Below are 565,459 nucleotides of genomic sequence, written 5' to 3' on the forward strand. Positions count from 1 at the left end.
GCATTTAATGGTGGAAACACATCATGTGTGGTTTTTACTTCAATATTATTGTGTGACCTTCCCTTTCCTGAAGTCATGTATGGCTTTTACTTCAGCATTATTTTGTGACCTTCCCTTTCCTGAAAATATAACACTGAAGAACTCAAGCATGTTTTTCAAATTCTGAAACTCTGAAAGTTCTATTATTAATATATTCTGACTTGCTGAAAGGTTGGCAGCAAGTTCTACATTTGTGAGGGTGGTCTGATGGATAATTTCTAGGTATCACAGTTAGTGGGTATAGTCCTGAGCACCAAGCCAGTAGATGATGTTTTCAGTATGGTAGTAGTCATCTTGCTATGGTGTTCTCTGGGTCTTATGGTGCCTCAAGAGGTAAAGCATTGAATGCATAGTTGCATTTAGTATTATGACAATTGCAGAAAAGAGCTACAAGAAATGGTTAGAAGATTGTAAAGCAACCTTAATGCATTCTAGACATAATAACCCTACACAACTGTACTACAGAAAGCAAGAAAACCAATACAATGTTTTGTATGCATCAGTCTTAATGCTAAAAGCATGGGAAGAACAGATAGGTATTTACTGGATGCACTGTATATACATTTGCAGTTGTGCTGGGTGCCATGCACCCTCAAGATAGGAAGCTATGTCCCCAAACACCTCCACTATATGTATTCTGTTTCAAGTACACACCACCATCTAGTAACTGCAAGCTCAGTAACAAACAAAACTTTCAGCTAGCCCTTTCTCTGAGGTGCTATTGTTAAAGTGCTAAATAACTTTCAAAAGAGACAGTTCAGCTGGGTAACAATCACCTTTATTACACAGAGAAGCATGTACATGGAAAACTAGGAAATCAAGGTCCTGTCTTCTTGAACTATAGAATGCATGATATTTTATCCTTCCTTTCATTAATAGCAATATTATTGTAACAATCATAGGATAACCACTGACCAATTAAAAATGAACACTACAGCATTAAGTTTACTAAGATCTCCTGACTGCTTGTTTATGACATTCCATATTAGGCACGAGTTCCGAATTCTGTTACAGAACTTTCTACTCAGAACAAACCTTACACTTTTCTAACCCTGTCAGTACTTAATGCTAGACAGGAAGCAAATGAACAGATACATACTAGAAAAAATTCAAGAATTCATATTGCTATGAAAGCATATTATAAATAAAATGCACGCACTACCATTTGCCCCATCTGATGCTGTAAAGCATCATCCCAACTGTAATAATTTGTTATGACTGGACAATTATTACAGATTTTCAGATGAATGGACAATCATTCACTTGCTATCAGACATTCTTCACATGCTGTTTCTTTCTGTCCTTGACATGAGCAATCTTTACACAGTTGATTCAAAAATATAGTCTTGTTTGTGATGAAAACATGCCTGCTTCTAAATGGAATAAAATTCTATCAAAATACTGTAAATATTCATCAGTAATACAATCAATACTATACATATTTTCACATTCCCCTGATCCTTATATACATTATCACATAATTTACTAAAAACTAACAAATGTAGGAGAGCATACAGTAAAAAAAATAAGAGGGCAGTGAATGATAAACTGTTCATATTTTAGTTGGAGGGGTTAAAGAGAAAGGTGCTGCTTAACCTAGGAAATCATGATGCACAATAAAACTACCATCATTGTGTCACAGTATGTGAGAGAATAGTGGGGACAAGTTAATAATATGCAACTATGAATATTAATTCAGTATTAATGACAGAACTGGGAAGGTTCACAATGGGAAAAGAAGTGTATATTCCAGGAAAGAGTTATATTTCTTATGATATGTAACCAGATAAGGCAGAACATATATAGCAGGTGAACATAATTAATGAAACTATTGATTCCCCACCCCAAAAAGGAGTAAAAAGCATAATAGAGAAATAAAGGAAAACCATCACTGGTAAAGTCGGGGAAATAATGGCAAAATACGCATACTTAGTTGCCTGGCAACATAATAGAGGAAGTGGGTGGGACGAGCCAGGGACATCATGATGTCAGTTAAAGAAAGAGAGGTCATGACACCTAGTAGGAACAAAAGTAAGTTGCCAAAGCCATTATATTTATTTATTTTTTTACAGAATGAAATGATAAGCACCAAAATAAACAAAAACAAGTATGAGCCTAGCACCTTGGAAAGAGGAGTAATTCAGAACAGATCCTGAAGTGGAGGGTAGAGGAAGAGGGGATAAATAAAGTAAAGAAAATGCAGTAAGTGAAACTCATCTTAATGAACCAGTAGGGTGAGGGGTCGGGGACAGATAAGATGGAGGTGTTTTCTAAGCACCTCTTAAGGGCAACAGCTGGTCAGCCATAAAAAAGAAGATACTCATGTTATATATAGTTATTAGGATGCTAATTTTCTTGTTGGCATTACTTTGTTGGTTTCAGTTGTTTTAATTGTTAAGAGTAGAAAAGGGGAAAAACATATAGAAAGGCAGCACAATATGGTCAAACAAAACCTGGGAAGAGCAAAAAATAAAACATGACATTAAAAGTAATATCTTGGAATGTTAATGGCATAACAAAAAAAAGATAAGACCAGAAAAATGTTGAACTATATTAAACAGGAGTGGGAGATATGATTATGCTGCCAGAGAGAACAAAATGAGCTGGTAAGAATAAGTTTGGCTTCTGGGTACTTTACTAATGCAATAGAGGGGAGAAAAGAGGGGTGTAATGGCACCGGCGAGGAGGGGAGAATTAATTGAGATCAAGGAATAGAAAGTAGGTGTATATGGTAGGTACATGCTGATAACAGTGTACTGGAGAGGACACAAATTAGCAGTAAAGAACAACTATAGGCCTCCTAAAACAAAGCAGAGGAAAAAATATATAACAGAGGGAATATAGTATTTGCATAGAACAGGTATAATGGAAGGAGACTGAAATGTACTAATTTCTAAGCAAGATGAAGATAAAGGCCTGAAGTTGGGAAAACATCAGAAGAGATAACTCTCCAGACTTTAATGAAAGTGTATAAATTAATAGATTTGGATGAAGGTGAGATCAGTGTTAAAATGTTTTCATATAAATCTATGCAATATGGAATGCAATCATGACTGGATACGTTCTATATTACAAGAGAACATAATATGTAGTAAATAAAATGCAGATACACCCAATATTTTTAACAGAGCACACACCCATGAAATTAGAGTTAGTAACAGCGGGAAAAGGAAAGCTGAATGGATATTAGAAGCTGCAAATGATTTAAGTAGCATGCAAAAAACAAAGGCACTAAAGGAAAAGTTTAATAAATCTATATTGGAAGAAGAGGTGAGTGAAGGATATGTAGGAGAGTTATGGAACCAAAAAAAAGAAGAACTGAAAGAAGGTATGAAGGAACTTTCCACTGATATTTTTTTTTTCTTTTACCTGGTTCTAAAAGTCTATTACACTCTATTTTTCCTCTACTAATTTTTCACCAATGCCACTTCTAGTATTTTAAAATTAGCTCAGTTCTCTCCAGATGGCTCAAGTATGTATATATCTTGTATTGTAGACTTTATGCATCTCATTAATTCTATATTGTATATTTTATTTTATTTTGTGTACTCCATGTATGTCTCAAAATGCCTTTTATACTTCTATTTTTGTATTTGTGGAGCTTTTCTCCCCCAGGCCTCCGCTGAAAAAGGGCTCTTATAGGCCCAGTATGACTCTCCCAGTAAACAAATGGAAATTAATAAATAAGTAAATAAGTAAATAAATAAATAAGAGTGGATTGGGAAAGAAGGAGATGGACGAATAGACAGAGATTAGTAAAAATTAAGAGGCAACAAGTAGAAGAGGTACAACTGAGGAAGGATTAACTGAAAGATCTCAAAGCATTCTACCAAGCATATCAAGGTTTGCAGGAAGATCTATTGAAACAAAGACAGTTATTTACCAAAGTAAAATACTTCACTAATACCCCCAAGCAGCAGAAGTAATTGGTCTGAAGGCTGAGGCAACAGAAAATGGAGAGAAGCATTTTCAAAATCAGGGATTCTTATTGGGAAGAATTAAGTGAGAACCAAGTGAAACAGGCAAGTGTTTAAAATTTTTATCAGAACTTGTGTAGGCAAGGAGCAGCAGTTAGAGGGAAAGAGGAACAGCTGTAAGTTGTGAAAGATTTGGCCCTACCCAGAACACAGGACAGGATAACAAAATAATTATTTAACCCACTGAGGAGCAAGAAATAGAAGCGATGGGAAAGATGCCAGGATGGGGATGGGTTGCTTATGGAGATGTGGAAAACCTTTGAATTAGAAGTCGTTGCAGTATGGCTTAAGTTATTAAATACAGAATTAGTTCAAAATAAGGTTCCAAAATCATGGAAGAAAACAATAATAACAGTAATATTAAAGGATGGAAAAGACCCCATAGTCCAGGGTCATATAGGCCAAGTGCAATTTTAAAACATGATTACAAAGTATTTATTTCAGTGATACTAGCAGCAAGACTTCAAGTAATTCTGTTGATATTAATACAGGTAGATAAGTGTGGGTTTATTAAAGCTAGGCAGTCATTTGACAATATAACTAAAACACATTTTATTCACAGGGAAACAGAATGAGAAAAGAAGCCATTGATGCTATTGTCACTAGATGCAGAAGAAGCTTTTAATATAGTACATTGGAGTTTCCTCTGGAAAGTCATGTACAGAATGGAATTTCTAGTAGAACATATTAATAGGTTCATTTATTGTAAGAGTTTTATACAGTAGCTACATGAGTAATAAAGAAGAATGCCATGATATCAGATAGATTTGAGATTAAAAGGGGTACAGGATAAGGATGTCCATAGCATCCATTTCTCTTTGTTATTTACATGGAACCTTTAGCCAGGAAAATAAGACAGTATGATATAAGGGTCTGGAAATGAGCAGGGGAAGAAAGCTGTCTCTCTTTCCTAATGATATGTAATAGCCCCCATCAGAGATATGACTAGAGGTTTTGAACTCCTCAGACAATTCACGAGAATATCTGGTTATAAAGGTAACGCAGATAAATCTAAGGTGCTATGTATTAATTATGCTCTGTCATGTGGCTTAGCTGAAACCTCATTTATGGGGACATTTTAAGGTAAAATATCTAGATATTTGGCTAATGAATGTAGTAAAGGACACACCTGTGGAAAATTGGAAACAAACAGCACTGTAAGGAACTGTAAGAGAGTGGAAACTATTTGAATGTGACATGGATCAAAGAGTTCAAGCCTTAAAAATGTTAGTGGTCCCATTAATATTATATATCTCACAGGCATTTATATATAATCCAGGAAAAGAATTCTGGGATAATATCAGACAGGAAATAATGAATGTATGAGGGGGGGAAGAGAGCCAGAGTGTCAGGTGGCATGATTTGATATTGATAGAGTTAGCTGTGCTACATCTTCAGGACTATCACAGACCAGCCCAGCTATGCCTGGGGGTATTACTAACAAAACCAAAAGTATAATTCTAGGTAGACGGAGTTATTGTAAAATCAACCAGATAATAAGGAATTACATGGAAGACTAAACTATTGGGTGCAGGCAATCCCTGATGAGAAAGATGGCTAAATAGGAGTGATTTATAAAATAATATGATCAGTGTTTTAGAGCCTCATATACTGTGTTTGGGAATTTGAAATCTGGACGATAGGTCTACATAAGAAATTAGGGACAGTGCTCTGGGGGCAGAAGAAAATTGGTGAGTAAGGCAAAAGAAGTGTCATTACTGGGGACAATTGGGGGAAGTCTGAGGGCAGCTTTCACTGGCATGAAGTTTGTGGGAGACTGAGAATTCAAGTCAGGGCGTTAATGCATTATATAGGTATTTATGAAATGTTAGCAAAATATGATGGGGAAATTCAAAGGAATGAGTTGAGGAAACCAGAATTGGTAAAATTAACGAGAACATAAGAAGCGTCTAATACATGACTAGTAAATAGGACATACAGGGCCCTATTAAAGGATAAATGGGGGGAAAAAAGATAGGAAACATGAGGTTTGGCAGGAGATATATGATATGGCAATAACAGAATGGGATTGGGCAAATATCTGTTTAACCTATAAAATAGCAACAAAATCTAAAAAATTTAGAATGACTGGATGGAAATTCCTCCATAAACATTTTTACTCACTGAACAGGTTTCATAAGATGTCCCTTGGTGTAAAAGAAACATGCTTGAGATGTGAGAAGAGCATAACAGGGGGCTTGAAGCATAGCCTCTGGAAATTTGAGAAACTCACTAAATTTAGAGAAGATTTATTATGCTTAATAGAGGAACTGGTAGGCATTCAAGGGGTGCTGAATACATCCGAGTATTTACTTAGTGGATAAACTCTCCAAGGTTGGTGGGAGGAAATAAAGTTATATCAACATTGTTCTTATTGGTAGCAAAAAAGTGATAGCGAGGAAATGGAAAACAAGTGCCTGTTATAAACAAGGATAAGTTATTGTTAGAAGAAATTAAGAGAGGGAGAGAGAGAGCGAGAGAGAGAGAGAAAGAGAGAGAGAGAGAGACACAGAGCAAGAGAGAGAGCGAGAGAGAGAGAGAAAGAGAGAGAGAGAGAGGCAGCAATATTACAAGAAAGGTCTAACAGTTTACACAAACAAAAATGTGAGGTATGGGATAGAATTTTATTAGTTAAAGGACATGTTTTCACAGCAAGAGAAATATGAGTGAGCTCTCTGAATGAAGAGAGGAAAATGTGTGATTTCAGCAAGGATGATGAAGAAAATGGTACGCTAGATTATCAACACATCTTCTATATTATTAAATGTCTTTCTCAGAGTCAAACAGTTTGGAATTAAAGAGAATAGGACATCAAAACTCGTAAACAGCTTTTAGCCTCATTCCTCTGCACTGAATGGCTTTGTTCTGTGCATGTTAGGAAAGAAACATAATCAGATGATCCTGAGCAAAATACAGCAGTAAGAAATCACTACATACATTGAAAATAGAATAGTCACAAGCCTGACTCTGTTACCTGTAGGAATAAAGCCCTAACTATGACTCAGACAGCTTACATTTGATCAATATCTCAGATACTGGAGAAGTTGCATGGTGACAGAAGAAGTGAGCAGCCCAAACTGGCTTGCCCACCTTAGGGAGAGAAAGATGGTCTGACCCCATGCAATGCTAGTAACTACTGTTGGGAGAGGTGTACGGCATGCAGCACCATAGGCCATGGATGTGTTGGGCTTTTCTAAGATACATCCACATGACAGCCTTCATGGTCCATGTGTGGGAAAGTGCAGGCCTTCATGTCAGCCAGCAGGTAAGAGTTAGGCCAGAAAATGGAAAATGATCCCTGTGGCCACCTTGGTGATGGCCATATGATGAAGAGCTATTGCCATGATGACTGGGGAATGGATAGTACTGGTGGTTAGATGGTTAGTAGGCATGATGATGAGGAAAAATAATTCAAAAACAAAAATAGAATATTCACAAATCTCAGAAATATTCTAATGTTAGTACCACAAGCAGTGGAAAGAAGCCATACATTGAAATAATAAATTTGGAAATGAAACCATGAACACTCTGGCACCTATGAGACTGTAGAGCTACAAATGTAGATATAAGAGTTTATGTTTGTGACTTGGAGAAAGCATATGACAAGGTCCCAAGAAAGCTGATTTGGGCAGTCCTGTGATGGTTAGAAGTAGAGGTATAGTTACCTCTTTTGGTGCCCTGGACAATTCCTGACCTGGTACCCCTCACAGGTCATCTCTCTTCTTTAAAGTGTAGCAAATCACTTCCTAAACCTGCAACAAGAGGCTTGCTACATCTAACAGTGACTGTTGAACGATTCAGCCCTGAATGGAAATTGTTATCAGCATTCATTTCTGAATGGTGGTAATGCAGTAAACCATACACAGATCACTAAAGTGCTTTAGTAAATTAATTATTAACATTCAGAAACTCCCTGCCTACCTTACTCATGTTTGCTAACCTTACCTCTGCACAGCCTGTAACTCAAACCTTGTACATTACATTACAAAAACAACCCTTTCACCTAACAGCACCACTAAACAACACACTTGGGGATGCATCCATGCATTTCCCATGCACACCACTAAACCTAGCCCCTTACCTAGCCCTTACCCTAATCCTAACCTGCACACATTCGCTAAAACATGCAAAAGTAAAAAAAAAATACTCAGCTGTCAAACAGAGACACACACACACACACACACACACACACACACACACACACACACACACACACACACACTCAAAGCACATCCCATTTACAATACTAACTTTGACAGTCCCCAAAGTTAATGTAAATGACATTCAACGTGAAAACACAAGAGATGAGTGAGTCGACCAATGCATCTGTTGACCTACTTATCATATCTGTCTGTCTGTCTGTTTTTACGTGCGCGTGTGCATGTGTGTTAGAAGAAGAAATGTTTTATTCTGAAGACAAGTGGAAACCTGACCCATGCCACAATTTATTGTAAACTCTGATGATGCGGTTTAAAAAGTTAGTTTTCCTTATCCTCTTGTTTTGAAATGTTTAATGTTCATTGCATAACATATAATGCGTAATAGCCCTGCAACCAAAACCATATGAACTAGATGCATTAGGGATAAGATAAAACTGGAGACATCTAAATGAATCGGAAAGAAAAATTATGCTAGGTCTATGTTCCAACCTCTTTTTTTCTGGAGTATAAGTCAATGGCATTTTATTTTATTTTTGTTTTTCAGCATTTCCTCTTAGAGAGTCTGTGTGTATATATGTGTATGTGAAGGAGAAAATGAAAGGCACGGCTGGAATGATGTCTGAAGTTGCATCCAGCTTCATTAATGCTTGAAACACTTGCAAGTCTTACACACCAGCCAAGCACAGAATATGAAGCAGAGGAAACAAAACAGTGAGGAGTGGATCAGCACCCACCACATGCTACCCTCTTGTCACAATACCTGTATATGGAAGCCATCACTCAGCTATTCACATCCTTATAAAACTGTCTAAATCACAACTGTAACTCATAATGCATCTAAGATCATGTATTCTTGAAGATTGCCTCTGTGACTTTGTACAGAAAAAGGAATGTAGCCCAGCTACACCACACACTTACAATGTAATAACATTTTTAACAAGGGTATTAAAAACATCCATACAGTAGCCTATGAAGTACATACTCTGCTCTGTTTGTGTCTGCATTTATTGGCATTTGCCATCATAGTTGAAGGTAAGCCTTATTCAAAGGATGATCTGCTACACTGTGCAGTTCATTTTCAAGTAAGTCATTTATTACAGGGGTTATCTTGAGAACTACTTAGAAGTTATTAGGCAGTAGTCCCAAAAGTAACCAGCAATTTAATACTGTTTAGTGAGTTGGGCATACATTGACCTTTCCAGGCTGCACAATATGCTTATGAACTTAAATTATTATGCTTGAATGTTAAGCTACCTTTTGGACTAAATCCATTTCTTCTTTTACCAAAAACAGCTAAGATTATATGATACCCAGCACAAAGAATACAGGACTACAGACCATGGCAATTATATGTGTGAGATGTATGTATGTACGTTTGTGCATAAATGCACATAATACCTGTCAACCTCTTAGTACAAAATATCGGGACAAAGCCTCATAGAATGGGGGGACAAAGGCCCAAATATAGGGACAGATTTTAAATATTGCTCTTATACACTTAGGAAGTTGCTAGAATAACAGAATTTGTCTTAGCATGCTTTTTTCTGGAGGATATGAAGTCTGAAACACAAATGATTATCATTATTTAGTGACTTCAATTCTCAGATCATCCCAGTGATTTGTCAGAAAATCACAAATTTTATGAGGAACAGACCAAAAATATGAGGCAAAAATCTGGACATTCTACAAAAATCTGTACAGTTGAGAGGTAGTACTTGGGCATTGGTTGCTTATGGAGGGACACTACATGTTAGGGAAAATGGAATTACATGTACACTGTAAATTGAATGAGAAGTGGCAGAGAGGTGAGTAGGCTGCAGGGAAACTGATTTTACCAAATGAGTGAGAAACGGGAAAAAAAGAGTGGAGGAGGAGATGAAAAACAAACTTTTATGCAACTTGAATAAATTAGTTTGGTTGAGCAGTATAAACATAAGCCTTCTGTTCATCTGTTTTAGAACTTTGTGAAGGATTCATACTAAAGAGATTTGCAAGTGACATATGAATGCTTGCTGAAAATGACTAAGGAAAAAAGGATTCTTCATTTTGTGGTACTCAGTATTGTTCTAAATATTTCATTGGGAGGAAAGCCGATGCCCAAACTGGCCAACAAGAAACTGTGTGCTGATGAAGACTGCAGCCGTAAGTATGGGCAACAAATGGCAAGTACATTTTGTACTGTGCATTTTATTTTTATTTGTAGTAGATTGAATAGTTTTCACTGAAATCTTCACCATGATGTTAATAAATAAAAAAAAGCATCATGCAGGGAGTGCATGGTATTGCTTTGGTAAAACTATTAATGTAACGTTACTTTAATGAAACAAAACTATATGACACAAGTCAGAGCACAAAGATCAAAGCCTTTCCTAACAAAGGCCAGCTTGTTTCCAATACTCGCAGAAACATGAGAATAGTTTGCTAGCAGGCAGTGACCAGAGACTTGTGTAAGCAGGCAGTTACAGTTACGTACATCTGTTGAAAGTGGTTGCTGTATTTAGTGCAACAGCCAGCTACACAGACGAATGTAGATACCTGTCACTGTAGGCTCAGTGGCATTTTACTTGAATGGAAAGATCCTGGTTGTAATTTTACTGCTCTTAGGAGCTCAGAACATGCTTCAGTAAAACATGTAGCATGGTTCCTCAGTTCCTGCAAGCAGTAACACTGTACGGCACAAGATCTTTTACAAAGAGTGCCACACTCAGAAGGAACGAAATCTTATCAAATAACACCACACCAGCAAATTTTGTAGAAAACATAAACCGCCAGCACTTCACCAGTAATTTCTTTATTCACAGCGATCTGGTACCTCAGCAATTCGCCTTCTTATTTCACAGCTGTGCAGATTTCCAGAAACTAAACTAGGAAATTAGGAAATCCTAACATAGTCCTCACCACATCACTACCTGACTAAAATTAAAAAGAAAGAAAGAAAGAAAAAAAAAAAAAAACACTTTCCTTATACCTAAAAAAATGTAAAACATATCATCAGAACTAGATTAGAAAACCAGCCACAGGAAAGCTCATGCATAAGAACCTACAGAAACCATGTAAAGCCCTTTTAAATAGATGGTTATTACCATATCCTACTTATATTACAGGGAAATGGTAATTAAACAATTACAGCAGAAATTGAATGGATATGTATTGGTCTAGTTTGTGAGTTGCATGAAATATTTTGTACTGTAAATCAGGAAACGTTATTACATGACTTGTGACTTTACCACTCAACACAAAACCTGGTCCCTTAATCTTTCAGTATAAGATACATCATGTATCATACGTCAGTATTACATGTTTTAAGATAACTATGCATGCAAGTACATGCAGATTGACAGATTTACAGATAGAGCTTCCATTCCTTCTTTCCAGGGATGCCAAGTAAGCAATTATATCCAACAGGGTGGGTAATACTGTGGAAATAACAGATCACCTAGGGGTGTTGTGAGGTCTGACACTGCAGGAGTTTCCACTCCTGGAAGGTCCATTACTTCCCATAAAATACCCACCATGGAGGGCATTATGGTGTTTGCAAAATTAACTACCTGTTAAATTTGTTTATATTTGTTTTACTACATTATTATTTTTTTTTTTATAGTTTTGATGTAAAATAGTTCCTCCGCCGAATATTTCATAGTTACTGTAGGATGTGTAACTGCTGTTGGAGTATATACTGTTGTATGGTCATTACTAGTCAAATTATTGTAACCTTCAGATTCCTTAAATCATCTTTCCCTCAGGGAACAAGATGGATATTATTTTCTTTCTTGATTTAATTGGATATATTTTGTTTAGAACTTTCTAGAAAGAGCAGTTTAGTCAGCCTATTATCTCTATCCAACTTACATACTGGGATACTGTAATCTGCCTCTAGCAGATAAAGGTCTGCCATCATAGCCACCATTTACTTTCATTACCTTCCCTTTATTGTATTCTTGACTGTTGCCCCTCATATTTACATTAGGTAGTCAGTAAATGGTTTTAGTTCACTGGCCCAAAGCTAATTCAAGGTAGAGACTGATAAATGCAATGTTTTCTTCATAAATATAGAGGTTCAACAAGACCAAGCATTTTAAAGAGGCAGCTACTGAAATTAATTGACAAGATTAACATCTTGACTTGTTATAAGTGCAAAAAGACATGGTTATTTAAGATATGTGTTTTATTTTTACTGTTTTCATAAGAATTTCCTTAGGGATACCATGCTGAAGCTCAAAATCCATATAATTGATCCCCATTTTTGCAAGACACAAATCGCAAAACCTTGAATACCCAAATGGTGAATTTTTCTCATGGTACATAAACACTTGCCCAATACTCTGTTTTCTCTACTGCAGTGAGTGCAATGCCGGATTTGGTATATATAATAAGGGGATGGGAGGTGAAGCCCCCACATTGGAGGGTGTGGGGTTGTAGCACCCCTACCTAGGTGGGTTTTATTTACTAAGGTGTGTGTGTTTTGTTTAAGTCTGGGCAAGTGTTTACTTATCCTGGGAAAAAATTCACCGGTTTGGTTTTCAAGGTTTTGCGATGTTTGTCTCAAGAAAATGAGTTTCAATTATATGGAATATCCAGGTTTAAAAGCAGATCCATTTGTAGACATGTACTGCAGCAGTACATTCCAGTGGTCATCTACGGACAACATGAGAGAAGTATTTTAGAGTGTGTAGGTGCATGTGATACAGTCCAACTTTCAACCCCAGATTTCTTTCTGGTTGATCATTAAAGTTCTGCAAAACTGCACACTCTGCAGTCCTAATAAAAGTACCCCACTCCAATGGCTGAAAATACATATGAAATGACCATGAACTAGGTTACTACATAATACAGAAAATAAGTCTTATAAAGGGTGGAAGATTGGAATAATGGTAAAAATGTTTACCTTGCAAACACAAGGTGCAGGGTTTGATTCTTACACTGGGTAGTTGGCTAGGCTTAAAATGGCTCACAAAGGCAGTTAGTCTAGTACTAACCTAGCTGTCCTACAAAAGTTAGAGTCTGAACTCAGAATAAGAGTATAGACTATCATTAGCAAATAACTGTTTCACCAATGATAATTTTATTTAGTAGATTTACATGGAAAGAAGCAAAAGGTAATTTCTCTTATTATGTCAGGTATGACTATAATGCGCATGAAAACTGCATTAAAATAAGTATGTAAACACGACACTACATAGAATGGGTATGTAAGGAACAACAATAATGCTTTGAATATTCACTGTATATTTAAGTAGTGTATCTGTCAGTCAGACAGAAAAAGTTAACATTTTCAAGGAAGTAATAAATCAGTAAACAAAAATGAAAGGATAGAGAAGCCACCACTAGGCCCACCCACCCCCAAACAAAGGAAAAAATGAAAAGTTGAAACAGACAGCTTTTATATTGCTAGAGTCTGTTCTCCTGCCATTTTTATACATTCTGTTCCCTAACCAAGGCTCATGGACAAGTACTTAATGAAGACCCCTCACCCACAGACCCTCCTCCCCTGCCCACACAACTCAAATCACAGCAGAATTACAAAGGCATCTCATAATCTAAAGGCTCCATCCTCCCTAACAAAATAGCTACTACAACTCCATCACCCATAACAAAGAGTTAGTGCCTTGATGACAGATTACTTGTGCTGATGTAGTTCTTGTAATCAGGAAATGAACAAGATGTCTAACGACTTATATCTGTGCAAATTCCAAAGTGGTGTCAGCTGGCTGCAAGCATTCAAAACCTGATCTGATTTTTACATTAGCATCATAACTGGACTTCTCTCTGCACTGTCTGATGTAATTAATTCATTAATATTCAAGTAATTTTTTGTCCTCAGTGCCTGCTGACCATAAGCTCTGTTCTGTTGGCCTTTCATTCCCCTTTGACAAGACCCATTTCCAGCCATTCACAGAGCTGTTATCCAGGCATTCATTATTTCTGCTAAGGTCCTAACCCCGCTCCACACACACAAGAACATACACATTAACTCATTCACTCCAATGGAGCTCAGGAAGTTTGCACTGTAACTTCCAATGGGCAGAGCCTAAGCCTTTTGACAGACTCAAATTATGGCCTCACATTTCAAACCATAAGGGTTATGAAAGAAGTATAAATGGCAAACCCTGCAGCACTATTTATTTTAGAGTAGTAGTATTCTTTAGGTTCTAGGTCTTAAACTGAATTTTATAACTCACAGTAGACACAGTAACTATTATGTCTGTAATATTTTGTAAATAACTGTCAGTGGCATTTTATTAATCTAGAAGAGACCTTTCGTAAGAGGCTAATGAGTTCGGATGTGTTTTGTGGTTGTTGAGATATTTAGAAAAATGTGAAAATTATATCTATATAAATTAAAATCATAAAAACAACAGTTAATAGCTCTTGCACTAGATATAAGTAAAATATTAATAAAGTTGAGTTTGCTATTGTGTAAGCTTTAAGATGAAATCTTTTAAAACCTTGTACATAGCATGGTTTTGGAATTATTTATGCAAATATGAATAAGCAATATTTGATGCATAGAGGCGTTTGTAGGAGTTAACTACAGATGCACCTGGAGGCATCACTGGGATGTAATGAGTTAAGGACAATCATTGTCAGCTTGGTAGGAAGAAGATCACATCCCCAGTCCATCTCTACTGGTCACCAGGTGAAGTCCTCCTTGCTCAGTGGTGATAGATGCATCAGAATCATTGATCTGCTCCCACAGGATGAGCAATGCAGTATTCATTGCTCACTCCCACCATCTCCTAATAGCTATTCAGGTACAAATATGACTCTGTCATTGTACACGTGGGTGTGAATGACCTGAGACGTACCTCCCTGGACTACATGAAAAGAGACATGGATGAGCTCTGGGATTATGTGGCCCAGGCGGGTATGACCCTAGCCCTGAGCAGCATCCTACCATCATCCAGAATGATAACAGTACAAGCAGAAAATTATTGATTTCAACAACTGGCTAAATTTCTGGTGTCATTCTAAGGGGATCCAGTATCTGTCTGCCTGGGATGACCTGAGTGACGGACCTTGATGCTTTGCCAGAGATGGCCTGCATCTGTCACCCCCGGGCTTCTGGGTACTGGCCAAGGCTCTTGCCACCCCTATAGTGCCTTTTTTAGGTGGTGTTCCAAAGACCAAATTACCACCATAACAGCTACAAACAAATGCAATATGAGGGTCATGCTGCTCAATGCTAGAAGTCAAATTCTCAAAATGCACTCACTCAAAGCACTCCTTAAAATGGAGAACATCAACATTTGTGCTGTAACAGAGACCTGGTTCAAGGCAGCAGAAAGTACCCCTGCACTACCAGGCTATAACTCATTCCACACCTTTTGGCCCAAGAACTTGGACTGAAGCTCCAAAGGTGGTGATGTTTCCATATTCATAAAGGATGCGTACACCTCTAGACTGGTAGCCTAATATAAGACATCTGAGATACTTCATGTGCAGCTAACATTGGGTAAGACAGCTATTCAGGTTGTAACCTGCTATAGGTTCCCAACCATGTCTCAAGACTCACACTCCATGTTCCTAAGCACCCTAGAGAATATTAGGGTCCAACCTAACACACTTATACTAGGCAACTTCAACTACCCCTCCATTAACTGGGAAAACTACTCATGTACCAATACACTTGCCCAACATTTCCTGGGATTCATTAATTCAAATGCCCTGGACCAGCTCTTTCTTACCCCCCCCCCCCACTACAGGTAGCAATATCCTTGACCTGGTCATTACAAACATGGGCAACCATTGGTCTAGTCCACACTAATAGTCAGCTCCTCCCTGGTTAGATCCGACCACAAACTAATCACCTTGGAAATCCACAACTTCACGGCACCCATGCAAATGGAGAAAGTTGCATGTTTGCTGAATCATATACCAAGGCACTGTATGAACACATACACAAATGCATGGATCTCACCATACCCAATAGAACCAAGATGCTCTCCTCCAAAAAAAGGAAGCCAATCTGGTGGTCCCCTGTCATAAACAAACTCTATAACAGAAGGATGAAACTGATGCAGAATAAGGTAAAGTCCCAAGACTGGAAAAACTCCCTTATCAGCCTCAACAAAAAGTTGAGATTCCTCATCAAATCCTCTAAAGCTAGATATGAAAACAGAATTGCAGCAGATAGTAAAGACAACCACAAGGCCGTCTATAGTTATGTAAAGAATCTCCACAGCAATATCCAGATTTGATCTGAGCTACAGCACAATGGTACCTCCTATACCGAGCCAACAGATATTGCCAATATACTGGCCGACAGATTCAGTGCCAACTTTACCCCCCCCCCCCCAAAGGGCCAATCATAATACCAGTAGAGCGCAAGCACTGTTCAAGGTCAAGAATACAGCTTCTATGGGACCTGACAATATCCCTGGCTGTGTTCTACATGAACTACAGAGTGAACTGGCATCTCACCTGTGTGCCCTGTTCAATCACAGCCTCACCTCAGGATTTGTCCCTACTGAATGGTGCACTACTACAGTTCTCCCTCTCCACAAAGGAGGAGTGACTGCAGACCCTGGGAACTATTGCCCCATTAGTCTGATGAGTCTGATATGCAAAGCTATGGAATGCATCATCATGGACCTAATAAACAAGGATATATGGAATCCCCAAACTCTGGATCCCACACAATTTGGTTTTGTGAAGGGTAGATCATGCCTGCTCAACTTGGTTGGCTTCTTTGTGTCAGTCACCAGAGCTGTGGATGAAGACATGGTGGTTCATACAGCCTACCTTGATCTGGCCAAGGCCTTTGATACCATTCCCCACTCAAGAATCATAGAAAAACTCACTAAGCTAGGCATCAACCCCTAAATCACTAGATGGGTTGCAAACTGGCTCACAGATAGAACCCACAGTGTGAAAGTAGCTGACTCCAAATCAGACTGATAATTAGTCACTAGTGGAGTCCCACAGGGTTTGGTCCTGGGTCTTCTCCCTGTTTGGTATCTACTTCTATGAAATCCAGGCCAACACAAAGGACTCTGGCTGACAAATTTCACAGACGATTGCAAGTTGGGAGCTATTGCTAACTCCCCAAGTGATGTTGATATCATACAGAAAATCCTCACTGAGATCAACAACTGGTGTCAGAACCATGGCTTAAGCTCAATGCAAAAAAATGTGTCAGCACCCCCTTGGGAAAAACCCGGTACCCTTGAATTACCACATCAATGGTAATCCACTGAATACAGAAGGCGTTATAAGAGATCTGGGAACAGAGGTTGACAGCAACCTCTCTTTTGATCACAACATTGCCACTGTGGTCAGAAAGTCCTTCTGTGTAGCACATCTCATTACTAAGTGTTTTGCATCCAGGAAGAAAGAGGTCATTGTCTCCCTCTATTCTTCCATTAGGCCAGTCATCGAGTACAATGCCCCATTTGGCATGTACCTCACTAGACACCTGCAACAACTGAAGAGGCCACAAATGTACCTCACAAAGTGGATCCTAGGGCTTAAACACTTGTCCTATATGGACAGACTCAAAAATCTCCAACTATTCTCTGTCTCATATCGCCTACTTAGAGGCGATCTCTGCTTGACTTACAAATCCATGTCTGACCCAGCTCTGTTAGAAATGCTACATCTAAAGAAATCCCAATCCCTCCATACCACACACTCCAGAGACCTCGACCTCATTACCACAATCAATAGAACATGCTGGAGGGACAGGTTCATAACCCAGAGACTGCCCATGCTATGGAATAGACTTCCCATACATGTCAAACAGAGCATCTCACTGGCCCTCTTAAAGAGAAATCTTGATGAGTGGATGGGAAATAGAAATTTCACCCCAGAGATCATTCCAGTGGCACTACTTTACAGAGGCACTGAGAACTAAGGTCGGGTGGCACGATGCCAGGGTAATCCTATGGGCTAGGCTTGTAAAGACTCTGGGGCCATTAACCTAGTACACACCTATGAACCTGTGAACCTATTCCAGTACACTAGTCACTATCAACTATATGTAATCTGGCATGCTCATGACTTTATCCTTCTGTTCCACTCAGCTGGCTTACTATATGAACTTTATCCTTTATGGACAATGGCTGTCTTTTACATCCATACTGACTGATTGGTTTTAATCTTTGTCTGGCCTATCTGTTATCTTTCCATTAAACTTGAATATTAAATAGTTTAATATTGCTTACTCCAGCCACTTACTAAGTTAAACTTGATTCTGTATTTCTGTTTTTCTGAAGAAAAAATTTGTTTTCATTCTTTTAAATTTCGAACAAATACCAACATTTATAAAAGCAATGACAATATAGTCACTTTATAATGTTATTAATTGCTTATCCTATCAGGTTCTTGCAACTATATATATATATATATATATATATATATATATATATATATATATATATATATATATATATATATATATATATATATATATATATTTTTTTTTTTATTGTTTTCATTTGAAACAAAGTAATACAAGTAATAAAACAAACATCTAACTTTGGACATATGTTATAAACATATGGGACTCTATGAGTCATCATCAGAAATGCACCCACTTGAATTAGTATATTAAAGAAAAAAGACAGGCTAGTATTCATAATTAATGGCACTGCAGTGCAGCTGCCCTAGAGCCAATGAGCTGAGTTATACTTATTTGCCATTTACCGATGTGTGGTCACATACTTTCTCAAAACAGAAGATCTCCTTTTGTTGTGAATTTGCATGACTGTGATTCACTTTACTGTGCAGTTTGGGACAACTATGCAGAAAAGCACCTAGTGCCTGTGCTACATAGAATAACACACACAGGCACTGACTCCCAATTCAAAGACACACACACACTAAGCATTCATGCACAGATACTCATGGAAGTGCTCACACAGTGCTGCAGTGTTGTCACACACATGCACTCGTACAGTCTCATTTACCTATCATGGCTATATCCGTGCAGGGTGAGGTACCTCTGATTCATCCCAAACAGATTCCTAACACTGAAAATCATATGTCTGTGTGCTACAAGAATGGTGTGCATGCCCTCCCAGCACTTGTGTAGTTTGCGATTCTGTGAATCCTATGATTCGCAAGTCCTCTAACTGGACAACATACCAAGATGGTTATTTATTTATACCCCTCCTGTAGTCTACCACAGTAGCATATGGTACTCACTGCCTAAAGCAAAAAGTGACATTTCTCAGCAGCAAGAAGAGGGGTTCTGTGAGTTGGAATGGTTTTATCAAGTATGCAAAACAGTCAATTATATGAATACTTGTACTTGCCCTCGATGCGGTTAATTTTCCACTGTTTAGAGGCAATCAGTCATTAACATGTAGAACTCAGTTTAATGTCCCCTTATAACTCAGTGCAATCAGTTTCAGCTTCACTGATTAGTAAACATTTTCAGTACTAATAAGTATGCCCTCATGCATCTTCCATGGTAACTACTTTGCCACGTATTTGAGTCATTATTTTTTTTTTCTTTTAATAAAACTTTCTGCATTGCCAAGTTCATCCACAAGTTGAATTATGTTGATTATTTTTAGAAATATCCTTTGTATTATGGACTTCTTTGTGACTAATGTCAATAAAAACATGCCTGTTTTCATTATCTTAAGTCTGTTTTCCTGCCACAAATACTCACTGTTAATCATCAAACAACTGCAGTATGGATTTTGACATTCTTTTCACTAAAATTGCCACAAATAACCTACTGTTATGACTCAACACTAAAACATGTCCATAAAAAGATAGCAGACTTGAATCTTTTCCTTTCTTTAGTATCAATGTTAGTGCTGTCTCCTTCCAAAACAAAGGAATTTTCTTTGTTTCTAATGCAGCATTATTAAAAAAACAAAAAACTGGGATTAAAACATATTTATAAATGATCCATATATATATATATATATATATGAATAAGTACGACCTGAGAACAGTCCACAAATAAAACAGAACAAGTCAGCAAAATCTCCTGTCTCAGAAAAAGAGAAGGCACCAGCACGACACGATAGCACAGTTCACAAAAGTTTAATCCAAAGGATAAAATAATTCACATGAAGTTAAGCGCTTTCATCCACTAGGGACTTCTTCAGAACATTTGATTGTAACACTACTACTCCATTAAATACATTAATAGTTGTTAAAAATTGCATCACATGTCATAACCTCATTATACATTTAAAGTGCAAGTGCCTAGAAATACCTAAAGTTGCCTACAATTTCATAGGAAATGTTAACTATATATAAAAAAACACATAAAAATAGGATAAAACTTTTCAGTACATGTGTGGTGCCAGAGCAAATAAAGCTTCCATCATAACATAAAACATTTGGTTGTAATAGTATGTAAAAAATGTAAAAAGAATATATATAAAAGAACAGCCCCATTGCTATTTGGAGCCTCTATTTGTTGTTGTCCAATACAGGTTTTATAGAAACATGTTCATTGATGCCAGGGTACACGGATGCATTAAGTTTTACCTGCCATCTTACCTCCTTATCACTAACTAATTTTTTAACATCACCTCCCCTCACATTGGCTCTAACCAGTTCAAGGATTCCAAAAGTAAAATTAGAACATTCCTTGTTAGTTTTTAGATGTTTCCACAAAGCGTTAGTCTCATCCTTTTTCCTGATACTATACTGGTGGTCGTAGATCCTGTTGCGTAAGCACCTGATGGTCTTCCCTACATAAAAGCAGGGACAGTGAGTGCAAGCAGCCAAATATATCAAATTAGAGGATCTACAATTGCCTTTTTGGTAATGAATTTTGGTTTTGTTGAAATTCTGTAAAGTTAAGTCCTGTACTGTTGTTATATACTGACACTGGGGACAAGTCCCACATTTTGTTGTTCCCCTCTTATTATCTGTATTAATCTGTTTTTTCTCCAATAAGGACTTCAAATTCTGACCATTCCTGTACACAAACTGGGGTACCCCTCCAACAATATTCCAAATTCTTTTATCTGCTCTTAATACCCTCCAGTTCTTCTGAATGATCCCTTTAATATACTTACTGTGAGGGCCGTATTGTATGATACAAGCTTTCCCAAACTTGTTTGTCATGTCTGTACAAACCTCCTGATTGTTCTTAGGGGGTACATTAAAAGGTCTTCCTCCTCCTAGGAGGGTATGTACCTTTTACCCCATTGTTGCCAGACATAAGTCTTTAGCTCATTAATCATGCCCTCGGGATATCCCCTTTCCACAAAGAATGAACCTATCTTCCTTAATTCAACATCCAAATCCATAATATCAGATGTCATCCTCGCCGCTCGAATGAACTGCCCTTTTACTATATTTCTTTTCTGGGCCCAAGGATGGCTGCTATTAAAATGTAGATAGGAGTTGCTAAAAGTGGTTTTCCTAAAAATGTTAGACTTAAAGTTGCCTTCTTCTAATGTAACCAACACGTCTAGATAGGAAATACTCTTTCTGTCCATATTGATGGTAAATTTCAAGTAATCAGTACAAGAGTTTAGGTGTTTGAAAAAATGGTCCAACTCCTCCTTACTCCCTTTCCAAACTAGAAAGATATCGTCAAGGAAACGATAGTAGCATCCTATATGTTCCATCCACTTAGAGCTAAGGATGTGTTCCTTTTCCCAGTTAAACAACACCAGGTTTGCATATATGGGGGCACAAGCAGCCCCCATCGCAACACCCTTGCTTTGTCTATAATATTTCCCCTCATAAAAGAAGTAGTTGTGGGTTAGTACTATCTCCATGAAGTCCAGAATCAAAAGGGTTCGCTCCCAAGAGGTCTTATCTAACTCATGAATACTATCCTGAAACCTTCTCATCCCTTCCACGTGCGGGATGCTTGAAAAAAGGTCGACCACATCAATGGTGACCAACCATTCGGCCTCCTTGGAAATATGTGGTTCCAATCGTCCTAAAAAATCCCATGAGTCGGCCACTAGATGACTTATACTCCCTAAACAAGGTTTTAACCATTTATCGACAACTTTTCCAAATCTGAAAGTTTTAGAGAAACTTCCAGATATTATTGGTCTGAATGGTGGGTCCACCATGTCCTTGTGGACCTTTGGGATGCCCACTATCGTACCTATAATGGGATGTTCTACTTTGAGATATTTTTCCAGGTCGGTATCAATGCTACCTTCTAAAATAAGGTCGTGTAATAACAGATCCACTTTTCTATACCCTTTATTAACTTCATTTAATGAAGATTCCTCATATTTTCCTGAATTACTTAAAATGCTATTCATCTTACTAATGTACTTTTCACTAGAATATAGTACTACACCACCCCCCTTATCCGGTTTCATGATCCGGATAAGTTTGTTCTCTTGTAATCTTTTTAACAACATATGTTCATCCTTAGAAATGTTATTTTCAAAATGGTTATACAAGGGTTCAGTACGTTGGATGTGCCTGTAAATATCACCGACTACAAGTTTTTCAAACGTGTCAAGTAGTGGATTTAAAGGGGGGGTGTAGGAACTCTTGGTCTTAAATTCCTTTTCATTTACATAGTTGGATCCTTCGAACTTAATATCAAGGTTCAGTTTCCTAATATATTTTTTCACATCCAAAATATTTTCAACTAAATTCAATCTACTATGGGGGATAAATTTCATCCCTTTAGATAGTAGAGTAAAGTGCTCTTTAGTAATGACTTCATCAGTGTAGTTGTATATGTTAAAATTGTCATAACTGCTGAGCACATCGTTAATCCTTAATATTTTGTTGACTTTTTCTTTTTCATTTTCACCAGTGTTGTGGGGGGAATTATGGTTGTATATCTGCTTGTTATCTATCTCGTAGCTCTCCCGTCCATAAACTCCCCTTTCTTGGCCTGGTAACCTCTCACATCTGTGTCCCAATCCTGTTCTTCCCATAAAAAATTCCTATCTGTAAATTTATTCGTATCTGTAAATTTATTCCTATAATTGTAATGTGGGGTACGTGCATAATTGTCCCCCTTTTTTCCAAAATTTTGTCTAGAAAGGGGAGTTTAACATATACAACTACACTGATGAAGTCATTACTAAAGAGCACTTTACTCTACTATCTAAAGGGATGAAATTTATCCCCCATAGTAGATTGAATTTAGTTGAAAATATTTTGGATGTGAAAAAATATATTAGGAAACTGAACCTTGATATTAAGTTCGAAGGATCCAACTATGTAAATGAAAAGGAATTTAAGACCAAGAGTTCCTACACCCCCCCTTTAAATCCACTACTTGACACATTTGAAAAACTTGTAGTCGGTGATATTTACAGGCACATCCAACGTACTGAACCCTTGTATAACCATTTTGAAAATAACATTTCTAAGGATGAACATATGTTGTTAAAAAGATTACAAGAGAACAAACTTATCCGGATCATGAAACCGGATAAGGGGGGTGGTGTAGTACTATATTCTAGTGAAAAGTACATTAGTAAGATGAATAGCATTTTAAGTAATTCAGGAAAATATGAGGAATCTTCATTAAATGAAGTTAATAAAGGGTATAGAAAAGTGGATCTGTTATTACACGACCTTATTTTAGAAGGTAGCATTGATACCAACCTGGAAAAATATCTCAAAGTAGAACATCCCATTATAGGTACGATAGTGGGCATCCCAAAGGTCCACAAGGACATGGTGGACCCACCATTCAGACCAATAATATCTGGAAGTTTCTCTAAAACTTTCAGATTTGGAAAAGTTGTCGATAAATGGTTAAAACCTTGTTTAGGAGTATAAGTCATCTAGTGGCCGACTCATGGGATTTTTAGGACGATTGGAACCACATATTTCCAAGGAGGCGAATGGTTGGTCACCATTGATGTGGTCGACCTTTTTCAAGCATCCCCCACGTGGAAGGGATGAGAAGGTTTCAGGATAGTATTCATGAGTTAGATAAGACCTCTTGGGAGCGAACCCTTTTGATTCTGGACTTCATGGAGATAGTACTAACCCACAACTACTTCTTTTATGAGGGAAATATTATAGACAAAGCAAGGGTGTTGCGATGGGGGCTGCTTGTGCCCCCATATATGCAAACCTGGTGTTGTTTAACTGGGAAAAGGAACACATCCTTAGCTCTAAGTGGATGGAACATATAGGATGCTACTATCGTTTCCTTGACGATATCTTTCTAGTTTGGAAAGGGAGTAAGGAGGAGTTGGACCATTTTTTCAAACACCTAAACTCTTGTACTGATTACTTGAAATTTACCATCAATATGGACAGAAAGAGTATTTCCTATCTAGACGTGTTGGTTACATTAGAAGAAGGCAACTTTAAGTCTAACATTTTTAGGAAAACCACTTTTAGCAACTCCTATCTACATTTTAATAGCAGCCATCCTTGGGCCCAGAAAAGAAATATAGTAAAAGGGCAGTTCATTCGAGCGGCGAGGATGACATCTGATATTATGGATTTGGATGTTGAATTAAGGAAGATAGGTTCATTCTTTGTGGAAAGGGGATATCCCGAGGGCATGATTAATGAGCTAAAGACTTATGTCTGGCAACAATGGGGTAAAAGGTACATACCCCTCCTAGGAGGAGGAAGACCTTTTAATGTACCCCCTAAGAACAATCAGGAGGTTTGTACAGACATGACAAACAAGTTTGGGAAAGCTTGTATCATACAATACGGCCCTCACAGTAAGTATATTAAAGGGATCATTCAGAAGAACTGGAGGGTATTAAGAGCAGATAAAAGAATTTGGAATATTGTTGGAGGGGTACCCCAGTTTGTGTACAGGAATGGTCAGAATTTGAAGTCCTTATTGGAGAAAAAACAGATTAATACAGATAATAAGAGGGGAACAACAAAATGTGGGACTTGTCCCCAGTGTCAGTATATAACAACAATACAGGACTTAACTTTACAGAATTTCAACAAAACCAAAATTCATTACCAAAAAGGCAATTGTAGATCCTCTAATTTGATATATTTGGCTGCTTGCACTCACTGTCCCTGCTTTTATGTAGGGAAGACCATCAGGTGCTTACGCAACAGGATCTACGACCACCAGTATAGTATCAGGAAAAAGGATGAGACAAACGCTTTGTGGAAACATCTAAAAACTAACAAGGAATGTTCTAATTTTACTTTTGGAATCCTTGAACTGGTTAGAGCCAATGTGAGGGGAGGTGATGTTAAAAAATTAGTTAGTGATAAGGAGGTAAGATGGCAGGTAAAACTTAATGCATCCGTGTACCCTGGCATCAATGAACATGTTTCTATAAAACCTGTATTGGACAACAACAAATAGAGGCTCCAAATAGCAATGGGGCTGTTCTTTTATATATATTCTTTTTACATTTTTTACATACTATTACAACCAAATGTTTTATGTTATGATGGAAGCTTTATTTGCTCTGGCACCACACATGTACTGAAAAGTTTTATCCTATTTGTATGTGTTTTTTTATATATAGTTAACATTTCCTATGAAATTGTAGGCAACTTTAGGTATTTCTAGGCACTTGCACTTTAAATGTATAATGAGGTTATGACATGTGATGCAATTTTTAACAACTATTAATGTATTTAATGGAGTAGTAGTGTTACAATCAAATGTTCTGAAGAAGTCCCTAGTGGATGAAAGCGCTTAACTTCATGTGAATTATTTTATCCTTTGGATTAAACTTTTGTGAACTGTGCTATCGTGTCGTGCTGGTGCCTTCTCTTTTTCTGAGACAGGAGATTTTGCTGACTTGTTCTGTTTTATATATATATATATATATATATATATATATATATATATATATATATATATATTGTTTTAACCTTAAATACAGCAATCAGTTTTTCTTGTGAAATTTGCTTATTTATTTATTTTTTATTTATCCTTTGTTGACCGGATTAGTCCCTCTAAGCTAGTAATCTCTTTTCAGGAGACACCCAAGGTAGTATTTATACTACTACTAGAGGAAATTTGGCCAGGGAATCAGAGAATTACCATGTTCTTTTGAATTGCTAGACTGTGCCAGGGGGCTTTTACAGAAGCAGGGAAGAAGCCAAAGTAGGGTTGCCACCCCTCCGTTTTTTTCCCGGACTATCCGGAAATCAAACTGATTCTCCTGTAGTCCGGAAAACACTGTACAAACTCTGGTATTCTGTTTCAAAAAGGAAACAGACTATCAGAGTTTGTAAATCGGCTGATTTACTATGCTTTTTTTTTTTTACAGAAAAGCATAGCAAATTAGCCGAAAGGAGGCAGCAGGAATGGAAAAAGAGGACGTTCCTTGCCGAGTGATGTCATTGTGACATCAGAAAATGGGCAGACTGTGGGTGGGGGTGGAATGGGAGGGGTTACTGGTGACACGAGGGGTGTGGCTTTACTCCGGTTTTAGCCACGATAAAAGCTGGCAACCCTAAGCTAAAGAGAAGCAGTAACATAGAGAAGGAGAGAAAAGCTATGGTGAGTTTGGAGGTGGAAAGGAAGTTGGAGAAATATTTGTTTGATATGGAAAATCAGAATGCCATAGGGTTACCACCTGTCCCACTTTGCGAGGGACAGTCCCTCTTTGGGCAGTTGTGTCCTGCTAAAAAAGTGTAAAAATGGGAATTGTCCTGATATTTTAGGACAAAATTAGTTCCTATATTTTATGCAATAGTTGCATAAAACAGTTATTCTGTATCTGAAACACCTAAATGTTATAAGAAACAGAATAAGCAACTAAAATGCTACAAGAGTAACCTTTTATTTAGGCAAAAAAGGCAAGTTCTGTCCTCTGTACTGGCCGTGAGTATGTTTTGGCCTGTAAAATCTGATGTTTGTACCAAAAATGTCCCACTTTAGGCATTTAAAAAGGTGGCAACCCTATGCCAATAAAGATTCCTGTGTGATGGATGATACAAATGAGCAGTATTTAGCTGTCTCAATGGAGAATGAAGTAAGTGAGTCTATTGGACTGGTTCATATAAAAGAACTGATGTCAGGATGGCTAGCTGGCTAGCAGATATGTTCTGCTGAAAATAAACTAGCAGTATTATCCAGGTGACAATTTTGCTGCTTCAGTGGATAAAATGGCAGTTAATTTTTTGGAAGTGCTGAGGATGTAATTTGGAGAAGGAACCTGGTGATGTAACAGCAGAGAATGCAGAAGTTAAAATGTATGCAGCAATGACAGAAAGTAAAAGAAGAAAGCAGTAACAAATTGAGAAGGAGTCTGGTTTTGTTAGAGTAGGCAGTGCAATAACTGAAACTTATGCAGCATTGACAGTAGAGAAAAAAAGGCAGCAGCAACAAAATGAAGTAAAACTGTTTTATAAAAAAGAGAAGGCCAACTGTGAGAATAAGAACAAAAATGCACTGTAATAGATGTTATGTATGACACACCTTGGTAACTGTTCTGAGCTTTCAACTCAAGACATTTGGTCTTTTATACCTATAGGGGCAAAGACTTTTTACTTATTTTATTTATTTATTTTACATTTGTTTACTAGGAAAGTACGGCTGGACACAGATCCATTTTCAGTGGGGCCCGGGGAGAAAAGCTCCAAGAGTAACAAATACATACAATAGAGAAACAAATACAACCAAGTGAGAGGCAAATGCATACAAGATAGTGGCTTCAGAGTCAGTAGGTAGAGCAACAGTAATTTACATAAAAATGGTTGTTTACATATAGTGGATATAAACTGAGTGACTTGACATTTGAAACCAAGTGACTGATGATGACAGTTCTGGAATTGTGTAACAAAAAGGACATTTATTTATATTGTTAAATAATAGTTGTTTACATTTAATGGGTATAAATTGAGTGACTTGACATTTGTGACTTGACATTTGAAACCGGGTGACTGATGATGAAATTTCTGGAATTGTGTAACAAAAAAAAGGACATTTATTTGTATTGTTAAATAATAGTTGTTTACATTTAATGGATATAAATTGAGTGACCTGACATTTGAAAATGAGTGACTGATGATGAAATTTCTGGAACTGTGTGACAAAAAGGACATTTATTCTTATTGTTTTCTGGTAGTTAGTTAAATGTAAAAAAATGTTACTTTGCAGTTTAAAACCGATGAACTGGAACAAGAATATATTAAAAATGCATGCAGAGTTTAAGTGAAATTGTTGAGAACACTGTGAAAGTTATAGAGAGAAACTTGTGGAATGGAGGGTGAAGGTTGGAAGCTGTTTTGAAATGCAAAAAAACAAAACAAAACAAAACATGATGAAACACTAACCAAGTGTTATTCTGGTGGCTGGTCATAGAGGGACATTACAATATGCTGGCCAGCTTAAATTATATTTCTTTTGTAGGACTTTTCTCATTTATTTAATGATTGTGATAAGATACAATGTATCCACTGTGGGAAGAAAGGACATAAAGCAAAAAGGTGTGTGCCTGAATGCAGGCTGTGTAAAAAATGGGGCACATTCAGAGCAAACAGTAAATAATGAAAAAGAATGGGAAAGGGAAGAAAACGTGCACAATGAAGGACAGCAAGAGGTTGAGAGACAGGGTTAACTAGGTGAAGGAAAAATATAGAAGAAAAAGTATATGGAGGGAGAAAGGGAGGAGATAGTTTGCATGCAGGAAGAGAGGTCAGGAGAATGGATTGACAATAAGAGAAATGGATTCTGAAGATCAAACATTATTGGCACATAAACCAAGGAAAATATTCAATAGGGGAAAGAGTAAAAATAAGAAAAAGAAAATTTAAAAATATTTCCCCTAAATTTAAAAAGAAAGAAAAACAACAATTTTAGGGTACTTTCAATAAATCTGAACAGCATTATTAACACTGTAAAAAGGACTGAGATACTGGAATGATGTCCTAAATGTGATGTGGATGTTAGGTTTGAAAGATTCCTGGCACCTGAAGAAAGACTGCAAACAGAAAAAGTGCAGAGTGGAAATATAATATGGAACATAGAAAGTGAAAGTTGTTCTGAAGTGACTGTGTTGTGAAAAAATAAACAGTGAAAATACTATCTGTAATGTTGGTAAGGATGGGAAGGTTAACTGCTGTGGATTCGGGGTGTTGAGAACATGTTTACAAAATGTTACCACTGTGTGCATATAAAACTAGCAAGGAAATAATCTGTTTAATCAAATATTACACTATGTTGTCGTTAACATGAAATTATAATTGCAGGGGACTTTAACTGTGATTTAAGCGGAAGATGTAGAAAGAAAGGCTAACATAAAAAGGAAGTGACAAAATGTGGTAATTTAACTGTCTGTAACAAAAGTAATGTACTTGTGGGAGGCTCTTGGGTTTGGAATTTGATTATTTTGTATTATTGGAAGACTTGGGGGTAGCAGATGATGATACAGTTGTGACGGGTTTTTCAGTCCATTTCGCAAAATGTATGGCTGTGATGGAAGAAAGGGATTGAATTAAATTAGGAAAGTGAATAAAATAAATAAATTGCAAATTATGGGATGAAACTGGATGTTGGAAGTATTGCAGTTATAGAGGGATCATATAACCATGAAGGACTTCTATAAAAAGTGGTCTGAGTGGTGGATTAAATTTAAAAAGTAGTATACAAAAGTATTTTGTTCATTAGCAGGGTGAAGTAAGAAAAGAAGAAAAAAATTAAATACTAGAAAATTTATAGATCTGTATTAGAGAATTTGGAGAATAATACAAGAAAGTATTATCGCATAGAAAAAAGAAATAGAAAAATTGAGAAACTGTAAGGCATCATTTTTTAGGCAGAGATATTTATAGAGCGAAGAAGCTGTTTGCATATTTGGGTAAAAATTGTAAAGTAGGGTATTAATATAATGACAGAAATGAGAAATGTAAAAGGAGAGGCAAAAAGAATACAAGCATATTATTAGTACTGTAGTACAGCATGTTGAAAATATGTATAAGAATACAAGGATGGAAAATAATAGAGAAGGGAAAGTAAAGACATTTCCAGAAAGTGTTACGGAAGAATTTGAAAAATGATTTACTATTAGTAAATTGGATGAAGTACTTAAGAAAGTAAACGTTGATTTAGTAGCAGGCCCAGATGGTATAGGGTATGGAATGTACAAGAAATTAATGAACTGGTAAAGAGGGTATTTTGTAAGTGCAGTGAATGGATTGTTGAAGGGAGGTTTTGTTTATGAAGAGTTATGTAGTGGGATTTTAAAACTTTTACAAAAGAAAGAGGAGAAAAATTAAATAAAAAAAGTTAAAAAAATAATTATAACATTTTCATGGGAATAATACAGAGGATAATGGAAGGAAGGAAGGAAGGATGAGGGATATTATGAAAAAAAGTATATATGGTATAAAAGGGAATGAATTTCAAGAATTATTATTGGTATTAAGAAAAATTGCATCTAATGTTATAAGTAAAAAGGAGAATATGAAGTTTATAGTATGTGATATTAGCAAAATGTTTAATACAGACGGACATTATACTTTGAGGAAGTATGGCATTGGTAATAGAATTAGTAGAGTGTGTATGTCAGCACATCAGAATAATAGAGTAAAGGTGTTAGTGAATGGGTGGCTGAGTAAAGGAATACGAATGAAGTGCGGTATACGACAAGGATACCCCATGAGCAGAATATTTTTTTGCAGTGGTGAAGAATGTGATAGTTAAGTGAAGTAGCTAATAAAATGAAAGATGATAGATATATGATAGAAAAGGAGGTGTGATACCAGTAGTTTTGTTATACACAGATGATATAACTGTAGTTGCTAAAACCAAAATATGTATGAGAGAAGTACTGGTTTGTATGAAAGGATGTTTAAAAGAAATGGGAATGACCTTAAATAAAGATAAAAGGAAAGGTTTGGGTGATGTGGAGAAAACTGGGGGTGTATATTTTTCAATGAATGCAGTGTATACTAGGAATGAAATTCTGAAAATTACGTAGTCGTGATGCAATGTGAAGGGTTGATAAAATAAATGAAAAAAAATATATATATATATATATATGTGTGTGTGTGTGTGTGTGTGTGTGTGTGTGTGTGTGTGTGTGTATTTTCTATGGAGGACGTAATTAGCATTCAGGAAAAATGTTTATCTGATGAATTTGGCATTAATGAGAAAAAAGCATATATGTCAACTGTTTATATGATCACAGCAAAACATGAAAAGGAAATTGTACAGCTAGTATTTTCTTACATACAGGTTCAACATTAAACCAAGTGAAAAGAGATGTGCTGTACTTAAGTGAAGATGAAGGGGGATTGAAGTTACTAAGTCAAGTTGTTTATTCTACTTCTTTAAACTTGTATAGAGTAATTAAAGTGGGTAAAGAAAGAGAATGAAACTTTAATAGTGAGAATGTTTAAATATAGAAATAAAATGCAACTCCAGCAGTAACAGCCACAAAACTTTTTTACTTTTGTGCTACGCGTGGCAGTGTTTCCTATCCTAGAACCCATTTCCAGTGGAATGTTTAAATATAAGTATAGCAATTCTGGGAGATGATGAGAATAAGAAAAGGGAAACGGAATATATGAATAAAGAAATTAAAATTATCAAGAAACATTTACTGGAAAAGTGGTGTACCAAGACAGCAGAATGTCAAGAATTCCTATCGAGATTAGCAATAAATAAGTCACCAGTAAAGAGTAATATGCTATATAAAAAGAAAGTTGAAATAGTGTGTTTATTTTGTAATGAGAAAGAGACAACACTGTGTGTAAAGATTGCTGAAACTTTTGAAAAAGTTATTTTGGGGAATATTAATGACAAGCAATATAGGTATGAATATGATTATATATGAACATTATAAGAAAAGAGTGCGTGAGAAGGGTAGACAAGAATTTATGTAATATGGGTTATTTGGAATGAAAGACTGAATGCAATTTTTTAATGGGAAATGGATCTTGACATATTGTGAAAAATCAAATTATGGCTGTAGAGGAAGGAGAGGGGGTCAATTATGAAAGCATAGCAATAAGGATGTTATAACAAAAATGCTACATAGCAAGAAATGGAAATGTCTACATATGTGCATGAAACTATACACAGTACATTTTGGAAATATGTAACTATGTAACTAATGTTTTTAAGTTATGCTACATCAAGGACCCTACTCTTTTCAACAGGTGCCATGGAATCTTTTACATTCACCTGCGCTACTACAAACTCAAGCAGATGGGACTTCAGTTTACCATCTAATTCAAAGGATGGCACAATCACCAGAGCAGCACTCCCAATGCTTCACTGCAGTGCCAGCAATTTGAAAATGAATGCAGGCACTTGGAATGGGAGGAGAACCCAGTCTTCTGATCTTCCAGCACCAAAGGAAAGTGTGCTAAGTGTTGAGCTGCTGAAACTGATTAAGAGTCATAAGAGCCACTGCCTCAGACTGAGTTAACCATGGTGATCTCAGCCCTTGCAAAAATCATTCACATCTCCTGTTTTTTATCCATGCTGTTCTGTGCCTGTTCCAATTGCTTTTACTATTGTTGAAACTCTTCTATTATTTATAGCTCTCCAATAAAATGAAAGCTATCTTAATTTTTAAACAAGCTATAATATTGTTTGCTGCCTCATCCTTACAATTAATATTTTTCTGATATTTTGGTGAATTATAAAAATATCTATCTTTCAGTGCTTGACATCTGAACTGATATATATATATATATATATATATATATATATATATATATATATATATATATATATATATATATATTTTAATCCAACAACCTCTCAAACTCTTACATCGCTCTTTCCATCTCTCCTTGAACTGTTACAGCACACCTGGCAAACAATTTGCAATTCCAAATAATGGTGTCTTTTTAAATTTTTACTCTAACTTTATCAGTTGGTTGGCATAATTTCTTATTTTAGACTTCAGTTTTACCTTAAAACGATCTCTATTAATCATTAAATTCTGTCATTCCTGACCTATAATTACCTTTTAAATGTTTTCTACACAAGTTAACAAAGACCTCTTATTTTATAGAACATGTAGGGAACTGCCAGTGTTACTCTAAACGAAAAATAACCAATGTACACAGACAATGCACCAACAATGTACAGTCTGAAGACACTTTTAGTTGCAGTTTCACTTTTTTTAACTAAATAGGCATGATTTGCAGTTATATAAAACTTATAAATATGTGATCTAGATCTACATCTACCAGAATAACATAGGTTGTTTAAATTCAAACTTAATATCAGACAGTGACTTCAAATTCATTGTTGGGGGATAAGCACCAACATATAGCGATAGAGCTTTGAGGTGGTTGATGTAGCACATATTATTTAGGCTGTGTACCCTATCCTTTTTGTAAAGCATCTCTATGGGCATTCCAAACCTTTGTCTAATCTCAGAAGCATTTATCATATACTTTGTATATTCCAATCTTCCAAATATACTCCAATATCTTTCTGAAAAAAAGTGTTGTTTCTCCCGTCATTGCCTTAAATTCTTTGAGCATGGTTCCTAGAGCTAAACACTAATTACCATGATGCACAATGTTCCTGTATACCCTTTTATTCTAACATATAGAAACCATTCACATTCTACAAAATATCATGTAGTACGAAGGCATATTTCCTAGTAGTTTCCTAGTAGTCAGCGGTGTTACTTCTATTCACAGTGCTCCAACAAAGGAAGATCCTGCACCCCAAGACCAATAATCCCTTATCAAGACAAAATGTTATTAATAGGCTCTTAGGTTAGCGCAAGGCTAACTGTCCATATGAGCCATTTTAAGTCCAGCTAATTATCCCATTTGATGCTTAAAATTAAACTATCCTATTGGAGCTTAGATTCATCTAACCCTTTCCAAGATTTGTATTTATATACTACTCCATTGATAATTACTAGAGCAACATATATATATATTTGGACCCATACGTTGGAATAAAGCATTTAGGAGCTGGCTCTGTCCATTAGTAGCACAGCGGCAGTCCTGAGGTAGATTTCTTATTTCCCATCCATTGATCCAAGTTTCATTTGAATGTGGTCAGGGATGAGCTTTGTTTTCCATTGATGGCGAGTCTGTTCCAGAGCAGTGGTATCCTCAGTGAGATAAACTTGTCATTCCAAAGTGTTTTGTTAATATTGCAGAAGAGGTTTATCTCCCTGAATTGAGTATTTATGTTACCATTTGACTTGTGGATGTGAAGTAAGTCCACAAGTAATGAGTCAGGGGAATGGCTTGTGTGCCAGACACAGGTCACCTCTTAGCAGTCTGTAAGGAACCGAATATAGTGATAGGGCTTTGAGGTGGTTCATGTAGGACATATTATTTAGGCCTTGTATCCTGTCCTTTTTGTAAAGTATCTTTATGAGTGTTCCAGTTGTTGCATGTGCCTGGATATATACATACCAAAAGGGGCAAGACAGTCAATGAATGGTCTAATGAGGGCTGAGTAAAGGGAGACAGTGGCATCTCTGGATCTAGGAGCAATCTTCTTGTTTATGAGCTGCACAATATAGAAAGACATCCTTACCAAAGTGGACACGTACTAGTCAAAAGTTAGGTCACTGTGCACATGTTCCAAAATCCTGTACTTCTGGGTCAACTCTTAAGGTTATGGTGTCAATGTAGTAGTTTCCTAGGGCAGTCAACTTCCCAAAAGAGAAAATAATGTATTTTCACATTTAGCTTTAGTCTATGATTCTACTACCAGTTATTTGTTTGGGACAAGCCTTTCTGTAGGATGTCTGAGACTTTTGGGGATTCAGTCACTGCTCCACGCTTGCAGTCAACTGAAAACATAGCTAGCCAGAGCTCTTTGTTTCTGGCTTTTTATTCTGAGAAAAGATGCCAAACAGAAGAGGTTTCAGCACTGAACCCTAGGGAGCTCCACTGATTACTGTCCTTTTGTGGAGATAGCTTCCCCTGTTTCAATCACTTGCAACCTATATGTGAGCCAGTTGGCAATCCAGTGGGGGACAAGGGGGTTTATTCCTATTTTATTAAGATTTTTTACTATGCCTGAGAGTTATATTACATCAAAAGTCTTGGTCAGATTAAGGTAGGTGGTGTGTACCACTTTACTTTTAAGCTTTTCAAAAAAGTCCACCAAGTTAAGTAAGCTTGACCTGCCTCTGGCAAATCCAAACTGAAATGTATCCAGTATTTGGAGGTTCCCTGTATCTTTATTGATTAATTCCAAGATAATTCAACTCATGGCTTTGCATATGAGACTGGTCAGACTTATGGGTCTTTAATTGTTTGGGTCCATGGACGGTCCACTGTTATGCAGAGGAATAATTGCTGCTGTCTTCCATTCACTTGGTACAAAACCCATATCAAGGCTAAGGTTGAAAGGGCTGGTAGGTGTATGTTTAATATGGCCTTCATGCTATTCGAGATGCATCCTGGGATATTGTCAGGACCGACTGACCCAGTATTTTTTCACTTATGATAGTGTTTTCAGGACATGGTCTTTTGTGATTGCTGGTGGCAAGTACGTTTCACATATTTCATATGAGACAGATAGGGGAGAAAGGGGCAAAGTCTGAGATGAATTTATCAGCCAGTAGGTTAGTTATATCTTCAGCTTCAGTGCAGGTATCATCATTTGTAATCAGATCAGTGCATAGTTGCATTGTGTTCATGTGACTAAGAACATTACTAAAAAAGTCTTGTAACTGTCTTTTCCTTGGGTGGCTATTTATGCCCCAAACTTGGCTTTGGTAATTTAAATTGCACACCTAAGTTGCTTGTTTAATTTAATGATGAGGGCTCTGTCATTCTATATGTTGCTCCTCTTAATTTTAGCCAATAACCTCTTCCTTTTATTGTACATCTTCTTGATATTAAAGTCCCACCAGGGACATTTGTCTTTGCTTGTTTCTACCAGGTACAGCTGCATCTATGCAACTGTTTAAATACTGTTATAGTTTAGGGGTGTATGTCTCCACATATTCAATACAGTTAACTGGGTTTGCTGGGGATTTGAAGCTTACCAATGGATTACTTAGTGGTAGGTAGTTTGTCTTGGAGACATTTTTAAAGGTACCAGGGCAGAAGTGGTCCGTGGATTCAACTGTATTTCAAAGGAGACAGGTTTATGGTCTAATGAGCTCCAAAGATACGCGAGGGTTGGTGCATTACACCCCTATATAGTAAAGCAAAAGTCTAAGATGCTGTTCCCCTAGTGTATACTCTGACTAGTTGCTCCAGGATGTTTGTATTGAAACGGTTCTGGAATCTCTGTGCTTGGGCACTAGTGATGGTTTAGATTTTCCAGTCTCTATTTGCATAGTTTAGGTCACCCATGAAAGTGGTATTGGGTTTAATCTTGGGTGACACTAGTTCTTGTACATAGCCATTGTGGATTTCTTGGGTAATGGAGGGAGTTCTATAGCTAACCAATACGTGGTATGAGATGTTTTGGTACTTTTCCATTAACGGGGCAACACTCCTTGGCAAATGTAAATGTTGCCGTGAACTGTTTACAAAGAAGTACCATTAATCTTAGCCTAACCTAGCCTATTTTTAAAAGGCCTTTTTCCCCATGTATGCCTCACAGCATTACAAATGTTAACAGACTGACCCTAACAAATCCGTACATGTTTGGAAAGAGGAGCATTTCTCTCTCTCTTTTTTTTTTCACGATATAACGTAAATCACACCTACCACAGGTCTGTATTTTTCAAACTGATTTGTCCCCATTGTCAGTGTGTGCCCGTAGACAGAAATGCCTCACATTATTATAGTGTGGGCTCAGATTTAGGTAGTTAGAATATTGTGACAGTACCGAATGGATGGTCGTATCACATGACATCGTGTTTTACTGACATGTTTTCCCCTCGTCTTGTCACTTCATACTCCTACCGCTCAACTTCTTAATGCAAGAATTGTGGACAAAGTCTCCAATGATATGTGTGGGGGTCCAAAGAAATAGGGGCAGGTTTTTAATTTTGATGTCATAAACCTAAAATCCATTATTGGGCTAACTGTCTATCTTAGCAAAGTCGAATGTGTGGCATTCTTCAGTAAGTGCAATCCTCAGTGATTTGCCGGAAAACCACACAGTCTTTAGAAGGCTCAATTGAAAACTGTGACGTGTCCTTGCCGTACAAGCCACCCATGAGACATTCTGATTGGGGGGCTGCTTGCTTGCCAGAAACAGATTTCTGTACATATTATCACCTAATGTCAACTAACACAGTCATGGCGAAAGTTACAGAGACACATTACCACATTTACGTTTGCTGAGGAGTGTTGCCCCATTAACGGAAAAGTACAGATGTTTTCAATGGTGATTTGGACATGAAGAAGATCTAGTTTATCATGCTGTTTAACAAACCTTCATTGAATCTCTTCTGAATGAAGACTTAGACACCTTCACCTTTTTTCCCTCTTGCAGGGTGGCTGGTCTAAAAGTGTGGAAGGCATTATAGCCCTGCACAGCAGGAATACTCTCCAGCATTTTAAAGCATAACATACATACATACATACATACATACATACATATAGATCACGCATGGGCATTAATGCCCTTCTAGTCTGACAATATACCAAAACACCTGTTCCCATAATAAGTGTCCAGGCTGTTCTTAAATATATCTAAACTAGTGCTTGCTTTAATGTAATTTGTTAGTCTGTTCCAAGCATCAGCTGCTCTCTCAGAGAACCAATTAGTACACTCTCATTCCTATAGAATCTTCTACATAGGCTGTCTAATGATTCTCTACTGCTTTTTGATAACCCCAAACATTCCCAGGGGTATTTTTTTAAACAAGAAACAACTTTATTAAACCATCACTTACTACATACACAATCATACATTTATATAAATGAAAACAAATCACACAGACACAGTACTAGTTGCAAGCATTTTACACCACAAACCATACTGACACACTCTCAGCTGCAAACATTATACATCACTTATAATCTACCCAGCCATTTTCAATCAGACATTACATAGCTCATTTAAGTCCTGCCTTCTTTTAAACCTCATTCCTTCCCTGTATGTATTGCTCCCAAAATTCCCATTTTTTTCTATGTAGTTTGCTCCTACCCTTTTCTAAAGACCTCAATTCCAGTTGTTTTATCTCTGTTACTATATTCATTACTTCTAATGTAGTTGGTTTAAATTCTGATTTCCATTTTCTAATAATTGCTTTTTTAGCAGCCACCATTATTAGACACAGCAAGGCCTTAAAATGTCTAGGCAATTCCGATTCTGTATTATAGCTCAGAAAAATCATCTCCCTCCTCACACCAATCTGCCCACCCAGCATCTCTGACAGTGCAGCCCGCAGGGAATCCTTAAAGTCTGCCAACCCACCACACTCCCAGAAAATATGTTTCCAGGTATCGCTTTCTTCGCTGTCACAACTCCGTTTGCTGTCTACTTGAGGAAAAATTCTTTGGAGTCTACTTGGGGTATAAAAATATCTATGTAAACATTTCCAGACAAAAATCCTAAATCTTCTAGATTTTGTTGCATATTTGGGAGACATACATATATCCTCCCATTGTTTCTTTGTGACTTGCTTATCCAATCTGTCTTCACAATCTTTTCTAACCGCCTCTGATTGATTCCTATAGTTATCATGCAATATTTTATATGCTCTACTAATCATTCTTTTTTTAATGGCAGCTTCTGTTCTAGATTCTACTAAAAACTCTATCAGTGCTGGTCTTTCATTTAAGACCCTCCTATTTCTTTCTCTTTGCCTATACTCTGATATCAATCCTTGATAGGGAAGGCAATCTCTAACCTGCAGTCCAAATAAATTCTTGGCCTCTTTCCATTCTATTACCTTTTCTGTCTAGTTATTTGCTTCCAATACATTGGTTCCTTTGACAGTTTTCTCCAATAAATTCCGGCTCCCTCTTGCCTATTGTCTCTACATTCCCAGAGGTAGTTGTCTCTAAGTTCCCTATATACCTGAATAAGCTCTCCTCTTATATATTTATGAGACACTGTACAAGTTCAGATATTTTAGTCTTTCATACTAACTTAAATTTTTACATCCATGGATGCCCCTGGTATATTTACACTGTACACTTTCCAGTTTACTCATGCTTGGTTTTCTATAAGGTTTTCAAGTTGTTATTCCATACTCAAGTTTGGGTCTAATGTAACTAACAAACAGTAGCTTCATCATTTCTGATTTCCTAGACTTTATTAATCTTTTTTATATATCCTATAGTTCTATAACTATCATTAGCCAATTGATTGATATGATTAGAAAAACTCAAAGCTGGATCTACCCATATACCCAGGTCCTTAAATGAATCCACAGTTTCAATCACTGTGTGCTGTAGTAAACATTCACCTTTCAGTTTATGTCCCCCAAATTTCATATGGTTAGTTTTTGATGTATTTATCAGAAGATTATTCTCCTGTGCCCAAATGGTCAATTTATTCAAGTTTGTTTGCAGACACGCCTTATCTGTAACATATGTAATATGTTTACCCAATTTCAGTTCATCTGTATACAGACTGTAGAACACCTCAGAAGAAAAAAAGTTGCAAGTAAGGGCCTAGGACAAAGCCCTATGGGACACCCTGACTGTAACCAAGGATTTCACCTGTCCAACTGCTGTATGTTACTTGTCATGTCCTATTGGTAACCATGCAGCTATCCATCCTAGCAAGAGTACATCGATACCTAGTTGTTCTAATTTATTGATCGGTGTTGACTCTGTCAAATGCTTGCTTGTTGTACTCTGCCTGAATATTGCTGATCTCTGTTTGCATTTTATTTTGAACTGAAGTTGTTCATTTAAGGTTTGGTTACTTATATTTTGCATCTTATTCTTGTATTACATTTGCTTTGTTTTTAGTTTTCTGTTCTTTTGGAGTTTTAAGAGGTCTTGGCTAGGGTCATTTAGAAAAGTTAGCAAATAATTTCTTTGTAAACAGTGAATAACATCAGCTAATTAGTGGGAGGAGCTGAGAAATAGATATCTCTATTTAGCTGGAGTGCTTGTTTGGCTTGCTTGCTGTACTCTGCCTAAATACTGCTGATCTCTGCATTTTATTTTGAATTGAAGTTTTTCATTTAAGGTTTCATTATTTCTATTTTGTATCTTATTCTTGTATTACACAGATGTCCCTCTCACCAGGTTGGATGAGGAAAAAGTCACAGTTAGCTGTCTGTCAGGTACTAGGATCCACCACATCATACACTCACTCATGTCTCTGAACAACTGGCACTGTTATGGCTCCATCATAGTCGATATTGGTGTGAATGACTAGAGACATACCTCACTGGAATATATGAAGAGAGACATGACTGAGCTCTCTGATTATGTATCTCATGCAGGTATGTCCCTGGCCTTAAGCAGCATTTTACCTTCGCCTAGAATGATACCTCAATACAAGCAAAAAATGATTGACTACAACAATTGGCTTAGTTTCTGGTGTCATTCAAAGGGGATCCAGTATCTGTCAGCCTGGGATGACATGGTTAACAGACCTCAATGCTTTGCCATTGATGGTCTTCATCTGTCACCCCTGGGATTTCAGTTACTGGTTAAGGCTCTTGCCACCCCCATAGTGCCTTTTTAGGTACTGTCACAAGAGCAAAATTCCCAATGTAAAAATACACTCTAAAAACAACATTAAGGTTATGCTGCTAAACCTAGGAGTCTAAAGCAGAAACTGCATGCAGTGGAAGCAGTTCTCACCTTGGAAGATGCTGACATTTGTGCAGTCACTGAGACCTGGTTTAAGGCAGCGGAGAGCAACCCAGCTTATACCAGGTTATACTTCCTTCCACACATTCAGACAACAAACTGAAGGCATGAGAAATAAAGGAGGTAGTGTAGCAATACTCATTAATGATAAATATACCTCTATATTGGTTAAACAGCATGATTCCCTTGAATAACTTTGGTGCAATTGACTGTAAGACCCCCTCTTCAGGTCATTGTCAGCTATAGGACCCCCTCTATGAATCAGGATATCCACTCAGCCTACTTGGATCTATTTGAGTCAGTCAAGATACAACCAAATACCCTGGTTTTGGGTGACTTTAATTACCCATCTATTGACTAGGTAAATTAGACGTGTTTTAACTCACTTGCCCAAACGTTCTGGACTTCATTTACTCCAATGCCCTGGACCAGTTGGTGGACACACACACAATGGGCTCAAACATCCTGAACCTGGTGCTCACCAACATGAGAAACTGCTGTACCACCCCCAGTGTGTGGCCATCCCTGGTGAGATCTGACCACAAATCAGTCTCGCTAGAAGTGACTATAACACAAGACCCAATCTTAGCAACAACTAGACTAAAAAGCTTCTCCAAGGCCAGTTACAACCTCTTATGTGACGGCATACACAGCTTCATAGCCCCTCTCCCCACTAATGGAACAGACACCTTTGCTGAGCTATGCACCAGTGCTTTATACGAGCAACCGTACAATCATATTGCTTCTGCCATACCTGATAGAACCAAAGCAAGATATTCAAGGAAAAACAAACCTGCCTGGTGAACAATTGCCATTAATAATCTATACAACAGGAGAAATAAATTGTTGTCTAAGAGAAGGAAGGAATGGTCTCAAAACTGGAAACACTCTCTCCTTAAATTAAACAAGCAAATAAGACTCCTAGTGAAGTCCTCAAAAGCTACCTACAAATCCAAATTGGCTTACCTAACTAAGATTAACCACAAGGCATTCTTTAGTTACATCTGTAACCTCAAAGGTAAAACCCAGATTTCTGTTGAACTTGTAGTTAATTGTACTACATGTACAAAACCTGTAGATATAGCAAACCTGCTGACTGACAGGTTCAGTGAAAACTTCACTCCCCGGTCCCCGCCACATATACCCCAAACATCCCTAACACCTGTCTCCTACCTAGTATCTCTGAGGAGCAGGTCTTAAATGCCCTCTCCAAGACCAAAATCACAGCCTCTATGGGACCAAACTGCATTCTGGGCTGTATTCTACATCACCATCGGGCATGCTTTTCAATCACAGCATAAGCACTGGCTTCATCCTAGTGGAATGGAAAACAGCTACCATCATCCCTTTGCACAAAGGGGGTACATCCATGAACCCTGAGAATTATAGACACATTAGCCTGACCAGCCTTATCTGCAAGGCCACAGAACAAATCATCATGGACCTTATTAACAAAGATATAAGAAATCTCCAAATATTTGACTCCACCCAGTTTGGCTTTGTCAAGGGGAGATCATACCTGTTAAACTTGGTGGACTTCTTTGAGACAGTCACCAAAGCCCTAGACAAGGGTAAATCTGTGCATATGACCTACCTAGACTTAGCCAAGGCCTTTGACACAATCTGCCACTCAGACATCATTGATAAACTTACCCATCTGGGTATCAGCCATTATAGTGTCAGGTGGGTTGCAAACTGGCTCACTGATAGAACTCATATGGTCAAAATACTGGACTCCACCTCCTCCAGCAGACCCATAACCAGTTGTGTTCTACAGGGATCAGTTCTGGGACCCCTACTGTTTGGAATCTACTTCTCTGAAGTACAGGCTAAAACTAAAGGACTGTGGCTGACAAAGTTTGCTGATGACTGCAAACTGGGGGTGATCATTGAAACCCCTAGCCATGTCAACATCCTGGAAGAAGGTCTTATGCAGACTAATGACTGGTACCAAAGCCATGGTCTTACACTTAATGCAAAAAATGCATTATCATCCCCTTCAGCAAGGGTGATATTCCTGCAAACTACCACATCAATAGCAATACCCTAAGCACACAGGCAATGGTGAATGATCTGGGCACACAGGTTGACAGCAAACATAACTTTGATCACCATGTCTCCACAGTGGTAAGAAGGGTATTTTATATTGCTCAAGAAGGGTATTTTATATTGCTCATCTCATAAGTAAAGGCATTGCCTCCAGAAAAAAGAGGTTATAACCTCCCCTGTACTTTTCCCTCAGAATGAGAGTAGTAGAGTACACTGCTCTCTTTCTCTAGTCCTTTCCAAACACCTGCAGCAATTGTTGAGACCACAAAGGTTCCTTACAAAGAAAATTCAGGATCTTCAAGATCTGTCTGATGCAGACAGATTGAAAATTTTTATTTATTTATTTACTTACTTATTTATTAATCGGGAAAGTCCGACTTGGAACAAGCCAACTTTCAGTGGAGGCTTAGGGAGAAATGCTCCAGATGCATGTTTTTGTAACATGGGATGAAACTGGAGCACCTGGAGGAAACCCACATGAATGCAGGAAGAACATGTAGACTCCACACAGAAGACACCCCAGTCGGGAATCGAACCGGAGAACCTCTTGCTGTGAGGCGACAACACTACCTCTGCACATTACTCCTTGTCATAGAGACTGCTTAGAGGTGACCTGTGCCTTGCATATAGAGCAATCTCTGACCTTGCTTTAATGGAAATGCTGCACATTTGCAAGTCAAATGGCACATGGGTCACTCGCTCAAAGGATGTTAACCTGGTATGTTACATCAACAGAACCTGCTGGAGAGACATATTTTTCTCATAGAGGTTACCCTACCTTTGGAACAAGCTTCCTATTCATGTTAAACAAAACCCCTCATTGGCCTTATTTAAGCGTAATTTGGACAATTGGATGGGTAATCGGAAATTTACCTTGGGGGTGTTCCACCTGTGTCCCTCTTGGAGAGGGGCAACAGGTGGTGATTTTAGTGTCTGCTTGAACCAGACACCATTGGGAACACTGGTTGAACTTGGCTAGGGTTGTAATGTCCCTGGAGCTCTGGAGCTGTTAGTTTAGTAACCTCCTATGATCCTATGATATAGATTACATTACAGCACAATTTTTCATTCATTGCTGTTATTATATTGTTATAGAACAGCTTGTTACAGGTGGTAATAGACCTATTTTCAAGATATGCATGTTGATATATAAGTCCCAAACTATCCAATTCTGACAATAACTTACCCAATATTAGCTTCTCCATTATTTTTCCACAACATGAAATTAGACTTAAGGGTCTAGATGACTCTGGGTTTGTCCTACTCCCCTTTCCCTTAAAGACAGGTTTAATAAGTGCATGTCTCCAATCGAGTTATTTCCCCATATTTATATGACCTAGTAAATGTTAGATATAATGGTGCTGTAAGTTCTTGCTGTAGTGTTCTCAGTTCATTATTATTAATTCTGTCTTCCCCCATGCTTTGGTTGGATCCAGTTTGCCCAGTTCTTTTTTCAATATATTTTCATTTGATTACAGTATCTGAGGTTACCTGGATGTCACTAGGATGATTTATCACCCACTTCGTGGAGCCAAACTGTTTTGCGTAAGATTTTGTAAATTTATCTATAATCTGTTGTGTCTGAGAATAAATTTTAGAATCTACACACAGTTTATTAATTTGTATGTCTTTACTCCTTCCACATAGTATGTATCTGTAACATTGTTTCCTATTATGCTCAATATCTTTATATACATTTTCTTCAAATTTTTCTTGATCTTGTCTCTCAGTTTTCAAAGCTGTATTTTGACCTCTCTTCCATTTCTTATATTTTTTTGTCTCACACCTTAATCAGTTATTTTGTTCTCATGGAAACATATCGACCTGACATTGTATGCCTAGATCCTGGTGTTAAATATTTTTTGACTTTTTTGTACTCAATCAATTTATCTTTCAGAACTTTCCACATTCCATCTGCAGTTTTTCACTAAACACCTCACTCCAGTTAATTTTACATAATGACTGCTTTATTTCCATATAATGTGCAATTAATCTTCTGTGCATTGGTTTAAATTTCAGTTTGGCAGAAATGTCTAGCAACAAATTAACCTTTATAACCTCATGATCACTGCACATCAATGGTGGTAAAACTTGACATGAAGTAACAGTAACTTCTTTAGGAACACAATGTCTAGTATGTTCAGTTCCCTGGTAGTTTTTTTACAATCTGAAGCAATTGTCGTTCCTGTACATAAGTTGTGAATAATTTCTTTACTAATGTTGTTGAATCAATATTATTCCAGTCTGTTTCTGGTAAATTTAAGTCCCCAGCTAATATTATTCTTCCCTCCTGTGTTTCATGTAAGAAATGTATGAATTCCTCTAGGTCATCTGCACTTGACTTTGGTGGTCTATACATTCCAGCAATTGTTATATGTTCCAGGGTCGTCTTTATTGTCACAGTTACACAGTCTATAGTATTGCTGTTATCACTGAAGATGTGATACTTACAGGTAACTATCTTTAATCCCTATCGTAACACTGCCACCTGATTTTTTGTTAGAATGTCTGTTACAGTAAAAACATTTATAACCTGACATAACCTGGTTTCCAGTCATTGTTCTTTAACCATGTTTCACAAACTATAACAGCATCAGTCTTGTGGAAATGTAGCAAATTTAAAAAAAAAAAACACTTTATTATTAATGCTCCTAGCATTAAGAACCATCAGAGATGCATTAAATGTTGCTATCTGTGAAGTGTTAAAATTTTGACCTGGCAAAAATCCTGTCTAGTGTTTGTCAAATATTGTCAAATATCTGCTGCAAAAATTCTCTTCCCTGATCTTGACAAATGCACACCATCCTGTCTGAATACGTGTGCCCAAAACTAGGCTTGGATGCTCTACACATTTCCATTTTTTTAAATGGGACATTTTTTCCATGTAGGTATTTACTCAAAATATCTTTTCATTCACGGTGACCTGACTATCCTTTCTATATTTGATTTGTGAAAAAAAACGACCTAGCACCAGTGCAACCTATGCAATCTAAGAGGACTGTAAGTTCTCTACTAACAGTCAGAGAGTCCTTGCAGATGAAATCATTTGTACTCACATGAATAAAAACAGATCTGTACTTCCTTACATTAAGGCATTCCAAGGCTTGTCTCATATCTTCCATTTTTGCTCCTGGCAAGCATAACACTATTTGATGTTCATTATCCTCTCTGAAAATGTAAGTATCAGTTCCTCTAATAAATGAATCTGCAATTACAAGAATATCTGTTCTGATCAGATCTTCTAATACAGTAATATCCACTCTGTCAATTGTTACCAAGGAATGATCTTCATGATCATTAGTCTTATTAATCCCACTGTTTTTATTGCATATTAAATTTGCAAGCATGAAGTTCTCATCCAGTGGGCTTTGTAAATGCACAGCTTGAGCCATGTAGTCAACATCTGTCTTTCTCTTCTTTTTTCTTACAGTAATGTTCTTCAAGCCTTCCATGTTCAGTTTTGATTTCTTCCTTTTCGCCTGCCCCTTGCCTCTTTTTTTATCTTCTTTTTTGGAAAAAGTATGCCTTTTTCTGTAGACTGAAGGTTTTCTGACAGAAAAACGTTATCATTCCATGTAATCTGTGCATTACATAACAAAGCAGTGTCCTTTTTAGTACACATTCTCTTTACTTTACAGGCATTTGTCAGTTTGTTTTTCTCTCATGTCATTTGTTGTAAACGTCTTCCTTTCCTTCTTTTTTGCTCCCTTCTAAGCACTCTGAATCCTCAGATTGCTGAATACTTGCATCCAGAATTCCAAAGTTGTCAGGGGCATCATCTTGTTTCATAGGGGTTGAATGACTTTTACAGACAATAGATACATCATTTCCTAAATATGTTCTATTTGCTCTTTGCCTAACATTATTTATCTCACCAGTCCGGTCATTAATATATGTAACAGCAGTTTTCCAAGCCGTGCCAATTTCATAAGTGTAGTCATTATTAATAAGTCTAGATTTACTTCTAATAATGATAAGCAAGCCATCCAACTTTTGACATGAGGAACACAGATCACCAGTTTTATCAAGTGTTACCTTTAAATATGCATAGCATTTCTTACACTGTACAAGATATTTGTGCTTTAGCAAATCATTAATGGGATACTCATGTAAGGCATCCATATTCAGCTTCAATCGAATAAAAAATTATAAAAGTAAAGAATAATCAAAATCAGTAACCAGAGAATTCAAAGAGAACTTAAATCAACTTCTGTGAGAAAAATCACACAAGCAATATACAACTAAATACTAAAGTAAGTACAGTAAAGTTGTTGTTCTGACCGTACAGGTTTTGAAAGTCAGGCAAAAGCTGTAATTCCTTTACGTTGTACACAATAGCTTCTGCTCACTATTACTCTCAGTCACACTTCTTTTTAGCAGTAAAGATCAATAAGTCACAAACCAAGATAGGATTCTTTAGATAAGCTCTGGATTGTCTTCTCCGCAGTCTCTGTGAATTTATAGCTGACTAGGCCCCTTGGGTTGCCTTGAGCTTGCCTGTCTAAAACCTATTCCTTTTTAACAACCAACAGTGAAAATTAAAGGTAGAACAAAAAAATATAAATCAAAGTAAATCTTTTTGTCTACAAGCTATCCCTCCATCCTACAAACAATGAAAAACAGTGGTTGTTGTGTCTTTCGGCTTTTCCCGGTTAGGGGTCGCCGCAGTGGAACTCCGGTCTGCTAATGACTGGCAGTAGATTTTTACGTGCCGAGTTGCCAGCTCTGATGCACAACCTTCAACAAAGGTACACCCATTCACGCATATCTCCACACAGAAGATGCTCTAGCTGAGAATCGAACGGGACAACGTCTTACTGTGAGGCGACAATGCTACCGTAGCACCACCACCACTGCAATTCAGTGAAAAACAGTGGTAAAAATAAAATCAAATTCATATAAAACTTCTTACCAGTCAACTCCATAGTAAATCATAAACCAAGATAGGATTGTTTAGATAAGCTCTGCATGCCACAGTCACAACACAGGTGCCTAATTCCTCCAGGGTGAGGAAGGCTTGCAGAGAGTGGAGTCTCTAATTTAGCCTAATAGCATTTATCAGTAAATCCTTCACATTTTCCTTTCTTGTTTCATTATGTCGGTAGGTATATCTGGTTGGCATTATTAAAAAAAAAACTAAAAAAAAAAAACCACTATGGAGGTGGATAATGTCTTTCCCAATATTCAAAAGCCTAAATGGTGCAGACCATTCCTGGTGAAGGAGTGTGGTCTGTTGATCATTCACTCCCAGGATGAGAAATATTGGACCCCCTTCGAATGACACCAAAAATTATTGAAGTCAATTATTTTTTGCTCATATTGTAACATCATCCTTGGAGAAATAGATGCTTTGTGCTAGCTTCATACATGCCTCAGATGCACAGTCTGAGAGCTCCATCATGTCTTTCTTCGTACAAGCTGTTGACACCCACATGTACTGTAACAGAATTATACCTGTACTTGTTTAAGAAATTGAGTGCAGGTGTGATCTGGCAGATCCTGGCATCAGACAGACAGCTAGCCATCACTCTTTGCTTTCTCAGACTGGTAAGATGTGCATCTGTCTGTCTTAAAATAGAGTCACGTATAAATAGAATGTTTGTTTTAGCAGATGCCTGCCTTAAGGGTTTAGCATCCATGACTCTGGGACTCCTTGTGCTATGTGAGGTGGTAGGCTTAACTGTAGAAGTGTTGCTGAGGATGCTTTGAATATGTGTTACATTTCGGAGGTCTTTGAGGTTTAGTTAACTTAATCTTAAGGACCCCAGCATTTCAGTGACTATGTGTAGTAGGATGGCCATTGTGAGGTGTGGTGTACTGAAGAAGATACTGATGTCTGAGCTGCGTGTGGTGAGATCTTAGCTTCCAGTGCCATTATATATGTACATCTCTCGCACACTATATTGTCATGTTTGACTAATATATAATTGTCAGAAAGCATGAGACAGTTCTCACATTGTCTCAAGATATTCATCTCAGTAAGGCTGGCTACAGTAGTTGTGGGGAAGCACTGGTCCACTGTTTAGACGGGTATGATTTTGAGGGCTGGGGGGACCATAACTGCTTTGAAATGTGTTGGTTGTTGTTGAGATGAGGGTTTAGTTTTATTAGACCTGTAATAAGTGGCAAGGGGGATGCCTAATTTCTTAGGCTGGGATGTTAAGAAATCCTAGGCAGGCTTTCCTGCAGCTCAGGGTGCGATTTGTTTCACACAGCACATGTTACTGAAGCCACACATTTAAACTGCCAATATATGGATTAATGAGGCTTCCTAAAGAGAAAAAGCTTTTGTGCAGTTAACCCACTGTAGAATGAGTCCAATGGCAGCACTCAGCACAGCTTTTGTTTCTACATGTTTTGATGAGAAATCTCACAGTTCAAAGTTTTTATGCTTCTCAGAGTCTTGAGTAAAAGATCCTGGGTGAGCTCAGCTCAGCTTATCACAAGTTGTAGGAGTCAAGCAAGAGAAGAAACCATTTCCAAAACAAAAAAGCCAATAAATCCAGCCAGTGGAGCTCTGCACAACTCAGAACCTATAACAAATCACAGTTCACTTGCCATTTTGACTTTACAGTGAGGGCAGGGGAATCTGTGGTTACTGTATTAACCAGGAGGTAGCAGCCTGGAGAGCTGTACTTATTGTAACAGTGGAGGGGGGCTGTAACTATGTAACAATCAAAGAGCAGAGAAATCAGCAGCAGTTGTAACAAACAGAAAGCTCTGTAAGTGCAGCTTTAAGCCGGCATAAATAAACACAAAATCTGATATTTTCAATAGAATTTGAGTATAAACAGTTTGTATAGGCATAGATTCTGCAGCAAAGCTCACAATACTGCCACTATTGTGAAATAAAACTAAAAGACTATGATGCCTGGCTAGACATAAATTACAAGTAAACGTAGCTATGTCAAAATGCAGTGAAAGATACATAAATATGTAAATGATACACAGATCCAAGAGTATATTGCAATTTTCCTACTATTTCAAATACAAATGCAAGAATATGCCACCAGACCAAGCAAAGATTATAAACCAGTAACTTTTTAGATTAAAAACAAAAAACAAAATAGTTTAAAGGTGCAAAAAAATATTAAATTACAGATGACGAAGTGCAATTGAAATATGCAACAAAAATTGAAATAATAGCCTTTTTCTTCCCTTTCTGATGAAAAACATCACAGTTCAAGGCTGCACACATTTTTCCGAGCCTTTAGTAAGAAGCTAAATGCCTCTCTTATAGGGCAACTACCCAAGGTTCACATCTCCTAAGATAAGACTCTATTCTTTCCAACTATTAGTTTATCCATTTATAGACAATGGGCAGGATTCACGAAGGCTTGCACGGAGTGTAAGAGACGTGTAACACTCCATGCAAGCCTCGCGATCCAGGAACAGCCCTAAACTCCGTGTAAGAGACCAGCTAAAATGTCTCTTACACGGACTGGGCGTGGACATGCTAAATACCTCACTTGCAGCCAAAAGGTATGCAAATGAGGTATATTAGCAATCCACAAAGCAGAAACCAGCCCGTGTAAGAGACATTTTAGCTGCAGAAATGTACTCAGTTGACAACTGAGTACGTTTCTGCAAAATTCACAACGGAGCCATGTCAGCTCCAAATAAAGGGTGCATATGTGTCAGGCAGCATGCCAATGGCCAAATATGTGGCCATTGGCAAGGTAACCCAATGCAAAAATAATAAAAATATAATTTTTTTTTGCCGATGTTTAAACCCAGCGCAGCCCCGCGCAAACAGGCTGCGCTGTATAAAACATAAAAATGAAGGTTATAAACCCACAAATGTGGGTTTTATGCAATACATGGAATGACAATGCAGGGACCAGCAGACCAAAACAACATGGCCACCGTGTAGTGGTTGCTAAGGGGGGAAGCTGAGTGTAAGACATGTAACTAAGCATTAGTAGGCAATCTCATGTAAATGAGGGTTAGGATACTGAATCTCACAGTCACATAGCAAATGAGCACAGTCTGAGTAGTGTAAGAGATACATAAGGGGGAGGAATAGAGTAGGAGATAGGTGACATCACAGGGGGGAATGGTAGAAAGAAATGCAGTTCATTGGAGGTCAGTGTAACATGACAGATGACAGACACAGATCAGGGAAAGAGAAGTGCCACAAGATAAGTCTGGGAAAGTCAAGAAATGGAAGGTGTACACTGTTACTTACACTAAAGTTTCTTGCTGGGCATGCATGCGCACGTGTGCGTGCCATGAAGCGCGAGTAGGGCAGTGTGCGCACGTGTAAGGCAGACTGAGCATGTGGGAGCGTGTTGGTAGATGTTTAACACTGTTTGCACTGGTGTGCGCGCGTGTAGGGCAGACTGAGCATGTGGGAGCCTGTTGGCAGACTTGTAACACTGTTTGCGCTGGTGTGCACGCGTTTTAACCCAAATAAGTAGATTCTGAACAGTGTAAGCATGTGTGCGCGCGTGTAAGTCACTGAGCGCGTTTCTGCTGGTATGCACGCTGCTCCCCCCTGAGGAAACAGAAAGGAAAAAGGAAGCAACAGAATTAGTAGGAAGCTAGCAGGGAATACTGCTGGAGCTAGCAGGTGAAAACAATTAGAAGCAGGCAATTACACAGGCAGAATAGTAGCCCAGCCCAGCACTTAAAACTCTGCAAACAGCAGTGCAGGATGTTTCTCTCAAGAGACACTGCAAGACAGGAGTAAGCTAATAGAAGTGAAAACTGAAAAAGCTTCACTCAGAGCAGAAATGTTAGGGGCTGCCATAGTTGTCATAATGAGACATAGGCGACTTGCTGAGGGTGGTGACAATGCAGATGGTGCCAGACAACCCACAGTGAGGAGACGGAAAAGAGTGTACAGGCCCAGGGTCACCTACCATGGGTTACATGAGCTGGAAATAGTAGAGCGCTATAGAGTGGACATAGAGCTCCTGCAGCAAATAGTTGAGCTGTGCAGGCCATGCCTCACACACAGAACCAACAGAGGGGAACCCATCCCAGTGGAAACCAAGGTATGTGTTGGCCTAAGAATACTAGCAACAGGTACCTTCCAGAGACCAACTGGTGATATGATGGGGATATCACAGGCATCAGCCTCCAGGGTACTGCACCAGTTCCTGGATACCATGTCAGCACATGTCGGTGATCATGTATATTTCCCCAATGCCCGTGAGGTATTGGCCAGCAATATGCGTCTCTTCCAGCAAATAGCGGAATACCCTGAGGTAGTGGGTGCAATAGACTGCATGCACATACCCATCAAAGCACCAGCCGGTGAGCGGGGTAGGGCCTACATTAACCACAAGGGCTTCCCCTCCATCAACTGCCAGGTTTTGTGTGATGCCCAGGGCATAATAATGAATGTGTGTGCTGGCTGCCCTGGGAGTTACCATGATTCCCACATCTGGCATTTGACGCAGCTGTACCAGACATTTGCCAATGGGGACATCCCACATGGACACCCGGCTGATGACACCCATCAGAAACGCACACACACCTGAACAGGAACGCCATAATGAGGCACATGCACAAACACGTAATGTAATAGAGCATGTGTTTGGGCTGCTCAAGTCACGGTTCCGGTGTCTGGACACATCTGGTGGAGCCTTGCAGTACACACCAACTACATGTACCCAAAATGTCATGGTATGTGCTATGCTACATAATATGATCTTGCGAAAACAGCTGCAGCAGGACCAGCATAGGGCTGGGCCAAACAGCCCCCCACCATTGCCAAGGCCATCACAGGCAGAGCGCGACTCGGAGGAGGAACAACCTGAGCCTGCCCCAGTAAGCAGAAGGAGGCGTGCCCAGTATGCCCTGGCCCTGGCAAGGAGGCAACACATAGCACATACACTGGCTCAGTAGGAACCCTGGGAATGATACCCCCTCTGACTCACTCAAATAATAACAGGGATGCCTAAAATGACACGACCTGCTCACAAACATGTACAGGGAGTGTAATATGTGCATCCGACAGAGACAGCCCTGCAGCACCACCAGAGGCATGAATGCCATGTGTTAAGTAATGTAACACCATGTACTATATGCACACCTGAGGACCCTGACTAACATCCACCCTCACCAAGCATGAAGCCACAAAATGACGATGGGATGATAAATAGCAATAACTGGCTGAAGTAATGCAGTTAGTCAAAGGGGAGCCAATGTGTTCCAACCTGGGAAGACATGCGGAGCATGACATGATGCACCACCTGCTAGGGGTGGCGTGCACCTATCAGTCCAGGCCCCATGGATACTGGCAAAGGCTGGCAGTACCCACAGCATGCCCTGAATAGGTAAGTCTCAAAACACAAACCCACCTTCATAGGTACCACAAGGGATAGGAACCTACATGTAATGCTACCCAATGCCAGAAGTCTAAACAGCAAGATGTGTGCAGTGTAAACGCACACAGTATGGAGAATGTAGATATCAGTCCTGTAATAGAAAGCTGGGTCAAGGCTCACATCAGCACCCTAACACTACCAGGTCACACCTCATACTGTGCTATACAGCTGCAAAACATGGAACAAGCTACAAAAGGAGGGTGACTAGCAATAAATGTCAAGGATAACCACACCCCATGTTGGTACCACAACAAGAAGCAGCATGGAATAGCCATGGTCAAATACCAATGGCTAAAACTGCCTCCCAGTATATAGCCTGCTGCAGACTACTGTCCTAATACCAGGAACTGCACCTGGCCTATGTTGGAATAAATGAATATATCAAGCCCCCCAAACCACATTATAATGCTTGACTGAAAATACCCAGACATACACCGGGAGCATTATACTAGCACCAACACAGTCGGAGAAAAGTTCCCAGAATCCATAAACCAAAATGCCCAGAAACAATGTACCACTCCCACAAGAGGGGTAAGCATACTGGATGTGATAATCAGCAACACGTGTATTGGATGGCAAGATGAGAAGTGTATCCCTCACTGGTAAGACCAGACCATAGAGTAATCACACTGGATATACACATCCCGACCCCAGTCCCTGGCCAGAATACTACAGTGAAAAACATGTGTAAAGCATAGGTTGCACCCCTCCAAACCGATGTGGAATCCACGAAAGGCCCTGTGCAAGTGCAGAATATGGGACACACCGCAGAACATGTTATACAGGCATTCCATGAACACAGCCAGGAATGCTTGGAGTATGCAATCACAAATAACAACAAGACACAATGCCATACATGCAGGCATCTGGCATGCTGGACTCCAGCCATTACCAAACCATGCAAGAGAATGAGGAAGCTACCACATGATAGAGCAAACATAAAAAGGGAAGTAATCACTGATCAGTAGTATGGCAATAACATATGTCCACACATACAATCCACTAAGGCCAGCCACAACAAGTAGATTCTGTGAATCCAGAGGCAATGAGACACCTGTCCCAAGTACACAGGCAACCACAACTCCCCCCAATAAATACAAATATATGTGATAGATGCAACCATGTATCCAAACCGGAGGCTGAGCTCCCCCAACTCAGTACTGTCAAAACTAGTCAGGAGGAGAAGGTAACCACATACACCACAAACCCAGTCCCACATAGACCTACCACAACTGTAAACCAAACACATAAACACAGAAAAACATTCCCGGAGGCCCTAATTACAAACACACCACACCAACAGAAGCCTCCAAAGCAGATCCCAAGCAACCACAACCTCCAAACATAGCACATGCAACACATAGTACACAAAGCTGGTGTGCCAAACAGTCACAGGCCAGAAGGAGAAACAACATGCCTGATACAGTTGTAATAGGTGTCTGTATAGGCAGACACACTGCTGTCCCACTCACCAGACTGAACAAGGGAAAGAGTACAGTAAGCTGCCTGTAGGCTGCCACAATATGCCACATAACACAAGTATGCAGGTCACCCCAAAGCAAGCAGAAATATGATGCACTCAATGTCCATGCTGGTGTGAATGACCCGAGATGTACCTCCCTGAACTACATGAAAAGAGACATGGATGAGCTCTCTGAGTATGTACCCCAGGTCGGTATGACACTGGCCGTGTGCAGCATCCAACCCTCACCAAGAATGATGCCACAGTACAAACACAGAATGATCATCTTTAACAGGTGGCACAGTTACAGCTGTCAGTCCAAGAGGGTCTAATGTCTGTCTGCTTGAGATGTCATGCATGACAAGCCATGCTGCTGTTCCAGGGATGGCTTGCACCTGTTACCCCTGTGCGTCTGGATACTGGATAAGGCCTTTGCCACCTCCATAGAGCCATATGTAGGCAAGGCCAAAAAGACTACCCACCACCCTAGAAAACATAAGTGGTAAGAAACATAAGGGTAATGCTGACCAATGCCAGATGTGTAAACTGCAATATGCATGCCCCTGAGGCACTTCCCAGTATGGAGAACATTGATGTCTGTGCAGTGACAGAAGCCTGCTGCAAGCCTAGTGATAGCACACCAGCACTACCAGGTTATACCACATATCATGCGTTATAGCCCCAACACCTGGACCAAAATATCAAAGGAGTGGGAGTATCCATATGCAGCACAGACACCCATACGGCCAGGTAACTGACAATGCACAAAGCAGCAGAGACCACCCATGTGCACCTAAGTGTAGTCAAAACTACTGTACAGTCTGTAGCATGCGACAGACCACACTCTCACACACAAGAACTCCACCCAGACATCCTGAAGACACTGGACAGTATGAATGTCCCACCAAATACCAGACAAGGTACTCACAAATTACCACATAGGTGGTAAACCATTATGTATGCAAGGAGTAATCAGGGACCTAGGGACACAAGTTGACAGTAATCTGTCATGTGACACACACAATGCCAATGTGGCTAGGAAGATTGTCGATATTGGACACCGTATCATGAAAGAATTCACATCTACATCAACAGAGGTCACTGTGCCCCTGTACCGTTCCCTTATCACACCCATAATCTAGTACAATGACTCATATGGGATGTACCGTACATGACACCTGCAGCGGTTCGGAAGACCTCAAAGGTACCCCACCAAGAGGATAAAGGGTGTCAAATATATGTCATATGCTGCCTGGCTGTAGACACCCCAGCTGAATGCAGTCACAGACTGCCTACACAGAGGCATTGTATGTCTGTTGTACAAGGCCATGTCCAACACAGGAGTAATGGACATGCTCCACCACAGGAAATCAAAGCCATTGGAGCTGTGACAGTGACAGATGTCAGCCTCAACACATAATGAAATAGGATGTGCTGGAGGGACAGATACATAACCCAGAGGCTCCCCACACCCAGAAACAGGATCCCAATCCATGTTAGGCAGAGCCCCTCACTGACACCCCTCAACAGGAATATTGCCAAGTGGATGGATGATCGTACATGTATACTGGGGTCTTCACTGTGTCACAACCAGACAGAGGCACAGTAAAGAAAATCATAAATGGCCATAATAGTCACATAGCAAGGGGCCGCGAAAGACACACACACTCTGGCTTGGCTTACTAATGCCCTAGGGTGGATAGCCTAGTATGAACCCATGAACCTATGAAGATACAAATTGTACAGGACACTAAGGATAATCACAAGGCTTACTTAACTGATGGTAGGAACCATGTTGGGAATCCACAGATATGCTCCGAATCACACAGATATTACAAACAACATACCAAACACACACACATATTGCTAACATACAACCTGACAGGTGCAGTGCAACCCCCCGCTACAGAATGCAAAATATCTATCCCAGCAGACTGCTGGTCCCCTGACATTGCAGATGCTGAGGTAACAGCCATCATCTGCAAAGCAAAACACACAGCAGCAAAGGTATGTGATGGTGTCCTGGGCTGAGGCCAACATGGACTCCAAGAATAATGGAATGCCAAATCACACTACTGCCCAATGTCAGCCTTACCGCAGGATATGTACCCAAAGAGCAGTGTACAACAACAGTGGTCCTTCACAACAAAGGTGTTGCCTGAATGGATACTGCAAACTACCACCCCAGGATCCTGACAAGCTTGGTCTGCACAGCTATGGAAAGGATCAGTATGTACCGCAGACATAAAGCTATTGTGGACCTACTGATACTGGACCCTACACAGTGTGGCTGTCGTAACTGCAGATCCTGCCCCTAAAAATGTTTGACCCATTTGAAGCAGTCATTAAGGTCATTGATGAGGGCAATGTGGTCCACACAACGTAGCTGGACCGTGCATATGCTTCTAGACAATACCCTACGAGTTCAGTATGGATATGTTCACCAGCTTAAATATATACCCCTATGTCAGTAGAGGAGTTGCAAACCAGACCGAGGACAGGACTGACATGGTCAGACATGCTGCATCCATGTCAGACTACAAAGCAGATATGAGTGGCATCCCACAAGGCTTGGTCTTGGGCCCCCCCCCGTTCTGTATATATGTCCCATAGGTATAGGCCAACATGGAAGGACTGTGACTGAACATGTATGCAGAGGAGTACAAACAGCCCACCATATCCGACCCCCAGCTGACACAAGCAACCCACAAAAGGGCCACCTACAAACAGACAACTGGAGCCATAGCCATGTCAGCAAGCTAATTGCAGAACTGTGAATAGACAACCACCGTGGATATACAGTAAGTGCCCACAAATTACCACACAGGTGTTAACCCATTACGTACCTAACATGTAATGAGAGACCTGGGGACACAAGGTGATAGATATCCTGCACTGGACAAACATGTGGCTGTAGTGTTCGCAGAAACATACCATATACCCACCCAATCATGAAGGTTGTCAGATGTAGATAAGGGGAGGTCACTGTGGCTCTGCAGTCATCCTTCATCAGTGTCACAATTGACTACAATAGCCCCTGTGGGATATACCTCAGCAGACAACTCCATCAACTGTAAAGTCCACAACAGTACCCCACCAGGAGTAGCAAAGAGCATGAACAGATGCCATGTGTTGCCTGAGTAAACAAACTGCAGCCCCACACACTGCCATACTGCCCAGCTACAGGCAAGCTGTGCCTGATGTATGAAGCCATGTCCAACCTGGAATCAATGAACATGCTGCACCTTGCACAATCTGAATGGCAGTGAGCTATGCACATGAGAGACCTGAACCCCAGCACTGACATACATAGGACAAGCTGTACAGAATGATCCATAACACAGAAGGCACCCCCACTCTTGAGTAGACTCCCTGTACAGGTTAGCCAGAGAGTCACCTATCGACACCCCTCAAGAGGAATCCCAATGAGTGGATGGGAGATGGTAGGTTAACCCTGGGTATCACTGCTATGTCAGAGGTAGATGGAGGCACAGTATACCAACCATGACATATGTCATGGCAAACTCCAGTTACAATGTGTGTCGAAGGACAAACACACTCTGTGACTAGCATCAGAAATGGCCTAGGGAACATCGCTAGTGTTTGCCAATGTCCACCTATGTTGTGGAATACACTACCAATGTTGGACGAGCCTGGTGTAGGTAGTCCATATCTGAACATAATGCAACATGGTCATATGTGCACAACTGGCCCCTACACAGTCTGTTGTGCACACTGTGAAGATGTCAAGCAGTGATAGGACTAAAGCCCAGGATACTGTCCACCACAGTGAAAGTACTGAACCAGTACACTATACGGTACTACAGTGTTAGGTCATTATGACAGTATGTTGACAACTGTCTGCAAAGTATCCCATGCAATCCCTGCAGGCACAGTATAATCCCTGTTGTGGCAGACACAAAGCAGTTGGCCAGTTAGTACACAACATGACACCCAACACACAACCATAAACGTGAGATATTGTTGAAGTTCACACACACCCAAATATGTGGTGGACTTCAGAGTGCAACATATGAAAAGCTCACACTGGGCATGCTCGCACACTTTGATAAATGAGGCATATGTCAGACAACATGCCATGGAAAGGCTGAACTGGGCATGCTCACACACTTAGGCCATATCTCCGTTTAGCAGTTGGCCACACATATCTGGTATTTGTGCGTGTCATTCCAGGAACCAACCACAACACAGCAATCTGCCCAGTGCACACAGTAAATGACTACAGAGACATAAGTGATATAGTGGATCGCCGTCATATGCAAACATCTTCCACAGATACACAAGTTGGTCATAGGAACAGGGAATGCTATGGCAATAAAGACCTGCAAACAGTAGAACAGCACAACAAATATTGTGCATCTGACAATTGAACATATGGGTGTAGAGGTCAATACTAGGCTTGTTGCCCTAGGGAATGACAGCTCAGCCAGAGTGTGCTTGGCATCTGCATCCCCAGTACAGTAGGCTACTGTGCCACTGTAAAGTAGATCACATAAGGCAACATGTGAGGCTAGTGAGCTGTGCCTCTGTTAAGCAGGGGCACAGTGGAGATCCCAGGGTTTGAATGTGCTAAGCCACAGCCATGTTGTTGGTGTGTGCTAGAAGAGGGTTGCTGAGGATCCCTAACAGTAAGTGGCCATCAATAACAAACTGAGGGGAGCCCTATCTGCATTGTCTGGACAATTCCACTGTCAACACTGTGTTGTGATGATTATGTGGGAATGAAGTGTCGTGCCGGAACTGTTCACAGATGTCCTCCCTCTGTGGGCTACAGCTCTGCAATGTATTAGCTCACTCTGTCTGTTGGACGGCTCATATATGGCTGGAGTACACCTGACAGGTGTCTTGTTGTGGAGCAGTCATGGGTATATGTGGGATAGCATGATCAATGCAAACCGTACACATGCTCATAGAATGCAATTGTCAAGGATTATGCTGAGTGGCCAGTATAGTCCTCCAGCATGGTTCCTTTGAAGTCGGCCACCCCAGTCTTCACAAGTGTAGAGTCTGCTTGTGCTAAATACAGTTTGTGTGCAGTGACAACCTTGCCTGGGGTGGGGATGGGATATGGATGTCCAGGGAAAGGTGGGTATGGTCAGATATCAACAATGGTGGTCTACCTCTGGTGTGGAACAGTGAGTACCCATGTTGCAGATGGACAGGTGCAATATGTATTCCCCCATGTGGCTGTGGTGTGTGGTTCTGCCATAGCACATGAACCCACAAATTGTAGTGGCTGTAGGGTAAAGTGGTAGAGGCCTGAGTAGTTCTCACACACAATATGCCTGTACCTGATGTTAACAACTGGAATGGTGTATGTGAACACCTGCATATCCCGGCACTGTTCCCAGGGAAGCTAAGTGTGTGTCCTGGATGTGGGTGTGGTGTTCTGGACTGGTTGTGCTGTGTGTTACAGGTCCTGTGGTCACGAAGCATGGTATAGAACATAACCTGCCAGTGCGATGTGCATATCTGACCCTGACGTAGGTGGCTGCAAATGCATATATATGCTATCCCCCACCTGACAGGTAGTACTAGATGTACATAACTCTGTAGAAATAAAGATGTCAGCACCCTATAAATACTGCAGGTGCAGACCAGATGCCCAGTAATTCGGTTAGCGCACTCTGCTAATGCATTTCCCTCAAGTGCCATAATATAGGTAGGTAGGAGTTTGAACCATGCGGTTGCTCAGTGTGTGTGTGTGTGTAGGTGGGGTTGATGTGTGTGCAAGTCTGTGTGAGTAAGATGTCCCTTTTGGCAACTGTGAAAGCACTCTACAGGATGCACATTCCCCTATCTCAGCACGGATGATATCAGCACCCTATAAGTACAGCAGGAGAAGGAAAACCTTTCAGTAATTTGAATAGCGCGCTCCGCTAATGCATCTGTCATGAGTGTCATAACATAGTTAGATAGGGGTTTGAATCCTGCAACTGCCTGGTGTTTGTGGAGGGGGGTTAGTGTGTATGTAAGCCTGTGTGAGGGAGATGTCCCTTTTGGCAACTGTGAAAGCACTCTACAGGATACACATTCCCCTATCTCAGCACGGATGATGTCAGCATCCTATAAGTATAGCAGGAGAAGGGAAACCTTCCAATAATTCGAATAGCACACTTTGCTAATGCGTCTGTCATGAGTATCATAACATAGTAAGGTAGGGGTTTGAATCCTGCAACTGCCCAGTGTGTGTGGAGGGGGGGTTAGTGTGTGTGCAAGTCTGTGTGAAGGCGATGTCCCTTTTGGCAACTGTGAAAGCACTCTACAGGATGCACATTCCCCTATCTCAGCACGGATGATGTCAGCACCATATAAGTACAGCAGGAGAAAGGAAGCCGTCCAGAAATTCGAATAGCGTGCTCTGCTAATGTTTCTGTCACAAGTGTCAATCCTGCAATTGCCCAGTGTGTGTGTGGAGGGGGGTTAGTGTGTGTGCAAGTCTGTGTGAGGGAGATGTCCCTTTCGGCAACTGTGAAAGCACTATACAGGATGCACATTCCACTATCTCAGCACGGATGATGTCAGCACCCTATAAGTACAGCAGGAGAAAGGAAACCTCCCAGTAATTCGAATAGTGCACTCCGCTAATGCGTCTGTCACGAATGTCATGACATAGTTAGGTAGGGGCTTGAATCTTGCAACTGCCCAGTGTGTGTGGAGGGAGGTTAGTGTGTGTGCAAGTCTGTGAGAGAGATGTCCCTTTTGGCAACTGTGAAAGCACTCTACAGGAGGCACATTCCCCTATCTCAGCACGGATGATGTCAGCACCCTATATGTACAGCAGGAGAAGGGACACCTCCCAGTAAATCGAATAGCGCGCTCTGTTAATGCGTCTGTCATGAGTGTCATAACATAGCTAGGTAGGGGTTTGAATCCTACAACTGCCCAGTGTGTAGGGAGGGGGGTTAGTGTGTGTGCAAGTCTGTGTAAGGGAGATGTTCCTTTTGGCAACTGTGAAAGCACTCTACAGGATGCACATTCCCCTATCTCAGCACGGATGATGTCAGCACCCTATATGTACAGCAGGAGAAAAAAAACCGCCCAATAATTCGAATAGCGCATTCTGCTAATGCATTTCTCCAAAGTGCCCTAATATAGTTAGGTAGGAGTTTGAAACCTGCAAATGGCAAGTGTGTGTGTTTGGATGTGGGGAGTTTGTGTGTGTGCAATTCTGTATGAAAAACATGTGCTTTTTTGCAATCAGGAGATCACACTACATGATGCACATTACCCTTTCCAAACAGTGATGATGTCAGCACCCTATACATACAGCTGGAGAAACGATACCTACCAGTAATCCGAATAGCGCAGTTTACTACAGCGTCACTCTCAAGTGTCATAACATAGTTAGGTAGGGGTTTGAAACCTGCAAATGGCAAGTGTGTGTGTGTGTGTGTGTGTGTGTTTGGATGTGGGGAGTTTGTGTGTTGCAATTCTGTATGAAAAACATGTTAGTTTTGGCAATCAGGAGATCACACTACCTGATGCACATTACCCTTTCAAAACACTGATGATGTCAGCACCCTATAAGTACAGCCAGAGAAGAGGCACCTCCTAGCAATCCGAATAGTGCGCTTCGCTAATGCGTTTCTCTCATGTGTCGTGACTTCGTTAGGTAGGGGTATGAATCCTGCAAATGGCAAGTGTGTGTGTGGGTAGTAGGGTGTGTGTAAATGCAAGTGTGAGAGAACAGATCCTTTTGGCAAATACTACAATACACCAGATGCTGCATATTCCCCCAGTAAACACAGGGGATGTCACCACACTATCAGCACAGCCAAACAGGGCTAGTTGGCCAGTAATGCCAATAGTGTGCTCTGCTACTGGGTCTATTACCATTGTCAGAGTACAGATAGGTATGTTTTGGTAACCCACAACTGCCACGTGTGGTTGTGTCACACATTATGACCTTGTGTGGGTCTTTGTGCATAATAATGCATGCCATTGCATAAACCAGCAATGGCAATGCACACATGATGTATGTGTGACACATACACATAAATACCTGTGACCTGCAGTAGTTACTATGTCTGACACATGCCTCAAGTGGATAAATGGTATTTGCAATGCATAACAATATGACTGTGTCTTACTGTGCAGGGACCGCACGCGGTATGTGTCTATACAGTGTGGGTGTATATGGTAAAATACCTACAGCAGGGGATACACATCTGGTCTGGGCCATATAGTCTACATGTAGTCGATGTACAGGTGCTGCATGTTTCCACCTGTTGTGGGAGTGGTAACATGTCATTCCACTGCAATTCAGTGACCACATGCTGGGAACCCTTCAACTAGTGTGTTGTAGCTACAGTAATGCTCACTCACAATGTTTGGCTGGATGCAGTACAGCCATATAAAGACAGTTCTTGAGACTTGCATATTGCTAGTGTTGTTATGGAGGATAGGTGGGTTTCCTGTGTATGGGAGGGTTGTGTGTGCCAGGCTATAAACCAGACGTCAGTCCGACACACTGTTAGCTGCACATGAATAGGCCCTGATGCTTTGTGCTGTGCCAACAACCTGGAGGTGTGTGTATCTGTGGTGCCTTGGGATACCACCCCCCTGTCCAGTGTTACATGTGTAGGGGATGACAGGCATGGTATGAGGTATAACCTGGCAGTGATGGGTTGCACCTGTGAGCCGTGAATCAGGACTCTGGTACTGCACAGACATTGCAGTTCACCGTGCTGAGGACAGTGTCCAGTGCATGCATCTTGCGGTGTACACTGCTGGTGTTGTGTAGCATCATTATTAGTGTCCTATCCTGTGTGATACCCGCGGAGGTGGCTATGTAATCCGTGTCCTGCAGCATAAGGCAGTATGTGTGTATCAAGGGGCTTCGCCAATATACATTGGGCCATGGGTGTTGCGTGTAAGCTGCCCCTCGCACATCATTGTGGCTTCCCTAGCATGTAAGCACATGTTGACAGCCAGTGGATACCCTATGAATGACATTGGAGACTGAGCAGAATGTAGACATAGAACACCCTTCCTACATATAGTGGTAGCATACCTGGTGAGGGTATGATGGCAACCAAGATCAGGCTCATACTGGCCCGTGCCACATGCTGAGAGATCCCTTCTATGTTCCCTATCATGTAGTCCAGGGAGGTATGTCTCAGGTCATCCATAGTGGCATGGTCAATGACTGAGTCATATGTGTCCATGCCTCTGACTGACCTGTATGCATGTGTTTTGTGGTGGACCATAGTGCCCCAGAGGCATATCACTGTGACCTTCACCATGTACAGCCTGTTGAGCGGGACCCCACTGCAGCGGCCAAGAGAGGTACCTGACACATCTGTAGTAGGTGTGTTGTGTAGCCCTACAGGCTGTGAGTGTGTGGCACACGGGATGTGTGTGCCATGTGTGGCATGTGCTCTGTTCCGACGTAACTGTGTGCCAGCTGCGGAGGTGTGTGATGCTCAGGCAGGATGCTATTCTGAGTCCCCACGTATGCCCCAGTGTGTTCAGCTTGCTGTCAGTGCGTGTCTATGTCTGACTGGTATTGTAGTCACTGTAGTATGACATGCCACCTGACAGGGTATGGCATTACTGGGTTCAGAGTGCTCAGTTCCCAGATTGGCTATGTGGTGGCATCCCACACATGTGTTGTACATTCCTGGCCAAGGATGATGGTTGACTGCATACATGTGGCAGCTGTGACATTGCCACATGACTCACATAAACCACAACTGGACCATAGAGGTGATTCACAGGTTACCTTTGCACATGCTACCCTAGTAGTGTGATTGCCATGGTGAGTACCAACACATAGGGCCAATGGGGAACAACATACTGAAGGTGTGTATGTGTGGGTGTACTGCTACTGTTTCATAGCACTGGCATATATGACTGCAGACGTGGGTAAATGCCAGGTAAGACATGTGCAATGTGTCACAGGCAACGTACATGCGAACAGGACAGACAGTGACGTTCTGTCATGTGTAAACTTGACATAATGATCGTATGCTATGCAGATGTCACTAGGAGTCCACAGAAGCACTGTAACTCTGCATTGCAGGTGGAAGCAGTGTTCCAGGGAACCCAAAGCGAACATGCATGCAAACAAAGCTACAGTAAGCAGGGCTGGAAGTAGTCCATTGTACAACAAAGAAGGGGTAACACTAACAGTAGGTAACAGTGCAAATATGTAGGCACTATCAACATGTACCCAGGAATGCACAGCGCAGATGCCCATGGTAGAACTGATATTATGTCATAGTTAATTGTGATTTGGATTACATTGGTACTGCACAAATATCAACATGCGCAAACATCCACATTGCATACTCGTTGTGGGCAACTTGCCACCATTACTCTACATGTCCATCATTGCATATCACTACTTGCATTAGCTTCCCCACTGTGCTACCCATGTATGTGGCTATCTGTTGACATCCTTACCACCGGTATGCAATTATGTGCAGCTGTTACACTTTGGTACGTACTATGGGTGCAGATAACAATTCAGGACATTCATACAGTTACTGCAGCAGGCATGCTGGGATAAACACACAGTCATAGCAGCACACTGTACTGTTACCAACATGATGCTACTAATACACTTCTATGTAGTCACCCTGTGCATCAGCAACGTGTTTACCTGTTCCGGCAATGATGTTGGAGATTGCAGGAGGTGGCACAGTGTCATCATATGCACAGGGTGTGGATTAGGTATGCCTGAGTCAGCCACTGATACCACCAATTGACATGTGTGTGTATGTGTGTTGGTGAGGGGCAGCAGTACAGGGTGGGGCAGTGTTGGTGCAGTGTGTGCATGTATGTGGTCGCCCTAGGTGTTAACATTTCACATGTGTGTATGCACGCACACAGTTCCACCTCATGGCTGCCATATACAGGGGTTTGTGGACAGCCACAGACTGCACCTGGCAGGTCATACAGATCAGTGTCTGTGGGCACGGACACGGTACCTGTGCCTGGCAGGGGTGCTACGGACCATATCCGGTACTAAGCCAGACTGGGTACTGTCATCAGAAGCGGGAGTGTGTTGACTGGACACAGGTCCCTGTTGGGACTGTCCAGAGCCACGTGCACGTGGTCTCCTGGGGTGTTCCGATGACAGCACAGACCCAGCATTGCCCCAGCAATGCTGGGTCTGTTCCGATGACAGCACAGACCCAGCATTGCTGGGGCTGCTGCTGGCACTATGGGGGCATGCGCGGGCCTGTTGTCGTCCGTGCCGACTGCCAGCTGCTGCTGTTGCTGGCATACGGCCACGTTGATGCCGCAACCACCCACCATTGCCTGGCTCATGGACATTTGGTTGTGGAACTGCTGTAATATGTCCCCACAACGTCTGTCTATGACATCGGTGAAATTACGGATAGCATCCGCGATGTCACACATACTGTCAGTCATGGCTGTGCGACATGCTCTCAGCTCCCTCAGACCCTGTCTGGTGTACCTTTCCATACGCGACTGTGCCTGCATGACAGCCCGAAACATAGCTGAGGTTGACAGACCTCTTTGGGCACATCTGCCAGAGGCAGTACACCCACGGATGCTCCCACGAGAACCCATGGGCAACTGTCTGTGTGGTACCATCGCCGGACCCTGCCCATGGCTGCTGTGTGGGGAAGCATGTGCCACAGATACCACATTACCCTGGTCAATGCCCACTGTATCCTGTCCATCACCTAGGGACAATGGTGACAAAGGATGTACTGGCAGGATGACTGTGCACAATGATGGGGTTGACAGCTGTGTACTGTCAACTGGCTGACCAATGGCGGACCCTGACACACCTTCCTGTACCATTACACAGATATCATCATTACCAGTACCTGTGGCACCAGATTCAGGTTCCCTGCTGCAGGACACCAGAGCAGCACCAGAACCTGTGGGAGGAAGACAGGAAACACAGTTTACAGTGTCCACACAATGTTACCAGTGATGCACTTATGCACACATGCACACATGCACACGTGGGCACATGCACATATGCACACATGCACACATGCACACATGGACACATGGACACAGGCACACATGCATACATGCACACGTGGACACATGCACACATGGACACATGCACACATGCACACAGGCACACATGCACACATGCACACGTGGACACATGTACACATGCACACATGCACACGTGGACACATGCACACATGCACACGTGGACACAGGCACACATGCACACGTGGACACAGGCACACATGCACACATGCACACGTGGACACAGGCACACCTGCACACATGCACACATGCACACCCCGCAGTATACACACAGAGCACTACTGAGTTACACTAGTATTACTTGCACTATCAGGACTATTATAGGTATTGTTAAACACACTCACCAGCATGGATGGCCTGCCTTGCTGTAACACCGGAGGGACCTGCAGAAATGAGGAGATTAATGTCAGTGGGCACAACTGTGCCATTGATACTGCATATGATACAGTGCAGTAGTACACCAGTTGCCTTTCACACGTCAGCTGCTGATATTGCCAATATCACACATGCACAATTACATACTATGTTGACAGCTACATACCACGGACACACCTTACACATGCATAAACTAACAGTGTACAGAACAGTCAAGTGTACATATGGCATATTATCTGCACGCTCCATGTCATGCTGCTGTGTGGATCCAGCCTCCATCATGATGCAGGTGTATTGCTGTTGCTGTTCTGGGGCTGGAGCCACAACACTTAGAAGTAGCCCCTCCAGTCTGGTGAGGGGGGGGTGTGTGGCCACCCCACCTCCTGTGGCAACCTGTTGCCTGTGGATATCCGACGCACGCTGATGGACATTTCTGATTAAATCACTGCAGTGATGTCGTACCTGCGCATATGTCCTATTATGCGTGCCAATGTCATTTACCCTACGGACAAGGTCTTGCCACAGTGCAGCCCTCTCCTGCTGATTCTGGCTAGTGCGGGAAAACAGTATGTTATAATCCCGCACCAGGCTCTGGTGTATCTCCTCATCCTCCACTGCAGAGTAGGCGGGATTACGCTGACGCGCCATCTCCCTGGAAGAGAACACAAACAGGATATCAGCAGACTATGTCAGCAATATATGGCACACATACTATACATGATACTCAAGTGTAGTGATATACTACTACTCCCATATGTTGCATGTGTGTGTCTCGTGGTGGATACACAAGTACATGGCCAGATATCAGTGCTCAGCCAACACCTGTGCAACAATACCTGCCACATTCCATACAACATAGTAGCATGCCCCATTGGTCAGCACACTGCGACAGGTCCAATGCACAACCTCACTCTGGGGGTTCATACTAAGGTACTGTATGTGGAACGCCATCCACTAGTGTGATGTGGACACAAGTTACTCGGCCTGGATATACATATCCCACCACCACCACCACCAGCACAGTAGACTACTTTGATATGCATGTGATTAGACAGTTATTCACTTGTTAGGACTGAGATGGTATCCATGCAGCCCACTGGGCCAATGGAAGCCACAACCCACACTGCTGACCCCTTTGCGAATGCTTACTATGGACATCCCACAGATTGCATGGAACTTGCACACACATTTCTAACCCAGACCCTATGCACAAAGGTTAGGCATCCTGTCCAGTGGACCCCAGCCAGAGGCAGATTGTATAACAATAGCAGGAGGCTACTGCAGGACAGAGCAGATTCACATTAAGGGAAGGCATCTGTGGTCAGCACTGGTAATACACTACCATCTCTCATAACAACGGCCACGGCCTACTCTGGGAGGGGAAATGGCCACAAACACTATAGATAACCACAAGGCCTTCTTCAGTTATGTTACACATATGGACCAAACGCCTCAGATATGCTCTGAGTTAATACACACCTACTTAACATTCACCGAACACACAGATATTGGCAACATTCTTGCAGACAGATTCGGTGCACGTATTCCCCCTCCTTCTCCCCCACAAGTAGAAATACTTATCACAGCTGAATGTAACCTCCCTATCATCTCACATGTCCAGGTAAGGGCCGCCCTCAGCAAAGCAGAACACACAGCATCACTGTGACCTGATGGTATCCCTGGATGTGTGCTACGTGCACTCCAAGAGGACATACAACCGCATATAAGACTGAAATTCATCCTTGGCCGTACTACAGGATATTTACCTGAACACTGGCATACAGCAACAGTGGTCCCACACCACTAAGAAGGCACCTCTACTGACCCTGGGAACTACTGCATCATAAGCATAACCGGCCTGGTCTGCTAAGCTATGAAATTATTCAGTATGGGATGCATATACAGCGATATTGGGTACCTGCAGACACTTGTACCCGGCCAGTTTGCCTTTGTGATGGGCTGATCCTGCCTTTTGAACCTGGTTGACCTTTCAAAACAGTCACTACAGCCATTGATGAGGGCAACGCACAGACAACTGCTGCCAGGATCATGGCCTAACACTGACTCATTCCCTTTTGGTGGAACTACGCACACACAACATATCACATGGACATACCTATAGATACAGACCTATGACACATTTGGAGGGTTCACAGTATGCAGACTATTAACCTGCTACTTTACATTACCTGTGTTTGTCGCAGCTGGTTGCGTTACCACTACTTCTGCTTCCTGCTGCTGCTGGCACAGCTTGCTACTGTCACTGCTGACAGCTTAGACTCAGTGTGTAGCGTGTTTTTTTTTTTTTTCTCTCACTCTCTGTCTCTGTCTCTGTCTGTCTCTCTCCCTCTGTCTGCTTCCAGACAGTGCAATGAACGTATTGCATGTGTGGAGTGTTAGTACAGGATGTTTTTGTAGGTATCTGCATAGGCCCATGTGATGGCCTCTGCACCAATTGTAAGCCAGCATTTGCTAATTGCATGCAGCCAGTTGTGTACTGATTGCAGTTCTCACTGTGATTTCAGGACAGTGCTATAAAAGGGTATGTGAGATAGGCGTTGCCCTTTCAGACTGTAAGGGCGGGGACCATGCTGGTATGCTATGGACACTGTTCTGTGAGTGTAAAGGTTAATATCTCTCTCATGATTCAGTCTGTGTTTTAGATTCACATTTCTCCATTCCTCTCTCCTGTTCCCTGTAGTAAGTGTGTATACACAATGACACCTACAACTATATATATATATATATATATATATATATATATATATATATATATATATATATATGTAAATATAAATACATTTATATATGTACATTAACTGACATTATTACCTACTAGCTACCAAATAGCATGACTGTTTCTGTTCACACACTACTATTATGGAACTCCACTAGTTTTGACAGTAATTCTAAATGACATGCTTTGTGTACTACACATCCTATATTCCCTTTACATTCATTCCTACTATTACATGATATATTTATTTTAGCACAATGTTCCTGTATAAGAGTCATGGCTTAGTGGTAGGTCATGCAGACTACTGTTTCCAAGGTCCTGGGTTTAGGACTGACAGTGGGATTTTATTTTGCTTTTGAACTGACTACAGGACCTGTCAATCAGAGTGACTAAGGCACTTTTAAGCAGTTGTAACCGGGTTAGCGCTGGTTTGCGCGGAGCTCACGCATGCGCACTGGCGTTTAGCTCCGTGCACACATGCGCACACCCGCTTACAACCTCTTAACAGTGCTTACTCTGGCGCACACCCGCGCTATTTTCTTTGAAAGAAATGAAAATGGGGAGACAGGAAAGTGGTGAAAAAGGGGTCACAAAGAGGGTAAGACAGTAGGGAAACAAGCTTGGGATTTGCAGGAGGGATGTAGGTAAGGCCCATAGCTGCCCATTTCTTCATCAGCAACAGCTGTGCATATGTATCTAATTTGGTGTGACATTTGAAACCTTCCACCCCTGAGAGAGGTGTCAGGACAACAATAATACTTGTTGTACAGCCAATTGTAATTAATAGTTTCCATGTCCAGCAGACATGTGTGCGAAATGAGCAGCTATGTATGGGGCATAATTTTTTTGTGGGTACAGAGTGCCCTTTTTTTTCAGGTGAGAGTGGTATGTCAGGTGAAGGAAGTCGGTATAGCTGGGGAGGTAGGTTGGGTAGGTCAACAGACAAGACAAACAAGACGCATACAGGGGCGGTGTATGACATGTGTGGGGGGGGGTTACACAATTGATGGGGGTGGAGGTTTGGATATCCAGAGCCCATGAGGCCACAGATGGCAACAGTGGAACTGATATCCCCACCCATGGGCAGTTGCCACTGTTCCTTCACTGCCCAGGATGGGGCTGTGCTGGGGGCTGTGTAGGCCGGGCAACAGGCATGCCCGTAAGTTGTGCCACCTGTGCCTCAAGCTGGCGTAGGGGCCCAAGAACAGAGTCCTGGATCTCCCTACGCACCACAGTCCAGATGCTACGGAGGGTGAGTGGTGGTTCTCCACTGGCCACACTTGCAGAGGGGGGACGAGCCCCATCCCCTGCAGCGCTTCCACCTGCAGGTGGCACAGGGCCACCGGAGGAGGGTCCAGACTGGGCACTAGTGCCAGGTGCACTCGCCAGCTGAGGTGGGAGAGGTGGGTCCGCTGGAACCCGCCTTCCCTGTCGTCCTATGTTTTGCATTATGTCATGACAGTTTGGGTTAGTAACATATAATACCATTCACAATTAGTTGTAACAGCATGCATTAGTATTCCCATTAACCAAACACCCAGATATTCACACCATTGAACAGCGAGCATAACACATGCATAATTTGAACAGCAATACACAGTCCAACAACATGCAGGGTTGATTGATGGCAACAGGCCATCAGGTTTGGATGTATGAACAGGGCAGATGCATCAACGGACATGCAAATATTTATGACCCAACAGGACAAATGTCCAGGGGTGTTAATTGTGATTGCACATACCATTTTCACGTGGAATGGGTTATATGTGGTTATAGGGTGGGGTGAAGAAAATAATATTAACACCTTCGAATACCAATACATATGCTGTACATTTCTAATAGCTACAGATATATACACACTACTGTTCTACCTACAGTTTCCTATATGATAACTACTTCAATTTGGTGATAGGACTGTTACTGCTACATCAATATACATTTTATTGTTCTTCATACACATTCATATCTGGCTTTGTTCAGCTACATCATCCTGCTACATTTGCTTTATATATCTATAGACAACTGTGGATGTTTGGTATATCAGACAATCATACTATCTGCATATTGCAGACTAAGAGCAACATATCCAGATTTTGGGATACACATTCCAGCTGCAGCAACACTTTGAACAGATTTCGCTGTTTGGTTTTGCTTCTCACATGCATTTCATTCTGTACTGACTGCAGTATACTTTATTCAGGGGTTATTACTACTTTATTGGTGGATTCATAACACTTTCTCACACTCTCTCACTTGTTTTCATTTTACTATTCAGGATGGTACTTACTTCTAGGCTTTATTGACATGTTTTACCTGTAGTTATTACAATCCTTTCCAGCAGTCTCACTTCTGTCATGTTTCAGTATTTCAACAGGGGTATATTTCACACATATGATTTGCTCATCTTCTGCAGCTGTACTTTTCAGCCTGCTGCAGGTTGTGTACTATTATATTACAGGTGGGGCATCTTTATTTCAGACTTTATTTCAGACATTTTAATTTTTCTGTTTGGATTACAGACTGCAACACACTTTTGTAATCAAGCAATACTTGCAAACACTCTTACACTTGTTACTTGCACATTCGATTACTTAGTGACTACACTGCACTCTTTTGCTAACTGTCATACTTTTATATTTCTTTACAGTTACTGGGAGAAGATTACTGACCTGCCTGGTGGCACAACCGCACCAGCCTATCGCCATAGGCTCTGCGGTTCGCAGAACGGACACCTGCAGCTGTAATATAATTGAAGTAATATTGGAATACACATCTCCATAATATCAGCTAGTTTAATTTCTTACATACATAATTACATGTAACTTACTCAGTAGTGGGGCATTGGGCATTTGCCAGGCCTCCTGGATCCAAAGGTTCAATTGGTCCTGCTTGCATGTCTTCAGGTCAGCATGGTGGTGATGAACCTGCTCACCAGTCCTTGGAATCCCTGTGGCACTGATGAGATCATGAGCCAACCGGTCCCACGCCTCAGCCCTATATGCTCCCCACAGGACCTGGCCCTGCATGAGTTGGGCCTCATGATTGTGGACTAGGAGCCAGACCATGTATCTGGACTCCTCAACTCCCCACCTCTGTGCTCGAAAGCAACTACCCTCACCTACTCCTGTCATTCTGGCTGCAATTCAGTTCTACAATCGTTTATGCTGTGTATTCCCGCCTATGGGGCTTATATATGCCGTTTTTCCCGCACATATCTGTGATTGGCCATTTTGGAATTGTATCAACTTCACAAATCCTGCTTTGTCATGCTCCACTTTGTATTCATTCCTATATATTTGCTATTACTGCATTTATAGGTACTGCTGTCATGGCTTAGTGGTTCAGTACCTTGACTATGGTGCATAGTATCCTGGGTTCGAACCTCGCCACTGCTTTTTATTTTTTATGACTGTCTAGACAGGCTGAGGGGTGTGTCTGTGTAAAGGCAGTTTTGATACGGCTTGCTCAAAGTTGCACGTTGGTTAGCTTGTTGGTGTGGTGCGCAGCTCCGCGCAAATGGGGTATGCTGGTTTATGCCTCATTTGGCTATCAGCACGCATATTACGCTCAGCTCAGCTAGGGGCACACAGTTTCAGAGTGTTAAACCACTGCTCACCTACGGGCACTCATTTTGCACCTGTTGAACCACTGCTCACCTTTGGGCACTCATTTTGCACCTGTTGAACCACTGCTCACCTTTGGGTACTCATTTTGCACCTGTTAAACCACTGCTCACCTACGGGCAGATGCACTCACCTTGTTAAACTGTAGCTCAGCTATAGGCACATCTGGCATTTTTTATTATTTTGTTATCTCACATTTCTTCAAAATAAATAGACTATTTCATTACATTTTACATGAACTATGATTTTATATGTGTACATGTTTGTCAGGGACTTGTTTCGTGCTTATTTTACTAAAAATAACAATTGGTGTTGTGGGGGCCCGAACCATGAATGCCTGCTCTTCAGCCAACGTCTCTACCACTATGCTATTGCTTCTTGGCTTGCTTTGCATATGTAGTTCTTATATGCTTTTCCACTGACTGCTAACTGTGGCTAAGCTACGGGCACGCCCGCGCAAACGAGCGCACTCATGGGCAAACAGCTTTACGATTTAAAAAAAAATATATAAGATGTTCATTTATATATTTTATGTTCATAGTCTGTGGGGGCATGTGTTGTGTTGTGTTTATTCACATTTCCATGGCCTCTGTCGTGGGTGTTTACTTTGGGCAATTTTACTCTTCTGGGGGCGTGTCCGCTTCCAGGGCTCGGCCTACGGACACACCCCCTACTGTCTTCCACGGACCGTGTTAGCCTTCGGTATGATTCAGCATGCCCTCATGCATATGCATGACATGCTGACGTCACACCGTTTAAATGCAGCCTCCGTGTAAGCCATATATCTCTTACACGGAGGCTTCGTGATTCCTGCCCAATGTGACAAAGCAAACCCCTCGTCTTTAATCATTTTCTCTTTATGACTCTTCTTTAAAGTTCTAGAATGTCCCAAATATAATGTTTCCTTTTGAAACAAATCTGTCTTTATATACTTCCAAAACATACATTGATACAGCTTACTGTCAAACCAGTTATGATTAAGAATTGCCGTATATGAAACTCTTTATAATAACAAGCTTTTGTAAACTACTCAGTAACATAAAATCTACACAATAACAAGGCACTATTTCATTCAGTTAAGCAAGCTGTCTTACAGCTCCACAGTTATCGATTGGCAATTGAAAAATATTTTGCTAAATGTAATGTATATTACCCGTAGTCACTCCTCTACCATTTTAGAGATTACATTTCTCAAATGAAAATAAATAAATCAATAGAAATATATCATTCTAAATCTTTTTTTCTGATTATCATCAACTTGTGTTGTATTCGGCACTATATAACCCTTAAAATCTAATTAATTGGCCATTTTATGGATTAGCAGGTAACAAGGGTTTCCTCCATCCCATCTACCCCCATTTTATATCCCAAGTACCATATTGCAATAATTATCAAACTATTCTATATGCAGTCAGTCATAATTGTCACCATACCTCTCAACGTCTTAGAGCAAGAAATCTGGACAAAGCCATAAATAATGGGGGGACAAAGGCCCCAAAATAGGGACACTTTTTAAATATTGCTATTACAAACTTAGAAAGTTGATATAATAGGTTTTGCATTAGCATGAATGTTCTAAAGGGTATGAAGTCTGACATTCAAATGTCTGCTGTTATTTTCTGACTTCAACCCTCAATGATTAGTCAATTATTTGCCAGAAAACTGCAGTTTTATTAGAAACAAACCAAAAAATATGAGGCAAAAATCTGGACATACTGTGAAAATCTGTACAGTTGAGAGGTATGAAGTCTGTCACATTCATTATAATCTTCTTCTTCTTTGAAAATGCTTTATCAACTGACTTTGTAATTCTTTCATCAACTTCTCTGTGTTTCATCTTGTGAAGTAGCAAGAACCCCTCCAACCCTACACATCATGACTGCAGACAATTTAAGGTAAGAAACCCCATTTCATTATTACACATTCTTTCCAGATGCAAAATAATTTGAAATACAGCCACACTTTCTGTCATTGTAGCTCTTCTTCAATGTCAGTTAGTCCAGTGAAAATAGCAGGTTGTTCCCTCCACCAGTGTGCAGTCAGATATTTATATTTTGTACTCAAGCCTCATGTTGTTGCCCTGCAACAACAGCTATCATTTAAAATATATTCTATTCTCAAAATATTGCCCCTATATAATTTGGAAAGGAGCACAATATTTTCATCTGTTGCAACTTATAAAAAAAAATTTTTTTATAAGTTGCATTAATATTAGGCAGGCATATTTCATATTACTTTATAGAGAAGATACTAGGTCAAACAGTTCCAAATATTCTGTGTACTTTGAGTGGTAAAGCTTCTGAGAGATTCTAAGAAAAAAAAACTTTGTTGAATAAACAGAGTGTATCAGTTAAAGCTAATAACTGCACCCTATTTTTCAAATTACTGCTCATAGACTGAAAACAATTCACTTCACACATTATAATATATGTATTTAAAAAAATCACATAGTTAATTCATGGAAATAACATTTTGTGTACAGTAAACTCTCAGTTAACTGGAACTCAAGCAACCGGCAAAAAAAAATCTCTGATCTCTCACACACACATTCAATTCACTCACTCTTTCTCTCTGTCTGATATCTTACACACACTCTCTTCCGCTTTCATACATCTCTCCCATATCTCACACATATTCGCTTCTGCTTTCATACATGCATTCACTCTCTCTTTCTCTCTCTCTCTCTCTCTATCTCTCTCTCTCTATCTCCAATCTCTCACACACACTCTGTTCAGCTTATATACATCTCTCCGATCTCTCACACAAAGTCGCTTCTACTTTCATACATACATTCATTCACTTTTTCTCCCTCAGATCTCTCATACACACTCTCTTCAGCTTTTATTCATCTCTCTGATTTCTCACACACAGTCTCTTCAGCTTTCATACATGCATTCACCCAGTCACTCTCTCTGATCGCTCACCCACACAGTCTCTTCAGCTTTCATACATGCATTCACCCAGTCACTCTCTCTGATCGCTCACCCACACAGTCTCTTCAGCTTTCATACATGCATTCACCCAGTCACTCTCTCTGATTGCTCACCCACACAGTCTCCTCAGCTTTCATACATGCATTCACCCAGTCACTCTCTCTGATCGCTCACCCACACAGTCTTTTCAGCTTTCATACATGCATTTACTCACTCACTCACTCACTCCAATCGCTCACTCACACAGTGTCTTCTGCTTTCATACATGTATTCAAAATTTTACCAGCTTGCCAATTTAGGGGGTGATGGATGGGAAATAGACATGGATGGGAACATCTCATGTTTATAAATATCAGGGTCAGGGGCATAACCAACAGACATTCTCAGCTATAATGACCTTAAGTCACTGCATATCTGTTTTTTGTGCAAGGAAATTGGTAGGTCATATAAATATAAAATTCATACAGCCCTACGTATGATATTGCCCTTGGATGCCTCACTCTTCTCTCAGGCAATAGGAGGATTTTAGGTTAGGTCCATGGGGTCACTCCTGACATCCAGGACTGAGGAATGATACTAGTGGTAGCTTGCAATCTGCTCCATAGCAAAAAAAGAAAAAAGAAAGTTGAGTACTAATTTTCTTAATTTCACTTTTAGAAGTTTCAGTCAGATTAGCACAGGCCACCTAATCCGTCCCCTTCTGCTACTGCTGTTCCTCCTCATCTGCTGTCAGCATTAGCACTTGCTTATTTTGCTTGCCATCTAACCTACCCTCATGGTCAGCAACTTCTTTGAATTTAATTTTTTTTCCAGATATCTTTATAACCTTTTCACATTTCTATTCAATAAACACAGATGTACACTTATTGCAACTCCAGATATCAAGTATTTATTAGAGTACTTTAATCAACACTGGAAACTCCTGAACTTGGTGGCATAACTGGGAAACATCTCACTACCTCACCATCAGAAGAAGTGAAGTCCAGCTGTATTTTTTTATTTTAATTTGTGTTCTGTGGTTCAATTTTGGAAGGCCAGTGTGCTGTATATAACCTTATAAATTCTGTAATTATTTGTCAGTGGTTTGGTTACTTATTTTCTGTATCAGTCAACATTCTTGAAAAGTGTTTAGGCTTAATCACTTAAATAAGGACTGATTGATTGAGTGACTGATGGTAATTGACTAACTGATGGATTATCTTATAAGCATATAAGTACACTCTTTTCAGCTCATGGGGGAATTTCCAGGATACAGATCATCTTTTCAGAGAAAGGGTACTTTGTCTTTGCAGCACAGTAGCTTTACCAGAGACAGTTAGCCTTCTTAATGGTAAAGTTTTAGTAAGTGTTCATATTCATATGATATAAATATCATTAGCCAATAAAACCACAGATGGTATGCTTTAAGGGTACACTCACAAAAAATTAATATATGTAAAAGAGTCATTTTTCATTCGCCAGAATATTGAAAGACCATTGAAAGTACTCCATCAGTGCAGGGTTTCAGTGCCTGTTATATGCTCAGGCCAAGCACACTGGAGAAAGGCTCTAAAATCAGTGGTGTCTCCATATTCTTAAAAAAAAAAAAACAAACAAAAAAAAAAAACACTTCATCTCTAGAGTTAGATAACAAAGCCACTTATCATATCATAGCTAAGTATAGGACTCCATCTATATATCCTGTGGCCAAAACGTCCTACCTAGCTAGTCTTGCAATTCCAGTGTATTCATCCAAGCACCATTATCCTAGGAGACTTCAACTCCTCCTCCATAAACTGGGAGACTTAAACATCTTCAAACATGCATGCCTAGAGATTTGTGGAATTCATCAGTACAATCTACCTGGGCCAGTTAGTCTGCATTCCAGCCACTGGTAATAAGATCCTGGACTTGGAACTTACCCATATGGGGCAACTTTGCCCCCCACCAATTGTAACTTCCTCCTTGGTCAAATCAGACCACAACAATCACATATACCATAAGACTAATAAAGCATCTTCCAATACTACAGCATTTAGAGACTATGATAAAGCTAATCCACTAAATGTGAATGATGATCTGGCTAAATTCAAAAGCCCCTTCCATCTTATTTGACCCCACTGCCTATGAAGAATCCGTCACTGCCAAATTCAAGTGCAATACAAATAGCTACATAAACGCATTAGTCTCACCTAATAAATAAATACAATGCAAAATTCAAAAGTAAGCCCTTATGGTGGAACCTAAATTTAAATAGATTCTATAATAAATAAAAAAAACACATTGCAAGCAAAAATAAATCTAACTTTAAAGATACCAAATATGCTCTTACTAAACTAAACAAAATACTCTGGACCCTGATCATATCAACCAAAAACAAATGTTTGGTAAATATAGCCACACATGTAAAGAATAACTAAAAAGACTTCCTTAATTATGTTGAATATTCCAGAAACAAGGTTCAGCACTAAGCAAAGCTAGTAGAAAATGATATTACATAACCAGACCAAGAGGACATGGTCAATATACTAGTGGACAAATTCAGCTCATATGTCACACCCTCTCTGATCCAGTATTCTCGGATCACATAGCCATACCTACATCTGAATCAAATCTCCCTATAACCCATTGTCTGGGTGCTTTCTAAGGTCAAGAATACAGCATCCATAGTGCCAGATAATATACCAGGCTGCCTACTGGTCAGCTTGAACTATGACTTGTCTGATACAGAAGCTATTCAATATCAACTTCAAAATAGGTTTCACAGTGGCTGAATGGAAGACAGCAACAGTCATTCCCTTGCACAGAGGTAGGGCTTCAATAGACCTAGATAATTATAGACCAAAAGACCTGATCATTCTCATCTGTAAAGCTATGGAATTAATAATTAAAGATATAGATTGCCTATTTAACTCAGTTTGGATTAATCAAGGATAGGTCCTGCCTACTTGGCCTAGTTGACTTCTTTGAAATAGTTAAAGAAGCAATTAATGAGGGTAAAACACCACATATTTAGACCTTACAGACGTGTTTGACACCACCCCACATTCAGGTATCATGTATAAACTCTCACAGCTAAATGTCAATCCCTTTGTAGCTCATTGGATAGCAAACTGGATCACGAATAGAATCCAAGAAGTTAAGGTGGGCGGTTCTACCTTCTCCAAAGACGTCACTAGTGGTGTACCCCAGGATTCAGTCCTTGAGATACACCTCTTTGGCCTTTACTTCTCAGTGGTTAAAGCTAATATTAAGGGTTTGTAGCTGACCAAGTTTGCAGATGATTGCAAACCTGTTACCATCAGAAACACCCCAGAGGACAATAAGATCCTCCAAGAGTGCTTGTTCTGAGCAAATAGCTGGTGTCAAACCCACAGACTAAAACTAAATGCCAAGAAATGTATATTTGCATCCTTTGGCAAGCATGACTCCCCTTGTAACTATCATATTGACAGCACTCCCTTGAAAACTGATTTCATAGTTAGGGATCTAGAATCTTATGTTGGCAATCTTAAAATCCCTTGTCCTGCACTTGGCTGCTGCATGTCCCTGGTTCTAGCGTCTCAGCTATATTAAATCCTTCTTCAGAGCTCATGCCCGCGTGGACACCTAAGACTTAACCAAAGAACTCTAACCTGCTCCTACTCTGCTACCTTTCCCCAGCACAAGAAAAGAACCAAACTTACTCCCTGTTCTGCAGTACTTCAAGCAAGCAAAAAAGTATGTGTAATTGAGGCCACCTTCTACAATTATAAATTGTTATTTAATTACTAGTAAGAGATGACAGCACACTCCCTGCCAGGACAGCCAGCAGCCAAACCCCTCTTACCTTACATTCCTCAAGCCTTGCCCTTACCCCTGCCTCTAAACTCTGCCCCCATCTACTTCAGTTGTCTTTCTTTTTTTCTACCATCAGTTTCAAGGGCTCCAATCGGGCTACCACTATTGTAATTACAGGACATGGTCACTAGATGGCAGCAACTCCCCATTATTAACATTTTTCTCTCTTGTTCCTAGTAGACTTTATAGAGCTTTTCTCAGCTAATTCCAGGTCCTAATTTCCACTTTATCCAAGCCTTATTCTCCCTGAACTACTCTAATCCTTCACTTATACCACTCTCATCTAGTCCATTACCCCCTCATATACCGTCCTTGGAAATTACCTTCCACTCCACTGATTGTCTTTCTTCTATTACCTTTATCTCCTTGGCTCTCACCTCCCTTCCCTATCTTTCTATGTATGCCGCTCTAATCCCGCCCCCCCCCATGTTCTCTTGCTCTTTTCCTCAAATCTGACTTCTCTTTTCCAATCACCCAATATCCTCACACTCCATACTGAGATTCTCCTCCCCCTCACTTCCACCCTGCCAGTACTGAATGAAACTAATTGCCACCCCCATTACCTCCCAGTGCCTGCCTTTCCGGTCTATACCTGCATGCACCGACCCTACTCCTCCCCCCACCCCTTAACTTCCTGCTTCCAAACAATTATAAGCATCTAGTCCCTTGGGTCACCATATTTAAATCCCCATTCCTGCTCTTGGCTGCTGCATGTCCCTGGCTCTAGCATCTATAGCAAGTTTTTGAATCTTCTTTTTCGGATGTGTTCTACCGTTTATTGTATTTGATTCAAGTATTTGCATTAGCAATATTGCATATGTAATCATGTGTCTTTTCTGCCTGCTAGAAGGATAAATGTTAAGCCAGGTCATTGTTCTTGTATAGTACAGCTTACCAGTGTTAGCGTACTTTAAAATCCTTGTTCCTGTATAGTAAAAAGCTTATCAATGTTAGCATACTGTTAAATACATTACAGCACCTACTGCTGCTAATTTTGGTTCGTTCGAGCATTTTCCTCATGCAGGAGCGCTGAACAAATGAATCGGTGTCTCTCAATGTTCCCGGTATAGCACGAGCACCCACTACACTTACTTATACTTGTCATCTGCATTAAACGTCTCCAAATAAAGATAAAAGGAACACTAAGATCTGAAAGAATAATGTATGCTCGTTTCCTCCATGCTTAATGTGAGTCTGGACCTTGTTGCTGAGTAGTAAACCGCAAACCAGTGCTAGCGTACTGTATATAGCATTTGAGCATTTACTGTTGCTACTCTTGGTCCGTTTGCGCTAACCAGAGTTGACGTACTGTATTTAGTATTTGAACATATACTTTAGCCACTGTTGGTCAGTTCGCTCATTTACCTCACGCAGGAGTGCAGAACGAGTCATATAGTGTAACTCGGCTCTCTCATATGGTGATACTCACTTAGCCTAAATGATATTAATTGTTACACATCTTTAAAGGCTAACCTATGCAGATATATGTAAAAGAAATCAATGGTTCAAGCTAGCCCTAAGACCTACACACACCGGGGACAATGATAGATTACTCATGTCAGTGTTTTCTAGCTAATTATATCATTTTACCCATCTGCAATGATTCTTCTTTTTTTTGCTGTTGTTATGCATGTTGAGCCAAGAAGAACTTTTGTAAACTAGCACTTTACTCTCGCATAACTGTTGACATAACAAACTTAGTCAAGCTAGTGTTGGTTTATATAGGATAGGCAGCCATTTTGTTTTATTTCCACTGTTTGATATCACAGTTTACTCCATAGTTGTTAACCTTGTTCTTATTACTATTAATTCGACTCACAAGTTACTACCTGTTGATTTTGAATCTATGCTAAATGTTCATATTCCCCATTCAAATCCTTTTCTTATCTCTGTATCACCCTCAGCTATATTAAATCCTTCTTCAGAGCTCGTGCCCTCGTGGACACCCAAGACTTAACCAAAGAACTCTAACCTGCTCCTACTCTGCTACCTTTCCCCAGCACAAGAAAAGAATCAAACTTACTCCCTGTTCTGCAATACTTCAAGCAAGCAAGAAATATGTGTAATTGAGGTCACCTTCTACAATTATAAATTGTTGTTTAATTACTAGTAAGAGATGAGAGCATGCTCCCTGTCAGGACAGCCAGCAGCCAAACCCCTCTTACCTTACATTCCCCAAGCCTTGCCCTTACCCCGGCCCCTGAACTCTGCCCCCATCTACTTCAGTTGTCTTTCTTTTTTTCTGTCATCAGTTTCAAGGGCTCCCATGTGGCTACCACTTTTGTAATTACAGGACATGGTCACTAGATGGCAGCAACTACCCATTATTAACATTATTTTTTCTCTCTTTTTTTCCTAGTAGACTTTACAGAGCTTTTCTCAACTAATTCCAGGTCCTAATTTCCACTGTATCCAAACCTTATTCTCCCTGAACTACTCTAATCCTTCACTTATACCACTCTCATCTAGTCCATTACCCCCTCACATACCTTCCTTGGAAATTACCTTCCACTCCACTGATTGTCTTTCTTCTATTACCTTTATCTCCTTGGCTCTGCCTGCTCCGTTCGCTCTACGGGCTCACTCCGCTCCCCTACCTTACCCCTGTTTCCCACCCTCCCACAGCACCTCTGCATTTATACTTAGTTAGCCACTCCCTCAACTTCAACTACCCAATCCAGATTACCCATCATTCCCCCTAAATTTACCCCTCCCACAATATATCCAAACAATAACCTACCACTCATAATCCAATAACTAAATCTGATCATTCTGTAAATTAGCTAATAATCTAACAAAACCACTTCATCTAACTACAACATAATTATACCATCGCATTTTCACCAACTATAACCACTAAAAACCCATACCATGACACTCAGGCCCCTACCACTACTCACTCAAATAACACTTCTAACAACCATCACTGCCTTATTCTGTCTCACCCAACCTACATTAGGAAACCACTCCTCTCCATTTCACACTACCACACCTTTCTCTATTATAGACTCATACTCCTCTATCTTTTCTATCTCCCTACCTCTACCCCCAGAATACTACTTTGCTATTCCCCTATTGACTCCTATCTAACTCTGCAAACACCAAACCCAACTTTACCACTTTTAAAGCCACAAAACTCTCCAACACTCTACTACACCCCAAAGCCTCCAAATATCTCCTCAATCACATTATCTCTATTCTTCTCTCTGGTGATATCCACCCAAACCCTGGTCTCTCCACCACACAAACTCCCAGAAACCAAACCCATCCCTCACATACAACAAGCAAAACCCTTCACTTCTCAGCACTAAGCACTCAAAGCCTTTGTAACAAAATCCCAAACCTCCATGCCTGGCTTCAACACAATAAACCAGCCATTCTTTCCATCTCAGAAACCTGGCTCAAGCCCCACATAAAAGACTTTGCACTAATTCCACCTAACTACCGAATCCTAAGAAATGACAGAGTACAAAAGAAAGGAGGTGGGGTAGCACTCCTATACTCTGCATCCCTGTTAGTGACCCCTTATACCAAACCCTTCCCCAAATTTGGTAAGGCAGAAATGATACCAGCCCTACTTCACCTTAATAAGCAGAAACTCATATTCATCCTCTCCCTCTATATCCTCTCTGGTGATAATGTCTCATGCCTTGAAAACATTCTCTCCTGTGTCTCCTCTAGCATCACTCATGAAACAATAATCCTAGGTGACAGTAATATAAATTGGGCCACAATTCAATCTCCCAATAACTTAATATCAACTTGTATAACTTTACACAACTAATCAATACCATTACCAGACCCTCAAAGACCCCTTCTACTGGAAGTATAATAGACTGGATTCTTGTGACCGACCCTCATTATATCTCAGATAGTGGCACTCTCCCAGACCCATTAGCTGACCATTTCCCCACTTTCACCCATCGCCTCCTTTTTCCACACAACAAACCCACAATTATACATCCTCTAGAGGTTTAAAAAACTTTAATCCTGAAACTTTAATAAATACACTTAAAAATACTAACTGGACACTATTAAAAATCCTACCCCTGGATGATGCTCTTTCCTACTTTAACTCCTCTTTCATAGACCTACTCAACTCCCTTGCTCCCCTAAAAACTAAACGCATAAGTTAGTAAAGTAACCCTGTTCCCTGGTTAACTAAAAACACTTTAGCTACCATGAGACTTCATGACAAAGCATAGGCACGATACCAAAAACACAAAACCTCCAATACCCTTACCGAATACAAAACATTACGTAATAAAGTCAAGAAACTTATTGCCTCTGACTGCAAAGCATACTTCTCTACCCCCCATGCCATCCACAATACCAATCCCAAACTATTTTGGAAAGAAATTTCTTCTCTCCTACATCCCGGTAACACAGAAAACCCCTACCCAAACCCAGATGCATCTGACTTAGACTTAGTAACCCAATTTAACTCCTTCTTCAATGACTCTATCAACAAACTAACACAATCCTTCACCAATGACTTTGTAATTCCTCCTCACCCTACTCTCTTCACCAACAACTCATCCCCACCTAGCAACCCATGCCCCCAACCCCCCCCCTTTTACCATTAATCCCATCTCCACATCTACCATAAAAAAACTCTTACAAAAACTAAAACCTGGCTCCAATGTCCCTGATGAAGTCCCCTCCTACTTCTTAAAAATTTCTGCCGATGTAATCGCCCTGCCTATCACCATACTAATAAATCTGTCTATCCTAGAATGCCATATCCTACAACTTTGTAAAAAAGCCTTTATCATTCCTCTTCATAAAGTCGGCAATAACAATGACATTCCAAACATTTGCCCTATCACCATTCTGTCCCCTATTTTCAAACTACTTGAAAAGTGTGTTCATCAACAATTCTTAACCTACCTGATCAACAACCAGCTTCTTACCCCCACACAACATGGCTTTAGACCAGGCCACAGTACCTCCAAAGCCCTACTCTCCTTCCTCAAAATAATCAACAAAGCCCGTGACTCTGGCCACTTTGTATCCACTCTTTTCCTTGACCTCTCTAAGGCATTTGACACCATTTCCCACAACCTGCTTCTCACCAAGCTCTCTAAACTTAACTTAAGCCCTACCTCTACCCAGTAGTTCTCAAGCTACCTGACAAACAGGCAACAAGCAGTTAAATTATTAAAAATCTATATCACCCTTCCTTAATACATCCACAGGCGTCTCCCAAGGATCCATTCTAGGCCCCCTATTATTCAATATATTCATAAATGATTTCTATCATGCCATCCCTCACTCCAGCCTCATACAATACGCAGACGATTCTACTATAATCTGTCTCTCCCCTTCCCTTACAACTCTCAGTATTCTAACTCAAGCCGCCTTCTCTGCCACTGAACAGTGGATGCTCAATAACCATCTAGACCTCAATGCTACCAAAACAAAACTCATGTTATTCAATACCTCCAAAACCTCTCCCCTAGACACACAATCCTTCATAATAACCAAAATAATAAAGCAAAAATAATACCACCCTAGAACTTGTCTCAGAAACAAAACTTCTAGGTGTTATTATTGATAATCAGCTAAAATCTGACAAACATCTGCAATCAAATATCAAAAAGACCCACCAAAAACTTGGTATGCTTTACCGCCACAGACGCTTTCTCTCACCCACCACCAGGATAACCTTAGCCAACACTACCTCATCCCATCCCTCTTATATGGTGCATCTATCCCTACCGACCTACAAGCTTCCCTCAAATCAAACCTCTCATCCTGTTATAACAAAATATCCAAATTTACAACAGGTCATAGAGCCTCTACACATCACTGCAATTCCCTTCACCAACTAAATTGGCTAGAACTATCAAACCTCCTCACATATACCCAGCTCATTCAAGCACACAGGCTCATTCAGAACTCACCCCTCTGCCCCTCCCTTGCAAATACCTTTGAAATGCACAAACCAGAGAGACTCTTAAGATCCAGCTCCCAAAATCTAATTAAATTACACAAACCAACACGTCCAGCAGGGAATCAACTAATGTCCTTCTATCTTGCACGCCTCTGGAACTCCCTCCCTTCCTCCATTCGCATCACCAATAGTCTCCCCTTGTTCAAAACCTCATTGCATTCTCACCTTACTTCACAATGGCTATGTTCTTGCTCCCATCCCACCTAATTCTGACTACACTCACTTCCTAATGTTTTTATACTTATTTGCCGCCTATCACTACCTACTAAATTTCGTTATGTTTTGCAATATAGCTCAATGAATCTACTAACTACTACAAACTTACCTCAATTGTAAATACTTTTCTGTATATATATATATATATATATATATATATATATATATATTTAAAAATGTGTGTGTGTGTGTGTGTGTGTGTGTGTGTGTATATATATATATATATATACATACATATATATATATATATATATATATATATATATATATATATATATATATATATATTCTCTTTCTGTCTTATGAAACATTCTTTTTAAATGTCTACCATTGCATTTGTGTACCATTGGATTTGTACTATTGAACATATGTAAGTGAGCAATTACTATGAATTTGTGTATTATTGGATTTATACTATGGAACATATGTAAGTGAGCAATTACTATGTATATAAGTCTTATTTGAAATGTATTTCGTGGATTTGTGTTTCCTTCACTATCTATTTGTATTTTTCTGGAGCTTTTCTCCCCAGGACTCCATTGAAAATGGACTCCAGTGTCCCAATGGACTATCCTGGCATCAAACTGCAAATAAAAATAAATAAAAAATAAACTGTGAATTGTTCACATGTATCCACTGTTGAAAAGTCGAAAGGAAGTCTTTTTTCATTGCACAGCTTATAGCTAAATGTATTACATTCAAATCCAAGTATGTAATTGTTCCACAGTACTCAGCGCTCGTTAGGCTGATAATTGAGTATAATGCCTATGTACTTGTCTAAACACTTGGCACAACTGTAAAGACCACGGCGCATTCTCACTAGAAATAAAATGCCTAAATCATAAAGACTATGTAGGCCACCTCAAAGCCTTATCCATCTTCTCAGTATCCCACAGACCCCTGCCTCACATATAGAAATCCAATAAATCCTGTTCTGTGAGATCTATTGTACATTCTCATGTCCAGTAGTATCATAAACACCTACTCAATGGATCTCAATCTCTTTTGCAAAATAAACTGAATGTGTTGTTGGGATAAATTTGTATCACAGATAATACCACTTCTATGTAACTGTCTTCTACTCTCTATAAAGTAAAGTACTCGTCTTACTATATTATAACATAATTTGGATGATGAATGGATGGGTAATTGCAGATTCCCAGTTTAGCATCCCTGTCCTTCATGGACAGAGGAAACATTTTAATGTTTCACTATATCCTTATTTGGCCCGTCTCTAGGTTATTTGTATGTAAAATATAAGGGCTAAAACTACAATGAGAATGTAAGACTGGGCTTCTTAATATCCTCACAGGTCAATAGTCTAGTAAGTACCTATGAACCAATGTTCAGCTTCTGATTATATTTAACAAGCAGCTTTCACAGTGACAGATAAAACTTTAAGAACTACAACACACTAAATCACAATCTCACTATAAGATGATATAGGTATATCAATTTTAGTCTGATTGTATATCTGTACTACAGTGGACTCTTTTGTGACCATAAAATCACTTTCTCAGAGCCTCTAATCAGCCTAGCCAGCTGTAACTCCATATTAAATACATAAAAAGTTACCATGAACAGATTTTGGATACCGTCAGGCAGGAAGAGGGTGCCATGGGAAATACATCCTCGTAATCTGCTTTACTAGACTTAGTGATGTTCTTATCAGTTGTGAGCTTCTTTGCAATATATGTGACTCCTATTTAATTACTTTATCTTAACCAAGTACTATATACTGTATTCTTTTTATTAAACACTAGCTAGGTATTATTCAGCTTTTGGAATATTCTATTTTATGGGATAACACATGTCCTACTTTAATTCATTTTAAGATATATTTTAGGTTCCCTACAACAGATTACCAAAGATGGGTGCATCATGGCAACATGGTGGATCAGTAGTTAACATCTTCTGTCTCAGAGTTCCACAGTTTGCAGTTTAATCCTTACCTCCTGTTACTGTCTGTACAGAGTCTACATGTTCTCCCTGTGTTTGTGTGAGTTTTCTCTAGGTATTCTGTTTCCTCCTACATCCGAAAAACATGTAGAGTATATCAAGTGGATATGCTAAACTGTCCCAATATATTAGCTTTACCCATGGCATTATGTTTTCTCTTGCTTTAATTTCCTTAAGTCTTTTGGATTTCCACTACCACAATGGGAATGGACCCCATTCCTAAGTCAGGGTATGGTTACAATTCATAAAATGAGTATTGTTTCAATCTTTGGTGTTAACCAGAAATGCCTTTCTCAGTATTTACAATGAGCCCAGCATTGACTCCTTATGTTCTAGTTTGTGTTGGAAAATAGTGTGGGGGAGCATGGCCAAGATGGTGAGCAGTCAATGGCACTTTTTTAGCTCTGCTTCATTTTAACATCTCTGACAAGATTTTTAATACAAAACCTCAAAAAGAATGTTTCAAAACTTGATGTATTTATAGCTGAACATCTGCTGAAAGAATTACTGTTGAAAAAAAAATGAAATTCTGTTAATTGTGTTTTCCTGTCAAGAAAACTAGAAAGAACGACTTGTCTCAGAATGAGACACTCTACTGTGCAGGACAGTACAATGAAAAAAGACATACAGGCTGTACTAAGTAACATCGATGAGTTATCTGTAAAGATAGATAAGTTAAAAAGCAAAATGGACAATTTCAAAGAGGAATGTAAAAAAGAAGTTGAAGTGCTGAGTGAATCTCTTAAACAACAATTATCACAAATCTCGAGTATAGATGAGGTGATGTCTGTTTTTTCTAGAAGATTACTTGAAAATAAGAATAACACTGAATTTCTTCTGAAACAAAACAACTTATTTCTGGAACAAATAGGAGACTTAGAGAACAGATCTTGAAGGAGTAACATCAGGATTTACAGGATTCCTGAAAAAGAAGAGAGAGACAGTATGATTCAATTCCTTAATACCTGGCTGCCCAAAACTTTGAACCTGCCTGAAGCTTTTTCCATTGGCATTAAAAGCGCACATTGCTCACTTTCCAACCCATCTTTAAAGCACCTTAACCAAGGTCAGAGATAATAAAATTTTTCTCAAATCAAGAATAGGATTTAGTCTTAAAAGCTGCATGGATTAATTATCCAGTTAAATTAAAGAAAATACTGTAATATTTGACAATGATGATTCAACATTAATGATGTCAAAGAGAAAAGCATGTGTGCCACTTTTTAAAGGCATAAAGAAAATATTCCCCCAGATTCAGCAAGCTCTGCACAGAGTGCCTGAATAGTGCAAGAGCTGCTGCACGCAATATGGCCGCTGAACGATCCAGGAACGAGCCCCAGAGACGTGCACGAGCATGCCTGCACTATTCCAGCATGGACACCACTGCTATATGCTAATTACCTCATTTGCTGGTGAAAACCATGCAAATGAGGTGAATTAGTGATCCAGGAAGCAGGCAGGTGACTGTGCAGGAATAGTGTAACCTGCAGAAATGTATTCAGTTACTAACCGAATGCATTTCTGCAAATTACAAAACGGAGGCATGACAGCTCTAAAGAAAGCATGTATTCAATGTAGTAGGCATGCCAATGGCCAAATATATGGCCATTGGCATGAGAAATAGTTGCAAAATTATAAAAAATAACTTTTATTTATTTTTTTGGCCGATTTCGGCCGTTTAAGCATAAGGCAGTGGTGCACAAACGGGATCGGCCCGAAAATAAGAAAAAAGTTGGAAATAAGCTTTTAAACCCATATCAGCATTTCACCATAATAGTCAATGACATGCATAAGACAACAATACCAGGGAATAGTGGTTGCTAAGGGGGAAGGCTGAGTGTGAGTATGGTAACTATGAATTAGCATTCTGTTTTATGCAAATGAGGGGATTGATACTGAATCACAGATTTCCTCTCCGTGTTAGCTTGCACCCAACCGTGTAGGTGCAGCAACATCATTGCATAAATCTAAGAGGTGGATGACCTCATAAGGGGGAGTGTCATACATGCTGTAAGCTTATTGGAGCTGTGTGGTCCATGTTTGCCCTTAGCTAAGCACAGCTAAGGAAGGGGGTGTGTCTGAGGCTGCCTAGCATTGTTTACATTGCCTAAATGGGTGTGCGCTCCATGCACCAGGTTTTAAACAAACAAACAAACAAAAAAGAGGAAATAGCAGCTCTGTTCACATCTGAGTACTTGGTGTGCAGGGCGCGCCTCAGGGCTTAAATGGGAAGGCAATGGGAAGGGAAAACAGCCGTAGGAAGGCAATCAAGCAGAACTAGCATAGCTGGCAGGTGAAATGTATCAGAATCAGCCAATTACACATGGGACAGCCCAACACACTACTATAAACTATGCAAACACCTTCAAGTCTGGTTTTTCCCACAAATTCTACACCACCGGTGTACACACACAGGGGAAATTTTACCTGACAAAGCTAACAAAATGTTAGGGGCTGCTGTCACTCTCATACATCAATATGTGCAAGAGGCTGAGGGTGGTGAGGATGTGAATGCTGATGACCAACCCACAGTGAGGAGGAGGAGAAGAGTGTACAGACCCAGAGTAACCTACCAGGGGCTACATGAGCTGGAGATAGTGGAGTGCTATAGGGTGGATGGGACTATATTACTAGAATGAAAAATCACTTTAGCGAAAACCATTTGAGTGACACAGTTTGAGGAAATGTCTCAAATATCACAAAGTGAACGGAGATCGCTGTAGGAAATTCTTCCCTTTACTTCAATCGAGTGCGATCTCGGAGTTGGTATATTTAAGTATCAGGGGAGCTTGCCCCCTGCATAAAACAGTTAGTGATAGTTTTTGTCCATTAGGTTTTTTTATTTTTTTTGTTTGATATTTGAGACATTTGCTCAAAATGTGTCACTCAAACGAGTTTCGCTAAAGTGAGTTTTTGTTCCACTTATATAGACCCAAGGTGAACAGGAACATTCTACAGCAAATTGTTGAGCTGTGCCGGCCATGCCTCACACAGAACCAACCATCCCAGTGGATACCAAGGCATGTGTAGGGTTAAGAATCCTAGCCACAGGTATCTTCCAAAGAGCAATTAGGGATATCATGGGGACCTCACAGGCATCAGCATCCAGGGTAATCCACCAGTTCCTGGATGCCATGTTAGCACATGCCGGTGAGCACATATATTTCCTCAAAACCCGTGAGGCGTTGACCAGCAATATGCATCTCTTCCACCAAATAGCAGAATACCCTGAGGTAGTGGGTTCTCTAGGCTGCATGCACATACACATCAAAGCACCACCTGGTGAGCGGGGTAGGGTCTACATAAACTGTAAGGGCTTCCCCTCCATCAACTGCCAGGTCATGTGCGATGCCCAGGGCATTATTTTGAATGTGTGTGCTGACAGTCCTGGAAGCTATCACGACTCCCACATCTGGCATATGACACAGCTGTACCAGTTATTTGCCAGTGGGGACATCCCATATGGCCACCTAGTGGGGGATGCTGGCTATGCACTGGAGCCGTGGCTGATGACATCTCTCAGAAATGCACACACACCTGAACAAGAACTCCATAATAAGGCACATGCACAAACCAGAATCATAATAAAGTGTGTGTTTTGGATGCTCAAGTCATGGTTCCGCTGCCTAGACATATCCGGTGGAGTCTTGCAGTACTCTCCAGCTGCATGTACCCAAATGTTCATTGTATGTGCCATGCTACACAATATAATCCTGCAGAAACAGCTGCAGCAGGAACAGCATGAGGCAAGGCCACACAGCCCCCCATCATTGCCAAGGCCATCACAGGCACAAGAGGAACTCGGAGGAGGAACTACCTGAGCCCACCCATGTAGGCAGAAGGAGGTGTGCCCAGTATGTCCAGGCCTTGGCAAAGAGACAGCACATAGCACATACACTGACACAGTAGGGACCCAGGGAATGACACCTCTCTCTGACTCGCACATACAGTAAAAGGGATGCCAAACATGACACTACCAGTGCTTTACGATGTATAGGGAGGGTACTATGTGCATCTGACATAGTCAGCCCTCCAGTACCATCCTCAGTATTGGCACAGCCACAAGGTAAGTCAGTCTTCCTATCAATTTCTGAATGGAGTATTATGTTCTGATAGTTGTATCTATGGTATGGACGTGAGCATGCAAGGGAATCGGGTGGCTGAATGGGATGGCAGCAGATAGTGTACACCTATATGGGCAGCATGAAATCATAACAAATACTGGTGTCAACATACTAGGCAGTACTGGACAAGGTGACAAATCCCACTGCAGTACATGTGGTGGCCAAAATGTGTGTCCATAAGACACACACATGCTTGTCAGTGCGGCTCACATACCCACCTCCAGCCTCAGCCAACAAGACAGGTGTAGATGACCATAAAGAAAGGCTGGGCTAAGGCCTCCAGTTGATGGCAATGGTTAACATCCAACCTCCAGACCTACACAGGAAGACTACAACAGTTCTGGCAGTTGTATGTCAGTTCTGAAGGGTAAGAAGTCTGAAACTGAAATGTAGATCAATAAAACCTAAGATCTGTACACTACTTATATGCCTCCAGTCTGCATAATAAGTCAGAATACAAAATGAAATGGAAGCCAACAAAGTACCTGAAATACCAGTGCAGTCATAGCAAATGTTTAAAGTTGTCAGGTGTGCCCCCCTCCCCCCACAATCCTATGCAGAAATGCAGTAACATGTAAGTGTGAGGTGTAATAACAGTGGAGCACAGATTACCCGAGCTGGCCCAATCTACTGGATAGATTGCTGCATGTGTACAATATGCAGGGGTCCACATCTTAGGTTGTCATGTGTTCAATATTGTGTGGAAGTGGTCAGTGTGTAGGCACGGAGGGTTGTCTTGGTGGCCTATGGGCAGTATTGTAGATGACAGGGTCATGTTCCGACAACTGCAGTGCTAACCACAATGCTTCTCCGCAATACCCATGTCAGCAGTTGTTCATACTCACTGTCCAGATGGCAATATCTGTTACTGTCTGAAAGATGGACATGCCATGAATGTGGGCCCATACATACACACAATACACAGGTGGAAGTACCATACAGAGTGCATAAAATGTAATTGTCAACTGCACACACCTTTGGAATTGTACATGCAGGTTAGCAGCACATTAGTTATCTGTGTAGTATGGAATACTGATGTATTCTGGACAATCACTGGCAGACCACAAAAGGCACAGTTATGAAGAAATGAGAGACTGTCTATGTCCCTGCACAAGGCAGCATAAGGGGGATGTCCTAGGTATATCTGTGAGTCAGCAGCAAGTAGCTTCCATATCACACATGCACTCAGCTAACCCCACCATCAGCCACAGGTTTATCACAGGTCATATCCTTGCTGTTGGGAATGAGTACAGTATGACCCCACTTCTGTATGGGAATACCTGCAGAATGCAGCATGCTAAAGAGGTGTCCTTTGCAGGTGTGTCCCTAGCTGTAAGCAGCATCCTGCATGCATCCGGACCAATGGGCCAATATGTACAGGAACTATTGCCATTAACACTTTGCACACTTACCCTGTCACCCCAGGGAATCCACTGGCTCACAGCCTGGGAATGTAGGAGTGACAGAATGCACTGGCCTGCTACAGATGGCCTGCATCACTACCAAATGGCCTACAGTCCTCTGTCAATGGCCTGTGCCTCACCTGTAGTGCCAATGTATGTTATCTCATGGGGTCCCAAATAACAAACTAACAAGATCAACAGAACACAAATGCAAGGCCATATTGACAAATCCTAGTAGCGTGCCCCCCATGTCCTACTGCATGAACTGGGGACCAATCCATAAATACCGCTGGGATGAAGGGCCAACTATAAGGGCACTTGATTTCCTGCCTGCACTTATTTTTAAAATTGTTTTTTTTCTTAAAACTTGCATTTTATCTGTCTCTGGAGTAGCACTCAAGTGTGGGGTCATTTACTGCTCTGTTCTAACTTGTTGATACTTGTGAACCTCTGCTTTCCTTAAAAAAAACAAAAAAAACCCCCAAAAATCTTGCTTTTTTTCCCACTTTTCTGAGATTTAAAAAAGTTCAGTTACAGATTTGCTGTTCTGAACTATTTGTAAGTTTCTTGGAGGCCATTGTTTGCTTGGGCTAAAGGGAAGTCTGTGTGTTCATCAGTGGCAGTGATAAACATTGAGCAGCCTGCCTGCCCCTGTGGGAGTGGTTACTGCCTTGAAACTGTAGTTTTATTGGCCATTTTGGGTCAATTCCAAACTCCTTGATCTCCCTCTCTTAAAACCCGATTGCCTCGTGGTTTTGGCGTCTTTTTGGACTTGTTGGCTGTTGGTGAAGCACCCACCAAGAGGAGAAAATGCTGAGAGAAGAAAGGAGCCACTTTTGAGATTTTAAGTATTTTGCTTCAGATTATTTAAGTTTTTCTGCATTGCCGCCTACTTTTGAAAATCATTTTTTTTTCTTAAAAAATGCATTTTATCTGTCTCTGGCCTAGCACTCAAGTGCGGGGTCATTTACTGCACTGTTCTAACTTGTTGATACTTGTGAACCTCTGCCTTCCTTAAAAAAAAAAAAAAAAAAAAACAAAACAACAAAACAACAAAACAATCTTGCTTTTTTTCCCACTTTTCTGAGATTTAAAAAAGTTCAGTTACAGATTTGCTGTTCTGAACTGTCTGTAGGAGAAGGTAACCTCACACAACACAATTCCAGTATCACATAGTCCCACCACAACACCGAACCAAACACATAAAAACACAAAAACATACTCGGAGGCACTAAATAAAAATCTACCTAAGCAACAGAGACCTCCAAAGTAGACATCCAAGCAAACGATACCCCAAAACAAAACACGTACAACACATAGCACACAAAGTCAGTGTTCCAAGCAGTCACAGCCCTTAAGGCTGAATAACACACCTGATACCCTTGTAATAGGTGACTCTGTTGTCAGACACACTGACGTCCCGCTCACCAGGCTGAATAAAGAGAAGGTCACAGTGAGCCTGTCGGGCGCTAGGTTCTGCCACATAACGCAAGCACTCAGGTCACTCCAAAGCAAATACAAATATGACTCAGTCATTGTACATGCTGGCGTGAATGACCTGAGACGTACCACCCTCGACTACATGAAAAGAGACATAGAGGAGCTCTCTGATCATGTAGCCCAGGCCGGTATGACCCTGACCTTGAGCAGCATCTTACCCTCACCTTGAATGATGCCACAGTATAAAGACAAGATGGTCGATTTTAACAATTGGCTAAAATTTTGGTGTCATTCAAAGGGGATCCAGTGTCTGTCAGCCTGGGATGACATGCTTGACAAGCCACGTTGCTTTGCTAGGGACGGCTTGCACCTGTCACCCCTGGGCTTTTGGATATTGGCAAAGGCCACCCCCATAGTGCCTTTTTTAGGCAAGGCTCAAAAGTCAAACCCACCTCCATAGACAGCACAAGGAACAAGAAACTAAGGGTAATGCTGCTAAATGCCAGAAGTCTTAACCTCAAGATGCATTCACTCGAAGCTCTCCTCAGTATGGAGAACATCGATATCTGTGCAGTGAAAGAAACCTGGTTCAAGGCTCCAGAGAGCACCCCAGCACTACCAGGTTATACCTCATATCATGCTTTTCGGCCCCAAAACCCGGACCGAACCACAAAAGGAGGGGGAGTTTCCATATTTATCCAGGATATCCACACCTCCAGGTTAGTGGCAGTGCACGAAGTATCGGAGACCATCCATGTGCAACTGACAGTGGACAATACTGCTTTTCAGTTTATAGCATCCTACAGACCACCCTCTCAAAGTCAGGAATCCCACTCGGCTTTCCTGAAAACCTTGGAGAACACTAAGATCTCTCTGAACACCATTATATTGGGCGACTTCAACTACCCAAACATAGACTGGGAGCATTACTCAAGCCCCAGCACCTTAGCCCAAAGGTTCCTGGAATTTATAAACTCAAATGCTATGGAACAACTAGTCACCACTCCCACAAGAGGGGAAAACATACTAGACCTGATCATTACCAACATGGGGACTCTATGCTCCATACCAGAAGTATATCCCTCATTGGTAAGATCAGACCATAAATTAATTTCACTGGATATCCAGATCTCGACCCCACCCCCAGCCCAGAAAACCACAGTGAAAACCTTCTCAAAAGCAAACTTCACACTTCTCAAAACTGAAGTGGAATCCTTCAAGGCCCCAGGGCCAGTGGAAACTATGGCCCAAACTGCAGAATCCTATATAAACGCATTCTACGGACATCTCCAGGAATGCATGGATCATGCTATCCCAAACAAAATCAAGACCCAATCATCCAAAGGCAGGCATCCAGTCTGGTGGACACCAGCCATAAATAAACTGTACAACAGAAGGAGGAAGCTACTACATGATAAAGCAAAATCCCTAAAAGGGAAGGCATCTCTGATCAGTACTAGCAAAAAATTACGATCCCTCATAAAATCCTCCAAGGCCAGCTTCGAGAGAAAACTTGCGCAGGACACTAAAGACAATCATAAGGCTTTTTTCAGTTATGTTAGGAACCTGGGATGCAACTCCCAGACTTGTTCTGAGTTGATTCTAAACGACAAAAAATACACTGAGCCCACAGACATCGCCAATATCCTAGCAGACAGGTTCAGTGCAAACTTCTCCACCCCCCCCCCCCCAAAAGAGCAAGTATCTATCCCAGCAGAGTGCAGCCTCCCAAACATCTCTGATGCTCAGGTGAAGGCCGCCCTCTCCAAAGCAAAAAACATTGCTTCCATGGGACCAGATGGTGTCCTGGGTTGCGTCCTACATGAACTCCAAGAAGAACTAATCCCTCAAGTAAAACTGCTGTACAATCTCAGCCTCACTACAGGATATGTGCCCAAAGAATGGCGTACAGCAACAGTGGTCCCACTCCACAAAGGTGGCGCCTCTGCAGACCCTGGAAACTATTGCCCTATAAGCCTGACTAGCCTAGTAGGCAAGGCTATGGAGAGGATCATCATGGAACTCATAAACAAAGACATTGGGGACCTACAGACACTAGATCCTACCCAATTTGGCTTGGTCAAGGGCAGATCCTGCCTTTTGAACCTGGTCGACTTCTTCGAAACAGTCACCAAGGCCATAGATGAAGGGAAGGTAGTCCACACAGCCTATCTGGACCTCGCAACGGCATTTGACACAATACCCCACTCGGGCATCATAGATAAGCTATCCAGCCTAAATATAAACCCCTATCTCACAAGATGGGTCGCAAACTGGCTCAAAGACAGAACCCACAGAGTCAGAGTTGCTGGAGCCATGTCAGACTCGAAACCGGTCACAAGTGGCATCCCACAAGGTTCTGTCCTGGGACCTCTCTTGTTCAGTATTTACTTTTCTGAGGTACAGGCCAACGTGGGAGGACTATGGCTCACCAAGTTCGCAGATGACTGCAAACTGGGTGCCATAATCGACTCTCCAGCTGACACAAACATCCTTCAAAAAGGTCTCGCAGAGATGGATAACTGGTGCCACAGCCATGGTCTAAAGCTAAATGCCAAAAGTGTATAGTCATACCCTTTGGCAAAACAATGTGCCCACAAATTACCACATAGGTGGTAACCCATTAAGTACAGAGAAAGTAATTAGGGATCTGGGGACCCAAGTTGATAGCAATCTCTCCTTTGACAACCACATTGCCAAAGTGGTTAGAAAGACCTTCTACATAGCCCACCTCATCATGAAAGGATTCACATCTAGATCAAGAGAGGTAATCGTGCCCCTTTATTCATCCCTCATCAGGCCCATCATAGAATACAATGCCCCCTTTGGGATGTACCTTACTCGACACCTGCAGCAATTAGAAAGACCCCAAAAGTACCTCACCAGGAGGATCAAGGGACTCAAACAGATGACATATGCTGCTCGGTTAAAAAAACTCCAGCTCTACTCAGTTGCATACCGCCTATTTCGAGGCGATCTATGCCTGACATACAAAGCTATGTCCAACCCAGAATTAATGGACATGCTCCACCTCAGTAAATCTAAATCCCTTAGAGCCACGCGCTCAAGGGACTTGAACCTCAGCACAGAAATAAATAGAACATGCTGGAGGGACAGATTCATAACCCAGAGGCTCCCTTCGCTCTGGAATAGAATTCCAATTCATGTTAGGCAGAGCACCTCACTGACTCTCTTCAAGAAGAATCTTGATGAGTGGATGGGGGATCGTAGATTTGTCCCGGGGATTACTGCCATGTCACTATTAGACAGAGGCACAGTAAACTAAACTTTAAAAAGGGCACAGTATACTCAAATCAAGGGGTGGCATAAGCCAAACACAATTGGGCTAGGCTTATAAATGCCCCAGGGCAGATAGCCTAGTATGAACCTATGAACCTATATCTCTCGCATAATGTTAGGACAAGGATAGAATAACAGATTGGGGGTGTAGATGCATGAATGTCACGGAGTGTGTGAAGTCTGAAACTCTGATGTGTCCCCATACTACCCCTGCCTGCAAACCCAGTAATGGGTGGCTATAAACCTGCTCGTAAACCAAAATGTTAAGAGGAACTGACCAGATATATGAGCCCTACCTCTGGATAACCTGTGTGAATCTGTACAGCTGCGAGGTATGGCCACAGCAGGATATGGCCATTCTGTTAAGTTGCTATATGTACAAGGGGATCCTCAGCCCCCCCCCCATACTACCAAGGTGCTGGACCATTTACACAGACACATCAGCAAGTGCCTGTATCTACCCCTCCAGAATGGCAGGAGTGTGCAAGAATGTGTATGCTGCGGACCACAATACTGGAGTCAGCTTCATTCATCTTGTATATCCCAGTAAATAACTGTGAGCAAATAATTATATCTGTCAGTAGTCGATGGCATAATACATCACAGTGTAAAACAGTACATATGTCTGAATATCTCTGCTAACACCAACCATGTAACACAAGCAGCACAGACAGCAATAGTTACGGTATCCCCCTATCTGTCGCCCATTGTGACTCCATATTGTCAACCTATCTACAGATATCCTGCAGAAACAGGTTGCTATCTGTAGGCCGAGAGCACCAAACCCTTGACTGGAGTACAACCCTACCAGGAATGGATTCACACAGTCAATACAGAAGGTCATACTTGGCATGCTCTTACACTTAGAGAATGTCTGACAACACAGTGGACTATACATATCTGTCATTTGGAGATGTCTGTGCACACACACCAAACTGTACACCATTTATGCTTCACACACACATTGGATAGGAATACTCACACATATCCAAGGCCAACACACTATAATATGTAAACCATACACACACAGAGATGTGGGAAAGAGAGAGACAGACAGTGACAGATACAATTCCATTATAAGGGCTGTACCACTCTCTACACATCCAATTGGCTGATATCATATGATGTGCTGATGTCAATCACTGTAGACATTCCTTTTGGTAGCCCTCAACCCTATAGTGTCTGTTGTGCTTGTGATAACTGTGTAACACAATAGTAAAAACCAGTATTCATGTAGCATTTGTATACTTAGTCCTGTCAAATGTAAAGTTGTGTGTGACTGAGTGTGTGTATGTGTTTCCAGAGGAATGATTTATGGCCCATTCACACACACTGCACTTCCCATTGCCCATGTTAACACTCCTGCTGATGTCAGCCTTGAAATAACCCTTTGGCCAAGTCTCAGACCTATACACTCTGTGGCGCTTGTGATAACTGTTTAACACCGTAGTATAGCAAACTAGTTAGATAGGAGTTCTAATCCTAGTCCTGGAAACTGTGAACATGTGTGTGTGAGTCTTTGTTGACACCTGCTTTTGTGTTCATTCACACTTACTGCACTTCCCTTACCCCTCCTTTAGCACTGCAGCTGATGTCACTCACCTTCAAAGACACCTTTGGACAGCTTTCCAACATATAACTGCCATGGTGCTTGCAATAAATGAGCAATACCTTATTGTTGCAAACTAGTTAGGTAGGAGTTCTAATCCTGGTCCTGACAATTGTGAAAATGTGTGTGAGAGTGTGTGAGTCTTTGTTGATACCTGCCTTTGTGTACATTCACACTTACTGCACTTCTCTCACCTCTCCTTTAGCACTGCAGCTGATGTCACCCACCTTCAAAGATACCTTTGGACAGCTCTCTAACATATAACAGGCGTGGTACTTGCGATAACTGTGTAATACCATAGTGTAGCAAACTAGCTAGGTAGGAATTCTAATCCTGGTCCTGGCAATTGTGAAAATGTGTGTGTCAGAGAGTGTGAGTATTTGTTAATACCTGCTTTTGTGTTCATTCACACTTACTGCACTTCCCTCACCCCTCCTTTAGCACTGCTGCTGATGTCACTCACCTTCAAAGATACCTTTGGGCAGCTCTCTAACATATAACCGCTGTGGCACTTGCGATAACTGCATAATACCATAGTGCAGCAAACTAGTTAGGTAGGACTTCTAATCCTGGTCCTGGCAACTGTGAACATGTGTGTGTTTGTGTGTGAGTCTTTGTTGATACCTGCCTTTGTGTTCATTCACACGCACTTCCCTCACCCCTCCTTTAGCACTGCTGCTGATGTCACTCACCTTCAAAGATACCTTTGGACAGCTCTCCAACATATAACTGCCATGGTGCTTGCGATAACTGTGTAATACCATAGTGTAGCAAACTAGTTAGGTAGGAGTTCTAATCCTGGTTCTTGCAACTGTGAAAATGTATGAGTCTTTGTTAATACCTGCTTTTGTGTTCATTCACACTTACTACACTTTCCTCACCCCTCCTTTAGCACTGCAGCTGATGCCACTCACCTTCAAAGATACGTTTGGACAACTCTTCAACATATAACTGCCATGGCACTTGCGGCAACTGTCTAACACTATAGTACCAATACATAGCTAGGTAGGGGTTTGAAACTCAGTACTGGCAAGTGTGTGCATTTGTGTGTGTGCGTGCATGGGGGGGTCATCAGTATCATGTGTGGGTGTTGGTGTGATTGTGTAAATAACAGGATCCATTACAGTGTGGGTTTTGCTACATTCTCATATTGAGGATCCATATGTCCAAGTGTCACATTACAAGGCCAACAGTTGTCAAACACAATAGAGCTTGTTGCAGACAATGCACAGCCATACATTTATATATAGGCAACCATTATAATACCCAGAGACCTCTCTCTGCCCACAGATCATACACAAACATGCTTGGCTCTTTCTCTCTTCCTTTCTTTCTTTCCCTCTGTCTCTCTCTCTCCCTCCCTCTCTGGTAGATGTGGAAAATGCACCTGTTTTGCATATGCAGCAGCTTGACTTTGGTAGGTAATGCTCATAATCAGCTAATGGCCTGTGCATGAATTGGAGTCCTCCACTTTCTAATTGCATGTGGAACAGCTGTGGTATCATTCCTATAGCCAATTGCATGGAAACACACTCCTATAAGTAAGCAGTGCAAGTGGGTGTTGTCCCTTCTCCCTCACTGTGAGCAGGACTTCATGTGGGTGTGTGACAAACAGCATCACAGAGGGTAGATGGAAATACTTCTTACAACACTGTGGACACAGACCAACAAACTGGATGGGGATGTTCCAGACATGGGGACATAATGTAAGTATTGCTGTTCTACATTTGAAGTAATGTTGGTTTAACAGGGTTTGTGTGGATATATCTGTTCTGCATGATTTAAAATCTGGCATGACAGTGTTATGTGGTTGAAAAAACTCTCACCTGTAGGGCTATCTGCAGACTGGTCAGAGTTTGGAGCCTGAGATTTGGTGTGTTACTCACAGATTTTCTGTCTTTATAAATGCAGTAGCATACTCTGATGATTGTACTCAGGAAATTGTAACATCCATGTGTGTTACTGACTTCATATCCTTCAGAAGAGATATGCCACAACAAACCCTGTTACACCAGCAATGTTCTCAGTTTATAACTGCAATATGTCAATATTGGCCCTGTGTTTGTGCCTCAGTACCCCAGGTTTGTCACCCTTTGTTCATATGTCATGCAGTAAGAGGTGGATATGTACAGTATACCATTATTTAATGACATAATTCCTGATATCAAGCCAGTGATATATCAGACTGCCAGACATGTAATGTATAGGAGGCCAAATAGTTGTGGACAAAACCTGGATATTCTGTGGTTGTCTGTACAGTAGTGAGGTCTGTGTACTTATGGTGATTGTTGACAAAGTCACTGTATTATGTAGCAGTGTATTGTGATCATGTTATTTGGCCTTTGTACAGACTGGGGTAGATGTCAGTGTTCTTGGTCCTGTTCCATCTGACGTTGAATGCTGTTCCAGTTTCTGATACCCTATCAGTCTATATGTTTGTAGGGCCAGACTGAGACATGTCCCATACCACAGTCAGGCATCAGACTACACTGTGAGTAGGGCCAGTATATGTAGGTTTAGTGTGTGAGTGGAAAACATGATGATGACTTTTGTTCACACAGGCCATAGACTGTCCTATTACTTAGGCTTACCATTATGTGACTGTGTTGAGATTGGTTGTGGGTATGCACTTTCACAATGATGTCTGTTACTGAATGCTGTTACACACCTGTAGTGCCTGCTATATTTGCAATTACATGTGTATTTCCCCATAGGTAAATTGGGTTAGTGTTGTGGCAGTCTGCCTGTAGTGTAGACAGTGCTTGGTGACATGCCTAGCAGCGCAGTGTATTTACCCTAGTGTGATGTTGTGTCCAGATATTTGTCAGATGTACTGTTGCCTGGCCACCATACGCATTATGTATTCTGACAAAGCAGTGGGCTGGTGTGAAGATGTATGTCACTAACTTGTGTGAAGTATGTGGCTTGGGATCTCTACTCCTCCAGTTAATATGTGTTAGGACAAACAGGAGGGTATGAATGCATCAACTGTGTGAGCTTATCTATTCCAGTATTTCTGATATATCCCCATTTACATGGCTTTAAACATCCCCTTTGTCAGCCTTGCTCCACATGTCTTGCACTAAGGCATTCTGTATATACCTCCTGCCTGACCAGATTGTTTCAGACTGTTCATGTTTATTGCTCATATTGCTTTCTGTATTCCATAAGATCATTACTGTGATGTGTGTGGTACTTCACTATGATGATTTTATGATGTCTGCCAGTAACTGATGGTGTACATGTCAGTTTCAGAAGAGCCTTCCTTCACAACATGTATAGGACAACCCCTGTCACTGTAGCAACATTCTACATTTATAACTGCAATACATGCATTACGTTCCCTTGCACTAACAGGTTGAGAGTTAGGGTGCTGAGGTATGACTCCACTACATGTCATGGGCATATGTTATACATATGTATATATATTTATATATATATATATATATATATATATATATATATATATATATATATATATATATATATATAGGCGAAAGATAGAAATATATATATATATATATATATATATATATATATATATATATATATATGTGTGTGTGTGTGTATCTCTCTCTCTCTCTCTCTCTCTCTATATATATATATATATATATATATCTTCTTCTCTTTCAGCTGTTCCCATTAGGGGTCGCCACAGCGGATCATCTGTTTCCATTTCTTCCAGTCCTCTGCATATTGCTCTGCCACATCAACCACCTGCATGTCCTCTCTCACGACATCCATAAAACTTATCTTAGGCCTTCCTTTTTTCCTCTTACCTGGCAGCTCCATCCTTAGCATCTTTTTCCCAATATACCCATCATCCCTCCTCAGCACATGTCCAAACCAACGCAATCTCACCTCTCTGACTTTGTCTCCAAACAGTCCAACCTGAGCTGACCTTCTAATATACTGATTTCTAATTCTGTCCATCCTTGTCACACCCAGTGCAAATCTTAACATCTTTAACTCTGCCACTCCCAGCTCTGACTCCTGCCTTTTTGTCAATGCCACTGTCTCCAACCCATACAACATATATATATATATATATATATATATATATATATATATATATATATATATATACATATACATACATATGTATAAACATATATCTATATCCTTTTATGTGTAAACATGAGTGTTGCATATTCCTTCTCAGATGTATCCCACCATATTAATATATGTGTATATTTACATATAAGAACATGACTGATTCAACACCATTTTCACTTACAAGTACTAAACAATTGTAGTAGTCAAAGCAGTTGTTCACTACTATTCAGTATGTGTACTGAATGATAAATTTGAAAAACAACAGACATCTTCACAGTTCGGATGGCTTAGTGGTTAACTGTTGTGACTGTAGTGTACAGGGTCCTGGGTTCAAGACCTGTAAGGGCTGTTTATTTTGGTTCTAGGCTGAACAAGGACTGTTGGATACAGAGTGGTTAAGGCAGTTTTGAGCAGCTTTAAGTGGGTTTGTGCCAGTTTGCCCACTGGTAAGCGGTGCTAATGTATGGTTAAACGAATAGGCATTTACACTGTGTAGCCTTTGCTTACCAGTGCACAAATCTGCTTAGCATTTACATTTAAGTAAAGCTTACACCTGCTAAGCATAGCTCATCCCTGGTAACCAGTGATCACATTCCAGTCTGATAAAATAGCAGGGTAATGACATCTTTAATTAGTGTATTTAATTTCATGTACATAACATGCTTCTATGTGCTGTCATTATAGTAGCAAGGGGTGTGACTATACTATATGGAATACCTGAGTATACATGGGTAGTGCCACAATCTTTTCTCTTTGTATGTGTTTCATACTTGGGTAGTATCCAAGGTTATTTGCATTCACACATGCATGTATTGTATCATTACATTACTGGAACCATACACTCCTGCATGCAAAGCTGGACTCTGAGTACTGACTATCGTGTTCTTGGTGTTAGACCTGTATGTTTTTATGCATCTCCTATTGGATATTGATTTGATATGTTAATATTAGCTGTAGACTATATGTTTTTAAGACATGTAAGTGAGGACTGCTGTCATGTAGTAATGGCATACCTACCAGTTTTAGACTTCTATCTGTCAGAACATTCATCTTAATGCATAACCTGTTGGCTAGCTACTTTCTGTCTGTCCTCTGTACAAATGTGCAGATCTCAGGTATTCATCTTGGCTGCTTACAGGCAATCTCTGATTGACTGTCACTTACATGTTTGCCCAGCTGTCTTATGAATGCCACAGCTAGGAAACCCCACTCTGTATGCACCACATGGCATGGATACCTCAAACAGACTACCACTGTCGACAGAACATGTTTGTGTACAGGTCCCTAACCCAGACGCTGGCCATGTTATGCAATATATGTTGCATACATGTTAATTGGAGCACCTCAATGGCCCTCTTCAAGAGAAAACCAGAGGAGGGGATGTTGAATTTAACTGTCACCCTGGCGATCACTCAATTGGCATCAGTTGATAGATGGCCTTCTGACAAATGTCAGGTGGCATGGTACCAGTGAACTCACATGCCCTACTCTTCTCATCACTCCATGGACATTAGCCTGGTACACACCTAGGAACACCTGCACATATGGACCTCAGTACTGAGAAATATGTGTGTGTGTTCATTATTGAGTATAAAAGTGCCTGTGTGTTTGTAAACTTGTAGTTGAAAATCCTCTGAGGGCCTTCTCACCCACTACACCCCCCACTGCTATACTGAGAAAGGGCTGCTGCTGTAATTCACATTACGTATACCTTGTGACACTCTCCTCCTATGGGCTACCTGGAGTTTGCAATACCAGCATAATGCTGTTCTACAAATGGGTAGATAGCTGTGGGTTACCCTCTGAGTTCTTGCAAATGTGAGTATATGTGTATGTGCGTATGTGTGTGCAATTGTGTGTGAGTGTGCATATGTGTAGGAGACAGAATTTGGAAGCCACATTCTCCAAATACAATAAACCTTGCCATACATTATAAGGGATGGTGATGTTGCTACATTAGAAGAGTCATGACAAACCCTCACCCTACTATCCCTATGACATGTGCAATAAATGCATATCCTTGTAGTAGCACTGATTAGATAGATAAGGGTTTGTATTGCAGTCCTGGTCAATGTGTGATTATGGGTATGTCAGAGCATTATCATGGATTTTAGTGAGTACAATATCCAATGTGGGCTGTGGGTGCTGGGTATACTGTCTTTACATCATGGTAGCCCCAGTACATGTCCCAAGGTCCACTGTATGAGGACCGCTGCCACCATCAACCATACAGGTAACTGATTACACTATCAAGCCCAATGATGCATGTGCTGTATGCAAAAACTCTGTAACAGTATGGACTCACTGGCAAGGTAGTTAGCACTACTAAACCCAGGTCTGTGAAATGTGTCTATGACTGTATGTGTTTGTCAGTGTATATGACAGTATGTCATACTATGTTTTGTCCATTAACACCCAGTACATTCCCCACTACCATACTGTACAAAGCCTGGTGATGTTCTTCACTTAATAGGTAACTCTGGACACACCTCACCCTAAAAGCTCTGTGGTGTGTGCAATTAAGGCCAAACACATTAGTAACAACAAGTACCTAGGTAGGAGTTCTACTATCAGTGTTGCCAAGTAAGTGTGTGTGTATGTGAAGGGATCTACTTCAGTATGCAGAATATATATGTCCCAGGAGATCATTTGTCCAAGAACTAACTGGCAAAAAGTAACATTTCAAAGCAATCATCTCATGGCAATTCATTCCATCAAAACTAGTAGTGGATGTGTAAATGCCCTATTCCCCACTGTACAGCTGTACAGTGATACAGGAGTTGGTATATATAAGGTAAAAAGTAAAAAAATGCACCAAGATAACACACAGCAAACGTTTAATCACAGCAAAGTACAAAGTGGTAAGCGCTTTCACAACCGAAGTTGCTTCATCAGACACCACAGTAAAAAATGCACAGGTTTAGAGATTCTAAAATGCCAATTAATCAATAAAAATCACACAATGATTAAGTAGCAGTGAAAAACAATTAAGCCTCATGCTCAAACTAAAAAAAGCATTGCTTAAAAACATTGCTTAAAAACATTGTACAAGAAGGAATCAAATACTATACTTGAGAAAGCACTTAAAAACTTATAAAATCATTATAAAACATGGAAAAATACTAGGCAGGAAAAAGTTAAATAGAATACTTGGAAACTAATAGTTAAATACATTAGACTAATTTTGAAAGAACTTAGCTAATCTTAATGCTTGAGATGTCTAGCCTTTAAAAAGGGACCAAGGAAGTAGTAGCATTCAAACCAGGATACTTTTCAGCATTAAGTTTCAAAATCCACTTCTGTTCATGTCCCTCTGTGATATTCTCAATGTCACCACCTCTGGGGTTTCTATGAATATGTTGTAGAACAAAGAACTTAAAGGAATGAGAATGGCCATTGGACATAACATGATTGGCTAGAGCATTTGATGGTTTATTATTACTAATATCTCTTAGGTGGTCTAGAATACGATCTTTAAGCATTCTATTTGTTTTTCCTACATAAAGCAGGACATTGTACACAAAAACAATAATAGACCACATCTGTAGATCTGCAATCAGTGTATTGATTAGTGTACAAAGAAAATTTCCTAGTAGGATGTACATATTTATTTTTGCTATATATAAATTGACAAGCACTGCAATTCCTGCATGGAAAAGTACCACGCCAATTGGATCTAATAATAGTTCTAGATAATTCACCATGACATAGATGTTGTTTAAGGGATTTATTATTTCTAAAACTAAAAATAGGAGAATGTCCGACCTTGTCTACCAGTCCAGGCACTTCTTGTAGCAAATACCAATGCTTTTTGACTACATCTAAGTATTGATTGATGTTACTGGAAAACTGAAACACCACTCTAAAATCATTACTAGTTCTGTTAGTATATCTTGTATTGTCAACAGCATCACCAGCATTAAAATAAGGTTTACATCTAGTGCTTCTCAGCTTCCAGGCATTAGAGATAGTCTGTTCAATGTCTGCAAGCGAGTATCCCCTATGCAAAAATTCTGTTTTTAAATTAGATAGGGCAACTACTGCATCTTCATCTCTGCTATGCAGTCGCAGTGTTCTAAAAACCTGACCCTTGAGCACGTTCCTAGGAACGTGTCTAGGATGCATACTAGATTTGTACAAAAGAGTATTTTTTCTAGTGGGTTTAAAATAAATATTACTGCAAAGACTATTTAAAACAGATTTACTAATCTGCACATCAAGGAAACTGATGTCAGTGTTCGAACTATGGTAAGTGAACCTTAAAAAATCAGTAGTTGAATGCAAATATTCCACAAACTGTGCCAAATCAATACCAGAGCCTCTCCACAGCATAAACACGTCATCCACAAAGCGGGCATACCAAAGTATTTGTCCAAAGAATGGATTATTGTTTGACAACACATTTTGCTCTTCCCAGCTGACCAAAGCCAAGTTGGCGTAGCTATTTGCACATGCAGTGCCCATGGCCACACCAACTTTCTGCAAAAATAATTGCTCCTGGAACATAACAATGTTGTTCTCTAGGATAATCTCTAAGAGACTACAAATCAACTGTATCTTAGTGTTGGTGAAACACTTATTCACATAAAGAAAATCCCTAACGCTGTCAACACCCCAGGTGTTAGGTATACTAGTGAATAAGGATTCACTGTCTAATGTAACAAGGACAAAATTCTCATTAACATCAACACTTTCCATTCTATCATAAAGCCTTTGTAAAAACATCTTTGTATCCTTCAATACTGTATGGCAGTTTGCCAACAAACCATGTAAACATCCCTCTACATAAATAGAGAGAGGTTCAGTACACCACCCAGTGCCTGAAACAATAGGATGCATGGGTGGAGATAACAAATTTTTGTGTATTTTTGGTAGGCCATATACCCTGGGAACAAGTGGTTTATACACATTAAAATACTTAAAAAGTGAATCATCTATTAAATTCGTGATTAGTAAATCAAAAATTAAAAAAGAAACTTTATCTGTAATAGTGTTAACAGTAGGCTTGGAAATGCATTGATATGCATGCGTATCAAGTAAAAGTTTCTCCATTTGTGTGACATATAAATCCTTGTCCATTAACACTATACCGCCTCCTTTATCTGCCTGCTTAATAACTATTGAATGTATATTTTGTAATTCTTGCAGAGCTCTGTGTTCATCTACTGTCAAGTTATAAAATGACATACTAGTATCAGTTAAGTTGTTTAATTCTCTAAAAGCAATTTCACATACATCTATGAATTGTTGAATACCTGTTGGTAAAGCTGGAACAAAGATACTAGGTTTCCTGTATATCAAAAAGGGACCAAGAGCAGTACAACTTTTGCCAATAAGACCAATACGCCACAGGATACTTGACTTTTTAATTCACATAAAGCGCTTTTCGTCTGCTCAAAAAGCAGACTTCATCAGATCTGATGAAGTCTGCTTTTTGAGCAGACGAAAAGCACTTTACGTGAATTAAAAAGTCAAGTATCCTGTGACGTATTGGTCTTATTGGCGAAAGTTGTACTGCTCTTGGTCCCTTTTTGGTTTTCTTAGTCTGTGTTCAAACCTTTAGAGGTTTCCTGTATATATTATGTCCTTTATTACCTGCAGTAGTATCTGTAGGAAACAAACACTTCAGGGAAAGACTTCTGCCAAGTAGTCTTAAGTCCTTCAACATTTCTGCTGGGTCGGCCCTCCTTGCAGGGATAAAGGATAAACCTTTATTAAGAACACTAAGCTGTTCACTATTTAACACAAAAGAAGAAATATTTATAACTAAGTCTGAGACTGCATGCGTCTCTTTTTGGATTGATGAGCTATCACATCCATGTGCTGGCTCTTGAATGTCTTGCCGTTGTGTGTAAAGCTCTTCGACCGAGCTCTGTACGGCAGGGCTGTTCTCAAAGAGTAGTCCCCCTTCTTTGTCTTGTCTAAAAAAACACTCGTTTCCTTGTTTAGTTCTTGCCCTTGAGTATTATTAACTGCAGATAAACCATCAAATGCTCTAGCCAATCATGTTATGTCCAATGGCCGTTCTCATTCCTTTAAGTTCTTTGTTCTACAACATATTCATAGAAACCCCAGAGGTGGTGACATTGAGAATATCACAGAGGGACATGAACAGAAGTGGATTTTGAAACTTAATGCTGAAAAGTATCCTGGTTTGAATGCTACTACTTCCTTGGTCCCTTTTTTAAAGGCTAGACATCTCAAGCATTAAGATTAGCTAAGTTCTTTCAAAATTAGTCTAATGTATTTAACTATTAGTTTCCAAGTATTCTATTTAACTTTTTCCTGCCTAGTATTTTTCCATGTTTTATAATGATTTTATAAGTTTTTTTAAGTGCTTTCTCATGTATAGTATTTGATTCCTTCTTGTACAATGTTTTTAAGCAATGCTTTTTTTAGTTTGAGCATGAGTTGGTATATATAGTTGGGTGTGGTTGTTCTGGGCACAGCCACCCACATTGGGGTTATTGTGCGTATTCTTCCACTTAGTGTGCTGTTATGCTGTACAGTATGTGTTCATAGGTAGGTACTAAGCTAGGGCCTATACAAGCCTAGCCAAAAAGGTACCCTGGCTTTCGCCACCCAAGAAAATTATTTTCCTGTGCCCCTGTTGAGCAGAACCACAGAAGTGATCCCCAGGGTGAATTTCCTATTACCCATCTAATCAAGATTTTTCTTGAAGAGTGCTAATGAGGAGCTCTGTTTGACATAGGTAGTCTGTTCCAGAGTATGGGAAGTCTCTGGGACAGGACTCTATCCCTCCAGCATGTTCTGTTTATTGTGGTGACAATGTTTAGGTCCCTAGAGCGTGTAGCTCGGAGGGATTGGGATTTCTTTAAGTGGAGCATGTCCAACAGCTCTGGGTTTGACATAGCTTTGTATGTTAGGCAGATATTGCCTCTGAGTAGGCGATATGTGACGGAGTAAAGCTAGAGTTTTTTGAGACGGTCTGCGTAAGGCATCTGTTTGAGGCCAGTAATCCTTTTTGTGAGGTATTTTTGCGGCCTTTCCAGTTGTTGTAGATGTCTTGTGAGGTACATACCAAAAGGGGCATTGTACTCTATAATGGGTCTAATGAGTGATGAGTAGAGGGGAACAATGACCTCTCTTTTTCTGGATGAGAAACCTTTTGTGATGAGGTGTGTCACGTAGAAGGATTTCATGACCACTGTGGTGATGTGATTATCAAAGGAGAGACTACTGTCCACCTGTGTCCCAAGGTCTCTTATCACACTTTTGATGTTAAGTAGACTACCGCCTATGTGGTAGTTCATGGGTACAGAGTTTTTACCAAAGGGGATGACAATGCACTTTTTGGCATTGAGCTTGAGACTATGGTTTTGACACCAGGCATCTGTCTAAGTGAGGCCCTTTTGTAGGATGTCCACATCATTAGGAGTTTCGATTATGGCTCCTATTTTGCAGTCATCTGCAAATTTAGTTAGCCAAAGAACTTCTGTGTTAACCTGTACTTCAGAGAAGTAGATACCAAACAGGAGAGGACCCAGGACTGAACCCTGTGGTACTCCACTTGTCACTGGTCTGAAGTCTGATTTGGAGTCTGCTACTTTCACAGTGTGGGTTCTGTCAGTAAGCCAGTTGGCAACCCATCTTGTGATATAGGGATTTATACCTAGTTTAGTGAGTTAATCTATAATTCCAGAGTGGGGGATGGTGTCAAACACCTTGATGAGATCCAGATAGGCTGTGTGAACCACCTTACCCTCATCTATGGCTTTGGTGACTACTTCAAAGAAGTCTATCAGGTTTAGGAGACATGATCTGCCTTTTACAAACACAAACTGTGTGGGATCCAGAGTTTGGAGATTTCCAATGTCTTTGTTTATGAGTTCCATGATGATACGTTCCATGGCCTTGCAGACCAGGCTCATCAGGCTAATGGGGCAGTAGTTCCCGGGGTCTGTTGTGGCCCCCCCTTTGTGGAGTGGGATAACTGTCGTGGTGCGCCATTCAATGGGCACAAAGCCTAAGGTGAGGCTATGATTGAACATGGTGCTTAGGTGGGGTGCCAGTTAATTCTGTAGTTCATGTAGAAGGCAGCCTGGGATGTTGTTAGGTCCCATGGATGCTGTGTTCTTGGCTTTGGAGAGTGAGGTTTTTACCTGTGCAGCCGTGATTACAGGAACGTTGCATTCTTCCGGTATAAAGATGGGCCCTTTAGGGGGTGAGAGGGGGGTAAAGTTAGCACTGAACCTATCTGCCAGGATGTTGGCAATATCAGTTGGTTCTGTATATTTAGTGTCATTGTGCTGTAACTCAGAGCAGATCTGAGTGTTGCCATTGAGATTCTTGACATAGCTATAGAATGCTTTGTGGTTGTCTTTAGAATCAGTGGCAATTTTGCTTTCATAACTCGCTTTGGAGGATTTTATGAGGGATCTCAGCATCTTACTGAGGCTGACCAGGGAGTTCCTCCAATCATGGGATTTTACTCTTTTTTGCAACACTTTCTTTCTTCTGTTGTAGAGTTTGTTTATGGCAGAAGACCACCAGATTGGCTTCCTTTTTTGGAGGATAGCATCTTGGTTCTGTTAGGGATAGCATGATCCATGCACTCGTGTAACTGTTTATAAAGTGCATTTGTGTAGGATTCAGCAGTCATGCCTCTATTGTCCATCGTGTGTCGTGAAGTTTGCCACTTCTGTCTTAAGAAGTGTGAAGTTGGCTTTGGAGAATTTTTTTACGGTTGTTTTCCTAATGGGGGGTGGGAGCGGGATGTGGATGTCTAGGGTGATTAGCTTGTGGTCGGATCTGACCAACGAGGAGCTGACCTCTGGTGTGGAACACCGATCACCCATGTTGGTGATGACCAGGTCTAGGATATTGCTGCCCCTGGTGGGGGTGTGGATAAGTTGATCCAAGGAGTTGGAATTGATGATTTCCAGAAAGCGTTGAGCAAAAGAGTTGGTACACGAGTAGTTTTCCCGGTTAATGGTAGGGTAGTTGAAATCACCCATTGTTAGAGTGTTGGGTTGTACCTTAATATTTTCCAGTGTGTCAAGAAAAAAGGAGTGGGAATCCTGGGACATGGTGGGGGGTCTGTGGCAAGCTACAATCTGGATTGCGATTTTGCCCAGAGTTAGTTGAACTTGGATAATCTCGGATGCATTATGCTGAGCAGCTAGCTTGGAGGTGTGGATATCCTTAATGAATATGGACATATCTCCACCTTTAGTGTTTCGGTCCGGGTTTGGTGGCCGAAAGGTGTGGTATGAATTATAGCCTGGTAATGCAGGGGTGCTCTCTGGAGCTTTGAACCAGGTCTCTGTCACTTGCACAGATGTCAATGTTCTCCATTTTAAGGAGTGCCTCGAGTGAGTGCATTTTGAGGTTTAGACTTCTAGCATTGAGTAGCATTACTCTTCAGATTTTGCTTGCTTGTACCTGTTAAGGTGGTGAATTTGTCATTTTAACCTTGCCTAAAAAAGGAACTATAGGGGTGGCAAGGGCCTTTGCCGGTATCCAGAATCCCAAGGGCGACAGATGCAGGCCATCTCTGGCAAAGCAGCGTGGTCTGTCCATCATGTTATCCCAGGCAGACAGATACTGGATTCCCTTAGAATGACACCAGAAGCTTAGCCAATTGTTAAAGTCAATCATTTTGACTGTAATAGTGTGCATTACTATAATTGTCTGTTTACAGTTAAAAGCATTTTCTAGAGTTTGCTCCTTGATCTGTTTAAAACTTTCATTTAGTGGCTACAGCTAGGAACTGTAATTTTTCCCATCCACCCTCCCTAGTGTTGTATGTTCTTATTTGCTGTGTCAAGGACTGTTTGTGAGCTCCTAAGCCCCCCCCCTCCCTCACTTAACTGGGGTTAAACTATTCCTGGCTCCATAAAGTCTCTTCTTCAGAATTTCCCTTGCAACTAGCCAGCTTTTTAGTTTTAGCACTCACTGTGGTATCATTCTGGGTGATGGCAGGATGCTACTCAGGGCTAGGATCATACCTGCCTGGGCTACAAGATTGGAGAGCTCCTCCATGTCTCTTTTCATGTAGTCCAGGGAGGTATGTCTCAGGTCATTCACACCAACATGCACAATGACAAAGTCATATTTGTACTTGTTGTGGAGTGACCTGAGTGCATGCATTATGTGGCAGATCCTGGCACCTGACAGGCAGCCGACAGTAACTTTTTCCTTGTTTAGCCTGGTGAGTGGAACATCAGTATGCCTAACTATAGAGTCACCTATGACTAGAGTGTTGGGTACATTATACCTTATGGGCTGTAGTTGAGTGGCACACTGAGTACGTGGGCTATGTGTCATTTGGGTTGTGTTGGGGGTGGAGGTTGCTTGCATTTCTGCTTTGGAGGTCTCTGTTGTTTGGGCAGATTTGTACTGAGAGCCTCCGTGAATGTACGTGTGTGTTTTGTGCTTCTGTGTGTGTGTTTTGGTGGTGTAGGTTTTGAGGGACTATGTGATGAGTGTGTTGTGGTGCAAGTGTTTACCTTCTCCTCTTGACTGTCTAGGCCAGTCTTTGGTGAAGAGAGCTTTGCTTCCAGTTTGGCTATATAAGTGCATCTCTCACAGGTCATAGTGTTGGGTGGTAGGAGGAGAGGGTTGTGTGTGTACATGAGGCAATTGCTGCATTGTCCCAAGATGCCCAGATTCATCAGGTAGACAGGAGAAAACACCGGGAGTTGACCTTTAGACATGCCTGAATAGGTGCTTATTAAGTACTAAAAACTGTTTTCCTCTAGACAAGTGAGGAAAGTTGAGTGCTGTAGTAATTTGTAACTTATTTAGTGCTTACAATGAGTTCTGAACAAGTGCTGAGCTCAAAGAAACAGATTTGAGTGCTAAAACTAAAAAGCTGGCTAGTTGCAAGGGAAATTCTGAAGAAGAGACTTTATGGAGCCAGGAATAGTTTAACCCCAGTTAAGTGAGGGGGGGGGGGGCTTAGGAGCTCACAAACAGTCCTTGACACAGCAAATCCATATCTGAACAAGACCTGCCACAGGAAAGTGGGGAAGCAAGCTTAGATTTTTTTTCCAGTAAAAGTGGAAATGGAGAAAGCTGGAACAGAAGTTAATTCAACTTTAAGAATCTGAGTGGGTTGGTCTTCACAAATGTTCTATATTAGATTGAGCGAACTAATGACACTAGACTGGGAGGAGTGTCACAGATCAAATATACAGTATGGGCGGGCAACTGCAAAGCCAACAAATATAAGAACATACAACACTAGCGAGGGTGGATGGGAAAAATTACAGTTCCTAGCTGTAGCCACTAAATGAAAGTTTTAAACAGATCAAGGAGCAAACTCTAGAAAATGCTTTTAACTGTAAACAGACAATTATAGTAATGCCCACTATTACAGTTCCTAGCTGTAGAACACAGAAACCTCAAAAAATCAAAAATGCACAGAAAAGCTCGGATAGAGCACTCACAAACAGAAAATACAACTCTCAGTATGAAAAAACAGTTTAACGTTAAGTAACTCAGTAAACATGCAATTAGCAATGAAAAATACAGTTAGAACAGTATAAAACAGTACATAAATGCAGTGAAACAATAAAAAAGCTTTATAACAGTGCAAAATGTAGTAGATCACCTGTATAGCACAATTATAAGCATTTCAGAAGTGCAGTTCAGTGAAATAAGTGTAAGAAATAACTTATCCTGCTCTTGGAATCTTAAGGAATTTCCACTTATGCAATGCAATCCAGAGCCTGAGCAATACAAGCACGACCTTTATAAGACACAGGGTTTATATATCAGTAAGAATGGAGGAGTTGGAAGATCAGATTACTACTCAGCCCCTGCTATTACCCAATCACCCGTACTACAGAAGGTCAGGAGGCCTTGTTATTCTCAATAATAATGAAAACAATCAGCAGAAAATGGCTGCCAGAAACACAGGAAACTCAAACAAAACTACCAGCCTAGACAATAGGCCTCTATCAAGATTATGCCACCTAAGCAGAACACAGAAACCTCACTTTAAAAGCATAGAAAGAATACCCACAAAGAGAAAATACAAGTCTCAGTATGAAAAAAGCAGTTTACAATTTAGTAATTAAATAGAAATGCAATTATAGTAATGCACACTATTACAGTTCCTAGCTGTAGCCACTAAATGAAAGTTTTAAACAGACCAAGGAGCAGACTCTAGAGAATGCTTTTAACTGTAAACAGACAATTATAGTAATGCACACTATTACACTTCCTAGCTGTAGAACACAGAAAGCTCAAAAAATCAAAAATGCACAGAAAAGCTCGGATAGAGCACTCACAAACAGAAAATACAACTCTCAGTATGAAAAAGCAATTTACAGTTAAGTAATTCAGTAAACATGCAATTAGCAATGAAAAATACAGTTAAAACAGTATAAAACAGTACATAAATGCAGTGAAACAATAAAAACGCTTTATAACAGTGCAAAATGTAGTAGATGAACTGTATAGCACAATTATAAGTGTTTCAGAAGTGCAGTTAAGTGAAATAAGTGTAAGAAATAACTTACCCTGCTCTTGGAATCTTAAGGAATTTCCACTTATGCAATGCAATCCAGAGCCTGAGCAATACAAGCACAACCTTTATAAGACACAGGGTTCATATACCAGTAAGAATGGCAGGGTTGGAAGATCAAATTAATACTCAGCCCCTGCTATTACCCAATCACTCGTACTACAGAAGGTCAGGAGGCCTTGTCACTCTCAATAATAATGAAGACAATGAGCAGAAAATGGCTGCCAGTAACACAGAAAACTCAAACAAAATTACCAGTTAACAGGTTAAGTAGTTGTTAATCACATTATGCACTCACCATGTACTCACCTGTATACACCCCTCAGACCTGTCAGCCATGTGGCACATGCAGTAACTTTTATACAGACCTGTTACTTGTGTTCATCTGTACCCGGGATATGACACAGTTAATGTGTCACCACAGATCCACACCTCTTGTAGGAAAGGACAGCAGACTAACATCCTGCTGACACATAGACACCTACAACACAAACTGAATACATTATGGAGGTCACAATCAGTCAGTGTTAATAACAGCTATAATGTATCATGGCTGGACAGCTACACGCCCTGACATGTAAGCATTCATCATTCCAGCTGACAACATGTTAAACAGTATTATAATGCTAAACCTTAGTACATTCACCCTATGCATCAGAACCATATTATCATGTCCCTGCATCAATAGTATGGATGACAGGGATGTGGCACAGGTATCATCATATGCACAGGGTGTGTTTTGGGTTTGCCAGAGGCCTAGGATGAGCCATTTGGTTGACATCATGTGTGTGGGTTAGGGGGTTCTTTATTAAATGGGCTATGCAGACAGGGTGTGTATAGGTATGGATGTGCCCTAGCTGTGCTGGTGATGTGTGTGTATATGTATGCATGCATTTTTGCCATGTGGCTGCCCTATACAGGAGTATGTCGGACAGCTGCAGACCGTACATGGCAGGGTGTACAATTCACCATGTGCAGCCATGGACACGGGAACTGTGCTTGCCAGGGGTTGCACGGGCACTACCAGGCAGAAGCCCATATATGGTACTCTCCCCTGATGATGACAATTGTCTTCTGGATCTTTGTCCCTGTTGGGACCAGCCAGGACCACGTGCATGTGGACTGCTGTGTTGTGTTGTGGACAGCACTCCTCTGTAGTGCTGGTGCTGGTACTGCCACTACAGGAGTGGCCATGAGTTGTTGCACGTCCATGTAGGCCTCCACCTTTTGGTGTTGCTGACCTACATCCATGTGGCCAATGGCCTACTCCAACCACATGCTCTACCATACACACCACACGGTCAAGGATTCCCACCATCTCCCCCAACCATCTATCCATGACCTCTGCAAAATAATGGTGGGCACCTGCAATATCACGGATGTAGTCATGTACAGCAAGAAGAGTAGCCCTCTGCAGTCTCAGACCATCTCTGGTGTAATGTTCCATATGTGCCAGTGCCTCCATGATGCCCCAAAACATGCATCTGGTGACGCCTGCTGTGGCATGTCTGCCAGGGGCATGATGGCCAGCAGCCCTCCTACGAGCACCCCTGTATATCTACCTGTGTGGGACCTCACCTGTCATCTGGCTATGGCTGCTGTGTACAGACACACTTGCCATAGTCAACACACTTTCCTGTCCCATGCCATCACCCAACTGTCTGTCATCTATGGCCACTGGTGATGAGGTATGTATGGGCATTGTGACTGTGTGCGGGGATGGGGTGGATAAAAGAGGGATGTCAACCACTGACACAGATTCAGCCCCTGACAACCCTGCCTGTGCCTCACTATGCCTATCATCATTGTCAGAGTCTGTATGGACACTAACATCAGTTTGCCTGCAGGAGAGACCCTGACCCACCTTGCCACCTGTGAGGGGCAGACAAGAAATGTAAATTTAAGACCTGTACATTATGGTTTACTTCTACACACACACAAACACACACACACACACACACACACACACACACACACACACACACACACACACACACACACACACACACACACACACGCACACACATACTTACTTACAGGTGAGGTGGCACAAAAATATTACACAGACCTCTCATTACCCAACAGTCAACATGCATGACATATGGCACTCAACAGCATGCACTATAGCCATACTCAATCCTTGTTACCAACATTATACATCTCTGTGATGCATGAGTTATGTTAGTAGGTTATGCCCCTTCCCCTGGAACACACTGCACCCATGTACGTATTGCTGTGCACCTGTACAGCACACTGGTATGTACTGTGCACCATAACTCACAAGTGTCCACACCATTGCTGAATGTGTATATGTGTGGCAGATTTGTTTGCTCTGTTGCTCACAGTCCCTATGTGTTTGTATGACACATACCTGGGATAATATGAGGACTGATGTCGATAATTAATGCCTGTCCTTTGATTTGCAGATCTCATCATCAGCAGCGTATGTATGTGCAATAAACTCTGGTTACACTGACAACCTTCAAAGCTTAATGTGGATATGAGGAGTGTACACACCCTTGTTGACATGCCAGCCTCTTCTATGATATGCACTGGGGCCACAATATTGCATTTATTAACATTATACACACCTATGTGACATATGACCTGTGCAATCCAATGCAGTATCAAACAAATGTGTTGGTCATGCAGATGCTGAATGAGATGCATACAATATGTGGTTTGCATAAGTGTGCACACCCTTAACACAATGATTTGTTGATGTACCTGTTAAGTGAACTACAGCAGTCACTATTCCTGGAAGGGGTATGCTAGCATGTCCCATCTTCTCTTGCCATTATTTGGTCAGTTTGCCCTATAGATGTCCCCCAACCCTGCCAGATTGCAAGGTCAGCTCATGTGCACAGTCCTTGGAGGTCACACAGTGGCTTCACTATTGCTGTAGAGCCAGGGTTATGTCTGGCACAATTCATTACCATGACTGTGTTCAGTTACAGCCATTCTTAGCAAGCTTTGGATATATGCTTCAGTTCACCATTGTGATTCAAGCTGACACCCTCCCCATCCTCAGCCTTATTGCAGATGCTTGACAACTATGGGCCACACATGAGTGTCATTTTGCAGTGTTCCAAATTCAAAAACACATGTCTACCGGCCTAGTTCCAGCTAATGAACAGCAAACCTAAAGGTGTACACTCGGACCAACAAGCTAAAAATTGGGGATGGTGGCCCTGAGGTGGAGTGAGATGTTGCTTGTGCACCACACATATCTTTATGGATACTGTCTGTAGGTTTGAGCCTTGGTCTCATGACACCATTACATATTGCAACACATGCCTTTGGGAAAGCTGATGTTATGCTTATGCTACATGTAGAGAGCCCTGGATGATGTATCATGTGGGACAACTCTTCCATATGATTACCCTAACACATAGGCCACACATATGCAGAATTCAGGCAATTGTCGACACAGGTACGGCACAGGCAGTATTTGCTAGACATTCCTGCAAGTCCGTCAGTGTTGCTGCATGTTTCTGGGCAGCCTCCATGACTATATTGCAACATTTCTTGTCATCTGTTTTGGATGGGCATCTGTTTTTTTTTCTGCATCAATGTTGTTCCATACTTCATACATACATACATGACTGTCTGCACTGTTTGCCATGGTATATGCAATGGTGAGGTAAGGCTACTTTCCCACTCTTGAATGCTGCCTTTTGGATATGGGATTCATTTCATTGTTTGTAAGATGTGTGCAAGCCATGGCTGCCTCTGTTGGAGGTGAGTGGGCAAATGTCATGGCCATACTTCTTGGACAGCAGACCATTACTTGGTGTGACATTGAGGCCCTGTACTTGATGGAAGGTGAGTACTCAAGAAGAGTGAATGCTGTCAGTACATCACAAGCTGCTTCCATAATATGTTATTTGGAGTGTGTGCACACATATGCTTCCACTATTTGTTAAGGTATGTATTCCAAATATTTATTGTCCTAACATAGGATTCCATATGACACATTCATTGCTCATGTCAGGATCACATTACAGGTTGTAAAAGGTGTGGAATGTGGTATTCTGATTTGCAGTTGTTTATATCGGGAACAGTTGCCATTGTAATAGTGGTGTATACACTGTTGTAGCCACTGTATAAGGGTAATGTTTCAGACATGTCCCTACTGTAGGCCATTTGTCCCACCATTAAGTAAATCTCTGCCCACACGTCTTGCACTGACAGGTTATTAGGTATACTGCAGGACTCTTACATACCCTTCAGATATGCCACCATGGTGACCACTGTGATGCAGTGCAGTTAACACCAGCAATAAGTGAACATGTACAGCATGCATTATGGGTAGGTGTGTTAAATGTGTGTGTGGAAAATAGCATGGCCATAACATGGCCGGTGTATTGTCAAACCTGAACAAAACAACTCCATACTCACCAGCAACAGGCTGCTACCCCAGTTGTATACCAGAGGGACATAAATAGTTGTGTGAGAGAAGTAATGTCAGTAGCCACACCTGTGGCATTGGTACAGGGTGGGAGCAGCATTTCAGCACTTTGACAGTACAAACCCACAATACTAGAGATTATGCACACCTGTTCATTACTACACTGCAGCAACAGACTATCTAATCTGACATATGCATGTAGATACTTTACAGATGAAAATGGATAAGCAACAGTGGTCTAGTAATGTCCCTGGGGCCTTACTTGCATGCTCCTTGTCCATTGTGTGGGTGCCACCCACCTCCACAATGCTGTCTTCAGCCTGCTAGCTTGCCTGGTGGGCAGGTGCCACAAGGCTGGTGAGGAGCTCCTCAGCATGTTTCAGTGGGGGCTGGATGGCGTGACCCCCACCTGTGGCTAGCTGGTCCCTCTTAACTGCAGCAGCACGCTGACAGGCATTGTGGATCAGATCTGTGCAATGATGCTGCACCTGCTCATAATTATGATTGTGCAGGCCATAATTTACCCCATGGATGAGCTTGTTCCACAGGTAGGTCCTCTCCTGCAGATCCTGGACCCTGCAGCTGAATAGCATGTCATGATGCATGATGAGGTATTGTATGATTGCCTCATTTTCATGGGTTGTAAATGCAGGGAGACGTTTCAGGGGCATTGTACCTGGAAGACATAAACAGGATAAAAGGTCACAGGACCTCATACGGTTGTCCACGTGCAAATCAACAGTGAATATTACTTGCAAATAATCGAGACTATACCATAACACTGTAACCTATCATGGCTTTGACATCTTGCATTACACTCCTGACCTTGACCTGTCCAGTCCCCCCATGATGGACACTTAATGGCATAATCCACTATTCACCATTCATTTCTGTGTATAGGGATGACAGTGGCCATCTTCCATGTGGATGGTGGCATGTCTGTGTTTGACTGTAGTGTGTTACAGAACTGTGAACACATGCCTGTGTTCATGTAGGAGGCAAACTGTAATGTTCTCATGCCCCATGGAGACTTGCTGTTGTTGTCATCAGTCAGCATTATGCCCATGCTCACCATTGATGTAGGCAGGAGTGTGGTTGATGTGCATATCCCCCTGTACTAAAGTTGTGGACAGTGTGCCACTGTTCCCGCCTATCCTGTCTGATGCAGGTTGCCTGTATCCATGGTATGTGTGTATAAGGTGTGCTTTACCCCCAGTACAGGTTGATTTGTGTTACTGGCTCTGCAACTGCATACATATGTGGAGACATGGTTGCAATTGGCCTTGGTGGTTTGGATATGTCTGATTTCTAGTCATATTCTGCCTTAGAGGAAGTCACATGTGAACCTACATGCTTGCTCATATAGAGGTGCACTTGCTTCCATGCTGTGGTCTGCACCTATGTGTCCCTGTACAGCCACTATAGCAACCTATTATGTGTTTTGTGTCTTGGTGGTGTCCACCAAGAGGGATTACTCTATTGCTGATGGAGGATGGTTGTACAGGTAAGGTACTCAGTGGCGGCTGCTGACTTCAATTCAAAGGGGGGGCTGCAGGAGACAGCTGAATGGGTGGGGCCAATGGGAAGGGGTGTGGCCAGCTAGAAAGTGGCAAAACTATTTTCAAAAAGCACAAAAACTGGGACTTTAATTAAATACACTGTCATGGGTGCCAAACCATCATTATGACAGTCTAATCAAGACAAAATGATCTGTAGAAGAAACAAATATTTCAGTGCATTGGCTACATGACAGCTTACTTAATATCTAGAGGGAAACCAAAAGGTTGTGAGGCATGAAAAAAATAAATTACTTTTTATATACATTACTGGAATCCCAGTCAAAAATCAAGTATAAAAAAACAAGCAGCAGTCAACTCAAACCACTTCTCCTTGCACTGCAGTTCTAATTATAATGTATATTCAGCTTTATAAAAGTACCGAATAACATGCTGAAAGTAGCAATATCTGTGATACTCCCACTTGTAAAAATGTTTCTTATCCAAAAAAGACCTGCTGCCTGACAACAACTATCTGCTTGTTTCATGGAGAAAACATGATCGAAGTAAAAAATGAATAACAAACAAGAAATAAGCTCAATACAAATTGCTTAAAGGATTACTGCACAGGTTATGGACCACACATGATAGATTGGCATTCTGTTTACTTTATGGGTAAAGCCTGCAAAGATGACTGCAAGTCTCCAACAAATGTAATGAGCTTCTGAAAATATTGTAATCCTGTCCTTTATTACAAAAACTGTCATATGCCTTTCAATACCCATGGCTTATACATTATCTAGTTATGTAAATATTCTCTGCATGGCAACAACAAAAAGGCTTTCAATGTTGGTAATTCTTTAACAGTATGCTTAGTAAAGCTTACTTGCATCTTACAATCTCGGACAAGCTTATCTGATGGTTATTAAAGCATTGCTACTTAAACACAGAGCAACAGGCATTGCAACAACATGCATTTTCTGAATAATAATAAGCATAAATCAACAGTATTAAAATATGACAGAAAACCAGAACATTCTGCAAAATTAAGGACAGATGAAAAGCCACTGTACTTGTATCTACCTTGGATGGGGGGATACTTAGTCTGCACACTTACACTGCATAACTGCTCCTTGCCTTGCTTGGACACATCCAGAGTCACTACATGGGGGAGTGGGGTACAAGTATGACACAATTTGAAATGTTTCTGGCTGATGGTGATGGCCCTGACACATTTGTCATATTCTCAACCTCAAAGCAAGAAATCTGGGCAAAGCCAAAAATAAAAGTGGGACAAGTCACAAAGGCCCAAAAATAAGGACAATTTTTAACTATTGCTCTTACAAACTTAAAAAGTTAACAAATTAGTAGGTCTTCCATTAGTATGAATTTTCTGAAGGGTATGAAATCTGAAACTCAAATATCTGTCATTATTTTCTAACTTCAGTCTTTAATGATTTGCCAGTAATTTGCCAGAAAACCACAATTTTATGAAAAACGGACCAAAAATGTGATGCGAAAATGTGTACACACTGACACACACTCGCTAGCAGATTCCCAGAAATGAATTCTAGAACAGATGATGGAACTAATCAGCTTGTATACTTTTAAACATTAATAAAGCTAACATAGGTGAGGATCCACTCCACAAATAAAACTATTGTCTTGCTACAGAATTTACTATACAGTTTAAACCATGGAACAGATAAAGTATCATGCATTTTTTTTGTTTTGGTGAATGAATATTCATTCAGATATGTAGTCTAGTTAAACGATTTGACTTGCTCCTCATCCTATATAGAAATATTTTCTCTATATCACACAGAATATAATTTATAATATGTTGCACTATATCGTTCCACTGGCTTTTCACATTAAATTTAGGCCTCCACAAGAAGGAAAGAAAATCAGCTTCTGCTGCCAAAGATGTCTGAGTGCTCTTCTACGGACATTTGGTTCAAAACATCGTGAACACTAGGGACATCAGTAGAAAAAACTAAAAGTCCCAACAAGGGTGGAAGTGAAAAATAACTGCAGTCTCAAAGTTAACCTCAGTAGTACCAAAATAAAAGCAAAAACAGAAATGTTGGAGTGCCAGCCTTTTGCATGGAAAATTCTAAGGATGCAAACCAGAAACATAGCTGTTAGAGTAAGACATAGCAGTGGATTCTTAAATCATCAGATGTTCTCCCTCCTAAAACTGAGAATCAGTTTGAGGAAAGGTGGTGGATCACAATCTTATAATAATGACACTAGCATTTCCAGGCTTTTAAAGACATACTCATAACTACACAATACAATCAATCTATTACTTACTTACTTTTTATTCTTAGACATCCACAGTAAAGACAAATATGACAGTCTCTAAGCTGTAATATGCATTACCTCTCTCATTTCATTATCTTCTCACTGTGTATGAAAAAGTGTTCATTTATCACACTCACAAGCCTTGCATCACTGTCAGACATAAAAAATGGTAATTGTTTACCTATAACTGGTAAAACGTCCACTTTGATTTCATCTGTCCTCAAAGTGCACCAATTAATGCCCTCATTAGCAAATAAGCTTAAAATCAACACTATCAGTCCTTAAATTTTCAAAATGCTAGCTCACACACACAAAACACACACATACACACACACACACACACACACACACACACACACACACACACACACACACACACACGCACACACGCACACACGCACGCACACACACACGCACTCACGCACACACACACACACACACACACACACACACACACACACGAGACATATGCACTTTTGAAGTGATTCTGAAGCAACAATAGCAGAAACTAACAGGATTTGGTGAAGAAAATTTAAAATGTGTTATAAAACTTTTGCTTGTGTGTGTGTCCATCTTCCCTGAGCCTTAATTACATTTTCCATATAACTTGTAAGTTGCATTACATGCCCTGATAAAGCAAACTTAATAATTGAATAAACATCCATATTTTTTACGTAAAACATAAGTGTACTTTACTTTCCAAATATATCACACAGTAAGTAACACATACAGCTATACATAGCTCTCTTACTTATGTCCAACTGACACTGTAAAAAAATAAAAATAAAAAAAAAAAACATGCAGCAATTGATTCTGAAAATCCCACAATTATTGTCCATTCTTGTATTTACATAACAGTAAGGGATAGGCATTGACTACTGAGAGAGACTACTGAATTTTTATTTTAAATCATAATCATCATTTTATGTTTTTTCATATGCAAAAATAATAGGTTCATAGATTCATAAAGTCATACTAGGCTAGTTGCCTTTGTGGGCCATTTTAAGCCTAGCCAAATTCCCTTTGAAAGATGGCAATCAAATCCTGCAGCTTATGATTGTAAGGTAACACATTGACCATTATACCAACCCCCAGCCCAAATTTTATTCTGACAACATGGTCCATTTTTGCTCTGCTATTGACATCCAAAGGCTAATCTGTTCTTTAAACTGCATATACAATTTCAATTACACTGCTGCCTGCAATAAAATGCTGTAGACAAAATGAAAGCTATTTTTTCCACTTTGGTGGTCTTTGCCCTTTGTTAAAGCAATGTGCGACCATGGAGTTAGTATACTGTAGTAAGACAATAGGGAGGGTGCAAGACAACTCACTATATCAGTTAAATAAAAGTTTTTGCCCTTCCTTTCCTCAGTGGTGGATTTTACATTTATGTTTTCTGGTACTGCTATTGTACTGATAATACTAGACATGGCCGTTGCCGTGCTCAAATGACATGTATCCAAAAGTAACACAGAGTTACCGCAGTCAAGCTTCTTTAAGGCCAGTAAATCACAGGGCTGACAATCGGACATATGAACCCACATTGGGATTCCATTAAACACACAACATCAATAAGCTAAAGTTTGATAAAGTTACAGACAGACGTCAAAAGGGGAATTATGTTCAATAACGATCTGATTGATGATGAGTGTTTTTTTTGGATCTAGAGGTTATACAACTAGTATATTAAAGTAAGTCACACACACACACACTTACTTACCGGCCCGACGATCGGCTAAATAAATGGAACCTCCACACCACACTAGACACGATAAAAAAAAAAAAAAAAAAGCTGCACTAAATAAATCCTCCACCACAGTCCACTGATCACTCCAACTGACAGATTCTCGCTCTTTCCCAGCACAAAGCCCGGGAAGAGAGCGAGAACCAATCAGCATGCTCCCAGCAAGCATGTCAAGACGTGTCTGCAGACGTCTCAGTCCGAGCCCCTTCCAAGTCTATGCGGTTTGGAACTGCATAGACTTCTGGGCATCACAATGCTGTCTTCATAGCTCCCCCCGGGCTGCAATTAAAATAAAAAAAAAAAAAAACTGTTGAAACCGCCGGAGCCCGAGGCGGTTAAACTGCATATGCGCGAGTCGCGGATGCGAATTTAAAAAAAAAAAAGGTTATTTATTTATTTATTTTTTATTTTTAAAACACAGTGAAGTAGTACTACACAACAGGAATTTGTGGCTGAGAGGGCTGCAGTCCGGCAGACCGATGCCACGAGCCACCCCTGAAGGTACTGCTGATTCCATATAGCTGCAGTGGATATGAAGTGCACACACCCCTGATGTTCATCGTGTTTCACTGTTGCAGTCATGACTGTGGGGTTCTCCCCTGCTGGCAGGCAGTCCTCGGTCGGCCAGAATCCCAAAGTCTGGGTCCGGCGTCGGCTGCTCAGCCATGCTCCCTGATGTCAGAGCGCCAGGAGTACAAAGCTGGCAGCCGACACCATGTTCTCCATTCTTTCTTGCCGTGCAGTGATAGCAATTCGCAAGTGCCGGTCGGCTGACTCCTGACAATTTTTCTAGTCATACTTCAGTCCGAAGACTTTCTTCTCCTACTCAAAGCTAAGTACCCCGTTGGGAAACTTTTTTCTTGCTCCAGTCCGATGTCAGAAAAAGTTAATAATTCTATTTCATGTGGGAAGCAAATACCTCATAAGGATTTTCATTCTTACTGTATTCCTTGCTTAGGCCCTGACCACGATGTAGCTAGTTGTTGGTTTTGTGCTAGATTCAATCAACGTACTATTAAACGAAGGTACGATTTTGCATTTCATTACTTTGGTAGGATTACAAAATGTCGTCGGATACGGTTTCGGCTACCGGAGTTCACAAACGACGCAAGGATAAAGACAGGCCTCCGAGGTCCAAATCAGATGATACTGTACAAGCAGAGCCAGCTTCAGGTTCGGCCATCGTCAGTGAGGTACTTTTGCAGCCCCTGTCATCGGCCATTTCGGAACCGATGGCCGAAACGGACTCCCACGAGGAGCCAACTAGGCCTTTGAATATTTCTGTTGCAGGACCTTCGGACAATGCTCCTTCAGATGGGTCCGGAGCCGCTGTGCAGGTACCGGCTTGAGAAGGGGTTTTCAGGCCTACTCAGCTTCTAATAAAGGCAAAGCCAAAGACAAAGGCAAAGACTCCTTCCAAATCAAAGACTGCAACCCAGGCCTCTTCTGATCCGGCACCCAAGTCTCAGAAACAGTGACTCAAGATGGCTGAAGACTTACTTACTATGATTAGGGGTTCACATCCCCCTCCAGATAAAAGGCCAAGACAGGAAGTGTATTATGACTCCTCTGATCAGGCTTCTGTTTCTTTGGTTTCTTCTTCTGATCAGGAATATTCTTTCCCTCCTTATGAGGATTCTGATGCTGAGGAATCCATTCCTTCAGCTTCTCCCCCTGAGGATTTCTCTTTTGGGGAAACTTTGCATGAAATGAGGGAACATTTTCACTGGGAAGGACAGGAGTACCCGGAATCTAAGAAAAGACTTAGGGATTTTCTTCTTCTTCCCCAACATAGACTCCTGGCTATTCCTCCTATTTTGGATATTGTGGATGATGCTTTTTCGGAGGCTAACTTAACTCCTGACTCTTTTCCTCCAGCTCCTGTTAAGCCAGACAGATATTATAGGGTTCCTGATTCCCACCAGTTTTTATACAAGAATCCTACTGCTGATCCTGAAACCATTTCTCAGGGTCCTAAGGGGGTTAAGGCCGCTTCTGCTAAAAACCCCATTCCCACTGAGAAGGATTCTAGATCTTTAGAAAGATGGGGCAAAAACGTGTACACTTCTGCTACTTTATCTATTAGGGCCTTAAACTGTCAGTTTCAAATACTGAAATACCAGCAATTTCTTCTGTCTGTTTTAAAACAAAAGTTAACTTCCATTTCCACCAGTGCAGAGGATAAGGAATTACCTGACTTAATGCATGCCACTGAACAAGTTGGGAAGCATGGTTTACACTGTGGATTTGATGCCTTGGAAGCTTTTTGTAGGGCTGCTGCCTCTGGCACAGTTATTAGAAGGCATGCGTGGTTAAAGGAACAAAACTTGCCAGATCAAGTAAAAGCAAAATTATTGGATGCTCCTGTTCAGCATAATGTTTTGTTTGGATCTAAGGCTGAAGAGGTGATAAAGAAGATGGAGGACAAGGCAAAATCCATGCAAACAGTCAAGGATTTCTTACAAGTACAGCCACCCAGATTTAGTAGGAATTGGCCTACTAAAAATTGGTACTTTCCCAATTCAGACAGGCCTCAGAGGGGTAGATACAGACGCTCCCGAGGAAGGCCCCAAATGCAAGCTTCTTATAGACCAAGACAGTGGACTGCTTCCACCCCTAAGGGAGGAGAGGACAGGTCACAAGCACATAGAAAACAGGCTCAATGACTCCCTCTGTTGGGCTGCAGGAACTTCTTGCCTGGAAGCCCCTCTCGGAGGAAAACGTTCTCTTTTTCACCTAAATTGGACTCATATAACCCAGGACAAGTGGGTTCTGGATGTGGTTTCAAGAGGTTACAAATTCCATTTTCATACCCTACCAAGACCAAGCGGATGGCCGGATCTACCAAAACATCAATGGTTAGAGGCCTTAAACCAGGTGGAAGCCCTCTTGGCTATGAAAGCCATAGAACTGGTTCCACTTTCAGAAATGGGACAACATTTTTACTCAAGGCTCTTTCTAGTCCCCAGAAAGCAAAATTCATGGAGACCCATTCTGGATCTGTCAGTCTTGAACACTTTTCTCGAGATACCAAAATTCAAGATGCTTACTCTACAGCAGCTACTTCCAATGCTGACCAAAAATGCATGGATGGTAACTTTGGATTTAAAGGAGGCTTATTTACACATTCCCATCAGGCAGGTGTGCAGAAAATTCCTCAGGTTCAAGGCCGGATCAAGGCACTATCAATTCTCTGCGCTGCCCTTTGGATTGTCTACTGCGCCCAGGGTCTTCACCAAATGCCTGTCTCCAGTAGTGGCTTATTGCAGACTCAAGGGAATTCAAATTTCCCCTTATCTGGACGACTGTCTTATTCAGGCAGACAGCAAGGATGTCTTACTCCAGCATCTAGAATTTGTTCAGAAACTTTTCAAGTTCCTGGGATTCACTGTAAACATAAAAAAGTCAAATATGACACCCTCACAACAGATAACTTTTCTGGGTGCTCTTCTAAACACAATAACCCAGATGGCATTTCTGACATACGAAAATAAATTACAGCTGGCTTCAATTTTCAAAACCTTGGCATCATTAACTCAGCTATCTGCAAGGAAATTCCTGCAGGCTTTGGGTTACATGGCCTCCTGCATCCTTCTCATACCATATGCAAGACTACATATGAGGAAAATACAGTGGTACCTTAAAAGTGTATGGTCTCAGCATTGCCACAGTTTAGACATACAGATCACTGTCCTGTCTTGTCTTCAAAAGGAATTCCTTTGGTGGTCCAAGGCATGTACTCAAAACAAAGGGAAAGCCTTCAGTCTGCCTCCAGCCAGTCAGATACTAACCACGGACACCTCAGATTATGCATTGGAGCCCATTTGCAGGGCAACTGTCTGCAGGGCCTTTGGTCAAAGGATCAGAAGCACCTGCATATCAATTTAAAGGAAATGTTAGCCATTCAGAACGCTCTATTGGCCTTCAAGAATCTTCTACAACCAGGACAACTACTGGTACGGACAGACAACACCACAGTTATGTGGTACATAAACAAGCAAGGGGGATCACATTCCTATCCCCTTTGCAGACTAGCCATGAATCTATAAAACACAGCTCTAGCTTACAAACTGGACCTTTAAGCTCAGTTTCTACCAGGGAAGCAAAACATCCTGGCAGACAGTCTGAGCAGAAACCTGTCAGACCCACATGAATGGATGCTGGACACCAAAATATTCAAGATGATTACAGCAGTCTTGGGGTGTCCTCACATAGACCTCTTTGCATCCCACCTCAATCATCAACTACAGATTTTTTGCACAAGGACATTCCACGAACTAGCTTGGAAAGTGGATGCACTATCATTCAGTTGGAGAAACCTCTTGGGGTATGCCTTCCCGCCTCTACCTCTTCTTCCACGAGTGTTATTAAAGATCAAACAGGACAAGCCCAAGATGGTAATTTTACTGGCCCCAAATTGGCCTCAACAGTTTTGGTACCCAAAACTGGGAAACTTTTCTCTGGAGCCCCCTTGGGTTTTACCTCAGTCTCCGAACCTTCTGTCCCAACACCAGGGTCAAGTTCTGTACTCCCATGTCAAAACTCTAAGCCTGGCTGCCTGGTTAATCCAGGGTCTATGATTCATTCTCTCTTACCCAAGCAGGTTATGGATGTCATTTTAGAAGCCAGACGTCCTAGCACTAGAAAATCCTATGCAGGAAAATGGAAAAGATTTTGCACATGGATGCAGGCTCAGGTTTCGGATCCTCTTATTCCTAACATTCCTCTGATTTTACTTTACCTAACAGACCTCTTACATAAGGGTCTCTCTTTTTCTTTCATAAAGATACATGCATCTGCTATTTCTGCTCATTATAATACAGACCCTCCAATCTTTTCCCACCAGCTCATGAGACAGTTTCTCAGAGGAGCTAAGAACTTAAGGCCCCCTAGATCTCCACCCATTCCTGCCTGGGATCTCAACTATGTTTTGGAAAAACTCACATTACCTCCCTTTGAGCCTGCTGCCACATCTGACATCAAGTTTTTATCTTGGAAGACAACCATCCTGTTAGCTCTGACCTCTGCCAGGAGAGTTTCGGAGTTGCAAGCTCTCATGGCTGTGGAACCTTATATTATTCTTCACCAAGACAGGGTGTCTTTAAGGACTAATCCTACTTTCATGCCTAAGGTGGTTTCCAAAGTGGCTTTGAATCAAACTATTCACCTGCCAACTTTTTTCCCCAGTCCTCAAAATAGGGGGGAAAGGATCTTGCATTCCTTGGATGTACACAGACAACTACGTTTTTACCTGGACAGAACCAAGGACATCAGGAAATCACAGCAATTGTTTGTTTCTTATGCTTCAAGTTCCCAAGGTAAAGCCATTTCAAAACAGACCATTTCTAAATGGATTGCTCATGGAATCAGATTTTGTTATTCACACCATGGAAAGCAAATCCCAGGGAGTATAAGGACTCATTCTACCAGAGCTGCTGCCACTTCAGCTGCCTTCCTCAGGGGAGTTCCTACCAAAGACATTTTGGAGGCTGCAACTTGGAGTTCAGTGCATACTTTTTCTAAGCACTACAATCTACCTCTCTACTCTAAGTCTAGGGCAGGCTTTGCTTCTGCAGTCTTGCAGGGCCTTTTAGCCGCACCCTCTACTTTATGACCACCTCCCATTTACTCTGCTTTGGGATTCAACCCTACAGTCATGACTGCAACAGTGAACCACGATGAACATAGTACAGTTGTGTACACTTTCCATAAATGTAGATGTTCGAGTGTCTTCACTGTTGCAGTCTGGGTTACCCTCCCTCCTGTCCCCTCTTATTTTTTCTTTTGTGTGGTTCCCTTCTTCACCCTTCTTCTGAGGTGTATTTGCAAAGGGTGTGGGATTTTTCTCATTTTGGAACACCTGACATCTGGGGCAAGAGAAACTGGAGAGCATGGCGTTGGCTGCCAGCTTTGTACTCCTGGCGCTCTAACATCAGGGAGCATGGCTGAGCAGCCGATGCTGGACCCAGACTTTGGGATTCTGGCCGACCGAGGACTGCCTGCTGGCAGGGGAGAATCCCACAGTCATGACTGCAACAGTGAAGACACTCGAACATCTACATTTATGGTAAGTGTACACAACTGTACTTTACAATGCATGGTACTTGTGCAGTTGGAACATGATCCCACAAAAGCACATGTCAACACAATCCCCACCTGTGATGTGTCCTATAGCCTGCTCAGTTCAATAGGGAACATAACCTGTCATGTAGAAACATATGGGAATTAATACTCAGTACAGTAAGCCAGTTGACTCTGTATGCACATCCTTACACTGATATGTTGTGTAAACACCTGCTGAGAAGATTACAGCATCCATTTGTCTTGGTTTGTACTCTAACGTCATATCACATCTTCACTTGGCAATGGTTGCTCACCTTCCATGAAACAGCTTTGTTTCTTTTTCAATAGAATTGTACAGGTTATGGGTCACATTTGAGGTGAGAAATGTTTTGACATGACTTTCTGTGGTCTCATTGGCATACAGCAGACAGACCTGGCATTCCAACAGGGGGATGTACACTTTGATATCCAGTGTATATAGGTGTTGATATTGCTGTTAGTAGTAGGCATGGACAGTGGCTCATAACACAGTTGTACACTTCTCTGATTACTATGTGATAAGCATGCCTACTGTAGTACCCATATCAGTGTCATGGCAATGCAACAATCAGTAGCAGTACACATTTTATTTTGTTGTATGCAGTGACAGTGACATTACACACATGTGCAACATGCACATCCTATTTTCCGGACTGCTTGTGACCTATGTTATTACTTCTGTGCCTTTCACCTGAACATACACATACATACATATGCTCAGGGGTACCTGGTATACATTTGTATTCTATGTCATTTTGGCACACTGTATTTACAGTCTTGCAGCTCAATCATATGTCTCAACCTGTTATACCAGGACTTTTGGTCATTGGTCCACATCATTGGGTGACAAAACAGGGAAGTCAATTCTGATAAAGTATTAATATAGTTGCCATAACACAAGTATATGTGTAAGTGACTACAGATATCTGTCACAACTGTGAACATTGTCCAGAAGAACACTGTACAGTTGAATGGTATTAATTCAATATATCACATGCAGATTAACATACACATCTGTGACAGTGCTTTACTATGCTCATGCCCTATATAGGTATCCTACATTTACAATATAAACATGTATAATACTCATATTCACAGGTAACATATGGATATGGGCAACATCCCATTAACTGGCCTAGCAGTGGCACAGACATGACTGTTTGACAGACACTCTAGTGGTTGCCATATATGAGCTGTCCTTTCCCAGGGTGTGTCAGGCTCCTCAGCTGTGACCCAACCTAGCCACCTCTTAGAGCATCACATATGGACAAAGCCTAACATTAGGTGGGTATATAGGGACAGATCATAGCTATCCCTAGTACAAAGCTATGAAGTTTGTAGCATAATACATTTCACATTACTGTGACTGTTCTGAAGGTGATGGGGTCTGAAACTCATGTGTCTGTCATGACTGCATTACTTCCAGCTCCAGCTATTTGCCAGACTAATATAGATGTTTGGAAGAACAGAACAAACACTATGATGGCTAAATCTATCTCCACTACTGGGATTGAGCTGGTTTGAATAGGTTGAAGCATGGCTTTTGTAGGTGATGCTCATATTCAAGTGATGGTGTTCAGGTGATGGCCTCTGCACCAATTGCTGTTCCCCACTTACTAATTGCATGCAGGCAGCTGTGTAGTTCTGCCAATAGCCAATGTCATAGCAACCCACTACTATAAATAACTAAATCATGTGGGCGTTGTCCCTTTACCTTTCCTGTATGGAAGACATCCTACATGTGTGGGGGCAGCAGTGTTACGGACAGCAGGTAGGAATACCTCATCCAACAGGATTTGTGGACACAGGCCAACTACACGTTTGTATAAGGTTCCAGACCTAGGGACAGTGTGTGAGTATTGCTGTCATATGCATTGAATACTACTAGTTTTACAGGGTTTGTGTGTACATGCTAGTTTTGCATGGAATGCAGTCTGTCTGCATAGCTTTCAACTGTGGGAGTATCCCCATTATGGTCAGAGGATTGGCTGTTATGTTTTTGTCTGTTCCCCACACAGGTCTTGTCCCTAACATATCAGTAGCATTCTCTCCGTTGATTGCTATCAGTACATGGCAACATCCATTTGTGTTTCTTACTTCATATTCCTGAGTAAGAGTATGTTGCAACCAATCCTGTAACACCAGCAACTTTCACAGTGTATAACAGCAATATTTCAAATATGGCCATGTGTTTCAGCCTCTGTCCTTCACTTATATACCAGGCTTTGTCCAGATGTCATGCAGTAAGAAGTTGATAGGTAATGGTCTATCATTATTTAGTGCTGACATTCCTGCTATCATTCCAGTGATGTTGTGAACTCCCACACAAGTTGTGGGGTAGGGTCCATATATATATGAGGGCTACAGCTGGGCAAAACATGTGTGACCCTGTACAGTCTGGAGGTCGGTGTATGGAGAAAACTGTTATATGCCCTTTTAAGACATTTTATCGGGGGGGAGGGGTATTAAATGTTTTTAACCTAGGCTATTACAACATGTGAGGAATATCAGTAATAAGAAACATAGAGGTGTATGGCTGTACATTTTCATACGTTTCATCATGGGGACAGTGGTGGGCTAGAGCTTACTGTCTTGCACACAGTTCTGTTTGTCAGTATGATAGTGACATTATAAGTTAAGCATTGTTATGTAACAGATACATTTACATTGTGACAATTGATACTTTTCCCCCTGGGGGTTGACTACAGAGTGTAATTGGAGGCTGTTGAACTACATCTGTAATTAAGTGTTGCTTGATTCTTGTCTTCCAGGCAAATGTGTTTTTCACTGTTGTAGTACTTGAAGGCTTTAGCCTAGACAGCAAAGTATGTTATGTTTTGCAGATTACTGTATATGTTTTCTGTGACAGTTACATTAATCAGTTTTTAGGGTCTATATTGAATCAGCGAATGCTTAAAAAAGCGAACACTGATTCAGCAACCCTATTTCAGTGAACTCTGAAAATGCCGAACACCCAGAACAGTGAATTTTTTCTCAGGGAAAAAAATCGCTGGTCCAGTTTCGGGAGTTTGCCATTTCCTCCACTGTGGTGTGATCTCAGAGTTGGTATATTTAAGTAGGGGCGTGTGGAGGGCAAAGCCCCCACATTAAATAGTGTTTTAAGTTTTTTTTTTTTTTTTTTTTTTTTTTGCGGAACAGCAATTTGTTTCCCTGGGAAAAACATTGCTGTTCAGGGTGTTCAGCATTTTCACCATTCACTGAACTAGGGTCGATGAATAAGCATTTGCTGGGCCAGTTTTGGGAGTTTGCCATTTCCTCCACTGTGGTGTGATCTCGGAGTTGATATATTTAAGTAGGGAAGTGTGGAGGGCAAAGCCCCCACATTAAATACTGTTTTAAGTTTTTTTTTTTTTTGCGGAACAGCGATTTGTTTCCCTGGGAAAAAAAATCGCTGTTCCGAGTGTTCAGCATTTTCAGTGTTCACTGAACTAGGGTCGATGAATAAGTGTTTGCTTTTTTAAGCATTCACATAATTAATATAGACCCAGTTATTATGTATTTCAAACACCTAAATGCTAAAAGAAATGGCATAAACAACTGAAATAGTACACAAACATTTATATGTATGCAAACTGTGTGGTGTCATGTCCTTTACATTATGTGTGGATATAGGTTTCATGCAATAATTCTCATTTGTATGAAATAATCAGACACTGGCTATTTGAAAAGGTGGCAACTATAGGAATAATGGCTGTTTGATATTCTGTGCACCCTCTGTAGATACTCTCTTTATATATATCTATAAGTATTTATATATTTGTGCGTGTGTGTGTATATGTATCATTCGAATGTTTAGTGCTTCCACATTGTATATTCCCTATGGTAGACTGACTGTACTGCATGATATGTTAGAGAAATCATCCCAGCATCTAACAGCTCAAATGGCTTAGTGGTAATTTGTGGCTATGTTACACAGGATCCTGGGTTAAAGAATTGCAAGAGCTGGTTATTTTGTTGCAAGGCAGAACAGTTTAGCTGTGGAAGGAGGGATAATGATAATAATTACAAGAGGTCCCTATTTTGGGCCCCTTCACCCCTATTTACAGTGCCTTTGGTCAGATGTTTTGCAGTGATAGGTTCAGAGTGTGTATCCAATGTCTGAATGCACTACATACATATATATATATATATATATATATATATATATATATATATATATATGTATATATATGTGTGTGTGTGTGTGTGTATCTACATATATACATATATAAACATCACACATATCTACAGCTCAGATGGCTTAGTGGTAGATTGCTATGATGTGCAGGATCCTGTGTTCAAGAACTGCAAGGGTTGATTATTTTGTTGCTGAGCAGAACAAAGGCAGTTGGATGCAGAGTGATTAAGGCACTTTTAAGCAGTTGTAAGAGGGTTTGTGTGGGTTTGCTTTGGTTTGCACGGTGGTAAGCAATGCTAACTTCTGGTTAAATATGCTTACAAAGTGCTTAATCTGTGTAGACATTGCTTAGTGCCATGCAAATAGGCTTAATCCTGCTTACTACTGCTTAAAAGAGCTTACTCCTGCTTACGCCTGTGCTAATTTCTTTTAAAAGAAAAGAAAAAAAGGTGTGATAAGAAAGTGGTGAAAAGGGGGACACGCAGAGGGAAAGACAATAGGAAAAGTAGCTAGGAATGTGCAGGCCGGGTGTAGGGAATGTCCATAGTTGTCCATTTCTTCTACAGCAACAGCTGTGCATATATACTGAATTTGGAGGTATATTTGGACACTCAAACCCCTGAGAGAGGGGTGAGGAGAACAATAATGTGTTGTGAAGCCAATTAGACCAGATTACATGAGTCCAGTGGACATGTCTGTGAAATGGACAGCTATATATGAGATGAAATTTTTTTTTGGGAACAGATTACACTTTTTTATGGTGAGAGTGGGCTGTTGGGGAAGGATAGTAGGTATATTTGGGGAAGTAGGTTGAGTAGAAAGACAGAGAAGACAGACAAGACAGCATACAGGGGTGGTATATGACACATGTGGGGGGGTAAACACCTTGGATGGGTAGGGTGTTTGGAAATCGGAAGCCCATGAGCCCCTAAATGGAAACAGTGGGACTGAGGTCCCCACCTGTGGGCAGTCACCACTGCACCATCATGGCCCCATAGGTGGCTGTGCTGGGGAATGAGTAAGAGGGGCAGGCTGACCCTCTAATTGCACTACACGGCCCTCAAGGTGGCATAGCAGATCTCCCAGTTCTCTACGGAGCTCGTTATGCACCAGACCCCAGACCTGGCTTTGGGTGACAGGATCCTGGCCATGCCCACTCCTGGGGGGGATGAGCCCCATCCCCTGAGGTGGTTCCACCTGAAGGTGGTGCAGGACCAGCGGATGAGGAGGTCCTGGGGTGGGTCCCAGATATGCTGGTGCCTGGTGCCATGGCCAGATGAGGTGGGAGAGGTGGGTCCACTGGGACTGGCTTTCCCATATGTGCTATGGTGTTACAGTTTTAGAACATATGTGGGTTAGTAACAGTCAGCACAATCCAGGATTAGTTATAACAGCATGCATAGATATTCCCATTAACCCAAAACAACAGATTTGGAACAGTTGCATAGCAAACAGAATACATGCATATATAGAACCACAGTGGCCATTATAACGGCATGCAGGTTACATTGATAGCAACAGGCCACCAATGATAGTATTTCAACATGGAACATTATAGAAACACATTTCAATATTTGTTGAACAGTAGGACATATGCCCCAACAGTAGGTTTTGTGTGTTTAAATTATTGTTGCAAATATGGTGGGGGGAGGGAGAGAGATATGTCAATTAACAACATGTATATCCTTGAAGTACTCACAACTTTAATAAGCATTGCTCTAATCATTACTCTACAGGTATTATTACAATACCCTATGGCCTTAGTCTGGGCAGTGGTATGTTTGTACACAGTATATACTTCAACTGCTTTACAGCTAAATTCTACTTCTCTTACCTGGTAGACCTGTGGCGGGAATGTTTGTTAACACTACCTGACTGTTTCTGCACATATTCCCATATTTCTAGTTATAATTCTGCACATACCTCTCAACCTCTTAATGGAAAACATCTGTACAGAGCTTGACAAACTGGGGGTACAAATAGGGACATATTTTAAATATTACTCTTATAAACTTTTAGAAAGTTGCCAGAGTAACAGGATTTGTTTTAATATACATTTTCTGAAGGATCTGAAGTCTAAAACTCAAATGTATGTCATTATTTCGTGACTACAATCCTGAGATCATCACAGTGATTTGCCAGGAAAATAGAGGAACAGGCCAAAAATATGAGGCAAATATCTGGACATTCTGCACAAATCTGTGCAACTGAGATGTATGATTATGCATACAGCTTACTACTACTCCCGGGATTTGAACCATGGCTGTGTGTGCTAAAAATACAACAATTTGTGTTTCATCAGAGTGAGTTATTTAGAAAGCACTGTCTCCTCCTTAAGTGTTTGCTGTCTAAATCTCTCTTGGTTGTACAATCTGACCTTGTAATTACAACATTCTTATACAGACATTCGTAGACATATTTTTAATGTAGCACAGTGTGAGAAATAGTTGACACAACAGTACTATTCACATACCAGATCTTGGTGAATGCAACATGTGAGGCCATACAATACCAGACTAAACATAACCGGTCCAGGATTTAGAATTTTATTGCCAGGCAGTTACACTTTTATTTAAATATGACCTATATGGGACTATTACTGTCATATTGTCTGATTTATTCAGTGGAAACCATACGCATTTTTATAGTGCCAGGTGACATTTTACTCTTTTATATTTATTTGGTATGGCTACTACAAGCAGGATTGTTACTCACCAGCCTTGCGACACAGCCTTTGCAACCTGCTGGCATGGGCTTCCTGGTTCACAGCCCACTCAGCCGCAGCTGTAATGAGAATAGAGAAACATTTATGCATACCTATCCATCACATACACAGGCTGGACTTTGGTAAACAATTATTGCTATGAATACTTACACACTGCTGGGACATCTCCCCTGTCTCTTGCTTCTTGAACCCACTGTTCCAACAGCTCCCTCTTCCTCCATTTCAAGTCAGCATAGTGGTGCCTGACCTGCTCACCAGTCCAAGGGATACCAGTGACACTGATGAGATCATGAGTGAGAATTTCCCAGGATTCTGCTTTATAGTGGAAGCCCTAGTACTGGTTCTGCAGCAGTCTCATGTCATGTTTTTTTACCAGGATTCCTACCATGACCTTGGACTCCTGTATGCTCCAGCACTGCGCCGGGAAGTACATACCCTTTCCAACTACAGCCATACTGCCTTCAGTGGAGTGCTACAACCAGTTATGAGCTGTATTCCCGCCTGAGGGTTTTAAATACAGCTGATGTTCCACCCTTTGCCATGATTGGATGGTTTTGAAAATGCTGAGCTAAGCTAGGCCATGAGCAAACCTGCTTAGCTAAAGTTGGCAGTGCTTAAAGGGGTAGGTTCAGCATTGCTTACCAATGGGCAGCTCCACTTAGCTGAGCTATTCATTGCTTAGTATTCATATGTACACAATGCTTACACCCAGTCAGCATAGCTGTGCAATACTTAGCATTGCTTATGTTTTATTATATTGGTGTAACACCTGTATGGGATTGATTCATCATTCATTGCACAATATAGATTTATTTACCTTCCCTGACATCCCCCAATGTGCTGTGATTAATTTATTCTTGTGTTACTATACTGTATGAGGCACTTCTGTTTATATGGGGGTTTTATTACACAGTGATACCTCACATCTGGGCCTAATACACTGCTCTGGTTGAGAAAAACAGTTACTTCTTACATAAATATGCAAAAAATAAAAAAAAAATAATGTTTAAACATACATAATGGAAAGGGCTTTCACGGGCCTTAAACCATAAATGACTACATGCAAGGCATATGCTCTAACCAGTATACTATTGCACTTATGCTTATGCTGGATGTCTATTGCTTTTTAACATATCGTGTCATTTCAGCTGGACTAAGTGTAGCTAAGCAACGAGCACATCTGCACAGCTACACTTAACTTTATTGCATGTATACAAAAAAGTTTATTTGTTGCTTTTTTTTTTATTTTTACCCTTCAGAATATCCATGCTAATGCTGAACCTGTTATTCCATCATTTTTCTGCTTTGTGGGATGATTGTCCCTTATGGCTTTGTTCACATTCCTTACTCTGATGGGTTGGGAGGTATGTACTATGTGCTTATGCTAAATCTGGTATTCTATCAACTTTTGGCTAGGTAGGGACAATTGTCCCTTATGGCTTTGTCCAGATTTCTTTCCCTGATGGGTTGGGTGTTACGTGCTTTCTCGCTCATTTGAAATTGCCGAATGGCAATTCTGGAGTGCAGGAGGTGTGTATTGTGAGAGCTCTGCTCTCAGACACACCCCCTGCACTCGTACACAGAACCATGTCCATTTTACAGCACTGCAGTGCGCCTTCATACATATGCATGGAGCTCTGCTGTGCTGCACAGGAACGGCCCCTGCCATGCAGGAATAACTTATTCCTGCACAGCTGCTTGCTGAATCCGGGGGAATATTAAAGCACAAATTGTTTTCAGCAAAAATAAGGATCCACCTCCCAGAAAGAAGATTTTTAACAACTTGGAAGATGCAATGGACTCTCTACAGAAAAATAAAATCCTAGAAAAATAGAAGAAATGGAGTGGAATCTATCAACCTCATTGAAGAGAAATGCAAGAAGAGATGGTTGGTTAATAAAAGACAAAAACAGTAAAAAATGAAGGACAAATGAAAATCAATGTATTTTATGATTATGAATTCTTATTAATTTAAAGAAGTGCTTGAATATTTATGAACAAGTGCTGAATATTACTTTTTAGAAGGTAAATCATTGATTTCTTTTTTTCCCTACTTCAAATGATTACTAGTTCCCTTTTTAAAATGTTAGAGTTTGATTCTTTTAGCCATATATGAAATTAAAGCCACATATTTTCATTTACAGTTTAAAAGGTTAAAGTATTCATTTTATTAAAAGTTTAATCACTGTTTTGATGAAACCTATGTTCGGTGTCACACTTTCTGATATTGTGGCATAGTTTGAGTAATGTACTATTAAATATAATATAAGATAGAAAAAATTACACTAAAGAAGCATGTTAAGTTACGTTCTGGATTCTTAAAATGGCAATTAGCATGCTACTGATAGCATACTTGATGTGCAATAGCACCTAAGAAAAACATGCTATGTTATAAACAAAGTATAAAAAATATAGATTTTTGCATATATAAAAGTTATTATTGGAATGATATTGAATAATTAGATTAACATTCACACTTTTACAAGTTAAACCTGGATCACACATAACTGTCATTATTTAAATACAATAGCTTTTTAATAGTTAAAATACTTTGAAATGTTTTTGTGTTTTTTTTTTTTAGTGGTTTGGAGGGGTGTGAGGGATTGATGTGTAATGAAGAGCTGGTTTGAATTCACTTTTGAGCGTTTTTATATGAATTGTAACTGATGGACTGTTCATTTTCAAGCCCTTATTATGAAAACTAGCTTGAAACAACTTAAGAGTCATGAGCACTTTTGTGATGCTGTGGGAATTCTGAAAATTCTAAGAACTTCCCAGGTTGCTTGATTTTGAATCATATGATGCCAAAGAATACAAGTTAGATAATAAGAAAAAGACACTGAATTTCATTCTAAACCACTCTGTTATTAAATAGTTCTGAAAGCTTGCAATTTATCAAAATGATAGTTCATATACCAGCCTATAGAAACACAAGTCTGATAAAAAATGTAGGATTGTATTTCTCTGTTATTTTCTCTTTTAATAACAACAAATCTTAATATTTCAGAACAATTTATTATGGAAATATGAATCTTAAAAGAGAAGATTTTTCTGATGTTTGTTCAGATACTATCAGACATAACATTTAATAAAAAATAGGACTGATTCTAACAGTAGTACTAGATTAAAGAATATCAAATATATAAGGGTAACTATAAATGTTCTATTATATGGTATTCTACACTAGGATAAAACATAAAACCTTGGAATATAGCACAGTACAAGACATTGTATACAAACAGAAATAGAAAGAGATCAAAATAAGTAAATATGTATATAGTTAATGAATATAAATATAAATATGTTTGCAAGGGTAGGAGGTTGACATAGTGCTTAAGGTGTTCACCTTATAAGCACAAGGTGCAGGGTTTAATTCTCACATGGGGTAATTGGCTGGGCCTGAAATGACCCTCAAGGGCAGTTAGCCTGGTACTAATTTATGGACTTATGATCGTATTTACACATAGCAAATAAAATAGAAAAAATATAAATCACCTGACCTATAAATTAATAAATATGGAAATAGCAACTGACTTCCTCCCTACAGTAGACCAGGGAGATAATGTGAGGTACAGGGAAATATGATTGTAGTGATATTCAGTTTGATCAACATATAATAAAGATTCAAAAAACCTGTTTAACTTTTCTTATTCAATATAACTCACTGAAGGGCTTTTTTAAGATGACGCATACTGAAAATATGAAACACATTAATATGAATCAGAAGCATGAGCTAAGCATTATTAGTTTAATGGAGAATTTGAGACATAGTTTGTTCATCTTTTTCAACACACTAGGAATATGTTACTCCATGGTAGAATGTTTTAGGGTTATATCATTAGTTAATTTTTTATTTGTTTCAAAAGTTTTGTCCATAGCTGAAGATTTCATAGTGTTATATATAAAGTATATAATAAGTTCTGTACATAAATGTGATTTCATCATACCTGTGTTTTTTTTTTCTTTCTTATATAAATGTTTGATTTTAATGCATATCTATTAATATTAATGGACTAAATAATCCAGTAAACAAGGGGAGTCTGCTCAAATACTTGCAGTTATGTAAAATTCAAATAGTATTTCTACAAGAAACACATTTACTTAATAAAGATGTAAATAAACTTTCATTAAAGAATTATTTGGATTTAGCAGGTTCTGGCTTTTGAGCTAAAAGAAGAAGCACCCTCATTTTATGGGAGAACTCACCAGTAATGCCTAAAGTAAAAGATACCTATGTTGCTAAATATGGTATGTTAAGCATTGTTATAACTGAGTGGAGCAGAAACTATATACATTGGTGAACTTTTATTGGATTCCATGGGCTGGAGCTAAAGATGTAAAAAAGTATAGTCACCTATTACATGAAAGGTGAAGTCATAATGGCTGATGATTTTAATTGTATTTTATCAGACAAAGATTCCACTGCAGATAGAATGCTGAGAATCACATCTTCAGCCAAACATTTAACAAATTCTGTAAATCTAATGAATTTAAAGGATATATATGAACTAAAGAAAGCAAACTTAACTTCAATTCATCCATTACAGTGAACCAAAGACTCAAACCTAATGAACTTACTGCATATCTGTAAATCAAATGGGTCTAGGGCTACCCATTCCAGGGACTTAAATATGTCCTGAGACTTAAATAGGACATGCTGGTGGGACAGATTTATCTCCCAGAGACTGTCACATCTTTGGAACAGGCTACCAATTCATGTGAAACAGAGCACCTCTATGACATTGTTCAAGAGGAACCTGGATGAGTGGATGGGGCACCATACATTCCTACTGAGGATAGTGACCACAACCCTCCTGGATGTGAGCAGTCATCACTAAATGCAATCTTGGGTATTGACTAGTACATCTATGGTATTACATTGGGTTGAAATGGCTAGGCTTAAAATGACCTCCAGATCGGGGTCTATATTAAATCACCGAACGCTTAGAAAAGCGAATGATGATTGAGCGACCCTATGTAAGCGAAAGCTTACAATGTCGAAGTGTCAGACCAGCAATTTTTTTCCAAGGGAAAAAAGATCGCTGTTCCAACAAAAAAATAAATAAAAATAAATTTCAAATATTACATTAAGTGTGTGTGTGCATGTATGTGTGTGTGCACCCCCCACCCCCCACTTAAATATACCAACTCCAAGACCGCACTACAGTGCCGAAAATGGCAAAGTACCAAAGCGGCCAAGCAAATTCTTTCCCAGTGAAAGAATTTGCTTAACAGCCACTTCAATATTTTTCATTTTCAGCCTTTTAATTTCGACCAAGATGCATTCAAAAGAATGCGTCTTCGGTCTTCTAATATTGACCCCCAGATTGATAGCCTAGTAATCTCCTATGATCCTATTATTCATATCAATATGTAAAACAAACAAATATTGATAACATTTTTGTCTCAAACAATCTATGACATATTAGAGAAGTTTCAATAGTTTTATGTCCATTATCAGACAATAATGCTATAATCCTTAATGTTATTTTAAAAACAATTTAAAACATCACAGGAGATTACCAGTGCATATTACTAAAATAAAAGGATTGAAGGATTGGTATGTTAAAGAGATCAAACATTTCCTAGAAATAAACATGAATAGTGAAGTATCTGACATTGTCCTGTGGGAGTCACTAAAGGCTTACTGAAATGGAAGTATTACAAGCTGGTATATTAGTAAAACAAGAGAATGGGGCAAAGAACTGACTATACTACAGGCTAAAATAGACACACTAAAGTTAAATCTAAAAGCAAATGACACTGTCAGTCAGTCTGAACTTAAAAGCTTAAATACAAAATATGTTGAGATTCTAAATCATAAAGTTTCAATAAACCTGAAACAACTTAAAAACTTCAGGCATATTCAGTAAACCCTTTAAGCTTGCATACATTTTCCCTTAGATAAAAAAGGAAATGAATAAACTAAATCATATCATAGAAATTATAACACATATAAATAGAAAAAAAGAAAGAAGAACAGAGATTAAAGGTATTCTTGAGGGCTTTAAATTTTTTATGAAAATGTAAATAAGAATACAAATAACCTAGATAATGATGATATAGTTGAAACTTTTGTAGGGGAGAATATAAATAATAAAATAACAAGTGAACAAATAAAAAATGATAGACCATTCTCGTTAACAGAAATAAAAGATTGAATACAAAAGTTAAAAAAATAATAAGGTGCCAGGCTTAGATGGTCTTATACAAGAACTATATAATATACTACTGGATGATGCAGTTAAAATATTAGAAAATGTCTATAGAGAAATAAAAGCAACTGCTAAAGTCCCCCCATCATGGAAATATTCCCTTATATCACCTATTTTAAAACAAGATAAGGATCCTACAAAGTGCTTATCATACAGACCCATCTCACTTTCAAATGTGGACTATAAGATATTCCTGTCCATTTTAGCTAACATAATTAACCTACTTAAACTAATTAACAATGACTAAACTTAGTTTATTTTAAAAAGACAAGTACAGGATAATATAATAAGAATACATACATTAATAGACAATGCAAATAAAAATAAAAAAGAACTTTCTGCCATTAGTCTTGATTTAGATAAGGCTTTTGACTCAGTTAATTGGAGGTATCTGTTTAAAACACTTAAAATATATAATTTCTCACCTGAGCTAATTGCATTCATTTCTAAGTTATACAATAACTCTTGTGCTTATGTTAAAACAGGTTATTTTCTTTCTAATTCCTTTAAATTACAAATAGGCACAAAACAATGCTGTCAATTATTACCTTTACATTTTGTATTAGCTATAGAACCCTTTTCTAAAATATACTAGATCTCATTGTCACAAACATGGGGACAAAATGCTCCACACCGGAAGTATATCCCTCATTGGTGAGATCTGATCATAAACTAATCTCACTGGAAATCCACATCCCGCCCCCACCCCAAGCAAAAAAGACCATAGTGAAGAACTTCTCTAAAGCAAACTTCACACTACTCAAGACTGGTGTGGTATCCTTCAAGGCCCCTGAGCCAGAGGAAACCACAACCCAAGCTGCGGAAGCCCTTACAAATGCCTTCTATGAACACCTCCAGGACTGCATGGATCAGGCAATCCCAAATAAAACCAAGACTCTTTCCACAAAGGGCAAACGTCCAGTCTGGTGGACCCCAGCCATTAACAAACTTTACAATAAGAGGAGAAAGCTATTACATGATAGAACAAAATCCATAAAAGGGAAGTCACCCTGATCATTATTAGTAAAAAATACGAGCACTCATAAAATCAACTAAGGCCAATTTTGAGAGAAAAATTGCCATGGATTCAAAGGACAATCATAAGGCCTTTTTCAGCTATGTTAGGAACCTGGGTGGAAACTCCCAGATATGCTCAGAATTAGTCCAAAATGATACAAAAATCACTGAACCCACAGACATTGCCAACATACTGGCAGACAGGTTCAGTGCAAACTTCACCCTCTCCCCTAAAGGAGAGATAACTATCCCAGCCGAGTGTAGCCTCCCGGACATCTCAAATGCGCAGGTGAAAGCTGCTCTCTCTAAAGCTAAAAACACAGCATCAATGGGACCGGATGGTGTCCCCGGCTGTGTGCTACATAAGCTAAATGAGGAATTAAACCCGCACATAAGGCAGCTGTTTAATCTTAGCCTTACCACAGGATACGTGCCCAAGGAGTGGCGTACGGCAACTGTGGTCCCACTCCACAAAGGCGGTGCCTCTACGGACCCTGGTAATTACCGCCCCATAAGCTTAACAAGTCTAGTCTGCAAAGCTATGGAGAGGATCATAATGGAGCTCATAAACAAAGATATAGGGGACTTGCAGACATTGGACCCGACCCAGTTTGGCTTTGTCAAGGGAAGATCATGCCTTTTGAACTTGGTTGACTTCTTGAAACAGTCACCAAGGCCATTGATGAGGAAAGGCAGTCCATACAGCCTACCTTGACCTTGCAAAGGCTTTCGACACAATACCCCACTCGGGTATTGTAGAAAAACTTACCAGCTTAAATGTAAACCCATATGTCACAAGATGGGTTGCAAACTGGCTTAAGGACAGAACCCACAGGGTTAGAGTTGCTGGCGCTGTGTCAGACTCCAAGCCGGTCACAAGTGGTGTCCCACAGGGCTCGGTCCTTGGCCCCTATTGTTTGGCATCTACTTCTCAGAAGTACAGGCCAACATGGGAGGACTTTGGCTGACAAAGTTTGCAGACGACTGCAAACTGGGCGCCATAGTGGAAAGTGCATCGGACACGGATATCCTTCAGAAGGGACTCACAGAAACAGATAGCTGGTGCCAGAGCCATGGCCTGAAGTTAAACGCCAAAAAATGTATAGTCATACCCTTCGGGAAAAACAAGGTAACCCCAAGCTACCATATAGGTGGCAATCCACTAAGCACAGAAGAGGTTATCAGGGACCTGGGGACCCAGGTTGACAGTGGTCTTTCTTTTGACACTCGCATTGCTAAAGTGGTTAGAAAGACCTTCTACATTGCCCACCTGATCATGAAGGGATTCACATCCAGATCTAGTGAGGTCATTGTTCCCCTGTACTCTTCACTTATCAGACCAATGATCGAGTACAATGCCCCATTCGGGATGTATCTCACCCGACATCTGCAGCAATTGGAGAGACCCCAAAAGTTCCTCACCAAAAGGATAAAGGGACTCCAAAATCTGTCATATGCTGCCAGATTGAAGAAACTCCAGCTCTATTCAGTCGCATACCGTCTGCTCAGAGGTGACATGTGCCTGACATACAAGGCCATGTCCAACCCGGAATTAATGGACATGCTCCACCTCAAAAAATCCAAATCCACCAAAACCACTAGAGCAAGCGACTTAAACCTTAGCACGGATATAAATAGGACTTGCTGGAGGGATAGATTTATCACTCAGAGACTCCTATGCTGTGGAATAAAATCCCGGTCCATGTGAGGCAGAGCACCTCGCTGACTCTGTTCAAGAGAAATCTAGACCTGTGGATGGGAGATCGTAGGTTTACCCCAGGAATCATCTCTGTGTCACTGCTGGACAGAGGCACAACAAACTAATGGGCACAGTATTTTTTCATATAAGGGGTGGCGTAAGCCACAATAATTTGGGCTAGGCTTATAAATGCCTTAGGGCAGATAGCCTAGTATAAACCTATGAACCTATGAACCTATGAACCTATAATAGCATTAGATCCAGTAAGAACATTAATGGTACAAAAATAAAAGCAGATTTCAAACTAATGATTCAACACTTTGCTGATGATATTTTACTAACAATAGGAAATACAGAGAATTCATTAGACTATATAATTAGTTCTATGAGTCAGGTTGAAGAAATCTCAAACTTAAGATTTAATCATAATTAAACAAGCACATTATTAATCAATAAAAAATTTAAAAATTCACACAAAAAATATTCTAACTTCAACTGGAATAGCAATCAAATGAAATACCTTGGTATAACCATTATGTCCAATAGTAAAGAAATGATACAAACTTTTAACATGTTGTTGATAAAATTTTAAGTTTAGTCATAAATTAGAACAAATTCTTCTTTACCATGGAAGAATGATTAATACTTATTAAGATGGTAATTCTCCCTAAAATATTTTTTCTCTAACAATCTTTAGTACTGTCTCCACCAAAAAATGATGAAGACAAATAATATTTGGCTTAAACTTCTCTGGTATCTTAATAAACCAAGAGTTTCCTTTGATTGGCACAGCAAAGGTTGGGATAATGATGGAATAGGATTTCCTGATAGTCAACTGTATGCTACTTCAGCAATTGTAAAGGTTATTGCATTGTGGATAAATTCATCTTATGATTCAAAATGGAAAGAAATACATCAAGAAATATTATTAGTAAATAATCAATATATACAATCAGTCATAAACAAATAGTCCCTAATAGTTTTATCTCGTTACTAAAATATGTTTGTGTAAATGTAATTACATCCTCTTCTCAAATTCCCTATTTAAATAACATAATTTCTTCTTTCCAAAAGTTCACATATTCTAACCATTATATTAAAGACTTAATGTTTTTTGTTTCCAATTGCATATACAAATGACTGATTAGAAGCTCACAACTGTCTTCCCAATCCTTTCTAACTTCCTCTGATTGATTCTTATGGTTATCATCCAATATTTTGTATGTTCTACAAATTATTCATTTTTAACAGCAGCTTCTGTTGTAAATTATACTAAAAACACTACCAGTGCTGGTCTTTTGCTTAGGATCCCCCTATTTCTTTTTCTTTGCCTACTATACTCTGATATCAATCCTTGGTAGGGAAGGCAAACTCTAGCCTGCAGAGGAATGTATGTTCTTAATACTGAAAAGAGAGCTAGCATACCCGATGCACTCTACAAGGAAAGGGATACACTGTTAGTTTTGTTGAAACTGTTGAAAATACTAATAATGTTAGGAGGATGATTTCTCCAGATTAAATTATAGTGCTTAAGTTAGGCACATTGCATTTTAAAAGCTTTAAACTTAAAGTCCTTCTGTAAAGGAAATCCTAGAATGTAGGCATTAAGTATTTCAAGGCTATTAAGAAAGGTGATTTCATAATGTGGGAGTACAATTTCCTTTTGCCTTTTTTTTTTTTTTGTTCCTCCCTCACCATCATAGGGGCGAGGTTTGTAGTTCGGCAATAGCAGTGAACCCATATCTCGACCCATGTTAAAACCCGTTCCTAGGCTTGCTTTTAAAGTTCGATATTGCTGTGTTCGACTTTCCGTTGTCGAACATACTGCGGTCGACCGAGTGTGAGTCGAAATAATGATAGTAAACTATATATATATATATATATATATATATATATATATATATATATATATATATATATGTGTGTGTGTGTGTATATTAATGTGTTGGTTACTTTCATTGCTATGAAACATTGTACAGATGCACACACAAATACACGCACACATATTAAGGTAATATAAAACTGAAGTATGTCTCTTAGATCAGGATTATGTTGTAAAAAAAATGCAAAGGTATAAAATGGAATAGCCTGTGCAAAGCAAGTTTTATACAAAAATGTAAATATACATGATAGGATGTACATTATGCTCAGGGTATTATGTTGGTAAGACCAACAACATGCTCAAAGTTAGGATCCTACAACATCTTGCATCCATCAGGAATTGTGATGAGCATAACGCATTATATAATCATGTTAAGGATCATCCTACACATAGTTTTAAGTTTAGGGTGATTGCAAATGTATTTCTTAACAAGAGAGGTGGTGATATTAGGCTGAAAACTGAGGCTATAGAATCGAAATGGATCTTGGATTTAACAGCCCATATCAAACCTGGGTTGAATGACATGGTACCCTTAAAACCAACACTAAAAAGCAGGCGGGCTTTTTATTGAGTATAGATCAGCAGTAATGTGTTTTTAATTATTAGGTAGTTTGCTTTAAGACAACCCATAGAAAAGGGCGGGCTTTTACTGTGTAGTGATTGGTGTATGTATTTTTTAAAAATGTCAGGTTTGTGAGAACACTTTGTCTGATGAAGGGTTTAGCCCGAAAGCGCTCACCTTGATATATATTTTGTGTTTTAATAAACGTTTTATATTGTTCGTACAGCAGCAGTTCTTAGTGACGTTTTTGCTTTGCCATATATATATATATATATGTGTGTGTGTGTGTGTGTGTATATTAATGTGTTGGTTACTTTCATTGCTATGAAACATTGTACAGATGCACACACAAATACACGCACACATATTAAGGTAATATAAAACTGAAGTATGTCTCTTAGATCAGGATTATGTTGTAAAAAAAATGCAAAGGTATAAAATGGAATAGCCTGTGCAAAGCAAGTTTTATACAAAAATGTAAATATACATGATAGCCAGACCTATTAAAATAAAACTTCAACAGAATGCACTTTTATACCAGAAGGGAAGAATAGAGAGGGGTGAGGGAAAAAAATAACATTTCTGAATGTTACTTTTTATGCCTTTATAATTGTCACATTACAGTAAGCCACACTCTTAATAGTGCACATCTGAGACATTGTATTACTGCCTTATCATATTATATTTCTTACAGATCCTATTTCAATCGCTGTGGCAAAGGAAGATTATATGGGTCCTGACTGCAGGTTTCTCAATGTGTGGAAAGGACAGCGAATCTATGTTTACTCCAAACTGAGAGGGATGGGGCGTTTATTTTGGTCTGGCAGTGTAAGTTATTTGAAAATCAGCAAAACGTATTCAGACTCCTCATCCTTTAATGAAAACCACATCCATATATTCTTATGATAGTTACATTTGTTTTCATGGAAGTCTTAGGCAATAATATCTTAATAGTCATGTTAACAAACTCTAAACCAGAAATTATAATACACTTGCATTACAGCAAGGAGCAGTATCACATCTTTCATAACTGAAAGGACAGTTTCAGAATATTATCTTATAAAATAGCATGTTTTTGTCTTTAAACATGTCCTATATGATATATTTGTGCACATAAGATATTGATTATAGATAATGCATAGATACCACTCAACTTCCCAGGTTTTTGCAAGAAAGTTTGACTTTTTCCCTCATATTTTTGGTCTGTTTTTCATAAAATTTGTGGTTTTCTGGCAAATCATTGAGGATTTATGTCACTAAATAATGACATACATTTGAGCATCAGAATTCATATCCATCAGAAAATGCATGCTAATGCAAAACCTTTTAGTATATTAACTTTCTGAGTTTATAAGAACAATATTTAAAACCTTGTCCCTATTTGAGGGCCTTTGTCCCCCCCATTATTTTTGGCTTTGTCCAGATTTCTTGTGCTTACAGGTTGAGAGGCATGTGCATAGTGTACAGAGAAACCTTCAGTAGAAGTGTGATTAAACTATTAGATCTTATTTGAGCTGGACTTATTCTGTTGCATTTCCTGTTAATTAAAATGACACCTGCTGATGAGCTTTCATGACGATATTGCTGTTAATGCTTACCATGAAGTTTTGAATTATTAAAGGTGGTGGCCTTTCCATTTTCATTTGACAGTTCTAGGATATAACACCTGTTTTTGGTGATGAAGTTTTGAACTTGTGAAAAAGTGAAGTAGAGGGAAAGAGATGAAAATTAGAATTGTAGCTACTTTGTATATGATGAGATATTGTGAAATACTGGAACAGTTATTTCTTGCCATTGAGACTGAGAATTAAGATAAGAAGAGACTACATCAGTGTGTGTGTGTTGCATGTGGATGCATGTGTGTGCATGTTGACTGTATGTGTGCATATGTGCTTGTTCGTGTCCAAGTGTGTGCACAGATCTACAGCATACAGTTTAATGAGAAATATTCTAGATCCTGAAAATCCAGCAAGGAGAAAACCGTGCAGCTTGAAAGCATATTAAAACCACTGTAACCTGTACCCAGTGAGATAGTTCAAAGATTGTAGTACGAGTCTTGCATAAGAAATCATACTGAAGCTGTGACTTTGTTGTTGTGTTGAGAAAAATAACCTGGTATTGTGATTATGGAAAGACATTACTGCAAATGCTAAGAGATAGCACTATGTAAGAAATCCATTGTTATTCTTCTGAGCTCTTAAGTGGATTATCTGCTTTGCTCATCAAAATTTGGGTTTTAGTCACTTTTCACACTTAAAAATGAAAAGCCAGCTTTGTTCAGATGTGTGAGTCGCAACTGCAGATTGTAGCAATTAAACCTAGCAGGAGTGGTAAATTGCAGTAGCTCTGGGACTCCATTTTGCATCCAGAGAAGTACATTTAAAATATTGCACTTATCTTGACATTTAAATCAGTTTTGTCTCCCACCCCCCTCACCTTTTCCTTGTTGTGTTTTTAAACTTGTAAACTTGGGGACTTTGGAGCTGGCAGCTTCTACTGTATATCTTGCCTTGGAAGCTACTCCCAGTATTATCCCCTCGGTTAATCTTACTGGAGATTGACAGATGAGATTGGGAAGGCCCCCCTCTTAGACTGTTGAAGTGTGCTTTGAAGTCACCTTAAAGTGTGTGTTCCTCATTGCTGGATTATCTGCTTTAGAATTGCCTTGTAATCACTTGTACATCATTATTTGATTTGTTTCTGGTACTGTTACACTTTTGGTTAACTAAAGTGTGTTTTTACACTGAGAAGACTGGGAATGCAATTCTATTGGCAGTAGAATGGTAGCCTGGTCTGTTGAGCTGGGCAACACACAGCTTGGTAGAAAATGAATTTGTTTCATTGGCTTTTTAGTTGGATTAGTCACTACTCCTTGAGTCTATGAATTTGTTGTGTTGTGCCATTCTTGGCTCAGTTCCACATTGTTCAAATGCTTGGCACCTTGCCTGAGTTTTCAGAGTGTCTTGTTTTCATCAGGTGCCATCCAGGATAAGATAAGAATGTTAAACTGATATGTTGCACTTTTCTAAGTTCTTATTTTCAAACTTATTGAAATTTTCTGCATTTCATTGGTATAGGGTATATTTGCTTTTCCTTGGTCTAGCTGCTGCTAGTGTGCTTTGAAATTAAGTGTGGATTCCTCATTATTGGCTTGCCTCCCTTTAAAGTTCCTTGCAATTACTTGATGTATTTGTTGAATTTGTTTCTGGAACCTTTTCACCTTTGGCTAACTAAAGTGTGTTTTTACATTAAAAAGACTGGGACTACAATTTTCGTGGCAGTAGAAGGGTAAACTGGTTTATCCAGGTTGGGAAACACACAGAAAGGCATAAATTGAGATTATTTCTTTGGCCAGAGGGTTTTTTAGTTAGTTTAGTCACTTTTGCTTAAGTCTATAAATCTAGATTATTTGTGAGGTTCTTGGCTTGGTTCCACATATCTCAAATGCTTGGCATCCCCACCTGTATCCAGACTAAGATAAGTACTTTAAACTGAAATATTGCATTTTTCTTGGTTATTTTGTAACTTATCACATATGTGGTGTGGAATGTCACACCTATAGTGGTTTACACACATCCTTGTATTCCAGATCATTTTGTGAAAAGTCAACTTGAAAAGCATAAGATAAACAAATGTAAATGTTTCATGAACAATAAAAGCTAATACAACTGCATAAAACATCAATGTTTATCAGTAAGAAGTATTTTTACAGTCATAATAGTCAGTGTATTCATAGTCTTTCAATCAATACTATATTATAATGCATACAAGCCTAGAATTATATTTTTAGCCAAACTTTCACAAATTGCCATATCTTGGAAACTGTGCAACTTAGATATATATTGTTAGAACACTTTTTTAACTAGATATACATTTTAACATGACAGAAAAATTAATTTCTGAGTGTATGTTCATTGAGATATTTACAGAAACATGAAAGCATATTCATAATTATATAATTAGCAATGTAAACAATACTGAATATCTCTCAAGATGTGCAACTTAACAGTGCAAATATTAAAGGCAGTTTTCTTTAGTAACATCTAAGGTTTCACCTGATGCCCTGCAATAGTTTGTAAGTCTCTTGGTTTCTGAAGTATTAAGTACATGTGAAAATACTGTTCATTTCCATAATAAATAACAAACGACTACAGTATAGTGTGATATAAATGGACATTGACAATGAAGTTGCCTGTTTCCCATGATGATATTTCACACCATACCCCTCAATAGCATGTAGTTCTTTCAGTTATGACAATATAAACATAAATATGAAAATATGAATAATTAGGAAACAGTAGCTTATTTCTCTACTGCAGGACATCCTGGATTAACAATCTTAGAGTCACTTTGTTAACAACTATCTGCCCTTTCCAATATTGGGTATTATTAGCTGGTAAGTCCCTTAGTTAAAGAAGCCAGACCCATAAAAATCCTGACATTATAAGATGCTATGGGTTTTAACTGGAAACATGCAAATAAGGTGCTATAGGCTGGAATGGATTAAGATTGCTGCAGTGGTTTTAGATTTATTGCTTTTTGTGTATTTCATCACTGTAAAGTATATTTCCTTTTCCTGTGTCTATCTGCTACTAGTGTGTTTTGAAATCACTTTAAAAAGTGTGCTCCTCATTGCTGCTTTGTTTGCCTTAGAGTCACCTTGTAATTACTTGTTGTAGCTAGTTATTTGATTTGTTTCTGATACCGTTTCACTTTGCACTATCTAAAGTGTGTTTTTCATTAGGAAGACTGTGACTGCAATTTTACTGGCAGTAGAAAGGTAGTCTGGTCTGCCAGAGCTTGGAAACTGACAGGGAGACTTAAAGTGAAATGGTTTCATTGATCAGAGGGCTTTTTAGTTGGTTTAATCACTTTTCTTTGCATCTATAAATTTGGAGCATTTGTGTAGCTCATGGCTCACATTTCACCAGAACTCACAAATGCTTGACATCCTTGTCTGTGTTCCCAGAGTGTTTGGCTTGCATCTGTTGCCATCCAGGGTAAGGTAAGTTCTCTAAACTGAATTACTGTACTTTTCTAATATACTTCTAAAGACTGCTCCTGTGCTTTCAAATTATTTATTGCATTTTTTTGCATTTCATCACTGTAAAGTATATTTGCTTTTCTTTGTCTAGCTGTTGCTAGTGTGCTTTAAAATTAGTTTAAAGTATTCCTCATTGCCAGTGTGCCTGTCTTAGAATCACCTTGTAATCACTTGCCATAATTAGTTGTTTGATTTGTTTCTGGTACTTTTTAACTTTTGGTGAACTAAAAGTGTGTTTCTAGATTAAGAAGACTAGAAATGTAGCTGGGTCTGTCTGAGCTGGGAAATGCACAGGGAGGTTTAAAGTAAGACTGCATCATTAGCCAGAGGATTTGAATTGGTTTATTCATTTTTCTTTGAGTCTATAAATTCTGTTGCTCATCATGCAGCAGCATTTAGCAGTGTATTGTACTGATGTAGGCAATTAAAACTAAATTTTCCCTATAAAACTTCCCCTTTAACTTAACCCAGTACTCCGTTGCATTGTTTGCTTGCTGAGGAACACTGTGGCATGAATTCAGTCATAAATAACATAGCTGTAGTTTCTCCCCTCACAGTACTCAAGCTGAAACCCCCTGCTGTGTCACTACTTTGTAGTTCACCTAAAAAAGACCTGACGCCATGGATGGGTACTTTTCTTATTTATCCTCTGCCAGATTGGTAGATATGGGCATCCTGAGACAATGTAGGAATTGTCTCATTTTCACAGACAATCAACTAATCCTTAGAGAAATAGATACAGTATGTGAGAGATGTAATTACACAGTGTCACTGGAGGCATGTCTCTCCCACAAAAGCACCCAGAATAACAATCTCATCAGTGACATAAGCATTACACCCACCAGATATAGTATTGACCCAACACATAAACCACCATATGCAGGTCAAGTATGTTTGCATCAATAGGGATGCAAATATACTTGATCTGGTATTCACTGAAACCTCAAAGGCATCACACAGTAGTGTGAAGAACTAACTGTAAATGGAGACACCTACATCCCAAATACTTCCTAGAAATTTCTCCTACAAAAAGAATACTCAGCAACCCCAAAAGTACTCCACCAAAACAACACCCAATGCAACACATACAGCCATATGCTTTGCGGCCTCAATTTCAAAGCCTTAAAGCAAGCTAACACATTACCCAATATGTGTAAGAAAGCAGAAGATGATACCATGGCAAAATGTATTTATTAAAATTCCAACACACTTGTAAAGGCACTAAAAACAAGAGATGAGCGCTTTCATCTTTTCACCTTCTTCAGATCTGCGTTTACAAATCTAATTCTCAGTTAAATACTAAAATCATCCAATATAATTCAAAATGCATCATCACTGACATCATTTCCCATTGAAATTATATCATCACTGACATAATTTCCTGTGCAGATTTCATTTCTGTTAGTCACATGGGCAAAAAGAGAGGCATGCCCAGTCAGTGTCATCATCTCAGCCGACGCCTTCTCAGAATAAGTTTCATAGGTAACACTTCATTAAGTCCTGGTGCTTTATCTGCCTTCATGTCAGCAATCCATTTAGTTTTTTTCAAATTCAGTAAGAACTTTAAGATCCCCTCTTCTCATACTGGGATCTATTACTTGTAGAGCCATAAAGCAAAAAATATGATCTGTATTTATGCTGATATGTTTGTACAGGGCATTGGTGAGAACTTTATGTTTAATATCCTTTATGTGTGCCAGTATCCTGACCCTAAAAGGGCAGTTCATTTTGCCAACATAAGAACATGTACATTTCATACACTTGGCAACATATATAATGTTCTTTGAAGTGCAATTCACAAACACTGGGGTTTTGTATAGCTTCCCTTTAACTGGATGCTGGAAATTCTGACCTGTTAACAAATACTGGCATACCATGCACTGTCCACATTTAAAGGTACCATGTCTCTGTGAATGTGTATGGTTCATTATCACCTTATCTCCACATAATAATTGTTTCAAGTTCTTTCTGTTTTTATAACAGAACTTCAGTGTATCTCCTACTATATGTCATATAGATTCATCAGATGTCAATATTCACCAATTTCACCTGATCACGTCACATATTTGCTTCCAAATTCCAGACTGACTACCATGAACAGCGCCTATGAAAGAAGCATTGTGGAAACTAAAGAAGAAGAGGGTATAAAACCAGAGAAATTGATAGTACTTGTGAAGGCTGCCAGACTAGCCAGATAAAATTTTGCAGATAATTTTGTCATTTGCAAATATGAATGTAAACTACAGGCTTGTTGTCTTAAATGTAAAGAAACACTGTTACATGTGGAATTGGAAATAAATGTGACAACAGCGCACTTTAATGACCAAAGTAAAGCATGTGGTGACCCTTTGATGTAGACAGTGGTGCCAAGGGGTCTAGATTAAGAAATTCTTCATATTGTTTTAACCAAGAGTTAAATCACTAGATTTAAACATGTAAAATGTATTTTTATTGCTCTGCTCCTGACCAGCTGCAAGATAACAAAAGGGAGATGTTAAGAATGTAAATCCAGTTTCTGTTAGCCTGGGAACCCAGGAAAGTGTGAAGAATGATGTAATGTGTAGCCTGGAAAACCCAGGAAAGTGTGAAGAATGATGTAATGTAAATCAGAACTGCAATTTCAATTTAAACAGAGAGAACCAGAGAGGATTAAGCATTTTTGTCTTGACCATCCAACCCATTAGCACTCTGCCTGTTTTCATATGTAAGTTATCTTAGACTTGTGTTTTATTTTAGAAATAGCTAGAAACTAGAAAGATTAGTCTAAGTGTTTTTCTGTGATGTCAGAACTGTACTAATGAATTATTTTAAGTATTTCTCTGTGGTTTCTGAACTCTTGACTAGCACTGTGTAGTAAGAAGTATTGTCTTGTGTTTTTATTATTTATTATTAAATATTTTAAAACCTTTCAACTGTGGCTGTTTTGTGTAGAGATAATTTAAGCTCTAGAGTACATTGCATATTTATAGTGATTACTGTACCAAGTCACTCTAATAAGCCTTGACTGTTTAGTCATACTACCAATTGGATAATAATATTTCACAGTAATAATTGGACACCCTTTTAAGGGCCTTTGAGTAGCTGGTAACTATTAGCTGGATGGTGGCAGGTGGTACTACCATATAGTCTGGGTAATAGGGGCACAGCTGGAGAACCTGTGCCAGCCTTTCCCATGAGTGTCTGTGTGGTTGTATAAACTCTTATTTCAAAGTGCATGTGTGTCATCTACTTGGGCAGGGACATGAAGCACTGATTGAACAGAGAGGGTGCTGGAGGTTTTAGCTTGCCCAGCTAGGCTGAGATCTGGACCCTATAGCTGTGCCAGTGGGGAGTCTTAATGGGGACCTGGGGGGCGAGGGAGCAACCAGCCCCAGACTGACTGTGATCTCTGTGTGCTCTTAAGGGAAATTGCACTTTACTGTGTGTATTTGTTATCCTTTCTTCATATATGAGACACCCTCTCTGGTGTTAGGGGTGAAGATTGAGGGTCCTTGATTGCTGGGCCAGGGCACGGGCATCTCATATTAATTGGTGGCAGTGGTGGGATATCCACACCTCATATTACTTGGTGGCAGTGGTTGGGATATCCACACCACATATTAATTGTTTGGCAGTGGTGGGATATCCACACCACATGTTAATTGGTTGGCAAATACTAATTGGCTTGTAGTGGTGTGGGTAGAGTGAATTCCTGTAGCTTGTGTACAGTGAGCTTTGAGGGTGTTTTGTACTCTAAATCAGCCATGCAGTGAATACTCTGAGTTCAGATCACTTCTTCTTCTTTTGCTTCTTTCGGCTGCTCCTGTTAGGGGTCACCACAGCAGATCAACTGTTTCCATTTCTTCCTGTCCTCTGCATCTTGCTCTGTCACACCAACCGCCTGCATGTCCTCTCTCACCACATCCATAAACCTTATCTTAGGCCTTCCTCTTTTCCTGTTACTTGGCAGCTTCATCCTTAGCATCTTTTTCCCAATATACTCTGCATCCCTCCTCAGCACATGTCCAAACCAACGTAATCTTGCTTCTCTGGCTTTGTCTCCAAACCTTCCAACCTGGGCTGACCCTCTAATATACTTATTCCTAATCCTGTACATCCTCGTCACACCCAGTGCAAATCTTAACATCTTCAACTCTGCCATGTCAAGCTCTGACTCCTGCCTTTTTGTCAATGCCACTGTCTCCAACCCATATAACATAGATGGTCTCACTACCCTCTTGTTAACCTTCCCTTTCAGTCTTAATGGTACTTGTCTGTCACAAATCACTCCTGATACTCTTCTCCACCCACTCCATCCTGCCTGTACTATCTTCTTCACCTCTCTTCCACACTCACCATTACTCTGAACTGTTGATCCCAAGTACTTAAACACATTCACATTCTCCACCTCTACTCCCTGCATCCTCACCATTCCTCTGTCCTCCCTCTCATTCACACACATATATTCTTAGTCCTGCTGACCTTCATTCCTCTTCTCTCTAGAGCATATCTCCACCTCTCCAGGGTCTCCTCCACCTGTTCCCAGGTCACAATTGTTTTATTTATTTTGTTAGCTTAGTTAGTCAGGGTGAGCAGGCAGCATGTCAGCATAGAAGTATGGAAAGCTGACAAGGAGCCAGCTGGCGGAGATGTGCCAGACTAGGGGACTGGCGCATGGAAACCTGACTAGGGCAGACCTGATTGCAGCCTTGGTTACAGCTGCATCAGAAAACAGCAACCAGGAGGACAATCAGACTGGCAGTAGAGATATAATACCCTTGGGGAATGGACAGCTCAACCTTTCTGCAGAGGACTTAAAAATCCATCTGGAGCTAAAGAGACTTGAGTTGGAGGCCAGGCATTTGGAGATAGAAGCCGAGGAAAAGGAGAGGCAGAGGAAGCATGAGAGAGAAATGCTGACTCTTTACCAGAGTCATGGAGGTAATGGGGAAGGGAGTAACTGGACCCCAGAAGCACAACAGGTCAGTACATTTCTTCCGCAGTTTAAAGATGGAGATAATTTTAATTGTTTCATTCATATGTTTGAGAGGGTATGCAAACAGTATAGTGTTGACCAAAGGCTCTGGGTACGGTTCCTGACTCCCTTACTCCATGGTAAAGCTGTAACTGTATTGTCTAAAATGTCTGACGTTGCACGTTTTGATTATACTGCTGTAAAAAATTGTCTATTAGAGTTTTTTAAGCTAACACCTGAAACGTATAGGAAAAAGGTTTGTGAGCATAGACGCAAGGCAGATGAAAGTGTGTGTGAATATGTTACTGAACTGAGAACTTATTTCCATAGGTGGGTGAGTGGATGTCAGGTCACCACTTTTGAAGGGCTGGCAGACCTTTTGGTGAGGGAACAAGCCCTTAGCACTTTGCCTGAAGACATGAGGACCTGGTTAGCTGATAGACAATGTGCTACTGCAGATGCGTTGGGAAAGAATGGAGACCTATACCTGGCAAGCAGAGCAGCCCTGCACAGGAAAGGGACCCCCAGTACTGCTCATGGACCTAAAGGAACCCATGGTGGGCAGCACAGACTGCCCCAACAGAATCTGCCAGTAGCAGGGGAAGCCACTAGTCCAGGTACACGTCCAGGAGCTAGGGTTAAATGTTTTGAATGCAACCAGTGGGGCCATGTGGCATACAGGTGTCCATGGAGGCAAGCTGGGGAACAAAAGATGAGGGAGCCAGTAAGTGGGAAAGACAAAATGCCAATAGTAGGCTGTCTTGAGACAACAGGGGTACTAAACTACCATCCTGCAGATGTCCTGAGAGGGAAGGATTTGGATGAGGCAGTACCATGTGCTTATGCAGTTGCATGCAGTCAGGCTAGGAAACAAACATGTGGGTCAGGTAGCCTGGGGGAGACCCAGCCAGACTGCATACTTGCAGCAGAACTGGTGATGTGGTTACTTCAGGGAGGGAGCTACTCTGTAGCAGTGAAACTGAAGGTGAGTCACAGCTGCTTGTGGGTACTGATGGTCCCTTGGACAGAGTGACTGCAAAGGTAGAGGTGAGTAGTAGTACCCAGGCTGACAGTGAGGCACCACTGTCAGAGGATGCTAGACTTCCTGTGGAAGGGGAGCTGGGAAGGGTTACAAGGAGAGAGTTGAGACAGGCTCAGCTCTCAGACCCGACATTGCAAGGCCTGAGGCAGGTAGCTAGGGAGACACCTGATTCTCAAGGATAGGGGGAATCTGTATACTGGGACAAAGGGTTACTATACAGAGAGCGGACCCGAGAGGGAGGGCTCGAAGGTGAGAGTACAGCCATTGGTAGTGTCTAGGGCCTACCATCTGGTGCTTCTAGCCATAGCCCATGATATTCCCTTTGCAGGTCATATGGGTATAAAATGTACAAAGAGGAGTATTATGCAGAACTTCTATTGGCCTGGAATTTCCAGAGATGTAACAGTGTACTGCAGGACTTGTGAGCAGTGCCAAAAGGTAGACAAGGCAGGAGACAAGGTAAGAGCTCCTTTGGTTTTGCCTGTGATTGAGGAGCTATTTCAGAGGGTAGCTATGGATATTGTGGGTCCTCTGAGTACCCCAAATTCTTCATGGAAAAAGTATATCCTAGTGGTAGTGGATTACGCTACACGATACCCTGAGGCAGTAACTTTGTCTTCCATTGAGGCAGAAAAGGTGGCAAATGCTTTGTTAGAGATTTTCAGCAGGGTAGGTTTCCCAAAAGAAATACTAACTGACAGAGGTGCCAATTTCATGTCAGACCTGCTGGCTTGTCTGTGGAAGTCCTGTGGGGTGAAGCCACATGAAGACCACCCCCTACCATCCCCAGACTAATGGTCTTGTTGAGAGGTTAAGCTCTACAATCAAGTCCATGCTATGGGCATTTGCAGATCAGTTTAAGAGGGAGTGGGCAGATATTTGCCCCATCTGCTGCTTGCTTACAGAGAGATTCCCCAGGAAACCACAGGTTTTTCACCTCTTGAGTTGCTGTATGGGCATAGGGTGAGGGTCCCCTAGATTTAATTCGAGAAGAGTGGGAAGGCGAGTGCGAGTCTCACAAGGAGTCTGTTGTAGCATACGTCCTAAACCTCAGAACAAGCCTCAGGGAACCCATGGGCTTGGCCCAGGAGAACCTGGCAGAAGCCCAACAGCAGAAGAATGTGTGGTATTACAGGAATGCTCAAGCTAGAGAGTATGCTGTGGGGCAACAGGTAATGGTTCTCATTCCTGTCAGACACAACAAGCTGCAAGCACCTTGGGAGGGACCCTATAAGGTCATAAGAAAGGTAAGTGATGTTAACTACATGGTGGAACTGCTAGGCAGAAGGCAGGGGCACAAATTGTACCATATTAACATGATGAAACCTTACCATGATAGGGAGGCCCTTGTGCTGAGCATTTGCAGTGCATTGCAGGAGGAGTCGGAGGGAGCTCTGGGGACTGATCACCTCAGTGCGGCTCAGGCTGACACCTCAGTGGAGAGGGTAGCAATGTCCCAGCAGCTATCTCCTACCCAGGTTCGAGAAATCCGAGCAGTGTTGCAGGAATTTGGGGACATGTTCACTGGGAAACCAGGATGCACCCACCTGGGGCGGAACCAGGTGGATGCAGGACCCCAAAAGTCTATTAGGTAGGCCCCTTCTGGAGTGCATGAGAGAGTCAAACAGACACTGAGGGAGGAGGTACAGGTCATGTTGAAACTAAGGGTGATTCAAGAGTCCAACAGTCATACCTCTCAGCCTGGAAACATCAAAAATCTGGACAAGGCCCATGAAGAATAGGTACAAATCTGAACAGTGGTTAACATAACATTTGTTTACATAATTATGTAACCCCACCCACTCCAATGGAATTGTGGGATACCAACTTTCAAATGCAAACTGAAGAACAGACAACCAAAATATGGCACCAGAGTCCCCCTGCAGCCATTCCAATGTCCCATTACCTTGCTATTTCACCCCATTTACCATAAACACGAATGTGTGCATACTGCATTACTTCTACAATTATTTGGATTTTATTTTTAAAATTTTATAGCACAATGCACAAACACTAAGACATCTTTTAAACAAAGCAATACTGTCTCACAATGAAAATAGACTTGGCATTAAAACTTCTCTGTCTTTGAAACTCACATTCATTGAAACAGCATTGAAACCCACACCACATCCAAAGAAAATGCATCTGGCCACTGGTGAATAAAGCTTACCTTTGAGCTGTTTATAAATCATAGACCCCTTACACACAAAACAAGAAACATACATGTGTTCTTTGATACACCTTCCTGACTTTATTAAATTATATTCCTTGTATACAGCACACTTGTTAGACTTAGGAGCACGTTTTAAATTTATTATTTGAACATTTTTCCAGTAGGCAAAGGCAATGAAACAAACTCCATCTACCAATAATGACAAAACTGCCCAGTTCAGAACATTTCCATCATAAAAGTGTATTTAAGCGCGCACACACACACACACACACACATATATATATATAAATATATATATATATATATATATATATATATATATATATATATATATAGATAGATAGATAAAGTAAGCAACTTCAGAGTTAAATTTATTGGGTAGGAGAAGTTGATGGGAAAGCACCCTTTACTGGAATCTGTCAAGCAATCAAAAACCTTTATGGAACATTGGAACTCCTTTTCAGCTACCTCTCGTGACAAGAGTCAGTGCCTGCTGCAGTTTATACATGACAGTTATCACATTGCCATAATCCGTATGAATGGTCATTCTTGATACTTGCTTATTAATTAATCTGATATTAATGTCTGTGTGTGTATTATGTTGCAGACTCTGAATTACCTTTAACATAAGTTGTTGCTGAAAACAATTTTGATTTTAAAAAGCACACTTCAATCAGTTATGGGATGAAACAGAGAAATAAGTAATTTCTTAACTTCTTAGTTCCTTTTAATAACTTCCCCAAGAGAATGATGCTTTGAAAATGTCACAGATCTCTCTGAGTCATTACTTTGCTTTCAAGCAGTCAGTCCAATTTGCTTTCTGAAGTCAATAATTTCTCTTACTGGAATTTCTATTTTCTCAGTATGAAACAATTGAAACTTCAGACTTGCTCTGTTTTAGTTATTTACTTTGCTGGCTGTGTGAAAACACTGTAGTTTAATGAATTACTCCAGCTCTTTACAGATTCTTTTAGTGGCATTTTGAAGAATACACATCACTTAAACATGAGATGGAAAAATTACCTCAAATCTATTTAAATGTTCCCCCCTTTTTAAACATGTTATTAATCTCCATACTGCCGGAATTCTAGAACATCGATACATAATCCTATGTAACCCCTTTTCTTGAATATCCACTCCTTTAAAAGATCCTTTCCTAACGGACTTTATCGTGTTTTATATGACCACCACTCTCCTCTTTTCTTGGGTATACATGCTGTTTTCTATAATGCAAGATCACAAAACTATAATGCTGGTTAACTCAGCTTTACTTAGTCCATTGTAAGGCATTCACCCAACAAGTTCTTTTACACTACTGACTGCTTCCTGCCTCTCTGCTGTTTTGGCTGTGAAATTCCTCACAGCTTCTCCTCTTGCTTACTTTTTAAAATGCTTTAGATTATTCTGTGTAGCAATCTACGTGTTTCTGCAGACTCAGCCTCTTCTTCCTGAATTTCATCCTTGTCATTTACTGCTCCAGTTGATTTCCACAAAGGTTCATACTCTAATTATTTGTGCACTTTACTGAGGATCCATGAATATTTTACCATAACACACAAAAATATTTGAAACAAATCAAGATAGAAGCAAAACTTTAGTTGTATTAGTCTATATCTCCTCATTGCCATATTACATGCTTTGCTCCTTTGTATGCATTTGTCCCTCTTTGTAAATCTTCCACCTTTCTATAACAAGAATAGCATTTATTTGGCATATTTTAAATGGCAGCAAAAAGTTACTTTAGCTGTGTTGCAGTCAGAGAAGGTTTGAAGATAAACGATAGAAGCATATATAACCGAACATAAACACACACACACACACACACACACACACACACACACACACACACACACACACACACACACACACACACACACACACACACACACACTTGTTTCCTACTTGAAGCACTCCGCTTGCATAAAGCTCTGCATCTGCACAGCAGCCCAGGCCTCAGACAGTCCTTCCTTTCCACTCGCATAAAGCTCTGCATCTGCACAGTAGTAGAAGCAAGCACCCCAGATAGTCAAGTAAATGAAGCCCAGTCCTTTCCACTCGCAGAACGTTAAGTCCTTCCCACTTGCAACTTCACAAGCAGTAGAAGCAAGCTGCCCAGATAGTCAAGTAGAAGAAGTCCAGTCCTTCTCACTCACAGAAAGTTAAGTCCTTCCCGCTCGCACAATTTGAAAGCAGCCAGCTGGAAATGTGCATGTTGTGAGCCCTTGAGCTCAATTCCAAAATGCTGATGGAGCTGACGTCATCACGTGATGACGTCAGCTCAAAATGCGGAAAAGATTTCTTTTAAAGAAATAAAAGCTGAAAAACCAGAAATGAAGGGTTGCCACTCGGGAATTGTGGCACCCCATTATTTGACTCCAAAACTCGGTTATACCCGAGTAATTCGGTACGGTTGGGAGGTATGCCAACAGTCCCTGGGCCTCCCCAGTGATGCTGGTACCAAAGAAAGATGGCAGCACCAGATTCTGTGTGGACTACAGGAAATTAAATAGTCACACACAGTCAGATGCTTACCCCATGCCTAGGACAGATGAGGCCCTAGAGCAGCTGGGTGGGGCTAAGTATCTTACAACCATTGCTCTTACCAAGGATTACTGACAGGTGCCTTTGATTCCCAGTGCTAGAGAGAAGTCAGCCTTTGTGACTTCTTTTGGCTTGTATGAGTTCACAAATATGCCCTTTGGGATGAAGAATGCCTCAGCGACTTTCCAGAGGCTGGTAGATCATACCCTGGCAGGAGCAGGAGGGTTTGCCCTTGCTTACTTAGATGATATTGCTATCTACAGCCATTCCTGGCCAGAGCACCTTCAGCATGTCAGGGAGGTGCTGGGCAGACTACAGAGGGCAGGTTGACTATTAAGTCGAGCAAATGTCAGGTGGGTATGGCAGAGGACTCCTACCTAGGACACAGAGTGGGGAGTGTAAGATAAGGCCAGAACCTGCCAAAGTGGAAGCCATTCAGGCATGGCCTTCACCTGTTACTAAAAAGCAGGTGAGGGCATTTTTAGGGACAGCAGGTCACTACTGAAAGTTCGTCCCCAGTTATAGTACCATAGCTGCTCCCCTCACAGACCTGACAAGGAAGAACAGGCCAGATAAGGTAGTGTGGACCCCAGCATATGAGCAGGCATTCCAGAAGCTTAAAGAAGCTTTGGGAGGACCCCCTGTGTTAGCCAGTCCAGATTACAGCAAAGAATTTGTTGTGCAGGTGGATGCTTCGAACCATGGGGTGGGGACTGTACTTAGCCAGATTTCTTCAGAAGGAGAAGAGCACCCATTGGTTTATCTCAGTAGTAGGCTCCAACCCAGGGAGGAATGCTATGCAGCTGTAGAAAAGGAATGTCTAGCCATAGTGCGGGAACTGCAGAAACTTCAGCCTTATCTGTATAGAAGGAAATTCACTGTTATGACAGATCGCCACCCCCTAACATGGTTAAACAGAGACAGCCAACAAAATGCCAAGTTGCTAAGATGGAGCCTGGGGTTGCAAGCATATGATATGTCAGTGCAGCATCGCAGTGGGAGTAGCAATGCCAATGCAGATGGGCTCTCAAGACAGGGGATGGGGTAGGTATACTCATATAGACCTGACCCTCTCAAGCAGTATTTCTCAAGGGTTACTTGAAAAACTAGCTTGAGTTCTCTGGGGGGGGGGGGAGAAATGTGGAGACTATGAGCCTAGCCAGATAGAATTTTGCAGATAATTCTGTCATTTGTAAAAGTAAAACTACAGGCTTGTTGTCTTAAATGTAAAGAAATACTGTTACATGTGGAACTGGAAATAAATGTGACAACAGTGTACTCTACTGACCAAAGTAAAGCATGTGGTGACCCTTTGATGTAGACAGTGGTGCCGAGGGGTCTAGATTAAGAAATTCTTCCTATTGTTTTAACCAAGAGTTAAATTGTTATATTTAAACATGCAACTGTATTTTTATTGCTCTGCTCCTGACCAGCTGCAAGATAACAAAAGGGAGATGTTAAGAATTTACATGCAGTTGCTGTTAGCCTGGGAACCTCAGGAAAATGTGAAGAATGTTGTAGTGTAAATCACAACTGCAATTTCAATTTAAGCAGAGAGAACCAGAGAGAATTAAACATTTTTGTCTTGACCATCCAACCCATCAGCACTCTGCCTGTTTTCATATGCAAGTTATCTTAGACTTGTGTTTTCTTTTAGAAATAGCTAGAAACTAGAAAGATTAGACTAAGTGTTTTTCTGTGATGTCAGAACTGTACTACTGAATTATTTTAAGTATTTCTCTGTGATCTCTGAACTCTTGACTAGCATTGTGTAGTAAGAAGTATTGTCTTGTGTTTATTATTTATTATTAAATATTTTAAAACCTTTCAACTGTGGCTGTTTTGTGTAGAGATAATTTAAGCTCTAGAGTACATTGCATATTTATAGTGATTACTGTACCAAGTCACTCTAATAAGCCTTGACTGTTTAGTTATACTACCAATTGGATAATAATATTGCACAGTAATAATTGGACACCCTTTTAAGGGCCTTTGAGTAGCTGATAAATATTAGCTGGGTGGTGGCAGGCAGTACTACCATATAGTCTGGGTAATAGGGGCACAGCTGGAGAACCTGTGCCAGCCTTTCCCAGGAGTGTCTGTGTGGTTGCATAAACTCTTATCTCAAAGTGCATGTGTGTCAGCTAGTTGGGCAGGGACACGAAGCACTGGCTGGACAGAGAGGGTGCTGGAGGTTTTAGCTTGCCCAGCTAGGCTGAGATCTGGACCCTATAGCTGTGCCAGTGGGGAGTCTTATTGGGGACCTGGGGAGCAATGGAGTGACCAGCCCCAGACTGACTGTGATCTCTGTGTGCTCTTAAGGAAAATTGCACTTTACTGTGTGTATTTGTTATCCTTTCTTTATATATGAGATGCCCTCTCTGGTGTTAGTGGTGAGGATTGAGGCTCCTTGATTGCCGGGCCAGGGCACGGGCATCACAGTACTATAGAAAGTATACAAGGGCTAAGAGATAGCAAAGGGAAGCCATATTTCCACAGAGTTAATACATATGTCAGTGATAGTAGTAATAAAGGAAAAAGAACAGAACTGCAAACCATTCGATGCATGTTGACTTATAGTAAAGATGTCAAGCAAATATGTGATGTGATCAGGAGAAATAATGAAATTTTGACATCTGATGAATCTATACAACATATAGTGGGAGATACACCAAGGTTCTGTTGAAACAATTATTATGTGGAGATAAGGTGATAATGAACCATACATGCTCACAGAGACATGATACCTTTAAATGTGGACAGTGCACAGCATGCCAGTATTTGCTAACAGGTCAGAATTTCGAGCATCCAGTTACAGGAAAGTTATACAAAACCCTAGTGTTTGTGAATTGTGCTTCAAATAACATTATATATGTTGCCAATTGTATGAAATGTACATGTTTTTATGCTGGCAAAACAAACTGCCTTTTTAGGGTCAGGATACAGGCACACATAAGGGTTATTAAACATAAAGTTCTCACTACTGCCCTGTACAAACATATCAGTGTAAATACAGATCATATTTTTTGCTTTATAGCTCTACAAGTAATAGATCCCAGTATGAGAAGAGGGGATCTTAAAGGTCTAACTGAACTTGAAGAAACTAAATGGATTGCTGACTTGAGGGCAGATAAAGCACCAGGACTTAATGAAGTGTTACCTATGAAACCTATTCTGAGAAGGCGTTGGCTTAGATGATGACACTCCCCAGGATTCACGAAGCCTCCGTGTAAGAGTTACAACTCTTACACGGAGGCTGCAGTTAAACTGAGTGATGTCAGCATGCTCTGCATATTCATGAGAGCATGCTGAATCACACCTAAGTCGAACACGGCCGTGTAAGACAGTAGGGGGCGTGTCCGTAGGCTGAGCCCTGCAAGCGGACACGCCCCCAGAAGTCTAAAAGTGCCCAAAGTACACACCCACAACAGAGTCCACGGAAATGTGAATAAACACAACACAACACATGCCCCTACAGACTATTAAACATAAAAGAAATATAACATACAGTGCTCGTTCTGAGCATTTGCAGTGGCATTGCAGGTGGAGTCGGAGGGAGCTCTGGGGACTGATCACCTCAGTGCGGCTCAGGCTGACACCTCAGTGGAGAGGGTAGCAATGTCCCCAGCTATCTCCTACCCAGGTTCGAGAAATCCGAGCAGTGTTGCAGGAATTTGGGGACATGTTCACTGGGAAACCAGGATGCACCCACCTGGGGCGGAACCAGGTGGATGCAGGACCCCAAAAGTCTATTAGGTAGGCCCCCTTCTGGAGTGCATGAGAGAGTCAAACAGACACTGAGGGAGGAGGTACAGGTCATGTTGAAACTAAGGGTGATTCAAGAGTCCAACAGTCATACCTCTCAGCCTGGAAACATCAAAAATCTGGACAAGGCCCATGAAGAATAGGTACAAATCTGAACAGTGGTTAACATAACATTTGTTTACATAATTATGTAACCCCACCCACTCCAATGGAATTGTGGGATACCAACTTTCAAATGCAAACTGAAGAACAGACAACCAAAATATGGCACCAGAGTCCCCCTGCAGCCATTCCAATGTCCCATTACCTTGCTATTTCACCCCATTTACCATAAACACGAATGTGTGCATACTGCATTACTTCTACAATTATTTGGATTTTATTTTTAAAATTTTATAGCACAATGCACAAACACTAAGACATCTTTTAAACAAAGCAATACTGTCTCACAATGAAAATAGACTTGGCATTAAAACTTCTCTGTCTTTGAAACTCACATTCATTGAAACAGCATTGAAACCCACACCACATCCAAAGAAAATGCATCTGGCCACTGGTGAATAAAGCTTACCTTTGAGCTGTTTATAAATCATAGACCCCTTACACACAAAACAAGAAACATACATGTGTTCTTTGATACACCTTCCTGACTTTATTAAATTATATTCCTTGTATACAGCACACTTGTTAGACTTAGGAGCACGTTTTAAATTTATTATTTGAACATTTTTCCAGTAGGCAAAGGCAATGAAACAAACTCCATCTACCAATAATGACAAAACTGCCCAGTTCAGAACATTTCCATCATAAAAGTGTATTTAAGCGCACACACACACACACACACACATATATATATATAAATATATATATATATATATATATATATATATATATATATATATATATATATATATAGATAGATAAAGTAAGCAACTTCAGAGTTAAATTTATTGGGTAGGAGAAGTTGATGGGAAAGCACCCTTTACTGGAAGCTGTCAAGCAATCAAAAACCTTTATGGAACATTGGAACTCCTTTTCAGCTACCTCTCGTGACAAGAGTCAGTGCCTGCTGCAGTTTATACATGACAGTTATCACATTGCCATAATCCGTATGAATGGTCATTCTTGATACTTGCTTATTAATTAATCTGATATTAATGTCTGTGTGTGTATTATGTTGCAGACTCTGAATTACCTTTAACATAAGTTGTTGCTGAAAACAATTTTGATTTTAAAAAGCACACTTCAATCAGTTATGGGATGAAACAGAGAAATAAGTAATTTCTTAACTTCTTAGTTCCTTTTAATAACTTCCCCAAGAGAATGATGCTTTGAAAATGTCACAGATCTCTCTGAGTCATTACTTTGCTTTCAAGCAGTCAGTCCAATTTGCTTTCTGAAGTCAATAATTTCTCTTACTGGAATTTCTATTTTCTCAGTATGAAACAATTGAAACTTCAGACTTGCTCTGTTTTAGTTATTTACTTTGCTGGCTGTGTGAAAACACTGTAGTTTAATGAATTACTCCAGCTCTTTACAGATTCTTTTAGTGGCATTTTGAAGAATACACATCACTTAAACATGAGATGGAAAAATTACCTCAAATCTATTTAAATGTTCCCCCCTTTTTAAACATGTTATTAATCTCCATACTGCCGGAATTCTAGAACATCGATACATAATCCTATGTAACCCCTTTTCTTGAATATCCACTCCTTTAAAAGATCCTTTCCTAACGGACTTTATCGTGTTTTTATATGACCACCACTCTCCTCTTTTTCTTGGGTATACATGCTGTTTTCTATAATGCAAGATCACAAAACTATAATGCTGGTTAACTCAGCTTTACTTAGTCCATTGTAAGGCATTCACCCAACAAGTTCTTTTACACTACTGACTGCTTCCTGCCTCTCTGCTGTTTTGGCTGTGAAATTCCTCACAGCTTCTCCTCTTGCTTACTTTTTAAAATGCTTTAGATTATTCTGTGTAGCAATCTACGTGTTTCTGCAGACTCAGCCTCTTCTTCCTGAATTTCATCCTTGTCATTTACTGCTCCAGTTGATTTCCACAAAGGTTCATACTCTAATTATTTGTGCACTTTACTGAGGATCCATGAATATTTTACCATAACACACAAAAAAATATTTGAAACAAATCAAGATAGAAGCAAAACTTTAGTTGTATTAGTCTATATCTCCTCATTGCCATATTACATGCTTTGCTCCTTTGTATGCATTTGTCCCTCTTTGTAAATCTTCCACCTTTCTATAACAAGAATAGCATTTATTTGGCATATTTTAAATGGCAGCAAAAAGTTACTTTAGCTGTGTTGCAGTCAGAGAAGGTTTGAAGATAAACGATAGAAGCATATATAACCGAACATAAACACACACACACACACACACACACACACACACACACACACACACACACACACACACACACACACACACACACACACACACACACACACACACACTTGTTTCCTACTTGAAGCACTCCGCTTGCATAAAGCTCTGCATCTGCACAGCAGCCCAGGCCTCAGACAGTCCTTCCTTTCCACTCGCATAAAGCTCTGCATCTGCACAGTAGTAGAAGCAAGCACCCCAGATAGTCAAGTAAATGAAGCCCAGTCCTTTCCACTCGCAGAACGTTAAGTCCTTCCCACTTGCAACTTCACAAGCAGTAGAAGCAAGCTGCCCAGATAGTCAAGTAGAAGAAGTCCAGTCCTTCTCACTCACAGAAAGTTAAGTCCTTCCCGCTCGCACAATTTGAAAGCAGCCAGCTGGAAATGTGCATGTTGTGAGCCCTTGAGCTCAATTCCAAAATGCTGATGGAGCTGACGTCATCACGTGATGACGTCAGCTCAAAATGCGGAAAAGATTTCTTTTAAAGAAATAAAAGCTGAAAAACCAGAAATGAAGGGTTGCCACTCGGGAATTGTGGCACCCCATTATTTGACTCCAAAACTCGGTTATACCCGAGTAATTCGGTACGGTTGGGAGGTATGCCAACAGTCCCTGGGCCTCCCCAGTGATGCTGGTACCAAAGAAAGATGGCAGCACCAGATTCTGTGTGGACTACAGGAAATTAAATAGTCACACACAGTCAGATGCTTACCCCATGCCTAGGACAGATGAGGCCCTAGAGCAGCTGGGTGGGGCTAAGTATCTTACAACCATTGCTCTTACCAAGGATTACTGACAGGTGCCTTTGATTCCCAGTGCTAGAGAGAAGTCAGCCTTTGTGACTTCTTTTGGCTTGTATGAGTTCACAAATATGCCCTTTGGGATGAAGAATGCCTCAGCGACTTTCCAGAGGCTGGTAGATCATACCCTGGCAGGAGCAGGAGGGTTTGCCCTTGCTTACTTAGATGATATTGCTATCTACAGCCATTCCTGGCCAGCGCACCTTCAGCATGTCAGGAGGTGCTGGGCAGACTACAGAGGGCAGGTTGACTATTAAGTCGAGCAAATGTCAGGTGGGTATGGCAGAGGACTCCTACCTAGGACACAGAGTGGGGAGTGTAAGATAAGGCCAGAACCTGCCAAAGTGGAAGCCATTCAGGCATGGCCTTCACCTGTTACTAAAAAGCAGGTGAGGGCATTTTTAGGGACAGCAGGTCACTACTGAAAGTTCGTCCCCAGTTATAGTACCATAGCTGCTCCCCTCACAGACCTGACAAGGAAGAACAGGCCAGATAAGGTAGTGTGGACCCCAGCATATGAGCAGGCATTCCAGAAGCTTAAAGAAGCTTTGGGAGGACCCCCTGTGTTAGCCAGTCCAGATTACAGCAAAGAATTTGTTGTGCAGGTGGATGCTTCGAACCATGGGGTGGGGACTGTACTTAGCCAGATTTCTTCAGAAGGAGAAGAGCACCCATTGGTTTATCTCAGTAGTAGGCTCCAACCCAGGGAGGAATGCTATGCAGCTGTAGAAAAGGAATGTCTAGCCATAGTGCGGGAACTGCAGAAACTTCAGCCTTATCTGTATAGAAGGAAATTCACTGTTATGACAGATCGCCACCCCCTAACATGGTTAAACAGAGACAGCCAACAAAATGCCAAGTTGCTAAGATGGAGCCTGGGGTTGCAAGCATATGATATGTCAGTGCAGCATCGCAGTGGGAGTAGCAATGCCAATGCAGATGGGCTCTCAAGACAGGGATGGGTAGGTATACTCATATAGACCTGACCCTCTCAAGCAGTATTTCTCAAGGGTTACTTGAAAAACTAGCTTGAGTTCTCTGGGGGGGGGGGGAGAAATGTGGAGACTATGAGCCTAGCCAGATAGAATTTTGCAGATAATTCTGTCATTTGTAAAAGTAAAACTACAGGCTTGTTGTCTTAAATGTAAAGAAATACTGTTACATGTGGAACTGGAAATAAATGTGACAACAGTGTACTCTACTGACCAAAGTAAAGCATGTGGTGACCCTTTGATGTAGACAGTGGTGCCGAGGGGTCTAGATTAAGAAATTCTTCCTATTGTTTTAACCAAGAGTTAAATTGTTATATTTAAACATGCAACTGTATTTTTATTGCTCTGCTCCTGACCAGCTGCAAGATAACAAAAGGGAGATGTTAAGAATTTACATGCAGTTGCTGTTAGCCTGGGAACCTCAGGAAAATGTGAAGAATGTTGTAGTGTAAATCACAACTGCAATTTCAATTTAAGCAGAGAGAACCAGAGAGAATTAAACATTTTTGTCTTGACCATCCAACCCATCAGCACTCTGCCTGTTTTCATATGCAAGTTATCTTAGACTTGTGTTTTCTTTTAGAAATAGCTAGAAACTAGAAAGATTAGACTAAGTGTTTTCTGTGATGTCAGAACTGTACTACTGAATTATTTTAAGTATTTCTCTGTGATCTCTGAACTCTTGACTAGCATTGTGTAGTAAGAAGTATTGTCTTGTGTTTTTATTATTTATTATTAAATATTTTAAAACCTTTCAACTGTGGCTGTTTTGTGTAGAGATAATTTAAGCTCTAGAGTACATTGCATATTTATAGTGATTACTGTACCAAGTCACTCTAATAAGCCTTGACTGTTTAGTTATACTACCAATTGGATAATAATATTGCACAGTAATAATTGGACACCCTTTTAAGGGCCTTTGAGTAGCTGATAAATATTAGCTGGGTGGTGGCAGGCAGTACTACCATATAGTCTGGGTAATAGGGCACAGCTGGAGAACCTGTGCCAGCCTTTCCCAGGAGTGTCTGTGTAGTTGCATAAACTCTTATCTCAAAGTGCATGTGTGTCAGCTAGTTGGGCAGGGACACGAAGCACTGGCTGGACAGAGAGGGTGCTGGAGGTTTTAGCTTGCCCAGCTAGGCTGAGATCTGGACCCTATAGCTGTGCCAGTGGGGAGTCTTATTGGGGACCTGGGGAGCAATGGAGTGACCAGCCCCAGACTGACTGTGATCTCTGTGTGCTCTTAAGGAAAATTGCACTTTACTGTGTGTATTTGTTATCCTTTCTTTATATATGAGATGCCCTCTCTGGTGTTAGTGGTGAGGATTGAGGCTCCTTGATTGCCGGGCCAGGGCACGGGCATCACAGTACTATAGAAAGTATACAAGGGCTAAGAGATAGCAAAGGGAAGCCATATTTCCACAGAGTTAATACATATGTCAGTGATAGTAGTAATAAAGGAAAAAGAACAGAACTGCAAACCATTCGATGCATGTTGACTTATAGTAAAGATGTCAAGCAAATATGTGATGTGATCAGGAGAAATAATGAAATTTTGACATCTGATGAATCTATACAACATATAGTGGGAGATACACCAAGGTTCTGTTGAAACAATTATTATGTGGAGATAAGGTGATAATGAACCATACATGCTCACAGAGACATGATACCTTTAAATGTGGACAGTGCACAGCATGCCAGTATTTGCTAACAGGTCAGAATTTCGAGCATCCAGTTACAGGAAAGTTATACAAAACCCTAGTGTTTGTGAATTGTGCTTCAAATAACATTATATATGTTGCCAATTGTATGAAATGTACATGTTTTATGCTGGCAAAACAAACTGCCTTTTTAGGGTCAGGATACAGGCACACATAAGGGTTATTAAACATAAAGTTCTCACTACTGCCCTGTACAAACATATCAGTGTAAATACAGATCATATTTTTGCTTTATGGCTCTACATGTAATAGATCCCAGTATGAGAAGAGGGATCTTAAAGGTCTAACTGAACTTGAAGAAACTAAATGGATTGCTGACTTGAGGGCAGATAAAGCACCAGGACTTAATGAAGTGTTACCTATGAAACCTATTCTGAGAAGGCGTTGGCTTAGATGATGACACTCCCAGGATTCCACGAAGCCTCCGTGTAAGAGTTACAACTCTTACACGGAGGCTGCAGTTAAACTGAGTGATGTCAGCATGCTCTGCATATTCATGAGAGCATGCTGAATCACACCTAAGTCGAACACGGCCGTGTAAGACAGTAGGGGGCGTGTCCGTAGGCTGAGCCCTGCAAGCGGACACGCCCCCAGAAGTCTAAAAGTGCCCAAAGTACACACCCACAACAGAGTCCACGGAAATGTGAATAAACACAACACAACACATGCCCCTACAGACTATTAAACATAAAAGAAATATAAATGTACATGTCATATTTATTTTTAATTGTAAAGATGTTTAACCGTGAGTGCGCTCGTTTGCGCGGGCGTGCCCGTAGCGCAGCTACAGTTAGCAGTCAGTGGGAAAGCAGATAAGAACTACATATGCAAAATAAGCCAGAAAGCAATAGCGAAGCGGTAGAGATGCCGGCTGCAGAGCAGGCATTCATGGTTCGAGCCCCCACAACACAATTTTTTTTTTTCTCAAAATAAGCATGAAACAAGTCTCTCAGACATATATGTACACATAAAACCAGAATATATGTAAAATGCAATGTAATAGCCTATTTATATTGAATAAATGTGAGCTAAGAAATGAATATAAACTGCCTTATATGCCCATAGGTGAGCTACAGTTCAACAGAGTGAGATTATGTGCCCGTAGATAAGCATAGGTTTAACTGGTGCAAAATGAGTGCCTGTAGCCGAGCAGTGGTTTACCACGCTAATTATATGTGCCCCTAATTGCGCTAAGTGGCACATGCGTGCCGATAGCCAAATGAGTGTTAAACCAGCGTACCCCGTTTGCGCGGAGCTGCACACCGCGCAAACGAGCTAACCGACGGGCAACGGTGAGCAAGCCGTATCCAAAATGCCTTTACACAGACACACCCCTCAACATGTCTAGACAGTCATGAAAAATAAAAAGCAGTGGTCAGGTTCGAACCCAGGATACTATACACCATAGTCAAGGTACAGAACCACTAAGCCATGACAGCAGTTCATAGAAATGCAATATTAGCTCATATATAGGAATGAATACAAACTACAGCATGACAATGCAGGTTTACTGAAGTTGATACAATTCCAAACTGGCCAATCACAGATATGCGGAAAAACGGACTATATAAGCCCCATAGGTGGGAATACACAGCATAAACGATTGTAGAACAGACCTGCAGTTAGAATGTCAGGTGTAGGTGAGGGTAGTCGCTTCCGAGCGCAGAGGTGGGGTGTTGAGGAGTCCAGGTACATGGCCTGGCTCCTAGTCCACAACCATGAGGCCCAACTCATGCAGGGCCAGGTCCTTTGGGAAGCGTACAAGGCTGAGGCGTGGGACCAGTTGGCTCATGAACTCACCAGTGCCACAGGAATTCCTAGGACAGGTGAGCAGGTCCGTCACCACCATGCGGACCTGAAGAGACGTAAGCAGGACCAACTGAACCGTTGGATCCAGGAGGCCCGGCAATCACCCAACGCCCCACCACTGAGTAAGTATAAATTAATTATGTTTGTAGAAAGTTAAACTAACTGAAATCATGGAGATGTGTATTCCAATATTACTTCATTTATATTACAGCTGCAGGTGTCCGTTCTGCGAACCGCAGAGCCTATGCTGATAGGCTGGTGCGGTTGCGCCACCAGGCAGGTCAGTAATCCACTACTAGTAACTGTAAAGATATATAAATGTATGACAGTTAGCATAAGAGTGCAGTGTAGCCAGGAAGGAATTAAATCTGCAACTCACAGAGTGTGAAAGTGTATGCAAGTATTGCCTGATTACAACAGTTCCCAGCCTGTAAGTTGAAACTAATCATGAGACTGTCCAACACATATCTTTAAATAAAACTGCCCTGCCTGTAAGAAAATAGTACACAAACTGCAGCAGCAGGTAAAGTATAGCTGCAGAAGAGGATGAATCCACCTGTGTGAGATATATTCTTGTGGAAATACTGAAACATGACAGAAGTGAGAGTGCTGGAAAGAACTGTAATAATTTCTGTTAAAACATGTCAATAAAGCCTAGAAGTACCAGTCTGAATAGTAACATAAAGCAAGTGAGAGAGTGTGAGAAAGTGTCAGGAATACAGCACTACAGTAGTAATAACCCCTGAATAAACTATACTGCAGTCAGGACATAATTAAATGCATGTGAGACCCAAAACCAAACAGAAATATCTGTTCAAAGTGTTGCTGCATGTGGAATGTGTACACCAAGATCTGGATATGCTGCTCCCAGTCTGAAATATGCAGATAGGATGACTGTCAGATATCCCAAACATCAACACCTGTCTACGGTTATAGAAAGAACAGTTAACAGGAGATGTATCTGCACAAATTTCGATATGACTTGTGTATGAACAGCAATAAAATGTAGACTTATGTTGCAGTAACAGTCCCATCTGCAAGGTTAAGTAGTTAACATATAGGACACTGTAGTCAGAACAGTAGTGTGTATATAACTGTAGCTATTAGAAATGTACAGCATATGTGGTTGTATTCGAAGGTGTTAATAATATGTCTGATTTACCCCACCCTCTAACCATCTATAACCCATTCCACGGGAACATGGTATGTGCAATCACAATTACCACCCCTGGACATCTGTCCTGTTGGGTCATATATATTTGCATGTCTGTTGATGCATCCGCCCTGTTCATACATCCACACCTGATGGCCTGTTGCCATCAATCAACCCTGCATGTTGTTGGACTGTGTATTACTGTTGAAATTATGCATGTGCTATGCACGCTGTTCAATGGTGTGAATAACTGGGTGTGTGGTTAATGGGAATACTAATGCATGCTGTTAAAACTAACTGTGAATGGTATTTATATGTCACTAACCCAAACTGTCATGACATAATGCAAAACATGGAACGACAGGGAAGGCGGGTTCCGGCGGACCCACCTCTCCCACCTCAGCTGGCGAGTGCACCTGGCACTAGTGCCAGGTCCGGACCCTCCTCCGGTGGCCCTGTGCCACCTGCGGGTGGAAGCGCTGCAGGGGACGGGGCTCGCCCCCTCTGCAAGTGTGGCGGAGGAGATCCACCACTCACCCTCCGTGGCGTCCGGACTGTGGTGCGTGGGAGATTCGGGACTCTGTCCTCGAGCCCCTACGCCAGCTCGAGGCACGGGTGGCGCAACTAACGGGCATGCCCGTTGCCCCCTACACAGCCCCAGCACAGCCCGTCCTGGGCAGTGAAGGAACAGTGGCAACTGCCTATGGGTGGGGATATCAGTTCCACTGTTGCCATCTGTGGGCTCATGGGCTCTGGACATCCCAACCTCCGTCCCGTCAAATGTGTAACCCCCACACGTGTCATACACGCCCCTGTATGCGTCTTGTTTGTCTTGTCTGTTAACCTACCCAACCTACCTCCCCAGCTGTACCGACTACCTTCACCTGACATACCACTCTCACCTGAAAAAAAAAAAAAGGGCACTCTGTACCCACAAAAATTACGCCCATACATAGCTGCCCATTCCGCACACATGTCTACTGGACATGGAACCCATCAATTCCAATTGGCTGTACAACAGGTATTATTGTTGTCCTGACACCTCTCTCAGGGGTGGAAGGTTTCAAATGTCACACCAAATTACATACATATGCACAGCTGTTGCTGCTGAAGAAATGGGCAGCTATGGGCCTTACCTACATCCCTCCTGCACATCCCAAGCTTGTTTACCTACTGTCTTACCCTCTTTGTGACCCCTTTTCACCACTTTCCTGTCTCCCCGTTTTCTTTTCTTTCAAAGAAAATAGCGGGTGTGCAAGAGTAAGCACGTGTAGCGGTTGTAGCGGTGTGCGCTTGTGTGCGCGAGCTAACCGCCAGTGCGCATCGCGTGAGCTCCGCGCAAACCAGCGCTAACCCGGTTACAACTGCTTAAAAGTGCCTTAGGCACTTTGATTGACAGGTCCTGTACTCAGTTCAAAAGAAAATTAAAATCCCACTGTGAGTCCCGAACCCAGGACCTTGGCAACTATAGTCTGCATGTCTTACCACTAAGCCATGACTCTTACATAGAAACACTGTGCTAAAGTAAATATATCATTTAACAGTAGGAATGAATGTAAAGGGAATATAGATGTGTAGTACACAAAGCATGACATTTAGAATCACAAACAAAACTGGTGGATTTCCATAATAGTAGTGTGTGAACAGAAACAGCCATGCTATTTGGAAGCTAGTAGGTAATAATGTCACCATAGCACCTTGCAAGACACACACATACTCACAGCAGGATAAGCACTGCCCATACCCCACAACCTCTTACAGGAACACATCCGGACCAAGTAATAAAATATGTGGAGCAAAGGCCCAAAACCAGGGACACATTACAAATGAAGTTACAACAAATGCAGACAGTTCAGAAGGTAACAGGGTCTACACCTTGTGGGATGTTTGGAAGGGTATGTAGTCTGGAACTTGAATGTTTGTCACCATATTCTGACTTGAGCCCAGACTGACCTGCCAGATAAAGGTGTGCATGAGATAATGACCAAATTATGAGGCAGACATGTGGACAGCCTGCAAATATCTGTACACATGACGGGTCCAACACCACCATATTTGAATAGTTAAGAACCTAGACATAGCAACAGTGAATGTCTTACAGGGCTGCCCCACAGACCCCATGTGAAATGTACAAACAGTAGGCAGAAAGGTGTAACACATGCAATGGTAACTATGGAGTCTGGAAAGTATTCACCACTCGCAAGGCAGAAAAAGTGTAGTAATACCTATGCTCATGCTAACCCACAGTCACAACTGCAGCATACCAGACATATTAATGGGTGCACCCCACTGATATGTACCATTCCATGAGGCACATAACTGGTGAACCTGAAAGCCTCTGGGGCCTGCTCAGCAGCATACCCACATATGCTAATAGATGTCAAGGCCCACACCATGGCCAGACCACACTGCATGCTGTAACACCCTAGCAGATATAGCAAGCATTCCAGGGTGTGAATGTACATGGGAAATAGGAAAGCTACAACAGCACACAACAGTCAAGACACCTAGCAGGCACACCAGTACTGACAGTAAAGGGCAACTATTGAAGACGTAGCAACAGAGTGCAAGCAAAGGTGAAAGGAAAGCACACACACACACATGCACACATCAACAATAGTAGTAGTTGTTAGTGTACATACACAGTCAGTACAGGAAACTGGAGAAATGAATGGAGGAATGTTAACCCACAACCCACCGAGTAAAATTAGAGATACCAACCTTTACACTCACAGAATGTTGTCCACAGCATAACAGCATGGTCCCTGCCATTAACATCTGAAAGGGCTACGCCTATTTCACACCCTTTTATAGCACAGTTCTGAAATCACAGTGAGAACTGCAATCAGTACACAACAGGCTGCATGCAATTAGCAAATGCTGGCTAACAATTGGTGCAGAGGCCATCACATGGGCATATGCAGATACCTACAAAAGTATGCTGTATTCCATGTCCACGCATGCAATAATTACATTGCACCTGGAGAGAGAAAGAGAGACAGAGAGACAGAGAGAGAGAGAGAGAGAGAGAGAGGGAGAACCACACCCAGAACTAGACTGCAACTAAGCAGACAGACAGGAATCCCCAGCAACAGCTACCTGAAAGCTGCAACTGTGAATTGGAGCAGCAGGACAGAGAGCCAGACAGTAGCAGACACAGCTGTGACAAACACAGGTACTGTAAAGTAATACTATCAAGGTGTACATACTGTGAACCCTCCATATGTGTTATTGGGCTGTATCCATATGTATATGAAGATGTGTAATGGGCAGGGGATATACAGCACCTATCAGTGAAGGCTGTACATACAGTTGTATGTGTGAGCATCTATGTGCACATATATATGTCGTTTGATTGTAGGTTGTACTGCCATGTACTAATTAGATTACACAGCTATGTATGTTAAGCAGTCTGTTAGTGTGTGTATACAGTAAGGTAGACATATATGCTGACATACCTGTCCAACATATGGCTATGTAGTTATGTCAACATATGTATGTGTATATATCTTATATGTATATATATACATATGATATGCATATATGTATACATACATAGAGAGAGAGAGATGTAGGACTACATAGACAGATGCTGATAGAATATTGTAGCGACATATCTATGTAATGCACACATGCAGAGATAGATATATGTAGATACATATACATAGACAGACTGATCTGACCACCTACAGGTATGATTGTATATGCTGACCTGCAACACAGCCTGCCCCCTGTCGCCCACACCCCTCTGCGCCCCACATCTACAGCAGAATATGTACATCAATATATATATATGTGCAAATGTATACAGACATATGTACATATATACATAAATAGACATATAGACATATCTTAATACATATATATATGTATAGAGAGAGTGAGAGAGATGTATACAGAGCTGGAGTGAGGCACATGTGTACAGATGTATTGCAACAGGTGCCTGGTGACAAAGGCACGGAGTGAACACCAGTGTCACATCCGGAGTATCATACCACAGTCCAGATCTCCTACACAGGTAACCACCATATAAATGAGTGTCTGCCCACCACTGCATGTGTCAGGGGTGGTCAGGGTCAGACATGTGTACAATAGTGGCCCCAATGATAGTCACAGTGGCACACTATCCCTGGAATAGCTGCACATGGTATGTGTCCGCACACATGGTCAGTCAGGCATGGACATGTAGGTCAGTGTACCCCCCACAGCACGTAATGGATGCCATGGTATGGACCTCACACGACAGCAACAGATATGGAGAAGGACACAGTGACATGTACAACACGGTGACAATGCACCCAAACACAGTACCATTGCACAGTGACTGTCAACACCACAGAGTACACATATGCCGCCCACGTACAGGTTACCACCCCCAGATGCACATATGGAGGTCACACCCATGACAGATGTCCAACAGGCATGGTACCACCGCCCACCATCCACAACCTACCTGTCTGCTGTGTGTTGTCTGTGCCACTGCAATCTAGTGCACATGTGTAGGTACGGGTTCAGACTCACAGACAGGACACACCCTGCAACAAACCACACAGTGTTATGATGCGAGACTCCCCATGTGTACATGTCACACATACCCCTGCTGCATGTCACCCAGATAGGTAATATGCCATATGTGTCACCCTGTGTAACTGTGTGACGGCAGCAGGTACCATCACACCACATGTGTCACAATGGTCAGGTTAGCAGAACAGTACGCTGCTGTGGACACGGGGGTATTAGCATATTGTATAGTATTGTATTACAATGTCATGTATTGTGTTGTATTGTATTGGTATGGTGAGGTGCCTCCTGCATGGAGTGGAACCACTGGTGCTGTGCGCCAGTGTACAGGTACATACCCTGTAGTCAAGGTAGTGTAACATAGCACCTCTGAATGTGTGTTTAGCGCCTGTCAGAGGTTATGTAGCATGCAACTGGGGATACCAGCAGGTCCCGTCCATGTCGTGTATTCTGCTGACCTGTGGGTGTCTCTCACCTGGATAACTGTGATGACCTTGAGGTTAGGGTCAGCAGGGATAACCATGCCTTAATACAGGGGAGGCGGGTGACACCTGCACTGACCCTGTCCGCCACAATGTCGTCTAGCTGTGGTGTAGGTGAAATATGTGTAGTGTACTACCCATGGGCATAGAGGATGGCTCCTGACCAGGTCGCTAAATAGGTCAGGTAGGCCCCCTGGTCATCTGCAGTATCAAGCTTGACGTCCCACTCAACATTGCCCATGTAGTCAGTGTGATGGGAAATAGATCCTTACCAGTGCTGCTCAGACATACCCTCCCTCCAGAGACTGATGCTCTGTCTTGCAGTAGCTTACATCAACTGTAATACAATCAGTATATGGCTGGGGTTCGCCGGACAGGATGGTGTCCCTTTGTGGACAGTGTCCTAGACACATATGGGAATGCATGAGCCATGCGGTCTTGGAGATGTCTGTAGTAAGCAATTGTGTAGGGGTCAGCATTGTGGGTTGTCTCTGACACTGGCCCAGTGGGCTGTAAGGATACCATATCACTGTTACAAAGTGTAACATCTGTATCTGTAATGTTGTGCACTGTAGCCATCTGTGCTAGTGGTGGAGGTGGGATATGTATATCCAGGGCAAGCAGGGTGTGGTCAGCCAACAGTGGTCGCCGATGTATGCCATACCGTACCTAGACACAAACTCCCAGAGTGAGGAGGTGCACCTCACCTGAATTGGTGTTCTGACTGCTGGTGTTCAGTAGTATGTCGTACGTAGCCTGGCAGGTACTGTACAACAGTTGCTGGCCGAGCACTGATACCTGGCCATCTACATGTGTATCCACCAATAGACAGACAGATGCTACATATGTGTGATATGTGGTATCATGACAGTCAAGTAGCATGTGTAGTATGTGTGCCAAGGTCTGCCAACATAGATTGCTGATACCATGTTATCTTCTTCCCAGGTACATGGCCCACCCAAGACATCCAACCTACTCCGTGGCTGAGGATGAGGAGATACACCAGAGCCTGGTGCGGGACTATGCAACACTCTTTTCCGCACCAGCCAGAATCAGCAGGTGAGGGCTGCACTGTGGCAGGACCTTGTCCGTCGGGTAAATGATATAGGCATGCATAATAGGACATATGAGCAGGTACGACATCACTGCAGTGATTTGATTAGACATGTCCATCAGCGTGCGTCAGATATCCACAGGCAACAGGTCGCCACAGGTGGTGGGGTGGCTACACATCCCCCACTCACCAGACTGGAGGGACTGCTCCTGAGTGTAGTGGCTCCAGTCCACCTGCAACAACAACAGCAGCAGACATGCGTCATGATGGAGGCTGGAGCCGCACAGCAGCAGGACACTGAACGTGCAGGTAATATGTCACATGTGTAGTTGACTGTTGTGTACACTGGTAGTTAATGCATGTGTGTGGTGTGTCCTTTGTTTGTAGCTGCCACCATAGTATATAATGTGCAAGTGTGATATCTGCAATATTAGCTGCAGACCTTTGAAAGGCGACTGTCGTACTCCTGACCTGTATCATACTCAGTAATATTGGCACAGTTGTGCCCACTAACATTAGTTTCCTCCTGTCTGCAGGACCCTCCGGTATCACTGCATTGCAGCCTATCCATGCTGGTGAGTGTCTATTTACATTACCTGTAAAGATGTTGGTAGTAATAGTACTTTTTGGCACACTTAGTGGTGCCCCTTGTATGCATGTAGGTGTGTCTGTGTCTGTGTGTCAATATCACGCATACTGAGTACTGTTCAACTGTGTGACACTGTGTGCACGTGTGCATGTGTGCAAGTGTGCAAGTGTGCAAGTGTGCAAGTGTGCAAGTGTGCATGTGTGCATGTGTGCATGTGTGCATGTGTGCATGCATGTGTGCATGTGTGCATGTGTGCACCTGTGCATGTGTGCATGTGTGCATGTGTGCATGTGTGCATGTGTGCACCTGTGCATGTGTGCATGTGTGCACCTGTGCATGCGTGCATGTGTGCATGTGTGCACCTGTGCATGTGTGCATGTGTGCATGTGTGCACGTGTGCACGTGTACATGTGTGCATGTGTGCACCTGTGCATGTGTGCATGTGTGCACCTGTGCATGTGTGCATCACTGGTAGTGTGTAGACATTGTAAACTGTGTTTCCTGTTTCCTTCCCACAGGTTCTGTTGCTGCTCTGGTGTTATCTAGCAGGGAACCTGAGTCAGGTACCGTGGGTACTGCTACTGATGACATTGGTGTAATGGCACAGGACGGTATGCCAGGGTCCGCCATTGGTCAGCCAATTGACAGTACACAGCTGTCGACACCATCCATGCGCACAGTTATCCTGCCAATACACCCCTTGTCACCACTGTCCCTAGGTGATGGACAGCATACAGTGGGCATTGACCAGGGTAATGTGGTATCTGCGGCACATGCTTCCCCACACAGCAGCCATGGGCATGGCCCAGAGATGGTACCACACAGACAGATGTCCAGGGGTTCTCGTGGGAGCATCCATGGGCGTACTGCCCCTGGCAGACGTGCCCACAGAGGACTTACAACCTCAGCTATGTTTCGGACTGTCATGCAGGCACAGTCACGTATGGAACGGTACACCAGACAGGGTCTGAGGGAGCTAGCAGCATGTCGCACAGCCATGACTGACGGTATGCGTGACATTGCGGCCGCCATCCGTGATTTCACCGACGTCGTAGACAGACGTTGTGGGGACATATTACACCGGCTCCACAACTACATGTCCATGAGCCAGGGTGATGGTGGGCGGTTGCGTTGTCGACGTGGCCGTATGCCAGCAACAACAGCAGCTGGCAGTCGGCGTGGACGACAACAGGGCCGCGGCCGCCCCCGTAGTGCCAGCAGCAGCCCCAGCAATGCTGGGTCTGTGCTGTCATCAGACCGCCCCAGGAGACCACGTGCACGTGGCTCTGGCCAGGCCCGACAGGGCTCTGTGTCCAGTCAACGAACACCTGCTTCTGATGACAGTACCCAGTCTGGGTTGGTACCGGATACGGTCTGTAGCACCCCTGCAAGGCACAGGTACCATGTCCGTGGCCAGAGACACTGATCTGTATGACCTGGCAGGTACAGTCTGTGGCTGTCCACAAACACCAGTATATGGCAGCCATGAGGTGGAACTGTGTGCATCCATACACACATGCAAAATAACAACACCTAGGGCTACCGCATACACGCACACACTGCATCAACACTGCCCCACCTTCTACTGCTGTCCCTCACCAACACACATACACATACATGTCAATTGGCGGTATGGGTGGCTGACCCAGGCATACCAAGTTCACACCCTGTGTATATGATGAAACTGTGCCACCTCCTGCAGTCTGTAACAACTGTGCAGGTACAGGTTAACATGTTGCTGATGCACAGGGTGACCACATAGATGTGTAGTAATAGTATCATGTTGTGAACAGTACTGTGTGCTGAAGTAATTGTGGGCATATCACAGCATGCCTGATGCAGTATTTGTGTGATTGTCATGTCCTGTTGTCTACACCCATGGTAAGTACCATAGTGTATCATCTGCACATGTTGGCATACTAGTGGTAATGATGTCAACAGCAGGCTACATACATAGGTAGCACAGGGGATGGGTAATGAATGTAGTAATACACAATGATGGACATATAAATTGCAAGTGGCATGTTGCCCACACTAGACTCTGCAATGCAGATGTGTGAGGATGTTGATATGTGTGCAGAACTACACAACTGGTACAGGACACACAGGTGCACACTAGCACTGCATGCACACATCTCATACCATGCTAGACAGCACCAACACACATAACGAACTGTCACAGGAGGGAGAGTCCCCATATGTGTCAGGGATACTGTGGTGGCAGGCCAGGGAGCATACATCCTACTAAGTATGGCACCACTGAGAGAAGGATCGGTGTCTGTTATTTGACATGTGTATTACTGCAGGTATGGGCACATGGGTTTCTATCCAGTTATTGTACATCCTGACAGTACATGCATGTTCCGTACACTTGTGTGCACTGAGACTGGACCCTGGCCATCTGACCAGTGTATGTCCATGTACATGTGCATAGCGCCTGCATATTTGCAGTGTTACCTTATGGAACTGGTACAGCTTGTTTGTTGTACAATGGTCTACATGGAGCCCTGTTCACTGTACCTTTCTTTGCATGCATGTTTGCTTGCAATTACCCTGGGATACCGATCACACCTGCAATGCATAGTTATAGAGCTTCTGTGGACTCCTAGTGCCATCTGTGTAGCCTACTATATGTATGGCCATGTCCCACTTGAGAGGTTGCTACTGTTTGACCTGTTCACATGTACATTGACTGTGACACAGTGCATATGACCTGCCTGACATGTGTCCACGTGAGCAGTCATATATGCTACTGCTAAGTAGTCACAGGCACTACACCTTCACACATCCATCTCCTGTTGAACTACCTGCTTTGCTAGGGACAGCCTGCACCTGTCACCCCTGGCCTATCAGATATTGGCAAAGCCTCTTGCTACCCCCATAGTGCCTATGTTAGGCAGGGCTCACATGACAAACCCACCTTCATAGGTATCACAAGGGATAAGACACTAAGAGCAATGCTACCCAACGCCAGATGTCTAAGCCTCCAGATGCATGCACCCAAAACACTCCTTTGCATGGGAAACATTGATATGTGTGCAGTAAGAGATGCCTGGTTCAGGGCTACTGAGAGCACACCAGCACTACCGGGTGTAACCCGGTTGATTCCTTTGCTACAGTCACCAAGGCCATTGCCGAGGGGAAGGTGGTTCACACAGCCTACCTGGACCTTGCAAACGCCTTCGCAACAATACCCCACTTGGGCATTCTAGGGAAGCTCACCAGCTTAAATATAAGCCCCTATGTCACTAGATGGATTGCACAGTGGCTCAAGAACAGAACCCACATGGTTAGCATTGCTGGAGCCATGCCAGACCCCATAACAGTTACAGGTTGTGTCCCAGAAGGCTCAGTCCTGGGACCCTCTTGTTAAGTACATATTTATTGGAGGTACAGGCCAACACGGATGAACTGTGGCTGTCCAAATATGCAGATGACTGCAAAGTGGACACCATAATCGACTCCCCAGCTGACACAAGTATCTTCCAAAGGGGCATCATAGCAACAGACAACTTGTGCCAGAGCCATGGCCGTCTGCTGAACAGTGTGTAGAAGGGGAATGTGCATCCTGTAGTCTGTTCACCTAGTTTCCAAAAGGGACATTTCCCTCACACACTAACCCCCCTTAGACAAACACACACACTTGCCATTCACAGGAATCAAACCCCTACCTAACTATGTTATGACACTTGGGACGGACACATTAGCAGAGTGCGCTATTCGCATTACTGGGAGGTTTCCTTTCTCCTGCTCTACTTATAGGGTGCTGACATCATCAGTGTTTAGCAAAGGGGAGGGGCATCCTGTAGTCTGTTCACCTAGTTTCCAAAAGGGACATTTCCCTCACACACTAACCCCCTCTCAGACAAACACACACACTTACCATTCACAGGAATCAAACCCCTACCTAACTATGTTATGACACTTGAGACGGACGCATTAGCGGAGTGCGCTATTCGCATTACTGGGAGGTTTCTTTTCTCCTGCTCTACTTATAGGGTGCTGACATCATCAGTGTTTAGCAAAGGGGAGGGGCATCCTGTAGTCTGTTCACCTAGTTTCCAAAAGGGACATTTCCCTCACACACTAACCCCCCTCAGACAAACACACACACTTGCCATTCACAGGAATCAAACCCCTACCTAACTATGTTATGACACTTGAGACGGACGCATTAGCAGAGCGTGCTATTCGCATTACTGGGAGGTTTCCTTTCTCCTGCTCTACTTATAGGGTGCTGACATCATCAGTGTTTAGCAAAGGGGAGGGGCATCCTGTAGTCTGTTCACCTAGCTTCCAAAAGGGACATTTCCCTCACACACTAACCCCCCTCAGACAAACACACACACTTGCCATTCACAGGAATCAAACCCCTACCTAACTATGTTATGACACTTGAGACAGATGCATTAGCGGAGCGCGCTATTCGCATTACTGGGAGGTTTCCTTTCTCCTGCTCTACTTATAGGGTGCTGACATCATCGATGTTTAGAAAGGGAATGTGCATCCTGTAGTGTCATTCCCTATTTGCCAAAAGGGACATTTCCCTCACACAGACTTACACACACACCAACCTCATACACAGACACACACACTGAGCACTTGCAGGATTTGAACCCCTATCTAACTATGTCATGACACTTGAGACGGACGCATTAGCGGAGCGCACTATTCGGATTAGTGGGACGTTTCATTTCACCTGTTGTACTTCTAGGGTGCTGACATCATCTGTGTTTGGAAAGGGGAATGTGCATCCTGTGGGGAAGCATACACCAAGCACACTATGGCTAAGCTGTCATTCCCTAGGGCAAACAGCCTAGTGTTGACCTCTACACCATTATGTTTAATTGTCAAATGCACATTATTTGTTGCTGATAGACTGTTTGCATATCTTTATTGCCATAGCATTCCCTGTTGGTATGTACAACCTCTGCATCTGTGGAAACTGTTTGCATATGGGAGGGATCCACTATATCACGTATGTCTCTGTAGTCATTTAACTGTGTGCACTGGGCAGACTGCTGTAATGTGGTTGGTTCCTGGCATAACACATAACAATACCAGATATGTGTGTCCCACTGCTAAACCAAGATTTGGACTAAGTGTGTGAGCATGCCCAGTTCAGCCTTCCCATGGCATGTTGTCAAAGTGTGTGAGCATGCCCAGTGTGATTATTCCATATGTTGGACTCTGCAGACCACCACATTTGTGGATGTGTGTGATCTTCACAAACTAAGTGTGTGAGCATGCCCAGTTCAGCCTTCCTATGGCATGTTGTCAAAGTGTGTGAGCATGCCCAGTGTGAGCATTCCATATGTTGGACTCTGCAGCCCACCACATTTGTGGATGTGTGTGAACTTCACAAACTATCACCCGTTCATGGTTGTGGGTTGTGTGTCATGTTGTGTAGTTACTGTACAACTGCTTTGTGTGTGAACACAACAGGATTATACTGTGCCTGCAGTGTTTGCATGGGATACTTTGCATGCAGTCATCAACATCCTTTCACACTGACCTAACACTGTAGTACTGTATAGTGTACTGGCAGTACTTTGTGGTGGACAGTAACCTGGGCCTTACTGCTATCACTGCTTTACATTTTGATAGTGGGCACAACAGCCTGGTTGGGGCCAGTTGTGTACAGCTGACCGTGTTGCATTCTGTTCAGATATGCACTACTTACACCAGGCTTGCCCAACATTGTTAGTGTATCCCACAACATAGGTGTACAATTGCAAACACTAGCGATGTGCCCTAGTCCATGGCTAATGCAAGTTGGAGAGTGTGTTTTTCCTTCAACACACATTGTAAGGGGAGTTTGCCATGACATATGTCATGGTTAGTATACTGTGCCTCTGTCTACCTGTGACATGACAGTGATACCCAGGATAAACCTACCATCTCCCGTCCACCCATCAGGATTCCTATTGAGGTAGATTGATAAGTGACTCTATGGGTAGCCTGTGCTGAGGGTTCACTCATGGGTGGGAGTGGCTTCTGTGTTATGGCTCACACAGTACAGCCTGTCCTATGTAAGTCAGTGCTGGGGTTCAGGTCTGTCATGTGCATAGCTCACTGCCATTCAGATTGTACTATGTGCAGCATTTTTATTGATGCCGGCAACACAGGCAACACATGGCATGTGTGTAGGCTGATTGATACTCCTGATGTGGTACTGTTGGGGACTTTACAGTTGATGGAGGTGTCTGCTGAGGTACATCCCACAGGGGCTATTGTAGTCAATTGTACCACTGGTGCAGGAGGACTGCAGAGCCACAATGAGCTCCCCTTATGTAGATCTGACAGCCTTCATGATTAGGTGGGTATATGGTATGTTTCTGTAAACACTACAGCACATGTTTGTCCAGTGCAGGATATCTATCACCCTGTGTCCCCAGGTCTCTCATTACATGTTAACTACATAATGGGTTAACACCTATGTGGTAATTGGTGGGCACTTACTGTATATCCACGGGGGTTGACTATACACATTTCTGCACTTAGCTTGCTGACATAGCTATGGCACCAGTTGTCTGTTTCTATGTGGCCCTTTTGTGGGATGCATGTGTCAGCTGGTGGATCATATGTGGTGAGCGGTTTGTAGTCCTCTGCAAACATGTTAGGACACAGTCCTTCCATGTTTGCCTGTACCTATGGGACATATATACCAGACGAGGGAGATACCAGGTCCAAGCCTTGTGGGATGCCAGTTATATCTGGTTTGTAGTCTGACATGGCTGAAGCATGTCTGACCATGTCTGTTCTGTCCTTGGTCTGGTTTGCAACCCCTCTACTGACATGTGGGTTTATATTTACACTGGTGAGCCTATCTATACTGAACATGTAGGGTATTGTATAGACGCCTTTGCAAGGTCCAGATACACTGTGTGGAGCACATTGCCCTCATCAATGACCTTAATGACTGTTTCAATTGAGTCCAACATGGTTAGGGGCAGGATCTGCACTTGAGGAGGCCACACTGGGTTGGGTCCGGTGTCAGTAGGTCCCCAACATCCATATGTCTGTGGTACATGCTGCTCCTTTCCATAGCTGTGCAATCTGGGCTTCTCAGGATTCTGGGGTGGTACTGTTCAGTATCCATTCAGGCAACACCTTTGTTGAGAAGGACCACTGTTGTTGTACACTGCTCTTTGGGTACATATTCTGTGGTACGGCTGACATTGAGCAGTAGTGTGGTTTGGCATTCCATTCATCTTAGACTCCATGTTGCACTACGCCCAGGTCACCATCTCATACCATTACTGCTGTGTGTTTTGCTTTGGAGATGTTGTCTGTTACCTCAGCATCTGCTATGTCAGGGGGCCAGCAGTCTGCTGGGATAGATATTCTGCATACATGGGGGTGTGGGGGTTTGCACTGCACCTGTCGGGATGTATGTTGGCAATATGTGTGTGTGTTTGTGGTATTTGTGTGATTCAGGGCATATCTGTGAATTCACAACATGGCTCCTACCATCAGTTGTGTAAGCCTTGGGATTATCCTTCATGTCCTGTACAATTTGTATCTACATAGGTTCATAGGTTCATACTAGGCTATCCACCCTGGGCATTTGTTAGGCTAGCCAGAGTGTGTGTGGCTTTTGAGACCCCTTGCTATCCGGATATTATGGCCATGTATTATTTGCTTGGCTGTGCCTCTGTCTGGACATGACACAGTGAAGACCCGCACTGTAACTCTACAATCATCCATCCACTTGGCAGGATTCCTGTTGAACAGTGTCAGTGAGGGGCTCTGCCTAACATGGGGTGGGATTCTGGTCCAGGGTGTGTGGAGCCTCTGGATTATGTATCTGTCCCACCGGCACATCCTATTTCATTATGTGTTGGGGTTGACATCTCTCACTCTCGCAGCTCCAATGGATATGTGTTGTCTGGGGTGGAGGATGTCCATTACTCCTGTGTTGGGCATGGCCTCCTACAACAGGCATGCAATGCCTCTGTGTGGGCAGTCTGCGACTGGAGTCAGCTGGGGTGTCTACAGCCTAGCAGCATATGACATATATGTATGACACTTTATCCTCTTGGTGAGGTACCTTTGCAGTCTTCCTAACTGCTGCAGGTGTCAGGTAAGGTAGATCCCATATGAGGCATTGTACTGGAGTATGGGTGTGATTGGGATAAAGTATAGGGGCACAGTGACCTCTGTTGCCATAGATGTGACTCCTTTCCTAATACAGTGAGTGTCACATGTAGACAGTCTTCCTAGCCACATTGGCAATGTGGGTGTCACATAACAGGTTACTGTTCACTTGTGTCCCTTGGTCCCTGGTTACTCCTTCCATACATAATGGTTTACCACCTATGTGGTATTTCGTGGTACCTTGTTTGGTATTTGGTGGGACATTCATACTGTCCAGTGTCTTCAGGACGGTTGGGGGGGGGGTTATTGTGTGTGAGAGTGCGGTCTGTAGCATACTACAGACTGCACAGCAGTCTTGCCTACAGTTAGTTGCACGTGGGTGAACTCCACTGCCTTGTGCATTGTCAGTTACCTGGACATATGGGTGTCTGTGCTGCCTATGGTTACTCACCTCCTTTTATGTAGTGTTCCAGGTTTTGGGGCCATGACACATGGTACATGGTATAACCTGGTAGTGCTGGTGTGCTGTCAGGAGCCTTGCAGCAGGTTTCTGTCACTGCACAGACATCGATGTTCTCTATTCTGGGGATGGCCTCGGGAGCATGCATATTGGGGTGTACACATCTGGCATCGGTCAGCATTTCCCTTATGTTTCTTCCCACATATGTTTTCTCGGGTGGTGGGTCAGTCTTTTCAGCCTTGCCTACAAAAGGCTGTGTGGAGGTGGCCAAGGCCTTATCCACTATTCAGACGCCCAGGGGTAACAGGTGCTGGCCATCCCAAGGGCAGCTGCATGGCTTGTCAAGCATGACATCCCAAGCTGACAGACATTGGATCCCCTTGGAATGACACCAGTAAGTGTGCTACTTGCTATGACTGATCATTCCATGTTTCTACTGTGGCATTATTCTTGGTAAGGGTAGGTTGCTGCAAACGGTGAGTGTCATACCAGCCTGGACTACATAATCAGATAGCTCATCTGTGTCTCTTTACATGTAGTCTAGGGCAGTACATCTCGGGTCATTCACACCAGCATGGACTATGACTGCATCATATTTCTATTTGCTTTGGAGTGACCTTCATATTTCTGTTATGTGGCATATTGTGGCGGCCTACAGGCAGCTTACTGTACCCTTTCCTTTGTTCAGTCTGCTGTGCGGGACAGCAGTGTGTCTGACTATGGAGTCACCTATTACAACTGTATCAGGCATGTTGTTTCTCCTTCTGGCCTGTGACTGTTTGGCACACCAGCTTTGTGTGCTATGTGTTGCATGTGCTATGTTTGGAGGCTGTTTCATTGGGTGTCTGCTTTATTGGCCTCTGTTGGTGTGCTGTGTGTGTGATTTCTGCCTCCGGGAATGTATTTCTGTGTTTATGTGTTTGGTTTGCAGTTGTGATAGGTCTATGTGGGTATGTGTTTGTGGTGTGTGTGGTTACCTTCTCCTACTGACTTGTTTTGGGTGTACTGAGTTGGGGGAGCTCTGCCTCCGGTTTGGATGGATGGTTGCATCTCTCACATATATTTGTATTTCTTGGGTGGAGTTGGTGGTTGTCTGTGTACTTGGGGCAGGTGTAACATTGCCTCAGGATTCACAGATTCCACTTGTTGTGCCTGGCCTTACTGGATTGCATGTGTGGACAGATTATATTGCCATACTACTGATCAGTAATTACGTCATTGTTCATGCTTGCTCTATCATGTAGTGGCTTCCTCTTTCTCTTGCATGTTTTGGTTATGGCTGGTGTCCACCGTGCCAGATTTAGGCACTGTGTCTTGTTTTAATTTGGGACTGCATAATCCAAGCATTCCTGGCAGTGTTCATGGAATGGCTGTCTTACAGGTTCTGAGGCGTGGCCCATATTATGCACCTGCACGGGACCTTTCATGGATTCCACATCATTTTGGAGGTGTGCAAATAATGCTTAGCACATGTTTTCCACTGTGATTTCCCGGACAGGGACTGTGGTCAGGATTTGTATATCCAGTGTGATTACTATATGGTCTGGTGTTACCAGTGTGCAATACACTTCTCATCTTGACATCCCGTACCCATGTTGCTGATTATCACATCCAGTATGCTTGCCCCTCTTGTGGGTGTGCTACGTTGTTCCTGGGCCTTTTGGTTTGTGGATTCAATGACCTTTTGTCCTACACTGTTGCAGCTGGTATAATGCTCCCAGTCTATGTGTCTGGGTATTTGCAGTCACCCAAAATAATGTGGTTTGGAGGACTTGATATATTCATGTATTCCAGCATGGGCGCGATGCAGTTCCTGGTGTTGGGCCAGTACTCTGTAGCAGGCTATACACTGGGGGGCGGTTTTAGCCACTGTTACTTGAGCATGGCTAGTCCATGTTGCTTTTTGTGGTGGTACCAACATGGGGGTGTGGTTATCCTTGACAATTCTTGCTGGTCGCCCTCCTTTTGTAGCTTGTTCCAAGTGTTGAGGATGTACAGCACAGTATGAGGTGTAACCTGGTAGTGTTAGGGTGCTGTTGTGAGCCTTGCCTCCGTATTCTGTTACAGCACAGTTATCAACATTCTCCATACTGGGTGGGCTTCGTCTGCATGCATCTTGCTGTTTGACCTTATCCCTTATCTGATTCTTATCCCTTCTGGTACCTATGGTGATAGGTTTGTGTTTTGCGCCTTCCTATGCAGGGCACACTGTGCATGACAACAGCCTTTGCCAGTATCCATACGGCCTGCACTGATAGGTGCATGCCAGTCCTGGCAGGTGGTGCATCATGTCATGCTCAGCTTGTCATCCCAGACTGGCACACAGTGCGTCCCCTTTGCCTAACTGCATTACTTTGGTAATTGTTGCACTTCATCATCTCGTTGTCCTGTTGTGGCATGCTGCTTGTTGAGGGTAGGATGTTAGACGGGGTCCTCAGGTGTGCATATGGTACTTGGTGTTACATTACTTGACACACAGCATTCATGCCTTAGGTGGTGCTGCAGGGCTGCCTCTGTCGGATGCACATATTACACTTCCCTGTACATGTTTGTGAGCAGGTTGTGTCACATTAGGCATCCCTGTTACTATATGGTGAGTCGGAGAGGGGTATCATTCCCAAGGTTCCTACTGAACCAATGTATGTGCTATGCGTTGCCTCTTTGCCAAAGCCAGGGCATACTGGGCACGCCTCCTTCTGCCTACTGGGGCAGGCTCAGGTTGTTCCTCCTCCGAGTCACGCTGTGCCTGTGGTGGCCTTGGCGATGGTGGGGCGCTGTTTGGCCCAGCCCTATGGTGGTCCTGCTGCAGCTGTTTTCGCATGATCATATTATGTAGCATAGCACATACCATGACAATTTGGGTACATGTAGTTGGTGTGTACTGCAAGGCTCCACCAGATGTGTCCAGACACCGGAACCGTGACTTGAGCAGCCCAAACACACGCTCTATTACATTACGTGTTTGTGCGTGTGCCTCATTATGGCGTTCCTGTTCAGGTGTGTGTGCATTTCTGATGGGTGTCATCAGCCACGGCTCCAGTGCATATCCTGCATCTCCCACTAGGTGTCCGTGTGGGATGTCCCCATTGGCAAATGTCTGGTACAGCTGCGTCAAATGCCAGATGTGGGAATCATGGTAGCTCCCAGGACAGCCGGCACACACATTCATTATTATGCCCTGGGCATCACACACGACCTGGCAGTTGATGGAGGGGAAGCCCTTGCGGTTTATGTAGGCCCTACCCCGCTCTCCTGCTGGTGCTTTGCTGCGTATGTGCGTGCAGTCTATGGCACCCAGTACCTCAGGGTATTCCGCTATTTGCTGGAAGAGACGCATGTTGCTGGCCAATACCTCAGGGGCATTGGGGAAGTATACATGATCACCGACATGTGCTGACATGGCATCCAGGAACTGGTGCAGTACCCTGGAAGCTGATGCCTGTGATATCCCCATCATATCGCCAGTTGGTCTCTGGAAGGTACCTGTTGCTAGTATTCTTAGGCCAACACATACCTTGGTTTCCACTGGGATGGGTTCCCCTCTGTTGGTTCTGTGTGTGAGGCGTGGCCTGCACAGCTCCACTATTTGCTGCAGGAGGTCTCTGTCCACTCTATAGCTCTACTATCTCCAGCTCATGTAACCCGTGGTAGGTGACCCTGGGCCTGTACACTCTTCTCCGTCTCCTCACTGCAGGTTGTCTGGCACCATCTGCATTGTCACCACCCTCAGCAAGTCGCCTATGTCTCATTATGACAGCTATGGCAGCCCCTAACATTTCTGCTCTGAGTTCAGCTTTTCAGTTTTCACTTCTGATAACTTAACTCCTGTCTTGCAGTGTCTCTTGAGAGAAACATTCTGCACTGCTGTTTGCAGAGTTTTAAGTGCTGGGCTGGCCTAGTATTCTGCCTGTGTAATTGCCTGCATCTAATTGTTTTCACCTGCTAGCTCCAGCAGTATTCCCTGCTAACTTCCTAGTACATCTGTTGCTTCCTTTTTCCTTTCTGTTTCCTCAGGGTGGAGCCGTGTGCAAACCAGCAGAAACACGCTCACAGTGGCTTACACGCCAAGACACATACTTACACAGTTTTGGATCTGCTTATTCAGTTTTAGACGCGTGCACGCCCGCGCAAACGGTGTTAAACATCTCCCAACACGCTCCCACATGCTTAGTCTGCCTTACACGCCAAGACACTGCCTTACACGCAGCGCACACTGCCTTACACACCGCCTTACTGCTTCACGGCGCGCGTGCAAGCATAGACGTCCAACAAGAAACTTTGGTGTAGGCAACAGTGTACACCTTTCATTTCTTGGCTTTCTCATGTTTACTTGGGGGTACACCTCCTTCCTTGATACCTCTCTGACATCTGTCATGTAACTCTACCTTCCAATGACTTCTATCCCTTTCTGCCATTCCCCCCTATGATGTCACCTATCTCCTACTCTGTTCCTCCCCCTTCTGTAACTCTTACACTACTCAGATTGTGCTCATTTGCTATGTGACAGTGGAATTCAGTATCCTTACCCTCATTTGCATCAGATTGCCTACTAATGCTTAGTTACATCTCTTAGACTTGGCTTCCCCCCTTGGCAACCACTACACGGTGGCCATGTTGGTTTTCCTATGCTGGTCCCTCCATTGACATTCCATGTATTGCATAAAACCTACATTTGTAGGTTTAAAACCTTCGTTTTCATGTTTTATGCAGCGCAGCCCGTTTGCGTGGGGCTGCGCTGGGTTTACACATCGGCAATTGCCGAAAAAAAAAATATATATTTTTAAAATTTCTGCATGGGGTTGCATTGCCAATGGCCGCATATTTGCCCATTGGCATGCTGCCTATAACATATGCACCCTTTATTTGGGGCTGACATGGCTCCATTGCCGTGTTTGCAGAAACGTACTCAGTTGTCAACTGAGTACATTTCTGCAGCTAACACGGCTCTTACACGGGCTGTTCTTGGCTTCCTGAATCGCTAATCAGCCTCATTTGCATGCTATTCGGCTGCAAGTGGGCTGATTAGCTTAGCCACGCCCACTCCGTGTAAGAGCCGTGTTAGACTAACTCTTACACGGACTTTGGGCTGTTCCTGGATCGCGAAGGCTACATGGAGTCTTACACTACTCTTAGACTCCGTGTTAGCCTTCGTGAATCCGGCCCACTGACTGGGCATGTCTCTCTTTTTGCCTATGTGACTAACAGCAGTGAAATCTGCACAAGAAATTATGTCAGTGATGATGTAACTTCCATAGGAAATGATGACAGTGATGATGCATTTTGAATTTTATTCGATGATTTTAGTATTTAACTAAGCATTAGATTTGTAAATGCAGATCTGAAGAAGGCAAAAAACTGAAAGCGCTCATCTCTTGTTTTTAGTGCCTTTACAAGTGTGTTGGAATTTTAATAAATACGTTTTGCCGTGGTATCATCTTCTGCTTTCTTATACTTGGATTCATTTTTCAAGAGTGATTTTGCTGGCTTACTTGGATTCATTTGTTCACACTGCCCAATATTTTAGTTATTGGAGACTCTGTTGTGAAACATACAGCTGTTCCACTTCTTCTTCTTCTTTCGGCTTTTCCCAGTTAGGGGTCGCCACAGCGGATCACCTGTCTGCTCATACAGCTGTCCCACTAACCAGGCTAAATAAGTAGAAAATCACAGTCAGTTGTCGATCAGTGGCCTGGATCCACCAAATCACTCATACTCTCAAGTCATTATACCACAAGTACTAGTATGACTCAGTCATAGTCCATGTGGGTGTAAATGATGTGAGACATATCTCCCCAGACTATATGAAGAGAGATATTATGGAACTCTCAAACTATGTGTCCCCGATTGGTGTGTGCCTAGAGCATGCTACTTTTACCAAGGATGATGCCACAATATGAAGAAAAGATGGCTGACCAATAATTGTCTTAGTTGCTGGTGTCTCTCCAAGAAAGTACAATATTTGTCAGCATGGGAGGATATGGTCAACAGACTACATTGCTGTGCCAAGGGTAGTCTGCATCTTTCCAGGCTAGGTTTTTGAATATTGGCTAAAACACTGTCCTCCCCATAATGCCTTTTTTTAGACAATGCCAAACTGAAAAACTTTCCGACATAGCAAAACTAACTCAAGGGAATCTAAAGATGTTACTTCTCAATGCCAGGAGCCTAAAGAAGAAACTGTACTTCCTCCAGGCTCTCATGACCCAGGAGAATATGGACATCTGTGCAGTTATGGAAGCATGGTTTAAAGCCTTGTAGAGCACCCCTGGCAGTGCAGGACTATGATGCCTTCCACTCACTTTAGCCAGCGGATGCACAGGCAGGGACCAAAATGGAGGTGTCTCAGTCTATATCAACAACAAAATCACCTCAAGACTAGTCAAAGAGGGCAATGTGCTTGAGCTTCTCCTTGTCCAGATTTCCATAAGCAAAGTTCCATACCATATCTTTGCAAGCTATAGCTCACCCTCTATAACCCAAGAAACTCATAACTCATATTTACTGGGAGGGTCTTGCTAATGAACACAATATCACATTCATGGGCAACTTCAACTACCACACTATAAACTGGAATACTAACATGACCCCACACTTACAGGTCCATAGATTTCTAGAGTTTGTAAATGTAAACACCTTAAACTGGATAGTCCATACTCCCACTACACATGCAAACACACTCAGCCTGGTATTCATAAACATGGGAGAATGCCATGCAATAGAATTTGACAACAAAGCTATCTCCTTCATAATAAAAATCAATTTTGTGACCCCAGATAAGCCTGTAACATTTAGGAACTATTCTAAGGCAAACTTTCTAATACTAAGTGATAATCTGGAAAAAATTCAAGCCCCCTCACAAACCATGAGAACACAGTTATTTATGTGCTATAGTGTATAAAGTTTGCACTTGTTTGTGAAATGAAAAGTTTACTGACATCAAGATTCATAGATCTTTATACTGCTGACATCACTTAATACTTTTGCTGACAATAATAGTGGCTTCTTAATAATCGGTTTCCCAAAGTTCAGGTTCATTGTGTGCTTTCCTATTGCCAGATTATCTAGAAATGTTTAATTTCACCTGTAATTAAGCCTTGCACACTGTGCAGCAGAGGTTAGTGGTACCTTGTATAGATGCAAACATCTTGAAACACAATTATTCCCCAGACGTCTGTTAGTGAAACCATCCCAAGCTTCCCTACTGCAGTAAAGGCTACTCAGCTGTGCACTGAGCAGCAGTGTTGCCACACTTATCCATAGCCTTTTCTGGAACAAGCCCCTATGTTAGTTTAAATGCAAAAACTGTCAAACTGCCCCACTGCCTTCCCTAATACTAGTACATATGGTAAAAACCTGCTATAATGGGCATGCAATTTCCTATCATTTCTCCAGCCAGCCTGATTGACATTTATTTTTTATTTTATTATTTCATTTGACATTTGTTAACCGGGTTAGTCCGACTGTGCAAAAAGTCCTTTTTCAGCACAGACTTGAGGAGAAAAGTTCCAAAAAATAATACAAATAATAGAATAACACAAAGAGTAATTTACCTGACCAAAATGAATTACTATGAGCAAGTTGAATCAAAACTAAGCATACATAGTAAAAGGTATAACAGTGACAGAGGCAGCAATCAAAACACAACATACTAAATCTGTACAATATATACTAAAACTGTACAATATATATATATATATATATATATATATATATATATATATATATATATATATATATATGTGTGTGTGTGTACAGAGAGCAATAGAGGTCAATTGGGTAGCTGAAAGCAATAGGAACAGTAGGTCCTTTAAGACCTTTGATATAAATAGGAGATTAAAACCTTGTGCAAAAGGTCAATGAACAGTCAACAAGTTGGGAAGCTCAGGGAGCAAAGGAGACTTTTGCAGAGTATAAAGAAGCAGCAGAGAAGATGAAAGAATAGAGTACAAAGTTTTAAAATAGGGAAGGTATATTAATTCAGGTCATAGTGGGAGCAGCTTTATGGGAAGTGAAAGTTATGTTAATTAGGGTCATTGTATGGGCAGGACCTAGATTTGTAGAGGCTTTCTTTCAAACTTATTTTAAAGAACTTAGGGTTAGTGATAAAGCTAAGTTAATTCCAGGCATTTGCTACAGAGTAGCTGTAGAGGAGTTTACCAGTTTTTTTGCTGGGCTTATAGACATGCAGTAGATGCTGTTGAGAGGCATGTAGAGCATGGTTAGGGGCATAAGGTTTGATTAGAGTTGAAAGAGTGGGGCAGAAGGAGTGTTCATGAAAGACAGAGTGTGCCATGAGGAGCTGGGGTAGTAGAATTTGGTGATGAAATTCCAGCCACTGTAGTCTTTTTAGAGCAATACAGTGGTGGGTAAGATAAGGCAGGTTGGTGGCAGATCTAGCAATTCTTTTATAGGTAAGTTCTAGTTTAGACAGAAGATTGGATTTGTGATTTGTGAGTATAGGGGGTGCATAGATTAGTGTGGGAAGTACAAAAGCTTGTGCTAGAGAGGGTCTCAAAGCATTTGAGAGGAATGTTTATGTCTGTATAACAAACCCAGCTTTTGGTGTGTCTTTTTAATGCAATGTTGAGTATGGAAATCGAACTTAAGTTAGTTGTCGATGATAACACCTAGAAGCTTAGTGTGAGGTTTGGTAGAGATGAATGTGTTGTTCAAGGAGGCGACAGTAAAGGTAGTTTTGTGTTGCTGGAGAGTTGTAGGTAGGAATAAGAGAAGTTTGGTTCTTTGTAGGTAGGAATAAGAGAAGTTTGGTTCTGTTTGGGTTAAGTATCAGTTTGTTGGAAGTGAGCCATATTTTGACTGCATGAAGGGACTGTTGGATGAGGGTGTGAAGATGAGTGATGTTATCTGAGTGGGAGATGATAGCAGAGTCATCAGCATATTGAATGGTGGTAGATAGTGGACAAGAAGAGTGGAGGTAATTGATAAAGATGTTAAAAAGTAGGGGTCCCAGGATGGAACCATGGGGTACCCCTGTTTGAAAAGGTAGGAAGGGAGAGATATTGGATTGCCATTTCACTGCCTGGAATCTATTGGAGAGGTAGCTGCAAAACCAAGATAGCACAGAGTTAGAGAGGTTAAGTGAAGCTAGTTTGGATAGAAGTAGTCTATGGGAAACAGTAATGAAGTCTTTAGAGAGGTCAAGAAGCAAGCAGGAGACTAACTTATTGTTGTCATGAGAAGTTGCAATAGTATTTATGAAGGATGTCAGAGCAATAGCAATTCTGTGTTTTTGGCAGAAACCATGCTGTGTAGATGTGATAAGATTTTCTTGCAGAAGGGGTTCCAGAAGCTGTTTGTGAATGCATTTTTCTACAATTTTTGATAGGGGAGATAAGACTGCTATTAGTCTGAAATTTGAGGGGTCAGTTGAGTTACATTTTTTTATGTAGGGGAATGATATAGATTTTTTTCCAAATGTTAGGCATGGTGTTTTCTTTAATAGATCTGTTTACTAGGCTGGAGATGGGGTGAGCAATAGAATTGCCAGCAATTTTTAAGAATTGTGGGGGGTAGATTGTCAGATGATGGACAGCATGTTTTAAGTTTACAAAGAAGGGATTTAATATAGGCTGTGGGGATGGGTTTAAGAGAGAAAGTGTTAGATGGACTAGGAGAGGAGGATCTGGAATGGGTGATAGTACCATCTTTGGTAAGGTTGCAGATAGTATAGATGAAAAAGGTATTAATGAAAGAAGCAGTATCAATGACAGAGCTATTAGAGCAGGGGTTGGGTGACGATGGGAAACCAGGATGTAGCAGCTTGTTAAATGAGTGCCAGAATTTTTGAGGGTTGGTGTGGAGGTTGTTGAGTGGTTTATGCAAGAAGTTTTTTTATTGAGGGTTACCTTATTTTGATTAAGTTGTGGCGCTCTCTATAGATTTTGAGATCAGTGAGGAATTTGGATCGCTTCCATTTTTCCATACACTATCTTTCTTATTCATGAGAGCTTGGGTAGCTTGAGTCAGTCAGGGGGCATAAATGTTTTTGATTCTTAGTTTCCTAATAGGGGCCAGGGAGTTTAGCGTGTCTGGAAAGATTTTGCTGAATGACAGGACAGCTTCCTCAAGGGGGGGGATTGTGGGGGAAGGACCAGTTGATTGAACAGAGCTGGTGATTGAAAGTTTCTGGATTAAAATTAGAGAGATTGCAGCAATATTTGTATTGCTGGGGTTTGTATAGTTGAGGAGAATGTTGAAGTATACAGGTAGGATGATGATCGCTTAGGGTATCAGGTAGTGTACAGGGGTTATGATATAGGTTTGGATTAGAGGTGAAGACCCAGTCTAGAGTGGAACCCTGGTTGGTCTTTTGTTTAGGCAAGTAGGGATAGAGATTAGTTGGGAGAAACCAAACAGGTTGATGGAGGTGTTTGAGGAATCAGTGTCAAGGGACTTCCAGTCGATGTTGACATCACCTAAGATAACAGTTTCATAAGAGACAGTCTGCGAGATCCAACTCCATAGTGAGACACACAGATGTCTCCATCTCCAGGCTGGAAAAGGAGAAAGTAATGCTCAACTGCCTGTCTGGCACCAGGATCCATCAAATCATGTGTGAACTCAAGTCACTCAACAACAAGTACCATTATGACTCTGTCATAGGCCATGTTGAGGTGAATGACTTGAGACATACTTCTCTGGACTATATGAAGAGAGGCATCACTGAACTCCCAGGTTATTTGTCCCAAGCAGGAATGACTCTAGCCCTAAGCAGCATTCTACCTTCAGCCAGGATGATGCCACAATATAAACAAAAACTGATCAACTTAAACAATTGGCTTAGCTTCTGGTGTCAGTCTACGGAGATCCAGTATCTGTCAGCCTGGGAAGACATAGTCAACAGGTCACTCTATCTTGCCAGACCTGGTCTGCACCTGTCTCCCCTAGGCTCTAAGATACTGATAAAGGTACTTGCCTCCCCCATAGTGCCTTTTTTAGGCAATGTCAAAACAGCAACATTTCTGACATAACAAAATCCACTTGAGACAAACTCAAGGTTCTGCTGCTTAATGCTAGGAGTCTAAACATGAAACTGTACTCCCTGGAATCACTCCTCACCTTGGAAGATGCTGACATCTGTGCAGTCAATGAGACATAGTACAAGGCCTTGGACAGCATCCCAGCTCTGCAAGGCTAGAATGCCTTCCACGTGTTCAGACCTCAAAATGAGCATGAAGGAACCAAAGGTGAAGGTGTATCTATCTTCATTAAAGCCAAGTACACTTCGAGACTGGTCAAACAGTATGACTTTCTTGAACTAGTCCATATCCAATTAACTGTAGGCAAAATGCCCTACCACATCATTGCTAGCTATAGGTCCCCCATCATGAACCAAGAAAAGCAGACCACCTACCTAGACTTACTGGAGGAACTCACTATACAGCCCATCACCTTAGTCATGGGAGATTTCAACTATCTTTCCCTTGACTGGGTGACATGCATGAGCACAAACATCCTTGCCCAGAGGTTCATGGATTTTGTCAATGCAAATGCTCTGGAACAGCTAGCCTGCAACTTCACAAGGGGCTCAAATGTCCTAGACTTAGTACTCACCAACATGGGCGGGTCACTGCACTACCCTCTGTGTTTTACCCTCCCTGGTTAGGTCAGACCATAAATCAGTCTTGTTCAAACTAGCTATTGGACCTGACACACCCAGAGAAGAGAAAAAACTAAAAGAAAAAATTTATAAAGCACACTACAGCCTACTAAGTGATGGTATAAAATGTTTTATACCCCCTGCAATCACAGACAGCAATGACTCCTATGCAGAGAGAGGTATACACAAATGCCCTGTATAAACTCTTACACAATTGTGTAGACTTAGGTGTACCTGACAAGATCAAAACCAGGTCCTCCAGAAAAAAACAAGCCACCCTGGTGGACCTCAAGTCTAAACATTATGTATAACAAGAGAAAGAAACTGATGCCTAAGAACAAGAGGGAACTGACTCATCAGAGGAAGACTTCACTCCACAGCTTGAACAAGCAAATCAGAAATCTTGTAAATTCCTCTAAAGCTAATTACAAAGCTAAACTAGCATCCCTAGCTAAGGATAATCATAAGGCATTCTTTAACTACATCCAAAATCTAAAAGGGAATGGTCAGCTGTGTGCTGAACTGGTAGAAGATGGTAGCACTCATACTAACCTGGAGGAAATTGTCAACCTGCAAGCTGACAGATTTGGCGCAAACTTCACCCCCTGTCCCCACTATCCATACCCCAAAGCAAACCTGACACCAGTCCTCTGTTGAGTATATTTAGAGATCAGATCATAGCTGCACTCTGCAAAACAAAAAACATGGCCTCAATGGGACTAGATAACATCCTAGGTTATTTACTAAACAATCTAAGCAGGTCCTAGTGCATCCACTTGGCATTCTCTTTAACCATAGTCTAAGAACTGGCTTTGTTCCAGCAGGGTGGAGAGCAGGAACACTAATCCCTTTGTACAAAAGGGGGGCCATCAACTGACTCTGGGAACTATAGACCAATAAGTCTAACCAGCCTCACCTGCAAGACCATGGAAAGAATCTTCATGGACCTTATCAACAAGGACATAGGCAATCTTCAAACTCTAGAATCAACCCAGTTTGGCTTTGCTAAGGGCAGATCATGCTTATTAAACCTAGTAGACTACTTTGAGAAAGTCACCAAAGCCCTGGATGAAGATAAAACAGTGCATACTGCCTATCTTGACCTGGCCAAGGCTTTTCACACAATCCCCCACTCAGGTATCATTGATAAACTCTCCCAGGTAGGTATGACTCTAGCCCTAAGCAGCACTCTACCTTCACCAAGGATGATGCCACAATATATACAAACATGTTCGACATCAACAATTGGCTTACCTTCTGGTGTCAATCCAGGGAGACCCAATATCTGTCAGTTTGGGAAGACATGGTCGACAGGTCACGCAGCTTTGCCAGAGATGGTCTGCACCTGTCTTCTCTAGGCTTTCACATACTGACAAAGGTGCTTGCCTCCCCCATAGTGACTTTTTTTAGGCAATGTCAAAACAAAAACATTTCTGATGTAATAAACTCCACTCGAGACAAACTCAGGGTTCTGCTGCTTAATGCTAGGAGTCAAAACATGAAACTGCACACCTTGGAAGCATTCCCCACCTTGGAAGATGCTGTTGTCTGTGCAGTCACTAAGACATGGTTCAAGGCCTTGGTCAGCATCCTGGTCATGCAAATCTACAATGTCTTCCACACATTCAGACCTCAAAATGAGTGTGAAAGAACCAAAGGTGGAGGTGTATCCATCTACATTAAAGCCAAATACACCTCAAGACTGGTCAAACAGTGACTCTCTTGAACTACCCATGTCCAATTAACTATAGGCAAAATACCTTACCATAGCATTGCTAACTATAGGTCCACCACCATGATCCAAGAAAAGCACACTGCCTACCTGGACTTACTGGAGTCGCTCACTATACAGCCCAACACCTTAGTCATCGGAGATTTCCACTATCCTTCCATTGACTAGATGACATATACAAGAACAAACATGCTCACCCAGAGGTTCCTGGAGTTTGTTAATACAAATGCTCTGGAACAGATAGTGTGCACCCCCACAAGGGGATCAAATGTCTTAGACATAGTACTCACCAACATGGGGGAATTACTGCACCCCCCCCCGCCCCCATGTGATGCGCTCCCTGGTAAGGTCACACTATAAATCAGTTTAGTTTGAAGTAACTGTTGGAGCTGACATTCCCACAAGAGCAGAAAAAATAAAAACTTTTCTAAAGCAAACTACAGCCTACTAAGTGATGGTATAAAAAGTTTTATACCTCCTGCAATCACAGAGAACAATGACTCCTATACAATGGTGTACACAAATGTCCTGTATAAACACTTAAGCAACTGTACAGATTCAGCTGTACCTGACTGGATCACAACCAGGTCCTCCCGAAAAAACAAGCGACCCTGATGGACCTCAAGTATAAACACATTATATAACAAGAAGAAGAAATTGAGGTCTAAGAACAAGAGGGAACTGACTCAGCAGAGGAAGAATTCCCTCCACAGCTTGATCAAGCAAATCAGAAATCTTGTAAAGTCCTTTAAAGCTAATTACAAAGCTAAAATAACATCCCCGGCTATGAATAATCATAAGGCATTCTTAAACTATGTCTGAAATCTAAAAGGGATTGCCCAGCTGTGTGCTGAACTGGTAGTAGATGGTACCACTCATACTATACTAGAGGAAATTGTCAACCTGGTAGTTAACAGATTTGGCGCATCCCTCCAATCCCCACCAGCCATACCCCAAATCATACCTGACACCAGTCTTCTGCCTAGTATTTCTGGAGATAAGGTCATATATTCATTCTCCAAGGCCAAAAACATGGCCTCAGTGGGACCAGATAACATCCCAGGGTGTTTACTAAGCAGTCTAAAGCAGGACCTAGAGGACTCACTTGACATCCTCTTTAACTATAGCCTTAGAACTGGCTTTGCTCCAGCAGAGTGGAGAACAGCAACAATAACTCCCTTGCACAAAGGGGGGACATCAACCGACCATGGGAACTATAGACCCATAATTCTAACCAGCCTCATCTGCAAGGCCATGGAAAGAATTCATGGGCCTTATCAACAAAGACATAGGTGACCTTCAAAATCTAAACACAACCTAGTCTGGCTTCATTAAAGGTAGGTTATGCTTATTAAACCAAGTAGACTTCTTTGAAAAAGTAAACAAAGCCCTGGATGAAGGTAAAACAATGCATACTGCCTGCCTTGACCTGGCCAAGGCTTTTGGCACAATCCCCCACTCAGGTATCATTGATAAACTCTCCCAAATGGGGATTAACCAGATCAATACAAATATTCAGATCAGATCAACAAAAATACTCACAAATATAGATGTGCAGTATTATAACGGATCAGGACCTATCTTGCATTATTGCAAATAATAAGCTAAAAATCTCAACTCAGACAGAAAACTTAGAAGAGACACAGATAAATATAAAGGAAAAGTGCAAAATAAGCAATTTATTGATGACCCTAAAACGTTCTATAGAGAATTGGGAAACAAGGTAAAAGGAATTGAAAGACCACCCAAAAAAAGAAAAAATAGATACATTTTTGAGAAATATCTCTGAAGATCCTGTGGAACATAATAAAGATGCTAAATGGATAGAAAAAATAAAAGTAAGAATAAGAAGTTGAAATGTACGGAATATGAAATGGGATAAAGTAATGCTCAGAGAGATTGAGATAAGGTTGAGAAAAGCCAGCAATTGTAAAACCCCAGGTGCAGATACAATACTTAACTTCTGGCTGAAAGTATTAACATCTTTGCATGAAGATTTAGCCATGAGTAAGAGCTATTTATATGCGTACCCTGAACCGACACCCACCTGGTTAACAACAGGAAAAACAATGGGCAGGATTCACGAAGGCTTGCACGGAGTGTAAGAGACGTGCAACACTCCATGCAAGCCTTGCGATCCAGGAACAGCCCTAAGCTCCATGTAAGAGACCAGCTAAAACGTCTCTTACACGGACTGGGTGTGGGCATGCTAAATACCTCACTTGCATCCGAAAGGTATGCAAATTAGGTATATTAGTGATCCACGAAGCAGAAACCAGTCTGTGTAGGAGACGTTTTAGCTGCAGAAATGTACTCAGTTGACAACTGAGTACATTTCTGCAAATTCCACAACAGAGCCATGTCAGCTCCAAAAAAAGGTTGCATATGACTCAGGCAGCATGCCAATGGCCAAATATGTGGCCATTGGCAATACAACCCGATGCCAAAATAATAAAATTATAATTTCTTTTTTTCGGCGATCGCCGATGTTTAAACCCAGCGCAGCCCCGCACAAACGGGCTGCGCTGTATAAAAACATAAAAAAGAAGGTTATAAGCCCACAAATGTGGGTTTCATGCAATACATGGAATGACAATGCAGGGACCAGCAGACCAAAAACAACATGGCCACCGTGTAGTGGTTGCTAAGGGGGGAAGCTGAGTCTAAGACATGTAACTAAGCATTAGTAGGCAATCTCATGTAAATGAGGGTTCGGATACTGAATCTCACAGTCACATAGCAAATGAGCACAGTCTGAGTAGTGTAAAAGATACATAAGGGGGAGGAATAGAGTAGGAGATAGGTGACATCACAGGGGGGAATGGTAGAAAGAAATGCAGTTCATTGGAGGCCAGTGTAACATGACAGATGACAGGCACAGATCATGGAAAGAGGTGTGCCACTAGATAAGTCATGGAAAGTCAAGAAATGGAAGGTGTACACTGTTGCCTACACCAAAGTTTCTTGCTGGGCGTGCATGCGCACGTGTGCACACCATGAAGCGCGAGTAGGACAGTGTGCATGCGTGTAAGGCAGTCTGAGGATGTGGGAGCGTGTTGGGAGATGTTTAACACTGTTTGCGCGGGTGTGCGCGCGTGTAGGGCAGGCTGAGTATGTTGGAGGCTGTTGGCAGACGTGTAACAGTGTTTGCGCGGGTGTACATGCGTTTTAACCCGAATAAGTAGATTCTGAACCGTGTAAGCACATGTGCGCGCGTGTAAGCCACTGTGAGCATGTTTCTGAAGGTATGCACATTGCTCCCCCCAGAGGAAACAGAGAGGAAAAAGGAAGCAACAGAATTAATAGGAAGCTAGCAGGGATAACTGCTGAAGCTAGCAGGTGAAAACAATTAGAAGCAGGCAATTATACAGGCAGAGTAGTAGCCCAGCCCAGCACTTAAAACTCTGCAAACAGTAGTGCAGGATGTTTCCCTTAAGAGGCACTGCAAGACACGAGTAAGCTAATAGAAGTGAATACTGAAAAAGCTGAACTCAGAGCAGAAATGTTAGGGGCTGCCATAGCTGTCATAATGAGACATAGGCGACTTGCTGAGGGTGGTGACAATGCAGATGGTGCCAGACAACCCACAGTGAGGAGACAGAGAAGAGTGTATAGGCCCAGGGTCACCTACCAAGGGTTACATGAGCTGGAGATAGTAGAGCGCTATAGAGTGGACAGAGAGCTCCTGCAGCAAATTGTTGAGCTGTGCAGGCCACGCCTCACACACAGAACCAACAGAAGGAAACCAAGGTATGTGTTGGCCTAAGAATACTAGCAACAGGTACCTTCCAGAGACCAACTGGTGATATGATGGGGATATCACAGGCATCAGCCTCCAGGGTACTGCACCAGTTCCTGGATGCCATGTCAGCACATGTCGGTGATCATGTATATTTCCCCAATGCCCGTGAGGTATTGGCCAGCAATATGCGTCTCTTCCATCAAATAGCGGAATACCCTGAGGTACTGGGTGCAATAGACTGCACGCACATACGCATCAAAGCACCAGCCGGTGAGCGGGGTAGGGCCTACATTAACTGCAAGGGCTTCCCCTCCATCAACTGCCAGGTGGTGTGTGATGCCCATGGCATAATAATGAATGTGTGTGTTGGCTGCCCTGGGAGTTACCACGATTCCCACATCTGGCATTTGACACAGCTGTACCAGACATTTGCCAATGGGGACATCCCACACGGACACCTAGTGGGGGATGCAGGTTATGCACTGGAGCCGTGGCTGATGACACCCATCAGAAACACACACACACCTGAACAGGAACGCCATAATGAGGCACATGCACAAACACGTAATGTAATAGAGCGTGTGTTTGGGCTGCTCAAGTCACGGTTCCAGTGTCTGGACACATCTGGTGGAGCCTTGCAGTACACACCAACTACATGTACCCAAATTGTCATTGTATGTGCTATGCTACATAATATGATCTTGCGAAAATAACTGCAGCAGGACCAGCATAGGGCCGGGCCAAACAGCCCCCCACCATTGCCAAGGCCATCACAGGCAGAGCGTGACTCGGAGGAGGAACAACCTGAGCCTGCCCCAGTATGCAGAAGGAGGCGTGCCCAGTATGCCCTGGCCTTGGCAAAGAGGCAACGCATAGCACATACACTGGCTCAGTAGAAACCCTGGGAATGATACCCCCTCTGACTCACTCAAATAATAACATGGATGCCTAAAATGACATGACCTGCTCACAAACATGTACAGGGAAGTGTAATATGCGCATCCGACAGAGGCAGCCCTGCAGCACCACCTGAGGCATGAATGCTATGTGTTAAGTAATGTAACACCATGTACTATATGCACACCTGAGCATCCTGACTAACATCCACCCTCACCATGCATGAAGCCACAAAATGACGATGGTATGATCAAGTGCAATAACTGGCTGAAGTAATGCAGTCAGTCAAAGGGGAGCCAATGTGTTTCAGGCTGGGAAGATATGCGGAGCTTGACATGATGCACCACCTGCTAGGGGTGGCGTGCACCTATCATGCCATGCCTCATGGATACTGGCAAAGGCTGTCAGTACCCACAGCATGCCCTGAATAGGTAAGTCTCAAAACACAAACCCACCTTCATAGGTTCTACAAGGGATAGGAACCTAGATGTAATGCTACCCAATGACAGATGTATAAACAGCAAGATGTGTGCAGTGTAAACGCACACAGTATGGAGAATGTAGATACCAGTCCTGTAATAGAGAACTGGGCAAGGCCCGCATCAGCACCCTAACACTACCAGGTCACACCTCATACTGTGCTGTACAGCCGCAAAACATGGAACAAGCTACAAAAGGAGGGTGACTAGCAAGAAATGGCAAGGATAACCACACCCCCATGTTGGTACCACAACAAGAAGCAGCATGGAATAGCCATGGTCAAATACCAATGGCTAAAACTGCCTCGCAGTATATAGCCTGCTGCAGACTACTGTCCTAATACCAGGAACAGCACCTGGCCTATGTCGGAATACATGAATATATCAAGCCCCCCAAACCACATTATATTGCTTGACTGAAAATACCCAGACATACACTGGTAGCATTGTACTAGCACCAACACAGTAGGAGAAAATTACCCAGATTCCATAAACCAAAATGCCCAGGAACAATGTACTATTCCCACAAGAGGGGTAAGCATACTGGATGTGATAATCAGCAACATGTGTAGTGGATGGCAAGATGAGAAGTGTACCCCTCACTGGTAAGACCAGACCATAGAGTAATCACACTGGATATACACATCCTGACCCCAGTCCCTGGCCAGAATACCACAGTGAAAAACATGTGTAAAGTATAGGTTGCAGCCCTCAAAACCGATGTTGAATCCACAAAAGGCCCTGTGCAAGTGCAGAATATGGGACACACCACAGAACATGTTATACAGGCATTCCATGAACACAGCTAGGAATGCTTGGAGTATGCAATCACAAATAACAACAACACACAATGCCATACATGCAAGCATCTGGCATGCTGGCCTCCAGCCATTACCAAACCATGCAAGAGAATGAGGAAGCTACCACATGATAGAGCAAACATAAAAAGGGAAGTAATCACTGACCAGTAGTATGGCAACAACATATGTCCACACATACAATCCACTAAGTCCAGCCACAACAAGTAGAATCTGTGAATCCAGAGGCAATGTGACGCCAGTACCAAGTACACAGACAACCACAACACCCCCCAATAAATACAAATATATGTGATAGATGCAACCATGTATCCAAACCAGAGATTGAGCTCCAACAACTCAGTACTGTCAAAACTAGTCAGGAGGAGAAGGTAACCACATACACCACAAACCCAATCCCACATACACCTACCACAACTGTAAACCAAACACATAAACACAGACAAATATTCCCGGAGGCCTTAATTACAAACACACCACACCAACAGAAGCCTCCAAAGTAGATCACAAGCAACCACAACCTTCAAACATAGCACATGCAACGAATAGTACGCAAAGCTGCTGTGCCAAACAGTCACAGGCCAGAAGGAGAAACAACATGACTGATACAGTCGTAATAGGTGTCTGTATAGGCAGACACACAGCTGTCCCACTCACCAGACTGAACAAGGGAAAGGGTAGAGTAAGCTGCTTGTAGGCTGCCACAAAATGCCACATAACACAAGTACGCAGGTCACCCCAAAGCAAGCAGAAATATGATGCACTCAATGTCCATGCTGGTGTGAATTACCTGAGATGTACCTCCCTGGTCAACATCAAAAGAGACATGGATGGTCCTTCTGAGTATGTACCCCAGGGCAGGATGACACTGGCTGTGTGCAGCATTCAACCCTCACCAAGAATGATGCCACAGTACAAACACAGAATGCTCATGTTTAACAGCTGGCACAGTTACAGCTGTCAGTCCAAGAGGGTCTAATGTGTGTCTGCTTGAGATGTCAAGCATGACAAGCCATGCTGCTGTTCCAGGGATGGCTGTCAGCTGTTACCCGTGTGCATCTGGATACTGGATAAGGCCTTTGCCGCCTCCATAGAGCCGTATGTAGGCAAGGCCAAAAAGACTACCCACCACCCTAGAAAACATAAGTGGTAGGAAACATAAGGGTAATGCTGACCAATGCCAGATGTGTAAACTGCAATATGCATGCCCGAGGCACTTCCCATTATGGAGAACATTGATGTCTGTCCAGTGACAGAAGCCTGCTGCAAGCCTAGTGATAGCACACCAGCACTACTAGGTTATACCACATATCATGTGTTATGGCCCCAACACCTGCACCAAAACATCAAAGGAGGGGGAGTATCCATATGCAGCACAGACACCCATATTGCCAGGTAACTGACAATGCACAAAGCAGCGGACACCACCCATGTGCACATAACTGTAGTCAAAACTGCTGTACAGTCTGTAGCATGCGACAGACCACACTCTCACACACAAGAACTCCACCCAGACATCCGAAGACACTGGACAGTATGAATGTCCCACCAAATACCAGACAAGGTACACACAAAGTACCACATAGGTGTCAAACCATTATGTATGCAAGGAGTAATCAGGGACCTAGGGACACAGGTCGACATTAGTCTGTCATGTGACACCCACAATGCTAATGTGGCTATGAAGACTGTTGATACTGGACACCGTATCATGAAAGGATTCACATCAACTTCAACAGAGGTCACTGTGCCGCTGTACTGTTCCCTTATCAGACCCATAATCTAGTACAATGACTCATATGGGATGTACCGTACGTGACACCTGCAGTGGTTCAGAAGACCTCATAGTTACCCCACCAACAGGATAAAGGGTGTGAAATATATGTCATATGCTGCCTGGCTGTAGATACCCCAGCTGACTGCAGTCACACACTGCCTACACAGAGGCATTGTATGTCTGTTGTACAAGGCCATGTCCAACACAGGAGTAATGGACATGCTACACCACAGGAAAGCAAAGCTATTGGAGCTGTGAGAGTCACAAATGTCAACCTCAACACATAATGAAATAAGATGTGCTGGAGGGACAGATACATAACCCACAGGCTCCCCACACCCAGAAACAGGATCCCAATCCATGGTAGGCAGAGCCCCTCACTGACACCCCTCAACAGGAATATTGCCAAGTGGATGGATGATCGTACATGTATACTGGGGGTCCCCACTGTGTCACGACCAGACAGAGGCACAGTGAAGAACCTCATAAATGGCCATAATTGAACATAGCAAGGGGTGGCGAAAGACACACACACTCTAGCTAGGCTTACTAATGTCCTAGGGTGTCTAGCCTACTATGAACCCATGAACGTATGAAGATACAAAACGTACAGGACACTAAGGATAATCACAAGGCTTACCCAACTGATGGCAGGAACCATGTTGGGCATCCACAGATATGCTCCGAATCACACAGATATTACAAACAACATACCAAACACACACACATATTGCTAACATACAACCTGTCAGGTGTAGTGCAAGCACCCCCCCCACGAGTGCAAAATACCTATCCCAGCAGATGGTCCCCTGACATTGCAGATGCTGAGGTAACAGCCATCATCTGCAAAGCAGAACACACAGCAGCAAAGGTATGTGATGTGTCCTGTGCTGAGGCCAACATGGACTCCAAGAATAATGGAATGCCAAATCACACTACTGCCCAATGTCAGCCTTACCACAGGATATGTACCCAAAGAGCAGTGTACAACAACAGTGGTCCATCACAACAAAGGTGTTGCCTGAATGGATACTCCAAACTACCACCCCAGGATCCTGACAAGCTTGTTCTGCACAGCTATGGAAAGGATCAGTATGTACCGCAGACAGAAGGCTATTGTGGACCTACTGATACTGGACCCTACACACTGTGGCTGTTGTAACTGCAGAACTGGCCCCTAAACATGTCTGACCCATTTGAAGCAGTCATAAAGGTCATTGATGAGGGCAATGTGGTCCACACAGCGTAGTTGGACCGTGCACATGCTTCTAGACTATACCGTATGAGTTCAGTACGGATATGTTCACCAGCTTAAATATACACCCCTATGTCAGTAGAGGGGTTGCAAACCAGACCAAGGACAGAACTGACATGGTCAGACATGCCGCATCCATGTCAGACTACAAAGCGGATATGAGTGGTATCCCACAAGGCCTGGTCTTGGCCCCCCCACCCCCGTTCTGTATACATGCCCCATAGGTATAGGCCAACATGGAAGGACTGTGACTGAGCATGTATGCAGAGGAGTACAAACAGCCCACCATATCCGACCCCCAGCTGACACAAGCAACACACAAAAGGGCCACATACAAACAGACAACTGTAGCCATAGCCATGTCAGCAAGCTAATTGCAGAACTGTGTATAGACAACCACCGTGGATATACAGTAAGTGCCCACAAATTACCACACAGTTGTTAACCCATGAGGTACCTAACATGTAATGTGAAACCTGGGTACAAAAGGTGATAAATATCCTGCACTGGACAAACATGTGGCTGTAGTGTTCGCAGAAACATGTACCATATACCCACCCAAACATAAAGGTTGGCAGATGTAGATAAGGGGAACTCACTGTGGCTCTGCAGCCATCCTCCATCAGCGTCACAACTGACTACAATAGCCCCTGTGGGATATACCGCAGCAGACACCTCCATCAACTGTAAAGTCCACAACAGTACCCCACCAGGGGTAGCAAAGAGCATGAACAGATGCCATGTGTTGCCCGAGTAAACAAACTGCAGCCCTACACACCGCCATCCTTCCCAGCTACAGGAAAGCTGTGCCTGATGTATGAAGCCATGTCCAACCTGGAATGAATGAACATGTTGCATCTTGTACAATCTGAATGGCAGTGAGCTATGCACATGAGAGACCTGAACCCCAGCACTGACATACATAGGACAAGCTGTACAGAATGATCCATAACACAGAAGGCACCCCCACACTTCAGTAAACTCCTGGTACAGGTCAGCCAGAGAGCCACATATCGACACCCCTCAAGAGGCATCCTGATGAGTGTATGGGAGATGGTAGGCTACCCTGGGTATCACTGTTATGTCAGAGGTAGACGGAGGCACAGTATACTAACCATGACATATGTCATGGCAAACTCCAGTTACAATGTGTGTCGGACAAACACACCCTGTGACTAGCATCAGAAATGGCCTAGGGAACATCGCTAGTGTTTGCCAATGTCCACCCATGTTGTGGAATACACTAGCAATGTTGGACGAGCCTGGTGTAGGTAGTCCATATCTGAACATATTGCAACATGGTCATATGTGCACAACTGGCCCCTACACAGTCTGTGGTGCTCACTATGAAGATGTCAAGCAGTCATAGGACTAAAGCCCAGGATACTGTCCACCACAGTGAAAGTACCAAACCAGTACACTATACGGTACTACAGTGTTAGGTCATTATGAAAGTATGTTGAGAACTGTCTGCAAAGTATCCCATGCAATCCCTGCAGGCACAGTATAATCCCTGTTGTGGCAGACACGAAGCAGTTGGCCAGTTAGTACACAACATGACACCCAACACACAATCATAAACGTGCGATATTGTCGTAGTTCACACACACCCAAATATGTGGTGGACTTCAGAGTGCAACATATGGAAAGCTCACACTGAGCATGCTCGCACACTTTGATAAATGAGGCATATGTCAGACAACATGCCATGGATAGGCTGAACTGGGCATGCTCACACACTTAGGCCATATCTCCGTTTAGCAGTTGGCCACACATATCTGGTATTTGTACGTGTCAGTCCAGGAACCAACCACAACACAGCAATCAGCCCAGTGCACACAGTAAATGACCACAGAGACATAACTGATATAGCGGATCGTGCTCATATGCAAACATCTTCCACAGATACACAAGTTGGTCATAGGAACAGGGAATGCTATGGCAATAAAGACCTGCAAACAGTAGAACAGCACAACAAATATTGTGCATCCGACAATTGAACATATGGGTGTAGAGGTCAATACTAGGCTTCTTGCCCCAGGGAATGACAGCTCAGCCAGAGTGTGCTTGGCATCTGCATCCCCAGGATAGTAGGCTACTGTGCCACTGTAAAGTAGGTCACAGAAGGCAACATGTGAGGCTAGTGAGCTGTGCCTCTGTCAAGCAGGGGCACCGTGGAGGTCTCAGGGATTGAATGTGCTAAGCCACAGCCATGTTGTCGGTGTGCTGTGAGAGGGTTGCTGAGGATCTCTGACAGTAGGTGTCCGTCAATAACAGACTGAGGGGAGCCCTATCTGCATTCTCTGCACGATTCCACTGTCAACACTGTATTGTAATGAGTATGTGTGAATGAAGTGCCGTGCCGGAACTGTCCACAGATGTCCTCCCTCTGTGGGTTATAGCTCTGCAATGTATTAGGTCACTCTGTCTGTTGAACGGTGCATATATGGCTGGTGTACAGCTGACAGGTGTCTTGTTGTGGAGCAGTCATGGGTATATGTGGGATGGCATGACCAATGCAAACTGTACACATGCTCATAGAATGCAATTGTCAAGGATTATGCTGAGTGGCCAGTATAGTCCTCCAGCATGGGTCCTCTGAAGTCATCCACCCCAGTCTACACAGGTGTAGAGTCTGCTTGTGCTAAACACAGTTTGTGTGCAGTGACAACCTTGCCTGGGGGTGGAGATGAGATATGGATGTCCAGGGAAAGGTGGGTATGATCAGATATCAACAATGGTGGTCTACCTCTGGTGTGGAACAGTGAGTACCCACGTTGCAGATGGACAGGTGCAATATGTATTCACCCATGTGGCTGTGGTGTGTGGTTCTGCCATAGCACATGGACCCACAAACTGTAATGGCTGTAGGGTAAAGTGGTAGAGGCCTGAGTAGTTCTCACACACAATATGCCTGTACCTGATCTTAACAACTGGAATGGTGTATGTGAATACCTGCATATCCTGGCACTGTTCCCAGGGAAGCTAACTGTGTGTCCTGGATGTGGGTGTGGTGTTCTGGACTGGTTGTGTTGTGTGTTACAGGTCCTGTGGTCCCAAAGCATGGTATAGAACATAACCTGCCAGTGCAATGTGCATATCTGACCCTGACGTAGGTGGCTGCAAATGCATATATATGCTATCCCCCACCTGACAGGTAGTACTACATCTACATACCTCTGTAGAAATAAAGATGTCAGCACCCTATAAATACTACAGGTGCAGAACAGATTCCCAGTAATTCAGATAGTGCGCTCTGCTAATGCGTCTCGCTCAAGTGTCATAATATAGTTAGGTAGGGGTTCAAATCCTGCAAATACTCAGTGTGTGTGTGGGTGGGTGAGTGAGGTTTGTGTGTGTGAAAGGCTGTGAGAGGAAAATGTCCCTTTTGGCAACTGGGAAAACACACTATAGGATGCACATTCCCCTTTCTAAACACTGCTGATGTCAGTACCCTATAAGTACAGCAGGTGAAGGGAAACCACCCAGTAATGCGAATAGCGCGCTCCGCTAATGCGTCTGTCTTGAGTGTCATAACATAGTTAGGTAGGGGTTTGAATCCTGTATATGTTCAGTGTGTGTGGAGGGGGTTAGTGTGTGTTCAAGTCTGTTTGAAAGAAGTATCCCTTTTGCCAACTAGGAGAATACACTACAGGATGCACATTCCCCTTTCTAAACACAGATGATGTCAGCACCCTATAAGTACAGCAGGAGAAGGGAAGCCTTCCAATAATGTGAATAGCGTGTGCTGCTAATGCGTCCATCTCGAGTGTCATAACATAGTTAAGTAGTGGTTTGAATCCTGCAAATGGCAAGTGTGTGTGTTTGAATGAGGGGGTTAGTGTGTGTGCAAATTTGTGTGAGGAAAATGTCCCTTTTGGCAACTAGGAAAACACACTACAGGATGCACACTCCCCTTTCTAAACACAGATGATGTCAGCACCCTATAAGTACAGCAGGAGAAGGGAAGCCTCCTAGTAATGTGAATAACACGCTCTGCTAATGCGTCCGTCTCGAGTGTCATAACATAGTTAAGTAGTGGTTTGAATCCTGCAAGTGTGTGTGTTTGGATGAGGGGGGTTAGTGTGTGTACGGGAAATGTCCCTTTTGGCAACTGGGAGAACACACTACAGGATGCACACTCCCCTTTCTAAACACAGATGATGTCAGCACCCTATAAGTACAGCAGGAGAAAGGAAGCCTCCCAGTAATGTGAATAGCGCACTCTGCTAATGCGTCTCTCCCGAGTATCATAATGTAGTTAGGTAGGAGTTTGAAACCTGTAAATGGCATGTGTCTGTTTGGATGTAGGGAGTTTGTGTGTGTGCATTTCCGTATGAAAAACATGTTAGTTTTGGCAATCAGGAGATCACACTACCTGATGCACATTACCCTTTCAAAACACTGATGTTTTCAGCACCCTGTAAGTACAGCCAGAGAAGAAGAACTATCTAGTAAACCGAATAGTGCGCTTTGCTAATGCGTCTCTCTCACGTGTCATGACTTAGTTAGGTAGAGGAATGAATCCTGCAAATGGCAAGTGTGGGGGTAGTAGGGTGTGTGTAAATGCAAGTGTGAGAGAACAGATCCTTTTGGCAAATACTACAATACAACAGCAGCTGCATACTCCCCCAGTAAACACAGGGGATGTCACCACACTAACAGCACAGCCAAAGAGGGCTATTTGGCTAGTAATGCCAATAGTGCGCTCTGCTACTGTGTCTATTACCATTGTCAGAGTACAGATAGGTATGTTTTGGTAACCCACAACTGCCACGTGTGGTTGTGCCACACAGTATGACCTTGTGTGGGTCTTTGACATAACAATGCATGCCATTGCCTAAACCAGCAATGGCATTGCACACATGATGTATGTGTGTGACACATACACATAAATACCTGTGACCTGCAGTAGTTACCATGTCTGACACATGCCTCAAGTGGATAAATGGTATTTGCAATGTATACCAATATGACTGTGTCTTACTGTGCAGGGTCCGCACGTGGTATGTCTCTATACAGTGTGGGTGTATATGGTGAAATACCTACAGCAGGGGATACACATCTGGTCTGGGCCATATAGTGTACATGTAGTCGATGTACAGGTGCTGCATGTTCCCACCTGTTGTGGTAGTGGTAACATGTCATTCCACTGCAATTCAGTGACCACATGCTGTGAACCCTTCAACTAGTGTGTTGTAGCTACAGTAATGCTCACGCACAATGTTTGGCAGGATGCAGTCCAGCCATATAAACACAGTTCTTGAGACTGTCATATTGCCAGTGTTGTTATGGAGGATAGGTGGTCTTCCTGTGTATGGGAGGGTTGTGTGTGCCAGGCTATGAACCAGATGGCAATCCGACACACTGTTAGCTGCACATGATTAGGCCCTGAGGCTTTGTGCTGTGCCAACAACCTGGAGGTGTGTGTATCTGTGGTACCTTGGGATACCACCTCCCTATCCATGTGTGTTACATGTGTAGGGGACGACAGGCATGGTATGGGGCATAACCTGTCAGTGATGGGTAACACCTGTGAGCCATGAATCATGAATCTGGAACTGCACAGACATTGCAGTTCACCGTGCTGAGGACAGTGACTGGTGCATGCATCTTCCGGTGTACACTGCTGTTGTTGTGTAGCAGCACTGTTAGTGTCCTAACCTGTGTGATACCCACGGAGGTGGCTATGTAAACCATGTCCTGCAGCATAAGGCAGTATGTGTGTACCAAGGAGCTTTGCCATTATACATCGGGCCATGGGTGTCACGTGCAAGATGACCCTTGCCCATCATTGTGGCTTCCCTAGCATGTAAGCACACGTTGACAGCCAGCGGATACCCTATGAATGACAGTGGAGACTGAGCATAATGTAGACATACAACACCCTTCCCACATATAGTGGTAGCATACCTGATGAGGGTATGTTGGCAACCAACATCAGGCTCATACTGGCCTGTGCCACATGCTGAGAGATCCATTCTATGTTCCCTATCATGTAGTCCAGGGAGGTATGTCTCAGGCAGCCATACTGGCATGGTCAATGAGTGAGTCATATGTGTCCATGCCTCTGACTGACCTGTATGCATGTGTTCTGTGGTGGACCATAGTGCCCCTGAGGCATATCACTGTGACCTTCACCAGATACAGCCTGTTGAGCGGGACACCAGTGCAGCACACAAGACAGGTACCTGACATGTCTGTAGCAGGTGTGTTGTGTAGCCCTACAGGCTGTGAGTGTGTGGCACAGGGGATGTGTGTGCCATGTGTGGCATGTGCTCTGTTCCGACGGAACATATGCCTGTGTGCTAGCTGCGGAGGTGTGTGATGCTCAGGCAGGCTGCTATTCTTTGTCCCCACGTATGCCCCAGTGTGTTCAGCATGCTGTCAGTGCGTGTCAATGTCTGACTTGTATTGTAGTCACTGTAATATATTTTATTTATATATTTATTTATCCTACATTTGTTGACCGGGATAGTCCGACTGGATGCATGTCCATTTCCAGGGGAGGCCCGGGGAGACAAGCTACGAGGGTAGCAGATACAGCATTACATAATACCAGCATTACATATTACAAACAGATTATTTACAGAGATTACATAAGTAAGCAAGTTAAACATGTTCCACAGGTTAATGTTAGTCCTGAGCACAAGTCAGGATTAAATTAAATTACACAGTAAAGTGGTTCACAGATTTTACACATTCGAGTTAGCCAGGCTTGATACATTGACATAGCCAGTTAAGTGACAAATGTTGTTTGAGTCTAGTGTTAAATTGACCTAAGGTGGACAGTAGGGTAATATCAGCTGGAAGTGAGTTCCAGGATCTACTTACAGAGTTTGCAAAGAGAGAATCACCGGCTGTGTTATTAAATCTGCTAGTCTGAATTAGTAGTTTGTTAGAGGATTGAAGCGGTCTAGGATTGTTATAGGGGGTGATAATATTTGAAGTGCAGGAGTATTGTCTGGATTATAGAGGATTTTATAGTCCATAATCAGTTGGTTATACTGTATTAGGCTGGGTATTGCAAGCCAACCAAGCTGATTTAGATTGATGCAATGATGTATCCTAAAAGGCAGCCCAGTGGCAAACCTGGCAATGTGGTTGTAGCAAATTGAGTGTTTGTTAAGGACTGTCTTGTTCATATTCGTGAGTAGAGGGGATGCATACAGAAGGGTTGAAACAAGGTGTGAGCGAGCTATGCCACCTTTAGCTGGAGGGGCTAGGAAGGCTTTAATTCTGTAAAGTGACCCTAGTTTTCTATTGATGGCTTTGATAATTTGGTTAACATGTAGGTCACATTTGAGATTATTGTCTATGATGACACCTAATAGTTTAGTAGATGGGTCAGGGGAGATTATTGTGCCATCAGTTGATGTTATGGTAACGGTGAAAGCGGTAGACCTACGTGTTGGTGAAATAACAGCAGTTTAGTCTATTTGGAATTTAGGATCAGACGATGTTCAAAAAGCCAGTTTTCTATTGTATTAAAGGTGGTCTGTGTAGCTGACCATAACTCTACTGGAGATGTGGCTGAGCAGATCAGAGTAGAGTCTTCAGCATATTGGATACAGCTGACTTTTGGGATGACAGTATAAAGGTCGTTAATGAAGATGGAGAACAGCAAGGGCCCTAGTATAGAGTCTTGTGGTACTCTGAGGGTGTTAGGTAGAAGGTTAGAGAGTTAGTTCTGCCAGAGGCCAGCCTGCTGTCGACCATGCAGGTAGGATTGAAACCATTGGAAGGCTCCAGTATCTAGACAGAATGTTTGCAGGGTGTGGATTACAAGTTGGTGATCAACCATATTGTATGCCTTGGAAAGATCCAAAAAGAGGGCTGAGGATATATAATTAGTGTTGCAAGTATGGTTTATGGTGTTAGTAAAGGCTAGGAGGCCTGAAGTAGTGCTGTGATGAGGACGGAAGCCATGCTGAGTGTCTGCCATAAGGCAATTTTGGATTAGGTGGTGCATGAATTGTCTATGACTAAAGTGTCCATAATCTTTGCAAGTGGAGAGAGTATAGCTATTGGCCTATAATTGGAGAATTCAGTAGAGCTGCCTCCTTTGTAAACTGGGATTACATATGACATTTTCCAGATGGTGGGAAATTTAGATTCTACCATGGTTCGTTTGATTACCTTTGAGCCGGGGTAAGCAATAGCATCATCTGATTTTGATAGGTACTCGGATTTGATCAGCAGAAAGTGTAGTGGGTTTCACTGTTTCAATCAAGGTACGGAGAAGTGAAGTGGTGACTGGTTGGCAGCTGAACACAAGTAGGTTTCTAGGGGTGCTACTTTCAGGACCAGGGGAGCTAGGAGGTAGATGGCTAGCTAGGGCCTGAAATGTCTCAGTAAAGAATTGGTCAAAACTATCAGGAACATCTTCAGGGGTATTATCAATAGTAGCAGCAGGGATTGGGGTTGACGTTTGTCCAGGATGTAGTATATATGACATGCCACCTGACAGGGTATGGCATTACTGGGTTCAGAGAGCCCAGTCCCCAGATTGGCTGTGTGGTGGCATCCCACACATGTGTTGTACATTCCTGGCTAAGGGTGATGGCTGACTGCATACATGTGGCAGCTGTGACATTGACACATGACTCACATAAACCACAACTGGACCATAGAGGTGATTCACAGGTTACCTTTGCACATGCTACCCTAGTAGTGTGATTGCCATGGTGAGTACCAACACATAGGGCCAATGGGAAACAACATACTGAAGGTGTGTATGTGTGGGTGTACCGCTACTGTTTCATAGCACTGACATATATGACTGCACACGTGGGTAAATGCCAGGTAAGACATGTGCAATGTGTCACAGGCAACGTACATGCGTACAGGACAGACAGTGACGTTCTGTCATGTGGAAATTTGACATACGTATCGTACGCTATGCAGATGTCACTAGAAGTCTACAGAAGCACTGTAACTCTGCATTGCAGGTGTAAGCAGTGTTCCAGGGATCCCCAAGCGAACATGCATGCAAACAAAGCTACAGTAAACAGGGCTGGAAGTAGTGCATTGTACAACAAAGAAGGGGTAACAATAACAGTAAGTAACAATGCAAATATGTAGGCACTATCAACATGTACCCAGGAATACACAGCGCAGATGCCCATGGTAGAACTGATATTATGTCATAGTTATTTGTGATTTGGATTACACTGGTACTGCACACATATCTACATGCGCGAACATCCACATGGCATAGTCATTGTGGGCAACTTGACATCATTACTGTACATGTCCACCATTGCATATCACTACTTGCGTTAGCATTCCCCCTGTGCTACCCATGTATGCGGCTATCTGTTGACAACCTTTACCATGCAATTATGTGCAGCTGTTATACTTTGGTATGTACTATGGGTGCAGATAACAATTCAGGACATTCATACAGTTACTGCAGCAGGCATGCTGGGATAAACACACAGTCATAGCAGCACACTGTACTGTTACCAACATGATACTACTAATACACTTCTATGTAGTCACCCTGTGCATCAGCAACGTGTTTACCTGTTCCCGCAATGATGTTGGAGATTGCAGGAGGTGGCACAGTGTCATCATATGCACAGGGTGTGGATTAGGTATGCCTGAGTTAGCCACTGATACCACCAATTGACATGTGTATGTGTGTTGGTGAGGGGCAGCAGTACAGGGTGGGGCAGTGTTGGTGCAGTGTGTGCGTGTATGTAGTCACCCTAGGTGCTAACATTTCGCATGTGTGTATGCACGCACACAGTTCCAACTCATGGCTGCCATATACAGGGGTTTGTGGACAGCCACAGACTGCATCTGGCAGGTCATACAGATCAGTGTCTGTGTGCACGGACACGGTACCTGTGCCTGGCAGGGGTGCTACAGACCGTATCCAGTACTAAGCCAGACTGGGTACTGTCATCAGAAGTGGGAGTGTGTTGACTGGACACAAGTCCCTGTTGGGACTGTCCAGAGCCATGTGCACGTGGTCTCCTGGGCCGTTCCAATGACAGCACAGACCCAGCATTGCTGGGGCTGCTGCTGGCACTATGGGGGCGTGCACAAGCCTGTTGTCATCCGCGCCAAGTGCCAGCTGCTGCCGGCATACGGCCACATCGACGCCGCAAACGCCCACCATTGCCCTGGCTCATGGACATCTGGTTGTGGAACTGCTGTAATATGTCCCCACAATGTCTGTCTATGAAATCGGTGAAGTTACGGATAGCATCCGCAATGTCACGCATACTGTCTGTCATGGCTGTGCGACATGCTCTCAGCTCCCTCAGACCCTGTCTGGTGTACCTTTCCATATGTGACTGTGCCTGCATGACAGTCCAAAACATAGCTGAGGTTGACAGACCTCTTTGGGCACGTCAGCCAGAGGCAGTACGCCCACGGATGCTCCCACGAGAACCCATGGGCAACTGTCTGTGTGGTACCATCGGAGGACCCTGCCCATGGCTGCTGTGTGGGGACACATGTGCCACAGGTACCACATTACCCTGGTCTATGCCCACTATATCCTGTCCATCACCTAGGGACAATGGTGACAAAGGATGTACTGGCAGGATGACTGTGCGCAATGATGGGGTTGACAGCTGTGTACTGTCAATTGGTTGACCAATGGTGGACCCTGACACACCTTCCTGTACCATTACACAAATATCATCATTACCAGTAGCCATGGCACAGGATTCAGGTTCCCTGCTGCAGGTCACCAGAGCAGCCCCAGAACCTGTGGGAGGAAGACAGGAAACACAGTTTACAGTCTCCAGACATTGTTACCAGTGATGCACTTCCACACACATGCACAAATGCACACATGGACACATGCACACATGGACACAGGCACCCATGCAGACATGCACACGTGGACACATGCACAGAGGCACACATGCACACATGCACACATGCACACATGCACACATGCAGACATGCACACGTGGACACATGCACACGTGGACACATGTACACATGCACACGTGGACACATGCACACATGGACACATGCACACATGCAGACGTGGTCGCATGCACACATGGGCACATGCACACATGCACATGCACACATGCACACATGCACACATGCACACCTGCACACATGCACACATGCACACATGCACACATGCACACATGGGCACAGGCACACCTGCACACATGCACACATGCACACCCCGCAGTATACAAACAGAGCTCTACTGAGTTACACTACTGTTACTAGCATTATCAGGACTATTATAGGTTATGTTAAACACACTCACCAGCATGGATGGCCTGCCTTGCTGTAACCCCAGAGGGACCTGCAGAAATGATGAGATTAATGTCAGTGGGCACAACTGTGCCATTGATATTGCATATGATACAGTGTACAGAACAGTCAAGTGTACATATGGCATATTACCTGCACGCTCCATGTTGTGCTGCTGTGTGGAACCAGCCTCCATCATAATGCAGGTGTACTGCTGTTGGTGTTCCGGGGCTGGAGCCACAACACTTAGGAGTAGCCCCTCCAGTCTGGTGAGGGGGGGATGTGTGGCCACCTCACCTCCTGTGGCAACCTGTTGCCTGTGGATATCTGATGCATGCTGATGGACACTTCAGATTAAATCACTGCAGTGATGTCGTACCTGCTCATATGTCCTGTTATGCGTGCCAATATCATTTACCCTACGGACAAGGTCTTGCCACAGTGCAGCCCTCTCCTGCTGATTTTGACTGGTGCGGGAAAACAGGATGTCATACTCCCGCACCAGGCTCTGGTGGATCTCCTCGTCATCCGCCACAGAGTAGGTGGGGTTACGCTGACGTGCCATCTCCCTGGAAGAGAACACAAACAGGATATCAGCAGACCATGTCAGCAATATATGGCACACATACTATACATGATACTCATGTGTAGTGATATACTACTACTCCCATATGTTGCATGTGTGTGTGTCGTGGTGGATACACAGGTACATGGCCAGATATCAGTGCTCAGCCAACACCTGTGCAACAATACCTGCCACATTCCACACAACATAGTAGCATGCCCCATCGGTCAGCACACGTGTTGCATGTGCTCTGTTCCGACGGAACATATGCCTGTGTGCCAGCTGCGGAGGTGTGTGATGCTCAGGCAGGCTGCTATTCTTTGTCCCCACATATGCCCCAGTGTGTTCAGCATGCTGTCAGTGCGTGTCAATGTCTGACTTGTATTGTAGTCACTGTAATATATTTTATTTATATATTTATTTATCCTACATTTGTTGACCGGGATAGTCCGACTGGATGCATGTCCATTTCCAGGGGAGGCCCGGGGAGACAAGCTACGAGGGTAGCAGATACAGCATTACATAATACCAGCATTACATATTACAAACAGATTATTTACAGAGATTACATAAGTAAGCAAATTAAACATGTTCCACAGGTGCAATGACATTGACAGGTGCAATGCACAACCTCACTCTGGGGGTTCATCCCAAGGTACTGTATGTGGGACGCCGTCCACTACTGTGATGTGGACAGAAGTTACTCGGCCTGGATATACATATCCCACCACCACCACCAGCACAGTAGACTACTTTGATATGTATGTGATTAGACAGTTATTCACTTGCTGGGACTGAGATGGTATCCATGCAGCACACTGGGCCAGTGGAAGCCACAAGCCACACTGCTGACCCCTTTGCAAATGCTTACCACGGACATGCCACAGATTGCATGGAACATGCACACACATTTCTAACCCAGACCCTATGCACAAAGGTTAGGCATCCTGTCCGGTGGACCCCAGACAGAGGCAGATTGTATAACAATAGCAGGAGGCTACTGCAGGACAGAGCACATTCACATTAAGGGAAGGCATCTGTGGTCAGCACTGGTACTACACTACGGTCCGTCATAACAATGGCCATGGCCTACTCTGGGAGGGAAATGGCCACAAACACTATGGATGACCACAAGGCCTTCTTCAGTTATGTTACACATATGGACCACATGCCTCAGATATGCTCTGTGTTAATACACACCTACTTAACATTCACAAAACACAGGGATATTGGCAACAATCTTGCAGACAAGTTTGGTGCACGTATCCCCACTCCTTCTCCCCCACCAGTTGACATATTTATCACAGCTGGAAGTAACCTCCCTATCATCTCACATGTCCAGGTGAGGGCCGCCCTCAGCAGAGAAGAACACACAGCATCACTGTGACCGCATGGTATCCCTGGATGTGTGCTACCTGCACTCTGAGAGGACATACAACCGCATATAACACTGATAATTTGTCTTGGCCGTACTACAGGATATGTACCTGGATAGTGGCATACAGCGACAGTGGTCCCACACCACTAAGGAGGCACCTCGACTGACCCTGGGAACTACCACATCATATGCATAACCAGCCTGGTCTGCTAAGCTATGGAATTATGCAGTATGGGATGCATATGCAGTGATATCGGGTACCTGCAGACACTTGTTCCCAGCCAGTGTGCCTTTGTGATGGGCTGATCCTGCCTTTTGAACCTGGCTAACCTTTCAGAGCAGTCACTACAGCCATTGCTGGGGCAATGCACAGACAACTGCTGCCAGGATCATGGCCTAAGACTGATTGGCATGTAATGTATGGTCATCCCCTTTTGGTGGAACTACGTACACACAACATATCACATGGACATACCTATAGATACAGACCTATGACACATTTGGAGGGTTCACAGTATGCACACTATTAACCTGCTACTTTGCATTACCTGTGTTTGTCGCAGCTGGTTGCATTACCACTGCTTCTGCTTGCTGCTGCTACTGTCACTGCTGACAGCTTCGGGTGACAGAGTCACAGTGTATAATTTTTTTTTGTTCTCTCTCTCTCTCTCTCTCTCTCTCTCTCTCTCTCCCTCTTTCTGCTTCCAGACAGTGCAATGAATGTATTGAATGTGTGGAGTGTTAGTACTGGATGCTTTTGTAGGTATATGCATAGGTCCATGTGATGGCCTCTGCACCAATTGTAAGCCAGCATTTGCTAATTGCATACAGCCAGTTGTGTACTGATTGCAGTTCACACTGTGATTTCAGGTCAGTGCTATAAAAGGGTATGTGGGATAGGCGTTGCCCTTTCAGATTGAAAGGGCGGGGACCATGCTGGTATGCTGTGGACAGTGTTCTGTGAGTGTAAAGGTTAGTATCTCTCTCATGATTCAGGCTGTGTTGTATATTCACATTTCTCCATTCCACTCTCATGTTCCCTGTAGCAAGTGTGTATGCACAATGAATCCTACAACTATATATAGATATATATTTATATATATATGTGTACATATAAATACATTTATATATGTACTTTAACTGACATTATTATCTACAAGCTACCAACTAGCATGGCTGTTTCTGTTCACACACTACTATTATGGAAATCCAGTAGTTTTGACAGTAATTCTAAATGACATGCTTTGTGTACTACACATCCTATATTCCCTTTACATTCATCCCTACTATTACATGTTATATTTATTTTAGCACAATGTTCTTGTATAAAAGACATGGCTTAGTGGTAGGTCATACAGACTAGTGTTTCCAAGGTCCTGGGTTCGGGACTGACAGTGGGATTTTATTTTGCTTTTGAACTGAGTACAAGACCTGTCAATCAAAGTGACTAAGGCACTTTTAAGCAGTTGGAACCAGGTTAGCGCTAGTTTGCACGGAGCTCACGCATGCGCACTGGCAGTTAGCTCCGCGCACACAAGCGCACACCCGCTTACAAGCGCTTAACGGTGCTTACTCTGGCGCACACCTGCGCTATTTTCTTTGAAAGAAAAGAAAATGGGGAGACAGGAAAGTGGTGAAAAAGGGGTCACAAAGAGGGTAAGACAGTAGGGAAACAAGCTTGGGATTTGCAGGAGGGATGTAGGTAAGGCCCATAGCTGCCCATTTTTTCATCAGCAACAGCTGTGCATATGTATGTAATTTGGTGTGACATTTGAAACCTTCCACCCCTGAGAGAGGTGTCAGGACAACAATAATACTTGTTGTACAGCCAATTGTAATTGATAGATTCCATGTCCAGCAGACATGTGTGTGGAATGGGCATCTATGTATGGGGCGTCATTTTTTTGTGGGTACAGAGTGCCCTTTTTTTTTTTTTTTCAGGTGAGAGTGGTATGTCAGGTGAAGGAAGTTGGTATAGCTGGGGAGGTAGGTTGGGTAGGTACACAGACAAGACAAACAAGATGCATACAGGGGCGGTGTATGACACGTGTGGGGGGGTTACACAATTGACGGGGACGGAGGTTTGGATATCCAGAGCCCATGAGCCCACAGATGGCAACAGTGGAACTGATATCCCCATCCATAGGCAGTTGCCACTGTTCCTTCACTGCCCAGGACGGGGCTGTGCTGGGGGCTGTGTAGGCTGGGCAACAGGCATGCCCGTTAGTTGCACCACCCGTGCCTCAAGCTGGCGTAGGGGCTCGAGAACAGAGTCCCGAATCTCTCTACGCACCACAGTCCGGATGCTACGGAGGGTGAGTGGTGGTTCTCCTCTGGCCACACTTGCAGAGGGGGGGGGTGAGCCCCATCCCCTGCAGCGCTTCCACCTGCAGGTGGCACAGGGCCACTGGAGGAGGGTCCGGACTCGGCACTAGTGCCAGGTGCACTCGCCAGCTGAGGTGGGAGAGGTGGGTTCGCTGGAACCCGCCTTCCCTATCGTCCTATGTTTTGCATTATGTCATGACAGTTTGGGTTAGTGACATATAATACCATTCACAATTAGTTGTAACAGCATGCATTAGTATTCCCATTAACCAAACACCCAGATATTCACACCATTGAACAGCGTGCATAACACATGCATAATTTGAACAGAAATACACAGTCCAACAACATGCAGGGTTAATTGATGGCAACAGGCCATCAGGTTTGGATGTATGAACAGGGCAGATGCATCAACGGACATGCAAATATATATGACCCAACAGGACAAACGTCCAGGGGTGTTAATTGTGATTGCACATACCATTTTCACGTGGAATGGGTTATATGTGGTTAGAGGGTGGGGTGAAGAAAATAATATTAACACCTTCAAATACCAATACATATGCTGTACATTTCTAATAGCTACAGTTATATACACACTACTGTTCTAACTACAGTTTCCTATATGATAACTATTTCAACTTGGTGATAGGACTGTTACTGCAACATCAATATACATTTTATTGTTCTTCATACACATTCATATCTAGCTTTATTCAGCTACATCATCCTGCTACATTTGCTTTATATAGCTGTAGACAAGTGTGGATGTTTGGTATATCAGACAATCATCCTATCTGCATATTGCAGACTGAGAGCAACATATCCAGATTTTGGGGTACACATTCCAGATGCAACAACACTTTGAACAGATTTCGCTGTTTGGTTTTGATTCTCACATGCATTTCATTCTGTCTTGACTGCAGTATACTTTATTCAGGGGTTATTACTACTGTATTGCTGGATTCATGACACTTTCTCACACTCTCTCACTTGCTTTCATTTTACTATTCAGGATGGTACTTACTTCTAGGCTTTATTGACATGTTTTACCTGTAGTTATTACAATCCTTTCCAGCAGTCTCAGTTCTGTCATGTTTCAGTATTTCAACAGGGATATATTTCACACATGTGATTTCATCATCTTCTGCAGCTATACTTTTCAACCTGCTGCAGGTTGTGTACTATTTTCTTACAGGTAGGGCATTTTTATTTCAGAATATATGTCAGACAGTTTCATTTTTCGGTTTAACTTACAGGCTGAAACACACTTTTGTAATCAAGCAATACTTGCAGACACTTTCACACTGTTACTTGCACATTTTATTCCTTACTGACTACACTGCACTCTTTTGCTGACTGTCATACTTTTATATTTCTTTACAGTTACTGGTAGTGGATTACTGACCTGCCTGGTGGCGCAACCTCACCAGCCTATCGCCATAGGCTCTGCGGTTCGCAGAACGGACACCTACAGCTGTAATATAAATGAAGTAATATTGGAATACACATCTCCATAATATCAGCTAGTTTAATTTCTTACATACATAACTAAATGTTACTTACTCAGTAGTGGGGCGTTGGGTGTTTGCCGGGCCTCCTGGATCCAAAGGTTCAGTTGGTCCTGCTTGCGTCTCTTCAGGTCCGCATGGTGGTGACGGACCTGCTCACCAGTCCTTGGAATCCCTGTGGCACTGGTGAGATCATGAGCCAACTGGTCCCACGCCTCGGCCCTGTATGCTCCCCAGAGGACCTGGCCCTGCATGAGTTGGACCTCATGATTGTGGACTAGGAGCCAGACCATGTACCTGGACATCTCAACACCCCACCTCTGTGCTCGAAAGCAACTACCCTCTCCTACTCCTGTCATTCTGCCTGCAGGTCAGTTCTACACTCGTTTATGCTGTGTATTCCCGCCTATGGGGCTTATATAGTCCGTTTTTCCTGCACATATCTGTGATTGGCCATTTTGGAATTGTATCAACTTCAGTAAACCTGCATTGTCATCCTCCAGTTTGTATTCATTCCTATATATTAGCTATTATTGCATTTCTAGGTACTGCTGTCATGGCTTAGTGGTTTGGTACCTTGACTATGGTGTATAGTATCCTGGGTTCGAACCTTGCCACTGCGTTTTATTTTTCATGACTGTCTAGACATGCTGAGGGGTGTGTCTGTGTAAAGGCAGTTTTGATACGGCTTGCTCAACGTTGCCCGTCGGTTAGCTTGTTTGCGCGGTGCGCAGCTCCGCGCAAATGGGGTACGCTGGTTTAAGCCTCATTTGGCTATCGGCACGCATATTACGCTCAGCTCAGTTAGGGGCACATAGATTTAGCGTGTTAAACCACTGCTCAGCTACGGGCACTCATTTTGCACCAGTTAAACCACTGCTCATCTACGGGCAGATGCACTCACCCTGTTAAACTGTAGCTCAGCTATGGGCACATCTGGCATTTTTTATTCTTTTGTTACCTCACATTTCTTCAGTATAAATGGGCTATTTCATTACATTTTACATAAAATGTGGTTTTATGTGTACATATTTGTCAGGGACTTGTTTCGTGCTTATTTTGCTAAAAATAAGAATTGGTGTTGTGGGGGCTCGAACCATGAATGCCTGCTCTTCAGCCAACATCTCTACCGCTAGGCTATTGCTTCCTGGCTTATTCTGCATATTTAGTTCTTATATGCTTTCCCACTGACTGCTAACTGTAGCTGCGCTACGGGCACGCCCGCGTAAACGAGCGCACTCACGGTTAAACATTTTTACAATTAAAAAAAATATATAACATGTTTATATGTTTTCTATTCATAGTCTGTGGGGGCATGTGTTGTGTTCTGTTTATTCACATTTCCGTGGACTCTGTCATGGGTGTTTACTTTGGGAACTTTTCCTCTTCTGGGGGCGTGTCTGCTTACAGGGCTCGGCCTACGGACACGCCCCCTACTGTCTTACATGGACCGTGTTAGCCTTAAGTGTGATTCAGCATGCTCTCATGAATATGCAAAGCATGCTGACATCACTCCGTTTAACTGCAGCCTCCGTGTATGAGTTATAACTCTTACACGGAGGCTTCGTGAATCCTGCCCAATGTTCTTACTTAAGCGTGAACCTGCAAGTTATCCTAAAAATTGTAGACCAGTAACTTGCCTTCTGACTATGTGTAAACTATACACTGGAATTGATGCCGACAGAGTTTATAGTCATTTAGAAGAAAACTCAATCATGGCAGTAGAACAAAAGGGTAATAAAGGAAAGTTATATGGAACAAAGGATCATCTGTTGCTAAATAAAGCCATAATGGAGAACTGTGAAAAGGGGAAGAAAATAAGTATGGCATGGATTGACTAAAAAAAGGTATTTGATAGTGTCCCACATTCATGGATAAAAGAGTGCTTAAAAATGGATAAGATACACCTTACACTGAACAATTACATTACAGAGACCATGAAACAGTGGAAGACCACTTTGCAATTAAACCATGATAAAGGACAAATTATTATTCCAGGGATAAAAATTTAAAGAGGGATGATCCAGAGTGACTACCTGTCACCGCTGCTATTCTCTCTTGCCCTTAACCTTTTAAGCTGCCTGCTTAACAGATTAGGTCATGGCTATAATTTGGCTCTTAGAAAACAACAAAGTGTAAAGATTTCTAATTTTCTTTTGTCGATGATTTAAAACTGTATAGATCATAAGATGAGGAACTGAAAGCACAACTGCAAGTAGTCAAAACTTTTTCAGATGATATAACAATGTCATTTGGTCTTGATAACTGTTCAAAGGCAACATTTAAAGCAGGAAAACTGCAGCACCAAGAAAACATCATTTTCGGAAAAGAATGTGATATAAAAAAACTTGAGCAAGAGGGAGTGTATAAATACTTGGGGAATAATGAAGGATCAGCAATAAAATATGACAAATGAGAATAAAACTTAATAAGGAATATTTTAGAAGACTTAAATTAATCCTGAAAACAGCATTGACATCTAGGAACAAAATTCAAGCTATAAACCAATTTGCTCTTCCTGTCCTAATTTACAGTTTTGGAGTGATTGACTGGCCCCAACATGTCTTGGATAGATTACACAAGAAAACAAGAAGGATGCTTCATGCTCACCAAATTATTTATAAAATCAGTGCATACCAAGATTATATATTCTCAATTCCATGTATAGATCTGCAACTGTGGGACTGCACACATATCTACTGACCTCACAAGACCCCAACATAGTGAACGTTTTGAAACATGAAAGTAAATCTAAGATGACTTCCCTGCTTAGTCTAGCAGAATCATATCAGCATCAAGCAGGAATGGAAATCAAACCAGCGGTAGATAAAAATCAGGTAGCAACTGAATGTGCCAAAAAAAAATAACAAAAAGAAAGAAGATAAGGTGAAGGATCAAATAAAAAGGCAAAAAATGTGTAAAATTCATAAATATAGTTGCAAGTATAGAAAACTTATGGAAGAACCTCATGTTGTTCAGGATTGAATGCAAGAATGGTTAAGGAGAGGCGAATTCCAACCAAAAGGTGAAAGGTTAATACTGGTGGCTCAAGATAGTGAGATACGTACACGCTGGTTTACAAAGGCCATTGAACATGTGGGAGAAACCGACAAATCTAGGTTTTGTAAATCAGAATTGGAAACAGTTGCACACCTTGTTGCTGGTTGTGACATACTAATGGCAGAAGGATTGTATACTGAAAGGCACAATAATGTAGCAAGACTGTTGCACTGGGCATTGTGCAAACATTATGCTTGTGAAGTGGCTGAAAAACACTGAAAACATGAACCACAAAGCAAAGAAAATTATGAAGTCTACATGACATGGAATCACCCATTACCAACAGTTCAAAAGATAGATGTGAGAAAATCAGATATAGTGGCCCATGAAAAGAAGACAAAAGTATAATTGATCATTGAAATAGCTACACCCAATGACTACAGTGTCTTCCATATAGAGAGAGACACAAAGTCCTAAAATATCAAGATTTGCAGGCAGAAGCGAGAGCAATGACAGACAGTTCCAATAGTAGTAGGACCAATGGATCTTGTAAAAAAAGAATCTACAATCATATTTACATATATTACCAATGCATGCAACTCCATACGACTTGCAGAAGGAGTCATTACTGGGCACATTGCGGGTGCTACAACGAGTACGTTTGACTGATATCAAAGATTGAAACATTACTAATTTCATGAACTTTAAATGTACATTGACTTAGGAATGGGGTCCATTCCCATCATGGTATTAGAAACCCAAAATATTTGGAGAAATTAAAACTGGGATTAACCCTTACATCACTAGATGGGTAGCCAATTGGCTCACTGACAGAACACATACTGTCAAATTTGGTGACTCCACCTCTACCAGTAGACCCATCTCCAATGGTGTACCACAAGGATCTGTGCTTGGCCCTTTACTGTTTGGAATCTATTTCTCAGAAGTCCAGGCCAAAGTAGATGGCCTTTGGCTTACTAAATTTGCTAATGACCGCAAATTGGGTTCAATAATTGAGTCCCCTGATGGTGTTAGCATATTACAGGAGGTGCTAACACATACAAATGATTGATGCAAAAGTCACGGTCTAATCTAAATGCAAAAAAGTGCATTATTCTCCCCTTTGGCAAAGCATAATTCCCTGCTAATTCCAATATTGACAGCACCCCCCCATGTTCAAACCCAGTGGTGTGAGATCTGGGAATACAGGTAGATAACAATCTGAACTTCGACCACCAAGTTTCCACAGTGGTAAGGAAAGACTTATAAACTGTACATCTCATAAGTAAGGGCATTGCATCTGAGACAAGGATGTAATAACTCCACTGTACTCGACCCACATCAAACCACTAATAGACTACAATGTTTCCTTTTGCATGTATCTCACCAGACACCTGCAGTAGCTGGAGAGACCACAGACATTTCTCATCAATAAAATGCAGGGCCTCTAAACCATGACTTGTGTCGATAGAGTGAAAGCCCTATCACTGTATTCTGTATCGTATAGGCTGCTGAGAGATGACTTGTGCTTGGCCTATAGGGCAGACTGAGACCCTGCATTGATGGAAATGCTGCACATCCACAATTCAAATGGCAAAAGAGTCACTCACTCTAGGGATCTTAACCTAGCCTGTGACATTAACAGAACATACTGGAGAGACAGATATAACTCCCAGAGATTGCCACTTCTCTTAAATAAACTTCCAGTTCACATGAACCACAGCTTCTCACTGACCCTGTTCAAGGGCAAACTATATAAATGGATGGGAGGCTGCAAATTCCAAATTTCCAAAAAGGGCCAGCACACAATAGTTACTGAAGGAAAAATAGAGTGTATTTATTAAAAAAACTCTGTATAAATTCATTATTCCATACAAGAAATAACAAACCAGTTTTGGCATGTATTGCCTTCTTTAATGTTAAAATTCAAATGACACATACAGACTTAAATATGTATGCAATTACTAAAGCAAGTTTCCACTGGATAATCACAAATATTCATTAAGATCTGATGGAAACAAACCCCCCAGTCTAATAATCCATTATTTTTCTTTATAATTCAATATACTATGCCATCCTGATTTATTTGACTTATAATTCTAGCAATAATAACAAAACTAAATTTGGCAGTGGGGTGTTTCTTAGTATGTTTAACAAGGGCATTCAGTGTACATCTATTTCTGATGTCACTCGTGTTCTGATATATGTATTTTCAAAGGATGTGGTCTGTCCAGCATTACAAATGACAAGATAAATAACTCAATTCAAACTACAATTTCCAAACGCCAAAATTTAATAAAATATATACACACGCACACACACACCCACACACGCACGCACGCACGCATGCACGCACACACACACACACACACACACACACACACACACACACACACACACACACACACAGTGGATAAAAAAAGTGTACTCCTACCCAAGAAGACTGAATGTTGTAATTAAATCAAGAGGTGCTTTAACAAAGTATTAGTTTAAGGGTGTGCACACTTATGCAAACAGAGTATTGTATGTTTTTTATTTTTTTATATTTTTCCCCTAACATATTTGTTTGTCTTTCAATTGAATTGTACAGGGTATAGGTCACATTAAAGGTGAGAAAAGTTTTGAAATGATTTATTGTTGTTTCATTTTTTTATATCACAAAAATCTGGAATTTTAACAGGGGTGTGTACACTTTTTGTATCCACTGTATGTATATAGATAATAAGCATTTGTGTCTTTCCAAAAAACCTACACATGGAGCAATGTCCACCACGCCGACAACCTTGCAACAAACTCCCATCAACTGCGGTTTGTCTACCTACTTCCAAAGAGTTGTTTTTGCATTTGTAATGATTAGACCACCCCTCTAATGACTTATCCCTCTGATATGAAAATTGACATCTGGGCGACAATAACTCACTCAGCAGCTTGTCTGACAATAAAATATCCCATGCTTTTGTATAACTTCCATAAAACAGTGTATTATTCCCAAAACTTGTGATTAACCTAAATATGTTATCTGAAATTCTCTTCTGTTTATATTCCAACAACTGAGCTATATCATACCCCATAGCCAAATCACATGCCTGAACAACTTCCTGATACTTATTCTCCCTGTTACAAAACCTGTCCACCAATTCAGATTCTTGCTGGATCCATTTATCTTTATCTGAACAAATTCTAAGTAACCTTAAACATTGAGATTTTGGAATGTTGCAAATAGTATGCCTTGGATGACAGCTTCCTGCATGCAGCAAGGCGTTAAATTGCGGATATTTCCTAAAGATTGTATTCTGTAATGTACCATCATTACTTTTACAAATATCCACATCTAAACACGTGATATGCATAGTGTCATATTTAACCATAAATTCATCCCCCACTTTTTTTCATTTAAGTATTCCACAAATTCCATTAAATATACAATGTCTGATTTCTAGACCATCCAACAGTCATCCAAGTACCTCCACCAAATATCAATTGCATTCAAAAAAACAGTATGGCATGGATCATATATTATCTGTTCTTCCATAAAACCCAAGAAAAGGTCGGCATATATGGGGACAAAAGATGCACCCGTCACCGTACCCTTTAACTGCAAGTAACTCACCACTAAAAGAGATTACATTCTTAGTAAGAACATGTTCAGTCAACAAAGAAGAAATCTATTAAATCCAGGACTATAAAGGGGTATCCTATCAAGCCAGTATTCTAAAGCCACAAGCCCTGCCCAATGCAGTATACTAGTATAAAGGGCAGAAACATCTAATGTGCATATATACCACCCTTTCTCCAACTGCATGTCCTATATAATATTTAAAAATTGGGTAGTGTCTTGGATTCTAGAATGAATCTCTATTAATAAAGGCTATAAAAATTGAGTTAAATAAACTGATAAAGGTTCAGTTAATGATCCACGCTTGGACACAGTATGCCTTCCTGGGGGATGCATAAAGGCTTTATGAATTCTGGTGAGCATATAAAAATATTGTTGTACCAGGTCTCGAACCGTTAAATGGAATACCACAGCCTTAGAAATGATTCCCTCATCCAAGGCTAATTGTAAAAATTGATCAATATCCATCTTAAATTTTGATGTTGGATCCAACACCATTTTGTCATAAAAATGATGATCCGAAAGCTGCCTCTTGGGCATCAGCCAAATACATGGCCCAGTCCCATACAACAACTGCACCCCCTTTATCAGCCTTATTGATTGTTACCTGCTTATTTTGTTGTAAATTCTTTAAAGCATCCTGTTAAGGTCTAGTTAAAGTCCTGCTGGATATACCTAAATTAGATCTAAAACTGAAATATAAATCTTTCAATACCTGCTGCTGAAAAGCAGCCACTGATTTATTACAGGGGGTGTAATATTGGACTTCCTAAATCTGAAGTCTTTATGAGCTGTAGCCAACTGCAGATTCACCATGGGGGGTGATGTCCATGTTCCTCATGGACAGGGGTAGTTGGTGTTGATCAAAGACTCACTCTACAAATTACATCCATCTAACTAAGTACAATTGGGGCAACTCAGTATTAACATGGCTAGGCTTGTAAGGGCCACTAGCCTAGTAATCACCTATGAAACCATGAACACTGTGTTTGTCAATACTGAATTTTAATCCTGACAGTTTAGCCCACTTCCAAATGCCGTGCATGTAGAAGTTTTCAAAATCATTATTGCAAGAATAAGAAAAACACTTTTATAGTTATTGGCCTATTTGCTACATCATCAGTGTTTGTTCTATGGTATTGTAGCAAATATAATGTTAAACAACATAGATCCCAGAAGTAATCCCTGAGGAACCCCACAGTGATTGATAAATACTCAGACGTAATGCCTTGCGGTATGACTGACTTGGTTCTTCCTATTAACCACAATATGACCCACCTAATTAAATATGGATTGAATTTGGCCTTACTCATTACTTTATATACTACCGAGTGTGGTAAAGAATCAAAAGCCTTTGTCAAATCTATGTAGATCACACCTGAAGTTAATCCTAGATCTAATGTCATTGATCTTTGATCATAAAATTACAGTAGATTAGTAAGAGCTGATCTTCCCTTTATAAAACCATGTTGATTTATATTTAATAATGCCATTTTGGTATTATTTTCCATAATATCAATGATGCATCTTTGAAAGCTTTTACCTAACATAGAAATGAAACTAATTGGCCTATAATTCCCCAAGTGATTTTTATCACCTTTTTTTGAATATTGGTGACATTTGATTTTTTTGGAGTAATTTGTTGAAAATATGAAATAATATTAATCCAATATCACGTTTAATATTAGACAACAATTTAGCAGGAATGTTATATGGGCCTTTAGATGTTACTTTATTAATTTTCTTTAAGGCTTGGAACATAAACTCTTTTTACTTTAAACAACTTTATTAAAATATCACATAAGGCATTGACACACATACATTAATAGAAAAGAAAACAAACCAGATTAACATTTGTTTCCATTTACACAATTGATAAATTATATGTTTTCTTTCAATGTAATTTGTTCCTCCTCTTTTCTAAAGATCATTCTTCTAATTCTCTTATCTCTTTTACAATAATCAATACTTCGAACTATAGGTGGTTTAGATTTCTATTTCCATTTTCTAGTAAATGTTTTTTGGCAGCCAACAAAATTAATAAGGCATTACTATGTCTAGGCAGTTCAGATCCTGTGTCCTAGGTCAAAATAATTATTTCCTTAGTTACAGCCATTTCCTCCCCCCAGTAATTTTGACAGGGTATTGTGTAGGGATTTTTTTAATCTGCCAACTCATTACACTCCCAAAAATCATGTTCTCAGTTACCACTTTCTTCCCCATCATAGCTCCAATATTTACTGTCTAGCTTTGGGGGAAAAAAAATTTTGTAGTCTTCTTGGAGTACAAAATACCTATGCAAACACTTCCAAGCAAAAATCCTAAACCTTCTGGATTTTGTTGCATAAGTTTGTGAGCTATACATATTTCCTCTGATTGTTCCCTTGTAAATTGCTTTTCCAGTTTTTCTTCCTAATCTTTTCTAACCTCCTCCTCTGATTATTGTAGTTATCATGCAATTTTGTATATGCCATACTAATTATCCCCCTTTTAACAGCAGCTTCTGTTGTAGCTTTGACTAAAACGTGTACCAGAGCAGGTATTTCACTTAGGACTCCCTTATCCCTTTCTTTTTGCCTATACCTTGGTTTCAATCCATGATAAAGAAGACAGTCTCTAACCTGTAGTCCAAACTTCTTCTTGGTCTCATCCCACTCTGTTATCTTTCCCTTTCTACTTATTTGCCCCCCATACCTTAGCTGCTTTGCTATTTTTTTCTAATTAATTCCAGTCCTGTACTGGCAAAACCTCCTTTCTTCATTCTTGTGTTGGCTTAGTTCTTAGAATAAGAATACTTACTGCAACTTTTTGAATATAATATTCTGTATGGTGGTTATTCTAACTATCTCCTTATTTCTTGAACACCTACTCCCAGCTTCATCATCAACCCTTTCCATTTTGAATTATAACCTTCAGCGTATGTTATGTAAATGAACCTTAACTATGTAGTTCTAAAATATCCCTTCAAATTAAGTAATTCTAAGCCACCTTGTTCTATTGGAAGGATCAGCTTATTCTTCTTAACTCTTGCTCTCTTTTTCCTAGATAAATTCCTTCAACTCTTTATTAGTTATTATTCATTAAGGGTAATATATAATTTTTGACAATGGGATAGGTTATTTTGAGCACAAAAAGGGAAGCTGGCTAGGCTTAAAATTATCCAAAAGGGCAGCTAACCTAGTGCTTAGTTATAAACCTATAAACCTATAATCTACAATTTTCCTCCAGTTGATAAAATATGCCTTGCCTATATATAAAGCTAAAGGAACTAAAACATTTTCACTGCTTGTATCTTATTATCCATATCCAAAAACAAGAGCTCCCAGTTTGTCAACATTTGTATTCTCTTTTGTTTAGTATCTTCCCACATATCCTTAGCTCCCATAACAGAAGCATTTTTAATCCATGCTCCCAAATACTTCATCTTATCAGGTCCCCAAAGATATGACTATTGCTGAACCAAGTCATGGGTGGGTACATAATGTATGGCTATAGCCTTTGTTTTATTTTCATTAATTTTATATCGTGGAAAAACTTGAAAATGTCTCAAAATGTTCCATAACACTGAGATGTGCTTTTCTTTATGTATCAAGTACAAAATAATATAATTTTCAAATAAAGCCAACTTTTCTTCATTACCATACTAATTATATCCTTGAATTTCTGAATCCCTTATTTTCTTTGCCAGTGGCTCTAAATATAAAGCAGACAACAAATGGGAAAGAGGACACCTCTGTTGGGTTTCTCTGTTCAAACTACAACAGAGAGGAAATTATTCTATGTTGTGCAACTTATGAACAAAGGTATGGCATCTAGGTCCAAAGAAGTAATTGTTCAACAGAATTCAGCATTCATCAGACATATCTTTGAGTACAATGCCCCATTTAGTATGCATCTAGCCAGGCAGATCCAATAATTGGAACTTCTACAGAGATTCCTATCTAAAAGAATACAGGGTGTAAGCAACATGTCCTATGCAGACAGCCTCAAGGGCTTAACCCTTTATTTTGTCTCTTACAGGCTGTTGAGGGAGATCTGTGCCTGGTATACAAGGCAATGTCAGACCCCACTCTGATGGACTTCTTGTATATCCACAAAACAAACAGCACCATAATTTCCTGTTCTAAAGACTTAAACCTTGCCTGTGATATAAATAGGAGCTTCTGCACAGACAGGTATGTATCCCTGAGACTACCACTTCTCTGGAACAGGGTCCCCATCCAAATGAAACAGAGTTCCTCTCTAAATGAATTCAAGTGTAACTTGGACAGTTGGATGGGGAGCAGGAAATTCATCCCTTGTTTGGCATCTATGTCTCTAATGGACACAGGCAGCCTGTAAATGGTTCATCTCCCAGGCCCCTGCTTACACTTATCAAGGATATCAGAACTTGTCAGTGAGTTGGGATGCACAGCTAGGTTTAAAAATGCCCTTGCAGTCATTAGCCATGTACACACTTATGAACCTATGAAATTATGTACATAATTCATCAGGGAGGAATCCTCACACTTTAATTATTGCCTTGATATGTCATATAGCCTCCTAAAATCCACCACCAACAGAGGTATTTTTTACATTCTGCTTCCCTCTGGATCATCAATGTTCTATTAATGTCAAATGTTTGCACTCTCCCCAAAAACACTGAACCATATCTGTCAATTTTGGCAACATATTTGCCATCCTTTTAGATGTCATAAATATAAACACTTTATAATCATGGTTTAAAATTTAAATGAGTCTATAAAAGGCTGGGTCTCCTGGATCTGCTGGGTCTTTACCTTCTTTAGTTATTACAGTGACCACAGCTTTCTTCCAAGATGCTGGTGCTTCCCTTCCTTTTAAAATACTGTTAAACAAAAATTTTCAGATCTTTATAACTTTCTTCTCTTCTAATTTCCAGACCCCTACAGAAGCACTGTCTTATTCCGGTGACTTCCTTGCAGATTGATTATACATCATTGTTTTTATCTCATCTCCTCCTATCTGAATTATAAGCTTTTGAGCCTCATTTTCCTTTAATCCTGGCATAATTAAGTCTTTCATAAATATTTACATTGATGCTCTTTCTTGGTTTCCACATTCCGCTGCTTTATACAAATTTCATAAAATTTCCAGAAAATCTGTAATACCTGTATAGTATCAATGGCTATTTTTGTTGTCATAGGTTCCCTAAGTCTGTTGACAACCTTTGCTACTTTCTTTTGCCTATACCGCTATGCTAAAAGTTCTCTTTAGCATTCTGCATTTTTCTTCTTCTTGTTCTGTGAGATTGCCCTTTTTCTACAAAACTTTAACTTTTGTCAGCCCCTCTAAATGATTCCTATTACGTCTTAATCACATCTCTTTCTGTCTTCTTTCTACCCTATTTTAAAGTTAATTTTCATTTTATCCTAGTCATTAGCTAATCCTTCTGAAGAAATTTCTATCTTTTGTAATAATGCTTGAATAATTTCCACTACCCATTCCTTAAATTCCTCCCTTTTTAACAGGCAGGTGAGAAAATGCCAGTGTCTCATTTTTATTTCATTACCCTGCATTTTTATCTTAGTTTTTATTGGTGCATGATTTGAAAAAAATTATTGGATGTGTGTCAAAGCTTTCAATTAAATGCACATGTTCATGTGAACTATTATTTCTATCCAGTATAGCCCAGTTATTGTACCTTGGGATAATATGTAAATTCTGTTCAAGTTCCTACTATTGAAGTCACATATTCCATACCAAATATTTTAATAAATGTCTTCAGAAATCTACTCTGTTTTGTTATATTTTCTCTTCTTAGCCCCCCGCCCTGATATATCCTCACTGTAGCAAATCAAGTTCCAATCTCCACCTAGAGGTAATACTCCCTAAAGCAGATTTTTTTCTTCCAAAATTTTCTTAAGTTCCATAATAGCAGTTTTTGGTGGAATATAAATGCATGCCAGAGTAATCATCCTCCCAGACCAATAGCCCTTTATTACCACAAACCTACCATTATTGTTTTTTTTCCATCTTTTATCGGTATTGGAGCCCCTCTAGCAATCTGTATTTTTATTATTCCCTTTTTCCTTTGTCCCTGATATTCTGCTGAATATCCCTCCTGAAATGCTTTCTTTGCAAATTCACATGCTCATTTTTTTCTAAATGTGTTTCCTGCAGCAATGCTATTTGCACACTGCTTTTCTTAATATGATTCAATGCTCTTTCCTTTTTATTCATACCCTTAAGGCCATTTACATTCCAAAACACTTTGGTTGCAGTAGCCAATATGATGAAAAGCCATTGTTCCTACTTATTATACATGACAGTTTTTGAATGTGTATTTCCAACTTCTGTCTTACATGCACACACTAATGTTTGGCAGGCTGATCTTTTATACAGTTTTTCTTCTCATCTCCATTTGAACGTATATCATATTTCTCAAGACCTTGTTATAATGAAAACCCTCAAACAAAAAATTAAATACATTTTCAGAATAGTTTCCTACATTACAGTCAAATCCTATGAAATCATGCAACTATTGCTTGTATAGAGTTTGTCAAAAGTCCTAATCAGTGACTCTGTACAGTATCAGAAAAAACATAGAGAAACAGAATGCAGTATGTACGACTGCACCCTACAGCATGAGCAGTAAAACACCTGAAGTACATAACTTCAACAATGTCCCACCAGCTGCTTGTTAGCATACTGTTGCTCTATGTTACCTGTAGAGTGTAAGGTCACTGGATCAAGATTTGCTTTAGATGTTAAAGTATTTTAGGATTATATTACCCACCGTACTGTTCAAAATTATCATCAATATTTATTTATTTAACTAAGTCTCAATCTCTACTGAGACTTTCTTGGTCTATGTTCAGGCTCTTTAGTATTTTACTACAGGGGAATGTGATTTACTCAGGGCCTACCCGAGGTTTTGTTGAAAACATAGAGTTTCCTTAACATAGCTAAGGCTTTCCAAGTTCTCTATGTTTTTTTTTTCCTGATATCTTACAGAGTCACTGATTAGGATTTTTGATGAACTCTGTAAGATAAATAGTTGCATAGTTTTATTGGATTTAATTGTAATATAGGAAGCCTTTCAGAACATCCCCATCCCCTAGTAACTTAAAACAAGCACACAAAACTATGTACATGTTTAACAAATGAAGATTAACCCTCCTGAGTGGAACAATTGCCCCAAATTGACAGCTGCACCCACAGGCATAACCTAATCTAAAATTAAGGTTATCCATGTTAAAGCACATGTTACACCCTATGTTCCCACTTACATTGATTATTATCTATTCTTTTCTTATCTATATTCCATGCCCAGATTTGAAAAACAGCTTGTATGCTTTCAGAAAATATTAACTTTTAGTCCTATGAAAAACTGCACTGACTATCTTTAAATAAAACTAAATTATGCACTAAAATTCATTAAAGTATTAAGGCTGCTGGGGAGGCTACTATCTTTTATTAATTTCCCATAATTTCAAACTTTATTTTTCTCTAAATTGTGTGCCATTTTAACTTTGCATTTCTCTAAGCAAATAATACACAGAACTTTGAAGATTATTTGCTTGCACATGCAGACAGCTTGTTTCCATGTAAAAGTAATCGGCAACGAAAAAACACAGCTAATAATTTGCAGATGTTTGAAGGAATTTTTAAATTTCACTCAGAAAAGAATGCACCCAATTCCCCTGTCTAACTGCCTTCAGCTGCAGACTTCTTGTCTGTCATTGAAGATATTTACTAATGGAAAAAAAAAAATAAGCTAATATATTTGCAGATGCTAGAAGATTAGCATTATTCATGACTTTCATCATTTTGTCTTATTTTTCAAGTGTATTTGCTTACAAAAACAAAACTTTTCATAGCTTAAGGCAAGGACATCAATGTAGATATCTACCCTTGGGAAAACAAGGGAAATAATTATCTTAGTTCTACATATATCGGTACAACTTTATACCCTTCCTGCACCCCAGCAGCCATGTTCACAGCATCATATTAACTTAAACGCATTGCTCTTTACCCTTTCTTCTCTTGCTTATACTGTAAAATCTATATTTCAACTAAAAAAGTACTTGTTTACTTTAACATCTTTAACACACAGAACAGTTACTGAAAAGACTACCCCCAACACATTTAAGATGCCTCTGACTGCACACTATACAAAATTGTTACAATACATCATGCAGTTTATATAATGAAATGTTTTACATAAATACTAATAAGAGCAAAATTGTTTTGCTTACAGTTGCTTTTTTCCCCTTTAGTGTCCTTCTAAACATTAAAGACATAATGTAGGGCATGTGCTTTACAGTCCCTCACAAGCTTAACAGAGCCAAAAAAGTCCAGTCTTTTCTCAGCCACTTTTATTTGCAAAACCATATTTCACAAATGTGATTGATGCTTTGAAGTGTCACATTCATTCACTAATTTCAGTGTTGCTGGTCTTCCTGATCACCCCCATCTCACAACACTGGACTCTGGTTCAAATTCAAGTTACTTCTGGTTCTCCTAGACAACTCCTGTTCTTTTTTTTCTGTCCCTCAAGTATTTTCCTTTGTAGCACTGGAAAAGTCTTCACTGGCAGTCTCTCAGTGAACTTTACTGTCAGAAGAATCTAAAACAGATTCCCCCCACCCATTTTTTGCTGACTCTCATTTTATTGAATAAACTTTTTTATTTCCTCCTTAGCATGTTTGTCATCAAAAATGTATTTGATCCTCCAGGAAAAAATACTCTGAAGACATTGAAGACATCTGGATGCAGTAGCTTGAATCTTTCACTGGCCTGTCAACATTCCCTGATCACTGGGAAACGTGCTTCTCTTCTATCAGGTGTAGAGTGAATAATAATTTTCCACAAATGCTCTGCTATCTCAAATTTTTAACACTTTTCCCTTCAGCTACAGTTGTATCAGGATCAACTCTTCCTTTTGGTATGGTTGGTTTGGAGAGTATACTCGATCCACCCTTTCAATATCCAAATTCTGCTGTGGAGCACCAGTTCAATTGCTTATTTGTGCTGTCATAAAATTAATACAGTCTGTTCCTTCCAGTTTCTCTGGCACAGAAGAAAATCTCAGGTTTTCCATGCTCTGTCTTCTAACTCTACTATTTTTTTGAAAATGCTGTTCCTGAGAAGCCTCATACTAAACACGGTTTTTCTTCATTTGAACCATGGATTTTGCTGTTTGGTCAGATTACCTGACTAGCTAGTTAAAGCTTCTTTTATTTTTCCAGCCTCTGAGTACATTTAATTTATTTAATTTTTCTTCTAAATTACTGGAAGCTATCTCTTGAACTGTTTTTTGCTGAACAGCTGCAGAATTCTTCTCAGTGTTTTCTCTTCTGGTTGATTTTTCTTTCAGGTTTTCCAAATGTCTTATTTGCTGGCATCCAGGCAGTATACTGAATTTACATTTACCCCCGAAAACAGTTTCAATGTCACTTCTTTTTATCAGTTTCTGTTTTCACACTGGGATTGTTGAAATTAAGCTTTTGATCAGTATGAAACCATCCTGGAAGTCCCTGGATTAAACATTCTTGAGTTATAGTAGGACATTATTTATCAGTTATATAACTGCATTTCAGTGCAAAATTATTTGATTGGTTATTATCAGTGAAAGTATGTGTAAAATACCTACTAAATTCATTTGCTATCATCTTTGGATCCCTAATTAGTTTATTATTACTAAACAAAAGTGAGCATATTGGGTGTTCTTATTTATTGATAGAATGTGTATACTTATAATGGATTCATATGCTCATAGGTACTGTTGATCTGTGACATTCTTAAGAGGTCAAGCTTTACATTCCCATGATAGTTTTTAGCTATTATATTTTGCATACAAATAACACAGAGATGGGCCAAACAAAGATATGTTAGAACATTTACATTTCCCCCTATCCACCAGAGACAGGGGTGGTAAACTAGGGGTGAATTTGTAGTTACTCATCTAAGAGTAATAAGATAATAATTTCCCTTTTCATTGTATCTGCTGCTATCTTGTTCTCATATCTGAAATTCTCATGTTTTTATGTTATTGTTGATTTGATATCTTTGTTTTTTTTTTTTGTATCACAATATCATTATTTTAATTAATTTATGTTTTACCTTTTGGAACTTTTCTCCTTGGGCTTCTCCTGAAAAAGCTCTTGCATTGTCTGGTCAGTTCTTTATTAACCTCATTTAGTTTCTTTTTTCTTGTTCAGTAGTATTAAAAAAAATAAATATTAAATATCCTTTTCTTTTTTTTTGTATTACTTAAAACAGTATTTCACCCAAAAGGTAGTTTGCAATTTCTTTATCTGTTGTTTTTAAGTGCAGCTGTAAGTTCAACACTGTTGGTTAGTAACATTTCAAGGATAATAACCAAAAATCAGTTCCAATCAATTCTAGTTATTAAATGAGTCTATCAGTTGTTATTATCAATTGAATATTTTAAATCTTGGTAATTTATCATACCATAATTACATTTCAACATTTTGATCTTTGATATAGGAGCAGTTACTATTTCAAACACAAGTGAGTCATAGTAAGATGTACAGAGTAGTAAATTCACTGATACGTTTTGAGTTATGTTAAGAATATCAGTAGCAAAAATATTTAGTAGATTTTCCCTTTTGTGATATCAGAAACATGTTTATGCAATTAATGGTATTCAATTATATCAATAAATTCTTTGGCATAAATAATATTAGCTGTTAAATTAGACTAGTTAGTATATGATCACTAAATCATAAATTAAGAAAATACTTTAATATCTGAGCTAATACCTAGTTTTAATTAATAACCCATTTGGTTGATATGGGCTATACTTGGGCTTTGATAACAAAGTACCAACCAGAAAGTGTCAGTAATCAAAGGAACTTGTATATCAACAGCAACTATACATTCAATTATGTTGTCACTTACAACAAGATAACCATATCACAAATAATAAAAGCCAACAATATCACTCTGCCTCCCCTTGCTTAGTCCTCATATTTAATATAATCTGGAAAGCATTAGCTCCTTAATTTCTACAATTCTACAACAGGAATAGCTTTGTAGTTTTCTATTGTTATTAAGATATTTTGTTCCTGGTTTTATGACCTATGGTATGGGCATTACAGAAGTAATTTATAGTGTTATTACGTATTTGTCTCCCCAAATTTTTTTTATGAGCAATATACTGTTCTAAAAATTGATTAAATGTTCAGATATTTTTAAAGACACAAAAACTGGCCCAAAAGACTCCGATGGATATTGTCATAGGAAATTTAAAATTATTTTACCTGTACCAATCCTGAATAGGAAAAGAATTCTAATGCAATGTCCTATTTATTCTAAACACTCTTTCTCCAGGTAATACTAGTTCTCCACATAGATCACATCTAACCTTTCAACATACTTCTGTTAGTTTCCTATTACATTCTAAATCATGTAAAGTAGGACTATAGCAAAATTATTCTCCTTAAGTTGCAATTATGTTACAATATATATCCTCTACTGTATCTCCTTCTACTACAGGCTAATAGTCAATGTAGTATAGCTATTAAAATTGCTCAGCTGCCAATTGTATTAATAATACCTGGTTTACATTCTATAAAGTACTCATTTCCTCATAGATATCATCACTTTGTTTATTTATGATTAATTCTCTCACTTCCTGTACTAGATGATGTAACAATGCCATTAACAGGTTTATTTGCATGAATGTACTTTTATCCAATGTTATATGTTTAATACCTGTATTTCTTTGTGACAAATGTCAAGTCATGTATATGTAAACCTTGTATTTGTAATTATAATCATTGTTACATGTTTAACATGTAGCTTTCCACCCTGGGCCTCTGCTGAAAAAGGATTTTTGTCCAGTCGGACTTTCTCAGTAATCAAATGTAAAATAAAATAAAATAAAATAAAATTTACTTAATCCTTAATAGACTAACAGCAGTACTGGTAAATTCTAACATATGTGTACTGAATAAAATATGACATTAAATATGTGATTTGTTGCCAAGTCATCATCATCATCTTTCGGCTGTTCCCGTTAGGGGTCGCCACAGCAGATCACCTGTTTCCATTTCTTCCTGTCCTCTGCATCTTGCTCTGTCACACCAACCACCTGCATGTCCTCTCTCACCACATCCATAAACCTTATCCTAGGCCTTCCTCTTTTCCTGTTACCTGGTAGCTTCATCCTTAGCATCTTTTTTCCAATATACTCAGCATCCCTGCCCAGCACATGTCCAAACCAATGTAATCGTGCCTCTCTGGCTTTGTCTCCAAACCTTCCAACCTGGGCTGACCCTCTAATATACTTATTCCTAATCCTGACACCCTCGTCACACCCAGTGCAAATCTTAACATCTTTAATTCTGCCACATCCAGCTCAAACTCCTGCCTTTTTGTCAATGCCACTGTCTCCAACCCATATAACATAGCTGGTCTCACTACCCTCTTGTAGACCTTCCCTTTCACTCTCACAGGTACTTGTCTGTCACAAATCACTCCTGACACTCTTCTCCACCCACTCCATCCTGCCTGTACTCTCTTCTTCACCTCTCTTCCACACTCACCGTTACTCTGAACTATTGACCCCAAGTATTTAAACTCATCCACCTTTGCCACCTCTACTCCTTGCATCCTCACCATTCCTCTATCCTCCCTCTCATTCACACACATATATTCTGTCTTAGTCCTGCTGACCTTCATTCCTCTTCTCTCTAGAGCATATCTCCATCTCTCCAGGCTCTCCTCCACCTGTTCCCTACTCTCACTACAGATCACAATGTCATCTGCAAACATCATAGTCCACGGGGACTCCTGTCTGATCTTGTCTGTCAACCTGTCCATCACCATTGCAAATAAGAAAGGGCTCAGAGCTGATCCTTGATGTAACCCCACCTCCACCTTAAACGCATCCATCACTCCCACCGTAGACCTCACTGCTGTCACACTACCCTCGTACATATCCTGTACCACTCTTACATACTTTTCTGACACTCCTGACTTCCTCATACAATACCACAACTCCTCTCTAGGCACTCTGTCATATGGTTTCTCTAAATCTACAAAAACACGATGCAACTCCTTCCGACATTCTGTGTACTTCTCCATCAACACTCTCAGAGCAAAGATTGCATATGTAGTGCTCTTTCCCGGCATGAAACCATACTGCTGTTCACTAATCATCACATCCTTTCTTAAGCTAGCTTCCACTACTCTTTCCCATAACTTCATGCTGTGACTGATCAATTTACTCCCTCTGTAGTTACTACAGCTCTGCACATCACCCTTATTCTTAAAAATCGGTACCAAAACACTTTTTCTCCATTCCTCAGGCATCCTCTCACTTTCCAAGATTTCATTAAACAATCTGGTTAAAAACTCCACTGCCATTTCACCTAAACACCTCCATGCTTCCACAAATATGTCATCTGGGCCAACAGCCTTTCCATTCTTCATTCTCTTCATAGCTATCCTTACTTCCTCCTTGCTAATCTATTGTACTTCATGATTCACTATCCCTACATCATCCAACCTTCTCTCCCTCTCATTCTCTTCATTCATCAACCCCTCAAAGTACTCTTTCCATCTCCTCAACACACTCTCCTCACTTGTGAGTATGTTTCCCTCATTATCCTTTATCACCTTTACCTGCTGCACATCTTTCCTAGCTCGGTTCCTCTGTCTAGCCAATCGGTACAGGTCCTTTTCTCCCTCCTTAGTGTCCAACCTTTCATACAACTCTTCATATGCCTTATCCTTAGCCTTCGCCACCTCTCTCTTTGCCATGCACCTCATCTCCTTATACTCCTGTCTACTTTCTTCATCTCTCTGACAATCCCACTTCTTCTTTGCCAACCTCTTTCTCTGTATACTCTCCTGTACTTCCTCATTCCACCACCATGTCTCCTTGTCATCCTTCCTCTGTCCAGATGTGATACCAAGCACCTTTCTAGCCATCTCCCTTACTAGCTCTGCTGTAGTTACACAGCTATTTGGTAACTCTTCACTGCCACCCGGTGCCTGCCTTAACTCATCCCTGAACTCCACCTCATAATTACCCTTTTTCAATTTCCACCACTTGATCCATGGTGCTGCCCTCACACTCCTCCTCCTCTTCTTGATAACCAACGTCATCCTACAAACCACCATCCTGTGCTGCCTAACTACACTTTCTCCGGTCACCACTTTACAGTCTCCAATCTCCTTCAAACTGGCCCTCCTACATAAGATATAATCCACCTGTGTGCATCTTCCTCCACTCTTGTATGTCACCCTATGCTCCTCCCTCTTGTTAAATACGTATTCACCACAGCCATGTCCATCCTTTTAGCAAAATCCACTACCATCTGACCTTCTGCATTCCTTTGTTTAACACCATACCTACCCATCACTTCCTCATCCCCTCTGTTCCCTTCACCAACATGCCCATTGAAATCTGCTCCAATCACCACTCTCTCACCCTTGGGTACAGTCATCACCACTTCATCCAATTCACTCCAAAATTGTTCTTTCTCATCCATTGCACACCCAACTTGTGGAGCATACGCACTAACAACATTCATCATTACACCATCAATTTCCAGCTTCATAAACATCACTCTATCCGACACTCTTTTCACCTCCAAAACACTCTCAGCAGGAAATTAACATGTATTAAGAGTCATACATGCAAGGTTAAATTCAGTCCTGTATGTCACAACAGTAAAACATCTGCTGTGTTTTAATGGTTTAAGCTGCTTAATCAATTAGTGAAATAGTTTGTAACAAAGTTCAGCTGTCACTTTGTGTTCACAGTTTATTCTGCTTAGCTCTTATGAAGGTATCAGCTGTACACAAATATACGCACTGTTGCACAAAGTATCACATTATCTGTATTTCTTGCTACTGCCTACTACAAACAGAAACTGTATTATATGTTAGAACTCCCATTTGTATCTTATAATAGGAAACTGCTAGTAACTTACAAGAATAATCTATCTAGTGTTTAAGTTCATATTTGTTTCTCACAATTGGGAAACTAAATACTACTCTATAATTATGTTATTTAGTTAAACAAAAAGACAAATTCTCAAAAATTAACACATGCATAATCAAAGAGAAGTAAAGTTATCACTATTTATATAAGAACATTGTTAGCTACCATCTATAATTACAGACAGAAAGTATTCTACCAAGAAAACAGTTCTTATATAGTATTGCCAAGTCTCTATTGGTGAGAAGTACTAAAATATGTGTAAATTAAAATTTGCAGCAAGTTTTTATTGTGTTTTGAAATAATAACAGTGAACGATGATTAAAATGACCTATAGCCAAAAGCAAGTAAGGGTGTAATATCATAAATTGATTGAGAACTCTTAATAACAGCAGGCTCTGATTGTAAGAAAATATGCTGTCTCTTTAAATGAAAATGTAAAAATAAAAGCAGATATGTAATTGCAAGCTATACCAGAAGGAGCTTACAAAACTACTTATATCTGGCAGTAATATCTAAGTCAAGGAGTGGTCACTGTGATCCTATGATGTCCCATTGAATAAGTAAAGGACGGGTATGACTTTTTTAAGGCACTTTCCAGAGCCACAGGCACTACTGAAGAGGTACAAATATTCATATGATGACTCGCAATGTTGTCATCTTGATAATCTCCAGTCATGGGAAACAGAGATTAGGCAACAACACCCTAAATTCTATTGGGCTGTAACTGTCTTTTTATTTGGAAGGGCTTTCTTTTTGCCAAAGACAGGTGCTTCAGCATGAAAAATGTAGGTAGGATACTGTGTGAAGCTTTTATGTCATGTGGATATGGTGGTAGCATAAGCCAATTACATTTATTGCAGGGTCCTGCAGGGACTTTTTATATAGCACAGTTATGCTAAAACTGTTCAGGGTTTCAATATTGTGTCTGGTACGTCCACATGTGTACCACGGCCATATCTACATGTAAGTCTGTTAATTCATGCACAGGGTCACAAATCTGCCTGCCACATGGGACAGAACTAATGGTAGACTGGTACAAGGCTGCAGGTTATAACTTTTGCTCTGGCATCTTACCTTATAACCGTCATAGTTCTCTAATATGACCCTATCTCTTTCAGCATGAGTAGAATGAATCTGTGTTGCCTACACCAGTAGTCAGAAGAGACTATCATTCAGGTAGAGATGACTATACTGACAAATACTGACCTGACTGATATATATATATATATATGCATGTATGTGGTTTCACTTTATAATCTCGAAATACTAAAATACCGAAGTTTAGTATCTCGAGACTATAAAGCTAAATGTGCAGTTATGCAAAACTGCATAATATCGAATGCAGAAATGTCGAATCTGCAGTTGTGTTGGTGCATTTGTGATGTGCGGTGTGGTTTGTGGATTTAGCTGGGGATTCAGGTAAGTGGTGTTTTTGTAAGGGTATTGGGTAGGGAGTTTAGTGTGTGTGAGTGTGTGTAGTGGTGGGTTTTATATGTTTGTGTGTTTAGTGCGACCTCGGAGTTAGTGTATATAACTAGCGAGGGTGTGGGGGGTGCAGGGGGGCTTGCCCCCACTTATAGGTAAGGTAGGTGTGCTTGTTTGTGTGTGTTGTTTTGTTTGTTGTAGTGTCATTAGGTAGGTGTATGTGTGCTTGTTTGTGTGGTGGTGTGTGCATGTGTATGATCGCGATTTTGAATTTCGCTGTTGTGGGTTGTCTTTTTTTGAGTTTTCAGCTTTATAGTCTCAAGTTACTAAAATTCAGTCTTTTAGTATTTTGAGATTATAAAGTGAAACTATATATATATATATATATATATATATATATATATATATATATATATATATAGGTCTACTTCAGTAAACTGAAAGTTCACTTACCTGACTTTCAGTTAGCCATGAAGAAAAGGCCGACAACCACAGAACACTGACATCCCGGAACACCAATTTCTCACTACGAGTAAGTAACCACTTGGCCACCCTGTTGAACTTTGCCTCGATCATTTGGTCTCGACCATATGAATTTCGAGATTTTAGAAGTTCGAGATTCTGAAGTGAATCCATATGAACAGATGTTAAGTAATATACATTGATAATTGCATATACATTTGATAATTAGATTACATTCATATGAAAGTAGAGGTAACTATTACACTATAGAAGATACTTATGCATTAGTAGATGTTGAACATTGAGCATTTGAAAATGTGTTATTAGTGGGTTTGTCAAATAGATAGATCATGTGATTGCTGCTTAGAAATTCAAAGAAATATTGGTGAAGAAAGGAACTAGGTAGGGCAGAAAATGTTCAGATTGTAGTTAAGAGGTAATGTGTAAAGCAAATTCAGAGACAATTATATAAATGGATATCATAAGGTTAATATTGGAAGTATAGAGAAGGGAGGTGAACAGTGTCACAAAATGATGAATACAACTGGGAGATGCTAGTAAAACTATCCATGTATTGGTGAAGACAGGTTGTGGAGTGCAGGACTCTGAATGTAGAGAAATGGTCTGATGATATAGAAAGCTAAAGATAACAATGGCATTTATCCTGGAGATGTAGAGCAGCAGATTCATGGATGTAATCGGTTAAATTTTAGTTGTGTTTTAAATGAGTTTGCATTCTGAATGGATTTCAGTGACAGTAGGATGTGATTCCATAGTTTAACTACATTATTTGAATGTGTAGAGAGTTGCCTGCAGTATTATGTGATTTGGTTATAATGATTTGACTACTGGGAAAGTCCAATTTTGTAAGTGCCCATACAAACAGAGATTACAAGATAGTAAGAGATAAGAAAGTAGGGCTATGGCATATTTATATACAGAGCCAGGGCAGGGGAGAAAACTTGATTGAAGTTAGCAGGTGAGTGAAGAAGGGGAATAAAGAGGTGTACAGTACTTGTTCATATTTAGGTTATGGCTTATCCTTGGGTTAAACAAGAACGGAGGCAGATTTTGGCTATGAAGTCTTTCAGAATGATTTTAAAGTACTGAAGGGAAGATATTGATCTTATTTATATAGATAAGAAGTTCCAGGCCTTAGCAACATAATCAGAGTACAGGCCATTTCCAGCAGATTTGATAGGTTTGTGGACAGAGAGAAGTTTTTGGTTACTGGATTGTAATGATCAAGTGGGAACATAGTTGTGTCGAATGGTATTTAGTGCTAGGCAAGCAGATGGATGCTGGATAATTTTATAGGTGGTAAGAAGCTGTGTATGTTAGTTGATAGGGTAGTTCTAATCAGTTTAAATTTTTTAGTGCCATGCAATGGTAGATTCTGAGAGGGGTATTTGCTACAAATGCAGCCACTTTATTATAGTATTATTCAAGTTTTGCTTTTTGTGATGCCTGGAGGTTATTGAGGATGGGAGGGTCATAAAATAGCGAGGGGAGGAGATAAGTAATGACAAGTGTAGTTTTAGTTGAGTTGGTGCGAAAGTTTTTGGATCTATAAAGCATCCCTAATTTTGATGATCACATTTATGCAATTTTGTATATGAAGGTCGAATTTATGATTATCCACTATCACCACTAGTAATTCGGTATGATAAGTGACTTCACTGGTCGTATTATTAAGAGAGAGATTTAGAATTTTGTTTTTTCATGAGAGAGGGATATAAGGGAAAAAAGTGTTTTTGGGGGGAGTAAGCATGCTTTGTGACTTACAAAGCTATGTTTTATTGGCTGTTCATGCTTCCTGAGTAATTGTTTTGGAGCTGTGACAGGTTTTCTAATGTGAATATGAGTATGGAGTCATCTGCATATTGTATTAAGGAGGCCTGTTGTATGGATGCGTGGAAGATATTGGTGAAAATGTTAAAGAGGGGGGGACCAAGGACAGAGCCTTGTGGTACAATGATGGTAACAGGGAGGTATAGAGGGAGAGTGGAGTGCCATTTTACTGACTGATACCTATTTGACAAGTAGCTTTTGAAGCATAAAAGAACGGACTGAGTCAGACCTAGTGAGAACATTTGAAGTACAAGTTTGCCGTGACAAAATGTGTTGAAGGCTTTAAACAAGTTTAGAAATAATGACAAAATTAGTTTATCATTATCGCTAGCTTTATTGACAGTATCTTTAAAGGTTAGAAATACAGTGTTAGTATTATGGGAGGGGCTGAAGCTGTTTTGTTTGGGGATAGGAATTCTTTCTACAAGAGAGAGCTTAGCAATTGTTTTTGATTACATTTTTCAAGTATTTTGGGGAAGAAGCATAAGATTGCAGTAGTACTAAAGTTAGCGGTACCTATTGAATTTCCTCCTTTGTGTAGAGAGATAATATGTGATTGTTTTCAGAGAGAAGGAGTGTGGAATTCCTGGATTGACTTATTTATAAGGATTGAGACAGATAAGCAATGCTATTGGCTGCTATTTTAAGGAACTCATTTGTAAGGTCATCAGAGATTTATTCATAGATTCATAGATGTAGATAGGTAATGACCCCGGGACCTTTCTAAGTCTAGACAAGTTTCCCTAACATAATAATGATGTCCTGTATCCAATTAGGACATTAAGGGCCAGGCATTTATAAGCTACCTATGTTCAAGTTTGGTTTGAGTTTGTTTAATAGTTTTATATAGGATGTGGACACTGGTTTGAAGGTGAAAGGAGATGTGGTGATATGTGGCTGTTGGGCAGGGTTGGGTTTAGATGTTGGGGAATCCTTGGTTAGGATCGTTATGTTATCTATGAAATGAGAGTTGAATTCTATTGCAGTTTCAAGTGGTGAATTTTTGGGAGAGTTGGTAGGGTTGGATTTTTGGGCAGCATGAAAGATTTCTTAAATGGTTGACCAGAATTTTTTTAGGGTTGTGTTTAATATTCTTCCAAATGTTGCTAAAGTATAGGTTTTTTTTTTCTTTCATTTATTTGCTTTTTAGTATGGTTACTGGACATTCTGAAGTTTTCAGAATATCGTGATTGCATTTTTGCCGTTCTTCCCTTGCCTTTTCTCTATACTGCATTAGCATTCTACTCTTTTTGATAACCAAACTGCATTATTTGCTTTTTAGTTTCTTCTTTCTAGGAGGTACAAGGCTATTTAGGATATTTGGGAAATTTGTATTTAATTTATTTACAGCATCATCTAAGGGGAGGATTTTTAAAATGTTGCAGTTAATAGGTGATAGGTTAGCAATGAATATTTCTGAGTTAAACTTGAAAAGGTTGCATGTTGTTTTATTAATATGCTGTTTAAGCAGATGTGTGAGATGCCTGGCTGTATAGACTGGAGATGGTCACTGATACACCCTGTCATTGTACCTGTATTGATAAATTTACTAGGGTCTGACACTAGGATCCAGTCTAATAAGGAGTTTGATGTCTTCCAATAATGTGCGGAGGTATTAATTAGTTGTGTGAAACTGTATAAGTTCATGCTGTAGGGGAGTTCGAGACTACGTTCAACCAATTGATATTGACATCACCTAGTAGTAGTATTTATTGAGCGATTGTTATGAATATCCAGTGCAGGATATCTTCAAGTGTGGTGTATTGTTGCCAGGTGGGATATAAAGCACAGTAATATATATTTGTTTATATTTGTTTATGTTCAGGAAAGTAATAAGAAGCTCTGCTGAATTGAATTTTGGTCTTGGTTTGTTGTAATGGGAAATGTGGTAGTTGCTGGGAAAGATTAAAGCAATATGACTACCTTTCCTCTTTATATGGTCATTATGGGTGATATTATAGCCAGGGAGTATAATTGTGGAGTTGCTTATGCTGAGTATAAAACAAGTTTCAGTCATAGTAAGAATATCAGGCTTGTGTTGGGTAATCCAGGCACATAGTTCAGTAGTTGTATTTCTTATGCTTCTAGCCAGTATCTTAGCCAGGGCAGGGTGAGAGGGGCAACTCTCCTTGGTTTAAAGTGTTGGAGGGGGCACCATCAGATGATCTTGATCTCTATCTTTAATGGAATACCAACTTTAAAGAGGCAGTATTGCATTTGCCATCAGACCTGAGTGCTGGTTTACTGTAGCCCATAGCAACAGCTTGCTACAGTTTAAAAGTAAAAAAAAAACAAAAAAAAAACTCTTTTTGTTTTTTAGCTAAAAAACTGAGCACTGTAGCACTCTTTGCAGGCAGGGTATAAACTGTAGCAACAACTTGCTACATTTGTTACATCGAGTTTGCTACAGTTTAAAAAAATATATATACATTTAAAAAAAAAACATGAGTGCCATGGCACTCCATACATGCAGTATATAAAGTGTAGCAACTGTTTGCCACATTTGTAGCAAGCAGTTTGCTAGAGTTTAAAAGAAGACTTTTTTTGTTAATAAAGTGTTGAAGAAGGGTTTGAGCAGGACATAGAAACAGGACTTGAATAGCTAGGGCAAGACGGATGGGGGTGTTGTGCATGTGGCCACCTGCTTGGTGTATCAGTAGAAGGAGTGTCTTTTTTTTGTTTTTGTTTTTGTTTCTTTTTTTCAGTGGAAGAGCCGGGGGTGAATCTAATTGCAATAAGCCGATCTCTACAATGAAGTGATTGGCTTAATACAGTAAACTTTTTTTTTGCTGTTCACTTGAAGAGCTGTTGGTGTGGGGCACTGGTTCATGGAACTGGCACAGGGCACTGGTTGAGCCAGCTATGCTTCTGCTGCTACTTTTATTATGGCAGAAGTTAGATTACAAGGGATGGGGTTGAGTGTTGTGGGGTTAGAATAGTGTGTGGAAGAAAAAAGTCTTGATGTTGATTGTGATAGGTAGGGCTAGGATTAGAATAAATGCCTCCTCCTAGGGGGATTTTAGTATATTATGGTTAATTATTATAGGTTCATAGGTTCATAGATATGTACTAGGCCAACAGCCCTGGAGCCTTTACAAGCCTAGCCCATAGAAGTGCCCTAGCATCATGCCGCTGTTAGTTTCTAGTGCCTCTATCAAGTAGAGCCACTGGAGTGACCTCCAGGGTGAACTTTCTATTTCCCATCCACTTATCAAGATTTCTCTTGAAAAGGGACAGTGAGGTACTCTGCTTGACATATATGGGAAGTCTATTCCAGAGCATGGGCAGTCTTTGAGTTATGAACCTATCCCTCTAGCATGTTCTGTTGATTGTGCTAATGAGGTTGAGGTCTCTGGAGCGTGTGGTGCAGAGGGATTTGGATTTCTTTAGGTGTAACATTTCTAACAGGGCTGGGTCAGACATGGCTTTGTAATCAAGCAGAGATCACCTCTTAATAGACGATATGAGACAGAGAAAAGCTGGAGTTTCTTGAGTCTGTCCATGTAGGACATGTTTAAGGCCTCTTTGTGAGGTACTTTTCTGGCCTTTCCAGCTGTTGCAGGTGTTTAGTGAGGTACATGCCAAATGGGGCATTATACTCGACGATCTAATGAGGGAAGAGAAGAGAGAGATGATGACCTCTTTCTTCCTGGATGCAAAACCCTTGATAATGAGATGTGCCACATAGAAGGACTTTCCTGTGTGAAAGATTTTGAGTCCATATATCTCTAGTTAATCACTGTACAGTAATCAGATCAGACAATAGTAGTAGAAGTAGCGAACTTAAACTCATCTTAAGTAAAAAAAAAAATACACAAATAAAAATATATAATTGTACAGAATTACTAAGTATTCAAAAATAATCCAAGCAAGGCAGGCAGTCTGCTTCCACTTGAAAATCCTTTATTAAGTACACAGACTTAATAATAAAGGATTTTCGACTGGAAACAGACTGCCTGCCTTACTTGGATTACTTTCGAATATTTAGTAATCCTGTACAATTATATACTTTTTATTATTATTTTTTTTTACTTCTACTTCTACTACTATTGTCTGATCTGATTAATATGCAGTGATTAACTGGAGATATGTGGACTGAAAATCTTCCACACAGAAACATTTTTTGCACTGTTTTGTTTTTGGACCCACTATACTTGTTTAGTGGGTTGTTTTGAGACTTCAGGGATACCACGGAGATTAAATTTTTTTTTTTTTTTTTTTTTTTTTACATAGAAGGACTTTCTGACCACAGTGGCAATGTGGTGGTCAAAGAAGAGGTTGCTGTTAACCTGTGTCCCCAGATCTCTTATAACGCCTTCAGTGTTCTGTGGGCTACCATCAATGTGGTAATTAGTGGGAACTGAGTTTTTCCCAAAGGGAATGACGATGCATTTTTTTGGCATTAAGCTTAAGGCCATGGTTTTGACACCAGTCATTGGTCTCAGTGATGCCTTTCTGTAGGATGTCTACATCACTTGGGGAGTTAATGGTTCCTAGCTTGCAATCATTGGCGATGTTGGTCAGCCAGAGTCCCTCTGTGATGGCCTGGACTTCTGAGAAGTAGATGCTAAACAGGAGAGGACCCAGGACCGATCCCTGTGGGACTCCACTCATGACTGGTTGGCGGTCTGACTTGGAGTCTGCTACTTTCACACTGTGGGTTCTATCTGTGAGCCAGTTTGCAACCCACCTAGTGATTTAGGTGTTAATGCCTAGTTTGGTGAGTCTATCAATAATTCCTGAGTGTGGAATTGTATTAAAGGCCATGGCCAGATCGAGGTAGGTTGCATGAACTGCATTACCCTCATCCACAGCTGTGGTAACTAACTCAAAGAAGTCAACCAGGTTGAGCAGGCATGATCTACCCTTCACAAAACCAAACTGCATGGGATCCAGAGTTTGGAGATTCCTTATTTCCTTTTTAATTAGTTCCATGATGATGCGCTCCATAGCCTTACATATCAGACTCGTCAGGCTAATGGGGTGATAATTCCCAGGGTTTGTAGTCGCTTCCCCTTTATGGAGAGGGATGACTGTAGCAGTGCGCCATTCTGTAGGGACAATGCCTGAGGTGAGGCTGTGATTGAACAGGGCACACAGGTGTGGTGCTAGTTCACTTTGTACTTCATGTAGAACACAGCCAGGGATATTGCTGGGTCCCATGGAAGCTGTATTATTGGCTTTGGACAATGCAGCTTTAACCTGTGCTGCAGTAATGTTGAGTGCCTGGCATTCTTCTGGTATTGTGATTGGTCCTTTGGGGGGAGAAAGTTGGCACTGAATCTGTCGGCCAGTATGTTGGCAATATCTGTTGGCTCAGTATAGGAGGTACCATTATGCAGTAACTCAGAGCAAATATGGGTATTGCCATGGAGATTCTTAATATAAATGTAGAAGGCTTTGTGGTTGTTTTTAGTGTCTGCCACAATTCTGCCTTCATAGCTAGCTTTAGAGGTTTTGATGAGGGATCTCAACTTTTTCTTGAGGCCAGTAAGGGAGTTTTTCCAGTCTTAGAACTTCACCTTTTTCTGCAACAGTTTCTTCCTTCTGTTGTAGAGTTTGTTAATGGCAGGGGACCACCAGATTGGCTTCCTTTTTTTGGAGGAGAATGTCTTGGTTCTGTTGGGTATGGCTAGTTCCATGCATTTATGTATGTGTCCGTACAGTCCATTGGTGTATGATTCAGTGGTCATGCACCTATTTTCCATTTGCATGGGTACTGTGAAGTTAACCTCTGTTTTTAAGAGCCCAAAGTCAGCTTTGGAGAAGTTTGTCATGGTGGTTACCTTTGCGGGGGGTGTGTGGGTGAGATGTGGATTTCCATTGTGATTAGTTTGTGGTCGGATCTAACCAGGGAGGGACTGACTATTGGTGTTGAGCAATGGTCTCCCATGTTAGTAATAACCAGGTCAAGGATGTTGCTTCCTCTAGTGGGGGTAAGAATGAGTTGGTCCAGTGCATTGGAATTAATGAATTCTAGGAAGCGTTGGGCAAGTGTATTGGTGCATTAGTAGTTTTCCCAGTTGATGGAGTGAATAATCAGTTTATAGACAGTACAAAGCAATTAATAAGGAGGCACAAGGTTGAGCAAGTTTTCTTTAATTTACTAAATGAAAAAAAACAGGAAGCTAGGGAGGCTAAGTAACTGATATATAAAGTGTAATCCATTGGTCAAGAGAAAGGACAGTAGCCAACTTAGTGGTCCTTAGATTACAAGGACTTCTCCTTTGGGGGGAAAGTCATAGCCACTTTTCAGCACAGTGCAGGCATGGATTTGACTAGTTAAAGTTAATACATGGCAAGACTATGTAATTAGAAAATGTACTGCCATGCATTGCTACATGCTATGAATTCTAGGCTACAGCTATACTTGCACTGAAGTTACCATTAGCATTAACAGTGATCATTATATCTTTATGAAAATACACTAACTTATACAAATTAAAAATAATATAGTATAATTAAGTATTAAAAAAGACATCTTCTGCATTTCCATCACTACACATTAATATATGAGACCAAATGCAGACTCCTAAAATCACTAGAAAAAAATCAGTAAGTGCAAAAACATATTCACACAACTTCAGATTTAATGACTATCAAATTGTTAACATTAACAACTGTCACCATCTCACTATTATTTTTATCTGGATTTATCCAGATACATTTCTTGTATATCAGGTAATTAAGCATTCACTGCAGTTGCTTGTAAATAAATGGCTAACAGACATTAAAATAAACATCTTACATAATTCTAGCAGCACACTTGACAAAGTGAGAGAGGCTTAGCATTTCCATGTGTTTATAAGTTCTTTGCACAGTCTCTATGGCCTTTCTATAACAAGCATTAAATCTGCAGCAATGCTTGTAGTCAGCTGGTTAACCTACAAAATCTACTAGATATTATGAAACACGTACAATATCCTGTAGGGTGATATTTTCTGTATCCTAAAGGTTATGTAGTAAGTATATCTGCACTAGAAACTAAACCGTTAGTCGAAGGATTTTTTTTTTTTGCTTAGTAGATCAAGGACTAATCCATTAAAAAAATTGGTTTTCTTACCATATAATTTTCACATTGCTCAGACCCTCCCCATCACTTCCCTAGTTTCTGCATTTTAAAACTTGTATATTATTACCATGCCATAAACAAACCAATTCAAAAACTCCAGTCACCAGTCAGTGGTATAGATACATGACATCTTTCTGTCTAGTGGTCTTTAGTTAAAGAATATACTGTATATACACTCTTCCATTCCTTTCTTCATCTGACTAATCATCCCACTCATCTTCTCAGTCCTCTGGTTTTGAAGAATCTCTATTTTTGGTGGATTGGACTCCAATTGTTCAATAACACAATCTTGCAATTATAGCATTTCTTGTAAGCGATCCATTGCTGATTTTACATTGGTCAAAGTTCCAAAGGTAGGAAGTCAAAGAACTCCTCCAAGACAAATCATGATTAATAAACATGTTACTCATGCATACAAAATGCTAAATATAGTAGGTAAAGTTCAACCTTTGGTTATTATGTCTGTCCAGAACTTACTGTACATAGGAAATGAGAATATATTTTCCAGAATAGATATGTAGTCAGTATTAAATGATAATACTTCAGAGTCTTTCCTGTATAACAGCAAATAATGCGGTCATTTAAAGAAGTATTCCAGACAATGATAAAAAGCAAAATCCAGAAAAAATATACAGAGATAAATCTGTTTAAAGGAAATATAAATTATTTCCATAGCTATATTACTAATGAATATTTGGGGCATATACAATTTGTCACCCCCCAAACACGAATTTGTTTCAGATATACTGTAAAGCAAGTTTATATAGATGTCTGTCAGTTAAATAATTTCCTGTTAAACGTGTGCACAGACACCAGAATAAAGGCCGTCACTCACTCACACAGAATTGTATAGCTTCCACTAAGAACTAAAGCTGAGAAAATTTAAAGACTAGTTGTTACTATTATGCTAGTGTCCCTGCCTCAAGAATGTCTCCTACCAGGGTACCTCCCAAACTAAAGGAGTCCAAATGGAAAGATAAGGATCCAGGTGGAGAGATGGAATCATCAAGAAAAAGAGCAGGATTTTTGGAAATGAATTCTCCTCAAGTCTTGGCGAGTACCTTCACGTTGTGGACCATGTTTTCACAAAATCTCACCAAGACAGCATTAATATATAGACTGTATTTTTTATACAGCATATATCTTCCAGAGTGCTAAGTGTGAAAAAAAAAACAAAAAAAAAACAGCTGGGTGCAAGGGTCCCAGGATAAAAAATCTCACAGTCCTGGTGTATGCACTGCTGCCAGGACTGGGAAAAAAGCAGTGTGGAATCTTCAAAACATGGAAACATTCCTACAAGGGGGTCACGCCAGGGTCAGGGGGATGATGCCCTCCCTGCTGTAGAAAGAAGTAGTATTCCACAAAAAAAACACAAAAACTGACAGTCCAGAAAAAAGCCATAAAGATGACAGAGTAGGCCACTGAGGATAAGGAAGCAATCATACATTGTTACTATTATGCAAGAAGCCCAGAATTTTCACATAGGAGATATTTAGAAAGACTGAGAGAGAAATTAGAGAAAAGAAAAATACTTGCACAAGAAACATTGTCAAAAGCTTCAAATAAGAATTTGCATTGATTAATACAACAGATCCATGAAAAACATTACACAGATGTAGAAATAGGTTCATAGGTTCATAGGCGTGTACTAGGCTAATGGCCCTGGAGCCTTTACAAGCCTAGCTCATAGGATTACCCTGGCATCGTGCCACCCAACCTTAGTTCCTAGTGCCTCTGTCGAGCAGAGCCACTTAAGTAATTCCCCAGGGTGGATTTTCTATTTCCCATCCACTCATCAAGATTTCTCTTGAAGAGGGCCAGTGAGGTGCTCTGCTTAACATGTATGGGAAGTCTATTCCATAAAATGGGCTGTCTCTGTGTTATGAACCTGTCCCTCCAGCATGTTCTGTTAATTGTGGTAATGAGGTTGAGTTCTTTGGAGCATGTGGTGCGGAGGGATTTCTTTAGATGTGGCATTTCTAACAGAGCTGGGTCAGACATGGCTTTGTAAGTCAAGCAGAGATCGCCTCTAACTAGGCGATATGAGACAGAAAATAGTTGTAGTTTTTGAGTCTGTCCATATAGGACATGTTTAAGGCCTAGGATCCTCTTTATAAGGTACTTTTGCGGCCTCTGTAGTTGTTGCAGGTGTCTGGTGAGGTGCATGCCAAATGGGGCATTGTACTCGATGATTGACCTAATGAGAGAAGAATAGAAGGAGACAATGACCTCTTTCCTCCTGGATGCAAAACCCTTAGTAATGAGATGTGCCACATGGAAGGACTTTCTGACTATAGTGGCAATGTGGTGGTCAAAAGAGAGGTAGCTGTCAGCCTTTGTTCCCAGATCTCTTATAACTCCTTCTGTGTTCAGTGTACTAACATCGATGTGGTAATTCATGGGAGCCAGGTTTTTCCGAAAGGGGATGATGATTCATTTTTTGGCACTGAGCTTAAGGTCATGGTTCTGACACCAGTTGTTGGTCTCAGTGAGGCCTTTCTGTAGGATGTCAACATCACTTGGGGAGTTAATAATAGCTCCCAACCTGCAATCGTCTGTGAACTTTGTCATGCAGAGACCCTTCGTGTTGGCCTGGACTTCAGAGGGAATGTTGGGCAACCAGGAAAAAGAAGTGAGAGAGGAAGTATGAAAATATAAAGAACAAAACCCAGAGATTTTTGAAAAGTATTAAAAAAAATTGTGTTTTATTTAACTAGCATGGTTTGTGGAGTTGCATATTTCTCCATGGTAATGCAATCATAATATGATATGATATGCTATGATATAATATAATATAATATAATATAATATAATATAATATAATATAATATAATATAATATAATATAATATAATATATAAATTAGCTGGGTGTGGGGGAAAGCCCTCTCCCACATGGGGATACAAATTGTCTCCTTTGTGATTTAATTCTTGTAAAGTTATATTTGATTTTTCACATTCAAGATTAAAAGAAATACTGCTTTTCAGACACAGGTTCTTTCAATGATTAGTTTTCAGACTTAACTTGCGCTCATGCCATGGAAAGATAAAGCCCTGAACATAACGATGGTGGCTTGGGTTCAGTAAGCATCTCGGGTGTTTGATGGTGCAGGAAGGGAGGACAGGTATATCCATCTTAGGAGAGAGGACACACACTTGAATACACCTTAAGCTATATGCCTTATGGATGCTGAGGACATTTGGGAGGTGTTGTATTGTAGGAGAACATGGGGTAGACTGAGTTGGATGTGGAGGCATGGAAGAAATTCTGCAGATGTCATTGCATGCCAACATATGAGGATGGGATGTGTTTAGGCAAGGTGCAGGGAATTAGGTGTAAACACTTCCCAGCAGCACTGCCACACTGCCTAAGGTACTTTGATCTCCTCAATAGCCAGAATTACTTTTAATACTCTACTTATGGAATAAGCAGATTCAGTGGGAGGATCAGCTGTATAACTGCACTTTATCAAGAGATTCAGTTTCCCATTCATTACAAAATAACAAAGACATTGCATGCCTGTCTCCATTCTGAATATATCCCAGGGATCTCTTCCTTGAAGTGATGGTCCGTTCTTGTAAAACGTACCTCTACTCTGGTTAGCTCATATAAGAATTTCCAACATTTTTATTCTATAGTGAGACAGCTGGATGCAACCACTTTTCTCCTGAATGGTTTTCTGGAATCTTGTTTATGACCTTTTACATATGCACTTCCTATCTATGATTGCTATGTATACCACTTCTTGATCAGCACTGGTAAATACATTGTGTTATTGCTTGAGTCTCTGGCATACTTGCAACCAACCAGAGCAATTTAAATATTTTAAACTGTAACACTAACATTAGCCTCCAGCCAGATATTGATGAAGCAAGCTGTTATCCTGAAGAGCTGATTCTTTGTACAGCTGTAAAATTGGTCCTATCAGCACACTACAGGAATTACTGTAAAATACTACTCTAGTTTTCAGAATAAAGTTATATGCATCTATATGATTTTTGCTGTAGTGGTGGTATTCCTTAGTTAAATAATGGGCAGGATTCACGAAGCCTCCGTGTAAGAGTTATAACTCATACACGGAGGCTGCAGTTAAACGGAGTGATGTCAGCATGCTCTGCATATTCATGAGAGCATGCTGAATCACACCTAAGTCTAACACGGTCCGTGTAAGACATTTGGGGGCGTGTCCGTAGGCTGAGCCCTGCAAGCGGACACGCCCCCATAAGTGTAAAGGTGTCCAAAGTAGACACCCACAACAGAGTCCACGGAAATGTGAATAAACACAACACAACACATGCCCCTACAGACTATTAAACATAAAAAAAATCTAAATGAACATGTCATATTTTTTTTTAAATTGTAACAATGTTTAACCGTGAATGCGCTCGTTTGCGCGGGCGTGCCCGTAGAGCAGCTACAGTTAGCAGTCAATAGGAAAGCATATAAGAACTAAATATGCAAAATAAACCAGGAAGCAATAGCGTAGCGGTAGAGATGCCGGCTGTAGAGCAGGCATTCATGGTTCGAGCCCCCACAACACAATTTTTTTTTTTTTGCAAAATAAGTAGGAAACAAGTCCCTGACACATATGTACACATAAAACCAGAATATATGTAAAATGCAATGAAATAGCCCATTTATATTGAATAAATGTGAGCTAAGAAATGAATAGAAACTGCCAGGTGTGCCCATAGCTGAGCTACAGTTCAACAGAGTGAGTGTATGTGCCCGTAGATAAGCATTGGTCCAACTGGTGCAAACTGAGTGCCCGTAGCTGAGCAGTCGTTTAACATGTTGAATCTATGTGCACCTAGCTGAGCTGAGCGTAATATGCGTGCCGATAGCCAAATGAGGCTTAAAGCAGCGTACCCCGTTTGCGCGGAGCTGCGCACCGCGCAAACAAGCTAACCGATGGGCAACGTTGAGCAAGCCATATCAAAACTGCCTTTACACAGACACACCCCTCAACATGTCTAGACAGTCATGAAAAATAAAAAGCAGTGGCCAGGTTCGAACCCAGGATACTATACACCATAGTCAAGGTACAGAACCACTAAGCCATGACAGCAGTACCTAGAAATGCAATAATAGCTCATATATAGGAATGAATACAAACTACAGCATGACAATGCAGGTTTACTGAAGTTGATACAATTCCAAAATGGCCAATCACAGATATGTGCGGGAAAAACGGACTATATAAGCCCCATAGGCGGAATAGACAGCATAAACGATTGTTGAACAGAACCGCAGGCAGAATGTCAGGTGTAGGAGAGGGTAGTCGCCGAGCGCAGAGGTGGGGTGTTGAGGAGTCCAGGTACATGGCCTGGCTCCTAGTCCACAACCATGAGGCCCAACTCATGCAGGGCCAGGTCCTCTGGGGAGCGTACAGGGCTGAGGCGTGGGACCAGTTGGCTCATGAACTCACCAGTGCCACAGGAATTCCAAGGACAGGTGAGCAGGTCCGTCACCACCATGTGGACCTGAAGAGACGCAAGCAGGACCAACTGAACCTTTGGATCCAGGAGGCCCGGCAATCACCCAACGCCCCACCACTGAGTAAGTAACAATTAATTATGTATGTAGAAAGTTAAACTACCTGAAATTATGGAGATGTGTATTCCAATATTACTTCATTTATATTACAGCTGCAGGTGTCCGTTTTGCGAACCGCAGAGCCTATGCCGATAGGCTGGTGCGGTTGCGCCATCAGGCAGGTCAGTAATCCACTACCAGTAACTGTAAAGATATATAAATGTATGACAGTCAGCAAAAGAGTGCAATGTAGCCAGGAAGGAATTAAATCTGCAAGTAACAGTGTGAAAGTGTATGCAAGTATTGCTTGATTACAACAGTTCCCAGCCTGTAAGTGTAAACTAAACATGAAACTGTCCAACATATATTTTGAAATAAAACTGCCCTGCCTGTAAGAAAATAGTACACAACCTGCAGCAGCATGTAAAGTATAGCTGCAGAAGAGGATGAAATCACATGTGTGAAATATATCCCTGTGGAAATACTGAAACATGACAGAAGTGAGACTGCTGGAAAGAACTGTAATAACTACTGTTAAAACATGTCAATAAAGCCTAGACGTACCAGTCTGAATAGTAACATGAAAGCAAGTGAGAGAGTGTGAGAAAGTGTCAGGAATACAGCAATACAGTAGTAATAACCCCTGAATAAACTATACTGCAGTCAGGACAGAATTAAATGCATGTGAGACTCAGAACCAAACAGCAAAATCTGTTCAAAGTGTTGCTGCATGTGGACTGTGTACCCCAAAATCTGGATATGTTGCTCCCAGTCTGAAATACGCAGATAGGATGATTGTCTGATATACCAAACATCCACACTTGTCTACAAGTATATAAAGCAAAAGTAACAGGATGATGTATCTGAACAAAGCTTGATATGAATGTGTATGAACAGCAATAAAATGTAGATTGATGTTGCAGTAACAGTCCCATCTGCAAGGTGTAGTAGTTAACATATAGGACACTGTAGTTAGAACAGTAGTGTGTATATAACTGTAGCTATTAGAAATGTACAGCATATGTATTTGTATTCGAAGGTGTTAATATTACTTTATTTACCCCACCCTCTAACCACCTATAACCCAGTCCACGTGAAAATGGTATGTGCAATCACAATTAACAACCCTGGACGTCTGTCCTGTTGGGTCATATATATTTGCATGTCTGTTGATGCATCCGCCCTGTTCATACATCCACACCTGATGGCCTGTTGCCATCAATCAACCCTGCATGTTGTTGGACTGTGTATTACTGTTCAAATTATGCATGTGTTATGCACGCTGTTCAATGGTGTGAATATCTGGGTGTTTGGTTGATGGGAATACTAATGCATGCTGTTACAAGTAACTGTGAATGGTATTATATGTCACTAACCCAAACTGTCATGACATAATGCAAAACATAGAACGACAGGGAAGGCGGGTTCCAGCGGACCCACCTCTCCCACCTCAGCTGGCGAGTGCACCTGGCACTAGTGCCCGAGTCCGGACCCTCCTCCGGTGGCCCTGTGCCACCTGCGGGTGGAAGCGCTGCAGGGGATGGGGCTTGCCCCCCCCTCTGCAAGTGTGGCCGGAGGAGATCCACCACTCACCCTCCGTAGTGTCCGGACTGTGGTGCGTAGGGAGATTTGGGACTCTGTCCTTGAGCCCCTACGCCAGCTCGAGGCACGGGTGGCGCAACTAACGGGCATGCCCGTTGCCCCGCCTACACAGCCCCCAGCACAGCCCTGTCCTGGGCAGTGAAGGGACAGTGGCAACTGCCTATGGGTGGGGATATCAGTGCCACTGTTGCCATCTGTGGGCTCATGGGCTCTGGATATCCAAACCTCCGTCCCCGTCATTTGTGTAACCCCGCCACACGTGTCATACACCGCCCCTGTATGCGTCTTGTTTGTCTTGTCTGTTTACCTACCTAGCCTACCTCCCCATCTGAACCAACTTCCTTCACCTGACATACCACTCTTACCTGAAAAAAAAAAAAAAAGGGCACTCTGTACCCACAAAAAAATTACGCCCCATACATAGCTGCCCATTCCGCACACATGTCCACTGGACATGGACCCTATCAATTACAATTGGCTGTACAACAAGTATTATTGTTGTCCTGACACCTCTCCCAGGGGTGGAAGGTTTCAAATGTCACACCAAATTACATACATATGCACAGCTGTTGCTGCTGAAGAAATGGGCAGCTATGGGCCTTACCTACATCCCTCCTGCACATCCCAAGCTTGTTTCCCTACTGTCTTACCCTCTTTGTGACCCCTTTTTCACCACTTTCCTGTCTCCCCATTTTCTTTTCTTTCAAAGAAAATAGCACGGGTGTGCGCCAGAGTAAGCACCGTTAAGCAGTTGTAAGCGGGTGTGCGTGGAGCTAACCGCCAGTGCGCATGCGTGAGCTCCGTGCAAACCAGTGCTAGCCTGGTTACAACTGCTTAAAAGTGCCTTAGTCACTGTGATTGACAGGTCCTGTACTCAGTTCAAAAGAAAAATAAACTCCCACTGTCAGTCCCGAACCCAGGAAACACTAGTCTGTACAACCTACCACTAAGCCATGACTCTCATACAAAAATATTGTGCTAAAATAAATATAACCTGTAAAAGTAGGGATGAATGTAAAGTGAATATAGGATGTGTAGTACACAAAGCATGTAACTTAAAATAAATGTAAAAAACAATGGATATCCATAATAGTAGTGTGTGAAAAGAAACAGCCATGCTAGTTGGCAGCCTGTAGATAATAAGGTCAGTTAAAGTACATAGATATATGTATGCATATGTACACACATATATATATATATATATATATATATATATACATATATATACATATATATATATATATATATATATATATATATATATATATATATATATATAAATATGACTATATATACTTGTAGGAGTCAATGTGCATACACACTTGCTACAGGGAACATGAAAGAGGAATGGAGAAATGTGAATATACAACACAGCCTGAAGCAGGAGAGAGATATCAACCTTTACACTCACAGAACACTGTCCACAGCATACCAGCATGGTCCCCGCCCACACAATCTGAAAGGGCAATGCCTATCACACATACCCTTTTATAGCAGTGACCTGAAATCACAGTGAGAACTGCAATCAGTACACAACTGGCTGTATGCAATTATCAAATGCTGGCCTCCAATTGGTGCAGAGGCCATCACATGGACCTATGCAGATACCTACAAAAGCATCCAGTGCTAACACTCCCAACATGCAATAAGTTAATTGCATTGTCTGTAAGCAGACAGAGGGAGGCTGAGAAGTGGAAGAGAAAGAGAGAGAGAGAGAGAGAGAGAGAGAGAGAGAGAGAGAGAGAGAGAGATCACCCAAAAAAAAAACTGTGACCCTCTCTACCCTGAAGCTGTCAGCACTGAGAGTAATAGCAGCAGGAAGCAGAAGCTGTGGAACGCAACCAGCTGCGACAAACAGAGGTAATGCAAGGTAGCAGGTTAACAGTGTGCATACTGTCAACCCTCCAAATGTGTCATAGGTCTGTATCTATAGGTATGTCCATGTGATATGTTGTGTGTATGTAGTTCCAACAAAAGGGGATGACCACACATCACATGTCAAGCAGTGATAGGCCAGGATCCTGGTAGCATGTGTCTGTGCGTTGGGCTAGCAATGGCTGTAGTGACCGCTTTGACATGTCAGCCAGGCCCACATGTCAGGATCAGCCCATCCCAAAGGCACACTGGCTGGGAACAAGTGTCTGCAGGTACCTGATGTCATTGCACATGCATCCCATACTGCATTAACCCATAGCATAGCAGACCAGGCCCATTATGCATATGATGTGGTAATCCCCAGGGTCAGTTGAGGTGCCCCACTAGTGTTGTGGGACCACCGTTGCTGCATGCCACTGTCCAGGTACATATCCTGTAGCACGGCCCAGATAAACTATCAGTGTTACATGCGGTGGTATGTCCCCTCAGAGTTCTGGTAGCACACATCCAGGGGGACCACAAGGTCACAGTGATGCTGTGTGTTCCGCTCTGCCGAGGGCGGCCCTCACCTGGACATGTGCGATGATAGTGAGGTTACATGCATCTGTGATAAATATCCAAAAGGTGAGGGAGAGGGAGGGGGGATATGTGCACCACACATGTCTGCAGGAATGTAGCCAATATGCATGTGTCTGGTGAATGTTAAGTAGGTGTGGACTAACACAGAGCATATCTGAGGCATGTGGTCCATATGTGTAACATAACTGAAGAAGGCCCCATGGTCATCCACAGTGTTCTTGTCTATCACCCTCCCAGAGTAGGCTGTTGTTATGACGGACTGTAGCATAGTACCAGTGCTGACCACAGATGCCTACCCTCAATGTGAATGTGCACTGTCCTGCAGTAGCCTCCTGCTATTGTTATACAGTCTGCCTCTGTCTGGGGTCCACTGGACAGGATGCCTAACTGTTGTGCATAGGGTCTGGGGTAGACATGTGTGTGCAAGTGCCATGCAATCCGCAGCATGTATGTGGTAAGCATTTGCAAAGGGGCCAGCAGTGTGGCTTGTGGCTTCCACTGGCCCAGTGTGCTGCATGGATACCATCCCAGTCCCAGCAAGTGAATAACTGTCTAACCACATACATATCAATGTAGTCCACTGTACTGGTGGTGGTGGTGGGATATGTATATCCAGGCCGAGTAATGTATGTCCACATCAGAGTAGTGGACGGTGTCCCACATACAGTACCTTGGACTGGACCCCCAGAGTGAGGTTGTGCATGGCACCTGTCAGTGTGTGCTGACCGATGGGACATGCTACTACGTAGTGTGGAATGTGGCAGGTATTGTTGCACAGGTGTTCGCTGCGACATATGGGAGTAGTAGTATATCACTACACATGCATATCATGTATAGTATGTGTGCCATACATTGCTGTCATCGTCTGCTGATATCCTGTCTGTGTTCTCTTCCAGGGAGATGGCGCAACAGCGTAACCCCGCCTACTCTGTTGCGGAGGATGAGGAGATCCACCAGAGCCTGGTGCGGGAGTATGACATCCTGTTTTCCCGCACCAGTCAGAACCAGCAGGAGAGGGCCGCACTGTGGCAAGACCTGGTCCGTAGGGTAAATGAAATTGGCATGCATAACAGGACATATGAGCAGGTACGACATCACTGCAGTGATTTAATACGAACTGTCCGGCAGCGTGCAGCAGATATCCACAGGCAACAGGTCACCACAGGAGGTGGGTGGCCACACATCCCCCTCACCAGACTGGAGGGGCTACTCCTAAGTGTTGTGGCTCCAGCCCGAACACCAACAGCAGTACACCTGCATTATGATGGAGGCTGGTTCCACACAGCAGCACGACATGGAGCATGCAGGTAAATGCCATATGTACACCTGACTGTTCTGTACACTGGATCATATGCAATATCAATGGGACAGATGTGCCCACTAACATTAATCTCATCATTTCTGCAGGTCCCTCCAGGGTTACAGAGAGACAGGCCATCCATGCTGGTGAGTGTGTTTAACCTAACCTATAATAGTCCTGATAATGCTAGTAACAGTAGTGTAACTCAGTACTGCTCTGTGTGTATACTGCAGGGCGTGCATGTGTGCATGTGTGCAGGTGTGTCAGTACCCATGTGTGCATGTGTGCATGTGTGCCTGCGTCCAGTTGTGCATGTGTGCCTGTGTCCACGTGTGCATGTGTGCCTGTGTCCACGTGTGCATGTGTGCATGTGTGCCTGTGTCCATGTGTGCATGTGTGCATGTGTCCATGTGTGCATGTGTGCATGTGTGCATGTGAACATGTGTCCATGTGTACACGTGATCATGTGTGCATGTGTGCATGTGAACATGTGTGCATTTGTCCATGTGTGCATGTGTCCATGTGTGCATGTGTCCACGTGTGCATGTGTGCATGTGTCCATGTGTGCATGTGTCCACGTGTGCATGTGTGCATATGTGCATGTGTGCCTGCGTGCATGTGTCCAGGTGTGCATGTGTGTATAAGTGCATCACTGGTAACAATGTCTGGAGAATGTAAACTGTGTTTCCTGTCTTCATCCCACAGGTTCTGGGGCTGCTCTGGTGACCTGCAGCAGGGAACCTGAAACCTGTGCCACGGCTACTGGTAATGATGATATATGTGTAATGGTACAGGAAGGTGTGTCAGGGTCTGCCATTGGTCAGCCAATTGACAGTACACAGCTGTCAACCCCATCATTGCGCACAGTCATCCTGCCTATACATTCTATGTCACCACTGTCCCTAGGTGATGGACAGGATACAGCGGGCATAGACCAGGGTAATGTGGTACCTGTGGCACATGCGTCCCCACACAGCAGCCATGGGCAGGGTCCTCCAATGGTACCACACAGACAGTTGCCCATGGGTTCTCGTGGGAGCATCCGTGGGCGTACTGCCTCTGGCCGACGTGCCCAAAGAGGTCTGTCAACCTCAGCGATGTTTCGGACTGTCATGCAGGCTCAGTCACGTATGGAAACGTACACCAGACAGGGTCTGAGGGAGCTCAGAGCATGCCGCACAGCCATGACGGACAGTATGCGTGACATTGCGGATGCTATCCGTAACTTCACCGATGTCATAGACAGACGTTGTGGGGACATATTACAGCAGTTCCACAACCAGATGTCCATGAGCCAGGGCAATGGTGGGCGTCTGCGGCGTCGACGTGGCCGTATGCCGGCAGCTGCAGCAGCTGGCAGTCGGCGCGGATGGCAACAGGCTCGCCTGCGCCCCATAGTGCCAGCAGCAGCCCCAGCAATGCTGGGTCTGTGCTGTCATCAGAATGCCCCAGGAGACCACATGCACGTGGCTCTGGACAGTCCCAACAGGGACATGTGTCCAGTCAACACACACCCGCTTCTGATGACAGTACCCAGTTAGGCGTTGTACTGGATACGGTCCGTAGCACCCCTGCCAGGCACAGGTACCGTGTCCGTGCACACAGACACTGATCTGTATGGCCTGCCAGGTGCAGTCTGTGGCTGTCCACAAACCCCTGTATATGGCAGCCATGAGGTGGAACTGTGTGCGTGCATACACACATGCGGAATGTTAACACCTAGGGCAACCACATACACGCACACACTGCAGCAACACTGCCCCACCCTGTACTGCTGCCCCTCACCAACACACATACACACACATGTCAATTGGTGGTATCAGTGGCTGACTCAGGCATACCTAATCCACACCCTGTGCATATGATGACACTGTGCCACCTCCTGCAATCTCCAACATCATTGCGGGAACAGGTAAACACATTGCTGATGCACAGGGTGACTACATAGATGTGTATTAGTAGTATCATGTTGGTGACGGTGCAGTTTGCTGCTATGACTGTGTGTACCCCAGCATGCCTGCTGTAGTAACTGTATGAATGTCCTGAATTGTTATCTGCACCCATAGTACATACCAAAGCATAACAGCTGCACATAATTGCATGCCGGTGGTAAGGTTGTCAACAGATAGCCGCATACATGGGTAGCACAGGGGGAAAGCTAACGCAAGTAGTGATATGCAATGGTGGACATGTACAGTGATGGTGTCAAGATGCCCACAACAACTATGCCATGTGTATGTTCACGCATCTAGATATGTGTGCAGTACCAATGTTGTCCTGACCACAAATAAGTATGACATAATATTGGTTCCACCATGGCCATCTGTGCTGCGTATTCCTGGGTACATGTTGACAGTGCCTACATATATGCATTGTGAATTACTGTTATTGTTACCCCTTTTTTGTTGTATGATGCAGTACTTCCAGCCCTGTGTACTGTAGCCTTGTTTGCATGCATGTTTGCCTGGGGTCCCCTGGAACACTGCTTACACCTGCAATGCAGGGTTACAGTGCTTTCGTAGACTGCTAGTGACATCTGCATAGCGTACCATATGTATGTCAACCTCACACATGACAGAACGTCACTGTCTGTGCTGTACGCATGTAGGTAGCCTGTGACACATTGCACACGTCTTACCTGGCATATACCCACGTGTGCAGTCATATATGTCAGTGCTATGAGACAGAGGCGGTCCACACACACATACACACCTCCAGTATGTTGTTCCCCATTGGCCCTATGTGTTGGTACACACCATGGCAATCACACTACTAGGGTGGCATGTCCAAAGGTAACCTGTGAACCGCCTCTATGGTCCAGTCGTGGTTTATGTGGGTCATGTGTCATTGTCACAGCTGCCACATTTATGCAGTCAGCCATCACCCGCGGCCAGGTATATACAACACGTGTGGGATGCCACCACACAGCCAACCTGGGGACTGGTCTCTCTGAACCCAGTGATGCCATACCCTGTCAGGTGGCATGTCAGATATACTACGTCCAGGACAAACGTCAAACCCAATCCGTGCTGCTACTAATGTTAATACCCCTGAAGATGTTCCTGATAGCTTTGACCAGTCCTTTACTGAGACAGTGTAGGCCCTAGCTTGCCATCTACCACCTAGCTCCCCAGGTCCTGAAAGCAGCATCCCTAGCAAACTACTTGCATCCAGCTGCCAACCAGTCGTCACGTCACTCCGCCGTACCTTGGTTGTAACAGTGAAACCCAGTACACTGTGTGCCGATCAACACCCTGCCAAGTACCTATCAAAACCAGATGATGCTATTGCTTACCCCGTTCCAAAGGTAATCAGAGGTACTATGTTAGAATTGAACTTTCCCACCATCCGGGAAATGTCATATGTAATCCCACTTCACACAGGAGGCAGCTCTACTGACGGCTCCACTGTTAGGCCAATAGCTATACACTCTCCACATGCAGGAATTATGGTGACTTTCGTCATAGACAAGTCATGCACCACCTAGTCCAAACCCGCATTACGGCGGACAATCAGCATGGCGTACGTCCTCCTCACAGCAGTCCGTCAGGCCTCCTAGCCTTTACTAACACCATACGCCATACTTGCAACATCAATGATGTATCCACAGCCCTCTTATTGGGTAACTCAAAGGCATACGATATGGTTGATCACCACCTTGGACTCCACACCCTGCACAGACTGTCTAGATACTGGAGCCTTCCAATGGTGTCAATCCTACCTGCATGGTCAACAGCAGGCCGGCCTCTGGCAGACCAAACCCTGTAACCGTCTACCTAACACCCACAGAGTACCACAAGGCTCTATGCTAAGGACCTTGCTGTCCTCCATCGTCATTAACGACCATTATACTGTCATCCCAAAGGCCAGCTGTATCCAATATGCTGTATACTCTACTCTGATCTGCTCAGCCACATCTCCAGTAGAGTTATGTTCAGCTACCCAGACCACCTGTAATACATTAGCAAACTGGCTGTCTGAACATCGCCTGATCCTAACTCCCAATCAGACTGAACTGCTGTTATTCCACAAACACGTAGGTCTACCACGTTCACTGTTACCATAACATCAACTGATGGCACAATAATCTACCCTGACCCATCTCAACAACAATTAGGTGTCATCATAGACAATAACCTCATATGTGACATACATGTTAACCAGATTAGCCAAGCCATCAATAGAAAGCTAGGGTCACTGTACAGGATTAAAGCCTTCCTAGCCCCTCCAGCTAAAGGTGCCATAGCTCGCTCACACCGTGTTGCAGCCCTTCTGTATGCATCCCCTGTACTCGCACATATGAACGAGACTGTCCTTAACAAGCACTGTAGTTGCTACATCCACATTGCCAGGTTTGCCACTGGCCCGCCTGTTCGGACACATCATTGCATCAATCTAAATCAGCTTTGTCGGCTAGCAATACCCGGCCTAATACAGTATAACCAACTGATTATGGCCTGTAAAGTCCTGTATAGTCCAGACAATACTCCTGCACTTCAATTACAATCAACCCCTATAACAATCCTAGACCGCTTCGATCCTCGAACATTGTACTACTGTGAACTAGCGAGTCTATTAACACAGCTGGTGATTCTCCCTTTGCAAATCCTGCACGTAGATCCTGGAACCCACTTCAAGCTGATATTACCCTACTGTCCACCTTAGGTCATTTAACAGTATACCCAAACAACATTTGTCATGTAACTGGCTACATCAGTGTATCAGGCCTGGCTAACTGGGATGTGTAACCTGTGTGAACCACTGTACTGTGTGAATACAATTTAATCCTGGCTTGTGCTCAGGTCTAACATTAACCTGTGGAACATGTTGGACCTGCTTACTTATGTAATCTCTGTAAATAATCTGTTTGTACTATGTCATGCTAGTATTCTGTAATGCTGTATCTGCTACCCTCGTAGCTTGTCTCCACGGGCCTACCATGGGAATGGACATGCATCCAGTTGGGCTATCCCAGTCAACATATGTAGGGCAAATAAATAAAGCAATACATGATATTACAGTGACGACAATACCAGTCAGACATTGCCACACACTGACAGCATGCTGAACACACTGGGGCATACGTGGGGACCCAGCCTAGCAGCCTGCCTGTGCATCACACACCTCCGCAGCTGGCACACAGGCATATGTTCTGTCATAACAGAGCACATGCCACACATGGCACGCACATCACCTGTGCCACACACCCACAGCCTGTAGGGCTACACAACACACCTGCTACAGATGTGTCAGGTAGCTGTCATGTGTGCTGCACTGGTGTCCCGCTCAACAGGCTGTATGTGGTGAAGGGCACGGTGATATGACTCAGGTCCACTATGGTCCACCACAGCACACATGCATACAGGTCAGACAGAGGCATGGACAGATATGACTCACTCATTGACCATGCCAGTGTGGCTGCCTGGGACATACCTCCCTGGATTACACGATAGGGAACATAGAATGGATCTCTCAGCATGTGGCACAGGCCAGTATGAGCCTGATGTTGGTTGCCAACATACTCTCCCCAGGTATTCTACCACTATATGTGGGTCGGCTGTTGTATGTCTACATTATGCTCAGTCTCCACTGTCATTCACAGGGTATCCACTGGCTGTCAATGTCTGCTTACATGCTAGGGAAGCCACATTGACTTTCACGGGTCATCTTGCACGTGACACACATGGCCCGATGTATACTGGCATGGCTCCTTGGTACACACATACTGCCTTATGCTGCAGGACATGGTTTACATAGCAACCTCCGTGGGTATCAAACAGGTTAGGACACTAACAGTGCTGCTACACAACTACAGCAGTGTACACTGGAGGATGCGTGCACTGGACACTGCTCTCAGCATGGTAAACTGCAGTGTCTGTGCAGTACCAGATGCATGAGTCATGGCTCACAGGTGTTACCCATCACTGACAGGTTATGCCCCTCACCATGCCTGTTGTCCCCTACACATGTAACACACATGGATAGGGGTGTGGTATCCCAAGTTAACACAGATACACACACCTCCAGGTTGTTGGCACAGCACAAACCATCAGGGCCTACTCAGGTGCAGCTGACAGTGTGTCAGACTGCCATCTGGTTCATAGCATGGCACACACAACCCTCACATACACAGGAACACCACCTATCCTCCATAACAACACCGGCAATATGACAGTCCCATGAACTGTGTTTATAAGGCCATACTGCATCCAGCCAAACATTGTGTGTGAGCATTACTGTAGCTACAACACTCTAGCTGAAGAGGTCACAGCATGTGGTCACCGACGTGCAGTGGAATGACATGTTACCACTACCACAACAGGTGGGAACATATAGCACCTGTACATTGACTACATGTACACTATATGGGCCAGACCAGATGTGTATCCCCTGCTGTAGGTCTTTCACCATAGACACCCACACTGTATAGGGACATACCACGTGTGGACCATGCACACTAGGACACACAGTCATATTGGTATACATTGCTAATACCATTTATCCACACAAAGCATGTGTCAGACATGGTAACTACTGCAGGTCACAGGTATTTCTGTGTATGTGTCACACACATACATCATGTGTGCAATGCCATTGCTGGGTTAGGCAATGGCATGCATTGGTATGTACAAACACCCGCACAAGGTCATACTGTGTGACACAACCACACGTGATAGTTGTGGGTTACCCAAACATGCCTATGTGTACACTGATAATGGTAATAGACACAGTAGCAGAGCACACTATTGGCATTACTAGCCAACCAGCCCTGTCTGGCTGTGCTGATAGTGTGGTGACATCCCCTGTGTTTACTGGTGGGGTATGCAGCATCCAGTGTATAGTAGTATTTGCCAAAGGATCTGTTCCTCACACTTGCATTTACACACACCCTACTACCCCCACACACATGCAAACTTGCCATATGCAGGATTCATTACCCTACCTACCTATGTCATGACACGTGAGAGGGACGCATTAGCAAAGTGCACTGTTCGGTTTACTAGATAGGTCCTCGTCTCTGGCTATACTTAGAGGGTGCTGACAACATCAGTACTTTGAAAGGGTAATGTGCATCAGGTAGTGTGATCTCCTGATTGCCAAAACTAACATGTTTTCCATACGGAAATGCACACACACAAAACCCACACATCCAAACACACACACATGCCATTTACAGGTTTCAAAGTCCTACCCAACTACATTACGATACTCGGGAGAGACGCATTAGCAGGGTGCGCTATTCACATTACTGGGAGGCTTCCCTTCCCTTGATGTACTTATAGGGTGCTGACATCATCTGTGTTAAGGAAGGGTCGTGTGCATCCGGTAGTGTGTTCTCCCAGTTGGCAAAAGGAACATTTCCCTCATACATATCTACACACACACAATAGCCCCCCCCATCCAAACACACACACTTGACATCTGCAGGATTCAAACCCCTACCTAACTATGTCATGACACTTGAGATGGACGCATTAGCAGAGCGCGCTATTCGCATTACTGGGAAGTTACTTTTCTTATGCTGTACTTATTGGGTGCTGACATCATTGGTGTTTAGAAAGGGAATGTGCATCCCGTAGTGTCTTTTCCTATTTGCCAAAAGGAACATTTCTCTCCCACAGACGTACACACACACCAACCCCACTCACACACACAGACACTGAGCATTTGAAACCCCTACCTAACTATGTTATGACACTTGAGATGGACGCATTAGCAGAGCGCGCTATTCGCATTACTGGGAGGTTACTTTTCTCATGCTGTACTTATTGGGTGCTGACATCATTGGTGTTTAGAAAGGGAATGTGCATCCCGTAGTGTCTTTTCCTATTTGCCAAAAGGAACATTTCTCTCCCACAGACGTACACACACACCAACCCCACTCACACACACAGACACTGAGCATTTGCAGGATTTGAAACCCCTACCTAACTATGTTATGACACTTGAGATGGACGCATTAGCGGAGCACGCTATTCGGATTACTGGGGAGTTTCTTTTCTCCTGCTGTACTTATAGGGTGCTGACATCATTGGTGTTTAGAAAGGGGCGTGTGCATCCTGCAGTGTGTTCTCCCAGTTGGCAAAAGGAACATTTTCCTCATACATATCTGCACACACACAATAACCCCCCCCCCATCCAAACACACACTGAGCATTTGCAGGATTCAAACCCCTACCTAACTATGTTATGACACATGACACAGATGGATTAGCAGAGCGCGCTATTCGCATTACTGGGAGGTTATCTTTCTCATGCTGTACTTATTGGGTGCTGACATCATTGGTGTTTAGAAAGGGAATGTGCATCCCATAGTGTCTTTTCCTATTTGCCAAAAGGAACATTTCTCTCCCACAGACGTACACACACACCAACCCCACTCACACACACACACACACACACACTGAGCATTTGCAGGATTCAAACCCCTACCTAACTATGTTATGACACTTGAGATGGATGCATTAGCGGAGCGCGCTATTTGGATTACTGGGGAGTTTCTTTTCTCCTGCTGTACTTATAGGGTGCTGACATCATTGGTGTTTAGAAAGGGGCGTGTGCATCCTGCAGTGTGTTCTCCCAGTTGGCAAAAGGAACATTTCCCTCATACATATCTGCACACACACAATAACCCCCCCCCCATCCAAACACACACACTCAGCATCTGCAGGATTCAAACCACTACCTAACTATGTTATGATAATAATGACACAGATGCATTAGCAGAGCGTGCTATTCACATTACTGGAAGGTTATCTTTCTCATGCTGTACTTATTGGGTGCTGACATCATTGGTGTTTAGAAAAGGGCGTGTGCATCCTGTAGTGTGTTCTCCCAGTTGGCAAAAGGAACATGTCTCTCATACATATTTGCACACACACAATAGCCCCCCCCCATCCAAACACACACACTTGACATCTGCAGGATTCAAACCCCTACCTAACTAGGTCATGACACTTGAGACAGACGCATTAGCAGAGCGTGCTATTCACATTACTGGGAGGTTACTTTTCTCATGCTGTACTTATTGGGTGCTGACATCATTGGTGTTTAGAAAGGGAATGTGCATCCCGTAGTGTCTTTTCCTATTTGCCAAAAGGAACATTTCTCTCCCACAGACGTACACACACACCAACCCCACTCACACACACACACACACTGAGCATTTGCAGGATTTGAAACCCCTACCTAACTATGTTATGACACTTGAGATGGACGCATTAGCGGAGCGCGCTATTCGGATTATTGGGGAGTTTCCTTTCTCCTGCTGTACTTATAGGGTGCTGACATCATCTGTGTTTAGAAAGGGGACTGTGCATCCTGTGGGGAGGCAGACACCAAGCACACTCCAGCTAAGCTGGCATTCCCTAGGGCACACAGCCTACTGTTGACCCTACACCCATATGTTTAATTTTGAAATGCACATTATTTGTTGCTGATAGACTGTTTGCACATCTTTATTGCCATAGCATTCCCTGTTTGTATGTACAACTTGTGCATCTGTGGAAGATGTTTGCATCTGGGAGGGATCCCCTATATCACGTATGTCTCTGTACTCATTTAGCTGTGTGCACTGGGCAGACTGCTATAATGTGGTTGATTCCTGGAATACAACATAACAATACCAGCTATGTGTATCCAACTGCTACACCAAGCTTTTGCCTAAGTGTGTGAGCATGCCCAGTTGAGCCTTCCCATAGCATGTTGTCAATGTGTGTGAGCATGCCCAGTGTGAGCATTCCATATGTTGGACTCTGCAGCCCACCACATTTGTGGATGAGTGTGAACTGCAACAACTATCACCCGTTTATGGTTGTGTGTTGTGTGTCATGTTGTGTAGTTATGGTACAACTGCTTTGTGTGTGAACACAACAGGGTTATACTGTGCCTGCAGTGTTTGCATGGGATACTTTGCATACAGTTGTCAACATCCTTTCACACTGACCTAACACTGTAGTACTGTATAGTGTACTGGTAGTACTTTGACTGTGGTGGGCAGTATCCTAGGCTTTACTGCTATCACTGCTTTACATTTCGATAGTGGGCACAACAGCCTGGTTACGGGCCAGTTGTGTACATCTGACCATGTTGCATTCTGTTCAGATATGAACTACCTCAACCAGGCTTGTCCAACATTGGTAGTGTATTCCACAACATAGGTGAACATTTGCAAACACTAGTGATGTGCCCTAGTCCATGTGTAATGCTATTTGGAGAGTATGTATGTCCTTCAACACACATTGTACGCGGAGATTGCCATGACATATGTCATGGTTAGTATACTGTGCCTCTGTCTACCTGTGACATGACAGTGGTACCCGGGATAAATCTACCATCTCCCATCCACTCATCAGGGTTCCTATTGAGGATAATTGATATGTGACTGTATGGGTAGCCTGTGCTGGGGGTGGCTTCTGTGTTTTGGAGCACACGGTACAGCTTGTCATATGTATGTCAGTGCTGGGGTTCAGGTCTCTCATGTGCATAGCTCACTGCCATTCAGATTGTACAAGGTGCAGCATGTTCATTGATGCCAGCGACACAGGCAACACATGGCATCTGTGCAAGCTCTTTGATACTCCTGAGGAGGTACTGTTGGGGACTTTACAGTTGATGGAGGTGTCTGATGAGGTACATCCCACAGGGGCTATTGTACTCAATTGTACCACTGATGAAGGATGACTGCAGAGCCACAATGACCTCCCCTTATCTAGATCTGACAGCCTTTGCGATTAGGTGGGTATATGGTATGTTCCTGTAAACACTACAGCACATGTTTGTCCAATGCAGGATATCTATCACCTTGTGTCCCCAGGTCTCTCATTACATGTTAACTACATAATGGGGTCACACCTATGTGGTCATTGGTGGGCACTTACTGTATATCCACGGGGGTTGACTATACACGTTTCTGCTCTTAGCTTGCTGACATGGCTATGGCACCAGTTGTCTGTTTCTATGTGGCCCTTTTGTGGGATGCTTGTGTCAGCTGGTGGATCATATGTGGTGAGCAGTTTGTAGTCCTCTGCAGACATGTTCGGACACAGTCCGTCCATGTTTGCCTGTACCTATGGGACATATATACCAGACGAGGGGGATTCCAGGACAAAGCCTTGTGGGATGCCAGTTATATCTGGTTTGTAGTCCGACATGGCCGCAGCATGTCTGACCATGTCTGTTCTGTCCTTGGTCTGGTTTGCAACCCCTCTACTGACATGTGGGTTATATTTCAGCTGGTGAGCCTATCTATAATGAACACATAGGGTATTGTATAGAGGCGTTTGCAAGGTCCAGAAACACTGTGTGGACCACATTGCCCTCATCAATGACCTTAATGGCTGTTTCAATTGAGTCACACTTGGTTAGGGGCAGGATCTGCACTTGGGAAGGCCACACTGGGTTGGGTCTGGTGTCAGTAGGTCCCCAATATCTCTATGTCTGTGGTACATGCTGATCCTTTCCATAGCTGTGCAAGCCGAGCTTCTCAAGATTCTGCGGTAGTAGTGTTCAGTATCCATTCAGGCAACACCTTTGTTGAGATGGACCACTGTTGTTCTACACTGCTCGTTGGGTACATATTCTGTGGTAAGGCTGACATTGAGCAGTAGTGTGGTTTGGCATTCCATTCATCTTGGAGTCCATGTTGCACTAAGCCCAGGACAACATCTCATACCATTGCTGCTGTGTGTTTTGCTTTGTAGATGGTGGCTGTTACCTCAGCATCTGCAATGTCAGGGGGCCAGCAGCCTTCTGGGTTAGATATTCTGCATTCAGGTGGGGGGGGGGTTGCACTGCACCTGTCAGGATGTATGTTGGCAATATGTGTGTGTGTTTGTGATATTTGTGTGATTCAGGGCATATCTGTGAATTCCCAACATGGTTCCTACCTTCAGTTGTGTAAGCCTTGGGATTATCCTTAGTGTCCTGTACAATTTGTATCTTCATAGGTTCATAGGGTCATACTAGGCTATCCACCCTGGGCATTTGTTAGCCTAGCCAGAGAGTGTGTGGCTTTTGACACCCCTTGCTATGTACATATTATGGCCGTTTATGTGTTGCTTGGCTGTGCCTCTGTCTGGACATGACACAGTGAGGACCCCCAGTGTAACTCTACGATCATCCATCCACTTGGCAAGAGTCCTGTTGAAGGGTGTCAGTGAGGGGCTCTGCCTAACATGGAATGGGATTGTGGTCCAGGGTGTGGGGAGCCTCTGGATTATGTATCTGTCCCACCAGCACATCTGATTTCATTATTTTTTGGGGTTGACATCTCTCACTCTCACAGCTCCGATGGAGTTGTGTTTTCTGGGGTGGAGCATGCCCATTACTCCTGTGTTGGGCATGGCCTCCTACAACAGGCATGCAATGCCTCTGTGTAGGCAGTATGTGACTGGATTCAGCTGGGGTGTCTACAGCCAGGCGGCATATGACATATATTTGTGACCCTTTATCCTCTTGGTGAGGTACCTTTGAGGTCTTTATAACTGCTGCAGGTGTCAGGTAAGGTACATCCCATATGAGGTATTGTACTGGATTATGGGTGTGATTGCAGAAAGGTATGGGGGCACAATGACCTCTGTTGCCGTAGATGTGACTCCTTTCCTGCTACGGTGTCAAATGTAGACAGTCTTCCTAGCCACATTGGCAATGTGGGTGTCACATAACAGGTTACTGTCCACTTGTGTCCCTAGGTCCCTGGTTACTCTGTCTATACATACTGGTTTACCACCTATGTGGTAATTAGTGATACCTTGTTTGTTATTTTGTGGGACATTCATACTGCCCATTGTCTTCAGGACAGCTGGGTGGGGTTATTGTGTGTGAGGATGCGGTCTGTAGCATGCTACAGACTGCACAGCAGTCTTGCCTGCAGTTAGTTGCACATGTGTGAACTCCAATGCCTTGTGCATTGTCAGTTACCTGTACGTATGGGTGTCTGTGCTGACTATGGATACTCACCCTCCTTTTCTGTTTCATTCCAGGTGTTGGGGCCATGACACATGATACGTGGTATAACCTGGTAGTGCTGGTGTGCTGTCAGGAGGCTTGCAGCAGGTCTCTGTCACTGCACAGACATCGATGTTCTCCATTCTGGGGATGGCCTCGGGAGCATGCATATTGGGGTGCACACATCTGGCATTGGTCAGCATTTCCCTTATGTTTCTTCCCACTTATGTTTTCTAGGGTGGTGGGTCAGTCTTTTCAGCCTTGCCTACAAAAGGCTCTATGGAGGTGGCAAAGGCCTTATCCAATATTCAGACGTACAGGGGTAACAGGTGCAGGCCATCCCATGGACAGCTGCGTGGCTTGTCAAGCATGACATCCCAAGCAGACAGACATTGCATCCCCTTGGAATAACACCAGTAAGTGTGCCACTTGCTATGACTGCTCATTCCATGTTTGTACTGTGGCCTTACTCTTGGTAAGGGTAGGATGCTGCGAACGGTGAGTGTCATACTGGCCTGGACTACATAATTAGTTAGCTCATCTATGTCTCTTTTCATGCAGTGTAGGGCGTTACATCTCAGGTCATTCACACCAGCATGGACTATGACTGCATCATATGTCTACTTGCTTTGGAGTGACCTACATACTTCTGTTATGTGGCATATTGTGGCAGCCTACAGGCAGCTTACTGTACCCTTTCCCTTGTTCAGTCTGGTGTGCGGGACAGCAGTGTGTCTGACTATGGAGTCACCTATTACAACTGTATCAGGCATGTTGTTTCTCCTTCTGGCCTGTGACTGTTTGGCACACCAGATTTGTGTGCTATGTGTTGCATGTGCTATGTTTGGAGGCTGTTTGATTGGGTGTCTCCTTTAGAGGCCTCTGTTGGTGTGCTGTGTTTGTAAATTGTGCCTCTGGGAATGTTTGTCTGTGTTTATGTGTTTGATTTGCAGTTGTGATAGGTCTATGTGGGACTGTGTTTGTGGTGTGTGTGTGTGGTTACCTTCTCCTACTGACTTGTTTTGGGAGTACTGAGTTGGGGGAGCTCAGCCGCCAGTTTGGATGGATGGTTGCATCTCTCACATATGTTTGTATTTCTTGGGTGGTGTTAGGGGTTGTCTGTGTACTTGGGGCAGATGTGACATTGCCTCAGCATTCACAGATTCCACTTGTGGCTGGCCTTAGTGGATTGCATGTGTGGACAGATCCTATTGCCATACTACTGATCAGTGATTACTTCATTGTTCATGTTTGCTCTATCATGTAGTGGCTTCCTCATTCTCTTGCATGTTTTGGTTATGGTTGGTGTCCACCATGCCAGATTTAGGCACTGTGTCTTGTTTTAATTTAGGACTGCATACTCCAAGCATTCCTGGCAGTGTTCATGCCATGGCTGTATTACAGGTTCTGAGGTGTGGCCCATATTTTGCACCTGCACGGGACCTTTAATGGATTCCACATCAGTTTGGAGGAGTGCAGATATTGCTTAACACATGTTTTCCACTGTGGTTTCCGGCCAGGGACTGTGGTCGGGATTTTTATATCTAGTGTGATTACTCTATGGTCTGGTTTTACCAGTGAGCAATGCACTTCTCATCTTGACATCCAGTACCCATGTTGCTGATTATCACATCCAGTATGCTTACCCCTTCTGTGGGAGTGGTACATTGTTCCTGGGCCTTTTGGTTTGTGGATTCTATGAACCTTTGTCCGACACTGTTGGAGCTAGTATAATGCTCCCAGTGTATGTCTGGGTATTTGCAGTCACCCAATATAATGTGGGTTTGAGGACTTGATATATTCATGTATTCCAACATAGGCCGGATGCAGTTCCTGGTGTTGGGACAGTAGTCTGTAGCAGGCTATAAACTGGGGGGCAGTTGTAGCCACTGTTACTTGAGCATGGCTAGTCCATGCTGCTTTTTGTTGTGGTACCGACATGGGGGTGTGGTTATCCTTGAGAATTCTTGCTAGTCACCATCATTTTGTAGCTTGGTCCAAGTTCTGAGGCTGTACAGCACAGTATGAGGTGTAACCTGGTAGTGTTAGGGTGCTGTTGTGAGCCTTGCCTCAGTTTTCTGTTACACCACAGTTATCAACATTCACCATACTGGGTGAGTTTAGACTGCATGCATCTTGCTGATTCAACTTATCCCTTATCTTATTCTTATCCCTTCTGGTACCTCTGGAGATAGGTTTGTGTTTTGAGCCTTACCTATTCAGGGCGCACTGTGGGTGACAACAGCCTTTGCCAGTATCCATACGGCCTGCACTGCTAGGTGCACGCCAGTCCTAGCAGGTGGTGCATCATGTCATGCTCAGCATGTCATCCCAGACTGGCACACATTGGGTCCCCTTCGGATAACTGCGATACTTCAGGCAATTGTTGCACTTGGTCATCTCATTGTCATGTTGTGGCATGATACTTGGTGAGGGCAGGATGTTAGTCAGGGTCCTCAGGTGTGCATATGGTACTTGGTGTTACATTACTTAACACATAGCATTCATGCCTCAGGTGGTGCAGCAGGGCTGCCTCTGTCGGATGTGCATATTACACTTCCCTGTACATGTTTGAGAGCAGGTTGTGTCACGTTAGGCATCCATTTTACTATATGAGTGAGTCAGAGAGGGGTATCATTCCCAGGGTTCCTACTGAGCCAGTGTATGTGCTATGCGTTGCCTCTTTGCCAAGGCCAGGGCATACTGGGCACACCTCCTTCTGCCTACTGGGGCAGGCTCAGGTTGTTCCGCCTCCGAGTCACGCTCTGCCTGTGATGGCCTTGGCAATGGTGGGGGGCTGTTTGGCCCTGCCCTATGCTGGTCCTGCTGCAGCTGTTTTCGCAAGATCATATTATGTAGCATGGCACATACCATGACAATTTGGGTACATGTAGTTGGTGTGTACTGCAAGGCTCCACCAGATGTGTCCAGACACCGGAACCGTGACTTGAGCAGCCCAAACACACGCTCTATCACATTACGTGTTTGTGCATGTGCCTGATTATGGCTTTCCTGTTCAGGTGTGTGTGCGTTTCTGATGGGTGTCATCAGCCACGGCTCCAGTGCATAACCTGCATCCCCCACTAGGTGTCCGTGTGGGATGTCCCCATTGGCAAATGTCTGGTACAGCTGCGTCAAATGCCAGATGTGGGAATCGTGATAACTCCCAGGGCAGCCAGCACACACATTCATTATTATTCCCTGGGCATCACACACGACCTGGCAGTTGATGGAGGGGAAGCCCTTGCGGTTTATGTAGGCCCCACCCCACTCTCCTGCTGGTGCTTTGATGCGTATGTGCGTGCAGTCTATAGCACCCAGTACCTCAGGGTATTCCGCTATTTGCTGGAAGAGACGCATATTGCTGGCCAATACCTCACGGGCATTGGGGAAATATACATGATCACCGACATGTGCTGACATGGCATCCAGGAACTGGTGTAGTACCCTGGAGGCTGATGCCTGTGATATCCCCATCATATCGCCAGTTGGTCTCTGGAAGGTACCTGTTGCTAGTATTCTTAGGCCAACACATACCTTGGTTTCCACTGGGATGGGTTCCCCTCTGTTGGTTCTGTGTGTGAGGCGTGGCCTGCACAGCTCAACAATCTGCTGCAGGAGCTCTCTGTCCACTCTATAGCGCTCTACAATCTCCAGCTCATGTAACCCGTGGTAGGTGATCCTGGGCCTGTACACTCTTCTCCGTCTCCTCACTGTGGGTTGTCTGGCACCTTCTGCATTGTCACCACCCTCAGCAAGTCGCCTATGTCTCATTATGACAGCTATGGCAGCCCCTAGCATTTCTGCTCTGAGTTCAGCTTTTTCAGTTTTCACTTCTATTAGCTTACTCCTGTCTTGCAGTGTCTCTTAATGAGAACATCCTGCACTACTGTTTGCAGAGTTTTAAGTGCTGGGCTACTATTCTGCCTGTGTAATTGCCTGCTTCTAATTATTTTCACCTGCTAGCTTCAGCAGTTATCCCTGCTATCTTCCTATTAATTCTGTTGCTTCCTTTTTCCTCTCTGTTTCCTCAGGGGGGAGCAGGTTGCATACTATGTGAAACACGCTCACAGTGGCTTACACGCGCGCACACGTGCTTCCACGGTTAAGGATCTCCTTATTCAGGTTTACACGCGTGTACACCCGCGCAAACACTGTTACACGTCTGCCAACAGCCTCCTACATCCTCAGACTGCCTTACACGCTCGCACACCCGCACAAACAGTGTTAAACATCTCCCAACACGCTCCCACATGCTCACACTGCCTTACACGCGTGCACACTGCCTTACTCGCGCTTCATTGCGTGCACACGTGCGCATGCACGGCCAGCAAGAAACTTTGGTCTAGGTAACAGTGTACACCTTCCATTTCTTGTCTTTCCATGACTTATCTAGTGGCACACCTCTTTCCATGATCTGTGCCTGTCATCTGTCATGTTACACTGGCCTCCAATGAACTGCGTTTCTGTCTACCATTCCCCCCTGTGATGTCACCTATCTCCTACTCTATTCCTCCCCCTTTTCTATCTCTTACACTACTCAGACAGTGCTCATTTGCTATGTGACTGTGGGATTCAGTATCCTAACCCTCATTTACATGAGATTGCCTACTAATGCTTAGTTACATGTCTTAGACTCAGCTTCCCCCCTTAGCAACCACTACACGGTGGCCATGTTGGTTTTGGTCTGCTGGTCCCTGCATTGTCATTCCATGTATTGCATTAAACCCACATTTGTGGGTTTATAACCTTCTTTTTTATGGTTTTATACAGCGCAGCCCGTTTGCGCGGGGCTGCGCTGGGTTTAAACATCGGCAATTGCCGAAAAAAAAAAATCATATTTTTAATATTTTTGCATCGGGTTATCTTGCCAATGGCCACATATTTGGCCATTGGCATGCTACCTGACTCATATGCAACCTTTTTTTGGAGCTGACATCGCTCCGTTGTTGATTTTGCAGAGATGTACTCAGTTGTCAACTGAGTACATTTCTGCAGCTAAAACGTCTCCTACACGGACTGGTTTCTGCTTCGTGGATCGCTAATATACCTCATTTGCATACCTTTCGGCTGCAAGTGAGGTATTTAGCATGTCCACGCCCAGTCCGTGTAAGAGACGTTTTAGCTGGTCTCTTACACGGAGTTTAGGGCTGTTCCTGGATCGCGAGGCTTGCATGGAGTGTTGCACGTCTCTTACACTCCGTGCAAGCCTTCGTGAATCCTGCCCAATGTCTCTCTTGTTTTCTATTGAATTATGTTGCAGTAGTACATGTTCTGAGCCACTTAAAAATACTGTGCTTCCCATTTCAGCAAAACGAGTTGTGTCTGCTGTGGAAGAGAATATTCAGAGTGCAGGAAAGTTCACAGTTGTCCCAGTCCCCTTCACTAAAACACATCACACCAAATCACATTTGATGACCTTTATTAAATTTCCATAACATAGCTTTGATCACCAACTTTATTAATTACAACTATTCATAACATCCTTGTAATGTTAATCAGGGCATCGCACCTACTCACCCTGCCCCAGTAAGCAGCTAATATACCTCTACTCACTTACTTTACTTATGAAGCAGCATCCCATCTTACTTCATACTCCATTCATTGTAATGTTAATCAGGGCAGCGTACCTACTCACCCTGCCCAACAAGCAGGGTCCATACCTCTGCTCGCTTACTTCACTTATGAATCAACGTCCCAACTTACTTCATACACCATCCATTGAATTACCTTCCACCAAATAAGCACCATCCTTACCTCAGCTTGCTTATCTATTCAGCAAGCTTCCTCCAACTACTCATTTCCTTTCCCCAGATCCTTGAAATGAACATCTAGACGGAGGGGGAACAGAAGAGGGCAAGCCTATCCCTCTTCTCCGCCTACCCCCACTGATAAATAACCTTACTACTCACCAATGAAAAAAGAGGGTGGGTGGGTGGGTAGCAAGTTCATGCCAAAATGTGATTGCTTAACCCAACTACACTAGACTAAGCCTCTTAAACCCCTCCCCATCATTATCTCATTTCCTCCCAACCATCCCTGCCTCCACTTAACACTTTCACCTCCCCAACCCACTTAACTCTCCCTAATATTAACCTAACCCCCCCATGAAGGTGTCCCGGGACAACTTAGTTTGTTGCCAAACTTAATTTATGCCTTTTAGTTTAATCAGACCATTTATGGGTTTTGGCTAATTAAGATAAATGTAGCAATGAAAAAGAGAGTATCACAGGAACATTTTAATTTAAAATTTTCCTTCTGCCTGCCAACAGACTAGACAATACCACGCTGCTTTTGTTTCACTTGTATAGCCTGTTTTGGTAACCATTTTATTATTTTATTTATTTTACATTTGTTAATTGGGTAGGTGGGCTGGTCTAATATCTCTGTTCTGCAACAACATGGGCAAGAGAAAAAATGTACTCAATAGTTAATTAATACAAACAAGAAAAATACTCAGGTTTGCAGAGCAGTTGAATATACAAATAAATCTGGCCACTTTACCCAACTAAATACTTAGAGCTTATAACTGTATAATATAACAAATCATTCACATGTATCTTTGATATATTCATGAAATGAAAACTCAACCTTGGAACTCAAAATGTTTTTTTTTTCATTGTATCATTGTTTTATGAGCTATTGTAATGCATTAAAATAACTTTTGGCGCTTCTTATAAAATTTTAGTATGCTTTCAACAAAACGGTGGGCATGGGGCCTGCCATATTAACATAATCTTGTTTTAGTAGTTTCTTGTCCCCTTCCCAAATCAATTTCAAGTTACCTTTATATGAGTCATGAAAGACATTAGGAAGTGATGCCCTTCCCAATCCTTTGAGATACAATGGCAGCAGTGTGAGCCACAAGCATCTTATATATCTTCTGTAGCAAGTGTTTGCATTTTCTTTCTTTTTTTAAGTTTTGATTGGATTTTCAATTTGTAAAATAAACACAACAGTATTTACAGCCAGATATTTGTAAATATAATAAGGGAAATTTTCAACTAAACCTCACACAAAAGAAAAAAATGAATATTTACAGGAGTGACCATTAACCATCAAGTCATTCAAGTTATTATACATTACATTAAATTTAAAATGCAATTATTTTTGCTTGGCAAGCTGATTTCTATGTTTTGTCCATGCATTGTAGCAAGAGGTATTCCTGGTTGTTCTTGACTTAATTGTAATGATTTCCAGGTGATAGACTTCAGTTTCAGTATTTATAAATTATTTGAAGAAGAGTGTAGATTCATTCTTCCAATTCTGAGTTATAACCTTTCTTGCTATAGATAGTATAGACTACAAAATACAATATGTCATTTTTTAAAACATATAGGAATAGGAATGTTAAAAAGGATTAGCAATTTAGATAAAACATTTTTTTCTCCAAAAAAGCCTGTAAAACTGGATTAATGTTATTCTAAGAAGGTGTTAAGACAGTACAGCCAAGAAACATGTGTTGCCAATCCCCTTTAAGTTCTTGTTTACATCTCCAACAAACTTGTTTCTTCTTGAACATTAATTCAATTTTATGTGGTGTGATGAAAGATCTATGCAAAAATTTCCAAGTAAAGAGATTCCATCTAAGAGATGAAGTTGTATGTTTAGAAGACATTAGAATTATTTTTTTTATCTTCTTCAGTCAGCGATCTATTATTAATTTGGGTAAAATAGTTCCAATAATTGTAATTGCAACTTTTTGTTTCTCTCCTCACAGCTCTATGTAATGTAGATAAGAGACCCTGCCCCAATGTGTTGTGTTGCATTAAGAATATTAGATATTCAATTAATTTTGGGATATGGTCTCTTCTCCTTGGTTGCATTAAATTAATTTCCCCTTCTACACCTTGTCTTCAGGACTGTATATCTAGCCACATGACTTTATTTAAATTATACTTTTTCTTAATATAATCTACAGAATGTAGCTTTTCATCCTTCATTAATTGGCACCAATATAGCAGATTTTTCTCTTTAAATGTCATCATTGTTTCTAACTTTGAGGTGGAGATGTTATTTTGGGTATATTATTAGGGATATCCACACCTCCAGGCTAGTTGCACAGCATAATGCATCCAAGATTATTCAAGTGCAGCTAACTCTGGGCAAGACCGCAATCCAAATTGTAGCTTGCTACAGACCCCCCACCATGCCCCAGGATTCCCACTCCTCATTTCTTGATACACTGGAAAATATTAGGGTACAACCCAACACCCTAATAATGGGTAATTTCAACTACCCCACATTAACTGGAAAACTACTCATGTACCAACTCTTTTGCTCAACGTTTTCTGGAATTCATGAATTCCAATGCCTTAGATCAACTTATTCATGCCCCCACCAGGGGCAGCAATATACTAGACCTGGTCATTACCAACATGGGTGACCAGTGGTCCACACCAGAGGTCAATTCCTCGTTGGTCAGATTTGACCACAAGCTAATCACCCTAGACATCCATATCCCACCCCCACCCCCTATTAGGGAAACCACCATAAAAAAACTTCGCCAAAGCCAACTTCACACTTCTTAAGACAGAAGTGGCAAACTTCATGGCACCCATGCAGATGGACAATAGAGGTACGAATGCTGAATCCTACACAAATGCACTTTATAAGCACTTACACGAGTACATGGATCATGCTATCCCTAACAGAACCAAGATGCTATCCTCCAAAAAAAGGAAGCCAATCTGGTGGTCCTCTGCCATAAACAAACTCTACAACAGAAGAAAGAAACTGTTGCAAAAAAAGAGTAAAATCCCATGACTGGGGGAACTCCCTGGTCAGCCTCAGTAAGAAGCTGAGATCTCTCATAAAATCCTCCAAAGCTAGTTACGAAAACAAAATTGCCACTGACTCTAAAGACAACCACAAAGCATTCTATAGCTATGTCAAGAATCTCAATGGCAACACTCAGATCTGCGCTGAACATGATCCTTCAGCACTTAGAATGTCACCAAGTAAGCACAAGCAGGCAAATCTTCACGAAACAGTTTTAATCCAGCAATAAAGGCTCTCCTAAAAAACATTAACGATAGCAGCATCCACAATACGTTTTCGTCACTTACTTCATCAGATAATTAGACAAAAAACACCAACAGTCTTATATACCCTCAATTAATTCAAACTAAGCAATAAAATCATCTCATATATTAAATACTGTGTTCTACAAATTTATCTAAACAATATGACATATCATTGTTTAATAAACACATCATATATATCCTGTATCAATCTGTCCATACTATAAAGATAAATAAGTTTATAAAACATACTTGTTTTTAATTATAATTACATAAATAAAATAAATTAAAATAACAGTATAAACGGAAAGGAGAGCGTCAGGCAGAATATCCACACACAGCGTTTACAGTGGTACCACAGTTCTAAATAAGTTGCAAGTGAGCCAAAAATTCTGAGCAATACCAGGTTTACAAAGTTCCACACTTCGGCCAATAGATCCCCTTATGAAAATTCAGCAGTATTCACTCCACCTCGCATCACAAGCGAAAAAACGGATCGACCAAAGTGAATAAACCAATAACTTTAACTTTATTAATATACAGTAGATCGGCAAGCGCTTTCACCCGTAGGCTTCATCAGGCCACAAATAAAGTATGCATTCAGATCAGTTTTATATGTTAATATATATTAACGTCACTTCCTTTAATTAGTATTACTCTCTAATCGCTTTAAAAAAACTTGCGCGTCTTTCCATATATATTATAAAGCACAAATCATTATAAAACTTTCAAAAAGCAATCAACACTCTAAATACTTCATAGATCTTTACAAAAACTTGTATATATAGGTAAAGTTGCTATTTGGCTAATAGAAATATAAACATACAGGTTTGTTCGTTTTCACATTTTAACACATTTCACGCATTTTTTATGTAAAATGTACTTGTATATATAACGATTGTATAGCCAAATTCACATTTAAATCGAAAATATTTATGACATATATTTAGTTTTCAGCACTAGTATATATATATATATATATATATATATATATATATATATATATATATATATATATATATATATATATATCCAATAGATCTACATCTGAACTAAGCAATGCTATGTGCACTTTAACTAAGTATCTTTTTAAAGCAATGCTTAGAGTGCGTACCTACGAGAAGCATATGTAATAATATAGAGTACAAAAATAGTCCTTAAAATAAGACAAACCCCCGGATTCATGAAGCACGGCGCAAGGCCGGTGTAAGGCCTGCGCCGGCCGTGCGGCGTATATATGGTGTAGTAGTGCCATATGCATATTAATGAAGGTGCGCTGCCACCACATCCACGTGCATAGGACACGTGTGCGAGTGCATGGGGCGTTACTAAGCTGCGCCCGGAGGCGTGTCAATGTTGGCTGTCGATGAGCAACCTAAACTGCTGAATATTATAGTCTGCCTGCAATAGTAATCGCACCTATCAGTGTCCGTGGATAATGAAACGTATGCAAAGCATGCAAGACAGTTCCCAGCCACACAAAATTGAGAACCAAACAGAAATGCACGCAACACAATGAGTTTCCGTCCATGGAACAAATGATATTTAAAATCGTGTGTCCGTAATGTACTGCACTGTAAGTAGTTATACCCAGTGGAAGTGAAGCGCATCATGTCAGCGCGCTGCCAATACACACATCTAGCCCCATGGGCAGGGTCACCAGCAGTCCCACAGTGGTAGTGATAGTACACAGCTGGGCAGTTGTGGCCATATAACAACCGTAAAGAAACCTGACAGTCCAAATTGTATACCAAACTCACACAAACATATGAATATTAAAATGTGCTATACACATGAACAGGAACGTAACCGGCACATACACATAGGATGCTATATGCAGAACCGGGACATCCAAATGCAGAACCCATGCATGCAAATGCAATACGCAACAACCCCTGTATAGCACATAACCCGCACCCATGTCCGAATGTCCACCAAATCCAGCTACCAGCCTTGTGCAGCCGTACACCTACACATAGCAAGTATTCCCCATATGTAGTAGGAAGTATCGTCCTAGGCAGTGTCAGGATTGCAAATATGTATCCCACGTTTGTAAACATCCCATCACAGTTACGTAAATTCAAATGCCCGCGCGTTCATGTTTTGGCAAAATGTGTATACATCCCACGTGGGATAAGTAACCTGTTGAAACCTCAGAGTTGTTTACATGCCACGGTGTCTAGTACTGTACACATCTGGACAAAACATGTATGTGTAGTCACGGTACTGTTAAGTTTCTAGACAGACATGCAAAACATACTACGCAGGATGGAACACCTGTCCACCATGCAGGTCTCCCCACTAGGGTGGCCACCTGTTCAGATGCCCAAGGTGGGACATCCTTTGTAGAAATGTGAGAATGTGCAGGATAAAACATACCCCCGGCCAGTGCAAAGGACAGAATTACACTTGTTTGCCAAGATAAAAGCTTATTTCATAGCATTTGAATTGCTTATGCTATCCCAAATAATAGTTATGTGTTTCACATACAAAATACCTGTATCATGCAACTATTAAAGAAAATAAGAAATATACTTTTGTCTTAAAATCACAGGACATTTGCCATGTCTTAGGTTTCGTCGCAGGACACAACTGTCCAAAGTGGGACTTCCCCTTGCAAAGAGGAACAGGTGGTAACCCTACTCCCCACTGAATTATCGACAGTATATATTCAACTCAATCACATACCGACACCACCTCTCAACCTATTACAGCAACAAAATCTGGACAAAGCCTAAAATGATGGGTGGACAAATAGGGACAGATGTAAATACTGCTCTCACAAACTTTGAAAGTTCACAGAATAATAGTATGTACATTAGCATGAAATGTTGTGAAGGATGTGGGGTAGTCCCCGAGTATTACAGAGGTCCGTACATTTTTACTGTAACAAACCTACACATATGTTTACTGTACTACTGCATACCTGTAGTTAATTCACGTGCAAAATAATCCTTGTATGAATGAATACAGGAAATAGTCAAATGTGAATGGGAACACCACTCACCGTGGATTATGTATTGTAACCACCCCCACCCATATTATGTATTGCCAACATTATAAGCTGCTGACAGGTGCCCAAACAACTGTGTCTGTAAACACAGGTAAAATAATGTGAATGGGAACACCACTCACCGTGGATTATGTATTGTAACCACCCCCACCCATATTATGTACTGCCAACAGTATAAGCTGCTGACAGGTGCCCAAACACCTGTGTCTGTAAACACAGATAAAATGTTCAAAATGGACAAACTCTGTCCATGTGCTTTGTCTGACATTTGAACATGGTCAGGGCAGTTCCGTTCACCAGGCGGACAAGCCTAAACCCAGATCACCACATGAACACCCTGACAGTTAAAGACTTGTATGTGTCAGGACTATAAGCCTTGGGGTTCTGAATATCCCTGCAGTGATTAAATATGCAGCTTGGGTCCAGAGCAGTAGGGAATAGGGAATGTGTAATATGTAGTACCGCATTTTTCCCAGCAGGAGAATGGATGCCTGTGTCGTAATTGAAGCGGCGAGGCATATGTTAATGTAGCTATGTACTATGGGTATGCATATAAATGAGTCAGAACACCAAAAGTATAGTGGTTACAGCATCCGGCCAACGTGAATGCAGTCCCGGTTCAACTACGACTGCAGCACATATAATGTTAAAGTGTAATGAATGCGTCTGTGCTGTACAGACATTTAAATATGTAAAAGTGAACGTGTGTTTCGCATATGTCCGTTAACCGGATTACAGATAATTTACTGGTACTGTCACAATAATAAAGCCCACATAAGCACAAAGACTTAGTAAACATATGTAACCCGCAATAAGGATATGCATGTGCGCCTGCGCGTAACCCACAATAAGGAAATGCAAGTGCGCCTGTGCGTGTGTGATCTGCTCACAGCATAGTAAATGAATGCTGTTTCCCCCACGTTAGATATACATGGTTCAAACCTGTTAACCCCGTAAAGTATGAAACCGGACAAAGGCATGCAAACTACCGGTACAAACCCCAGATATGTGCCAGAACAAACATAGAAAGTGGATAGAATAACGGGTGTGTCAGTAGCATGGATTCTCTGTAGGGTATGCAGTTGTAACCTGAACTGCTTGCCAGTATTTCCCACCGTAAGTCTTAAATGAAATGCCACTACATTGCCAGATAGACACAAGTATATGTAAAACACACCGAAGATAAAGAGGCAACCAGCTGTATACTCTGCGACAATCTGTACAGTGGAAAGGTATGGTATGGATATAGATATGTGTATACACATAATCCACAGACGTAAACCAAAGCAAATTATGAAATGAGGATTGTACATGTATATATGTATACACAACAAACATATGTCCCGTAGATATGACATATGTACATAAATAGGCCACGTTATAGCTAATATGGGTAGACAAACAGACATGCACGAAAGGTGAATAAACCGCTGCCTTCCAAACCATTGGCCAGAAAGTGACAGTCCAGCAAGTTCTACACTTTAAACATGCATATAGGTGTCCATTGCAGGACCCCAAAAATTGATCCATACGTAGTGACAACCGACATTGACACAAAATAAGTGACCTCAGCAAATACGATATAGCTGTACATGCAACAGTAGCAGGTGCAAGGGTAATGACACATGTGTCGATAGAATGTATGACGTACAAACTGATATCCGGAGAGTGGGGAGTGCATATAAGTGTCTCCACACTTCAGTACCGCTCACATTAAACATGTGTAATGGGTACTGTGGAGGGTTGTCAGATATGGGAATCATGGGTATGCAGAAATGGGCCTAGGTGTTGTTTGGCAGAGATTTCGTAGGCCCGCCCCGTGGGAGTGATGTGGGTATAGCACACGCCTATATTCTCAATAATGGGGCAAACCATCCACTGGATATTGCGTAAACTATTTTGGGAATATGTAGGGCCCTACATCAGTGTCATGTAGGCGATTATCATGGATGGACATGCGTACGACCAAGATGGTAACCATAACTGGCAAACTGTCAGAATAAGACAGCTGCACTAAGGCGTAGTACATGAAATACAAATAGGGACTATATTAGATATACCCCAGACAAAGTCAGAACATTGATAGAATACTGGTGTAGCCAGGAATACGAATGTTATGAGTGTTACTAATCATGTAATAGAAATGTCAGTCACTATTATCTAACCGCAAAGTTCGTAATGCCTTGTCAGCAATTTACCAGAAAGGCACATTACTATGACAAATGTAACAAGGGCAAAGGTCAAATGTCAGAGCGTTTACCCATAATGTGTACAGGTTAGTGGTATGAAGGTAACCTGTCCAAAATACATGTACAGAACTAGTGATACTAGGTGGACAGGTGAGAAGAAAGACATCAGGACAAATGAGAAAACATGTACAAGTCATACGCATGTACTCCGACAAATGTGAATGACAACGTATGCTCTGTGAATGTCAATGTGGAAGGTTAATAGACTCAAAAGAAATGTGTCCCTCAGGGTGTCATGCAGTGTCACCGTAACAATGTCCAGTCCCCCATACTGCGTGAGCTCTGCCACTGACGGAAAGCGCAAATACCGCGCATACATACGGTACATGATAGACTAATTAGTGTGGATAAGCAGCTGTTGGCCTGTGTGAGGAATACAACCCTCTGGGTGGGTGTGTCCTGCAATATAAATGTAATGGCATGTGGCCTATGATGCCGCCATACAGTGTGTGTATTGGTGTCAGAAAGTTGATATCTTGTATCAGACACATACTCCGCAACTGTACAGATGTACGCAGAATGTGCAGAGTTCTGCCTCATATGTTTGGTGTGTTCCACATAACATCAGTACCAGTCTGGCACATTCCTGATAACTGAAGTCATGAATTAATGACAAACGTGTGTTTAAGACACCAAATCCGTCTGAAAAGTCATACTAATGCAAAACCTATTATTGTGTCAACTATCTACGTTTGTAAGAGCAACATGTCAATACTGCCCCTATGTGTCCCACTATCAGATAAGGCTTTGTCCAGATGTTTGCTCTAGGAGGTGGAGTGGTATGATCAGAAACAGATACATATGTGAGGAAACAGCATTATCGACTGCAAGATAACGCAGAAGGTATGAAATGCGCTGCAGTAGGACGTTCAGTACTGTCCGCAGGTATGTGTTGACATGTCAAATGACACAGCAGTCTACATGAAGTACCTATAGGGCTGTCACCTTTACAAATGATGATAGTGGAACATACCCACAGCCATGCACACAGCACAAATAGACATACACACAGCAAAACTAGGCCATGATACATGAAGCCTCCGGCGTGTACGAGTACAGTGAGAGTACAGCAAGGATAGATGTCTGCCAAGATATACAGCAAACGCCTGTAAGGGTGTAACACCGCCCGTAACACGGACGTTGCATGGACAATGTTGGGATTTGCAACATACCCCATTGGTATGTGAAAGCTATGCAAATATGCGATACATGAAACAGTCAGCTGTCCATGCAAAAGCAGAGTTATGGGCAGAAAATAGATTATATATATATATATATATATATATATATATATATATATATATATATATAGAGAGAGAGAGAGATACAGACATACACACACACACACACACACACACACACACACACACACACACACACACACACACACACACACACACACACACGTGGCAGGGTTGTGAGCACAACACAAACGTAACCACTGTACTACACAACAGCATTACGCAGTGACAGAACGTGCAACCGTGAGTAGTAGATCACGGAAATCACACAGGCATACGTCTAGCCTGTAGACAGCGGCATCAAAGGCAAAGATGCCGCACAGATGTTATGGTGAGTGAATACTGTAAAAGCAATGTACTGTTGTCATGCAGCTGGAAACACACACACACACACACACACACACACACACACACACTTGGCAGGGCTGGTAATCGAACTTACACATAACTACCCTATCACACTACAGCATGACGCATTTACAGAACGCGCTACCGAGATTACTAAACACAGCAGACCCACAGGCATTCTACTAGGTGCGTGTCAACATCCGCAAAGGCAAAGATGTCAGCAGGATATATCTGTGGTGCGAAGCGTCTAAAAGCATAACCTGAGTCCTCAGGCGGACGGGGGCATGCACACACACACACACACTTAGAAGGCCTGGGAATCTAACTTACACCTAACTACCCTATCACACTACAGCATGACGCATTTACAGAACTCGCTACCGAGATTACTAAACACAGCAGACACACAGGCATTCTTCTAGGTTCGTGTCAACATCCGCAAAGGCAAAGACGTCAGCAGGATATATCTGTGGTACGAAGCGTCTAAAAGCATAACCTGAGTCCCCAGGTGGACGGGAGCATGCACACACACACACACACACACACACACACACACACACACACACACACACACACACACACACACACACACACACACACACACACACTTGGCAGGCCTGGGAATCAAACTTACACCTAACTACCCTATCACACTACAGCATGACGCATCTACAGAACGCGCTACTGAGATTACTGAACACAGCACTCCCAGAGGCATACTTCTAGGTGGGTGACATCATCCGCAAAGGCAAAGACGCTGATAGGGAATGTATGTGTTGTGAGGCATCTAAAAGCATTACTGTGCCCCCAGGCAGCTGGAAACACACACACACACACACACTTGGCAGGACCGGGAGTTAAACATACACCTAACTACCTTATCGCACTACAGCATTACGCATTTACAGAACGCGCTACCGAGATTACTGAACACAGCACTCCCAGAGGCATACTTCTAGGTGGGTGACATCATCCGCAAAGGCAAAGACGCCGATAGGGAATGTATGTGTTGTGAGGCATCTAAAAGCATTACTGTGTCCCCAGGCAGCTGGAAACGCACACACACACACTTGGCAGGACCGAGAGTTAAACATACACCTAACTACCTTATCACACTACAGCATTACGCATTTACAGAACGCGCTACCGAGAATACTGAACACAGCACTCCCAAAGGCATACTTCTAGGTGGGTGACATCATCCGCAAAGGCAAAGACGCCGATAGGGAATGTATGTGTTGTGAGGCATCTAAAAGCATTACTGTGTCCCCAGGCAGCTGGAAACACACACACACACACACACACACACACACATACACACTTGGCAGGACCAGGTGTTGAACATACACCTAACTACCTTATCACACTACAGCATGACGCATTTACAGAATGTGCTACCGAGATTACTGAATACAGCACTCCCAGAGGCATACTTCTAGGTGGGTGACATCATCTGCAAAGGCAAAGACGCCGATAGGGAATGTATGTGTTGTGAGGCATCTAAAAGCATTACTGTGTCCCCAGGCAGCTGGAAACACACACACACACACACACACACACACACACACACATGCACACACACTTGGCAGGACTGGGAGTTTAACATACACCTAACTACTTTATCACACTACAGCATTACGCATTTACAGAATGCGCTACCGGGATTACTGAACACAGTACTCCCAGAGGCATACTTCTAGGTGGGTGACATCATCCGCAAAGGCAAAGATGCCGATAGGGAATGTTTAGAGAGTGAGCAGTCTGAAAGCATATTACTGTCCCAAGGTAGACGTAGACAAACACATGGCAGTGCTGTCATCGAGGCAACTAAATATCTACGGAGCACTACAACACTAAATAGATACGGGATGCGCCACAGACAGTGCACCCTTCGAGACAGCAACCAGTGTGTTCAATGTAGGCATCCATCATGACATTGAAAATGGATATCTGTTGCCTGGATGACCACCATGGCTATACAGGATGTCAATGGCCATGCCCACACGCTTAGCATCACACATCTGTTTGGAATGTACAGTGTGTCCATCTACACAACGGCGTACTGGGCATGCTCACACACTTTGCAGTTGCAAAGGGCCATCTTGCATGTACACGGATTCTAATCATGGAAGGGCACAGTTTGGAATGTACTGTGTGTCCATCTACACAACGGCGTACTGGGCATGCTCACACACTTAGCAGTTGCAAAGGGCCATCTTGCATGCACACGGAGTCTAATCACGGAAGGGCGCAGTGTGGAATGTACTGTGTGTCCATCTACACAATGGCGTACTGGGCATGCCCACACACTTAGCAGTTGCAAAGGGCCATCTTGCATGCACACGGAGTCTAATCACGGAAGGGCGCAGTGTGGAATGTACTGTGTGTCCATCTACACAACGGTGTACTGGGCATGCCCACACACTTAGCAGTTGCAAAGGGCCATCTTGCATGCACACAGAGTCGAATCACGGAAGGGTGCAGTGTGGAATGTACTGTGTGTCCATCTACACAACGGCGTACTGGGCATGCTCACACACTTAGCAGTTGCAAAGGGCCATCTTGCATGCACACAGAGTCTAATCATGGAAGGGCGCAGTGTGGAATGTACCATGTGTCCATCTACACAACTGCGTACATGGACTGTACTGTGTGTCCATCTACACAACAGCATACTGGGCATGCTCACACACTTAGCTGTTGCAAAGGGCCGTCTTGCAGGCAGATGGAGTGTAAACATGGAAGGTCTCAGATTGGACTGTACCGTGTGTCCATCTACACAACTGTGTACATGGACTGTACTGTGTGTCCATCTACACAACAGCATACTGGGCATGCTCACACACTTAGCTGTTGCAAAGGCCTGTCGTGCATGCAGATGGAGTGTACACACAGAAGGGCACAGTAAGGTATAACTGTCCTCATGCACAGGGCAGTCACACATGCAGTGACCTGTACACACACAGCTGCCATCACAGCTGTCACAGGTGCAGGTCACACACGTACACACCGCAGTGCACACTGTAGCTGTCAAGTCAGCACCATGTCGTTGGTGCAGCACTACACAGCCTTACAGTACCACAACACCATGTGACACATGACCACTGGGCTGTACAGAGGTGTACACCAGCTGTGCAGAGTACACATGTACCAACAGGGATCCAACAGGTGTTATGCATTGCAATGATACCAGTATACATGAACAGGTCGGCTCAAGACATACCACGGCCCTTACACAGCTGACACCTGACTTTTGCTGTACACCAATGAACACACATCTGGATATGTCATACAAGTGATTGTGTGGATGTGTGCATGGACTGCACACACAACACATACATACATAGCCTTTGATGTACCTCATGCATAACAGTGGCCTAATCAATGCTACACACGCGAATGGAAGGTGGGCCCATGTCTGTTGAATGCTCACACTACAGGGGGTAGCAAACTTGACCGGGACACATACCCTTGTACTGGTGGCCTGTGACACCCATGATATCATACCACAGCCCATGTGTTATGTATGTCAACACACATGTCCAACAATAGCAATGCATACAAACATGGCAACAGGAGACACATGTGACATCTGTACTGTGCATGCAGCAACCATGCATGTGCAGAGGCCAATGTCCGTAACATAGTTGCACCTACCTATGACATGCAATCGCAATGCAGACCCATCATTGACACCTGTATACGGTGACATACAAACAGCATGTATGGAGGGATGTGTGTACATAACATGGTGAACCACCTGTGTAGATGTATGTGTGTAGGGGGTGGCTCACAGTTGTGTCACACACCATCCTATCATGCCATGTGCTAACAGTACACTATGTCGCTGTTACGTGACGGTGCTGAAATAATGCATACACAGCAGTCAGGTGTCACCAACTATATGTCACATGGCACCTGTAACACCTACAACCTCCTGTGTGCATATAGCAACACATTTGCCAGATATAGCGTTGGTACACATAATGCAATCAATACCGCTGCATGTCTATCAAACGTGTCATCATATGGCAGGTGTATCATTCCCAGCACTGCCATGTGTGTCCGAATGTGTGACCAGAGATGCCACATATCGCGGGGAATATGTCCCAGTTGTTACACATCCCTGTACACTGTTGTAGAGATCTGTACATACGTCAGTATGGGAAGCATGACGTCGGCCGGTGTGGTGCATCACACACGTCGGCGGTCCATATACACATGTGTGGTCACCAAAGTGTGTGTGTGTCTGTATGTATGTCTGGTGCTTGGTGTGAGGGTGTATGCTAATATACGGTGAGAAATGATCACTAACCCCACGTGGTGACTAACCTGTAATGGTGATGCATTGCACTACCCTGTTGATGCCATAGGTCCCAGCCATACTGGCTACCTGTGCATGTTCCTTCTCTGTGACACGTCGTGTGGGTGCATAGTACTGTGAGGGTGATGTCCACATAGGCAAGGGTCCCCACCTGCACACTATGGGGTGTGCGGTATAGTGGTGTACACCCCGTGAATGTGGCCATGTTCCCGTACTGTTACAGGGTCCTACTGCTGCACAGTGTGGCCTCCAGCTACCAAGTGACACCTCACATCATCATTGGCCAGACCGCTGTGTACAACCCCTGCACCATGTCACCATACCTGTAATGTGTCCTGTTATGTATGTCATGTCTCTGTCCAGTGTAGCCTGTGGCACTGACCACATGCGTCAGGTGCAGTATATGTGCGGACATCTGTGTCATGTTGGTGTTTCCAACAGTCAGGTTGAGGGTACATGTAGCATGCTGATATTGCCAGATATGCCTGTGAGTAATCCATAGTTACACGTGGGGGACTGCAAACACTGCTACCTGTAGGCACATGCAAGTACACCATAGGAGGGAACCAGGGTATCACAACCAACATGGTGCTACAGATGTAACCGAGACACATACTGTGAACACATCACAATGCATGCTGCACCTGCACTACATGGTATGACCGGTGCATGTCGACAGTACACAACCTATGTCACATACACATCTCTCAGTATTCACACACAACCACTGCAACATACACATCCCTCACTATGCATACACAGGTAATATTACATACACCTCTCACTATGCTGTTCACCCTGTGCATCAGAATATTTGTGCATAACCCTGCACCGATGGTGTGGATGACAGGGATGCGGCACAGGCTTCATCATATGCACAGGGTGATATGTTTGCCAGGGGCATAGGCTGCACCAATGGATAACATCATGTGTGTGTGTGTAAGGGCCGGTGAGTTGATTGGACATGTCTGTTCAGAATGCATGTGGATGTTGTGGAGCCCTACAGTTGTGTTTGCTGTGTGCGTGTATGTGTGTACACAGTTCTGCCATTTGTGAGGCCTACACGGGGTATAATTGACAGCCCCAGATTGTACAGAGCAGGTTGTACAGCTCACTGTGTCTGTCCACGGCCACGTGACCTGTGTCTGCCTGGGGTTGCACGGGCACTACCAGGAGGAGGTACAGAGTGGCTACTGTCCGACGACACATGTCCGCTGGAACCTTGTCCCCACTGAGAACGTCCCGGGCCACGTCCACATCGCCTGCTGTGTCCTGGTGTTGACAGCGCAGCACCAGCTGCACTGCTACTGCTACCGGCACTATGGGAGCGGGCATGTGAGGTGGCACGCTCACGTCGACCTACACTAGGTGGTGTTGCTGGCCTACGTCCACGTGGCCTACGCCTCATTCCTACCAGATGTTCCAGCACAGACAGCTCCCGCTCGTGGATTGCCATGCCTCGGTCAAGGATTCCGACCATTTCACCTAATCGCCTATCCAGAACATTAGCAATCTGCTGTTGAGCATTTGCCAATGCCTGGATGTTGTCATTTAGGGTATGGATAGCAGCCCTCTGCAGCCTCTGCCCTTCTCTGTTCTGCCATGCAGCACGTGCCTGTGCCACCATTACAGTCTGGAACATGCGTCTGGTGATACCAGCTGCTGCACTGTGTCCTGCAGGTGCATGTCTGCCAGAGGTCCTCCTACGAGCAGCACTGGCCACATGCCTGTGTGGCACATCTGCAGTCATTACACTGACACCATGGTGTGTAGACACACCTTCTGTAGCCACCACATGTTCCTGTTCCATGCTAACAGACGCTGACTGTCCTTCCTCTATGGCCACTGGTGATGCGGTATGTGTTGGCAGCAGAACTGTGTGCGGGGAAGAGGGGGACATAGCTGGGATGGTAACCATTGGCACATATTCAGCCCCTGACAACCCTGCCTGTACCTCATGCATATGTTCATCACCGCTAGTATCTGTGGGGACACTAACATCAGATGGACCGCAGGAGGATAACGCACCTACATCACCTGTGAATGCAAAGAAATACTGTAAAGTACAATAGACACAGACACACACAGACACAGACACAGACACACACACACACACACACACACACACACACACACACACACACACACACACACACACACACACACAGACACACACACACAGACACACACAGACACACCATGCATGTGATTTGTCAGATGGCATGCAGCATGCCTGCGATACAGCAGAGGGCATGCAGCTCAGACATTAATAGTGTAAGTAAGCATACCTCCCTGGTGTGCACACCACAGCAAGCAGGTGTCATATCAGTAGCCATGCAGTTCACACAATCATGGTAGTATGCATGCATCCCCGTGATACACCATGTGGCCCAGCACAGGATAACAGTACACATGGCTGACGTGACCTTGACATGTAATCTGCTGACATGTGCATTAACATGCATACATGTCTGACACAATGGTGTCCTGACACATGTACAGCATCATAATGGGCTTCACATTGCAGTGTTGTGTGTATGCCCTACAGATAGAATGCATGTTTAGCAAATGTGCATGTGCATGGGAGGTTAGTGTGCGCCGTCTACATTGCTATACAGTGTGAAGTACAGACACTGTGCCATTGCATGGCATCATGAGGCATCTATGTTGCTGTAGAATGCATAATATGTTCACATTGCATAGCCATAACTGCAACACAGTCGTGATGTTCAACAGATAGTATATGGTAGACTTCAGTGACACCTCCAGTAGCTGTGCACAGGCTTTTAGGTTGTCCAGTGTACCACATCAACTGTATAATCGGTCAACTAAGGCTATAATTGGACCATGTGTGGACAATGTGCAACAGGGTGTAAACACATCCCATGTACTGTGTGGCTACATGTCTCTGGCCATCCCCCATGGCCATGTGTGCACATGTGTTGGCCAATTGTGTGTGATGGCCATCTATCTCCCATGTCTGTGTTGTCCCATATGACATACACCCATAGATGTCAGATATGTCACTATCCACAGGGCTATGCAGACAACGGGTTGTATGTTTGGTATGTGGGGTATAGGTCATGCGATAGTGTGACAAATTGCAGACAGAACACTACATGTCTGGGACATGTCAGGTGGCACATCACAATGTGTGCACCCAATGCAGGGGCATATGACACAATGGTGACACCTGTGGGCTGCCCATATCACAGCTCACTGTGTGGTACTGTGTGCGTACCACACGTTGTCCCAATGCATACTACATATGCCGCCATTGTAGAACACCTCCACCGTTATATGCACAGCTGACCACACATGTTGCAATGACAAGTACTGTGGTTTCAAGTCAGTGTATCATTATGTTTGTATATATTGCACATGGGGGCCTGTGTGAATGATGGGTGATGCGACCTGCATATCGTGACTGGAACAAACATCAGGTGTGCAAGTGTTAACTGGCCACATGGCATATAGATCTACACTGTAACATGCCTGATACTGATGACAGTCTCACCTGCAACGGACTCATGTCTGTGCGGCACGCCAGAGGTACCTGTATAGGGGTGACACACACCAGTATGAACATTATCCATGACTGTATGACAGCCACAGGTTGCACTGTGCATGTGAACACATTCACCTGTGTAATAGCATATAGTATGCACATGTGTGCATACACAACGTAGCATACTGTAGTATGCAGCATGTGTGTCCACATACCTTGCATATGTTGTTACTTTACATAATGTACAGTGACTCCTGTTTGCACTTATTTTTAAAATCGTTTTTTTCTCAAAACTTGCATTTTATCTGTCTTTGGCCTAGCACTCTTGTGTGGGGTCATTTACTGCACTGTTATAACTTGCTGATACTTGTTAATCTCTGCTATCTCTGAAAAAACAAAAAAACAAAAAAAAATCTTGCTTTTTTCCCACTTTTCTGAGATTTAAAAAAGTTCATTTACAGGCTTGCTGTTCTTGAACTGTTTGTAAGTTTCTGTGAGGCCATTTTTTGCTTGGGCTAAAGGAAAGTCTCTCTGTTGATCAGTGGCAGTGAAAAACATTGAGCAGCCTTTCTGCCCTCGTGGGAGTGGTTACTGACTTGAAACTGTAGTTTTATTGGCCATTCTGGGTCAATTCCTAAACTCCTTCATCTTCCTCTCTTAAACCCTCTTTTGCGGTTTTGCGGCGTTTGTGCATAGCAACAGTGGGCAGCAACGCCTAATTGGGTTTAAACTATTCCTGGCTCCACAAAGTCTGCTCTTCACTTTTTCCCTTAGAACTGCTCTATCTCTCAATTTAAACACCATATTCTCATTCTAAGGCCCTTCACTGGTCCAATTAAGTAATCCTACAAGTTAGCACTATTAAACCATAAGCACTACTTACTCTTATAATCTCTCGATTACCCTGTCCTCTATTGGTCCGTCTTAAATTCAGTTTCCCTATTACTCTAGCATGTCCAAAGGTCAGTCAATGGTTTCCTCTCCAGTCCAGCTGGTGAATCTGGGAGTTTTGAGGCAATGTTACAACTGTCTCATGTACACGGACAACCCTCTCCTCTTCCAAACAGGTTCAAATATATGTGAGAGATGCAACTATTTAGCCAAACTGGAGGCTGAGCTCTCTCATCTCAAAACTGATGTAACCAGTCAGGAGGAGAAGGTAACCTCACACAACACAATTCCAGTATCACATAGTCCCACCACATCAGAACCAAACACATAAATACACAAAACATACTGAGGCTCTAAATAAAAATCTACCTAAGCAACAGAGACCTCCAAAGCAGACATCCAAGCAAACGCTACCTCAAAACAAAACACACACAACACATAACCCACAAAGTCAGTGTGCCAAGCAGCCACAGCCCTTAAGGCTGAATAACACACCTGATACTCTTGTTATAGGTGACTCTATTGTCAGACACACTGACGTCCCACTCACCAGGCTGAATAAAGAGAAGTTCACAGTGAGCTGCCTGTCGGGCGCTAGGATCCGCCACATAACGCAAGCACTCAGGTCACTCCAAAGCAAATACAAATATGACTCAGTCATTGTACATGCTGGTGTGAATGACCTGAGACGTACCTCCCTGGACTACATGAAAGGGACATAGAGGAGCTCTCTGATCATGTAGCCCAGGCTGGTATGACCCTGACCTTGAGCAGCATCTTACCCTCACCTAGAATGATGCCACAGTACAAAGACAAAATGATCAATTTTAACAATTGGCTAAAATTTTGGTGTCATTCAAAGGGGATCCAGTGTCTGTCAGCCTGGGATGACATGCTCGACAAGCCACATTGCTTCGCTAGGGACGGCTTGCACCTGTCACCACTGGGCTTTTGGATATTGGCAAAGGCTCTACCACCCCCTTAGTGCCTTTTTTAGACAAGGCTCAAAAGTCAAACCCACTTCCATAGACCGCACAAGGAACAAGAAACTAAGGGTAATGCTGCTAAACGCCAGAAGTCTTAACCTCAAGATGCACGCACTCGAAGCTCTCCTCAGTATGGAGAACATCGATATCTCTGCAGTGACAGAAACCTGGTTCAAGGCTCCAGAGAGCACCCCAGCACTACCAGGCTATACCTCATATCATGCTTTTCGGTCCCAAAACCCGGACCGAACCACAAAGGAGGGGGAGTTTCCATATTTATCAAGGATATCCACACCTCCAGGTTAGTGGCATTGCACGAAGTATCGGAGACCATCCATGTGCAACTAACAGTGGGCAAGACTGCTTTTCAGTTTATAGCATCCTACAGACCACCCTCTCAAAGTCAGGAATCCCATTCGGCTTTCCTGAAAACATTGGAGAACATGAAGATCTCTCCGAACACCACTATATTGGGCTTCAACTACCCAAACATTGACTGGAAGCACTACTCAAGCCCCAGCACCTTGGCCCAGAGATTCCTGGAAATTATAAACTCAAATGCTATGGAACAGCTAGTCACCACTCCCACAAGAGGGACAACATACTAGACCTGATCATTACCAACATGGGGACTCTATGCTCCACACCAGAAGTATATCCCTCATTGGTAAGATCAGACCACAAATTAATTTCACTGGATGTCCACATCCCGACTCCACCCCAGCCCAGAAAACCACAGTGAAAAACTTCTCAAAGCGAACTTCTCACTTCTCAAAACCAAGTGGAATCCTTCAAGGCCACAGGGCCAGTGGAAACTACAGCCCAAACTGCAGAATCCTATATAAATGCATTCTACAAACATCTCCAGGAATGCATGGATCATGCTATCCCAAACAAAACCAAGACCCAATCATCCAAAGGCAGGCGTCCAGTCTGGTGGACCCCTGCCATAAATAAACTGTACAACAGAAGGAGGAAGCTACTACATGATAGAGCAAAATCCCTAATAGGGAAGGCATCTCTGATCAGTACTAGCAAAAATTACAATCCCTCATAAAATCCTCCAAGGCCAGCTTCAGAGAAAAATTGCACAGGACACCAAAGACAATCATAAGGCTTTTTCAGTTATGTTAGAAACTTGGGATGCAACTCCCAGACTTGTTCTGAGTTTATTCTAAACGACAAAAAATACACTGAACCCACAGACATCGCCAATATCCTGGCAGACAGGTTCAGTGCGATCTTCTCCACCCCTCCCCAAAAGAGCAAATATCTATCCCGGCAGAGGGCTGCCTCCCAAACATCTCAGATGCTCAGGTGAAAGCTGCCCTCTCCAAAGCAAAAAACACTGCTTCCATGGGACCAGATGGCGTCCCAGGCTGCGTCCTACATGAACTACAAGAGGAACTAATCCCTCAAATAAAACAGCTATACAATCTCAGCCTCACTACAGGATATGTGCCCACAGAATGGCGTGCAGCAACAGTGGTCCCACTCCACAAAGGTGGAGCATCTACGGACCCTGGAAACTATTGCCCCATAAGCCTGACTAGCTTAGTCTGCAAGGCTATGGAGAGGATCATCATGGAGCTCATAAACAAAGACATTGGGGACCTACAGACACTAGATCCTACCCAGTTCGGCTTTGTCAAGGGCAGATCCTGCCTTTTGAACCTGGTTGACTTCTTTGAAACAGTCACCAAAGCCATAGATGAAGGAAAGGTAGTCCACACAGCCTATCTGGACCTTGCAAAGGCATTTGACACAATACCCCACTCGGGCATCATAGATAAGCTATCCAGCTTAAATATAAACCCTATGTCACAAGATGGGTCACAAACTGGCTCAAAGACAGAACCCACAGAGTGAGAGTTGCTGGAGCCATGTCAGACTCAAAACCGTCACAAGTGGCGTCCCACAGGGTTCTGTCCTGGGACCACTCTTGTTCGGTATATACTTTTCGAGGTACAGGCAACGTGGGAGGACTATGGCTCACCAAGTTCGCAGACGACTGCAAACTGGGCCATAATCAACTCTCCAGCTGACACAAACATCCTTCAAAAAGGTCTCACAGAGACAGATAACTGGTGCCAGCGCCATGGTTTAAAGCTAAATGCCAAAAAATGTATAGTCATACCCTTTGGCAAAACAATGTGCCCACAAATTACCACATAGGCGGAAACCCATTAAGTACAGAGAAAGATATTAGAGACCTGGGGACCCAAGTTGATAGCAATCTCTCCTTTGAAAACCACATTGCCAAAGTGGTTAGAAAGACCTTCTACATAGCCCACCTCATCACGAAGGGTTTCACATCTAGATCAAGAGAGGTAATTGTGCCCCTTTATTCATCCCTCATCAGGCCCATCATAGAATACAATGCCCCTTTGGGATGTACCTTACCCGACACCTGCAGCAATTAGAAAGACCCCAAAAGTATCTCACCAAGAGGATCAAGGGTCTCAAACAGATGCCATATACTGCTCGGTTAAAAACTCCAGCTCTACTCAGTTGCATACCGCCTACTTGAGGCGATCTATGCCTGACATACAAAGCTATGTCAAATCCAGAATTAATGGACATGCTCCACCTCAGTAAATCTAGATCCCTTAGAGCCACACGCTCGAGGGACTTGAACCTCAGCACAGAAATAAATAGAACTTGCTGGAGGGACAGGTTCATAACCCAGAGGCTCCCTTCGCTCTGGAATAGAATTCCAGTTCATGTGAGGCAGAGCACCTCACTGAATCTCTTCAAGAAGAATCTCGACAAGTGGATGGGGGATCGTAGGTTTGTTCCAGGGATTACTCCTGTGTCACTATTAGACAGAGGCACAGTAAACTAAACCTTAAAAAAGGGCACAGTATACTCAAATCAAGGGGTGGCGTAAGCCATACAGAATCGGGCTAGGCTTATAATTGCCCCAGGACAGATAGCCTAGTATGAACCTATGAACCTATGAACCTATGAACATGCAACTACATGGGATATAATAGCCATATGTGCAGTACTGACTTACCAGGCAACTCCAGGCTCATTGGTTGGGAGACACCCACCTCCACGATGGCACCTAGTGTTTCTGGATGCTGTTCCCTGGGTGTCCCCAGACTGGCCAGTAGCTCCTCGGTGTGTGTGAATGGGGGCTGGGTTGGTGGCCCACCACCTGTTCCACCTTGTTCCCTGGTGATTGCAGTGGCACGCTGTTTTGCATATCGTATCAAGTCTGTGCAGTGTCTGCGCACCTGCTGGTTGGTGCGGTTATGGCCACCCACATCATTCACCCTCCTGCGTAGATCCTGCTACAGGTCATCCCGCTGCTGGGCATGCTGTGGCACATGGCTGAACAACAAGTCATAGTTGTCATGGAGCTGTGGGATGAGGACATCATCCTCCTGGCGGGTGTATGCTGGGAGGCGTGTACGGGGCATTATCTGTAAGACATAATGATGGTGACAGGTCACAGTTTCAGAGATGTACAGAGATACTGCTGCACATACATTTCTATGATATCTACTACATCTGCACAGTTATCTTTGCAAAGCATCATGATACTGACACGCCTGACGTGTTTGTGTCACACACATGTCACACCCATTATGCGTTGGATATCATCACCATATATGTGTGTCACCTCATTACAGTGTTCATACTCCATGTAAATGCTGTCTTGCTGTGGGCATGTCTATTTGCCTGCACTTGTGTTCTTACCTATCTCCACATGCCTGGATGTGTCCACGGTACTGCTGTTGACCTGGATGCTGTGTATATGTCACATATCAACACAGACACAGCCGTAATGGACTTGAGCAGTGACAATGCACACATATGCATGGACACCTGTACATGCATGTGTTTTGCCATATACATCTACACAGCACTGTACAAATGTTCAACATCCTGCCACGGATCGCCTGTATTGCATATGTGATAGACATGGGACAATGGCTAGTCAGACGACATTCGCAGGGATGGTTATCAACCATAGCATGTGCGGGCACAGTTTCCAAGCTGTAACAGACAGCCATTATGCCACCGGAAGGTGCAACAGTGCCACATTACTGATCCAGTCAGTTGATAGTACATCTACCATGCGGCCATCACACCATGTATGACTGGGATGACATGTGCAGCTTTGATGGACAGGGTTGCATGGTATGGTGGGAGTATGTCACATATATGGCACAGGGATCTGTCCAGCCTGTGGCGATCCTAGTATTAGGACGGTGGCTGTCCATGACATATGTCTTATAGATCAGGATATGGACATGTAGCATGTCCATCATCATGGTGTAGCAAATGTCTTTCTGCAAGGTAGACAGCATGCTGCATAGTGGAGGTGAGGATTGTGAAGGCTGGTATCGCACATCCATGCATAGCCATTACCCCTTAAACGTGGTATGTGATCCAATACTGGTCACCACAGTGCTGTATATGCCTGTCCAGTGATCTCTGTGCTCATGGATGGCACCCTGACATGACATGGGTACCTCATATGACTACCTAAGGGGCCTGGAGATGTCACCATGTCGGGGGGTGCACTGCACAGCACCATCCCTTACACAGTGTCCATAATGTTGACCACAGCCTAGGTAGTAGTTTATGGGTACAGGGATGTTCACCTAGCGGTGACAATGCTGGTATCATCCATCAGACTGTGCACATATGTCACACACCTCACCCACACAGCCCATTCTATATGTTGTTCACAACACTGACACAGCTATACTGATAGGTCATGGCCATTCACAGCCTTACATACACAGATGCCTAACATTTGTCTGTGTGGTATGGGCTACAATAAGGGTGGGGTAAAACACATTAACCCTGTTCTACTGTAGCTGGCACTGGTGTGCACATGTCACTCTTGCACCTTTTGTAGTTGTGAGTCTGTCAACAGGCCACTGGTGGAACACTCCTGTGACATACAAAGGTATTTGTAATCAAATATCCGTGCTGTCTTGTACATCTGTACTGCTAACATCTACAGTGATAATGGTTCATGGACATGCACACCATACTCAGCAGGGTTATAGTGCGGTGCCACCCAAAATGACTGTCATCACCACTTGTGGGCTGATATTATCCAACACCCTTTCTGTATTGTATGGTCATGCTAGGCACTTGTTCAGAACTTGTGAGCATGTCATGAGCTACTGATTACTATAGCACCCATTCCACACCATTTCCCACAGGTACACTGGCTATCCTACACTTCCCAGCTTGCTTATGGTACAACAGCTGTTGTACACATGTAACGCACATATCCTGTGGGACATGGTTGTATATACAGGCATGTCCAACTGTCACGTACCAGTGCTACTGCCTGTCTATATGAGGGATGTGTCGTACATGTGGCAATAGAGCAATTGCCTCATGTACACATTCAATTCTCACCTCCCAACATACGACACTACAGCCTGTGGGGGATGCACTTCTGCAGTCGTGCTGGGGGCATAGCTCTCAAGTGTACCTCATTACGAGGAACGTACCTCATTTGGGTTTCTAAAAGGTGCATGTTCCTCAAGGTTCCACATTGAAAGGGTCTGTCACACATTCATTGTTGGAAATTGTTTACCTGCTAGCCATGGCTAAATAGATGGGAATCATATTAATTCATTAGAATATCTTTTTTATACGTAAAACCAGCCTATTTTAGCCATCATATGCCCTTCCTAGTTGAAGCTGTTAGTAAGCCAGTTGTAAGTGTTCCACATTTTGCCCATTTGTCACACAGTATGAGGGCTAATGTTCCTCATTTTGGGGACAGGAGGTTGACAGCTATGGCTGGGGGTAATGCTGTCACCAACCCTGACTGCACCTGACAGTCATTTGGGGATGTGTAACATTCGCAACACACCCCACATGATCTACACCACTGGCCACACCTACGAGGACAACTTGTGCAGTACGTCTCCATACTCAGTGTAGGCACCAGAGGTAGCCCCCATCATGGAAGACAACATCACCAGCTTATAGCCCACAGACTCATGTGTGCCCATCACATACAGCCAATAGGGAGTTATAACATTCACAACACACCAGTCATAGATGACTCTGTAGGGAGTCACACTGCAGTTCCACACAGCAGGCTACACAAGGCGATAGTCGCTTACATCTTGCTGTCGGGTAACTGCTTCTGCAACATAACCTATGCACCCATGCCACACCTCACCAGGTACGATGTGACTGTCATTCTCCATGTTAGTGTGACTGCCCTGTGATGCCACTTCACAGACTACATGTGCAGGGACATGCAATAGCTCACCAGTCTTATAGCCCTGAGGGTGTGGACCAAGCCCTGGGGAGCATTTTGCATTCGTCCGGACATGTTACCACTGTACAACGACCGACTGTGTCACTTCAACAGTTGCCTATGCTCCTATTGTCATTCCACAGGCATCTGGTATCTGTCCGCTTTGAGTGACCTGGTCAAACACAATGCTGTGGCACAGATTACTTGCACCTGTCAGCCCTGGGAGTACAGCTCACATGTAAGGCTCTTGCTGCTTCTTTACTGCCTGTCTTGCACAGTTTCCAATAACTGTCACCGGCAGGATGAGAACTGGCAGGCACGACATGGGGTCATGTGACACAATGCTTGCATCTTCCTCTGTGATGCACACAGGCAAGGCACACCTTATAATGCACCACTCAAACATCTCTGCAGTGACTGGGACCTGCATCTAGGCTCTGCAAAGCACACCTGCAATGACAGGTTATAGACAGACCATACCTTTCAGGCACATACCTGGACCGGCACACCCACAGCTGAGGGGTTCCCATATCCCACTATGTTTTGCACACATCCTGGCAAGTTACTTAGTACAATGCATCAGAGGTGCTCCATGTGCAACTAACTGTGTCCGGGACCGCTATAGACATTGTAACAAGCTACACAGTCAACATCATACCCCACGGTTAACATACCTTCTTTGTTGGTATATTGGACAGTGGGCCTCAGACAGCTACTACTGATGTGTGACTGACACTATCCCACACTTCACTGGGATAGCCACTCATGTACCGACACATCCATGAGTCATAACCTCCGCTCTGCTGGATCAATCCATACACACCACCTCCAAGACCTACATTAACCTTGGCATGAACACTACCACCATGTGACTGGTGTTACACACCTGGGGTTATCACCTCATTGGTGGATTCCGAACATATGCTAATCAACCTTGTTAGCCACATCCCGGCACCACACCCATCACAGCATACACAGTACATGAGTACTACAACACCTACTACATGTGTCTGCTGACAGCGGTTGTTAACGTCATGACACCCGTGCAGATGGACAATGCACATACAAATGCTGACACATACCCCAGTGCACTTCATTAGCATGTACACAACTGCATGGATCATGCTATTCCACACAGAGCCATGATGGCACACACCAGATAACAGACACCACTCTGGTGGTCATGTTCCATGGACATATGATGTACAACAACAGGTGTAGGCTGTTGCACAGTGGTGTACATTCCCATGTGTGGGGTGGCTCACTGGTCAGCCGTGGTGGGGCCACAGGGTCCCTCATCACATACTCCAAGACTAGCTACATAAACATGACTGCCACACATTCCGGGGTGTACCACCAGGCATTATGGTGGTATGTCAGTAGTCAATGTCAACACCCACATCTGCTGTCACATACAACAGTCACTCAGGAACATTACAGACCCAGGTGACGTTGGCAACATGCTGGAGGATGGATTCAATGCTAACATTACACTCTCTCACTCACTACAGGGCCACAATCCATACATGGACATTGTGGTGTCCCTGTGGTCACACCTACACAGTACTGACCTACACTCTATATGTCCTGGGACACTGGCCCCATGTCACCTTACAACGTCCCAGGCTATGATGTCCACCAACCTCTGAATTACATGTCTCCCCACTAGGCCACCATATTCAGTAATAGCCTTGTTTCAGACATTGTAGCCCCTGAATGGCACACAGCAGCATTTATCACACTACACACAGGTGGCACCACAATGCACAAGTGGGACTATAGTCCTACACACCTGACTGGACTGTTCTGCATGGCTATGGGGCACATCATCAAGGACGTCATTCACAGAGACATTGTTGGGCTCCCGTCCTTTGCTGCCACCGGTTGGGCTTGTTAGGGCCAGAGCATGGCCCCTACACATGGTGGACTCCTTTCATACAGTTACCAGGGCAGTTGCTGATGGTACGGGAGTCCACACATCCTACATTGTCCTCTCATTGCCTTTCAGCACCATTCCCCATTCTGGTATTGACAACATACACATCCACCTGCACATCGTACCCTGTGTCTCAGGATGTTATGCTATGTGGCTCATGGACAGGACACACACACAGTGAGGCCAGCATACCATAGTACCTACTACATGTCAGGTACATTTGGCATACCACAGCCCTCAGTCATAGGGCCCCTCATGTTCAGTATATGCTTCCCTGCGGAACAGGCTAGCACAGGGGACTTTCCCTGCCTAGCTTTCAAACCCCTGCATGCAAAGCACCATGATTGCTCCACCAGCTGATACTGACTCCATCCATACGGGTGTCGCTGTGACAGATACATAATATGACTATCATGGCATCAAGCTGCATGACACAAGGTGCATGCACATCACCTTTGCATTACACCATTCACCCACTGACTATCACATGGATGGTAGTCCCCTACATACATATCACATTGTACATGTTTGCAGTACACACATATGTCGCACCCACTCCTGTGGTTACCATATTGCCACTGTGGCGTGGATATCCTTCTACGTGGCCACACCTATCTGTACTGGGTGTGTAGCTGGTACATAGGCACCCATTGTACCTCTGAACTCAAGACATCTACACACATTCAAGGGTACACCACCCCATTTAGGGTGTACCTTACACAACAGCTACAGCTTTACATGCCACAACATTAACACACCATGACGTTTACTGAGCTCCGACAGTTTAAATATGTGGCTGCACTACGGACACCACATCTGTACACATTTGCATACTACATACTCAGGGGTGACCTCTGCTGATCAGACAGGGCCCATGTCCTCAACATTATTAATGGATATACTCCTCATACGCGACATAAGCAGAGGCCACTGTGAGCAACATGCTCATGGATATGTGCACACACGCCACAATGAGTGGGATGTGCTTGTGGGTTACATTCCCAAACCGGACACTCACCATGCTTTGGAACATAAGTCCTATGTACATCACGCAGGGACACTCAGTAGCACTGTTAAGGTGATACCTCCCTTGGTGGTTGGGAGACACATGTACGCCTGGGATCACTGCAGTGGCTGTACTGTGCAGAGGTGCAGGTGACACATGGCTCTGCTGTTCATAGGACACTACCCTAGAGAGGTGCCACTAGTATGAACACTGTAGTTGTGCTTACACACGGACTTGCCAGACTGCATAGTACCCCACTATGCACCTGTGAAGCTATTACATGTCCTTTGTGCATAGTTACTTGGTAGCCCTTCCATTTAGATTAGCTATCATGCTATTACAATGTCCCATGCCTACAAGCCATATGTATCCTGTTATTGTACATACCAATTGACGATACCTGTGGTATGCATGATATGCCTGTTATGCTGTGTAGAATATCTGTCATATCTACCTATAATACTATACATTACACATATTTCACATAGTATCCCATAATGCAAAGCATACTTGCACAGTGGGACCACCTTAGATATGTCATTAACATTATATGCCCATACACATGCGTGCTGTGACAGTATATCAACATATACTATCCCCTGCTATGGCACATCCTTGTTGGGCATACCCTACCACTGACGGCGGGTTGTATGGAATTGTACTGTTTAACGCCCTCATGTAGCATCCCTTGTGGTGTCTGTGCTGTGTACCTTGTGTCCCACTGCTGGACGCACAGTTTCTACAAGCGTTAGTATGCTCAGCAAGACATCACTACATAAATACCTTTCCCCACTTTATGCATTGCGGACACGTTTAATTAATGCAAACCAGGCTATACATACAGTAAAACTAATTAATACAGATCATGCTATACATAACCTTACATATCGGGCGTTCTACATACCTTGTTATCGTTACGGCATTTCGTTTCTATCTCTCTCACAGTGTTTCAACTGGTATTCGGTATGAGCATATGGTTTGAATGTCTGGCAAGTCATCCTTATATACGTCGATACCTGTAACATGTGGATTCATCCCGCCAATTGGTGTTCCTGGGTGACTAATTACTTGCATATCAGCTGTGCAGCTACTCCATTTGCCAATTACGCGGCAACAGTGGGGTATAATTGGATTCTCCACTTGGGCGTTGCCTATTTGCCCTACCTTCGGGGAGATGGTCTGTATTGTGTTTTGTTATGTGTAATTGCAACTGCTATGCATGGAGACAAGTATACTTTGGATTCATGTCCCCCGTGGATTGTGTGTGACAGGTAGAGTATTTGGTTCAACATGTTGGTGTACCTGTCATCCCAATGTCTGATAACGGAGTATTGCAAACAAAACCTGTAACATGGCTGTTTGTTCCATTATACAACGCCTGCAATTTTGCATGACGCCTTTAATTGTGTCTCTCACACGGTATGTTGAGGGTTCTGCAGATGTAATTGACTGACTGGATGTTTGTGCTGCTATTACAGTCTGTATTGTTTTAGTTTCTAGTGTGCTGGATGTTGGTGGGTGTACGTAGCATATACAGGTTTGTGGGCCTTGCATTTCTACATAATCCGTATATATGTGTGTGGGCTCCGTCCCTAATTAGAGAGCTAACAGTTAGTAGACTTATGTTACGGGATTGTACATTGGGCCGTTGTTAATTGGTTTCTATGTCATCTGCAGGTGAGCTTGCTACTTGTATACCTCCGTAATTGCAGCGATATATCAAGGGATATGTGTAAGTGACAGCTATCCCTTGTATTTCTGTCCCAGATATTTGCAGTCATTGTGGTTGTGTTGGTAAAAGAGCCTGTTTGCCATGGGTTGCCACCTTTTCATATAGTCATTGTTGGACACTTGCGGGACACACAGCGGTCTTTACAGGCCAACATGTAGCCACGGTCAGTACACAGGTTAGCACATACTTTTATCCTCAATACATACCTATTGTTGTGTGACTTGGGCTACTTATCATATTGCATGTAACATTTACGTTTCTTACATACAGGCATAACTATTAAATACGACTGTTACATTATATATGGGACATATTAACGTCCTACCATCTCGGACATTTGCCCTTTGTACTGTTTTATGTCAGGACACACCTGCCCAGGGTGGGGCTGTCCCTCCTACTGTGGGACAGGTAGTAACCGTATGCCTATGGCTAGCTATACCCACACCTACCGTACTGATCTGCCTCTGACTTGGCACTAACAAACACATGTTGCGGACACACACACACACATTACAGTCACACAGAGATGCACATGGCACCCTCAACGCACACTTACACAGACTACAGCACTCACAGACACAGTTGAACACAGTACCTACGTGGACCGCAACACCGGCAGCGGTGACTAACTGTCCCTTCATATCATCATACTATTACTCGCGGCTGTACTGTTCCGGTACTGTGTTCTATCGGTCTTTCAGCCTCGTGGTTACGCATGTCGGTATGTTACACATTCCATGGTTGGCGGTATCCTATTTATTTGTACCTCCAAGGTGTTATGAATGTCGTTGAACTATCTATTATATTTGCAGATATCGCTGAATCCATCTATATCACCATATATCACTCTATTGCCCTTTCTATCTGTATTATATATATGCATATGTGTACATATATATATATATATATATATATATATATATATATATATATATATATATATATATATATATATATATATATATCTGGCGGGTAACATGACAGGCACACAGCACCACCGTATGCTGTAAGGCTCATGTACTGTTCAGGTGTTGGCATTCCATGTTCCACTAGCTGTTGTGTTTACAATGTTTGAGGGCTGCCTATGTAGGAGTCACACCTTGGGCCACCTATACATTACAATTTACAGGTGGTCATGTTTGTGTGCCATCCATTTTACTGTGTGTGCAGGTGGAGAGGTGTCAGTCCCTAGGGGCCTACACTGTCAGAGTATGTGCTATACGTTCCCTCTTTGCCAAGGCGTAGGCATATTGGGCATGCCTCCGTCTGCCTACTGGGGCTGGCACAGTGTGTTCATGGTCTGAATCCCTCTGTGCCTGTAATGGCCTTGGCAATTGCGGTGGGCTATGAGGACCTTCACCATTTTGTCCCTGCTGCAGCTGCTTCCACAGGATCATATTATGTAGCATGGCACATACTATGACGATGTGGGCACACGTGCCTGGAGAGTACTGCAAGGCTCCACCAGATGTATCCAAGCACCGGAACCGTAATTTCAACATCCCGAACACACGCTCTATGATGATTCTGGTTTGTGCGTGTGCCTCATTATGGCGTTCTTGCATGGGTGTGTGTGCATTTCTGATGGGAGTCATCATCCACGGCTCCAGTGCATAGCCAGCATCCCCCACAAGATGGCCATGTGGGATGTCCCCCCTGACAAATACCTGATACAGCTGTGAGGCATGCCAGATATGGGAGTCATGGTAGCTTCCAGGGCTGCCAGCACACACATCCATGATAATGCCCTGGGCATTGCACACGACCTGGCAGTTGATGGAGTGGAATCCCTTGCGGTTTATGTAGCGCCTACCATGCTCACCGGGTGGTGACTTGATTTGTATGTGCGTGCAGTCTATCGCACCCAGTACCTCCGGGTAGTGTGCCACACGGTGGAAGTGGCGCATATTGCTGGCCAACTCCTCCTGAGTTCTGGGGAAGTATATCTGCTCATTGGCATGTGGTAACATGGCATCCAGGAACTGGTGTAGTACCCTGGATGCTGATGCCTGTGAGATACCTATTATATCTCCAGTTGGCTTTTGAAAGGTACCTGTGGCCAGTATTCGCAGGCGTACACATACCTTCGTGTCCACTGGGATGGGTTCCCCTCTGTTGTTTCTGGTTCTCAGGCGTGGCCGGCACAGCTCCACTATTTGCTGTAAGATGTCCCTGTCCACCCTGTAACGCTCTACTATGTCCAGGTCATGTAGCCCCTGGTAGGTTACCCTTGGTCTGAACACTCTCCTTCTCCTCCGAGGCCTGCAGTGGTTGTCGGCATCATCCTCCACAACACCGTCAGTCTCTAACACATGCTGATGAATCACAGCTATGGCAGATCCCAACATGTACATTTTAAAAGTTCCCCGTGTGTTTACACCTATGGTGCGGTGTTTGCGAATACACAGGTGTGTGTTGGGTGCTTTCACACTTTATACTATTGTGCTGTGAACACCGATGATGTCATAGGGTGTGTATGTACGATCGTAGCTACAGGGTATCTTATGTGTTTTACTGCCGGAACTACTATTGTGGTGCCTTTGGTGTTGAATTACATTTGCCTGCCTTGGATTACCTCTTGACCTTCCCTTTACATTTCTACACGTCGCACCTACCATTTTCTGGCATGCATCCTGCAGCCTACTTTCATTTGTACTTTCCTGGACCTGGCGTATCTTGCGTTATGTGTGCTACTGCCGGTCTGCTGTCAGTTTGCTTTGCTCTGCTGTGTCAGGTCTCCTATCTTTGCAATCCAATACCTCCCTTCTTTCTTTGCATTCCAATGCCTCCCCTATCCTGTTTTGCAGGTTTCTGCAAGCAGACTTGTCAGCTGCCGTCGATTGGCCTTCGTGGGTTGATTGGTGTTGATTGCTCATTAGTACTCCAATTACCCTACTTCCGCATTTCCTTCTTTTCTTCCCCTGACCTTCCTGTTTCTGCTATTGTTTGCGGCGCGTGCGTCCGATTACTGGATTTCGGGCACGTTTTCATCCCCGTACACATGCGCTTTTGGGCACCACATGTGCTCTCAGCTAAACGATTCTATACCTTCCTCCCCACCCCTGTCCTGCAGCTTTGCTTAACAACGGACAGGCCAGATTTGCATTGCTCCAATGTGCTTACTGCTATGGTGGCACACCCCTCTGCTGATGTCATGTATCTCCTCTAAGCCACTCCTCGGTGTTATACCACTGCGCCGTATGGTACAACCTTCATCCGGCGGGACATTTGTGATTCAGTATTATCTGCCTCATTTGCATGGCATTGACTACTAATTCATAGTTACCGCGCCGAACACTATCGCAGGCCCTTAGCAACCCTTGCACCTTGGTTGTGGTGTTCCATGCCTACCATTGTGTATTATGCTGTAAACCTGATTTCTATTACGTTGCGATTTTATGACATTTTTATATTATTTCTTAATGTTACAGCTTCCACACACATGCCCTGCGGTTGTGCTGTGCGTTACTGTGGACATGACATTAAATGTTGTTATTTACGTGTTGTGCATCTTTTCTTATGCCATTGGCTGTGTATTTCACCATTGGCATATGTTAACGTTGTGATACCTGGGTCTGGCCCTCTTCCATAGCTCCGATGTTCTGTTTGGGAAAATGTAAACCGTGTTTTTACGCTACGCCTGCACCACTTCATGAATCGCTATATGCCTTCATTTGCATGGTGCGACACTGCACATGGGGTGATTAGCATACCTAAGCCGGGGGCTGCGCAGTTCTGGCGTACGCCGGTAGTGCACGTGGAACTGGATCGTACCCGAATCGCTCGACGGCCATATTTGGCATTATACCGCCTACGCTATGCCTGGCGCAAGCTTCATGAATCCCGGGGAAAATGAAAACTAGGTATTTATAATACATATGTCAAAAAATGTATGAGTATCAAAAATTAAAAAATTTTTTATGAAAGCAACTTATCAATTTAAAACATGAAGCATAAAATTTATTCTAACTATATAAAAAATCTAACTTTGATTAGGTCATGTACCTATAGCTATAATGCTCAAGTTCATTACTATATCATGGGTATGTAGTAGCTTAACATAATGCTACCCCCTATCCAATTAATACCTTTTATCTAACTAATATGTATATAATATATCACACATAGTATGTGTTGGGTTATACGATGGTCCTACCCATATATCTGTAGTGTATTAATAATACCATCCCTATAGTACATATGTCTATATCAATCAAATTAAAACTATGTAATATAAAATGTATTCTATTCTCTAGTACTATATCAAGTCAGCTATCTAATTAGGGGGCACTTATATTATTTTATTAACTTTTATTCTCCTGTCTTTCAGAATAGGCTTGATGGGAACCCTATCATTAAGTCCCGGTTCGCGATCACCTATTCTGAAAGACAGGATAATAAAAGTTAATAAAATAATATAAGTGCCCCCTAATTAGATAGCTGACTTGATATAGTACTAGAGAATAGAATACATTTTATATTACATAGTTTTAATTTGATTGATATAGACATATGTACTATAGGGATGGTATTATTAATACACTACAGATATATAGGGGATAACCCAACACATAATGTGTGATATATTATATACATATTAGTTAGATAAAAGTATTAATTGATAGGGTAGCATTATGTTAAGCTACATACCATGATATAGTAATGAACAGAGCATTATAGCTATAGGTACATGACCTAATCAAAGTTAGATTTTTATATAGTTAGAATAAATTTTATGCTCATGTTTTAAATTGATAAGTTGCTTTCATTTTTAATTTTTGATACTCATACATTTTTTGACATATGTATTATAAATACCTAGTTTTCATTTTGTCTTACTTTAAGGACTATTTTTGCACTCTATATTATTACATATCGTCTCATAGGTGCACTCTAAGCATTGCTTTAAAAAGATAGTTAAAGTGCACATAGCATTGCTTAGTTCAGATGTAGATCTATTGTATATATATATATATATATATATATATATATATACTAGTGCTGAAAACTAAATATATGTCATAAATATTTTCGATTTAAATGTGAATTTGGCTATACAATCGTTATATATACAAGTACATTTTACATAAAAAATGCGTGAAATGTGTTAAAATGTGAAAACGAACAAACCTGTATGTTTATATTTCTATTAGCCAAATAGCAACTTTACCTATATATACAAGTTTTTGTAAAGATCTATGAAGTATTTAGAGTGTTGATTGCTTTTTGAAAGTTTTATAATGATTTGTGCTTTATAATATATATGGAAAGACGTGCAAGTTTTTTTAAAGCGATTAGAGAGTAATACTAATTAAAGGAAGTGACGTTAATATATATTAACATATAAAACTGATCTGAATGCATACTTTATTTGTGGCCTGATGAAGCCTACGGGTGAAAGCGCTTGCCGATCTACTGTATATTAATAAAGTTAAAGTTATTGGTTTATTCACTTTGGTCGATCCGTTTTTTCGCTTGTGATGCGAGGTGGAGTGAATACTGCTGAATTTTCATAAGGGGATCTATTGGCCGAAGTGTGGAACTTTGTAAACCTGGTATTGCTCAGAATTTTTGGCTCACTTGCAACTTATTTAGAACTGTGGTACCACTGTAAAAGCTAAGTGTGGATATTCTGCCTAAAGCTCTCCTTTCCATTTAGACTGTTTGAAATACTAGACTTTTTAGGAAGAGCGTATTTAAACAGCCAATATTTGTATTTTTATTATTATTCAAATTAAAATAACATTTCTTTATTACTTTAAAACAACTCCCTCTAGTGGTAATAATAATAATTAATTTAAAAACTGAATAAACTAATTTTAAAATACTACTGTTTGTTATTTCATACAGATAAAATAATGTACTTAATGTTATTTTGTATATTTTTTTGTATGCTGTTGTTACAACCTAGCTGCCCTTAATTTAAGAACTGGGGCTAGGGAAACTGCTTCATTTAAACCAGGGAATCTACTGGCCTCTAAATAAATTTGCCAGTATAATTCCCTGTACTCAATCTTGGTTTCCCACATACCACCCCTCACATCTTTAGGAATTTCTTCAATAATAAAAAACTTGCAATTCACGCTATCACATTGTGTACTGTGTTTATATAAAGCATTATTAATGTTCTGTGCGCGTATAGCATTTAAATGCTCGTATATTCTCCTTTTTATTTTTCTGTCTGTTTTTCATATGTAAAATGCTTGACATGTACACAGAGCTAAGTATAGTACACCCTTACTTTCACAATTACTGTATTGTTTAGCTGTAATGACCTTGTTCCTGGACGTTAAACTAATGGACTCTTTACTGTATATATAGGGGCACTGAGTACATCTACCACATTTGAAAGTCCCCAATCTACATCTTTTCGTAGCTTTCTTATTATTGTGTTGACTTTCCAAAATGGCTTTAATATTAAACCCTCTCCTGTAGACACACTTAAAAGATGTATCAAAATCCAACTTTAAATCTGTCAACTTGCTAAACTTATTCCATTCCTGTCCTATAACTTGACAAATAATTTTAGAATCACCACTATAATCAGTAATAAATGCTGAACTAAATGTATCTTCTCTATCATCACTTTCTTTTTTATCAGTGTATCCTCTATATTTAGTTCCTTAACACCTAAAATAGGTGCAAATCTTTCTTTCTTGTATAACTTCATTTTTAATTTGAATAATCAAACCCGGGTAACCTCTATCAGTAAACATATTATTTAAATTGTTACATTCCTTCATAAATTCCTCTTCATTTGAGGTCATCCTACTTATTCTTACAAACTGGCCCTTGATTATACCTTTCTTCTGATGATAGGGGTGAGCACTGTTAAAGTGTAGAATCGAATTAGAGTAAGTTTGCTTTCTAAACACTTTTGAATTGTATTTATTCTCTTTCTTATATATAGTAACAAACAATAGTATTTTAAAATTAGTTTATTCAGTTTTTAAATTAATTATTATTATTACCACTAGAGGGAGCTGTTTTAAAGTAATAAAGAAATGTTATTTTAATTTATTTTATTTATGTAATTATAATAAAAAGCAGTATGTTTTATAAACTTATTTATCTTTATAGTATGGAGAGATTGATACAGGATATATATGATGTATTTATTAAACAATGATATGTCATATTGTTTAGATACATTTGTAGAACATATTTAATATATGAGATGATTTTATTGGTTAGTTTGAATTAACTGAGGGTATATAAGACTGTCAGTGTTTTTTGTCTAATTATCTGATGAGGTAAGTGACGAAAATGTATTGTGGATGCTGCTATCGTTAATGTTTTAGGAGCCTTTATTGCTGGATTAAAACTGTTTCGTGAAGATTTGCCTGCTTGTGCTTACTTGGTGACATTCTAAGTGCTGAAGGATCGTGTTTTGGCTTTATATGGCACTTTGTCTTCTTTTGTGGTTATTAACAGATCTGCTCTAAGTTACAGCACAATGGCACTAAATATACAGAACCAACTGATAATGCCAACATCCTGGCAGATAAGTTTAGTGCTAACTTTACCCCCTCTCACCCCTATACAGCCCATCTCTATACCGGAAGAATGCAAAGTTCCTGTAATCACGGCTGCACAGGTAAAAACACACTCTCCAAAGCCAGGAATACAGCATCCATGGGATCTGACAATATCCCAAGCTGTGTTCTACATGAACTACAGATATCATTAAGTCGGTTGGCGATCACCTATTCTGAAAGACAGGATAATAAAAAGGATTAATAAAACAATAATAGATGTAATTAAAATAACTGACTTAATCCTAATACTGAAAATAGAGCCTCGACTATATGCAGGCTATAGGCTGACCCGATTGATGGGCCCTTACTCTATAGGGAGACAATGGGCTGCTCCAGACCTGAACATGGGATGCTAACAGCTTCTACTACTGTAATGATATGACCTATATACGCCATGATAGTGGAGTATTAACAGACATGAGGTAACTGGCACCATAGGCCCTGTAACCAGGCTTGCCGAGCTCTGCTCGACCTAATCAAAGTTAGATTTTTTATATAGTTAGAATAAATTTTATGCTTCATGTTTTAAATTGATAAGTTGCTTTCATAAAAATTTTTTTAATTTTTGATACTCATACATTTTTTGACATATGTATTATAAATACCTAGTTTTCATTTTGTCTTACTTTAAGGACTATTTTTGCACTCTATATTATTACATATGCGTCTCATAGGTACGCACTCTAAGCATTGCTTTAAAAAGATAGTTAAAGTGCACATAGCATTGCTTAGTTCAGATGTAGATCTATTGTATATATATATATATATATATATATATATATACTAGTGCTGAAAACTAAATATATGTCATAAATATTTTCGATTTAAATGTGGATTTGGCTATACAATCGTTATATATACAAGTACATTTTACGTAAAAAATGCGTGAAATGTGTTAAAATGTGAAAACGAACAAACCTGTATGTTTATATTTCTATTAGCCAAATAGCAACTTTACCTATATATACAAGTTTTTGTAAAGATCTATGAAGTATTTAGAGTGTTGATTGCTTTTTGAAAGTTTTATAATGATTTGTGCTTTATAATATATATGGAAAGACGTGCAAGTTTTTTTAAAGCGATTAGAGAGTAATACTAATTAAAGGAAGTGACGTTAATATATATTAACATATAAAACTGATCTGAATGCATACTTTATTTGTGGCCTGATGAAGCCTACGGGTGAAAGCGCTTGCCGATCTACTGTATATTAATAAAGTTAAAGTTATTGGTTTATTCACTTTGGTCGATCCGTTTTTTCGCTTGTGATGCGAGGTGGAGTGAATACTGCTGAATTTTCATAAGGGGATCTATTGGCCGAAGTGTGGAACTTTGTAAACCTGGTATTGCTCAGAATTTTTGGCTCACTTGCAACTTATTTAGAACTGTGGTACCACTGTAAAAGCTAAGTGTGGATATTCTGCCTAAAGCTCTCCTTTCCATTTAGACTGTTTGAAATACTAGACTTTTAGGAAGAGCGTATTTAAACAGCCAATATTTGTATTTTTATTATTATTCAAATTAAAATAACATTTCTTTATTACTTTAAAACAACTCCCTCTAGTGGTAATAATAATAATTAATTTAAAAACTGAATAAACTAATTTTAAAATACTACTGTTTGTTATTTCATACAGATAAAATAATGTACTTAATGTTATTTTGTATATTTTTTTGTATGCTGTTGTTACAACCTAGCTGCCCTTAATTTAAGAACTGGGGCTAGGGAAACTGCTTCATTTAAACCAGGGAATCTACTGGCCTCTAAATAAATTTGCCAGTATAATTCCCTGTACTCAATCTTGGTTTCCCACATACCACCCCTCACATCTTTAGGAATTTCTTCAATAATAAAAAACTTGCAATTCACGCTATCACATTGTGTACTGTGTTTATATAAAGCATTATTAATGTTCTGTGCGCGTATAGCATTTAAATGCTCGTATATTCTCCTTTTATTTTTCTGTCTGTTTTCATATGTAAAATGCTTGACATGTACACAGAGCTAAGTATAGTACACCCTTACTTTCACAATTACTGTATTGTTTAGCTGTAATGACCTTGTTCCTGGACGTTAAACTAATGGACTCTTTACTGTATATATAGGGGCACTGAGTACATCTACCACATTTGAAAGTCCCCAATCTACATCTTTTCGTAGCTTTCTTATTATTGTGTTGACTTTCCAAAATGGCTTTAATATTAAACCCTCTCCTGTAGACACACTTAAAAGATGTATCAAAATCCAACTTTAAATCTGTCAACTTGCTAAACTTATTCCATTCCTGTCCTATAACTTGACAAATAATTTTAGAATCACCACTATAATCAGTAATAAATGCTGAACTAAATGTATCTTCTCTATCATCACTTTCTTTTTTATCAGTGTATCCTCTATATTTAGTTCCTTAACACCTAAAATAGGTGCAAATCTTTCTTTCTTGTATAACTTCATTTTTAATTTGAATAATCAAACCCGGGTAACCTCTATCAGTAAACATATTATTTAAATTGTTACATTCCTTCATAAATTCCTCTTCATTTGAGGTCATCCTACTTATTCTTACAAACTGGCCCTTGATTATACCTTTCTTCTGATGATAGGGGTGAGCACTGTTAAAGTGTAGAATCGAATTAGAGTAAGTTTGCTTTCTAAACACTTTTGAATTGTATTTATTCTCTTTCTTATATATAGTAACAAACAATAGTATTTTAAAATTAGTTTATTCAGTTTTTAAATTAATTATTATTATTACCACTAGAGGGAGCTGTTTTAAAGTAATAAAGAAATGTTATTTTAATTTATTTTATTTATGTAATTATAATAAAAAACGAGTATGTTTTATAAACTTATTTATCTTTATAGTATGGAGAGATTGATACAGGATATATATGATGTATTTATTAAACAATGATATGTCATATTGTTTAGATACATTTGTAGAACACGGTATTTAATATATGAGATGATTTTATTGGTTAGTTTGAATTAACTGAGGGTATATAAGACTGTCAGTGTTTTTTGTCTAATTATCTGATGAGGTAAGTGACGAAAATGTATTGTGGATGCTGCTATCGTTAATGTTTTTAGGAGAGCCTTTATTGCTGGATTAAAACTGTTTCGTGAAGATTTGCCTGCTTGTGCTTACTTGGTGACATTCTAAGTGCTGAAGGATCGTGTTTTTGGCTTTATATGGCACTTTGTCTTCTTTTTTGTGGTTATTAACAGATCTGCTCTAAGTTACAGCACAATGGCACTAAATATACAGAACCAACTGATAATGCCAACATCCTGGCAGATAAGTTTAGTGCTAACTTTACCCCCCTCTCACCCCCTATACAGCCCATCTCTATACCGGAAGAATGCAAAGTTCCTGTAATCACGGCTGCACAGGTAAAAAACACACTCTCCAAAGCCAGGAATACAGCATCCATGGGATCTGACAATATCCCAAGCTGTGTTCTACATGAACTACAGAATGAACTGGCACCCCACCTAAGTACCATGTTCAATCATAGCCTCACCTCAGGCTTTGTGCCCACTGAATGGTGCACCATGACAGTTATCCCACTCCACAAAGGGGGAACCATGACGGACCCCGGGAACTACCACCCCATTAGCCTGACGAGCCTGGTCTGCAAGGCCATGGAACGTATTATCATAGAACTCATAAACAAATACATTGGTAATCTTCAAACTCTGGACCCCACCCAGTTCGGGTTTGTAAAAGACAGATCATGTCTCCTAAACCTGGTAGACTTCTTTGAAGCAGTCACCAAAGCCATAGATGAGGGTAAGGTGGTTCACACAGCCTATCTAGATCTCGGCAAGGCTTTCAACACCATCCCCTACTCTGGAATTATAGATAAACTTACTAAACTAGGTATAAATCGCTATGACACAAGATGGGTTGCCAACTGGCTCACGGACAGAACCCACATTGTGAAAGTAGCAGACTCCAAATTCGACTTCAGACCAGAGACAAATGGAGTACCACAGGGTTCAGTCCAGGGTCCTCTCCTGTTTGGTATTTACTTCTCAGAAGTACAGGCTAACACAGAAGGTCTTTGGCTAATGAAGTTTGCAGATGACTGCAAACTAGGAGTCATAATCAAAACTTCTAATGATGTGGACATCCTACAAAAGGGCCTCACTGAGACAGATGCCTGGTCTCAAAGCCATGGCCTGAAGCTCAATGCCGGAAAGTGTATTGTCATCCCCTTTGGTAAAAACTCTGTACCCATGAACTACCACATAGGTGGTAGTCTACTTAACACCGAAAGTGTGATATGAGACCTTGGGACACAAGTGGACAGTAGTCTCTCCTTTGATAATCACATTGCCACAGTGGTCAGGAAATCCTTCTACATGGCACACCTCATCACAAAAGGTTTCTCATCCAGAAAAAAGAGGTCATTGTTCCCCTCTACTCATCACTCATTAGACCCATTATAGAGTACAATGCCCCTTTTGGTATGTACCTCACAAGACATCTACAACAACTGGAAAGGCCACAGAAGTACCTCACAAAGATTACTGGCCTCAAACAGATGCCTTACGCAGACCGTCTCAAAAAACTCCAGCTTTACTCCGTCGCATATCACCTACTCAGAGGCGATCTCTCCCTAACATACAAAGCTATGTCAAACCCAGAGCTGTTGGACATGCTCCAGTTAAAGAAATCTCAATCCCTCCGAACTACACACTGTAGGGACCTAAACCTTGTCACCACAATAAACAGAACATGCTGGAGGGATAGATTCCTGTCCCAGAGACTTCCCATACTCTGGAACAGACTACCTATCTATATTAAACAGAGCTCCTCATTAGCATGCTTCAAAGAAAATCTTGATGATTGGATGGGAAAAAGGAAATTCACCCCGGGAATCACTTCTGTGGCTCTGCTCGACAGGGTCACAGGAAAATAATTTTCTTGGGTGGTGAAAGCCAGGGTATCTTTTTGGCTAGGCTTATATAGGCCCTAGGGCCAATAGCCTAGTACCTACTTATGAACCTATGAACCTATATGCCATAGCAAATATAAAGAAGATCAATGCTTTATATGCCAGGTTTCTATATATAAAGTTTTAAAAGTGTTTAATACAGTAGAAATGAAATAGGAGTCACTTATTTGGTGACTTTTTCCTATAAGGTAATTCTTTAATAACCAATGTAGACTGTTATTTAGTATGAGATAATTATTAGAATATCTATTATGTTGAGACTATAAAAATATTTCCTAAAACTTCTTTCCACCTAGCTGTGCAAGTGTTATTAATCCAAAGATATATTGTTTTTATGATTGACGATAATGAATATAATTCTAGATCTGGTAGCCCTATCCCTCCTGCTGCCCAGTCTCTCATATGATGGTTTAAAGCAATTCTTGGTTTACTGGGATACCAGAGAAATCTCAAAATTAAAGTGCTAAATTCTTTAATACAACTTTGTGTGAGGGGTAATGATAATTGTATAATATATAAGATTTTTGGTAACCTAATCATTTTGATTATAGATAACTTCTCTTCCATCTTGAATAAAATTTTATTCCATTTGTTTATTGAATTCTTTATATTGTTATACTGTTGGTATAATTATGATTTATTATATTCTTAATGTTATCTGTTAGAATTATTCCTAAATAATTCATTTTCTTCTCTTTAACAATATATTTAATGAATTTATTTTTGATTCTATTCTCATTTGTATTTATGGGGAGGATTTTTGTTTTGTTATCATTAAATGTTAAACCAGATATTCTTTGAAATACACCCATTGCTAAGAAAACTGCAGATATAGAATTATCATTGTCATTTAATGTCAACAGGATGTCATCAGCAAATAGTTGAATTTTAGAGTTTAAATTCTCATTTATGTTAAGACCTTTTATATCTATATTTGATCTGAGAAGGTTAGCAAATGGTTCCATAATTAAGGTAAAAAGCAGAGGTGGAAGAGGACATCCTTGTTTGGTTCCTTTCAAACTTTGTATAAAATCAGAAGTAAAAGTACCTATTTTAACATATGTAAAAGAATCATTATAAAGAAGATTAATAAGATATGTTAAGTTACTTGAGAAATTATATTCTTCTAAAACCAGCAAGATGTATTTCCAGTTTACCAAGTCAAAAGCACTATTAATATGAAGACTCATTAATGCTAAGTTCTCTTTTGTTTTATTTGCATTGTCAATTATTGTAATTATTCTTTTAATACTATCATAAGTATTTCTGTTTAAGTTAAAGCTAGTCTGATCTTCATCAGTCATGGAGGGTAGAATATATTTTAATCTATTAGCACGAATTGCCATGATCAGTTTATAATCTACATTTAAATCGGCCTCGATGAAAAGCATTTAGTAGGATCTTTGTCAGTTTTTAAAATTGGAGAGATAAAGATATATTTCCAGGAAGAAGGAACTAGCTAGGTCCTCGACTATAGAAAAAACTTGTATAGTATGTCTAGGGCGTATTTGGGTAACAGCTTATGAAGTTTAGATATAATCCCATTATTACCTGGTGCTTTATTAGGTTTCAGTTTAGACATTTGAGTTTGAATTTCAGACATAGAGATCGGTTTGTCAATTGATTTCATTTGGTCATCAGATAGTTTAGTTTTTACAGTTTTTGATAAATATTTAGATTATTTCTTCCTGATCTATTAATGTATTACTTTAATTGATTTTATTATAATAATCTATGAATTCCTTTAGAATATCTTCTGTTTCTGTTGCTTTTCTTTTCTTCTTATGTGAGTAGACTTCTTTTATGTGATTGCCTTACTCAGTAATTTGGTTTTTATGGCTAAATTGTGCATGGATTTTGCGTTAATAGAGAAGTTAATCATCTTAAACTTCTCAAGGTTGATTTTAGTTTTACGGTTTGAAATTTACAAGTATTTGTTGTTTATCTTATTAATCTCTTCTGTATTATTATTTTTATTTGTCTGATTTTCTAATTTTAACTTATCAAGTTTTTTTCTTGTATTTCGTGTAATTCTTTGTCCCATTGTTTTTTTTTAATTTGATAACCAATTAGTGACTCTATCAAAAATATATGCTTTTAGTACATCCCATAAATACATTTCTGAAATATCTTCTATATTATTAATTTCTACAAAAGAAAGAATTTCTTTAATAAAATGTCCTTAAGTTCTTTTAAACAAGTTATATATGCTGGTAGTCTTCTGATTTTAACATTATTATTAGATTTCAAAAACAGCTCAAAGGTAATTGCATTGTGATCTGAAAGCGGAAAGGTTTCTGTTTTGACTTTCCCTAGTGTATCAGTCAGGTCATTAGGGACATAAACTATGTCAATTCTGGACTGTGCTCCATGTCTATGAGAATAATGGGTGAGCAATAAGGAATTTGGTTCTGAAATGTCTCTAAGATGAAACAATTCAATAAATTTTAACTATGCCTTTGCAGATGCCTGTATTCTCCTTCCTTACCTACTGTGTTAGTATCACTTAGTAACAATATACAAGTAAAGTCTCCTGCTAGAATGATATTGCCTTTCAAGTTTTGAATTACTTGTTCTAGATGTTGGTGAACTGTTTTAATTCCTATTCCAGGAATCCAATACATGTTAATAAGAGTTAATATCCTCTTATTATACTTTATAGTTCAGTACAAAGCATACCTTTATCATCTTGACATGTTTCTATAACTGTTGGCATAGTCAGTGAATTTCTCCATAATACAGCAACCCCCTTTTTATTATATTGTGAACTGGATAATATAGTGTAGTTTGAGTATTTAGCCTGTCTATGTCTTCTGTTATTAAGTGTGTTTCCTGTAAAAAAAAAATAACTTGAGAATTAAACAACTTCAAGTATCTGTCTAAGCTACCCCTCTTGCATCCGCTATTTAATCCATTCCCCAGGATTCACGAATTCTCCGTGTAAGACTAAAGTAGTCTTACACGGAAATGCCAGTCTAAGAGTTAGACAGCAGCGCGCCATGCATATTAATGAGGGTGGGCTGCCTCAACTCTAAGGCTAACACGGAGCGTGCACAAGTGCAGGGGGCGTGTCGGACTGCTGAGCAGTCCAAAAATCCATGCCCCTGCAAGTCTCTCAATCGGGAAATGTCAACCTTCATGAGCGAGTCCGCTCAAATGTGTACATACCCAACACTACACTCCCCCACATTCTAAACCCCTGTACAATTATAAAATGTAAAACTTTAATTTTTTTTTTATTATTCCCGATATAGCTGCCCGTATTTGCACGTGTTTGCACGGGTTTGCCCATTGCTTAGCTACAGTTAGCAGTTTAGACATCGAAGAGGATAATAAGAAACTTATATGCAAATTAAGCAAAATAGCAATAGCGTAGTGGTAGAGCCTTTGCACAAAGAGGAGGCATTCCTGGTTCAAGTCCCACCACTCCCCTTTCAATTTTCTGTTGGAAATCTGTATATAAAAATTATCCCTGACATTTATCATTTAAATTTAAGTAAAAAGCATTGAAATGGCCTATGTAGTAGTGAATAAATTATATATATATATATATATATATATATATATATATATATATATATATATATAAGAAAGTGAAATGGTTATGCATACTGATGGATGCATAAGTAACGTATCTTAAGCAATGTGAAGCACTGCTAAGCAAAGTTTACCAGTATTAAGCATATTTAAATATAATTGCTCGTAGCTAAGCACTGCTTTAACTAGCGCAATAGGTTTGCGCAGAGCTGTGCATCGCACAAACGAGCGCAAACAGAAGATGTTTGTGCGAAGCTGCGCACCGCGCTAACCAGCACAACAGCGGGCAACATTGGGCAATGTAGAGCAACATCGGGCAATGTAGAGCAACGTCGGGCAACGTAGAGCAACGTCGGGCAAAGCTGAGCAAAGTCGGTAAAACACAGCCACACCTCCTAACCGGTCTGGCCAGTAGTAAAATAAAAAGCAATGACAGGCCTCGAACCCGGGATACTGTGCACCATAATCACAGTACTGAACCACTAAGCCAGGACAACTTTTCATATGCATGCACTTTTAACACACACATACATATCAATGGAAGTTTACCCATTGCTAAGCAGGTGTGCCTTCAGCTGAGTTTTTTCAAAACTGACCAATCACAAATAAATGCAGGAAATGATGCATATTTAAGCTCCATAGGTGGGAATACTTGCCATAACTGGTTGTAGCTCCCATCTGCAGGCAGCAATGGCCGGTGCTGGAGAGGGCTCTCGTTTTTGAGCGCAATGTTGGGGCATTGAGGAGTCAAAAGTAATGGTTTGTCTCCTTGTCCATAATCATGAGGATAGACTCCTGCAGGGCCAGTACCAGGGCACCCAATACAAAGTGGAAGCCTGGGACCGTCTAGCTCATGAACTCACCAGTGCCACAGGTGTCTCTTGGACTGGTGAGCAGGTCAGACACCACCATGCAGACCTGAAGAGATGCAAGGTGGATCAACTGGACCAGTGGATCCAGGAGGCCCGTGGGATGGAAAATGCCCCACTACTGAGTAAGTAGCCATGGAATTAAGTATGTAAGAATTGCTATTCTAGTGTATACTATGGATAAGTATGTCTCAATATCACTTCATTTACTTCACAGCTGCAGGTGTCCGTGCTGCGAATCAGCAAGCCTATGCAGATAGGCTGCTAAGGCTGCACCACCAGGCAGGTTAGTAATTATTCTGCTTGTACTGTTATGTAAAATAAATGAGAGAGCCTGAAAAAAGTGTTTTAACACAATAAAGAAAGGTATAATAATTCCCTAATAATTATTCTGCATGTACTGTTATATAAAATAAATGAGAGAGCCTCTAGAAAAGTGTTTTAAGTCTTTAATAAAGGTATAATTCCTGGAGTGTGTCTGTGTCATTTTCTTTGATATGTTGTTGTACTCTTGCATTATAGAAATAGTACTGTTGTATTAAGCGCTGTTAACACACAGTTGGGTAGGCCCATATAAAGTGGATGAAGAGAGTGCCAGTAGCTTTTAAGCATATTCACAGTCCTCAACTGTTGGTTCATGCCCAGCATGTACAGGTTAATCTGGCACATGAGTAGCTTGGTATTGTGTTCCCCAGAAATGTCATTGTGCTGGCAGAAATGTAGGGAGCTGTTAACATATAACTGATAATTTCACCTAAACATATCTAGATAAGTATAGGAAAGTAGAGCTGTCAGTGTACCATCTCAGCAGTAGTGTGTCTGAGCAATTCACAAAATATGTAGCAGTAACATCTGCATCCCGGACAGTTTGTATGTCAGATACAGCCCATGTATATAAAGATCTAGCAAAACCCATTTCACGAATTAAGGACAATTGGGTAGTGTAATAATACATGTAGGGGACATATAACTGCAGTTAATAGGAATGTAGTGTAAACTAGAAGGATATATATAAGTTGTTAATGGCGCTATCATTTTCCACCCTACTGTATGCGCATAAAAAATGTAATGCCACACCTCAATGGGTATGTCTAATCTCAAAACATTTGTTGGGACATATGTCCTATTGGTTTATAAATATCTGCATTTATTTTGATGCATGTGCCCTGTTCAAATACCACAATATTGGTGGTCTGTTGCCATCAATTAAACCTGCATGCTGTTGTAATGTCCACTGTTGTTCCATATATGCATGTGTCATGCTTGCTGTTCAACTGTTGGAACTCTGGTGTGTTGGGTTAATGGGAATACTTCTGCATGCTGTTATAACTAATTGGGAATGCTGTTGACTGTTACTAACCCATATTTTCATTAAATCCTCCTAAACATAGAACGTATGGGAAGGCCAGTCCCAGCGGACCCACCTGTCCCACCTCAGCTGGTGATGGCACCTGGCACCAGCAGGTCCGGTGCCCAGCCTGGGACCTCCTCCTCCATTGGCCCTGTGCCACCTTTGGGTGGAAGCGCTGCAGGGGATGGGGCTTATCCCCCCCCGTGCAAGCGTGGGTGGAGGAGGGCCACCTATCACCCTCTGAGCGGTCCGGGCTGTGGTGCGTAGGGAGATTGAGCGTTCTGTCGCTGATCCTCTACTCCAGCTTGAGGCACGAGTGGCGTGACTCACGGGTGAGCCTGCCCCTCCTATGCAGCCCCCAGCACAGCCACCCTCTGGGCTGTGAAGGTGCAGTGGTGACTGCCCATGGGTGGGGATCTCAGTTCCACTGTTGCCATCTGTGGGCTCATGGGCTTGCGATTTCCAAACATCCTTCCCCGTCAATGGTGTTCACCCACCACGTGTCATATTCCGCCCCTGTATGTGTCTTGTTTGTCCGTTTACCTCCCCAACCTACCTCCCCAAATATACCTACATCCCCTACCCCACATTCCACTCTCACCTGGAAAAAGAAAAAAAAAGGGCAATCTGCTCCAAAAAAAAAATTACGCCCCATACATAGCTGCCCATTTTGTACACGTGTCTGCTGGGCATATAAAATGTAATTCAATTGGCAGTACACCATACTTTGTTGTCCTCACCCCTCTCCCAGGGGTGGAAGGTTGCATATTTCCCTCCAAAATTATTGCATATGCACAGCCATTGCTGTAAAAGAAATGGGCAACTATGGTCCTTCCCTACACCTCTCCTGCACATCCCAAGCTGTTTTCCCTACTGTCTTTCCCTCTTTGTGCCCCTTTTTCACCACTGTCCTATCTCCCCATTTTATTTTCTTTCAAAGAAATGAGCGTGAGAGTTAGCGGGAGTAAGCACTTTTAAGCAGTAGTTAGCAGGTTTGCACAAGTGTGTGCTTGTGTGCGCTTAGTTAAGCATTGCTAAGCTTCGTGCAAAACCGCGCAAGCCCACTTACAACTGCATAAAAGTGCCTTAGTCACCCTGCATGTGAGGGCCCTTGTTCTGCTCAGCAGCAAAATAAAACACCACTGTCAGTCTCGAACCCGGACCTTGGATACACTAGACTGCATGAAGTACCACTAAGCCACAGTAGATATACAGCAGGTTGTTGCTGAAATAGATATATCATGCATCAGAATGAGTGAATGTAAAGGAAAAATAGGAATGCCATAACACAAAACCTGTTCTGTGGAACTTTACCAGCAGTTGTTGTGGAATTGCATTACATGACTGTGATAAGAGAACCAGCCATTCTAGCAGTAAATGATGTTACAGCAGCACTTTACAACCCCCACACAGTATCATAGCAGGACAAACACTGGCATATCTGACTAGGGCAGAGGACATACATCCCAACTGTGACTACATATCAGGGATGTCCCTGATTTTGAAACATATGTTAGCTGTGTCCCTCTGAATCCCCTGAAAAGTACTGACATTAGGCAGAAAGGTGGGGTATTACACCTAATGAATAATGACAATATGTAGGAGTTAGACACCACTTGTACTTCAGAAAAGGTGTAGTAATTCATATGCACTGGTTCTCCTGAAGTCTCCACTTACTGTCCCTAATATTTATAAGGTGTACCTCACTTTTACCTACCTTTACCTCACTCTGTTCAAATATGTACCTGAGTGTTTCAGAGGCCTGGCCGAGGCAGAAACACACAGGCATATCAGCTTTTCTGCTGTTACACACTGTGCAAATATCTTTGGAAGGAGTTCCACAAGCATACCCTTATGTAGGAGTACAACACTGAAATACCAAAGGATGTAGCTATGTACTGGTAGCAAACGACTGTAACAATGGCATTGTACCAGTGCTGGAAAGACCTGTGCATTGCACAGACAGAGAATAACAGCCTAACGTCTGGCTACCATCTGGATAGGTCCACAGTTGTGAGCTATGCAGACAGACTACTTGCCTTGCTAAACTAACAGGTACACAGCAACCATTAAAGTCCAGCAAGATAACAATCACACAATAATACATAATGCTCTCTGTATGTCTGCATCCCCACCCAAATGTACAATATACCTGTGTGTTCAGGGTCTACCAAGGTTGTAGGCAGGCATACTCAGTACTGGAATTGTTCAGTTTTTGTGAGCATCCTGTGCTAATGTCAACAATAAAAAAGCAAAAACTGTGCAGAAGTGAGTACATTAATATTCACAGTATAGCAGTTCACAAACAGTTCATGTGCCAAATGAATACATCTCAATAACTACTTTTGTATGGCAGTTAATTGTATAAGTAGAAAAGAAACTACATACTCCCATGTATCTTGTGTTAGCATTTGTAGGGGTGAGTACAATTCTACACTGACAACTGTGTACTGGAAGTGGCAACATTCAGGTCTGAGTACAACATTTAAATCACTGGCTACACCCCTAGCTTCAGATATAAGAACTATACCAACCTTCTGACTTACACAACTGTGTCCACAGCAAACAAGCATGGGCCCCACTTTGGAAAGCTGAAAGGGCTATGCCTACCTGACATAGCAATTTATAGCATTGGGTTGCTATGACAGTGAGTACTGCAATTACCACACAGCAGGCTGCATGCAATTACCAAATGGTGGCCACCAATTGGTGCAGAGGCCATCACATGCACATGTGCAGATACCTATAAAAGCAGGCTGTACTTGCTGCCCACACATGCAATCATCCCACTGCAGATACTGAGAGAGAGAGAAAGACAGACAGAGACAGACAGAGAGAGACACACACACACACACCCACCCACACCAGCCAGAAAAAAAAAAGGCAAAGGCACACCGAACAGAAAACTATGAACACATACAAAGGAAAGGTATGTAACAGATATGTATTTACTGGCATGTAGTAGATGTATTTGAAGACTACTCTACATACTTTGAAACATCAATATGTGGCAGCAGTATGTATCTATGCACAGATGCCCTGCATAACTACTGCCATGGACAAATCAGTGTGTAGCTGTGTGCAGTGGGACATAACTGTGATATATGTAGCTCAGCATTAAATGTCAAACATCTGATCCATGTTATCTGTGTTCTGTACAGTAGTGTGGACAATGGCTGTTTGGGGGAGTAGCGCATACAGCTATATAAACATGGATGTGACAGAGTAACACATGCATGATAGTCATATCAACGTGTAGCTTAGCATTGGCAACTGCTGTACCAGGCTAGTATGCTAATCTAGCATTTGCAGCTATGCATACACTCTCTAATATTACTGTGTGCTCACACGTGACACCTGTTCATGTTGCAGCAAGGCCCAACAGGTCAGCCGTGAGGTCCAGGGACTTACAACAGTGTGGACCTTGTGTGTGTATGGCACACACATATGGAGAGATATATCTGTGTCAGATATATTAGCATCTGTACATGTGCATAGAGCAAGGGACATACTGCAACTGTTTCTGAAGGGAGGTCATATATATGTTGGTGAAGGTTGTTATGTGCATATTTGTATGTAGGTAGTAGTGTGTGGCAAACAAGACAGCATACAGTGCTGGTATATGACATGTGGTGGTTAAACGCTGTGGGTGTGATTTGTTAGGTTTGCAGTGTTGCAGCCAGTGAGGCCTGCTAAAGCCACATGGGCTGAGAACATCTTCAATGCATTTCGCACAAGACTGTGCAATATCATTACATAACTGTATACCTCACATACTTTGCATAATTGATATTCCCACCATGAAAGGTGGACTGTATATGTGCCTATATGTATATCTATATGTACACCAATGGATGTTTATATGTATGTGTATATATATATATATATATATATATATATATATAGAGAGAGAGAGAGAGAGAGTCATATTTACTGTGACTGATGCCTGGTGACAAAGCCATGGCCTCAAGCTCAATGTCGGAAATGCATTGGCATCCCTTTTGCTAAAAACTCTGTACCCATGAACTACCACATAGGTGGTAGTCGACTTAACACTGAAAGTGTGATAAGAGACCATGGGACACAGATGGACAGTAGTCTCCCCCTTGATAATCACAGTGCCACACTAGTCATGTAATCTGTCTACATGGCACACCTCATCACAAAAGCTGTGTCATCCAGGGAAAAAGAGGTCAGTGTTCCCCTCTACTCATCACTCACAAAACCCATTATAGAGTACAATGCTCCTTCTGGTATGTACCTCACAAGACAACTACAGCAACTGGAAAGGCCAGAGACATACCTCACAAAGAGTATTACTGTCCTCAAACAGATGCCCTATGCAGACCGTCTCACAAAACCACAGCTAGACTGTGTCACATACCGCCAACCCAGAGGTGACCTCTGCCTAACATACAAAGCTATGTCAAACCCAGAGCTGTTGGACATGCTCCACGTAAACAGATCATAATCCCTATGAGCTACACGCTCTAGGGACCTAAACCTTGTCACCTCAATAAACAGAACATGCTGGAGGGATAGATTCCTATCTCAGAGACATCCCATACTCTGGAACAAACTACCTATCAATAGCAAACAAAGCTCCTCAGTAGCACTCATCATGAATAGTCTTGATGATTGGATGGGAGATAGGAAATACACCCCAGGAATCACCTCTGTGGCTCTGCTTGACAGGGGCACATGAAATTAAATTACTTGGGTGTCAAAGGCCAGGGTACCATCTGGCTAGGCTTCTATAGGCCCTAGGGCCAATAGCCTATTACCTACCTATGAACCAATACACACCCACATGTACTTGTTGCAATAATTGCTATGTGAGGTTGACTGAGTGTGATGGTGAATGTGTTGGTGAATGTGTCACAGTTGTGTATATGTGGGATAGCTTAGTGGGAAACTGTTTCTGTCATGGTATTATGTGTCCTAGCTCTGATCCCAGCAAAAGATGTGTATGCTATTGCTAGCCAGAAAAAGCAGTATGGCATATGGTCTGACGTAGTCCCTTGGTGTTAACTGGGGTGTGCCATTGGAGGATAAAGCAGTACATGTATGCTCATTGATTGGTACTGCTGGTGAATCCAAATCCTGTATGAACTGTAGTACTACCTGAAGCTGTAGGCCTAAACAGCACAGTATGGTGTATGTCCACATTGCTTGGAAACACTGTTTTGTGTGTTCCCTGTAGTCCTCACAGATTACATACCTCAGGCATAAGGGTTTGTAAGTACTGACACACAGTACTGTATGGTACACACGTAAAGCTCATCTGGGTTGCCATACCTCTGTGTCCTGTATGTATGTCTGATGTGTGTGTGGGTATGCCTGTAACATGCCCTTGGTCATATGTGTGTTACAGGATATAAGTGCATATCTAGCAACATGTATAGTCTAGTACAGCAGTATGCCACCTATATTCACGAATGTGCACATATTTTAGGCAGTTTTCCATCAACAACTAGTGTGGTATACTGGTAATACTGTAACTGGACTTTACAATCATTGCAATGGATTACATATTTCTTTATGCATTAGCTTGATATATACCTCCTGTGGCTAGGTGGTGCATTGTGTCGCATACAGTGTGCCATGTACTGTTGCATAGTCTTACATAGTGGTTTCTCTTTGTTGCTGTGCAGAAAATGTTTTAATATATAGAGCGTGTCAGGCACTGTCAGGCAGTTGTGGGTTGAGCACTGATATGTGGTATTGAAAGTGTGTATCCTCTGACAGACAATAGTTTGCTATTTATGGCAGTTCAGTGATATCTGTACTGTAGAATGTTAAGTGTGCCACATGACTTGCTCACACATATTGTTTCATTGTCTTCCAGGGTCATGGCCCACCATCGCAACCCTACCTATAGTCGTGCAGAGGATGAAATCCTAACCACCAGTCTCATCCAAAACTACACCCTGCTATTCTCAAGAACCAGCCAGGACCAGCATGAGCGGACTGCACTGTGGCAAGATGTTGTCCATAGGATAAATGACATAGGCATGCATAACCGGACATATGAGCAGGTACGCCATCACTGCAGTGATTTACTTAGACATGTCCGGCACCGTGTGTCTGATGTCCGTAGGCAACAGCTTGCCACAGGTGGTGGGGTTACCACCCATCCCCCCTCACCAGAGTGGAGGAGCTGCTCCTGAGCCTGGGGGCTCCCGGCCAACAACAACAACAGCACACATGTATCATCATGGAGGCCGGAGCCCCCCAGCAAGTTCACATGGAGCGTGCAGGTAACATGGCATATCTGTAGACTACTGTTACCTCTATTGTTAGATCATGCATATGTGAGATGTGTACTGTGTAGTTAGAAGATGTGGAGCCTGGTGTTGTGCAATACTGATAATTTGGAACATGATGTGTAGGCCTGTGACTGTCAACCATTGTGCTACTGTAAGATTGCAAACCCACAGTAGCAATGCCACAGTTGTTGCCACTGACAAACTGTTTCATATCCTTGTAGGTCCCTCTGGTGTGACAGCAAGGCAGCAGACCCATGCTGGTGAGTGTGTTCTACATTTAATATTGCAAATAAAATGTGCATGTCATAGGTGAGGTGTAGGCCATGTACACATGTAACACACCTACGCATAATGCATGCTGTGCATGTTTGCTGTGAGACTATGCACATCTCAGTAACGTGAGTGGCTGCCTCAAACACATGCAATACACAGAGCATCCCAAACAATTGTGGCTACACTATAGTGGACATTGGATAGGCAGTCGATACACATGCACACAACATACACAACTTTGTCATATGCAGTACATGTTAATATGCTACACATGGCATATTCAGACACATGCTGTAAGGTCACACTCCAGTATCCCAAATGTCATCCACACAGCACACATAATATACCTGAGGGGTAGAGGCCTATCATGGGGCAGTGCGACACTCTTCAACACACAACACATTCATGTTAGGCAATGCTCCCTATTGGGCACCTTACAAACCCATGTAACAACTGGCTGTGAAATGGTGAATGTAGCCATGGTACTGCAGTTCAGGTACAGCATGATAGGTGCCGGTCTGGCACACATTAGTAGCCTTGAGTGACCACATGATGCTGCATGATGATGGCTCATGGTACTACACGCCATCCAGTTACAGTAACCACAGTACTACACATAGCATTCATTGCTATACACCTCAATGTTGTGTGTGTGCAAACATATGCACCTATACACAATATGCATAGCAATCACCATTTGCACAAAGTGACACATATATGTCTTGTAATGCTATTGAGTGTATAGGTCACATGACACACATTGGGTATGTGTGATGTTTAATGTTGCAGTTGTGTTGTAGCATGCCATGTCATGGCTGGCACTGGCATGTCCACAATATGTTCTACACTCACCATAACTACTGTACAATGGCTATGTTGAGCAATGGTATTCCATCAGGTATACACGCACCACTCATCCTGTGTGTATACATAGCATGCATGAGCTAAACCTGTGTCCACAATTATCTGCTAAAGACACAGATGCTCTAATCAGTAATGGATATCTATGTGACACACAGATAAACATCCAGCCATGGTATGTATACCTGTGAGTGATGGTGCACAGCACATTGAAGAGCTTGTAATACTTGCACAGCAATGTTGTGTCCATGTACACATTGCATTCCAGGGTGAGGCCAATCACTGAACAACAACACACATGCATCAAAGCCATGTATACTGTTATTAGCAAGGACTGTCTACACTCGCACTGCATGCTGTTGAGCAACACACGTCCTGCATGCTGACACGTGTGATATGACTGTTTGTCTTGTGATACTGTACCCCACCATCAACCGCTATTGAGTATGTTCTGGATTGCTGGTGGTGTGTGTGTGTGTGTGTGTGTGTGTGTGTGTGTGTGTGTGTGTGTGTGTGTGTGTGTGTGTGTGTGTGTGTGTGTGTCTGCTTTAGTGAGGTGTGCATGTGTGCATGTGTGCATGTGTTCATGTGTGTATGTGTGCACGTGTGCATTTGTTCATGTGTGCATGTGTACTGACATCATGTACAGGTCGTAAAGTGTGTTTCCTGTCTTCCTCTCACAGGTGCTGAGGTTGGGCTGGTTCACTGCAGCAGGGAACCTGATGTCACTGACACAAATAGTGATAATGAGGATAGGTGTGTTGAGGCACAGGCATGTTTGGCAGGATCTGTCATTGGACCACCAATCGGCAGTACACAGCTGTCCACCCCATCCATGCACACAGTCATACTGCCAATACATCCATCATCACCAATGCCCTTAGCTGAGGGACAGTGTACAGTCGGCAATGGCCAGGACAGTGTGGTACCTATGGCACATGCATCCGGACACAGCAGCCATACCCAGAGGTCTGGAATGGTACCACATAGGCAGATGTCTGGGGGTTCTCATTGGAGCACTGCTGGTCATCATGTCCCTGGCAGACATGCCACAGGTCTTACAACCTCATGCATGTTCCAGGCTGTCATGGAGGCAGAGGCACGTATGGAACAGTACAGCAGACAGGGACTAAGGGCACAGAGGGCACATAACACCGCTTTAAATGACAGTATCCGTGACCTAGCAGGTGCCATCCATAATTACACTGAGGTCACTGATAGATGTTGGGGTGAGACATTAGATGTCCTCCGCAATGTCATGTCCATGTGTCAGAACAGTGCTGGACGGTTGAGACATCGACGTGGACGTATGCCAGCAACATCAGCAGCTGGCAGTCGCTGCAGATGTCCCTCAAGTCACAGCCGCTCCCGTAGTGCCAGTACCAGCCCCAGCAATGTTAGGGGTGGGCTGTCCACAGATCATTCTAGAAGACCACGTGCACATGGCTCTGGACAGTCCTAGCAGGGACCTGGGTCCAGTGTACATATGTCTACCTCTGAGGATAGTACTCAGTCTGGCTTAGTACCTGATACTGTCAGTAGCACCCCTGCCAGGCACAGGTACCGTATCCGTGGCCAGAGACGGTGATCTGTAAAGCCTGGCAGGTACAGTCTGTGGCTGTCCCACAAATCCTCGTATATGGCAGCCACATGGTGGAACTGTGTGCATGCAGACACACACACACATAAACCAGACACCTAGGGCTAACACATACCCGCACACATTACATCAACATTGGCCCATACCAGTACTCTTGGCCCTCACACACACACACACACACACACACACACACACACACACACACACACACACACACACACACACACACACATGTCGATTGTATGGCTCAATGTAGGCCTCTGGCAAACCAACAACACACCCTGTGCATATGATGAAACCTGTGCCACCTCCTGTCATCTGTAACATTGATGCAGGAACAGGCTAACATGGTGCTGATGCACAGGGTGACTTTATAGCAGTATAGCAATGTTAGCATGTTGTCAGCAGTAAAGTGTAATGATATCCTTGAAGGTGTAGCTGAGCAGGCATGATGCATTAAAGCTATGATTGTCAATGTAGTATTGTTTACACCAGTGTTAATCCCAATAGTGTATTGTCCACCCATGTGCCACTTGGCTGATGTGTGTAGTATTGGCAGCATGTGTTAGAGAGTGGACAGTACATGTGGGATGTGTGCAGCACAGGTTTGCAGGTGTACATTTGTGAACATGGTGGAGGTGCACTGTCTGCATGTACATGCATAGTGGACACATGGGCAGGGTGACATGCCCTGTATTACACAGTGTTAACACTCCATAGTTTCTATTGGTGGCCAGTATGCATTGTACTACACACATTTTGGAACTTGGGTACACATGTGTGTATGACATGGTTTGACACTGTGCTGTGGGTGATACTGTTACTATCTGTCATTGGTTTGCATTCTGGTAGTATACATAACCTCAACAGCCTGACCATAAACAATCGTTAGATGATGTCTTGACAACTGACACACAGATGTAGGACACACAGTAACATTTGTACCCTTCAGGAACTATACTATGCCAGTAACCAGTGGTGTTCACCTGCACCCATTCCTGGGACCACTCCTGATTGCCATATAGCTCACTTAGGTACAAGCAAACACAGTAGGGATATGTCCGTCCACGTCTGGAAATGCATACTGTGGCCTATAATGCATTCTCCAGATGACACACACATCCTCCACAAGGGTATCATACAGACAGATACCTGTTGTCAAACCCATGCTGTAAAGCTATAAGCCAACTAAAGCATGGTCATCCACCTTTACAAAACATAGTATCCCCACAGTACCACATAGGTAGTAGCCATGTTGACAGGTACCGATGTGTACATACAGCCAAGTGTTACATCATCTCTCCTTTGGTAATCACATTTCCAAAGGTATTTTGAAATCCCTCAGTGAATCACATAAGCAATAAGGGGTCTGCATGCATATCCACAAAGGTTGTTGTACACCTATAATGAATAGCCATCATTGACAGACTTTGCTGCATTTTAACTGGTCTGAAATATACCTCAGGCATAAACCCTCACTCACACTATTCAATAGAAACTGTAATGAGTGTGTGTGACACGGATGACCTGGGCCAGGGATCACTGCAGTGGCTGGGATTGTCACAAGCATACAGATGTGACCTAAGGTCTGGAAAGCAGCAGCACACTCTGGCAAAGATAACAGATGTGTTCATGGAGAAAGCAGGGTTCCCACCTATGAAATAATTGAGGTCACATGTACGTATATGTATTTGCCACACAGCTACCTGATGTGCAATGCACATACTGTTGTCATTGTGATATGTCATACAGTAGTAAAAGCAAAACCCACAACACAGTGACCAACTGTGTCACACACATAGAGCACACACACACTCACCAAGTGCAGGATTCAAACCCCTACCTAACTACTTTATGATACTAGAGCAGTACACATTTACACAACGCACTATACACATTACTGGGAGTTCTCTTTTCCACAGGTATATTTGTAGGATGGTGACATCATCAGACTTGACAAAGATAAGTATACCACTTTTAAGGTGTTGTAGTTGTCTCCAAAAAGGCTGCTCCTCTACAAGGAGATAGATACACACACACAGTTGTCAAGTGCAGGATTCAAACCCCTAACTAACTACTTAATGATACTAGAGCAGTACGCATTTACACAACACACTATACACATTACTGGGAGTTCTCCTTTCCACAGGTATATTTGTAGGATGGTGACATCATCAGACTTGACAAAGATAAGTATACCACTTTTAAGGTGTTGTAGTTGTCTCCAAAAGGTTGCTCCTCTACAAGGAGATACACACACACTCTCATACAGTTGTCAAGTGCAGGATTCAAACCCCTACCTAACTACTTAATGATACTAGAGCAGTATGCATTTACACGATGCGCTATACACATTACTGGGAGTTCTCCTTTCCACAGGTATATTTGTAGGATGGTGACATCATCAGACTAGACAAAGTGGGTTACATTAGGTGACATTAGGTGGGCTACATAGAAGGAATTTGTAGACACTTTGGCAATGTGATCATCAAAGGAGAGTTTACTATCTACCTGGGTCCCCAGGGCCATAATTACATTCTCCGTACATACTGGATTACCACCTATGTGGTAATTTGTGTGCACTTTGTTTTATCCAAAGGGGATGACTATGCATTCTTTGGCATTCTGCTTGAGGGCATTGTTTTGACACCAGGTATCTGTCTCTGTAAGACCCTTCTGTAGGATGTTTGTGTCAGCCGTGGAGTCGATTATGGACCACAGTTAGCAGTCATCTGCAAACTTGTTCAGCCATACTCCTCCCATGCTTGCCTGTACCTCTGAGCAGTATCTACTGAACAGGTGGGGTCCCAGGACCAATACCTGTGGGATGCCATTTGTGACTGGTTTAGAGTCGGACATGGCACCCGCAACTCTGAACATGTGTGTTTGATCTGTGAGCCAGTTGGCCACCCATCCTGTGACATAGCTGTTAACGTTCAAGCTGGTAAGCTTGTCCATGATGCCAGAGTGGGGAATGGTGTCAAAAGGCCTTAGTGAGGTCCAGGTGGGCTGTGTGGACTACTTTCACCTCCATCTATGTCCTTGGTAACTGTTTCAAATAAGTCAACTAGGTTTAGGAGCCAGGATCTACCTTTAACAAAGCCAAGTTGGGTAGAGTCCAGTGTCTGGAGGTCCCCAATGTCTCTGTTTATGGGTTCCATGATAATTTGCTCCATAGCTTTGCAGACCAGGCTGAGTAGGCCTATAGGGCAATGGTTTCCTGGTTCTGTTGTGGCACCCCTTTGTGGAGCTGGATGACTGTTGCTGTATGCCATTCTTTGGGTACATAGCCTGTGGTAAGGTTGAGTCTGGACAGTGAATGTAGGTGAGGGTGTAGTTCCTTTTGGGGCTGGTGTAAGTTGCAGCCTGGGACACCATCCAGTCCCATTGATGCTGTGTTCTTAGCTTTGGAGAGGGCTGTTTTTACCTGCATGTCCATGAAGTCTGGTGCTCTGCATTCTTCTGGGATGGACACATGCCCTTTTGGGGGTGATGTGGGTAGGGGTTTGCACTGAACTTCTCCCCCAGGATGTGGGCAATGTAAGTTGGTTCAGTGTATCTTTTTTCCATTTTGCAGTAGCTGACAGCATTTTTGAGAGTTGCCACCTAAATGTTTGGTATAGCTAACAAAGGCTTTGTGGCTGTTATTCTTACATTCCTTGGCAATTTGTCTTTAGAAACTGGCCTTGGATTATTTTATGAGCGATCATTGTTTCTTCCTAATAATGATCAGTGATGCCTTTCCTTATGTGAAGTTTGCTCTATCATGTGTTCGTTCCCTCCTTCTGTTGTATAGCTTATTTATGTGTGACAACCACCAGATTGGTTTCCTATTTTTGGAGGAGTGCATCTTGGTTTTATTTGGCATGTCTCGATCCATGCATCCCTGTAGATGCTCATAGAATGCACTTGTAAATGATTCTGCAGATTGTATAGCATTATCCTATAGCAAGGGTGCTTTTGAACTTTCCACTTTGGTCTTGAGAAGTGTGCTGTTTGCTTTAGAAACTTTCTTCACAGTGGTTTCCTTGACTGTGGGGGATGAGTGATGTGGATGTCCAGTGTGATTACTTTATGATCTGATATTACCAGTGAGGGGTTTATCTCTGTTGTGGAACACTGGTACCCCATGTTGGTGATGATCAGGTCCAGTATGTTGTCACCTCTAGTGGGTGTGGTGACCAGCTGTTCCAGAGCATTTGAGTTTTTAAACTCTAGGAAGCATTGGGCAAAGGACGTTGTACACGAGTAATTCTCCCAGTCAGTGTTTTGGTAGTTGTAATCTCCTCATATAATGGTGTTTGGTAGGACCTTTATATTTTCCACTGTTCTCAGGAATACTGAGTGAGGTTCCTGAGACAAGGTAGGTGATCTGTAGCAGGCTACAATCTGATAAGCAGCTTTGCCCAATGTTAGTTGCACTTGCATGGTCTCCAAGGCCTCATGCTGTGCCACTAACCTGAAGGTGTGGGTATCCATAAGGTAAATGGATACACCACTTCCTTTTGTATTTCACTCTGGGTTTTGGGGCCAAAGATCAGAGGGATTGTGAGTGTTTTATGTGGAGCATGTCCAACAGCTCTGTGTTTGACATAGCTTTGTATGTTAGGCAGAGATCACCTCTGAGTAGGCGATATGCAAGAGAGTACAGCTGGAGCATTTTGAGACGGTCTGTGTATGGCATGTATTTCAGGCCGCTAATGCTATTTGTGAGGTATTTCTGCAGGCTTTCCAGTTGTTGTAGATGTCTTGTGAGGTACATAGCAAAAGGGGCATTGTACTCTATTATGGATCTAGTGAGTGATGAGTAGAGGGGAACAATGTCCTCTTCTATTCTGCATGAGACACCTTTTGTGATGAGGTGTGCCACGTAGAAGGATTTCCTGACTACTCCGAGGATGTGATTATCACAGGTGTGTCCACTGTCCACCTGTGACCCAAGGTCTCTTATTACACTTTCAGTGTTAAGTATACTACCGCCTATGTTGTAGTTCATGGCTACAGAGTTTTTACCAAAGGGGATGACAATGCACTTTTTGGCATTGAGCTTGAGGCCATGGCTTTGACACCAGGCATCTGTCTCAGTGAGGCCCTTTTGTAGGATGTCCACATCTTCAGTAGTTTCGATTATGGCTCCTAGTTTGCAGTCATCTGGAAACTTCATTAGCCACAGACCTTCCATGTTAAAGTTTACTTCAGGGAAGTAGATACCAGACAGGACAGGACCCAGGACTGAACCCTGTGGTACTGCACTTGTCTCTGGTCCAATGTCATACTTGGAGTCTGCTACTTTCACAGTGTGTGTTCTGTCAGTTAGCCAGTTGGCAACCCATCTTGTGACATAGCGATTTATACCTAGTTTAGTGGGTTTATCTATAATTCCAGAGTGGGGGATGGTGTTGAAAGCCATGGCAAGATCTACATAGGCTGTGTGAACCACCTTACCCTTGTCTACGGTTCTGGTGACTGCTTCAATGACGTCTATCAGGTTTAGGAGACATGATCTGCCTTTTACAAACCCAACATGGTTGTGGTCCAGAGTTTGGAGATTACCAATGTCTTTTTTATAAGTTATATGATGATACATTCCATGGCCTTGCAGAGCAGGCTCATCAGGCTAATGGGGCACTAGTTCCTGGGGTCCATGGTGGCTCCCCCCTTGTGTAGTGGGATAACCGTCACTGTGCACCATTCAGCAGGCACAAAGCCTGAGGTGAGGCTATGACTGAACATGGTACGTAGGTGTGGTGCCTGTTCGTTCTGTAGTTTGTGTAGAACACAGCCTGGGATGTTATCTGGTCCCATGGATGCTGTGTTCCTGGCTTTGGAGAGTGTTTTTTACCTGTGCAGCTGTGATGACAGCAACTTTGCAGTCTTCCGTTATAGAGATGTGCTCTTTCATGGGTGAGAGGGGGGTAAAGTTAGCACTGATCCTATCTGCCAGGATGTTGGCAATATCAGTTGGGTCTGTATATTTAGTGCCATTGTGCTGTAACTCAGAGCAGATCTGAGTGTTGCCATTGAGATTCTTGACATAGCTATAGAATGCTTTGTGGTTGTCTTTAGAATCAGTGTCGATTTTGTTTTCATAACTAGCTTTGGAGGATTTTATCATGGATCACAGCTTCTTACTGATGTGGACCATGGAGCTCCTCTCCTCATGGGATTTTACCCTCTTTTGCAACAGTATTTTCCTTCTGTTGTGCAGTTTGTTTATGGCAGGGGAACACCAGATTGGCTTCCTTTTCTTGGAGGATAGCGTCTTGGTTCTGTTTGGGATAGCATGATGCATGTAGTCATGTAAGTGCTTATAAAGTGCAATTGTGAAGGATTCAGTAGTTGTAACTGTATTGTCCATCTGCATGGGTGTCCTGCAGTTCAGCACTTCTGTCTTAAGAAGCATGAAGTTGGCTTTGGAGACATTTTTAACATGGTTTCCTTAAATGGGGTGTGGGTCCAGGATGTGGATATGTAGGGTAATTAGCTTATGGTCAGATGGGACCAATAAGGCACTGACGTCAGGTGTGGAACACCGGTCACACAGGACAAACCAAACCCCATAACCAACACAAATAACCACAAAGTGAGCTAAATGCTACTCATTGCCAGAAGTCTCAGCCTCAAGATGCACACACTCGAGGCACTTCTCATTATGGAGAATATTGATATCTGTGCAGTATCAGTAACCTAGTTCAAGGCTCCAGACAGCACACCAGCACTACCAGGATACTACTCATTCCATACCTTCCAGCATCAGAACCTGAATCATAGCACATAGGGTGAGGATGTATCCATATTCATCAAGGATACCTACACCTCTCTCTACATGCTCTCTACAGGATATGTGCCCATAGAATGTTGCACAGCAATGTTCTTCACACTCCACAGGGCTGGGACCACAAAAAACCCTTGGCATTCATTCTATAAGCCTGACGAGTGTGTTATGCAAGGCAATGGAGCCAATCATAATGGAAGTCAACAATACAGAGATTGGGAACCTTCACACAGTTGAGCACACCCTGTTTGGCTTCATCAAATGCAGACCACGCCTCCTGAACTGGGAGGATTTCTTTGACAGTTACCCAGGCTACAGATGATTGAAATGAGCTCCACACAGCCTACCTATACCTTGCTAAGGCCTTTGACACCATTCCCCAGTCAGGTATCATAGATGAACTCACCAACCTGGCCATGAATCCATACATCACAAGATGGATTGCAAACTGGCTCACAGATAGATCCCACACATTACGAGTTGCTGGCTACATGTCAGACTCTACACCGGTAATGACTGGTGTCCCCCAGGATTCAGTCCTGGGGTCCCTCCTGTTTGGTATAGACTTCTCAAATGTACATGCCAACACAGGAGAGTTGTGGTTGACTAAGTTTGCTGGGAACTGTAAAGTGTTTGCCATAATAGATTCCCTGGAAGACAGACATATTCTCCAGAAGGGACTCTATGAGACAGATGTGTGGTGTCAGAATCATGGCCTCAAGCTCACTGTGGAGGAATGCATAGTGATCCTCTTTGTTGAAAACACAATACCCACAAACTACCACATGGGTGTTACCCCCTTAAAAATGACAAGGTGATAAGGGATCTGGGGACACATGTACATAGTCATCTTTCCTTTGACAACCATGTTGCCAAAGTGATTGGGAGATCCTATGTGGCCCACCTAATCAACAAAGGGTTTGCATCAGGATCCAAAGAGGTAGTGTTGGCACTCTACTCTTACATCATCAGACCCATCATTGAGTACAGTGCACCATTTTGGATGTACTCGACTTAGCATATCCAGCAGCTGTAGAGACCACATAGGTACCTCACCAAGAGGATTACTGGCCTCAAACAGTTGTGTTATGCAACACAACTGGTAAAACTAAATCTGTTCTTTGTTGCATACCGCCTACTCAGAGGCACACTCTGCCTAACATACAGAGCCATGTCCAACACATAACTGTTGAACATGCTCCATCTACACATAACAACATTGAGTCGCCCTACACATTCCAGGGATATGAACCTCATCAGAACGATGAATACAACATGCTGGTGGGATAGAGTACCATCCCAGACACTTGCCTTACTGTGGAACAGAGTCCCAATGTACATCAGACAGAACCCCTCGCTGACACTCTTCAATTGGAACCTTGATGAGTGGATGGGAAACAGACAATTCATGCCAGGCATCACATCAGCAGCCCCACTAGAAAGGGGCTTAGGGTACTAACTATTAGAACTAGGCCTTGGGAGACTACCCAATGGTGTGGTGAAAGCTGCCCAACTTGCGTAGGCTGATATATGCCTTTGTGGAGATAGTCTACTACATACCTATGAACCTATGTGACAGGTACATGTCTACAGATAGTAGATGTGTACTTCATTGTACAGTCATGTTGTACAGCAGGCACATGGACCACATACACTGTAATGCTTACAGATACTGGTGGCTGTTATGTACAGTGGGAGAGATGTGCACCTCATGTCTTTCGTGCCATTGGGATGTGTGCTGGGTGGGACGGTCCTGGATGGCTCCCTGTCATGGTCACCCTCTTACACACATCTCTGCCCATCCATCTTTGGCTGATTATACTGTGTTCCCCCTACATATATATAGAGGTACATAGGTAGGTAATAGGCTATCTGCCTGAAGGCATATATTAGTATGGCCAGAGTGTGCAGCTATCACCACCCATGGAGTTAGTTCCCTAGGCCTCTGTGTAGTAGAGCTGATGAAGTGATCCATGGTGTGACAGTTCAGTTTCACATACACTCATCAAGGCTCCTCTGGAAGAGTGTCAGTGAGGGTCTCAGCTTAATGTCGGTTGGGAGCCTGTTCCAAAGCAAGGGAAGTCTGTGAGTTAGTAATGTGTCCCTCCAACATGTTCTATTTAATGTTGTGATGATGATATCCCTAGAGCATGTGGTACAGTGAGCTTGGGTTTACTTCAGATAGCGCATGTACATCAGTTCTGCATTGGACATGGACCTGTCTGTTGGGCAGAGATCTCCTGAGTAGACAGTATGCAACAGAGTACAGATTGAGTTATATTCAGTCTTGTTGCATGGGGCAACTGTTTGAGGCCAGTAATCCTCTTGTTGAGGTACTTCAGTGGTCTTTCCAGCTGCTGAGGGTGCACAGTCAGATTCATCGCAAGTGTGTTGTGGTACTCTCTGACGGGTCTGATGACTGATGAGTAGAGGGAACCTCCTTTGACCTACATGCAAAGACTTTGGCAGTTTGTGGGAACACATAGCATGATTTTCTAACCACTTTGTGAATATGTTTCTGGAAGTGGAGATGACTATCCACATGTGTCCATAGATCCCTTGTTATCACCTACATATTTAGGGTGTTGGCACCTATGTGGTATTTGTATGACTGTAGCTCGAGGCCATGATTTTTACACCACATATGTCTGACTGAAACTCTTTTAAAGGATGTCTCTGTTGTCCCAAACATCGATTATGACAACTTTTTTGCAGTCATCCACAAACTTTGCTAAACATAGCCCTCGTGTGTTTGACTGTATTTCTGAAAAGTATACACCAGACAGGAGGGGTCCCAGGACTGAGCCATGGGGGACAGCAGTTGTTACCAGCTTGAACAGGAGACCACAATTCTTACCTTGTGGGATCTATCTGTGCCCCAGTTGGCAATCCATCAGATGACATACATATTTATGCACTGGTTGTTGATTTTGTGGATACAACATGTGTCTGGGATGTTGGAAAAGGGCTTTTCAAGGTCTATGTGGGACATGTGTAGCTCATTTCATTGATGTATGTCCTGGGTGACTGCCTTGAAAACAGTCTAGCAGGTTTGGGAACCATGATCTGCCCCTGACCAAACCGAAATTGGTAGGGTTGGGTGTTTGTAGGCTCACAATAGCTCTGTTTATGAGTTCCATCATGATGGACTCCATGGCCTTGCAGATCAGGCTTAATAGGCTTATAAGACAATAGTTCCTATGGTCTGTTGTGCACCAACACTTGTGGAGTGTGCCAAATGTTGCTGTAACGCATTCAACAGTTTCATATCCTGTACAGAGGGTGAGTCTCAACAGACTGTTCAGGTGCAGGGTCTGTTTGTTTTGGAGTTCACATATGACACAGCTAGGGAAACCATGTCATCCCATAGACGCCATGTTTTTAGGTTTGGAAAGTGCTGTTTAACCAATGTATATGTGATTTCTGAGTTTTCACAATCTCCAGGTATGATAATGGGCCCTTTTGTCAGTGAGAGGGGGGTAAATATGTAAGAACCTGTCTGACAAGATGTTGGCAGTGTCAGTCATGTACATGTATTCATTTACAGTTTGCACTGACTCAGAACATATATGTGTTTACATTGATATATATGACATTGCGAAGGAAAGCTTCATGGTTCTCTATGGACTCTTTGACAATATTTTTGCCAGAACATGGATTGGATAATGTTAGGAGTGCTCATTGTTTATTGATGATACTGATCTGAGATTTATTGATCTTCTTTGAATTTTCACTTTCTCTGAACAAGTTCAGCACTTGTAGTACATAGTTTGATTATGACAGGAATCCAATATATTATATGGGTCTGTTTTCATATAACTGTGTGCGCAAGGCAGGATTGGTGAATAGAGACAAGTTTCTGGGGTAAGAACTGCAACTGCCAGATATGTGTGGCCCACTGCTGTACTCAGACATGTCCTAAGTGTGTGAGCATGCCCAGTATGACCTTTCAGTATGTTGTTGACTGACATTTGCTTTGTTTATTTAAGTGTGTGAGCATGCCCAATATGACCTTTCAGTATGTTACTGACTGAAATTTGCTAAATTTGTTGAAGTGTGTGAGCATGCACAGTATGGACATATATACTATATGTGTGTGAAAAATCAAGATGGTTTTTACTTCAGGGCTCACCTTTGTGTTGTACATTGACAGGAAGCATGCTGTGCCTGCAGGGCTTCCATGAGTCGCTTTGCATAGACTTATCAACATTTTTACATACAGGGGGGAACATCTATTATTTGTACATTTCTACCCAGGGAGCACACCTGATTGTTACTGTGGGTGTACATAGGATGAGGGGTTCACCTAACACTTATACACATTTGCTAGGCCTGCGCTGCTATGTCAGGTACTCCATTTCAGTCTGTACTGTTGCCTATCGTACTGGCTTGAGGTATACTACTGTACTACTGAACTTAGCTTCCAATTTCACGTATATTAGTTTGTGACTTCATAGCCTACCCAACCCACATCACACTGCCTGGCCTGCTGTTATCTGTCTGCATAGGCCTGGGGGGAAGTTCAGAGGGCATGATACAGCATTTGTTTGTGTTTGCGTTAGTCTACAATTGCCCTGCTGTGTCTGTGCTAGTGAAATGCTGTCATGGCTTAGTGGTTCAGTACTGTGACTATAGTGCACAGTATCCTGAGTTCGAGCCCTGTCACTGCTTTTTATTTTCCTGCTGGGCAGACCTGACTGGTTAAGGAACAGTAAAGCAGGTGTGAGCATGTTTACCCAACTTTGCTCGACTTTGCCTGACGTTGCCCAACATTGTGCTAGTTTGCGCGGCACGCAACTCCATGCAATTGTGTTTAAATATGCTAAATAGTGGTAAAATGTGCTTAACAGTGCTTTATATTGCTTAAAATAGGGCAATCATGCCTCAGGTGGTGCTGCAAGGCTGCCTATGTCGGATGCACATAGTACACTCCCTATACATGTTTGAAAACAGGTAGTGTCAAGTTAGGCATCCCTTTTATTGTATGTGCGAGTCAGAGAGAGGTGTCATTTCCAGGGTTCCTACTGAGTCAGTGTATGTGCTATGTGTTGCCTCTTTGCCAAGGCCAGGGCATACTGGGCACGCCTCCTTCTGCCTACTGGGGCAGGCTCAGGTTGTTCCTCCTCTGAGTCACGTTGTTCCTGTGCAGGCCTTGGCAATGGTGGGGGTCTGTTTGGCCCTGCCCCATGCTGTTCCTGCTGCAGCTGTTTTTTCAGGATCATATTGTGTAGCATAGCACATACCATGACAATTTGGGTACATGTAGTTGGTGAGTACTGCAAGGCTCCACCAGATGTGTCCAGGCACCGGAACCGTGACTTGAGCATCCCAAACACACGCTCAATAATGCTTCTTGTTTGTGCGTGTGCCTCATTATGGAGTTCTTGTTCGGGTGTGTGTGCATTTCTGATGGGTGTCATCAGCCATGGCTCCAGTGCATATCCAGCATCCCCCACTAGGTGACCATCAGGGATGTCCCCACTGGCAAATCTCTGGTACAGCTGCGTCAGATGTCAGATGTGGGAATCGTGATAGCTTCCAGGGCAGCCAGCACACACATTCATTATTATGCCCTGGGCATCGCACATGACCTGGCAGTTGATGGAGGGGAAGCCCTTGTGGTTGATGTAAACACTACCCCTCTCACCGGGTGGTGCTTTGATGTGTATGTGCGTGCAGTCTATTGTAACCACCACCTCAGGGTATTCTGTTATTTGGTGGAAAAGATGCATATTGCTGGCCAATGTCTCACTGGAATTGGGGAAATATACATGCTCACCGATATGTGCTGACATGGCATCCAGGAACTGGTGCAGTACCCTGGATGCTGATGCCTGTGAAACCCACATCATATCACCAATTGGTCTCTGGAAGGTACCTGTAGCTAGTATTCATAGGCCAACACATACCTTGGTATCCACTGAGATGGGTTCCCCTCTGTTAGTTCTGTGTGTGAGGCGTGGCTGGCACAGCTCAACAATTCTGCAGGAGGTCTCTGTCCACTCTATAGTGCTCCACTATCTCCAGCTCATGTAGCCCCTGGTAGGTTACCCTGGGTCTGTACACTCTTCTCCATCTCCTCATTGTGGGTTGCTCAGCAGCATTCACAACATCACCACCCTCAGCACCTTGCACATGTTGGTTTATGATAGCAATAGCAGCCCCCAACATTTTGTCAGCCTTAAGCTTTTTAAGTTTTCACTCTTTGTATACTGCAGTGTTGCAGAGTTCTTGTGAAAAAACAGGTTAGACTGCTGATTTCAGAGTTTAAAGTGCTGGGCTGGGCTAGTCGACTGCCTGTGTAATTGGCTGATTCTGATATATTTCACCTGGCAGCTCTGCTAGTTCTCCTTGGTTAACTTCCTACTACTTCTTTTCCTTCCTTTTTCCCTTTCTGTTTCTACAAGGGGCAGCAGCGTGCAAACAAGTGCACATGCGTGTACACGCGCCCACACACACGCACACATGCACACACACAAGCGCACACGCGCACACATGCGCACACACGGTGTAAGCATGTTTGCAAGAAATTTCAGATATATTCACGGCGTATGCCTTTGGTTTCTTGTTTTCAGCTAGTACCACTGTGAACACGCCTCTTGCAATCCTGAGCAACTCAGGGCAAACACAAGCCACTGTGCTCCAATCACCTTACAGTCTTTCAGACATACCCCTTCATGATATCACCTATCTTCTACTCTACTACTACCCTACTCCTACACTTACACTCTAGTGACATGGCTCACATGCCAGGGAAAATTGGGATTCACTATCCTTATCCTCATTTGCATAGGATTGCCTACTAATGCTTGGTTACATCTCTCACACTGAGCTTCCCCCCCCTTACCAACCACTACTCAGTGGCCATGTTGTTTTCAGCCTGCCATTCACCTGCATGGCAGAACAAGCTTTTTAGTGAAAATGCACATTTGTGGCTATTTTTCACTTTTTTCATTTTATTTAAAGCACAGCATGTTTGCGTGCCGCTGCGCTACGCTTAAACATCGATGATCGGGGAAAAAAATTTGGATTTTAAGGATTTACAACATTTGCAAATGCCAATGGCCTTACATTTGGCCATTGGCATGCTTCCTCAACTAGATGCATCCTTTATTTGGAGCTGTCATAGATCCATTTAGCTATTTGCAGAATGGTACTCCGTTACCAACGGAGTACATTTCTGCAGATAACACTACTCTTACACGGACAGGTTAGTGTTTCCTGGATCGCAAATTTACCTCATTTGCATAGCTTTCAGCAGCAAATGAGGTAATTTGCATACCATAACACTGTCCGTGCAAGAGTAGCTTTAGAAGCTCTCATGCACGCCCCTGCCAGCTATTGCTGAATCGCTCAGCAGACATATTGCCTGTCTGCCGTCTTACACTACTCTTACACTCCGTGCAAGCCTTCGTAAATCTGGCCCATTGACATTTATGGAAATACAGTTAATAAATGCCATTTGTCCTACTGATCAAACGTATACATGTACCTCTCATAGATAATGACACACTGTTAATAAAGAATTGCTTAGTAATCATCATGTGAACATTAACATGTGAAGGCTTGTTTAGACATAAAATAGTTACTATTGTGGACACTTGAAAAAAGCTAAAAAATATAATTATCATTAAACATTTGCTTTTAAATCCCTTGTACCCCCATGGAGTCTAACACTCCTTGTTTGAATAGTCTAACCATCCAAGCAAACACATTCTTCCAATATGCTGACAACAACAACAAAAAAGTATACTCTACTACAATCAAATATGATGTCATTAAGTATAAAATAAAGATGAACCTGTATTCTTCAAAGCATTATTAATATATAATTGTAGAGCAATTATTTTCCATCTTAACTTGTTTTTTAACATATACATTCTCCAGTTTTATGTACTCAAGGTGTAATGCTTACATCTCTTATTATTGTTCCTTATCTATACATAGTTTTGAAATTCATCAACTAATAGTATAAAATATGAAAGACTGCTGCACAACAACTTAAAGTGTTTTATGGTATGTCCCACCATAAGACTGATGTACTTTCAGACCCTTCTATTCCCTCTTTGTAAGATTATATTAAAGTAAATGAATAGTTGTTCTGCAATGTTTAAACAATAGTTTATTATTTGTTTATATTCAGTGGTTTATTACTGTAAATTAAAGCCTCCTATCCTATTTCTTTCAACTATACAGTTTATTGCTTCTTTTGTTTTGTGTATGAGGCTTTCGAGTGTATTGACAACATTCATATTGCACATGTCAAGCCTCTAATACTGAAGCTCTAAACATTTTATATATATTTTTTCATATCTAACTACCTCAGAGAAAACTCACATATGGACAACCCAACAGTCACAGCAATTTCTATATCTTTCATATTGAACCTGACCATTTCATCTATGTATAGAGACTATTTCAAAGCTATTTAAAACATTACAATCTGTCCACTGTTAAACAACATCAAAACACACATCCATAGCAACTGCAGTCACCCCCTCCCCCAATCCAGCACATCATAAATCATTCTATTAAACAGAACAGTAACATATTATCTAAATCTATAAACTAGGAAGACAGGCAGCTTTTAGGTTTTACTATTAGTTTTAGTGAAACAGCTTTTCTAATGTTACTGTTGTTAATGATTACATTGAGTTGCTTCCACACTTAGGTGAAGATGTTTATCTGTCATTTAGTATATCATTTACGTAGCAGTTTTAATTTAACACTGTTAATGTATTTTCCCTTTTTATAACAAGAAAGTAAGAGATGTAACTCATAGTGTGTGTTTCCCTTTAGTAGGTAACTGCAGTTTATATAAATTAAACAACTTTAAATTCAGCTATGTGTTATACTGCAGCCATTTTCTACTTCAAAATATAAAGCATGCATTAGTTCCTGAGTAAACAATTCTGTATGCAACCCTTCAGATCATATACAAGTATAAATGCTGCATGCTTCATTTAAGGGAAACAAATAATATTTTGTCATGACTTATTAAAATGATTTTAATTTTCTGTAAATTAGACAAACACGAGAAAGAAAAAAAGGAATTCAATTACTTTATATTGGTAGACTTCTTGTTGATTTTCTGATTCCTATTTATGTTATATTTGAGCGTGTTGTCATTTCATGTTTTGCTGGTAAAGGTATGTAAAGAAGTAAAACTAAGCTTGTTTACATAAAAAGAAAAATAGCCCTTGATATCTTGTTATTTCCTTTGTGAATAAAGAAAAGGGAAAAGGAAAGCTCTTTATTTTCCCCTTATTTTTTCTTTTTTTATTTGTCTTATTTCCATTTGTCTTTCTAGGGATATAATGGACCAGTCCATATCCTCTGTTTGTTCAAAAATTTTGTTAGCTTGTAGATATGACAATGCAAGGTCAAGATCTAGTGAAGAATTTAATTTCATTAGGAAGGAAAATCTTCAGCCTGGACAGGAACAGTAAACGTACTTTTATCTGCTTTTTCTTAAGTTCTCCTATAAGGGGAAGGGATTGTTTCCTTTTAAACATTACTGCTGCTGAATAGTCATTATCAAAATGAATAATATTTTCTTCTACTTTAAATGGTGACATAGTCCAGGCAGTTTTGAGTACCAGTTCTTTATCCTGAAATGAAATAAATTTACCCATGATGAACCTCAGGGAAGTACTATACTTTTATACAGAATTAACTAGAGATCTGTGTGCTTTCTCTGTCTCAAGAGAGAGAGAGCTTCAGACAAATCTAAAGTTTTAGGGAGACAGGTAGATAAGTAATTAATCATATTGTTACCTTCTGTTAGACCAAAAAATATGAATGTTGTTCCTATCGGACCTGTTCTCATGGTTATCTATTTTGGCTAGTAAATAGTTGTTCTGTTTTAACAGGAATTCAGTATTGTTCTCCCCTTCACGTAGTAATCCTTTCATATCATTCAATGAGTCTGGTTTCTGTGTAACTGCAGAGCTTCGTTAATTTGTTCCATTTGTTTGGAACAGTTTTTCTTAAAGTTATCTATTGTGGTGTCCAATTTATCTATTTTCAAGGACAATTCTTGAGTATTAGTCAGTAATGACTGAAGCTCTTTGTTGAACACAGAGTGTTGAGATGCTGCCTTTGTATAACTCATGATGCTGCATGATACAGTGAAGAAATTTTCTCTTGCAGATTTTGACAGGAAGATAGTTCAATTTTAAGATTTTTTTTTATATAATCCTTTAGGACACCGAAGTTTATTGCCATTGACTTAACTGAGTTGTTTAGGATTATTTAGAAATAAAACTTCCAATCAGAAATATATGTAGTAGCAGAGAAGAAGAAAAGTGCTGCTATTCAAGTCTCATCCTGGATGCCCTCCCTTGCATTTTATTTCTGAATGACCATCATCTATATTTCTCTCAGAAACTGTTTTAAGCAATTCAGAACAATTTTACAACTCCATCGAAAGAAAGTGGCTGCATTCCAGGCTTTTGTAGGGATTATCAATTTCTAGTCCTGTGCTATGATCACTGATAGATCGTCCACCTCACATTTTCTAAGGAGTCAAAGCTAGCATTGCAATCAAACAGCTGTTAATCAACACTGCTGAGAACTCGTTCTGCTAGTCACCATTATCTGCCGCAGTAGGAAGATGATTTTTTTTATTATCCTGAATGTTGAAGAAATATGCCAATGTGCTTGTTGTTTCTCTCAAAAGTAGTTTACAAGCATTGTACAAAAATACAACTATCTGTTCTTGAATTTGTGTTAGGAGACTTTTTAAACTAAATCACAAATGCCTTCACGTGTTATATTTTCCCATTTCTGTTGCATTGCTTACCACTTAATTTGTTATACTGCAGCAGACTGAAACTTCTTCAACACCAATAAAGGCAGTAGAAAACAATTTATCAATACTCTCCCCGGGATTCATGAAGCTCGGCGCAAGGACGGCGTTAGGCTTGCGCCGACCGTGTAGCATAGAGATGGCACAGTAGCACCATATGCATATTAATGGAGGCGCACTGCCGCCACATCCATGTGCATAGGAAACGTGCGTGAGTGCATGGGGCATGTCGAAGCACCACACGGAGGCGTGTACATGTCAGCTGTTTACGTGCAACCTAAAATGCTGAATATTACAGCCTGCCTACAATAGTAATCACACCTGTCAGTGTCCGTGGATACTGAAACGTATGCAAAGCATGCAAGACAGTTTTGTGAACACAAAAATAAGAAGCAAACACAAATGCACATAGCTGAATATTGAGTCCACATCCCTCGAACAAATGACATTTAAAATCCAGTGCCCGTATTCTATTGCAGTGTTGATAGTTATACCAAGTGGAAGCGAAATGCATCGTGTTAGCGTGCCACCAATAGCTAAGTGTAGCCCAATGGTCAGGGTTACCACCTGTCCCACATTGTGAGGGACAGTCCCCCTCTGGGCAGTTGTGTCCATACCAAAACCATTATAAATGTAAAATATCCTCCGACCGTAGGACATAATTATGTCCCACATCTTATGTAATAGTCACATACAATAGTTATTTCCATATGTAACATACCTACATGTTACAAGAAATAGAATAAGCAAGTAAATGAAACAGAAGAAGCAGCTAAACTGCTACAACAATAAGCTTACATTTAGGCATAAAACAAAAGTACTATCCATTGTACTGACCATGGGTATGTGTTGGTCTGTAAAATCTGATGTGTGTCCTGAATATATCCCATCCTGGTCATATGAAAAGGTGGCAACCCTACCAATGGTCAGAGTATTCGCCCAAAATCTGCCCATTTGCAGTCCAAAGCATCCTTGTCAGGATGGGCCAAAGATGAACGGGTATTACCTGGGTCTACCTACCATGTCATGAAAGATAAGTATTTGCGTGTACCTATGTGCGTGATGTACAGCATGTGGAAGGTGAAAAATGCTAGTGTAGTCCTCACAACCATACAGGTACCAGAGATATGTAGTGCATGCAATGTGTTCCCTTGACCATGCCATGGGCCATCAACCAGGCATGGATGGAGTGTGTGGAATATGGGTGAGGGGGGGACGGGTAATGTAATAATTCGCAAAGGGGAGACTATGTTGGATGCACAATAGGTGAACTGGAGGTGTATGAGGGAGCAGTGGGTGAATCAGAAAGAAACACAAAGAACAAACATACACATCCGCAATACAACTTGACAGGCCATACTGTAGAACACAATCCAACAAACATATGAATATTAAAATGTGCGGTACACATGTACAGAAACATCATTGGCACATACCCACATAATGGTCTGGACTGAACTGAGCCATCCAACTACAACACACCTGGATGCATAATTGAATACCCATCATCCCCTCTACAGCACACAACCCCCCCATTCCTGAACGTCCACCAAATCCAGCCATACTTGGGCTGCTAGCTTGGCGCAGCCATATCTGCACATAGTGACCACTACTCATATCTAGTAGGCAGTCTCACCCTAGGCAGTGTCAGGATTGCAAACTATGTATCCCTTGCATGTAAAACCCTATCACGTTTTCGTAAATCCAAAAAGATCGAAGGTTATTGTCTTGTTCAACATTTGGATATCCCTCATGGGATAAGTATCCTGTGTAAACATCAGACTTGGTATCACAACATGATGTCCAGTCCTGTAGACATCTGGACACAAGTTGTATGTGCAGTAGTGGTTCACAAGACTGCTCTGCCTCCATCCGGCCATGCAGAACCTACTACCCGGGATTAAACACTTGACCGTGATGCATGGCTCCCCACGTGAATTATCGAGAATATATACTTTACACATTTGCATAGTGGCAGTTGGATATAGGGTGATTAAGGCGCTGATGTAAGCAGGGTACCTCCTGTCCAACTTTGTGAGGGACAGTCTCTGTTTGGGTAGGTGTGTCCTGACCAAGAATGATACAATGGCAAATGTCCTGTGATTGTAGGAAATAAATATGTACCATATTTCATGTAACAGTTGCCTAAAACAGTTATTTCTGTATGTAAAATACGTAAATCTTACAAGAAACAGAATAAGCAACTAAACTGCTCCAAGAAGAAGCTCTCATCTAAGAAAATAAGTAAAAGTTCTAAACCCTGTACTGACCGTGGGTATGTGTTGGCCTGAAAAATCTGGTGTGTCCCGAATATATCCCATCCTGGCCATATGAAAATGTGGCAACCCTACCAATGGTCAGAGCATTCGCACAATAACTGGCCTGCCTCTTAATCCCCCCTAAAACCAGTGACCTTTGGAGGAAAGGTGAATCTGTCAACACGTTTCAAGTTAATAGTACTAATATTGTAAAAGTGTCTGTGATTGTCCCTGAATTGTCCTTGTCTTGTCCCTGTTACTGTTGAAATTAGTCCCTGAGTGGTTGAGAGGTCCGTACACGTACGTACACCAACCACCTGTCAAATTTGTTGCCAGTACTGTTGAATATCTGTAGTGAAGTCATATATCCTAGCTACCATCCATGCAGAATGTACCACGGATGGTGTAGTGGTCAAACCAGTGACTAAGGCATGTCTGGTTCTGGGTCCAAGCCATGCAAGGGCCGCTAATTATATGTGATGGCCAGAATAATGTCCGTCAGATATAGGGAGGTAAAGCCAATGGGGATGCGTGGTGGACATTCAACATTATAGAAAATATAAATAGGTATGTAGGTGTATATGTATGTGTATGTACAGACAGATATATCTATAAATGAACATGGTCACTCTGTCCACGTGCTAATTCTGACTTTCAAACGGGTACAGGGTTGTTCCGGTCTCCAGTTGGACAAGCCTAAACCTGGATGACCACATGAACACCCTGACAATCAAACACACGTATGTGCCAGGACTAAAAGCTTTGGAGTTCTGAATATCCTCGGAGTTAGTAAACATGCAGCACGAGTCCAGAGCAATAGAGAATAGGGAATGGCGCATGTGTAGTACTGCAGTTTTCCGAGCAGGAGAATGGATGCCTGCTGTGTAAGTGAAGCATTGAGGCATGTGTTCGGGCAGCTATGAACCTTGGGTATACATATAAATGAAGCAGAACACCGATGGTGTAGTGGTTAGAGCATCCACCTAATGTAAAGGCATTCCCGGTTCAAGTTCGACTATAGCACATATCATTTTCTTGTGGAATGAATGTCGCTGTGCTGTAAAGCCAACATTTAAACATGTAAAGGTGAACGTGTGTTTCACATGGGGCCATTAACCGGATTCCTTCAATCAAAGTGGTACTGTCATAATGAATAAGGCACATGTAAGCACAAAGAAGTGGCAGTAAACATATGTAACTCACAGTAAGCATATGCGAGTGCACCTGCGCGGGTGTAAGCAGCTCCCAGCATAGCAAATGTATGTTTTTATGTACAGATGTAATTTATATATATATATATATATATATATATATATATATATACACACACACACACACACACACACACACACACACACACACACACACACACACACACACACATACATGTAGATATATATATGTGTGAGTATAGATATATATCCACAGACATGAAAAATATATATACGTATATATACATATATATATATATCTATATATATATATATATATATATATATATATATACACACATATATATATATATTAGAAGAATGAATGCCATAAGAATAAAGCACACACAAGGGTTGTGAAGGGAATCTAGAGCAACTAAGGTATTATACAGTGCTTGCAGCACATGTCAGATAAAGCTGCCCAAGAGTGAGCAGAGAACCACTATTCACACCAGAGACAGGGTTCTACCAGTGGGTATAACATTGTTGAACTGTTACATCTACATTACACACAGACAGAATGTAGTTCATGTTGTGACCACCTACACTTGTAAACCGCAAATGGCCGTAATCCATAACACCAGGAAAGGCACGTATGTGCAAATATAAATGGCAGGAGACCCTGTGAATACACGAGGTGGTACAAAATGTGTGTAGGGCCCCAAACGCTCTGGAGAGGGCAATGTGTAAAGGTGTGTCATGGCTGCGATATCAGGTGGATAATGGCTGTTACGTGTGGAAACTCAACACGGGTGGGGTGGAGGAACTATGGCTATGCGATTATGGATCCAGGAGTGCCAGGGTTGGTTGCACCAGTTCCAATTAACCGCCCTGTGTAGGTCCGCTAGTACGTAATAGGTATATATGCATACGCACATGCAGACAACAATATGTTGAAGTACATTCTCTGTAACACATGCACTCCATTTATTGACATAAATAATATGAATGTGCACAGACAAACAAATACAGTAGCTGGAATAATAGGCTGTGCAGATGAGGAACAGGTCAAATGACACTGTATCACATCCCAATTACCATCGGTAATCCGTACATGAACATATTGTGACATCTGTCCACTGTATAACATGCTAAATACCGATTACAAGATAACCGGAGTGAAGTGTCGGTGTCATAATGACTAAGGCAATAGTATGCTGGTGAAGCATATATACAACCCAATACGCATGTGTAAGTGCGTATGGCCGGGAAATGTATTGGTCAACGGACACACAGATGTGTATATATATATATATATATATATATATATATATATATATATATATATATATATATATATATATATATATATATATATATACATACAACATATATAGATATATACACATATATACACAAAAAAAAATATATATATATATATATATATATATATATATATATATATATATATATACATATATCAATATCTATATATAATATTATATATATATATATGTTACTGTAGATATACACATGTACATACCTAGGTTACGTTACAGCAATTACGGGTAACATATGTTCAGACCGGGCATATGTTAGTGGGAGGTCCAATAAACAAACGTCTACCTCCCACACCTCCCCAGCTAGGCCGGTGAGACATACAGACATGCAATAAAGGTAAATACACCACTGCTTTCCAGACCACCGGCAGGAAACTACCAGTGGGAGAGATCTGCAAGGTCTACACTTTAAACATGGATCATGGGGTCCCTTGCGGGACACCAAAAATTTGCCTTGTAGGTGAACCAGTAATGATTGAGGTGACCAGGATGTAGCTGTACACGGAACAGTAGGTTGTGCAAGTCTGATAACACATGGGTTGACAAAACGTACGACATGTGTCCTGACACGGGGAGAGTGGGCAGTGTGTAGGGGTGTGTTCATACCCCAGCTGCGCTCACAGTAAGGATGAGTGCTGTAGAGGGGTGTCAGGTAGGGGAATCATGGGTATGCAATAATGGGCCTAAGTGTGCAGGTGTTGGTTGGCAGAGATGTATTAGGCCCACCCTGTGGAAGTAATTAATATTCCTATGTGGGCATAGCAGATGCCCATACCTCCCAAACCGTAAGAGCACATCTACTGGATAGTCCGTAAACCATTGGGGGAACACATAGGGACTATATCAGTGAACTGTACCTGATTATCATGGGAGTCTGTGATTACGAAACAGAATCTAACACAGTCCTAACTAAACCCTTCCAGAACTAGTGATATTAGGTTGACAGGTGGCAGAATACACGTAATGACTAATGACAACATATATATATATATATATATATATATATATATATATATATATATATATATATACATATATATATATATATATATATATATATATATATATATATATATATATATATATATAGATATATAGATATTTACATGTACATACCTAGGTTACGTTACAGCAATTACGGGTAATATATGTTCAGACAGGGCATATGTTAGTGGGAGGTCCAGTAAACTAATGTCTACCATCCACATCCCCCCAGCTAGGCTGATGAGACATACAGACACACAATAAAGGTAAATACACAGCTGCTTTCCAGACCACCGGCAGGAAACTACCAGTGGGAGAGATCTGAAAGGTCTACACTTTAAACATGGATCACGGGGTCCCTTGTGGGACACCAAAAATTTCCCTTTTAGGCAACCCTATAATGATCGATGCGACCAGAATGTAGCTGTACACAGAACAGTAGGTTGTGCAAGTCTGATAACACATGGGTTGACAAAACGTACGACATGTGTCCCGACATGGGGAGAGTGGGCAGTGTGTAGGGGTGTGTTCATACCCCAGCTGCGCTCACAGTAAGGATGAGTGCTGTAGAGGGGTGTCAGGTAGGGGAATCATGGGTATGCAATAATGGGCCTAAGTGTGCAGGTGTTGGTTGGCAGAGATGTATTAGGCCTGCCCCGTGGAAGTAATTAATATTCCTATGTGGGTATAGCAGACACCCATACCTCCCAAACCTTAAGAGCACATCTACTGGATAGTCTGTAAACCATTGGGGGAACACATAGGGACTATATCAGTGAACTGTACCCGATTATCATGGACGTCCGTGATTACGAATCAGAATCTAACACAGTCCCAACTAAACCCTTCCAGAACTAGTGATATTAGGTGGACAGGTGGCAGAATACACGTAATGACTAATGACAACATGTATGAGTCATAAACAGCATGTACCTCGACAAATGTGTATGAATACACATGCTCTGGGACTGTCAATGTGTCAGGTTAATAGTACCAATCATCTAAATGTGTCCCTGAGGGTGTTATGCAGTGTCCCTGATTCAGTGTTCATTCTCCCCCATTCGTATGTGAGGTCTGCTAGTGATGGAAAGCGCATATTCCGATGATAGCATAATAGGTTGGGGTTAGCACCTGTTCACCTTTGTGAGGGACAGTCCACTTTGGGCTGTTGTGTCCTGCAAAATAAATGTTATTATGGCACATGGCCTGTGATTTAGGGCAAAGAATCCATATATTGTCTGTAGTGGTTGCATAAAATGATTATGTTGTATCTGAAACACCTAGATGTTATAGGAAACAGTATTAGCAACTATAATGCTACAAGAATAACCTTTACTTATGCAAACCGGTGAAGTAGTCTATTTTCTACTGGCTGTGGGTATGTGTTGCCTTGCCAAATCTGACATCTCTACATATAGGTCCTATAGGGCTGCCACCTTTCCAAATGGCCAAAGTGGGACCTGCTCCATAGAAATGTCAGACGTACCAGGTGAGAACATACCTACAGCCGTGCATAGTACAGAACTATACGTATTAGCACAAATAAAAGCTTAGTCTAGCAGCAGTCAAGTTGCTTATGCTACTTCACATAACATATAGAAGTGTCATATATACAATAACTGTTACATGCAACTATTAGAGAAACGTAGAATATAATATTGTCCTGTAATCAGGACATTTGCTATGTCTAGATTATTTTTGCATGACACATATGCCTAAGGAGGGACTGTCCCATGCAAAGTGGGACAGGTGTTAATCCTAAAGTCTCACCTCGGCCAATTTAAAAGGTGGCAAACCTACAATAGGTATGTGGTAGCATGACCCGGCAGATGGATGTGGTTCCCAAAACACATTTACTTGTCTGCATTGCAGAGTATCAGTTCCCATGTATCAGCCAGATGGGAGCAGATTGTATGAGGAACATGCATATAATATGATTAACTCACTGGACAGGCCACCGATTCCATACAGTCGAACGCCATGCCGTCGCCTAATGGTCAGCCATACCCGATACTGTAGTCATGTAGTCCGATGTAATAGGCATCACAAGGGATCGCGCCCACCCAGCGTGAGTGACAAATGCAAGCACCAATGTCGGTGCATGTGCAAGTGAGGGAGCGAGCGGGTGTAAGCGTGTTTGGCTACCAGTATGCGAGTATTGCACTGTTAAAGAAATGTGGAGTCTAAACAAGTGTAAGAAGCTGTAACCAGAGGTCAGCAGTGCTTAACACCATGCAAACCCACGCACAACCACTCCCAACTGCTGCAATGTGCCTTACTCACTCCGTATCCAATGGCCTTGTTCTGGCCGCAAACAAATAACCGTCCTTTGCAAGTGTTGGTAGCAACACCCTGCACACACAGCTAATGTGAATTACCAATACACCATGGCAAATATACAGACAATAGACAGTACCACACACATACCATACAGCACAGTCATCCAACAGTATAGCAATGTACCGGCAGATATGTCCGGACCACTGGTGTTTGCAGACCTGGCCGTCTTGTGTTTACGTGTGTGAGCATGCCCAGTATGACCATTCCGCATGTTGTCGACTGACATTGCCATCATACCTTCATGTGTTTGAGCATGCCCAGTATGGTCAACTGTATCGCATGTGTTACATGTCCAGGTAGTCAGTACTGTGGTGCCGACCTCTGCATTGTACACTGACAGGTGGCATGCTGTGTCTGCAGGGTATCCATCGGTCATGTGGCATTGACTGTTGCTACATTTCTGCACAGCGTGGGGGACATCCGACTGTATCCACATTCCTACACAGCACCGGGGGGGGGCGCACCTGACTGTTACATGTGTACGTTGGAAGGGGGCACAGCTGACACTTGTACACTTTTGCTACTACTGTACTGGTATGTCAGGTACTCCATTTCAGTGTGTAGACCTACCTATTGTGCTGGCTAGAGGCATACCAGTGTACTCCAGATCTTAGCTTTAATTACCAACATATTAGTTTCAGACGTCCTAGCCTTCACAACCTACATCCAACTGCCTGGCCTGCTGTAGTCTGTCTGTGTGTGTCTGTGGGGGTTCATCCATTGGGCATATTCAGAGGCCATAGTACAGCATTTGTCTGTGTTGGTCTACACCTGTCCAGCTGGTTGAGACTTGTGTGGGCTGTATGGACACACATGATGCTCAGCCCATTACCCGCAGTGGGTTAGGACACCCTGTGTACTACTGGCTACTATGGTGACCCCGGTATGTGCTACAGATGTCATGGTGCCACTATGGACATCTACTGTCCACTGCCTTAACATTCGGCCACCAAATTCCCTTGCATGCTCACATCCATACCATAGCTACAGGTAACAACACATTCTAATACAACTGCCAATTGGTAGGTTGATTGACTTACCTTGAGGGTGTGCCAGACCTGAGGATGGTGCTGGAGGGCTGCCTATGTTGGATGCACACAGTGCACTTCCTATACATGGCTGAGCACAGGTAGTGTCATGTTTGGCATCCCTTTTACTGTCTGTGCGAGTCAGAGAGGGTGACATTCCCTGGGTACCTACTGTGTCAGTGCATATGCTATGCGTTGCCTCTTTGCCAAGGCCAGGTCATACTGGGCATGCCTCCTTCCGCCTACTGGGTCCAGCTCAGGTAGTTCCTCCTCCGAGTCACTCTGTGCCTGTACAGGCCTTGGCATTGGTGGGGGCTGTGTGGCCCTGCCCCATGCTGTTCCTGCTGCAGCTGTTTCTGCAGGATCATATTGTGTAGCATAGCACATACCATAACAATTTGGGTGCATGTAGCTGGTGAATACTGCAAGGCTCCACCGGATGTGTCCAGACACTGGAACCGTGACCTGAGCATCCCAAACACATGCTCAATTATATGTCTTGCCTGTGCGTGTGCCTCATTATGGCATAGTTGTTCAGGTGTGTGTGCATTTCTGATGGGTGTCATCAGCCACGGCTCCAGTGGGTACTCAGCATCCCTCACTAGGTGGCCATAGGGGATGTCCATATTGGCAAAGCTGTGGTACAGCTGCATCAGATGCCATATATCGGAATCGTCATAGCTTCCAGGGCAGCCAGCACACACATTCAGTATAATGCCCTGGGCATCGCATACAACCTGGCAGTTGATGGAGGGGATGCCCCTGCGGTTAATGTAGGCCCTACCCTGCTCACCAGGTGGTGCTTTGATGCATACATGCATGCAGGCTATAGCACCCACTACCCCAGGGTAGTCTGCCATTTGGTGGAAGAGATGCATATTGCTGGTCAACACCTCACATGTGTTGAGGAAATGTATGTGCTCACTGGCATGTGGTGACATGGCATCCAGGAACTGGTGGAATACTCTGGATGCAGATGCCTGTGAGATCCCCATGATATCCCCAGTTGTGCTTTGGGAGGTACCTGTGGCTAGTATACCTAGGCCTACACATACCTTGGTATCCACTGGGATGGGTTTCCCTCAGCCTGTTCGATGTGTCAGGTGTGGCTGGCACAGCTCAACAATCTGCTGTAGGAGGTCTCTGTCCACCCCATAGCGCTCCACTATCTCCAGCTCATGTAGCCCCTGGTAGGTTACCCTGGGTCTGTACAGTCTTCTCTGTCTCCTCACTGAGGGTTGTTTGGCAGCATTCACATCCTCACCACCCTCAGCCTCCTGCACATGTTGGTCTATGTTGCCTGCTGCAGCCCTTCTCATTTCATTGGATTGTTTTGTAAAATTTCCCCGCATGTATACACCGGTGGTGTAGAGTGTGGAAAAACCTGTGGGTATGGTGCTTGCTCACTTTATCGTAGTGTTCTGGGCCGGGCTGGGCCTGTAATCTGCTGATTGTGATAATTATCACCTGTTTGCCCAGCTTGTTCACCTTGACTACTCTCCTACTGCTGTTGTCCCTCCCAATTGCACTAGGCAGGTATAGACACACCCCTAGCTTAGGCATGCTAAGGCAGGAGCAATCCTGAGACACAGGGCTCCAATGTACGTACAGTATGCCTGACACCCCCCCATGCTTTCACCTATATTCGAGTCCTGCACCCGGCTATCTATACACATACACTCTTGGGATCTGCATCACACCCTGGGGATAAACAGGATTCACTATTTTCCACCTCGTTTGCATAGTATTGTCTTCTAATGCATAGTTACATGACCCATACTGAGCCTCCACAAAAATAACCACTGCTTACTGTCATACAGATCCACACACAACTGGTTAAAAGTGCCTTACTATCACCGTATTCAATGTCCCTTGTTCTTCCCAGCAACAAAACAACCGGTCTCTGCATGGCTCACGGGACCCTGCACACCACAGATGATGTGCTTTACCACTAAGCCATGGCAGATATACATACATCTGAGGTTATCACATACAGATCATCCAGCACAGGCATTCAACAGTATAGGACATGTATTCCATCATGTAGATTTATGTGTGCTAATGTCCACATATATATATATATATATATATATATATATATATATATACATATATATACATATACACACACATACGTAGATATAGAATATATATCACAACAGCAGACTATGTGACACCAAAGCATTAGACAAGAATGAAAAGGAAACCACATGCGCCTCCTGCATTATGTACTGGTGTTAATATCAAGGCAAGTGTGTTTCTGTGCATCACATGGGTTCAGACTGTATTAAGGGTAAGATTAGGGCTGCTGACATTACTCACCAGACCTATTGCCAAATGTATGTGTATGTCTTGCCAACCCAGTCTCTTGGCCGATTGTGACATTTATGGACACTATATAGGAAAACAACAAAACACGCTCCTCAACACATCCTGGAGCTAGCCACTCACAGATACCAACACATAGGATATGACTGCCAAACACACACACCTGTCATGCCTTGGAATAGAACACCTACCTGTCTATTCTATCACACTACAGCATTATGCAGTTACAGAATGTGCTACTGAGATTACTGGGACACAACACTCCCAGAGGTGTACTTCTAGGTGGGTGACATCATCAGCAATGGAAAAGTCAGTGATAGGGATTGTATGGAGTGTGAGCAGTCTAAAAGCATATTTCTGTCCCCAGGCAGATGGAGACACACACACACACACAGTTGGCATGGCTGGGATTAGAACACAGACCTAAATACCTTATCACACTACAGCATTACGCAGTTACAGAACGCACTAGCAAGATTACTGGGAGACAGCACTCCCAGAGGCGTACTTCTAGGTGGGTGACATCATCAGTAATGGAAAAGACGGCGATAGGGATTGTATGGAGTGTGAGCAGTCTAAAAGCATATTTCTGTCCCCAGGCAGATGGAGACACACATACACACACACACTCACCATGGCTGGGATTAGAACACAGACCTAACATTACGCAGTTACAGAACGCGCTACCAAGATTACTGGGACACAGCACTCCCAGAGGCGTACTTCTAGGTGGGTGACATCATCAGCAATGGAAAAGACGGCGATAGGGATTGTATGGAGTGTGAGCAGTCTAAAAGCATATTTCTGTCCCCAGGCAGACAGAGACACACACACACAGTTGGCATGGCTGGGATTAGAACACAGACCTAACTACCTTATCACACTACAGCATTACGCAGTTACAGAACACGCTACCAAGATTACTGGGACACAGCACTCCCAGAGGTGTACTTCTAGGTGGGTGACATCATCAGCAATGGAAAAGATGGCGATAGGGATTGTATGGAGTGTGAGCAGTCTAAAAGCATATTTCTGTCCCCAGGCAGATGGACACACACACACACACACACACACACACACACACAGTTGGCATGGCTGGGATTAGAACACAGACCTAACTACCTTATCACACTACAGCATTACGCAGTTACAGAATGCACTACCGAGATTACTGGGACACAGCACTCCCAGAGGTGTACTTCTAGGTGGGTGACATCATCAGCAATGGAAAAGATGGCGATAGGGATTGTATGGAGTGTGAGCAGTCTAAAAGCATATTTCTGTCCCCAGGCAGATGGAGACAAACACATGCCAGTGGTGTGATCAGGACAACTGCCTATCTACGGACCACTATTACAATACTACATAGATACGAGCCACGCCACAGACACTACACCTTTCAAGACTGTCAATATGACCTTCTAGGAATGCGGACATCGACATGGATGCTGGCAGTTATGATGTACATACCTGTGAACCAGTGTGTTCAATGTAGGAATCCATCCTGAAGTGGGGTATGGCCATCTGTTGACTGGATGACTACTATCGCTATACAGGGTTACAATGGCCATGCCCATACACATAGAGGCACATAACCGACACAAGGTGTCACTGGGCATGCTCACACACTTAGTAGCACATGGCCATTTGGAATGCACTATGTGTCCATCTACACAACGTTATACTGGGCATGCTCACACACTTAGTAGCAAAGGGCTGTTTTGTATGCACTCTGATTCTAAACACGGAAGGGCACAGTGGCCATGCTATTACAGTTAGATGTGAACAACACATTGTAATGGACTCCGGTGTCGATAGTTGTCATTGTTAGCATGAATGCTGCACTACATATATCTGACACCAGTCTTCTACACAACGTCTGCTGCTGTCCGTCACCTTAGATGTACCAATCTAAACCTGGCACACTAATACCACCCGTGGTGATGTCCTGCCAGGAGTGGCTACTTTGCCCATATAGTGCCATTCATAGATGAATGTCCTGAGACCAGGTTAACACCCTGACACCTAGAGGACAACTGCATTGTATGTGTATGCTAAACAGTGCTAGATGTGTAGCGTTCATAATCACAGCTGCCCAATGTAGATCCAACAATGGGGAATACTGACATCTGTGCAGTGAGGAACACCTGGCTGAAGGCTCAGTTGTGCACAATAGCACTACCACTGTATACCTCGGATACAGACATGTGGGCCATAACACCGTTACGGACCGCTCCAGGTGGTGGTGTCCCCACGTACATGAAGGCCACTCACATGTACTGACCAGTACACCCTCAAAAGGCATCACAGATGTGTCAGGTGCAGATCACAGTGTCAAAAGCCACATTCTAGGATGTAGCCCTCAGACATCACCATGTCCTTGGACCAGCAACACACATCCATACATGTGGTAGAACATATATTAGTACAACACCATGTGACCCATGACCAGTGGACTGTACCTAGCTCTACATCAACTGTGCAGACTACCCATGTACTGACACAGTTGCATCATGTGTTATGCAATGCAATGATACCACTGTTCATAACCAGGTCAGCTGTACACATAACAGGGGCCCTGGGTCATATACAGCAGTAACAGATGACTGTTGCTGTACACCAGTAAACACCCTCATGTTTGGATATGACATACATGTACCTGCCGTGGATATGTACATGCCACACACACACACACAACACATATGTACATAGCATAGCTGTTGCTGTCCTTCATGCAGACAGGTGGCTACAGCAATTACACACATGCACATGGAAGGTAGGTCCATGGCTGTTGAATGCTAACAGTACATAAGGTGTGATATCAATGTTGACTGAGTTAACATTCCCTCTGTACTGGTTACCCATGACAACTATCATATCATACAACAGTCCATGTGTCATGTATGTCATCACACATGTCCACCAATTGCAATGCCTACAAACATGGCTAAATGACAGGAATGTAGGACCTACACACATGTACATGTAGTGGTGTGCATTCAGCTACCATGCGTGTGCAGTAGCTGATGTTTGCAGGTGATGTGTGTCTTACTACAACATGCAGTTGCAATGCAGCCCCATCATTGCCAACTGTATATGGTGATATACTGACAGTATGGTAAGATGTACATCAGGTATGGATGGATGTGTGGACATAACTAAGTGGTGGGCCATCTTTGCAGATGGATGTTTGCTGAAGACAGCTCACAGGTGTGTCACAAGCCATCCTACCATAACATGTGCAAACACTAAGCTATGTTTCTGTTAATTGAAGGGGAAGACATACAACCTACACAGCGGTCAGGGTGTCACTGACTGTAAATCACTTGACACCTGTAACACTTAAGACCTCCTGTGTGCATATATCAGCACAATTGCCAAAGGTAGCGTCAGTACACATTGTAATGCAGGCAATACTGCTGCATGTCTGTCATACGTATCATAAGATAGCAGGTGTTTGATTCACAGTACTGCCATGTGTGTTTGCTTGTGTGTCCATATATGCCACATATGGTGGGGAATACATCCCAATTGTTACTCACACTCCTGTACACTGTTGTAGAGATCTGTACATACTGCAGTGTAGAAAGCAAGACATAGGCAGGGGTGGGGTGTGTATCACACACATGTGAGCTATCTGTATGTGCATGACATAGGTGCATTCAATTGTGGACTCCACAGTGTGTGTGTGTGTGTGTATGTATGTATGGCTGTCTGGTCCATGGAGTGAGGATGTATGTTACCATAGTGAACAGATAGGACCCCTAACCCCTCCAGGTGATGCAATCTACTACCCTGTTGATGCTGTCGATCTTAGGCATTACTGACTACCTGTACATGTGTATTCTCTGTGTCACATCATGTGGGTGCACAGTACTGTAATGGTGATTACCACATAGGCAGGGGTCCTCACCTCAACACTATCAAGTGTGTGTGTGTGTGTGTGTGTGTGTGTGTGTGTGTGTGTTACAGTGTCGTTGACCCTGTGAGTGTGGGCATGTTACTGTGTGTCTGAATACATGTGTGCGAATACCTGTGTGTGTGTGTGTGTGTGTGTGTGTGTGTGTGTGTGTGTGTGTGTGTGTGTGTGTGTGTAGTTGTGTGTTCTCATCCTGTAATGTGAATGTGTATTACTGCTACACAGTGAGGCCTCAAGCTATCAACTGGCCTCTACCCTTGTCATCAGCTAGACCGCTATGTAAACTCCCCGCCCCATGTAACTGTACCTGTGATGTCACCCGGTATGGATGTCACATCTCTAGCCACTGTAGCTTAGTACACAGCTCCCATGCTCCTGGATCAGTAGATGTGTAGACATCTTTGGAATGTCAGCCTTTCTAACAGTGAGGTTGAAGCTACGAATAGCATGCTGGTATTGCCATACATACCTGTGAGTAGTCCACATTTACACATGGGAAACTGCAAACACTGGCACTCAATGGCACATGCAATTAGACCTGAAGGAGGGAAGCAGGACATCATTACCAACATGCTGTTACTGTTGTTACCAAGACACATACTGTGAACAGAAAACAATGCATTCTAAACCTGTACTACATGGTATGTCTGCTGCATGTCAACAGTACACAACAATTGTAATCTACACTTATCTCCCTATTCTGTTCACCCTGTGCATCAGACCATATGAGCATGTCCCTGCACCGATGGTGTGGATGACAGGGATGCAGCACAGGCATCATCATATGCACAGGGTGATAATGTTTGCCAGGGGCCTAGGCTGCACCAGTGGATGACATCATGTGTGTGGGTTAGGGCCTGTGATCTAATTGGCCATGTGTGGTTGTTATGCATGTGAGTGTTGCAGTGCCCTACAGATGTTTCTGGTGTGTGTGTGTATGTGTGCACACAGTTCTGCCATGTGTCTGGCCTACACAGGGGTATTATTGACAGCTCCAGACTGTACAGACCAGGTTTTACAGCTCACGGTGTCTGGCCATGGCCACGTGACCTGTGCCTGCCAGGGGTTGCATGGGCACTACCAGGCAGAGGTGCAGATTGGGTACTGTCCGATGACACATGTCCACTGGAACCATGTCCCCATTGGGACCATCCAGGGCCACATGCACGTGGCCTGCTGTGTCCTGGTGTGGACAGCGCAGCACCAGCTGCACTGCTGCTGCTACTGCCACTATGGGAGCGGGCATGTGAGGTAGCTCATTCACATAGACCTGCACCAGGTGACGTAGCTGGCCTACGTCCACATGCCCTATGCCTCACTCCTACCAGATGTTCCAGCACAGACAGCTCACGCTCGCGGATTGTCATGCCACAGTCAAGGATTCCAACCATGTCACCCAATCGTCTGTCCAAAACCTCAGCAATCTGCTGTTGAGCATTTGCCAATGCCTGGATGTTGTCATTTAAAGAATGGATAGCAGCCCTCTGAAGCCTCTGCCCTTCTCTGTTCTGCCATTCAGCACATGCCTGTGCCACCATTACAGCCTGAAACATGCATCTGGTGACACCAGCTGCTGCGCTCTGTCCTGCAGGGGCATGTCGGCCAGAGGTCCTCCTATGAGCAGCACTGGCCACATGCCTGTGTGGCCCATCTCCAGTCATTTGCCTGACACCATGGTGTGAATACACACCTTCCGTAGCCACCACACTTTCCTGTTCCAAGCTACCACATGCTAACTGTCCTTCCTCTATGGCCACTGGTGATGGGGTATGTGTTGGCATGAGATCTGTGTGTGGGGATGAGGGGGATATAGGTGGAATGGCAACCAATGGCACAGATTCAGCCCCTGACAACCCTGCCTGTGCCTCAAGCATATGTTCATCATCACTGCTAGAGTCTGTGGGGACACTAACATCAGATGGACCGCAGGAGGGTAACACACCTACATCACCTGTGAAGGCAAACAAAGACTCTACATTACAATACAGACACACACACACACACACACACACACACACACACACACACACACACACACACACACACACACACACACACACACACACACACACCATGCATGTGATTTGACAGAAGGCATGCAACATGCATGTGATACAGCAGATGGCATGCAGCTCAGACAATAATAGTGGTAGTTATCATACATCCCTGGGTTGCACACAACAGCAAGCATGTGTCATAGCAGAAGCCATGCATTTCACACAATCATGGTAGTAAGCATGCATCCCTGAGTTACACCATGTGGACCAGCACAGGTTAACAGTACACATGGCTGATGTGTGGCATATGACCTTGACATTAACATGTAGTATGACATGTAATCTGCTGACGTGTGCATTGACATGCATACATGTTTAACACAATGGTGTCCTGTCACATATACAGTGGGGTAATGGTGTCACATTGCAGTGTTGTCTGTCCGCCCTACAGATAAAATGCACATTTAGCAGATGTGCATGACCATTGAAGGGTATTATGAGGCATCTATATTGCTATACAGTGTGAAGTACAGACACAGTGCCATTGCATGGAATCATGAGGCATCTCTATTGCTATACAGTGTGAATTACAGACACAGTGCATAGCCATGACTGTGTGCATACACAATACATATATACTGTGGATTGTGACCCACGTCACTGAGGTGTATACACACTAAACCATGATGTGGAATGTGTGACACAGGTCACCGAAGGACATACAGATGACACCCCTGCACATCTGCAAACATATTTTAGCTGCCTGGCAACCATGTCCACACATGGCAGACTTGTCAATACACCATGTCCCACATGACATTTGTGTACCACACACATGAGGTGCATGGCTGACAGTGATGTCCAACAGCAGCAAGGGAAATTTACTGTATCTGTGGCCTGATGTGGTTGTCTGTGTATGTATGTGGATGCTGTACAGGTGACTACTGTCATGCTGTGACACAGTCATGATGTTCAACACATCTTATGTGGTCGAATGAAGTTACGCCTCCACAAGCTGTGCACAGGCTTGTAGGATGTCCAGTGTTCCACATCTGCAATATAACCATTCAACAAAGGCTATAGTTGGACCATGTGTAGCCAATGTACAACAGGGTGTACACACAAACACATCACATCTACTGTGTGTTGCTACATGTCTCTGGCCATCCTCCATGGCCATGTGTGAACATGTGTTGGCCAAATGGTTGTGATGGCCGTCTATCTCACATGTCTGTGTTGTCCCATATGACATACACCCATAGATGTCATATACTCCACTGTCCACAGGGTTATGCAGACAAAGGGTTGTATGTTTGGTATGTGGGGTATGTTTTATGGGATAGTGAGACAATGTTGCAGCCGACCCACTACATGTCATGGACATGTCAGATGGCACATCACAATGTGTGCACTCATAGCAGGGGCATAATCCACAATGGTGAATCCTGTGGGCTGCCCATACTCCAGCTCACTGTGTAGTACTGTTTGTGTACCCCACATGTGTAGTTCTGATGTGTAGTACATGTTCCTACATTGAACAACACCTCCACCGTTGTATGCACAGCTGTCCACACATCTAGCAATGACAGTTTCTGAGGTTTCATGTCGGTGTTTCACTTAGTTTGTAAGTATTGCACATGGGTAGCCAGTGTGATGGATTGCAGATGCGACCTGTATATTGTGACCGGACCATACATTATGTGTACATGTGTTAACTGGCCACATGGCGAATAGATCTGTGCATTAACATGCCTGATACTTATAACTGTCTCACCTGCAATGGCCTGCTGTCTCAGCGGAATGCCAGAGGTACCTATATAGGGGTGACACAGCAGTATGATCATTATCCACACCTGTATGACAGCTACAGGGTGCAATGTGCATGTTAACACATTCACCAGTACAATAGGATATACTATGGAGTATGCACATGTGTGCATACACAGAGTAGCATACTATAGTATGCGGCATGTGTGTATACATGCCTTGCATATGATGTTACATTACATATTGTACAGTGACACATGCAACTATATGGGATATAATAGTTATATGTGCAGTAGTGACTTACCAGGCAACTCCAGGCTCGGTGGTTGAGAGACACCCACCTCCACAATGTCAGCTAAGGTTTGTGGATGCTGTTCTGACAGTGTCCCCAGGTTGGCCAGTAGCTCCTCGGTACGTGTGAGTGGGGGCTGGGTTGGTGGCCCACCACCTGTTGCACCTTGTTCCCTGGTGATTGCATTCACATGCTGTTTCACACGTCTGATCAGGTCCATGCAGTGTCTGCGCACCTGCTGGTATGTGCGGTTATGGCCACCCACATCATTAACCCTCCTGTGAAGTTCCTGCCACAGGTCATCCTGCTGCTGTGCATCCTGTGGCACATGGCTAAACAGGACATCATAGTTGTCTTGGAGGTAAGGTATAAGGGCCTCATCCTCCAAGCGGGTATAGGCTGGGAGCCTTGCTCGCGGCATATCTGGAAGACATAATGATGGAGACAGGTCACAGTATCTCAGAGATGCACAGAGATACAGCTGCACATACATGTGTATCACATTTATTACATATAAACAGTTGTCTTTGCAAATCTTCATGACACTGACACCACTGACATGTTTGTGTCACACACATGTGACACCCAATGGGGATTGGATATTATCACCATATATGTGTGTCACCTGATTACATTGCTCATACTCCATGTGGATGCTGTCTTGATGTGGGCATGTCTGTTTGCCTGTACTGGTGTTCTTACCTATCAGCACATGCCTGGATGTGTCCACATTAATGCTGTCAACCTTGATGCTGTGTATATGTCACATATAAACACATACACTGCCTTAACGGACATGACCTGTGACAATGCAGACATGCACATGGAAGCCTTTACATGCATGTGTTTTGCCATATACATCTACACGGCACTGTACAGCAGTTCAACATCCTGCCACGTATCGCCTGTGTTGCACATGTGATACACATGGGACACTGGCTAGCCTGATGGTATTTGCAGGGATGGTTATCAACTATAGCATGTATGGCCAAGGTCATCTAGTAGTCTGTATGCCCTGGGCCATGTATGAGCCTAGGATGTAAGGTTACCTAGCTGTAGCCGACAGCCATGTTTCTGGCACCAGGTGAAGCAGTGCCACATAACTGATCCACAAGGTTAATGATACATCTACCATGCGGTCATCACACCATGTCTGACAGAGGTGAAATGTGCAGCTTTGCTGGACAGGGTTGCATAGTATGGCAGGAGTATGTAACGTATGGCACAAGGATCTGTCCAGCATGTGGCGATCCTTGTACTAGGAAGGTGGATGTCCATGACGTATGTATTTCAGATCAGGATATGTACATGTAGCATGTCCAACATCACAGTGTTGGACATGTCTTTATGCAGGGTAGGCATCATGCTACATAGTGGAGATGAGGATTGTGAAGGCTGGTGTCACCCATCCAAACATGGCCAATACCCCTTAAAGGTGATATGTGATCCGATATTGGTCACTTGAGTGATGAGTATGGCTGTACAATGATCTCCATGTTCATGGATGGCACCCTGTCATGACTAGGGTTGCCTCTTATGACTACCTAATAGGCTTGGTGACGTCACTAGCTCAGGGAGGTAAACTGCACAGCAGCATCCCTTACACACAGTGTCCATTATGTTGACCGCTGCCTAGGTGGTAGTTCATGGGTACAGGGTTATTAACCTAGTGGTGACAATGCAATATGCAGCTGTCAGATTGTGCACATATGTCACACACCTCACCCACAAAGCCCCTTCTGTATGTTGTCCACAACACTGAGTCAGCTATTGCTCCTAGGTCATAGCCATTCACATACTTACATAGGCAGATGCCTCCCATTTGTCTGTGTGGTATGGGCTACAATGAGGGGAGTACAACAAATTAACCCTGTTTTACTGTAGCTGCCACTGGTGTGATATGCACATATTACTCAGACACCTTTTGTAGTGTTGGTTCTGTCAACAGTCCACTGGCAGAACACTCCTGTGACATACAAAGGTACATCTAGTATACTGAGTGTAGGTGGAACACAGTATGGGTGATGATGTCCTATGACCTGTCACAGGTATGATATGCAGTGTGAAATCATCCATACTGTCATCTACATCTGTACTGCTAACAACATATACGTTGATTAAGGTTCATGGACTTTCAGACCAGACTCAGCAGGGTAGTAGTGCAGTGCCTCCCATTATGAGTGGTGTCTCCACTTTGTGGGTTGTGATAACTGTTGGTGTGCACCATTCAGTGTTTTCACAGACTGACATGAAGCTATGTTTTACATGATGTGTATGTGTAGAGCAAACTGTTTTGCCATATGTGTATGATACAACCAGGGATGTGGACAGGTCCCATGCAGCCTGAGTGCACCTTGTACCATCATAGTTATGGTTACAGGGGCTCTGTAGTGTTCATGGATATGTGATTGTGTACCTGTTGGGGGCAGTGTGTTTATGTTATCCAACACCCTATCTGTATTGCTTATTCATGCTCAGCACTTGTTCAGAACATGTAAGCACTTCATGAGCTACTAATTACTATAGCACTCAATCCTCCTCATTACCTACAGGTAAACACTGTTTGTACTTACATTTCCCACTTGCTTAGAGTAAAACAGCTCTTGTACACACTTTCCTCACATATCTAGTGGGAAATAGTTAAATATTCAGGCATGTCCAAGTGTCAATTCCCAGTGTTATCGCCTGTCTATATGATGAATATGGGCATCATGAGGCAATATAGAAATTGTCTCATGTACACAGTCAATACTCCCCTCCTAACATACAACACTACAACCTGTGGGAGATGCACATATCTAGCCATGCTGGAGGTAAAGCTCTCTCCAACCCAGACTGAACCTGACAATCATGTGGGGATGTTAAACGTTTGCACCACACCACACTCATCACATAGTCTCACTAGATCTCCACCACCACAGGCCACACATAGTAAGACTACAACATTTGCAGAGCCTCTCAATACTACTCTGTCTAGGCAACAGAGAACTCCAAAGCAGAAATGCAGGCAGCCCCATTCCCCAACACAACACCAATTACTTATAGCCCACAGACTCAGTGTGCCCATCAACCACAGCCAATAGGGCGATATAACGTACCCAACACACTAGTCATAGGTGACTCTATAGGTGGTCACACTGATGTCCCACTCAGCAGGCTACACAAGGTGATAGTTACTGTCAGCTGCCTGTCGGGTAACAGGATCCACAACATAACCTATGCACTCAGGTCACTCCTCAACAGGTACAATATGACTGTGTCATTCTCCATGTTAGTGTGAATGCCCTGAGATGTACCTTCCTGGACTACATGTAAAGAGACATGGAATAGCTCTCTGATCTTGTAGCCCAGGCAGGTATCACCCTAGCCCTGAGTAGCATTCGGCCATCATCCAGACTGATAATGCAGTACAAGGACAAAATTATTTACTTCAACAATTGGCTATGCTTCTGGTGTCATTCCAAGGGTATCCAGTATCTGTCTGCTTTGAATGACATGGTCAACAGAACACGATGCTTTGGCACAGATGGCCTGCACCTGTCGGCCCTGGGATTACGGATAATGGCTAAGGCTCTTGCTGCTCCTATAGTGCCTGTTTTAGGCATGGTTCAAATAACATATTCACCACCATAACAGGAACAGGCAAGCAAAACCTGAGGGTAATGCTACTCAATGCTTGACATCTTCATCTCAAATGCACTCACCCGAGGCACTCCTTGTAATGGACCACTTTGATATCTGTGCAGTGACTGGGACCTGCTTCTAGGCTCCTGAGAGCACCCCTGCACTACCAGGCTATTACTCATACCACACCTTTCAGTCATGTAACCAGGACCAGAACACCCATGGCGGAGGTGTGTCCATATTTCCCAAGGATATCCACACCTCCAGGCTGGTTGCTTAGCACAATGCATCAGAGGTAATCCAAGTGCAACTAACTCTGGCCATAACTGCTATACAAATTGTAGCTTGCTACAGATCCCACACCATACCCCATGGTTAACAGTCCTCACTTCTTGGTGTACTGGAAAGTAGGGTTCAAACAGACACTACTGATGTGCGACTGACACTACCCCACCATTAACTGGGATACCTACTCATGTACCGACACATTAGGCCAACGCTTTCTGGGATTCATAACCTCCAATTGCCTGGATCAACCTATCCACACCACCACCAGGGCCAACAATATCCTAGACCTGGTCATTACCAACATGTGTGACTGGTGTTCCACACCTGGGGTTATCTCCTCGTTGGTCAGATCTGAACGTACGCTAATCACCCTTGTTATCCACATCCCAGCACCACACCCTTTATGGAAAACACAGTACAATATTTCTACAAAGCCAACTTCAGGCTTCTTATGACAGCAGTAGTAAACGTCATGACACCCGTGCAGATGGACAATACAGTTACAACCACTGAATCATACACAACTGCACTTAATTAGCACTTACACGACTGCATGGATCATGCTATCCCAAACAGAGCCATGATGGTACCCACCAGAAAATGGACGCCACTCTGGTGGTCCACTGCCATGGACATAATGTACAACAGAAGGAGGAGACTGTTGCAAAGTAGAGTACAATCCCATGAGTGGAGGAGCTCCCTGGTCAGCCTCAGTAAGAATCTGAGATCCCTTATCACATCCTCCAAAGCTAGCTACGTAAACATTACCATGACTAATTCCAAGGACTACCACAAAGCATTCTAGAGGTATGTCACTACTCTCGATGGCGATACCCACATCTGCTCTGACATACAGCAGTAAGGCACAAACATTACAGAACCGACTGATATTGGCAACATCCTGGCAGATAGGTTCAGTGCTAACTTTACACCTCTCTCACACCCTAAAGGGCCCATATCTATACAGGAACGATGCAGAGTCCCTGCAATCACAACTAGGCAGTTCAAAGCTGCACTCTCTAAAGCCAGGAACACAGCATCCATGTGACCGTACAACATCCCAGGCTGCAATTTCCATGAACTTCAGAATGAAATGGCTCCCCACTTGGGCACCATATTCACTAATAGCCTTGCATCAGGCATTGTGGCCCCTGAATGGCACACAGCAACAGTTATCACACTCCACAAAGGTGGCGCCACAATGGACCAGGGGAACTATTGCCCTATACACCTGACTAGACTGTTCTGCAAGGCTATGGAGCACATCATCATGGATCTCATTCACAGAGACATTGGTGGCCTCCAAACCTTTGATCCCACCCAGTTTGGATTTGTTAGGGCCAGACCATGCCTCCTAAACCTGGTGGAGTCCTTTGAGACAGTTACCAAGGCAGTAGATGAGGGTAAGGAGGTCCACACAGCCTACCTTGACCTCTCAAAGGCTTTCAACACCATTCCCCATTCTGGTATTGTCAACATACACATCCACCTGCACATTAACCCCTACGTCATGAGATGTTATGCAAAGTGGCTCATGGACAGAACCCACACAGTGAGGGTAGCATACCCTAGTTCCTACTGTAAATCAGTTACAATTGGTGTCCCCCAGTCCTCGGTCATAGGGCCCCTCATGTTTGGTATATGCTTCTCTGAGGTACAGGCTAGCACAGGAGGACTTACCCTGAATAGGTTTGCAGATGACTGCAAACTAGGGGCCATGATTGATTCCCCAGCTGATACAGACACCCTCCATAAGGGTGTCACTGGGACGGATACCTGGTGTCAATAACATGGCCTCAAGCTGCATGCCACAAGGTGCATAGACATCCCCTTTGGATTACACCAATCACCCACAGACTATCACATAGGTGGTAGTCCCCTACATACATAAGACATAATAAGGGATCTTAGAACCCAAGTAGATAGCATTCACTCCTTTGATAACCATATTGCCAAGGTGGTGTGGATATCCTTCTACGTGGCCACCCTAATCTCTAATGGGTTTGTAGCCAGAACAAAGGCAGCCATTGTGCCTCTCTACTCATGACTTATGAAACACATTAAAGGGTACAACACCCCATTTGGGATGTACCTTATGAGACAACAGCAATGGCTTTAAATACCACAACATTACCACACCAAGAGGAATACTGACCTCCGAAGGATGACGTATGCAGCCCAACTACAGAAACCCCAACTGTACTCATTTGCATACCGCATACTCAGAGGTGATCTCTGCTGAACATACAAGGCCCATGTCCAAAACAATATTGATGGATATGCTCCACATAAGCAAAAGCCACTGAGAGCCACATGCTCTGGGATATGTACCTAAATGCAACGATGACTAGGACGTGCTGGAGGGATACATTCCTGACCCGGACACTCACCATGCTTTGGAACATGATTCCTATGTACATCAGGCAGGGACCCTCACTAGCACTCTTCAAGAGATACCTCGATGGGTGGATGGGAGACAGACATGTACACCAGGGATCACTGCAGTGGCTCTGCTGTACAGAGGTGCAGGAAATGAATGGCTCTGCTGTTCACAGGCACAGGACACTAACCTAGGGAGGTGCCGCAAGTGAAAACACTGTAGTTAGGCTTATGAATGGCCTTGGCCAGACAGCATAGTACCTAACTATGAACCTATGAAGCTATTACATGTCCTTTGTGCATGGATAATTGACTAGCTCTTCCATTTCAATTAGCTATCATGCTGATACACTGTCTGGTGACTACAAGTCATATGTATCCTGTTATTGTGTATTGTACATGCCAATAGACATACCTGATGTTTGCATAACATAACAGTAATGCTATGTAAAATGTTAGACATATCTACCTACAATACTGTACATTTCACATTTTGCCACAATATCCCACAATGCAAATCATAATTGCACAGCAGGACCACCTTAGACATGTTATTCTCAGTTATACGCCCATACATATGCCTACTGTTACAGTATATCAACATATACTATCCCCTGTTATGGCACGTACTTGTTGGACAAACCCTGCCACTGACAGCGGCTGGAGTGGAATTGTTGTGTTTAAAGTCCTTATATAGCATCCCTTGTGGTGTATGAGGTGTTTACCTTGTGGCCCACAGCAGTACACACAATTTCTACGAGCATTACTATGCTCAACAATACATCACTACATAATACCTTTTCCCACTATATGCATTGTGTACACTTTAATTAATACAGAACAGGTACTACATACACTAACATACTGAGTGTTCTACATACCTTATTAGTATCCTGAGTTGACGATAATATAAGTCCTATTCATTTTCTGTTGTAACATTTTTCTCGTATGTACATACGGTTTGAATGTATGACAAGCCATCCTTTTATACTTAGATATCAGTAACATGTGGTATCCTGCCACCAATTGGTGTTCCGGAGTAGATGATTACATGCACATCAGCTGTGCAGCTACTCCATTAGCCAATGACATGGCAACAGTGGGGTATAATTGAATACTCCACTTGGGCATTGTCCCTTTGCCCTACCTTCGAGGAAGACGGCCTGGATGTGTTGTTTGTGATGAATTGCAACAGCTATATGGAGACACACAGAGATATATTAACTTCATGGCCCCCATGGATTGTGTGTAATGGCTAGAGGATGTAGTTCTACATGTGAGTCTAGCTGTTATATCAGCCGTCTGATACGGGATTATTGCAACCAAACCCTGTAACATCGGTGTCTGTTCCATTGTACAACAGCAACAATTTCACATAGGGCCATTATAGTGTGTCTCTCACAAGGTATGTTAAGGCTTCTGCAGATGTCATAGAGTGAGTGGATGTTTGTGATGTTATTACAGTCTGTATTGCAATTGTTTTGGGTGTGGGGGAGATGTAGGTGGGTGTACATAGCAGATGCAGGTGTGTAGGAACTGCATTTATACATATTCGATATGTGTGTGAGGGCTCCTTCCCTATTTGAAGACCTATCCTTTAGTAGACTAATACTATGGTAATTGCAGGCTTATTCATTAAGCCATTGTTAATTGGTTCCTGTATAGCATGCAGGTGATGTTGGTCCTTCAATCCCTTCGAAATACATCGGTATGTAATGAAATGTTGCTACATGAAAGCTGTCTCGTGTATTTCTGTCACAGATATTTGCACTCATTGGAGTTGTGTTGGTGACTGAACCTCTTTGGCTTGGGTTGCCACCTTTTCAAATGGCCATAGTGGGACATTTGCAGGACACACATCAGATTTTAGAGGCCGACACATACCCACGGTCAGTACAAAGTATAGAACTTTACATATATGCCTATATAAAAGCTTATATTCTTATAGCGGTTTGCTTGCTTATCCTGTTTCTTGCTACATGTAGGTATTTTAGATACACATGACTATTTTATGCAACAAATTACATTAAATATGGAACATGCCAAATGTCTCGAGATTGTAGGACATTAGTATTTGTACTCATTTTGGTCAGGACACTACCGCACATAGAGGGACTGCCCCTCGCAAGATGGGACAGGTGGTAACCCTATCTTTGGCTCATGTCCATAGCACATGTTTGTAATAGTGTGTAGACATATATACTCTCCATATCCTTTGTTCATAACGTTCAGTTGTGGTGGAATGTGTGATTGCTATGGTCCATGTTATGCACATATTTGAAGACTTCAACCACTGTATACGGCATACCCACAGATTCAGGAATGCACACACTTCCAACGACCACATTACCATTCCCAGACTCCCAAACCTCACAATACCGAACACTCAAACTTGCAACAGTCAAACTCCCGGAACTAACACAAACACAGAACACACACACACACACACACACACACACAGACACACTGCTACCCATCACATCCAAACAAACCATCCTACACTATGTATGGCCAGGTGGCCATGCCACCATACACACCCTCATGTGGTTGGCTGAGCCCCCCCACACCACACCTACTGTAATAATCTACCTTTGAGATATCACAAACAGACACACGAAGCAAACTCACACACACACACATATTACAGTCCCCTGGAATCACACACCTCACTCAGAACACACACTTACACACACTACAGCAATCAGAAACACACTTAAACACAGTACCTACCTGGACCGCAGCACCAGAAGCACTAACTAAATGTCCCTTAACATTGTGATAATAGTACTCACGGTTCTAGTGTTCCGGTACTGTGGTCTTTCGGTCTTTAAGCCTCGTGATTATGCGCATCGTTATGTAAAGCATTCGGCATTTGGTAGTATCCTATTTATATGTACCTCCATGGTTGTGTAGATGTTGTTAACCTATCTATATATTTGCATATATATGTATATCCATATATATATATCGACATATATCTCTCTATCACCCTTTCTCTCTCTATATATTTTATATATATATATATATATATATATATATATAGAGAGAGAGAGAGAGAGAGAATATACCTTTCGTTGGGTACATAGCGGTGTATACTATTTCCCGAACTCCACCCTTTTGTGTTTTAACCTGTCACAATACACACCTGCCGTTGGTACATCTCAGGTAGCTTAGTGGTAGGTTATTGTGAAGATTGTGTACATGGTTGCGTGTTTTACTCCTGGCAGTGGTCGTTTTACCTCTCAGAGCAGGCACTATTAGTACAAGGGTAAAGAATGCACATTTCAGCAGTTCTGGGCAGCTTTGCCTGTGATCTGTGCGATATTCAGCAAAGGTTAGACCTGTGTTGCACATATCCATGTAGTCATGTTTAAACGACGCTTACTGGCACTTACCGGTGCAAAAACCCACTAACATGTGCTTAAACATGCTCTAATGACCTGCATCCAACATCCATTATTCTGGACATCAGAATTACGTAACAGCCCTTGCAGGTCGTGGAACCGGGACCATGCATGAGACAGTCAGTGGCTTTACCACTGAGGCATCTGGGATATGTACAAGTGTTATGGTGTTTAGTATGTAGACTGTACTACAGCTGTTCCTCCATACTGCAAACAAATGTGTAACTCAGTTAGTTTACATATGGATGATACCTATTAATGGTATGTCCAAGTGATGCTTAATGGATGCGCCCCAGCTATGGGAATCCATGTCACAGTGAGCCACACACTGTAATGTGCTACACCTTGCCACAACCATAACTGGAGAATGCTGGGGTAACAGATACCTGTCATGGGTACTCCCCATGCTTTGGAACTACATCCCTGATTACATTATATGGAGCCCCTCATTAACACACCAGGGAATCCTTGCAGAGTGGGTGGGGAACAGTGGTTACACCACAGGGATCCCGCAATTGGCTCTGCTCCACATCGGGACAGTTAGTTAATCAATGGGGTGGTGACAGCAGACACATTTTGGCTAGGCTTATGAATGGCCTCTGACAATTAGGCATGTACCTACTGATGTGCCTAGGGACCTATACATACAGTATCAACACATGCTGTTAGCTTAATTTACTGTTCAGGTATTGACTTACCTTGTGCCAATAGCAGTTGTGTGTGCAATAGTTGAGGGCTGCCTATGTAGGATGCACACAGCAGACCACCTATACATGACAATTTACAGGTGGTCGTGTGTGTGTGCCATCCATTTTACTGTGTGTGCAGGTGGAGAAGTGTGTCAGTCCATAGGGGCCTACACTGCCAGTGTATGTGCTATACGTTCCCTCTTTGCCAAGGCATGGGCATATTGGGCATGCCTCCGTCTGCCTACTGGGGTTGGCACAGGGTGTTTGTGGTCTGAATACCTCTGTGTCTGTGGTGCCCTTGGCAATTGTGGTGGGCTGTGAGGGGCTTCACCATTATGTCCCTGCTACAGCTGTTTCCGCAGGATCATATTATGTAGCATGGCACATACTATGAAGATGTGGGCACACGTGCCTGGAGAGTACTGCAAGGCTCCACCAGATATGTCCAAGCAACAGAACCGGGATTTCAGCATCCCAAGCACATGCTCTATGATGATTCTGGTTTGTGCGTATGGCTCATTATGGCATTCTTGCATGGGTGTGTGTGCATTTCTGATGGGAGTCATCATCCACGGCTTCAGTGCATAGCCAGCATCCCCCCACAAGGTGGCCATATGGGATGTCCCCCCCTGACAAATACCTGGTACAGCTTTGAGGCATGCTAGATGTGGGAGTCGTGGTAGCTTACAGGGCTGCCAGCACACACATCCATGATAATGCCCTGGGCATTGCACATGATCTGGCAGTTGATGGAGTGGTATCCCTTGCAGTTTATGTAGCGCCTACCATGCTCACCAGGTGGTGACTTGATATGCATGTGCGTGCAGTCTATTGCATCCAGTACCTCCGGGTAGTCTGCCACATGGTGGAAGAGGTGCATATTGCTAGCCAACTCCTCCTGAGTTCGGGGCAAGTATATAAGCTCATCGGCATGTGGTAACTTGGCATCCAGGAACTGGTGGAGTACCCTGGATGCTGATGCCTGTGAGATCCCCATGATATCTCCAGTTGGCCTTTGAAAGGTACCTGTGGCTAGTATTCTCAAGCTTATACATACCTTCGTGTCCACTGGGATGGGTTCCCCTGTGTTGTTTCTGGCTCTGAGGCATGTCTGGCACAGCTCAACAATTTGCTGTATGATGTCCCTGTCCACCCTGTAACACTCTACTATCTCCAGATCATCTAGCCCCTGGTAGGTTACTCTTGGTCTTAACACTCTTCTCCTCCTCCGGTGCCTGAGGTGGTTGTCAGCATCCTCCTCCACACCACCTTCAGTCTCCAACACATGCTGATGAATCACAGCTCTGGCAGCTCCCAACATGTACATTGTAAACGTTCCCCGTCTGTTTACACCGATGGTGCAGTGTTTGGGAACACACGAGTGTGTGTGATGTGCCTTCACACTTTATACTATTGTGCTTTGGAAGCTAATGATGTCATAGGGTGTGTATATACAATCTGAGCTGCAGGGTATCTTACTTATGTGTTTTACCGCAGGTACTGCTATTGTGGTGCCTTTGGTGCTGAATTACATTTGGCTGCCATGGATCACCTCTTGCCCTTGCCTTCACTTTTCAAACGATTCCCCTCCCATTGTCAGGCATGCATCCAGCAGCCTGCTTTCTTGTTTTGTACTTTCCCAACCCAGGATTGTGTTGCGAAATGTATTCTATAGCTGATCTACTGCAGATTTGCTTTGCTCTGCTGTGACAGTTCTCTTTTCTTTGCAATCCGGCACCTCCCCTTTCCTGTTCTGCAGGTTGCTGCTAGCAGCTTTGTTAGCTACTGTCAATGGCCCACTGTGAGTTAATAGGTGTTAATTACTCAGTTGTACTCCAATTACCCTACTGCGGCATTTCCTTATTGTCTTCCCATAACCTTCCTGTTTCAGCTGTGGTGCACGCCACACACAGCCATTTACCGGGTTTCGAGTGAGTTGTCATCTGCGTACACATGCGCTTTCAGTCATCTTGTGTGCTCACAGCTAAGCAAAGCTATGGCTACATCCACATCCCTATCCTACGGCTTTGCTTAGCAATGGGCAACCCAGATTAGCAATGCTCCAGTGTGCTTACAGCTACGGTGGCACACCCCTCTGCTGATGTCATGTATACCTCCAGGCCACCCCTCGGTGTTATACTGCTACGCCGTGTGGTACAGCCTTACGCCGGAAAGGCATTTGCGATTCAGTATTACTTGCCTCATTTGCATGGCATTGACTACTAATTCATAGTTACCGCGCCGCACACTGTCACAGACCCTTAGCAACCCTTGAGCCTTGGTTGTGGTGTAGCATGCATACCATTGACTATTATGGCAAAATCATGGTTTGTGTTACATTGCAATTTTATGACATCTATATATATTTTCCTTGTGTTCCCATTTGAGCACACATGCCCTGCAGTTGTACTTTGCGTTAGTGTGGCCATGACATTAAATGTTATTTTTTTATGTGTTGTGCGTGTAGTTTTTATGCCATTGGCTGTATATTTAGCCACTGGCATATGTTAACTTTGTAATACGTAAGTTTGGTCCGCCTTCATGGCTCCGATGTTCTGTTTGAACAAATGTAAACCTTTTTTTGGTTTACATTTCTGTATGCTTACGCTACGCCTGCACCACTTCATGAATCACTATGTACCTTCATTTGCATGCTGCACTACTGCACATGGGGTGATTAGAATACATGCGCCGAGAGCTGTGCAGATCTGGCATACGCTGGTAGTGCACGTGGAATCGGATCATACCTGAATCGCTCGGCAGCCATATTTGGCATTAGACCGCCTACGCTATGCCTGCACCTGGTGCAAGCTTCATGAAACCCAGGGTTTGTCTTTTAACAGCTGCTAATATTAGTATGACTAATTGCTTATAAGATTGTGGGCAGCACCTGACAGGGAGAGATATATATTTCCTTGGGTCTGTACTTTGTCATGCAGGGAGAGACAAATTCCTCTGCCAAAGAATATGAGAGATTAAGCTTTAAAAATATTGGTGGACTTTCCCTTCCTTTGATTCCAATGCAAGGAAATTACAGTTTAATAAAGTACAAGCAGATGTCTGGTACCTAAGCAATACTAGAACCATATTGTAGGGAGAAATGTAGCCTAAGGGTTAAGTTGAACTGCAAAAAACTTCTAAAAAAATTGCAGAGTTTCAGGAGAAATGAAAGAATAATATTAATAAAGGCGGGAGGTGAATGTAGTAAAGGAAATATGACAGCTGGTGTGGACAATGGACAAACAAATCCAAGCTGCTGCAACCAAATAATATGTGATGGGTAGCGATATGCTATCTCACTCCACATTGCCAAAAGCCATTTCATTTGCAGAGGTTGACTGGTCTTAATGGCATACAATAAAGGCACATGACTCTTTTGGGTAACAGCCAACACCTGCTACAGGCAAATAAGCTTTATATCATATATCTGTATATCAGAGTAATAATCCCTATCTCCTCAGAATTTCACTCACTTTAAATTGAACATACCCCGGGACTCATGAAGCTCAGTGCAAGGATGGTTTTATCCGTGCACCGAGCATCCTCCTTAGAGATGGCGCAGCAGCACCATATGAATATTTATGAGGGCGTGCTGCTACACCCTCTACATGCACAGGAAATGTGTGCGAGTGCAGGGGGCATGTTTACGCATGGCACGGAGGCTTAAACATGCCCCCACAGTTTCACAACCTACAATGTTTACTATTAGAGCCTGCCTCTAATAGTAAGCAATTAAATCAGTGTCCATGAATACTGAAATGTATGCAAAGCATACAAGAGTGTCCACGAACACTGAAATAAAATCAAAGGAGTAAACACACAAGCACGTAGTTGAATGTTGAGCCCCTGTTCCTAGAACTATTACATATAAATTCCCCATGCCCCTATTTTACATTTGTATTTCTCCGTTATTTAAAGTGTAAGCGAAGCGCAGGCTGTTTGCTCATCGCTGCCCTTTACGTCAAAATCATCCAAATAGAAAAAAACATGCAGAATCTACGTTAACGTCAATAGTGTAGTGGTTACAGCATCCGCCTAATAAGCAGGCATTCACGGTTTGAATCCCCCTACAAGACATATCATGTGGACTGTGTATATGAACATATTTTTACATCTTTTTGCTGTATAACCTACATAACATGTAAATGTGAACTGGAGTACTACATTAAATGTTTAATTAATGTAATTTAATTAAAGTGGTAGTGTCATAATGAGTAAGGCAGTAGTAAGCAGGTTTAAGCACAAATAAGCAGTAGTAAACATATATAAGTACTAGTAAGCATGTTTAAATGCATTTGCACAGGTGTAAGCAGTGCCTACACACATTAAGCATAGTAGAAACTAACTGAATTTAAGAAACTGTAATCGGAAGTTAGCACTGCTTACCATCGCACAAACCTGCACACACCCACTCACAACTGCTTCAAAGTGCTTTGATCACTCTGTATCCAATGCCCCATGTTCTTCCCAGCAACAAAATAAATGGTCTCAGCAAAGCTCAAGCCCATGACCCTGCACACCACAGCCAATGTAATTTACTACTAAGCCATGGCAGATATACATAACTCTGATGTTATCACAAACATATCATCCAGCACAATCATGCAACAGCATAGAAAATGTATACAAGTATGTAGATGTATGTGCATGTGTATGTACAGATATAATATATATATATATATATATATATATATATATATATATATATATATATATATATATATATATGAAGAATGAACGTTGTGACAATAAAGCATACAAAAAGAATGAAAAGGGAAACAACAGCACCTCCTGTATTATTTAGTGCTGTCATCTTATGTCATATCAAGCTGGGCAGGGGTGAGCAAATCACTGCTTCTCAAACCACAGGCAGGATACTACCAGTGGGAGTAACATTGTCGATCTGCTAAGTCTACCTTACAAACAATTACAGGGTAGTCCCTGGTGGGACTACCCAAAAATTGCAGGTTGTTTGGACTTCCAACCATTACACAAACCAGGGCAGGTATGTTCAAGGACTAAATGGTGGGAGAGCCTGATGATACATGGGTTGAGACAACATACGTGTAGGGCCCCTAAAGCTGGAGAGAGGGCAATGTGTGGAGGTGTGTTATGGCTGTGATAGCAACTGGAGAATAGATGGTTTGCGTGTATGTTGAACCTCGGGTGGGGTGGAGGAAGATCCAGGCATGTCAGGGTTGGCTGGTCCGGTTCTAATTGGACCACCTCGTGGAGGTCAGCGAGTTCGTTATAAATATATATGCATACACACATACATACATCTATATGTAAAAGTACAATCCCTGTACCGCATTCATTCCTTTTGCAGACATAAATAACATGAAAGTGCCCCTACAAACCTCGACAGTAGATATAATAATAGGTTGTGCATAACCATAAATGTAATAGGTTCATAGGTAGGTACTAGGCTATCTGCCCAAGGGCATGTCTAAGCCTAGCCAAGGTGTGCTGGCTTACGCCACCCCATTGATCAATTTACTGAGCCTCTTGTCAAGCAGAGCTATTGAACTGATCCCAGTATGTCACAATCTTTGCCCCCCCCCCCCAATTATATTTGGCTTTGGCTAGACTTCTTACATTAAGAGGATGAGAGGTATGATTCTCGTGTATGTTTAGTTGTGTTGTTTGGCCTCTACTGCTCAAGTCATGACTGAATGGAGTCCTGACTCATTGGAACAGTCTGCATACTCTGTTAATAGATGTTAAATAAATAAACTTTTATGTAGAGTGCATTACAGAAAAGACGGTGACCTTCTTCTCTGCACTGTGGCTTTTATATCCCGACTCAATAACATGCAAAATGCATGGCCTTTGTAACAGTGCAGGCCTTACTTAGACTGTCATGAAATGCTTGTCATCTATATATATATATATAAATATATATATTCTTATTTCTTTGCAACATTTTGCACGATTTTGCTGGTATATAAAATTCCAATGCGAAATAAGTTGTTTTGTTTCCGTTGTATATTGCAGTACTATAGTAGTAGAGTTACGAGAAGATAGAATGAAGGGACGAATCTGCAAATAGTCAGAAGTGTGTATTTTGTTTGAAGTTAGTGCTGTTCTCAAAAATAATAAAATGTGAGGACTTTCTCACTATGAAATAGTGGAATTATTCCTGTGATTTGCCGGCTACGTCAACGCCAATCACTAAACTGGTCTTATTTGTATTATAATTTTGCCGAACTCGTACATTATTAGTTTTCACGTGTAACGGGTGCGTTATCATATAGTCTTAGTTATTAATGTATTGTAGTGTCTTGTTAACTGGAGTAACAAAGTAATGAAGTATAGAGTCTAATCTTGAAATAAAGACGTGTCCCAGGTGGGACAACCCAAAAATTGGGAATAGTGTCCTATTGGTCATTCATTTCACCAATGTTTGTAAACTAAAAGGTTGGGATGTCTGAGGATACGTTGAGTGAGTCAACCCATGGGATGGGTCCAGAGGAGTAGGGAGTGGCCAGTGTGTAGTGGTGTGGATACACCGTGTTTCCAGCTGGAGAATGGATGACTGCTGTGTCAGTGAAGTGTTGGGGTGGGTGTTTGGGGAACTAGGATCCATGGGTATATATGCAAATAAAGCAGCACAGCAATAGTGTAGTGGTTAGAGCATCTACCTAATGAACAGACATTCCAGGTTTGAATCCCACTGCAGCACATACTATTTTCCATTGGAAATCTGTATATGAGCATATTTTGACATCCGTTTGCTGTATAACCTGCATAATAACAATCAAATGTGAACTGGAGTGAAGTATCAGTGTCATAATGAATAAGGCACTAGTAAGCAGGTATAAGCATAAATAAGCAGTAGTAAGCATATGTAATTACTAGTTAGTGTGTTTGCGTGTCGGGAAGCAGTGCTAACAGCCGGTTACAGTTTCTCACACTCAATTAGCTTCTAGATTACTTAACCTGTGTAGGCAGTGCTAACCCTTGTACAAATAGGCTGAAACCTGCCTATTACTGCTTCAAAGTGCTTTCTCCCGCTTACCCCAGCGCAAAGACATGCTTATTGCAGGAAGGTGGTGAAAAGGGGCACAAAGAAGGAAAGACAGTAGGCAAGATAGCTAGGGATGTGCAGTAAGGGTGTAGGGGAGGTCCATACCTGCCCATTTCGGGATAGCATGATACAGGTATTCCCTGGTGTCACTGGCAGCTGTCCATACAGGGCATGTGTGTAAGGAATTGTATGTCCTTTGTGGATCAAATCTGATGGCACCACATATGTTGCAGGCGTCCAGTGGGGAACATAGTGACAGTACATTGTCCGCAATTATGTGCCTATTGTACTAGTGGACAGGGTGCCATGCCCTCTGCAGCCCACTGCAATCACACCATGCTTACTATCTATCAACAATATGCAGGGTACTAGGAATGTAGCGGCAGTCTTCTAGGCAAGTGTGTTTCTGTATGAGACATGGGTACAGACTGTAGTCCAGGTAACATTAGGGTTGCTTAATTTGTCCACCAGGCCTTTTATCAGATGTAGGGTTATGGCTTGCCAACCCAGTCTCTTGGCTGATTGAAATCTGTAATCTTCATCAGGTGGACATTGTGACATATAATATGGCCACCATATAGTAAAAGTACAAAACCCACTCCTCAACAAGTCCAGTTGTTAGACACTCACAGCCACCTCCAAACAGGATATAACTGAGAAACACACACAAACACCTGTCATGTCTTGGAATAGAACTCTTACCTAACTAGTTCATCACACTACAGCATTACGCAGTTATAGCATGTGCTATAGAGATTACTGGGCTACAAGGTTCCCAGACATGTATTTCCAGGTGAGTGACATCAGCAGCCTAATCCTGAATGCCTTGGCGAAGTTGGGTATGTGAATTGTATGGGGTGTGACTACTCTAAAAAGCATTGTCCTCTACTCAGGCAGAGACAGATGGAAGAACACACACACACAGTCGCCAGGTCTGGGATTAGAACACCTAACTAACTACTTTATTACACTACAGCAATACACAGTTACAGGACATGCTACAGAGATTACTGGGATACAGTAACCCCAGAGGTGTATTTCTAGGTGGGTGACATCAGCAGGATTGCCAAAGTAGGGCCAATGAATTGTAGTGAGTGTGACTAGCCAAACATGCAGTGCTCTCCACACAGGCATAGGAACAGACACAAAAGCATCCCCAATTCAAATGTGTGGGACTAGAACCCCTACCAGAGTTCTATATCACACTACAGCATTACACTGTTATAGCACACACCACAGAGATTGCTGGAGTGCTCGTTTCCACAAAGGTGTATTCCTCAGTGATTGACATCAGCAGGATTGCCAATGTAGGGCATTTGAATTGTATTGAGTGTGACTAACATAAATTGCCACAATTAGTCTGTATGCATTAACCGCTGTCCTAGCCAGACCAAAATAACCCACCTTTGTAGGTCATGAACCCAGGACCCTATACATTATAGTCACAGTAACAAACCAGCAAGTCATCACAACAGTACATGAGACTGAAGTTTCACCACAGTAATCCCACCATAGGCTGATCAAACTGAACATGTGAAAGGAATGTATATACAGTTGTGCATAAAAGACCTCTCCAAAGCCAACTTCATGCTACTCAAGGCAGAAGTGACAATGTTTGTGACACCCATGGAGACAGAAGCTGACAGTTCTACTGATGAATCCTGCACTAAGATACTGTATGAGAACATCCACTTGTGCATGATTCCTGACATCCCACATGGAACCACAATGCTCACCTCCCAAATAAGCAAGCCAGTCTGGTGGTCTCCTGCCATTAACAGAGTATACAACAGAAGATAGACACTGTTGAAGCAAAAAGGATACTCCAAGGATGCAAACAACTCCCTTACCAGCCACAGTAAGACAATGAGATCCCTCATGGAATCCTCCAAAGCTGGTTATGTAACTAAGATCACCACATATTCCACAGACAACCACACAGCATTCTATAGTTATGTCCAGAATTTAACTGGCTATACTGAGAAGTGCTCTGAGCCAAGACAGAATGTCATTACACAGACTGCTCCCATGGATTGTGCCAATATCCTGGCAGATTGGTTTAGTGCCACAGTCACCACCTGTCACCCCCAAAAGGGCCCATGGCAATATGAACAGAGTTCCACTGGCCAGTAATCATGGCCACACAGGCAGAAACCACCCTATCCACAGCTAAGAATACATCGTCCATGGGACCAGACTGTCATGTGTAATCATAACCTTGCATCAGGCCTGGTGCCCACTGAGTGGTGCACAGCTACAGTTATCCCAACCCACAAGGGGGGATCCACCTTGGATCCCTGGAACTACTGTCACATTAGTCTGATGAGCCTGATCTGCATGGCCATGGAATGCATTATCAGGGAGGTTTGGAACACAGACATTGGCAACCCTCAAATACTGGACCCCACACAGATTGGGCTCATGGATGGCCACTCTTGCCTCCTGAAACTGATTGTCTGCTTTGACTCAGTCTGCATAGCTGTTGAAGAGGGTAAGGCAGTGCACAACACCTATGTGGACCTCGCTAAGCCTTTCAATACCATACACCAGTCTGGAAGCAGAGATTAACATACTAATCCAGCCATACATCCCTATGCCACTCGATGGTTTGCCACATGGCTTACTGACAGAACCCAACCTGTAGATGTAACCATCTCCAAAGCCATCCCCAGACAAGTGTCAGGTGGAGTACCTCAGGGTTCAGTCCTGGGAGCACTGTTGTTTAAAATCTACATCTCTGTAGTACAGGCCAGCAGTACGGGACTCTGGCTAACAAAGGTAATAGATGACTGCAAAATGGGAGTCATTATGAGCCTGACTGTACTGCATGGTATGTTACTGATACCAGCCTGATATCATACAGGTGGGATGGGGTACTGTCAACATCTCGTGGCCTTGTTGTGTAAGCTCCTGGTTATGGGATCTGCAACAGTTGGTAGTGTATTGCAGGGCAGACATGTTTGGCTGTGGGTGTAATACCTATTTGTGCATGACGTATGTTGTTTGTACCTGTCAACTCCATTCATGGTACATGTGGACATATATGTTTCTGCTATGTTCCCACCTTATCTACAGATGCATGTCTGTATCTACCTATATAGATATAAATATCTGCTTACACATATGTGGATATATATAGCTATATATCTATATATCTATATATATATATATATATATATATATATATATATATATATATATATAGGTTTACTACGGTTGATTGAAAACTCGCTTGACTGAAAATGAAATTACTAGGACCACTTCACTGAAAGCTCACTTCACTGAAACTCATTTCATTGAAACTCATTTCATTGAAAGTTATAAATGGCCTTTTCCCCACTGTAGTGTGATCCTGGAGTTGGTATATAAAGTAAGAGGGTGTGTGGGGTGTAGCCCAGCACATATTATGAATATTTTAAACTATACACAGTGATACTTACAAGTGCAATGAATAACTGTTTCCAAAAGAGAATATATAACCATGATATGGGGAGGCTTTGCCCCCCACACTCCCCCTTACTTTATATACTAACTCCAGGATTGCACTACAGTGGGGAAAAGGCCATTTATAACCTTCAACAAAATGAGTTTCAGTCAAGTGAGTTTTCAGTGAAGTGGTCTTAGTAATTTCATTTTCAATCAAGTAGTTTTCAATCAACCTTAGTAGACCCATATATATATATATATATATATATATATATATATATATATATACACACACACACACACACACACACACACACACACACACACACACACACACACACACATTTGTATCTGTGTAGACATTAGTATTTTCTCACACACACATACATCTACATGTTAGAATACATTCTCTGTACTGTTGAATGACTGGACCGAATGATATGTTTGTGAATACAGCAGGGTTATGTATATCTGTGGTGGCTTAGAGGTAAATTACTTTGGCTATGATGTGTATGGTCCTGGGTTCACGTCTAGCAGAGGTTGTTTATTTTGTTGCTGGGTAGAACAAGGGCCGATGGATACAGAGTGATTAAGGCACTGTAAAGCAGTTGTAAGCATTTTGTCAGGCATGGTATGTCCGTTGTGAGTCACATGTGAAAGCACCATAGGTGGTGAAGGTGTCCATTGGGGAACATGGTGGAGGCGCACTGTGTGCATGTACGTGCATATTGGACAGATGGCCAGGGTGACATGCCTGCTGTAGCCCACTGTTATCACTGCATAGTTACTATCAATGGCCAATATGCAGTGTACTACCCACATATTGGGTGCTGCCTAGGCATGTGTGTGCGTATGACACATGGGTTGAGTGTGTGCTCTGGGTAATAGTGGGGTTACTAACTGTGACTGGCTGGCCCTGATGTCACATGTATCGGTATGGTTTTGCACTCCAGCCTCACAGCTAATGTACATCTGTTATCCCTGTATGGTTGACATTGTGATATAGAGTACGGCCAACATACAAAATATGCAAAACCCCCTCCACATTGCCCACACTTACAACCGCCATCACAGCAGATACAAGTCACACACACGCTCACCTGTCATTTCTGGTATTCGAACCCCTACCTAACTAGTTTATTACACAGTCATAGTATGCGCCACAGACATTACTGAAGTACCTCTTCCCCAAAGGTGTATTTCACAATAAATAACATCAGCAGGATTACCAAAGAAGGGCATTTCAAGTGTACTGCGAGTTGTACATTTCTTTTAAATGTGTTTACCCACTGCTTTTACTGTTATGAAAACACATTTACACCCACCTTATTCTGGCCTAAACAAAGTTATCAACAACCCTTGTAGGTCTTGAACCCTGGACCAGGCACACTACAGTCACTGGACTTACCACTAAGACATCTGAGTTATATACATGTTTCATGGTTTTTAGAATACACTGTTTACTACAGGTATTCTACACTACTGAAAACACATGGACAGTCACTTTGTGTACATATGTACAGTACCTTTTAATATACTGTAGTTTGTGAAACAACATAGACAAGTGTACATATGTACAACAGTTTTAAATACATACTAAATATATATATATATATATATATATATATATATATATATATATATATATATATATATATATATATACATATACATATACATACATTTCTGTGATGTGTACACACATATATATCTATATGTATATACACAGACACATTTATAGCCATATATATAAACATCTCTGAACACCCTTTGCGACACAGAAGGATTCCAAAGGAATTGAAGTGTACACAAAACACTGGCAACTCTTGTATTATAACATTTAAATTTTAATTAGTTCACCAGAGAAGGGATGGTTATTGTGTATGTGGAGTTTGGGGTGGGGACTGATGGGTAAGGAAATACACCCCGGGGATTGTGGAGTTTGGGGGGAATGATGGGTAAGGAAATACACCCCAGGGATCACGTCTGTGTCACTGCTCGACAGTGGCACAGGAAAGTAACATACCCAACAGAAGTCATTTTTGACTGTCTATTCTTTTCTATTCCTACCTATGTAATATTCTGTAGACTCCACTCACCACAGATGAGTACCATGGTGTGCAGCATGCTAAAAGACATAACACATGTGTATGCCTGGCTACAGGGTAGTCACACACACACAAACACACAAACACTTGCCAGTATTGTGCTGACAAGTCTTGCCTATGTAAAGGTTACTAGTAGAGTGGTAAGCAGTTGGGGGATGTGGCACAGAACCCATACAATTACAGTTAATCTGATTCTGCGTCTGAGCTGGGTGACATCACAGGAATGATTACTTGGAGTGGGGAGGGGGGGAAAGGGTGGTTTAGCAGATGACAAGGATAAAGGTCAGTGCAAAAGGTGGTTTCTCTTTGGAAAGCATTAAAACCCACTCTCATGACAGGATGCAGACACAAATAAACACACACACACACACACACACACACACACACACACACACACACACACACACACACACAGTTGCCAGTGGTGGAATCAGAACTCCTGCCTATCTACAGATCACTATTACACTACTATGCAGTTACGAGACTCACCACAGAGATTACACATTTCCAGGCAGTCAGAATGCCCTTCTAAGACTGAGGACGTCAACAGGAATACTGACAGTTAAGATGTACATAGCTGTAAACCTGTGTGTTTAAAGTAGGAGTCCATCACAACCTGTATGCACAAACAAGACACATCATCTGCAGGTAAGACATAGGTAGGCCTGAGAGGTGTATGTGTAGCACAACAAGCCCTGTACTGGAGTATGTCCATCTGTGGAATGGACTACTACTATCACTATGCAGGGTTACAGAGGGCATGCTCATACACTTAGAATCACAGGACTTGTTTGGATGCATTGACTCCAATTACACAAGGTGACAGTGGGCATGGTCATACACTTAGTAGCACAGGGCCATCTGGGATACACTCTGACTCCAACTACACAAGGTTATACTGGGCATGCTCATAGACCTAGAAACAAAGGGCTTGTTTGGATGCACTGACTCCAATTACACAAGTTGACAGAGGGCACGCTCATACACTTAGTAGCACAGGGCTGTTTGGGATGCACTCTGATTCTAATTACAGAAGGCCACAGTGGGCATGCTCATACACTGATACATACAGAACACTTTGTAATGGACTCCTATTGTAAATACACAGGTTTACAGCTATGTACATCTTAACTGTCAGTATATATGCACATCATACAGGTTTACTAACAGATACCTGTATGTGGCCCATAAATGATATATCTGCATCTGTGCTGTGTGATAGACATGCATACATGTACATGAAATACTGCCATATATATGTGAAGCATGCACAATCATGCATGTGTGGAAGTGACAGACAATTGGTTAACTGGGACACACAGGTGGATGCAAAGTACATCATGTGTCACACACATAGCTGCCCTGAAAGGCATACATTGATATCAGGTTGTGGACAGTGGCATCATAGTTGGAACAGTGGCATGTGCAAACATAATATGTGAGCCCCATTGTCTAATTGTACTGAGGTGCAGGTGTCAAGATGACCTCGTCTGCCTGTGTTGTCATTATTAGCAGGACTGTTCCACTAAGTATATCTCACATTGGTCATCTACACAATGTCTGCTGCTGTCCGTCACCTTAGATGTAGCATTTGATACAAAGCACAATACTGCCACTTGCAGTGATGTCATGGTATGAGTGGCAACTGTTTCACCAAAACAATGAGCCAATGTCCTGCTGTAATGATGAGGTTGTCCAGTGCTTGTCATTCTGGGATGACATGAGTGAAAGAAGACAAGCCTTTGTCACATAGCACATGCAGCCATCATTCAAGGGAGTGTGGATAATATCTAGGTTGCATTTACCCATATAGTGCCATTCCAAGGCAAATGTCCTAAACACAGAAGTAACACCCTGACACCTGCAAGACAATTGCATTGGATGCTTATGCTAACCAGTGCTAGACGTGTGGCTTCCATAATCCACCTGCTCAATGTAGAACCTACAATGGGGAATACTGATATCTGTGCAGTGAGGAACACCTGGCCAAAGGCTCTGTAGTGCACAATAGTACTACCACCATATAACTCAGATCCAAACATGTGGGCCATAACACTGGTATGGACCACTACAGGTGGTGGTGTCACCATATTCATAACAGCCACACACAAGTAAAGACCACTACTCCAACATAATTCACAGATGAGTCAGGTACATGTGACAGTGGCAAAAGCTGCATTCTAGCTTGTACCCTCATATACATCCCTCACCCTGTTCTCAGACTACCAACACACATCCATAAATGTGGTATGAAATATTATGGTACAACACCAAATAACCTTTGACTGGTGGACTGTACCTGGCCCTACATCAACTGTGCAAAGTACCCATGTACTGACACAGTTGCATAATGTGTTATGCAATTCAATAATACCACTGTTTGTAACCAGGTCAGTTGTACACATACCAGGGTCCCTCAGATGTTGTCAGCAGTAACACAATTGACTGTTGCTATACACCAGTAAACAACACCCTTATGGTCGGATATGACCTATATGTACCTGCCCTGGATATGTACATCCCACACTCATACACCATACATGAAAATACCATAGCTGTTGTCGTCCTTTGTACATACAGGTGGCTACATTCCTTACACACATGCACATGGAAGATAGGTCCATGGCTGCTGAATGCTAACAGTACATAAGGTTTGATATCTATGTTGACAGAGGTAATATTCCCTCTCTACTGGTCACCCATGACACCTATCATATCATACAACAATCCATGTGGCATATATGTCATTAGACATGTCCACCAAATGCAATGCCTACAAACATACCCAATAACAGGACTGTAGGCCTTACACACATGACCTGTATTGACAGACACAGGGAAATACAGTTATTCTCTGTAGTTCCTGAGTAGTTACAAGTGATAAGTCCATGACATGTACAGACATGTGTGACCCATAGCTCCTACATATACCCCATGTCAACAGTTGGAAGCCGTGCATGCTGTGTGCTGTCTGAACATGCACCTTATTAACACAATAGCCACAACGTGCTAAGGTGAGATGTTTATACGCCACAGACCTCACACATGCTTGAACAAGTGTAATGCCTAGCTCAAACTGAGCACATTGCTGGCACTCTTTCAGTAATCATGAGGTGTGTGTGGCAAATATGAGGTGTGTGTGGCAAATATGATATGTTCACTGTTGACCATTACAGTGCCCTCGCTTCACAGTGGAACTGTCAACTAACAGTTTGTGGCATTGTGACATGGAATATTGCTGTGTATGTCGCTTGCTGATATGTGCTGTTGGTGTAAATGTCCACTTAGCTACTCAGTGATGGTGGTTGTGTGTCCTACCAGTACATGAATGGAACACCAGTATGATGTAATGCTCAGATAGGTTTCACATATGGTGTGGGGAAGGTGTGGAATGTATCCTCTTGACCTGATAGTCCGCTTACTGATGAAGACTGCATATGTGTACATGTATTGATGTGTGTTTAGATTCCATGTATGTGGAGTGTCTGATGTTTGAAGGTGACTGTTGTCTTAGTACATCATGCAGTTGCAATGCAGCCTCAACATTGCCAAGTGTATACGGTGATATGCTCAAAGTACAGTAAGCTGTACTTTAGGTATGGACAGATGTGTGGACATATCTACCAAGTGGTGGGGCTACTTTGCAGATGAATGATAACTAAAGACAGCTCACAGGTGTGTTACAACCATCCTTACAATAACCTGTGTAACTGCTAAGCTCTGGTGTTGTTAATTGAAGGGGAAGACACACAAAGTAGAATGCAGTAAGAGTGACACTGAAGGCAAACCTTTTGACACTTGTAACAGAAACACCTCCCCTGTGCATATATTGTGCATATGTCAGCACAGTTGGCAAAGGTAAAAGTCAGTAAGCTTTGTAGCACGTGCGATAGTGCTGTAACTCTGTAATACCTATCATGAGATATGCAGGTGTTTGATTCCCAGTACTGGCAAGTGTGTGTGTCCGTATATGTCAAGTATAGTGGAGAACGCATCTCCAATGTCTTTTACTCTCCTGTACATTGTTGTAGACATCTGTACAGAGTGAAGTGTAGAAAGCAAGACATAGGCAGGGGTTTGAATCTCACACATGTCAAGTGTCTGTATGTGTGTCACTTAGGTGTATATCTTTGTGAATACCACAGTGTGTGTGTGTGTGTGTGTGTGTGTGTGTGTGTGTGTGTGTGCGTGTGCGTGTGCGTGTGTGTGTGTGTGTGTGTGTGTGGCTGTCTGATCCCTGGAGTAAGGCTGTATTTTACCATGCTCAAATGATAAAACCCCCTCCCCACATCCACTCACTGCAATCTAGTATCCCTGTTGATGTCATCAATCTTAGAAGGCCATTCTAACTGCCTGTAAATGTGTAAGCCCTAGGGTGAGGCTTGTTTTACCATAGTCTACTGATATACCCCCCTCCCCACATACACTCACCGCAATCTAGTATCCCTGTGGGTGTCCTCAATCGTAGAAAGCCATTCTGACTGCCTGCAAATGTGCAATCTCTGTGGCGCGTCTCGTAACTGTGTAGTACTATAATAATGATTTGTATATGGGCATGGGGTTCTAATCCCAACACTGGTGAGTGTGTGTGTCTGTGAATTCCTGGGTGTGTATGTGTATTTGCATCCTGTCATGAGAGTGGGTATAGCTGCTTTCAAAAGAGTAACCACCTTTTCAACTGGCCTTTACCCTTGTCATCTGCTGAACCACTCATTTATCTCCTCCTCACTCAAGGTAACTACACTTGTGATGTCACCCAGTATGGATGTGAGACTCTGGCCACAGGAGCATACTACACAGCTATCATGCTCTTGGACCATTAGATCAGTAAAAATGTTTGAAACTTGGGAGATTATAACTGTGATGTGGAAGCTACAAAGTGCATGCAGGTATTGTCATACAGACCTGTGAGTAGTCTAAAGTTCCATATGGGACACTAACTGAAAACACTGACATCCCCCTTGTAGTCTGTATGCACACATTTGGCACATGAAATTACACCTGCAAGAGGAAGGAAGAACATCAAGATCAACATGCATTTACTAGTGTTACACATGATACATACTGTCAACAGTACAAAATGCATTCTAAAACTGTAGTACATAGTATGTCTGCTGCCTGTCAACACTACTCAGCAATGGTAATCTACAATTGTCTTCCTAGTATGTTCACCCTGTGCATCAGACCATATGACCATGTCCCTGCACCAATGGTATGGATGACAGGGATGTGGCATAGGCATCATCATATGCACAGGGTGATAATGTTTGCCAGAGCCCTAGCTTGCATATCTCCCCATGAACAGTGCATGTCTGTTCAACATTATTCTGCTTACCCCTGAGCTGAGTCTACAGACGATGTGCATATGGCTGTACACACGTTTGACATGGCTGTCTCTACTTTGCAATGGTGCCACAGACCAGCACAGGTCAACAGTACACTGGCCTGATGAGTGGCATATGACCTTGCCAATCACATGTAGTATGACATGTCTTCTGCTGAAGTGATGAATGACATGCATACATGTTTAACACAATGCTGTCCTTTCAAATATACAGTGAGATACTGGCGTCCCAACGCATGGGGCGTGTTATAGAAGCATGGACCTTCAGCTGACGCAATGTTGTCAGTCCGCCCTACAGGTATAGTGACATACTGCACATTGAGCTGATGTGCATAGCCATTGCAGGGCATCATGTGGCTTCACTACTGCTATACAGTGTGAGTTACAGACACAATTCATGGCCATGACTGTGTTCAGATACAATACATATCTAATGTGGAATGTGACCCATGTCACTGAGGTGTATACACACTAAACCCTAGTGTGGAATGTGTGACACAGGTCACAGATGACACCCCTGCACATCTGCAATCATATTGCGGATGCCTGGCAACTATGCCGAGACATGGGTAACTTTGCAGTACGCCATGTTCCACATGCCATCTCTGTACCTCACACACATGAGGGGCAACCATGACAGTGATGTTTGACACCAGCAAGGTGAATGCACTATATCTGTGGCCTGCTGTGGGTGTATGTGTATGTTGTGCAACACATGTATGTATTTGGATACTTTATAGGTTAAAGCTTTCATGTCGTGACACACTCAAAATGTTCAAGACATGTTGTGTGGTGCTTTGATGTCATGCCTACACAAGATGTGCACAGCCCTGTATCATGTTTAGTATGTCACATCTGCATTATAACCATTCCACAAAGGCCATAGTTGTATTGTGTCAAGCCAATGTACAACAGGGTGTACACACATGTACATCCCTACTACTGTCTGTGTTGCTTCATGTCTCTGGCCATCCTCCATGGCCATGTGTAAACATGTTTTGTCCAATGGTTGTGATGGGCACCTATTTCATATGTCAGTGTTGTCCCATATGACATACACCCGTAGATGTCATATGCTCCACTGAGGACAAGTTTATGCAGACATAGGGTGGTCTGTTTGGGATGTGAGATATGTTTTGCAGGATAGTTAACCAGTGTTGCAGTCAGCCCACAAAATGTCATGGACATGTCAGATAGCAGATGACATTGTGTGACATTCATAGCAAGGGTATACTCCACAAGGGTGACTCCTGTTGGTTTGTCATAATCCAGCTCCAAAATATATAGAGTGTGTGCACACATATGCTCTTTGTATAGTACTGTTTGTATTCCTCACATGTGTGATGCTGATCTGTAGTACATGGCCCTACAGTGAACCAAACCTCCACCATTGTATTTACAGCTGTCCACACATCTGGCAATGACAGTTTGTAAGGTTTAGTGTAGGTGTTTCATATAGTCTTCAAATATTCCACATGGGTAACCACTGTGATGCATTGCAGGTCTGACCTGTATATATTAACAGGATCACCATACATTATGTGTACGTGTGTTAAATGGTCACATGGCAGATAGCATGTATTTAATATGATCTGTGCATTATCAAGCCTGATAAGTAATAACAAACTCACCAGCAACAGGCTGTTGCCACTGTGAAATGCCAGAGGTACCTAAATAGGAGTGTCAGAGCAGTAGGATCATTATCCACACCTGTGTGATAGCTACAGGGTGTAATGTACATATTGTCACATAAGCCAGTACAATAGACTATACTATGCAGTATGCACATCTGTGCATACATACAGTAGCAAACTATAGTATGTGGCATGTGTGCATACATGCCTTGCATATAATGTTAAGTTAAAATTTGTACAGTAATGCGTATCTATATTAAATATAGTTGTGTTATATGTGCAATAGTGACTTACCAGCCAACTCCTGGCTCAGTGGTTGTGAGACACCCACCTCCACAATACCAGCTGAAGCTTGTGGATGGAGTTCTGCAGGTGTCCCCAGGCTGGCCACGAGCTCCTCAGTACGTGTGAGTGGGGACTGGGTGAGTGGCCCCCCACCTGTTGCAACATGTTCCCTGGCGATTGTGTTTGCACACTGTTTCACCCATCTAATTAAGTCAGTGCAGTGTCAGCATACCTGCTGATAGGTGTGAATATAGCCACCAACATCATTTACCCTCCTGCAAAGTTCTTCCCACTGGGCATCCCGGTGCTGTGCATCCAGTGGCACATATCTGAAAAGTGTCTCATGGTTGTCAAGGAGATATGGAATGAGGACCTCATCCTCCATGTGGCTGTACTGTGGCAGCCTGGCACACGGCATACCTGGCAGACATTATGATAGTGACAGGTCACAGTAACTCACAGAGACGTACAGACGTACAGCTGCACATACATGTGTATCACATTTATTATAATTACACATATGGCTTTGCAAATCTGCATGACACTAACACCACTGACATGTTTAACTCACACACAATTGACACTTATTGATGATTTCATGTTATCACCATATATGTGTGTGTCAAGGGATGACATTGCTCATACTCCATTTGGATGTTGTCTTGATATGGGCATGTCTGTTTGCCTGTACTGATGTCTTTACCTATTAGCACATGCCTGGATGTGTTGACATGAATGCAAGAGACCTTAATGCTGTGTACATGTCACATATATAGTCATACACAGCCTTAAGGGACATGACCTGTAACCCTGCAGACTTGCTCACAGCAAGTTGTACATGTATGTGTTTTGCCATATATATCTACATGGCACTGTACAGCAGTATAGCATCCTGCCATGTATTACCTGTGTTGCACATGTGAAACACATGGGACAATGGCTAGCTTGATGGTATTTTCAGGGTTGGATATCAACTATAGCATGTATGGTCATAGTGAACTAGTAGGCTAGTAGGCTATATGCCCTGGGCCATGTATGAGCATAGGCTGAAAGGTTACCTAGCTGTAGCCAACAGACAGTTAACCTTCAGTGGCCAGGTCAAGCAGTGCCACAGAACTGATCCACAGGTTTACTGATATATTTGCCTTGCGGTCATCACACCACATCTCAGAGTGGCAATGTGCGGCTTTGCTGGACAGGGATGCATAGTATGGCAGGAGTATGTAAAGTGTATGGGACAGGGATCTGTCAGGCATGTTATGATCCTTGTACTAGAAAGGTGGATGTCCATAAAGTATGTGTTTATTTGAAATCAAGATGTGTAAGTGTAGCATGTCCAACATCTCTGGGTTGGACATAGCTTTATTCAGGGTAGGCATCATGCTACATAGTGGAGATAGGGTTTTGGAAGGCCGGTGTAGGCCATCTGAACATGGCCAATAACACTTAAAGGAAATATGTGATCTATTATGGGTCAATTGAGTGTTGAGTATGGGTGAACAATGATCTCTATATTCATGGATGGCACCCTGTCATGATTAGGGGTGCCACTTATGACTACCTGACTGGTGTGGAGAAGTGACTATCAAAGGAAAGTCTACTGTCCAGCTAGATCCCATACACACACAGTTTCCATTATGTTGCCCGCTGCCTAGGTGGTAGTTCATGGGTACAGGGTTTTTAACATAGGGGATGACAATGCAATACCTTGCAGTGAGATTGTGGCCATACATCAGACACCACACATCCAACCCACAAAGGCCCTTCTGTATGTTGCCCACAGCACTCATTGAGTCAATTATAGCTCCTAGTTCATAGTCATTTGCAAACTTCAATAGGCAGATGCCTTCTGTGTTAGTCTGTGTGTTATAGATTTAGATAACAAGGAGGGGGGAGTACCAGGACTGAACCCTGTATTACTGTAGTTGGCACTGGTTTGCTGTGCGTATATTAGTCAGACACCTTCTGTAGTGTTGGTTCTGCCAGCGGTCCGGTTGCCAACCAATCATGTGACATAGGAATATACACCTAGTTTACTGAGTGTAGCTGGAACCCAGTATGGGTGATGGTGTCCTAAGACCTGGCAAGGTCAAGGTATGCTGTGTGGATCAACCTTACTGTCATCTTCATCTGTACTGACTAGATCAAATAAGTTGATCAAGGTTCATGGCCTTACAGGCCAGACACAGCAGGGTAGTAGTGCACTATTTCCCATTATCAGTGGTGTCTTCCCCTTTGTGGGGTGTGATAACTGTTGCTGTGCACCATTCAGTGTGTACACAGCCTGACATGCAGCTATGATTGAACATGATGTGTAGATGGAGAGCAAATTGTTCTGACGTTTGTGTAAAACACACCCTGTGATGTTGACAGGTCCCATGCAAGCTGTATGTATGGCTTTAGAGAGTGCAGCTTGCACCTGCATAGTTGTTATTACAGGGACTCTGTAGTGTACATGAATATATAAATATATGTACCTGTTGGGGGGAGGTGAGAGTGGGTTTAAGTTATCACAGACCCTATCTGGATGAACAAGTGCTATTTCTGTAGGTGCAGTACTTCTCATGTCATAGTGCTGCGAAGCAGGGCAGGTGTTGTTGCTGCCATTACAATTCATGACACAGCTATAGAATGCTCTGTGGTTGGCCTCTTAATATGTGGCCAATTAGTTTCACAGTGGCTTTGTGTGGTCTTACATGGTGTATCTAAATCTTACTGAGGCTGACCAAGGATCACCTCCACTACTGTGTGTTCACTCTTGCAACAGTGTCTACCTTCTGTGGTACAGTTTATGGCAGGGTACCACCAGTTTGCCTTCCTATTTGTGTTTGGTTGAATCGTGGTTCTGTTTCAATAGCACAATCACTGCACTAATGCAAGTGCTTAAAGTGCATTTGTGTAGGATTCAGCATTTGCACATGCATTGCCCATCTGCATGGGTGCCATGACATTCACCACTTCTGTCTTAAGAAGCATAACATTGGCTTTGGAGACTGACTATGTGTGTAGCATACTGTTAGCCCTGTTTGTGTGACTATGGTGATCCAGGTCATCGTGGTGATGAAATCCAACATGCATTAAGCACAGGTGTTGGTACATGAGGAGTCTTCCCAGTTAGTTGTTGGATATTTGAGAGTAGCCATTATTATGGTTTTCTGTCTCAAACCTAATATTCCCCCATTACAGGACATTATGACAGTTGGGTATTCAGAGGCATGGTGGGTGATCTGTAGCAAGGTACAATTTGGATTCCACTTTGGCACAGAGGTAGTTGCTCAGCATAATGCATCTGAAGTTATGTAAGTGCAACTAGTCTTGGGGTGTACATATCCTTCAGGAATATGGACACACCTGTGGCCTGTGTGTTCCAATAAAGGATAATGGCCATGAGGTGAGGTATGTGTTATAACATGGTCATGCAGTGGTGCTCTCTGGAGCCTTGCACCATATCTCAGTCGCTGCACAGATATGTTATCCATGCTAAGGATTGACGTGAGTGAGTCCATATTGAGTTTCTAAAATGTATCGAGTAGCTAGACATGCAGTTTATTGCTTGGCTGTCCCTGTTACAGCAGTGGAATTGTCACTTGAACCTTGCATGATGAAGGCACTATAGGGGAAGCATGAGCCCTAGCCAGTATCCGGATTCCCAGGGGTGACAGGTGCAGGCCCTGTCAGGCAAAGCATCATGGTCTGTAAACCATGTTATCCCAGGCAGAGAGATACTGCATACCCTTTGGATTACACCAGTACATTAGACAATTGGGGAATACAATCCTTTTGTCTCTGTACTGCAGTATTATTCTAAGCAATGGCAGTCTGCTACCCAGGCCCTTGGGACATACCTGCATAGGCTACAAGACCTGACAGTTCCTACATGTGTGATTCCATGCAGTCCAGGCTACGGCATCCCGGGTCTTGCACAACAACATGGAATATGCCAGAGCCATGTGTACAGTTCAGAAGGTGGCCTGAGTGTATGGGTATGTGGCTAATCATGGCTGACAGGCAGCTGACAGTTTGCCCTCGTATAGCTTGGTGTGTGACATAGTGCTGGACTTTGCATTCACATAGGAGTACTATTGGGCATGTTTCTGGCCATATGTTCTGAGGAGTGGCACAGTTTTGCAACCTATGTCATACAGTTTGTGTATTTTGTTGTCTGTCTATTCCAGCTTGGGAGGTCCCTTGCTTGGCCAGATACTTGGAAGCCTCTGTGAATGTGTGTGCTTTCTGGTGGTATGGGTGGGTGTCCTTACTGTGTTCTGGTAAGTGTATGTGTTGAGTGTGGTGATGAGATGCATATGTTAACCTACACCGCATGACTGTCCAGTCCAGTCATGGCTGTAGACTGGACTGCCTTCCAGCTTGCCTCTGTAGCTGCATCCCAGACAATGTGTGGGGTGTGGTGTTAGATGGGTTTGGCAGTGTACATGGCATAGAGATAACATTCCACCAGGATGGCCACATACACAAAGCTGACATTACTAAACACCAGTAGCTGACTAGTGGACATGCCTGTATAAGCATTCAGTACTACAAGTAACAAGTACTATATTTTGTTTACTTATTGGTTATGAAGATGTTTTAGACGGTGATGCTTACAAGTATATATCTGAGTTATGGACGTAAAAACACTGGCCATTACAGAAGCATAGTAGCTAACTTTAGCAGCAATCCTCATCTGAGGAGCACATCACATCCTGATAGTTGATTACAGATGATGCAAGTGTCAACAGGTCTGTATCCTTTTCTGGGTATATACACACATATCAACCATAACCATGAGGGCTGTTGGGCACAGTCACCCACTCCCCAAATGGAGTCATGTATCAATAGACTCTGCTGCCACTATCAACATGATCAGGATATAATCAGACAGTGTAAGCCATCACCTATGAAGCAGCTATTACACATGAGCAGCAGTCTCCTACAGCCTACACTCCTACTGCAGATGTTACACTGGAGTTAAAGATGATATGCAACTTGTTTCATTAGCACAACCTTACATACAGTATTTGGAAGCAGCTGTTAGGTTGGCAATGAGATGTTAGGCTACACAAACATGAAAGTTCAACCAGTGGGTCTCTACTCTCAATATCCACTCTATGTAGGTGTGCACATAGCCATTTGGCCCAGCCCTGTAACAAGGGTCACAACACATTTGCATAACATGTACACATGCACAGCTGTTATTGCTTGCAAATGATACTAGATAGGTGGATATTACATGTCTTATGTGCATGGATAGTTACCTAGCTCTTCCAATTGTCTTTGCTATCATGCTGCTAACCTGTCAGATGAATACAATTCATATGTTTCCTGTTATTGAGTATTGTAATTGCCAACAGACATAACTAATGTTTGTATAACATAACACAAATGCTATGTAAAATGGAATGCAGATGAGACAAATCTGCGTAGGATACTGTACATTACACAGTTATTGGCACATTATCCCACAATGCAAATCATATTTGCAAAGTAAGCCCACCTTTGTTATGTTCATCTCACTAATACACCCATACATATGTCCACTGTTACAATATATCAGCATATACTATCCTCTGTTATAGCACATACTTGTTGGACCAACCCTGACACAGACAGTGGCTGGAAATGAATTATTGAATTCCAAGCCCAAACATATCATCCCTTGTGGTATATGAGGGGTTTGCCTTGTGACCTACAGCAGTACACACATAGAATACTACAGGCATAACTACTGCTCAACAATACATTACTACAAGATAGCTATTTCCACTATATGCATTGATTACACTGTAATTATTACAGAAAAGGTACTACATACACAAACATACTACAATTTATACATACCTTATTGGTAATTGGAGATGTTATTGAGTGGTATTTTATTTATTTCAGTCTTTTATTTCTTTTTGGGGTATTTTGTAATGTTCTGCAGGTATATACAGATGGTTTGAATGTGCGACTCGCCATCCTTTTATAGTTAGAGATCAGTACCATGTGCTATCCTGATCACCAATTGCTGTTCCAAAGTAGTTAATTACATGCACATCAGCTGTGTAGCTACTCCATTAGCCAATACCATGGCAACAGTGGAGTATAACTGAGTACTCCAATTGGGCGTTGTCCCTTTGCTTTACCTGTGAGGAAGACAGCCTGAAATGTGGTCTGACATCTATTGCAACAGCTGTATGGAGACAAACTCAACTATATTGTGTGGAATGTCTAGAAGTTTCAGTCTACATGTGAGTACTGCTGTTATATTTCTGAACATTGCTACTTGTGCAGGGTTTGTCTGTACCTAATACTTCGGCATATGTTTCAGTCTGGCCAGGTTGTTTGACCAGCTCAAGACTGTATGGCTATGCATATAATGTTAGGGGATTTACAGCAGTGTGCTCACCAGACATCTTTAGTTTGGTGTTAATGTGTGTCATACTGTGATGATAATCAGTAATTAGTAACACTTCCTGGTGTAATTACTTTCCAACCCTCTGAAACATGATTCGTTCAAACAAACCCTGTAACATCAGCAGCTGTTCCATTGTATAACAGCAAGTATTTCACATAGGGCCATGTTAGTGTGACTCTGTCCAGGTATGTCAAGGTTTCAGCAGATGTTGTACAGTGGGTGAATAATTGGTAATGGTATGACAGTATGTATTGTTGTAATTAGTTTGGGTGTGGGGGAGATGTTGGTGGGTGTACATAGCAGATGCAGGTGTGTAGACACTGCTTTTATACATATTCTATATGTGTGTAGGGGTTCTTTCCCTATGTGAACACCTATCTCTTAGTGGACTAATACTATGGTAATTGCAGGCTGATTCATTAAGGCACTGTTAAATGCTTCCTGTATTGCATGCAGGTAATGTTAGTCCTTGAATCCTTTTGGCCATACATTGGAATGTAATAAAGGTTTGCTAAATAAAAGATGTTTGTGTATTTCTGTCATGGATATTTGCAGTCATTGTAGTTGTGTTGGTGACTAACCCTATTTGGCTCATGTCCGTATGACATATCTGTAATAGTGTATTGGCATATACTCTTCATACGTTATGTTCATATTGTTTGGGGGGACAGAATGTGTGATTGCTATGGTCCATGTTATACTCAGATTTGAACACTTCAGATGCTGTATACACACATGTATGTATGTACGTGTGTATATATATATATATATATATATATATATATATATATATATGTGTGTGTGTGTGTGTGTGTGTGTATATATATATATATATATATATATATATATATATATGTGTGTATATATATATATATATATATATATATATATATATATATATATACATACACACACACACATCTTTATGTACTGGTAATATATATTATTGCATACGCTTATATGTACCTCCATAAATGTGTAGATGCTTTTAACACACACACACACACACACACACACACACACATATATATATATATATATATATATATATATATAGCATACACCTTTCATTGGGTACATGGCAGTTTGTCCTATTTCCACACAAACTTCCCTTTTGTATTTTAACCTGTCTGAAAACACAACTGACATAGGTACATCTCAGGTAGCTTAGTGGTAGGTTCCTTTGAAGATGGTGTACATGGTTGTGGGTTCTAATCCTGGAAGTGGTTATTATTTTACCTCTCAGAGCAGCCACTGCTAGGGAAAGGGTGATTAACACAAATTTAAGCAGTTGTAAGCTAATTCGCCCGTGTTCTGCATGACAATAAGCGAAGGTTACACCTGTGAAGCGCTTATCTGTTTAACCATGTTTAAGTGCCGCTTACCGTCGTACAAACCTGTGCAAACCCGCTTAAAAGTGCCTTAATCAACCTCCATCCAACAGCTCTTATTCTGGCCCTCATAAAATAAACATCCCTTGTAAGGCTTGAACCCAGGACCATGAACACCACAGTCACTGACTTTACCACTAAGGCATCTGAGATATGTAGAAATGTTATGGTTTTTAGAATATACCTTTTACTACAAGCATTCGTCACTACTGAAAACAAATGTGACAGTCAGTTGGTGTACATATGTATAATACATGTTAATGTTCATATGGTTGTGGAATTATGTGTTGCAATGTGACCTGGCAGGGTGTATTAGGGATGCGCATGGTTCTGGTTTTGTGTCCTTTTTTTATTGTCTCCATACTCCATGTATACACCTCCAGTTCACTTATTGAACATCCAACCCAGGCTCTCCTTGATGCATAATAATAGGTTCACAGGTTAGTACTAAGCTAACTGCCCTTGCGAGCCATTTTAAATTTAGCCAACTATCCCTTGTGAGACTCAGACCCTGCACATTGTGTTTGTAAGGCAAACACCTTAACCATTAGGCCACCCTCCCAACATTACCCATCATTCCTCCCCCACCCCAAACTCCACATACACAACAACTATCCCTTCTATGGTGAATTAAGTTAATATTAATTGTTATAATACCAGAGCTGCACATGTTTTGTGTACACTTCATTTCCTTTGGATTGCTTCTGTGTCACGGTGTGTTCATAGATGTTTATATATATATGGCTATAGATGTGTCTGTATATATATATATATATATATATATATATATATATATAGTCATATTTATGTGCACACATCACTGACATGCATATATATATTTAGTATTAATTTTTAACAGTTATACAGATGTAAACTTGTATATGTTGATTCACAAACTACAGTACATTACATTGTACTATACATACGTACACAAAGTGACTGTCCCTTTTGTTCATAGGTTCATAGGTTCATACTAGGCTATCTGCCCTAGGGCATTTATAAGCCTAGCCAGAATGTGTTTGGCTTTCGCCACCCATTTTAAATTTATTTTGCTATGCCCTTTTTCAAGGTTAGTATACTGTGCCTCTGTCTAACAGTGACACAGAAGTGATACCCGGGGTAAACCTATGATCTCCCATCCACTCATCAAGATTCCTCTTGAAGAGAGTCAATGAGGACTCTGCCTAACCTGGACTGGGATTTTATTCCAGAGTGAAGGGAGCCTCTGGGTTATGAATTTGTCCCTCCAGCATGTCCTATTTATTTCAGTGCTGAGGTTCAAGTCTCTCGGTAGCGTAGCTCGATGGGATTTGGATTTTCTGAGGTGCATGTCCATTAATTCCGGGTTGGACATGGCTTTATATGTCAGGCACAGATCGCCTCTGAACAGGCGGTATGCCACTGAGTAGAGCTGGAGTTTCTTTAACCGGGCAGCATATGGCATCTGTTTGAGCCTTTGATCCTCTTGGTGAGGTACTTTTGGGGTCTTTCCAGTTGCTGCAGTTGTCTGGTAAGGTACATCCCAAGGGGCATTGTACTCAATTATGGGCCTGATGAGGGATGAGTAAAGAGGCACAATGACCTCCCCTGATCTAGATGTGAATCTTTTCATGATTAGGTGGGCTATATAAAATGTTTTTCTAACCACTTTGGCCACGTGGTTGTCAAATGAGAGATTGCTATCAACTTGGGTCCCCAGGTCCCTAATTACTTCTTCTGTACTTAATGGATTACCACCTATGTGGTAATTTGTGGGCACTTTGTTTTGCCAAGGGGATGACTATACACTTTTTGGCATTTAGCTTGAGGCCATGGCTCTGGCACCAGTTGTCTGTTTCTATGAAGCCCTTTTGGAGGATGCTTGTGTCGTGGCGCCCAGTTTGCAGTCATCTGCGAACTTGGTCAGCCACAGTCCTTCCGTGTTGGCCTGTACCTCCGAGAAATATATACCGAACAAGAGAGGTCCCAGGACTGAGCCTTGTGGGACACCACTTTTAACTGGTTTGGAGTCTGACATGGCTCCAGCAATTCTAACCATGTGGGTTCTGTCCTTGAGCCAGTTTGCAATCCATCTAGTGACATAGGGGTTTATATTTAGGCTGGTGAGCTTATCTATAATGCCCGAGTGGGGTATTGTATCGAAGGCTTTTGCGAGGCCCAGGTAGGCTGTGTGGACCACCTTTCCCTCGTCAATGGCCTTGGTGACTGTTTCAAAGAAATCAACCAGGTTTAAGAGGCAGGATCTGCCCTTAACAAAGCCGAACTGGGTAGGATCCAGTGTCTGTAGGTCCCCAATATCTTTATTTATGAGGTCCATGATGATCCTTTCCATAGCTTTGCAGACCAAGCTAGTCAGGCTTATGGGGTGATAGTTTCCAGGATCTGTTGAGGCACCATCTTTATGGAGAGGGACCACTGTTGCTGTACGCCACTCTTTGGGCACATATCCTGTAGTAAGGCTGAGATTGAACAGTAGTTTTATGTTTGGGTTTAGCTCTTCTTGGAGTTCATGTAGGGCGCAGCCGGGACACCGTCTGGTCCCATTGATGCTGTGTTTTTGCTTTGGAGAGGGCAGCTCTTACCTGAGCATCTGAGATGTCAGGGGCAGCACTCTGCTGGGATAGATATTTGCCCTTTGGTGGGGAGGGGACGTTTGCGCTGAACCTGTCAGCTAGGATGTTGGCAATGTCTGTGGGTTCAGTGTATTTTTTGTCATTTTGGACTAATTCTGAGCATATCTGGGAATTACCACCCAGGTTCCTAACATAACTAAAGAAAGCCTTGTGATTATCCTTAGTGTCCTGTGCAATTTTTCTCTCGAAGCTGGCCTTAGACAATTTTATGAGTGCCCGTAGTTTTTTGCTAATACTGATCAGTGATGCCTTCCTTTTTTGGGATTTTGCTCTATCATTTAGTAGCTTCCTCCTTCTATTGTATAGTTTGTTTATGGCTTGTTGTCAGTACTGTGGAATGCCTGGAGTAAAAGGTGTATACTAAAACCCATGAAACATGTATACAACTCAGATGGCTTAGTGGTAAATCCAGTGACTATGGTGTGCATGGTCCAGGGTTCAAGACCTGCGATGGTTTAACTTTTATTAGGCCAGAATACGGCTCTTTTAAGTAGTTATAAGCATGTTTAAAAGTGATTGTGCAACATTAAGTCGGCAGTTAAATACGGTTAAACGAAATTTAAAAGTGTATAACCTGTGAGCACAAACATGGTCACATCCACTAACTACTCAGGATATATATACTTAAGTGTAGTAACATCTCACTATGTGTTTACATAACATTACAATCTCTGTTAACTTTACTCTCGGGCACACATGGGTTTATATGGGTGTTTCAAATATTTATTAAACTGAAGATTACTACCTAAATATGCAAATTGTGGTTAAGGTATACTTCTTAACATAATAAACATTGCTGATTTTATTGGGATTTGAACTAGAAACACACAGATACTATGTGAATGCTCTAACCATTACACTATTGAAATTAACGTTGCTTCTGCCTATTTTTCTATTCAGATGATTTCTATGTGTAAGCTAGGCTAAGCAAAGGGCAGTGGCATGCAAACCCACCGGCTTCACGTACTCTTGAAATAATAACAAGAAATGAAAGGGGTGAATATAACATAAAGTTCCTAACTACATTAGGTATAGCCCCTCACTGACACTCTTCAAGAGAAACCTTGATGAGTGAATGGGTAATGGAATATACACCCCTGGGATCATGTGTGCCAGAAACATATAGCCAGGGGGACCCCCCCCCAGTTTTACAGCTGCAAGACCTGTCAGAGAAATTGAATGGTGTGGAGTTTTCACATTAACATGCCCTGTTTAGATCACTAAGTGCCCCATCACCCTCCGACCCCCCCCCCCCAGTCTTCAACAGCTTCCAGCACCTCTGCCTGGAATTGCTTCATTGGCTATGCTTGATAGAGGCTCATTTAATTGATCAATGGGGCAGAGAAAGCCAACACACTGTAGCTATGCTTCTAAATGCCCTTGGGTGGATAACTTAGTACCTACCTGTGAACCTCTAAGGTGCAGGCCATCCATGACATACAATATGTGAATAAACAGAGCTTTCAGATCACAATATACAGTGAGTAATCAGCATGTAGGCAGAAAACTGTTCAGTACAGCAAGAACATGCAGAACACTGATACTTAATCACTCCAAAAGTATCTCTTGGAAGCTAGAAGGCTTGTATCAGTTTAAGACTTTCTATTGCTTACCAGTAGATTACCTACAGGAAAGGAGAGAAACAAGCACAGATGGGAAACATGCATGCAACAATACCATACCGGTTTGCACCTGTCGCCCTTAGGCTTTTGAATACTGGCCAAGGCTCTTGCTGCCCCCATGGTGCCTTTTTAGGCAAGGCTCAAAGGTGAATCCCACCTCCATAAACAGCACAACAAAGTAAAAAAAATGAGGGTTATGCTACTCAATATCAGGAGCTGCAATCACAACATTCACACACTCACAGCACTCCTCGGTATGGACAACGTCAACATCTCTGCAGTAACTGGAACCTGTTTTAAGGCACCTGAGAGCACCCCAGCACTACCGGACTACAACTCATACCACACATTTCGGCAACAGAACATGAACTGGCACAGTAATGGAGGGGGTGTATCCATATTAATCAAGGATACCTACACCTCCAGGTTAGTGGGGCAGCATGACACCTCTGAGATCATCCATGTGCAGCTAACATCAGCCAAAACTGCAATGCAAATTTTGGCCTTCTAAAGATCACTCTCCATGACCCAGGTCCACCACTCCACCTTCCTGGAGACTGTGGAAAACATGACAGTCCTACCGAACACCCTGATATTGGACAATTTCAACAACCCTACCATTATTCTTTATTCCAGGCCCAGCGCTTCCTGGAATTTATCAACTCAAACACCCTGGATCAGATGGTAAACTCCCCAACCAGAGGTGGGAACATAGTAGACCTGGTAATCACCAACATGAGCGACAGGTGGAACACAGCAGAGGTAAACCCATCAGTGGTTAGATCTGACCATGAACTATTCACTGTGGATGTCCACACCCCATCATCTCCCTCACCCAAGGAAACCACAATGGAAACCTTTCCTTCAGCTAACTTCACACTACTAAAGACAGAGGTGGGAAGTTTCACAGCACCCACACTAAGGGAAAACACTGCCCATGATACAGAAAGATTTACAAATGCACTCTATGAGCACCTACAAGGATGTATGGATCGTGCCATTCCTGGTAAATCAAGACACACTCCTCCAAGATAAGGACACCAGTCTGGTGGACCCCTGCAATAAACAGGCTATACAACAGATGGAGGACGGTAGTCCAGAAACAAAAGGAAATCCCAAGAAGGAAGGACATCCCTGACCAGTATTAGTAAGAAACAACTATCCCTCATGTAATCATCCAAGGCTAACTTCAAAAGGGAAATAGCCAAGGATTAGACAGATGAACACAAAGCCTTCTTTGGCTATGTTAAGAATCTAAGTGGTAACTCACAGATTTGCACTGTGCCAGTGCAATATAGCACAGAATATACTGAACCTACTGATATCACCAACAACCTTGCAGATACATTCAGTGCAAACTTCACCCCTATATCACCCCCTAAAGGGCACACAACAATACAGGAAAAGTACAGTATCCCAGACATCACTGATGCACAAGTGACAATAACCCTCTCAAAAGGCGTAAAACAGCATCACTGAGCCAGATGGTGTCCCAGGCTGCGTCTTGCAAATACTACAAGACAAACTAACCCCCCACCTAAATAAGCTTTTCAACCTCAGCCTCTCCACAGGCTACATGCCCATAGAATGGCACATAGCAACAGTTATTCCACTCCTCAAAGGAGGAGCCACAACTGACCATGGTAACTACCGCCCCATAAGCCTGACTAGCCTGGTCTGCAAGGCTATGGGGCGCATTATCATGGAACTCATTAACAAAGACATTGGTAACCTCCAAACACTTGACCCAACCCAGGTCTCCTTGGTTGAGGGCACATCATGCCTACTGAACCTGGTTGACATCTTAAAGACAGTCACCCAGGCGATAGACGAGGGGAGAGGTGGTTCACACATCCTACCTGGACCTCGCCAAGGCTTTCAACACCATTCCCCACTCGGGTATTATTGATAAACTCACCAGCCTGAACATAAACCCCTACGTCACAGGATGGGTTGCCAACTAGCTTACAGACAGAACCCATACGGTAAGACTAGTGGCTTCCAGGTCCAAATCTTAACCAGTCACAACTGGTGTCCCACAGGGCTCAGACCTGGGACCCCTACTGTTCAGCATATACTTCTCAGAGGTACAGGCAAACACAGGTGGACTATGGCAGACCAAGTTTGCCAATGACTGCAAACTGGGAGCCATAACTGACAGTCCAGCTGACACAGACATCCTTCAAAAGGGCCTCACAGAGACCGGCACAGGGTGTCAGAGGCATGGCCTCAGGCAAAATGCATAGTCATTGCATTTTGGAAAATGAAACACCCACAAATTACCACATAGGTGGCAACCCCCTTAATACAGACAAGTTAATAAAAGATCTGGGGACTAAGGTAGATTGTAATCTCTCCTTTGACAATCATATTGCCAAAGTAGTTAGGCCATCTAATTACTGAAGGGTTCACATCTAGACATACTGAGGTTATAGTGCCCTGTTACTCATCACTCATCAGGACCATCATAGAGTATAATACCCCATTTGGGATGTACCTCAGAAGACACTTCCAACAGCTGGAAAGACCACGGGAGTACCTTGCAAAGAGGATTACTGGCCTCAAACATATGTCATATGCAGCCAGACTGAATAAACTCCAGCTGTACTCAGTGGCATCTCATTTACTCAGAGATGATCTCTGCTGGCCTATAAAGCCATGTCCAGCTCAGACTTAATGGATATGCTCCACCTAAGGAAATCCATGTCACAGTGAGCCATGCGCTCTAGTGAGCTAAACCTTGCCACAACAATAACTAGAACATGCTGGAGGGATAGATTCCTATCACAGAGACTCCCCATGCTTTGGTACAACATCTCTAATTACATTATACAGAGCCCCTCATTAACACTCTTCAAGAGAAACCCTGAAGAGTGGATGGGGAACGGTAGATACACCCCAGGGATCCCAGCATTGGCTCTGCTCGACAGAGGGACAGTTAATTAATCAATGGGGTGACAAAAGTTGACACATTCTGGCTAGGTGTATGAATGCCCTCGGGCAGTTAGCCTGCTACCTACCTATGAACCTATACATACAGTAGCAGTACATGCTGATAGCTTAATTTACTGTCCAGGTGTTGACTTACCTTGTGCCAATAGCAGTTGTGTGTGCAATAGTTGCGTGCTGCCTATGTTGGATGCAGACAGTAGACTGTCTATACATGACAATTTACAGGTAGTCTTGTGTATGTGCCATCCATTTTTACTGTGTGTGCAGGTGGAGAAAGGTGTCAGTCCCTAGGTGCCTACACTGTCAGTGTGTGTGCTATACGTTCCCTCTTTGCCAAGGCATGGGCATACTGGGCATGCCTCTGTCTGCCCACAGGGGCTGGCTCAGGGGGCTCATGGTCTGAGTCCCTCTGTGCCTGTGGGGCCCTTGGCAATGGTGGTGGGCTGTGAGGGCCTTCACCATTCTGTCCCTGCTGCAGCTGTTTCCGCAGGATCATATTGTGTAGCATGGCACATACTATGAAGATGTGGGCACATGTTGCTGGAGAGTACTGCAAGACTTCACCAGATATGTCTAAGCAACGGAACCGTGATTTGAGCATTCCAAACACATGCTCTATGATGATTTTGGTTTGTGAGTGTGCCTCATTATGGCGTTCTTGCATGGGTGTGTGTGCATTTTTGATGGGTGTCATCACCCACAGTTCCAGTGCATAGCCAGCATCCCCCACCATATGGCCATATGGGATGTCCCCCCCTGGCAAATGCCTGATACAGCTGTGAGGCATGCCAGATGTGGGAGTCGTGATAGCTTCCAGGGCTGCCAGCACACATATCCATGATAATGCCCTGGGCATTGAACATGACCTGGCAGTTGATGGAGGGGTATCCCTTGCAGTTTATGTAGCACCTACCCTGCCCACCAGGTGGTGACTTGATGTGTATGTGCGTGCAGTCTATTACACCCAGTACCTCTGGGTATTCTGCCACAAAGTGGAAGAGACGCATATTGCTGGCCAACTCCTCCTGCATTTGGGGGAAGTATATGTGCTCACTGGCATGTGGCAACATGGCATTCGGAAACTGGTGGAGTACCCTGGATGCTAATGCCTGCGGGATCCCCTTGATATCCCCAGTTGGCCTTTGAAAGGTACCTGTGGCTAGTATTCCCAGGCTTTCACATATCTTGGTATCCACTAGGATGGCTTCCCCTCTGTTTGTTCTGGCTCTGAGGCGTGGCTGGCACAGCTCCACAAGTTGCTGTAGGGTGTTCCTGCCCACCCTGTAATGCTCTACTATCTCCAGATCATGTAGCCCCTGGTAGGTTACCCTGGGTCTGAAAACTCTTCTCCTCCTCTGGTGCCTGTGGTGGTTGTCAGCATCATCCTCCTCATCACCTTCAGTCTCCATCACATGCTGGTGGATCAAAGCAACGGCAGTCCCTAACATGTACATATTAAGACTTCCCTGTTTGTATACACCAGTGGTGCAGTGTGTATGGGAAAACACAAGTGTGTGTGAGGTGCTTTCACACTTTATACTATTGTGCTATAGATGCTGATGATGTAATTGGCTGTGTGTGAACAGTTCCAGCTGCAAGGTATCTTACTTATGGGTTTTACATTGATTACTGCAAGTGTGGGGGCTGTAGTGTGACGTTATGCTTGCCTGGCTTGATTCATCTGTTGCCCTTTAATTCCCTTTTAAACCTAGATCCCCTCCCATTGTCAGACATGCATCCACCTGCCAGCTTTATTGTCTTGTACTTTCCCTACCCAGTCCGTGTGTTATGTAGCTGATATAATGCAATTCTACTTAGTTCTGCTGTGACACTTTACTGTTTTCTTTGCAGTACAGCCCCTCTCCTTTCCTGTTCTGTGGGTAGCTGCTACCAGCCTTGTTATCTGTTGTCAATGGCCCACTGTAGGTTCCTAGGTGTTAATTGCTCATTTGTACTCCAATTTCCCTGCTGCAGCATTTCCTTATTTTTTTCACATATCCTTCCTGTTCCAGCTCCGGTGAGCGCCATGCATACCCATTTACTGGGTTTAAGCGCGTTTTAATCTTCGTTCACATCCATACTCTGTTACCTTGTGTGCTCTCAGCTAGCCAAAGCTAAAGCCAGTTGAACACACCCCTTTCCTTTAGCTTTGCTTAGCTACGGGCAAACCGGATTGGCATTGCTCCAATGTGCTTACAGCAAAGGTGACACACCCCTCTCTTGTTGTCATCTTTATCTCATGGTCACACCTCGGTGTTATAACACTATGCCGTGAGGTGCATCCTTACACCACGGGGGAATCTGTGATTCAGTATAACTCCTCTCATTTGCATTAGATTGCCTATTAATTCCTGGAAACCGCGCATAACACTAACACAGCCTCTTAGCAATCCTTGCGCCATGGTGTGGTGTAATATGCCTGCCATTGACTATTATGGGGAAATCATGCTATGTGTTACATTGCAGTTTTATTTTCTTTTTTTCTATTTTTTTATGAGTCCGTTTGCGAGTCACTGCCCTATGCTTTAAACTTTGCGATAGCGTAATTTTACATTTTGTACATGTTTTTTTTATGCTAATGGCTATATATTTTATATTTAGCCATTGGCATAGATTAACAATATAATACATGTGTTTGGCCGGCTGACATGGCTCAGATTTTATGTTTGCAGTAATGTGAACCATTTTTTACGGTTTACATTTCTGCATGCTTACACTATGCCTGCACCACTTCCTGGATCGCTAACTACCCTTATTTGCAGGCTACACTGCTGCAAATGGGGTGATTAGCATACAGGAGCCGAGAGCTGTGCCGGAGAAGCATACGCAGGTAATGCACGTGAAAACATCTCTTACTTGCATCGCTCGGCGGCCATATTTGGTGTTGGAACACCGACACTACTCCTGCGCCTGGCGCAAGCTTCATGAATCCTGGGGATAGTAACTTCCAGAATAATCTTATTTGCAGACACACACACACAGACACACACACACACACACACACACACACACACACACACACACACACACACACACACACACACACACACACACACACATGGTTCTCCAGAAGGGGGTTAAATGATAACTCTGCAGTAGCAACACCTTCTCTCTCTCAGTTTTCAGTAATGCTAGTGCCAGCAGGACTACTCTGATAAAACCAAGAGCACAGATCACTGTTCATCCTTAAAATAAACCAATCTTTAAATATTTGCTAAAATTTAGCTCTGAACAGTCCCTCTTTGTTAGGCAGATACCAAGAAGTTAACAGTACTAGTTCAATATTTAAACCTTTTAAGATTATAAATAAATAAATGTCTAATCGCAATCACTTATAACTAAATTGTAAAACTCCTTACCTGAAGTAAATAAAATAAAACATTTCAGTTAAAAAGTAAATGTGCAAACAGAAATAATTTTGTACAAGAAATTTGGAATACAATTTCTGAGCAGCTGGAAGGCATGCAGCAAAGTTTAAGGATCAGCAACTCTAGAGCCTAAGTATAGCTAAAAATATAGTGTGGTCTGTCTGTCCCTAGATTTCAAGAGTAGAATAGAATATGAAAAGTTTGTACAGGTAGCTGTGACCCTTTGCGTATACTTTAGTTGGAAAATACTGTATTTTCTCTAGTTTTCTCCCTGTCTATCTATATGGGTCTCATGCAAAATTTACTTTTGGCTTCAGTATTGGGAGATACTTGTTTTTACCACAGCTATGCACTTCTGGGCAGTGGGGGGAGTCACAAATAAGATAACACCATTTGAACTATAAAAACATCTTCAAGGAACATTAGGCTTCAGTCGTTGCAGATGTATGCACAGTTGAGTCAATTTCACTTTCAAAGTGCAATGCATTTCCACATTAGCAAATGTACAATTTTCATATACAATTTCACGTTCATTTTAAATATTAAAATTTTCTCAAATACAATGCAAGTTCAATGTAACTTGTTTTACTTTTAGCTTTTACAGAATTGTTTACATTTTTTTCTTAATTCAGTACCGCTTTTGGACGACTTTATTTCTTGTGCATTTTCTTTCTGAAAAAAAAGGTTACAGTTTTCACAACTTAATACAGTCTTTCACCACTGGAATAAAAGATAAAAGGGTAAAGAAGGAAAAAAATGAGAACTGTTGGAGTTACCGAAACAACGGTTACTAAAGCATCTACATATGCATTGTTTTGTTATTATGTTTTTCATCCGGTCTCTTCTTGTTGCTTATTTCCAGGTCCAGGGTGACTACTATGGGGAGCAAATGGGAAAACTGGGATATTTTCCTAGCAGTATTGTGGAAGTAATTAACCAGCTGAAACCAGGAACAGTAGAAGTCCCAACTGAAGTAAGTGCATTTGAACACTTTGGTTCATATTTGTTCTGTGGTGGACAAAGTGTATTTAGCATATATCGTGTATATTTCCATAGAATGTGTATTGATTAATTATTCTCTTGCAGTGATGTAGTTGCCAAAAGATGGGCCTGTATACATGGCAAGAAAGAACAAATGAATTAATGAAAGAATGCTTATCTAGCTTTGATTGGAATAATATTGATTCAACAACATTAGTAAGGAAATTATTCACAATGTATATTCAGGAACAATTGCTTTAGACTGTAAAAAAACTACCAGGGAACAGAACATACTAGCCATTGTTTGTGTTCCTAAGGAAATTACTGTTACTTCAAGGCATGTTTTGCCACCTTTGATCTGCAGGGATCATGGGGTTATAAAGGTTCATTTGTTACTAGATAATTCTGCCAAACTGAAATCTAAATCAATGCACAGAAGATTAATTACAGATTATACGGAAGCAAAACAGTCACTATGTAAAACTAAATGGAGTGATGTGTTTAGTGGAAAAAACTGCAGATGAAATGCAGAAAGTTTTGAAAGAGAAATTGTTTGAGTGAAAAAAAAAATGTTTAACATCAGGATCTAGGCACACAATGTCAGGGGGATATATTTCCATAAGAACAAGATACCTGATTAAAGTGAGAGACAAAAATATAAGAAATAGAAGAGAGGTCGAACTACAACTATGAAAACTGAAGCAATCAAGTTGGACAAACAAGTTAAGCGTAGTGTGAGACAAGGTTAAGAACATTTTGAAGAAAATGTATATAAAGATATTGATCATAATAGGAAACCTTTTTATAGATACCTAAAATATGGAAGGAGTAAAAACATACAAACTGGTAAACTGTGTGCAGATGCTAAAATTTATTCTCAGACACAACAGATTATAGATATATTTACAAAATGTTATGCAAAACAGTTTGGCTCCACATGTGATAAGCTGTCCTAGTGACATCCAGGTAACCTCAGATAATGGAAACAAATTAGATAATATTGAAAAAGAACTGTGCAAACTGGATCCAAACAAAGCACAGGGAGTAGATGGAATTAATAATAATGACTTGAGAGCACTTCAACAAGAACTTACAGTGCCATTATATCTATTATTTACTAGGTCATATAAATATGGGAAGATTCCTCAGGATTGTAGAAATGTGCTTATTAAACCTGTCTTTAAGGGAAAGGGGAGTAGGACAAAGACAGAGTCATATAGACCCTTAAGTCTATTTTCATGTTGTGGAAAATAATGGAGAAGGTAATACTGGATATGTTATTGTCAGAACTGGACAGGTTGGGACTTGAAACCATATATCAGTATGCATATGTTGAAAATATATCTATTACCACCTGTAACATGATGTTCTATAACAATATAATAACAGCTATGAATGAAAAATTGTGCTGTGATGTAATATATATAGATTTAACTTCAGCATTTGACATGGTCATACACAAAACACTGATCACTAAATTAGAACAACCAGGTACCAATGTACTCTTGCTAGGATGGATAGCTGCATGGTTACCAATAGGACATGACAAGTAACATGCAGCAGTTGGACAGGTGAAATCCTTGGTTACAGTCAGAGTGTCCCACAGGGCTCTGTCCTAGGCCCTTACTTGTTTAAATTGTATTTTTCTGACCTAATATTTTCATCTGATGTGTTCTACAGTTTATACGCAAATAACCTTAAATTGGGTAAACTGGTTACATGTGAAACAGATAAGGCATGTCTGTAAAAGAACTTGACTAAACTGACCTTTTGGGCACAGGAGAATAATATGCTGTTAAATACATCAAAAACTAAGCATACGAAATTTGGGAGACATAAGTTGAAAGGTGAATATTTAATGCAGCACACAGTGATTGAAACTGTAGACTCATTTAAGGACTTGGGTATATGGGTAGATCCAGCTTTGTGTTTTTCTAATCATATCAACCAATTAGTTAATGATATTTATAGAACTATAAGTTGAATACAAAGATGTATTAAGTCTAGTAAATCAGACATGACGATGTCATTGTTTGTTAGTTACATTACACCCAAACTAGGATATGGGATAACAATATGGAAACCTTATAAGAAAACAAACATGAGTAAACTGGAATGAGTACAGAGGAACTATACCAAGGGCAACCATGGATGTGAAAATTTAAGTTATTATGAAAGACTAAAATATTTGAACTTGTACAGTGTCTCTTATAGATATCTAAGAGGAGATCTTATTTAAGTATATAGGGCATTTAGAGACAACTACTTCTGGGAATGTTTGGGGTTATCAAAAAGTACTAGAGAATCGTCAGATAACCTATGTAGAAGATTCTATAGGAATGAGAAGTGTACTAATTGGTTCTCTAACAGAGAAGCTGATGCATGGAACAGACTACCAAATTACATTAAAGCAAGTACTAGTTTAGATGTTTTAAGAACAGCCTGGACACTTACTATGGGAACAAGTGTTTTGGTATATTGGCAGGTTAGAAGGGCATTAATGTCTGTGGTTGGAATATTTGTATGTATGTATGTCTCTGATTCTGTGATTAATCACAATACTCCTTTTAGCTGATCAGTGTGAAGCTTCATTATGGATAAAAGAATATCTCCCCTGTGCAAAATGAGCTATTTTGCAAAAAGAAAACCTTATTCAAACAGTAGAAACATGATAGGGTACACTCTGAGATATTTAACAGAAGTAACACAAGTAAATGATGTAACTTAGGAAGGTTATGAATCGTGGTAAAATGTTATTATCATAAAGTCTACGGTGATCAAGGGAAGTCACCTTCCCAAAAGGGGTGTTACTATAACTATGGGTAGCTTTTAGCTTTAAGGCTTTAACGGGAGTTTTGGTGGGATTGAGGGGTATTATTGCAAATTACAAGAATTAAGTGGAGAGAAGGATACTGAAAAAAAAAAAACAGAAGATATATTAGAAAACAGTTTCCTTTGTAAACACACAATGACTGATTTCAGATTATGTAACTATTTATTAGACAGCATGTTAATATGTAGCCTATAGATGTCTTGCTCATTAACCCAAAATGTAAAAAAAAAAAAATGTAAAAAATAAAGTATGATCAGATAGTTGTTAGCAGTGTAAATAAATATTGTCGGCTACTCTACTATACTGTGCCCCCTACTAAAGTTGTCTTTTAAAATGTATAAAGGAAGTAAAGTCATTTTTTACTCTGCCTGAATATGCATAACATAAATGTTTCTACACAACATGCATGTTCAGTTTAATTTAGGGGAATATAGCTCAGCAAGGAGGTTCATAGGTTCATAGGTTGGTACTAGGCTATCAGCCCTAGGGCCTATACAAGCCTAGCCATAACAATTCCCTGGCTATTTCTTCCCACATTATTTACTTTCCTGGACCCCTGTCTAGCAGGGTGACTGACGTGATCCCTGGGGTGAATTTCCTTTCTCCCATCCAATCGTCAAGGTTCCTCTTGAAGAGGTCCAAAGAGGCACTCTGCTTGACATGTATGGGCAATCTATTCCAGAGTCTGGGGAGTCTCTGGGTCAGGAACCTATCCCTCCAGCATGTTTTGTTTATTGTGATGACAAGGTTTAAATCCCTGGAGCATGTAGCTCTGAGGGATTGGGATTTCTTTAAGTGTAGCATGTCCAACAGCTCTGGGTTTGACATGGCCTTGTCTGTTAAGCAGAGATCGCCTCTGAGTAGACTATATGCGACAGAGTATAGCTGGAGTTTTTTAAGGCGGTCAGCATAGGGCATCTGCTTTAGGCCTGTGATTCTTTTAGTGAGGTATTTCTGAGGCCTTTCCAGTTGTTGCAGATGTCTTGAGAGGTACATACCAAATGGGGCGTTGTATTCTATAATGGGTCTAATGAGGGATGAGTACAGTGGGACAATGACCTCCTTTTTTCTGGATGAAAAGCCCTTCGTGATGAGGTGTGCCACATAGAAGGATTTCCTGACTGTTGTGGCGATGTGGTTATCGAAGGTGAGACCACTGTCCACCTGTGTCCCTAAGTCTCTTATCACACTTTCTGTATTTAGTGTACTGCCACCTATGTGGTAATTCACGGATACATGTTTTTTCCCAAAGGGGATAACAATACATTTCTTGGCATTGAGCTTGAGCCCATGGCTCTGGCACCAAGCATCTGTTTCTGTAAGGCCCTTTTGTAGAGTATCCACATCATTTGGGGATTCAATAATGGCTTCCAGTTTGCAGTCATCTGCAAACTTTGTTAGCCAGAGTCCCTTAGTGTTGACCTGTACTTCAGAGAAGTAGATGCCAAACAAGAGCGGCCCCAGGACTGAACCCTGAGGTACTCCACTTGTCACTTGTCTGGAGCTGGATTTGGAGTCAGCTACTTTTACAGTGTGGGTTCTATCAGTAAGCCATTTAGCAACCCATTGGGTGACATAGGGATTAATGCCCAACTTAGTAAGTTTATCTATGATTCCAGAGTGGGGGGATGGTGTCAAAGGCCTTGGCAAGGTCTAGATAGGCTGTGTGGACCACCTTACCCTTGTCCATGGCTCTGGAGACTGATTCAAAGAAGTCAGTCAGGTTCAGGAGACAAGATCGGCCCTTCACAAACCCAAACTGGGTGGGGTCCAGTGTTTGAAGGTTGCCAATGTCTTTGTTTATAAGTTCCATGATAATACGCTCCATGGCCTTGCAGATAAGGCTTGTCAGACTGATGGGACAGTAGTTTCCGGGATCCAAGGTGGATCTCCCTTGTGGATTGGGATAACTGTAGCTCTGCGCCACTCAGTGGGCACGAAACCTGAGGTGAGGCTATGATTAAACATGACACTTAGGTGAGGTGCCAGTTCATATTGTAGTTCATGTAGTACACAGCCCGGGATGTCATCTGGTCCCATGGATGCTGTATTCTTGGCTTTAGAGAGTGCGTTTTGTACCTGTGTGGCCGTTATTACTGGAATTTGGCAATCTTCCGGTATTGAGATGGGCAATTTAGGCGGTGAGAGGGGGGTGAAGTTGGCACTGAATCGATCTGCCAGGATATTGGCAATATCCTTCGGATCAGTATATTTAATGCCATTCTGTTTTAGCTCAGAGCAGATCTGAGCATTGCCATTTAGATTCTTGACATAGTTATAGAATGCTTTGTGGTTGTTTTTGGAATCTTTGGCAATTTTATTTTCATAACTAGCTTTGGAGGATTTTATGAGGCATCTCAGTTTCTTACTGAGGCTAGTAAGGGAGTTTTTTGCATCCTGGGATTTTCCTCTTTTCTGCAAAAGTTTCTTCCTTTTGTTGTAAAGTTTGTTTATGGCAGGGGACCACCAGATTGGCTTCCTTTTTTGGATGAGAGCATTTTGGTTCTATTTGGGATGGCACGATTCATGCATGAGTGGATGTGCTCGTACAGTGCCTTAGTGTAGGATTCAGCAGTTGAACTTTCAGTTCCGTCTGCATGGGTGTCATGAAGTTTGTCACTTCTGACTTGAGTAGCATGAAGTTGGCTTTGGAGAAGGTGGTTTCTTTACTGGGGGTGGGGGTGGGATGTGGATGTTAAGGGTGATTAGCTCATGGTCAGACCTGACTAACGAGGGGTGACCATAGGTATGGAGCATTGATTTCCCATGTTGGTAATGACCAGGTCTAGGATATTGGAGCCCCTGGTGGGACTATGGATTAGTTGATCCAGGGCGTTGGAATTTATGAATTCCAAGAACCGTTATGCAAAGGTGTTGGGACATGAGTAGTTTTCCCAGTTAATGGCAGGGTAGTTAAAATCACCCAGTATTAGGGTGTTTGGTTCTATCTTAATATTTTCCAGTATGTTTAGAAAGGTGTAGTGAGAATCTTGGGGTATGGTGGGGGATCTGTAGCAAGCTACAATTTGGATTGCAGTCTTACCTAGTGTTAGTTGCACTTGGAGAATTTCAGACACATTGTGTTGGCCAACTAGCCTGGTGGTGTGAATATCCTTGGTGAATATTGACACTCCTCCACCTTTAGTGTTTCGGTCCTGGTTTGGTGGCCGAAAAGTGTGATAAGAGTTGTAGCCTGGTATTGCAGGGGTGCTCGCTGGAGCCTTGAACCAGGTCTCAGTTACTGCACAGATATCGATGTTCTCCATTTTTAGGAGTGCCTCGAGAGTGCATTTTGAGGTTTAGACTTCTAGCATTGAGTAGCATTACCTTCAGATTTTGCATGCTTGTACCTGTTACGGTGGTGGTTTTGTCCTTTGAAGTTTGCCTAAAAAAGGCACTATAGGGGTGGCAAGAGCCTTAGCCAGTAACCTGAATCCCAGGGGCGACAGGTGCAGACCATCTCTGGCAAAGCATCATGGTCTGTCAATCATGTCATCCCAGGCAGACAGATACTGGATCCCCTTTGAATGACACCATAAGCTTAGCCAATTGTTGAAGTCAATTATTTTATCCTTATATTGTGGTATCATTCTGGGTGAAGGCAGGATGCTACTCAGGGCTAGGGTCATACCTGCCTGGGCCACATGATCCGAGAGCTCTTCCATGTCTCTTTTCATGTAGTCCAGGGAGGTACGTCTCAAGTCATTCACTCCAACATGGACAATGACAGAGTCATATTTGTACTTGTTGTGGAGTGACTTGAGTGCATGTGTTATGTGGCGGTTCCTGGCACCCGACAGGCAGCTGACTGTAATTTTCTCCTTATTCAACCTGGTGAGAGGGACATCAGTGTACCAGACTATAGAGTCACCTATGACTAAAGTGTTAGGTACATTGTCTTGCCTTAGGGGCTGTTGCTGGGTGGCACACTGGTGTTGTGAACTATGTGACACATTGGTTGTGATTGGTGTTTGTTTGCGTTTCAGCTTCAGAGGTCTTTGTTGCTTGGGCAGGTTACAGTTAAGGGCCTCTGCATATGTGGATTTAGTGTTGCTATATGTGGGTGTTGGTGGTGCGGGTTTAGAAGGGCTATGTGTTGCTTGAGGTGTAGTGTGGTTGTTAACCTTCTCCTCTTGACTGTTTAGCATAATCTTGGCTGGAGAGAGCTTTGCTTCCATTTTGGCTATGTAAGTGCATCTCTCACAGGTTGTAGTGTTGGGTGGTAGGAGGAGAGGGTTGTCTGTGTACATGAGGCAATTGCTGCATTGCCCCAGTATGCCCAGATTCACCAGGTGGACAGGAGAAATCACCGGAAGCTGACCCTTGGACATGCCTGGTTTGGGGCTTTTTTTTTTTTCTTTGTAAAGTATAGGAGCTGTTTCCTTAGCAAAGTACTTTGCAATTATAGGCTGTTTAGTGCCTACTATTAATTTCTCCTTGTTAACAAGGAGAGTTCAGTGTTTGTATGAGTTTAAGGCTTCCTAGTGCTTTCCAGCAGGTATTAGAGAAAGTGCTAGTCACAGGGATGCTTAAAGGTAAGATTGAAAAGAATGCACTCTGCAGTGTGCACTAGAGAAGTTAGATGTGAAAGTAGGTAACTTGAGTTTTACCTGTTTAAAAAGTTAAGGTTTAGTGGAGAGTTACTATTTTTAAAACAGCAAGATGGATTGAAAGGGGTGGTCACTTTTGTATTTTGGTACTATGAAATACTGTAGGATGGCCAATAAATTTAAATAATTGAAGGGGTGGGATTTCAAAAATGATGATTTTGTGATTACTCACATAAGCCAGTGAAAGTAGAGAGAAATGAGATATATGGTCAGATTAACATAAGAGGCGGGCAACTAGAAAGACAGTGGTTAAAACAGAATGCAAGCAAAACACAAGGTAAAGAAAACAAACTACAGTATTCAAAATATAGAAAGGCAATACAGTAATACAAAAATAAAAGCAAACTAATCGCTAATGTTCAGAATTTAGTTTGGTTTTGGTAACGATGTTTGCTGTGCAAATTGAATAGCAGTAATTGCAGTGATAAACAGAAAAAAACACCACGGCATAACTCCGAGTAGATGAAAGAACTGAACTGATGCAATAAACGATCAAAACAGCTTTTATCAGCACAGATGTTCAGAATTTTTTTTTTTGTTTTCTTGCATGTTAAAACGATTCTCCCCACCTTGTCTGTCAGCATGGATTTTTTTCAGCTTTATCACTGCACTTCTCCTTCCTACATGGTTCGTTCTTCATGAAATCGGTCAGAACTGGAATTCTCCTTCTCATTCCTTTGCTCATCCTTCACTCTGCCAGTTACCCATCTAAGTTATTAATTCATCCTTTTAGTCACTATATCTGATTATTTTTTTTTTTACCTTTTCTGTCTCTTCCTCTCTTCCAGTCCAAGTTGGGTTCTGGATCTCCTCCTTCACCTTTAATCTGCCTTTCTGTTTTCTCTACCTGTCTCATGCCTACTTGAATGTCTGAATGGATTCTCTTCACCACCCATTATGAAAATGTATTGCATGAGTCCATATCCACTAGGAAGTAGTACTTTCACAGATTGAGAGAGTAGTTGGCTCTCTGCTGTCTCTGTCACATCACCTGCCTGTCTTCTTCAGGTAGATACCTTCACATCAATGGAACATGATATTGTACATATAAATCATGTTTTCCTGTCCCTCTCTAATGAGAAGTGCCCCAGTTCCTCTGAGTTCTGATTATGTGCTTCCCTGTACATTGCATACAGACGTCTAATGCTAGTTTTCTAGACTCTTGAGTTTCCAGAAGCCTGATGTCCCTCTTCCTTTATGATCTAGTGAACTGTGTACAGTACATAAGGTGCTGTCTGGCCAGGGCCCAGAACAGCAGGAGTATTACATTATGTTCACTGCTGTCATTGACCTTTCACACTGCTACCTGCTGGACAGTTAAGGTGTGATCAAAGCTACCAGAGTTATTTGCTTCTCTGTTGCCATCAGTTCCTTGAAATTTCTGTATCCAGATTTAACTTTTTTGCCTCCTTCTAGGTCAGAATTTCAAAGTTCTTCCTTAAGCTGTCCCACATTCCCCACTGCTGCATCTATCTTTATGTGTATGCATCAAAACTGATACGGTACAGTGGTCCCTCAGATAGGTCTCAGATGAACACAGTGAAAAGTCACATACCCAGGAGTGACACCTGTAATATTCAACTAGCCACTTCTGTTTTTCCAGGTAATACCCTTCTCACCACATCCATGTCTTGCCTTCCCACTATGCTTCAACATTGACTTGGACCACAACCAATTAGGCTAGTCCATCCATACTGCTACACAGTCGGGCCAATGTTATTAACATTCCACCGAGAAGTGATAAAACTATTAATCACTACAGTATACCAGACTAGTTCCTAATGTCTAAATCTGAGCATATCACAGATGCAGGCATACTATCCAACTCATTAAGTGACCACAGCCCATCAGTTATCATTTGGAAACAGGCAAGACCTACCAAAATCTACAAATATAGAGAAGTCTACAGTTTCAAACCTTTTAGTATAATACACTTTAATGACATAGTACAAAAAATAGTCCTCCCCCACAAATACATTTTTCATCCTTCATTGGAATAAAACATCATACTGTTTCTATAACAGCATACTTGGTATTCTTGATAGCCTAGCTCACACACACACACACACACACACACACACACACACACACACACACACACACACACACACACACACACACACACAAAGAAATTAGTTAATATTAAGATATATTACACCCATTGATGCTTCTAAATTAAAATCCATAATACTAGAGAGAACAAGAGCAAGAGAAAGCCTAGCTCCTGTAAAAAAATACATTTAAAAAAATTAGTATTAAAATATATCCCAATCATTGATGCATCCTGAATTAAAATCCATAATATTAGAGAGAGAGAGAGAGACAGAGGGGGAGACAGCCTGGACAAAGCACATCAACTACCAGATCAAAGCAGTCCTAAATACGTAACAAATATTCAAAACACAAGTGTAAACAAGCCATTTAAAACACAAAAGCTGCACTTTGAGCAGCCCAAGTACACTAACATGCTACCCAGTAAGTTTTGGAAACTCATAAACAAACTACTGAAATTAAACACCAATACCACACCATCACCAGCCCCACACAGCTTGGTTAAGACATAGCAGCACTACAAAGATATTACAGTAAAACTCCACCATAATACTGTATGTAGGGTCAAAAAATTAAGTTGTTTAAAGTGTAGGATCATGTTAATGTGAGGTTAATGAGAATTTTTTTTTCAGTTGGTCTTCCACTCACTGTACAAAAGCAGTGTAAAACAAATCAGCTTTGATTAGTGCCAGCAACATCTCTTCAAAACCAGCCAATGGTGCAGCCATTTTCATTATGAAATGGACATTCAGTTCCCACAGTGTTCTATGCTGTGAACATAAACTGATCAGCAATCCATTTACAGTACTGTTTGGTAACATTAGCACTGCCTGACCAAGAGCTAAAAGAAACTCACTGGATTCTAAGCAGGCAATACTTCAGTTCTTTGTGCATCAATCATGCCACATACAAAAAGATAATTAAACTTGCAGATGACACATGCTGGTGAAAGCACTACTGTGTGACAATAAAAGATTTCTATTTGTGTTTCAATTTATCCATCATGTGTGCTGTTTTTTAACAAGGGCAGATGAAGATAGGAACCAGTTGCCAGTCACATTATATCCAAATCCATGTTATCACATGACACATTATATTGGGGTTCACTGTACCGCAAAACAGCAATACCAACTTGTAAAAGTTCGACTATGTGATAAGAACCCCAACCCCACCACCCTCCCATGATCATCACAACATCAAGGGTACAACACCCAGAGGAATTTATATTCAATGAAGTTAGCATATTAACTGCAAGAAAGATATTATTAAAACCAAGCTCTGTGGTTCATCAGGTTCACATCAACTAAGCAGTGCATGTATGAAAATGTGCTCTCACTTCATTGCCATGCTCCTAATAAAATTACTCAAAAGATGCATCTATGAAAGTAACCTTCCCAGTACTGGGAAATAACCTTATCTTATACCATTGCAAAAAGGAGAAACTTCTATCAAATCTAAGAACTATAGACAAATAATCATACTTAGAATGACATCTAAAGTATTTGAACATTTAACTCACCAACAATTAACCAACTCCCTTAGTGAACAAAACCTCACCAATCCCTCCCAACATGACTTCTGAAAAAAATCAGTCAACACAGCATTTAACAAAGAATCAGACAAAACATACATTCAGTCAAGTAGCAGCTATTCTGTCCCCAGACTTATCCAAGTGATATTGTACTATCAGTCATTTAGGCTTGATAAACATACCAAGCAACCTTTAGATTCCACAAAATATCTTTAGAACTATTTAAAAACTACCATCTGAAATAGAAAATTTTATGTAATGTGGAGAACTGAACTATCTAGTGAATTCACCTCCCCATCTGCCATTCCTAAGCAACCTATGTCTGGGCACCTCTGTCTTCCTCCCCTATTATCAATGACCTGTGTTTCTGTGATGTAATCAATGTCCACCTTACCTTTTTCCATCACAATTTACAAGTCTCCAGTTCCCTTTCTAGACTCCTTGCATTGCATATGAATTTCACCCAGACAGTGATGGATTAAGTGCATCTTGGATCCTGGGCAGTTTCCAAACCACAGGCCTCCACACACTTTTCTTGGGCAGGACGGAGACTTTGTATAAATGCTCATGCTCTTCTTGATTCACCTTTCTGTTTTAAGAGCATTTGAACTGCTGCTATTGTAGTCCAGCATTGTCTGTACCTATTAATTACAGCCAATTGACTGTATACATCTCAAATGTCTGTCTGTGATGAAAAATGACCACAGCAAAGCATTCCAACTTGTTTTACACAAATGCACACAAGTCCTATAAAGCTAGACTAGTGACTGCTTGACTTGACCATGACAGCCAGAGTCCAAAATAAGGAACAGACTTTTAGTATTGATCATATAAACTTAGAAAACTGCTAAAATAGCAATATTTACATCAACATGCATTTTCTAAAGGGTATAAAGTCTATAAAGGCAAATGTCTATTATCACTTAGTGACTGCAGTCCTCAAAGATCTGAAAAAACACAAATTTTATGAGGTAGACAAAAACATGAGGCAAAAGTATGGAACATTTGGTGAAATCGGGAACAGTTTCAACTGTGATTTACACAAAGATTCACCAGAGAATAAATATTCCAATGTATTTCATATAAATGCACACTAGTCATGTAAAGCCAGACTTTAAAATGAGAAAACAACAAAAGGGTAAGTTGTTTTCATCCACAGCCTCCTCCCCCATTTAGTGACTGTAATCCTTAGTGATTTGTCATAAAACTACTCATTTTGTAAGACACTGGCCAAAAATATCAGACAAGGTCTGGGACATTTTGTGAAATCAGAGATAGTTTCAACTTTTTTTAGCACAGTTACCAAACAATAAATAGTTCAATGTATTTCCTATATTTAAAAATAATAAAATCCAACCACATAGATAAGACGTAGAATTTATTGTACAACACCAAAAAAAGTATTTTTTGGTGGTGTACAATAAATTCTACGTCTTATCTACATGGCTGGATTTTTTATTATTTTTATTTTTCATCGATTTTGGTGTTTTACACTATTTATTTATTTCCTATATTTATTTATTTATTATTGACATTTGATTACTGGGAAAGACCAACTAGGTAATTTTCAGCAGAGGCCCAGGGAGAAATGTTCCACAGTATTACAAGACATTTTAAGAAAAATAATTTTACAGTCTCCAAAAATAATCCCAAACCATCTACAGTTTATATAATTATACCAAATTAGACATGATATGAAAACATTGGTTAAGAATTGATACAAGTTATATGACAATAATTTAATATTTAGAAAATGTTTAACCAGTTTATAGAGAAATTACAGGTAAGTTACTAAAACACAAATAGGAACTGCAATATGAAGTGAGAGGAAAAGCAGACTTATGGTATAGTTAGAGAGAAAGCCAGGGAAAAGAAATTGATAGAAGTAAGGAAGTGAGTGAAGAAGGGAGAGTAAGGAAGTACAGGGTATGAATATACACTTGCCCACATTTAGGGATATAGTTTATCCTGGTGTTGAGCAAGAACAGAGCCAGATTTGGTCTAGGAAGTCTTTCCGAATGGTTTTACAGGATGAGATGGAGGGTACTGATTCAATGGACACATATATATATATATATATAATGCACAATAGTCCTGTGAAGCCAGAATGTAAAATGATCAAACAACAAGAAGGTAAATTGCTTTCACCCACAGACATGATTTGCCATAAAACCAAAGACTGTATGAGGCACATACCAAAATATGAGGAAAAGTAAGGGACAGCCTGCAAAATCAGGGACAGTTTCAACTTTGCTACATACTCAGAGTAACCAGAAAGTAATGCAGACTTTAATACAAACAAATAGAACATTGCTTTCATCCAGACTTTAAAATAATTAAAGGACAAGATAATAAGTTGATTTAATCCACAGCTGCACCCCCCAATTAATGACTGCAATTCTTTATGATTTGCCAGAAAACCAAAATGTTTAAGAGGCACAGAACAAAACATTAGGCAAAACCAGGAACAGTTTGCAAATTCAGGTACAGTGTCAACCTTGCTTCACACGCAAACAACAGCCAGAAAGTAATGCAGTAAACTGTCTACATTTTAAAACAATTAAATGCTAACAGGGTGAAAATTGCTTTAGTCCATTGCCAGCTCCCTCCCATTTAATGTTTGTAATCTTTAGTGATTTGCCAATAAATCAAAAAAATTATGTAGCACAGACAAGCAGTAGCCAGAAAGTACTGTAGTTTAAACCAAGCCAACAAGTTGCTATCATTCACACATTAAAATTGTCTGAAATTATCAAACAAGAAGAAGGTAATTTAAATTCTTCTACAGCCACCCCCCCCCAGCTTTATTAAAAGTTGTACAGGGTACAACACAGTCCTATATTGTCCATGTGCCATACATCTGTGTGAGTGTTACTAAACCCTGATGTCCACATTCATGGCATACCTAAATTCCCAGCAAACTCCATCAGTTAATACTTTCACTGAAATAGGCAGATCAGTAGTATAATGAATGAAATGAGGACAGATGAGATGTACTACAGCGAGATGAATTAAGGAAAATTATTCCAGATGAATTAAGGAAAAATTATTTTTTTAAGTAGTATTTCTGGTGGTTATATTTTATGGGACTAGTACAATAGAATTTTATTACATTGAACCTGAGAAACATCTTACAAACTCACTAGGCTTGTGACAAGGTAAAATGCCACTATGCAGCCACTCTGTCTCTTTTTCTCTGTCATATGCCCAGACACACACGTGTGTGGATGCACACGCACGCATGAACGCACACACACACACACACACACACACACACACACACACACACACACACACACACACACACACACACACACACACACACACACACACACAAACTTAAATACAGCTTAACGGAAACTAAAGTAATCTTCAAGTGGAAATGCTGATGCCTGGCTTGGAGTTACTGAGTGCCATACCTTGCCATGCCGGGGTAATGGATATGGAAAAATGGTTATATCTGCCCTTCACACAATATCACCTGGGTTTTCCAGTTCTACTTGTTCTATTCATTATATTGCAGTAACAGCATGCAAGGTACCGAGATTACAATTAAATTCCTCTTAATTTAACTAAACTAGCTAAGTAACTAAGCAACTATGCGTGCTTTACTTGCCCCTATTGCTCTCAGTTTGGCTAGTATGACAGTGACCCCAAGAGCTCACATCTTGTTGTGTTGCCTACTATGAAGATGTAATTCAAGCTATAGCTGGTCTTAGACATAGGCCAACTAGGCGGCCGCCTAGGGCGCCGCTGTAGCAGGGGCACTTTTCCAGTATTTATTTGGTGTAGGTAGACAGGATGGGGGCACCAGATGGTGTGGTAGGGGGCACTGTGGAGCCCTTTTGCCTAGGGCACCAGTTGACCTAAGGCCGCTCCTGATTCAAGCCATGTTAAAGTAAAAGGGACTCAACAAGGTGTCAGGTTCAGATGGAAATTTTCAAGAGGCAAATCACGGAACCTTAGTGAGGGGTAAATAATGGCAGAAAATTGGAAAGTAATGATAAAATACTTAGGGCTGAGAGAGGTATACTCTACAGCAGTCAGCAGCTCTATACTATTCTTGTACAAAAGATTGCAATGAGCATTTATTTAGTTATTTACTCTTGTCATTCATTCTTAAATAAACATTTACTTAATTGGCTATTTTCTGTAGCCGTTCTCTCTTGCTGCTTATTGGCAAGTATCTATCCCTCTCTTCTGCATCTGCAGCACTGTCTTTCCTTTTCATCTTAGTTTAAATGTACACTCATGTAGAAGTACCTAAAACAAAAAGGCAAACTGCGCTGTGTGGGAGAAGATATAAACTTTAATGTTAAAAAAAGAAGTTATGTACTCACCATAATGTTCCATGTTTGTTGTCCAGTATCTCACCTTCATTTTGCTGGTTGGGTTCAGAGCCTAAACTCGGCTCTGACTCTGCCGTATACCAAAGCTCGAGAGCTTCTACTGGCTCGAGGCTATAACCTATCCCATGGTGCTTAGCGGCTGTTCCCCAGATCTTATTTGAGGGAGAGAGCTCCCAATGGTATGTTTAACATACAGAAAGAGAAAATATATTGGTCATAAAGGTAAAAGGAAGGCAAGATGGAAATCAGACCATATTTGCCAATTGTAAAAATTCCTCTAGATCCTCTAGAAGGGGGATGGCTGGGTGGGACACAAGAATGAAGGCGAGATACTGGGCAACAAACATGGAACGTTATGGTGAGTACATAACTTCTTTATGTTATGTTGTCCTGTCTCGCCTTCATTCTTGCTGGTTGGGACAGAGTCCCCAGCATCTTTCTCTTGGGTGGCTCAAGGGAATAAACTCTTCAGGACAGTAGAATCAAAGGATGCCCTGTTCCGGGAGGCCACATCTACTTTGTAATGAGAGATAAAGGTGTGAGGATTAACCCATGTAGCAGCAGCACAAATTGAATCCAATGGAAGTCTGGGTTGAAAGGCAATAGAAGTAGACGCCGCTCTAGTTGAATGTCCTTTCACTTTCCCTGGCGGTTCTTTATTGTGAGAGCGATACACATATTTGATAGTCTCAGTAAGCCATTTGGACAAAGTAACTTTTGAGACTGCCTGGCCTTTTTTTGTTTCTGAATAGGACACAAACAATTGATCTGATTTTCTGAAATCTTTCGTCCTGTGTAAATAAAAACACAGTTGTCTATGTACATCCAATTGGTGAAGCTTATATTCTGCCTTGTTGCTATAATTAGGAAAAAACACAGGCAATTCTATAGATTGTTTGAAATTTGTTTCAGAACAGACTTTTGGTAAGAAGGAGGGATTTGTTCTGAGGGAAACTCTATCTTTGTAGAAGATCAAATAGGGAGGACAGATGGCTAAGGCCTGCAGCTCTGAAACCCTCTTAGCTGAGGTAACTGCTGTTAGAAAGAGTTTTCCAGGATAAAAATTTTAACGAACAAGAGGATGCTGGTTCGAAAGGGGGAAGACTCAATGCGGATAATACTAAATTTAGATCCCATGGGGGAGGGGGTTCTCTTACAGGAGATATTAACAGAAATGTACCCCTGAGGAAGGTCTTGCATAACTTGTGGGACATTACAGTGGATCCGAGTTCCCTCACATAACTGGAAATAGCGGCTAGTTGAACTCTAATAGTGACTGCTGCTGCTCCTTGATTAAAAATTATGTCAGGAATTCCAAAATTGCAGGTATAGAGGCTGTAAAAGGATCTATGTGTTTTTTTGTCTGCCCAACAAGTGAACCTCTTTCACTTACTTGCATAACGTTTCCTAGTTGTCTTTTTTGTGCGAGGAGACCAAAATGTGGCATACTGCAGGGGATAATTCTGGAAGCCTGGCTAAGGTTGGAAGTGGAGAAACCAAGCTGTCAGCTTGAGGCTCTGAAGGGTAGGATGGAGTGTTCCTGACTGTTGCATAAGAAGATCCGGCACTGGGTCCAGGATCCATGGGTCCTCCTGAAAGTGGGGCCAAAGGAAAGGGAACCAAATCTGACGAGATCAGCATGGATCAATGAGAATTAACCTGTGACTCAATGACTTGGCTTTCTGAATAACTTTTGGAATCAAAGGAAATGAGGGAAAATCATAAAGAAGTCCTGGGGGCCAATCGTGGGCGAGTGCATCCCTCAGTGACTCTCCCAGAGGGAAAATGAGGACAAAGTAGTTGCTGCATTTGGCATTGAAGGGAGTGGCAAAAAAGTCGCAGCAAGGCTGGCTCCATTTGCGAAAAATCCGATTTGCAACTTCCTGATTCAGGGACCACTCATGAGACATGAGAATCGCTCTGCTTAGCCTGTCTGCTATGATGTTTGATTTTCCTGGGATGTGTGTTGCCGTCAGAAAGCGTTGAGAAGATATCACCCATTGCCAAACTCTCTGAGCCTCTCAACATAGGGGATAGGATCTGGTTCCCCCCTGTTTGTTGATGTACCATACCACTGACATATTGTTTGTCTGAATTGCGATAGTTCCTGTGGGAAGAGAGTTCTGAAATGCTTGCACCGCCCTCATCTCTGGACATTGATGTGCAAATTGTACTCGTGATCTTTCCAAACCTCTTGGACCATCTATCCCAGATAATGCCCCCCACCCTATCTGGGATGCATCCATGGTTACTGTAGCAACAGGTTGGGGAAGTACAAACGGTCTGCCCATTGTTACTTGAGTGGACTGGAGCCACCAAAGCAGGTCCCTTTTGCAGGAATCTGTAATGAGAATCTTGTGAGACATGGGTAACTCCTGTATGGACCACTGAGCAAAGAGTAGCCACTGTAATATTCACATGTGAAGTTATGTCAGGGGAACCAGTGTTATTGTTGCTGCCATAGTGCCTAGCACCTTGAGGGCAAATCTTGCCTGTACTTTTTTCTTGTTGAGTAAGATAAGCACTTGATTGCGTAATGTTTGTATCCTTTCTTGAGGCAGTTTTTCCAACATGTCTTTGTGTTTAAATCTGCACCTATAAAGGTAATACGCTGTGATGGCAACAAGGCAAATTTTTCTGCATTTATAGTAATGCCTAGTTTTGAGAACAGATGGATGGTGTAGTCCCTGGCTTTGATTAGTAGCTGCTTGGTGGTGGCAGTTAGGAGCCAGTCATCTAGATATGGAAACACCTGGAATCCTTGACATCTCAGATGAGCTGTGACTAGTGCTATGCATTTGGTAAACACTCTGGATATAATGGACTGTACCCATTTGTGACAGCCTCCCCCGACTGCCTCCAGAGGCAGACAGTCAGGCCTTCTTTCAGGAGCGCTGGAAGGACCGATCAGAGAAAGTATCTCTGTCACCCTGGTTCTGCGCCCCCCTCTGCCACATGGACGGCGTCTTCCACTGTTTTCCCTCTCTGCCCCTGGGAGAAGGATCACCACGAGCATCAGATAAGGCTCCTTTGGACTTCTGGAACCACATCTTTCTGCTCTTCTGACCTTTAGAATAAGGTCTGGTAGGGTTGGAAAAATGGACTCCGATGGCAGATAGAGTCTTACCATCTTGTTGGCTCCTGGTGAGAGTCTTTTTCACTTTTGGCCCGAACAAGGATGAGTCATCAAATGGGGCCTCAATGAAGGAAGATCTGAAGGGTTCAGCAAACTCGCAAAGGCACATCCAGGAATGTCTCAGAAGAGTTATTCCTGTGCCTACTGCCCTGCTCGCTCCATCGGCTGCATACGAAATGAGCTGCATGGAAAAGTTAGTGATGGAGGTTAAGGTTGCAAGCTGAGAATTAATCTCATCCAATAAATTCTGGGCTGTAGCACCTTGTAGGGTATCTTCCAGCTCATTTAGGAAATTCCTCTGAAGTCGGGTGAAATATGACAAATAAATCAGTGACTGCAAGGTAAAGGCCACTGAGGAGAAAGTACACTTCCCATACCTGTTCATCGTATGAGATTCCTTGTTCTGTGGATGGACAGATGCTGAAGTCCCAGCTAACTCCTTCTTTGTGGCTGCTGCCACCACCATCACATTTACTGGAACTCCCTAAGTTAGATACTGCTTATTCTCTGGGGCCGTAATTAATTTATTTGGCCTACGCGGAATGGGGTTCACTGATTCTGGAGAGTCCCACACCTTCTGACTCACTACACCCAGGAGAGGGTTGAAAGGTGGAGACACCCAAGAGGTGGAAGGGCGAGAGCAAAATGCCTCCAGGTATACCAACTCATCTTCGGAAGAGGAAATGGACTTCCAGCTGCCCCTCTGCTTAAGGATCACCAGGATGCCTGAAAAAGAGACATCCTCAGAGGGTGACCGTGGGGACCCTTCTGAATCCTCCAAGTCAGTATCAGAAGTGACAGACTCAGGGGAGTCTACATGCTTCCTCTTACACTGTCTCTTATGAGGAACCTCCTCAGGGAATGTTCCGGCGAGGTATCAGAAGAGGAGGTTTCACCCATTTCGGTTTCCTGGGGCACTGACTCTCTACTCTGGAAATGATGGAGGGATGATGAAGAGGTGAACACCAGCCCTTTTGGGGGAAGAGTGGCAGGAGCTGAAGGTGGAGCAGACTCAGTAGAGAGCACACTCCGCATCACCTCTAAGGCACCATGATCCTGGGCCAAAAGAGACTCCAGTCCCGAGGGGCCAGGAGATCTCTCTGGCACCAAGGAGGGTGGCTCCAAGGCTGATGTGGGAGCTGAACTCACCTGAGCCGAAGTGCCAAGTGGGAGACCGGTTCCAACATGAGTTGTGACTTAACTCACCCCCCCCGAGCTGACCAGGGAGTGTTGACCTCCTGATCCCTCAATGGAAGACAACATTGACGAGATTGGAGCAGACGTCAGAGCCGAGATATCAGGAGTGATTACTGGCTCCACTGGTTCCAGCATAACGACTTCCATACTCTCTGACTCCAAAGTCATCCGAGTTGGAGGAGGAATTGACGTTATCTGAGGTACAGTTGTTGGCTACACTATCTGATGGGCTGGGCTCAAGAGAATTTCTGCTAGGGCCCAGGTCCGGAGCAACATCTTCACAACCTGCCCCACATCATCATCCAATAATCTGGAGGATCGAGAGGAATGGCTTGATGGTTTGTGGCTACCTGCCACAGACTGTAACAAAGGAGATTGAGGCACCAAATGAATAGGCTCCAAGGATGGTGACGAACTCCTTTTTCAGCTCTGCAACAGTTCCAAGGAGACAGATGGAACTGAGGGAGGACCAGATTTGTTGGAACCGATAACTTTCAAATCCGAGGATGCTGTATCTTTGAAACTGCTTGACGGCTCAGACACAGGAGCCGATGAAGCAGGCCTTTTTGACTTATCCAGTTTTGAGGTCTGTTTACTTTCAACTTTCAACAAGCCCCTTAAAATGAGCTTATTTTTTCTCTCCTGTAAGACCCTTGCACTGAAACTATGACAAATGGAGCAGGAGTTTTGGAGATGGACTGGTCCCAGACAGTAGACACAACTTGTGCATCTGTCCATTATAAACATTTTCTGAGTGCATGAATCACACTTTTTTAAATCCAGATTGTTTGTGCTCCTTAACAGATTCTTTAGACATGTTAACTGCCAAAAAATAACACAACAGTAAATTTTAAACTACTATAAAAAGTAAAAGCAAGACAGAAAGTCTTTTTTTTTTTTTTTTTACAAGAAAAAATGGAAAGGATAGGGAGGAGAAGTCTCTAAATTAAACGACAATCGCCTTCAACCCATGGAGACACCTCTAATTTAAACGATGACTCCTTAAGGGAGGAAAAGAAGGTGAAAGAATCCTCTAACCGAAATGAATTCTTTAACTAGATAAGGGGAAGAGAGAAAACAAGGCCCAAAAAGACAGCCGCAAAGGAAAAATTACCCAAGAATAATACAATCAGACAAAAAGGCACTATACTATAACTGGGAAAGGTAAACTAAGATGTGATAGTAAGTTTTAGGAGAAGTTATCCAAAAACAGTATAATACTAAATGTTTACTAGCCTGAGCCAGCAAAGACAATCCCGAAGCTTCAAGCAGCAAACGAGATCTGGGTAACAGCCGCTAAGCACTATGGGATAGGTTATAGCCTCGAGCCAGTAGAAGCTCTCAAGCTTTGGTATACAGCTGAGTCAGAGTCGAGTTTCGGCTCCGAACCCAACCAGCAAGGATGAAGGTGAGATAGGACAACATAACATCAATGAATAAGTTAAGCACTTTTGTCTGTTTAAAATATTAGACTTCTTCAGAACAATAGTATTAAAACAGCCAATCCATTTGTATCCTAATCAAAGTACACAGACTAGTCAGTAGTCACAAACATCCCTTAATGAAAATCATTTGCATATAAATTACTTTAAAACCAGAACCTTAAAGGCGTAGTAAAATAAATCGACAAAATTCAATAACAAAAACAACCATACTCAGTGTTAGAAAATACCCTGCTAAAATGATTTGGATGACTCATTAATGTCCATGGTAAATATAAAATATAAATAGAAGTTAAATAAGATGTCTTAAATTATATATAAATATAAATATAATAAATTCATTGAAATCAAGGCTTCAGGAATAATTTAAAAATATTGCTGTATTGCATGTAACATAAGACACATAATAAATGTATAAAAAAATGTAAGCCCTCCATAATTTTGCAGCCCTTGTTTTCAAAACACTAGAGATAGAAATGTTGTAATTTAAGCCAGGATGCTTACTAACATCCAATTTAAGTTGGCATAATAACTCTTTAAATTCCAACTTAGTTTGCCATGGCCCACCTCTGGGGTTATGGGGTTCTTGTTCCAAAACAAAAAAAGGAATACCTACTAGTGGGACATATAACAGAATATGTAAAAAGTGCATTGTTCTCTTTAAAATGAGTCACATCATAAATGTGCTCATAAATGCATCTCCTAAGAGCTCTTTCGGTTTTGCAAACATAGAAACTATCTTTTAATTCGTCTACTCTTATTCCCTAACTTATTTCAGATACTTATATTGTTCTGTACTTCTTTCTACTTATATTCTGTTATTGTACATTACTTAATACTTTACTGTCTGAAAAAATATAAGGACTTCCCTTCCACATAAGACATGTAACTGTAAAAATACAACATAAATCGTTGCTTTATTCTACTTAAATCTCTTTCAAAGTACTGCATATTAATATTTCTCTTGGAATCTTTCTCATAAAAGGGTCTCAGTCATTTTCACAGTATTCCTATATTTTGTTGAGCATTTCAAATTCACTTAATATTTGCTTAATTTGTTATATTACACAATTTATGATGATGTAGCCTTTTCTGATACAACCCCCCATTTTTGCATTTTACTTCTAGTCCCATACATAGCTATTCACAGAAACTCAAATACAAACTAATTAGAACTTCTGATAGCCTCTGTAACAGCCCTTCTTCCTTTCCTTCTTTCTTTTTTATCTTTGCAACACCCTTTCTTAGTTTTTTACTTTCTTTCTTCCACTTATCTGGCATGTCTTTATCTCCACTGGCTGGAAGTTCTGTAATCAAAACAGCCTCTGTGTGTGTAGGTACTCATGCATGTATGTGTTTAATTTATTTAAAATGATAGAATGGCATTTTTTTCAGAAAAGGATGTCCCTTTCTTTGATAAACATGTCCAAACCAAAGTGATTTTCTGTCAGTGAGAAGGAAAAACGTTTTTCTTGTCATTATTATAAAATGCAGCTGCCAAAATTATCACTTTATGTCTACATGCGGGTCTACTACAAGTGCTCATGTCTAGTACCTCATGACACACTTGCTCACTGCGAGTTGCTCTAAATAGCAAGTGCCCTAACTCTCATTAGCCTGATCCTAGAGCATTACCTAGGCCTCAGACCAACTGACCCAAATGAACTGTATAGCCCTACTAGCACACTAACTCAAACCCTAAAACTCCCACCTGGTCCCTAACCCTAACCAAAGCACTCCCCTCCTGCTCTCTAATCCTTTAGTCCCCAATGACTCTCTAAGCCAAAAGCTTCACTGCCCTCTCCCTAAAATCTCCAATTGCTACCTAACCCTAAAACTCCACTCCTGTTTCCTAACCCTAAACTCCCCACCCTTTTCCTATACTTAAAGTCCCCACTTGATCCTTAACCCTAAACTCCTCACTTGGTCCCTAATCTTAAAACTCCCCTATTTCAAAACTTAAACTCCCCTCCTGCTTTGCAAACCTAAAGTCTCTAATTGCACCCTAACCATAAAAAAATGCCCTTCTGCTTCCTCACCCTAAAACTCTCTCTGTGGCTAAATTCCAATTCAAATTCCTGTCTAAAACCCGAATCTATTCTCCCACCCCCTCCCATTCCCTTCCTGTTGCACTTACCTTGCTTGAACTTGGTCGCTGCGTTCAGATGAGCTGCGGCAGCTCTAGCCTCTGCAGATGACGGCTACACCTTGCCTAAACATGTACTTGTGTTTGTGACAGCCCATGTAAGCTACAACATGCCCGAGTCCCTAGCCAGAATACAGTGGTCTTTGAGTGCCTGGGGCTTGTGAGCTTTTACTAGACTTGCATAGATTGCTAACAGTATCCTTTGTTGCACACTGCAACTGACAATGTCTCCATATGGTCAGAACTGTTTGGTAAAAATGAACTTTATATGTATATTTTATAAATAATGTCTATGGTGTTCTCCTTTAGCTTCATTATTTCAATGTATGTATACAACTAAATATATATATACATACTGTATATTGGCTAAGTGCTCATGTTTTCTCGCAAATTCAACTTGCATTTTCATTGGTTCATAGCTGAGTACTAAGCTAACTGCCCTGAATGGCCATTTTAAGCCTAACCAATAACCCAGAGTATGAATCAAACCTTGTACTTTGCATTTAAAAGTTGATGACCTTAACCATTATGTCAAACCCACCCATGACTGTTTATGTTTTGTTGCAAATTCAACTTGCATTCTTTGTTATGATTGCTTTTGTTGTCTCTGCCTTCTTGACCCAGGTTATAGCTGAAAGTGTCAATGGACAAGTTCACTTTTAACTAATGATTCTGAATAATTCCAGATAAGTTGGTACAGACTGAAGGAAAAACAAACAAAAACATGTTTTTTCTTTTTTTTTAGGAAGAAAAACCACTGAAAATGCAGTGCTTGCTTTTTCTTCTGCCATTTTTCATTTGTTGTTCTTTATGCTTTATTATTGTTATAATGCTATTTCTTTTGAAATCTTTCTTATAAATTATATTCAGTTGTTTTTTCAATATTTCTGCAACTTTGAGTTTTTCAAAATTCACTTAATAAATGCTTAATTGTGATACGTTATTACATCTTTTGTGATTAGTTTTGTGAATTTTTTTCTTGCGAGTAAAAGGTTCAGAGATAGAATCAAAACTTCCACTCTGTGTGCTGAACTTGGGTAGAACAGTAGGCAAGTCATGCTCTTGAATGTTCATTAAATGCAGAACTTATTTATTTGTATAGCACTATATCCAAATACTTAAAACCATGCTGGTACTTGTATCACTTGCATAAACTGTAAAGTTGCAGGCTTCACCTGGTAGTGCAGTGCCTGTTATGGAGCCGTGGAATTGGAGGGAGAAATAATGCTAGTGATTAAGTGAACAAGCTTTAGCCATTCACTCACCATTGTATACATAAAGGGCTTATTACTGGATTTTGTTCTTCAGGCAGTTATACATATCCTTGTGAACTTGCTTGGCTAATAATTGTGTTTAATGGCATGATTCAGAGGTCCTGCTGAATGCATCAGAACCACTACAAAGACAGGTATGCCATGAGTTTTAATGTTTATGAAGTGTACAATTAGGTAACCACTTAGAATGTTGGGACTCAGATTCCAGAGTCCTGAAAAGTGGTAGCCCAATGACTGAAAATCCAGATTTACATGTACTTAAGTCCAAGACTGCCATACTGTAGAGAAAAGAGGAGGTTCTGAAAAATGGCTCTCTTGGAGTTAGACTATATACATGTCAGGCAAAGAAGCACACTTGCCACCTTCAAGGTAAACGTAACTAATTGGCTGGGGAACCTCAGATTCTTACCTGGTCTATCTTGCATTGCCCTCCTCAATGCTGGAAGGGACTTAAGGGTTATTGGCCAGGCTTGTAATGGTCTGCAGACAGATGTCCTAGTACTTAAATATGAACCTATAAGCTCTAATGTCTGCATTACCGACCGACTTAATTCCTCAGGGATTTACCATGAAGTAAAAAAAAAAATGATGAGGGGCATGGCAAATATATGAGACAACATCAGGGACATTCTACAAAATTAGGGACAGTTGAGAAGCGGGCCTATATCATATAGTCGAAAACACTATTAGTCAAATGCTTAGTTAGTCGAACACTAATAAGCGAAAAGTTTAAATGTCGAAAAAAAGTTTCAGCGAAATGTTTCACTGGGAAAACAACCAGTCTGCCGTCATTGGGGATTTGCACTTTTCTCCACTGTAGTGCAATCTCAGAGCTGGTATATTTAGTTGGGGGAGCATGGGGGCAGCACCCCACATTGAGGGGTGTGGGGACATAGCCCCCCAGTAGAACTGGTTTTATTTGGTGATGTTTTTGTGTAGTTCGCTGCGTTGGCCCAATGGCTTTTAACCCAAAGAAAGTTTTCTCTGAAATGTTTGTTCGACATTTAGGGTTTTTGCTTATTAGTGTTTGACTAATAGTGTTTTCGATTATATGATATAGACCCACTGAGAAGCATGTGAGGGATTATATACTAGTGAAGAACTCAGCTAAATGATATGTGTCCATCACATCACTAGTGAAGTCCAGGCTATGGGGGTAAGACTGTTTACTTAACAGTCTATTCCCTGTTGTATTTTGTTTTAAATGCCCATCATGTAGTATTATAGGTCTTATGTTTATGTACTTTAACACATACACTTTTAGTATTTTTTAAGGCCATTTCCTAAATGTTATACATCACTACCAACTCTAGATGCTGACAAGACACCAGAAACATTGCTTTGTAACATAATCTGTCTGTGATAAATGCCACTGTTCTCTTTAGATTACCATATCATCAAACCATTTCTCTTCATTCAGAATCACATGCCCCTCTGTCAGTCTTCACCAATTTATGAATAATTGTACTAGCATCTCCCAGTTGTATACGTGTTTTGTGACACTATAAACCTTAGGATAGCCATATAAATAATTATCTTTTAACCTTTACACCCCACCTCTTAACTAAAATATTAACATTTTCTGCTCTACCTAGTTCCTTCCCTGTCCTACATTATTTGAATTTCTAAGCACTAATCACTTGATCTATTACTTATCTGAAAACCCCACTAATACACCTCTTCAAATGTTCAATGTTTCAACATTTGCTAATGCACAAGTATCTTTTATACTGTAATAGTTGCCTCTTCATATGACTAATCAAATTAGCAAATGTACGTGCAATTATTAATGTATATTATATAATGTCTGTTCATCTGCATTAGTGAATGTCTGTTCAGAAATGTTTGTATTATGTTGGAGCTTTCCTCCCCAGACTGTGGATGAAAAGGGGTTTGACTGTAGCCAGTCGGACAATCCCAGTAAACAAAATCAAAATAAAATAAATTGTGCAATAAATACATTAGTAAATGCCCACATTATATTAGCAGTATCTTCTGCTATTCATTCAGTTTGGCCCTGTTGATTGATATAAATGTACAGCAAGATCATGAAAGGACACTTATGCACAAGCAAAGCATGTACTCCATGAAATGTTCAGTCATAATCATGTCTAGGACCCTTTCCCCTTCCCAACAAAACTTAATGAAAACTTACATTGTATACAGTTACCCCCTCATAGCACCAGGCCTTTAGAATAAAATAATTATTGCTTATTGTCCAGAGTAACATTGTCCTATCCCTTAAAAGAACATTTACTTCATCATTACCTGGGAACCACTTCTCCCATCCATCAGAACACACGTTACACTGCTCATTGTCCAGGTTCGCCTACTCAACCTCACTTCTTATTGTCATGTGCTGACTATTTTGTACTCTGCCATTGTACAGGGTATCACCTGTCTTACCTTTCATTAGTGTTCTATACTGCAATACTTAAGTGCTATGGTGTGTTATCTTTCTCTTTACCTTAACTGTTAAACTATTTCTCTCGTGAAGAATTGTTGTTAGTGTGACTGCCATACAGAACTGTACAGGTAACTAACTTTTGTGAATTATCAGAATTATCAGCATAGTTCATGCACCTTCAGTGTTAACTCTGTCATTTATGTTACAGATGTAATTCCTAAATAGGAACCATCTGCATAAGCCAATAAGTAGTACTAGTACCTTTCCATCAAAACTGGTTTTCCCATATACATTACATGCACGGTACCTTATGTGTTTTTGGCCACATAGGTGATGTCCTTCCTTGTTGGTACATAGGAACATGCACTTGCACAAGAAAAGGCGTAGTGGCTGCCACACTAATTCATGACACACATATCCCATGCAAGCAAATGGTGAGGTTCTATAAAAATACATTGTCATTATCAGGATGTCAGTGAGAGTACGCAGAACACCCATGACTGGATGATGGGACCTCTGCATGGGTTTTGCTTCTGTGCACGGAATATATATCAGATCTATGTCATATCATCAAAGGCTCCCTTCTGCGAACTGGTATTCATTGAGACCACAGCACTGAACAGTCCATTCAGCAAACGTTTGCATTCACAAATGTTAGCTCATGGAATTACATTAGTTGGCCAGCTGCTAAGAGAGTTATACATTTTCTTTTGTTTACTTTGCTTATTCACTATGTTAATATACCATCTGCAATGTTGGCCAACTAATGTAATTTGATATGGTAACTTTCATCAATGTAAACATTCACTGAATGGACTGTTTTATGCTGTCATCTCAATGAATAGCAGTTTGCTGAAGGAACGCATCATCACAGACCTAATAAACAAGGATATAGGGAATCTCCAAACTCTGGATCCCACACAGTTTGGTTTTGTGAAGGGTAGATCATGCCTGCTCAACTTGGTTGACTTCTTTGTGTCAGTCACCAGAGCTGTGGATGAAGGTAGGTGGTTCATACAGCCTACCTTGATCTGACCAAGGCCTTTGATACATTCCCCACTTAGAAATCATAGAAAAACTCACTAAGCTAGGCATCAATCCCTGTATCACTAGGTGGATTGCAAACTGGCTCACAGATAGAACCCACAGTGTGAAAGTAGCTGACTCCAAGTCAGACTGCTGACAAGTCACGAGTGGAGTCTCACAGGGATCGGTCCTGGGTACTCTTCTGTTTGGTATTTACTTAAGTCCAGGCCAACACGAAAGGACTCTGGGTAACAAAGTTCGCAGACGATTGCAAGTTGGGAGCTATTATTAACTCCCCAAGTGATGCTGACATCCTACAGAAAGGCCTCACTGAGACCAACAACAGGTGTCAGAACCATTGTCTTAAGCTCAATGCCAAAAAATGCATCGCCATCCCCTCTGGGAAAAACACACTTCCCATGAATTACTACATCGACAGTAGTTCACTGAACACAGAAGGTGTTATAAGAGATCTGGGAACACAAGTTGACAGCAACCTCTCTTTTGACAGCCACTGTGGTCAGAAAGCCCTTCTATGTGGCACATCTCATTACTAAGGGTTTTGCATCCAGGAAGAAAGAGGTCATTGTCTCCCTCTACTCTTCCCTCATTAGGCCAGTCATCAAGTACAATGCCCCATTTGGCATGTACCTCACTAGACACCTGCAACAACTGTAGAGGCCGCAAAATTACCTCACAAAGAGGATCCTAGGCCTTAAACACTTGTCCTATATGGACAGACAAAAAACTCCAACTATTCTCTGTCTCATATCGCCTACGTAGAGGCGATCTTTTCTTGGCTTACAAAGCCATGTCTGACCCTGCTCTGTTAGAAATGCTACATCTAAAGAAATCCCAATCCCTTTGCACCACACGCTCCAGAGACCTCAGCCTCATTACCACAATCAACAGAATGTGCTGGAGGGACAGGTTCATAACCCAGAGACTACCCATGCTACGGAATAGACTTCCCATACATGTCAAACAGAGCACCTCACTGGCCCTCTTTAAGATAAATCTTGATGAGTGGATGGGAAATAGAAAATTCACCCCAGGGATCACTCCAGTGGCTCTACTCGACAGAACTCTTCTCTAGTTCTTCATTTATAGCTGTATTTAGTTACCCTCCGGTTACATCTTTGACTGACATTGGTCTCACCCTGTTATGTTAGAATGTGAAGTCCAATAGTTTTGCAAACTGTTCTTGTCCTCTAAGTAATATTTTTACAGTATAAGTAAATCATCTTTCACTGTTGTGAATGTATCATCCCGTTATATATTTCCACATCTTTAATGAATCTTTATCTTAGCATGTGTCAGTAATCTGGAAAATACAGGCCTCTGACTTTACTACAAAACCGTTATTATGTACTATATACACATTTACATCTTTATTCAGCTTTTGAACTGCTGCTGTGTTTCTGACTTCTTTTAAAAGTGACAGGCATGTGGTTAGCTGAAATAAGATTTCTGGAATATCACAATGAATGTCTCATATGAAGGCTGGTTCTGTTCGACTTTTTAATCAGCATAGCTGGACACCACAGCATTAGGTTGCTGTGTTAGTCTAATGGATTCATAAAAACTCCACTGTTTGTGTCAGGGCCTGTGGTAAAAGGCTCTGTGCCAGCAATGCAGAGATGTCTGATTATTTTATTATCGGCTAATCTGCATGTCTCTGAATCAATACTGACTACTGCAAGTGCAGATCAGTTCGCACTTCATATCCTTCAGATAATCCATGATAGCGCAAACACTGTTAGAGTAGTAACTTTCTAAGGTTTTAGGAGGCAGATATGACATATGTCATTGATTTTGTCCTGTCTTGCACTACAAGGTTGAGAGGTATGCCTGCTACTTATCTGCCCCCCATACATCACAAACAGCTGCAGGCATGGAATAATGGCCAAGATCCTCAATATATATTAAAGAAACTTACTGATCTAGCTTTTCAGTTACCCGCGGGTGTAATTCCCTTTTAGTGCCTTTGAGGCAGGCTATGTAATAGTATTGCTGATGTCTAGTGGATCCTCAGCACAGTTTTTTTAACTAACTTCCTTTTAGGCATGCTATAAATAATATCCTAGTGTCTAGTTTTCCCCATCCCCATTATGTGTAAGTGGCACTATGGCACGAGAGGTTATCCCTGGTATCTAGTGTCCCCTAATGCAGGAAATTAATGCATTCCCTGGTGCCCATTGTTCCCCCCAAAAGACATCCCTGGTGGCTAGTGTTCCTCCTGACCCAATGTTGCTGCCTTTGCTCATTAGTCTACAGGTGTCTGGAGGTATGACAGCCACCCATCCAAAAACACATAGACACACAAGCACACACAGCCCCCTTCCCTCCGAATCGCACTCCCAGACACACACACCTCATCCATACACATACCTAACCTACTCCTCCCTAATGCCCCTGCTGACACTTCCTAGGCAGACACACACTCAAACATGCAGCCCCATACATACACACACTCACACATGCAGCCCCCCCCCCAAAACCCCAACAGTACCTGTCCACTTAACTCTCCAGCTCTTACCTCTACTGCAGTGGATGAACGTGGCCTTTTGTCTGTGTTTATTAGCACAGGTGTCCAGGAGCAGCCTTGCTTATTTATACAGCCAAATGATTCCCTGAATCACTCAGCTGCATAAATACCTTACTGCAGACAGTTGCAAGGATAGACTACATGGCTAATTAGCATATGCCTCTCCCCTGGTCTGCCACATTAGCATATAGCACTGCTGCATATCTTCGTCTTGCAGCACTGTGGCAGGACTATCTCTAAATCAAAACTGGTTACTGTGAGGTGCATATCTTGTGTACAGCTTGGGATAGTCTTTCTGTATTTGGTATACTGTTTTTTCGACAGTTACTGTGCACTACTTACTGTACCATATTCTTTATTATGGTATTATGCATTCCAAGTCTTTTGCAATGGGGAAGTTGCCCATTACCACTAAATACAGAGTTCTCAGAATTAATTCTGTCAGTTAAGAGGATGTGGGGGTGGGCACACCATGGAATTACTTCCCAATTTCTCTGTGGATATATTAAAATGTTATTTATTTTCCAGTACCTCTGTGTTTTGGTTTTATAGACATGAACTTATTGCAACACATGTAATTAAATTATGTGGCTATATTCACAGCATCAATTACTACTTAATTTGTTCATTATGTTGCAGCTGTCGTAACATTAGTTATTAAAAACAGTGAGGGAGATAAGCTTTGACTGTAATAAATGCAGGGTTGTTTTCTATGTGGAAGTACTGTGCTAATGCCTGCTACTTTAAATGTCATTTTTTATGTTTGACAGTTAGACACAATGGATTAAGCCTACAGGCTTCATCTTGTAGACCTTGATTTGAGTCAATCAATATTTATTTGCATTATGTGTTCTCTTAAGTCAATTAAACGGAAATTGTTTTAAAAGATCAAAATCTTTGTTAATCTGATAACTACCCTAGTGAATTGGCCAGTCACACAGAAAGAGGTTTTCAAGTTGGATTTGCGTTGCCCTCTGTGTGGCGTCTGCATGCCCTTGTTGAATTTATGTGGATTTTGTAAAGGTACCCTGCTTCCTCCCACCTTTCAAAGATATGGTGTAGGCTGATTTTCAACTCTAAATTCTCCGTAAACATGCAAGTGCTGTATGTATCATATGATGAAAGACCTGGCAATCTATTTCCTTTCTTGCCTAATAAACGTTGTGGATGCAATAGCTGTTCATGGGATTGCTATACGAGTCGATTTTGAGTTTGACTTGTGTGTGGATAGATGAATAGGCTAGTCTCAGTAGCAACTCTGATATTTTTCAGAGAATTGCAGCAGAACAGTCAGCGTGTTACATTTGGATTGAAAATCATACTGAAGGCAAGCAGTGGGATTGTCAATGATTAGATAATGTCTGATGGGCTTAGCAAGTTTTCTGAAAGCTGATACAAGCTGATGGGAAACTGGTATGGGGTAATAAATTGCCAGCTCTTTAAAATCTTCACTTTTGTAGCCAGAATGGATCAATGTTTTTTTTTTTTTTTTTTGTAATCAGAATACAAGTTTTGAGAACTATGATGTTAGATTTATACATAAATTGCTGAGTAAATAAAGCTTTAATAAGCCATGATAAATAGAATTCAAGGGTAAATGTTCAAGAAGTGGCTGGTGAAGGAAACTGACAGTAGAAGAAAAGAGATGTAGATGCAGCCTCTTAGAAAGCTAGTGGAGGATATTCATGAAGACATGTCGTGAGAATGGCAATGAGACAGACATGGAGACCCGGGCCAGTAGAACAGAAATCCAAAAAAAACTATGCAATCTCAATAAACAGAATACCTAGTTTGCTAGCAGAAAAGGACTCCTTGCTGAATCCAGTGTACCCAATCAAAATAACATGAAAAATATGACATGCCTTGACACCAACCAGTTCTTGCTATTTTTTGTTTTGAAGGAGACAAGTGCTCTATTCATTGCTGTTTTTAATCAGACAAAAAAATAAAATTAAATGATAGCTTAGCATGCATCTCAAAGCAAAATACTTTATTGATTGATTGATTGCATTTGTTTACCAGTCCAATGGGCTTAGGTGAGCCCAGTTTTAGTGGAGGCCCGGGGAGAAAAGCTCCACATACATAACAGTACATACAAGAAATGACACACAATACAGAGTAGATACAGTTGCAGTGCATGGAAGTAGTAAGAGCTTAGCAGTACAAATTATTTACATACATATACTCATCTACATTGTGTAAAATTATTAACATTGATGATGGAGTTAGTCAGACAGAGTAGCAGCTTTGATCGTTAATTGTTGGAGATTTGTAGGCATGAGCAGCTAAAAGTTAACAAGACAGAGGGAGAACTCATGCAGTTAGTTATGGTACACAAGAGAATGTAAAAGTTAAACAAATAATGAGATGGAATACTGTGAGTGTTATAGTGGGAGGAGTCAGGTTTTAGGAGAGTTTATTTTGAGAATGTGGCATCTTGTAACATGACATTCTAAGTATACAGATAAGTGTTTCTTTTTCTACATTGCGTATGTGGCAAAGTCTGGGCAAGTGAAGTCACAGTGCTGACTTCCCACTCAAGAAAATACATTTGAAAGCACTTCCACATTGTTTTATTTGTCAACAGCAATGATCAACCAACCATTTCATAATGTACACGAATACGGCCTAGAATACCAACAATGTTGTGCATAAAAATATTTTATTCTTCCTGCACAAGGAATGGTTGCCATATTTGTGAATAATAAGTCATCCATCAACCCAAGAGAAACAACTGTACAGTGACATATGCTATTTTGAATGGTCTTTAGTTTTTGCTCTCTGGATAGGTTTGCTGGTCTGAGGACCCTTTCCCGCCATGGCTTTAACCATAAAACAGGCAATTAGCTATATTATATGAGCACAGATGCAGAGACACTGCATATTGTACAGGACAACAATGAGTGCAATAAACACATTCTAAAGCAGCACCTACATATTCCTGAGTAATTTACAAAGCATATTATAGTTATTCAAAGTTATTTACAAGGCATAATACCTTGATTCAGTCAGAACTACATTAAATACTCTGCATATATTTCAATGTACAACAGCGAGATAAACAGAGGCAATATGACTAGCTACTTAACTAACATTGTCACTGTAACTGGTAGGAAAAGTGCTGCGGTGGGAGTGTTCAGTAAATTCTTAATGGTATGCCCCAGAGACGAACAGCAGCATGAGACAATAAAACAATTGGTAAATATGTTATATTACTGCTTTTAAGATGACAATGATAAGCGTGTACAACTGACAGCAGAGTAGGAACCACAGCTTCCTCTCTATCAGAATTACTGGCTACATTTGCAGGACTGAACATTATCTTGAATTTAAATGATACAGAATGATGCAAAAGTGCATAGTTATGTATTAAAATATTTTACTTTGGCTGCTGCATGATGTACATACTGATAAGTGTTATATTCTCTTGATAATGTATGCACATACATAGTATATTTACTCTGAGCAGTGATCCACTGCCATTCTTTGCTGCTGCACAGAATATTTTTTTTAGATGCTATCGCTTTGTTGTTAAGTGTACCTCTTTTGTCATTACAGCTCTGGGACTTTTATTGCTTCTAAGAAACAGTGTGAAGTTCACAGCCAAACCAGCTAGAAGACCAAATGACACCTTGTACGCCAAGTGAAGCTGTGCAACTTTAACCACCAGACTTCCCTCTTTCAAGTTTTCTTTAAAATGCATTATTTCCTCTCATAAAAAAATCTGTATTAAATGCAAATAAAACAGATTTTCAAGCATTACTGACATGTTGTGCATTTATATTCTTCTTGTATACATTTTCTTGCAAAGAAAGTGCCTAGATGAGTGAGGGTGGAGAGGATCTGGGGTTGGGAGTAGGTTGGATAAGTTGTAGGCTATGTATGCAGAGCTAGATTAGTGGTGACACAAGTCTACAGTAAAAAACAGAACTGAGTTCTGAAGAAGTTCTGTTATCATTAAAATAACAATAGTTCTTAACTTTTTAACACTTGGTGGTCCTTTCAGTGTTTTTTCTTTTTAGCTGATAATTGTTTTTAATACGATCTTATGCTGTTTTACCAATCTGTTAATTACTACAGTATCTGCGGCCCTGTGACTGTCAGTCAGCCAGTCTACCTGGAACTAAAGCCATCACTGGAGAATTATAAGTTTTGAACAAGGATCTGTATAGCCTTGTGAGTGGTACTTATGCATAAAAGTGCCACCTTCTGTTCAGTTACCTTGCAGCAAAAAAGTATGTCACTTGTACATGCATGAAGTAAAAAAAAAATGTCAGTCCTGATGTGATGATACCAAAGGTATCACATGGTTACTGAATGAAACAGGCAGCAAGAGAGAAAGAGACCTATAGAATCAACAAACATTCTAAGACCCGCATTAGAATATTTCCAATGACTGATTCAAATACAAGTATTCTAGCTATATAAGCTCAACAACACTAAGTGCACCTAGAGGCTGAAGCAAAAGAGAAGAGAAAATAAACAGAACAGCTTGGTTTATTTACTTCATAATGGTTTTGATTTCTGGTAAGGTATGTATCCCATATTAGTTTTGATAAAAATGCAGGCTAGGGATGTCAGTGTAACTCATGACAACAATGCCAACAGTGATGTAACCATTTACATTTTGTATTCACACATAATTCTGCTACCCCCACTACCCACCTATCTTAAAAAAAAAAAAAAAAAAGTACTCAACTGTTAAAATGTTGCCCCTAATCAGTTTGTAAAGGGGCACTCTTCTTTCAACTTTTGCCACTTTTAACTATATATAGAAAGACAATTTTAAAGAACATATTCCTAGTATGTTACCATGTTTTGTACACCTCTAACCAGTTGACTGTAAGTGTAATCAGTTCTATACATTCTGCTCTCCTTGAAACATAACATTTTGTTAGAAATGCTCAGTAAAATAGGTACTTATTTGAGTACAGGGTATGCCTAGCAACACCCTTGAGTGCCAAAGAACATTACTTGTTAAATATAAACAGAAGTAGATAAGTTTAAGAGAACACAAATAATTTCATTCAAAATATTTGTTTGTCTTTCAGCTTTTAGGGATCAGGGGTCGCCACAGCAGAACTCCAGTCCGCTAATGATTGGCAGTAGATTTTCACAAACACCGAGGTGCCAGCTCGACGTCCAACCTCCAACGAAGGCACGCCCATTTACACATGTCTTTCGAAAGCCCACCCAACCGCAGGGAGGACATGCAGACTCCACACAGAAGGCACTCCAAATAAAAATTTCAAAAATGAAATAATTTCAGTGAGACCACAACAAATCTTCAGTGGCCCTTTTCAGTGCAAGATACAACTGTACAAAGCAAAGCACACAATTAATCAGTATCACAATGTTGCTTGAATTGAATCTGGTTTAATAAAACATTGTCCAAAGCTTAAAATATTGTGCTCTTATGACTATATCTTATGAGCTAAAGTAATAGAATGTATATATTTTGGGGGACTATTTTATAACTGATGCACAGAATAAACATCTTTTCTTTTTGATGTTTCTCTCATACATCACTAAAATCCCACATGCCCAGTTATGCGATTCAGGTATTAGTCAGTAAGTATCCTGGACCACTGAGCTAATTCCATCTACGTCCTCCATTCTTAGCCCATATGCTGCTCTATATTGTGTTAGAAATCATGGTTAACAAACTAAAGGAAGTACCATCACCAGTAGGTATTCATTAATTGTACCTTTACTAAGGAATACAGATACCAATGTACGCTTACACCTGTCCTTAGCACCTCAGGGAATTAGAAGGTGAAGTGAGCGCTATATCTTCAGTAGCTCTGCAGAACCTTAACAAGAAATCTCTCACTAATGTCATTCCCATGACATTGCTGTCCCTAAGGTGAGAAGTATATACCAATGAGGAGGAGGTGAAAGACTGAGCCTTGAGGGACTCTGATTATGACCTTTTTCTGACTTAAGGAAGTACTCCCAGCCCTAAGCATGTGGGCTCTATTAATAAGTCAGTTTGCTTGACAACAGACTACATAAGTATTAACGTTCAGCTGGGTGAGTTTACTTGTAATATCTGCATGGGGGAATCAGTCAGGTCTACGTAAATAATGTGAATAAACTGACAAAGGATTTAGTGACTTATTCAAAGTAATTAACTAGGGTGAGCAAACAGGTCCTGACAGTTACAAAACCAGATTGGGTTAGGGTCAAGGTAACAAATATCATTGATTTTGGTAATATGTTCATTAACCTCACAGAGTGTAATAGAGAGGCCAAAAGAGCTATAACTTTCATGGTAAGTTGTGTTAGTTATTTGTTTAGTCACACCACAGTGGCCATTCTCGACAAATCTGGGATCATAGATTGTAGAGAAACAGACATAACTAGGCTTTAGAGGGACACAGTAATTGGCTGTTAGCACTTCTCAACTGATAGCCAGACATATTATTATCACCCATGCAGCTAGTGATCTTGGTTTTGGAAGTGCAGATAGTACATTATCCAAGCTGATTTTGAGAGGGTGTCATTTTGGGGAGAATGGCAGGAGCAGTGGAAGGATAGGCAGAGTGAAATTAGAACATTTCTCAGCTTTGGTAATGGTAATGTCTTTGGAGCTAGAGTGTGAGGAACCATTAGTTCTAAGTTCTGTACAGCATTGTGAACTGTTTCTGAGTTTCCTAATAGAAGTAAAGAAGGCCTTATGATCAGGGCTATAGCAAGGGTATGATTAAAGGGATGGTTGCTATGGTTTCAAGTAGTTAGAGGGCACAATCAGCACTATCAAGGAGGTTCCAATTGGTCCTGCAAGCGCTATATGTAATCATGTAAGCAAGTGCAATTGTTGTTGTGGCTGCTTAAATGACAGTCAGTGTTTAGCTTGCTGCAAGGAGTCATAGTCGGTAGTTAGTAACAGCTGCCAATCAGTCCTTGACTTACAAGTTTACAAGCACCATTGGAAATCAAATGTTTCCAATACTGCTTGCACATTGCAAGTCAAGGATCGAATGACAAGTGCTATACAGTGCCAGTGTCATCCTTGTCAGTGTGTGTATTGTGAAATGCAGCAAAGTGCTTTTATGTAGATACATAACAACATTTTCTTCCATGCAAAGCAGAATTTTCTTTTCGGTCCTCAGATGTGGAGGACATTTTTTGGAAGGGGACACCAACTGACCTAGCTATAGTTCTGCTTGTGATTGTCTTTGGCAATCTTTAGCTCATATAGCAAGTTTGGTACTTGTAAGTGCTACATTTAAGAATTTCACTAAACATGTTTAATCCTTTTTATGCTTGGAGAATTGGTACTTTTTAAATGGTGTTTTTGTTTTATTCTAGTTTGTTGACATGGGATTCTGACCATTTGGATTTTTTATTTATATATTTATTTGACATTTTTTTTTTACCGGGAAAGATTGACTGGGACAGAAAGTGCCCATTTTCAGTAGAGGCTTGGGATTTACTTTTAAACTTTCCTCTGTGCTTATAATGCATGGCAACAGATGCTTCAGTTTAGTTCTCTAGGAGGGAGGGAGTATAGTTCAGAAGAGGAAGCCATGGGCTTCAGTTTTGCGCTATTGTAGAATTTTGCTATTTGAAATTATCAATAAGGTCAGTAAATTTATTTATTTATCCTTAGTTGACCAGGTTAGTCCCACTCGGCTAGTAGCCTATTTTCAGGGGAGACCCAAGATATTTATACTACTAAAGGAAATTTGGCTAGGATATTGGGGAACTTCTCCCACTCTTTGATAAGTGTCATGAAATCTTTGACATTCACTAGAGCTACACCAACCATACCTCTCAACCTCTTAGATCAAGAAATCTGGACAAAGCCATCAATAATGGGGGACAAAACCCCCAAAATAGGTTCTCTTTTTAAATATTGCTCTTACAAATGTAGGAAATTGATAGAATGGCAGATTTTGCATTCACATTAATTTTCTGAAAGGTAAGAGGTCTGAAACTCAAATGTCTGTCATTTTCTGACTTCAATCCTCAATAAGTTGCCAATGATTTGTCAGAAAAAAGAAGTTATGTCTTACCATAATGTTCCATCTGTGTTGTAGATCTTTGTTCATTTATTACCATTGGGACCTCGGTTCCATCCTCGGAACCGATACAGCCGTTTCCAAGCTCGCGCCAGCCAAAAACTCTCAGCTAAGACCTACCCATAATGCCCCTCTCCTAGTTACTTCAGATCGCGTTTGCTTGCCCTTAGATAATAGATGTAGTAATAGAAAAAAAATAGTAGGAGGCTCTGTTTGAGCAAATACCCTAACCAGGAGTTCAAGTCCACCAGGAGTCCAGGCAGGGGGAAGGAGGGCGGGAAGTAATGAATGAACAAAGATCTACAACACAGCTGGAATGTTATGGTAAGACATAACTTCTTTATCTGATGTTGTAAATCTTTGTTTATTCGTTACCATTAGGACAGAGTCCCCAGCTACTTGAGTCTTGGGTGACCCCAAGGAAGGATATTCCTGAGCACCATAGAACCAAAAGATGCCCGTCCTCTGGAGGTGAAATCCAATTTGTAATGAGATATAAAGGTATGAGGTCTTGTCCAAGTGGCTGCTGTGCAGATATCATCCATAGAGGCTCTGGAATGAAATGCTATAGAAGTAGCCATAGATCTGGTAGAATGAGCCTTTATTCTGGAAGGTAAGGATAGCTTATTCTGTTGGTAGATAAAGGTAATGAGATTTCTAAGCCAGGAGGATAAAGTCACTTTGGAAACAGGTTTACCCAATCTGGGTCCTGCAAAGGCCACAAACAATTTATCTGTTTTCCTGAAAGATTTAATCCTGTCCAAATAACAACGAAGCTACCGATGTACATCAAGGGTGTGCAAAAGGTACTCCCATCTGTTAGAATGCTGAGGGAAGAAAAATGGCAGGTCAATAGATTGATTAATGGAAAAGCCAGAAATGACATTGGGCAAGAAAGAAGGGTCAGTATGAAGGGACACCCTATCAATGTGGAAGATCAAGTAAGGACTCCTGACACTCAATGCCTGCAGCTCAGATACTCTTCTTGCTGAGGTAAGTGCTACTAGAAGTAAGGTTTCCCATGAAAAAAATTGCAAATCACATGAATCAAAAGGCTCGAAAGGAGAACCTGTGGGAGACTGAAGTACCAAAGTCAATTCCCAGGGTTCTAAGGGAGGCTTGATTGGAGGTTTAACATGTAATACTCCTTTCAAAAAGTTCTTGCATAGGTGGTGTGACATAATTTAAGAATTATCACGATCAGTATGAAACTTGGCGATAGCTGCTAAATGTACAGTGATCGTTGAAGCTGAGGCTCCTGCATGCAAAAGGTATTGCAGAATCTTTTGAATAGGAATAGAGAAAGGGTCTAAGTTCTGATCTTTGGCCCAAATAGAACCTAGTCCATTTACTAGAATAAACTTTCCTAGTGGAAGGTTTCTGTGAAGCCAGAAGAATTTCACGAACAGGAGATGGGATGTCAGGCGGCCTGGCAATCACTGGAAGTGAAGGAACCAAACTGTGAGCTTGAGACTGTGCAGGTTCGGATGAATCAGTCCCAGAGGATGAGATAACAGGTCTTGGGAATGATCCAGGCTCCACGGACTGTGACTCGGATGAAGCCATAGAGAAGACCTGGTGGCCAATCTTGCATTACAGCGTCCCTCGGTGGTTATCCCTGAGGGGGGATCAGGGCAAAGTAGCTTCTGCATTTGTAGTTTAGGGGGGGAAGCAAACAGGTTGCAGCAAGGCTTGCACCAGCATTGGAAGATCCAATCCACTGTTACAGGGTTGAGGGACCACTCATGAGGCATCAGGATGTTCCTGCTCAGATTGTCCGAAATAAGGTTGGAACTCCAGGGAATGTGTATTGCTATAAGGAAGCAGTTGGAAGCTATCGCCCAGTGCCATATCCTCATGACTTCCCGACACAGAGGGGTAAGACCTGGTTCCACCTTGCTTGTTGGTATACCAGATGACTGACATGTTGTCGAACTGAACTGCAATGGTCCCAGAGGGTAGGGACGCATGGAATGCTTGCAGTTCCAGGACATTTATGTGCAAATTGGCCTTCATGGGGGACCAGGTGCCTTGGACCATCTTTCCCTGGAAATGCCCCCCCACACTAACAGGGAAGTGTCTGTGGTCACCGTGGCCATGGGTTGGGGAAGACAGGACAATCAACACCAAAGATTAGTTTGTGGGTTCAACCACCATAACATTTCTTCCTTGCAATGGTTTGAAAGACATATGTGGTCGAGTGGGTAAATTAGCAATGACCATTGTGCAGAAAGGAGCCACTGAAGGATTCTCATGTGCAGTCTCGCCAGTGGTACCAACGTAATGGCAGCAGCTATGAAGCCTAAGAGTTGCAGTGCAAGACATGCTGGTACATAGGTCTGAGGAAGAAGGTCTTGGATTTGGTGTGTTATGTTCGAAAACCTGTGAGGGGGGAGAGAAACTTGACAAGATGTTGTGTCAAAGACTGCTCCAATGAATTCCAGTATCTTCATTGGAGACAATGAGATTTGCCCTTGTTGATTGTAATCCCCAAGCAGAGAGCGAGACCTTGAGTGTAAGAAGATTCCTGGTCAGACCAGTAAGGAGCCAATCATCTAGATTGGGAAACACCTGAAATCCTTGTAGTCTAAGATGAGCTACCACAACCACCATACATTTGGAGAACACTCAAGGGGCTGTCGAGAGACCGAATGGCAGTGCCCTGAACGGGTAGTGATTGGCTCCCAGCCGGTAGCAGAGAAACCTCCGGGAGCGGTGATCCATCTTTATGTGGTAGTACGCATCCTGGAGGTCTATAGAGCACATCCCTCCCTAGGAAGGGAAGAATGAACTGTATCATGACCATCTGGAAATTTTGAAGTTTGATAAATCTTTTCAATAGGCTGAGATCCAGGATTGGTCTCCAGTCCCGTCTTTTGTGGCACTAAAAGGAACCTCGAGTAAAACCTGGATCCTGTCTGGTCTGGTGGTACTGGTTGGATGACTCTTTTCCTTAGCAGCTTTTCTATTTCTATGACTGCTAATTCCCTCTGATTGGGTGGTACATCGGGGGTGGGAGTTAAATCAAATGGTATTTGGTAGCCTCTGGATATTATTCTCTGCATCCAAACATTGGTAGCAATAATATGTCAGGCTGATAGATGCAGAGAAAAATGACCCTCGACTGCTTCCAGAGGAAAGCAATCGGGCCGCTGCTCAGGAGCACTGGTAGGGTCTGCTGGAAAAAGAATTTCTAGTGCCCTGGTTACGCAGACCCCCTCTACCCTGAAAGGGATGTCTTCCATATGAGTTGCCCCCTCTGCCCCAGGGGGATTTGTTCACCACGAGTATCACGTAAAGGTCCTTGGGATTTCTTGAACCACATATTTCCTACCTTCTGGTTCCTGGAGTACGATCTCTGGGGGTTGGAAAGGCGTATGCCTACAGCAGACAAGGTCTTTCCATCCTTCTCTCTACGTGTAAGTGTGTCTCGTACTTTGGGTCCAAAAAGTGCAGATTTGCCGACAGGTGCATTGATGAAGGAAGATTGAAAGGGGTCTGCGAAGTCACACAACCGCATCCAAGCATTATGTCTCATGAGAACACCCCCTCGGTGGAATGAGATATCAAACACATCAAGGAGTTTGAGATGGATTCAAGGGTAGCTAGCTGCAAGGCGACCGTATCATGCACCTCATCAGGCAGTACCCCACCAAAGAAGGAGACATTTCATAATTTAGGTCTCTTTGGAGGCAATTAGGCACAGCAACCGAATGGCAAATGTCACTGAAGCATAGGTCCGTTTCCCTAGTCTGTCCATGGTCCAGGACTCTCTGTTTGGAGGATGGACAGAGAAACTATCTTCTGCCAGTTACCTCTTGGTGGCCACCAGCACGACCATAGAATCAACTGTTAACTGCTAGAACCAGTGGGGCTGGTCTTCAGGTGTAGATATAATTTTTTGTATGGCCTCTGAGGGACAGGTTCTACATTGACCGGGGCCTTCTAGGCATGCTGCACAATGATTTTAACAAGGTCATCTCCTGGTGGAGTCACTCAGAAAGTAGATGGCCGGGCACAGAAGGCCTGCAGGAACACAGACTCCTCAGAAGAAGGGTTATAGGACTTCCAGTCTCCCCGCTGCTTGATGATTTTGAGAATGTCTCCGAATGAGATGTCATCTGGGGAAGACTGTGGGGACCCTGGAGACCCTTCCCCCTCATCATAATCAGTGTCTTTGGTGATAGATTCCTCTGGTGAATCAAGGTGCTTCCTCTTCCACCATTTCTTCTGGGGTGGCTCCTCAGTGGGATCTTCTGAGAAGGACTCCGGCGAAGGGGTTCCCTTCAAAGAGGGTTCTTTTGACTCCTGTGCCTGGGGTCCCAAAATAGAGGGTTGGGAGAGGTGCATGCTAGGGGAGTTCTCTGATACTGATGTCATTGGTGTTGACTGCGAGTCCACTACCTGTACAGCAGGCCCATCTGAGGAGGGATGGGAGTCTGGAACCAGGAGGGACAACCTCGAAACCGGGGTCACACCTTGCCATGAGGAGCCCACCTCCAGATGAGGAGCTTTGAGAGAACTGGAAGCCGTCGGAGCCATGGACAGACTGCACCAGCAAGAAAATAGGAGCCGGGCTAGGTACCAAGGTACAGCTGGTCCAAGCACTGCTTTGGGAGAGCATCGGTTCCACCAGAGCCAATGCAGCAAGGATGGATGGTGCCGACAGGGAAAACTCTGCTGTCAGAACCGAGACAGTATGCACTGGAGTGGAAGTATCTTGTCCTTGGCAGGTATTCAAGTTTTGGAGATGAAGAAACTGTCGGCGCCGTGGCTGGGGATGGAGCCGAAGCAGGTAAAATCATCTGAGCCGATGTCAGATCCAAGGATGGCACCGAAGTCAGTGGTGCTGAGGTCGGAACCGAAATAAGGGTGAACATCATGGACGGCACCAAGAGAGAAGACACAGAGCCTGGTGCCGAAGAGGTCTGTGCTGAGGGCCCCGTCAAAGCACAGAGCCGACTTGGTTCCATAACTGACAGAGATGCAGGAACAGAGTGACTCCGTTTGTCCTTTTGTTTTTTTTTTTGGAGGGGGTGAAACCTCCGACCCAGATAGAGCCTCCAAAAAAGGTGTCTTGAGTAATCCGTTTTTCCTTATGTTTTTTGGTCTTTGGAGGGGGTGAGACCTCTGACCCAGATAGAGCCTCTGAAAAAGGTGTCTTGAGTAATCTTTTTAAGATAAGTTTATTTTTACGTTCTGATAGTGTAAAACTACTAAAACTAGAATAGATGTCACAGTCAGCATTAATATGATCCATGCCCAAACAGTAGACACAACAAATGTTTATCTGAGTTAGGCATCTTACATCCACACTTGTCACTTTTAAATCTCAATTTAGCTTTGTCTGACATAGTAAGGCAACAAGGCTATCCTACAGAAAAATTAAGGGAGTAAATACCAATAATGTTATTTTAAAAAATACCACTAGTAAAAAGGAAAGGCCTGTCAAAGACAGGAGAGAGGAAAAGTACCGGTAAAGGTAAAAATTAAATTACTAAGGAAAATGGTAGGAAATAGGCCTAGGTTATAGGCGACAGTGAGAAAGGGCTAACTTGACTAAAATTAAATAATTTTGAAGAGAAACAGTCTTAAAATTAGCAATTTTCTACTTAGCTTTGAGAGAGATGGCTAGCACGTCTGACTAGGAACATGGCTAACGAGATCTAGGGTAACTAGGAGAGGGGCATTATGGGTAGGTCTTAGCTGAGTGTTTTTGCTTGGTGCGAGCTTGGAAATGGCCATATCAGTTCCAACGTCGAGACCGAGGTCCCAATGGTAATGAATAAAAGATTTAAAAAATCAGATACCACAATTTTATGAGAAACAGACCAAAAATATGAGGCAAAAATCTGGAGATTCTGTACAGTTGAGAGATATGACACAAACTCAGTAGATGGGACTTTGATTTAACATCTCATCTGAAAGACAACACACTGAGGATTGCAGCACCACTTAATGCTGAATTACAGTGTCATTTATCCAATCATCTGTACAGTAACAAAAGACATGTATTACTCTGGCTATTATTGTCTGACAACCACCCAAGGCACATTTAATCTACCACTAGGCATCCCTGTGTGTATGGAGTCCATAACAATGATTTTTGACCCACCCCCCCAGGAGCAAGTATGAAATCCCTTCAGGCAGGTTAAAGCAAGCGACTCAACTCATGCATCTACAAGAAAGTGTAGTCCCAGATGATATAAGGCTTGGTAGATGGCCAAAATCACGTCAGTCATTCTGTTATTTGTCTTGCTAAAATAAAAGAAACCCCATGCTGACCAATAGTCCAAATTTAAAATACAAGGCATAATTGATGAAACAGGAACAAGCCAATAAACTTGAAGACTTTAGCAAAATCTATCCCTCTTATTCTAATGTCCAGAATGATGATTCTTGACTCTTCTCTCACAAAAAACAAGTAAAGAATCCCTCCAGGCAGGTCAAAGCAAGTAATGTAATACATGAATCCCACAAGGTAGTGTAGTAACAAATGGTGTACTGCTTGGTAGATCTTCCACACTACCTAAAATGGCCTACAGCTTGGTCAGAAAGTGTCAAGCTGTGCAACAGTCCAGATTTCAAAACAATTCAGTACCTTGCAAGCTAGGAGCTACACAATCTGTGGAAGATTGTGGCAGAATCTATTCCTCTCAATCTGCCATGGGAGCAATGATTCTTGACCCCTCTCTCACATGGAGTAGGCATGTAATTCTGCCTGGCAGGTCAGGGCAGGTAACTCAGCATATGAATCTCACAAGAAAGTGCGGTCATACATGGTATAGGGCTTGGTAAATCAGATACACTCCTCTTCCCTTCTCTTCATCTCATATTGTTAAGTAATGTGGTCCACAGCTCAACCAAGAAGCTGCCACTGAACATAATGAAACAATATGGCAAAGAATGTTATGTTACTACTACAAATGAAAAAGAAAATGCAGCTAGATAACAATGTCTATATCATTTTTACAATTTTATCTTGTATTTACTGTTATAAATAATGTATACAGTGTTGATGTTACAATGTCTTATTTTGAATGCCTTTCACCATAGGCCACATCAGGAAAGGGTCTGGAGACCAGTGCATTAGTGTGGTTAACAATGGTAAATTAAATACATAAAATATACTTCACTCTGACATAATCAACAAACTGGTCAAATTCGGTATAAATCCCTATGCAACTTGCTATGTTACTAGCTGAGATGCTGATAAAATACCACTCTGGTGTACCTTAAGGCTCTGTTTTGGGACTGCTTTTATTTGACATCTACTTTTCTGAGGTTAGATCTGACAAGTTTGTGGATGACTGCAAATTCAGAGGTATAATCAACTCCCATGAATATACTAGGATCCTCCAAGAGGCATAAATCAAAGTCATGCTTTCAAGATTATTGTTGAAAGATGAAAGCTAAAAAATGTAGTATTACTTGTTCTGACTTCTGCAAGGGAACTATCTGGGTTACAAGCTCTTCTGATGATTCAAACCCATCTCATCTTTCACAAAGGCAGACTAACTTTAAGAACAAATCCTTCATTTATGCCTAAAATGGTTTCAGTGTTTACTTTGAGTCAGGCTATTCCGCTCTCTATTTTCTATCTGTAATCAAACAGTAGTGGAGACTGAAATCTACATACTCTGGATGTCAACATGCAACTCAGACACTACATTCACAAGACAAAAACCTCCATTAATTCTACTGAACTATTTCCTATTAAGGTAAGCAAAAGGAGCAATCACTGTTAAAACACACAGTTGCTAAATTGCTTTCTCATGCTATTGTTTTTTGTTATTCCCACCATAACAAAACACTCCCAAGCAAGGTCAGGGCCTACTATACCAGGCCTTTGGCTACTAATGTGGCTTTTTGGAAAGGGGTGGACTCTAGAAATATATTTGAAGCAGTAACTTGTCATCTGTGTACATTTTATTTTTTTATTCATCTTATTCCCATTTGTTCACCGGTAAAGTCTGACTAGGCCATTAATGACCTTTTTTTAGTGGAGATCCAAGGAGAAAATCTCCAAAAATTTATAGATTAGTACTAAGCTAACCACTCTTGTGAGCCATTTTAAGCCTTGCCAATTATCCCTTGTGAGACTCAAACCCTGCACCTTGTGTTTGTAAGGCAAACACCTTAACATTATGCCACACTCCCAATCTTACAAACTTTAATTAACATCAAGTAATTAAAAATACTGTTATGTCATGATTACCATCTAACAAAAGAGTTAAGTAAAGAGACAATAGAACATCAGTTATGAAAAATACACAGCTATAGGTATTCAGTAAGTTGGATAGGAATTAAATACTTGTAGCATTTTTACAAGCATTACAAACTAGGTTCTTTGTCTAGGTCCAGGGCAGGCTTTTCTAGGACTATTCCCCAGGGGCTCCTGGACTCAGATTCTTCTCTTTCCTCCCTTTCATTCTAAGTTCTGGTATTTGTCCCATATAGGTTAGGATACTGCTAAAGTGATCTATATACAGCTTAGCAAGCTCCTGCCTGGTGCCCTGCAGAGTTCTACGGCAGCAGAGAGACAAGAGAGACTTTGGAGTGATTATAATTTTTCTGCATTTTCTTGATGCCTGTAGCTAATTCTGCCTAAAACGCTGAGTTTTTAGAGTTTCTGTGATTTAAAAAGCTTGTTTCAGCTACATAGTGTACTTATTTTACTGCCTGCACTTTAACAAAGTCATTTTTGTGTTTAAATTACCCGTTTAACTGTTGTGGGCTACACACTCAAGTGTGATAGCCATTTCTGTGCATTTAAAGTGTTTTTTGATTGTATCTGCTTCATGGCCGGCCTTAGGCTGAGGCATAGGCCAACTAGGCAGCCGCCCAGGGCGCCAGTCTAGCAGGGGCGCTTTTCCAGTATTTATTTGGTGTAGGTAGACCAGGATGGGGGCACCAGGTAATGTGTTGGGGGGGCGCCGTGGAACCCTTTTGCCTAGGGCACCAATTGACCTAGGGCCGCTCCTGATCTGCTTTATTTAATGACCCCCCCCAAAAAAAATATACTTGTTTTCCCGCCTTTCTAAGCTAGTATAGTCGAGTTTTCAGGTTAGTGCTGAATTCAGGGCTATGTTACAAGTTTCTGTGTTTGCCCATACCTTACTTGGATAGAAGGAAGTTTCTCTTTTCACCTGTGAGAGAGGGGAGCTTTGAGCAGCCTATCCGTCCTTGGACGAGTGCCCCCCAAAAAATATACTTGTTTTCCCGCCTTTCTAAGCTAGTATAGTCGAGTTTTCAGGTTAGTGCTGAATTCAGGGGTATGTTACAAGTTTCTGTGTTTGCCCATACCTTACTTGGATAGAAGGAAGTTTCTCTTTTCACCTGTGAGAGAGGGGAGCTTTGAGCAGCCTATCTGTCCCTGGACGAGTGGTTTCAGCCCAGAAATTAGTAGTTTATTGACCGTTTTGGGCTAATTTCTCTCTTTCATTTCCCTGCTATAAAACCAGCATTAGTGCGGTTTTGCGTGCCGAGCAGCGCCAGTTAGCCAGGGTATAACTGTTTCCGGCTCCACAAAATCTACTCTTCAATTTTTTCCCTTGGTACTAGACAAACTTTCAACTTAAGCACTCATGCCATTCACTTCTCAGCCTGGCACTTGCTCAAAACTCATAGCAAGCACTAATAAACCTTAGCACTAGACCCCCCACCCCTATACTGTAGAGAAGGACAAGGTTCTCTATTTGACCTTACCAGACAATCAGTAAAACAGCTCTCTGTACCTATCCAGGCATGTCCAAAGGGCAGTTTCAGGTGTACTCTCCGGTCCAACTGGTGAATCTGGGCATTTTGAGGCAATGTTACAACTGCCTCATGCACACAGACAACCCTCTCCTCCTACCACCAAACACTAATACATGTGAGAGATGCAATTATACAGCAAAACTGGAGGCTAAGCTCTCGCAATCCAAGACTGGACTAGACAGTGCAGAGAAGGGAATTACATGTGTCACACCACCAGTCTCACATAGACCTATGAAACCAGCACTGGCAAAAAAACACACAAATACACAAAAACATACTCGGAGGCTCTAAATAAAAATCTGCAAAATCAGAGTCCTCCAAAGCAGGCATCCAAGCAACCTCCACCCCCCAACACAAACCATGAAACACATACTTCACAAAACCAGTGTGCCATGCAATCACAGCCCTTAAAGCAAAATAACATACCCAACACACTAGTAATAAGTGACTCTATAGTCAGGCACACTGACATCCCACTCACTAGGTTGAACAAGGAGAAGGTTACTGTTAGTTGCCTGTCAGGTGCCAGGATCCGCCACATAACACAAGCACTCAGGTCACTCCAGAACAAGTACAGATATGACTCTGTCATTGTCCATGTTGGTGTGAATGACCTGAGCCGTACCTCCCTGGACTACATGAAAAGAGACATGGAAGAGCTCTCTGATCACATAGCCCAGGCTGGTATGACCCTGACCCTGAGTAGCATCCTGCCCTCACCAAGAATGATACCACGGTATAAAGAAAGAATTATCAATTACAACAATTGGCTAAGCTTCTGGTGTCATTCAAAAGGGATCCAGTGTCTGTCAGCCTGGGATGACATGCTCGACAAGCCAAGCTGCTTCGCTAGAGATGGCTTGCTCCTGTCACCCTTAGGCTTTCGAATACTGGCCAAGGCTCTTGCCACCCCCATAGTGCCTTTTTTAGGCAAGGCTCAAAAGACAAACCCACTGCTGTAAATAGCACAAGTAACAACAAAAAACTGAGGATAATGCTACTCAATGCCAGAAGTCTAAAGCTCAAAATGCATGCACTCGAGTTACTCCTCAGTATGGAGAAAAAAATCGATATATGTGCAGTAACTGAAACCTGGTTTAAGGCTCCAGAGAGCACTCCAGCACTACCAGGCTACAACTCATACCATACATTTCGGCCACAAAACCTGGACCGAAATACAAAAGGTGGGGGCATATCCATATTCATCAAGGATACCCACACCTCCAGGTTAGTGGCACAGCACGATGCTTCAGAGATCATCCACGTGCAACTAACAATGGGCAGAACTGCAATTCAAACTGTAGCTTGCTACAGATCACCCACCATGTCCCAGGACCGCCACTCTGCATTTCTGGAAACACTGGGAAACAAAGGTCCTACAAACACCTTGATATTGGGTGATTTCAATTACCCAATAGAACTACTCAAGTACTAACTCCCTTGCTCAACATTTCCTAGAATTTATAAACTCAACTACCCTGGATCAACTGGTCAATACCCCCACCAGAGGTGACAACATATTGGACCTTGTCATCACTAACATGGGCGACCGGTGTTCCACACTGGAGGTCAACCCCTCACTGGTTAGATCTGACCATAAACTAATCACTTTAGATATCCACATTCCGCCCCCACCCCCGGTCAAAGAAACCACTGTGAAAAGCTTTTCAAAAGCAAACTTCACGTTACTTAAGACCGAGGTAGAAAGTTTCAAATCCCCCATGCTAAAGGATAATGCTGCGCAAGCTGCAAAATCCTTTACTAATGCACTCTATGGGCACCTACAAGAATGCATGGATCGTGCTATCCCAATCAAAACCAAGACTCACTCCTCCAAGAAAAGGTAACCAGTCTGGTGGACACCTGCCATAAACAAGCTATACAATAGGAGGAGGAAACTAGTACAGAAAACAGTAAAATCCCAAGAAGGGAAGACATCCCTGATCAGTATCAGCAAGAAACTATGATCCCTCATAAAATCATACAAGGCTAGCTTCGAAAGAAAAATTGCCAAGGACTCCAAAGATAATCACAAGGCATTCTTTAGCTATGTCAAGAATCTAAGTGGAAATTCTCAGATCTGCTCAGAGTTAGTGCAGAATGGCACAAAATACACTGAACCGACAGATATCACCAACATCCTGGCAGACAGGTTCAATGCAAACTCCCCCCCACCCCCAAAAGGGCCCATAACCATACCAGAAGAATGTAGTGCCCCTAAAATCACAGGCACTCAGGTTAAAACAGCCCTATCCAAAGCCAAAAACACAGCATCAATGGGACTGGACGGTGTCCCAGGCTGCGTACTACACGAGCTCAATGATGAACTAACCCCTCACCTAAACACACTGTTCAAACTCAGCCTCTCCACAGGCTACATGCCCATAGAGTGGTGCACAGCAACAGTTATTCTGCTCCACAAAGGTATAGTCACAATGGACCCCAGGAACTATCGCCCTATAAGCTTGACTAGCTTGGGCTGCAAGGCTATGGAGCGCATCATCATGGATCTCATTAACAGAGACATTGGGAACCTCCAAACACTGGACCCTGCCCAGTTCCGCTTTGTTAAGGGCAGATCATGCCTCCTAAACCTGGTGGACTTCTTTGAGACAGTTACCAAGGCTATAGACAGTGGAAAGGTGGTCCACACAGCCTACCTAGACCTCGCAAACCATTCCTCATTCTGGTATTATAGACAAGCTCATCAACCTGAACATAAACCCTACATCACGAGATGGGTTGCCAAATGGCTCATGGACAGAACCCACATCGTAAGAGATGCAGGAGCTAGGTCTGACTCTAAACCGGTTGCAAGTGGCGTTCCCCAGGGCTCAGTCCTAGGACCCTTTCTGTTTGGCATATACTTCTCAGAGGTACAGGCAAGCACAGGAGGACTATGGCTGACCAAGTTCGCAGATGGCTGCAAACTAGGGGCTATACTTGACTCTCTGGCTGACACAGACATCCTCCAAAAGGGTCTCACTGAGACAGATACCTGGTGTCAAAACCATGACCTCAAGCTAAATGCCAAAAAGTGCATAGTCATCCCCTTTGGAAAAAACAAAGTACCCACAAACTACCATATAGGTGGTAGCCCCCTAAATACGGAAGGGGTAATAAGGGATCTGGGGACTCAAGTAGACAGTAATCTCTCCTTTGATAATCACATTGCCAAAGTGGTCAGAAAATCCTTCTATGTGGCCCACCTAATCACAAAAGGGTTTGCATCCAGATCAAAAGAGGTCATTGTGCCCCTCTATGCATCACTCATCAGACCCATCATAGAGTACAACGCCCCATTTGGGATGTACCTTACAATACACCTGCAACAGCTGGAAAGACCACAGAAGTACCTCACCAAGAGGATCACTGGCCTCAAACAGATGCCAGCTGTACTCGGTTACATACCGCCTACTCAGAGGTGATCTCTGCCTGACATACAAGGCCATGTCCACCTCGGAATTGATGGACATGCTCCACCTAAAGAAAACCATATCCCCTCGAGCCAAATGCTCTAGGGATCTAAACCTCACTACAACAATAAATAGGACATGCTGGAGGGATAGATTCCTGTCCCAGAGACTTCCCATGCTCTGGAACAAGATTCCAATCTACATTAGGCAGAGCTCCTCGCTAACACTCTTCAAGAGAAACCTTGACGAGTGGATGGGAAACAGAAAGTTCACCCCGGGGATCACTTCAGTGGCTCTGCTGGACAGAGGCACAGGGAACTAATCTAAGGGGGCAGCGAAAGCAAACACATTCCGGCTAGGCTTATAAATGCCTTCGGGCAGATAGCCTAGTACCTGCCTATGAAACCTATGATGACGAACATAGTACACTTGTTTAAGTAAACTTACCATAATAGTAGAGGCTTTACTAGATCACCATTTGTACTGGAATGCCTTCTTTCCATTCTTTTTTTTTTTGTTTTGTTTGTTTTTTATGCCAGGGTGTGTTTTTTTGTCATTTTTATCTCCTGTCACATACCTGTCTGGCAGGGCTCTACCTTCCCTTGTAGTTAGGCAGGACAGCTCAGAGATTTTAGCATCATAACCGCTGATGTTAGATAGCTGTAATCAAGCTGCACAACAATTATGGCACGTGGAGGGTGCCCTAATGTTTTGGAAGCTGTCTGGCCTTCTAGTCCTTGGTAGGATATGTCCCATACAGCATAGGCTACGTTAATAGTGACCTCTTTAAACATCTACTGTCACGATAAGTTTACTTACACAACTGTACTTATTCTATAAGTAATTCAGTGAGTAAAATACCATTTAAAGCTTTTAATTTGTCAGTTATTCCCTTTTTGTGCATTACTACTGAATGCCTTAGCATGGTCAAGGTAAGTAGCATATACAGTCAGCCTTTCAGCATGTGCTGCTGTTACCATCTCAATGAATGCAAAGATTCAAAAGGCATGATTTACCACAACAAACCTCAATTGTTCTATACTTAGAAGTAGGTCCTCTGCATCATCTTGAGTAAGCTACTGCGCAACTCTCTCTCTCTCATCATGATTTTACAAAGAATGCCAAAAAGATTCATTAGTCTAAAACTGGTTTTAATGTGTCCCTCACTTTAAAATGTATTGCCACTAAAGGTAAGTTGCATGCACGTGCGCACACAGACACACACACACACACATTCTATCATTTTAACACAATAAACTTGCCACAGCAAGTAACCTAACATTGGTCTATACATTTTAAGCAGCACCATTCATAAGCAACATACTATTTTATGTTTTAAAATTAACAATATCTCTCAACTGCCATGAGTTAGGTATAGTTTATTGTAACTTCAGATTTAGTCTCGCTTCTCCTGGATTGACTTATTTTCTTCATAAAGTTACAGATGTTTATGGGTACATTATTTCCAATTGAAGAGTGATTTTCAAAATGATCATTACTGCATTATCCTAAGATGTGTGGGGTTTATCCTGCCTGCACCAGTCAGCTTCTGAAAGCTTTGGGTGCCTTTCAGGCACTTCCCCACCGGGAGTGTGCACTGTGCTACAATAAGATGCAGGAGGACCATCAAAAAACTTCAGAACTTATTTTGCTGACAAAGCAACTGCTTCTCAGTGGTCCACTTATCAGTCGGCTATGACCTTCAGCCTGGGCAAACAAGTCTCCATTGGAGAAAGCCTTCCTTTCTGAAGTGAAATTTATGTAGACTATTGTGTTTTTTAACAGAAATTCCATGTTTGTGCTTAGAAAACAAAATGAAAGGGACAAATATATTTATTTCATGCATTATATGTTCCTTGTGCTTTTGTGAACTTTTTTGGAGGAAAGTTTTACTTCTGACTAAAAGCTATACTTGTTTGGTAGTTTAGAGTGCTGGGAAAAGGATATTGTTCTTGTGGGGTACTGTTAGTGTAATACTTACCTCAGAACCGCCAAATCCTTCTAATGCATACTCACCAACACTTCCTTGTTACACTACATGCTTTCAGCTCTTCCTCTTCGGTTGGAGCAGCAATTAGCTTTCTTGGTATTACCTTCCCCTATGGAGAAAAAGAAGAGAATTGCTAAGGGGTCTTGTAAGGTGCTCCAAGCTACTTTGTTGCCTGTGCTGCTGGTGGGCAATTGCAATAGCTGATCATTGTTCCTCAGACAAGCCATATTCTTCCTTAGTCTTCTTGGTGAAAAATGAACAGCCACCAAAGACCAAGGAATACCCACATCCTCTACAGCTGTAGGAAAATGAAGTGTGGCCAGGGAAAACCACTTTTGTTATTGAATGGGGAAGGGGCAGGTGAAAAGCTTTGACTTGACAAGGAGGGGAATGTGGATCTGGGATCAGTGTGCCTAAGGTGCCAGCCAGACTGGGGACCCTGTGCTTGGTGAGAAAAACTCTCAGCCTGTTTCTATCACTCTGGATAGAGCTGATTTACTGAGTTTTGCTAAATAAGTGATGACTGCTTTTTCAATATCACCAGTTCTCAGGAAAGAACAGAAAAATAATCCCTTCTTAATCTAACAGGATTTCCCATTCAGAAAGTGAAGCTTTTCAGGAGAAGTGTGTTTATAAGGACTTTACTCAGCCTGAACTTTCAAATTCTAAAAAATATATATATATATATATATATATATATATATATATATATATATATATATATATATATATATATATATATTCCCACAGACATTCCAAATGAAGAAATGTCATTTCCAGAAAGTTATAATATGAATTAGTTTTTTCAATGGAAACTGAATAAAGCCTCTAGGATGCAGCAAAATATATCATGACTTAATACAACTGCAGATGCTGAAAGCAACTCCCACTCATCCTGCGTTGCCTGCTATAGAGGATATTTTTGTTACTGCATCCAGTTTATCTGACAACCTTTGGCTTCAAAAATGTTTGAGAGATTATTTCAGGTACCCCAGTCTCAAGATTTCCTGTTTTCTAAACCCTAGGCAAATCCAGCAGCCATTTCTAAATCTCCTGTTGCCAAACAGGTTGCTGCTTCTAATCCCATTTCCCCCAAATATAGATGGGAAGCAAATGGATAAGCTGGATAAGATGCATGTTTCCAGTACTTTAACATTCAGGATTTTAAATTGTCAAACCCATATATTAAAGTTTCTGTGGTGTGTTTTTAAAATATACACAAGTTATTAGCTAACCTTTCATCTTCTCAGGTAACAAAAAAAAAAAATAAATAAATAATCTGTAAACTCTTCCGTGACAGCCATTTCTCAAGTGACTAAGCATATTCTGAAGTATACTTATGATGCCTCTAACTCTCCTTCCAGAGTGGCTGTTTCAGGATCACTTTTGAGGAGAGATTTGCTTGGCTTAAAACATTAATGAAGAAATAAAATCTAAGATCTTATACTTTCTTTTAGATAAAGACTCACTTTTTTGGTCCTGCAGCAGCTGAGATATTTGAAGAGTGATAAAAGGGGAAAACTGTTATATGGAACAAGAAAAAAATTTCAACCCTCCTTTCTTAAAACCAGATGATAGTTTTCACCCTCTTCAGACTCCTTTCCAGTTTAGACAACAAGAGGCCAATTCTTGGGGGTGGGCTTTATGAAAAAATGGAAAAGTCTCAAAAAATGAAGGGCAGCCTTCCCAGTCAGCATGACTATCTGTCTGTTCTGATCTTCCCAACCTGGCAACCTTTCCATCTCCCTAAGATTTCAACTGCCCTTTTGGCATCACATAGTCACAGACAGTTGGATCCTGAGGGTCCAATAATGGTATGTTTGACAAACAGAATCACTCACCATGGAAATTACTTGCAGTTCAGGAAACCAGAGTCATCTATTTTCTCCCATTCTGCACAATATGATGGCCCAGCGAGTAACAACCAAAGACACTCAGTCCTTGAGGCAATGGCTATTATTTGAGGATTTTTCTGGTCTCCAAAGTAAAGGGATCCTGGACGCAAGTACTAGATATTTCAGATTTAAATCTCCATATCAAGATTTCCAAGTTCAAGATAATATTACTGCAGAAATCATGTCCCATTGATCCCAACTCTAGCTTTCAGAATAAAGCTTGAACTAAAAGATTACTATTACAACATTCCTATTACCATACAATACAGACATGTCTTAAGATTTGCTCTGTCTGACTTACACGATCAGTTCTGAGTTTTACCACCAATATTTTTTTTACAAAATGCCTAAATCCAGTCATTGCTTACTATGGACACCAATGCATACACATTTTCCCATGTTTATATGGTTGTCTTAGTTTTGCACACTATTTTTCCAGCTGTCAAGAATCTGTAAAAGCTGATCAGGAACTTCCACTCAATCTGGAATTTCAAATCAATTGGAAGAGGTCTTCTTTCATCCCCTTATACAAAATAGTATTCCTGAGAAGTCTGTTGGACTCCACAGTGGGGAGAGATTTTCTCCCCCAAAAGAGAAACATTACATTTTTTCTGAGTTTCTCAAGCCAAAACCAAACATCTGCAAGGGAGTTTCAGAATTATGGTTTACATGCCATCTAGGATTATCACTCTATCCCTGGAAAGACTACACGAGGAAAATACAATGTCACTCTGACTTTTCAGATTTCAGTTCTGGGATTTTCAAGAGGGAGACTGGATGGTGGGTAGATCAGATAGCTTGCAATCCAGGTCTTTCAATTCCCCCTCCAGTCAGTCACCACAGATGCTTCAGATCTGGTATGAGGAGTGGTTTCAAAAGGGATAAAAGTGCAAGCTTTGTGTGATCTTGTAGACAGACAGAAGCACATAAATATTGGGGAGATGTTGGCTGTTATCAATATTTTGAAGACCTTGAGTTATCTCTGGTCCTCAGGACCTCTGCTACTGCACACAAACAACATCACAGTGATGTGTTACATAAACAAACAAGAGATTACCAGGTGCAAACAATTCATCTCAATCCATCTCTTTAGGCTTCATATGTTCCTTCAGAGCAAATCTTTATTGTAGACAAGCTCAGTAGGACCAGGATGGACACCCCCACATGTGGAAACCTCATTCTGGGGTCCTGCAAGATTTGAACCATCTATGGGAGCACCTCAAGTAGATCCGTCTGCGTCCTTTCAGAACAGACAAAGAAATCCTGCTCTAGGACACCTTGCAAGCAGACCTGGAAGACAGAGGCCTTTTCATTCCAATTGGATGAGAATATTCGTGTGTGCCTTTCACCCTTTTCCACTGGTTACCAGGGTTCTTCTAAAAAGCTAGGACGACTCTCCAAAAATTGTAGAGTCAAACCTCTTTTATACAATACAACAGTGGGCCTCCCTTCTTCCCCACAGGATTTACTCGGATAAGACAGGGAGTTTGATGCATCCCAGTCTAGAAATGTTTCAACTAACTCTCAGGATGATACAGTTTTAATACCTTTTAGGCTCCTTTTTTTTCCTAAAGATGTACAGCAGGTACGTAAGCAGACAAGAAAACCTGCTACTAAGAGATCATATATGGGTAAGCGGAAAAGATTTTCTAGTTGGTGCCACTCTACAAGTCAAAATACTTGGCTGGCCTAGATATCTCAGGGTTGTGATTGTGTGTTACTGTCCAATTGTTTGTCATATATTCATCAGCCAGTTTGTGTTATCTGCCCACAGATCTCACCTTTCTAGAGATGCTCACATGAAACGGTTTTTGAAGGGGGTTTTACATTTTAAACCATCTTAGAAACAGATGGTTTCTCCTCAAGATCTAAATTTTGTTCTTGATAAGCTTACTCTGTCTCCATTTCCACTAGCTCATCAGGTGGATTTAAGGTTCTTAACATGGAAGACTATTTTACTCGTTGTTCCAACACCTGCCAGGAAAGTAACCAAGTTAGAAGCAATTATGTTAAGTCAGTCCTACCTTAGTTTTCATAAGGACAGGGTATCCTTGAGAACAAATCCTACCTTTATGTCTAAAGCAGTTTTAGTGTTTAATTTTAGCCAGATCATTAACCTCTCTTTTTCTAAACCTAGGAAAAAGGAAAAAAAGGATTCTTTACTTTCTGGATGTATACAGGCAGCTCAGATGTTGCTGACCAGGTGTTCGTTTCCTAAGAAGGGGAGAAGAAAAGGCAGCCAGTGGCAAATTTAACTATTTCATCATGGCTGTCTTGTGCTATTACTTTTTTTATACTTACCACAACTATCTAATTCCAGGCAGGTTTACAGCCCATTCAACAGGGGCACTGGCTTATTCTGCTTTATGGAAAAAGGATGGACTGTACAAGCATTCTAAGGGCAGCACTTTCATCATCAGCGCATACCATTACAAAGCGTTACAAACTGGCTTTGCTTGGACCATTCTCCAATTTCTACAGGGGCTCCTGGAGTCTTGGGTACAACAGAAGGAGAAGGCCAATACCTGTCTAGGCTACAGTAATCTATTCACATCGCTTAGGCTACTAGAACGGTGATCATTTTTAACATAGTACATTTAGATCAGTATGTATACCTTTAAGAAGCTTTCCATGGGCTTGCACACATACTACTACTACTGATTATTATTACTGAGCACGTGTGAGCCAGACTGCCATTTTGTAGACAGGTGTTGAGATGTAAGCATCCATGTATGTAATTGTCTGTCAGTTAATCAGTTTGTTTATATTTAATGTTGCTGCTATCCATCCTGATGTGTTTCTATATAAATGAACTACCCCACCTATTCATCTTGAATCATAATATAGGACTAGCAAAAGTACAGTCATGCAAGTTAAATTACCATTAACAATAGATGTTCTAAAACATCACTGTTGCAGTAACTGTCCCTCTCTCGAACCCCCTTTTCTCCTGTAATTTTCTTGATTTGTTGCCAGGGTGTGGTTCCTTTCATCCTTTTGTAAATGATTGTTTCCTAGTGCACATATTCAAGCCTTTTACCTTCTTTCCAGGTAAAAACAGAGCTCTGGTGGTTTTAGGTGCCTCTCCTACCTTTTATAGTAAAAGCATTTTGCTTGTTCCAGGTAGGAGTAACACCTGGAACGCGCCCAAAGCTTTCAGAAGCTGGCAGGAGCAGTTGGTGTAAACCCCACATAACTCAGGCTACTGCAATGATGATAGATTAGAACACCTGCTATTATGGTAAGTTTACTTAAACAAGTGTACTTTCTCTTTCTGACCTTCAACCATTTTAAAGGCTAGTGCTAATTTGTTGATGCTTAGAGATATGAATATTACACATATCTTACTACAGCCTATTTAAAAAGCACATAGATAATTACAATGGCACTAGTTCACCACTATTAAAGACACAATCATAGCTTAAAGTCATACCTCTTAACGTCTTGGCATAAGAAATTTGGAGAAAGCCTAAAATAATGAGGGGGGGGGGGGGGCAAGGGTACAAAATTCTGCAGAGATATTACATTTTGCTCCTATAAACTTAGGTAGTTAGAATAACAGGATTTGTATTAGCATACATTACAGTATGAAATATGTAACAAACATATGTCATTTAGTGAATTCAATATTCACTGTTTGCCAGAACACCACATATTATATGAATATTTTAGGACGAAAAAAAAACAACATACGAGACAAAAATGCGAGCAGCTGAAAGGTATGCTCTCAATCTCTTCGCGCAAGAATTCTGGGCAAAGCTACAAAATTATGGAAAGGAACAGTAAGGCATAGATTTTAAGTACTGTTCTTATAAGCTTAAACAGTTGAGAGAGTAACGGGTTTAGCATTACAACGCATTTTCTGAAGGTTATAAAGTCCGAAAGTCAAATGTATGCCATTGTTTATTGACTTAACATAAAAAAAATGCCAGAAAAAAAAAACAAAACAAAGAATGGTGCGAGAGGCAGACCATATAAGGCGTTCTGCGAAATTCTGGCCAGTTTGAAAGGTATGCCAAAATCACTGCTCAATGACTAGTTTGCTAAAAGCTACAGCAAGGCGCTCTTCCAGATACTACGTTCACAACATTTTAAAAGCCAGCAGGACTAAATAAAGAAAATGAAACACACTATACACTTGCTCGTGTACTTTTACCGTTAGAGTCGCTCAGTCGCCACCAATGAGGTAACCATCATGGCAACCAATCAACATAGACTTTATTTTGACTAGTCTGTAAAAACCGCTAGTGCCTATTATTATACTGCGGTTTAATAGAAGTATAGTCCTTTCCTCGAAGGCAATAGGTATTCCCTTTGGAAGGGGAGGAGGAAGTATGACGGAGTAGGTGTTTATTGGCTGCAGTGGGTTGCAATCTTTCCTAATACAGGCAGAGTATTTTTAGCCGAATATGTTAGTGCAATTGCGTATCGATGTGCAGGATTGCGCTAGTGTTCTACTTTTAGACAAAGGGAATAGTGTGATTTCATATATTTTAAATGTCTGCAGAAAAAGGCAGCTGTTTTCCAGCGGGTACAGTTATATCTGTATTTTCAACACCGCCTCCACCACCTCCTTTAGCATCCCCGAGTTTCTTTCTAGGTAACAAAAAATTGTATCAACGCGTAGCGGAAGGCAAAACACCAGTCACTGGCGACCACGAGGAGGCAAAAGTGTTAATAAAAAACAGAAACCTCAGGTAATGTGTGCAGACAGTTTTTAGTAACACTATTTATTAAATGAATTACATAAAGTCACCTTGGGGTTACCACCTGTCCCTGTTTCCGAGGGACAGTCTCTCTTTGGGGAAGTTGTGTCCTAAAAAAAGGCAAATGTTCTGATTTTAGGACACAAATATTTCATAGATTTTCTTTAATTGTTGCATAAAACAATTATTTTGTATCTGAAACATAAATGTTTTATGAAATGACATAAGCAACTCAAATGCTACATGAATTTTTTTTTTTATTTTGGCAAAAAAAGTGAAGCTCGTTCATTTGCACTGGCTGTGGGTATATTTTGTCCTGCAAAATCTCACATTTCTACCAAAAATGTCCCACTTTGGGCATTTGAAAAGGTGGCATTCCTATAATCTCTTATTAGTGTTTTCAGTTAGTTTCTGCCATTCAGCCCAATAACCATTAATGTTTTCACAGACTTTGTTTTCTGCTGTTAACACCACTCTTTTTTTTTTGGAGTTCCTTTAAGAAGTGTACAAAGCAAATTCCATTTTATACTCACAAGCATTTAGTGCCCCCCCCCCCCCAAAAAAAGGACACGACACTTAAAAATGAACACATCTCTCAAAATGCTGCCCCCCAAGCACTTAATAAATGCAAGTAACATTTTTAGCTGTGTCTTTTAAAATTGTTAAAATTATTGTTCTTAGATTAGCAGTATTACACCTGTTGTTAAAGGCATTCACTTAGGCAGTTGACATAATATGACCTAAAGAAAGCCATGTTGATGTGATGCTCAGAAAAAATAATGTACTCAGTAGAGTACAAACAGTATGCCTAGCTACACCCTTGGTTACATTTATCTTAGATCCTATACGCCAGTGGGCTTTAACTTAATAATTTATTTATTTATTTATTATTTTACATTTGTTAACCGGGCTAGTCCAACTGGATACATGTCCATTTTCAGTGGAGGCCCGAGGAGAAAAGCTCCGCTAACTACTACATAACAGGTTAAGAATATACAAAATTATACAATAAAAATAAAAAACATTTGCATTAAACCTTTTACAGGCTGTCTAGGTATTAGAGTACAGTTAGAGGCATAGCAGGTGAAAGGGTTTAGATGCTTAACTAATTTATGGTGTTTCTACCTACTTCATAAGTAGTAACATTTAGAATTTTTTTGTCTCTTAAAGAGGGGGAGTAACAGAAACATTTAAGAGGTGGAAAGTGGAATATGCTAGGGTTAGGAAGAAAAGGAGAGGGAGGTCAGATGAAAAGGATTGAGGGAAAATAAGAGACAGAATAGTGGTTACCCAGGGTTATAGCAAGAGCATAGCCAGTGGTTGGTTAGGAAGAGTTTAAGTTTGGTTTTGAATTGTGGAATTGTAGTCAGGGATGTGACCTGTTTAATTATTCTCTGTGACTTCTTATGGGTGCTTTTGACTCTCTGTCTTGCAAAGCCCGGTCTTTTCAGCCCCACTAACTCCAATCATATCTTAAGTAGAACATGTCTTGATCAGCTCCTTCAAAACATATGTAGATGTAGACGTCTGTACCCAGAGAAGTGGTGCTAAACATTTCAAATGGCTATAAACTCACACTGAAGCTCTATAACAGATTGTTATACAGTTCATGACTCTTGAGATGCTCAAAATCCATTGATTTTTGCTGAATTTCTGGATTCCCTGGGGGAAATACATTGCACTCTTGTGTGGTTTATTGCATTATGTTCATAACTCTCAGCCTCTTACCACAAGAAGTCTGGTCAAAGCCTGACATAATAGGGGCAAATGCACAGAAATAGGGAAACATTTTATAACATTGGAAAGTTGCTAGAATAACAGGATTTGAGTTAGCATACATTTTCTGAAGGATATGAAGTCTGAAACTCAAACACGTCATTATTTAGTAACTTTAATCTTTAGATCATCCTAGTGCTTTATTTAAAAAAAAAACATTTTTTTGAGGAACAGACCAAAAATATGAGGCAAACATCTGTACAGTTGAGAGATGAGTATGTTACACTGCAATTTCTCCATAAGCTAAGTGCACATTGATGGGAAAACTTTTGTTGTAAAGCTCTACTTGAAAAGAGCAAGACATAGTATATGCTGTATTGCATCCTGCCTTGCTGTGACATCCTCTGGGTAACCAGAGCCTAGCCTGCCTTGTGACTAGACTGCTTGTTGTTAAGACAGTGCACTGGCACTTAGTAATAGTAATGTATAAACTCAGTAACATACATTGTCATTGGACTGCTCCAAATAATTCCTACACCTCCTGATACCGATTTACTGCAGCAGACATGTGTTTGTTAAGTTTTATTTCAGCTTAAAGGTGTGCAGGATAGCTTGAGAAGGGTGTAGTGTTGCTAATGCTCTTAATACCTTAGACTACTGCCAGTTATAATCATCATTCACAGCATGAAGTACCTTACAGTCTTGTAGTGATGGACAGAGTAACGTGCCACATGACTTAACTTTCTGCAGTCAGTTTTGGGACTATGACAACATGAGGTGCTACTTGCCCTCCCTTACCTTTTCCTCTGATAGTCTTGCTTTAACCTGTCTACTTGTTTATCCAACTGCAGAATGCAGAAGACTGAAAACCTTTTGGGAAATTGGAAAATGTCTTTCCCAAGAATCTGTCTCTATGGTCTTTCTTTTGACTTTGGTGCAGTGTCCCTGTGACAGCCTAAAATTTCTGTTCCCTTCTTCGTGAGGGTGAGATTACCTATGATTCAATTTTTCTGATGCTTTTTAATTAAGAAGTGATTTTTTTTCTTCATTTAGCCCTGTTAACTGGGAGCCATACAAAGCCATCAGTATAATTCCCAGTCTTAATTAAACCTGTTTATCCAACTGCAGAATGCAGAAGACTGAAAACCTTTTGGGAAATTGGAAAACGTCTTTCCCAAGAATTTGTCTCTATGGTCTTTCTTTTGACTTTGGTGCAGTGTCCCTGTGACAGCCTAAAATTTCTGTTCCCTTCTTCGTGAGGGTGAGATTACCTATGATTCAATTTTTCTGATGCTTTTTAATTAAGAAGTGATTTTTTTTCTTCATTTATCCCTGTTAACTGGGAGCCATACAAAGCCATCAGTATAATTCCCAGTCTTAATTAAACCTGTTAGTGCCCTTGATTACCTCATACTATCTCTGATTTTCTTTGGTGTAAGCCTGCCCGACCCAGAAGGGGAAAGCCTGGCTGCAAAGTCTCTCAGTTCCCCTCTTTCTAGAAAACAGCTTGGCTCCTTTGCTGCTGTTTACAGCAGTACTTCATTACCATAATATGCTTTGCCATTATAGCATTCCCCATAACTGAGTCTGAAATGCATATGGATGAACTGGCCACAGCCATGTTATTGATATATTTAGCCAAATTAAGAAGAGTGCACAATACAGGTTTGTCATGGTATAGCATGCTAATTCCAGAAACTGATTGCCATTTAGTTATTCAGCCTTTATCATTACTTTTGGCTTCTGCTCTTTGTAGCCATTAATCCCATTATTGGATACTTTACAGTCTTTCAGCTTAACAAGTTGATATTCTACATACCTACCTTGGGGGTAATTGTTTTTTTCCTGTCTGAAATGCTGCTCTTCTCATCAAGGAAGCACAAGAGGATGGTACTATACCTGCTGTTGGATCTGCTAAGAATTAACTCCATCCTGTATGGTCATAAATGCACCTTATCAGCAATGTATTTCTGGCCTGCATGTCTGAAGTTCTGGATGGCACTGAAAAGTGGTGTCAAATTAATTTGCACATGCTTTTCATGGTCGGGATGCAGGAAAACCCTATTTTTTGACAACCTGTCAGTCACCTCTGGAAAAGCAACAGGCTTCCCCTTGACTACCATAGCAGTGCTATCTGTTGCTGTTAAACTGCCCACAAAGTGTGTTCAGTCTAACCTATAAAACCCTTTGTATCCTGATCGACATTACTAGTAAGAGACAATCCCGATCTTTCAATACCCTGCCGTTTTTGCCTTTGGCAAAATGTGCTTTCCTCTTGTCTTAGATTCACTGTCTCAATACTCTGAAACACAGAAAACCACGAAGAAGCTCACTCTGAATAACAGTTTCATTCATATGAACTTGTGTACATCTCAGTTAGTGAATCCCCAGTGTTTTTCGTTGCCCTTGGAGCAATGGTTTAATGTCCTCCTTCTCCATGGCTCTTGCATCCTCTAGCCATGTAGCCTTTTTGACCTGGCTAGAAAACATGTAATCTTCCATGCCAATAGCCCTTTGGTACCAGCTGATAAATGTGATATGAATGCTGACCTTCAATGTACTGATCCACGAGTTATATGGAAGCAATGTGTACCTTTACTGAACACCATCCTTCTCCATTACCTCTGGAATGAACTCAAAATAAAGGAAAATTCCACCTACAAACAGAAATAAACATAAGCTTTTTCATCAAATGTTGCTATTCTATGTAGTTTAATTTTATTTTAATGTTATTTAATCCAAATTGTCCTCTTAGGGCAATCCACAGAGTGCATCATATTTTCTCATAATATGACAGTTCAAATGCAGTAAGTCATGTGGTTTGTTTCTGTGTTCAGTAGTAGTGACAGTATGAGAGTTACGTTTCTTAGATTTCTGGAGACAGTCTCATCATAACTGTTTAGCTGCAAAAAGCTTTTTATGCCATGCTTAAATCTTATTCTAGACAAAGTAACTAAAATGCAGGTTTTTCCTAGGCATTCAGAGGTGTAGTTATAGCAAGGTTGCACATCTTCTGTAGCACTACTTTAAGTGTTGGGTACAAAGATGCCATTGTTCCATTGTACTCAGCTTTTATCAGACCACTCAGTGACTACAATTCCTCCTTCATTATTACCAAATGTGACAAATAAAAAAAAAACTGGAGCATCCTCCGAGATTCCTCACAAAAAGAATACTTGGTAAAGAAAACCTGTTCTGTGCAGACTGCCTCATAGTCTTATCCTTGTACTCAGTCTCCTACATATTGCTGAGGGGGAATCCATGCCTAGCCTTCAAATCAACCTCTGAACTAGACCTTATGGAACTGTTGCACATTTGTAAAACAATTGGCATTAGAAACACCAGATCTAGGGACTTTGTAAAATAAATAAGACATGGTTGAGAGATACGTGTCTTAGAGACTACTGCTTGTCTGGAACAGACTTCCCATTCATGTGAAGCAGAGGTCCTGGCTGTACACATTCAAGCTCAGTGGATGGGTAATTGTAAATGTACCCCAGTCTACCACTTGTCACTGTTAAAAAGAGGAAGGTTGTAAATGCTCAATCATTCATACCAAGTTATTCCCCCTATAAAATGAGCGGTGTCATAACCTGTCAGATATAACTAAGAAGGATGACTTAACTATAAAAGACCCTTTAGTTTAGCAAGCTTTAGATACCACTTCTGTGGTGAATGGGCATGTAATCCTACCTACTGCTGCTAAATCCACAGTGCTGGCACCAGTTTAGCATGTGACAAGTAGGGGCTGTGGTCTCACAATCCACGCTGCTAATCACCAGATAATATGAGAGGGGTGACTGGCCTTAAGAATGGCTGATAAATGTAGAGTGCTGCCTCAGATAATATAAAACACATGCCATACCCAAACTTTACACTGCATCGTTGCAGATCAGAGTTATACTCACTGGCATCCAAGGATTTCACCCACCTCAAACTGAGCTTAGTGATTTCCAGTGCAATTTCACCATCAGTAATTGAAACTTGTCTGAGATTGTTTTGCACACACACACACACACGACTGCATTTTCCTTTTTTTTTTCAATAATAAATCTTTATTCTTTTCCAATTGTTAATACAATACTACAACATATATACATTATATACATGAATGCTTCCAACAGTTGCATAAGATCATTATACATTGAGATAAAAATCTGAAAAGAGTATTAAAAGATCTAGTATCAATATACAGGCTTATCAATACTAACTTCCATATTAAGTATGTACTTCCAGGGGAGAACTGGATTAGAACGTTAAGCTAACACAATATTAAAGATTTGCTCTCATATTTTTGTATTATTTATATTTTTCTTATGATCTTTGATTAGTAATTTATGTGCTAAAATATGTTTTATCGCTACACTTTTAAAGTTTCCCCATGAAGTCTGAGATAGATTCAGCCAATTTGTTGCTATATAAAGCTTCATTAACAAGAAAATATTTATAAGTATGATCATTTGGGATCTGTCCAAGTTATTCGGAGGAATATGAAGACTCATAAACTCCCAAGAAAGTGTGGAATTTTGATAACCCATTTTTTGTAATTGAATTTTTAAAGAATTCCAAAGTTTGAATATACATTTACAGCTCCAGAACATGTGTAAAAGGTCAGCCATTTGATCAATACAATATGGACATTTAGGTGAATTTTTAGAGTTGAATTTATGCAGACTGAGACGAGTGTAATAAGCATTGTTAAATATCATCAGCTGAGTAAATAATAATTTTTGAAGAGATACTGATTTTAAGGTTAAGTTAATTGCTTTCAATATTTTATTATCATCAATCGGTAATATTTTATCCTTCCAGTATTTTGATAAGAGTATTTGGTTTTTATATTTCATGTCTTTTACCAAATTATATGAAGCCGTTATATATTTTGAGTCCTGCATAAGAGTTTGCCATAAGTTTGAACAATTGGTTAAATCTTCTTCTTTAATTTTGAAATTACTAAAATAACTTATGGAAAGATCCTTTAATTGTCTCATTATAATTAAATAAGAGTTAGGAAGGCTCATCTCTCTTAACATGTCATGTATTGAGATACCAAGATAAGGATATAAATCAAGTATGGTTAGATCAACTAGAAGTAGAAATTTTTTAAGATCCATCAATTGATTCCCGATTTTCAAATTCGGATTCTTACGACTGCATTTTCCTGATGGATTAATTTGTCTTTTCATTACCAACAACCTCTTATTTGTCTTTACGGTAGCACCATTATCAGCTAAATCACTCTAGCAGATTAAAACCACAGTTATCGTCGACTCTTAAACTTGGCCCAGTGTAGTATGAATACCTGCTAGCTATGAGTAAGGCAGTCACTGTTCAAAAGACAGTAGCCAGTAGTTTGAGTTTATATCAGTTCAGCGTACATACCCTTAATAAGTATGCCACCAGCCGCAAGCATTTGACTTGTACAATTATTTGATTGAAATAGAATTAAGCAATGCACTCTGTAAAATCAGATATTTAAGTAGTATAGACTTGCATAAAATGCAGAGTAAAGGGTTTTGATGTTTTACACAAACGAGAATTCTAACAACTTATCTGGACCTATCTCAATCAGTAGGTAATAATATACTTTATTTTCTGTCTAACATTGACTTGTAATTGCAGACAGTAGTTGAACAATTTCTTAAGCAAGGTATCTACCAGTATGAGCTTTGTCTTGGAATACAATTCACTAGTGCAAACTTAGAAGCAAAAACGAAAACAATAAAAGTCTCATGTTTTTTCAGCATAAAATGAGTCACAGGCAGAATTTTCTGTTTTCTTTAGTTTGAATGTATGATTTCCTGTTTTCACAGTCATATACTTTCAAGAGGGGGTCCTAATACGGTAAAAATTTTCATTGGCCAGAGGTAGCACTTGAAAGAGCAGTAATTTTAAATGACTACAGTTGTGTACATTTTAGAAGGAAATTTACTCTTTAACAGTTGTGTTGCAGTTTTACTGAAAACAAATGCATCTGTTTTGTACTGTTCATATTTTAATTGCTGCAGAATTGTATCCAGTGTTATCTAATGTTTTATTAACAATCACACTTAATCCAGCTTAATAAAGCTTTATGTACATATTACTTCAAGACAATTGCTAGCTTCACTCAGCCTGTCACATCTTTCCTCTTAAAACAATTATGTTCACTTTAGCTTAATATCACTTCTGTACATTTTTCACCCCTTTGTAGATCCCAAGTAAGTTTTGTTGAGACGCAGTGGAAAACAAAGCTTTGCATTGCTGACTTCACTCTTGTGCTGGATTGTCAAGTTGTAGGACTGTAGTCCCACACTTCATCTAAGAAGGTTATTGTTTTGCTCACTGACTCTTTGTAATGTATTAGGGATTATGATGTACATCTGCCGTGAATTTTCTGTCATATATATTGGTAGGGCTAAAACTTTAGAAGAGCCCACATTATTGCCAAACATTAATTTTCCACAGCTTCATATGATTCTTCCCTTGTTGAAGTCCTTTGCACACTATTGGATGCTCTTCTTTTCAAGAGGCATGGTGAAGTACAAACCCCTGTCTATGATTTGAAGCATAAGAGAGATGATGAAGTACAAACCCCTGTCTGTGATTTGAAGCATAAGAGACACGGTGAAGTACAAACCCCTGTCTGTGATTTGAAGCATAAGAGACACGGTGAAGTACAAACCGCGGTCTGTGATTTGAAGCATAAGAGACATGAAGTACAAACCCCTGTCTCTAATTTTGAAGTATAAGAGACACGGTGAAGTACAACCCCCCGTCTATGATTTGAAGCATAAGAGAGACGGTGAAGTACAAACCCCATCTGTGATTTGAAGCATAAGAGAGACGGTGAAGTACAAACCCCCATCTGTGATTTGAGGCATAAGAGACACGGTGAAGTACAAACCGCGGTCTGTGATTTGAAGCATAAGAGACATGGTTAAGTACCGTCTGTGATTTGAAGCATTTAACTGCACTGTACGTTTATGTTTATGCTTAGCTCTTGCTATTACAGGAAATACACTGAAACCAGTGTCCATGTAGTCTTATTTCTTCTGTTTTTTTAAATTAAAGTACGTAAGAGGGACAGCTATAGTTCTATAGTGCAAACTTTCTGAAGTTCTGCAGTGCTGCAAGGAATGCCCTTATTTGCTTCACGATAATAGGGCTAGGCTTTGTCTGGAAAGTCTGCCCTTTGATAGGCCTTTGCTAAACCTTGCCATAATCAACACAATTATCAGTCTATGTCACTTCTTCTCTTCCTGCCTGACATTTTTACCTTAAGTCAACCCCAGCCCTTTTTAATCTACTAGCACCTCTTTGATGTCTATTCATGCAAGGATAGATCTAAAAACTGTATCCTTGACTATATAAACTAAAGCATAATTTCCAACTCCTACTAGGATATGCTTTACCAGCCTCTGCAAAGTTGCTGAGGCAGTCTTCATTCCATCCCAAGGAGCAGTTTGATGACTTTATACAACTCAGATGGGGTAAGAAATGATTACCTCTTTGCTTTAGCCATGAAGGGTTCCTATCAGTGACCCTTCATTAAGTCAGAAATGGATTGTAGTGGATTGATACTTTAACCTCATGCAGCTGCTGGAAAGCTTTATCTATCTTGGGCATGGCATATGCATCTGCTTCTCTACTATATAGTATTCTATACTCTACACAAAACTTTGTGCTGACATCCTTTCTGGTACCACTTCCACCACTGAGACCCAGACACTGTTGGATTCCTGGATTAGTTTGTTTGGCTTGCTCAGTTTATTAAAACACATGAAGTCGTACAGAGATTGCATATTTTATGTTACTTAGCGGAGGAATGCATCCAAATACTGTGGATTTAGTGAGTTGCTTGATTCAGTAATTAGAGAATAGTCTGTGATATAGTAAATGATGAAACAATTAATGCATTTTTAAGAAAAACAACCCTTGACCTCCTCTAAAGCTGTGAATGTGTATAAAATTACTGAAGTTGCTAGTACACAGTCACAATAATTGAGAAAAAGAGCATATATAAAATAAAATAGAAGTTAATAAGGCAAAATGAGAAATAAGTAAGCAATAATGCCTGACTGGGTGTGAACCCCATCCCAGGGGTGTTATGTGTCAGAGGGCCTCTATACCCCTGGAAGGGTGTTAATTACACACTAACATTCACCCTGGAGTCATTGTTGCACTTAGGGAATGGTCTGTCTGTAAAATTGCTGTGCTTAACTTATTTTTTTAAGTACTATATCATTTTTGTGTGTATTTTTTTATGTAAAATTGTTCCTCCGTCTAATGTTTGACATTCTATAGTATAAGTTAATGGTGTTGGAGGAAGCATTTTGCATCAAAAATATATATAAAAAAAGAGATCTCCGTTGCTTATTTTAAAGCTGTCTCGCTATGTTAAACCCATTTAACATAGCGAGACAGTGTTTTAAAAAAACGAGTTATACTAATGGAAAAAAGTCCGGGCGACCGGACCTTTTTCCATTAGTATAACTCGATTTACAACGGGCACGCTGGCCAATCAGCGTGCACGTTTTGGGGGGGTCATGGTATAATATTAAATAATCAAAGTGTACTTACCTCGAACACCTATTCATTGACACGAAAACAGTGAAATTCACTTCCACGAATGATGAAACCTTTCTTAGAGTAAGGAAGTCATTGGCCAACACCACAACTTTGCCCCTTTCCCCACTGTAGTGCGATCTCAGAGTTTGTATATTTAGTTGGGGGGTGGGGTGGATTTGATTTACTGCAATGTGTGTTGTGGTGTTATGGTGGGCAAGTGATTACTGACCTTGTAAAATTTTCAATGTTCGCTGAAGTGTGTATCACTGTTTTCGTGTCGATAAATAGGTATTCCAGGTAAGTACATTTCGATTATTTAGAATAGACCCATCTACAGTTCCATGCCCTAAGATTGTTTTATGTTGTTTTGAACTGATGTTCAATATTTGTATATACATTTATGTATGCAGCAAAACATTAATTATTTAATTTATTGCCATTGTTGACCAGGATAGTCTGACTAGGCCAAACTCCTTTTCACTGGAGGCCGCTTGAGAAAAGTTCAATGTTTAGATATTAAAACCTAAAACATTAGAAACATAGCATGTGATTAAAATGTTTGCACCACCAAAAAGTGGGTTTAAGAAATATACAAAGTTTCCAAAAACATACATAGGCATGAACAAAAGAATAGCTACACGTGCTATCCTAAGATAAATATATGTATGCATGATATATATGCACGTGTGTGTGTGTGTGTGTGTGTGTGTATATATATATATATATATATATATATATATATATATATATATATGTGTGTCTAAGTATGGGGGCAGAAATTCACCTCTTGGCTATATACAAGCAGAAAAGAGAATGGTTATAAGGATTTACAGGTAGAGAGATGAGGTTATATGATTATCCAGGTGCAGAGCAGGAGCATAACCAAGAGTTGGCAGGTATTGTTTGAGTCTGGATTTAAAGGATTTAAGGTTTTTCAGTTTTAATATTTTATAACAAATATTTTTGAGTCTTTGAGGTGATATTATGTATGCTAATTGGTATTTCATAGAACGTGTTACTGCTTTTTCTTCATTATTGTAACTCCAAATGATGTTGCATTATTATATTTAATTATTTCTTACTAGATTAGACTGTGATTGGTGTTCGAAATTATGTAGGCAACAGATGGCTAATGGCATTTTCCATCTAGGTTACTTTTTGAGCGGTGATGATGTTACTTTTCCAAGTGAGTTTACCCCATACCTCTCAACTGTCCCTGACTTTGACTCAAAATTTAGGTTTGCCCATCTTAATCCCTCTTAAAACTGGTTGCTGTTTGGAGTAAAGTTGGTGAAATATGCATAATAAATGATGATAGTAATTAGAGTTGTAGACTTTTAGTTCAGAAAATGTGTATTAAGCCACATTCTCTTATTCTGTCAATGGCTCAAGTTAATAGTGATAATATTTTTAAAAATATCTCAGATTGTCCCTTATTATTTCTGGATTCGTCCCTGGTCCTGTTGTGATATATCTGTGACTGGTAGAGAGCCATGTCAGCCACTTATATTTAAGCTAAGCATTTTGTGGTTAAATTTGTTTTAATATTGTGCTTAAACTATCTTTCCTTTATTGTTTGGTTAACAGATGAAGTTGGTGTGTTGCTGCTGTGATCCATCTTGTTCAACCATGGCTGGGTGGACCAAGTTGGATTGTTAGTTTAGTGAATGGTTAACTGGATTAATTGATGTTTACACCACACCTGTCCTTGTACCTGTGAAGTTTATACCACTCACTGGTTATTTAAGCAACTGAATTTGTTTTCTGCAGAAAATATATGTAAGACACTGCTTGACCATTTTTGAGTCTAAGAAAAGTATTGCTTTCACATTATCCAGACGTTACTGCTTATTAAAGACTGTGCCCATTAACCACCTGTTCTTCTTTTTTGAAGAAGCACTCCCATTTTTGTATTGTGGTAGCCTTAGCCAAAAATGTTTTTTGTCAAAAAAAAAATATTATCAGACACATAAACCTCAAATAAATTTCCTGAATGAGAGCATTAAAGAACAGCAGAACCTTTTAGATAGTAATTCATGGGTTATTTCTGGACAGAATGACAGCAACTGGTGCTGTACTCCCCCAAGTTATTTTTCTACACCAAAAACTTTTTAACTAGTAGATTATTGTTTTTTTTCCTTTGTTTATAAGTGTTATGGAAAATTGTTATGTCTCATGTTTATTATTCACTAAATACCTGTTAACTTGTAGTTTCTTCACAAATGAGTTAAATAAAATGTTTATAATATGTTAAAGGAAAACTGAAAAACAGATGCATGATTATACAAGATATAGTTTCATATAACCAGTAGCTTTATATTTCAAGTGCCTTACAACTGCATTCTCTGTTAGCAAATTATAGTTTACTAACACAAAATTAAAGGCCAAGTAAGTGCTGAAGGAGTTAAGGGATGTTATGTTATGTTATGCTGCAAAGTCTATTTTCGGAAAGTTAATTGTGCTGGGTATCTTGGAAATCACATTAACTGACAGTACGCTCTGGCCTTTTCAGGCTGGGGGATGAGTCTTTGCAAGGATGTCTGTGAGATGGTGCGTACTGCTACAGAATGTTACAAGGTTAAAAGATAAACTCTTAGACCTATGTTTTAAAATGCGTATTTGTGAAATGTTCACATGAAGCTCTAAGTGAGTAACACGTGAGAATTTTCAAATACCTTGATTTGTGAAAGGCAATGTAACGTTTTGCATGCATGCAGCTGATTAAAAAATATATATAAATGAGGTGTTTTTTTCTTTTGTCCTTTGAGACTGATCTAGACATTTTGTCAGGCAGTCTTGTAGCACTGTTTATGGAATAAACCAGTACTTTGCACTTCCCGAATTGTCATACTGGACTCCGTCAAAAGGTAAAATCTCTTTATTATTTATGTTGTACTTTAACATAAGGAATGCCAGTAAGCAGCAAAGCATTCATGTTCATTTTAGCAGACATGAAAGGCAACCAGCAGAAACTTGAGAACTTGTAGATTTATGGTACATCTTTGCTTTAGATAAAGCAGGTGCTCGTTGAGTATCCATGTGTCAGGTTTTACTAAAGCCATTACATTTTCAGTAGTATGTGGGCTAGGATGTTATTGGATGCTTGTGGCAGTGTATGGTAAGAAAGATAGCATTAGGCCTACTCAACATAGCTTCCTCACCCCCACCTCTAGAATCACGCTATCAAAAGCTTACCTCCTTTCTCTTCTCCTCTGCCTTCATTCTAACAAATCTCCTAAAATCAAATATTTAACAAGTAGAACAATGTTATAATACAGTTACTAAATTTGCTACTAGTGCTCAGTACCGTACCCATCGTTGCACTACAGTAAAAACCCCTAACTGGCTAGAACTTCCTAACTATACTAAAATATACTCAGTTGCTCACTGCATGAACTCAGTTGCTCACTGCAAGAACTGTTAAACGTGGCACTCTGCCACCACATATAAAGATTCAACCTGCTACTTGGGAACACAGCAGTAGTGAAGAATCATTAACATGCCTATGTGTGCTGCACATTTTAAATAGTAATTTGTCTCTTTGTTTTCTCCCAAGAACATACCCCTCACATATCACCGTAATGCACCCATCCCACATTTTATCCCCAGCCCTTAGTATAGTTTTTGTCTGTCCTGTAAAGTGTCCTTCTAAAGTGCTCCACCTGGAAAAACCCCAATGCTTGTCTTACTATACCACCAATAACCACCATAGCTCAGATTAATTCAATTCACTTGTGTTCCTGCAATTTCCAGTAACTTTAACTGCTAAAGTAACATATTGGGTTAAAGTTGCCAGTACTTGCAGATTGTTTTTTTTTTTTTTTTTTTCTAAGGGTCACTGCATCTCAGGTCCACCTACTTTTGTTTGCATTGTATCGCATTCAGGTATTACCGTACAGGCTTGCAAGGGTGTTATCTGTTTGGCCTCCCATGATCCCTTGCACAATGTTTCCTGCATTTCCGCACATCTTTCTTTTTCCTTCTTTTTTCAACTCTGTTCCATACGGCGATGTGCTGTATCTGTTCTTAGGATATTTAATTATTCCATTTCATGAATATGAATTAAGATAAATGTCTGCACCATTTCTAACACTCATTTTACTCATGCAGTCTCGGTCTATAGGCACAGTGAAAAACTCCATGCCTATCTTACTATACCACCTATTACCACAGTAGCTCAGATTAATTCACTTTATTTGTGTTCCTGCAGTTTCCAGCAACTTAACTGCTGAAGTAACTTATTGGATGAAAGTTGTCAGTACTTGCAGATTTTTTTTTCTAAGGAGATTTGCATCTCCAGTCCAACTTGCTCCGTTCTCCCTCGCTGTGCTCGGGCTCACTCTGCTCCCCCACTACGCCCAAAAATATATATCTAACCACTAAACATACCCCTAAAAAGAATAAGCCTATCCAAACTCTTTAAGCACAAACCAACCACAATCTACACACAGCAAGGATGTTAGTTCATCTCCTATCTCTTCTATGCTTCCTTACATTAACTTATCACACTACCTCTTATGACAAACACATCACAAGCATTTACTCTCCCACTAGCCCATTCAGTACTCCACTAAACTCTAACTTTATAGTCATTTCACCTCACCTTTACAATAGCTCCCACATAAAACACTACACACTCAGATGTACAGACTTGCATTCAAAACATCAGATATGCTATAAATTTGCCAAACTGCTACTCAAAATAACACATCTACTTCTGTTAAAAGCCAGTTACGTTAAATTGTGTGGGGTCATACATCCCAGTCCAGGCCCAGAAACATACACTGCCCTTACTCCACACACTACAGTACGTCACAGCATCAGTAACCTAACACACAACAGCTCTGATCTCCCATTATTAAACATGAGCCTGAGAAGCATCCTAAACAAGGTTCATGAATCCCGCTCAACTCACTCTATACCTTCCAGACATTGTAGTCCTAACCAAAACATGACTCAAGCCCCACATAAAAGATACTGAAATCCTGACCCCAGGCTACAACATACGCAGAGTTGATAGAACCCAAAAACGTGGTGGCGGCATAGCCATAGAATACAAGGACACACTCAGATTGGAACAAATTTTAAATGAACCCCCATACCACAAAATCTCAGAAATCGTAATTACGTGTCTCTACCTAAACTCAAAAAGCACATTATAATAATTGCCACCTGCATTTCTCCAAGTAACAACCTCTCAACAATTGAGAACCTTATCAGTTGGTCTGCCTCCACTTTCAATCAGGAAACAATTATAACAGGAGAGTTTAATTTAGACTGGACCACCAATCCTCTGAAAATCCTACCAACTTTATTAACCTTTATGGTTTCTCTCAATTAATACTTGCCCCAACCAGAATCAATAAACATAGCAAAAAGCAATCATTCCTTGACTGGCACTAACAAATAGGCCTTCCCTTGGTTACCTCACTGGATGCCTTCCAGACAGTCTCAGTGACCATCATACTACCTACGTACTTAGGTAGCAGACATGCTCTCATAAAAATATCATATTTAAGCATGTTTGTAACCAAAAAAAAAAAATTCACCCGAAACCTTCAATTCACGTCTTAAGTAATGTAAATGGGTCCCTGTAAAACACCTACACACAGATTCTGCAGCTGAATACTTCAGTAACACTTTCCTAGATATACTAAATACCCTAGCACCCCTTACAAAGATCCAGGTTAAAGCAAAGCAACTCCATGGCTAACTAAGGACACCATGCAACTTCTCAAACCAGTGAGACAGAGCCTGGACTCAATATCAAGTGACAAAAAAAAACTTCCAATGAATCATATCGTCAACTTAGAAACCATGCCAAAACACAAATTTAGAAATGATAAAAAAGCTTATTACACATCAGCAGAAATAAATTACCAAAATAACCCAAAAATGTTGGGCAGCCTTAAATCAGATACTCAGTCCTTGTCCAAATTACTATACCATCTCCTACCATTACAAATATCAGTGATAGAATAGCATCACAATTTAATTTGTGCTTCATAAATTCAGTAATGTCCCTCAAAAAATGATAGTGTATCCACATTAATACTAACTGACTCAGAATCTAGCCCCAATTCTTTTTCCATCAAACCAATACAAACCAGCACCATCAAAACACTTCTACTAAATCTAAAACTCACATCCCTTGCTGCTGATCAACTTCCAAACGAATATCTCAAACTAGCAGCAGATTCCATATCCTATCCCAACTCATGCCTTATCAACATGTCCATATCAGAACAGTGCATCCCTAAGCTCTGGAAAATCCCTCATATCATTCCTCTGCACAATGGCTGCCCCTCTACTGACTATTCAAATTACCGACCAAAGCTATACTCCCACCTGTGGCTAAAATTCTCAAAATATGTGTTCATGGTCAACTCCTTGACTAACTTAGAAAGCAATAACCTGCTTTTCAATATCAAACCTGGCTTTAGACCCAAGCACAGCACCGCAACCACTTTAATAAATTTTACCAACACTATCAATGAGCTTAGAAACAAGGGTCACCATGTATCTTCCATCTTTCTTGACATGTCTAAGGCATTCGATACAGTATCACACCCTAAATAACTCAAGGGACTGTCAACCCTGAACCTCTCCCATCCAGCTCTTTCTCGATCCTATTGCTACTTAACTGACCGCCAACAAGTAGTCAAGTGGCAAAACGAACTCGCTGCCCTACTACCATTCTCAGTTGGAGTGCCACAAGGCTCTATCTTTGGTCCACTGCTATTCACCATATTTACAAACAAACTTTGGACAGCCAGCCATCTAGCCACCATTGTACAGTACACAGATGACTCTACCCTTATTTGCTCAGCTCTGTTCCTATCAGAACTCCTAGAATGAACCCAAACATCCTTCAGAGATCTAGAAAACTTCCTCTCAGACTACCAGCTGATACTGAACCCTAACAAAACAAAACTAATGCTATTATCCAGTACCAAAACACAGCACCTCCTTACCCATTTCACCATAAAATCCTCCAACAAAACCAGACTTGAACTTGTATATCACACCAAACTCCTAGGGGTAACAATAGATAACTGCCTAAAATTTGATGAACACATAGCACTATCCATCAAAAAGTCCATATAAAGCTTGGAACACTTTAAAGATCCAAGCCTTACCTTACTTACAACACTTGACACCCTATAGCCAGGACCCACACCTTCTCCACCCTTCTGTATGCCTCACCCATCTTTATTATCCTCCAACAATCAGATGTAAATAAATTAGTCATGTTACAATAAAATATCAAAATTTACTATGAACCATCCCTGCAGATCTCACCACTGCTCTGCCCTTCGTGAACTAAACTGGATCAAACTACCTAATCTACTATCCCTGAACCAAGTCACTATCGCCCACTCCATACTCCACAAACCCAATAACTGCCCTGCTCTCAAAACCCTAGATCAGGAATACAATAACTACTGAGATCTTCTGACAAGCTCCTTCTTAAAAGTCGCCAAGGCTAACAATAGCTTTGGGGGACTGTCTCTTCTTCAATCAGATATCCAAAAAATGGAATTCCATTCCCCAGCACATTGGAAACACAAACAATACTTCCAAATTCACATTACTTGTTAGGGAACACCTAACAAACAGCTGGCTATACTCCTGCACTTCACCAGGATGACCTTTCAACACTTGCTCTCTCTACACCTTCAAGTCCACAATCTACTCACTGCTTTCTTTCTCTGCTTCTCCCTTTCCCTCTCTCTCATATATTAGCCCAGGTGTTTCTACTTTATTCTAGTTTCTACTTCTACTTCCTCCTCCCTCTTATGTTAGCCCAGGGATTTCTACTTACTTCAATTCTGAAGTACTCTCAAATGGACTGTTTAATGAGAAGTATCCTTTATTAGAAAAGTAACCATGTTATGTTTTATTGTAAAATACTGTATGTAATATGCACTTTGTTGTGTAGAATTTTTTTATCCCTGCATGTAACTCTTTCCTTATGACTGTTGAAATTTTCCGTTATTACATGAACATTACTTGTATATTATTATCTAATAACTATTGCTGTCAATTAATAATTATTGCTGAAAGTGTTCTTACATGTATTATTGTGGAGCTTTTCTCCACAGGCCTCTGCTAAAAAATGGGCTTCTTGCCCAGATGGACTTTCCTGGTAAACAAATGTAAAATAAAATAAAAAAAATGTAAGATTGCTAATTATCCTGACACATATACTGCTCTAAATGCAGCCCTACAAAAATACTTGTCCAGTCTCCATTTGCGATCAAATGATCAAAAGCAACTTGGTATCTACAGACCAAACAAATCGTTAGGACACTGCCTTTACTCCTGCTGTGTTACCAAAGCTTGAAATTCCCTCCCTACTTCCATTAGAACAGCTACCTTTTACCAATCAGTCATACTCTGTCTAAAAGACCACCTCAGGAAGGTATGGCTCTGCTCCTGCTCTACACCAGATAACCATCTACTGTCCTACTAAGAGCTCAAATCTACACAATGTCAGCACATCATATGACAGTACACCATGAGCAAATCAGAACACGCATTATTTTTGTAATTTTCATGAGTTGAAACACAGAATACATTAATTAATTATACAGTCTTGATGTATAATGATATATCTTCTTCTTCTTCTTTGTCTTTTTGGCTTTTCCCAGTTAGGGGTTGCCACAGCGGAACTCGGGTCCGCTAATGATTGGCAGTCGATTTTTATGGTGCCGAGTTGACAGCCCGACGCCCAACCTTTAGCGAAGGCATACCCATTCATGCATGTCTTTCGGAGGCCACTCAACCGCGGGGAGGACATGCAGACTATGATATATCTTATCAGTTCTTAATAGTTGACCCTGTATCAAAGTAAAGTATGATAACAGAGTCGGTATGACTACAGGAAGTTGATGGCAATACGTAATACTGCCTCATTATTTTTCATTGTCAGTAAATATCCACAGGAAAGTAATGCCTAAGACTAGTGAAGAAAGGATACGGAGCTAACGGTTTGAGTACACTAAAAGTGCCTGAAAGCTAAGAAACAAGTTTTTTGGGTAGACAAATAACATTCAGAGATGGTCCTTGAAGGCAGTAGTAACAAACTGTCCAAAGTGGCAACACTGTTTTCCTCCTTTTCACTTACTATAACTGTATTCTCGGGTACTTTTAACAAGTGCATACGCAGTTCTTCAGGTAGAGGGGGTACCTGAAAGAATATGGAAGCAAGCAGTGTATTTGTGATGGATAAAGTATGTCATGGAAGGACTGTGGCCCACTACCAGTATTCAGAAAATACAACAGTGGCCATGGGGCTTGATCATCTTCAGCTTATTACTTTGAATCTTAAGAAGTTTGAAAATTTAGTGTAAAGTGTAACTGATCTGATAGTGAAATACGAACAACTGCAAACATAATCTCTCAACATAGATTAAGAACTTCAACAAGTATCCAAGCAATATTGTCTGCAATTCCAATATGAAAAGTTCAAGAATATTTAAATAAAATAGCTATCAAGATTTTTCTAGTAGAATGATGAGAAGGAAAATATGAGATTAATATTTATCCTCATGAACTGGGATAGTCAGTATTGACTGGAATATGGTATTCAACATTTTATTCCAGATGTTTACAGCTCCCAGACGATCATATGGTTCTCTTTAATAGAGTTCAGAGAGTTGCCCTAAGATATCAAGAAGGTCAGATGACAAGACCAGACACTGCAACATTTATATACTTCAAATATAAGGAGAAATGTCTGTCCGCAGTGAGGAAGACCAAAATGAATATTCATTAACAACATAGCTGTTTTTCGTCTTTGTCGACATTTCCAAATAATTTATTCAAAAGTGGAGGAAATAAGTTTTATTTTCCTTTCCCAGTGATCCTGTAGTTTTTGTGGAAATGAAGCACACTAACTTTTCAATCACTTGAAGCAGAAACAAATTTAAAAGCACTGGGTATTATACAGTAAGTGAATATATATTCTCTTCTCAGTTGAGATGGATATTAGGTTGATGTGCCAGAAATTAACTTTCCTTCTATAGTTCAGCTTACAGACCCTTAAAAATGGATGTTCTTAATTAATGTTCTCATATCTTTGCATGGATCTGTCTTGTTCTTTCCATCAGTTCCAGTCCCACTTCCCATTATGGATGTCTTTTTTCCCCGTGGTTTGGTATTGTATGCCGTGTTGGAGTTAGAATGGTGATAACAGTTCTACAGGTTTATTCTGTTAGCCCAAACAATACTTGAATGTAATGGATTTTATAAAAAAGGAATCAGACTGATTGCCTAATATTTAATGTATGATCCACACTGATAAGTTATTAAAGTGTGTTCCAACATTAAGTGTGATATTACAGAGACTCTACTATTTGTTTAAGGTATGTGTGGAAAGCTTTATTATTAAGCTTGAAAAATACAGCATTTCAAAAAGGAAATTTAGGAGAAGTGAGCTAATTTGTGTATTGGATTAAAAAATTATAAAATTCTGAAAAAAAAAAAAAATGAAAAAAGAAGTGCATTGTACATGCCGTTTAGTAAATATATAATATGTAAAAGGTGTGTAAAGTCATGCGTAAAGATGTATGTTTGCTATAGTGGAAGTATACAGCACTTTGAAAGTTAAGTGTCTGTGTTACACACATTTACAGTGTGTGAAGCTTAACCTAATGCTCCTTGAAGATGCTACTCTAAATAAAAGGTTATTACCTTATTTGGGACTCATCCCCAAGAAGTATATAACTGTGGAAATAAAAAAAGCATTTTCTGAGGTCAAAAACTGAAGCCAGTAGAATAATCCTGTCTGGGACTCGTAAGTAGAGTACTAGCTGGGAAGGTTTTCTCGATTTTCCTGCTGGGGTATACACAGAAAGTGCTTTGAGGATTATGTTATGATCTTGAAAGCTAGTGATAGATAAAGGCACATGATAGCTTTAATTAAAATTAGCATAGATATAGACACACTGTCATTTTACTTACTAAATTTGTTAACTAGGGTAGAGCACTGATGCAGGTGGATCATTTATAGTCTCAGCCCTGAACAGACAAACCAATACATAAAAAAACAAATAACCACAATTAAACATTTATTAGTTTCAGAGTAACAAGTATACGATTGGTTACAATGAGTAACATAGACAATTGATGTGGTTAGAAATGCATTGTAAGGCTTGTATTTTAGTGAATACACAGTAGCATTGAATAACCCAGAAAATTAATAAGAGGTCACAAAGCATTCTAGGGATTGTGTAAGGCTGGTGTATAGTTCTATAAAACATATAAGAAATGAAGATGTGTAAGAGAAAGTACTACAGCTAGAGAAAGAAAAGGAATGAGCTGGCTGAGTAAGAAAGAAGGGGATTGAGAGAGGAAAAGGGGGTAAGACTGTGTAAAGGAAGAATTTCTAAGGTTAATACGGATTTTGATATTGTTGAGATTCTCAGCAGGTAATATACGAGATGAAGATGATGTGATGGGTATATGTTTGATAATGATGATGTTTGTAAAGCAGATACATTTGACAACATTAAATAGGTCTGTTTTTTATGTTGGCTCTAAGTTGAGATTAGAATAAAGTCTTGCTTCAGTTAACTTGTAACTGATTTCCATACCTGTGGTACAGTCCCAAAGAAGACTTTGTCAGTGTTTAGTAGAGCATTGTCATGGGAGTATAAATGGAGTATATTAATGAGGGAAGTGGTACAAGGTTATAGTTAGAACTACGTTATGTGAGATGACCTTCAAAGAATGAAGAATATTCCAAATTAAGGAGTATAAAATTGAGAAAACTTTGCAGAAACAGTCTGCTTTAGCACATATTCCAACTAGGCCAAGAGTACACCTTTACTAATGACCATTTTCCCTTCTAGTAATAGAAAGTGTGAGATTTTCTTGGCCCAGAAGAGGAATGAATTGATATGAATGTGGTGATTTCTATATTGTTTTGGATGTTTAAGTGCTCCTGTAGCTAGAGTCCTAGGTTTCTATATTGTTTGGCCATTTTCAGTTGTGTTTGGTTGTTGTGGGGAATTGCACAATGGGGGGAGGAAGCTTTACTTAGTGTTGAAATTCTTAGATCTGATTTTGTCAATCTTCATCTATTCTTGACTTTTGGGTATGAGTCCTATCCTCAGAACAGATCTGGCTGTTATGTAGCTTGTGTCAGCCAAAAATCTCTGGAGCAAACAGTCTACCCATAATGCCCCTTTCTATATTACCCCAGATCTTGTTTGCCGCTTTTACAGCAAGATGCTTCAGCTGACCTCTCTCTCATAGCTAAGAGAAAATCTTATATTTTTGGAAATCCTTTGTAATATTTTTAAGTAATCTTTTGTCTATCCTTTAGCTGTGAGCGCGTTTCTCTTTACCATTGGTATTATTTATTACCATCGTTGGTAGCCCCCCCCCCCCTTTACCGTTAGGTAATCTTTTTTACTATTGCTGGTAGTAGTTTTTTCCTGTTGTGAGTGCTTGATCTTTCTCTCCCTTTTTTCCTTCCTTCCTTTCTGCCTCTCCAGGTTTTTTTGATTTAGAGTGATGGCAGATAAATCTAAAGAATCCAAAGCTGGTTTTAAGCAGTGTAGAGAGTGGGGCAGAAAAATGACAAACTCTGATGGTCATGAATGCTGTGTATATTGTTTAGGTGCATCCCACTTGAATACTGACTGTTCTATCTGCCAGGGTTTCAGTAATAGAGCCCTAGTAGAATGTAAAAATAAACTTATTCTCAAAGGGCTTCTTAAAGCCTCTTTCAAAGAAGCCTTTTCCAAGGCCGACCAGTCTCTTCCGGCCTCTGGTACCAAAACTTTCAATTCAGTGCTATCACCCTTGACACACTGACAGTAAAGAAACATAAACATTTATCTGCAGGTTCCTCTTTGGAACGATTTTGAAGCTGTTGGAATGGAGTGACTCTTCGGCGCTGACAACATTACAAGTGTCATCGACACTGACCACAATGTCAAAGCCGATTTACGACACCTACTACTTCTAGTTTGGCTATGGTTTCGACAGTGGCACTAATTCCCTCTGCTTCTGTGTCGGTGTCAATATCTTCTATGGCCCCACAGATGGTGCCGAAGACTAATTTCCCCATTTAACCCAGGACTACCTATTCCCCTTCTATTGATCCCTTCTTGGGAGACTACCCAGCCCTTTTTGTAGAGAGACCTGCGTCCCCTTTGGCATTGTCCGTTCACTCCACCAGGAGTCTTTTGGACGTTGATATAGTGAGGTTGATGGATCAGATTCTGACAGCTAGAGGTCTTCCCCCATCTTCTTAGCCCCCTCATCCTTCTGGTGCAGGAGGCTTCTCTCCCACAACCCCTTCTTACTCTCCTCCTCTAACCTCTTCACAGGCTTTAGAGCAGTTGACTCCAACCACACTGGTTCCAATCACCTTGGCATGGACAACCTCTTTGTCTTCGGTGCCAGGTACGGCTCTGACGCCTTCGGTGCCTAGACGACTGGCTCCTCACCGTTTCCGCCAGGCCTCTACTTCTCCGAACAATGGATTTTATTCTGAAACTATCTCAGGAGTTTGGCATTACAGTCAGTCTTGCGAAATCTCAACTAATCCCTTCTCAGGATATGGAGTTCATTTGAGCTTGTCTAAATAGTGTGGCATCTCTACCTCATCACATGCTACAGAAAATACAGTTTCAGGTTCAGCCTATCCCTCATTCAAGCAAGATACCGGCTCAGTTAATTCTGCAAGCATTGGGCTCCATGGTGGCAGTGATCACTTTAGTTCTGCTAGCAAGATTTTGTATGAGACTCCTTCAGTGGCTTCTTGTGAACCAGTGGTCAGTTCTAATGCACCCCATGAATTACCCAGTTTTTATAACCAGCTGATGCAAAGACTACCTATTCTGGTGGATGCAGTCAAAAGATATTCTTTTGGGCCGTCCCTTTGTCCCTGCTCAGCCCAAGTCCATAGTGACCACTGATGCTTTCCAGATAGGATGGGGGGGGGGGGCATTATCTGGCGAAGACAGTCCAAGGCACTTGGTCCCCTTCTGAGGCCAATTTGCATATTAGTGTTTCGGAGTTGAGGGCAATGCTTCCAGCGTTGCAAGCATTTCACTCTGCCTTACCTCAAGGGATGATGGTGATTCAGTCAGACAATATGTATGTAGTCTAGTACATCGACAAACAAGGGGGAACCAAGTCCTACCCACTGTGTCAAGAAGCCCATCGAGTATGACAGTGGGACATAATATCCAACTGCTTTCTGATAGCAACTCGCATCCCAGGGAGTTCAAACATGATTGCAAACAAACTGAGCAGATGCATCCTCATGCCTCACAAGTGGTCTCTAAATTCCAGAGTGGCAAAGGAACTCTTCCTTTGCTGGGGCCAGCCTTGCTGTAACTTGCTTGCTTCACCCTTGAACAACAAGTGCAGAAGCTATTTTGCCATAATTCTGCCTCAAGGGGAGTCCCCGAGAGATGCTTTTCTCGATTGGCTCTCGGGTCTCCTTTATGCCTTTCCTCCATTCCCTCTGATCCTGCTTTTCCTCAAGAAAGCAGCTTGGTTGAGAAGCAAAGTAATCCTCATTGCATCTTATTGGCCTTGACAAATATGGTTTCCCTTCCTATGGCCTCATCTACTTTGCCACTCGTGGATTCTGGACCCAGTTCCGGACATTCTGTCCCATCCCCTGGGACTAGTGAATTCCAATGTATAGACTCTGAAGCCTACTGCTTGATTTCTCCAGTTCCGTTAGTCGCTAGGCATAATGACATTTCATCGCCTGTACAACACATTTTGTTGGCATCTCATAAACCATCCACCAGGAATCTCTACCATAGTAATGAAGAGATTTTCTATCTGGACTTGTGATAATGGTCTTGATCCTTTTTCATCTCGGGTGGAAAAAGTTTTAGAGTTTCTAGCTACCATTTTTGGAGAATGGGCTTCTGTTTCCACAATTAAGGTTATTTTAGCAGCTATTTCAAACTTCCATAATGGTTTCAGTGATCAGCCCTTAATCTCTCACAGATGATGTAAGGTTCTTCTTAAGGGCACCATTTATTTAAAGCCCTCATTCAAGGATCCTCTACTGCCATGGGATTTGACGTTTGTCTTGCAGTCACTTACATTACCCCCCTTTGAACCTGCAGCTACCTGTGACTTGAAGTGTCTCTCTTGGAAAACACTTCTTCTTATAGCTGTCACTTCTGCGAGATGAATTACCAGCTCTATGTTTTAAGCCCCCTTAACTAGTTTTCCAGAAAGACAGACCCATCCTTTCTTCTTAAAGTGGTTTCAGAGGCCAGTCTCAATCGATCTGTAGATTGGCTTGTATTCTTCCCAAATCTTTCTACACGTTTTGGATGTGCACAGGCAGTTACATTTTTACCTGGACAGAACTAAGCAATTAAGACAATCAGAACAGTTATTTGGCTCTTTCACAGACGCAGCCTTGGGCAAACCCATCTCTAAGGTTACTCCGTCAAGATGGCTAAGAGATTGCATTTCCTTTATTTACACAAAAAAGAATGTAAGACTTGCTATGCCGGTGAAGGCACATTCCACCAGATCTATGGCGACTTCATATTTTCATTTTAAAGGTTCTATGTCCAAAATTTGTGCAGCTTCAACATGGGCTACCCCACATACTTTTATCACTCATTACAAATTGGATATGGTCTCTGGGGGACAGCCTCCTTTGTTTCTATGGTTCTCAGGAATGTTCTTCCATAGGGCCACCCAGGATCTAAGGTAGCTGGGGACTCTGAACCAGAAGTCAAGAATAGATGAAGCTTGACAACATCAGATAAAGAAGTTATGTCTTACCGTGATGTTCCATCTGTGTTGTCAAGCTTCATCTATTCTTGCATTCCACCTCACCTGCCCCCTCCTATAGAGTCTTGGTGGAGCGATTTTCTGCCATAGGATTCCTTGTTTGGATATACCTTGGACATGGCTTCTGACTTTAGTTGGGTCTCATGGTATTGTTCTGTAAGTCTGCAAACTCGATCTGAGGTAATATAAAGGGGACATTTGTGGGTAGACTGTTAGCTCGAGAGATTTTTGACTGATGTGAGCCATATAATGGTTGGATCTGTTCCAGGGATCAGAACCATATCCAGAAGTCAAGAATAGATGAATATCGACAACACAGATGGAACATTATGGTAAGACATAACTTCTTTTTTGGGATGTGTGTGTGTGTGTGTGTGTGTGTGTGTGTGTGTGTGTGTGTGTGTGTGTGAGTAATTCTTTTAGGCCTTTTTTTAGTTTTTACTTATTTTGTGTGAGTTTGAGTTTGCAGTGTCATATATCTGTTCAGAATGTTTATATCACATTTCTTGTATAAGATTATTTTTGTTTGCATGTTTACTTTAAGCGAGATTTTGTTTATTTCAAGTAAAGAGCCTTAGTGTTCAGTTTTAAATGCAACTGATGATTTTATTTATTTATGATCTTAAGGGTAGATATAGTAAATCTGGTCTACTGAGCACTGTTTATTTTATTTCAAGTAAAAAGTTGTACTGTTCAATTTTAAATGCTTGTGACCGGTGTAAAAAAAATGTGGTATGTTCCCAACTGTTTTGTATGTACCCATCAACTTCCTGGACATAAATGTTGCCATTCAAATGTTTAAAGGCTGGTTTATTTTAAGGGTAAACAGCAGTAATTTGTTTTCTTGGTTTTGCCAGGGTATTCTGGCTAATAGCAATGCAGATTTATAGCCTGTATTAGACATCACATTTTTGTGGCAGTGATTAATATATGGTGTGAACTGAATTTATGCATACAGTTTGGTCAGCAGAAAATGTCCATACTCTTGGCAGCCACAAGGTATGTGTATAGCAGTTATTTTACTTTTTATGCAGAGCAGTTATGGAATGGACATGTGAGATCTGTGAGGTATTAAAATGGGGTGTCACAACTGACTAAAAAGGAAAACTGGAAGGACCTTCGGTATGACTTATGATGAGATCACTGTCTTGGGTGCACTTAAGATTCAGTCCGTTGAAACCAGAGACAGGTTGGTAGCAGCTGGGAATGCACACCATGCAGCATTTCATGTCGGCCTGTCACCAGATGACCTCAGAATATAGCTTGAATTAAAGTGACTAAAGTTGGAGATGAAATGCCTGGAGGTTGATGCAGCTTAGAGAATGAAACAGATTTAGGTGCAGAGAGAGAGGGAAGAGAAAGGCAGAAGCTGCAGAGAGGGAAGTGTGAGAACAGAGAGATGCAGCAACAGCATGAGAAGGAAACAGTGGCCATTATTAAAGGCAAGACAATAATGCGAGTGAAAACTGAGCCCTGGACACCAATGTCATTATGAACATGTTTCTAAAGTAGTAAGAGGGGGATGATGTTAGTTTTATTTGAGCATTTGAACATTTGTATAATCAGCACCAGACTGATTAGGGCATTGGGTGATGACCCTTGTTGGGTGCATAAGCAAGTCAAGTGAACTGTGGTGTTAGGAAATGGTAAATCTGGTATAATCCAGTAGTACCCGAAGACCCCCTCCCCCACTGGTGTTGGTTAAAAAAAAAAAAAAAAAAAAGATGTAAAAACACTGTTTTTGTATGCAGACTTTAGGAAGCTAAACAGTCCCAAACAAGCAGATATATCCTCCTATGCCTGTGAAAGAGGAAGAGAGGAGAAGGTAAAATAATACATGATGTTTGGATATGAATATGTACATGCAAAGTGGCCATTCTGATGTAATGAGTAGTACATTGGAAATGAGGGGGAAAGGGAAACGGTGTAAAGTGAATATCTAATACAAGTACAACTGTAACAGCACTGCCTAAAGTAAAGGCCATGTTGTAAGTCTTGTAAGAATTTTACACAGTTGGTAGCCTCATTTTTGATCAGTAATAAAGAGATGTTTGGTGGAAAAAAGGATCATATTGCCACACGACTTTGCATGAGGTACATGGTAAGGCATAGAGAATACTTAAAATATTTTATACTTTCACATGTGTTAATGGTTCAAGGGAAGGTGGGAAATTCAGGAGGAAGGCGATTTATATGTTACTCTCCCTTCTTCACTTATTTCCTTCTTGCTATCAAATTCTCTTCCCTGACTTTCTCTCTAAATATATCATAAGCCTGATTTTTCCCTGACTTCATATTGCAATTCCTGTTTGTATTAGACTAACTTATCTTTTATTTCTCTATAAACTAAATTTTTTCTAAATATTAAATGATTTTCATATAATTTGTATTAATATAATAATTCTAAACTAATGTTTTTATATTATGTCTAATAATTACTTAAACTGTAGGTGTTTTTGTTTTATTTCTGAAGATTGTAAAATTATTGTTCTTAAAATATATTGTAATAATTTGGAGCTTTTCTCTCCAGACCACCACTGAAAATGGGCTTCTACCCAGTTGGACTTTCCCAGTAATCAAAAGTCAGTAAATACATAAATGTGTACTGAAGCTGTTATTTTTACAAGCTTTAACCATTGTCCGCTGTCAGTGGAATTTATAAATTCACAAGCTAAGTTAAATGTATGTCAGTGTCATTTTTATGATCCCTGTGAACTAGTTATAGTGTCCAGTGTAGCCAGTAGAAGTTTGAAACCCTATACAAAACTAGTTCTGGTCATGCCTGTCATATCCAAAACTTTCAAACAAACCAAGATGGAATTAAAGATGTATGTACAAGAAGATTAATGTGAAACTTTAATTTATTCACTCTTGGGACTCGTTGAAAATGCTGCTGTATCATCTGCTAGTAGAATTCAGAATATGGATAAACCGCTTAGCATTAGAAAAGCAACTTGATTCTATAGTCACATTGCTTAAGGTAGTGCATGATACATGTATAGGCCTTTGGAAGAAGTTGTTGCAGGAGAGTAAAATGCTAAATGATCATCTGTGCTTTGAACACATAAGACATAGTAAGCAGGATGCATCAGCATTACCCGATAAAAGTGGCAAACTTTGAGAAGTCGTATCAGTCGAAGGTGGTTAGAAATGGTCAACCCTCCAATTGATGTCCGTAATCAACTTATTAAACTGGAGAACAAATTAAAATCTCTATTATATAATATTCATACTTTGAATAATCAGGAATGGGTGCAAGATCTGAGAAGTTTGAAATCTTGATTTAATAAAACCCTCAGATTGGATGACTGAAAACATTTCCTTTTTTTTTTTCTACTATCCAGGATTTATTCAAAGTACTTAACCGTCTGGATGGATATCCCTTAGAAGCGTTTCTTATAGTTGAAGATTTTTTTATAACCCTATTTGTTAAAAATATTAATTGTGTGACATTTCCAGGGTATACCATCATCTCTGACCCAGGCTTATTTTTTCCTAATGAAAAAAGGAAGGGAATTCTGGAACCGATATCAACCATTCCAGGCCAATCTCTCTTTTAACCTGTAATTATAATTGGAAATGGTGACCATCCTTGTCAAAATCGTACACTGTAATGACATGACTATCTTTTTGGAATTTGTATAAAAAAGTGCGCATGTGTCAGGGCAAAAATATAATCAGAGGTTTCTAGGAATGAAGCAGTAAAGTTTGTACCTAGTTGATCTCAGCTATTTCATAAGCATCTCTGTGATGGGGGGGTGGGGGGGGTGGAGCCCTGACTAAGCCACAGGCAACTCTTTCTTGTGTAGAATTTAGGGTGCCAGTAGCAGCTGGTCATGGAGGATGGGAGTAAATGGCCACTGCTGGGATGCCCATGATGGGGGGATGGCTCTTGCTTGCCACATTGGTGACACCTAACAGTGAACACCAAGTGTTCACCTAGAGGAGTTCCGAGCCTGTTCTGCCATTAGTGTATTTGTGCTATGCAGCGAAGCGGAATCTCCTCATGCAGAGGCATGCTGCCCCTCTGGAAGAACCTGTTATGAGCTTGGAAGAGACAGAGAGGGGGATGCACCCAAGGGAAGAGGGTAGCCTGTTCCTCAGGACCAGCAAGCTAGCCTGCTCCTCACCACCTGACTGTTGCTTGCGAATGTTGAGCTGTCAAGGATTTCTGGCCAAGAACAAAAGGGTTGCAGTGCTGTTGCCTAACCCAGGAATACCCAGCTCATGTTCCAACAGAGTAAATGGGCCAGTTGTTTGAAAGTAGAGGAGCCATAGAGCAAGTTCCTGGTTGAGCAAAACGGAAGTAAAGTTTTTCCAGAAATGGAAGTTGGAGGCAACTATGTAGTTTTTTGTAATGTTGCCTGAAACAGTGGAACTCTACCTTTGAGTGTCATAGTTTGAATTTCACTGTCCAAGACAACAGTTAGTTATTACTGGTTGAATGCCCTGTGTCATCTTAGCAGAACCCTTGTGTAGCCTGGATCCAAACTAAAGAAAAAAAATAGTCTGTAAACTGGAAATTACCTCCATGGTCTGACAGATTAAATAGACTTAATTTCTTTAAATATCTTCATGGATTGATTACTGTTTAGTAGAGTACATGCACTTGTCTGCTATAGGCTATTTTTGTATTTGCTTACCAGCGGTGCTTCATCATGCTTCTTGCTTTCATATGTTTATTTTACACTGTTATTTAAATTGTTTACCTTTACTTTTGAAATGTATTGCTTTATTATACCTATATACTCGCACTTCATACACTTTACTGTTCTGCATGCTTCGTCTTGGATGATTGCTGGAATGTGTAAGTTTTTAATCAGTCCACTATCCTAGTTAACAGGTGAGCAGTAGATTAAAATTGATCCTGTGGCATATCAGGGCTTGGCTGTGCAGCTCATTAGAGTGCTGATTGGAGATCTCAGTTTTGATGGACACCACCCTACCTGCATAAAAGTGAGCTGAGAAAAAAAAAAAGAAAATTAACAAACAAAAACACCTAGTTGAGGTACCAGGAACCACTATTAAATTTTTTGGATTTTACACACTTGCTGGTGAAGCGAGTTCTAGCTGGTCCAGCTTTGCAAAAAAAAAGAAAATTGTCAGTAAAGACAATCTGAATTTTATAATGAATCCATGATAATGAAGCATTGTGTGCCTCTCTGCCTAGACTTACATTCCCATTGTAGTTTTAGCCCTTGTATTTTGCCTACAAATAACCTAGAGATGGACTGAACAAGGATATATTGGAACACTTGCATGTTTCCCCTACCCATGAGGGACAGTGGTGCTAAACTGGGGGTTAATTTGCAATTAACCCATCTGTTTGTCCAAATTACAGTTGACTAGACTAAGAGAAGTACTTTGATTAATGTGGAGTGAAGGATGGTTGCATAGAAATGGTATTCTCTGTGATCTAAACCTCTCTCTCTCTCTCTCTCTATTATGTTCCATTTATTCTGGAAACGTGATTGAGATCCCTTGAACATGTGTTTTACCTTTTGACTTGAAAGTGTGTAGTAGGTCTGGCACAAAAGTGTCTGTTGAAGCTGTATAAAGAAGGCAGCGGTCATCTGTCCGTAGTCTGTATGCTAGTGAAGAGAAGGAAACAACAGTGAGATAGTCTGCATAGTTTGTACGATGAAGGACCTTGATTTTTTTTTTTTGAATGAGAAAACATTGTGGCCATTCCAGCTGTGACAGTATTTGGACAGGTACATACCAATATATACTCAATGATCAGCCAAATGCCAAGTACGGTGGTACAATAGCATCCCTGTATCTGGACGCAATACAGCTAGATATAAATTGCACACTGATAAAGGAAAAAGCGAATATTTGGTGATCAAAGAACAATTGATCGTTGAGCTCCTTAACTATGGAATCAGTTTTCAGGGGTATCTTCTCAATGTGATAGTTATATGGGGAGGCATGCTTGGTGAAGGATACAGTTATACACTTGGCATGTAGTTTTAGTCTGTGGTTTTTGATACCAGCAATTTGTTTGGGCTAGGCCCTCTTGGAGGATGTTGGTGTCTTTGGTGGTATATAATGGCACCAAGTCAGCCACAAACTCCTAACATTAGCTTTGACTTCAGAGATGTAAATGCCAAAGAAGAGTGGCCCAAGTACTAAACTGAGTGGTACACCTCTAGTTAGCAAGATAGTTTGCTATCTAATGAGTTGTATAGGTTTTTGATGTTAAGCTGAAATAATTTTTTTATCTGTGATACCCGAGTGTGGAATGGTGTCCGACGCCTTTGGGAGGTCTAGATAACTGGCATTCACTTTTCTGCCCTCATCCCATTGCTTCAGTAACTTTTTCAAAGAAGACAGCCAGGTTAAGTAGGTAGGACCTGCCCTTGATGAATCCAAACTGGGTTACCTATAACCTTGTATATTACTCCCTTTATTTCTTAAAGAACAGTAACTGCATTTAGTGCCACTGGGTGACGTTTCAGGTGTAACATACATTACTGAATGAGTTAAGTAATGTTAAATCTGTAATGAAGTAACCCTAAACCAAACTGAATTATTTGACAAGCCCTGGCCTCCTTTGCCCAGTAGTGAGAAGTAACAGGTAAATGTAGACAGGAGGAATAGTTTACTTTATTCTACAAGACTGCAAATGTTATTTGGTCCAGTGTTTGAATTTGGATGGAAAAAACTCATTTACTTGCTTTGCATGTCAAGTTTTTAATAAAAAAAATGTATTAAACTCTCAGGAGTGTATTGTCAGTGTGGTAGCTCCTGGGGGTGGACAGCTTCCCAAAGGATACAGTAATGCATTTGTTGGCATTTAGTTTCAGTCCATGATTTTGGCACCAGTTATTTGTTTGGGACAAACCTTCCTGCAGGACGGTTAGGTGGTTTGGGGATTCAATAACTGCTCCAAGCTTGCAGTTAGTAGTCAGCTAGAGCCCTTTTGTATTGGCGCTTACTTCAGAGAAGTAGATGCCAAAAAGGAGAGGTCCCCTGGGGGACTCCACTAGTGACTGTTGATATAGCTTCCCCTATTGTGATCTCCTTTGTCCTGTCTGTGAGCCAGTTTGTAATCCCACAGGTGATGTAGGGTTTTTTTCCCTGTTTAGTTTTTCTACTATGCCTGAGTGGGGGATTGTGTCAAAAGCCTTGACCAGTTCATGGTATGTGGGTGTACTGTTTTACCTTCCTTGGTTGCTTATGTGACCTTTTCAAAGATGTCCACCATGCTGAATAAGTATGACTTGCCCTTGATGAGATGGATCCAGTGTTTGCTGGTTCCCACCATCATTATTGGTTAGTTCCATAAGTATTTCCATGACTGAGCCTGGTCAGACTTACAGGTCTGCAACTGCCTGGCTGTGTAGATGGTCCTCCCTTATACAGCGGAGTGACTGTACCTGTTTTCCATTCGCTTGGTACAAAACCCATATGGAGGCTGAGATTGAATGGTGTTGGGTAAACAGTGCTTCATGTTATTTAGGATGCATCCAGTGATATTGTCATGACCCATCAATGCAATATTTTTAGCTTTTGATAGCACTTTCAGGACTTGATCTTGCATGATAACTGGAGGCGAGTCTGTTTTAAATGTATATTTTGGGACAGACAGAGGGGAGAAGAGTAAAGTTTGAAATGAATTTGTCAGCCAGTAGGTTAGCTATATCTTCAGCCATGGTATAAGTAACCACATCCATCACAGTTGCACATATATCTGCATTGTACTTCTGAGATTGCAAACATAACTTTAAAAGACCTTGTGATTATCTTTGGCTTGAGTGGCTATTTTAGCCTCAAACTTGACTTTGGTGTTTTTTATTAAGCTCCTGGGTTGTTTATTTCAGTGATGATGGCTGAATCGTCTGGAATTTACTCTTCTTACTTTTGGTCATAATTCTCTTCCTTTTATTATAAAGCTTGTTCATTTTATGGTTTCATGAAGGGGGGGTTGTTTCTGGGGTTTGCCCTGCTTGTGTTCCTACAGGGTACAGCTGCAACTGTGCAGCAGTTTACATGTTGATATAATGTGGCAATGTACATCTCTGAGTCTTCAGTGGAGTTAACTGAGTTTTCTGGGGATTTCAAGTGTGTTTGCGTCACATAGGAGTAGGCAGTTTGTCTTTTAGAAATTTCTAAATTTGAATGGAAGGGGTCTCTGGGCTCAGTTTTATTTTGAACGAGATGGCTGTATGGTCAGACCTAAAAAATGATGAAGATATGCAAGAGATGTTGCAAGATGCCCCATGTTAGTAAGGACAGGAGGATCCCCCTACTGGGTACTCTGACTAATTGTACTATGGTGTTTGTACTAAGAAAGTCCAAGAATCGCTGTGCTTGTGTGCTAGTGATGGTGTAGGTTCCAAATTTATAGTAGGAAAGTTTAGATCACCTAGGAAAATAGTAATTAATAGTGAGTGATTCCATGTCATGTATATAAGTGTTGTGGCTTTCTTGGGTCATAAACGAAGTTCTTTAGCTAGCTAATAGATGCAATGGGACCTTTCTGATAGCTATTTGGAGGTGAAGCTTTAGTGTGCCATGCTACTTTACCAACTTTGATGCAAGTCTTGTCTGGATGAAGACAGAGGGAACTCAACTCTTTTTCCTCCTGTGCAGTAGCTGATATGAACGTGTGGAATGTGTTAGATCCCTGCACAGCTGGAATGCTCTCTGCTGTTTTAAATCCTGTCTCACTGACTACACAGATGTATACATCCTCTAGGCTGAGGAGGGCCTGTAGTGAGTGGGGTTTCTTGTAAGGTTCCTGTCATTGATCATTGACACCTTATTTTCCTTAGTTTGCTTTATGTTGGTAGGTTTTATCAGGTTGGCATTGTCTCAAAAGGCATTATGTTATGGGCGTGGACAATCTCTTTACCAATAATCAAAACAATAGAGGAGATAGATGCAGGCAATCCTTGATGAAACAACGTAGTCTGTCGATCGCATCATGTGAGGCTAACAGTTACTCGACACTCATCGAATGACACCAAAAACTTAGCTGATTATTGAAGTTCATATGTTTTGTTCATATTGTGGCATCATCTTTTGGAGAGGGTAGAGTGCTGCTTACTGCTATGCTTATACCCGCCTGTGACACACAGTTTGTGAGCTCCATTATGTCTCTGTTCATATAGTTCAGAGAGGTACATCTCAAGTCACTGGTGCCCACTTTTCTATTATGGAGTCATCGGCACTTTGTTGTTCAAGGCTTGAATGCACTTGTGATCGGACAGATCCTGGCACCTGACAAGCAACTAACCATAACTCTTTTCTTGCTCATCCTGCAAAGAGGTACTTCTGCATGTCTTGCAGTGAAGTCACTTATAACTAGAATGTGATTGGATGATTACCTTCCTTACAGGATCAGCATCCATAATTTGGAGACTGCTATGTGAAGTGGTATTCTTAACTTACTGAGTGTGCTTTGTGCTTGCGTCGTGTCTTGCAGCTCATTGAGGTTGAGACAATTAATCTTTAGAATGTTCTGCTAAGATGTGGGAAAATGCATAGTTATTTGACCGCAGTGTATTTGCTCTTGGTTCAGGTTGTTTGAGCCTCAGACCTAGATTTCTAAAGTTTTATAGATTTTGCAGGTATCTTACTGGGGAAGAAATCTCCTCTGCAGACAACCCTCAGCTGTTTTGCCTTCCTTTTTTGATGAAAAGCTTATTTCTCAAAGTTCTCAGCTTTTCAAGCTTCTTAGAGTCTTGTATAAAGGACTCTGGGTGAATGTAGATCTTTGCTGTTTGTAAAAGACTAGCTAGAGAGAGATCCAATTAAATTAATCCAGTACTGGAGCTCTGTAGTATCATAACCTTGTCTCAGTCCTTGACTGAGATATAGATCAATGACCCCAGGGAGGTTAGAATTTCAGAAAAGTTAGCTTTTACAGTGAGAGCAGGGAAACCTGTAATTAGTGTACAAGCAGTAGGGTCAGCAAGGAGATCAGTGCTTAATGTATCAGCTGGGGCTGGGAGTGCTTTTAGCAATGTAACAAACAGAAAGGCAATGGAATTCAACTTTAAATAGCTCAACAATAAGAAAAATATAAGACTCTAGCAGCAAAACTGGAGTGTAAACAGCAGTAGAAGCACACACCCAATAGCAAAAATTACAATACTTCTACTGTTGCAATCCAAAATACAGTCTTTAGTCACCAGACTAGGAAGAGATTTACAGGTAATACCATGTATGGAAAAATGCAGTAATAAATGAATAAGGAAGATCAGATTTTTTTTTTTTTTTTTTTGCATTTAACTAATGAGGCTCAAATCGTGTTTTGTGTTCAACTGGTTTCTTGATCAGTGTTTTGCTGTATGCTATGTCCAGGCATTAGTTAATGGGTTAGATTAAGGTTGTTATAATGTACTGATTATCAGAGAACCAGCTTGTATTGTGCTATTTATTTCATGGTTGAGTTATATAGCGTAGATGAGCACGGTTATTTCTTTTTAAAACTAACACTTTTTCTGTTTCAGAAAGGATCTGAAGTGGCTTTTGTTTAACAAGTATATTCCTTCACTTATTCAAGATGGACCACAGTAAGTGTTACTCATTTTACTTGCTTTTGCTTGTTGACTGTTCTTTCAGACATGGCTCAAGAGAACAAGCAACTGCCATTGGGAAAATATAAAGTCAAACCAGAACAAAGTATATTTTTTATGCAGAGAAGTGTAATATTGTTACTGTTTCATAGTGGTATGGGGCAACATGCATGTGCTTTTTCACTGGGCACATGGCCCAACTCCTCGATCACCTACATCACTTCTGTTCTCACCCTCTGCTTACCTCACTTATTTAATGTGTTCTCTTCTGTTAATAATATTTGCACACTGTTTCAGGTGTCTGCAGGACTCGCTGTCTTCTGTGATTATTCCATGTATATGAATTAGTTCTTTATTTATTTATTTTTTTTGGGGGGGGGGGGGGGCTTCACCCAGGCTGTGCCTGCAAATGGTCTATTGTGATCAGTGTGCTACTTCAGTAAACAAAGTTCAGTAAATAATTTATTACTGAAAAATCAGAGTCTCTGAAATGGAGAAATTCTAATAGGAAGACAAGGAAGGCCAATACAGTTAAGCAGTGCAAGTAACACATCATTTCTAGTACCAAAATTGTGAATGCAAGGCTTAAGTTTGGAAAGTAGGAAAATAAACGTTAGGTAGTAATAGACAGTTGTAAAACTGTCTTGATGGCATCAGTATGAGAATTCCATTTCACTGTTGCAGACAAAAGTGTGGGGCCAAGAGAACATGATTCAGTTTGGCAGAGAAGAGGCAAGAGCAGACAGAAAGGTGATGGGTTTGGCTGATTGGTTAGCTGCTGTACTGCAGCATTTGGGCATTCAGTAAAGGCGTTATTGTAGCAACACAGTGGTTGTTCAAGCACGTTTGAGAGATTCAGATTCACAGCTGAAGCATGACGTTTTGGTCATTCTCATTTGGTTAAAATTCTAAACTTGCTCTGAAATTCTCCATGCATTGGTACTTCTTCCAATGACTTGTTCATGTTTTCTCTAGTTAACACACGAACTTCAGTAATTTATTTTGTCTGTCTGCAGTACTGAGTTGAAGGTTCACAGATTTCATTTATGTTACCACATGCATACACCTCATATTTGATCCAAATACTTTTTTCTAAAGTCCTGGCAAGGTTACGAAACCTTCAACATCTCATGGTTATGTGCAGAAAATATCTAACTACATGGGAATAGACATCTGTGAGACTTAACTGTGGAAGTGATAGGTTGTGAGCATGAGAAAGGCAGTTAGAAGACAGAATGGAGATCACAGTAGAAGGCAGAAGTGGTTTTGACAAACTGACAGCAGATGACAAATTGAGACTAAGGCGGATGTACACAAGGAGAAAATAAAGCAAATGGTTTGCACTAGGCAGGCTTGAGGATAAATTTCCAGTAACTGGGGACTAGATATGAGAAGTAGCTTTTTTCTAGTAGAGCACTTTGGCATTACAACAAACAAGAATAAAGGGAAGGGAAAAAGAGGACGTAATAATACTTCAGTGTACGAAGCATAGAATGCATAGCATTAGCACTAAGAGGAAAGTAGGTTTGTATTGTAAAGGAAGTTAAAATCCACTTTGTCATTTTATAGATGACCGGTATTGGTGATACCAGGATAATGTGAGTAAAAAGAGGAATGAGTTATAGTTTGTGTCCTACTGGGAAATGTGGGAGCTTGAGAGGGTTTGGTTCCTGAATATACATCATTCCAACACTAAAAATAGTGAATGTCCCATAGGATTGCTGGTCATTCTGTGTGACCAAGATGCAAGTGGTATTTTATGCCAAACCAAGACATTGACTTTCAAAGATCAATGACACATGAGCTGAAAAAGAGGTATGTGTCCAGATCAGGAAGTATGTGTATGACTGAATAAGTCCAGGTAGCTCTGTGTATTCTCCACCTTTGATCTAAACTGGACGTGTTCTGTTACATCCTGAATAGAACATCTTGTCTTGGCTTATGTGGTAGCAGATGGCAGTAGAACATCTTTTCTTTAATAACTATTGTTAAGACATGTTTGATTTATCCAGTCTAAATATGACCTTTTAGATTTAGAAGTTCATTTTATGGGTATGATGGCTATATACCCTTTGTTGTTATCCTGCAGACTTTGCATGCTAATTGGACTTGTTTGAGGTAACACACGACACTAATGTACTTCCCAACTCTTTTTGGTAATCATTTACTCTGATTCATGTGTCTCTTTTAATTTCTCCAAGTCTTTTGGGTTTCTAATATCATGATGGGACTGGACCCCATTCCTATGTCAATGTATGATTAAAGTTCATGAAATTAGTATTGTTCCAGTCTTTGATGTTAGCCAGAAGTGCTCTTTGCAGCACCCGCATTGAGTCCAGTAATGACTCCTGCAATTCGTACAAAGTTGCATGTATCAGCAACATATCTAAATGTGATTCTTTTGTATAAGACCCTTTGCTCCTACTACTGCAACTGTCTGGGTATCCTTCATCCACATTGCCCTCATTTCTGCCTGCAAATCTTGGTATTTTATTACTTTGTCTCTCTTTGTACATAAGACGTTGTATTCACTGGGTGCAGCAATTTCAATAATCAATGCTACTTTTGTCATCTTTTCATGGAGTACTATATCTAGTTTTCTCACATCTATTTTTTGAACTGTTGGTAATGAATGATCCCATGTGGTATAAACTTCATCGCTTTCTATGATGCTTTGTGGCTTATGTTTCCAGTATTTTTCAGGTGCTTCAATACTATGTTTGCACAATCCCTAGTACAAAAATCTTGCTACATTATTATGCCTTTCAGTATACAGTCCTTCTGCTGTTATTATGTCACAACCAGCAGCAAGGTTTGCAACTGTTACTACATTTGTCTGTTTCTCCCACATGTTCAATGGACTTTGTAAACCAACGTGTTAGTAGCCCACTGTCTTGGGCTACCAGTATTAACTTTTCATCTTTTGGTTTGAATTCACCTCTCCTTAACCATTCCTGTGTTCAGTCCTGATCAACATGAGGTTGTTCCAGGAGTTTTCTATACTTGCAATTATATTTGTGCATTTTCCAAATTTCTTGCCTTCTCATCTGATCCTTCATCTTGTATTCTTTCTTTTGTTTAGGGTTGGGAGGGTGGCGTAATGGTTAAGGTGTTTGCCTTACAAACACAAGGTGCAGGGTTTGAGTCTCACAAGGGATAATTGGCTAGGCTTAAAATGGCTCACAAGGGCAATTAGCCTAGTACTAATCTATGAACCTATGAACATTCACTTGCTGCCTGATTTTTATCTACTTCTGGTTTGATTTCCATTCCTGCTTGACACAGATATGCTTCTGCTAGACTAAGCATGGAAGTCATCGTAGATTTATTCTCCTCACTTTTCAAAACTTTCACTGTGTTTGGTTTTGTGAGGTCAGATATGTATGCAGTCCCATGATTGCAGATCTGTACATGTAATCAATTTCCGGGAGGCCAATCCCTCCTTCAGAACAGAGAATATATAATCTTGGTATGCACTGTTTTTTTTTTTATAAATCATTTGAGCATGAAGCATCTTTGTTTTCCTTTCTAATCTATCCAGCACCTTTTGGGGCCAGTCAGTCACTTCAAAACTGTAAGTTTGGACAGGAAGAGCAAATTGGTTTATAGCTTTAAACTTTGTTCCTAGATGTCAATGCTGTTGTCAGTATTAATTTAAGTCTTGTAAAATATTCTTTACTGAGTTTTATTTGCATTTTTCTTGTTTTATTGATTCTTCATCAGTTCCCAAGTAGTTATATGCTCCCTCTTCCTCAAGTTTTTAATACCACATTCTTATCCCAAACTGACGTTTTCTTAGTATTGCAGCTTTCTTGCTTTAAAGGTTGCTTTTGCACATTTATCAAGACCAGATTACATTCTTGTATCATTTGACAAAGTTTTGACCACTTGCAGATGTGCTTTCAGTTCCTCATCTGATGAGCTATACAGTTTTAAAACATCTACGAAGAGAAGATGAGAAGTCTTTACACTTTGTTGCTTTCTGGGAGTCAAGTTATAGCCATGGCCTAATTTGTTAAGCAGACAGCTTAATGGGTTATGGGCAAGGAAAAAGAGCAGCGGTGACAGAGAGTCACCCTGGAATATCCCCTTTGAATATTTATCCCTGGAATAATAATTTGTCCTTTATCATGGCTTAACTGCCGAGTGGTTTGCCACTGTTTTATGGTCACTGTGATGTAGTTTCTGTGTAGGGTGTATCTTGTACATTTTTAAACACTCTCTTATATCCAAGAATGTGGGATACTGTCAAATGCTTTTTTGTAGTCTATCCATGCCACACTTGGATTCTTCCCCTTTTTATAGTTCTCCACTATGACTTTATTTAATAACAGATGGTCCTTTGTTCTGTATGACTTTTTTTTATTACCAATTTGTTCTCCTGCCATAATTGAGTTTTCTTCTAAATGACTATAAACTCTTTCAGTATCAATTCCACTGTATAGTTCATATGTCGTCAGAACGCAAGTTATTGGCCTATAGTTTTTAGGGTAGCTTGCAGGTTCGCTCTTAAATAGGAGCATTGTTTTTCCTGTTAGCCAAGCTGGTGTCTGTTTGGGGTGTGCATATACATGGTTCTTACATGGCTAAATCTTCATGCAGAGATGTTAATACTTTCAGCCAGAAGTTAGGTACTGCATCTGGGCCTGGGGCTTTCCAATTAGAGGCTTTTCTTAACTTTGTTTCAATCTCTCTGGCCGTTACTTCATCCCGTTTCATATCTTATACATTTGAACTTCTTATTCTTTCTTTGCTTCTTCTATTTAGCATCTTTATGTTCCACAGGATCTACATATATATTTCTCCAAAATGTATATATTTCTTCTTTTTTTGGTGGTCTTTCAATTCCTTTTACCTTGTTTTCCAATTCTCTATAAAACTTTTTTGTGTCATCAATAAATTGCTTATTTTGTACTTTTCCTTTATATTTATGTACTGTATGTATCTTCTAAGTTTTTCTGTCTGTGCCGATATCTTTAGTTTATTATTTGTGACAGTGCACAATAAATCCTGATCTGTTATAATACTATGCATTGCTTTTATCACGTCTGTCTTTTTATCTGTTCCCTCTTTTATAGTCTTCTAACAGTGACACTTGTCTTAATCGCTTTATTGTTTTCTGTATTTGATATTTCCATGATGGCATTCTATTTCTAACCGTCCTTTCCCTTCATACATTGTGTTCTTGTGGTAGGACTATCTGTTATTAATTTGTCTGCAAACTAATGTATCCTATTTACTTCTGTTCCATTGCATGAATCTCTATGGACAGTCCTAATTACTGGTGTTCATTTGTTTTCTCAAACTTCTAACTTTTTGGGTTTTATTGACCTTCTACAGTCTATTTCTTTCATTGATCTTAATATGTCTATCCATCTCTATTAAATCAAGCAACTCTTCTCTTAGATTATTTTCTTCTAAACTGAGGGCACATTCTTTGTTGTCCATTTCCTGCGGGCATTCTATAGAAATTTCCAGCGCATCTTCCTGTGCCATGTTCTCTTCAGTTTTGCCCTGCATCATCCTTTGCTCTTTCATATGGGAATTGACTGGCCTTCACTCCACGACATTGACTGTGCCAGAGTTGCCACAGTTTCCTGGTCTTTCCCTTGCTGTATAGCTCCAACTGAACGTTTGTACTGGTTTCCACTGGGAGACTCCAAAGTATCTTCATATGTCAATTGATTAGATGCTTCCTGCTGTACTGGTTTCTCCTTAATTTGGGTGCCTGTTGCTCTATCCTGCTGTGTTATCTGAGTTAATTTTTCTACACTAAATCCTTCACTTTGCAGGTAATCCATAACCTCAGTTTCTCTTTCTTTAACTTCTCCATTACTAATTCTCTTTTCTAGTTTTCCTCTTTGTTTTCTTAGTTTTTGTATTGTACAATTTTCCATATCTTTGGTGCTGCTCTTTTTGCATTGATTAGTTTTGCTTTCTCCTTTGCATAAATATTGCAGCATATTAAATCTCTTTTTCTTACCCATGTCCATATTTCTTCTTCAGATGTCTCCTGCTCCTCTTGTAAATCTTACTTTGAGGACTAGTTGTTCCATCATGCTGATATATAACCTGTTAGACTTTCTACACTGAATTCTTCACTTTGCAAATATTCCATAACTTCAGCTTCTATTTTTTTTAACTTCTACTCGACTGATCTTCTGTTCTACATTCCCTCTTTGTGATCTTATTTTTATTGTGCATTTTTCCATATCTGGTTGTCTTTGCCTGTATTTCTCTTCCAATATCTTTAAGGCTGTATTTCTTGTGTTGACTAATTTGGCTTTCTACTTTGCATAAATATTGTACAATATCAGATCTCTCTTTCTTTCCCATGTCCATATTTCCTTCATATGTCTCTAAATGTTGATCTGAAGTTGTTAATCTTCCTATTCATCACTGATAGGTTCGGTTCCGAGGGCTCGGAACCGAGTCGGCCTTATACCAAGCTGCACCAAAAACTCTCAAGCTAAGCTGCTACCCACAGTGCCCTTTGCTCAGTTACCTCCATAGCCGGCTTTAGGCACCAACAAACCCTGCGGTTGCTAGGGGCCCCCTATTCCTGGGGGGCCCCCAACCACAGAAATTTATCTTAAATTGATATATTTTGTATCACATCTGTCAAACCAACAAAAGCTAGTACAGCAATCCAATATACTTACTAAATCAGGTGGGTAATAATAACTCATTTGTATCTTCTTTAAAATTCAAATTCAAAGATATTCAGGCAACAGTAACAGTGTTTTATCAAGTAACAGGATTCACAATTCCATTAAATATTTTACTACTGACATTGTGCCCCTAGCTTAGTTAAATCCTACTGGTAGACACTGTCTCCACTAAAATTAACAACATAGCCTGCTTTAGGTACTTGCAATACCCATGGCTGCAGGGACCCCCTTAATTATCCTTGACTGTGTAGGGGCCCCAAAAAAGCTGCTGCTGGTTGTGGAAAAATGAGGAAAAAAATACTGATTTCCTGATCATGCACTTTTACCTCAACAGGGCTGTGATATGACCCTTTCAGGATATAGCTGATAAACATGAGACAAGTAAGCACTAGACAGATCAGCAAGCAACCAAGAGTGACTGATCTCAGTGCACACCTTGGATTTTAAGAAGAGCTGAAGTTTCCAATCTTTAAGATTGTTTTTCTCTTTTCGGGAGTTTTATAAATACTGGCAGAACACCAGATACTGTAAAATTCAAGTTTGTTGCTAAACAATTCTTTGGAATGCCAAAACTATTGCAGAATAAAGGCTCAAAATCAGGAACAGTTTAAGTATTACTCTAATTCACTTAAAAAGTTAATAATAACACCTTTTGCATCAACATGTATTTTTGGACAATAAGAAGTGTAAAACTCTGATGTCTGAATTTATTGACTGTCTGAATCCTGAATGATTTACCAGCAAATTAAACTGTTTATGAAAAGAGCAGATTTATGAGGCAAACTCAGGACAGGTCACTGAAATAAGGTAAAGCTGCAGATATGCATTACTCCTCAGTGAGTTAAATAAAAATGACTTAACCATGCTTCTGTTTGGTAATGCTAAACAGCAGTCACTGATCTGGTGTGGCAGTACCAGTGTTGCACAATGTATTGCTATTTGCTGAAACAAGTACAAAGCTACTACTGATATGCCTAATGCTTGTGTGTGTGTGTAAAAATATCACTTATTTTTATCTGTGCACACACACTCAGTAATGGCAGGACACAAATTATTCTTCTGCGTATCAGTAAAAAATGCAGCTAACAGGCAATTATATTTCAAAACTAAGGCATAAAATATACAACAGAACATTCAGACAATTAACTCTCTTCTAGGAGTCTGGTGGCCCCACTCCCCAGACTGTATAAATGGATATGGGGGGCTCCCTTAATCATCCGTGACACTGTGGGGGCCCCACAAAACTTGTTGCTGGTTGGGGACAAATGAGGAGAAAAAATGTAATCAGAAAATTGATACACTCTTTAACCTAAACAAAGCTGTGATAAGATCCTTTTAGGATAAAGTTGATAATGGCCTGTTCTCTTAACTGCACCCATTCTAAAACCATCCCTGCTGTGACATGTGTTAACAGAAAGTTGATGTAGGTTATGGGGGGGTGCTGGGGATTATGTGGTTATTACTACTTTAATTTTCATCACAGTCAAACCTTAGAGGTGTGCACAGGACGTCATTATAAGCTGTGTTTGGGTTGGGAACAGTGTAGTTATTTTTTCTTTTACTTTTCTCACAGACCTCAGAGGTGTACAAAAAGGTTACTATATCTTGTGAAGGGGCAGTGTACTATCTAGGAGCAATACATTGGAATGCATTACTGTAATCATTGTGTTTTTTTCACTTTCCTCACAATCACACATCAGATACGTGTACAGCTGACTGCCTTTGGGAGTTGAGGTGAGGCGGCATGCTTTGTATATCAGCAGACACTTGAAAGAGATGCCTGTGGCAATCTTGAACCTCTGCTTCTATCCGAACCAACACCAGAGGGATACATAGGCATTTTGGGGGGATGAGGGAGGCAGACTGTATTCCCAGATAGGACCTGTGTATCCTCACAGCAATTGTCTTGCTAGTTTATTATGAGCTACTATTTTGTCATCTTTGAACATTAAGCCTTAGTCACAACTTAGATCTTTCTTGAATGAAAAAACAAACAAAAAAAAAGACTGAAAGTCTTTTCTTACTCTGACTCATGATTTTTGTTTAGACCACTGTTGGATTAAAAGGTTGGGAAAATGCTCTAAAACACATCCCAGATAATCTATAACTCCTATAGCTTCTGGAGGCATCTACTTAATTGAGTTATTTCTTAAATTCTTATTACTCCCCTGTCTTGGACATGAAAGATGTGTTGAAAGCTTCTTCTTCTTTCGGCTTTTCCCGGTTAGGGGTCGCCACAGCGGAACTCCGGTCCGCTAGTGATTGGCAGCAGATTTTTACGGTGTCGAGTTGTCAGCTCAATGCCCAACCTTCAACGAAGGCACGCCCATTCACGCATGTCTTTCGAATGCTACTCTACCGCGGGGAGGACATGTAAACTCCACACAGAAGGCACTCCAGCCGAGAATCAAATGGCATCCAAGGAAAACTAAAGTTGAACCATACAGAATTTCTTTCCTTAATCGTAATTTCTGTTCAAACCATCACCGAATTAAAAGGTTGTCTAAAAATTAAAAAAAAAACTTTAAAATGCACATTAGAGCACATAGAAGTTCTTGAAAAAGCTGAAGAGTAAGGCAAAATGTGAGTAAAGGAAGAATAAAAGTGATGCGCATGCTATGGTGAGCCCAAGATGGCGAGAAAATAGAGGGGAGCACTGAAGGATGTTTGCGTGTGTGTGTGGGGGGGTGCTGCAACAGAGGGCAGTGTCTAGGGTGCAGTTTCACCTAAGTCCAACCCTGTACATAAAGTTATTGTAATGTATCATTGTTGCAGCTAAATGTCAGTAACTGTGAATGCCCCTTTATGAGATGGGCCAACATAGTGTGGTACACAGGCCTGTTGTAATGTAAGAGCACTGAAGCTACAGGTCATTGTGTGTGTACTACTGTTAAAAGCATGAACTAAAAGATTGCTTAGGAGGGGTAGCAATGACAGGGTAATACTTAGACTGAAAACACATAGGGGCCCCCAACTTGACACTTGCTGGGGCCCCCAAAATGGTAACACCGGCCCTGGTTACCTCTGATCTCGTTTGCCACGCAGCCATATAGCAGCGTTTCACCGAGCTCTCCAGCTAAGTTTTTTTTTTTTTTTTTTTTTTTTCAGATATATTTACTAGTTTGAAAAAGTTTCTTCTCCTTTTATAACTTGTTCTTGTTGTTCTATATTGCTTCAGCTCTACCCACAGGTATTTCTCTCTTACCATTGTTGGTAAATTCTTGGTATTTCTAACTTTCTACCTTTATGGTATCTTGTTACCATTGTTGGTATTTTGCTCTCTCCTTCATTTCCTCTCTCTTTCCCTTGTGTGCGAGAGTGTGTTCTGGGATGTCTGAAAAGAAGGGAACTGTGGGGTTTAAACACTGCTCTTCTTGCAGTGGTAAACTGCCGAATAGTGACCTCCATGAAGAATGTGTATACTATTTGGGGGTTACGCATTTGTCGGCGAAACCCCCGTGTGATATCTGTGCTAGTTTGTCAGTGGACGCTGAATGAATGTTGTAACAAACTTATTTTAAAGGGCCTGCTTGCTTCGCCTTTTTCGGAGGCCATTTCTGCGTCGGAGGTCTCACCCCCCTCCTTTGGACAAGAAATGTCCTCGATTGGACCCCTCTTCACTGGCCAGTGACAGAGGTAAAGATCACAAACACAAGGCCCATAAGTCCTCATCTGAGCACCGTTCTGCCTCCTTGGTGTCGACTAACACATCGGCTCCGAGCTCGGCTCCAATGAAATTTACCGAGGTAGCCTTGTCGACGCCCACCCCGGCACCGCCTATGGCCTCGGTACTGACCAGTGTATTGATTTCTTTATCAGCACCGACTTCGCTCGTTTCGACTCCGATATTGGTTACGACAACTACCTCAGAACCATTCCTGTCCTCCACCCCTATAGTGACTTCTGCTCCAAGCCCTTTCACGGTCACGACCATACCTTTATTACCTGCTGCAAAACTGGAATTGTCAGTGCCGTTCTGCAACACACCACGGACCCGATACTCATCCAATGTGGACCCGTTTGCCGGACAAGTCTGCAGCCCTTTTTTGGACTGGCCTGGCTTCCTGTCAGGGACATCGGTGAGATCCACCAGGAGCCTTTCCGAATTGGATGTGGTGTGCCTTTTTGATCAGCTGCTGACTGCTAGGGGAATCTCAAATCTGCCTAGACCCTATTTTACTCCTGGCTTTGGGTCTATTTCTCCAGCAACCCCTACTTACTCTCCTCCCTTGGACCCCTCGGTTCCAAGGCTCATCTATCCAACTTTTATTAGAGGAATTCCTTCCTCGGCGCCGACAACAACTCTTGTCTGAGGCTCTGAGATCCCTTTGGGTGCCGGTTCCATCGGAACCCACCCTTCCTCAATCTCATGCTTGGGGGGGTGGAGCCCCCGGTTCAGGTGTCTGTTCCGACAGTTGTGTCGGCCCCGACTTCGGATCAGAGGGTGGTTACCGTTCCGAGTTGACTGATGCTCTGTCCCCAGGGGCGGACCGTCTGGAGTGGGGAGTGACTCCGGTTCCGATTTTGTCTTCTTCGATTCCGGGCTCCCATTCCTCTTCGGGCGGGCCCGCTTTCCAGGTGATGGAAAGGGAACTTGCTGCTAGCAATCCTCCACAGTTTGTTATTCCCCCAATTCCCTCAGAGCCGCCGCTGTCAAATGCCACCCACCCAGGACTACTAGAGCACAAGGCCCAGGAGACCCATGTCCAGGGTATTTAACTTTCCGAGTCTTCTTCGGATGTTCCCACCGAAGAACCCCCTCGGAAACAGGTGTGCAAGAGGAAACACACGGACTCTCCGGAGGAGTCCCTCACAGAGGATATGGACTATGATAATGGGGAAGGGTCCCCACGGTCACCCCCTGACGTGTCCTTCTGGGACATCATGGAAATCTTGAAACAGAGGGGTGACTGGAAGTCCTCAACCCCTTCCTCAGAGGAATCCGTATTCCTGCAGGCCTTTCGCTCTCCGCCCTCTACATCTTGGGTGACCCCCCCCCCGCCGATGAGTTGGTTAAACTCATTGTGCAATGGGCTTGGAAGAACCCCGACTCCATTGAGGCCATCCCCAGGAGATCAGAAAAGGTACTCTCCCCTCCAGAGGATCAACCCCATTGGTTCAGAGGCTTGCCAGTGGACGCTATGGTGGTGGCGGCTGTTCACCCGCCCAACAGAGTGTCCTGGGCAGTGGACAGGTTAAGGAAGTGAGTCTTTGCGTCAGCTACCTTCGTGGTTAGGTCTCTGAACTTTCTGGCACATTTTACGAGGCTCCAGAGAGATCTTATCTCCGAACTCTCTGGAACTCTCGCGGGTCAAGTATCGGATGGAGCATGGGATAAAGTTGCTTCCCAACTTGCAACCCTAGAATCCATATCTAATTCATCCATGAGGTTGCTGTCACATGCAACCGAAGGAGCAGCTAGAGCTGCGGGTGCAGGCGTAGTCATGAGACGTCATGCCTGGATGCGCATCTGTGACCTCGCGGACTCCTTCAAATCTTCCTTTCTAAATGCCCATATCGAGCCTTCGGCTCTGTTTGGTGCCAAGGTCAAGGATACACTAGCCAGGTGCAAGCAAGATGGGAACACCTTGTCTGCCGTTGGCCTACTCGTTTCCAAACCTCAGCGTTCCTTCTCCAGGAATCAGAGAAATGGAAACATGTGGCACAAGAAGTCTCAAGGTCCTTTCTGAGACGGACGTGGTGAGGACTCCTCCAGAGGCAGAGGGAGTTCCAATAATGGAAGATGTCCCTCTCAGGGCAGAGGGGGTCCCTGGATCTAGGGCTCTAGAGATTCCTTCTCAGGTAAACCATATCAGTGCTGCTGAGGCGCTGCCCGATTGCTTTCCTCTGGAAGCAGTCTGAGCGCGTTTCTCTTCGCACCAAGCTGCCTGGCTGTCCATTACGAATGATCAGTGGGTGCAGAGAATCATTACCAGAGGCTACCATATTCCACTAATATCCTATCCAAGACCTCCAAAATCCCTTCCCGATGTTCCACCCAGTCAAAGGGAGGAGGCAGCTTCCGAAATACGAAAGCTACTTCAAAAATGACCCATCCAACAGGTCTCCTCAGATCAGTACGTATCTGGGTTCTACTCAAGATTCTTTTTGGTGCTAAAGAAAACAGGGGACTGGTCAACTAAACAAATCAGTAGTTCAGACCAAGTTCCGCATGGTCACGATTCAATCCATCCTCCCCTTTCTGCGGGAGGGTGTGTGGATGTGCTCATTAGATCTCCGGGATGCGTATTACCATATCAAGATGGACAAGCGCTCCAGGAGCCTCCCTCGCTTCTGGTTGGGAGCCAATCACTATCAATTCAGAGCCCTGCCTTTCGGTCTCTCGACGGCCCTCAAGAGTGTTCACAAAATGTCTTGCAGTGGTAACAGCTCATCTGAGGCTTTAGGGATTCCAGGTGTTTCCATATCTAGACGATTGGCTCCTCTCCGCCCCCACCAAACATCTTCTAGTCAGGGCCCTCCACTACACATTGGCTCTAGCGAAGTCATTAGGCATCACCATACATTGAGAGAAATCAAACCTTCAATCATCACAACAACTGGAATTCATAGGGGCAGTATTCAACACGCAGTCAAGCCTAATCTCACTTCCTCTCCACAGGCTTCAGAGTCTCAGGGCACAAGTTCAGGTGATACTCTGTCAAAGCAAGGTGTCTGCAAGGGAGATTCTTCAAACCTTGGGATCTATGGCTCAGCCATCCCCATAGTCCCCTTAGCCAGACTACTCATGAGATTACTACAATGGCTCCTTCAGGCCCAGTGGATACCCAACCTCCATCCCCTGAGTTCAAAGATTCTCATCCCCAACATTTGCAAACAAGATGATCTCTGGTGGAGGAGTACAGATGAAAATCTTTGGTGTCGTCCCTTCCAGGTTCCGCAGCCCAGCTCCACGGAGACCACGGATGCTTCCCTGATGGGGTGGGGGGCCACTTCCAGGGAAAGTCAGCCCAAGGCACGTGGTCCGATGTAGAGGTCAATTTGCATATCAGTGTCCTGGAGTTGAGTGGTGCTGTTGGTGTTGCAAGCTTTTCATCCACTTCTTCCATCCGGAACGATTGCTGTCCAGTTAGACAACATGTCAATGGTCTGGTACATAAACAAACAGGGAGGGACCAAGTCTTACCCCCTTTGTCACGAAGCCATGAGAATCTGGCAGTGGGCGATAGCTTCCAACCGCTTCCTAATCGCAACGCATATCCCGGGGAGCTCCAATGTGATTGTGGACAGACTGAGCAGATGCATCCTCATGAGTGGTCTCTCAACCAGAGTGTGGCAATGGAAATTTTCAGCCACTGGGGCCAGACATGCTGCGACCTTTTCACCTCCCCTTCAAATACAAAATAAAGCGGCTACTTTGCCCTCTTTCCCCCTCTTGGGGAGTCACCGAAAGACGCTCTGGTCCACAGGTCTTCTTTATGCTTACCCTCTGATTCCCCTTGTTCTACGGAAAGCTATTCAGTTGAGAAGCAAAGTGATCCTCATCACTTCATTCTGGCCTCGTCAAGTGTGGTTCTCCTTCCGTCGACCTCCTCTGTTATGACCTCCCTGGATCCTAGACACTTGTCGGGACCTAATTTCTCACCCACAAGGGCTGACACCTCCGAATGTGTCCACCTTCAAGCTGACAGCTTGGTTTCTCCACTTCCATTAGTTGCCAGGCAGGAAACCCTCTCTTCACCTGTCCGGGATATTATTTTGGCTTCTCATAAACCATCCACCAGAAAACTTTACAGGGATAAATGGAAAAGATTCTCTATTTGGTCATGTAATCAGGAGCTATTAGTTGCCAGGCAGGAAACCCTCTCTTCACCTGTCCGGGATATTTTTTTGGCTTCTCATAAACCATCCACCAGAAAACTTTACAGGGATAAATGGAAAAGATTCTCTATTTGGTCATGTAATCAGGAGCTAGACCCGTTCTCAGCCCCCATAGCCACTATTCTTCACTACTTGGCTGAGCTGTTCGACAAAGGGGCCTCGGCTTCTACCATTCGAGTCCATCTAGCAGCTATTTCCAACTTCCATAATGGGTCTGAAGGAGTACAATTCTCTCCTCTCGTCTTTGCAAGACCTTCCTCAAGGGTATTTTTCACAGCAGGCCTCCCATCAGACAGCTGGTGGATGCATGAAATTTGTCTTGGGTTCTGCAGGCTTTCTCCCTGCCACCGTTTGAGCCAGCTGCCACCTGTGATCTAAAATTCATCATGGAAATCCTTATTCTTGATTGCTATAACTTCAGCAAGACAAATTTCAGAATTACAAGCATTATGTATCAAGAGCCCTTATCTGATCTTTCATAAGGACAGAGTATCACTTCGACCTAACCTATCCTTTCTCCCCAAAGTGGTTTCTGACTTTTCGATTAACCAGTCCATCGAGCTCCCTGTGTTTTTTCCCAAATTACTCTAACAAGGGAGAATACTGCCTACATTCCCTGGATGTTCATAGACAATTGCGCTTTTATCTGGACAGAACTAAATAATTTCGCAAGTCAGACCAGCTTTTCGTTTCCTTTGCGGGCTCTAGGATGGGAGGTGCAGTATCAAAGGTTACTTTGTCTAAATGGCTCAGGGATTGCATTGCCTTCACATGTTCACTTACGGAGGGATCTAAGCCTGGCCAAATCAAGCTCACTCAACTAGGGCTATTGCAGCATCTGTTGCCTTCCATTCTAGGGCCTCCATGTATGACATTTGTGCAGCTGCCATTTGGGCTAAGCCCCACACTTTTATCAAGCATTACAAATGGATCTGATCTCCAGGGGAAGAGCGGCCTTTGGTTCAATGGTTCTCAGGAATGTACTTCCATAAAGGCCACCCAGGTTCTCCAAGTAGCTGGGGACTCAGTCCCATCAGTGATGAATAGGAAGAAGATTAACAACTTCAGATAAAGAAGTTATGTCTTACCATAACCTTCCATCTGAGTTGTTGATCTTCTTCCCGTCATCCCACCGACCCCCACCTAAGGTTCCTGTTGGATCTTCTGGGTCTTTGTGGTGTATTAGGGGTTCTGCGCAGAGATGGCCTCTGACTTATTCTTTCTCTATATGTTGCATGCAAACTCGCTCTGAGGTAACTGAACAAAGGGCATTGTGGGTAGCAGCTTAGCTTGAGAGTTTTTGGTGCATGCAAACTTGGTATAAAGCCGACTTGGTTCCGAGGGCTCGGAACAGAACCCATCGGTGATTACTGGAAGAAGATCAACAACTCTGATGGAACGCTATGGTAAGACATAACTTCTTTTTCTTCTTTTTCCAAATGGCACAAGGTTTCTTGGCCTATATAGCGTTTTTCATGGCTCTGTTGCATTAGTGAACACAATTTTTTTTTATTTGAAGCTTCTGACAGTTTTTCTTGTGGAAGTATTCTTCTTTACTCTGATTTCTCTCTGTCTTTTCGTATATCTTTTATCTGGAAATTCTGGGTTTCTTGCATAATAGTAGCAATACACAGTTTCTTTCTTATCCTCAATAGTCCACTCTGTCATTTGTATGGCTCGTTTTTGGCCTGTCAGTTTTTGTGATTTTTGTGGACTGCTACTTCTTTCTACAATGGGGGGAGGGCATCCTCCCCCTGGGCTTGGCCTAGCCCCATTGTGGGAATATGTCTTTGTCTTGAGGATTCTGCGCTGTCATTATTTCCAGTCCTGGTACCTGTGCGCCTACCAGGATTGGGCAATTTTTTTATCATGGGACTTGTGCACCTAGCTATCTTATTTATTTTTTAACATACTTTTGTCCATGACATATGCTATATAAAATACAGTCTATATATGTCAGTGTCGTCTTAGTGAGATTTTGTGAAAAATAGCACCCACCTAGTGAAGGTGCTCACCAAGACTTGAGGATAAATTCAATTCCAACAATACTACTGTTGTTTTTCTGATTTTATCATCTCTCCATTTGGGCCTCTTTTGTAGCTTTTTCTGTGTCCCATATTATGTACTGCATAGCCCAGAAGCCGCTTTGTTTTATGTATACCATGCTGCACAATTTAGTAGAAATAAGCATTTATGAGTAAGATTGGGTGTGGATGTATAAATTTGGAAAAATAACTTGTTTAATTTCTACAGGTGTAGTGTGGTGTATCTCCTCAACTCTGCTCCAAAATGATATGCAAAATTTAGTTATTCAAGGGCAGGTCCAAATGATATGCTCCCAGGAAGGGCTGCTGTCTGGCTGATTACAATGCCAACAGCCCAAACTAGTCAGAAATCTTGTCTGACATAGTATCTATAGTTATGAACAATAGTTTTTAAGGAGGCACTTCCATGGAAAGGAGAGGATGTGTTTTTCCTAGGAGATTAGAATATGTGCACAATTTCTTGTTCCACCCCTTCCCTGCTAAGTATTTCCAAGTTTTCTGGATGTACACATTTTCATGATCACCCCTCCGGCAGTGTGGCACTTTTTGTAGATGACTTGTTAATATATATTGTGTCTAACCCATCACCAGATTTATCCACATCTTGGTATGTTTTATAAAAATGGCAATCCCTTTCTGGATAAAAAAAAAAAAAAAAAAACCTTCCTGGGAACATATCTTTTGGACTTGCCCTCTAATAACTAAATTGTGCATGTCATTTTTGGAACAGAGTTGAAGAGATACACCATACTACAGCTGTAGAAATGAAAACATCTTTATCATAATAAAATTGTGTAAGGATACCATTATGGCAGAAATGGATAGGCGAGTGTCATCTACAGGTTGTAAAAAGTCATTAATATTAACTGGAAAATAATTCAGAATTGATGACTCTGTAGATGCAAACATCTACCCATAGAAATAGCCCAAGATGGAGGTGAATGTGGCCTATATAAATAACCAAAAAGCCTAACAACGCTAGTGTGATGTGTTACCACTAGATTATGTAGGTGAATACCGCCATGTGTCTATGTGGAAGTAATGAGCACCAAATGATCCTCTTGGGATAGAGGCTGATCAAAGGAATCGTCTTCTCTGTAATGGATATGACTTGAATCCTCATTAGAGGTTTTGAATAACATAGAATAGTTTAGGACAAATCGCCATCCTAAGCAAAAAAAAGTTTAATTTCAAATAAAATATTCCATATTGCCCATTCCCGAAGATAACCAGCTATCTATTTGGTGTGTTGTAGATCTAACATTAACATCACTAGTTTCTGCAGATGACTCAGCCAAACTAAATACCTAGATACTTAAAGGATGGTGAGTTCAATTTAAAATTATATTGTAACTCCTGAAAATGTGACTGAATCATCCCTTGGTACATTAATACTGATTTAAAAGGGTTAGGTTTTTATCCAGAAAGGGAAGGGATTACCATTCTTACAAAACATCCCAAGATGTGGATAAATCTTGTGATGGGTTAGACACATATATTAACAAGTCATCTGCAAAACGTGCTACACTGCTGGAGAGGTAATCATGGAAATGAAATATCAACCTGAAGATTAGCACATGGGGCTTGAGCCAGGGGTTCTATATCTAAAATAGATAACAATGGTGCCAGGGGCAGCCTTGCCACACACCTTTAGGGAAAAAGTGGCAGATATATGGACTGATCCTAACTACTGCTATTGAGCCCACATTCAGAGCTTTCATTGTCTCAGTTAAAGGGGGGAGGGTGGAATAGCTTTGAGACTTCAAATAAATACCCCCAGTTAGTATTATCAATTTTTTTTCCACAGCTACTGCTAATAGAGCCCAGGGGGTGGGCAGGGTGCTGCAAGCAGCTCTGTTCAAACTATAAAGCTGCTCACAGTATATGGCCGCAAAATGTTCAATATTTAACAACATTTGCATGATCTGGATATATAACAGAAGGGATCCCACATTCCCATATAACTCCTGATAACTGTATTAAGAAATCGGTCTATAATTTGTGATAGATATTGGAACTAAAAGTGACCGTTTCCATGAAGGGGGAACACCTAGTTGAGAAACTGCCAGTTAACACATATCTACAAAAAGTTTAACAGCTACAGGTGGAAGTTGTTGATAAACTTCTGCAGGTCTGGCCATCGCTCCATGGTGTTTAGTTTGTTTTTAACTTTTTTGATTGAGGTTACCTCTTATCTTGTAATAAGATTAGTAAATAACTATGCAAGTCTGCGTCAGGGTGGGTAGTTGTGTGAAAATGTGTGAAAGATTTGGATGTTGCAGGGGTTTATCTAGGTAACGATCTACTTTTTGTAGCTCTTTTGGTAATGCATCCTAAATTTGTGTAGTATAGTGTTAAGGGTCATGCTTCACCTGTCTTATTACAAATACAAACTGCGAGGAACATGTGTTGAACTAGATTCCTTCTGCACTTCCTAGCAAGGCTAGAGGAAAGCTGAGTCAAAACCTTCTAATACTCCAGGCATCCATGGCAATTTGTTTTCCTGTTAATAGTATCTTGGATTTTACTTTTAATGTCATGTAATGCCTTTGAAAGGGTCCTGGTCCTATTTTTATGAGAGGATTCTTGTCTTAGAGCTAGACCATTCTGGTCTGGTAGGGATTAGAATGCCATTGTTTCTTAAGGCCCGATGTCCATGTTCTAAGCTTGGCATGTAGGGAACACTTACAGGCATCCCAGAGGAAATGAGGCGAATAATCAGCTGGATCTCGAGCCACAAAAAATTCCTGTGAGGCCTCTTGTAAATATTTTGAGAATTCCGGGCATCTACTGTAGTAGTAAGGATAAAGTTTCCATATTTTTGGTGGTAAGATATCCCAGGTATTTAGTGTATATTCTAAAGCATCATGATTTGGAATATGGACATGGAATGAGGTTAAGATCAAATTAGGAGACCAAAAGGGAACAGTCTACACGTATTCTGGTGGCTGTACCGAGGTGGGTGAATAAAATGTGGGTTGAATGTAAGAGGATCTCATACAAATGGCTAGGTTTCCCATAGACATACCATCGAGTCATGATATAATAAATTTTGCCACAGGGTTAAAAACAATGGCCTGTCAGCTGTGGTATCATTGGTTCCAAACAGGCAATTAAAATCTTCAGCCTGGATAAGTGAGCCATTACTATTATCCTGGATATAATGGAAAAACAGTTAACTTCACTAACTGTACTGTTGGGTGAAGATATAAAGATACCAGAGTGATTACCATCCCATTCAATCTAAAAACAACTCCTGCTACTTCTCCTCCTGCATGGCAGAAACTGTTTACGAGATGGAACTGTGAAAGGTTGTTCTTTTTTAATATAGCTATCCCCTTATGCTTAGTGATTGAATATGAAGTGAATGTCAGCAAATTAATATCTCCACAAGGCAAGTTTTGCATGTTCAGTAATTGAGAGATAGGTCTCCTGCATCAACAGTGTATCCGGTGATAGTGTCCTGACCCATATCCTGAACTGGGCATGCTTGACTGGAGAATATATGCCATTAATGTTAACATTAGTTTTACCTAAGCTAGTAGGATGAAATTATGTTTTATAATCTGTCAGCGTGCTCAACACTTTGCCCTATTTAATAAATAAGATGGTAATTAGATGCATGAAATATGATGCAAAAAAAGGATACTGTTATGTGGGCTTCAGAAAGATGTATCAAAGCAAAAAGAGAAGAGCTAAGCTCATAATATAGCACATTTCGAATAAATAGTTGAAACCAATACAGCATTGTCAATGACTTTATGTAAAAGTACTCTGCATAAACAAGTTGAAATTTTCTAAATACAACCAAACACCTATGTACACAGACTTTTTGTTTGTCTCCCAAGGTTTAAGTGAAAAATCATCCCTTCGATGCCCCTTGGTCATGGTGGGACTGCTGCTGAGACCGAATCTTGATATACCAAGGCCTGTTGTGATCTTTACAAATTTGGAAGGGTTATAATGTGACCTTTTAAAGCTCTGTCCCATTTAGGTGTTACTGCAGACCAGTTTATATTGTCTTGGAGGGTCACAGCAGTTTTTTCCTTTAAGTATACAACTTCTTCCTCTAATTAATGGAAAATATGTGGATCATCAGGTAGTATCATTTACAATCTGGATAAATACTAGCAGTTATCTCCTTCTCTTTCAGGCATCTCAATAGTGATGAAAAATCATTGCCAGATCGGATTTTGCACCACAAATAAGTAAAGTCTTTGTTTGCCCAGGCAGCTTGCAAAACTTTCTCATTTTGCTGAGAGGACAAAAAAAAAGTATCTCCGGTCATGGCATTTAATGATGATTGGTGGGAGCGAGGGCTAGCAGTTGATGTGCTTTCTCTAACATCAGCTTGGTTGAGAAGTCCAATTCCAGGGTAGTTGGTAGCTATAACTGAAGGATACGCATCATGTCTCTTTGTTCCAATCCCTCTTGCAGCCCTGGGGTCCTGATGTTATTCCTGTGATTTCTACGTTAATAATTCTGCAAGCGATCATGCAGTGCTTGTGTGAAATCCAATAAAAAGGTTATTTGGTGTTCCAGTTCATCAAGCCATGCCGCTTGTTCTTCAAATGTGTGTTCAAAAGCATTTGTAAGGTCTAACACTCCAGCCACAGTCTTTTTAATTTCCTGCTCTTGAGATCTAAGAGATTCTTGAAAGAGCTCCATTGAAAGGGTGAGCAGATTAATAGATGCCGCTAAGGCCAATATATGTAGGCTGCAGTCATGCTGCATTGATATGTTGCTGCTGAAGAAGAAGAAGATGTGGTTGTTCAGAAGTATTTTCCTTTGGCTGCTCTATGGTAGGTATAGGGCCCATAGTTGCTGCCGTAGTTGTCTGCTGAGGAGCTAAAGCACAAAGTATCACCATTCCCTTTCTCTTTTGTAGATTGCTTCTTCATAGGTGTGTAATAGTCTAACAACCACAAGGGCTTTATTAAGCATAACCATGCAACCCAAATATCTGACAAGTTCTGGTACCCTTGATGAGTTTAAGCAGGGGGTTGGGAGATGAAATTTACAAGCAGGGGCCTGGGAGATAAACCACTTACAGGCTGCCTGTGTTCATTAGAGACATAGGTACCAAACCAGGGATGAATTTCTTGCAAGGAAGTGGTATGGGATTTTGCCTATGGTGATTTGAATATTGAGAAACTCAAGTGCTTTGTCCTGTTTGACCATCCATGAGGTATATTTATTTTTTATGTAAATCGAGACACCTCCACCTTTAGTCCCTGTCAGTGTAGTAACTAGTCTAAATGTGTGGAAGGCATTATAGCCTTGCACTGTCTGTGTGCTCTCCGCAGCTTTAAACCATGTCTCAGTGACTTCACATGTCAGCTTCTATAGAGTGAGGAGAGTTTGTAGGGAGTGGGAGTTGTTTTGTTCAGTCTCCTAGCACTGAACAGTAATAACCTTAGATTTGCTTGTTTTTGATTTGCAATGTCGGAAGTACTTTCAGTTTGGCATTGCCTAGACAAGGCATTCTGGGAGAGGACATTGTTTTAGCTGATATTCAAAAGCCAAGAGGAGAGAAGTACAGACAATCCCTGGCAAAGCAGCATGGTCTGTTGACCATCTCCTTCCATGCTGACATGTGCCTCTTTAATAATTGGCTTAGTTTCTGGTGTCATTCTAAAGTCAGTCATCTTCTGTTCGTATTATGGCATCATCCCTGTAGAAGGTACAATACTGCTCAATGCTAGGTTCATAGCAGCCTGGGGCACACATTCCAAGAGCTCCTTGATGTCTCTGTTCATTTAGTCTAGGAGTAAGTCTTGGGTCCTTTACACCCACATGGACTATGACCGAGTATGATACACATAGGTCACTGGACCACAAGTGTGTGTGTGTGTGTGTGTGTGTGTGTGTGTGTGTGTGTGTGTGTGTGTGTGTGTGTGTGTGTGTGTGTGTGTGTGTGTGTAGTGTGGTAGATTCTGGCCCCTAATAAGCAACTGACCGTGACTTTCTCCTTATTCAGCCTGGTGAGAGGGACATTAGTGTGTCTCACAATGGAGTCTCCAATGGCCAGAATGTTGGATTGTGTGGTGGCTTGCCTTACAGGCTTAGTAATAAAGGCTGCATGAGATCTGTCTGTATGTGTTGATGTAGGTGTTGTTTTGAAAGAGTGCATTCAGAGTTGCTGAGGATATTTGTTATGTACTCTTCATCAGGAATATCTTTGGAGTTTAGGAAGGTTACATTTAAGTGCCACATCATATGTCGGTCTATGTTTCTGCTTTGAACTGTGTTTAATGGGTGTAGCGTGTATACTGCTGACAACCTGATTGACATTAGGACTCCTTTTATGTGAGAGCTTTGCTTCCAGTGACAGTGAGTAAATACATCTCTTGTATCATATCACATTGTTTTAGAATTAACTGTTTGACAGTAAATATGAGGCAATTTCTACATTGCCTCAGGATGCCCATATCTACCAAGCTAGTAATGGAGATAGTGGGAAAGTTCATATCCATGGCAACCGGCCCTTTTTTTATTGATTAGATAGTTTAAGTGAGAATATAATGTCAGGACTATCTCGTTGGCAACTCTGGGGGCAGTGCTTGTCACTGCAAACTAGTTGCTCTGTCTACAACTAGGTATTGAGGGGAAACTGAGTAGACCCTGATGATTTGTGGATGATGTATTTAGGGAGATATTCTGAAGTTAGCTTAGACAGCAACTAATCAAGCGGTACTTACTCAAAGAAAGAATTAGCTTTGTCAAGAATGATGAAAAGTGGAGATTCACCTGAATGGCTACTGCTAGTGCTGGTCTCACCACAGCTTCACACTTTTGGGGTACAATGCCCCTTTTCTTTTTCTCTCACCAGGAGAAAAAAAAAGTAGCACCAATGCCAAGATGAGAAGTAGGCCACAGGCTCTTTGGTGATTAACAATCTTGTCCCAGATGATGCAAGGGTCTGTAGACTTGTAACATTTTCCTGGTAGACGCCTTCAATAGTAACCAGACCAGTTAGGAAGGTCCAACACAAACAATCGCTGCCCAATCAGAAACAGTCAGGAATGAATGCAATATGCTCCTTCTCTCACCAGGAGCAAAATATAAGCCCAAATTCCAAGCTGATACCTATGAAGCAGATATTAGGCTTCTGGTGATCATCAGTCTGCAGGCAGTAATGTCAGTCTGCTCCTTGTCTCACCAAGAACAAAACAAAAGCACTAATCCCAAGATGACTTCTGAGAGGCAGAATGTGAGCTATTTTCTACTTCCCTCTCCCCCCTGAAATGCCCTATTCAATTATGTACGCAGCACAGCCCTCCTACCTTTTTTCTGCTTGCAGTAAAACATGATGGTTAACAAATAAAGTAACTATTCTTGTCTTCAGTTGCTAGACATGTCTATTTTAATGATGGATTACTTTACTTCTTTGGTCTTTAGTCTAAAAATAGGTTGTGTATACTTTTGCAAACATTGCAAACACAGATACATGTATATGTAGTGTGATTTACGCATGGGTCTGATTAGAAGCAGCAGTTCACGTGAAGACAGCATTTTATTCACACTAATTACCTAAGCCTTTTTTCCCCCACAGACTGATGTTTGTTTATAGTTACTTAGTAAATCTCTAGATTTGAATACTTTATTGTTTTTCTTACTATTATTGTGCTCTGTAGTGCAATTGCTTGCAGCTCTTTGTTTAGGTAACAGTTGCATCACAGACAGTGTTGGGCAGTTTATTGCATTTATGTATTTATTCTTTCACTTTATACTTTTTTACCTATATTGCATACAGTACAAAGACTTTGGATGCCTGGGGTTGTACACTGGTCAATGAGCATAGGAATGGTATTCTACCAACTGTTTGTAGAGGAAATGTTAACCTGTGCCTGTTCTGAGACTCATTATGCAGTCATAGCAATTCAGAACTTGCAGTATTTCTCAAAATGTCCAGAATTTCGGTGAATGATATTTTTGCATCAGGTTTTCGATCTGTTCATTATGAAATTTATAGTTTTGTGGCAAATCACTTGAAGACTGCATTCACTGCATAATCACTGAAATAAAATGCACTCTAATACAAAAGCTGTTTAAAGCAAATTACGTGTTGATGGGGGGATACTGATTTGAGTTGGACTTTAATTTTAAACCACACAGTCCACAGACTCTACAATTCAGCTCCAGTTCCTTGGGGATGATGTTGATATTTATTATTCTGATAAAATTAGTTTCTTTCAGCAATAAACAACTGTAAAATACAAGATCTTCTGCTTTTTACTCTAAGTATAAACATCAGCAGCTTGCGAGTCCTAAACTATAAATGTTGTATTCTGCTATCTCTAATGACTGAAATTACAGTTCATTCAGCTTTATCATTTGGGGGTGGAAAGCCTTACTTCCATCCCGACTTGATGCAGGCACAGCCTTTTGTGTGATAAATAAGCAATTAACTTTAACCAAGTTGAATTATTTCATTTTGAATACCTCCAAGTGAAACAAATTGCTTGAATGACGAGATGATATTGACCATTCTAAGAAGATGAGTTTTGTTTGGCTGTTGTCAGTTATGCAATTGCAAGTTAAAAGAATTCTGCTATGTAACACATAGATGGGAGACAGCATTTTTATTAGGTACCAGCCATACATCTTTTATTTTTACAGCAGGCACAAAACAAGAGTCATAGCTGGGTACCCAAAATGCAGTTTAGTGGAAGCACTTATTTCTGGTGCCCATGTAATTATTTTCAACAAATAGATAATTTACAAAAAGTACATTTTGCACCAGCAAATGTACTTTAGTCTTGTAAGTGCTTGTTTAAAGGAAAACTTTTCCTTACAACTAAAAGAAAATCTATTTTTTCACTCTCTGTTTTCTGAGTTATTTTAGCATCTCAAAATTACTGTGACTGCTACTTATAGAATTTTAATGTTTTCTGCAAAATGGTTGTTAATGGGGCTTGACATATCAATGACAACTTATTTTTCTTTAAGCGTTTCTCTTTCCCATAATCCCATTTCAAGGCTGCTTTATACGAGTCATGCCAGACATAAGGAAGTAGTGGTGTATTCGCATTCCAATTACATATAATGAGATTAGTGTCAGTCACTGTTTTCTTGTATACTCTCTATAACAGGGCAGCTTCTTTTATTTTTAAATGGCCGTCATTTGTGCATGTCTCAGGGCTTGCTTTACAGCTGCAGCCAAAACAATCGCTAATTGTAGGCCTTTGTTCAAAGTATCTTTTTGTAGTCCAAGATGAATTAATAGCCCCTTCCCCTGCACTTTGGTAAATGTGCTGATACTTTACAAGAATTACACGAAAAAATATTTCTGCTTTTTCTCTAAGTGTCACAGACATCTTTGATACTACATTCAAGTTATCTGAAAATGTAAAGTAGTATAAACAACAAACATGTACAGTTTAAATCTTAACATTTCAGTACTGTGATGCTAAGTATATACATTTGTCAAAAGAGGTGACATCTGCCTTTGAACCATTGACTGATCTAATTGCTTTGTTTTGCTATGAAATACACAGCTACATTGGAAGCAGCTGTGAAACAGTGTGGAACAGTGTAAGTTCTCTTCCTCTCTGCAATAACAACAATGGAAAACAGCTTCACATCTCTGTCTTGTTTGCAGCATGAGCGCCTGCTATAAATTTTTCTGTGTCTGTGGTATGTCATGCAGGTGTAGAAAAATTCCTCTGCAACTTATGTGAGAAGTTAAGCTTTAAAAAAACAGTGAGCAGTCTTTCCCTTCCTTTGATACCAAAGTGAGGAAATGAATGTTTTAAAAAGTACAAGCAGGTTTCAGACACCTACACAGTACTAGAATCGTATTGTAGGGAGAAAAGCAACCTAGGAGTTGAGTTAAACTGTATGAGATGCTGGAGTTTTCCTTTAAGGCTGTAGACAGAAAAAAATTTACTAAGTCTGAAAAATACATTGCCTGGTATTACTGTGTTAGAAAAGTTTTGTTTCCCAGATGTGTAGGTTGTTGAGTTGTTTCAGAGAAAGTACATTTTATTGAGGCATGGCATTTGATCACCTTTGCTTCCCTGCAGTTCTTTCAGCTGAACTGGTATCGTTGATTTGCTGGATAGCTGCACTGTATGCATTAAATATATTGAACAGTGTGATCAAAAGACTGTGACTGCATGTTTGTAAAGTTCACACTTGGCTTGTGGTTGTGTGATCATACAGTTAGTATATGTTACTTAGGGGGGTATGGGACATGCTGTTTTGCCACAGTCCCTCTGTTTTTGGGGAGCAGCGAGGCAAAGCACTCCTTTCCAGAGGTACATATTATTTGTTTTGTTTTTGTATTAAAACACAAGACATAAAGAAGTTGTAGTTATAAGGAAGTGTAAGTTAGTGCTTGAGAGGCATTTTGATGGCTCTTAAGTTCTGTGATGATTCAGTGGATTGGTTTTGACAATTAGAATTTCAATGAACAGGAGTTCATATTTGTGATATGAACCTGCATTTTCATACACGAACCACTTTTACCATGTTGATCACAAAAAAAAAAAAAAAAACTGCTAGAGCAATGTTTACAAAATAGTATCACTTTGCCTTGTTGCCTTTTCTTATACAGAAAACACAACTGAAATCTGTTTGTGTTTCACTGTGGATTCCATAATGTCAATTACAATCTGCAGCACTAAAGTGCAATCTGAACTGGACTATAGTTGAAGATGTGAACTGTTTTTAGTGCTGTCCCCCTGTCTTCCTAAAGCTATTCTCTCACACTTGTTTAGCATGCAAGCAAATAGACTGCAGTCCACATGACTGGCTACAGGCACTTCTCCAGGGATAAAACACTGCATCTCATCAGTTTCAGAACTGTTTAGTACCATCCATCGAATAAAATATTTGACTCGTCTAAGTTTTATAGAAATAGAAAATCATCATGTCATAGAACCTTTATACACGCATGCGGGCTTACACACACACACACACACACACACACACACACACACACACACACACACACACACACACACACATACGCATACATACAGAACAATGTCTGTAATTAGATATTTGATTATTAAAGAATCATATTTTAAATTGAGGGCATGCAGACTCCACACAGAAGACACTCTCGGCTTGGGTTGGGAGTGCCTTCTGTGTGGAGTATGCATGTCCTCCCCGCGGTCGAGTGGGCATTCGAAAGACATGCGTTGAATGGGCGTGCCTTTGTTGAAGGTTGGGCGTCGGGTTGGCAACTCGACACCATAAAAACTAACTGCCAATCATTAGCGGACCGGAGTTCTGCTGTGGCGACCCCTAACCGGGAAAAGCCGAAAGACCAACAACAACAACATTTTAAATTCAGGTTGAGCTTAACTTTTCATTTGACTTGGTGTATCATTTTTTTCCTGGCAAGGCATCTCTATTGAGAATAAATGCCATTAATTTGTAATGTGCATTGACCTATTTTGGCAGTCGATTCTGCGGTAAGCACTTTTACTAAACAGGTTGCATAAGGAGATTTCCAACATGTATGTTTAGAAGCAGCCTTAAAATTAGTCAGTGACTCTCTCATTGTTTTCCGCTAAGTATAGGTGCTCTGCTATGTTTCCCTTTGTCCCATGTAAACCTCCTTGCAACTGACCTCACACTGTTACTGTATGGTT

The 565,459-nt window shown here is 41.7% G+C and overlaps 2 protein-coding genes across 5 annotated transcripts in view; both read left to right on the forward strand.

Annotated features, from left to right (window-relative positions):
* The first annotated feature begins 10,093 nt into the window (after positions 1–10,093).
* On the forward strand, positions 10,094–474,671 carry MIA (MIA SH3 domain containing). The gene is made up of 4 exons (XM_044067227.1): positions 10,094–10,318; positions 151,577–151,710; positions 440,240–440,350; positions 474,468–474,671. Exons 1-4 carry the CDS (start codon positions 10,195–10,197, stop codon positions 474,489–474,491), a joined length of 393 nt encoding a protein of 130 aa, XP_043923162.1. The 5' UTR covers positions 10,094–10,194; the 3' UTR covers positions 474,492–474,671.
* Positions 474,672–500,348: 25,677 nt separating this feature from the next.
* The window catches only part of CCHR1.PART0H19orf54 (chromosome chr1.part0 C19orf54 homolog), a 419,506-nt gene continuing 354,395 nt past the window's right edge, over positions 500,349–565,459 (forward strand). For 2 of the 4 annotated variants that reach the window (XM_044067269.1, XM_044067259.1), the window contains exons 1-2: positions 500,349–500,693; positions 537,230–537,292. In XM_044067269.1, coding sequence (XP_043923204.1) covers positions 500,494–500,693; positions 537,230–537,292 — 263 coding nt within the window. In that variant the 5' untranslated portion in view covers positions 500,349–500,493. The remainder of the gene's footprint in view (positions 500,694–537,229; positions 537,293–565,459) is intronic. The other 2 variants (XM_044067240.1, XM_044067248.1) reach the window with 2 other exon arrangements.

This window comes from Protopterus annectens, chromosome 1.part0 (genome assembly GCF_019279795.1).
Source record: "Protopterus annectens isolate FY-2018-M chromosome 1.part0, PAN1.0, whole genome shotgun sequence".
In the NCBI taxonomy this organism is placed as follows: domain Eukaryota; kingdom Metazoa; phylum Chordata; order Ceratodontiformes; family Protopteridae; genus Protopterus; species Protopterus annectens.

Excerpts from the sequence above, each read along its gene's own strand:
- MIA (XM_044067227.1), top strand. The coding sequence starts at position 10,195 with ATGACTAAGGAAAAAAGGATTCTTCATTTTGTGGTACTCAGTATTGTT. Across the intron at positions 10,319-151,576 it reads TGCTGATGAAGACTGCAGCC|ATCCTATTTCAATCGCTGTG; the intron begins GTAAGTATGGGC and ends TATTTCTTACAG. Across the intron at positions 440,351-474,467 it reads CAGTAGAAGTCCCAACTGAA|CTCTGGGACTTTTATTGCTT; the intron begins GTAAGTGCATTT and ends TTGTCATTACAG.